This window comes from Stegostoma tigrinum, chromosome 21, assembly GCF_030684315.1.
Source record: "Stegostoma tigrinum isolate sSteTig4 chromosome 21, sSteTig4.hap1, whole genome shotgun sequence".
Lineage (NCBI taxonomy): Eukaryota > Metazoa > Chordata > Chondrichthyes > Orectolobiformes > Stegostomatidae > Stegostoma > Stegostoma tigrinum.
The window spans coordinates 37,085,346-37,662,061 of NC_081374.1; the positions used below are offsets into that span (position 1 = coordinate 37,085,346).

Here is a 576,716-nt window from a genome sequence, read left to right on the forward strand (position 1 = left end):
TGCTACATCCTTGATAAGGTGCTATCAGATGTGGTCACATCTAATTCAACACAAATATTGCAAATTTTAATTACAAGTCAAATTTTCCTGCCAGAATTAGCATACTGGTATGAGTAGTAACATTATTATCGTCAGGAGAAACTAGCCTTGATTTTTAGTAAGTATATGACATTACAGTAATGGATGCCTGGTTACAGCCAATATTTACCATCGCTCTCCCACCAGCTCATGAAGAACTGCATTAACTATTGTTAAAAGGCAACTCAGAAATCGACACAAAAGTCAGCAAACAAGCACAGTTTTCAAAATTTATTTTCATATATATATATACATATACAGGTTCATATAGCATCAAATGCTGGACCTCAAAATGCAGCACACACATTTTGAAAATTTGTCACTGATTGCCCTTAAAATGGCCAGCCTGATATATTTCCCAACTCTGCACAGAAGCCAACCCTACACCAGTTTCAGTAAACATTTCATTTTTAATAAAAAGCAAAACTATGGAAATTTAATAAAACTATATCTTATATTGTACAAGTAAATCCACAAGTCTATCAATCAGTACAGCAGCTCTAAAACTCGTTTTCATCATAAAACCTTTACCATATTGTGTAAAATCACCTGAGTTGAGATCAACATACACACAGTAAATTATTAGTCCTGAGAAAAGACTCATTTCGTCTGTGAGTAGTTTAAGTTTGATTCCCAGGATTTCATTGAACAATACTAGGTAGCAAACCACAGCTCACTCATTCCTGTATGTGGCACTTGATTCCTGGTCTCCATTTTCATGGATCATTATCCGTCATGACTGTATCCTGTGTCAATCCTTCATGCTGAATTGCTGCTGTTGCCATGCCAATAGCTTCCTCCAATGTCTGCTGTTCCTCCAGCTAAAGAGACAAATATTGATAGGCGATTACCAAATCAGCTGATGTGGCGAGGTCCTGAGTTTCAGCTGATTTTAACATTATGCTGCTAGCTCATTAACTTGTACAGTTCAGAAGGATAATTAAGAGAAGTGTAATGCCACTACTGTTGTAATTTGACCTGTTCTAAATGTTCATCTCTCAACCAGTTGGCCACCAATTCATTTACTGTGTGAGGCTCCCTACTAAGCATAAATGACAATGACTGCATTTAAAAAATAATTCATGGGGGTTGGAGCACTGTGTCACTCTGTGAATGTGATTTAGCAATTCACAATTGTTATGTTCTTTATGAAGGTTTACCCAAGTTAGATGATAGTAATATTTAAGTCACAAGTACCATACAATTCTTTTGCTTGCATATCCTACTGACAGATCACAAATCCACAGGATTATGTTATATCCCTTTGCTATTAAATTATCAGATAATTTTTGATTACTTAAGAGACTAAAATAAACCTTGTACCCTATCTTGGCTATTACTGAAGTTATTGGATTTAATGTCCTGCAATAACTTTGACAAGTGTAAAAAATTGTGTGTAGCTTTTAAAAAAAAATCACCTATTCTGATCAATCTTATTAGTCGAACAACCAAAATCATCATTCTCTTTTAAAAGGCTGTTGCTGAAATCCCGCCCATTTTGATTTGAATGACATACAGAAACCTTGTCCCACAGCAGTAAAAAGCAGAACGATTTCCTGCAGCATTATTATTTCAGAGGGAATGTAAACACTCTACTAACAAGTGATATTATTTCTTTAGCTGAAGAATCAACCAGGGTGCCCAAAGTTGCTTTGCAGTGAGTAATGTCTGTGGCTATAAGCGAGCAGGAGATAGCTCACCAGGGACAACATAAATTCACTTTAGCTTTTCCTCCAATTAGCAATGGATTACAACTGAGGTAACTCAAAGCAGGAATGGGAGTTCTACAGATAATGGTTATCACATGTAATGGAGCTTTCATGGGGTTATGGAACATATTAATCCCAGTGACTGGTTCTTTCACATAAATTGAGATAGGAAGAATTAAATCTCTGATTTAGTGTAGCTGGAATTAATAATTTAGTCTATAATCAAACAAGCTACTAGTTAAATATTTCAATTTTCATTGTTTCAATTTACTAATTTATCAGTACATTATCACAACCAGCTACAGTAAATTTATTTTTAAATATAGATTGGAGAATAGTAAAAAAAATTAAATAGTAAACTCAATAATCAAAGGTAAGCTTTCATATTCCATTCTTTAAATATCATTAAGCATATATTCTCATTTATATGTTTGAGTAATACAGTTTGAATAATACATGACAGATGTACATAATTGGGAGCCTTGGTGTAATTAGGGATTTGCTACAAGTTAAAGTTTTGTGTCATTTTACTTCTCTAGCCCAGAAAAGTAAAAGGAATTAAAAGGGATAAACTTGTCTGAATACTGCAATGTTTTTCATTTTATCTAGGTAAAGCACTTTGCAATCAATCACTGGACATAAATTTATCAGGACATCCATATTTAATGGGAACTGAGATTATTAGTAAAGTCATGACCAAACCTACTTTTCAAAACTAAAGTAATAATAATTGCTTCAGAGATAGTAGGAACTGCAGATGCTGGCGAATCTGAGATAACAAGGTGTAGAGCTAGATGAACACAGCAGGCCAAGCAGCGTCAGAGGAGCAGGAAAGCCTATGCTTTGGGCCTAGACCCTTCTTCAGAAAGAGGCCCGAAACGTCAGCTTTCCTGCTCAGCCTGCTGTGTTCATCCAGCTCTACACCTTGTCATCTCTAATCATAATTATGGTTCCCATTTATGACTAAAAGAAACCCTCCACATCTCCTCCACTGCGTGCATTAGAGTAGATCTGGACAATACATGACAGAAACATAGAGAAGGAAATAATTGCAGAGAGAAAAGCATACTGAAGGAAATAATGACAATGGAAGAAATAAAATGACAACATCAACAGAAAAAAACTTCAATCCTCGACTAAGAACAGACACAAGGAAAGAAAAGCAGTGAAAAGATAAACAACTAATAAAATTGTTCAAAACAAATTCAAACCGTTTCATCTGATTTACTTTTTCTGCACAAATTTATCTGCTATATTTCCTCAATGAACCTTCCTGTTTATATACAGTATGAAAATATATTAAGCATATTAATTACTCTTCTTGCGTAGGATAGTTTGATTTGCAAAAATGCTAATAAATCATGTAAAATTTTACAGTATATGACCTATACTGTAAAAGTCAATTTTATAATTGGAGTACCATAATTCTAGAATCAAATAACATTTGGATTCAACTCAATGCCTACGTATGACTTTTAAAGTTAGCGAGCCATTGGCAGCCTCTTTGGAACCATTTAAGCTGTTACTTTGGGAACAATATGTAACAGGTGTATGTGTACACTGACACCAAAGTGGCATGATATAGGGCGTTAAATTGGTGACCTCACTTTGGAATGCACAACAGTAAGAAAAATCAATAGCACCTCAAGGATGTGGTGTAACTTTGCTACACAGAAACGTAAATATAGAAGATAGGAACAACAATGGCCATTTGACCCCTCGAGCCTATTCCATTAGTGATTCTGACAATGGCTGATCATTGAACTCAATACCCATACTGTACCTTCCCCCTATGACTCTTGATTTCTTTAGCCAGAAGAGCTAAATCTACTTATTTCTCGAAAACAATGCTTGGCCTCAACCGCTTTTCGTGGTAGTGAATTCCACAGGGTCACCACTCTCTGGGTGAAGAAATTTCACCTCATCTCAGTCCTAAATTTTGGTCCTTATCTTTAAACTATGACTTCTGGTTCTGGTCTCCCCACCATCAGGAGCAACCTTCCTGCATCTAAGCTGTCTAGTCCTGTTAAGCTTTTATAGATTTCTACGAGAACTCACAACCCTCATTCTTCTAAAGCCTAGTGAATGCAATCCTAACCAACTCAATTTCTCCTCATCAGTCTGTACTGCCATCCCAGGAATGAAGCCAATAGTTACTAGCTTCTACCTCCCCTTCGACTCTTTACTTTCCACTTGAGTTGAAGAATGTAGATTCAGTGAAAGGAAGAGACAAATGTAAATCCAGGGTCAAGTGTTGATCCTGCATAGTATCACAATGGTTTGGTTTGGAGTATATCTCCAGTGGACTGACAACCAGCGTGGAATTTCCTGTGGAGAATGTCAGAAATAAAACTACTTCAATTGAAATGTGTTGAATGCATCTCACATTGTCAGCATCATTAATGTTTTTCCATATGGGAGCAGAGCTTTGTGCATGGCAGAGTCAGATTTGCAACAGGTAGCATTGCTCAGATAGCAACGAAGCACTGAAGCAACTTGTCTAAGATCAGATGTCAAAGCATACTGCAACGTAAAAGCACCTGGCAGAAACCATCTTCCAGTTTAAACAGTTACTATACTATTTAATCAATTTGCACAACACCACTTGTTCATTCAATAGTACACAGAATGGATTCACTGTCACAGAAAACTAATGACACAAAGTTGTGAATGAGATGACCCCGCCCCTCAAATATCTGGTTTACTGCCACTAACATCACAAATACAGTCTAAACCTTAATCTGAAGCACTCAGTACAGTAACAAATACAACAGATGAGAAAGATAAAACTTTCTCCTGTAAATATTTCCCAGCAGCAGTTATCAACTCTTCTTCAATGATTTAAGGTAAAGTGAACAAATTTTCACATAGCATCTTAATATTACCACAAATTACTATGGCATACTAATCATATGGTGGATTCAATTGGATGTACTGAATGGAATGACTTTCCATTATTTCATGGCTTATTATCTGTTTTCTTTTTAAAAATGATATTGTGGCTTTGAACAGACACTGTTCAGTTTAACACATCATCACACTTACCCACCTGTACTGCTATCTGTGTGCCATTAGCAGTTGCTACTAATGCAACTTGCTGATGGTGCTGTACCACCTCAGCTGCATGAAGAGCTGCTAAAGCAGAGTCCCCAGTTACCATCCCATCCGATGTTACTATAGCAACCTGGCAAAATAAAATTCACAACTGATGGTTATGTAAAGCTTGTTGTACGTATAAACTAACAATCTGTTTGTTTTAATCCATTTCAGTGAAACTGCACGTAAAAGTTGAGAATTCAGAATCTAAAAATACATTATAAATACACTGCTCACATGGACAAGAAAAAGGTGAGTTTTGGGCTGTTGAAGTTTGGTTATTTGAGGGGGTCCAGACATGAACAATTCCATAAAGACTGTCAAAGATGCCTCACAGGAGATGGCTTTTAGCAGAGCCATGACAGCAAACTGCTGTCCACAAAATAGATCATGCCTAAACTTTTTGCCTTCAAATATAAAATTGATTAGCAGGATGAACAATTGCATTTAATATTTTCAGCATCTTTAATTATATCCATTTCAAGTAATGATGCTGCAAATTGTGACACACCTGTTGTGCTTCTGTACCATCTGCTGTGACCATGGTAACTGTATGAGCCCCTGGTGATCCTGTGAGGTCACCCTCATGTGTGGGTACAGCGATTGTAGTACCATCTTGAGTTACCATGGTGATAGCTGTTCCCAGAGCCTGCAAGTCTTCATGTGACAGACTAACCTGCAATTAACAATGTTCTTCTTTAGGAAAATGTTGAAATGATTACTGCTAAATAATAATAAACATTTCAAACTTACAAAACTGCTTGCATATGGTTTCCGGTCTCCTTATGTGAGAAAGGATGTACAGGCACTAGAAGGGAGCACAGAGTAGGTTCACTAGGTTGGTTTGGGAGTTAACAGGATTGGCTTATGAGGAGAGACCGAGTAGACTGGGACTATACTCGTTGGAATTTAGAAGAATGAGGATGGATCTTATAGAAACATATAAAATTATGAAAGGAATAGACAGGACAGAAGCAGGGAGGTTGTTTCTAGTAGCAGGTGAAACTAGAACTAGGGGCATAGACTCAAAATAAGAAGGAGCAGATTTACAACTGAGTTGAGGACGGTTGTGTATCTATGGAATCCCCTGCCCAGTGAAGCAATTGAGGCTACCTCGTTGACTGTTTATAAGGCATGGACAAATAGATTTGTGAACAGTAAAAGAATTAAAGGTTATGGTCAGTGGACGGGTAAGTGAAGCTGAGTTCACAAAAAGGTCAGCCACGATCTTATTGAATGGCGTGGCAGGCTCAAAGGGCCAGGTGGCCTACTCCTGTTCCAGTTTCTTATGTTCTTATATGGGGTCTACCAAGCACGGTTAATCAGTGAGTACTCTAGTATTAAATTGTCAGCTGGTAAGGGAATGAAGGAATTAACTCTAATGGCACAACATGACAGTCTATTTCTCACCCATGCCAGAAATAGCTTAGGAATCCATTGGCCACTGTTTCAATGATGATATCATAACTCCAGTTCATCAGGAATAAGCTTTGCTATTAATAGTATTGGGCATCTTTGGGGGAAAAAGACTTGAAAGATTTGCATTTATATAACACCTTGTACACACCACAGGACATCTCCAAGTATTTCACAGGTGATGAGGTACTTTTACAGCATTGTAGTGTACAGCATTGAAGCTAACCTGCACATAGATAGCTTCCACCCAACAATGACTAGATAATCTTTTCTTGTGATATTGGTTGAGTGATGAATATGTTGGCATGGGATCTATTTCATCCATTTGAGACAGCCTAACATTTCAACAATATGGCAGCACCTCTGGCACAACCCCATCCATATGTCCTGCCACTGTAGTGTCAGCCTGATTTTGTTTCCATGTTCTTAAGTAGGACTGAAACCAAAATCTTCTGATTCAGAGGCGAGAGGTAGACTGAGTGATTGACAACAACTTTTAAAAGAATAAACAACCCTGTTTTTCTCTCTATCTTAGTCGGTGAAGTGTGTTACTGAGCTACACAGTGCAGGTCTCAGGGTTTAAACCACACACGCTGCACCCCCACCATCAAGTCTGTGATAAGTTGTTTGAATTAGTTGGAGAAGCTGCTGGGGATAAAATTGGCCGCAGTGTGCTGAATGGAGGAGCAACACATTAGCTGGTTTTCTTGTTCTTGACTGGTTATTAATGGTACCCACTGGAACATCCAAGTTTAGTGGTATCAAAGAGAACTCAGATTTAGTTGTACTGCCCTTTCTGACCAAATAGCCCATCAAAGCTCACCACTGAGGCTCATGGATGACGAAGCATGGTTACTTGAGCAAGATAGCAAAGGATAAACAGCACCACCTGAGCAAAACCACAAGGAGAAGAGGGGGAGAATTCTGCAAAAAGCTTTAAAAGTCTGCTAATGCTCTTTCATTTCAGCCAGAATATAATCACAATGATTTCATAGGTGAAGGTGGAAATGACCACACAATTCAAACACACAGATCTTCAGTCATACCTGCTGTGTACCATCCTGTGATATAAGGGCTACTTGAGATCCAAGCCCATCTTGGGTTACCATGGTAACCTGGGTAGGAATTCCACCGTCACCTTCAACCCCTGAAAGGTACGTGAAGCGCGGCCTTTTCAATGCGGGTTCAATAACTGTTGCTATGAATTAGTCAAATATATGGAATTAAAGAGGTTGAGTTCAACACACATGAAAACAAAGATGTCATGAGCACTCACATTCAGAAAATATAAAGCACGGCCAAAATTATTAATGGTAAGATGGCAATTTCATTGATCTTTTATTCCAGATACAGACACAGAACCCCAGGGAACTGTTTCCATTCATAACAATTGATGGATTTTATGTCGTAACTTTCATTTCCATGACTTCTACCTATAAAGGTGTCTGTATCTGGAGTCAAGAACATGGTAGGTACAGCATTTGGGACAGATGATGTGAAATAATGCAGCAACCATAATATATTTACATGCAGTTATTATAACAGAAGGCAAATAGTCCAGAATCCTTTGCATTTAGCCAAGAGCTCAGAATTCAATTTTGCTCTATAAAGTAACAGATTATGTAACGTCATCTTCACAGGGACACTTACTGGTGCATTTATGCAGAATCCCAAAATCACTCACCATTTTAAACGTACAATCACATGCAAAAATAATTATAAAAAAACTGACAAATCTCCTATTATATTACAATTATGAATGCTCTCTTAATCTAATCTTTGGGAATTTGCCCAGTCTGTTGTCACAACTTCTCCAAGTCACTGTCCCTTAACTTCTCTCCACGTACTGTCTTGTTTCATATAACTCACTTCACCACAAAGGCATGAAACTATCCTGATGACTACATTGTCACTTCATCTTTCACCTGCTTGCCACTTCATGTTCTCTTGATCACTTCAATCTATGCAGTCCCTCAAGCTCATCCCAAACACTAATGAGGCCATAAAGCACCATGACACCCAACAGGAACCAAGGAGTCCCCTGGAAAGGCAAGAAAATAAGTCTTCAAAAACCCTAAACCAATTCTAGAAAGAAAATCTGGGAAATCCCTCTTGATCTCAAACAGGTGATCAAAATAAATTCAGTAGACTGCAGTGGCCATGATGTAATATTACCTACAAAAGCAGAATCATACAGCTACAGTTTAACTGTTGCAGAAAATCTGCACTTCCTGCACAAGCCAAGAATTTAAACAAAAAGTAAAAAAGTCCCCCTGCACAAGGAAAAAGCTCCTATCATCTGGATTATTTTATATTTGCACACATTTGGTACCTGACCATTTACTTTTCCTATTTTATCCAGTTTGAACAAAGTGCCCATACTGAGATGGCCGAGCTCCTTCAATACTTTATTCAGCAATGTGAATATTTTGTCACCCGCAAGGTGTAATTCTTCTAACATCAAAAATTCCTTTTAAAATACAGATACAGAAGTCACAATTAACTGCAAAAGCTGAGGAAATTGTAACTGCCCACGAACAAGGCTGAGAGCCGACAAGTAATTTTCCAAGTGCTCAAAAAGTCCATCATTCGAATGAATGCATCGCCTCATCACTCTTCATGGGAAGATTGCTTAAACGATAAAAGCACAACTGAAGAGCATTGACAATAGTTAATGACAACCACTTGACAACCTACCTTGCTGGTGTTGTTGCTGTTCAAACAAGGCCTGTTCACTCTCTTCTGTCGCTTCCATGTCTCCATGTGCAGTGCGTTTGTGTGTGGCTAATGTAGAAGTCTGCCGATATGTCTTTCCACAGTGGTTGCAGTTATATGGCTTGGAATGTGTGTGGACCACATGGTGTTTGTACAGGCTGGAATACTCTGTGAAACGTTTCCCACAGCCTGGTACTGTACAAACATAGGGCTTCTCTCCTGAGAGCGAGTAAAGTTAATCAGGCAAAATTTGAATTTTCCAACTCGAATCAAAACACAGGAGCCTTTGTTTATAATATTGTTAACAGTTGACATATTTTAACATTTTATTTGATGCAGACTGCTTATAAATCTCTCTAGCTCACTGAAGTTGACATGGAATTCCCTCTAACAGCACTGAGTTTACTCACACAAAACAGTGGCTCAAGAAAGCAGCACTCAACACCATCTTCTCAAAGGCAGCTTGGAATGGGGGATAAATGCTGGTCAAGCCAGCAATGCTCACATCCAGTGAATGAATTTTAAAAAAAATTGCAGAATGGAGCCATAATTTTGGAAAGGAAAATACTTCATGTTTATTTCTAGTCTCCTGTAAACTACAGTCACTTGCCTTTAGACTAATTTTCTGGTGTCCTCATCTGGGGATCCCAACTGTTGATTGGTTGTGTTTCCAAAGGAGCTCAGAGCTGAAATCTGAGCATCTGTACTCTATCTAGCTAGAATTCCTGAACAACAGTTAGAAGGTGGAAAAGTGGCTGATCCTCCCTACCATCTCTGGTCAGCCTCTGACTGCAAACCCAATTTGTACCTTCGTTGAGGACAACCAAGTCAGTATATATGAAAAGCTGCTGAACTAGGGATTTTTGGGGCTGTAAAACCTGACACTCCAGCAGATAGGACCTTCACTAAATTCACTTTCTAATGCGTAGTTGATAAAGATATTCCTTGCGCAAGCTTACTGAACAACTTATGTCTGATTCTAGAGCAAAATCAGGTTAGAGAAGCCACAAGAGTCTTGAACATATAGAATAGAAACAGAAACAGAAACAGAAAGAGCATTTGATTGCTTGAGCCTGCTCAGCCACTCAACATGATCATGACTAATCCGATTGTGTTTTGAATCTCACATTCCCATTCCGATAATCTTTGATTCCCTTGCCTCACACGACTTTCAGTTGGCAGAGTTTTGACAATCTACAGCATTTAATCCAGAGATATGGGCAGCACGGTGGCACAGTGGTCAGCAATGCAGCCTCGCAGCACCAGGGACCCGGGTTCAATTCCAGTCTCGGGCGACTGTCTGTGTAGAGTTTAAACATTCTCCCAGTGTCTGCGTGGGTTTCCTCCGGGTGCTCCGGTTTTTTCCCACGGACCAAAGATGTGCAGACTAGGTGGATCGGCCATGCCAAATTGCCCGTAGTGTTCAGGGGTGTGGGTTATAGGGGGATGGGTCTGGGTGGGATGCTTCAAGGGGCGGTGTGGACTTGTTGGGCTGAAGGGCCTGTTTCCACACTGTAGGGCATCTAATATCTAATAATGAGATGAAGGGAACTGCTGATGCTCAAAGCACTTTAACTTCATTAAAATGTGATGATATTTTAAAACTGTATCACCAATAAACATTAAATTTTATACAATATGTTCAAGGTTTTAATCAAACCAGCTATGCTCTATAGGGAAGTTCCTGTTTAAGATTTAATTTGATTTATTTATGATTGTAACTGATGATAGTCAATATGGGGCACTAGTGTCATATAACTGACTCTCCAAAGTTGACAAGGGAAACCCACTGTGTATGGTTTAGTTACAGAAAAGATGCTACAAAAACTGTCAAGGTTGAATGAACAAAGCTCCAGCAATAGAGAATCCCCACCTATCGTTTACTCCTTTCCTCCTCCTCCACTTTATCTTCTGCATATAATCCAACATTTTCCCAGCTACCATCAGCTCTGAGGAAGGGTCACTTGACCCGAAACATTAACTCTGATTTCTCTCCACAGATACCACCAGACCTGCTGAGCTTTTCCAACAATTTCTGATTTAGTGTCTGCAGTTCTTTCAGAATTTTGTCAATAATTTGTTTATGTTTCAGATATCCAGCATCACAATTCTTTGCTTTATATTAGATTTGCAAACTTTTGTAGAATCTGTATCAAATTATTTGGCCTTTTCACTTGAAATAAGCATGGACGCAAACATATCACAAAAGCTTCCGGCAATGCAGTGAAATGCATATTATGCTTTAACATGTTGGTATGCTTATGAAATTTCTGTGTTTCTTGTTTCAGCAGAGTTGCTGATCCCTTAAATAGCAAAGGAATTTCATACAAACATCCATGAATACAATCATACCCTGTCACACATTGCAATTTCATCGCATAACATCTAACAGTTTAAGTAATACAATCTCATGGGAAATTTTCTACCTATTCACTTGATTTAATTTGCTACATGCTCCAGCAGTGTGGCTGCATAAATCAATTCAGCTTTGTGCTCAACACTGCAACGTACCTGTGTGAATTCTCATGTGGTTCTTATAGTTAGTTGCACTGGCAAACCCTCGACCACAGCCCGGTTCACAGCAGATATATGGCCTTTCTCCTGTATGCGTTCTGATGTGAACTTTACGGATATTGGAAGTGGTAAAAGATCGACCACAGCCTTCAAATGGACACTTGAATGGCCGCTCACCTGTTCAAAAAGCAGACCCATTGATATTTGGCAGAAAAGTATCTATTCCTTGATTGAGTTACTGCCAAATTGTATTCATATTAGCCACTTCAGTTATTTTCTCATGGCACGTTGACGGCTTAGAGAGTAATTGCATTGCATTTTGTGATCTAGAATCATACATGGTCCCATGTTCCATTTCTGAATTAGTTGATCTTCGCTGCAATAATGAAGGGAGCATTACGTCACCATTCTAAGTAACATCATCAGTGAGCCTCCGACGAAGCGCTGGTGTTATTTCCCACTTTCTATTTATCTGGTTAGGTTTCCTTGGGTTAGGAAATTAGGAATTAGGAGGAGAAGATCCAGAGGGATTTCAAGTTGAGGATATCAGGAGGATGTTTCCCTTTGACTAGTGGTCTAGGGACAGAGTTAAACTAAGAGCTTTCCCTTTAAGATAGGAGAGAAATATTTCTTGCAGAGGTTTGTTACTTTGTAGAATTCTCTTCCCCATAAAGCAGGGGAGTCTGGATCATCGAATTTGATGGAGTTACATTTTTGAAAGACAAGGGAGTCAGGTGTTTTAGGGGACAATATTGGTATAAGAATTAAGTAATATGCAGATGAACCAGTGAGGTAGGCTACAATATATTGTTATAATAGAGGTGTATCTATTTATATCAAATGTAGAAAAATATCACACAGTCATCTCTGCTGAAAGGTCGGATCTAGAGTAACTAAGGACAGGGACATTTAGTACAAGCTCACTAGATATACAGTGCAAAGTACTGTTTGAAGAAATGTGTTGAGGTCTGCTCTGCATTGGCGAACACACAAAACCATGCCAACATAAATAGGAAGGGAATTCAGATCACAACCAGGTCAACTACAATCTTATTGCTTGACAAAACTGGCCCAAGGAATCAATGGCCCATTCCAGACTATGTGTCCTGTGTTCCTTTTTTTAAACATAATGTTTGTAATTTTTATTAATGATTTGGATGAGGGGATTGAAGGATGGTCAGCAAGTTTGCAGGCGACACAAAGGTTGGAGGTGTCGTTGACAGTATAGAGGGCTGTTGTAGGCTGCAGCGGGACATTGACAGGATGCAGAGATGGGCTGAGAGGTGGCAGATGGAGTTCAACCTGGATAAATGCGAGGTGATGCATTTTGGAAGGTCGAATTTGAAAGCTGAGTACAGGATTAAGGATAGGATTCTTGGCAGTGTGGAGGAACAGAGGGATCTTGGTGTGCAGATACATAGATCCCTTAAAATGGCCACCCAAGTGGACAGGGTTGTTAAGAAAGCATATGGTGTTTTGGCTTTCATTAACAGGGGGATTGAGTTTAAGAGTCGTGAGATCTTGTTGCAGCTCTATAAAACTTTGGTTAGACCGCACTTGGAATACTGCGTCCAGTTCTGGTCGCCCTATTATAGGAAAGATGTGGATGCTTTGGAGAGGGTTCAGAGGAGGTTTACCAGGATGCTGCCTGGACTGGAGGGCTTATCTTATGAAGAGAGGTTGACTGAGCTCGGACTTTTTTCATTGGAGAAAAGGAGGAGGAGAGGGGACCTAATTGAGGTATACAAGATAATGAGAGGCATAGACAGAGTTGATAGCCAGAGACTATTTCCCAGGGCAGAAATGGCTAACACGAGGGATCATAGTTTTAAGCTGGTTGGTGGAAAGTATAGAGGGGATGTCAGAGGCGGGTTCTTTACACAGAGAGTTGTGAGAGCATGGAATGCGTTGCCAGCAGCAGTTGTGGAAGCAAGGTCATTGGGGTCATTTAAGAGACTGCTGGACATCCATATATGGTCACAGAAATTTGAGGGTGCATACATGAGGATCAATGGTCGGCACAACATCGTGGGCTGAAGGGCCTGTTCTGTGCTGTACTGTTCTATGTTCTATGTTCTAATAGCCTTCAACGTCATCACAGTTGAAATGCAGAATATCAAGCAAGGTTTTTACTCCTGATCACCATGAAATGTGACTTTAGGTAGTGGGTACATATTTGCAGAATTAGACGAAAGATTGATTATGCTTGACTGTGATCTTCACCTGCCTCTACCATATTCACATTGATAATGGATAAATCTCCATATTCAAATATGAAAAATGACTGCTATGAGAGTGCATATTAAATATACAGAAACCTGGATAACCACAATCTGTCCTGAGAAAGACAGAGAAAAGGGAGGGAGGGGGGTTAAAATTAAATTGAGAACAGATGAAATGACTTTCCAGTTATACTGAATCCTTGTTAATTTCCCTACTTCTCCCCCATCTTTGATGGTGTGCATTGCCCTTAAAGGGCTCTGCATGTAATTTCTTTAAACGGGAACATGGGTGATTTACTGGTGGTGGTTAATAAATGAGAGAAAAAAAAATCACAGGTGATTTAGTGTTGGGGAGGAGTGAAAAGTTGTGTGTAAGAGCACTTCTGTGCATAAAAAACCTTTGTTAATTGTGACCAGGTAAATGGCTTCTTCCCCTAATCTCCCACTCTTATCAGGTAGTGCACAATTGATGACTCAGCATATTGCAGATTTACCAAATATGTAACTGGAACCCCAAGCTGCATTCATCCCCATGAGGATGGGATGAACAAAGGACAAGTTACAAGGAACTGCTTTTATGCGTGTCTAAGTTACACTACCACAGGCTACCTTCACACCAACATCCCCAATTTTTAAAATGTACAATATGAATGCAGTGGTACAACTTCCATTCATATTACACCGTTCACAAAAAGCTTTGCAACCAACAACATACTTTTAAAGTATAGCCACTGTCATTTGAAGCAAAATGAGGAAGACTGAGCAAATACATCTCCAGAATTCCTAAGTCAATCTGAACCTTAATCCAGGTTAATAATACTCATCATCAAGTATTTATATGTTCAATAGTTCACATATGAATTGCTTTTAATAAACTTACAGCACATTTTAAAGGAGCCCCAACAAAAGGATTTACAAGTTGGCTACACTTCTTCTAAAGTCTATACAATATACAACTTTTGGCAAACCATTCATAAAGTCATATAGCAGAGAAACAGGCCCTTCGGCCCATCATGTCTATGCCAACCAATCGAATGACATTAACCTCCATTTACCTGCACTTGGTCCATAATGTACTACACCCTGGCATTTTAAGTGCTCATTTAGATTTTTTTTTAAATGTTACGAGAGTACCTGCCTCCACCACCCTCTCAGATAGCATGTTCCATATTTCTACCACACTCTGGGTGAAGAAAATCTCTCTCTGGTCTCCAACAAATGACTTGCTTCTCACTTTAAACTTATATCCTCTGGTCTTAGACACATCTGACATGGGAAAAAAACTCTCTCACAATCTACTCTGTCTATGCCTCTCAGAATTTTATATACTTCAATCAGATGTCTCCTCAGCCAGCCCTGCTCCATGGCAAACAAACCCAGCCGATCCAGTCTCTTCTCATAAGAGACTTTTCATCCCAGGCAAAATCCTGGTGTATGTCCTGTGCATCGTCGCCCAGGCGATCACATCCTTCCAATAGTGCAACAACCAGAACTTACAATAAAACCGTACTGGCATGTGTACTTGAGTACAGAATTATAGGAGTACAGTGAAAAGTGTAGAGTTGCCATTATCCGGTACCATCTTAGGTACAAAAACTCGTATTCCATTTGTGGCCTGACCAATAGTTTATAAAGCAATAACAAGACCTCCTTACTCCTATATTCTACATCCCGAACAATGATGGCAAGTATCCCAAATGGCTTCACCCTGTCTACTTGCACTGATGTCTTCAGGGTTCTATGGATTTGAACACCAAGATCCCTTTGTTCCTCAGTATCTCTTAGGGACTGGCTAATCATTGTATATATCTTTCGTGTATTGGACACCCCCAAAATGCACCACCTTGGACTTATCAGGATTAAATTCCATTTACCATTGCTGTGCCCAATTTACCAGGTATCTATCCTCCTCAGTATCAAACACACCGCTAATTTTCATGCCATCTGCAAACTTACGCATTATACTTTCAAAACTCACATCCAAGTCATTAATGCACATAACAAAAAGCAAGGATCCCAACACTAATCTCTATAATATACTGCTGGTCACAGGCTTCTGATCACAAACACATCCCCCCAACATAACCCCTGGCTCCTGTTTGCTGGCCAATTTGCCTTGGATCCCATGGGGTCTTACCTTTTTGTCTATTATCCCATGTGAGACTTTGTCAAAGCACTTGCTGAAGTCCATGTAAGCCACATCAATTGCACTATCCTCATCAATATATTTAAGTACCTTTTCAAAAAAGTCAATTGAATTTGTCACACGCGATCTACATTTAACAAATCTGTGCTGACCATTCCAAATCAATCCTTGCCTTTCCTAGTGTTGATTAATTCTGTTCTTCAAAATTATTTCTAATAATTTCACTACCACAGGCATCAGACTAATTGGTCTATAATTATTATCTGGCCTAATCATGCTGCCTTTTTGAACAAAGGAAACACAATAGCTGTCCTCCAATCATCTGGCACTTCACCTGTGGCCAGCGAAATATCTCTGCCAGGGCCCCAGTCTCCCTCCTTGCTTCCTATAACAATCTGGGATCCTTGGGATTTATGCACCTTCATGCCCGTTAAAACACCTAATACCTCCTCCTTGTTAATCTTAACATGTTCTAGAACCTCACCATTCCAACTGAAATCCTCAGGTATAATATGTTTCCCCTCTGTGAATACACATGAGAAGTATTCATGTATGATCTTATCCATGTCTGCTGGCTCCATGCACCGTTGCCCCTTTGGTCTCTAATAGGTCCCACTCTTTCCCTAGTAATCTTTTTACCTTTAAAATATTTATTAAAAAGCCTCGGGGTTTCCCTTGTTCCTATCTGCCAAAGACATTTTGTGGCCCTCTTTGCCCTCCTGATTTCTTTTATAAGCAATTCCCTGAACACTCAATATTTTTAGGCACTGCATCTGACATATGCTTCCTTTTCTTTCTTTTAAGTCAAATTTATGACATATCTTGACATCCAGGGTTCCCTGGTTTTTCTGTCTTTGCTCTTCACTCTTAGAGGAACACGTTGGCCGTGAATTCTCACGAGTTTACTTTTAAAAAGATTCCTAATTTCCAAATGTAAAGTTAGCGGAAAGTAGCTGCTCCCAGTTTATGCTTGCCAGAACCTATCTAATGATACTGAAATTGGCCTTCCCCCAAATTAGACACCTAACTTCTGCACTATCCTTTTCCTTTTCCATATGTCAAACAATCCATTTACATCATCTTTCAGCAATGTATCTTAATTAATGTCAGTAAGAAATGTGGACTTTATTAACTTTGGACATTTGGCCAACATTCCAATCTAGTGCCCTCCAGAAGTTGTGTACACTGTGGCCTGATCTGTGTTTAAACAAAGAGCAAAACTACAGTGCTGAATCAAAATGATTTCTTATCAACAGCATCTTTTCAGTCAGTATGTTCTGGTACCTCACAAAAGTTAACTTGCAAGTGATGCTTGACAGGGCGGTATAGGAATAGGAGTAGGCCATTCAGCTTTTGGAACCTGCCTCCACTCATTCAGTTTGATCATGGCTGATCAAACACTCCAATGTCTTTATCCACTACATCCCCATAATTTCTACCTTAAATATAATTCTGTGCTTGATTCTATCTTTTCAGTATCACTCACTAATTCATTAATCTGTAGGCAATAAGTGTTGGCAGATATTCACCAGCAAACTAGATCTTGACATCACCTGATGGCCACAAAATTTAGTGACTTTTCACTACAAGTTCACTAATGAAATGATTAGGAATGAGCCACATTCAGCTAAGACACAACATAGCAAAGTGGAACAAATAACTAAAGATAAAATGTACATTTTGTTCTAAATCAAGTCAAAGTCATAAATACAAATTTTAAAATTGGTTCATGTTCTAATCCATACATTTAAGGGTTAATAATCTATGTAATTGCTACAAAGTTATTACTCAACCTGTGTGTGTTCTAATATGCTTCTGTAAGTCTCCTGATGTTTTGAATGCTTTATTACATGTGTCTTCAGGGCATTTGTATGGTTTTTCTCCTGTGTGCGTCCTGGTGTGACTTTTCAATCCATAACCTGGAATTGAACAAAAAAGAACTGCAACAATACAGAACTCAAAGAAGGAAAGCAGATGACTCACAAGATGAGGACAATTGCAGATTTGATCTAATTAAAGTAATCATTATTTCTTAAAAAATAGTTGTTTGGGTGACCTGATGCAGTTCTCATGTGTCAAAGAATTCTTCAGATCTGGGTCTTAAGATGTTAGTTGACAAAGGGAATCAAGACACATACTGATAGGAAGGAAGGCAAAAAGGCTTAAGGGCATGAATAGGCCTTTTGTGCATTCCTGGTGACAGCTTATGGGAGATTTTAAAATATTTTTTGGAATGCAAGCCATGAATGGGGAAGACTCTGGGCAGGTTAAAGGCACTGCACCCACTTACAGTGCACAAACTATCACCCTGTTGAGGTTAGGTCAATAAAGCGCAAATCAATGATCAAATCTGCAATTGTCCTCATCTCCTGAGTCATCTGCTTACCAGATAAACCCACTGATACACAAACATAGTCACAACTCTCTCATTATGACAGCAAAGTAAAGTTCATACCCAATATGTCTCAATTTCAATTTGAAAATACAATTATTAACAACTAAACTAACATAATTTTCCCAGAATATGAACCTGACTTCCTGTACAATTTATGTTTCAGTCATTACCTGTCGCAAATGCTTTTCCACAGCCTGGTTGTTCACATCGGTATGGTCGATCTCCAGTGTGAGCCCGCTCATGAACCTTTAATGTAGCAAAAGGAAAGTGAAATTAAAACTCAACACTCTTTTTATGTGTCAGTTACTATGTCACAAACAAAAAACTGTTCTGCAGATATGCAGCGTTGCTCTAAATGGATTTTAAGTGTCTTCCTTCAGTGATTGTATGTTTGGTTCATTGCTACTTTACAGGACTGAATCAGATTACAGCTTACTTGACACCATTTATGCTCATTGTCTAAACCCTGAAATTACATCACTATGGTAAACCCCTTGTCATACTATTATTTCCATTTCTGCGTGGGTCACCTCCAGGTACTCTGGTTTCTTACCACAGTCCAAAGTTGTGCAGGTTAGGTAGATTGGCCGCGCTAAATTGCCCACAGTGCTCAGAGATGTGCGGGCGAGGTGGATCAGGCATGGGGAATGTAGGGTTACAGGGATAGGGTGGGGGATTCTGGGTGAGAAGCTCTTCAAAGTGTCAGTGTGGATTCAATGGGTTGAATGGCCTACTTCCACACCGTAGGGATACTATGATTCTATGAATTTTTTACAATGGCCCTTCATCTTCCTGTCTCTTCTCCCAGAGGTGTTTCTTCTCTCAAGGATATAAATGCATGGGCTCTCATTGCTCCACAACCCAGTACCTAATGCCAGTTGTGTTCTCCCCCAATATTCAGATGTACACTTCTTCATGACAGCTTGCTACGCAACAAGTTCAGTGAAACCCTTGTTGATGTTTTCACTCTCTCCAACTCAAGGACACTGATGAAATTTGAGGCATCCTATCTCTTACATTTTCTGAGAACAAAGAAGTGACACAAACCAGGAATAGAACAAAATTTACTTCTCTCATTAAGCCAATAGAGATATGGGTTTAGTTAATGCTCAGTACGTACAAATTAAAATAAGTTAAGAAGAGTATTAAATTGAAAGAAAAAGCTTGTGTCTGGGATAAAATCAGAATCTAGCAAAAGCTACTTAATATATAATAAGGACTTGAGGAAGTCTCAACCAGAGTGGATACAGGAGACCAGTATTCACACTTGCAGAAGGCATTCGACAATGCACCTCACAAAAGGTTAAGACATAAGCTAAGCGCCCATGGTGTTGGAGGTAATATACTGGCATGAACAGAAAATAAGGACAGAGAAAATCAACAATGCAGACAAACTGCAAGGAAAATAAAAGCTGACAATAACAGCTTCTTTAAATATATATATAAAGGAAGTGAGAGGTCAAAGTTAACAACAGGCTCCTTAGAAAATAAATTTCGGATGATGGTTTTGGGGAACAAGGAAATGGCAGAGGAATTAAATATTTTCCACCAGTCTTTACAGTGGAAGATACTTAGACATTCCATTAATACTGAAAAATAACGGGTGGAATTAAGTACCATCACTATTGCTGAAATAGTAGTATCAGACAAAGTAATGGAGCTAAAGGCAAATAAGTCCCCTAGCCCTGATGGCTTGCAGCCTGAGATCCTAAAACAGGGAGCTATAGAGATAGTGGATGCATTATCTGTAATTATCCAAATATTGCTGGATTCTGGAGAAGTACCAGAGAATTAGAAAACTGTGAATGTGACACCCCTATTCAAAAACGGAGGGAGGCAAAAAGTGGGTAACTATAGGCCGATTAGCCTAACATGTATTATTGGAAAAGTGTTGGAATCAATTATTAAGGAAATAACAGCAGAACAGTGGGAAAATTATGATCTAATCAATCAGAGTCAGCATGGCATCATGAAAGGGAAATAGTGTCTGAATAATTTATTAAAGTTCTTGAGGAAGTCTCAACCAGAGTGGATAGAGGGATACCAGTATTCACACTTCCAGAAGGCATTCGAGAATGCACCTCACAAAAGATTAAGACATAAGCTAAGCGCCCATGGTGTTGGAGGTAATATACTGGCATGAATAGAATCATGGACAGGAAACAGCAAGTGGGATTAGGGAGTTTCCTTTTCAGATTGGTAACCCCTGACCACAGGGGATCAATGCTGGAACTGCAATTGTTTTCAGTGTATATTAATGACTTGGAGGAAGGGAGTGAATGTGCTGTAGCTAAATTTTCAGACAACACAAAAATAGGTGGAAAGACGGATTGTGAAAGGGATACAAACAGTTTACTGAGAGGCATTGATAGCTACAATGTACTTATTGATAGGATAGCAATCAAAAAGTTGGATAAAGGAGTATGATGTGAGAAGATGCAGAGTTGTTCACTTTGGAAGAGAAATTAAAACAATTTAAATGGAGAAAAAGAACAGCAGAAAGTTGCAACACAAAGGGACTTGGGGTATTTGTGTACGAAACACAAAGAGCTAGCACACCTGTAGGTTAATGGAATACTGGCCCTTTTTTTAAGAAACGTGGCATGTAAGAGCAGGCAAGTCTTACTGCAACTATGTAATGTGCTGTGTAGACAACATCTGGAAAAGTATTAGCAGTTTTGGTCCCCTTATTTAAGTACAGATATTGGAGGCATTTCACCAAAGATTCACTAGGGTGATCCCCAGTTTGGAGGGATGGTCTCATGAGCAAAAACTAGAGGGGTTGGGACTCAATTCATTGGTGTTTAGAAGAATGAGAAGAGATCTGGGTCAAACATAGCAGAGCCAGAAGGGCCTTGACAGGATAAATGCTGAAACATTACGTTTCCCCTCATGGGAGAGTCTAGGACCAGAGGGCATAATCTCAGAACCAAGGGACACCAATTTAAAGAGATGGGGAGGAATTTCTTCTCTTAGAGAGCTGAGTGTCTGTGGAGCTCCTTGCCACAGAGAGCTGTGGTGGACAGCAGAAACCTTGTCTACATTTAAGACTGAAATAGACTCTTGATCAATAGTAGAACTAGCATTACAACAAAGGGGCAGGAAAATAGATGAGCAAATTCCATTGAGCATGATCCTATTAATAGCAGATCAGGCTAGAGGGGCTGACCAGACTACTCATGTTCCTGTTTGTTATGGTGTTACAGTTGTAACTCTGTTTTTCAGTAATTCCCTCGCAAGTTTGTGCAATGTTGATCTGCAGCACTAATACTTCTGTCCTCCCACTCCAATCAAGATATCAAGTAAAGCAAAACTCAAAGCAGAAAATGGAGGATTTATTTATAGCAATATTGTGGGTGTGACAGAAATGTGCAATATTTTTTCCATGTTTTTTTTCATTGTGTCCTGGCATTCTGAATATGACATTGGCAAAATGCACTCAACTAGCTTCATGCATGATTTAAAAAGCAATCAGATTCATGCTAAAGAAAAGATGGTTCCAGAAACACACTCCTAGGAACAATGATTGGCTATTTCTGGTCTGGGGGGGGGGGGGGGGGGGGGGGGGGGCGGGTGTGTGTGTGTGTGTGTGTGTGTGTGGTGGTGGTGGTGAAGAGGGCGTGGGTTGGTCTAATTCCAGTCCGGTGATCAATGGGAATTCCAGGCAGGTGGGACGATAGGTTAGTCATTTTCTTGGACAGGTTGTACTTAGAGTCTATTCATAGCATCATGTGGCTGTGGGTACCTCAGGTCTGGATGGTTGTATTGGCTAGCTGAGGGCATGGATCCAATCAATCGAGACTATTGGGGTGGGGGAGGGGAGGGTGAGGGGAAGGGACGGTCTCAAAGTAATGAGAGGTTTTCAAGGCAGGTCAGGGTCAACTTAGCCTCAATCTGGACAGAATGCAAGGTCAGCAGCATCTCGGCAGTAAGTACTTCAGAGTTTAAACAGAAACACTCATCAAAAATTAAAGGGGTTCAACCAAATTTTAGGGAGGGTAAAGTATCACTGGAGAAATCAGTGAAAAGACTGGGGAGGTAAAGAATAATGTCTATATGGATTAGAGACAAAGCCTGCAACTGTCTACGGTGAATGCAAATTTTAAAGCTCACTGGTTCATTCTGAAAATCCATTGCATGATGCCTTTTGCAATATTTTCTTTAAGTCTTTTCAATCACCACAGGATACTCGTTATTCACATTTGAGAGCATATACTATACTCATGGCAGTGACAGTCATGGTTTTAGTGTGTTCTGTACAGGTGACGGAGGCTTTGCAAATGTCACATGTCTCCTATGGTAAAAGATGTGTTTAATTCCCTTCCTGCCATGGTGACCTAGGCAGTGAATTGCTTTACTAAGGTCTTTACTACTTTTCCTTACACTGGACGTTACAGACCAGAGACAAACACTTGTGATGATCAACAAGGATGGATCCAAAGTGGGAAAAGTTACATCTTTCCTGAAATGAGGTGGAGTTGACGGCTGCCGTGTGAAACTAATCAAGGGACTGCTCAAGTAATCAGGAGTCCATTGCTTCCCAAATATTAACAAACTACCTTTAATTTTCACTTAAGAAGCATGTCGACATAGTCCATGTTATCAATTTCTGACCCAATCTCATGAAATACTGAATGAAAGTACACTGTAATCTGATTGGGGTTTTGACATCTCTCAGGTCCAGAATAGTCAACGGAGCAAAGGAAATGGTCTCAAAACATCACCTTCCCCATTGGCAATGATAGACAGCCACTGGATTGTGATTCATGACACTGCAGCTTTCATGTCTTTGCTTGATGGTGGGAGAGGCTTGGCATTGGGGGTAGGGAGGAGGATGACGTAGGGCCTCTTTTTGCCAAGGTCACACTGACACTTTCATGTGTCACGTTCAAGGAGGCAAGATGTTTATTCTGCAGGAGATGGGATATTGTCAAGCTAGGCAGTATTGCAGCTGTGGTACATATCTCCATGCTCCTGTGATGTTGTAGTAAGGAGTAATCCCCTCACACCACAAGGACAAGTCGGATTCCAGAGTGAAATCAGGTTCTGATAGGTGATATGCTTTATTTCTGCAGTGTGGTTGTCTTGGTGCTCAGTCACTGAACATATTCACACGGACTGCCAATGTTCTTTCAATGGATATACATGAGTATATTACCCAAAAAAAGTGATATATGACAATTTGAAAAGCCCTTAACATAAAAAGCAAGACAAAGATTCAACCAGACATGAGAGTGTCTATCTAAAAAATGAGTTCCAGCCATGTGGATGTCTGGAGTCATTGCCAAAGACCTAAGCCAGCTGCTGAACTGGCCGGGAATCTTACCGTGGTGACAAAATGTAACAGCTGACTTTTAGTTTATATGCCAGTTGATTGTTTCAGGGAACTAATGGGACCTTTGTAGCACTTGGTAATTGTCAACTCAGAGGTGTATTAAGATACCCTTGTCTTCGCCAGTGTCCATCAATTTATCTCTTTCCCCTTTGACATGGGAAGTCAGGCCATCACTGAGTTCCCATAGGTTCTGAGTACAATTGATCACATCCACGTAATAGTCAGAGCACCCTGTAAATGGACCAGCAGTCTTTGTCAACTGAAAAGCATCCCGCTACTTTTCTATTTGCATCATTTGTGATCACAACAGCAAACATTGCAGCCCTGTGCTAGATATCCAGACAGCTGTCATGACTCTGAGTTCTGGACTACTCACTGGTGCCAGCCTCTTTCAAAGGCCCTCAGCCATTACAGTAATGACTGATGGTCAGCGAGGGGATGCCTCATCCATACCTGACTGACAACACCTTCAAGTAATCTTCAGACCAATGCAAAGAAGTGAAACAATTGTGCCCACACCAGAACCATTGTATAAGGCCACAAGCCTCTTAAAAATCAGATTTCTACGCCTGAATGAGTGAGATGGTGCCGTGCAGTATACCTCATAAGGGTGTCCCATATCATAGTGATATGCTGCACCCTGCACTTTCACAGTGTTGGCTCAGAAGATGCAACAGCAAGAGAAAACCTCAGAGATGAAGGTGAGGATCACAAGATGAACCAAGATAACCAAAGAGATGAAAACAAAAAAGTCTTCTGAGCCAAAGATAATCTTATAGCTAGCTACTTTTTAGATGCCAGAGCTGGGCAGAAGGAGTGAATTAATATTCCATTTGATTTACCTATGTAGTAAAATGATAACCTTTCCTTTCAACTGTGGTTCTGACCTCAACTTTGGTGAAAGCTAAAGTGCACGTGCAAACCTCACCACTAAAGCAGCTGTGATACAGTGAGCACTCTATGACCATAAAGTCCTGGATGGTTGAACTAAAATGATATTTGTGACACAGACATATGAGTCACATGAGTAAGAACACTTCCTGGTGAATACAGTTTCTTGTTGACCTTTAAATATGGCATCAGAACCCATGGCCCAGAAGATTTAGCCGGGTTTGGGAATTGCATGCTTGCCATTTTTGATTCGCCTGGTCATTTGCACAACATCGTGTATACATGGCTAACGAGCTAAGCAGCACGAGACAATTCACCCCAGGCATTGGTGGATGTACCAGCATCTAAGACACCTGCTCTTATACTTTAATTCCAAAATAGAATATCTCAGCCAACCTGTCTACAAAGCCTTGATAGGAACAACAGCCTTGGAAGAGTGTGAACATTCTCCCACCACATTCACAAAGCTTGCTGACAAACATCTGATTGCCCAATTAGGTAGGGATAAGCCATGTAATCACTCAGAGAGGAAGTTTGATTATGAAAGGAATGTGTCTGGAAGAATTCTAATCACGTTAGCCATGCAAGCGGAATTCACTAGCCACGACCATTTGGGACACTTGTCAGTTACAGACAGAAGCTTGTGTTAATCTTTGCTTACCTAAGAACTTGTTTTCTCTGCAGACCAGTGCTCAAACAAATGAAACACGGAGAATGCAGGTCCTGAGAGAATTCCTATATCTCTATCCATTTAACTTGCATGATTTGAACTGTGCTTGCTGGTCTTTATCATTCAGGTGCCATAGACAGAGATCTTTCTAAAAAAACTTCAACCCAGCAGCTGCTGCTTCTAATCAAAAATATAAATAATTGTCTTTAACTTTAAACTTCTTCAACACCAAACCTAGAATGACCACAATGTTCAGCCTGACACTGGCTATCAGTAAGCTCTTTAATATTTTTTATATTAAGTTAAATTTAAATTGCTCAATCTATCCTCCCAGTCTGTAATTTGTGTCTGCGTTGCATTTTTTCCATTGCCTCTAATCTGAGGATACCGACTTCTGGTGGGGGCAGGTGGGGTGGCATTAGTCATGCTAACCTTTTCCCTCAACCAAGGATTCCTTGCTACATGGTTGACAGGGCGCTTAACTGTGTCTGCTGCATTTCCTGAACTTAATGCACATCTGCCTTTATCCCATCTCTTCCCTCTCCTCCCACACTGAAGATAAAGACAAAGTTCTCTTTGTCCTCACTTTCCACTCCACCAGCTGCCATTTCAGCCACCTCCAGTGAGATGCCACCAACAGACACATATTTCCCTCCCCTCTCGTCAGTGTTCCCTCTGGGACACTCTGGTCCATTCCTCCTCCATTCCCAATACTTCCCCTCATCCCCACAGCACCTTCCCATGCAATCACAGAAGGTGCAACACTTGCCCTGTTAATTCCTGTCTTCTCACCATCTAAGGCCCTAGGCAAATCTTCCAGGCAAAGCAGCGATCTATCCGAACTTCAATCAATCTAGTTGACTGTATGGTCCACACTGGGGAGACGAATATAGATTGGGACAACTGCTTTGGCAAACACCAATGACCCTGAGCTTTTAGTTGCCAGCCACTTCAACAAACCACTTTGTTGCCTGGCCAACATCTCTGTGTCTCTGGCCTGCTGCAGAGTTCCAGTGAGCTTCAGTGCATGTGAGGGAAACGACAACTGAGCTTTCAAGGCTCGACACAGAGTTTAACAATTTCAGGGCATGAACACTGCCTTCCTTGTCTATTATCTACTACAGCCCCAGGTCCAGTCATGAAATGGGTTGCTTTCAGCACAGCAAATCCATTTTCATCTGTTCATAGTCCCTGTTATCACCTATCTAGCTTCTATTCTTCCCTTGCTTACTGTCAACAGTCCCTTTGTCTGCCTCCCTTATTTTTCCTCTCTGGGCTTCGTTTCAACCTATCCGCTCATTCCTCAATGAACAGCATCTCCCTGCCTCTCACCTGCCACCATCAGCATATGTACCACTATTTCCAGCTGCTTCTAGTCCTGAAGAATGGGCAACTGACTTGAAACATTAACTCTGTTTTCTCTCCACAGATGCTGTCAGACCTGCTAAGTTTCTGTGGCAATTGAAGTTTTTGTTTGTTTCTGTACCTTAACTGTATCATTATGCCTTTGTTCCACAAAACTTCGTGGCTTTACCAAAGCGAAATATGTCACCTTCGGTTCTGAATTTCTTTTGTTGACCTCTGCCTCAACCAATTGCTAGGAGAAGAATAGGGGCTGGAGCACAGAGTATCAGCTTCTCTTTCTTGTTATGAGAAGAAGTGCTTCCTGATATCGTATCCAATGACTGTGATCCAAAAACCAGTTGTGGGTAAAATTTTTCCACGTTAAATGTTCCCCTTGTTTTGGCATTGGTTTACTATAATCTTTGAAAGGATTGTAAGCAGTAAAATAAACTGCTAAAATTTGTATGAGAGCGTGCATTACAGTACTGACTGCTTCCACTAGATGGTAACAATAACCAACTATGTGATGCAAATAAATCTTGTGGCATAATGCAAGCAGGTTACATGACCATTTCTGAATCATCTGCAGCCTGTTATTATTCTAGCCAACTGTGGTGGTTTATTTTCATATTCCTACCATTTCATTTATGCTGGAGAATAAGGCAACTGGGAAATAAAAGTCTGAGAACAAGTCCCATCTGAGGTTCGTGCAACTTGGAAGAGTCTGGAATTTTTTTCAAATCCTTCAACTGGGATTTTCAGCTGTGCAAAGCCCAACACAACCTAACTTAGTGAGCTAGGGTAGTTTTTTTCCATTAGCGTGGTGCAGACTCGAACCGTGCAATCTGTGGCGACCCCTGAAATCCCTAACAGACAGAGCTCTAAGGTTTTATTTCGCCTTTACAAGGCTTTGATGTCTCTCAAAGTATCTAAAGACCATTCAAAGTGCTTTCCTCAAGATTGCTTGCCCTGGCAATGTCCATTTGTCATTTATTTACTTATGTCCACCACTCAATCACAGTCCTTTCCTTTGTGCCATACCCTCTTACTGCCCTGCTCAGATTTTTCCTTGAATTATATTATGCATAAACTTTTGCATTATTAATCTCTTGTAGTTAAAGATGGCATACAGGTGGAAATTAAAAAAGAGGCAGTGGAGCATTGCAGGCTGAAGCCCTGCCTCCACTACCATCACTGACTATTTTGAGCAGAGGTGGAAGGTGGAGGGTCAAGAACCCCACACACCGCTGTTTGTAACTCGCAGGCACTAGTCTGAAAGCAAGTATTTCAGAATTTTAAAAATTTTTCATGAGCTGGTAATGGCCTGGAACTCTTCCAAAAACACACCTGGTGATTGGAACTGTGAACTACTGATTTGTGGCAAGAAGAAAGAGTGCATTTACAAAATATCATGAAATACTGCAGCCTCAGTTATATCTGTATTTTATGAAGATTGTAATTACAGAGCAGAAACTGGAAAAGGTAAGTGACTACTGCACAATGCAGTTGGCAGGTTATTACTACTTATACTGCTATTACAACTGCTAAGTGTCAAACAAAAGTACTGTATTACAAAAGTTGAAAATCTTCAATTACAAAAACTATCCACCAATAATAAAAGAACTATCCTGCATTGTACAATATTGAAAAACTAGCCCGGTATGTTATTGATTGTTTAAAGATGTGCATTGTTATTAGACTTTGCAAAACAGCTCAGCCATTTGTTAGGCTATTTGAAAGCTTTGAGATACACAAATGAACTTCAGTTTAGCTTCAAAGAACCTACTGGATTCTGTACTGTAGATTTTGTTTACACAACTGTCCAACGTAATGAGAATTTGATTATCAACTGATATGTGAGTTGCTGAAGAAGTTAATGATCTTTCAGATGCCTTTCAAGTGACATCTGTTTATTTTGGCAGACTGAAGGCTCATCAATATCTTCCAAACATTATTACAGGGCATTGGGCTGTGTTTGCATAGTGGATAGAGGGTGAGTGTGCCGTCAGGGAACGGACATGAATGGTAAGAATGTGATGGAGGGTGTGATGAGTGTGAATGGGCGAACAATTTGTGGATATGGGTGAAGGGGTTTAAGTAGGTAAGACGGTTAAGAGGGGTAGAGAGGTTTAAGGGTGAATGGCTGGGGGAGAGGGCGTGGGCTTATGGTTTTTAAAAAAGATTTGTAGTTTGGCTTGTGGGTGAGTTTGTTGACTTGTTTGGCGTGCTGGCTTATTTTTGTTCAGATGCTAGGCATCATCAGCAGTGGGGCCTTCAATGAAGCAGTGTTGTTGTAGTCTGCTTGTACCACAATGACAAACACTCAAGGATTAAAAGACCCCATACCCACGACAAGCAGAACGAACAAAATACCATGCGACGACTGCCACAAACATTACAGCGGACAGCAGGAAGGAAACTAGCCATCAGAATACACAAACATCAGTTTAGCAGCAAAACGACATGAGGAACTTTCCCTAATACCAGTACCCTCAGACAATGAAGGGCATCAGTTTAACTGGGACAGTGTAACCATAGTAGCTCAAGCCAAACATAGACACACACATGAATTCCTAGAGGCATGGCTCTCAACTCATAATGCAATCAACAAACATATAGAATTGGACCCCATATACAAACCCATATAGAACAGAACCGGAACTGACGCAACTCACCATAACAGACCGGACAGTTTAAACTCAAAGCAGAGCAGAACAACATTGCTTCATCGGAGGCCTCACTGATGATATCACCTAGCATGGTGACAAAATGTCTGAATGAAAACAAGCCAGCTCAGTCAGCAAGTCAACAATCTGCCTGGGCTTACTTTTTTTCTCGTGAATGGAGTTTGGTCTTTTAAACTTAACTGCTTTGGTATCAGACTGCCTCTGTTTTTCAGGTGTCAGACCTGACTTTAAGTTATCCTATCATCCAAAAGACAAAAATCCTACCTGCTGACTCTCAATTCCCACCAACATGGTGAAAATCGCACCGATTAACTGAGTTTCTCCCTCCCTCTAGAGTATTTCTGACCTGCTAAATATTTCCAACATTTTCTGTTTTGTCCTATAATCGGAGTTCTCTGTAGCAGGCCAGGTTACAGCAGCATTGCCAAAATCAGGGACAGGCAGAGATTTCTTTTCCAGCAAAAGAAACAAGAAAAAGGCAAATAAATTTAGAAAAAGTCAAAGTCAAAGGCAAAAAAAAAGTGAGGTTCAAGATGGGTGTAAGATTGAGACAGGGAAGATATAGTGAAGAAATGCGAACACTGGAACATTTCTGAAATCTCAGGGGTCTCTCAGAGCTTGTGATCTGTTAAGAGAACTTGAAGAAAACTACACAAGTATGACATTTGTTCAGAAAACATGCAATTCTATAAAACAAACACTTGATTTGAGTACATCACTTCTAATCAGTGTAACCTATTCAGATTTCAAACTTTTGTCTTATTTTATTGCATTCAGCAAAAGGCAAAGCAAAGATTATGAAATCATTCATAAATAAGGAATTATTACATACATGATAAGCTGCTGTTGAAACACTCATCCATCCCTTTGCTGCCTATACATTGACAATTCCAATGTACTCTTGGCTTGTCCCCAACTTCCTACCCTCTGTACATCTGATATAATCTAAAGTTGTTCTTCATGTCTTAACTTGTGTTAAATTCTTTTCACCCTTATTTCTGCCCTTGCTGACCTACAAGGGTTCCCAGGTATGCAAGCGGCTGGATTTAAAAAGAGATAAGGGTCTAGGCCCAAAACGTCAGCTTTCCTGCTCCTAAGATGCTGCTTGGCCTGCCGTGTCCATCCAGCTTCACACCGTATTATCTTGGATTTAAAAAGTCTCATCATCCTCACTCTCAATACCCGACACCATCTTATCTCTCCCTACATCTGTAATCTCCTCCAGTCAAACAATCCTCCAAAATTACTGTGCTCCTTTAATTCTGGCCTCTTCAGCGTTTCTGATTTTAACTGGTCCATCATTGGTGACTGTGCCCTCAACTGCCTGGATCCCATAGTCTGGAATTCTTTCCCTAAACCTCTGCCCTCTCTAAGCTCCTTATGACTTACCACTTTGATATTTTGACCATCCTTCTGAATAATATTGCTAACTAATGTCCAATTATCTTTCCAAGAGCAAGAGTCCAGTAGCAGAGTCATTTCACATTGGATTGTATGAATCTATGCTGTAATCATTCTGGTTCCAGAAATCAAAAGACTGAGCCTGTCTCTTATACTTTATTTTTTTCACATGTGTGTAAGTTACAAAAGCAGAAATTTCTGGAAAAACTCAGCAGGTTTGGCAGGTTCTGTGGAAAGAAAGCAGAGTTAACATTTCAGGTCCAGTGACCCTTCTTCAGAGCCTTAAATCTCAGGTAATTTGGTGAAGGTTCAAATGTATAATGCACAAAAATGTAGCACAAACCATGTCAACACTGTTATTTACCTTTAAATGATGTGCAGTTGTATATAGTCTGCCACAGCCATCAAACCCACAGCGAAATGCCTTTTCTCCTATCTGCTGCCCCTTTGCACTGACTCGCACTTCACCATCAATCACAAGCTATGTATAAACAAGAGGGGATAAAAATCTTTCAATGTTAATTAAAGCAATATTTGTGGCACGGTACATCAGTGCACATCGGGAACGCCTCTGAAAACATTCTTCCTCCAGACAACATTCACTCTTCATCTTCGGTCAGATGGTAAACTTCTGATCTCAGAATAACTCAGATTATCAGCAGTGGGAAACAAATTAAAATGTTAATCTTTCCATTACGTTTGAAATATTCATCCATATGAAAGGTAATTAGGTAAAACCAGAAGATCTGACATTAGTTAATTAACTTTTCACTTCTATCATGACTAAAAAACAAATTCACCTTTGAAACACATAATTAAAAGATACATCAAACTATACAAATCAGATAAATGGACAGTCAGACATACTGGGCATTGGAATAGTGTAATCAACAATAATATGCACCTCATAACTTTTAACTAACATCAGTTGAATATCACAAATTCATAGTTTTTTTTAGATGTTAGTGTAACCTGAATATTAACCCTACAAAGAAACCATCAAGTAAAGACTTATTCAATTAAATTATGGTTTTTAAGATAACTGTTCTTAAGAGAAACACAAACAGAAGTTGCTGGAAAAGCTCAGCAGGTTTGGCAGCATCTGTGAGAGAAATCGTTTCAGGTCTGGTCACTGTTCCTCAAAACTGATGGGAGCTACAAAAATGCAGAACATTGCATGGCGGGAGGGGGTAAGGGGAAAGTGCTAGGTGGGGATAGAGCCCAAACAGAGAGAGGGACACTTGGACAGACAAAGGAGTGGATAATGATCTGCCTGGGAGCGTGAATAGCTGTTAATGGAGACTCTTAGTGGCTAACAATAGATAATGCATAATGGCAGATTATGTGACAACAAGTTATGGTATGGTGTCAAACAAAAGAACATTATAAAGTTGAAAAATCTTCAACTACATTAAATTATCCACCAATAGTAAAGTACCATTCTGCAATGTACAAATTGAAATGTTAGCCAGTCTATTATTCTGATTGTATAAAGATAGCCACTGTTGTTAGCCTTTGCAAAACAGTTCAGCCATTTAAAAGCCAAAAGAACTTCAGATGCTGTAATTCAAGAACAAAAACAATGTTGCTGGAAAACCTCAGAAGGTCTGGCAGCATCTGTGAAGGAGAAAACAGAGTTAACGTTTCGGGTCCAATGACCCTTCCTCAGAACTGATGGTGGCTGGGAAAACATCAGTTTATATGCAGTAAATTGGGAGGTGGGTGGGGGAGGGAGTAAACGATAGCATACAGCCCAAAGAGAGAGAAAGACAGTTGGACAGGCAAAGGAGTTGCTAATGGTCAGTCTGGGAGGGTGAGTGGTTGTTAATGGCAACTGCTAGTAACTAACAACGGGGGGTGCATAATGGCAGGCAATGTGGTAACAAGGCCTGGTGTATGGGGTGGAGGGTTGGGACATGGGAGAGTTTAGGTCCTAAAATTATTGAACTCAATATTGAGTCCGGAGGGCTGTAAGGTCCCCAAGTGGAAAATGAGATGTTGTTCCTCCAGCTTGCGTTGGCCTTCACTGGAACACTGTAACAAGCCAGAGACAGATGTTGGCCAGGGAGCAAGATGGTGCATTGAAGAGGCAGGCAACAGCAAGTTCAGGGTCTTTTTCACGAACAGAATGTAGATGTTCTGCAAAGCGGTCACCAAGGCTACGCTTCATTTCCCCAATGTAGAGGAGACCACATTGTGAGCAGCAAATGCAGTAGAGTCGATTCTTGGAAGTGCAGGTGAAGCGTTGCTTCACCTGAAAGGTATGTTTGGGCCTTTGGATTCGAGGGCGGGAGGAGGTGAATGCGCAGGTGTTGCACCTTCACCTGTTACAGGCGAAGGTGTCAGCAGTGATGGAAGTGTGGACCAGTGTAACCTGGAAGAACGGTCCCTGTGGAAGGTGGACAAGGGAGGGGAGGCGAGAGGAATTTGTGTCCAGTGGTGGCATCTTGCTGGAGGTGGCAGAAATGGCGTCTGATGATCTTCTGGATGTCGATGCTAATGGGATAGTACGTGAGGGTGAGGAGAACCTTATCGCTGTTGCGGGAGGTAAGTGAAGGGATGATGGCAGAAGTGTGGGAAATGGGTCGGACCCGATTGAGGGCCCTGTTGACAATGGAGCTGGGGAATCCTTGGCTGAGGAAGAAGGTGGACATTTCGGAGGCTCCCTTGTCGAAGTTGGCCTCATCTGAACATATGTGACGGAGACGGAGGAACTGAGAGAATGGGAAAGAGTCTTTATAGGAAGTGGGGAGTGAGGATATATAGTCCAGGTAGCTGTGGGAGTCAGTGGGTTTGTAATGGATATTAGTGACCAGTCTATCCCCAGAAATGGAAACAGAAATGTCGAGGAAGGGAAGGGAGGAGTCAGAGACAGACCAGGTAAAAGTGAGGGCAGGATGGAAATTGGAGGTTAAACTGATGAAGTTTTCCAATTCGAGACGAGAAGGGGAATTCCAATTCGAGATGAGAAGGTGAAGCAGACCAATGATCCAGGTAGACATATTGTTTCAGCCTGCTCATGCCCCACAGAACTCATCTCCTCCTACCTTGACTCAGTCTTTTCTCTCTCCCACACCCCCCACCCAAAACATTAACTCTTTTCTCCTTCACAGATGCTGCCAGACCTGCTGAGGTTTTCCAGCAACCTTTGTTTTAGGTCAGCCATTTGTTTGACTATTTGAAAGCTTTCACATCGACAAATAAGCTTCAATGTAGCTTCAAAGGACCTACTGGATTCTGTAGTGCAGATTTTGTTTACACAACTGTCCAAGGTAATGAGAGTTTGATGATCAACAGATGTATGAGTTGCTGAAGTAGTTAACGGTTTTTCAAATGCTTTTCAAGTGATATCTGTTTATTTTGATAGATTTAAGAGCTCATAGGTATCTTCCAAACCATCACTACAGGGCATTGTGCTGCGTTTACATAACGGATACACAGCGAGTGTGCTGTTGGGATAGGGACATGAATGGTAAAGCGGTGAAGAGGGTGTGATGAGAATGAGTGGGTTGTGAAGGGGTTCGGAGTTAAGACAGTCAAGGTGAGAGGGGTTGAGAGGTTGGAGGACGAATAAACTTACTGCTTTCGTATCAGACTGCCTTTTTTTTCCAGGTGATATGCTATCACATCGTCTGCCATTTTCTACACTACATACTGTAAGCCACTATGTCACCATTAGCAGCTATTCACTCTCCTAGCCAGATCGTTATCCACTCCTTTGTCCATCCAACTGTTCTTCTCTGTGTTTGGACTCTATTCCCACCTATCGTTTACTCCTTACCCTCCTCCCCCCACCCAATCTTCTGCACAAAAACCAACATTTTCCTCGCTACCAGCCACCATCAGTTCTGATAAAGGGTCACCGGACCCTAAACGTTAACTCTGATTTTAGTTCACAGAGGCTGCCAGACCTGCTGAGCTTTTCCAGCAACTTCTGTTTTTGTTTCTGATTTACAGCATCCACAGTTCTTTCAGTTTTTATTTTTTAATGTTCTCAGGTGAACCCAAGTCTTGTGATGTTTCAAACAATATACAAATGCACTCCTGAAAGTTTTCATTGAAATTCCAATTTTAATGAAGACTGTTAAATGGATCAAGCTTTAAGAGATAATGCTTTGATTTGATAAATTGTGTATTTAAATAGCACACCTAGGTTTTACAATGCTCAGGGAGGTATGTAATATGGAATACAAATTAATTCAGCCAAACAAATAGGTAGCAAATTTTAAATATTTATAGGGTAACAAATGTGCAGAGTGTTAGTTAATCATGAAGATGTCCTAAAGGGGAAGCCTTTACATTGGATGAAGGTTGAGCTTGCTTCAATAAAGCAGATAAATAGCTCCCAATCAAATAAAGTTACCAACATATTTCAAATTGTAGAGCTAAACAGGAAGTGCTCATTGCTATTGGTTCTGTGTAACAGTGACTGCAAAATGCCACCTTTGTCATGAGTCAAAGATGTGTTATACCTATTACTTCCCATGGATTTATTTGCATTCCCCAAGGAGTCTCATGCTGATTTAACAGTGTGGAGCTGGAGGAGCACAGCAGGCCAGGCAGCATCAGAGGAACAGGAAAGCAGGCGACCCGAAACGTCAGCTTTTCTGCTCCTCTGATGCTGCCTGGCCTGCTGTGTTCCTCCAGCTCCACACTGTGTTGAGCCTGACTCCAGCATCGGCAGTTCTTACTACCTCACACTGATTTAATGTTGGTATGAAACTGAAAGTGATACCTGTACAGGTTTGTCCTTGCTCACATCGGATGGTAGTCCAGTAGTACTGCTGACGCCTTCATCCTCCTCAGATACCTGAAAAAACAAACGCTTCAAACAACTACCATTTCACTGAACATTCTTTCATTAAAGCAGGTTAAAACAAAATGGTTGAATTACTATGAATATAATTTTATTACAAATTGCACATGTTTGAGAAAATGCTTTGCTGCTATCCTGTGATGTTGTTTAATGGGTCAGAAGATGTCTTGTTCTATACTATCCAAGGAATGATTTTGGAACCACTGACTATTAGACCAGTTGCATTTTATTAGATTATGTTCTGGGAGTTTTACTGCTGTTTTGGATTGAAAATACAACCCTGTTCATTGGTCTGTGAAAACTTCAGAAATGGTCTTTATTTATTCACAACCTCAGTTACATATTTAACTTGTACCACTTACAATGTTTAAAGTTGAGAACATATAGCTAAACAGTGTGCAAGATGAATCTGTTGGAAATTGATATCAGATATTCTTTAGAACTGGATTAAGGGTTGGGACCTGGATGAAATTCAGCTAACTTGGAAGTTTTAGCATGGGAATCGATCACTGGACCGTCTCGAGGTGGAGGTTAGTCACAGATGTAAAACATCGGAGTTAGGAGCAGGAGTAAGTTGTTGGCCCTCTAGACTTGCTCTGCCATTCAATAAGATCATAACTGAGTTGACTTCAGTCTCAACTCCATTTACCCTCTGCGCTCTATCACTATTGACTCCATTAACTATCAAAAATTTATCTAGCTCAGCTCTGAATAAATTCATTTACTTGGTTTCCACTGGAGAAGGGAATTCCACAGATCAGCAACCCTCAGTGAAAAGACTTATCTGCAAATCACTCTTAGTCTTAAAATGTGTCCTGCAGTTCTAACTTCTCCCGCAAAGGAATGCCCTCATGGTATTCTTCTTACTAGTAAATTAACTAGGGCTCCCCTGTCACCAAGCCACTCAGGCTTTGTGTCTGGCACAATCTGGAAGTCACATGGCTCCCTTCATTCCTCCTTTTTACCTTAGATTTAAAGAGACAGTACCAAGACATAATCATCCTACAAAAGCTCACATTCACAACAATGAGCAAAGCTTGTTTCAAATCACGGATAAAGCTTACCTTGTTGGCATAATGCTCAAGAGCACTAATAGACTCATGGTCCACTGTGCCATCTGTTGGAGCACGTAGCGTTTCCAAACCTGCTTCTGTCTGCACAGCCAGGATAGTGTTGGAACCCTGCATGGAGACTGGGTGATGAATATAAGCTGTTGTACCATCCTCTAGTTGTACAGCTTGTACTGCATCCTGGTCAAAATCATCTAGGGAAATGAATTAGACTCATGTCAAGGTAAAGTAATTGCTGCTTTTCAGGACAATTGTTAGGCAACCACAGTAACTGCATCACAAGACAGTATGACAAAATTACGGTCGAAATAATTTCCAGCAAGGTCAATTATAGATTACTTCTTTTTACTGAATGTCATAAATAAATAAAAACCTCAGCCCAAACATTGGATCATTTCTCAACTTTAGTAACAACAGACTTGGATTTTACAGTATAAGGTGCTACCTCGAGGTCTGGTGGTTTCACAAGTTTCAGGTTTCTGGGTTTATTTCTTGTTCTACATCCACCCACCCCACTATCTGCAGCTTTTCTTTCCCTGCCACTCTCTGCATCTGTTTTCTCAGCATGAGCACTGTATCACTTCCCCTCTCATTTTCTAAAGGTTCTTGAAATTGTGTTTTTTTTTCCTCAATTCCACAACCTACTGGAGAATCCTAATATCCAGGTCCCTCATACCTCTCTGATTTCCACTCACATTCAGGTCAGGTAATTTTTTAAAAAATCCAGATTTACTGTTGCCAACACCAGAAAGAGGGTATGTCTAATTAAAATTCTTGAATGTAATTCTCACAGAAATGAGATCATCATTGATAAAATTATAACGCAATTATCATATAGATTGAAAAAACAAACTTTGTCAAATCATCACTTAGCAAATGACACCAATTGCTTCCAACATAAAAAAGGAACAGTGTGCTTTTGTATACTGCTTTCATTACCTCAGCACAATTCAAAGCACTTTACAGTCAACTAAGATAACAAGGTGTAGAGCTGGATGAACACAACAGGCCAAGCAGCATCACTGGAGCAAGAAGGCTGATGTTTCGGGCCTAGACCCTTCATCAGATCTCGGATTCTCCAGCATCTGCAGTTCCTATTATCTCTCACAGTCAACTAAGCTCTTTAGAATCAAAATCATTATCATAAAGTGGAAAAGCAAGCACCATAAAGTCTACTGATCAAACTATTTTAATTGTTTTCATAAAATACTCTGTTGTCAATGGCCAAAAATTATATATTTGAGTAGCATATCAGTTTAAGTGAGGGTTTGTTACATTAGAGAATTTGTTGCCATCTGCAATAGTGTGAAAGGTAATTTAAAAACAACGAAAATCTGATTAAGATTATTGAAGTTAATACAAGCATTTTTTTTAAAAAGAAAAGAACTTGGCGAGTTATTATATTTGTAGAGCCTGAAGTGGAATGTTTGAGTCTGTACCACAACTAACATGAATATGAAACCAGAAAGCAGGAAGGAGGATGCTAAATCTTAATGCATCTTTTCCTTCATTTGTTCAGATGTAGAATATAAACAGCAGGAAGCTTACATTGAAACTTTATAAATTATCACTTATGCTCCAGACCTGAATACTGTGTGCATTCTAGTCAGCTCATCTGAAAAAGGATGAAACTGCACTAAAGAAGCCATGGAGATTTATGAGGATGTTGCTAGGTCTAGAAAAAAACAGCCTGGAGAAAAAAATTGGAAAGGCCTAGGATATTATGCTTAGAACAGAGATGGCTGAGGGTAGGGCTTTGATTGTGATGTGCAAAATTGCATGGGCACAGTGGTCAGTGAATGTGAGGGACACGCTATCAATTTACAGTAATCAGTCAAAAGACTAGAAGGGAGATGAGGAAAACAGTTTTCAACTATAAAGGTCTAAAACACATTGCTTCAAAAAGGTTGGCAAAGCCAAAAACCTTCAACTCATGTAAGTGATCAACTCATGTAAGTCATCTCCAGATATACACCTCAAGCCTCCATTCCTGCAGGGTTACTGACCACAAACTGGAAATGTACATTAGGCCAGATGGCTTGGCTTTCTGCTGGTGCCGACATGATGAGCCAACAAGCCTCTGTTTGTATGGCAAATGTTCTATTTATACTTATTGACACAGTTTGAGGTAAATGAGGCCAAGATCAATCCATTAACAGAAAGAAAACTGAGTGAAAACTGGGGTGGGGGGGGGGAGGAAGAGAATTAAAACATTGGACTAATTAAAGAAACAATAGTGGACAGAGTTGGTCAATCCAAAGAACACAGTTTCATCTGGTGGGATGAGGACCAGAATTACAGCAAAAATGACGAATGGCATAGCCATTATAAGATATTGATGCAAGGTTTTTCAATTATAAATGTTAACTGAAAAAGTTTAACAAGACTGTACAGAAATATGATAACTGTTTATTAGGTTCAGAAGGTGCTTGGATTCAGTGAAAACAAGCAGTACGTACTGTCAGTTATCACTTTCAACCCTCATAAAGGAAACGTCCTTCTTGTTATGACACTGCATTCTGTTAATCATCCAGTAGTAAATAATGCATGAAACAAGGTATTGTACACAAGATAATGGTACTATTTACCAAACAGTTAACTGCTGTTTAGCAGTGAAAAGTTTGGAGTCGTAAATTTCCATCCATTACTTCTGCAAGATGACCATCATCGTATAACACATGGCATCCTGAATACCAGTGTTCACAATGTAACCCAACATATTTTCAGTAAATATTTATCTCACGGCCAGAAGGAATGATAGGCAATCTCAAAGCAAAACTTTATTGTCTTTGATACATGTGCATTTAAATACTCTGTTTCTTTTAAAAATGAACAACTCTGCTGAACACATAAAATGGACAAGGCTGTTCATATGATTGTATTTCCAGGAGCTCTGCTCTGTGTAGATATTCCAGTCAAAGCTGTACACAACGTACTTGGAGACAAGTTGTTTGTTTCCAGCCAACTCTGGGCAAAGACTCATTCTGCTGAAATAATGTTTTGATACTTTTGTACTTAACTCCACTTTGCAATGGAAACTATAATAGGGGAGGCTGCACGCACTATAAGCATAATGATCCTCCAACTAACCCAACAAGATGGGCCACTAGACCTGAAATGCCTGTCGTTGCCTTACCTGACAGCTGGAGGCTGCTGATTAGTTCAACTATACAATTCTGAGTCCGCCTATCTCTGGTTGACCTCCGAAAGAAAAGCAGGTCTCTAGGCTGAATTGGCAGCCTGTGTCAGAATTTTCACCTCTGTATCCAACTTGATAGCTGGAAAGCAGCTGACACTTTGCCTGTAAGAAGGAGTATCACTGGGCCCAACTCTCCAAGGAGACTATTATTGCATACTGACCTCTTGGAAGTTGTAACTCATACGAACTGATTTTTAATACCACTAGATTTATGAAAACTTGTCATTTATAACCTATATCTTCTGTTGACCCATCTTCTTTAATTTCTGAGTGCTTGTGTGAGTGGATGAAGTAGTCAAACAATTTTTCCCTGCTTTGAACATTTTGTTAATAAACACTATTTTTGATTACATCTTAACAAGTGTTACTGTGGGTTTATTTCAATAATTGGAATCTGAAAACCAAGGTTTAGGGAACACCCTTCAGCCTACATCAGTAAAGGACAGGAGCAAATGGGGAAGGAGTAAATTAAACAATACCTTGCTGACTCAGGCTTAAGAAGAGAAAAACAATCATGCTTTAAATGTACTCCTATTCCCATTTTGCCAGTGACACACTTTTAAGTGAGTTTTATTGACTTGCAGTACATTCATCAACCTCATCATCATTCTTTTCTCTATATAATCCATGAGATGCAAAGCTATCTAGTTCACATTAAATGTGTACTTTTATATTGAGCAAATCCTACTTATTACTACTTTCGATGAAAGGTCATCAATCTGAAATACTGACATTGTTTCACTCTCCACTGATACTGCCGAACATACTCACCATTTCCTGCATTACTTGTTTGTATTCTTGATTTGATTTCACGAACTAACTGGTCAATCAGGATGGAATAACAGAGCAAAGTGTAGCAAATAATTTTCTAAGAACAAAATGCCGAAACAACAAAAACAAGCTCAACTGAGTAGTTATTCACTCTTTTGATACATGGCACCTTTTTCCTTTCACTTTGAGAAACAATAGACACGATACAGAACCTAAAATAATATCTAATAAAATAAACAGTGATTATGAACTACTACAACAAGTTATTAATTCCATCACTCAGTTAGTTGCCTTGGGTCTCCAATTCTGTTCTTATGTAATTGATGCCGGATATCAGGAGCTGTCCTAACATAGAAATAAGACTAGAGTACATTCTGATAATCAAAACTACCTTTAGGGGTGTGATGGATATATGCAGTGCTGCCATCTTCTAGCTGCACAGCCTGGCCATCTTCAAAAGGCAGGCTGTCACCTGCAAATTTAATTAAAAACTTTGAAACACAAAATCAAAACAAGGGATTCAAGCTTACATTTTCAAACACGTGCAATTTTTTTCTAACCTCATCAAAATTATTTTCTCCTCTCTTGTGGTTTTCCTTTCCCAACCCACTCCAACCCTCACCACTGGGCAAATAATTCCTCTCTCATTCTCCCTTCAATTTTCTGTAACAAATGACTAACTCAGACACAAAAGCAGACACACATAATTTCCTCTGGGTTGGCTTCTGTTCAACTGACAAGTTAATGAAGAGCACGACTGACTGTCTATTAAAACTTGTTGAAGAATGAGCATACCAATATGATGATGCTGTGCATATGCACCTGGAGTGACAGGATGCTCTATCAATACAATGTTTTTGTGTTCTTGCTGTACACTGTCCACAATAAATTATATTCTATTGGCTGAGACAAGGGCTAATTATTACATCTTTGAAACAAGCTGCACAATTTCACTGTGAATTCCACATATGTGTTAAGCTCCAGTTACAATGTAAAGGTTTCCATTTTAATCATTTTTGGGATTAGAGCCTCACCTTAACCTTCACTTTAACGAAACTGCAGATTGACATCTAATTACATTTTGTGGCTTCTGTTTAAAACACAGCTGTTTTATTCTGATTTGTCCATCGACCTTTCCTTACCTATTGACAAAAGGGTGGGCTGTATGGATACTAGTAACAAGGTCTCTTGTTTATGAAATTGCATTGCAATCACTCAGATTCAGATGTCCCTTCCTAGGACTGCCTTACCTTTCCTCAAAGAAAGAATTTGGTCTCTGTTCAACAGTTCCCCATAGTAAAGTGACTGAGATTAAAATGCATCAGAATGGGAGGACATACACACGTATCTGCTTGAATCTCGTTCTGCTTCAAACAGTTCCATCCCTGTAATTTATTTGTCAAAGGTCACTGAAGATTTAATTAAGATGTTATTTAGAAATAAAAGCGAAAAGACTTCGTCAGGGCAATTTTGGTTGAACTCCTTCTGTAGTGTTAAACTCTGCTAGGCTTCACAACATAAACAGTCTCTATTCAATTGTCAATAAAACACAAGCATATTGGCAATTACTTCACACAGAAATGGAACTATAATGAATAGATACAACTCTACTGAAAGTACAAAGGTTGGCATAAAGTAGGCTTTAATTAAACAGTATTCTTCCAGAGCAGACTGATTTTCACTCATGACTTGGACATATGTTTAGCATTAATAGATGTTCTGTCTGTAATTTCTGTTGTTACCTTTATGTATTGTAACTTGTTGGATGTAGGCTGTCGTACCATCTTCCAGCTGAATAGTGTGCCCCTCAACCAACTTTGCATCTGTTAAATATATTCAGAAATCAATGCATTGTCAGGATAAAAAAACTTCTGCACCTATCCTATGAGGCCATCAGAATTTCAAACATTTCACTTCTTCTTCCAAACTCCAGTAAGTGCATGGCCATTCTACAAATCTTTCAACCCCTATCCAAGGAATTAACTGAAGAACTTGCATTTCACCCCCACTAAAGCAGACATTCCCCTACTTAGGTGAGGAGACTTGAGATGTGGTTTCACAAAGCCTGATCTAACTGCGACAAGACTCTTACTTTCATTCTCCAACCTGCTTTCAATAAAGGCTAACATACTATTTGCTACCTAATTGGTGGCTGCACCCACATATAAACTTCTTGTCTTTCCTGTACAATAACACCAAAATTGCTCAGAACATAAATTTTAAGAAAAAAATTCTTTTTCCTATATTCTAAGAAAAGCTTTCATTTTCTCACATTATACTCCATCTGCCACTTTCTTGCTTACTCATTCAATTTATCTCTTTGGAGACACCATATCCTCCTCTCAGCTTATTTTCTCATCTAGCTTTGTACTGACAACAAACTTCAATACAGTACATTTGACTCTTTTAGTCATATCATTAATATAGACTGTAAGCAGCTGAGACTCCAACAATGGTCAGTAGTAACAGCCTGAAAACCTGAAAATGACTCCTATCTATACTGTTTTAACAAATTTTATCACATTACTAAGTTACCCGTTTGCCATGACCCCTTAACTTGTACAACAATCTCTCTAGCTTTCCACAGTTTATTAAGTGTTTTTTCAAAATCCAAATATACACCATCCAACCAAGTGCCCTACACTTGCCCTGCTAGTTTCATTTCCAAAAATCGTAAATCTGACAATCACAATTTCCCTTTCATAAGATCTTGTTGACTCTGGCTAACAATATTTCCTAAGTATTCCGATAATAGATTCCAACTTTTTCCCAATTTAATACAATTTTTAAAAAAAAAACTGTAAAATCCCAGTACGTTCCTGGGACAGCAATGTTCCACTTGCCTGAAGTTGCTGTCCAATCAAAGGCTACACATTGTACGCCCAGGCTGCTGGCTACACAGCAGACTGAAGATCAGCAGCATCAGAAGTTAGGTGACATTTTTATGGCTTGAACCGAGATTGTAGAATGGATGTCAGGAGTTGGATACAGGGGAGTGGCTTTCAGTAATTTCTTCATGGCCTCTATTACCCCAAGATTGGGGTAATCAAAGAGCCAAATTCCACCCCAGCTGCAGATAGCCTGCCGAGTACTCAGCAGGGCTGCCACTTTCTCAGATGGGAACATAGTTAACCAGGAGGGTGAAAGGATAAAGCTGTAGAAGGGTCATTAATTGATTACTTAAGGGATTTAAGTGGCAGCAGGTCACAAGGTTTGACAATGACCTGCCCAGCAAGGATGTATAAACTCTAGTGCTAACATGTTTAATTATTTCCTCTTCCTGTCATCTTCCAACAACTCGAAGGAAGGCAAAACTCCAGTTAAAGTTTGTAAACTATATTAAATCTAACCAACAACTGAATTATTCTAAAATAGTTGCTGATATTGAAACTTAAGTGTATGCTTCCAAAAGGTGTGATGAATTGAATAAACAGTGAAGTGGCATTAGGTACCCAGTACATCACTTCACCACACATCTTGTAAAATGTGGTGCAGTATTTAAGAAAAGGAAGTATAATGAAGTAAAGGAGTTCAAGAAAATTTTTCCAAAACTAAAGGTTAAAAAGGTTGCTTGAACATCTCTGTTTAAATCTTAGGATTGGAGTGCTCTTCCATTTCAAAACAGAAGTAGGCTTCCCATGTATTTGGGCTGGTCTGCAGGTAGAATCTGAATTTGATTTAATTAAAGGTCTTTTGACTGATCTCAGATACTGTTCACTGTTGAACTTTTCCACCTACTTACTTTTGTGTTCTTCCGTATTTTTCATCAAAAAAATGGCATGACTTAAATGTAATGAACATGAAACTTTGGAAAACGTGTGAAAGTTAATTCTCCCATTTATATCCTTTACACCCCTATCCCAGTTCCATCTGTTTGGTGATCTGGACTATGTGCATTTTATAAATAGTTAAGCCCAAGGCCTCCATCTATAGCTGTTTATCTGGGATAAATCATCATCAGATTCACTGTTATGGAGAAATGCTTAGTCTCTGCTCAAAGTCTCCCAAGAAGAAATGATATTAACCATGCACGAATGAGAAATTAAATTTCTATCCCAACATTCCATGTTGTATTGTTGCACAAGTTTACGTTTAACATTTGGGTGGCTCACCTTTCAATGTATGTTGGATGTATGCTGTAGATCCATCAGTAAGGGTCACTGCCTGCAGGCTCAGGCTCTCCATCATCTAGTTTAATCTAAAACAACAAAATGCTTACGTTACAGAATACTAACAGCTTGCATACGCACTGTGTCTTCAGTAAACAAATCATCCCAAGATTTCACACAATACCATGAGAAAGTAGGCAGAAAAGATTCTTCAACCATATAAAGCAATAGAACTGGACAAAATGCAGAGAAAATACTGACTACAAGTGCAAAATTCAATCATCCTGATTTTTGGATGGATGGGCTGTAGATGTGAGCATCTTCCCACTGTTTGAAAATGAGACAGAAGTGTGACATGGAAGGTTGCCTGGATACTCTGGATTTTCAATATTGTGCAGGCACCCCTGCACTGTCAAGTGGGCGGAGTGAACTTCAGTAAAATGCATTGTGTAACTTTTAAGACACACTGCAGTAATCTTCTCATTGAGAAAAATGCTACTATTCATTCAAAATAAAAAAGGCAGCAATTGTAAATTCTAGTGTTAAGTGACTTAAACATTAACAATGTTCTCAATCTGGGGGGAAAAAAATGGTCTGCAGTTTCTTTTTAGAGAAAAGAAAACAGCCATCTGTTCCTGAACTGTTTTGGCAGACAAATCATCTTGTGTAACTTAGAAAAAACTGAGAGATAATAAGAACTGTCGACACTGGAGTCAGAGATAACACAGTGTGGAGCTGGAGGAACACAGCATGCCAGGCAGCATCAAAAGAGCAGGAAAGCTGCCGTTTCAGGTCGGGACCCTTCTTCAGAAACTTCAGAACCTTTTTGAAGGAACGTCAGCTTCCCTGCTCCTCTGATGCTGCCTGGCCCGCTGTGCTCCCCCAGCTCCACACTGTTATCTTAGGGAAAAAAAAAGTCATCTGTACTTCTAGTTTCAACGTCTCCATTGTTTGAAGTTGCAAAGATTTGTTTTAATAGTGGAGTCCAAATGAATGCTTGATTGATTTTCAAAAGCTACTGAACTATTTATCGCAGAAGATGATTATGTACAATGTCTGATTGACAATTTTAAGAGATTATTAAATAATTACCTATTTTTGAGGACAGCATTAAATAGATGCTTCTTTTTACAGTTCTATGACCAATTTAGGGATTTCAGGTTTTTTCCCCATTGGGTCTAAAGGCTTTTTCAGCTTGAATGGTTGGTTTTTGAATGACAGCTCAACTATATTGTCCGAGGAAGTGTCACCGGCCCTGTTACGTTAACTCTGATTTTTTTCTTCACAATTGCTGCCAAACCTGCTGAGCTTTTCCAGCAACTTCTGTTTTTGTTCCCGATTTACAGCATCTGCAGTTCTTTCGGTTTTTATATTCTCAGAGGTTGTCTTTTTCTCATGTACATTTCAATGACTTCCTGATTTTAATACAGTACCTGGCTCCTGTTTACTGTACATAATGGATAAATGGTGACTGGCTAAGCTAAGTACATAGGGAGGGGCATGGGCAATATGTGGGTGTACAGGGTGGAATACCAAGGGGACACAAGAACAATGTGAAGAATTGAGCCAATGTCCCAGCAAACTAAAGAAAGCCTTCATATCTTGGGGCACATACTCTTCTGACACTGCGTACTCATGCCTTCAAAAGATATGGATTTGATGGGTGCAGGCAGAGGTGATAGGCTCAGTTTCTATAGCCAGAAAATGGCTCAATTTGAATTTACTGAGCCTAATTTGAAAAATCTAGCCCCATATTGATTATCTCTTGCACTGTTTGATGCACCAGACTTCCATCACAAATTCCCATCATGCAATGGCACTTAACATTCACTCCCTGGTATCCGTATACTACATTTTATTCATACACACTTGAAGCATGTTAGTTGCATACACATCACTCACTGCTTTCACATAGCTCCACCTATTCATTTTTGGCAGACAGTGATTCACGCTTAATGACAATCTACCTGTCTCTTGCAGCACGTCGCATACAGCCGAACAGAAAGCCAGGAGTCTGGAGGTTGACCAGCACACCTCCATCCCTTCAGTGCACTGGAGCTGGTGGTCTGGCCCAATATGGACAGCTATGGAGCCAAAGGCATCAAGTCCAGCAGAGACTTGACGCTTGACAGTCTTGCTGCTTTATGCAACTTCTTCCCTAGCTTTTAACCGTTATTCTGAAAGGCGTCATGAAATGGAATGATCGTGGCATTCTCATTTTCTTCCTACCCAATTCTCTTTCCCTCTTGAGCTTTTAGCTAGACAAGAATTGCTGAATCACACACTCGAGAAGAATGCTGCAGGGCAAGTAGAGGATAGCCTGGAAGAGGAAGCACATTCGCATAACCTAACACTTGCAGGTACCAGCTCAGATACTGGCACCTCAAGTACCGTAAAGACTAGCTTAAAGTCAGAATATACACAGATGAGTCAACAGACATGAGTCTGACTATAGCCAGGATAGGGAAAAGGGAGATAAGGCAACTCAGGTGAACTTCACAGCATCAGGGGGCATAGAGAATTCTACTGCTGAGTGCAGCATTTTGCCAAGGCTCCTTTAACTGTATCTTCCAAATGTGTGAACCCTACCAGCTGTAGAGTCAAAAGAAGAATGTCTTTGGAACATTAACACCTGCAACACATTATAACTTAGCAACAATGTAGGATCGGTGCTATTCCTAAGTTAGAATCTTGGAACACCCTTGCTAATCATTTTGTAGGTGTACCTATACATGGTTTGCTGCACTTCACAATGGAAGCTCACCACCATATTTTCAAGGGTAGTTAGGGATAAGCAATAAATTCTGGCATGCCAGAAACTTAGATAAAATAAATTTCAACACGCCAGTTTGGATTTACATGGCCAATGGTGGTTGTGTGGAACGTGCTGCCAGCAGCGGTAGTGGAGTCAGATACTTCAGAGACCTTTTAAGTGACTCTTGGATTGGCACTTGGAGGATAGTAAAATGTAGGGTATGCAGGGTAGTTTGATCTTAGTAGGATAATAGGTCAGCAAAACATCATGGGCCAAAGGGCTAAACTGTGCTGTACTGTTCTATGTTTTATGTTAACTGGTTAACTACATTTCTACGGAACTACTGTCAGGTTACGTTTTGACAAGATATAGCATCTAGCACGACAATTAAACAAACAGATGCCAATTTACATTATCCCAAAACTGCAACTGACTAACAGCAGAAATATAATCCTCTAGTTCATTAAGTATTTTTAACTTACGTAACACCCACATTTGTTGCATGCTGTCAGTAATAACATTAGAAAAAACATGGAAGTTGTTGGAAAAGCTCAGCTTAAAAACATGACGCATAAGAATGAGCAGCAAGTAACATGTACCAATAATATATCTAAAAAAACTAGATCAACAATTGGAGTTGTGCATCCATGACTTTCCTCTTATTAAACAATTATATACATAGTTCAATTTTTTTTATTTGAAGTAAATATTATTAATGTAACATGCAGCAATATTTTTATTACTCTTGCAAAAGGGAACAAAATTCAGTTGAAGTATTAAATTCCATATACAAAATATGCTTCTGCACTTTTAAACATTAAAACTCTTATCTGAAAGTGTTCAGTAAAATCACAACTAATTATGTTTTCACTCCTACAGGCAGCAGGCAACATCAATGACTCTCTGAGGTAACCTTGTGAGCTCTGGTAGCATCTATTTAAATTCTTACATCTGTGTTTTGAAGTAAATAATCATCTAAAGTTTAAAAAAAAGCTTGTAATGAAACCATTAAATAACTGAAACAGTCTAAATGCAGCATGTAATATTTTAGGTGAACACAGGAGTAAAACGTTAATCTATAAAGAACACATTGTAGATGGATATTAATAGAGATGATTACACTCATTAAATCTGCCTTTGCATCAGACAAATAATCATGCCCAGACAGTACTAGCTGCCAGCTTTGCAGAAGAGATAACTCATTTTGCAACACAGGGTCTCCATTTAATGTTACATCAACAACTGATCTGGTCATGCTTATGATTAGATAATCAGAGTTCTAAGACTCAAATGATTCAAAAACAAACCTTCAGTACCAGGTTTCAGTTAAACGGGGCAGATTTATTTCTTATCAAAATGGTTTGTGTGGCCAGGAGTCATTAATTAAAAGATTGAAGAAAAAACTCAAGTAACAAAATACTTGAAATGTTTCCATTTATTATGGTGGAGAAAATTATTGTACAGTATACACTGAAAAGTCAAAGGAGTTGATGTAAAGAATCTCAATTTCAAAAATTATTTAATTTAGTCATATAAGGTTGTTACAACTGTAAAAGTTACACCTGAGTACTTACTAGTTTGGGAGCTGGAATTTTTTTTCCCCAAAAAGGCCAAGCATGGGAAGATTAGAGTTTCCCTGTGCTACTTAGCAATCCCAAGTACTGTTACTAAATGCACTTGTAAGCACATTATTCAGTCACACAGTCCATAAAGATTCCTGTTTAACCCTCAAGATACCCTCACAATTAAAAAAAAACTGGTCTCAAGGGAACAGTAAGGCCAATACTATCAGACTTTTGTTGTCCCCAGGCTGAGGAGAGACATACTGGCCAAGGATCCACAGACAACTAATATCTAGTGAACTCTGGTGGAAAGAGTGTGTATGTTTTTCCATGTGTGAGAGGAGTTCAGGTGAAAATTGAGCTTGTCTAAACGACAAATCCACTCATCCATCACTGAATCACAAGAAAGATAGCCATTGAGCTAATAGATTGGAGCACCTTTCAATGCTTATAGAACCCAAGCACTCAGTCAATATGTTTAGAAGAAAGAAAATAGAAAAGAGAATAGCTAGAAAATTCAGACAGTAAGAACTGCCGATGCTGGAGTCAGAGATAACACAGTGTGGAGCTGGAGGAACACCGACCTGAAACACCAGCTTTCCAGCTCCTTTGATGCTGCCTGGCCTACTGTGTTCTTATAGCTAGAAAATTTGCCTAGTAAATAAACCTTCTAGTAAACAGAACAGTGGACATAGAGGATTTGAAACAAATACAGAAATTGCTGGAGAAACTCAGTGGGTCTGGCAGCATCTGTGCCAGACATTAAGTACAGTTAATGCTTTGAGTCCAGTGATCCTTCTTCAGAATAGACTGATAAATCTCTGCACCTTCTTCAGTGCAATCACACACCTCCTATAATGTGGATTTTACATGATATTTCCACTTATGACGGCATTCGAAACTAGGTGCTGTAATGAGAAGATGGTCACTAACAAGTCTAATAAAGAAATCAGAAGAAACTTAGTTATTCAGAAGAATGGTTAGAACGTGAAATTTGTGTAGATCTTCAGAGAAACCTAGATAAGTTGGTGAGTGACAGAGGAATGGAAGGATATGCTGGAGTTTGATGAAGTAGAGTTGAGCATAAACTGGCTGGAACAGATCAGCTAGACCCATGCTGTAATTCCCTGTATCATTCCAAAGACCCACCTTCATTTTATTTAGTGAAGTTTCAACAGCACTAGGATCAAAAAAGCTGCCTGCCTATTCATGTCAGAACTGCAACAGTTTGTGATACTTATCTTGAATTCACACAGGCCAATACAGCTCATCATTTTACAGCGATGTTTCAACTTCAATACATCAAAACATAAAGGAGATGCTTGTGCAATTGTAACATCACTGGACTGGTAATCCAGATCCCCAGTCCCCAACACCTCATTTTCACCATGGACGTCCAGTCCCTATACACCTGCATTCCCCATGCAGATGGCCTGAAGGCCCTCTGCTTCTGCCCGTCCCACAGACCCGACCAGTCCCCCTCCACCAACACCCTCATCCGCCGAACTCGTCCTCACCCTCAACAACTTCTCTTTCGATTCCTCCCACTTCCTACAGACAAAGGGGGTGGCCATGGGTACATGCATGGGCCGAAGCTATGCCTGCTTCTTTGTAGGTTACCTGAAACAGTCCCTCTTCCGCACCTACACTGGCCCTAAACCCCACCTCCTCCTCCGTTATACTGATGACTGTATCGGCACCGCCTTGTGCTCCCAAGGGGAGCTTGAACCGTTCATCCAATTCACCAACACCTTCCACCCCAACCTTAAGTTCACTTGGACCAACTCCAAAACATCTCTCACCTTCCTGGACCTCTCTATCTCAGGCAACCACCTAGAAACCGATGTCCATTTCAAGCCCACCGACTCCCACAGCTACGAGGAATATACCTCCTCCCACCCACCTTCCTGCAAAAATTCAATCCACTATTCCCCAATTCCTTTGCCTCCGCCGCATCTGCTCCCAGGATGAGGCATTCCACTCCCGTACATCCCAGATATCCAAGTTCTTCAAGGACTGCAACATCCCCCGCGCGGTAGTCAAGAATGCCCTTGACCGCGTCTCCCGCATTTCCCGCAACTCATCCCTCACACTCCGCCCCCACAATAACCGCCAAAAGAGAATCCCCCTAGTCCTGACATAACACCCCACCAACCTCCGGATACAACGCATTCTCCAACACTTCTGCCACCTACAATCCGACCCCACCACTAAAGACATTTTTCCAACGCCACCCTTGTCTGCCTTCTGGAGAGACCACTCTCTCCTCGACTCCCTTGTCCGCTCCACACTCCCCTCCAACCCCACCACACCTGGTACTTTCCCCTGCAACTGCAGAAAGTGCTACACTTGCCCCCACACCTCCTCTCTCACCCCCATCTCAGGCCCCAAGATGACTTTCCACATCAAGAAGATGTTCACCTGCACATGCGCCAAGGTGGTATACTACATCCGCTGTACACGGTGTGGCTCACTCTACATTGGGGAAACCAAGCCGAGGCTTGGGGACCGCTTTGTAGAACACCTACACTTGGTTCGCAATAAACAACTGCACCTCCCAGTCGCGAACCATTTCAATTCCCCCTCCCATTCCTTAGACAACGCGTCCATCCTGCTGTGTTCATCCAGCTCCACACTTTGTTATCTCGGATTCTCCAGCATCTGCAGTTTCCATTATCTCTGACCCCAGTCAAGGGTTTCGTAGCTAGGACTGAAATCCCACCTTCGCAAATAACAAAATACTATAGAAATTTTCTCTGGAAGTTGATGCTGCATAGTTTTGTTCTGGAACCAGCCAACTGGATGTAAATTTGCAGTTATAATTGACTTTTACATATAACTTGGATGTGTGTGTATAAATTAAATATATACACCCACACAAGTCAGAACATTGTGAGGAGGGTGTCTGCCAATTAATTTTGAAATCTACTGATGGAAAAAAATTTCAGAAAAAAGGCTAGCTTGTTGATCCTATTGCATAATATTCTTTTGGGAGTTGTACCAGTCATATTAGTCAGCCTGAGCATGTTAAAAAGCAATACTGTTGAATGCCAGTCAATGCACAAGGCACGGTTTAGGCTGAATCTTGAAACAAAGTGTTCTACGAAATTGAATTTCAATTCAATAGAACTGTCTATTTTAATAGAATATCACAAAAGTTCAAATGCCAGAGAATGAACTGATGATTTTCAATTCCTTTTGTCCATTTCAGAGGGTGCAATTCTCACCCTCACCTAAAAGATGGTTAATTGCCACACACACTAAAATATACTAATCACATTTTTTGAACAATGAAAAAGAAACCTGTCACTTTTTTTTCCAATACCGATTATTCAATGTAAGTGTTCTTCTTTGATTTATTTGAAAATGCATTGCCAGCATGAATCATTATCTCTCCACTGTTAATTCTAGTAGCTACACCCTAATGCTACCTACCCACCTACATTCACCTCTACAGGCTCCATCCCTGCCCCTTTAACTTGTCTGTCCCCTCTCCACCTATCTTCTCCTCTATACATCTTCGATCCGTCTCCCCCTCTCTCCTTATTTATTTCAGAACCCTCTCCCCACCCCCCTTTCCTGAAGAAGGGTCTAGGCCCGAAACGCAGCTTTCCTGCTCCTCTGATGCTGCATGACCTGCTGTGTTCATCCAGCTCCATACTTTGTTATCTCGGATTCCCCAGCATCTGCAGTTCCCATTATCTCTGATATTATCTGAACCATCTCTATGCTAGCTTTTATTATGAAACACTGCCTATCAAATGTTTGTTAAACTCAATCTTACATAGTTTGGATGAGTAAAATAAATCAATTGTCAGATTCAATTTATAATGTAGTCAAAAATCAACAAATAAAAAATTGGACTACTGTTTTCTGCTTCCGTTTTGCAACAAGAAGGGAGACATCAATGACATTGTAAAGGCATTGTTTGAAAAGAAGGGCTAAGACAATTAAAAACAAAATACTACAGGTGCAGGAAAACTGAAATGGGATATAATGCTGGGGATAAAATACTCAGCAGGTAAGTCAGACCAACAGAACCTTGGAGCAGGGGTAGGCCCTGCAGTGTGGAAGCAGTCCATTCAGCACATCGAGTCCACACCGACCCTCTGAAGAGCACCCCATCCAAACCCACTCCATACCCTGTTCCTGTAACACCGTATTCCCCACGGCTAATCCACCTAGCCTGTACATCCCCTGGACATTACAGGCAATTCAGCATGGCCAATCTACCTAACTTGCACATCTTTGGACTGTGGAAGGAAACCAGAGCACCTTTCAGTAGCCTATGTAGTCACATGGAGAACTTGTAAACTCCACATAGACAGTTGCCAGAGGGTGAAATTGAACCCAGCTTCACGGGGTTGTGAGGCAATAGTGCTGACCACTCATCTACTAGGTAGCATTAGGGTTAAGCTACAAGAATTAACAGTGGAGAGATTATGATTCATGCTGGCATGGCTGCATTTTCAAATAAATCAAAGAAGAACACTGTGCTCGCCACTCTGAAAATGATCCACTTATCCATGCTCTCTACTTTACGTCAGGGAACCAATGCTTCATCTACATTTCATTAACAATGTTATATAAATGTACCATTATAATTATGACAATACATAGAAAATACATATTGGTATGTCTGGCAGCAGTGGAGGGGAGAGAAACAAACTTAATTTTTTTTTAAACTGATTCTAGGGACATGGACATCGTTGGCTAGGCCAGCATTCTTTATCCACGCCTAATTGCCCAGAAGGCAGTTAAGAGAGTCAACCACATTACTGTGGGTCTGGAGTGTAGGCCAGGTAAGAATAGCAGAAATAATGGGAACTGCAGATGCTGGAGAATCCAAGATAACAAAGTGTGAAGCTGGATGAACACAGCAGGCCAAGCAGCATCTTAGGAGCACAAAAGCTGACGTTTTGGGCCTAGACCCTTCATCAGAAAAGGGGGATGGGGAGAGGATTCTGAAATAAATGGGGGGGGGGGAAGAGGCGGACCGAAGATGGGTAGAGCGAAGAGGAGAGGATGGGTGGGGAGGTAGGGAGGGGATAGGTCATTCTAGGGAGGACGGACAGGTCAAGGGGGCGGGATGAGGTTAGTAAGTAGGAAATGGAGGTGCGGCTTGAGGTGGGAATAGGGGATAGGTAAGAGGAAGAGCAGGTTAGGCAGGCGGGGACGAGCTGGGCTGGTTTGGGGATGCAGTAGGGGGAGGGGAGATTTTGAAGCTGGTGAAATCTACATTGATTCCGCTTGGGAACCCTGCAGCCCAATGGTATAAGTTGCTGTTCCTGCAACGTATGGGTGGCATCATTATGGCACTGCAGGAGGCCCAGGATGGACATGTCGTTGAAGGAATGGGAGGGGGAGTTGAAATGGTTCGCTACTGGGAGGTGTAGTTGTTTACTGCAAACCGAGCGGAGGTGTTCTGCAAAGCGGTCCCCAAGCCTCAGCTTGGTTTCCCCAATGTAGAGGAAGCCACACCGGATGCAGTATACCACCTTGGCAGATGTGCAGGTGATCATCATCTTGATGTGCAAAGTCATCTTGAGGCCTGAGATGGGGATGAGAGAGGTGGTGTGGGGGCAGGTGTAGCACTTCCTGCTGTTGCAGGGGAAAGTGCCAGGTGGGGCTGGAGGGGAGTGTGGAGCGGACAAGGGAGTCGAGGAGAGAGTGGTCTCTCCAGAAGGCAGACAAGGGTGGGGTTGGAAAAATGTCTTTAGTGGTAGGGTCGGATTGTAGGTGGCGGAAGTGTCGGAGGATGATGCGTTGTATCCGGAGGTTGGTGGGATGTTATGTCAGGACTAGGGGAATTCTCTTTTGGCGGTTATTGCGGGGGTGGGGTGTTTCCTTCCCTCAAGAATATTAGTGAACCAGATAGATTTTTCCTGACAGCTGACAATGGATTTGTAGTTATCGTGACAGTCATAACTCCAGATGTATATTGAATCCAAATTCCACTATCTGCCATTGGGGAATTTGAACCCAGGTCCCAGAACATTACTTGGGTCTGTGAATTAACAGTCCACTGTTAATACCACTAGGCCATCACCTGCCTCAATGCAGTTACTTGTTAGCTCGCCGAGCCGATTGTTCTCTGGTGTGCCGATATTTTGTTACCATCCTAGGCAACACCATCAGTGCCAATTCTAATCAAAGTGTTGGTAATTCTGCTCCATTCGGAATTTATGAAGTCCTCTGGTGTTGTGGGTCTTGTCACTTCTGGTTCTGTTTTTCAGCAGCAGTTTGTATATGGGGTCTATTTCTATGTGTTTGTTAATGGAGTCCAATGTTGAGAACCAGGCTTCCAGAAATTCCCTTGCATGTCTGTTGCTCACTTGTCTCAGTCAAATTGATGGCTCTTATCTTGATACAAACAATGGGGGCCATCAGTTCGACTGGGTCAAAGTGACTATCCAGCAGTAGGACCGTTATAGTTCTGGATGTGAGATTGCTCGCTGAGCTGCAAGGTTAGTTCTCAGACGTTTCGTCACCATTCTAGGTAACATCATCAGTGAGCCTCCGACAAAGCGCTGGTGTTATGTCCCGCTTTCTATTTATCTGTTTAGGTTTCCTTGGGTTGGTGATGTCATTTCCTGTTCTTTTTCTCAGAGGATGGTAGATTGATTTGGAGCCAATGTGTTTGTGGATTGAGTTCCGGTTGGAATGTCATGCTTCTAGGAATTCTCGTGCATGTCTCTGTTTAGCTTGTCCTAGGATGGATGTGTTGTCCCAATCAAAGTGGTGTCCTTCCTCATCTGTATGTAAGGATACGAGTGATAGTGGGTCATGTCGTTTTGTGGGTGTTGGGATGGTTGCTCCTGTAGTTCAGTATTTGGTCCGTATGTGTTGTTTTCCTGTAGATGCTGGTTTGAAGTTCCCCATTGGCTGTTCGCTCTACAGTAGACAACACATCCATCCTAGGACAAGCTAAACAGAGACACGCACGAGAATTCCTAGAAGCAAGGCATTCCAACCGGAACTCCATCAACAAACACAGTGGCTCCAAATCAATCTACCATCCTCTGAGAAAAAGAACAGGAAATGACATCACCAACCCAAGGAAACCTAATCAGATAAATAGAAAGCGGGACATAACACCAGCGCTTCGTCAGAGGCTCACTGATGATGTTACCTAGAATGGTGACGAAACGTCTGAAAACTAACCTTCCAGCTCAGCGAGCAACCTCACATCCAGAACCTCAACCTGAGCTACATCTTCACAAAACTCGCTAACTGTTATAGTTAGTCATCAACAGTCCCCATTAAGTTATTCACCCTCCTAGCCAGATTGTTATCAACTCTTTTGTCTATTCCACTGCTCTTCTCTCTCTTTGGGCTGTATCCTTTGTTATCATTATTCCCTACCCAACCCCCCTCCCTATGTCCTGCACATAAACCAACGTTTTCCCGGCTACCATCAGTTCTGAGGGTCACCAGACCTGAAATGTTAACTCTGATTTTTTTCTTCACAGATGCTGCCAGACCTGCTGAGCTTTTTCAGAAACTTCTGTTCTTGTTCCTGATTTACAATATCTGCAGTTCTTTTGGTTTTTATGTAGACAAGGTCTTTTCCCCAGAGTGGGGAAGTCCAAAACTACTCGGCTTAGGTTATATGCGAGGGGAAAGATTTAAAAGGGAGCTAAGGGGGGCTTTTTCCTCAAAGATGGTGGTGCCTCGATGGAATAAGCTGTCAGAAGAAGTGAAGGAGGCCGGTACAACATTTAAAAGGAACCTGTATGGGTATAAGAATAGGAAGGGTTGATAGGGGTATGGGCCAAACGCTGGGATTAGATTTATTTAGGGTATCTGGTTGACATGGACGAATTGGATCGATGGGTCTGTTTCTGAGCTATATATTTCTCTGACTCTAAGTCCCAGTCTCGGACTGAAATGTCAGCTTTTGTGTTCCTAAGATGCAGCTTGGCCTGCTGTGTTCATCCAGCTCCACACTTTGTTATCCAAAATACCCTGTTTTCCAACTGTTCTCAGCTTGTACTTTCAGCAGCTTGTCACTTAACAGGCAGCAGCAAGCCCAACTCAACGGTCTAAAGCCCTGTGACAGAAAATTGCAGCCCACTGCACTTTTCAGTTTTTTCTCTACCAGCTGAAACACTGGATCACAACAAGCCTCCAGCATTGCATTTTTGTAATTTGGACTATCCCAATTAAGAATACAACTGTCTCAGAAAATTAGAAGGAGGAGAGAACCAAAAGAGTATCCATGGTCAGCCACCTAATGATCTTTGACATTAATTGGTTAATAAGATATATCATAAATTAAAATGAACAAGTTGGTTACCATACTACACAACCTGTTGGCATTGGAACATTGACTGTATCAGTATTCTTACAGTATAGTAATCTGAACTACAGATGGTAACTGTCTGTGATAGTAACAAAGTGAAAATCTGGAAAGCAAAACCAGAAGACAAGTAAATAAAAACAGCTGGAGTTAAATGACATCAGCTAAAATCTAGAAGCATATAATGTGTTGCAGACTGTGAAAAATATGACAGGAGGACCACAGAATAAAAAAAATGTCCTTTTATCATTAATTAAATATATATTAAATGGACAGCATACATTTCCTGCAATGTGCCAAGATTGTGCCAAAAGCTTAGTGAATTATAACTAGTGTTACAAAAAACACTATAGATAATAACAGAGATAACAATGAGTAGAGCCGGATGAACACAGCAGGCCAAGCAGCAGGAAAGCTGATGTTTTGGGTCAAAACAGTTCTTCAGAAAATAGATAATAATAGTATAACACGAAACTTCAATTGAAAATATTTTAAAGAAGGAAAACTACAAAAGCTAACAACATAGGCATATATAGATAACTGAAACAGTGCTTTCAATGTTGGATTACATATAAATTGTTGATATTTTTGGATGCTTGTGACCCAAACGCTTCGAAATACCCAACCTTGTAACACATTTACCATTTATTTCCAATACACTTTGTGGAAATTAAACTAGACTCTGAGCAGAACACGTTCTAATCCTTTTTTGTAAAGCTGTTTCTCCTGTCAAGGCTACATGTCTTATTTTCTTGTTAGAACTCCTGTTGGATCCAAGCAGCTAAAAACAAACTCAGTAACTATGAGTAGTCACTTAGCATGATCAAAACTAACAGTGACGTGATACAAACTTGTACAGGAAAGCTAGTCAAAGAAAAACCAGAATTCCACAACTCGAATATTTTGGGTCGTTTCAGTCTCTCTTTCTAAGGATATTGATGACTTTAGAGACAGTTCAAAGGAGGTTTACTAGATCTGCACCCGGATTAAGCACGTTATCTTATTAGAAAAGGTTGGACAGACCAGGCTTGTTTACATTGGATCTCAGAAATGTTCGGGGTGGTTTGATTGACATGCATAAGTTTCTGAACAACTGTTTTAAAAATAGATATTATCATTTTAGGGTGAAATTAGGAGAAACAGTTTCTTTCAGAAAGCTGGCTGCCTCTGGAACTCTGCCTCAGACGGTGGAGGAGACAGGGTCATTGAATCCTTTCAATATGGAGGTAAATTGATTCTTTTGTCTAACAAGAATCTAAGGTTTTTAGAGTAGATGAGAATGTGGAATTCAAAACAAACAGATCAGCTGTGATCTTACTAAATGACGGAGCAGGCTCAAGGAGAATAATGCCCTAGTGGTATTATTGTTCGACTATTAATCCAGAGACTACGCACTGGAGACCCAGTTTGGAATCTCACTGTGGCAAATGGTGGAATTTGAATTCAATAAAAATCTGGAATTAAGAGTCTGATAACCATGAAACAGTTGTCAGAAAAAAACCCATTCGGTTCACTGATGTCCTTTAGGGGAGGAAGCAGCTTTTCTTACCTGGTCTGTTCTACACGTGATTCTGGAGCACAACAAAGTGACTTACCCACAACTGGCCTCTGAGCAATTAGGGATGGGAAATAAATGCTAAGCTAACCAGTGACTCCGCATTCTGTCTGTGGCTGAATAAAAAGAAGGGCCAAATGACCTATTTCTACTCTGAACTCATACATTCACCAAAGCAGCCTGTGACATGAGCTGATCACGACAGGACAAACCGCAGGAAGTGCTGTACATGCCACACCAAGGTCAGTATGTTCTGCACGCAGTAATGCCACATCAGCGAATGTGCTGCAGACAAGGGGGCAGTGGTAGTTGGTTGCAAGGGGAAGAGAAAGGGTTAAGTTGGTGCTGACTCTCCTTGGTAGGGGTGGGAACAAAGGCTGACGATCGATGGTGGAGTCCTTCACTAGTAGCAGCTGGTGGCTGGGCTACAGTAGTGGAATGGGGAGAGCTAGTTGATGGAGCAAAGAGAGAGAGAGAGAGATAATGAGAGAATACTAGGAGTCAGTCTCCATTTTGTTCAGTGGTGAAGATGATAACGTTAGATGAAATGTATTGTTCACACAAATCTTACTGCAGCACCATCTTTCAGACTTGCTGCCCTTTCCCATCACTTTCCAATGATGTTGGCTTTCTCCTTGTGAATGCATATTCTGTGCCACCTACAGGTGACATTTATACAAAACACAGGCATGTTCATACATATTTATTTCAAATCACAGCTACCACACAGTTTAAAAGATCAAGGCCTAATTAATTACAATACAATGATGAGGAACAAGTGGGTTTGGCAACCTTAAAAGTGAATAAACTCTTAAACATGGGTGGGATGTATACCAGCCTGCTAAGGGAGACAAAGGAGGAGTTAGCAGGAGCCCTCACAATAATTTTCAAATTCCACCTGGCCAAGGATGAGGTACGAGGGCACTGAAGGACTGTTAACATGGTCCCAATATTTAAAAAGGGAGAAAGGGACATTACAAAGCAATCTAACCTCAACTGCAGGGAAGTTACTAGAAAAGATTCTGAGCTACAGATATATCTGTAAACATGGGCTAATCAGGGCTGGACTGCATGATTCATTAAAGGAGCATTATGTCTGACAAACTTGATACTTTTTTTGAGGAGGTAACCAGAAGTGTTGGTCAGGCTAACCCATTTTATTTGCTCTACATGAACTGCAGCAAGGCTTTTGTTAAAGTGCCTCATGGCAGACTGATCAAGAAAGTAAAAGCCCATGGGATCCAAAGCAAATTGGCATATTGAATCCAATATGTTGTGAGGCAGTAAGTTAAGGATGTTTGTGATTAGAAGTCAGCTTTCGGTGGGGTTCCACAGGGTTAATAGTGGGGCCCATTCTGTTTTTAGTGTACATGAATGATCTGGACTTAAATGTTACACTTATGTACGATCAAAATGTTTACAGATGACAGAAAAATTGGTAGGGTGGCAAAAAGTGAGGATGATAACTGTAGACCACAGGAGGATATCAATAGATTGAATCAGGTGAGCAAAGCAGAGGCAAAATGGATTTCAACTTAGAAAGGAAAGTGGTAATGGATTTGGGAAGGGCTAACAAGGCTAGTGATTACAATGTGGATGGTAGGAGTGTAGAATGTAATGAAGATCAGAAGAATCTTAACTGGCATATCCAGAGATCCCTGAAGACTGTAGTTAAGAATGCAAATGGATTACAGGGAGGTAGCAGGAAGGTTATGCTGGAATTGTACAAAATGCTGATTATGCTCCAATTGTAATACATAGTCACCAGATTACCGGGAGGATATGATTACAAGAGTGTGTCCTGAGGAGGTTTATAAGAATGCTACCTGGGTTGGACAGTGAGAGTTATGAGGGAGGATTGTGCAGGCTGGGTTTGTTTTACTTGGAATAGTGAAGGTTGAGAGGGCACCTGATAGAGGTATATCAGTTACTGAACAGTACAGATAGGAAGGACTGGAAGACACTACTTTCCATTTGTAAAGTGGTCAACGGCCAGGGACATGGATTTAACTTAAAAGCGGAAAGCTAAGAGGCGACTGGAGGAGAAATTTTTCAACCAGGGCATGCTTGGAGTCTGGAATTCACTGCTTGAACAGTTGACCATAAAATGTAGGAAAAGTAGGCAATTAGGCCTAGATCATAAAGACCATTCTGCAAATAAAAGGGTTCATGGCTAATCTGATAATTTTCAGCTTCACTATTCTGCCTTATCCCCTTAATCCTTGATTACCTTACTGATTAAAAATGTCTGCTCAGCATTGAAAATACTTAATGACACAGCTTCACAGTCCATGTTAAAAAAAATTCAGATTCATTAACCTCAAAAAAAATTCTCCCCATCTTTGTCTCAAATGCACAAACATGTAGGCTAAGATTAAAAATAGAAATTGTCACAATTTAGCAGCATCTGTGGAAAGAAATGTTGAGTCCAGAGGGTCCGTATGAAGAAGATTCATTGGACTCAAAATTTTGACTGCTTTCTCCCCACAGATGCTGTTAGACCTGCTGAGTTTCTCCAGCAATTTGTTTTTGTTTCCAATATAATTGGCACCAGTTGCTTTTTGATATTTTGTTTCATGCCTGACATTTGTGTTTACCCCATTACACACATTCCCAGTTCCTTTCAACTTCAAAAACAAAAAGTCAAATGGAACAATAATCCACCCAATTCTCACTTCATTGAGATTGGCAATTGAGTTGGTTTAAGTAGTGACTTTTTTTGAAAGGTACTGCTGATTCTTAAAACAATTCCATCTGAAATGCAATTTGGAATCTGTATAGTGATTTGAAACATAGTATTACTCTTCAATATTTCCCACATGTTGAGATCACTGGAGAAGTGGCATGACAACACATAGCCGACTGAAATGCAGAATGAAATTTGATTTTACTCATATACATAATACTGTATATATCTTTAATTAGTTCAAAACTACAAGGATCTACACAATTGTGTAGGCTTTGCAACTTTATTGCAAATTAAACTTACTGTATGGGCATAGGCAGTTGCTTTTTTTTAAAAAAAGAGTTTCAATTTCTAGCTTCTTTCAATGGACCAAAAATTTTACACCGTCACTGAGCTAGATACGAAGCGATTAAAATAGGAGGGAGATCGAAAAATAAATCTAAACACTGATAGAAAATAGGCACTTATACCACTAAAAATCAGATTCAAAGGTGGGTCAGAACTACGAAAGTAGTATTTTAATCGCTACGGCCAACCACGTCAACAAAAGATGTCAAATAAACGCGCATTCTGAATCTGAATAAAGACCCAAATCCGTCATCAGATCACTAGCTGAAAAGATTGATGTATTTTTGATAATATACTACAACCTCACGTTACCATGGAATTAGTTAGAATGAGATCGCAAGTGTTCAAAAAAAACGCAACCAGTCATTCGCAGCCAAAGCAAGGAAACAGTTAAATTTTGGAGAGCAATCCCCCTCCCTTCCTCTGAAATCAGGTGCAAGGCTGCACCTTCCAAATTATTAACCTTCATCCCCCCTTCTTCCCAGTCTGTATGGACAGTAATGTCTGTGTGTATTTCAGACACCTCCTCCCACGGAGAGCAGTCCAGGACTGTATGATATATTCCCAGGCCCCAGAGGGATATGAGGGAACAGAGAGTGGAGGACAGACATCTTGGACGGTTTCATCCATCAGTGCAAGAGCACAGGGCGGGACTGGTGACTAAAAGCCTGCAGTAGGCCGGGGGCAGGCAGCTACATGTATTCGGAGGGTGAAAATAGGAGACAGGGCCACTCCTCTCCGGCCTATGGTCATACTGTCCCCTTGCCTCTCACTCCGGCGCCTCTCCGAGCCGGCAGCTGCTGCAACGCCGACTGGGAAAAATTTTTACTAACCTTTTTTTCCAACAATTCCTCCGTGCGACCGCCATGCACCAGGGCTATGGCGGGAATCGCCACCCCCGAACAGGCATCAGCGAATGATACCTGCGCCGCGGCAAAGTGGCACAGCATCAGTATTCAGGGTCCCGGGTACGCACACTCCTTCCCTCCCCCACCTACATCGCACACACATGGAGCGACCGTTGCTATCGACGGAAGCGAGGCGATATTCAGCGTCCTGGGCCAGCACACGCACTCACCTTTCACCCCGAATGAGCATTTCTTAAAAGGTGAGGCGTTGCATGCGGGCTGGAAACAGCCTGTATTCATGGTTCGGGGTTCCGAACGCACCACAAACAGCTGCAATGGCTTGAAATCTTCCGCCCCTCATCATGTGTGAATGTATAAACACAATGATGGTGAGGCTTTTTTTCGCTTTGATAATCAGAGGCCGGGGTAGACTCCATGAACGAGCATGAAAAAGATGATTGAGATGTACGAATGGGTAGGGACAATGTATAGATTTAGAATGGTGATGTGTATTAAAATATACAATAGGGATCTGTCAATATTGGTGATTTACGGAATAAAAGCCCCATGGCTCGTCTGCTGTTTCGAGTCAGAAATTAAAAGACACAAGTTAACAAGTCATAATTGTATTAACGCCTTAACACAGATAAAATAATTCGCATTTCTAAGGTACCTTACACAACTTCAGATCGTCTCATAAATGTTTTGCAGCTAATTAAATCGTTCGAGGTTAAGTCACTCAAGTTGGTATAATTCTGCCAGGATGGAGATTGGGACTGGGAGTAATAATTAAGCATTGGCCCAAACGAGGCCAGTTATAAATTTGAAAGACAGTAGGAACTGCAGATGCTGGAAAATCTGAGGTTACAAGGTGCAGAGCTGGATGAACACAGCAGGCCAAGCAGCATCAGAGGAGCAGGAAAGCTGACGTTTCGGGTCTGGACCCTTCACCCTACACCTTGTTATCTCAGACTCTCCAGCATCGGCAGTTCCTACTATCCCCGAAAAAATGGTTGTTGCTCAAGTTTGTGTGTTAGATATTTCACTGTAAGATTGTAACTACAAGGCAAGACAGAAATGTTAGTATGAGAACATGGTTATTTATTACAAAGGCACACAACTGGGAGGCCAGGGTCATTCCTGCGGATTGAGCAGAAATGTTCTGTAAAAGAGTTACTCAATCTACATTTGGCCTCGCCAATTAAAATAAGCTTTGAGCAATGAATTCAGGAGACTAGATTGAAAGAAGTACAAGTAAAATGCTGTTTCACCTGGAAGGTGGATGTGGGGTCTTGGACGGTGAGAAGGGAGGAGATGAATGTACAAGAATTTGCCATGGGACAGTGTTAGAAATGGTGGAGGAGTGGACCAGGATGTCACAGAGGAAACAGCCTTGCAGAATGTTGACGGTGGAGGGGAGAGGAAGATGTGCTTGTTGGTGGCATCCTCATGGAGATAGCAGAAATGACGAACAATAGCATTTAAATGCAGAGAATAGTCAGATGGAAAGTAAAGACAAGGGGAACCCTCTCATTGCTTTGGGAAGGAGGCGAAGGAATGTGGATAGAAGTTCAGGAGATAGTTCAGGTATGACTGAAGCTTTTATCAACAACAAAGATTTCTTGGTTGAGGAAAAAGGAGGTCATCTTTGAGGCACCCGGGTGGATGGTGGCATCGTCAGAACAAATGCACTGGTGACAGAGCAGTTGGGACACTGGCATGGAATGGAATTCTTGCAAGAAGCATGGTGAGAGGAGGTGTAGTTGTGATAACTATGGGACTCAGAGAGTTTGTAATGAATATGGGCTGACTTAAGGACAATCAAGTATTTGTTTTGTTACTTATGAAGGCATTTTGGATTGTTTCTGCTGCGAAATGGAGACAAATATCATCAAAATAAATGGTATTGGATTACTCTTCAAAAACAGTGCACCTCTTTCTATTAATTAAGGCATACACATAAACTGCAAAATGAGACAACCATATCCTTCAGAAAACTGAAGACATTAAAGAACCAACCACCCCATATCAAAACATGTGCTCACATCAATTTTCACATAGGTTTGCTTGTTGACAGCGAAGATATATGCTCCTTAGCCATAGAGTCATACAGCGTGGAAACAAACCCGCCGGTCCAATTTGCCCAGGCCAACCAAGTTTCCCAAACTAAACTAGTCCCATTTGACTGCATTTTTCCCATATCCCTTTAAACCTTTCCAGTTTATGTACCCGTCCAAATGTCCTCTCAGGTCCCTTTTAAATTTTTCCCCATCTACCTCAAAAATATGTCCGTAGTTTTTTGAATTCCCCCCACCTGAGGGAAAAGACCTTTACTATTCACCTTATCTATGCCCCTCATGATCTGATAAACCTCTATAAGGTCACCCTTCAACCTCCTACTCTCCAGTAAAAATGTTCCAGTTTATCTAGCCTCTCCTCTTAACTCCAACCCTCCAGTCCCGGCACACCCTTGTAAATCTTTTCTGCACCCTCTCCAATTTATTAATATCCTTCCTGTTGCAGGGTGACTGGAACTGTACACAGTACTCCAAAAGTGGTCTCACCAAAATCTGTACAACTGCAACATGATGTCCTAACTCCAATGCTCAATGTTTCACATGAACCTGGTGCCATTCCTCTTCAAACCTATTAGCATAACTTTTCCTTAGTCCCATGTGCTTATCCAGCTTCTTTAGAAATATATCTGTACAATGTAACAAATTGTGAAGCTGGATGAACACAGCAGGCCAAGCAGCATCTCAGGAGCACAAAAGCTGACGTTTCGGGCCTAGAACACTTCATCAGAGAGGGGGATGGGGAGAGGGCTCTGGAATAAATAGGGAGAGAGGGGGAGGCGGACCGAAGATGGAGAGAAAAGAAGATAGGTGGAGAGGAGAGTATAGGTGGAGAGGGAAGGAGGGGATTGGTCAGTCCAGGGAAGACGGACAGGTCAAGGAGGTGGGATGAGGTTAGGAGGGAGGAAGTGGAGGTGTGGCTTGAGGTGGGAGGAAGGGATGGGTGAGAGGGAGAACAGGTTAGGGAGGCGGAGACAGACTGGGCTGGTTGTGTGATGCAGTGGGGGGAGGGGATGAACTGGGCTGGCTTTGGGATGCGATGGGGGAAGGGGAGATTTTGAAGTTTGTGAAGTCCATATTGATACCATTGGGCTGCAGGATTTCCATGCGGAATATGAGTTGCTGTTCCTGCAACCTTTGAGTGGCATCATTGTGGCACTGCAGGAGGCCCATGATGGACATGTCATCTACAGAATGGAAGGGGGAGTTAAAATGGTTCATGACTGGGAGGAGCAGTTGTTTATTGCGAACCGAGCGGAGGTGTTCTACAAAGCGGTCCATTCCACTCCCGCACATCCCAGATGTCCAAGTTCTTCAAGGACCGCAACTTTCCCCCCGCAGTGGTCGAGAACGCCCTTGACCGCGTCTCCCGCGTTTCCTGCAACACATTCCTCACACCCCGCCCCCGCCACAACCCCCCTAAGAGGATCCCCCTCATTCTCACACACCACCCCACAAACCTCCAGATACAACGCATCATCCTCTGACACTTCCGCCATCTACAATCCAACCCCACCATCCAAGACATTTTTCCATCCCCACCCTTGTCTGCCTTCCGGAGAGACCACCCTCTCCGTGACTCCCTTGTTCACCCCACACTCCCCTCCAACCCCACCACACCTGGCACCTTCCCCTGCAACCGCAGGAAGTGCTACACTTGCCCCCACACCTCCTCCCTCATCCCCATCCCAGGCCCCAAGATGACTTTACATATTAAGCAGAGGTTCACCTGCACATCTGCCAATTTGGTATACTGTATCCATTGTACCCAGTGTGGCTTCCTCTACATTGGGGAAACCAAGCGGAGGCTGGGGGACCGCTTTGCAGAGCACCTCCGCTCGGTTCGCAAAAACAACTGCACCTCCCAGTCGTGAACCATTTTAACTCCCCCTCCCATTCTTTAATTGACGTGTCCATCATGGGCCTCCTGCAGTGCCACAATGATGCCACTCGAAGGTTGCAGGAACAGCAACTCATATTCCGCTTTGGAACCCTGCAGGCCAATGGTATCAATGTAGCCTTCACAAGCTTCAAAATCTCCCCTTCCCCGTCCACATCCCAAAACCAGCCCAGCTCTTCCCCTCCCCCCACTGCATCCTAAAACCAGTCCAGCCTGTCTCCGCCCCCCTAACGTTCTCCCTCTCACCCATCCCTTCCTCCCACCTCAAGCCGCACCTCCATCTCCTACCTACTAACCTCATCCCACCTCCTTGACCTGTCCGTCTTCTCTGGACTGACCTATCCCCTCCCCACCTCCCCACCTATACTCTCATCTCCACCTATCTTCTTTTCTCTCCATCTTCGTTCCACCTCCCCCTCTCTCCCTATTTATTCCAGAGCCCTCTCCCCATCCACCTCTCTGATGAAGAGTCTAGGCCTGAAACGTCAGCTTTTGTGCTCCTGAGATGCTGCTTGGCCTGCTGTGTTCATCCAGCTTCACACTTTGTTATCTTGGATTCTCCAGCACCTGCAGTTCCCATTATCTGTACAATATGCTTGAATTACTCATTGTAATAGCAATCCATATCCCTTCGGTGTTGTCTGCTGACACTTGCAGCAGTGGGAAACTGATTGCACACTGGTGTTCGTAGAGAGAGTCTATACTTTATCATCCCTGTGCTTCATTTGCTTCCAGTCAAGCAATATTTTGATTTTAAGATTCTAATCCTTGTTTATTCCCCCAAGGCTTTTTCCACTTCCTATCTTTGTAATCTCTTTCAATCCCATTCTAACACTCAAATGTCCGCATTCTGGTCTTATACATTCCCAACTCTGCCTTCAGTTGCCCAGGCCTCAAGATCTGGAATTTCCTCCTTACACTTCTCAACCTCACTTTGCTCCTTAAAGGCACTTAAAGACCTACCACATTAACAAAGCTAATGGTCACATGACCTAATATCGCCCCATAATTCAAAGTTTGTTTAAAATGCTGTTTTGAAGCTCTTTAGGACTTTTCATTATGGTAAAGGCATAATAAACAAAAGTTGTTGTTGACTGCAGCATTCTGATCATTTTAGGAAAATCAGTTTCTCCTGAAATCCTTACAGGATTTTCTAGTGATTGCCTTCTGAGTCTGGCTTTATGGTGATAGGCTCAGCATCGAGGTGGAAGGGCCCGGATCCAAACCCTTGGCTAAGCACTTAAGAAGGACTGTAATGTTGAACTGTCAATTTTATTTCTTTATTTTTCTACTTAATACCTAAAATTTTATACCAAGATATCTTTCTACCTAAGATGGCACTGGAGAATGGCGACCTTGTGCACTTTTCATTGTACTCCTGAATCCGTGTGCTTCGGTACACATGACAATAAATCTAATTCTAATCATCCCTAGGATCAGTTGCAATGTAAATCAAAATATCTTCTCGACATCTACTTTATCAAAACATTATTATTTCGAAGACCGCTATCTGAGCTGTCTCACCATTCTCTTTTTTAAACTGTCCTGTTCAATCTTTACAATAAATATAACTTCTTAGTTCTGCTATCATCATTGTAAATATTGCATCCTTTTGAACATCTTTTTAAAATATGGAGAGTGGATTCTACACAGTCTAATCAAGGGTTTATAAATATTTAAAACAACATTTCTGCTTTTTAATTCTACCTCTCTGGAAAATCAATTCCAGAGCTGGGTTTATTTTTTTCCATTTATTCTATGGCAGTCATGGCTCTGGATGCTGCTGGTCAAACAGGTTTCTAGGGCATTACGGCTGTCTCCATGAGATCACCAAGATGGCTAAGGTGCCATCTTGAGAGAGTATGGCTGCAAATGTCTTCAGTTAATTGTCATCAGCTCTCTGCTGCTGATACTGTTGCCACTAGGGAATCACCTTGAAGGAGCACGAAGAAAGGCACAGGAAGACATGGACATTAAGGGAATGTACAAGGGTCATTAGCTTCATTTTGTACATGTTACTTGAAAAGTAAATTTATAACAGATTTGAATTTGTATTTCTTGGTAATAAGAAAAATGATGTGGAGATCAGTAATAAAGACCTGCTAAATGAATATGGGACTATTGATGAATGGGAGATGTGGCTTAGGTTACAGATAATTATTTTTCTCTATTCATTTATGGGATGTGGGTGTCACTGGCTGGTCAGCATTTCTTGCCCATCGATAGTTGCCCTTGAGAAGGTGGTGGTGAGCTGCCTTCTTGAACCACTGCAGCCCTCCTGCTATGGGTTGACCCACAATGCTATTAGGGAGGGAATTCCAGGATTTTCACCAATGACATTGAAGGAACGGTGATATATGTCTGATGCCTAGTCCTTCTAGAAGGAAGTGGCCCTGGGTTTGTACAGTGCTGTCTGAAGATCTTTGGTGAATTGCTGCCGTGCATCTTGTAGGTAGCACACACTGCTGCTACTGAGCGTTCATAATGCTTATGCATAAACTGAGCATGTAGAACATGGATAGAACGAGTTGTGAAAATTATAGCCTCCCTTTCTGCCTTTTAGAAAGAACGTTCTTTCTTTGTGTAGCTATTCCTTAGAGCAAACCTTTGGTAACCAGACTATCAAAATGATAGTTGGAAAGAGGTGTGGGGATCTTCGTGCAAGAGTTGCACCCATTCTCTTTGACGCAGGCAGCGTGCAAACTTTGTACTGCCTATTTATTTAAGTGATTCATGTGTACGACCTAGCACTGAAGAGAAGGTGGAATCACAGCTAGACAAGGTGGTGAAGAAGGCGTTTGGCGTGCTTGCATTGATTGGTAAGAACATTGAGTGTTGGAGTTGAGATGTCATGTTGCGGCTGTACAAGACATTGGTGAACCACCTTTAGATTACTGCCTACAATTCTGCTTGCACTTCTATTGGAAAGATGTTGTTCAAATCAAGAGGGTGCAGAAAGGATTTTCAATGATGTTGCCAGAACTGGGGGGTTTGAATTGTAGGGAGAGGCTGAATAGGCTGGACCTTTTCTCTCTGGAGCATCGAAGGCTAAGGGGTGACCTTATAGAGGTTTATAAAATCATGACGGGTAGTGATAGCGTGAATAGCCAAGGTCTTTTTCCTAGGGTGGGAAGTCCAAAACTAGAGGGTGTAGGTTTAAGGTGAGAGATTTAAACAGGACTTAAGGTGTAACTTTTACACACAGGGTGATGCACGTATCAAATTAGCTGCCAGATGAATTAGTGAAGGCAGATACAATTATTACATTTAAAAGGCATTTGGATGGGAATTTGAAGAGGAAAGGTTTAGAGCGATATGTGCCAAATGCTGGCAAATGAAACAAGGTTAGCTTGGGATACGTGGTTGGTGCAGACAAATTGGACCGAAGTGTCTGTTTCTATGCTGTATGACCCTATGAGTTTATGAGGGGTTGTAAGCCTCAGGAGGGAACCCAAGTTCATGTGAGATTAGTGCCATTATTCTTCGCTACTTAAACTTCACTACTGTTTGCTAATATGGACTGCAAAGGACTTGACAGAGGAGGTGGGCATCAGTAGAAAGAGCTTGTATCTATTTGGGACAGTTGGCCTTCCAACTTTGTGCAGATAGCCAATGTTGCCAATGTAAGCAGTTGTTATAAACAAGTGCAGAGGGGTGATTTGGCTTCCCTCTTTTTAAACCCCTTCTCAGTCAGTTGCAACAAATATTTTCATTTTTGTTTTAGGACACAGCAATAACTTCAACTAAGATGTAATTTGGATCAACATGAATGCACAATTACGAAGTTTTCTTGAGTGAAAGAAAGGAGAATTTTGTTACATATAAAAAATCAAACACGACATCAGATATACATAAACTCAGGTTGTCGTTTTAAATTTTCTTTCTCTCCTTTGTTAGTCAAAAGTGATTGTTGAAATGCCATTAAATTTGTATTCCTGAGTTTGGCTTCATTGTCCTTTCAAAGCTTAACAACTTGCAAGTCTTTCATCTCACAGCATATGAAGTTCACATACAACTGAGAATTAAGATGGGTGATGTAAATTTCTTGACGTCTCAATTGCCTTGTTTCAATGTCTTTAGATAAAATGAGAATTTCGATGCAGATGGATTTGTATATTCCACATCGGTCTACTGATTTTGCCCAGTCTCTGGTTAGGTGATTATGACAGCTGTTTTAGATCAGTGTTTGTACTTTATTAAAGTTATTTTTTGTATTGGGTATAACAATTAGCTGACAGAAGTTAAAATTTGACTGTTTATGTTTACCACTATCATAATGTTTCTGCAATGTGAAAAATACACACAACTTTCTTGTTTACGGTATTACTTTGTCAATATGAAATGATAATACCAAACCTTGGGTGACAACGCGCATATGCTTTAAATTCAGTCTGTTTGCCCTACCTTGAATCACAACCTGCTTTGGGTCTAGCAACTGCACTTGTTCCCTGGTTATGTCATCTTCACAAGTTTTAATCCTTTACTGTCCAGTTCTACAGTGCATGTACTGGATACAGGTTTTTTCACAACTGTGATATCTGGGAGATCAATTGATAGTAATCTGAGGTTTATCTTCTGTTTTGAATGTGGACTTGGATCCTGCACCTCACTCTCATTTACCTTTACATCAACTGTAATGGACTGGTTGTGATTTGAAATTTCCCATTATGTTCCTTGATCTTCCACCGGTAACTAAATTTTTATTACACCGGTATGCCCTTGATGGTCTCCATAAGTGGTGTCTGCTGTGGGAAATGTGTTACCTTTTACTTCTGTATCAAGTTTTCCCCTAACTTTCTGTAGAACACTACTACAATCAGGTGACTGTTCAGCTTCTGCTATATGCTGCTATGGTTTTTCTGCGAAGTTTCATCTTCACTTTCTCCTGCCTTGTCTGAGAGTTCTGTAGGCCATCCATTAACTTTATCATGAACGTATCTGTTTCACCTGCCTTCTGGCTCTGATCAGACTTTTATTACCTTACCTGACCCATTCTTGTCTCCTTTTATTGCCGCTGGCCTACCTCCTTTGGTTTCAGTTCTGATCCTTTTTATAACTGCTAGCATGTTCTGAGTTCTGTTCAATTCAAGGGCTGCTGACCAAACTGAAACCTCGTGGGTTTTACTGACCCTTGTCTCTCTCTCTCAGTTCCAGCCTCTTTATAATTTCCTGCTGATTTAATTGAAGTGACCCTTATTGAGCCACTTGCAACCTTTCCACATTTAGCAGCTGCTGTGGGGCTTCTGAACCTACAAAGAACAGAACAACACAGGACCAGGCCCTTCAGCCCTCCAAGCTTGTGCTGCCCTTCTGTACTGAAACTGTTTTCACTTACAGGATTGTATCTTTTTATTTTCTTCCTCTTCATGTATTCATCCAGGTGCTTCTTGAATGCTGCTATTGTGTCTCCATCTACCACCTCCTTTGTTAGTGTGTTCCAGGCACTACCAACGTTTGTGTAAAAAAACTTGCCTCGCACATCCCTCTTAACCTTGAACATGTTTCTCCCAGTAATTGACCCCTCCAACTTGGGAAAAAGTGTCATACTTTCCACTCTATCTGTACCATTCACAATCTTATAAACTTTTATTAGGTCGCCCTTCAACCTCCTGCGTTCCAGGGAAAACAAACCCAGTCTATTCAACCTTTCTTCAGAGCTAAAATTCCTCATACCAGACAACATTCTGGTAAACCTTTTCAGTACCCTATTCAAAATATCCACATCCTTCTGGTAGTGTGGTGACCAGAACTGTAATATTCCAACTGTGGCGTAACTAAAGTTTTACTCAGCTGCAGCATAACTTGTCTATCATTATACTCAATGCCCCTTCCAATGAAGGCAAGCGTGCCATAGCCTTTTTTACTACCTTATCTATCTTCAGTGATCTGTGGAGGCAGATCCAGTTTCACATTGTCACTCCAGCTTGCCAACAATGCAGCAGCTATGGGGCCATGTCCAGCAGCAGGTTGCAATTGTTGATGATGGTGATATGTTCACATTTAGTCCTACTCATATCCAATTTCACTTTCATCCTATAATCTGAGCTACAGCTGCAGAAAGTTCTAGGATTCACTTTTTACTTTCCTCCCTTCACTACCACAATCTGATCCTGCCTTCCATTATCCCAGTCGGACCATGCTGTGGTCCAGGAGCAAGAAATGGAAGGGAAGCAGCCAGTAGTACCATTAAATGTTTAACATCTACAAGTACCCTGGGTCCAGTTTAAAGCTTCATCTGAAAAATAGTTCTCTCTCATGATTACTTTAAGTGTCAGCCAAGATTATGTAATGCCCATTTCTACGGTGGGACTGGAACTCGAGATTCTTGAAGGCAGTTGTTATTCCAGTGAATCAATGACAATCCCATTTTTCATCATCTCCTTATTTTTCTCCACTCCCACCAGCATTTACTTCAAAGTTTTAACTGGTGAATTATTACAGTCACTTTGTAAAGGTAAAGTTGCCATAGTCATACCAGACCATAGGACTGCTTTTCCATTAGACCAAGATGACTGGTGGTGGTTTAACCTGAAGGTCACCACACCTAAGGTGAGGGGAGAGGTTGAGGAGTCCTTCGTTGTAACCTCAGCCAGTGGGGGAATTGAATCTGTGCCCTGGGCATCACTCTGTATTACATACCAACAGTTCAGCCAACTAAGCTAACCAAACCCCCGTTTTGCGGTATTTAGGTTCACCAAAGTTGAATTGCCCTTCCTGTCTGGAACATTACCAGTGTGATGGGCAGTTTTACTGTTCCCAACAAATGATCATGGGTTTCAGTCACACTTAGCAAAGGATTTCTTTGATCTGTAATTACGTATTATTCATCGTTGAACTATGGATATCACTGGCAAGGCTGATTAACCTTCCTTTGTTGCCCTGTGAGGGTGGGTACAATTTAAGATTTTTCAGAACTTGAAGAAAAATAATTGAATCAAACTTCAGTTATTAGATCTTATTTTTTCACAAAAAACTATTTCATGTACACAGTAACAGCAAGGCATTTAAAGTATGCTTGTTATTTCAGTAATCCATGTTAAATGTACTTGGTACATTTTTTATGCATATTTAAAATAATTTGTTAAATAGACAATGTCAAAATATTTAGGGGATTGTATTTTCGCTTCCAGAGATCTAACTGGATCATAATGTCAGATGTAAAAGATGAAGGAAATTTGTGCTCATATTTTATACAATACTGATGATTTCCTCAGTCTTTCACACTTGCTACTACAGTAGCAGAAGCGTGTACCATCTACAAGAGACACTGCAGACATTCACCAAGGCTTCTTAGACAGTATCCGCCAAACCCATGAACATTACCATCTGGAAAGATCAGGTCAGTAGACACGAGAATAATACTATCTGCAAGTTCCTCTCCAAGCTGCTCACCATCCTAACTGGAAATATATTGCTGTTCCTTCCAAGTCGCCAGGTTTAAATACTGGAACTCCTCCCTAACAGCACTGGGTGTACTGTTAGCAAAGTGTTATGTGGTTCAAGGAGGCTGGTCACCATTACCTTCTCAAGGGCAATCAGGAATGGGCAATAAATACTAGCACCCCAGTGAAATTGACATCCTTGAAGGAATTTTTAAAAAATGCATGTTGCCTCAATTATAAAATGTGTACCCCATTCCAGATAAAAGACCTGTAAATGTATTTCATATAATTAAGCTGCTTTAATATGGTTGTTAAATTAATCCAACATTATAGATAGCAGAAAACGAAAACATTTTCTTATGTTTTATTGCAGTTTTTGAGTGAGTTATGTGCACCAAATTGATCTGTACCTTGCTTGTTTGAGTGCATTTTTGATAGTGTTACATTCAAAAATGGAAGAATTTCTCCATCTGCATGTTCTAAACTGTGGCTGATGTGCAAAGGTGAGAGATAGTTTGAAATGTTCACAGTTATACATAAAAGGTGTGGTTCAGCACTTTCCTTAGGCCCAATTGATTTATGCTCAGTTTTAAATGCAAGATATTAATGTCCAAATAGACATCAATAAAATAGGTGCACATGTTGATGTAACATCAGGTGTGGCTTCCCAGATAAGCCTCCAACAGGAAATTCCGTTCCATCGTATCAGTAATTTCACCATCAACAGAATATTCACCTGGACTGAAAGTGCTAAATTTAATTGTTGAGCAAGTTACGTGTTGGAACCCAGGCAAACTTTATAGTGACCTCCAATTCCAAAACACAATTAAATGAGGACTCGTTTCAAATACTGATTCTTCAGTTTAGAATGTTAGCAAAACCTGCTCTCATGCAACCATCATTTGGTAAGTAATTTAATTAATGGAATTTTTATTGTGTCAGCATGAAACAGAAACAAAACCTTTTGTAATTTGTAACACTGTAAAAAAAAGAGTACATTTATAAAACTACTTTTATTTGAAGTATTACAAAATGCAACTTTGAATCTCCTGGAGAAGTTACAGTTCACGTACAGTAAAGGGCAACAACTTCCTCATATTAACCTGTGTAACCTTCAGATTCAGCTCCTATAAATCTGCCACTAAACTATTCAACATGGGAACAAGTTTTTAGTTTCTTTTAAAATCTAACTTTCTTGACCCTTGCTGAGGTACATTTCTAACAGCCATTTAGGTACTGCTGAGGTACATTTCTAAGAGCCTCGTGAACCCAGGTAATGAGCACATAAGCTATTTGGCTGTTGCAGCATCACAGCTGAGCCCAGTATTACACAATACCCATCCATGTGTACTGTCCAGCAGGGACCAGTGCCAGTGGCTGATTTTACCATCATCAGTTCTCTGTCCAGATGTAATCAACTAATTTAGTATTGACTGGGGATGAACTTGAGTTTCTGGCCCAATAACTCAGTGGATTTAGCTAGTTAACCAATCAGCTTATAGGGGAAACAGCAAAGGTAACCTTGATTTTTCATACTTCATATATATGTTACCGTTTACACTGTGTGAACTGTACTTGTACACACATCAGATAGTGGAAAAAATTACAATGTGAAATAGCCACTTCCTGCTCAAAAAAATGTGCACTTGACCCACTGCAGTCCAGTTGCTACTGATGTAACATTTATGGTTTTTCTTTTAAGATACAGAGCCATTTGAAGCAAGCAGTAGTTAAATCCCCCCTCCCCTAAGTGCCTTGAATTCAAATATATTTCAAAAAACATCCCGTTTACACTTACATCCAGGACAGAGTGAGCAGCCTGGTTTACAGATAGGAAAGCAGAAATCAGTCAAAGATGCTCCCTCCTCCCCATCACTACTAATATTGCTGTTTTTTGTACAATCCAAAGACAGGCAGTGCAGAAAAGGAATGTGGTGGGGAGGGCAAAGCTGAAATCATAGCATGAATTCTGACATTTGCTTGGCTGCTGATCAAATTTGGTAGAAAATCTTAGTAATCTTAGAACCACCTCTTTAAAAAGACTTCTATTTTAGGAGTCAGACTTCAAGTGTCTGGTTTATGTTTTTGAACTTTTTGGACACCCCATTTCTAAAATAGGACCAAATTCTAGGAGCTAGCAGTCTTCCACACACTGTTACCCACAGTGGCCAGCTCTGCTGGCACAGAAACTCCAGTCTCCGGTGTTTGAGGAGGACTCCAGTGACAGTTGTCACACCTGATATCCGTTTTGTTTGCATCAGTGTTGCCAAGCAAACAGAAGGATATGAGTTTAAGAACACACTGAAATGCATTTAATGCTGTCAGGATTGTGGAGTCATAATGGCATCAAACTTGCAGCTAAAGATCCAAATTTTGACATTGCTTTTGCAGTGTTTAAATAAACAAGTTCAACCTAGACTTGAAATGACAGATGGATTCCTGTAGAATGAACTTTATAAATTAAACATTGCTTTAGCGCATTTTAAGATTATTGTAATAACTCAACAGAAAAACCCTAGAGAATCCTGCTAATGGTTACTATCCTTATAAAATTTCTGATTTATAGTGGTCTAGTATTGTTCACATCCTTGTGCAAACATAAGCCATGCCAGTCACCATGAAGTAAAAGAAATATTTAATCAGTAAAGTGGAATGAAGTATCTAACAGTGGGCTCAGTACAATGAGATACACTGACCTTTAACTCCGGGCATCTGCATTCAAATCTAAACCAAAATAATCAGTTTGAAAGTTTTACTTTCTGTGTTTCCGATAGCTATTCTGGGTTCGAATCAATTTGAGATTCACTGGCTCAATTCAGTTACCCCGGGCATAAGACAAAAATGTGAAGTTGTTCTCTAATCACAAATGGCAAACTAAAATGTTCCTATAGATTTCAACATAACAAATTTGCTAATTTAGGCTCATAGTTGAAGAGAAATGTAGAATACATGTTAATGAATATTGTGTAGACTTCAAAGGGTAGAGATTATTGTTTTCAATTTAAATTTATTATTAATGAGTTATTGCCTCATTAGGATAGCAGAGAAAATTTGATATTAGTGTTTCTAGTGTTTATGTGATAGTATTACCAATGGCAGCCATCAGAATAGTTTTAATGTAACAAGGAAACAAAATCATTTTTCAAGACAGCAATATGGTTTCCTGGTAACAATATTCACAAAATCAATCAATTTATCTAACTTAGGTTTTATAATTAATAAATGGCAATTAACATATCATTTGATCAAGGATCAATAAATGCTACATTTATATTTTTCCTTGTAACCACTAATAGTTAACTTGAATGCTAGTTGTTTTTTGCATTTGAATTTATTTGAAATGAACAAATCTGAATGCCTTACCTAACTTAATTGGTTAGTAGGCAGGGGAGCAGTGATAGCTAAACTCCAGAGGTCAAAGTTACTAAATGTAAGCCCTGTCTTCAGATATACAACTTGGTACATTGAATAATCCAAGTTAGCGACAGGAAATTAAAGAAATCCAACTCCCCTTTGCAAGTATGCTGGAAAATCCAATTGATCAATTAGCTTGGCCTGATTACTTTGCAGCTTTGCTAAATCTAAAACAAAGCAGTGTACTGGTTTCCAAAAAAAACACTAGATGCTTTTACAGTTAGCAGTTGCCTAAATTAGATTACAGGAAAATGATACCTGCTTGCCAGTTTGCTGAATTTACATTTCCAAAACTGACCCCTTCTTCTAACGGTAGAATTGTTGGCCCAGATATTAAAACCATTACATAAAAAACTTTTGTTTTCCTTCCCTGCCTTTCTTCTCTCCCTGTTTTTTTTATAATGTTGTGTTGTGACTCCTTCTGTGACTAGACTCTTTGTTTAATCAAATGTTCTTCATTAGTTTTGGCTACAGTTGTCCTTCTTGGAGAGGAAAATGTCAGTCAGGAGATTTCTTTTTAAAAGTACTGCTTAATGCTTTCAAAATTTTTCTACAGTTGACCAGCTTGCCATGATTTAGGGAATATACACATGTCATACATGCTGGGCCTCTGCACGATTGGGCCCAGGACAGCTGCCCTTCACTTTCTCCTCTCACTGGTCCTGGATATTTTCTTAACAGACCCTACAATTTTCTAATGTTTTGAAGGGCCTACACTGCTCTCCTATTAAAGAGCTTTCATTGATCGATTATTTCACATTGTAGTGTTCTGTTTCACGTGTTAAAATCCTCTTCTTTCAATGGCTATAAACATTTACATATTTACTGAGGATGCATTATATGCACTACTTTTAATGCACGATTTGCATTTTAATTCAGGATTTTTGTATTGTAAAATTCCTAATACCCACTTGTGTCTCAATATAGATTTGAAGTGAACAAATAAATTGCCTGAAAAACATGAATTACATTTCATATATTGGAAAAATATTACCAAAATTGCACTAAGATGACATCAATGTACAGAGCATTAACCTAAGATAGGGCTGAAAGGTCTAGTGTATGCATCACGAGAATTAGTAATTCAAAATTCTTGGAGATTCATAAGCTCCGTTTCATTAAACAAATGGTTGTGTTCCAGTTGTATTGAGCATCAGGAAAAATCAGGACAAACCAGCATAAGAAAGGAAAAAAACAACACAAAGTGTGAATATTTCAATTCAATTAAAATGGCAATACAAAATCCAAACTTTTGTACAGGTTCAAATACAATTCTCAAGTGCAAATAAATTCCAAAATTATTAATGCGCAACATTGCAATCCTGTCACTTTCCTTTATGATATGATTTGCAGGTGGTGTCAAGGTACACTGCAGTGGAGACGAAAAAGGCTTCCTTGCAGATATAAATATTGTCATCTTTCTGTAGAAAAAAAACTTCCATTCAAACATCCAACAGGAGAAAGAAATCATTGCACTTTCTTTTCTTATACAGGGAAAACAAAACACCAATGCAGACAGAAAGTCCTAGTGCATAAAGTATGCTTGCATACGGAGCAGGCTTTGGATGCGCTCCCAGCAGTCATATATACCAGCGTACACATAAATATAAGGAATGAACAGTCTTCATTATTATGGACTGAGAGCTATAAATAATGTACAGTGAAGTGTGAACTGAGATCCTTTTGAAGAAAGCCACAAAAAAAGTCAGCATAGTGAAATATTATGGTTACAAAGCTGTAAAAATAAAATTCAGTGGGTCATCTTATCGCCTTTGTCCTGTCAAGCTATTTGTAGGGCCTTAGAAAGCTGGAAACTTTGGAACGAAGCAGTTTGATAAAAGATTTTGGTAACATCTCATTGGACTCTTGTGCTGTGTACTTGAAGTAATTTTGTGGATGTGCCAGTACATCAAAGAGAGCTTTTATCAGCTTCTTGTCCTGTTAGATTTAAAAAAAGTTGGTTATATCAATCTGTCTCATTTATGTATAAATTATGTAAGATTTAAGTCTAATACATGTCTTACCATTCACTGCAAAATCTCTCACTTTGTTACTGATTTAAAATTTACTTCAACATTGGATCTCCTTATCTGAACCTTGATGTTTACAAGCAGCTATAGTTTACTTTCTGACCACAGAGAGGTTTTCTAGCAGTTGACGATTTAGAATTATTTGCCTTGATAGAAAGAATTTTTAAAAAGAAGGGTTAGAGAGAGGTAAATAGATCTTGTTATTTGGATGCCCTTGTACATGAATTGCTGGTAATTAACATACATCAGCCAGGAAAGCAAAATGAAGATTTTAAAAACTCACTACCATTTATGATTAGGACCCATGTTGAAGACCAGAGGGTTACAACTGCTGAACAGACAGTAGTATTGGATGACAAATTATCAGTCGATCCATAAAACTAGGCCTTTTCTCATTACCTCCATAAACATAAGAAGGATGCAGGATGGGTGAATGAAAGGAAGGCAAGTAGCAAGGGTAAAGAAAGGATAGATCAGATGTCCCAAGATCAGAAAGAAAGATGCTGAAAGTGGAGTTGAAAACTGGAAGTCTAAATACATCCATTGCAATAAAGTGGGACAACTTCTTTCTGAATGTTGGAAGTTGCAAAGGAAGCATGGAACTTATTGTGTCTTATAAGAATGATTCTGAAAAAAAGAAACTCAAACGGAAAAATACTATGACTCAAATTGTAGCTGTTATTACAACCAGGAAACCGGAGGTTAAAAACACTATTGATGCAAGTGATTAGGGTATTGAGAGATACAAAGGGTTTTGTCAAAAGGAAGGATAACACCTTTTTGTTTGAATGACACTGCTAGGTTCCTTACTGTATTATGAAACACAGAAGCCACTCATACTCTCTTGCTTGAAAAGGATTTAGTCTTCCTTTCAGGGAATACAATGAAGGCCAAGATGTTAGGAAGCAGGATAAGTGATGACTATATCCCAGTTCCACTCCATAAGGTAAAATTAGAATGTGACATCCAGAACAGTGCGAGTAGAAGTTGTTAAGAAATTATCTGTGGAGGGAAATGACTTATTCCTTGGGATTAATTTGACTGGAGTAAAGGTTATAACTTCAACCATAATCACAAAAAGCCCAAATTAGATTCAAGATAAGGGGTAGTTACAAGAACAACAAAAGGCGATAAACACACCGTTGGATGAGTACTGCTACCAAACAGTCAGGGAGAAACAGAGGATCAAATATGTAATCATATTTCAGAGAAGTGCAAGAATAAGTGAAGGACATATATAATGAATGGTAGGTCCCTGGGGAGTGCTGAGAAACAAAGGTAGCTTGGTGTACAAATCCATACAGCCTTGAAGGTGTCAGCACAGATAGAGTGGGTGGTGAAGGCGGCTACAGATGGTTGCCTTCATTAGCTGGGGTATAGAATATAGGAACAAGGAAGTCTTATTACAACTTTAAAAATCACTGGTTTGATCATAGATAGAAGACTTCTGGTTGCCACACCACTGGAAGTATATGAATGCTCTGAAGAAGGTGCAGGAGATTCACCAGGTTGTCGCCTGGTGTGAAAAATCCCAGTTACAAGAAGAGATTGGATGGGCTGGGTTTATTTTCCTTGGAGCAGAGGCGATTAATGGGGGATCTGATTGAGATATATAAAATTATGAGAGGCATAGATAGAGTGAGAATCTTTTTCTAATGGTAAATGTGTCTTAAAACCAGAGGGCATAAGTTTAAGGTGAGGAGTAAATGGTTTACAGGAGGTCTGGGAAAATGTTTTTCACTAAGGGGGTAGTAGAAATATTGAACGTGCTGCCTGAGAGGGTGGTGGAGGCAGGTACTGATGCAACATTTAAGAAGCATCTGGATTAGCACTTAAAATGCAAGGACACGATAGGCAAGGGCCACGTGCAGCATCTGTTGGTCGGCAAAGACATTGTGGGCTGAAGGACCTGTTTGAATGCGTATGACTTTATGACTATGAAAGATAGGCTGTAATTGAAGGGGCTTTTAACTATCAAATACTAACTGGAATAGTTTAAGTGCGCAATGAAGGGTAGAACAAAATTCTTAAATTAATTCCAGGAAAATCTTGACAGGCCGTACACAGAAAATTTAACAAGTGATGGGGCAGTTCTGGATCTATATCAGTGGTGGAGCATTTTGGATATGGTGACCATATTAGGATAGTTATGGAAAAGGATAAAAAGTAGTCCGAAATAAAACTTTGTAACTGGAAAAAGGCTAAGTTTACTATGATATGATTTGCTCCAAGTGGAAAGAGAGCTGCAGTTTTCTGATAAAATATGCCAGAGCCGTGGGATGCATTCAAGGATGAAATAGTGAGCCTACAGGGCAATCACATGTTCCTGTGACGACAAAGAGTCATAAAGGTTAGGATAAAAAAAAAATCAGGGAAAACACATAATATCTAAGTGTGGAACTGCAAGATCGTATTCCAATCATCCAATAAGTAATTCACCTTTAAAATTTCTTGATGATTTTCTGAAGCATATAATCGACCATCTCGGACAATGTCTTCAACAAGCTGCTCATAGTCCTCTAGAAAAGAAATGTATAAATGAGTAAAACAAATCTCCAATATTTAAAAGCAAAATACTGCGGATGCTGGAAATCTGAAATAAATAACAGAAAATGTTGGAGAAATGGTAATGAGAGAAATGCTTCTCTCTCCACAGATGCTGCCAGACCTGCTGATTTCTGCAGCATTTTATGTTTTTATTTCAAACTTCCAATATTGTTTCTCTGCACAGTTAAAAATTTAATAAAGTTCACAAAGAAGGGATTGACAAAATTCCTGACCTAAAATCCATAAACAAGGAAAACAACTGACCCTGAATACTGTAGATACTGTTGATGCAGATATTCTAATTCCTCATGAAACAGCATTGTTTCACTATTCTTAATATTTCCAGAAAATTTACATTTTCTGGTAGATATTTTTTTCCTAATTCCTTCTAGCTATTCTTTCTTGCTGCTGCCCTGCTTTTAAGCTTTATTGCAACCAGAATCGGAATTGCCTATTTAGTGTAGTGGAGTCAGTATTTCTGCTTTTCTGATGTGTCAGTGTGTCAACTGTGGATCTAAAGAAATACTAGTGTCCCTGAGCGAGAAAGTTATGAATTTAAATCTTACTTCACACACCTGGACACAGATCTTGGTGTTTCAAAGCATTTTCTTTTGCAATAACATGTTTGTGTCTTAAAGGCAATATCCAACACTTCCATTGTAAACATCCTTAGTCAGCACCAACACCCTGGCAAAGTACTTGCAACATCTCATTAAAGGAAGTGAGTAAGGGAGATTATAAAAGAAAGACTGGTCTTCTAAACATAGCTTTGATAACTTCATTAAGTCCCAAAATGATGTACAGCCAATGAAATACTTTTGAAATGTTAATCGCTGTAAGAATGTAGGACGTCTAGCAGCCAGTTTGTTCACAGGAAGCTCCAACAAAGTGTCAGCAGATATGATTTTTTAAAAAAATTGACTGAAAGATAAATTTTGATTAGGGCTGTGTGGATAATTCCTATGCTTGTCTTCAAAATAGTCCTGTAGACCTTTTACTAAAGCAGACAGGCCTTTGTTTAATGTCTTATCTAAAAGACAAAACCTTCAACAATGCCGTATTCCCTCAACACTGCCCTAGAGCATCAGCCTAGTCCTGAACATTAAATCACTCATGACAGCTTTTTATAAAAGCAACACATCACAAGACTCACTCACCATCATAGGTGACGTAAGGTATTTGGAAACCTTTGGCACTGTTTGCCTCATTAGTTTTAAAGTTGACCCACAGTTTGCGGGACCTGGCAGTGAAGGCAATTGGCCGCTCGTAGGTCTGGCAAGTTTCATACGTCGTGATTGAAGTAGGTGAGGCTATGAATGAAATTTCAAATTTGAGAAAATAGGCAATAATCAGCTTGAAATCTTACATGCTTTCTTGTGTAAAATGTAAAAAGGAAAAAGGCATGTTAAAAATCGACAATTCATTTTCATGATTTTATTTTATTTCCCTGTTTTCTCCCTTCCTCTCCTGGAAGCCTTGGTTCAGGCAATAAGTTTCTATAAATTGCAACAACTCATCCAGCATTCTTAAAAACTAGCCACTTTTCATGTTAAAAAAAATCTATGAAGACATAATGCGTCACAACAGATACCCATTTTCTGCTCACATGACTATATTGCACATAAACTGCGTAACCCCTCAATACAGTAAAAAATTACAGGCCCAGACACCATTCTGACTGAGGACTTTTAATGCCAGCTAAGTTGTTCCAGGACATTCCTTGACATTGACACAACTATGTGGAAAACTGTTCCGCTATGTCTGTCCAAAAAGGCAAGGCTAATCCAGTCCAGCCAATTATTGTTGGAGAGGTCTATTCTCAAATGACTGGGACATACCCAGTAATATCCTGTTCATTGACCCTCAGTCTGGGCCCCACCTTCTCCAAATCTCAGTACAGCTTTGATCTGAACACGGACCAAAAGAGCTCTACTCCAGAGAGGAGCTGAGAGTGACTACACTTGACATTAGGCAGCATTTGACAGAATTAGACATTCTGCTCGCCCTGCTATAGAAGGATGTTGTGAAACTTGAAAAGGTTCAGAAAAGATTTACAAGGATGTTGCCAAGGTTGGAGGATTTAACCAAAGGGAGAGGCTAGATAGCTTGGGGCTATTTTCTCTGGAGCATCAGAGGCTGATAGGTGACCTTGTAGAAGTTTATAAAATCACGAGGGCCATAGATAAGATAAATATTCAGCAACGTCGGTGGAAATCAGAGGGAATAGCACAAATGAAAGTACCTTTTCCTTGGGTGGTGTCTGAGGGCTTTGGCAACATCCTTAATTCCATCATTAGGTTAGAAGTAGAAGACATTTACAGAGACACAGATCACAGAAGTGTCATGGTGCAGGAGGCCATTCGGCCCACTGTCTCAGAAACAGGTTTTCAGGTGAGCATCATTACTTATGGCCAGCTTCCTCCATTTTACCCACACACTTGTTCCTTGTTTCTATTCAAATAATAATGCAAAGCTGTCTTGAATGCCTCAATTAAAACTGCCTCTACCACACTTGGAGTCTTACAGCTGCACAGCAGGGAAACAGATTCTTTGGTCCAACTCGTCCTAAATTATCCTAAAATATCCTAAATTAATCTAATCCCTTATCCCTCTAAACCCTTTCTATTCGTGTACCCGTCCAGATGTCTTTTAATTATGCCATTTAAAAGGCATCTGGATGGGTACATGAATAGGATGTCATAATTGTACTAATCTCCACCATTTCCTCTGACAGCTCATTTCCATACACATACCACACTTGTGAAATAGTTTGCCCTTAGGTCCCTTTTAAATATTTCCCCTCCCACCTTAAACCTATACCCTCTAATTTTGAACTTGCCTGCCCTAAAGAAAAGACCTTGACTATTTACCCTATCCATGGCCCTCATGATTTTATAAACTTCTACAAAGTCACCCATCAGTGTCTGATGTTCCAGAGAAAATAGCCCCAAGCTTTTCAGCCTTTCCCCATAGCTTAAACCCTCCAACCTTAGCAACATCCTTGTAAATCTTTTCTGAATCTTTCCAAGTTTCACAACATCCTTCTATAGAAGGGTGAGCAGAATTAAACGCAGTCGACCAAAAGTGGCCTAACCAATGTCCTGTACAGCTGCAACATGACCTCCCAACTCTTATACTCAATGCACTGACTAATAAAGGCAAGTATACCAAATGCCTTTTTCATTATCCTTTCTACCTGGGACTCAACTTTCAAGGAACTCTGAACCTTTTTCTTAACTAAAACCTCAATTTCTTCAGTTAACCAGTGTTCCCTGTACCAAAAAGCCCTTGCCCTTCACCCTAACAGGAACACACTGTCTCTAGACTCTCGTCATCTCATTTTTGAAGGCTTCCCATTTTCCAGACTTTCCTTTACCTGTGAATATCTACCCCCAATCAACTTTTGAAAGTTCTTACCTAATACTGTTAAAATTGGCTTTCCTCCAATTTAGAATTTTTACTTCTAGATCCAGTCTATCCTTTTCCATCACTATTTTAAAATTCCAGGCAACATGTTGCATATCCTAAGTACTCGCTGTGCAAAAAGCTTTTTCACATCATTTTTTTTTGCAAATCCCTTTCAATCTGTGCTCTCTACTAGTTGATCCTCTTATGAGCAGAAACAGTCTCTCCCCATAATCTTCCTGTGCTCTATCACACCTATTAATGAAATTGGACAAAGCCAGCATGGGTTTATGAAAGGCACATCATGTTTAACAAATTTCTTGGAGATTTTTGAGGATGCAACTAGTGAAATAAATAAGGCAGAACCAGTGAATGTAATGTATTTGGATTTTCAGAAAGCTCTCAAATAAAGTTAGTGAACAAAATTAAAGCACGTGAGATTAGGGTAATATATTAGCGTAGATTGAGAACTGGTTGACAAGCAGGAAACAAAGGGTCAAAGTAAATGGGTCTTTTCTGATTGTCAGGCAGTGACTCGTGGTGTACATATTACAAATGGTCTGCATGAGGGAACCAAATGCAACATTTGCTGACGACACAAAACTGGATGGGGTGGTGGGTTGTGAGGAGGAAGCAAGAAGATTTCAAGGTCATTTGGACAAGCTGAGTCACAGGCAAATATGCCATGCAGTACAATGTGGCTAAATGTGAAGTTGTATACTTTAGTGTTAAAAATATTGTGATATACTGGGAAATGGGGATGTACAAAGGGACCTTTGATGTCCTTTCACACCAATCAATTAAAATATATCACCAGGTACAGCAAGCAATAAATATCGGTACATTTGTCTTCATTGCCAGAGAATTTGAGTTCAGAAGTAGGGATGTCTTCCTGAAGTTATACAGAACCTTTGTGAAACCACACCTGGAGTATTGCTTGCAGTTTTGGTCTCCCTATGTAAATATACTTGCTATAGTGTGAGGCCAGGAGGGATTTGATATATTGATACTAGGAATGGCAGGTCTGCCCTTTCAGGAAAGATTGGTTCAACTAGGCCTGTTTTCACCAGAGTTTAGAAGGATGAGAGAGGATCTGATTGAAATGTATAAATTTCAAACAAGGCTGGACAGTCCACGGGGAGGGAAGCAGGGGGTGATGTTTCCCCTGATAAGTAAGTCTTGCCACGGTCACAGTCTCAGGATGTGGGATAGTCTACTCAATACTGAGATAAGGAAAATGTTGTCACTCAAAAGGCAAGAACCTGTGGAAGACAAATCACTGAATATATTCAAGATAAAGATAAATACATTTTTAGGTATTAAAAGCATAAAGGCATATGGGAAGAAAGCGGGAATAAAGGTTTTGGATACAGCATCAGCCATGATCATATTGAATGGTAGAGCAGGCTGGAAAGGCTGAATTGCCTATATTTGCCTTCTTAGTTTTCTTCCTTCCAAGGAGAACAATCCCAACTTCTTCAATATATCCACTAACTGAAATTTCTCATTCCTGGAACCATTCTTGTAAATTGCTTTTGCACTCTCTCCAATGTGTTCACATTCTAACAGATATTTGCAGTGTTCTGCACCATTCATAACTCTTCAGATCCTGAAGCTCTCTATATCCACTGCAGCAAGTCCTGGATAACACTAAAACTTTGACAGTTAAATGGCAAGCAACGTTTGTGCCACACAGGTGCCAAGCAACAACCACTTCCAATAGAGACTCTAACCATTGCCCTTTGGAATTCTATGACAATACCATCACTGAATGTCCCACTAGCAACATCATGCGTTCACCATTGACTAGAAACTGAACTAGACCAGCCAGATAAATACTGCAACTACAACAGCAGGTTGGAGCTGGCAATTAAGATGTGGATAATTCACCCCTTGAGTCCAGATAGTTTGTGCACCAGCTATAAGGCGCATGTGCACAAAAAGCCTCCAGTTGCCTGGATGAATGCAGCTCTAACAGAAGGCTCAAAACAACCAGAATGAAGCTACCCCTCGATTGGCACCTCATCAACTTAAATATTCATTCCCTCCTTCACTGATGCACAGTGGCAATAATGAGTATTAGCTATAAGATGCTTTACAGCAACTCATTAAGAATACTTTAATAACATCTTGCAAACCATATCATCATCATCTAGAAGAACAAGAGCAGCTATCTATGCCCACTCTCCCTGGTATCCTCAAAGACCTCCCTCTTTGATCCAGGTCCAGTTCTCTCTCTCTCTCTCTCTCTCCCCAACCTTCTCCACCCCCGGCTGTGGTGTCCTTAAGATTTCTGCTGCTCTAATCTGGGTCCCAATTTCTCTCTCTCTTGTTTTTTGACCCAGTGACAGTGAAGGAATGGCCTATAGTTCACTTAGTCAGAATGATGAGTGGTGTGGAGGGAAACTTGCAGATGGTGGTGTTCCCATTCCTTCAATGTCTCTGGGTCAAAATCATGAAGCTCCCTGTGTAACAGCACTATGGATATACTTACAACACATGGACTGCAGTGACTCAAAAGGCAATTCACCACCATCTTTTCAAGGACAATTAGAAATAGGCAACCACATAAATAAAAGAGAGAGGGGGGAGTTTGAAAGGGTTTGGAGGATTTGAGTACAGATAAAAACTCATCTTCCAATGGCAGGTTGAAGGAAAGGTGGATGGGAGTTGTGGTTGGCAGTAGAGCAAGCCAAACAGAATAAAGCAGTTGAGAAACTTACAGTTTTTCCTCATGACCAAAACATCTCCACAATCATCCTCAATAGGTAAGAAGATTTCAGGAACAACTATCAGGATTTTCCGTTTTGGAGGAGGGTTAATGTTCCAGGTGCACTCTACATTTGCTGGGTAATTCCCAGGATAGTTTGGGGATTCAATGTATCCTGTGTATTCCCCAAGTTCCCCGCCACACTGACGATCTGCAGGAAGGCGACACATAGAAAGTATAATTGAGCTGAAGGTAGACTTCATAGAATCCTTACAGTGTGGAAGCAGGCCATTCAGCCCATCAAGTCCACACCAACCCTCTGAAGAACATTGTAACCAGACACCCCCCACTCTATCCTTGTAACCCTGCATTTCCTGGAGCTAACCCACATAGCCTGCACATCCCCGGGCACTATGGGCAATTTACCATGGTCAATCCACCTAACCTGCACCTCTTTGGACGATACTCTCAGAAAATGCATATCTACCAAATTCTTGATCACCTGTCCAGTGAAAATCTTGAACTTATTGATTCAGCTCTCCTAGACATCTCGTATTTCACACTGATACCGAAAACAATGCGAAAATAACAACAACAAAATTCAATTTTTGCTTCGTCTATCTTTTATCACCAATCTCTCCTTGATTAGTTACCATAATTTTAGCTGATAGACACCGGTTAGCAGGGGATGCTAAGGGAAATTACAGTTCCGATTAACCGATTCAACCCAGACCATAGATCATAACTAGAGTTGATTTTCATCTCTCTAACCTGGGAGAGCTTAGACAAATTTACACATAGCCATTTACACAAGGTCAAGTAACTCAACAACAGATCTGAGGATCAAGTCTGGGTCATTCTGAGTTGTGTGACTCAGTTACTCGCTATCTTAACCAGTCAGCCCATTGAAGGAGCGTTGATTGCATTTTTTTATTAACTGGATGTGGACATTCGGTCAGTGCAGCATTTTTGTCCATCCCTAATTGTTCAGAGGAGAGCTAAGAGTCTAACAAATTGCTGTGGGTCTGGAATCACACGTTGACCAGACAAGGTAAAGATGACAGATTTCTTTCTTAAAAAGTATTAGTGAACCAGATGTGGTTTTTCAACAATCAACAACGGTTGTGTGGTCACTGTTAGTCTCTTAATTCTAGATTTTTATCAAATTCAAATTCCACCACCTGCACTGGCAGGATTTGAACCTGGGACTCTGGATTAACACACTAACAACAATACGCTAAGCCATTGCCTCCTCATGGTTTACTATGTAACATTTGCTTTATTCATGTTGCTTAGAGCTAAATAGTTTTAACTGCCCTCTAATTTTGAGTAAGTTGTACATTCTGGGTCTTAACGAACTTCAAAAATTACTTTGAAAAATCAAGTTGCATCTTCTTCTTACACCTATCTCCCCCAGCTTGAGCAACTTATTGTATTTTTTTATTGGCTTAAAACCAATATTAGGCTCAATTTTCCAACTAATTAAAATTCACTATCTTAACAGTGACTTGGTTACATCATGGATTTATTGAACTATCTATATTCATTTCAGGGAGTGAATGAATCAAGCAAATTCAGATCTAAAATAATCCCAATACATTTTAGTTCTGACTCAGAACCAGTTTGGGCTGAAAGATTTACCTTGCATGAGTAATCAGCACTTCAGTAGTTCTAGTTCTAAGATTTATTAATGATACATCTTGCATAAATTTCAACCCACTTACCACTGTATTAAAGTGAAAGAGATATTCAAACTAGAAGACACAAAGAAGGTTTTCTGAGGCCATAGTTTGCTTTGTAACTCTTACACGATTGCTGAAGAAGGAAGGCAAGCTCTTCTAGTCTTGTATTTAACTGATTATAATGATTGGCATCTCGTGCCTCACCTTAGGCATTCCTACTCTCCCCAGGACCCTCGCACTGTGGTGGTAGTGTATACCAAATGCAAGATGTATTACAGTAACTTGCCAAGTTGCTATCAGTGGGCTTTCTCTTGTAGTTCTCATAATACTTACTTTTGCATTGCGTGACAGTAGTTGAGCCATCAAAGTCTGTAGTGGTGTTGCCAGGACAAGCTATACAGTAATTCTGTCGAAACTCTGGTTGGTAGGTACCCAAGGCACATCGTATGCATCGGTGAACTGTTGTGTTATAATAATGGCCTGGAGAGCACTGAACTGTGAGAGTTTGAAAAGTGTCAGAATTAAAGCACAACTGAAAATGACATATTCATTATTTTGAGTCAAAGAAGCACAATAAAATTCTTAGATTTCAAAAAACACTGATATTGTTTCTGTCAGGAGATATTATATGTACAAGAATGTAAAATTTTTAATTCAAACTACATCCCACATTTGTTTATCAGGATTATTTACCCTTAATACATGACTTGTTTTGTACAAATGCAAAAATTATTTTCAAAAAATACCAAGTGTTTTATTCATTTCAAGCAATGTTGTGGAAAAATCCAACTTGTGTATCATTACAGCTTATAGCCATAGCTGATATTGAGAATACTCAATCCCACATTGATAACATTCAATCACTAAAGGCACATTTACAGTAGTCACTTATGCTGGTACTTGACATAGTAGTTCCCTTTTCAGTAAATTGGTGTTGTCTTTAGAAAGATTGTCTCCTCTCAAAGTATATTTCTGAAGTAAAGGCAATAACCAATCTGCAGCAGCCATATAATCTATAGTTAAACTCTTTCATTTGTCTTTTTCAACTCGTTTGCTCACTATTTGAACATATACTCCATGAACATGATAGGTTTTCAAATATTATTGAAGCTCCAAAGATGGCAAACAGGTGCAGCACAACATAAATTGCACAAACCAGCCAGAAGCTAAGAAAAATTAGCCACTGATTTTAGAAAAGAACACAAAAAACTTTAGTTTGGTTGAATTGTGCAATTAAATAGTTATTTAAAGACTATGCGTGGAATTCAGCTTATTTCTGGCAAAGAAGGAGGCCAACATTAGTAGACCACTTGGGGCCATTTTAATGTTGTTTAAGTGTGTTCTCCAGTAACAGATGTCTGTGAACAGATTGCCTGCACACACTTAAACATTAGCGATAAAAATAACGCAGAAAGGGCAGTTTTCTAATAGCAGAGCCACATTCGTGGCCCAAGTTGAATTTTCTGATATTAGTTAGATGGTGATCAGCTCAGAACAACTGGCTTCAGTAATCCAGGCCTGGGGGGGCAAGAGAGTCAGCATGGTTTGTGTAGTTATTCAACTACTCCCGATAAAAAGCACATGCATCTGTCAATGCATCTGAATGTTGGGCAAGGACCAAATGTGGCTTGTGAATGGTGCCCTTCAAAGTCAAATGGTATGGTGATACCCAATCTCTAGATTTATATCTGAGAAACTGTCATTGAGTGAGGTATGGAGGACTGTCTAACTACAGGAGAGGAAAGGAAATATTGTAAAGGAAAGCTCTTGGGTCAAAGAAAATTTTGTATTTACAACTTTTAAAGAAATCTATGATGCAATTGTAAATATTTGTTTAAAGTGCGTGAGCGTTGCCTATTCCATATTGGCTGTTAGAGATGCTGCCCTTGTCCTTCAAGGGTCATGTTTCTCTAACAGGCAGCGTCAGGGCCATAATGTGGTCTGACAAGCGTACTGTCCAATCTGCCGCCAGTGTTCCAAATACAGGAAGTACAATTGGAAGATTCTACAAAGACATGCTCTTTCAACCTCAGGCTAGTTCTCTCCTGTGTTTGCTGCTGATAGCATAATTAGTGAGTCTGTCAGCAGCAAATGTAGACTATAATGGTCTCTATTGAAACAGAAACAAGCTGTACAAATGTGAGTAATTTCATTCAGTTTGAGGCTGCGCATTGAGAACTGTGATAGCAGTGGTGGTGAGTCTGCTTGGTGGTGTAGTGAGGTGGGTTAGGGAAAAAGGGCTCCAAGTTGGCAAGTGAGTTAGGAGGAATAAGAGGCCCTTTCCTTTCCACACAGGGTATTGGCCCCTGACGGACTGTAGACAAGATGACACATTGGGGCTTTTGAACCCATGGGGGTCTGAGAGAGTGATTGTGAGAGTGGGTCGAGGGAGAGAAAATGTGAGGAAGGGAGAGTGTGCACATGAGTGGATGAGGGAGAGAGTGTAAATACATGCAGGAAAGGTTTACAAGCGTGCAACAGGAAGGGAGAGGGAATTTGTGCACGAGTGGGAGAAGCAAAGTAAGTGCTTACAAGTGGTAGAGATAAATGTGTGGCACAGGTGGTAGAGGGAGAGTGTGTGTGAATCTTGACACTGAGAGGCAGGTAGACACACAATCACCCTTGTCCTTCTCTTCCTTCCTTCTAGAAACATACCTATAAAGCAAGCTGACAGAAATAAAACTCCAGGCTAAAAATCTCCACTTTTGTATGAATTCCGCTAAGGCTGGCGCAGAGTTTATGCCCCCTGAGGTAAACACAAGGAAAGTTGAACCCAAATCCTTAGTTTGTCCTCAGTTACTACTCCTTTCCTTGGTCATCAAGACTTGAGTCCTATTCTGTATCTCAAAAGGTCTGCTTCTTAACTAAAAAGGCAAAATAATGTTTTATTACTTAGCTCTGTTGCTTGGTGTTCCTCAATGGCCATTTTTACTGACTTGAATTTGAAAGATTTATTTTTGCATAGGAATTGTTTTCCTTCTGAAATTCATATTTTCTGTTGTGGTAAATCTTACTTTACTGAAATTTGCTTATGTCCTCCTGAGTAAGAGCAAAACTGAAATGTGATCCCAGTAAGAAAAGGCTGGACAATTTGTTCGATGCAGTCAATGCTGAGAGTTTAGGGGGTGCTGTCTGAGCAGCCTTGGCAGGTTACTGCAGTGCATGTTGTACATGGCACACAGTACTGTCACCATATGTCAATGGTGGAGGGACGGAACACATAGTGCTATATGGGGTGTCAATTAGTTTAATTAGTTAAATACAAGACTTTTTAGAATTTATATCCTAGCATTAGAGATTAATATAAAATTTCCATGCAGATTGTTTTTCATTTTTCCATTAAAGTAAACTTATACAGGCTTCTTGTTCAGCAGCTTTACTTTCTTACCTTTAGTATCACAGTCCTGAAAGGACAAAGCTCCTTCGTGTTTTGTCATCAATCCTCCTCCACATTGGAAACACAATGTCCGGCCTGGTTCAGGCTGATATGTACCTCGACTGCATAATTGGCATGGCTGAAACCCATCTGATGAATAATGGCCTGGACTGCACTGACCTGCGTTAATATTAACAACAGGGGATTTAATAGAGCTGACCAGTCATTGCTGAAAATAAATAACATAAATCAATGCTTTGGACCAAAGGCAATGTTTATAAACTAAATTCTGAAACCGGGCAATGAAGTGGGTCACGTGTTGCTCTTTCACCTCTAGGATTTGGGTTTGAATTTAGCTTTGCGAGATGGAATACTAACTTTTTCTGTAGCAATCGTTAAGAATAGCAATTTCAAATGTATCTTTTAAAAAAAAATCACAGTGTCAATGGACATAATCTAAAGCCATTGGCTGTTCTGACCTGAGAGTGGAGTAATTTACTGCTTGGCATTATGGTGGTTCTACATTTAGGCCAGCTTAGTTCAGCTTTCATTGGTCTTAATTTTGACCAGCCCTTTGGGAATGGTCTGGGAGATGGGAAGGCAAGTAACATGGTACAGGAAAGCAATGGGTAGCATGGCAATGCTTTTTCTTCCAATGGCAGGGGAACTGATAGATAGTCTGCCCTGCAGCTCCAATGAGCCACTTCTCTCAGCAAGTTCCCATGTTTTTTGGCAATTTACCAAAGGCTGAGTTTGGGGGCCACAGCTGGTGGTGTTGAGACCACCAGACAAACCCTCAGGATCTCTGATCAGCCTTGGGGTTCAGGACCCTCCCATTCTGGTACTCTTTCGTCAATGGAGCATTCCTCCCCAGGGACATTGGCCAGTCTCACAGTGTCAGCATGGCCTGATGTCCCCAACAGCCCTGCATCATGGCATTCCACTGCTGGGGCAACCTCAGCATTCACTGGTATTCCTGACAGTGATGGCACATTGACATGAATGTCATCCACCACCCGCATCCTCCAGTTGCAGTCCTCGCAGTGGTTACAACTCCCAGTGGCACCGCTGGGCTGGCACCCCATTTTATTAGGCCAGACTGCCACTTTTAATAGAATGGCAGCCGTGATGGTGATGTTTTTATTGACTGCATACAGGAAAACACAGTCCAGGGTCTTGCCAGCTGCCAAGTGGGATTGCCCTTGCTTTTGGCCCTAGTGGCAGGACTTAAGCTGTTTCTGTAGAATTGCAGCTATTAATGCAGTCAAAGAAAGTGTTGTTGAGGTGTCCTGACTACCATGGTACTTGTTCATACTTCAGCTGATAATGTGCTCAGTCCTACAGTGCACAACAATAAAATATCCATCAACAGTTCCCTGCGGAAATATATATGTATGTATATATATTATCTGCAAATTACAATGATCATCATTGGTTGCATGCAGAGTCACTGAGATTGGGGAAACATAAGCAATTGATTGGTGAAAGATCCCTTACAAATAAAAATTCAATAAAATGCAGGTCGTTAAGTAATGAAGGTTTGCTTTATTTGGGTCCCATTACGTGACCTGGAAGAATTTGGTATTCTAACTAAGTATAAATCATTATTTAATGATTTGATATTTTTCTTAGGAACGCCCAGTAATACTTACACAATCACAATCACAAGCACTTAGACAAACATCCACAAGCGCATAGACTGACTGATAAAACACAACTGATTTACCTGTGCACACTGTAATGTTGCGTGCTCCAGTTGGTCCATGTCCATCAGTTCCAGGACACAAGTCACAGGATAATTGTCCATCCTTTTCCTGGTAGGTGCCGGGAGGACAAGGAACACATTTCTCCTGCTGTCCGTGGTAGAATGATCCTGACGAGCAGCTAACTGAGAAATGAAAGCGCTGGTGAGGGGAGGAATTGCATTAAAAAAGTTCACCAAAATGCCTTTCTGTTTGTATTATGGCCAGGAATGCTTGAAAGCATTGCTTTCTCATTAAAATATTTTGCAGATCATCTCAGTCACCCACTAAAATCTAATCCCTTTGGGCTGTTGTTATGTTCAGGGAACGTTTAGTCAGGATGCCATGTGTAGGAATTGCAGTAGGAGGCACTTTTCTATTCATATGCCAATACATTCCACAGAAAAGACAAAACAGAAGTTGCTGGAAAAGCTAGCAGGCCTGGCAGCATCTGTGAAGAAAAGTCACGGTTAACGTTTGGGTCCAATTGCGCCTCCTCAGTTCTGAGGACTGCTGAGCTTTTCCAGCAACTTGTTCTTGTTCCTGATTTACAGCATCTGCAGTTCTTTCGGTTTTTAGAAGTAAAGATAAACTGAGTGCTCATAATTTCAGGTGTGAAACAGACACTTATTTGTACGGCTGAGTTTAGATTTTGAGTTCTATTTTATAAAATGTATCAATACTAGTTCAACAAAGCGTGATGAATTGTTTCGAATTTTGATCATTCTATTTTTTAAGAAGTGTATAACTAAATTATTGTCCCATCTTCAGTCCATCTCTACCAAACACCTGTTGAAAAATAAAATAAGCAGTATGTTCCCAGTCCACTACTGGTGACCCCAAAGCTTCCCTCTAAAAAGAAACTGAGACTGTCAATTATGTCTCTCTCCTTCTTTTCTCTTTCAATGTTCATTTTTCTTACAAAAAGGAACTCATTGTTTGCTTATTTATCTTGTATTTCTTCAATCCTTTTTATATTCCTACGTTAAATACAAAATAGGTATTTTAAGCTCTTATACTTATTATTAATGACTTTAAAAAGATCAAACCCATCAGGTTTCTACATTCATTTACACCGGTCTTATTTATCATTTGCATTTATTCCTCATCTCTCTTGTTCTGAAAGGACTCAGTGATTGAATATGTTCGAAACAGAGATCAACAGAATGGAATTCAAAACATTGAAGTAGAAGATGACCTATGAGCTGGTTTAATGGAGGAGCACGGTGAAGGGGCTAAATGACCAACTTTGGCTTCTACTTTCTATCTGCTGGGTTGCAGCACTGAGAACAACAGTCATGCTTAACTGTCTTGCTCAGACAGCAATCATTTAGCTGCATGGCTGTACAGCAAATGTTAACAAGTTAGTATACTAGAGAAAGTGGAACTCAACTTTGTCTTCATCCTCAACCCATATAAGTCCACTTCCAACCAGCCATCACAACAAAATCATCAGCAAGAGATATTTTGATAGATTCCTTCACTTCCCAACCTCAGGTGTTTGGGTATTGATCACTGTTAGGTAACAACAATTAACAGGACCAGACAGGTTCCAAATGTGGGACCTTCTTAGCCTCAGTTACTAAAAAATTATGTGTGTCCTTTTTGGGAAACACATGTCCATTTTCATTTGCTTAATGCTACATCACTCAGCCCATACCTACCTACTCTCTGAATAGTAATGAATGCACAGTGTACATTTTGAAGTATTTCCTTTTCATATAAAAGTTTTCAAAAATAAGTTTTACCACAGTGCAGTGATTATTACATTAATATAAACTCCCATAGAATTACAAATGATACTGCACAGAATGAGTCCATTCGGCCCATCCGATCAATATTGGGATCACATTATACATTAATGATATGGAGGAAGGAACTTGGGGCATTGATGCTAAGATTGCAGATGACACAAAGATTGGGATGCCACAGAAGGACTTGGTTAGGCCAGGACAGTGGGCAAAGATGTTCAGATGGAATATAATGTGGGCAAGTGTGAGGTTATGCACTTTGCTAGGAATAAAAGAGGCACAGTCTATTTTCTAAATGGAGAAATGCTTCAGAAATCTGAAGCACAAAGGGACTTGGGAGTCTTTGTTCAGGACTCTCTTAAGGTTAACATGTAGTTTCAGTTGGCAATTAGGAAGGTATACACAATGTTTCATTCATTTTAAGAGAGTTAGTGTACAAGAGCCTGGACGTACAGCTGAGGCTATAAAAGGCGCTGGTCAGACTGCATTTGGAATATTGTGAGCAGTTTTGGGCCCGTATCTAAGGAAGGATGTGTTGGCATTGGAGGGAGTCAAGAAGAGGTTTACAAGAATGAATACGGGGATGATGAGATTGTCAGATGAGAAGCAGTTGAGGACTCTCGGTCTGTACTCAATGGAGTTTGGAGGATTAGGGTGGTCTCATTGAAACTTAGAGTGCTGACTGCCTGGATAGAGTGGTTGTAGCAATGATGTTTCCACTAGCACAAGGGACTAGGAACCGAGGGCACAGCCTCAAAGTGAAGGGATGAACCTTTAGGACTGAGAGGAGGAGGAATTTATTCAGCCAGAGGGTGGCTAATCTGTGGGAACACATTGCCACAGAGGGCAATGGTAGCCAAGTCATTGAGTGCATTTAAGACAGAGATAGACAGGTTCTTGATTAGCAAGGGTTATGGGGAGAATGCAGGAGAATGGGGTTGAGAAACATGATCAAATGGTAGAGCCGACTCAACAGGCTGAATGGTTTAATTCTGCTCTATATCTTATGGATCTTATTAACTATTTTGAGGATACTGATCCTGGATAGGACCCGATGTTTTAAGCAGCTCTATGAAGAATCTGAAATAGTTGTGCAATCAAAGCGAAGACTGAACAACAGAGATATATGAGAATCATTGTGGAACAGAGGACCTTCAGCTGGCTGAAGAACAAGCTTATTGGTCTAATCAGGTTGTCTCATTGTAAATCTGAATGGTGAATGTTGAATGAGTGGAGTAAGTATCACAAAAGGGATGAATCCCTGATTGTTACAAATAACAGCAATCTGTCCTGTGCTTTGTATAGTTGGTTTATTGTCACTTATATTGTGTTGAGCTGTTAGCACTCTCTTGTAAGTACAGTTTAATAAAGCCAGGCAGCTAATTTTAATTCTGAAACCACAAATAGGGTCTAGGCCTGAAACATCAGCTTTTCTGCTCCTATGATGCTACTTGGCCTGCTGTGTTCATCCAGCTCCACACCTTGTTATCTAAAATCAGTGTTTTTTTTAATTGGTACAGCCAACCAACATCTATGATTTCCTGTCCCCTCACTCATACCACACACTTACCACATTTCCCGTCCACCCACTCCTGCCCAATGTTGCAGGCTTCTACTTTTTCAGGTGCTTTTGCCAGCTTCTTTGCCACTTCGTAGTCCGTCCCAGAGAAGCGAATGTGGAAACGCTGCTGGTTGATTGACTTTTTCAAAGTTTTAATTGCAGATTTCAGTTTCTTCTCCATCTTCTGCCTCAGACAGTTAATGTTGCAGTTGCCTGCAAGGAATGGGTTTCATTTTGTCAAAGTGAGTTGTTATGAATGGATGGAGGAGACAGCCAGAGTGAAAGAGTTGAGGCAATCTCAGCTTAGTGCCCAGTGGACCGAGTGCCTCCTTAAGTCAAAAAGAGATTACAAAGTGGCTTATGTGTAAAGAGTGCCTGTCACCGGCTGCACTGTGGGTCATTCCAGAAGGACTTCATGGAGGCATAGCTTTTTTCTGCAAGTAACTGTGCTAACACGTACCATGGGAGTACTTATGATGAATGCTTTATTCTAACTCACTAACTTGTTTCAACAACCACATGTACAGTTCTAATTTTGAGCAAAGGAATCAACAGCACGTCACACATTTAGCAGTAAGTATTTAGTCCCTGGAACAGTATTTTCCTCAAATTTTACAAAACATTAATTTGCAAGCACAGTTAATAATTTGTGAGTGATATGGAAGACCTAGTGTGGTTTCCATATAATTTATTGTTTTGTACAAGGAAATATATATAGTCATAAAATCAATATACTTGCAGCAATTTCCACATTTATTCTATTTTAGGAAAAAATGTTTACAATAAAACAAAATGAAATTTTCCTGCTCCTTTATTTTTACTTGAGTCGATTTCAGACAGTACGAGTGGCCCGAGTGAGTGTGTATATGTATTAAACATCAGCCGTGGATGGGTATCACTAAACAAAAGCCCAAAATTAACCAATATCTAATAAGCCTTCTTAAATGATTCAGATATCTGTAAAACAAACCTTTTTATCCATGACCAGATTCGTGAATGAATTAATGACCATTTTAAGCAACTTGCAGTATTACGAAATACAACTGAGCTGAACTGTGAGCAGCCTGTTGGGGTTGTACTGATGGGGATGTACTAAACAAACCTAAGATGCTGTTAAATCTTCAATCAGTTAGAAGGTTTTAATTGATTAATCTTCTATTTTGTTAGCCTAACAAACCTTTGAACTGATTAAAGATTTAACAGTATCTTAACGTTTGTTTAGTACATCCTCAGCAGTGGTTTACTTATAAATTCTATGCCTGAGACTACTTCTCTCACTCACATCTGAAGAAGGATTGAGGCTCTGAAAGCTTGTGTTTTTAAATAAACAGGTTAGACTATAACCTGGTGTCGTGTGGTTTCTTATTTTCCTGTTACCCTTTCAAACAGTTTCAAAGCAGCATTATAATAAAGTCTTTGAGAGTATCCAAATCTCCAGTGAAACTCACAGAGAATTAGTGGCCCCATTTTCACCATCTACCACAGTTAATCCGTAAGAAATTGATGGCTTTCCTGCAGCATCTTGTTGACATGTGCTGTGACTGTTAATTTTCTATATGTACAGGTAGGTTAATATTATCCTATTTACAATCTGAGAAGGTTAAAGAGAAATACTATTGTAGACCCTTCATATACAAAAGAATCATTTTGATAAGAAAATCCATGAACTTCCAAGTAATTTGATTTCCACAAGCAGCAGTCAGGATGGGCAGAATCATATAATTTAACTAATCTATACCCTTAAACTTTACTCATACTCATCAAACTTAGTATTGACCCTCTATCAGAAAGCACATAGTCTGTATTTTCCAATGTACTGTTTGTCTCTATTTTATTGCAAAAGTAAAATGAGGGCTGTTGTGATGCAGTGGCCATATGCTTAGCTCTGAGCGAGACCAGGGTTCAAGTCTCAACTGCTCCAAAGGTGTGGATTAACATCTCTGAACAGGTTGATCAGGAAAATATCTGAACAAAATTGTGGTACAATGTCATGGGGCTTTTGTGGCATGGTGGTAACATCCCTACTTTTGAGTCAGGAGGAACAATTTCAAGTTCCATCTGCACTAGAAGTGTGTAATAGCATCGCTGAGCTGGTTGATTAAAAATTACTGAAAAACAGTGATATTATTTATTGCATGTTTGAGTTGATTATGGCTGTGAAGTCAGAAAGCTGTGGTCTTAAGCTGCACTGCCGATCTTCAGCTAGTAGTCTGTAGGTATATATTTTAGCACAATACCAAGGATATGCTGCATTGTCAGAGTCGCCAGCCTTTAGATGAGATGTCAAGTTGTGATCCTGCCTCCTTATTCAGATAAATATAACATGATGCACAATTGAAAGAGCTTAGAGTGCCCCTGGTATCCAGGCCAAAATTCCTTATTCAATGAATATCCACGGGATTCACATTGATTAGTCATTCCTTTCCGAGTGTGGCCTGTGGGGCTTGCTGTCGTGATTTCCTGCATAACTTTAGTAAATATCCATTAGTAATAACATGGCTTGTGTGAAACAGTTGCTTCCTTCACTGTATTGCTAATGATGTGAGAGTGATTTGTTTATGATTCATGGAGTGGCTTCAGTAGACAAGAAAGGAATGTGACTAGATAGGATTTGGATTACTGTATTGTGAACTCAACAAACCAGACTTCAACTTCACATTGTGCTTGGATAAGTTCCAAAAAGAATAATAAAGTAACAAAGTACTCAAATGCCTGGTCAAACAGCATTTGTGGACAGAATAACTCATTGCCATTTTGCGCTTACTGCTTCACTCTGTGAGGAAAACATACAAATCTGAGAGATCATCAATCCTTGTTTTCACTCTTGTCTTAGTCACGCTGCACACACGTTGTCTTCGCCAAACAAGCCATTACAAACACTAACACCTCTTTACTTTCTCTCTTTGAAAGCTGGATGGCGTGGGGTTGGAAGGTGAGGGTGGGGGTGACGTGGGAGACAGGGGAAGGGGGGTGGGGAGGGGCTACGTGACCTTCTACTGGCAAGTTTCTTGATGTTTTCTGGCAATATATTTCGTTGGGAAAGTGTTCTTGTTCCATGAAGTATCAGCAGCGACTGGCTGTGTGAACCTGAGCCTCCTGAGGTATGAGGTGTTCAGACAGAGCTGATTCTCTGCCTTTAAATACGGTGTCGGGATTTCACGCCCCTCCAGCTGAATTTCTGTGTCCACCTCCTCTGCACTATGGAAGGACACAGAATTGAGGGACAAACATCTGGTGTTGTTGCTCCTGTTGTTGCTGGAGCAGTTGACCGTGGCATAGATTCTGCTCTTGATCCTCAAATGATGGGGAAGGTGAAGCTGCATAAACTGTACACATGGTGTAATGAATGTGATTAATTAGAAATATGCTCGACAGATGAAATGACTTTCAAATGTTGACAATACCTGATCAACAATGATAACAATTTCAGACAGACCAAGCATGTTGGGCAGCAGCCTCTTACCAGGCAATTTCTGGGACTCTTCAGTTTTGATGGTCAAAACCTTTCCACCCCTTCAGTTTCACTCAAACGTTATTCCTGCTGCCACTCACCTCAGTGATCCTAATGAACTGTTCTTAACAGTTCGGGAAGTGGGTACTCCAGCTGGAAAATCCAGAACTAAAATGGTTCTCAGTCAAAATCTTTAATTATTTGCCTGTCGGTTTCAAAGATGTTGCACACTTGGCTTCAGTCCTGCCCCACTGAAATCCAGGAGAAGGTGGCATGTTGTCATGATACTGATATATTGTCAATTTCAAGGAATTTAACTCCTGCACGCACATAAATATATCTTCTCTGGGATAATTTGATCATAGACTTTCTTATCCAAAGATGCCAACTGAGTTCCTATACATTTTCAGCTTTTTCTACTCAAGATAAACCCCTGGACTAATGTGAGATCTACCCTGTTCAGGAAATGGACAAATACCCAAGCTCCTGAATCTGGCTGGGATTTCTGCTTGCAATTGCTGAGAGCCAGGCACTGCTCAAGTGGCCAGTATTTGGCTGTGAGCCTGGATTTTGAATGGCATTCAATCGCAAAAGCATGAGTGGCCATGACCCCATTGATTTATCTGTTATCAATGGGTAACCTGATTTTCTGCCCTTGAACCCAGAAGCCCACAGTTATGGGTGTCCTGCACCCACTTTGAGACTAGTATTGAACATGAGACCTCCCTCAACCATTCATTTCAGTTTCTCACCAGATAAATGTCTTAGTGTGTTTTATTTTAGTTATAATACTTTGAAAACAGCAACAAAGAAAACCATCCTTTCACCTGTTATATCTTCTTTTCTTATTTCTGCTTCAAAATCCAGTGTTATTCGTGTTACTTCTTTTCCTGGGGGATTGCGAGTACGTCGGCCTTTTGCTTTCTTGGAAGAATCACATTTTAGGTTCACAAATGTAACTTGACAGTTGTCGGTACAAGGGAAGGCAGCTCCTTTGTGAAAAGGCAAGAAAACAAAGTAAGCATAATAACTGATATCAGAGGTAATGCGCACAGTTCAACCACAACAAAAATTCTCTCCTCTTCTTCCAGATGTCCTGCCAAGTTTTAAATTTGAAACCAAATGTTTTGTGATTAATTTTTCACTTTATGCAAGGGCTCATTGAGACTCAGACCAATCATACTGCCTGAGGCTGGGACTGTAAAGGGCAGGAATGCAGAATAATTAGTCTAAAATGTACTTGCCTTCTAATCAAAGCAGGAGCCGAGGGGCGGAGGCAAAACAAAGAATTAAGTGGGGAAAAAACTACGAAGGGTTTTGTACCTGTAATAATTGGGCGCCCACTATCTTGCTTTCCCTTAATGCGTGGATGGAGGTAACACTTGGCATCTTTAATCTTGAAGGAAGCTCGATGTTTGACTGGGGGAGCTAAAGTCTCTAAAACGAAATAACATCATTTAAAGATATCTTAAGGCAGCATTTAAATGTAAACCAAGTGGCCATTCTTGCAGTTATTGTTTCCACTGTTTGCCGTGTACACTTGACAATTGAGGCAAATTTAACAGAATGATGATATGTGGGGGAGTTTTACAATCTGGCACAGCCGAGGAACATAGGAATTTAAAATTAGAAGCATGATTAGAGCACACATCCCCTTGAACCTGCTCTGCATTTCTTAAATTTACAGCTGAATTTTAGCATCAACTCTCTTTTTCTGCCTATCCCAAAATTGTTCAATTCTGTTAATGTCAAAAAAACCTAATGAACTCTGTCTTGAATATGTTCAAAAACTGAGCATCCCCAGCACTCTGGGTTCAAGGATATCAAGGGTGCACAAACTTCTGAATAAATGCAAGAATTAGCAGCAAGGTAGGCCATTTGGCCCCTCAAGCATGTTCCACCATTTAATGAGCTCATTGCCAATCTGATTTTTGCGGCAACTCTATTGTCCTGTTTTCCCATCTGCATCCCTCTGCCCCATAAGCTTCCTTTTTTTGTGAAGAAATTTCTCCTCATGTCAGTCCTCAATGACCCTTTATCCTGAAACTATGACCCCTGCTCTGGTCCTAGACATCCCAGCCAGGGAAACAACTTCTCAACGTCTGCTTTATCAAGCCCCTTAAAGATTTTATTCCAACAATGTGATCACCTCTTATTTCTTCCAAACCGCACAAACAGAGGCCCATCACACAAGAAACCCAGCAAACCATCAGACAGACAGTCGCACCAACACTAAGCAGGAAAAAGGAAGAAAACACACTCAATACACAAGAAAGGAAAGCCCTAAAAGGACTCAAAAAAGATAAAAACATCATTGTCCTACCTGCAGACAAAGGACGCTTGACAGTCATCTTAAACCGAACAGACTACATTGAGAAAGCGAACGCACTGCTTGCAGATACTGACACTTACCAACAGGTGGCGATAGACCCAACCCCACAACTAGAGAACCGAATCACAGCCTTCCTCAAAAAACTTCAAAAATCTGGAGAATTAAACAAGAGAGACTTCCAAAAAATGAAACCAGATGGATCCAACACACCACGCTTCTACGGACTACCAAAAATTCACAAACCAGGAGCCCCCCTCAGACCCATAGTGTCGCTACCTGGAACACCAACCTACAGATTAGCCAAGGAACTACACCAAAGACTAAAACACCTGGTAGAAGACTCCCACCACTCCATTCGCTCCACCCAAGAATTCCTGAACACCAAAGACACCAAGATAGAAGAGGATGAAATAATGGTCTCCTTTGACGTAACAGCCCTGTTCACATCCATCAACATCAACCTGGCCAAAGAAACACTGACTACACTATTAGAAGAACCGAAGACACATACACCAGACACCACCAACCTCATCAGCAAGGACAACATCATCAAGCGAGTGGACCTATGCCTCACCACCCACTTCACTTTCAATAACAAAACCTACAGACAAACCAACGGTACACCCATGGGATCTCCGATATCAGGGTTCTTAGCAGAGGCAGTAATGCAGAGACTTGAACAAACAGCTCTGCCAATCATCCAACCCAAACTTTGGATCCGCTACGTGGATGACACCTTTGTCATCACTAAACAAAACAAATTAGAGGAAACCTTCAAGACCATCAATAATACCCTGAACTGGCATAACATTCACAAAAGAGGAGGAAAACAACAACAAACTGCCATTCCTAGATGTCACAGTAGAGCGAACAGTCAATGGGGAACTTCAAACCAGAGTCTACAGGAAAACAACACATACGGACCAAATACTGAACTACAGGAGCAACCATCCCAACACCCACAAACGAAGCTGCATTAGAACATTATTCCAACGAGTCACCACACACTGCAGCACAGAGGAACTACACAGAGCAGAGGAAAATCACCCATACAGCGTATTCAAAAAGAACGGGTACCCTATGAACACAGTCCGCCGATTCCTCAGCAATAAATCCAAACAAACAGACAAAATGGGCTCAGAAACCATAACCACTCTCCCCTATATCAAAGACATTTCCGAAATGACTGCCAGACTACTCGGACCTCTTGGCATCAGGGTGGCTCACAAACCCACCAACACACTAAAACAGCAGCTAATGAACTTAAAATACCCGATACAGACAACAAACAAAACGAACGTCATCTACAAAATACCTTGCAAGAACTGTGACAAACACTACATTGGACAAACTGGCAGAAAGCTAGCCACCAGAATACATGAACATGAACTAGCCACAAAACGTCATGACCCACTATCACTCGTATCCTTACATACAGATGAGGAAGGACACCACTTTGATTGGGACAACACATCCACCCTAGGACAAGCCAAACAGAGACACGCATGAGAATTCGTAGAAGCAAGGCATTCCAACCGGAACTCCATCAACAAACACATTGATTTGGAGCCAATCTACCATCCCCTGAGAAAAAGAACAGGAAATGACATCACCAACCCAAGAAAACCTAACCAGATAAATAGAAAGCGGGACATAACACCAGCGCTTTGTCAGAGGCTCACTGATGATGTTACCCAGAATGGTGACGAAACGTCTGAAAATGAACCTTCCAGCTCAGCGAGCAATCTCACATCCAGAACCTCAACCTGAGCTACAAATCTTCTCAAAACTCGCTAGAGGCCCATTTGATTTAGTACCTTTTCATCGGACAACTGTCTCCTCCCAGGGTTAGATTAAGTGAATCTTCATTACACTTTCTTCAAGGCAAATGTATCTACATTGGGAAAGGGACCAAACCATACATAGTACTCCAGAAGGCAACTCTATAAAGCCCTGCATTATTTCGGCGAGACTTCCTTTCATCTTTTACTGTAACACTCTTGCAATAAAGACCTACTGCCTTTCAGGTTGGCAGTTAATGGATTAATGTACTCTGCCCAAATTCCCAAGATGTGCTCCAGTTTATGTAATTCTGTATCAGGAATGTGAATGGACTCAGGAAATCTCCCGCAAAGAGTGTCAAGGCGTCAGTGATTGCCTCAGTCAATAAATGTGGAGCTGGAAAAGCACAGCAGGTCAGGCAGCATCCGAGGAGTAGGAAAGTCAACGTTGTGCGCTGAAACATTGACTTTCCTGCTCCTTGGGTGCTGCCTGATCTGCTGTGCTTTTAACAGCTCCACATTTATTGACTCTTGCATTGAGCATCTGCAGTCCTTACTGTCTCATAGTGGCTGCTGCACTCTTGCTCTACGGTGAGAAACTCCATACTGAGACAAAAATATTTGTGTTAAATGGCAGAGCTCTGACCAAAATGGCTTAAGTGAGCAAAACATTTCAGCAATACTTAGGTGAGCAGGCCAACACTTTGTTAGGGGCTTACCTACACAGCCTGTGATGTTGGTATTCAGTCGTTGTTGAGCATCAGCCCTCCTTATAGGAGCCCCACAGCTCACAGTGTAACTGTTATCAGAGCCTGGCAGAAACAGGAACAGTATTTAGCAACAGAGGAATAGACCAGTCTTTATTGATGGCAAATAACCACCTGACGCACGTGCAGGATAAATTATACTGAATAACAGTTATAATTCTCACCCTCCAGGGTCATCTCCTTCCCTCCTAAAGATGGTGACTGATGCTGATAATATATATCTGTGACAATTGACAACCTCAGGAATCATGCCCAACTGACTCTCTTTGCTTGCAAATTTATGCCATGAGTTCTGGAAGGATTTTCAGCTTTGAAAGGACATCAAGAGCAAAGCTTAATCCTGGTTTCTGTCCTGTCCGTCCGTACCTGAACATGTACACACAAAGTGACATATGCACATACAAACACTTGCTCTCACTAGAGTCCCACATTGTGATCAATTGCTGATGTTTTAACCAGCTTTAGACAAACTGCTGCCCATCCCCATGAGGCTAACTGCTTTGTCTATGATTGAACTAGGAAAGTGCTAAATGAATTGCTGTACAAAAAATACCCAGCATGGATTTGATTCCTCAGTTGGAATAATAAATTCAGTACAAACTGGAGGTCACATTTTCAAAGAGTCGATCTGACTCATTGACTTTTAAAAGTGGCATGTGCGTTGCATCTCTATTTCTGGCAGATCCCATTTTGCTGGCAGTGGAAGAGGATCGAGTATGAATCATGCAGGGAAGAACTTGAACCCAGCCAGGCCATTTGACTTTAGTTCTCAGTTCAATGAGAAACCATTATGACTGTTCTGCAAGTGTGGGTGTCACAAATTGATGGAGGAGACATAAGCAGTCTTCAACAGCACATAAATGATAGACTTTTATCATGATCTGAAGTTGGACAGCATGTTATGTACGTGCTCTGAAGAGCATTGGTGCGATAACACTGCCATACTTGACCTCAGCTTGTATTCATACTGGTCAGGTGGTGAGGGTGATGGCTTGCATGTTGTCTAACAGGCAGAGAACGGTGACAAAGGTCTCTGGCAACTGAATTTCAGAAGGACACCTCCTAGTTTGTCTTAGTGGGCGGAGACGAACATCTTCATAAGTTCATGGAAGGCCACGTATAGACATTGCTGATGTTCTCTGCATTTTACTTGAAGCTGCCTTGCTGGGAACATCATGCCCATTGTGCCTCTTGATGGATGACGTCTGCATCATGACTCTGGCAGAAACTCTTCAGCCCCTGGTCAAAGGCGATTGTGGAGGATTCTTGCAATCATCTTCTCTAAGGCAGACAGTGGGGATACCCCTCTGTAGTGACTGCAATTGGTCTGATCTCCTTTTAAGAAGATGGTCACAATTAGAGTCTCAGAGATCCCTGCAATATTTCCCTCCCTCCAGATGAGGTCATGTGTTCATGCCAAGAGAGCTCCTTCATTGGATTTTAATATTGCAGTGGGAATTCCATTTGCTCTGATGGCATTTTTGGCTGAGCTGTCAGATGGCTTTTTCAACCATGCATCAGGTTGAAGCAAGATGGTGGTGGGTAGCATGCTGTGGGATGTGACGAAGGCACCCACATTGAGGACTGAGTCTCTGTTGAGGAGACCCTTGAAGTACACCTTCCAATAAGTACTTACTGCCAGTCTGTCCTCGACGAGCTCCAGTCCATTCTTAGCTCTTAATGGGGTAAGCTCTCATTTGGGTCATAGATGGTCAAGGCTGTTGACCAGATGCTGAGTTTCTTGCCCTTTTTCCACCCAACATTCTTTCTTTTGGGTCACATATTTATGTTGGACCTGGCCTTCATTTGTCTGTAGACCTGTTTTCTTTCCTTCAAGATTTGTTGGTGCTTCCAGTTAAAGATTACCTTGCATTTGCAATTTACTAACTCTTGGATCTCTTTGTCATTCTTGTCAAACCTGCCTTGGTGCTTCCCTTTGATGGAAGCCACAGCATACTCACAGGTGCTGGATATGATGGATATAAGGGCAGACTGAGCACTGTGGATGTCCTGTTCATTGTGCATTGCCAAGGTGACTGTGGCATGCTGACTGAGTAAGCTTTGTTTGCAGACACCTTGAGTAGGGGTTTATGTTGTGGTCTTGTTAGGTGTCCCTCACAGAATCCATGCTACAGCAATGACACACAATCTAAACTGCAACTTATTTTTAAAACTTGTGTCCTTTGAGTCTGAATCACTGCATCATCTCATGTTTTCCCTTTGACACAGGATTTTTTTGGTTTGACTCCCGCAGTCTCTGACCATGTTCACACACTGGATGAACTCAGAACCCAAGATCACTTCCACAGATCTCTACCAATGACCTTCATAATGCTGTTCATTGGTCTGTATGAAGAGGCAGATTCATTGTCAGATCCCATTCAGATCACCACCACTAGTCACCCTGTTGTTTGTGCTGTCATCAATATCTTCTAGATATACATTTCTCCAGGATCCATGTGGCCGAGTGTAGTGAAGGATAGCCAACTGCTTGTCTCACTATAAGAGTGTCTCATAGCAAACATGATAAAGTTAATTGTGTCTCTGCAACTACTTACTTTTACAAGCTTATAGTATATGTTATTAGAGAGATTGCGACCTGGTCTTAGGTCCGACTTCTTCAAGGTCCTTTGTGATCCTTTGCTTCAGTCCTCATGGCATCATCAAAGTGAGTGTGCGTACTACACTCAAGCAACTATTAATCCTTTCAGACCTGAGAACAACGGTAACGTTGGAAGCAGTGTCCTCATCCAAGCCATTGTAAAAACTTGCTGTATTTTGACAAATAATCACCAAACACCTACCTTCAGAAGAAAAACTCAGGAAGAAGATGGGTCCTCAATATCCAATTTAGAAATCATGGCAGTCAGTTAAACAGTTTTTGACATTCAATATGTATGTAACTAACAAACAATAGTTTCCAAAGAAAATGGGAAAGAAAACAACTTTTTAACGCCTTGATGTGTCTGCTCCCTGGACTGCCCTTAGCAGCATCCAGAAATTTAGATTTCAATTGCTGAAGACTTGAGGGAGAATCTGGAGGATTAGCAACCCAAAATTCCACTGGTAAGGAAGGACAACCAGTGGCCTCGTGTTGAGCCTAGAATGTTGAACAGGATGTGGGTTTCTCCTGAATTTGCAATGAGGCCTACCTGCCTGGAAGTGAGCCTTGGAGGCACAGCTGAGTGAGCAGGTTTCTCTCTTCCCACTCTTGACGCAGGAAAGTTGTGCTTGGGGAGGGCTGGAACCCAGCAAGCACTTTGCTGCCTCTGAAAATTCAAAGAAATCAATGTCACACATCCTGATAAACCACGAAACAGCTGTAAAATGTTTAAACTTGAAATAAGGGGGCAGGGGATTAACCTTAAATCAAACTGACCAGATTGAAGAATGTAAAATGAGGTGGGTGTCCGATCTAAACCTGTTACTTTCCCACTGGGAAGAGTAGGTAAAATATCAAAAACAATGTTTACTGCATTGAGAGAGGTCAGCACAGAACAGAGCTACAACTGAGCCCATTCTAATTGCCTGCAAGATTCGAAGAGTCCAACAAATTAAGCTAACACAATATTTCCATACAGTCTTTTGCACCCAATCCCTGGATTCTGATGAGACCAGCATTTTTCAGAAAAACCTTCAAAGGTTCTTTTTGCTGAGGAATACTGAGGCCCGATTATAGATGAAGCACAAGTTGCTCTTTTGCTTCACTTTTTTTCCCCCAACAACCATCTGGATGGCCAGCTCACTTGAAATGTGGCCATAATTGAATGGGCTCAAGACTAGGGGGCATATTTTTGAGATGAGAGGAGAGAAATTTAAATAAGACAGGAGGGGCAAATTTTACACACAGGGTGGTTCACATGTGGAATGAACTTCCTGAGGAAGGTGGATGTGGGTAGAATTACAACATTTAAAAGACACTTAGATAAGTCCATGATAGGAAAGGTTTGGAGGGATATGGGCCAAGAGCAGGCAGGTGGGTAGTTTAATTTGGGATTATGTTAATCATAGACTGGTTGCACCGACAGTTCTGTTCCTGTGCTGAATGACTGTATGAGAAGAGACTTGCACCATTGACTGCTGAAAGGAAAAGACATCAGCAGCTCATTCCTGCCTCTGGATGTTCTATCTTTATAAATATTCTACTACAGCTATATTTATAGCGCAAACTGGGGGCAACTGCTGCTAAAAGGCACTTTGTCCTGAATCCCTCAAGGGAGGAGGTATCAAGGTTACTGTAACGTGCAGATGTTTTTAAAACTGTTGTTCAATGAGATGCCAGGCATAAAGACCCTCAATAATCTTGGACTGAAATTACTGTGGAAAATGATGATGCAATGCAGAATCTGTCCCTGTGCAGATGATCTGTGTAAGAAATTATTTCACAGGGAGTGGGAACATCTTTGTCCTTTTTCCCCAACAGCTATCTCTTTGACACCATCACAGTTATCATCAGCTCAGTTCCTTAAGCAGTAAAAACAGTAGAGCCTTTGAAGAATAACACACTGGAAGTGACATTTCTGTGGGAGGGAACAGATTAAAGGTAGCAAGAATTGGACAGATAGACTGATATATGGAATGCTTTCAATTGGAAGATGATACCTAAGAAAAAGTTCCACATTCTTTAATATACTGCTGCACAATTCAGGCAAACCAGGCTCAAACATTCACAGTGTGCATAGCATTTGTGATTAATTTTCCTTAAACCATCCAACCAAGTGATTAGAGTGATTAAAGAGATACATATAAAACAATCAGTTTGTCTTAGTCTATGTCAATATTGGCACTTGTTTTACCATTGATGAAATTTATTAAAATCTTCAATCGTCTCAATAAGTAATGTTTCTGAGTCATAGACACAGAAGAAAATATTAAAAGACACATTTTATTTACAAAGAACAATCAAACAGTCACGCCTGTTTTAATCTTAGATATTTCTGGAGCAAGAATTTGAAAAATGGCTGGTCTAAAACTAGGTAGATGGCGGCATGTAGAAAACAAATGGAGCGTGAACTCGATATGCTGTAATGAGCAAGTGTAATAACTACAGAAATCTTTGAGTTTCCTAAATTTCTCAGCCTTGATCCTCCTTTAAGAAACTCCTATCTTCCCAAGCTCTTGGTCACGTGTCCTCGAATCTCCTTGTGTGGCTCAGTGCTCAATTTTGTCTGGTAGTGCTCTATGAAATGCCTTCAAGGCAGTATGTAAATGCAAGCTGTCCATTTTGCTAAATGATAAGTGATACATCAAATATACGAAACAATTGAGTAAAGTGACCAGATTGGGATTTCATTGTAATGTTTGACTTGATGTACCAGGTGCAGTGAGCAATGCCCCTGAAGAACAGAATGTAAGTGACCATCCCTTCCTTTTTGGTTTGATTACCCCCTTTGTCTCAATCAAACTTTATCTCCAGTGTCATGCTGGCTTAGGGGGCAAGTGACCCCCCAAGATAATCTTGCTGTTAGTTTTTTCGGTGTTGCCATTCTGAATAAAACAAACTCCCTTCTAAAAAGAAAATACAGTGTTTGTGTTAAAATGATTTGAAAATAATCTATATAAAAACATGTAATGACATCTCAGATTAATTATTTATTTCCGAAGCAATGGAGATTTGCTGAGACACATTAGGTGGCTTATGATTGTCACAATCAAGTATTTCTGATTAAGATGATATTACAGGATTGCTACCTCCATTAGTACCACTAGGGGATGCCAGAGATCTGAGTTCCTCACGTACCCACACAGTCTTTCTTATTCCAGTGCAGTTTGTAACCACTGCTTGGACAAGAGCATTGATAGCTTCCCAGTGTATTAACACAGCCGTGCTTGCAGCCACCATGGTTCATGCTGCATTCATCGATATCTGAAAGAGACACAGACACATTTAGTTGGCTTATATTAAGCAAGTCCTGTTCGGGCACAAGCAACTTTTTGGTTTGTATTTTTTTTAATGGAACACTACATGGCTTAACGTGTCATACTTGAGCAGGGGCCATGCTAATCTTCTTTGTATTGTTCCAGTTTCAGTCTCAGGCCTCAACTATTGCAACACTGATTTGACAGCAGCTCTGGGTATCTCTTGCACTTAGATTCCCCCCAAAGCATGGTTCTGATGACCGCTGATTGGGTGATCCTGAAAACCAGGGTGTAACTGATTCTACAGCTCCAGGGCTGTTTGCTGTGGTACCACAAACCTCAAAGGTTTAAGGTGGAAGTGTTTGGATAAATAGAGGTGGTACAGAGGTAATTGCAATCAAATAGTTATACCTAACATATTGATGCATGCTACATTGAACATTGTCATGTCACCTGAGCTTTCAAGGAGACGACAAGAATGTTCACATTTTCTCACGTTGTCTTGCTGTGGCGATGGATGATTTGCCAAACACCATTAATCCAGTCAGCGTCTCTTTCATCCCTTCAACATAATACAGTTCTTTCAGGTCAATATAAATTGTCCCACTAGAGAGACTCACAGCTTGGAATATTTATTTACAACCTAGTTGATGAAAGGAGACCTCACTTCTATTTCCTGAATTAACCTGTTCTGAAACAGACCAATGCGAGTCATGGTGACATGTAGATGCCAACAGCTCAGTGGCACATGGGATTGGCGCACATTTGAGTTCTATCACAGAGTATACACTTACCCTCCCATTACTGTGGGAGTCCAAGTAACCCCCCTCAACTGGACAGAGATTTGGATCATAGCACTATGAACCCAACATATAAAAGAAAAGTGGGTTAAATTAATCTAAAAATTCTTCCTTCATAAGTTTCAGACAGCTGGTTACAAAACAGCCATGATTTAGAAGTATTTCAGCAACAGTGGGCTATATCTTCTGGTTTTTGGTCAAGTCTGAGTTTTTGGAGTATTTTCACCTCAAGGCCTAGCTTGTATTCTCAGTGTATCTTAACAAATTCACTCAGTAACTACCTACTGTGCTTTATGGCATCTCTCACATCTGATCCTAGCCCCATCTTACCATGCATTGTTTCCCATGGGCGTGTGCTCAGCTTTTAAAGGCCATTTGGCACCTGGGAAAGCACAGCAACTCAAAGCTGCCCCCTTTGCTGCAGAACAGAGTGTGAACATGTCAGAGAGAAGGACAATACCATTATGATTCTCCAAACGGGGAACCAGAGGTCCTGGGTGAGGGGGTGATGCAGAGGAGAGGAGGACCAGCAGAGGAGACTGCACCACCAGACCATGTCAGCCCAGCCCAAGGTCACCACCTGGGTCAGCACTGTATCCATGGTGTGGAGAAATAGCCAGCAGAGCCAGAAGACAGTCAATCAATAACCTCCTCCACTGTGCCAAAGTAAGTGCAATATTTTCTTTTGTTATCTCACAGTCACTGTCACCTGCTGCACAAACCTCCAATTGAGGCTTATGCTGTGCCACTGTCATTATCATCTGCAATGTCTTCCCTTAATCTCTCTCACAACCCACAACCCTGCAAGGCCTCTGCACTGCCTCCTCTCTCCCTTGGAACATCTCACCTCCTTTCACCCCTGTGCACCAGCAGCCACAGCCATGCCACCCATTTTCATCTCACTCAATCCATCCCTTTCTTTCATGACAGCTGTAGACAGCCTAGACAGGGCAGAAAGAGCCTGTACAAGTGGAAAGGTGCCTGACATTAGACTCCTCACCCCTTACAAGGAGAGAATACTGATACTTGCAGAAGACTGCTGCCACAGAGATGCTGAGATATCCAAGTCCCACCAATCGTGTACATACCACTCCTGATTCCACTGCAACTCTCTGTCAGTCTCATTCATCACACACTACGTCTAACCACTGCTCATCATATATTTTTCTCTCTTATGTCTCGCAGGTATTTCCAGCATCTCTACCACATCCATGGTGAAACTAATGGCTGCACCAGAAACCTCTTGGACGTCTGGGCACAAGAGTGCCAAGATCTCAGATGAAGCATTGGCAAGGCTGCCAACTGTGTCCTCCACCAGCTCAGATATTGGCACTTTAGTGGGAACATTAGACTCAGATGGTATGGGACCACAATCTGCTGGGCACCTTACTGTGACAGCTCCTCAGTGGGCAGAGGAAGAAATGCCCCAGACTGCTGGCATCTGGAGGACTGGCAGAGACCAGACACCTGCTCAGTCCTAGGCAGCAGAGGACCCTGTGGCAAACAGGGATGTTTTCAAATGCACAGGGAGGAACAGAACAGACTGTGCAGTATGTCATGTGACCACCTGGTTGCCAGTTATCATGGACAGCTAGGTCTAGCACCTTCAGGGGTTGCTGGAGATGTGCATATGACTATACAATGGTCCTCAGGTTTGTTTTATTCATTCATGAGATGAGGGCATTGCTAGATGGCATTGCCTATCCCTCGCCCAGACAGCAGTTAAATCTCAAGGTCTGGAATCACATGTAAGGATGGCAGTTTCTCTTCCTAAAGGACATTAGTGAACCAGATGGGTTTTTACAACAATCAACAATGGATTCATGGTTATCATTGGACACGTATTTCCAGATTTTTATCAAATTCAAATTCCACCATCTGCCATGGTGGGTTTTGAACCCAAGGCCCCAGAACATTACCTGGATCACTGGATTAACAGTCTAGTGATAATATCACTAGGCCATCGCCTCCCCCTCAATTGAAGGAATGGTAACTGAGCATGGGGAAGATGGCACGTACTCCAATTGTCCTTCCTCATAAGGAGACATGGCAGTGCCAGGAGGCATCTAGCTGGAGGAGGAGCCTCATACAGTTGCCTTAGAGGTTTCCAATCAGCACACACCAGGGGGGACTGGCCTGCTACCTCCATCCTGCCTACCTATTCCAACCCTTGGAAATTCCTGCTGAGGAGTGTCAACTTACTGTTGGCACATCTGGCTCATCCAGACTCCTCTGCCCTGGGATCGCCCTGCCAAAATTCCAGGGTCAGAATCCTATACACCAGGGCAGTGACAATGCGCTGTGTTTGATTTTGTACTTATTTATAAATAGCACTGAATGACCTGACATCTGGATGTTTGTCTCACGGTATAGCCTTGATGTCATGGTTACACCGTCAAGACCAATTCATGTCCATACACAATGGTCCATGGACAGAGGTCCATGCTGACGGCGTTCTGAAAGCACGACGGACAATGCATCTATATGGTTGTGGTGACACCTTTGGCCCTCCATATACGGGGTGTGTGTGCATGCGTGCGTGTGTGTGTGGCGGGGGTTCATTAGGATGTCCAACATTCTTTCCCTTTAAAAGCTGTGTTATTGGTGGGTGCTATAGCTTCCTTTCTCACAGCCTGAATCACTTACCCTGCCTGCACACACGTGTACACTTCCTCCTGTTCACTTTTTGAATTTCAGCACAATGGAAGGTGGACATTGTATGTCGCTGAGCTTCCAAACATCCAAATCCTCTTTCTGTAAAGCCTATAAATTGCACACCTCCTTAGGGCCCCCCAACCCATTGACATGAACTCTCTCCCACATTACCCCATTCCTATTCATGCTTTGCCACTGTCCCCTTCTTTACAGAAATTATTGTCCCCATTCACAACTGTCATCTTCCCCAAACCCCTACCTCCATCTTCAGCCTCCAGCCCGAAAGACTAATTTGCAAAGTCTAATTCCCATGGCAATGGCTGCTCTTGCTGCCATAACCCCCACTCTTTATTTTACAAATCCGCTTTGCCTCTTAATGTCTGAAGCTGGAGCTGACAGACTGAGTATGCCCACACACCCATCATCCTCAGATGACAAGCACCCAGACCCCTGACTGGTAGATGTACATTTCCACCGTTGCATTAGTCTCGCTCCTTGAGCTGACTGCTGTGGAAACTGACTGTGACCCACTCCCTGAACTGCAGAGGCGTGGACCCCTGACTGAGAATGCCTCGACCGGATGGCCGACTGTACCCAATTGTCTGGTCTGGTATTGGCGCCTGCCCTTGATTCACTGTGCTAGGACTGCTTGTCTGACCAGTGCCTCCATTGACTGTGCCAAGGATGACTCCCCTGCGACTTTAAGACATAGCTGCCTGCTTGCTGCATGACATAGTGGATCTGTCACGGAAGCTACTGGCACAGGATGCAATGCGAGACTGATGGAGCACACTGCCACACAACAAGATATCCATCCCCTTCATTACTGAGCACTGCTGACCAGCAAGGCAAGCAGCCTTGTAATATAATAAAGTGTGAAGCTGGATGAACACAGCAGGCCAAGCAGCATCTCAGGAGCACAAAAGCTGACGTTTCGGGCCTAGACCCTTCATCAGAGAGGGGGATGGGGTGAGGGTTCTGGAATAAATAGGGAGAGGAGGGAGGCGGACCAAAGATGGAGAGAAAAGAAGATAGGTGGAGAGTAGAGTATAGGTGGGGAGGTAGGTCAGTCCAGGGAAGATGGACAGGTCAAGGAGGTGGGATGAGGTTAGTAGGTAGGAAATGGAGGTGCAGCTTGGGGTGGGAGGAAGGGATGGGTGAGAGAAAGAACAGGTTAGGGAGGCAGAGACAGGCTGGGCTGGTTTTGGGATGCAGTGGGTGGAGGGGAAGAGCTGGGCTGGTTGTGTGGTACAGTGGGGGGAGGTAATGTCCATGGAGGAGAGGTGTGTGTGGCTAGTGCCCATGGATTATGAACTGAGCTGCACTTTGGTTGTACCCAACGTAGAGGTCATTTGGAGCAAGTGGCAATCTGAAACCACCAGGTACCCGCTTTGGTTTCCACGTCAGGTCTGTGCATGGTGAATTTGGGAAGATAGAAAGCTGAATATTAGCAAGGTGAGTTAGGCTGCCACCATGATGTTTGACAAGCAATAATCCTCCTTATTTGGCAACTCATTGGGAAGAAACTCACCACAGCACTTGGCAAAAGCATAAAATCTGGAGCTTGATGCTCCCGATGTTCAAATAGGCCTCATTGACCTCTCATCGAATTGTGGCACTCAGCCCCTTTTAAGGCTCAAACCCTTTGAAGATTCTGTCCAATATATTTTCCATTACCAAAATGACCAAAGGCTGTTTTGCAGTTGTCTATCAGTGATGTTTACAACTGTCCTGCACAACTTGTGTTAGTCATAACAATTCACTAAGACCTTGATGTGGTTCTTTGGCAAAGGTATAACAAACTAGGATTAGATGAGTTCCAACACTATTACCTCAATATGCAGTGATAATGGGAACTGCAGATGCTGGAGAATCCAAGATAATAAAATGTGAGGCTGGATGAACACAGCCGGCCCAGCAGCATCTCAGGAGCACAAAAGCTGACGTTTTGGGCCTAGACCCTTCATCAGAGAGGGAAGGTGGCCATGAACTTTAATGCATTGGTCTCCTTGCAAGCTAAAGTTGATTATTAGCAACATCCCTAGGTTCACCATCGCCAGTTACTCTGATGAAGGGTCTAGGCCCGAAACGTCAGCTTTTGTGCTCCTGAGATGCTGCTGGGCCTGCTGTGTTCATCCAGCCTCACATTTTATTATCTTGCCTCAATATGCAGTTCTGCAAAGACCAAGTTCTAGTAGGGGTATCATAATAAAAATCATTTTCTCATATTGGGTTGGGTTTTAGGCCTAAAAATAATTATCTACTGTAAGCAAGAATTCATAGCAACAGTTTCAAAACAGTTATCGACCTCAACCCTTTGAGGAAGATGGAAAGGAAAAGAGGTTGTAACAATGAAAAATAAAGAAAGGATAGGAAGTGATTTACTTAATCATAGAAAAATTATAAAACTAAATATGGAAAGAGAAATGAAAGGTCCAAAGAATAAGGCATTTAAAAGAGCAAAGTGACTCCAGGGAAGGGAAAAATTAAAGGATTAAAGAACAAATAAAAAAGAAAGAATGTACCATTTCATTAATAAAATACAATGTCAACTTTAATTGAAAGATTAGAAGCTGTTAAGTCAAATTTAATGGACTCCAAACTCGAGGCTACTGGCAAAGGGCCATCAAGTCTGCTGTAGGTGAAATAATGAGTCTGAGCCACATAACAAGGGAGGGATGTCTCCTAGCTCACCATGGCCTGCAGAATAATATGTTGTGCTTCATCCCCATTCAATAATTTGGGAGGGTTCAATGTGGGGTGTGGTTTGGGAACATTTGTAGAGGGGAGGAAAACAGAAGTTCATTATTTCTGGTCTGCAAATTGTTTTTAACTTTGAAGTCTGTGATACAGTCTCCATATGCATTACAGAATTCTAACACTCCTCAAACTGTTTGAGAATCTCTCCAATGAAGTGCCTTTAGATAACGCTGAATACAATGTCTCTGTATATAAATATATATTCACAAGTTATTGTTCTCAATGCGAAGTTCCTAAGGTGCTCAAGATGTTCTAGAAGATGCTTTCCTAGTTGATTCTAGTTTTCCTAGCCTATGAAAGCCCATTGAAGACTGACATTGAGGGAATGCAAAAGGTTGATTAATTAACTTTTGTTTCAATGTGGCAACATTTATATATAAATGTGCTTTAATTTAGCATTTTGGCCAACAGGAGCCTGTGATGGTCTGTGACAGATGAAGAGTAAGGTACGGAATTGGGATTGTGTTCACTGATATTATAGATGAACGAATCAATCACAAATGGCTTGGCCAGAAAGGGAGTATGTTGATTGCCTCCTCCTTAGCATTTCCCATCTGCCTGGAAGTAAAAGCAATGCTCTCATGCTGTGCGGTCAGCAGGAGACCATCGTGAGACTTGGCACCCACTCTGTCACCTATTGAAAGGCTTATCCAGAGCTGTCCATGCAGTAGATGCATTATTTAAGCACCTCAATGATCTGCTCCATCATATTCCATGTTGCAGCATGTATTTCACTTTTAATGCACAATTTCAACATGGACATGGGTTGCACACCAGAGTCAAGAGCCATGTGGTCAGTGGATATCCCTGGCTCTCAGTTGCCTCTCTCCACTTTGCTGTGGTGGCACAATTGACTATGATACAGCAGACTTGTGCAGCGTAAAAGCAACAGAACACCTGTTAGCAAACTGGGCACTGCCCTGCAGTGATGTACTGTGCCTTATTACATGCCAGCTGGACACTGAGGGAGATGAACCCCTTGAGCTTGTAGCGCATCTCAGAGGTGGCATGCAGGACTGGCAAAGTGAGGTGTGTGCAGTTAATGACACCGGGAGCTCACTCGCTCCACTTCTCACTGTAATGAAAATATACGATGTATTCCTTTCTCTTATAATCTTACTGACCTCTCTTTTAGTAACTGGCGATGGTGAACCTAGGGATGTTGCTAATAATCAGCTTTAGCTTGCAAGGAGACCAATGCATTAAAGTTCATGGTCACCTTCCCAGCCACTGACAATGCCATCCTTATCCTGGCTCTACTGTGGAAGGTGACAGATTTCACTTAGGACCTCCGTGGTGAAGTGCAGACATTTGAAACACTTCTTCAGTGAATCTGCAGTAGTTTAATGGCTTCCGTAATATACCACATGAATCAGCCTCCTGCTGAGCATGTTTTGCAATCCTACCTCCTCCAATTCTCAGTGGTGTGTTCTGCTCTGTGCCACTTCTGCCCCTTCTCCCAGTCAGGATGTAGACCAAGGGTGATGCAAACTATTACTCCCATAGAGTCACAGAGTCGTACAGCATGGAATCGGATCCATAGGTTCAACTCATTCATGCCAAACAGGTATCCCAAACTGAACTAGTCCCATTTGCCTGCATTTGGTCCATACCCCTCTAACCCCGCTTTTCTATTCATGTACCTGTCCAAATGCCTTCGGAATATTGGATGTGTCTACTGATGAAAAAGTGCTTTGTAAATAAATGTTGGTGACAGTATGATGATGCATAGTGACACAACTACAACAGATTTGAATGTGATATCAGTTTCAGTGGAAATAAAGAATAGCAAGGGAAAAAAAAGTCACAGGTGGGTATCCTCTAAAGATTCTAGAGAGTTGCCTTTGTAGGGCAAAGTATAAATCAGGAAATAATGATGGTGTGTAAGAAGGGCATTACAATCAAAATGAGTGACTTTAATCTGCATATTGACTGGACAAATCAGATGGGCAATGATAACATGATTGACTGAAAACACATAAATTTCCAGAGTGCATCAAGGATTGTTAACAAAGACGGATATGAAAAGTAACCATTCAAAAACTAAGACATACAAAATGGTGAAAACTGGTGGTAAGTAAGAGGATTGGGATTTTTTAAATGAACAAACAGATGACAAGAAAGCTAACTATGGGATAGTGTAGGGGGAGGGGCTTAGATTAGTTCACAGGTCGGCGCAACATCAAGGGCTGAAGGGCCTGTTCTGCGCTGTAATGCTCTATGTTCTGTCTTCTAACGAAAAGGGAGAAAATTGAATACAACAGTAAATTAGCAAGAAATATAAAAACAAATAAGCTTCAATGGATAATAAAAAGACTGTAGCTTAAGAAAAGATTGGGACCCTTGGAGGATGCAATTGGAAAATTAATAATGGAGAAGAAGGAAGTGGTAAATTGTTAAAGCCAATATTTTAGTCTCCACAGTGAAACATATGATAGATATCTCAAAGATAACATAAGCAATATGCTAACAGGAAGAAATAACTTGTAAAAGTCTATATCAGAGAGACAATAGTGCGATGAAAGCCGTACGAGTTGAGGGTGTGCACCCAAGTGTTTTAAAGGAAATGGCTGCAGAGGAAATGGAGGCATGGTTCAAATATTCCAGAACTCTCTGAACTCTGGGAGGGTTCCCAGTGGATTGGAAAGACCCTAATGTGATGGCTCCTGGTCAAGAAGGGAGGGAGATAGAAAGCAGGAAACTATTGGCCAATTAGCCTTATATCTGTTGATGACCAGTTGAAATTTCTAGAGTCAATTATCGATGAAGAAATAGCAAGACGTTTAGAAAGGCTTATTGGAATCAAGCAGAGCCAACACTGATTTGTGAAAGGGAAATCATTTTTGATAAATTTACTAGAGTTTTTGAGGAGAGTTGTAAGCATAGTTGATAAAGGGGAATGGATAGATGTAGTGTATTTAAATTTCCAGAAGATATTTGATAAGGTGCCACATAAAACGTTATTGCACAAGATAGCAAACCATGGTACTGAGGGTAATATATTAGCACAGATTGAGGGTTGGCAGAAGATAGAAAATCAGGATAAATGCATCTTTTTCAGGTTGAAAGCTCATAACTAGACAGTGCCACAAGGATCAGTCCTATGGCCTCAATGATTTACTATCTTTATTAATGTCTTGGAGGACAGAGCAGAATGTAGTGTCTAAATTTACAAAAATAGGTGGGATGACATGTTATGTTAAGGATACAAGAAATCTGCAAAGAGAGAGGTTGACTGAGTGGACAAAAAGTTGGCCGATGGAGTTTAATGTGAGCTGAGGTCATGCACTTTAGTAGGAAGTATAAAAGGCAGACTATTATTTAATTGGAGCAATACAGAGGGATCTAGGTGTTCTTCTGCATGAAGCACAGAGTGATGTAGAAACTAGATCACTGGAAGTATTTAAGGAGGAGGTAGATAGAGTTTTGAAATGTTAGAGTTGGTGGCTGTGATGAAAGAGGTGTTGATGCCTGAGCCAGATCAGCCATAATCATACTGAATGGTGGGGCAGACACGAGGGGACAAATAACCTTCTCCTACTCCTATTTCTTATGTTCTTTACTCTGAGATCATTAATTAACCCCGCCACATTTCACAGTATCAAGATCTGCTCTCTGGTCAGTTCCAAAGCACGCAGCTCTAAAAAAATCCATCTTGAAAGCATTCTGAAAACATCTCATCTAGATTTCTCCAGCCAATCTGATTTTTTTACAGCTTATATATAGATTAAAGTCACCCATGATTATTGCTATCCTTTTATCAGAAGCACACAGCATTTATTCTTACATATTTTGCCCCACATTGTGGATATTGTTCTGGAGTTTGTAGATCAGTGACTTCTTTCCCCTACTACTTCTCATCTCCAACCAAACTGATTCTAAATCTTGATGCCTGAATTAAGGTCATCTCTAACAATGCTTTATGCATAGGAAATTGTGTCTCACTAACTTAATTGAGCTTTTTGTTGAAGAAGTGATGAAGAGAATTGATAAAGGCACAGCAGTCAACATAATCTATATGGACTTCAGTAAGGCATTCAACAAGGTTATATATGGTAAACTGGTTGATAAGGTTAGATCACATGGAATACAGGGAGAAGCAGCCATTTCAATACAGAACTGGTTCAAAGGTAGGAGACAGAGGGTGGTGATGGACGGTTGCATTTCAGACGGGAGGCCTGTGACTGGTGGTGTGCTGCAAGGATTGGTGCTAGATCCAATGCTTTTTGTTGCTTCCATTAACAGTTTGAATGTGAACATAGGAGGTATGGTTAGTAAATTTGCAGATGACACCAAAATTGGGGGTGTAGTGGACAGTGAAGGAGATTACCTCAGAGTACAATGGGACCTTGATCAGATGAGCCATTGGGCTGAGGAATGGCGGATGGAGTTAATTTAGATAAATGTGAGGAGCTGCCTTTTGGAAAGGAAAATCAGGGCAGGACTTATACACCTAATGATAAGGTCCTGGGGAGTGTTGCTGAACAAAGAGCCTATGGAGTGCGGGTTTATAGTGCCTTGAAAGTTGTGTCCAAGGTAGATAATGTAGTGAAAAAGGCAACTGGTACGCTTGCCTTTATTGGTCAGTGTCTTGAGGTGAGAGGTCATGTTGCGGCTGTAGAGGATATTGGCTAGGCCACTTCTGGAATACCACATGCATTTTGCTCTCCCAGCTATAGAGGAAGGATGTTATGAAACTTGAAAGGGTTCAGAAAAGATTTACTAGGATGTTGTCAGGGTTGGACAGTTTGAGCTAGAGGGAGAGGCTGGATAGGCTGGAGCTATTTTCCCTGGAGCACTGGAGGGTGAGGGGCGACTTTATAGAAGTTTATAAAATCATGAGGGGCATGGATAGGGTGAATAGCCAAAGTCTTTTCCTCGGGGTAGGAGATTCTGAAACTAGAGGGCATAGGTTTGAGGTGAGAGGGGAAAGATTTCAAAGGGACCTAAGGAGCAATGTTTTCACGCAAAGGGTAGTGAGTGTATAGAATGAGTGGCCACAGGAAGTGGTGGTGGCTGGCAGAATTACAACACTTAAAAGGCATCTGGATGGTACATGAATTGGAAGGGTTTAAGAGGGATATGGGCTAAATGCTGGCAAATGGGACTAGATTAGTTCAGGATTGCTGGTCAGCATGGACAATTTGAGCCAAAGGGTCTGTTTCCATGCTGTACATCTCTATGACTCTATAATTGCACTAATACCATCTTTGATTAACAGTGCTACTACTCCATTTTGACCTAGCTTTCTATTTTTCTTCGGTGTCATATACTCCTCAATATTCAGGAACCAATCCTGGTCTTCCTGTTGCCATGTCTCTGTAATAGCTATCAGATTATATTTATTCACTTCACCATGTGTCATAAAACTAACATGTTCTCTCAACCAGGCTTAGCTAAATGACATAAGAAAAGTGAAAACAGGTAGAAAAGGAAGAAGAGAAATACTTACTTCCATAAACAGAAATCACCAAAACACATTAACCATCACTGATACATAATTCAGTGCACGATAGCAACTGTAAAATCAATTATCTTTGCAGTCTAAAAACCACATAATTAAATCCTGCTGGATAAATTTACTTTATATAATATCTAACAGCTTCATTTTAATTAATTGTCAGTAAATAACTGCAAGAGGAAAGCAATCCAACCTGGATGATGAATTTTGAGAGAAATTCAGTTGCAATTATCATAATTATGTAATTAAGGTGAAAAAAAGAACATGATCCAAATAGGTTTCAGAATCTAACCTCAGCTCTCGATGTGCCTAGACTTTGCTGTACTATTGTTATAAATGAGGACGACTGGAGTTCAGGAAGAACCACAGCTGTCTTCTCAAGACACCGACAGGTCCAACTTGAGCACTGTTCCCACTTATTTCCATTTGAACCAGGCATCACAAATCCTCTGATACTTTCATTAATTGGAGGCAGCAAGACCAATTCCTGCTCAGACACACAAACACTTTCCAAGTGGCCAAGAAAAGCAACTCCAGCTGTTTTACTCTCTTTCCAAGCTAAGAATACAAAGGCCAATCTTTACACCCCTACCAGTACAGACTGCAAATTAAACACAGAACCCTCATAATATATACAGTTTCATACAGACTGGCTCAAACAGTTACCAACAGCCAGTAACAGCTTGTTCCCAACTTGTTAATCAACATTAACATCACATTATAAAGCATTTCAATCATGATAATATACAGTTAAAGCCTTGTCATTTTAAACTGGCTTTAACAGCACTTCTGTTGCTCAACATCACTACTTGAACCAAAAAGTTAAATATCACATATGCTGTATTTCTGAAATGGAAACAGAAAATGCTGGACTGGTCACATCAGGCAGCATCTGTGAAAAAGAAGGATTTATATCTATAAAGTGGTTTATACAATCTCAGAATGTCCTTAATAGCGTTATGGCTAATTACATTTTTTAAGATGTGTTCCAATGTAGGCAGTCAACTTGTGCACACCCAGTTCCACTAATAGCAATGATATGGATAATCAGATCTTCTTGTTTAGTGATGTTGGTTGAGTGACAAAAGTTTGGCAGGACACCAGGGACAATTCCCTTTTCTCCTCTATAAAACAGCACCATGGCTTCATTCCATCCACCTAAAAATGTAGATGGAACCTCAATTTAACATCTCATCTGCAAGATAGAAAGAGGAAATGATGGTTAACATTTCCTCAAAAGTTAATTCTCTTCTCCGCAAATTGATTTCCATTTGTATTTTTTCCCTGTGGACCTTCATTGCCATCGGTTCCCATTTTCCCATTCAATTCTGTGTTTGCTAAAACTTGTTTTCACAGCATCTCCTATCCCAGCAACTCTAGCATTGGCAGTTCCTATTATCTCAGTGGACTAGTCATCAATGCCAGTGATATCACCACTGTGGCCTTTGAAAATGAGATTATCTGAGATTATTCACTATTTCCTCCCATGCCAAAACTCTAGGAGAATTGGCTAATATCCTCAGTTTCAATTCTTTTGTAAATATCGTGGTACCGAATGTCAATAAGGTGAATAGCCATTTTACTGACTGAATTGTAAGAATTCAGAGTAGGCTGGAAGACTGAAGAAGAGCAGAGTGTACGGGGAAACACAGGAGAAGAGCTCAGTATCTTGCCACCGATATGTCATATTGTCAGCAGTGGGAAAAGTTGGCAGTTTAGACGTCAATTGTGGTACATCTTAAAGTTGACAAAAACAACCCCCACTGACTGAATGTCACCCTCCATCAATGGGAAGCCTGCAATCCTCACAATACAGCCTGTTCGCTTTTCTGAGGCAAAAGGGTGGCATGATGGCTCAGTGGTTAGCAATGCTGCCTCACAGCATCAGGGGGTTCAATTCCAGCCTTAGGCAACTGTCTGTGTGGCTTTTTCACATTCTCCCTGCATCTGCGTGGGTTTCCTCTGGGTGCTCCATTTCCCTCCCACAGTCCAAAGATGTGCAAGGTAGGTGGATTGGCCATGCTAAATTGCCCATTGTGTCCAGGGATGTTTAGGTTAGTTGGATTAGACATGGGAAATTAGGGGAATGTGTCTGGGTGGCATGTTCTTCAGAGGGCCGGTGTGGACTTGTTGGGCCTGTTTCCACAGTGTAGGGATTCTATGATCTATGAATAAATGGACTGAATGTCCTCAGTTCCTCAGTGCCAACCCTTTTGTAATGGGGAATAGTAAAGTAGGAGATGTTGCAAATATGCCCTACTGTAGCCTGGAAAGAGCCAGATGCAGGAAGGTTCATGGCTGCAGTCACTTTCTCAGACATCAGCAATGCCATCCTTACCCTGTTCTCAAATCACAGATTTCATTATCTCCTTAATGAAGTGCACATCCTTCTTGCTAAGGTTCGGGGAGAAGAACTGGTCTTGACCACGCTGGGTTTCTATTCTTTCCTGATAAGAGCACTCTTACTCAGCTTGCCTCCGTGTCACATCTGCTCACTTCCCCTTTTTATGTAGTAAACTAGAGGAAATGTAAACTTTGGCATTCACTTCTTGGACAAGCAATTTGTGCAGAATTCTTGAAGTCAGAACACATCTTCAGCAATTGCACACATCTTGTGGATGTTAGCGACATTGAACATAATGGAAAACACTCCACATCTTTTTGATTGCAGAAATAATGAGTACAGCAGTTAATCTGAAAGTGCATGATAATGTGTTCAAATGGCACAGTCAGGGGGTTGATGAGGTTTGTCTTCGTGCTGCTGAACATCTACTCGCTCGCTGAGGTTAAATGAGGGCATTAGCTAGAGTGCTGAGTTCTAAAATGGCATTGTTGGTGTCAAACCAGTGTTACACATCAACAGATGTCATTACCTGTCTCTCTGTATTCTTCCCGTTGATGCTTTATGATTATGTGAGCATCACCTTCATCAAAGGAGAATTGTAGCACATATATAGATTTTGAACCAGGACCAGTTGTTGAGAGTTCAGGAGAGCTCAGCACAAATACAGCCACTTGTTTGGACAATCTTGTGAATGGGCAAAATAGCAGGAACATCCAGTCTATAAACAGAAACCATCCACCTCCTCTCTCTCTCTCTCTCTCTCTCCCTCCCTCCTATGTGGGGAGTTAAAAGAAAATCCCTTGTGGCTAGCGACTTTCTCTCACCTTTCTCTGTAAGGTTCTCTCTCTACAAATCCCCAGCTGCAAGTACAATAGGAAAATCCTTCTCCAAAGATACTGAAAGGGCGAATCCTCAGTTGGTGAATAAAAGACTGAGAATCAGTGTATATACAACCCCATGTCCTTAGCAAGGAAAACAATTATCTGTGAATTGGACTGGTGTTAGAACAATGCTTCTCTGACTTCTTTTTTCCTTTATCAACCTTAATAATTACGTTTTGTGTCTGTTTGAAGGTGAAATGAAATTTGAAGAAAGAGGCAGAGTTTAAACTAGAGCTACAGATTTGTAATTCAACATGCTTATTGTTGCCATTGGTTTTTTAAAAAAAACAATTACAACAAATAGTTGATTTCTTGGGGGTGGGAGGGAGGCAGAAAACCCTGGTGCGCGAGTTGATTTGTGTTGAGTTTGTCAGTTGGATAAAATTGGGCAATTCAGCGGTTTCATCAAATTTTAACATCTGTGACAACTCTACAAATAAAGGGGTTTTCAGACCATTTATTAGCAGGCACAGTCATGCTGCTACAATATTTCTGCATTTGTGTTGACATATGTGGTAATTGGGCTCACACAGAAGTAAAGTTAGAAGAATTCAACAATATCCTCAAAAATTATCACCACTCCATTAAACTTAAAGCAACAGCACACAAGTTATGCATTAATTAACCTGACATTGCAGTACTTGAATTTGTACAAGACAACAGGCATAATTAGCAACAAAAAATTTTTTCGAAGTAACTGACACTTGTTTCTAGCCAAAAAAAAGCCATAATCCTAAATTATCTTTTGCGGACTGGTAAACTCACATGCATTTACTTCTATCTCAAATGCACAAACCTGGAACATTTTATACTGGCTGTTTACTGCATGTCTGAGCTCAATCTCAGATTTAAATTTAACAATTGACACAGTATTCATTACAACAACATCCACACATCTTTCTCCATATTGAAGCTCCGAGCATATGCAGCCTTGAGTGAGATATTCAACATTCATTTTTCAATTAATTAATTAACTCTATGATTTAGAATTTTCCTGCTTTGCAGTTAGTTAAGTGTTCTTTTGTTGACAGGATTGAACTGTTTCCTTACCATTACAGCCTCCTTCTGGAGTGAAGTCTCACAGAACTGAAGCAGGTTTTTAAACAGCTCTACTGCAAACTAAATTTGCATCCCTGGAATGAAAATCCTGTCTTTCCCAGCACTTTCTCCTGAGGCATGCAGACCAAGTTGGGAACTTACCCAACTCCTGCTACTTGCTTCAAGGATGAAAATCTAGGCCTTCTGATTTAAAAAAAAGAGAAGTTTTAGAAAGGGAAAAATATTTTCAATTAAAATTTATACTCTATATTCCCCATGGTATTTCTTATATCTATAACAAAGTAATTGAAGACTGTAACTATTAAGTTAGTCATATCTTTTTACAGCCTTGACTCTCTACAGTTACTGGTGTAGAACACGTCATTTGGTGGAATTATAATAACATATCTATAGGTCCTCTGATTACATAGCTATAAACAGACACTTGCAAGTCAATCCTTGCTACTTAAGATTTATCTAGTTACAAATATAATCTTTGAAACAAAATCCTAGTTACAGTATCCACAACAGTAACCACGGAATCACAAAGAAAAACCCATTCTTGGGTATGGGAGATTGTTTCCAATGTATTACAGACTGTCTGTGGTATTAAAAAAAAGGTAATGAGCTTTTAATGAACCAACTGTAAACTAGTTTCTTCAGCAATGTGGTACTGTTTAAGGCAGAAACTCACTCTCATCAAGAGAGTGAAAGGCTTAAGCCAGAAATTCAGTCAGCATTCCTGAAGCTGATCCCATTAGTCATAGTTACTTCAGTCTGTCAACACTTTGTGGGAAACTGGATTAAAGGTGTTCTTAAATTACATTGTGCCTGCACTATTAACCTGATCCAATTGTCCTTTTCAGTCTCTCATGAATTAAACTCTAAAGGTTCCCTTCAATGCAAGTGAATCAATAACTATCCTGTGTCCCTGGTTCTTTCTAACAATGATAAGACAGCCAAGGATTTCTGACACATTAATTTTCTATCCACCTTGTCTTCTGGACACTGTTTTAGTGGCTATTCTAGGATTTGAGCCTTCATTCACTTCATAGCATTTATTAAAGAGTATGAATTGTGCTGGGGTAAAAAGGAGAGTATCTGGGTTTTACAGACTGAACGCAAAAGAGTTTTACACTAACCAGGTGTAATATAATCAGAACACAGCCTTGAAATGTTCTGCAACCCAACCTTCCCACCTGCAGTAACTTTGGATTTGATCCCATTAAGAGCATTTTTTTTCTAGTTATCACCCCAAACCCTTCCATCTTGCTTGTCCTGGTTGGGTGAGTTTTCACCTAGACTGACTGGCTTTGCAGGGCAGTGGTGACGAATTTCAAGACAGGAATTAGAAAAAAAAATGACATTGCCTAGCTTACTTCAAAACAGCCAGGATCTACAAGACCCACGCATAAGAATTGGAAGTAGGACATTTAAATCTGTTCTACCGTTCAATCAGATCCTGATTCATCCGTGACTTAGCTCCAGCTATACAACATGGTTTTGAAACCTTTAACTACATTGCTGTGCTCAGCTGCAAGTCGAAATGCCAACCATCTGTGTTTTCTAGAGTCAAATGTTTATTGTCATTTGTAAAGATTGCCCTGTTGAGGAAAGCTGCCCCACTTATCAATACAAGTCCCATTAGCTTCAAACAATTATACTGCTGCGAAGAATCCTCCTTTGCTTGGTTTGTTATGAATGATACCACTGGGAATACAGTGGTACTGGTTGCTCACTTCGTGTGGTCCTGGTGCCCACTTTTATTGCAGGTTGGCTCCCACAGCCCAACTGTGTTGCAGTACTGCGATTCCTTTGTAATCTTAAGCACACACACTACTTTAAACTCTCTGAGTTACTACTGGGCCAGGTGATGGTCAATAAGATTTGCAAGCTGCTTTTTATTCAGCACTAGGCAAAACACGTGGAACAATGAGACCGATAAGAGATGCTTGATGCAATCAATGCAGCTTCTGTATTGTTAGAAAAATAAAACACACGCGAGTGTGAGCCAACTCCAATGGGCCATTTAGCTTAATTCAATTAACAATCTCTTTGTGCCTTGTACCTAGAATCATTAGCCTTGCCAAGGCGGCACTGTGCCAAGCAGTTGATCGGAAAGCAGATGGATGGCGATTACAGTGCTTGATTGAAAGTTTTCTTGGAGATGCAAACAATAGAAAAATCATGAATTATAGTAAGGAGGGCAGTTGGATATTGGAACCACTGTTTGATCTCCGAAGCCTGACTGGGGACTGTGACCACTTATTCCGGAGTGATCAGGAGTTGGAACCTTTGCGGAATTGCCCTTCCCAAACTCTGGCATTTAGAACAAAGGATCATTGAGGCAACTTGCTACCTCAGTTGATATGAGCTAATTCATCACAGGGGTCGATTTCAGGACCTTCATAGTTTACAAGAATTAACGTCCACTGAGTAACACATTTATCCATTTATATCCTACGCATTTCTACTAGAAAGAACTAGGCTGGGAAGAAAACAGTAAAATTACAATTACAGGAAGTTGCAGTGCAAAAGAAGGACTTTTGGCCCATCACAGCTGTGTCAGCTCCTCCTGTACAGAAATAAACTTAGCATAACATGTGATGTTGCTGGCTCAGCTATTCCAATTGACAAATGATTCTATGCTCCAACAACTCATTGTACAAATGTAATCACTTGAATTATATGTTGCATAACTCTTTGAGCCCTCGATTATGGCACGAACCCTATTAAGTGGATGAGCTGGAAAATTTCTTTAGTCTTTCAAGCGAACTATATGTCTGGATTTGGTTTTCTTTGCATCAGTTTTAAAATATTCAACCTTATTTTGTTTTAAAGTAAACAATGAACAATGTATTTCTCAGAAAACATATGATCTTTACTCCTTAAAGGGTTACAAGTTGGGAATGTTGTGGCTAGGCTGATGTACATGACAAGGGGTTTTGTGCGAATATCAGATTTAATTTCACCAGTCATCAAAAGGTGACTGCTGCTTTAATGTGCATTACTGCGGTTAATTTGTATTTTGATCTTTGCTCAAATTCCACATGGCAGCGTTTGCAGAAAAACTCTTCTTATCTCACGGTGAGTACAGAAACATAACACTGCTTGTTGTGAGACCCCGCCCCCTACAAGTCACAAACTGCATTTCAACTCGTCTTTTGAAGTGGCAATACCAAACACGCATTGTAATCTTAAAGCCGCAAGTTCAGAAATGCTTGAGTTATCAGATATTACTGGCTATTTTCTAAAAAAGATTGCAGAATTGGAAGCATAAACAAGCAGAAAGATAGAAAGCTTTGGCTTCAATATCTAAAGTAATGGTCTGCTGGGATAGTACAGAACTAAATCGTTGCCACAATGTTGAAAGTACATTTTCTTTGTCCAGTTAAAATCAAACATATTTAAACCTAGAGAACCTTTTTGTTCTGTAATATATGAAAATGTCTTTCATGCAGTTATTTGTATGTCACGGTAACCACTTTGAAGGCAGTATCAGCATTTTAGTAACATGGTTGCTGCTCCACAAAAGACATTCTAAACACTTATAACAATAGCTCCTTTAACGTTCCATAGTATGTCAATCTCAAGGTCACTATAAATGCCAGTTATTTTAAAATTAGTTTTGAAACTGAAGTGTGAACATAAGCATTTAATTTTACAAGAATCGTCACGACAGCTAGAGTTATAAAAACACAGTTCCTACAGGTATATTAATCAGACAAGCATAAGAAACGTAAAGCCCTGTGGATGTGGGAAATTTAAAATGGAAAATCCATGAAATGGCAAAAGAATTGAGCGCACAATTTGCATTAGCGCATGCAAATAACATGGCAGAAATGATTTTGAATTGGCAGTCTAAGGGAAACAAGATCCTGAGACAATTATAATCACCAGGAAAAGGTATGAAGAAAATTAAAAGGTAACAATTCCCAGCGAGGTGAATTCATCTCTCAAATTTTAAAACAAAAAGGGTTGCTGAGAAAGGAGATGCAGTGTATCAACTTTTAGACATTCCCAAGGTTCCTGAAAGATCCAACATATTTGAAAATAAAATATGTAACTTCCCTACTTGAGAAGAGGAAGACCGAAAACCAGCTGTCCTGGTACGAGTGCCCCAAAAATTCGTACACTCGTACGGTAGATGAGTAGGAACGCAAACTTGTTGCATGTTAATTTGAACTGCAGTAAAAGCTGGTTTTGAGGTGACCAATGATATACCTTGTCACTCCAAAATAAAGTGCATTGTTCATCCTTGCTTTTGATTGGGTCAGGATCACAAATCACAGCTATTAATTGGGAGACAGTTAAGTTTGAGAAGAGGTGTATTCCTTTTAAGTGAGAAATGTAGATTTGTGTCATCAAGTTCTTTGAGAAGGTGACCAAACAGGTAGATGAGAGTAAACCGGTTGATGTGGTGTATATGGATTTCAGCAAGGCATTCGATAAGGTTCCCCACAGCAGGCTATTGTACAAAATGCAGAGGAATGGAATTGTGGGAGATGTAACAGTTTGGATCGGAAATTGGCTCGCTGAAAGAAGACAGAGGGTGGTAGTTGATGGGAAATGTTCATCCTGGAGACCAGTTACTAGTGGTGTACGGCAAGGGTCGGTGTTGGGTCCACTGCTGTTTGTCATTTTTATAAATGACCTGGATGAGGGCGTAGAAGGATGGGTTAGTAAATTTGCAGACAACACTAAGGTCGGTGGAGTTGTGGATAGTGACGAAGGATGCTGTAGGTTGCAGAGAGACATAGATGAGCTGCAGAGCTGGGCTGAGAGGTGGCAAATGGAGTTTAATGCAGACAAGTGTGATGTGATGCACTTCGGGAGGAGTAACCTGAAGGCAAAGTACTGGGCTAATGGTAAGATTCTTAATAGTGTAGATGAACAGAGAGATCTCGGTGTCCATGTACACAGATCCTTGAAAGTTGCCACCCAGGTTGATAGGGCTGTTAAGAAGGCATATACAGTGTTTTAGCTTTTATTAATAGAGGGATTGAGTTCCGGAACCAAGAGGTTATGCTGCAGCTGTACAAAACTCTGGTGCGGCTGCACTTGGAGTATTGCATACAGTTCTTGTCACCGCATTATAAGGAGGATGTGGAAGGTTTGGAAAGGGTGCAGAGGAGATTTACTAGGATGTTGCCTGGTATGGAGGGAAAGTCTTACGAGGAAAGGCTGAGGGACTCGAGGCTGTTTTCATTAGAGAGAAGAAGGTTGAGAGGTGACTTAATTGAAACATATAAAATAATCAGAGGGTTAGATAGGGTGGATAGGGAGATACTTTTTCCGAGGATGGTGACGGCGAGCACAAGGGGGCACAGCTTTAAACTGAGGGGTGAAAGATATAGGACAGATGTCAGAGGTAGTTTCTTTACTCGGAGAGTAGTGAAGGAATAGAATGCTTTGCCTGCAATGCTAGTAGATTCGCCAACTTAGGTACATTTAAGTCGTCATTGGATGAACATATGGACATACATGGAATAGTGTAGGTTAGATGGTGTTCAGATAGGTATGACAGGTCGGCACAACATCGAGGGCTGAAGGGCCTGTACTGTGCTGTAATGTTCTATGTTCTATGTTCTATGTTCTATATAACAAAATACAATAACAAAGGAGCTTTTCACCCTAGTAGCTCAGTTTGCAGTACTTCAGTGTTGGATTAAACTGAAAAATATATCCTGAATGTTTCTCTAAGTTAAGGTGTAGAAAAAAAAGTACTTTCTTGCAATAAAAGGTGGCTAGGGTTTCAAATGATAACCAGCTGCTTCTCATACAAGACGGTCTGTTAACTGGATTGTGAGTTCTATGAAATGGAGTACCATGATAAAATATCAGGTTCTATGAAATTGGACTATCTGGCATCCTATATTGTGTGTGAATGTTGTGTGTACAAACAGAAAGTGCAAGTAGGTTGAGCAACAAGGATTCAGAACAATGTGACTCCAGGAAACACCATGGCGTTTGCCATTTTTCAAGGAAGGAGACCTGCTACCTTACCTACATGTGACTTCACTTCCACAAACTCTTAATGCCTCAGGAGATTGAGACAGGATGGTATGTCACCCACATACCAGTGCAAACTTTAAAGATTAGAGGGTATGCTACCTACTGCAGGCTGATTAATGCAATCTGCTTTCATCATCTTTCCAACATTGGAATGGCCAAACATTTAATGGGAAGTAGGTTTCTCAACAGGTTAGTAGGATCAGCTTATATGTAGAAGAAAACACCTCCTGATGACTTGTGTACAGGTACACAAATGGGCACAGTTTAGAGAGAGAATGGCCAAATGCAGGCAAATGGGACTAGTTCAGTTGAGAAGACCTGATCAGCATGGACAAGTTGGGCCGAAAGGTCTGGTTCCGTGTTGTATGACTCCTAGACTCTAAAAATTTGATGACAATGTGAACAGTATTGGTCCAATAGCCTATTCATTAGCTAGAATTAAGTTGAAAGGACTATTCTAGAGTTTTGGCCTGGGTTTTAAGTCCATAATTCAAGTAGCCTTTCCTAAAATAGAGCATGATGCTTCTGTAACATTTTTTCGGATGTTACAGAAGGCGAGCAGGTACAGAAACCAAAAGCTCAGCCACTGTTTTGAAATGACTAAGAAAGAAGCTATGGTGCTTTGTGAAAGATCCAATTCCGTGAAATTTTTCATTGCGCTCTGCTTCTTTTGGATGTCAGCTCCAAAAATGTTTTTCAGTGATTTACTGCAGTTATGAAGAGGTGACACAAAGGTGCAAGGAAGGTCAGGCCTGCAACTGGTTTCATGACTGAATATAGCAATAATATCCTCTGGTGAAGGTGGCTGTTTCTGAAAATGTTTTTTAAATTCATTTTTGAACCCTCAATAAATAAAAAAGGAAATATTCAGAGAGCATATGGCCTTTAAACTCAAAGCCGTGATTGACTTATGTATTATGGCATCATCCGGCTGCTGCTTGACATCCCACTGACAGCTCCAATCAGCCACAATCCTGTCCCCCAGCTTACATCTCTCATTGACTTCCTTGCCATCAGATGGCCACTAAATGGCCAGCCAACACTCGCTTGAACAAGTTTGAGATGGTGGCAGTAAGTGGATTACTCAGTTCCTGCTCTCTTTTCTTCACCCCACAGAGAACTGTAAAATCCAATTCATACAACACAGATAATGTCCAATCAACCCATTATATTTATGTTGTCTCTTTGAAAGAAATGCCTGATTGGATATCATCCAATATCCCTTGCTCTTTTCCCATGGCCCTACAAAATATTTCTATTCCAAGTAAGTGTCTGATTTCTTTTGAAAGATACTATTAAATCTGCCTTCATTCAGAATTAAGATCAGGGTGGTGGGAAGTTTGCAACAAAGGTGTTAGCAAACTTGTAGTTTTGGAACTAGGATCTACAATGACACACACTGCATTATCAGAGGTTGATGAGGACAAATGGAGAACTTTTTCAAAGGAGAATAAACCCAAAATAAATCAATGGCTGGGCCACCCAAGTCAATACCATTGTATCTCTTTGGGATCGAGGGCGACATTATCAGGGGCAGGTATATTTGTCTGACCTTTCCAGCTTCAGAATGATGGGTAACAAGTGCAAATTGTGAAGGGGGCAATGGCATTTCGGACTGAGTTGAGGAAGAACTTCTTCACCTAAAGGGTTGTGAATCTACAGAATTCCCTGCCCAGTGAAGCATTTTAAGCTACCTCGTTGAATATTTTTAAGGCAAAGATAGATTTTTGAACAGTAAATTAATTAAGGGTTATGGTGAGTGAACGGGTACGTGGAGCTGAGTCCACGAAAAGATCAGCCATGATCTTATTGAACGGTGGAGCAGGTTCAAGGGGCCTAATGGCCTACTCCAACTCCTATTTCTTATGTACAAAAATATCAAGTAATTAGAACACAAGTGTGTTCTGTTACACAGCCCTGATGTGCTTACAGTGTGGCTCAGATTCCCACCCAGGTGAGATGCAGGTATCCTTTCACAGACAATCCAGCTTGCAGATAGATATGAAGGCTTGGTGCCAACCACCCGCCTCCCAAACATTGAACACGAAACTCTGATGATAATGAACTGCAGCATTTCTCAGGACGAGGTCTGTTTCTACACTCTATGGACATATCATTAGAACACAGATATGCTGTTTGCTGCAGATTTGATGTGAGAATAGAACCATAATCAGAATACGACTGTCTAACATGTTCCAAGATTTAAAATAATTTAGAACTCCCTTATATATGTGCAGAAGAGTTCAGATTTACCAAACTGTCATTCGTAAAACTTCACTCATCCTCACCCTGTACGGCCAAGTTTTCATTCCAGCTCTTCCCAAAACAATATGAAATCTGACAGCGTCCACCTACCTCCACAGTGAGTCAGGCCATACAGCGTGTACCCCTTGTGGCAAAAGCATTCGAAGCTGCCAGGTGAGTTCACACAGATGTGATCACAGGTTCTGTCAAAGGAGCATTCGTCAATATCTAAAAACAAAAATGGGAAATAGATCATTGAACTGCACATATTTACCCTGGGTTATCTTACATGTGAAATATCTCAAATCACTCAAAAGGACTTGAGGATAATTCAAGTCTTCCAGACTGCATTAATCTATATGTAAAGAATCAGAAAATACCACAGACCAAATATAGAGTGCATATGAATTGTAGATGGGACTTAATATTGATTTAAAGGTGCAAAACCAACCACTTGGTCGTAGAAAAAAGGTATGGAAATGGTTGCAGGGTGCTGCCGGGGGTATAACATAACTCAAGTTGCATTTATGTCAGTAATTCTGCTAAATAATTCACCTCCACCTGCTTCTCATGCAAGCTCTTGGTGCAACACTGACTCTTCCTGTATATCTACCACAAAGAGCAGCATTACCAGAATAAATGAATTGTCAGTGATGCATAAAGCAGTTGAATAGTCTGACGTAAGATAACAAAGTGTGAAGCTGGATGAACACAGCAGGCCCAGCAGCATCTCAGGAGCACAAAAGCTGACGTTTCGGGCCTAGACCCTTCATCAGAGAGGGGGATGGGGAGAGGGAACTGGAATAAATAGGGAGAGAGGGGGAGGCGGACCGAAGATGGAGAGTAAAGAAGATAGGTGGAGAGAGTATAGGTGGGGAGGTAGGGAGGGGATAGGTCAGTCCAGGGAAGACGGACAGGTCAAGGAGGTGGGATGAGGTTAGTAGGTAGATGGAGGTGCGGCTTGGGGTGGGGGGAAGGGATGGGTGAGAGGAAGAACAGGTTAGGGAGGCAGAGACAGGTTGCCTCAGGCCTCCTACCCTCCCTCGATCTCTTCATCTCTAACTGCCATCGAGACATTAACCGCCTCAACCTCTCCACCCCTCTCACCCACTCCAACCTCTCCCCCGCAGAACGGGCAGCCCTCCGCTCCAACCCCAACCTCACCATCAAACCCGCAGACAAGCGTGGCGCAGTGGTAGTATGGCGCACTGACCTCTACATCGCCGAGGCCAGACGCCAACTCTCCGACACCACCTCCTACCGCCCCCTCGATCATGACCCCACACCCAAGCACCAAACCATCATCTCCAACACCATTCATGACCTCATCACCTCAGGGGACCTCCCACCCACAGCCTCCAACCTCATTGTTCCCCAACCCCGCACGGCCCATTTCTATCTCCTTCCCAAAATCCACAAACCTGCCTGCCCTGGTCGATCCATCGTCTCAGCCTGCTCCTGCCCCACCGAACTCATCTCCACCTATCTGGACTCCATTTTCTCCCCTTTGGTCCAGGAACTCCCCACCTACGTCCGTAACACCACCCATGCCCTCCACCTCCTCCAGGACTTCCAATTCCCTGGCCCCCAACACCTCATTTTCACCATGGACATCCAGTCCCTATACACCTGTATTCCGCATGCAGATGGCCTCAAGGCCCTCCGCTTCTTCCTGTCCCGCAGGCCCGACCAGTCCCCCTCCACCGACACCCTCATCCGCCTAGCCGAACTCATCCTCACCCTCAACAACTTCTCTTTCGATTCCTCCCACTTCCTACAGACTAAGGGGGTGGCCATGGGCACCCGCAATGCCTGCCTCTTTGTAGGTTACGTGGAACAGTCCCTCTTCCGCACCTACACAGGCCCCAAACCCCACCTCTTCCTCCGTTACATTGATGACTGTATTGGCGCCACCTCTTGCTCCCCAGAGGAGCTCGAAAAGTTCATCCACTTCACCAACACCTTCCACCCCAACCTTCAGTTCACCTGGGCCATCTCCAGCACATCCCTCACCTTCCTGGATCTCTCAGTCTCCATCTCAGGCAACCAGCTTGTAACTGATGTCCATTTCAATCCCACCGACTCCCACAGCTACCTAGAATACACCTCCTCCCACCCACCCTCCTGCAAAAATTCCATTCCCTATTCCCAATTCCTCCGCCTCCGCCGCATCGGCTCACTCGATGAGACATTCCACTCCCGCACATCCCAGATGTCCAAGTTCTTCAAGGACCGCAACTTTCCCCCCACAGTGGTCGAGAACGCCCTTGACCGCGTCTCCCGCATTTCCCGCAACACATCCCTCACACCCCGCCCCCGCCACAACCGCCCTAAGAGGATCCCCCTCGTTCTCACACACCACCCCACCAACCTCCGGATACAACGCATCATCCTCCGACACTTTCGCCATTTACAATCCGACCCCACCACCCAAGACATTTTTCCATCCCCACCCCTGTCTGCTTTCCAGAGAGACCACTCTCTCCGTGACTCCCTTGTTCGCTCCACACTGCCCTCCAACCCCACCATACCCGGCACCTTCCCCTGCAACCGCAGGAAATGCTACACTTGCCCCCACACCTCTTCCCTCACCCCTATCCCAGGCCCCAAGATGACTTTCCACATTAAGCAGAGGTTCACCTGCACATCTACCAATGTGGTATACTGCATCCACTGTACCCGGTGTGGCTTCCTCTACATTGGGGAAACCAAGCGGAGGCTTGGGGACCGCTTTGCAGAACACCTCCGCTCGGTTCGCAATAAACAACTGCACCTCCCAGTCGCAAACCATTTCCACTCCCCCTCCCATTCTTTAGATGACATGTCCATCATGGGTTTCCTGCAGTGCCACAATGATGCCACCCAAAGGTTGCAGGAACAGCAACTCATATTCCACTTGGGAACCCTGCAGCCCAATGGTATCAATGTGGACTTCACCAGCTTCAAAATCTCCCCTTCCCCCACCGCATCCCAAAACCAGCCCAGTTCTTCCCCTCCCCCCACTGCACCACACAACCAGCCCAGCTCTTCCCCTCTATCCACTGCATCCCAAAACCAGTCCAACCTGTCTCTGCCTCCCTAACCTGTTCTTCCTCTCACCCATCCCTTCCTCCCACCCCAAGCCGCACTTCCATCTCCTACCTACTAACCTCATCCCACCTCCTTGACCTGTCCGTCTTCCCTGGACTGACCTATCCCCTCCCTACCTCCCCACCTATGCTCTCCTCTCCACCTATCTTCTTTTCTCTCCATCTTCGGTCCGCCTCCCCCTCTCTCCCTATTTATTCCAGAACCCTCACCCCATCCCCCTCTCTGATGAAGGGTCTAGGCCCGAAACGTCAGCTTTTGGGCTCCTGAGATGCTGCTTGGCCTGCTGTGTTCATCCAGCCTCACATTTTATTGTCTTGGATTCTCCAGCATCTGCAGTTCCCATTATCACTGAATAGTCTGACACGTTGGGCCACAAGGTACAGACCCAACGTGGGCACAATTTAAAAATCATTGTCCCTGAGGTCACCTTGGATCCTGAGACTGGTAGGGTAGGTTATCATTTTCAAAGGGAGTGCAGGAAGGAAAGGAAAACCTGTTTGTTTCCAATTAAAGGTCCACTGAATTCCTTAATGGACATTTTAAATGGGCAGTGCAGAAAGGAATTTTTAAACCATATTTTGGCAAATCCAAATAAACTGCTGCATATCAACGCACAGAGGTCAAGTATATCACGAGGCCAAATCAAGCCTATTTGGTTTTGCAGTTGAAACTGTTTCTCATGGAGATATTTGAGTTGGCACCTGCACTGGGACTTCACTTTACCTTCATGGCCCCTTCCACCACTTTTCAATGCTGCTGTCTGGCTCTCTTTGGATTAGCAGCAACAGCCCCCATCATGGCAGCTGTCTGCCTTTGCCAGTGATTCTGGACAGATGGTCGCTGCCTGCTGGGGATGTTTAGTCCCTCTAACTGGGCTCACTATCTGGCCAAACGCACATTAACATTGTGAGAGTGGTGCAACTAAGGCACCGAGCCCAGACATGGAATTATTCCATAGGTCAGCTTCCTGAGCTTTCTTTGAAAATTCGGCCCCATATCTTACAGCAGGAGACAAGGTCCGTTAAAAGACCTCCCCACTTCAGAAAATCAAACCATTTTCTTTCATGATCTGTGGGATATAGACAGCAGTGGGTGGGTCAGCCTTCATGGCCCATCCCTAACTTCCCTTGAGAAAGTGACGATGTGAGTTGCTTTCTTGAACCACTACTATTCATTTGGCGTGGGTACACCCAGAGTAAGGCAGGTTTTTGCAGGGATGACAGTGGTGTGTGCCAGTCGTCTGCTTTTCTATTTTTTAAAATCAGACTTTGTCGCAGTTAGGTATACTGAGTGGTTTTCCTCGCTACATCAGAGGGCAGTTAATTGTAACCTGGAGTCACATCTAGGTCAGACAAGGTGATAATGGCAGATTCACCATTCCTAAAGGACACAAAGGACCTTCCAAAACAACAAACATCAAGCTTCCATTTTTCTGAACCAAAAGGGAGGCAGCAAATATCCTACAACATTATAAAGAGATCTTTAAACTGGTCTTGATACTGTCCCTCATTAATTGTTACCTTCCACATCTCAACGCTTATTGATATGGTTCTACATATATCAGTTAATCCTCATCAAGTCAGGATCAAGGGAAAATCCAAGGGAATTTTGGAGCCTAGATCCATCCAAGGAAGTAGACTGGAACTGTCCAGGACACCACACTCAAATCTGTTCTCTGTCTGGTCAACTATCTAGAATATGGAACCCATATGATTAAAAAAAGTGCAATGGATCTATTGAAATTTACATAGTTTGCTGCTTTTTCTTCCTGATAGGGCCTGTTTAAGACAGTAGTCTCACCGGATACTAGATCATACCTGACAATGGTCAAAAGTTGAGGAATTGATTACCTGCAACCAACTCTGATTACACCTGTACCTTTATGAAGTGTAATACAATGGCTGAAATAATCATTCTGTCACTCTAGCTAAACATTTTCAAGCACGTTCACAAAGATGTAGCATAAAAAGGCAACCCAAGTTCTAGCCTTGGCTTAGTCGTAGCACTCTTGCCTCTGAGCCTGGGGTTCTGGATTCAAGCAAACTGCAGGATTCAAGACCATGACCTGTTCCCAAACTTCACCTCTGTACTGAAGGATTTCTGCACTGTGGGACATACCATTAAATGAATGAAGTATTGAACTTAGGTCTTAACTGTATTCACTAATAGATGTAGAAGATTCTTCAACACAATTTGAAATGAAACACTGGGGCACTCTCTCAGTATCTTGGCCATTACTAAAGTAGGTTATTTGGTCATAATTTTATGGCTGTTTGTAGGATCTTGCAATGGACAAACTGGCTGCTGTAATTCCACATCTCACCAGAGACCACAGTTGATGCAAGTACACATCACTGGCAGCGAAATCTGAGGTTTTGAATGGAGCTGGTATGATTAGAAGTTCATTCTTCCATTGTCACCACAATTTTTTTTTTTTATTCATTCATGGGATGAGGGGTGTTCCTGGCCCGGCAGCATTTATTGCCCATCCTTAATTGCCCAGAGGGCGGTTAAGAGTCAACCATATTGCTGAGTCTAGAATCACATGTAGGCCAGACCAGGTAAGGATGGCAGCTTCCTTCCCTGAAGGACATTAGTGAACCACATGGGTTTTTCCTGACAATTCATAATGGATTCATGATTGTCATTATATTCTTAATACAGATATTTATTGAATTCAAATTCCACCATATGGCAGGATTTGAACGCAGGCCGCCAGAACATTACTGGGTCTCTGGATTAAGAGTCCAGCAATAACTTCTATTCTATCAAGTCTATGTTTGATTTTTCCTCAGTGCTCTCCAATCCTTTGTCATCTTGCAATCATGGTTTATCGATGTGTCGTTAACCCTCACTCACACTGTTGTCGAGCTGGATTGGCTGCAGTTAACACCCGGGCTAATTCTTCCTTGTTTATAAGTGCCCAAACACAACATGTGTCTCACCTCTTGAGGGGCAGTTTTGGTCTCCCTATGTTCAGTTTTGTTGCCAGGAATCCATATCATGTTTTAGAAGTGTGCAAACATTAAACATTACCAAACACTGGGTTTGTATGAATAAAGTAAGGGAGATGCATCTTCTGCATCAATCAATCACAGCGTAGCACAGCACCTAAGTATACTCAGTGCTCACAGGTCAGCTGTATGAATGCAGTGGTATTTCTTTTCCCGGCAGCAGTTGGCCAGAGCAGTATTACCACAACTTCAGCTGCCAGTGGCAGGAACTGTGCACTTAGGTTATAAATACCCCTTGCCACAAATAGAGTTGGCAGGGTCTTAATGGTTAAGCAGGTAAACAAATTGGCAATCATCTGCAGTTTCATCCTTCCTTCTTACAATATTATTAATGGCAACAGATACAAAAATTGAAGAGACATTTCTGCCAGAACTTCAGTTTGATTAACTAGCAATGCTATTGAGCACATCCTTTTGTATATGGGTGCACGTGTGTGTGAATGTGTTTGTATGCGTAAGTATATATGTGAGTTTGTGTAGATGTAGACAGGGTGGGCATTTAGGTAGGCATTTAGCACGCTTGCCTTGATTGCTCAGACCTTTGAGTATAGGAGTTGGGATGTTATGTTGAGGTTGTACAGGATGTTGGTGAGGCCTCAGCTTGTGTATTGTGTACAATAAGGAAGGCTATTATTAAACTGATGGGGGGTGGTATGGTTCAGAAAAGATTTACAAGGATGTTTCCAGGAATGGAGGGTTTGAGTTATATGGAGAGGATTGAACTTTTTCACTGGAGTGTAAGAAGTTGAGGGGTGACCTTACAGAGGTTTATAAAATCATGAGGGGCATACATAAAGTGAATGGCAGGTGTCCTTTCCCTAGTGTGGCAGATTTCAAGACAAGGGGGCATATTTTTAAGATAAGATGAGAAAGATTTAAAAAGTTATACAAGGGGCTATGTTTTTACACAGAGAGTGGTTCATGTGTGGAATGAACTTCCAGAGGAAGTAACGGATTTGGTTTCAGTTACATCATTTAAAAGACATTTGGATCAGTCCATGAGTAGGAACAGTTCGGAGGGATATGGGCCAAGCACAGGCAGGTGGGTCTAGTGTAGTTTGGGATCTTGGTTGACATGGACTGGTTGGACCAAAGGGTATGTTTATGGGCTGTATGACTCTATGACTCTTGTGTTTGTGTGTGCGCTTATGTCTGTTTATGTGTCTGTGTGTGTGTGCAAATGTTTACATGTGTGTCTGCTTGTGTCTGTATGGTGCTTGTATGCACACTGTGTGGAGAATATTGCAATAATTTCATTCACCCACTGAATGCAGCGCCTTAAGCAAATCACCTGCCATAGCACTCAAATACCTGAGTGGACGTAACAGTAAAAAAAGTAACACTAAGGCAATAAGTATTCAAATCAAGGTCAAGTTGATATTTAAATTTCCTCTCTCAGGAGCATGAAGGATGTTGAGGTAAAAGGGGCAGGGGGGCTTCAGACAGTTCAAATTTAAACCTTAGTGAGTATGAACTGCAAAGCAGAATTGCCCATAATCTGAGATAAACTGACCACCCAGCTCAGAAAGACTACAACAAGACTGGATGTGGGAAAACTTTCTCACTGCATAAGTAAAAGTACTCAAAAGGCCTGAAACACATTGTTAGAGTACTGAAGTGTTAACATTGCAAATGTGTCTGACTTAGTATTGTCTGATGCTGATAATGGTTACCTATATATTGAGTACATACACAAATTTGGCTTTATCTCATGCTAAATACCCAGCTTTGGCTGCTGGCCAACTTCCTCCAAGGCTGAACAATGGTAAGTCTGCTGCCACCAGTCCTTTTCAAGATATGGTGCTGATATAAGTTTGATCCATGTTTAGATTTGGGTTTGATGCACTGTCCCTGGATTTAATGGAGCAGAACATGTGTTCCATCCCTCAGCATGTACTCACATTACAAGAGGGTACTGGCTTTTATTTAATCCATCTGTTTCCCTAAATAAAATACTGTTATGATGTATTATGTTGTGGAAATATAACAACTATCAATGTTAATGAGAACCACAGAACAATCACATGGAGTTGATTTTAATGAAATGTCACTGCTGACATTTTCAAAATGTTTTACACAATTTTGATTACTTTCCCCCCTTTTTACCCCTTAAATACGCATTGCATTCAAAACTTTAATGCAATTATAATAAATCTTTTACTTCCTTGTCAGCTGGGTGGAACTTTCAATGAAAAGCTGGCTAACCACAAAAATGTCACGCTGTGCAAAACCAACAAACTCTGTCCGCAAGTGTAGTTAGCTGAAGTGAAAATAGAAGCCATAAGATATTTGGTTCCTGCAGTCACAGTCCCAACACAGGGGGAAACGGCCTGGGCCATTGCCTGGACCGATGCAATGCTCTTTATATAAAGAAACATCTCAAGTTCTGATAAAGGAAGAGAATGGTGGACAATGAACATCAAAACATAGCAAATAGGATCGGAAATAGGCCATTCAGCCTTGCTCCACATCCAACATGGTCATGGTTGATCAACCAGCTCAGAACCCTGTTGCCAATGTTTCCCCCTTACACTTTGATCTCTTTAGCCCCAAGAATGACATAAATCACGGTTTTGGCTCCAACTGCTTTCTGTGACTAAGAATTCCACGGTTCACTGCTCTCTGGGTGAATAATACCTCCTCATCTCAATAGTAAAAGGCCCAACCCATATCCTGAAACTGTGGCCCCTGGTTCTGGATTCCCCAGTCATCAGGAACATAACCTTCTTGTGTTTTCCCTGTCTGGTCCTGTTAGAAATGTTATAGGTTTTTAAGAAATTTCCCAGAAGTTGGAAAATTTCACCATTGTTAAAACAAGATGGAGAGGTGGCACAGCAAAATGGTTTGGGCTAGAGAACTGCATGGAACAGAGGAATAGCAGCTGTGATTTATGGTATTGTACAATACGAGTCTCGTTTTAACCATTAAGGTGCTCAGAAATTCATGTTTCTTTTAATGATCCACCAACTGGGATGAAATATGGCAGCATGATACTCGAACGGCTTACATGTCAGATGTTTATGATGAGCCACAGAATGAATGGAGAGAGAATATTTTTGTAATAGTTACTTTAAACACTTTAGAACTCTTGTAGACTTTGAGGAAATGGAACAGCTACTGTGGTCACACTCTGTAGATAGCTAATGAGCCTTTGTGGTGGTAGAAAGAGATAGATTCGAGTTCACTGTGTCAAAAACTGGAATTATTCTTATTGTTAATTTCCACAGAGTAAGGAAGTAAACCACTCATTCCAATTGTATTGAAGTTTCAAATGCAGCTCACTAAAAATGTTCAAAAAGCTATCTATTATCTCACAATGGGTTTTAATGAGTCACTACATCCCCTGCTCGAATTGCCAGGTTACAAACTCTTGGTGAGTGCCCGTGCTGTATATGTCCTGTGCCAATCATTATCAGTGGTTCTATTGCTTCCTTTCACCAGCACTGGAACAGAAAACAATCTATGGAAGCTAGTCTACCAGCATTCTCGGTGCTCAAGAAAATCCACTATTTATACATCAGGCCCTAACATTTCACTGTTGTGTTTAACAGCTGGAGGAGAAAACAGTCCTAACTCCATAGCCATGGGAGCCATGATTAGAGAAAAAATAGCAGACAACAATCTCTGATGAAGGGTCTAGGCCCGAAACGTCAGCTTTTGTGCTCCTGAGATGCTGCTTGGCCTGCTGTGTTCATCCAGCCTCACATTTTATTATCTTGGAATCTCCAGCATCTGCAGTTCCCATTATCTCTGAAAGAAGAAGATTTTAGTAAGTGGGAAAAGGTGGAAAAAGTAGGGAATGGGGACAAGATCAAGAGAATCACAACAGAAATCCTTATACTCCCAGGGCAGGTGAAAGAGTCAAAACTAATCAGCCAGTATCCAATCCCCACTGCGGTCCAATGCTACCTTCTGGAAAGCATGTATGTGTAGAATTTGAGTGATGTCCTCCAATACCTGTGGTCACGTTGATACTTAGGCTCTGAAGTATAAAACTTATGATTTTGAAAGCAGTGAAGGAAGGTGAAGAATAAATGATTTAAAAAAAAGCACATTGAAACTGCTGGGTACACACTGTCTTAAATTAGTTCCAGCTCATCCATGTAAATTGAATCGTAGAGTTAATATTTGGTGTTTTTATGAGATAAGGATCTCAGTCGTATCAGTGTAGACAAAGTAGAGTCAGAGAACACAAAAATACATTCTGGTTTGATTACAGTTTCAGATAACGCATGTTTCTCCTTGAAGCCCATATATCGCCCAGCACAGTGTTTACAACAACACAATGAAATAACTCAAGGCGTGGAATTAGCCAGTGTGCTGCTTGATTGATTCGTATGATGACAATTATTCAAAGTGTTATAACAGACCATACACCATTTAGCTCAGCAGGTCTGGCAGCATCTGTGAGTGAGAAAACAAAGTTAACGTTTCAGGTCTGGTGACCCTTCCTCAGAACAGGACTGAGGACTTTTCCTGAGGAAGGGTCACCAGACCCAAAATGTTAAGTCTGTTTTCTCCTCCACAGATGCTGCCAGACCTGCTGAGCTTTTCCAGCAACTTTGTTTTTGTTCCTGATTTACAGCATCCGCAGTTCTTTTGGTTTATACACCATTTCGCTCCTTACTAATGTGAGACCGTCAAGTACTCAACCTCCAGAAACTCTACATCCTGCCTCGGCTAGAATAGCTGCAAAAATAGCTTCCGTATTTTTCTCACAGTGGATTCGCTCAGTCTCCTTGTTGTGATTCTATTGATCCACCTTTCCCCTTACATTTTCTTCCCTCTGCCTGGTATGTGACCGATTGTGTGTTCAGTGGGGATGAGATGGATGGCGCACCAAGACCAACATTAGCACAGGTAGCCACACTGATACCAAAAGGTGGCACAATGAATCCATGAATCCCTGGTATCATGAAGAGATAGCACTGGCACAAGAAGAAATCTCCCTCCCTCTCACCTGACTAGTCTCAAGCCTCTTCCTAACTTCAAACTGAACGGCCCTGATGGCAGTGCTCAAGCTCACGGGGAGGTGGTGGTGAAGTGGTAATGCCATGAGACCAGCTGCCAAGATCAATGCCCTGGTGTAATGGGTTCAAGTCCCACCATAGTAGATGATCGGACTCATTATTCTCATGAACAAATCTGGAATATAAAGCTAGTTGATGAAATGACCGCTGCGAGAATTACTACATAAAAATCCATGTTTTTCACTCCTGTACTAATGTCCTTCTGGGGATGAAATTTACTGACCTTCCCTGGTCATTGAGGATGCAGGAAGATTTGCATTTGTATCCTGTGCTGCCTTTACTGCACTACAATATATTTCCTCTTGTGCAATGGTGACTGCACATTGAAAGTGATTTGTTGTCTATGAGAGACTTTTGGCCAAGGTTGTGACAGGCTGAGTAAGTTGGGTCTGTGATCTTCAGATTAGCAGAATTTGAAGCTAACTTCATGGACGCCCACAATATCCTGAAGGTGTTTGATACGGTATTCTATATGTATTGTATTATATGCAGGGACTGTCCCCTGGCTGGGATAATTTAGACATCATGGCGTAGAATCAGGATAAGAGGTCAAGACTACAGGATGGAGATGAAGAGAAACCCCAAGCTGGCGGCTGTGGAACTTTGGAATATTCTAACCCTGTGGTTTTCTGATGTTCCTTTATTCAATGTGTTTACGGGTAAGATAGACAGATTTTTGATCTCTGAACAGATCAAGGAATATGTGGAATGGTTGGGAAAACAGACTGAGGCAAAATATCAGTTGTGATCGTGTTGAATGGTGAAGCATGCTAGATGAATCATCCAGCCTGCAACTGCTTCTATTTCTTATGATCTTACATGGTGCTTGCCGGTCATGAAAGCTGCTACATAAATGCAGGTTTTGCTTTTATTCTTAACACACCTCAGGATGTTCCCACATGCTTTGTAGCCACTGTCACTGTTACAGTGTGGGATATATGGGCACCAATTTGTGCATAGTAAGCTGTTACAAACAGCTTGTTTTCAATTGATGTTGGTTGAAAGATAAATATTAGAGGGCCGATGGGAGAAGGCTGACTTATCCTAGGGAAGCCCTAACCTTTTCCAAAAAGCTTATATCAGGAACTTTTCAGAAAGTAAATGGGTATGCGTGTTCCACATGCGAACCAACAAGACTGCACTTTTATGTTTCCAATACAGGTTATTCCCAGTTTATTAAGCAAAGGAAAAATACTTTACAGTAAGCAAACGCTGAGAGCACTTCAAATACAATATTTTCCCAGCAATAATAGTTTGCATGGATTCACATGAGAGGGGAACATGACTCTGCTGCAACGACTCATGACAAACACTATTATAGTATCTTCCAAATAAGCTGCAGGATCTTTAAAGGCAGCTGCCAATAAGACAAGGCAGTGATGTTGTATTAATGGGCTGCATGCTGATATCGGAATCCATGCAAATTCAGCTGTAGGACCAGACATATTATTGGCTCATTTTGTTATTTTAATTATCCATATGATCGCAATGCGAAGAGCTGTCAAAAACCGAGTGTTCCAGATTGGTACATTCCAAGGTCCAAGTCTACCTGATGAAAAATGCACTAAAGCATCACAGCTACTGCAAAGGTGCAATAAAAAAATGCCAGTGGCTCAATGTATCTGCCATTGTACACCAATTGTGTTAAACTCCATGGGCTGTACGTTGACATAGAATGAATATTGTAAACATCATCTGCAATTGTAAATGTAGTGAGGCATGGATGTGAGGTTGCTTGCTGAGCTGGAAGGTTAGTTTTCAGACGTTTCGTCACCATTCTAGGTAACATCATCAGTGAGCCTCCGACGAAGCGCTGGTGTTATGTCCCGCTTTCTATTTATCTGTTTAGGTTTCCTTGGGTTGGTGATGTCATTTCCTGTGTTGGTGATGTCATTTCCTGTTCTTTTTCTCAGGGGATGGTAGATTGGCTCCAAATCAATGTGTTTGTTGATAGCGTTCCGGGTGGAATGCCATGCTTCTAGAAATGACATCACCAACCCAAGGAAACCTAAACAGATAAATAGAAAGCGGGCCATAACACCAGCGCTTCGTCGGAGGCTCACTGATGATGTTCCCTAGAATGGTGACGAAACGTCTGAAAGCTAACCTTCCAGCTCAGCGAGCAAACTCATATCCAGAACCTCAACCCGAGCTACAAATCTTCTCAAAACTCGCTTGTAGTGAGGCATCTCAGAGAGTCACACAGTGCACTGAAAGAGACTGACCTGGTTCGCCCCTGATAAAAGCAAAATACTGCAGCTTCTGGAAATCTGAAACATTCAGAACGCTGGAGAAACTCAGCAGGTCTGGTAACATGTGTGGAGAGAGAAATTGAGTTAAGGTTAGAAGTCCAATATATCTTTTGTTCGGAAGGACAGCTACATTGATCTCTCTTAACTTCATACAATCGCCACCAGTGTACACCCCGAGGCTAGGTATTGGCTAGAGGCGAGTGTGCTACCCCTCACTCAAGCAGATGTCTTTTCTCAGAGAGTTGTGGGCCAATCTGACTGGCTGGCTATTCTTTAGTCCCAACAGCGCCACCAGGAACTGTGGCAGCTGCTGGGACTACAAGCTGTTCCCTAAGGGATGTCTGGGGTCTTGAATCAACAAGGGAAGGTTGGGGGGAGGGGGAGTGGGTTGCTGTGCTCAGAGTGAGGGGTAGATGGGAGAAGACATGTGGACGTGCCAGGGCTGTGCCCAATCTCAGAGAGAAACCCTGCATGCCCTCACACTAAGGACTGAGCAGGATGATCTGCTGGGCTTCCCCAGGACCCGAACAGCCCTTCCCCGCAGCCTCTAAATTGAGACAGGCTGGGAAAGAGATTTTAAATGGCCCCCATCCATTGCTCAGCCCTACCCCTAAAATTGCAGACACGTCAACAATGGCTAGGGAAGCCCCTGAGGAATTGTCTGGCCTCTCATGGCTTAAAACTGCTGGTGGGGAACCATTTAACCCCGTCCGTTGACTCTGACCACTATCCAGTGCATGAGGCAAAACCAGATACAGATCATTGACAAACACGTTGGTGATTTTGCTTCTTGGACACAGAAGAAGTCTTCTCTCCTCAGATCTGGACAACAGCAGGCAGCAAAATTGTTTCACCACTATCAAACAAGGCACCGAGATTCAGCGATCACACACTGAGAGTCAGTGCATGCAAACAGACAGGCTCTCTGTTATTACACCGCAGCACAATTCAAGTCGGGGGGAGGATTTTAGAAAAGCTAACAACGTTTCTCCCCCACCCCTGTTCCATTAATTCTGAAAAGATATAGGGCCATTGTGAAGAAGTAGACCGCACTGAGATATTCTGTTGCAAAGTTCACTTAATATCCTTGTACTAAAGGGTTGAACTCCCCCATAGTACTGTACACAATACCACGTCAAATAAAACTGAATTCCAAACAGAAAATGAGGCGACTTCACATGGACCACATCAAAGTATCCATCCATAAATAGGAATGGTTTAAATATGAGCTGTTCAGTCTTCCTTGAGCAAAGCATGGCCACAGTCCAGTGAATCCGTCACAAATCACTATTTAATTAGTGCATTGAGACATTCATCTCTGCCAGCATTCCCAACGAAGCCTCTCTGTCGAGATTTGAACTGTTTACATAGTCCAACCTGATTTACCTGCTTCAGTGCACAATGAACCCACAACATTTTATCAAGCTGTAATCCTCAAGGGATCGCACCTTTACTGCAACAAGAATGAGATTACAGAAGGGTTAAACTGAGCTGAGAGCCACTGACATAGGCGACCCCGGCCGCGGCATCACAGCCCCTTGCTGTCTTGTCTGCGGTTCACATTCCTCTCTGCTGCTGCTGCTGACTGTGAAGATCACCACAGTTTTCACTTACATGGGGGCAATACTCCCTTGTTTCGAAATGGGATAGTGTCTTGAAAGGAACAAGTATTGCCAAGTGTTTCTTTGCTGGCACACAGTCCAATGACACACCGTGTCACAGGGCATCTGTCTGTGACCTCTTGGCATCTTCGAGCTCTGCCTCCCTCTCCTTATTCCCCACAAAATATCCATTCCTTAAAACACGAGAAGACCAACATGCAGACTTATATCTTAGTTTAATGTTTGTGCTTGTTGTAGCTGGACCTGCCAAGAAAGACTCATCTTTCAATGTTTAGTATCTAGTTGCATATAGCATCACCTCGATGCTGACTGAAACCCCTTTGAATAGCTGAAGTACCAGTATGAATTTTCCATCATTAGACTGGTCATCATTACTGTCTCGTACACTCTCTTTATTCTGGAGCCAGTTCTGGTTATATCCTGTGTGGTGGTTTGGAATGCTCCAGGCTTCCAGTAAAAACCAGGGTATGGATAAAAGTGCCAATTATTCAAAATTAATGTTGTGGACTCTCATCAACAAGAAATCAATCTGAGACTTATTTGACAAAAGAACTTTACAGATATAAGGATTATATTAATTTGTGTGGGATTAGAAATGGTTTCGATTCACAAAATCATAGAAATTGCAGAATGAAACTCAGAGCTTGCCTGTGTCTCAATAGGAGTCAGTTCCTTGACTGAAACAACTTGTTTCAATTCCATATTGTTTTATTTTTTACCCTTTTATGTTCTACTTTTCAAACATATTGTTCCACTCTGTTTTAATTGATGCACCTTGTCGCTTCATTACCCACTTTGGTAAAATATTCCTTGTTGGGATAACTCCGAAAGCTTTTCTTCTAACTTTGCTCCTTGCTTTTCTAACAATAACATTGAGTTGATATCCCCTTCTCACCAAATTATAGCCCTGCATTGCTGTATTCCTTCTCAAAACTATTCAGAAATTCTGAACATTTCCATCAAGCAGTCCTGCTGTGTACCCTCTTGTGTTCTCATGCCACTTCCTCCTTAACCTCTGTTTGTGAAGAAAGCAACAATTCTTCAGAATGATGGCTCCTCATTCCTGCTGACGTTGCAGTGAACCTTTCAAAGAGCTGACTACTCTTGTCGGCAATGCTGCACAACCTGAGTTTCCTTCCACCATGCGGGCAGCCACAGATGAACACAGTCTCCAACTGTTGTCCAGCATGTTTCTTGTACAAAAGAGCAACGCTGAACCTTTGTTCTCATGCCACCTATATAAGAGGCACCACCTTTGGCAGTGCAGCACTTTCCCAGTACTGCAGTGTTAGCCTAGACTACACGTGTGTCCTGGAATGCAGTTTGGGACTAGGATCTTCTCACTTTGATTACGCTACTGATTTAATCCTAATTCCAGTGCCAGTTTTGCATTTGTTGTGAAAAACAATCTAAATGAAATGCATCATATGAATCACCATTTAGTGGGCACCTGACACTTTACCCTTGGAAAACTAACTAAACAGTACTTGAGCTCAAATATTTGAACAGAGTTATAAGGTAAAGGGTTGGAATTCAAACCAGCGACGATCAAAAAAAAGGTAAAATGGACAAGCTGCTCAAAACATCAGAGGGTGCAGAGATGCAGGCCAGCACCAGTTAGCGAACATCTGGAGAACATTATCTATGTGATCTTAGAAAGACTGCTTTTATATCAACAACACATCGTTAAATAGCGGTGCTGCGAACCTTAAGGAATACGAGCCTGTTTCTCTGATGTTTTTGATGTTTGGAGAGTGAACCTGGAGCAAGTGAGCTGGGGACTGTTCACTCTGCGCAAGGGGCCAAAACACCCACTAGATCAAGGCAGCCAGAGTCAAACAGAGGCAGGAAGACTGATAGGAAAAAGGAGAAAGAGGCAGATGTGAAGATACTCAGGTCGCAGTGCAGCTCTCTTGTTTTTTGAATGTTCTTTCCATAGGTTAAGGGTGTCAACAGTATTTGTTACCCATCCCAAATTGCCCTTGAGCTGAGTGACTTGTTAGGCCATTTCTGAGGGCAGTTAAGAGTGAACCATATTCCCACAGGTTTGGAGTCACATGTAGACCAGGCCAGGTAAGGAAGACCAATTTTGCTGATAGGTTTACATAACAATTTAGAGCCTAGTAAGGTTTATATAACAATTTATAGCCAGATAGGTTTCTATAATGATTGATGATAGTTTCATGGTCACTGTCACAGACACCAGTTTTCCATTCCAGAATTATTATTTCAACTTAAATTCCACCATCTGCCATGGTAGGATTTGAACCTGTGCCTCCAAAGCCTGGGACTCTGAATTGCCACTCCAGAGATATTACTACTGTGCCACATTTTTTCTTAGTTCTAATTTCAGCTGATGAAGAGCACATCAAACAGCGCAACATTCCCTCAGCATTGGGCTGAAGTGTCAGCCTAGGTTACATGTTGAAGACTCGTGGGTGGGACTTTGGGCCAAAAGCCTTGGACTGGAGAGAACAAGTATGTTGCTGCAGAGCCACTGCAGACAATGGAAATTAAGAATGGGCTTAAGCTTTCTTTATAGCAAACACATTGGGGTTCTGAAGCAAATTTTACCCTAACATTCAACTACACACGCTTCTGTTTGGAGAATTAATTGAGGGACAGGGTCTGAAAGGGAAAGAGTCAGAATGTCTGTTAGGCCTAATTGAATATTTAATATCTACCTTCATACTTTTATCATGATCAAATCCTTTATCGTCCTCCCCCGCAGAGCTACACCTTTAGAGAATCAGCACAGCAGCCAGACTACACTCAATCCAAACATTTATCTGTCACGCTCCCAATTTCTTATTTCTGTGACTAACAAAAACATAGTTCTAAATCATTTGACACATCATGACTCACTGATAATCTCTCCCCACCCCTCCCCAACATTGGCTTAACCCCAAAAGGCTTTAGGCTGAGGGGGACTCAAATATGTATACGTGACTGTCGGCCTGTAGAGATAACAGCAGCGCATGTCTGATAACAACCACGATGCGACTTGGCGGTGATAAGATTACCTGTTATTGTAAAAAATACATACTCTCGCAGGCCAAGTGCCTGACCCCCTTGGAACAAAAGCTATTTTGTTTCTCTGCCAAGGAATGGCCTGCATTTAGTCAGCAATAAAATGTCCATTGTCAGCTATTTGAGCTGAACCCTTCACTATCACCTCAAATCCTGTTATTTTGCTGTTTCTCAAAAACCTGTTCTTTTTCTCCACTCTGTCATAGGTAAACTATCCAAACACATTTATCCATCTCATCACTAATTCCTCCTTCAATTGTTTCAGCTGTCCTCTAAATCCTTTTTCCTTTGGTCCATCCCTAAATCCTCCATTCAATGGCTTAACCTCTCTCTGCTGCCTTATTACCCTTCAGTACATTTCTCTCTTCAATCTCTACCAGTCAATGTCTATCCTAAATCCGTTGCTCCTTTATCCATTTCTCTTCAATTTGTTATTTCCCTATAAACTATTTCAGAAGATTTATTTATAGGGTAGGTATGGAGGGATATGGATAAAACACAGAAAAATGGGATTAGTTTAATTGTGAAAATTGGGCAGGATGGGTCGACGGGCCTGTTTCCATGTTTTTGACCTCCATGATTCTAAGATTTATTGATGTTAAGGTCTTATCTCAATGCAGGTCAGTGAAGATAAATGTGTCCCTTTCTCTCGAACCTCAGGCCCTACTAGATACCATCTCCCGGATTTGCTTGTCAGATTTATATCACCTCAAAAACCTACTGACCGTGTGCAAAAAGGTTCCACCTAACTTACCTTTCTACCGAAACTTGAACTCATATCCCTGAATCCTTTGTCAGTGTGAAAAAGCTCTGTATCGATTGCACTGTGGCTCTTTTTATTATTAGGCAATAAAAATGAATGTAGAAAGGGATAAGAATTCACAAAACTCATAAAAAGGGAAGCAGAGATTAGAGTTTTATTTTAAACAAAGTGGCTGAATTGAAAAGTAGGTTTATTAGCTCTCCTACCTATGATTCTTCTCAAAGTTAGGGTCTACTTTGTTTTATAAACTGAAAGTACAAATAATGTGATTTAATTGCAGACATCATTTGCTAGGAGAATATTTATGTTGCTCATTGTCTGGAACTCCAAGGCTCAGAGCTTCATCAAATAAGTATCGATCTGAAAGCGAACAACGGATAAAGACGGCCAAGGAAAGAGAAGCACTGAGCATGTTGCCCCCAAGCCTCAGATCTGAGGCACAAGATCATGCAGGGAATCCTTGTATTCTGTGTAGAAAGGATCGCTGTTCAATCATGTAAATCACTAAAAGCTTAGAGCCATGCAGCAACAGATAGATCGCTGGCTCTACGCACTGAATTATATGATGCACCTTGGTAATTGCTTGCTCACTGTAGCTAAGAGGTTGGTGGAGGAAGCCCTTCCCAGTGGGTGAAGAGCTGTCTGCTATTGACTGGCCATTATCAGTCTGCACGTGGGATTTATGTTCCTCAGGGGCAGGAATCCACCTATTGGCCAATCAGAGGTCACCAACTCTCACTCAACAGGCACATTACCATAGCGACACTGCCTGCTAGCCTTAAGCAGGAGGTTAGTGATGAATTTTCAGACTGTTTGGGGTCAGTGAGGGGGTGGGTTTGTGACAGGGATTCCAGAAGCCATGAGGGGAGAGGAGGGACTTACACATTGGGGAGGGCCTCTCCAATGGCCTCAGGGACCAGTTACATAGGGAGCACCACCCACCCCCAACAACACCCTCCCGAACACTAGCCTGGTCACTTGACTTGGATCTCTCCCATTGCAGGGCTAATCTCTGCAATGGCAGTGATGGGGCTGTTACATGGGCATTCATTCTCTGCCTAATCCTGGAGATGTGGCATGGGTGGGTGAGTAGGCTGCCTCCCTCACATGCCACCCTCACCCAGTAGAGAAATCTGGCTTCCAGCAAGATGTCTCTCCTGAGTTAATAAACTTGCATTTTTAAGGCAGAGTTACACATTTAATCACAATCATTAATTACATCCTGACACAAGTCTGGCAATAAACTAAATGCAGCCTTGTGAATTAATATAAACAGAAAGAGCCGGTACAGTAATACACAACAGACCTGCCCAACATTTAAATAAGTCATTACAATTACTTCTTTGTTTATTCTTTCATGAGACACTTGGCGCCCATCCTTAATTGCCCTTGAGCTGAGTGGCTTGCTACCCCATTTTCAGAGGGCGGATTAGATCAAACCATATTGCTGTGGGTCTGGAATCACCGTCAGGCCGGATCAGGTAAAAACGGCAGATAGCCTTCCCGAAAGAACATTTGTGAGCCAGATGGATCTTTTTGATAGATGATATTAATTTCACAGCCACTCACTCGCCCCAAACCTCAACTCCACTAACTTTGTATGCCCTTTGCACTGCCTAAGAACTCACTGCGACCATCTCTCCATCTACAGTCAAACTAACAGCTGTAACATCCACTTTCAGCTCCTGTAATACCCGTCTTTCTCGTTCTAGGAGGTAAAATGCCCCTGGTAGGGTGGACAATGTCAAAACAGGTGATGGGCTGCTCAAAATTCAGCTCCTCATCCTTTATGCATAGAAGACCCAAACTCTGACTGTCCTGAGGTTGGCATGGTGGTTCAGTGATTAGTCTCACAGCGCCAGGGACCTGGGTTTGATTCCAGCCTCGGACAACCATTTGTGTGGAGTCTGCATTTTCTCTCCATGTCTACATGGGTTCCCTCCAGGTGTTCCAGCTTCTTTCCACAGTCCAAAGATGTGCAGGTTAGGTGGATTAGCCATGGTAGTTACAGGGTTGCAGAGGCAGGACGGAGGGCTGGGTTTGAGCTGGATAATCTTCAGAAGTTTGCACAGACTCAATGGGCTGAATGGCCTCTTTCTGCACTGTAGGGGTTCGATAACTGACCAGGTCCAAGCTCCTGGACTGCTATCAGAGGCTGGCCTTGTTTCTGTGCCAGCACCTCTTGATTGACAACCATCTCCCTTGACCTGACTGAGGACAGCTGACAATGATGATGAGTTTTGTGGCTGCACTAAGCAGCAAGACAATGCCCCAGCAGGGTGAGCCTCCTATCTCTGGTTGATGGAACAAGTTGAGAAAAAGCAATGCATGGCAGGGATGCTGTGAGTGTCCGGGTCTGCTCAGAGTGTGAGGGTGCTAGCCCAGGGATACAGCCTGATCCAATCCAGGAACTGGGTGTTGTGTCCCTGAGTGCAGAATGTCCTTGCTTCAGCTTTACAACGAGAGTTGTCCGTGCAACACTGAAGTGAAGGAGGGTCCTGTAAGTGGATCAGAGATGTGCCATGAGGGTTCTTCGAGGTCGACACGTGCCAATGTCTGTGGACAAGGAACATGTGTGGCTCGTGCATGCCCCGAGACGTTAGTGCCCAGTCTCCAAAACGGAAATCCCTTGGAGCAACCAGAAAGCTGAAGTCACCAGGTACCCACTCTGACTTCCATGTCAACATCAAATTTGTTTGATGTGCTTGATAAGATGGGAAGCTGAATATTAATAAGTTGGGCTGTTAATAATATGTTTAAAAATCAATAATTACCCTTAAATGGCAACTCCTTTCTGCCCAGTGTACAACATGCCTCATTGGCCAGCAAATGTATAAAAGATGCAGCCGGCTGCTCTTGATGTTGAGATGGACCTTGCTGGAATTCCTGTGCAATTCTGCTACAAATCTCGCCGTAGGCCCCTTCTATCATTCTGGCTCCTATATGTTTCAGAGATAGTAGGAACTGCAGATGCTGGAGAATCTAAGATAACACGGTGTGAAGCTGGACGAACACAGCAGGCCAAGCAGCATCAGAGCAGCAGGAAGGCTGACGTTTCGGGCATAGACCCTTCTTCAGAAAAAGGCCCGAAACGTCAGCCTTCCTGCTCCTCTGATGCTGCTTGGCCTGCTGTGTTCATCCAGCTCTGCACCTTGTTATCTCTGGCTCCTATATGTCTCTGGTGTCTGTAAATGTACAATTTGGGATTGCAGTTCAGAGCAGCAATCTGCAATATGCAGGAATCACCACTAGAGGACTCCAGTGATCCACAGAAAGGCGATCCTCAGCAATCCATAGCTAACTACAGTTCTACAGAAACAAGTGATAACTTTGTCTCTGGATTGTGCAGGTCTGGACCTTCAGACGAGTACTTGACCTTGGAATTTCCATCTGTTGAGAAACGTTATTTTTGGATTGTGGAACTGATAGAGACTGAAAAAATGTTTTGCAACTTAGCAACATTCATAAATGGAAGCAGAGATCAAGGACATTATTCCTGGGCAGAGCTGTTTTTGCCCTGGGTGTCATATCCCAGCAGAATAGTGTTCGGATCCCAAATGGATGACATAGTAACATTTGTGAGTGATAACCTCAGCCTCCACGACTTACCCTTCCTCACAAGGAGAAATCAACCCTCCTGTGGAGATTAAAGATATTTAGACATACAATTTCTTCACAAAATGGTTGTGTTTCTCCCCAAATGTTTTTTTCATTAAAAGCTTAAGAGTTGCATCTCAACTCCGATCTTGTTGGTTTTAGCAGACAGCTAATAGCAATGTCTGGCCATCAAACCATAATATCACCATAGCAGAGACAGCAGACAGAACAGGCCAGAGGGTTCACTGCTCAGTTAGCATGACTTCAGACTGTTCAGTGTTTCAATGTTGGTGAAAACCATCATTTCTCAGATCCCGTTTGTTGTGAGGTGACTCACAAACAGGAACACCTCAGGTCAAGACATTAAACTGAAAATTGTATGTAGAAGTGAGATTGCCCTGGCTTCATAGAAATGAAAGGAAACAAAAACAGAGGAATGCTAATTCACCTTGGCATGTCCTTTCATTTGTAAGCAGTTTGTAGCCCTTCTTGCAGCTACACTCAAAACTTCCAATGGTGTTCCTGCAGACATGGTCACAGCCTCCATTGTTCAGGCGACATTCATCAATATCTGCATGGAACAGAGAGAGAGAGACTGAGTGTAAGGCAGCCTTACAGAGAGAGAGACAGATAGTGAGGAGACAGAAAGAGAAAGAGACAGAGAGATGGCCCAGAGAGAGATAGAGACAGACAGACAGCCAGAGAGAGATAGAGTGAGGAGGCAGAGAGAAAGAGATAGAGAAGAGGCAGAGAGAAAGAGAGAGGAGGCACAGTAAAAGAAAGAGAGAGAGCAAGAAGCCAAGAGGAGACAGAGAGAGAGAGAGAGAGCAAAAGACAGGTACAAAATGAGAGCAAGGTATAGAATAGAAAGAGAACAGTATAGAGAGAGAGAGATATGGAGTGGGATCGTAAGGCAGCATTGAGAGAGAGTGGGAGAGTCAGAAAGTCAGACATAGACAGAGAGAGAGAGAGAGAGAGAGAGAGAGAGAGACAGCACCAAAGAAAAAGAGAGAGTTGAAAGCAAATAATTCCACAGTATTAGTACCAGCTTCAACATATTCAAATAAAATATTATCAAAAAGATCAGGTGCCTGTTCTTGATGTGGCTCTGGTCATGAGCTAACTTTTAAAGAGGATACAAGAAAATACTTGCTATTTGATAAGCAACTTTCTCTCTTACACACTCGTCTCTCCTTTTATCTGCTTCTGCTTTTGTTGTGTCAGCCAACATCCATATTCCATGAACACCATTAACCACATTCAGAAAATAAACAAAATGAGATAATGACCAGATCATCTTTTTGATAAACTTGGGCACCATGCAAACTTTCCTTCAACGTACTGTCTATGGGATCCGAAGGGAGAGGCTAGCCCCATCTGAAAGACAGCACTGCTGACAGTGCAGTGCGCCCTCAGTATGGCATTGGAGTGTCAGCCTTAGTTTTTCTGCACTAAAGCCCTGGACAGTGTGTTCAGGGGAGGGAAGTGGTGAATGGGAGAGGCAAGGGAGAGCTGGTCAAAAACTGAGAACATGATTTGCGGCAAGTGGATAGATCATGTGAGCAACAAATGAGAGGTGATGGAGGGAAGGATTGGTAAGCGAGAGAGGAAGAACATAGCGGTGGGTGGGGGAGACAAGCAGAAGGAGTTAGAATATTTCCATTACATTTTAAAATTTACTTTAATTCAAAAGTTATTTCATCCATCAAAGTAGGAATTTTAATAATGAACAGTATTTCAACTCAAGGTAAAATGTTTGATGGTATTTTTATCCTCCAAGGAGTAGAATCTAAGTTTAGCGTTTACATTGGTTGTAATGGAAAAATCTGATTTGTTTAAAGCTGCTTCATTTAAAGTCAAACTTTCCAGGAGCATGACCACAACGATTAGTGAGGAATTAATGTAAATGAGACTGAATTACTGGACAAGTTGAAAGAGACGAAAACAAACATCTCCCAACATTAAATGGTCTTTATCCTGGAGTGTGGAGGGAGATGAGTGCTGGAATTAGTGAGGCACTAACTATCAGAAGGAAAAAGTTAATCAATATCATGGAGATGATCATTCGATTGCGAGTTAGCCAATACAGTGCCCAGACTCAAAAAGGGCAAAATCAAGCAATCACAAGGAATGACAGACCTATTAGTCTTTATTTATTTCTAGAAAGATGGAGTCAATTATCGGGAGTGAACGTAACAATAATCCAAGAAAGAAACAAAGCAAGATCTACCAACATGGCTTTGGAAGGAGAAGCTGCTTGCTGAATAATTTCCTTGATTCTTTGAGGAAGTAACTCAAGTTGACTTTGGTAATTGTGTCAATATTGCATGTTCCATTTCTCAAAAAGCATTTAATTAAGTTCCACATAACAAGCTACGACTAGGCTCACAGTTCTGAGAATTCTAGGTAAAATTTGAGAATGAGCATGTTAAATTGTTTGGTGTAATAAAGTCAGGGGCTCAGTGAAGGGAAGGTGAGGCACTGAATAAGATGTAGCAGGACCCAATTATTTAACCATTCCCCATTGTTGATTTTTCTCGGTGGTTTGAATTTAGGTTTCAATTCCCAGACAACGGCAGACTCAAGGTATTGGAGGAAGCAGTAACTTCTCACAGTTCTGATACAATGTTAGCTCTGTTTCTCACTTCAAAAGGTATTGCCAGTCCTGCTGAGTACTTCTGGCATTTTTAAAATTTGTATCACATTCATATGATCAACAGGTAAAACATCTCCTCTGACACTGTGATAAATAAAACTCTCTGATGTAGGGATGTTACCAAAGTCCACCCTATAGAAACAGAGAAAGTAGGTCCAGGAGGAGGCCATTTGGCCCCTTGAGCTTGCACCACTATTCAATATGATCATGACTGATCATGCAATTTCAATATCCCACTTCCACTTTCTCTCCATATTCCTTGATCCCTTTAGCAGCAAGGGCCCTGTCCAGCTCCCTCTTGAATATACCTAACAAACTGGCCCCACAAGCTTTCTGTGGGAGAGAGTTCCGCATGTCCACAACTCTCTGGAGTGAAGAAATTCTTCCTCATCTCAGTCCTGAACGGCTGACCCCTTATCCTTAGACTGTGACCAAAACCACACTATAGGGCAGTAACTGAAGCTCACCCCCATTATGAGCAGTAACCAATGTTCATCTTGTTCAATTGTCTGGAAAGCTCTGGCTTTTTGTTTCAATAGATTGACAGAACAGTCAAGGCTTCCTAATCACAGCTGGGCTACACCCTGTTGCTTTGAAAGCTCTCATTGACTTGAAACTGTATTTTAAAAATTTTATCTGGGACTGCTTCCCATCAGTTTGTGTAATTTTCAGACAGGACTGAAAGTAGATTCAAAACATTTAATAACCCAGTGAATTTTATGAAGGAATATTCACTTTTACACAACAATGAAATTCATGAAACTGGCAGTCATTGGCTGATTTATGTGCTTGTTAATGACTAAGCTACTCGGTCTGAAACACCCAAAAGACTCGATTTATTAGCAGTTTGTATTTCATTTGATGAAGGGTAATCAACTGCACAAGGGAATTGGATAACCCCAGTTTCATGGAGCTTTTAATCTACTGCCTATTTCGCTTTGTATGTACACAAAAGATGGATTTTCTAACTATTAAAAACTGGACTAGAAATACTCTAAGTTCAACACTCCATGTTTTTATTATGACAATTTATACATGTTATAATTGATAACTATTCTTTCCTGTTATCTTCACAGCTGTTTATTCTGTACCCCAAACCATATTCAATTCGGCTCAATCACCAATTAACTGCAACGTTGTTTAAATATTTCCATTTGCACATGGCAATAAACACACTGTAGTATACAGTCCAGAAGCACATTTACATTACAAGGCTAGAGATATGAATGGATGCATATAGAGTCATAGAGTTATACGGCACGGAAACAGACTCTTCGGTCCAACCAGTCCACACCAACCATTTTCCCAAACTAAACTAGTCCCGTCTGTCTGCACTTGGCCCATTTTTCTCCAAACCTTTCCTATTCATGAACGTTATGAAAGGGAAATCATGCCTGACAAATCTATTGGAATTTTTCCAGGATGCAACGAGTAGAATGAAATTGGCGAGCCAATGGATATGGTTTCCTTGGTTTTCCAGAAGGCTTTTGAGGAGATCCATTATAAGAGATCAGTGTAAAATTGAGATGTGTGGGATTGAGGTCATTGCACTGACATGGCAGAGAACTGACTAACAGACAGTAAACAAAGAATGGAATAAGTGGGAACTGTAATTGTGCAGGGTTTGGTAGAGTCCAAACTTTGGAGTATTGTGTGCTGTTTTGGTCTCTTCATCTGAGGAAGGATGTTGTAGCCATGGAGGGAGTGCAACAAAAGTTTGCCAGACTGATTCCTGTGGCAGAGGTCAGCTGGATTAAATTAGTCAGAACCAGGCTGTTCAGAAAAAAAGTTCAGAGGGGAAGCTAGAGAAACAAGTAAGAGAAGCAAAGAGAGAGTACAGGAAGAAACTGCAGCTAACATTAACAGGGAACTTAAAAGTCCTTTTCGGGCATGTAAGTGATAAAAAGGAGCACAGGAGCATAGGGGCCAAAAAAGACAATTCACATTTGGAGAAAGAGTGGTGACTGAGCTATTAGATGAGATCTTTGCAGCTATCTTTACCAAAGAAAAGTTGCTGCCAAAGCAATGCCGAATGGAGCTGGCTGAGACATTGGATGGGCTAAGAATTTATTTAAAAAAGGTCTAACAATGTGTATATGATGCACTATGGATTTACAAAAGACATTTGATAGAAGTGTTATATAAAGCACTTCTCAGCAAAGTTAAAGGCCCTGCAAAAATAATGTAAGTGGCAGCATGCACACAAAAACGTCTGATTGACAAGAGACAGAATGGCTTTTTTGTTCGGCAAATGATTGTGCTTTTTTTTTCCACAGCCTGGGGGTTTCCCAAGCCTCGATACTGGGAAGACAGCTTTTCTTGATCTATGTTAACAGTCCAGACTTGGGCATGCACAATTTCAAAACTTGCAGGTGTCAAGAGTGCTTGGATGTATTGTAAACCTGAAAGAGCTTAATGACAGACTTCAAAGGCGGGCAGGCAGGTGGTGGATGAAATTTGATGCAGAGAAGAGGGTAGTAATACATTTCGGTTAAAAGAATAAGGCAAGGCCGTACAGACTGAAGTACGCAATCCTAAAAGGAATTTAGGACTTTGGGTGCATATAGACAAACCAAGGAAGGTAGTACATGGGCTCCTGGCCTTTATAAATAGAAGGATAAAGATAAAACCAAGGAAATTATTATAAAACTATGTAAAAGACTGGTTCAACATGAACTATCCAATTCTCACTTCCTCACTTCCAGAAGGATGTGAAAACATTACAGAGGCTACAGGAAAGATTCGGAAGGAATGTTCGGTGGATGAGGAACCACAGTTACACAGACAAACAGGAAAAGCTGGTCTTGCTCCCCTTAAGAAAAAGAATATTCAGAGGAGATTTGATTGAGGCGTTCAAAGACCTGAGTGGTCTGAACAGATTAGATAGGGAGGAGAGGGGAAAGATTTAAAAGGAACCTAAAGGCAACTTTTTCCCAGACAGCGTAATGTATGTATGGAATGAGCTGCCAGAGGAAGTGGTAGAGGCTAATACAATTACAACATTTAAAAGGTATCTGAGTGGGTATATGAATAGGAGGGGCGTGGTGGGATATGGGCCAAATGCTGGCAAATGGGACTATGTTTGGAATATCTAGTTGGCATGGTCCAGTTGGACCGAAGGGTCTGTTTCCATGCTGTACATCCCTATGACTCTACAACTGTTCCCATTTGGACAAAGGACAGATTTAAGGTGAATGTCGAAAACGCCAAACACAACATGAGGAGAAATTGTTTTACACTGTGAATGGTTAGGAGCTGGAATACACTATCTGAGAGTATGATGGAGGCAGCTTCAATTGTAGCTTTCAAAGGGAATCATAGAATTACCGGAAGAGAGAAGCAGGCAAGTGGGTGACTAGAAACAGCTTCAATGCTCATGCCAGCAGGAACACAGTGGGATAAATGGTCTCCCCCTGTGGCAGAACCATTCTCTGGCTCTAACAGAAATGTCAACATTAGAATACAAAATGGTGTGAGCTGCTGATGTAGTGAGTCAGCAGATCATGCTTTCACCTCTGCGATCTGGAGTCGTGCTTTGACAAATTGCATTCTTCAAAGTTGTTCAGAAGCAGGAAGTCGGGTGGTCAATTGTCTGGTTTTATACTGGACAGTCCACATTTTAACTTGTCCATCATCATGTCCACTAGTTTAACTTTGGAGTAGCAGCACTTTGCACTGGATCATACCTGTGCTTCACACTGAGGCAGGAAGGGGCCTGTGCTTATTCCTTCCCAATTATTTTGTGGGCTCATTTTTGTGAGGTGTTGATAGACAGAGGCTTGTGGTTGGGGAGGGGGGTGCCTGTGATGATATCATCTCTGTGTGCAGTTCAACAGCATGGGCGTCCCTCCCTCATGCTGCAACATTGATTTGATATGAATTTATTTAAACTTTATTGTCACTTGTACACAAGTACAGAAGTACATTAGAAGTGCAGAACGTTGCCACATAACGGCACTATCTTTAGGTGTGGTCTGGTCTGTTGTCTGTTATTCTTGGCCTCCAGCTACGGTCACCTGACTTAAAGTTGGGCATTCAAGGCACATTCCAGGTCTTAAGCACCATATTCAGGCTAACACCTAACAGCATTATCAAGATATATCAGAGCTGCTGTCTTGAGATGAGACATTAGGCCTCCCTGGTGTGATAAAAAAAAATGGTATGGGACAACTTGAAGGCTAGGAGAAATACAAAATAAAAACCAAAAGGACTGCAGATGCTGTAAATCAGGAACAAAACCAAAGTTGCTGGAGAAGCTTGGCAGGTCCGGCAGCATCTGTGAAGGGGAAAACAGGAAGAAACAAGGCCATGTTCTAAGGAAGAGTCACCGGACCCGAAACATAAACTCTGTCTTTTTTCCTTCGCAGATGCTACCAGACCTGCTGAGCTTCGCCAGCAACTTTGTTTTTGTTGTTGTTGTTGAAGACTAGGAGAGCTCTCCCAGTGCTCAGTGCATCAAACAGATTATTTCACTGTTGCTTCGTAGATTTCTGGAAGCTTTCCTCCAAAATTGCTTTCCTCATTCAATTACAAAGCAAAGGTGATGTGCTTCAAAAATAATCCATTGGTTGTGAAAGGGTTTGGGGCATTCTGGGAACATGAAAGACACCATCTCAATGCAAGTGTTTCTTTTCTTTCCCCCTGTCAACAAGTGATACTGTGTCTCCTCTAGAACTAAAGAAGAGGAATTGCGCTAGGTTAATGCTACATGTGCTGCTCGTGAACAAGGATGACTTTGAGTGTAGCACTTGTTCTGAACACAGCAAATATAAGGGTCAGATGTGAAACCACAGTTTGAACAACTTGGTTTTGCAACTGAAGTGAGCACTGCTAATTCAAAATGGTACTTGTAGGACTCATAGGAAAATAGTATTAATATTTGCTCTGAGATGGAAATAGATCAGCACTGTAAGAAATTTGCAGCCGGATCTTTGGACTGATAAAGTGAGAGAGATTTTGCACATGTTCAAACTGGGTTGAGACACCTTGTGTGAAGAAGCACCAAAGACTGCAGGGAGATGGATGACCATCTGTTTCACACTTGAACACTGCTCTATCACAGCTCGGGAGTTACCCCTTCTTTAAACTGAGTCCATTCTGTTGAATTTGTGATGTGCAATTGCAACAAATAATATAGTTTAAGAGAAAGGAAGATTGTCCTAACTGTAAGTGTTCTACAAAATATGTCTTGTGTTTTTCTTTCTTTTCCTTTTTCCTCAACTTATTCCCCCAAGTTCCTTATTCCCCTACATAATTTCAGCATTGATGCCTTGCCAATTGTACCAAGGCCAAACATCCCTGCTAAGGCGCAATATTCAGAAATAAACACAACCCTGGGGACAGGGTCTGACCAAGGCTCCATACAACTGAACTAAATTTTCACTCTTATATATTTCAGACCTCACTGAGATAAAGGCTGATATTACATTAATTGTCATTTTTCTCTTTGTATATTAGCTGTTAATGATTTGTGTGCAAACAAATCTCTTTGATCTTCCATAGCTTCTACATTTCACCATTTATAAAATACTCCAATTTGTCCTTACTAAGTTCAAATAACCTCAAACTAGCCCAGACTGAACTCCACTACCATATATCGGTCTATTCAATTTGCCTATACAGCTGCATAGAATTTTCTGTAACTTACAATTTACCATTATCCACAAACTCGGATATAAAGTTCCGTACCTATTCACTAGCTAGCGTGAACAGAGTTGAGGCTCCAGATCAGAATAGCACTTGTTATATTTATCATGACAATGTTTCCTAAGTACAATGGTCAGTTTTAACTTTGCGTTCCAATGTGTGTGTTTTGAAAGAGATTAACACAGATTCAAGAAAAAACTGGCAATGTAAATTCAGTGCTGTCCAATGTCCTGTGTGAGACCCATGGATGGTCACACCTGCAGCATGGCAAAAAAACTTCAAACAAAGGGAGAGCGATAACAGGAAGAGATAACAAAGGAGTTATCTCACCACAGCCACTGGCTCACCCCCATTTCAGCAGAAAACCACATCTTGCAGACATTTTTTGTGTTTTGTCCTTCAAGAAAAATAGAAAAGAAGGAGTTAAAATGCTAAAATGTGAGTGCCAGTAGATGATATGGTCAAAAGAGATGTGTTTGAGAACTGAGGTTTATGAACTAGCTTGGTTTGAGTGCTACTGTGTCGTGAAGGTCACAGTCAAAGAACCATTCGCTTGGCACCACTGCATTACAGGTAAAATAATTCTCTCAATCTGAGTAATAGAGGCAAACCAGCCAGTCCAAAGGGGATAGGACAACAGGAGGACTCTACTGCTCTCCTGCATAAGTGATGTGCATTGTGCGGGTACGGGGGAGTGAGTATAATGTGTGAGCATCATGGGAAGGAGGATCGGGCGGCAATGATATGGATTAACTTTCAGTGGTTCACCCCCACTTTCCTGTTGCCCAGTTCCTCTGTGATGTACTGCATGCCTTTAATTGAGGCCCCTCAGAAGTAAGAAGCTGGTGGCAATGTTGTGTGCATTCTGTCATAGTGATAGGCCTGTCAGTAGCTGTGATCATTCATTGGCTCCTCAAAGGTCTCAAGTGACAACAGCTGGGCAAGGTTATGTATGGGTCTTTCCTGCTCATAGCTCTGGCAGAGGCGAGATGGTAGCAGGGTTCATGGACACCACTAACAGGTAGATTTAGTGCCCCTCTTGTCTTTAAACTCACCACCAATAGGAGCAGATATGATAATCATTCTATCCAAAAAATCCATAGGAGATTTAATACAGGGCAGGAAGCAAGCAGATGGCCAAAGGAATAAAGTTTTGATGTTGAGAATACCAAGTCTTTGTGATGAGCCAGAAAGGATGGCTCTCGATGAACAAGCAGTCAGGCAACAGAGTGAGTGTCATGGAGTCAAGGAAAACAACAGGGGAGTGGAACTGAATATCATGGAGACACAGATTAGATCACTGAGGAGCAGGACATTGTTGAGAATTACTTTTAAGCAGAAAAGAAAATTGTTACATTACAACAGGTCGATTCAATTCATATTAGAGGCATTTCTAATCAATCTGGTCAGAGATGTTACAACACACCCCTGGAGCATGCGGGACTTAACACCAGGTCTCCTGACCCAGAGGCACAAACATTACCATTGCAACACAACTCCTGCAACTCATCTTATACACTTCCTCACAGCTCCTCCTGTACTTAATGCTAAACTAATGAAGTTTTGAAGCAAACTGTCCTGTCAATCTCAGTAGTCAAGAACAAGCTCTTAACCTTTAAATTAATCAGTCTTTCATTTACATAATTCATGCCTGTACCCCAGGGGTCATCCAACCTTGATTACTGCATTATGTAGGTTTGAGACATTTCAGCTGCTTATTAAGCCTTCTTATTTCATCGGAATGGTTTCAAATTACAGCTCTACAGCTTCACTCTATTTACTGAGCTTGCAGCAAGAATGTTCTGGCCTTTGTACAGTGGCATTGTAAACATTTTCTTTTTGAATGAATTTACGATATTGCTGCACTATTGCTCTTTTGCTCTGGTTCTTTTCTTTTCTCAGGCTCATTGCTTATCCATTACCCTTGGTGCTGTTTCTCTTCACCCATTCATCCACAGAATTCCCCCTCTATTTCCTTCCCTTCACTATGTTTTCTGTCATCTCTTGCCAATTGCTCAGCTCCCTTCCATTGTCATACCAGCCAGAAAAGTTTAAATGGCTTTGAAACGTATATCAAATCACACACGCTATTCCAGGCATCACGTTACTTTGATGTTTTTCAGGTTAGAAATTCTATGGGCGGTACAGTTGGAATTCACAGGTTTTAGCAGAGTCCCAAAATGCTCCTTTGCCCACACAGTACACATCAAAAGGTTAGAAACACCTCTAGCGAAAATGGAAAGCCGGCTGCTGTTTTGATATTTCACAGGTTTGAGCCATCTATATAACGTGCACACTTCAGCTTTCTTATTTGAAATAAAAATGTATGATTGCTTTAGAAGCAGTTCAGACAAGGTTCACTTAGATTCATTCCTAAAACGAATGGCTGATCTGACTGAAGAGAGGTTGAGTAGGTAGGTCTATATATACTGGAGTTTCAAAGAATAAAAGGTAAGCTTATTGAAACATATAAGATCTTGAGGGGAATGGATAAGATGAATGTTTCCTCTTGTGGGGTGAACAAAAGTAGGGTTCATGGTTTAAGAATAAAAGGTTTCCCTTTGAAGGCAGATTTGAGGTGAATTATTATCCAAGTGTAATGTGGGCTGGGTATTAAATTTATTTAAGGCTGAGTGAGATAGACTTTTATTCGACAAGGGAATTGACGGTTACAGGGAACAGATAGAAAACTAGAACTTATACCATCACTATATTGGCCATGAATTGATTGAGTGGTGAAACAGGGAATGAGGGGCCAAGTGGCTGAATCTGGCTCCTAAGTTTTTATTTAATCGCTATGATCAACCTGAGTTGATGTATCCAAGATAACAAAGCATGGAGCTGGATGAACACAGCAGGCCAAGCAGCATCTCAGGAGCACAAAAGCTGATGTTTTGGGCCTAGACCCTCGGACGGAGGGTCTAGGCCCGAAACATCAGCTTTTGTGCTCCTGAGATGCTGCTTGGCCTGCTGTGTTCATCCAGCTCCATGCTTTGTTATCTCAGATTCTCCAGCATCGGCAGTTCCCATTATCTCCGAGTTGATGTATGTTGTCTCACAAAACCCTACGAATTTGGGGAAATCCAAATAGTTTCCATCAGGCAAGTGAATGTTTTGTTCCATTTTATTGAACATTCAATTCAGCATTCAGCCAAACAAGAATATTTTCAAATATACTGCAGGCAAAGTTTTTAAGCAAATGCAAGTCTTTAATCATGGCTTAAGCATTTGTCCTTTTTGGTTTCCCAGGCATTTCAATAATACTCCAAATATTTAGCTAAAAGTGAAAACTGTAATTTATCTGAACATTTTGCTGAGCTGTATGATTAACACTATGAGTAGTGAATATTTTTGTGGGGATCTGAGTGGGGAGGGGTTTGCAGACTGACCTTTGCATGTCTTCCGATCGGGTTGTAATGTGAATCCAACTGGACAACTGCAGCGGACTCCCGTGGCAGCATCCTGACACGTGCTATCACAGCCTCCATTGTTCACAGCACAGGTCTCTGTGGGAAGAAAAGCCACGTGTGGGTAAACATCAAAACAACATGAGATTAAACACCATTAGTACATGGCTTTACATTGCATGTTACAGAAGTAACGACATAATAAATATTTTATTCCCTGTAAATGAAAAGCACTACATTAATTGCAGGTCTGTCTTTTCTTTCTTCCATTTGACACATCGGAACAGTCCTGTGCATTCAAACACTCGTCAGTCTGGAGTTCATTAGAACCAGAATCAGTGGCTTTCCCTTTTAGTCCAAACATTGAGTTGAGGAGCTGCAAGGTTTCTAACATACCTTATCAGTTATACAGGCCTTCGCTCCCTGTTCCTACTCCCTTGCCTTCCCAAACTGCTGAGTATAATTCTTTAGAACTGACTAGCTTCTTGCCAAAGTTGCTATCCTTCAAGCCTGAATTTAGACTATTGTGATTTCATCTGATTATTACCTTCAGTCTGAATTCAATTCAAACTTAATATTAAAGAGCCCAAACTCACACTGGAAACCTAATGGGCTTTAGTCTGAGAACAGAAAAGTTATAACGGTTTAAAGTGAGCTACTATGCTACTAGATTTCTCTCTGTCATTTTTCAATTGCTTGACCATCCCTAGTGTGTCCATGTTATTGTCTCTTTAGTGGGATATGTTCTTGTGTGTTATCACATGCTGCCCTGTCCAATCCTCCAGATCCTGCCGTCTCCCTCAGAGAGCTGGCCGAGACTGGTCAAGCTCACGAAACAATCATGAGCCTGACATTTAATGTCACTGCAAGTTGAAATGTGAATTGGAATTTCTTGAGGTTAAAACTCAAAAGTTGAATAACTCCTTAGATCAGAGACTACACAGATTACCCGGAATAAAAATGATTTGCTATGTGCTGAGCTTCTTGAAAACCCGCCTGAGGCAAAATGAAAGTAAATGACTTTGTGTCATATGATAACACAATCTAATTAATGTCAGTTGATCAGCTCCACATGTCTTACATAAACATCACATGACACAAGATCTTCTCTTGGCAAACCTGTCAAACATAGAAATGCTTTCCCACAAAAAGCCCATACATCTGTTAGCAGGTGGAATGATTTTGTTGTGAAAAATCAACCATTGAACCATGTGCTGATTGGCACTGCTGACCTGTATGCTTTATATCGAGGTGGTGAAACTCAACATACATGGCCTAAAATGGCAAGGGGTGGACAATTTAGTGTGATCATATTCAAAGGGCAAGTACAGTCCTAGTCATCTGCAGCTGTGCAAGCATTGAGGACGCGCAAACAACAGAACTGAACCTAACTGCCTGAGGGATGAGATTTGAACTGATGTCTAAGAAGCAGACAGATGTCATAGAATCCCTGCAATGCATGAAGAGGCTATTCAGCCCATCAAGTCAGCAATCACCCTCTGTACAGCATCCAACCCAGTCCCAGATGCCTCCCTCATCCCTATAACCCTGCATTTCCCATGGCTAACACACCTAGCTTATACATCCCTGGACTCTATGGGCAATTTAGCATGGCCAATCCAGTTTCTTAACTGCAGCACCCGGAGGAAACCCACGCAGACATGGGGAGAATGTGCAAACTCCACACAGACAGTTGCCCGAGGGTAGAACTGAACCTGAATCCCTGGCACAGTGAAGCAGAGATGCTAACCACTGAGCCACCGTACTATCCCTATGGAAAGTGGGGCGTTGGTGGGTAGGGAGTGTGGTGGTGAATACATGAAAGACTAAATAACTTATACAATATAACTCTTTATGACAAAAGCTAGCAAGAACAATTGTAGACAACCAGACAAGTAACTAGACTAACTTTAAGCTTTGACAATACAGTCTGATGCAGGCCTGACAAAAATGGAGCACGAGAGGCTGAGGTTTAATGAAACAAACAGAATTGTGTTGCTGTTTCTCTTTGATCTTCTAACTTCTTCATTAAATGGAAAGTGCAGTTTCAACATGTTTAAAGAAGACATTACAACTTACACAACACCAAAACCTACGAAGTTCTGAATAGCCAGGATTTTATTTTTAAAAACCCAAAAGGTTTGAGAAGTTGACTGCGTTGTGGGCGATGAAGTAGTCAGGAGGTGCTGGGTTCAAGTCCCACCTACTCCATAGGTACGGGGAGATTAGAAAGTATCTACTCTTTGCCCAGCATTTTGTGAACTGTTTCACACTCGGACTTCCCTGTGTATGCCTCACTCACTGCATCTCACCACTGCTTGCTGCAGCTTCTCCTTCTGACGCATTTCTGCAGGTTTCTGTGCTAAGGTCAAGCTATTGCCGATATCTAATTAATTATGAATGAATACATCAACTGAGCATAAAATTAACCATTCCAAAGCCAGTATAACAGTACAGTTTAAGACGACAACATTTAGTCCGATAAGTTTATTTCAAGCAAGGGTGATTGTTAACCTCTTGGGTCACACAATGCTTCAAAAGCAGATTCTGTAGGTCTCGACTTGCCTGGAATGGGATTTTTTCAGCATGGATAGGTTTTCAATGCAAAACCTGTAATTTTCATTTCCCCAGCAGGTTACCTGCCTGAATACAAGCCTGATTAATTGGTGCAGGACCAGGTCTAGTGGGAAATACTGCAGGTGAAGCTAGAGTTTGGACATAGGTCATAAGTCATCTGTTGGGTCAATGGGAATCAGTAGGAGCTGATCTCGCAAGTTATGGTAGGGGGTCGTGATAGGAGAAAGCAATCCTTCTGGCCCAAGGCCTGCGAATCTCGGCTGGCCAGAGTTAAACCTGGAAAAGGGGTCAAATCTGAGGCAGACAGGCACATTATTATATGCCAATGACTAGCCCATCTACTGAGAGTGAGTGTCCTGCCTTGCCTTATCCCATTTCCATTCAAACCAAGAAGGGCAACTGGGGTCAAACTTAAAATTTTTAACATGTTAACATCTCACTCAACACTGACCCAATAGTTTTATTTCATGGTTAAAATGATCAGTATAATTTCCAGACCATGTAGACTAGTATTGTAGAAAGAACTGGGAAATTTTAAAGGGTGAAAAAAATCATATGTAGCCTTGAAATTGTAACAATCTCTTAATCACAATTCCTTAGCAATACTCAGAGTCCTTCCTTCATTCCAGGCAGAAAGGAGAGAAGGGGAACGGTGGATGATATGGGGGACTGTTAATACCATTTCCCTACACTTCCATTAATTCGTGCAGGTTACATGGCAGATCCCGTACCGCTGGGCACAGTTTATTTACATTGAATTGAAACCAGTGGAACCAGGAACGATTGACCTGCATGAAATGCACATTCAACTCCAAATATGAAATATTTCAGCAGCATGGGGAAAGCAGCATTAACTCAAATACTCTTGGCCCTGTCATCCATGACAAGCATTTAAAGTTTTCTGTTGGCTTGTCTGCATCCTACAAGTCACAGGAGTACCATCAAAAAGCCAGCTCTGATTCCCAGTTGAGTACTGGCAGCCAACATAAACACTGCAAACTATGTAATGTGAGGCCCTTGGAGAATTCATTAGAATCAAACAAATGTAAGATGTGTTAATTCTTTCCAAACAAAAAACACACCAGTTCTTATTTAAACCTTACTAATTCTGGGAGCTCTAATGCAATTGTTATAGTGGAATTGTGCCTTAGTGAACCAATAAATTCCAAGAGATTTCAATTTTGTTTTGTTCTCTCTCAATTCAACTTACTGATGTTAATCCTCGACCTGGATACAGAATTCTCATTTAAATCAATCATATTTCTTATTTATAGATTACAGTAGAAGAGGTTATTTATATAGTTATGTACAGTCTTAAGACAGCACCCTCTCTAAGGCTTAGTTTGATAACTCTCCTTAGAATTCGACAGAGAGATACAAGAGGTTTTGCCGAAACAGATTGTTGGGTTGATTCATTACCTGTGTGGGGTTTTTCACAGGGGCTGTTACCAGTTTTCATGTTACAGTTATACAGGGCCTTGGTGAGGCCATACTTTGAGTATTGTGTGCAGTTTTGGTCTCCTAGTCTGAGGAAGGACATTCTTGCTATTGAGGGAGTCCAACGAAGGTTCACCGGACTGATTCCCAGGATGACAGGTCTGACAATATTGAAGACTGGATCGACTGGGCTTGTACTCATTGGAATTTAGAAGAATGAAGGGGGATCTCACAGAAACATATAAAAGCCTGATGGCACTGGACAGGCTAAGAATAAGGGGTCAGACATTCAGGACTGAGATGAAGGAGGAATTTCTTCACTCAGGAAGTTGTGAACGTGTGGAATTCTCTCCCACAGAAAGCTGTTGGGGCCAGTTCATTAGATATATTCAAGAGGAAGCTGGGCGTGGCTCTTGTGGCTAAAGGGATCATGGGGTATGGAGAGAAAATGGCGTGGGATACTGAAATTACATGATCAGCGATTTTGAAAGGTGGTGAACTCTCAAAGGGCCAAATGGCCTATTCCTACAGCTATTTTCTATGTTTTCTACATTTCTATGACCTTTCACTCTTTTCTAGATGGGAACGATATGAAGGATCACTTTCCCTTTTTGGAAGCACATCTTCCCTACTCACGATAGGAGTCAATGAAACGAGACAAAGAAAAATATGCCACTGTCACGATACTTCAAAAGTTTATTAATGCAGTGATATTGGTGTACCATGAGCAATTCAATGTTAGAAAACAATAGTGCTCCAATCTCTCCTCTTCTGAAGGTGATAACAACAACTGCAGCAAGCAAAGAGAAGGCAGCACCAGTAATTATAGTCAGGACAAGAAAAAAGCTTTAGAACTGTAAAAGGGCTGAAGAGTTTGAGAGAAGGGAGATTTAGAAATCCAAAGATAAAAAAACTGAGACAATAGTCAAATATATCAAGGTGGGTAAAGACAAACTGAGCAGGACTTGAAGGGACAAAGAGTTGAAGAGTAAGTGGATCACAGATTAGGGACAATACAGCAGTAAAACTGAAGTCATTGGAACGGATTTACCCAAAATAAGAGAGACGAAGTAGTGGAATAAGTGGAGATATTTTCCTCTTGGCTTTCCTGAAGGTTGTCCAGGAGAGAAGCTTTTTTTAACCCTGTGGATGATAGCAAGAAACCATCTGAATGAAGGCAGTCTGGGCAGAAGTGGCTACAGAACTCAGTGCCCATGGGGAGCTCACGAGAAGGTGGTTCCAGCGCTGCAAGAGGTTAAACAATCTGTGGGTGTCGGGGGGGTCAGTTAGCTCAGCAGCTAGGCAGCTAGTTTGTGATGCAGAGTGACACAAACAGCATGTGTTCAATTCACATACAAGCTGAAGTTACCAAAAACCTTCTCAACCTTACCCCTCACCTGAGGTCCGGTAAGACTACGGCAACTTTATTATTCAAGTTCTATTAAAGGTTTGCATTGCTTGGAATGTGAATTTGTGTTGTATGTTTCAAAGCCTTTCACCAAAGGCTTGCACAGGATGAGCTCACGATGACAAAAGATGGTCCTTTGAGGGGAGCTTCCTTTCTGAGTTAGCCTCAGTTGCCTTGTTTGCTGATGGCAGCCAGTGCACCTGCCTCACTATTACTTGTTTGTAGCCTGGTTTGGCCTCACTCCTATCTCTAGGTGTTTAACGACAACAAGTAAGGCAGCAATTGATTGTGAGTTCTCATCAGTTGCTCCATATGGAAATGCTTCATCCCTAATACTAAGGTTAGGAAGAAGCAAAGTAACTGGGTTACTTGGAGGCAGATGTCTATGTTGCAGCTACACACCTGGCATATACAGTCAGTTTTGTGAACACATGCATTTCCCTTTATTGGCAAACAAGACTGAGCCCACGTGTGTTATTGCAGTAGGCCAGGGTGCTGATGGATATTCATGACATGCTAATGATTGTGTTCCCTGTCATGAAGGTCTGGAAAGTTAATCTGCGTGAAAGGTTGTGAGGACTTACAGCAACATTTTAACCCGCTATACGGAAGCTGAATATATGCCGCAGCTCCCAACTTTTACAATTATATTTCTCGTCCTGCCCTTCTGTTCTGTTACTCTACGCACTTTCGATGCTATTATCTGTGTGTACTGCGCACAAAACAGAACTTTTCACTATACCTCGGTACATATGGCAATAATAAATCAAATCAAATTAAAGCTCCAAGCAGACCAGAGGTTTCTATCCAATAAGCCCGATGATTGGAAATGTACCAGTAACTAGCAAAATGCTACCAGAAAGGTGTTAACAAAAGAACAGGAGAATACATTATCCAGGCATATAAAAACAGATTTTAAAAGGTTTTGCAAATATATAAAAAGCAGCTAATATAAACTTTGGCCTGTTTGAGGAAGTGGTTGTAGAAATTAGAATGGGGAATGAGGAAATGGCAGAGACATTGAACAAATATTTTATGTCTGCCTTCAAAGTAGAAAATACAACTACCTACCAGAAATTGAGGGTAAACTAGGCACTAAGAGGAGTCAGCAGAAAAGAAATACCGGAGCAACTTAAGGGAGTGAAATCTGATAAATACCCAGGAGGTGATGGCTTATATTCTAAGATTCCAAAAGAAATAGCTGCAGAAACAGTGGATGTGTTGAATTAAAACAAAATTAGGCTCCAGAACGTCCCAGAAGTTTGGAAGTTAGTAAAAGTAACCCCGTTATTCAAAAAAGGAAGGAGAGAGAAAACAGGGAACTATATGTCAGTGTAAAGACCATGTCTTTTTATTTTTCAGTTTTAAGTTATGGGTTGAAATGGGAAAGAACTGTTTTGGATCTAAGAATTGCTGGAGCATTACTTCATGTTTTGAAAGCAAGTAACCTGGTACTCATTGTCAACTATGTTTACATAGCTGCTGATTCAAGCAGTGGTTGAAATATAGTTTGCAGAAAAGCGGGAGTCAATGCTGCATACAATGGAGCTTTGGTCTAAGGGCTAGTGGCCAGTTCTTGATGACAAAGGCCTTCTGCCTGCTACCTATTGTATGATTGGTTCCCAGGCAGCCAAACAGTTTGCAGCTGTGAACAAGATACAGAGAAGCCATCAGATGTTTGCATGTTCGGGAGTTGGGTCTGTTCTGTGCAGCAAAATCGTCTTTATGCCTGAAGAAAACAAGTTAATGTTCTTTCAGCAGTTGCTGCAAACTGTGACTTCAAATAAATAAGTCAGAAATCTTTTCATAAATATGAGCCAGCCACCTGGCACCTCCTTTAAACCAGTGAAGGTATCTGGAGAAAGAAGCAGAGGTGTCCTGATCAGCACAAGAACCATCTCTGGAAACTCTGTGAACAGAGATTCATTAAACTGCTTTCCCAGTTTTTCTTCTGTCCATGGTGAGTGTGTATGTAAAAACGCATGGCAATTATCATAGGGTTTTTAATCTACATGTAGATTGGCCGAACCAGCTCGGTCAGGGTAGCCTTGAGGAGGAGTTTGTTGAGTGTATCCATGATAGTTTTCTGGAACGGTATGTAATGGAACCGACGAGGGAGCAAGCTATCCTGGATCTGGACCTGTGTAATGAGACAGGAATAATTAATGACCTCATAGTTAGGGATTGTCTTGGAAGGAGTGATCACAGTATGGTTGAATTTAGAATACAGATGGACAGTACGAAGATAAAATCCAATACCAGCGTCCTATGCTTGAACAAGGGGGACTACAATAGAATGAGGGATGACTTGGCTAAAGTAGACTGAAAACAGATTTTATGGTGGGAGAGTTGACGAGCAGTGGAAGATTTTCAAAGCAATTTTTTAAAGTGATCAGCAAAAGTATATTCCAATGAAAAGGAAGGACTGTAAGTAAAGGGTAATCTGCCATGGGTGTCTAAGGAAATAAGGGAGGCTATCAAATTGAAAGAGAAGGCATACAAAGTGGCCAAAAACAACATGAAACTAGAAGATTGGGAAAACTTTAAAGGTCAACAGAAAGCCACAAAAACAGCTATAAAGAAAAGCAAGATAGAACATGAGAAAAAACTGGCACAGAATACAAAGACAGATAGCTAAAGTTTCTAGAAATACATAAGACAAAAAAGAGTGGCTAAAGTAAACGTTGGCCCTTTAGGTGCTGAGAAGAGGAATTTAGTTATGGTATGTGATGAAATGGCCAAGGTATTTTGTATCGGTCTTCACAGTGGAGGACACTAATAACATGCCAGTAATTGACAATGAGATGAAGGTAGGTGAGGACCTGGAAACAATCATTATTACGGAAGAGGGAATGAGTTGGGCAAGCTAATGGAGCTAAGGATTGATAAGTTTGCTGGTCCTGATGGAATGCATCCCAGGGTACCAAAAAAGATGGCAGGAGAAATAGCATGTGCACTGGCGGTAATTTTCCAAAATTTGCTGGACTCTGGGGCAGTCCCAGCAGATTGGAAAACAGCAAATGTGACACCACTGTTTAAAAAGGGAGGTAGACAAAAGATGGGGAATTATAGACCGGTTAGCTTAACCTCTGTACTGGGGAAGATGCTTGATTCTATTATCAAGGAAGAAATAGCAAGGCATCTTGATAGAAATTGTCCCGTTGGGCAGACGCAGCATGGATTCATGAAGGGCAGGTCATGCTTGACAAATCTTTTGGAATTCTATGAAGACATTACAAGCCAGGTGGACAATGGGGACCCAGTGGATGTGGTGTACCTATATTTCCAAAAGGCCTTCGACAAGGTGCCACACAAGAGGCTGCTGCATAAGATAAGGATGCATGGCATTAGGGGTAAAAGTATTAGTATGGATAGAGGATTGGATGACTAACAGCAAGCAAAGAGTGGGGATAAATGAGTGCTATTCTGGCTGGCAATCAGTGACTAGTGGTGTGCCTCATGGATTGGTGTTGGGACCGCAATTATTTACATTTTATATAGATGATTTAGAGTTGGGGACCACATGTGGGGTGTCAAAGTTTGCAGGTGACATTAAAATGAGTGGCAGTGCAAAGTGTGCAGAGGACTGTGAAACTTTGCAGAGGAACATAGATACATTTGGTGAGTGGGCAAAGGTCTGACAGATAGAATACAATGTAAATAAATGTGAAGTGATACATTTTGGTAGGAGTAATAATAAAAAGGATTATTACTTGAATGGTAAAAAGTTGCAGCATGCTGCTATGCAGAGGGACCTGGATATCCTTGTTCATGAATCACAGAAGGTCAGTCTGTAGGTACAAGTAATTAGGAAGGCAAATGGAATTTTGTCCTTCATTGCTGAAGGGATTGAGTTTAAAAGCAGAGAGGTTATGTTACAGCTGTACAAGGTGCTGGTGAGGCCACACCTGGAGTAGTGTGTGCAGTTTTGGTCTCTTTACTTGAGGAAGGATGTACTGGCACTGGATGGGGTGCAGACGAGGTTCACTAGGTTGATTCTGGAGTTGAGGCTTGGTTTATGAGGGAAGACTGAGTAGATTGGGATTATACTCATTGGAATTCAGAATATTGAGGGGGGATCTCAGAGAAACATATAAAATTATGAAGGGAATAGATAAGATAGAAGCAGAGACAATGTTCCCAATGGCAGGTGAAGCTAGGACAAGAGGGCATAGCCTCGAGATTAGAGGGAGCAGATTTAGGACTGAATTGGGAAGGAACTTCTTAACCCAGAGGGTTGTTAATCTATGGAATTCCTTGCCCAGTGAAGTAGTTGCGGCTACTTCAGTAAACGATTTAAAAGCTAAGGTAGATTTTTTTGAACAATAAAGGAATTAAAGGACACGGTGAGAACGTGGGTAAGGATTGGCCATGATCTTATTGACTGGCGGAGCAGGCTCACAAGGCCGAAAGGCCTACTCCTGGAGTGTGTGTGTGTGTTTCTTGAATGTATGTGTAAAGCAGGTACTAGGGATCATAAAAACTATGTTCTTTCTCCTGACAGCTCTGAAAGGTTCACATTGTGCATGAGGGAAGTTCTGCACATGCACACTTTGTGAAACACTGCCAGTAACAAGCAAGGTGTCACCCAAATAAGCACAATAAATTTGAGCAAATTGGAGTGACATCACTGACAGTAATGGTAGTACGCACATGTGCTGACAGTTTTGGGGGTGTCAGCTAGTGTTCTCTTTCTCTTTTATTTTCAAACGTGTACAAAGATATGTCTGTACCTTCTACAGTCACAACACTTAGATGCTCACTAACCTGTTAAGCAAAATGTATTAAAACAATAGTTGCAGTCAACTGAGAGGCAAGTAGAAAGGGGAGCCAGTCTATTGCTTCTCACACGGGTATAACAGAAGAGAAAGGCAATTTTATTTTTAAAACAAAGGATGAAACTTGTAAAGGTTGATGTTCAGAAGGACATGGATGTACTTACACAAAGCACACATGTAGTTAGGATTCAGATAAAGCAAGCTATTAGGAAGGAAAATGTCATGTTAGTCTTTGGGGTAAGGGGATTACAGAGCACGAATAAAGCAGTCATGCTACAATTGTACAGGAATTTGGTGAGGCTGCACATGGAATACTGTGTGCAATTTTACACTGGTTCACATTTACGGAAGGAAACACTTGTATTGAAGTCATATTACAAATGTAAAATGGATTGGTCTCCTAGATGAGGGAATTGTCCTACAATTGGAATGAAATGCAATCATGAGCAAATGTCCATCCTGGTCCGGCTTGGTCTTGTGACCTCTACCATGATGCACACGAGCAGGCAGCCATCTTATAGGCACTTCAACAATGAGTCCATTCTGACCAGATTGTTCTCTGCTAAACACACAGCACCCAATCGTATCAGCCTGAATAAACTGGGCTACATTCATGAGAAGAATGAGAGGTGATTTTATTGAATCATCAAAGATCACGAAGTGTTTGACAGGGTAGGTCCTGACATATTGTTTCCCCGGTCGTGGAGTTTAGAACAAGGATCGCGTCATTATGTTCTGAGGAAAGGTCACCTGACCCAAAACGTTTACTGTTTTCTCCTCCACAGATGCTGCCAGACCTGCTGAGCATTTCCAGCAACTTTGTTTTTATCCCATCACTTATGACTGAGTTGAGGAAAAATCTCTGCAACTTTTGAAATTCCCTTCCCCAGAGGATTGTGGATCCATCATTGAAAACATTCAAAGCTTTTAACAGTCTGATTTTTGGTCTCTTTGGGAGCAAAGCAATAATAGAGAGTGGGCAGAAAAGAGAAATTTAAGTCCAAAATCAGACTCAAATACAAAGCAGTCTCAATGAGCCATGTGTTCTTCTGTTCTTATGCCTTATATTCTTAGTAAAATATTCCAAAGTGCTTGGCAGGAATATTATTAAATTAAATGTTGACATCAAGTCACTTAACAGATATTGAGACAGGTGAAGTAGTTTCTTGTTAGCGTCTTTTACTTCTTCATGTTGTCCAAGGACACTCTTGTATGTAACGTAACAAGGTGTGGAGCTGGAGGAACACAGCAGGCCAGGCAGCATCAGGGGAGCAAGAAAGCTGATGTTTCGGGTCTGGACGCTTCTTCAAAAATGGGGGAGGGAAAGGGGGCTCTGAAATAAATAGAGTTGGGGGGGTGATAGAAGGTGGATAGTGGAGCAGATAGGTGGGAGAGATGACAGACAGGTCAAGGAGGTGGGGATGAAGCTAGTAAAGGTGAGCGTAGACAGGAAGTTGGGATGGGGGTTGGTCAGTGAAGAGGAAGGGATTTTCAGCTCTGAGCCGCTCGCTGAGATGCTGCACTGTGGACAAATGCAGTTATGCATTTGCACCTGCAGCGGCCAGAACTCCAACCTTATTGACCACTTTGAGCAGCATTTTCTTTTCTCCTTGCAAGAACAAACAACACAATGAGTGCTGTCTGTCTGGCCACACTCTGGAAAGAAACTAAGCTCATTATTTACTTGCACTTCTCTTCGACAAAGAGAAGAAAATCCCTGAGATCAATTTCCCCATTTTAGATTCCCACTTTTGACACCCCCCCACCCCTCACCGACCAACATCTCGCCAGCTCTCTACCTTCAAAGTCTCCTGACATCTGTGAATCCTTCAAAGTTTAGCTTTTAGATTTCTGGCAGGCTTCACTGACCAGCTCTGTTTCCCATTATATGTGGAAATGGTGTATGAAATTGTAAATCCAAGCCATTTCCTTTACTGATTACATCAGATTGCTCAACTCCAAGGCCCCGTTTCTGGTAGTTAGCTGCAGTATCTCAGTTTGAGCCAAGCACTCACCAACGCAGGTTTTCCCATCAGAGTGCAGGGCAAATTTCAGATGGCATCCACACTTCGGGCCTTGATCAGTATCATCGCACGTGTGCTGGCATCCCCCGTTTCCATAGTTACACGTCACTGCAGAGAGAAAATGCATTATCAAGTCTTGATGAATGCTGTAGGTGACATTAACTGACCCCAGCCTCTCAAATGTGTCAAAGAACAAGTTTTCAGATTCTTATCTAACCACAGCAAGCAACTATCGCCTTTTATAGTTGGGAAGCAAACCATCTCGGGAATGTTTCTTTAGTTGGTTTATTTTGTTTTCCATGAAAAAATGCTACTAGTTGAAAAGAAATTTGATATAATCTGATTTTGTTTGTTTATTTTGTTTTCCACAAAAAATTGCTACTACTTTAGACAAAAATGTGATGTAATCAGGACCACATTCTTTATCCATTAAAAGAAAAACAATTTTTTTTGTCAGAGGAAAGTTTTTGGAATACTGACATAGTTCAAGAACACTATTCTTTAAGATAACACCTCATCCTCATTCTAGATATGGGTCTCCAAAATGTCAAAAATCACAATTTAGCCATAAATTCACCAGGGTTTTTAAATCCCCGGATCGAAATCACATTTCACCCTTTTCCTTCTGTTCTTTGCCTGAATCACACAATGTCCCACAGCTCAAAGGAACAGGCAGATGTTTTGCTTTCATAATTGCAAGGTAGGTAAACGTGAGGTCATCCTATTTTCTAAATGATGGAGGCTCCAAGAGGAGCTCAATAACATATTGTTAAAGTATTATATGTAAAAGCTAAACAAAATATTCCAAAAGGCTAACGGAATTCCATCCTTTACATCTGGAGGACTACAATACAAGGGATTAATGTTATGCTTCTGTTATACAAAGACCAGCTCAGACCACACTTGGAGTTACAGAGAGCAGTTCCTGGCACCAGAATGTCATACATATGGGGCTTGGAGGGAGTACAGCATCAGCTTACCAGAAGCATCCTAGGATTCCTAAGGGTAAATTATAAAGAGAGACTACACAAACTAGGTCTGTATTCTCTGGAATTTAGCAGGGTAGGAGGTGACTGCAATGACGTCTTTAAGCAATTAAGTAGAACAGCAAGCATTTGACCCATGGTTCGTCGTTATATGGCACTATACTGCCGACATTTGTATACTTCTCTCTAAGATTTCCCAGGCTTTTCTGCCTTGTTTTTCAATTCTTAAATTGAGCAAAAGGTTTTGTAGAAACTACAAATCTAATTTTACTAAGAATCCCAGATGAAAGACAAAATGAAGTTGAGAATTATCATTCCACAGGTAACTGCTGATTAGGCCTTGGGCTGTGACTGAGGTTGTGACTGGGTTGGTACTGTCCCATACTCCTGGTCTCCAATCACCATTTTCCAGGGAATTGTGAAGGGCAAACTATGACCATCACTGGCAGAGAGGGTAGAGGCAGGGGTTTAGGAGTCCATATTGATTTGATATGCAGCTGGTGCACGTTTGGTAGAATTTTAAGGGCATTTCCTTCCTCACCTCCTGTGCAGCATTTACCACAACTCGGAAGACTGGAAATGAGTTGTAAAGGGAATGAACTGTGTGGAAAATAAATTTCTATTGAGTCAGCCACACATTTCTATTAATAAACCAAAGCCACGCAGCATCAAATGTGTTAGCTGCTTAGAGCTCCTTGTTTAAGGGAAAGGAACCTGGAAGTGTAATTAAGATAACAAAGTGTGAAGCTGGATGAACACAGCAGGCCAAGCAGCATCTTAGAAGCACAAAAGCTGACGTTTCGGGCCTAGACCCTTCATCAGAAAAGCAAAGTGTAATTACGTTTGCAACACTATTACATTGCTAAATTTCACAACTTGTGTTCGTAAAACTGCACTGCATTTATAGATTATCATCCCCTTCCCCTATTAATCCACTTTTGGATGCAGCTTTTGCGTATAAAAGAAAATCACAAGGTCGTGAATGCACACAGCATTTACATTTTTTGATACTCCTGCTTATGGAATGTGGATTTGACCAGACAACAATTCATAGATAGCAGACAACAGGATCAGTCAACATGCCGCTAAGGCCTGGTTTACCACCATGTTGTAATTTCAAAAAATACTCCCATTCCCACTCATCATCATAAACTCCAACGAATGCCAGTATTTAAGACTTCCAGCTGTTATGCACCTAACATCTGCCCCGGCCTATATGTAATCTTTGCAAATATCTACCAGATGATTTCAATTAAAGATTTTGGAATATACAGCAGATTTATTGCCCTGGGTGAATATAGGTTGATGTTTCAGGTGTAAGCCTTTTGTCAAAACTCCCCTTGCTTTCATTACACAGTTCATTATTGACCTGGCAAACTTATCTAGCATTGTGTGTTCACATTTCTGTATCTGATGTTCGCAGTTTCTTTTCTGATCTCCTTTATTAGCTTTAACAACAATGTTGTAAAATGTCAGCCGACATGTGCGGATGTTATAAAGAGAATTCAGAATAATATTGGTTAGTAATGACGGAAAGATTTCACAGGAATAACTTCTTCAGCCACTCAAACCCCTAACCCTAACTCATTGACTTAGACCATTTACGATTTAGATTTCAACTTCACTCATCCACATGTGGTCTATATCTCTTACCCATCAAAAAAAAAGTCATCACACCAATAAGCCTTTCATTTATATAGTGCCTCTAATGCTGTAAAATTTCTAAAGAGGCTTCACAGAGTTGTTATCAACCAAAATCTCAAATAGATATTAGGACAAAAATCTAAGATTGGTCAAGCAGATAGGTTTGAAGGGGAATGCTCAAGGAGATAAAATTTGGTGAGGAGGGTCAGAAAGGGAATTCCAAAATTTAGCATCTCAGCCAGGAGAAAATTAGAGATGAGGAAGAGAATAGAATTCAGCTCTACGATCTCTGTCATCTCCACCATCTTTTGAGGAAGAGACCTCTGGATCGGTGCCACCCTTTAAATGGAAAAGAACATCCATATTTCACCCAAAACAGCCCAATTCTAAGTTTATGTTCCAGATTCCTTCATCAGAGAAAGAATTTACAATTTACCCCATAAATCAGTTAACACCATGAATAGATCACCCCAACCTTCTAACTTCAAGGATAATACAAGCCAAATTCCTGTATTTGGTCTTTGCAAGCCTTTAAGCCTGCAAATATTCTACTGACTGCAATGCAGATTTGATTTGACTGAATTAGAATCGCTTCAGGTATCCAAGTCTTAAATGGGCCCCTCTCCTTTTCCAGAAAGCTTGATAAATAGGGTTTCGAACACAACCTTGTCAGGAATATGCTTTATTTTCTTGAAATCCTTACATTTATTCTATCCACCACAATTTTCTCCTCTCCTCCTTCGAATGTGCTGACATATTGACCAAATGATCATTATTCATGTGAGCCGTGTCACAGCATCTCTAGGCTATTGAACGGCTAAAAGCATTATAACAGAGTTCTGATCTTTACCAGGTCCTCAACAGGCATTTCCAGAACAGTCAAATTGACTGGAATGCAATGATAAGAGCAAATCCTGGTTAACTATTTACCACCAGCCTGGCCCAGAAGCAGCATCAATTCCAAGTCACCACTCTATCTGACAGCATGTTCGCCTGTACCACCAACATTCAGCTCGTGGGGCTTTATTTCTCAAAACTCTACTGACTGACCCACAGGGAGAACCTTCAAAGCTATTTTTAATTCCACTTGTGAGGCCGATTACAATTCAGGGAGCCTCATCCATCATGTTAGCAGATCAGCTATGATCAGCCACAGGGGCAGCATGGTGCCTCAGTGGTTAGCACTGCTGCTTCACTGCGCCTGGGACCCAGGTTCAATTCTAGTCTCAGATGGCTGTCTGTGTGGAGTTTGCATGCTGTCTGCGTGGGTTTCTTCCTGGTGCTGGGTTTCCTCCCACAATCCAAAGATGTGTAGTTTAGCTGGATTGGCCATGCTAAATTACCCATAGTGTGCAGGGTAGGTGAATTAGCCATGGGAATTGCAGGGTTAGGGTAGGGGGTTCGGTCTGGGTGGGATGCTGTTTGGAGGGTCAATGTGGACTTGATAGGCTGAATGGCCTGCTTCCACAGTGTAGGGATTCTATGAAGAAAATTTTAAAAGTAACGGCTTACAGGGTCACCTTCCAGCTACACAGTGCCCTCTCAAGATAATATCTTCTATAATGCACAAGCGTTAATGTTCGGCCCAAAATAAGACACAGATATACGTTGTGACTTACACTTGCAGTCCCGTTGGTTCTTCGTGAGTTCAAATCCAGGTCTGCACTCGCAGGCAATTCCACCCTTTGGAGTTTCTCGACAGATGTGAGCACATCCATGGTTTTTATTCATACAGTTCATTCCTTCTGCAAAGAAGCATCATGAAGAGAAAGAGTCCATTAAATAGCCGTCTCATTCCAGTACAGCTTAAATAACATTGTGTCAAGGAATCAAAACTGAGCACAGCTGAGAGGAACACTACAGTCCAATACCAATCGATCTACAAATTCTTTAGGCTCCTTTCTTGATGCATGCTTTTGTCTTTTTCTCATTAATGTTTCTTCACCAACCATTACCTTCCTGAGACCAGGTTCCATGAAACGTTCAACGTTCTCAATGCCTCGTCTAAATGGGAATTCTTCACAAGGCACAATTTGTGGTGGCATTAAATTTGCAACGTGACACTGTCAAACATTACTAGAGGTGAGTGTAAACAGAAATCAGACCCCTTTCCACCATTTTGAATGAACTAGTTCACAAGCTAGTGAACTGGTTGAAGATTGCGTTTTCTGGGCATTGGATAGGAAAAGTTTTGGGAATGTTTCACACCATATATGATGAGGTGGCACAATGACAGATGGAAAGGCTTGGCACAGGGATCCATGACGGGCAGCTCAGTGGTTAGCACTGCTGCCTTGATTCCACCCTCGGGTGACTGTCTGTGTGGAATTTGCACATTTTCCCCGTGTCTGCATGGGTTTCCTCCTGGTGCTCTGGTTTCCTCCCACAGTCCAAAAATGTGCAGGTTAGGTGGATTGGCCATTGGAAATGCAGGGTTACAGGGAATAGGGTAGCGGGACTGGTCTGGATGGGATGTTCTTTGGAGGGTTGGAATGTACTCGATGGGCTGAATGACCTGCTTCTGTAATGTGGGGATTCTATGATTGCATAGTCCAATGTGTACAATTTATGTGAAAAATAAACTTTATTGAACTCTCATGTGGTGCAAAGCTGTGACTTTCACAAAGCAAAACAGTACCAATGCTGGATTTATTCAGCAGGTCAGCCAGGATCTCTGGAGAGCAAAACAGAATTAATGCTTCTGGTTAATGACCTTTCAGCAGAACACAGGTAAAATAAAGGGCCGCTGAGACAAAAAGTTCAGTTTGTTTCAGGATGTTGCCTGAGCCATTGAGAATTCCCAACATTTTCTAATTTGATCCCTGAGCTTCCACACTTCCAATAGCCTCTTGAAGTGAACCCATTATAGTCATCAATGTACATGTACCTCCCAGGAAACATGAGCAGGGTGTAGAAGGGGCACAGGAAGGTAACAGAAATCCTATCATACAGAAATAATGGCTGCCATGGGAAGGTAGCAGAGACTAAAATACTTTTGCAAGAAAATCTATAAAGATAAATTATTGTAGATAAATAACTATCGGTTACAGGTTCATACCATTACGTTGTTTCCTCTGTAATTTAAGATAGAAATCTAAAAATATACAGAGCATTGCATTAAAGAAAATTTGAGATAAATTTGGACGCTGATAGTAAACAACAATTTTTTTCCATCATAATACAATTATCACTCAGGAAGGATACACAGACCTATAAAATTTCAGGTTATCTCTTATTTACCTTATACTTCACTTTGTTATCCTGTGAAAGTGTCTGGAAGGAATGTTTACTATTATTCCATTTTTAAGTTTAATCTAGCTGTTAACATTGGATCCTGTGTAACAATAGTTACTGTAACACCAGTGTGTTGATAAGATTGTCAGAATTGAAAAGAGAAACTTACAAGAAGTCAGAAACCTGAAAATGTCAACTCTAAAGTTGTTAAAAATGACAACTTTTTGGTAAAACGTTAAGTGCTTTCCTATAGGAGCCATTTCCTGCTTAAATTTTACCCCCGAGGGCCTCTGCAACCTTAATTAAGAGGCATAGTGTGGCACAACTAAACGACCCCTTCCTGCATCTCAAAGATACTGTACAAGGAAATTCATATTACAGCTGGGGAACTGAATCCTTCAGATAGAGAGCTGAAATGAAATTATTACCAATATTTAATTGTTCTGTACAGTCTTCTGTTAAAATGCTTCTTCACAATAAAAAAGTTACTTTAAATTTGACCTTTTCTATTCATTGCATGTGAATGCTGCTGGCTAAGTCAGTGGTTTTTGTGCAGAGGGCAGTGGAAAGTCAACCACTGTTACAGCTGTCTGTCAGTCAGGGTAAGGGCAGCTGATTTCCTTCTGTAAAGGACACTAGTGAACCAGATGGGCTTTTACGACAATCAGTGGTGATTATCTGCTCACCATTGATCCAGCTCTTTATTCCAGACTTTTACTAACTTCACATTTTTAAAATCCAAGTGGAAAAGTTTTAAAATGACTTTCCACACCTCACCATCACTCTAGGGGGTTGCTGCCTCTATGCTGTGTACACAGGTGATTGGACATGGAATCACAACTGCTTAGCATGCAGACGTGAGGGGGTGGGGGCGGGGAGGGGAAGGTGGGCAAGACGAGTCACGGGGGTCATTTAAGTCATAACCTTGCATGGAGGGGGGTGGGCGCAATGAACTTACATTTACATCTGATGTGCTATAAGCCATAACACTCAAACAAGTTTCTCTGACTCCATGACACTTGGGGAAGGCTAAGCGATGCCTAGTCTGCAATGCAGGTTGGGAACGCCAAGTACAGGCTCATGACCTGAACCAGCCTTCACGCTTAAAGGACACTCCTGAGAATCAGAAAGACTGGGATTGTAGCTGGGACCCCTGGAATTGGGAGTCGCCCAACATTTTTGAAGGGCTCCTAACTTTTTTTTCCCCAAGAGGTAAATAGCGGGGTTAAAAAATGATGGCTACTGCTCCCCTTATAAAGGGCAAAGTTAGAATCCTTCACAAACTGTCACCACTTAACACAGGAACATTGTCCGGTTTGTCCCAGTTTGTAATTTAAGTTAGACCGATGTTACACAGGGAACAGCTCAATGTCTCTGAACCACAAAAAGACACTGTACATAGGCAGGGACCTGCAAGATGTAAATAATTGTCCAGTGATGATGGTAAAGTCAGGGATATATCTGAAGAAACACTGAAATGGTAGGACAGGGTAGATGAGTGACAATAACTCAGTACAACTGCTTGTACACACAGAATTGACAGCTTACAGGTTTAGGTGTCCAGTTGGGGTTGGGTGGAATTTAAGTTCAATTAATTTAAAAGGTTAGAACTACAAAACCCATCCTTAGTGACAGGTAACTAATGTAAAATCCCAGCTGGTTCATAAATGTCCTTTAGGGAAGAAAATCTGCCATCCTTAGCTCATCTATCCTACATATGACTCCAGAACCACAGCAATGTGGTTGGCTCTTAACTGCCCTTTGAAATGGCGATTATCTGTTATAAGGAATCTGCAGTTAGTGTAAGGACAGAAGCTTCTCCTTCTCCCCTTTCTCCTTCCCAAGGCCAATTAAGCATGGGCAACAATTGCTGGCCTTGACAGTGACATGCGTGAAAGAATAAAGAGAAAAAATACTCTTAGGCTTGAAACAGTATGTAATTCAAATCATCTAAAACTTCTCCCTCCCCAACCCTGCAATGTTCTGCCTCTGTCTTTCACTGGATTTCAATCTGCTTTAGTTTGAAATTTCTCAAGTGCAAATCCATCAATGGTACCTGCCCTTCCCACCTCAGATACCTCATTCAAACCCCCATTCTTTAGCTATTCATCTTAAGTTTATGTTTTACATGTTACCTTTGATTGGTTCCACTTTCAGTTGCAGATCCTTCAGCAATTGTCTCTGAACTCTCAAACTTCTACTTAAGTCATTCTGCCTTGATATCTCTTTTTCTCTGCTCGCCCTCCCCCCCGACTAAAAGCGTTCACAAAATCTATAAATATGGCTTTCCATCACCTTCCTCAATCCTTCTTCTTCCATTCTCAATGCTCTGTCATATCCCATGTCCCTTTGGATGTTATGTTACATTAAATGCAATACAAATGTAAGCCTTTGTTGTTGAACTCTATAGATGGCAAGTTATCAGTTAGAATTCTGGCAGTGTTATCTTGTCCTTTTATCTGTTTTTTAGGACCTGATAAAACCTCAGTCTTAAAGAATTCTCAAATAAACTTCGGCTCAGTGTACGAGCAGCTGGTACAAATCTGCATCTACTGAGCTCTGAGAGCTGCAGTCATAAACAATCAAGCCTCAATGTAATTCTCAACTTCAAGGCATTTCTCCAGGTGATTACTGCTAACTCTTTCTCTCCAGTTATCTAAACACGTAGACTTCAAAGCAGTTTCAATAAAAGAGGTTATAGTCTGTTTTAAAAGTTTTTTTTTATTTCCTAAGTGTAAAATGAAGACTTTGTTTTAAAAGCCATCAGGATTGTATTAGATGTCGCAGAATTAATAAGAGTGCAAAGTCTGGAAGTCGAAGAGCCTTAGAGCACAGAAGGAGGCCATTCCTTGTTTTGAAGAGCTCTCTCATCTCCTTAATAGACCTTCTCCCTTGCTCTATCCCAGAGAAGTAGTACAAACAGAAAATCTGGGCATGTACAGTCATTTAACCAGCATTTAAAACTGAGGCAGTTAGGGCAGCATTACCAAGAGAAAATCATGGGTTAAGAGCACCCATAAATGGTCACAGACAAAATATTAATCCTTTTCTTGCTGATACTGATCAACCCACCAATTGTGAGCTGGGATCTGCACTACCCCACACTTGAGCAGATATAAACACCAACCAGAATTCGACAAACGCCAACACTGCTGCAAATACACAGCAAGTCCATTGGCAGCTGCAGAGCAAAAAACACAGGTTAACCTACTCAGATGTTTATTCAGAACTAAAAGATGAGCAAGTGTTTTAATTGAATCTGAAGAAGTCATGGAAAGTGGGGAAATAAAGACAGCTGTCAGCGCTGGGGAGGTTCTATTGCTAATTGATCAAATATTTTTAAGGGCACAATAAAGTTTGACAAACTAGAACAGTCTCCTTGATTGAAAGGGACAACTGATCGCTAGTGGCTAGTGTTCATGGAGAAGACCCTGTTACACTTTCAAAAGTAATGTCCTGCAGTGAAAATGAACACATCCTGACGGTCTATTCTCTGGGGATTCTCTGTTCTAAAGAATCTGCAGTTCATGTAAGGACAGAAGCTTCTCCTTCTCCCCTTTCTCCTTTCCAAGAAAAATAAATGCTTTCACACACCCTTGCTCTTTGCTTGAAATAATTCTTTAAGTAGTTTTACTAAAAAAACATAAAATACAGAATAATATTAGACATGCATATTAACCTAAACATGCTGCTTTTATAATCTATCACTAATTTAACATGACACATTTAATGTTTTTTATATTAAGAGTGTCCTGAACTCCAAAGAAAATCAAGCAGAACTCCAGAATATTAAACCACCATCACATCTCCAGTATTTGGTATTGGTTCATTAGCCTCCAGACAAACATTCCAGCAGCGCAGGAATCCCATCTGTATTTCATCATCTTGGTCTATCCCTATCCCGATAGCCATTAATCCCATGCCTCCAGAACATATTCATGCCACTAGCATTCACAGAAGCCATTTCACATACTTCATTCTTTTCTCATTCTAGTTTTTAGTGATCACTATTAAAGTGAGGGATGATAGTGTGGGGAGACCAGTGTTAGTCATGCTCTAAAACTCCCTCTAATCTGTCTAACAACATGCAGCAGTCCAACCTTAAAGTGTAAGTAACAATTTTCCTATTACCTACATCAGTTACCCTACAGTCTCTTTGACTGGGGAGAAGTTCACTACATCAGTTTTGGATTGGATTTGAACTCAGGTTCCAGAAATGGAAGACTACTGGTTAATGCAGCACAAAACCCAGTTATCTGTAAAGGTCAGTTTACAAAGGGGCCTACCTATCGTCAGGCATTTATTACAGCATAATCATACTGTATGATAGGAAAGACTCCTCCAAAGTATGAAACATTTGGTGGCCAATGAGGTGACTTGCTTCAACATCTCTAGCACCTGAAGAAGCAACCAATGGGTGAAAAATTGACTAAGGTTTAAGAGTCTGTATATTAACACAATGAGTCCCATGATCTTATATCAAACCCAAGTAATCATGTCTAATTTGTAGCCTACATACAACTTCATTGCATCTCTGTTACAGAGTCATACAGCACGGAAACAGATACTTCAGTCCATGCCGAACATAGTTCCAAACTAAACTAGTTCCACCTACCTGCTGTGGGCCCATACCTTTTCAAACTTTTCCAATTCATGAACTTATCTATGTGTCACTTAAACGCTGCAATTGTGCGCACATCTGCCGCTTGCTCGAGAGGTTCATTCCATACACAAACCACTCTCTGTGTAAAAACATTTGCCCCAATGTCTTTTTTAAATATCTATGGTCTTATGGACCTGTCCCTTCAGCAATATTAAGTAATTAGAGATATGAGAACAGTAAAAGTGGTGAATGATTGACCCTGGGAGTACTCAACATTGATACATGTCTAGTCTCTAGACTCCTCCAAGGTCACGGGAACTTTCTGTTGCTTCCCACTTTCAGCCTCTTCTCAACAAGTGCATCATGTTGAACACTATTTGGAGTGAATACCATGGGATATAAGGGATTAGAATCTACCCTGTGTGGGTGTTTTCCATAAAATCTGGCTTGAACGCACTACTGCTGACTAAGTTTGGCTAGTCTTTTAATGTGGAACTGAGAGGTGGGTCTGATTCATGTGGAAAATCTCTCACACGTTCATCATCGTCACTCATTCACAAGATCAACCGTGGTTGAATAAAGAATGTTGGAGAAACATCAAAATGAGAACCCAGTGAAGTGACAATATCGTTCTAACCATATATTCATTACCTACTCAGCAGGATACATGTATATAGTTAAGTGGCCCCAAAACTGACAGATTTACATAAAATTCTGTAGGCTGCCAATATTCAGTCGAGAATGGCAGTGGACCATTGGGCAACAAACACGAGGAGAGATTCCTCAAACACAGAAGAGTCCCAGCGACCATGCACGCGACAAGGCTAAAGTGTTTGCAAATTCCTTTGGCACGGTCAGACAAAATTCAAAATTGTCTAAGTATGGCATATCATCCCTCCAAAAATCAAACTGTCAATTAGTGCCACACAATACCAATTTCTTTCCATTCATCAGTAAGTGATAGAAAATCTCATCAAATGATGTTGGCTCACCAATAACCACGGCATTACTGCACAATTTAGGTTTCAATGGAACTACTGCATTCCAGACTCCTCACAGCCTTCATTTCTCATATTCTGCATCTTTCCTACATTACAATAACTACACATTACTGGCTGCAGAGCAATAAGACATGCAGCGTCATGTAAAATGCTATACAAATGAGAATCTTTCTTTCATTGTTTTATTGATCTGCCTGTATGTCACCAAGGCACTTCGGCAAAAATGGGAGTATAGGGGAGAAGCTTCCACTGGCTGGAGTAATTGCCATCAGTTGTGGTCATCAGGGGCAAAGCCCTTGGCCCAACCATCTTTTTGTGGTCTGTTCATGTCTTTCTCTTTATGTGGTCTGTTTATGACCTACTCTTCATTGTAAAGTCAGAGGTCGAGTTAACATCTGTGTTCAGCTCCACCCTCAATTCCTCAGATGATAGAACAGTCCACACAGCCTAGAGCAGGATCTGTACAACGGCTAGGCTTGGGCTGAAAAGTGGCATATACCATTTTCGTCACAAGTACTAGATAGTGACCATCTCAATAAGAGAAACTCCCAGCGCTTACCCCTGCCATTCAACAGTGCCAATATTGCTAAGATAAAAGTGATACCTTGGGGGATCCCACGAATAGAAGCTGAACTGGACGTATCACATCAATAGCCTGGCTGCAAGAACAGGGCTAAGTGATGACTAGCGGCTTGCCTCTTGAATTCTCAGAGCCTCCCTGTTATCTGCAAGGTTAAAGTCAGGAATAAGATGAAATACGTGCCCATTGCTTGGATGGGTATGGCTGCAGCACTTGGGAAGCTCAATGTGATTCAGGACAGATCAGTATGCTCATCTGATGCCTCTGTCACCAGGCTCACCACTCAGTCCTTCATTCAAGAGTCACATTGTAATCAAGTCTGTACAGGATGGGAGGCAGAAACTTGACAACTTTCACTGCAATGCCAATCTCCAAGGAGAACAGCAGTACCATAGCCAGGTACTGTATGTCAGGTCAGCACACTGGGACACTGAGAAACAACTGTTTCACTGCTCTGCACAAAGCACCTTTGCATACCTTTTTCTAAATACTAATGTAACAATGTTGTTCTACAGCCTATTTACATCACCTCAGTGTTTAACAAAATAGAATAACTTCACAGGATGTCAAATCTGGTCATAGTTTTATAATGTATTTTACATGCAATGTGCCACTGGACTGGATTCAGATGGAACTTTCATTCCCTGACACAGAGAGAGGGAGATGCAATCACCTGTATTTTAACCAAAGTCATTGGTCCCTAAGAGTGAAGTCCAGATAACATTGTTTTTTCCAATTGCTGATTTTCCATCCATCACTTTTACGTGTTGGACCAAATATGTGAGCAGGAAAGAAACAGTCTCTTTTTTCCAAAAGGGAGAGTCCCCTTTAAAACATTCATCAATGTCATTGTAAGCCTCGAAGGCTAATTTATTACAGCATTTCAAACTCAGTGCTTCACAAGGTCACATTACATAATACACAGATGAAAACTATTTACACAGGTTGACAGACAAGAGTCCAAATGTGAAATCTGGCATTATATCACTCCTCTATATTCTTCCTTGTACAAATATTAACAACAGCCGTGCAGGATTTCAGGAGAAGAAATTGAAAGAACCCAGCTATTGCTATGATTTAAATAGAAGAAAACAAATACAAACATTGGAAATCTGAGAGGTAACTCAAAAATACTGAAATCACAGTGGCTCAGTCAACATCTGAGAGACAGGAGTCAGTTTAGGGGGGTACAGTGGCTCACTGTACGCCCCCTAAACTGGGGGGCAGGGGCCTTGGGTTCAATTCCAGCCTTGGATCACTGTCTATTTGGAGTGTGCATGTTTTCCCCATATGGTGTGTGTGAGAGTTTCTGCTGGGTTTCCTCCCACAGTCCAAAGATATGTAGGTTGATTTACTGACTACACTAATTTGCCCATAGGATGCAGGTTAGAGGGATTAGGCATTAATTTGCTGGGTCTGGGGAGGATACCCTACAGAAGGCTGGTGCAGACTCAATGGGCTGAATGGCCTCTTTCCACAATTTAGGGGATTTTATGATTTGATTGCTTTATAATGTAACCCTTTCTCAAAACCCATCTCTGATGTAACCTGCAAGTATTGTGTTCTGCTTTGACTCTTGAGTACTTGGGCATGATCCATCTTGCTAATTTATTGAATTGATTTAACCGTTAGAGTACTATACACTGATGCAATGTTGCAAATAATGCATATGCTGTTTAACCCGACGAATGCCAATCTGAACTAACTTCGAGAGTATTGCAATTTCCAGTACAGCACTGTTGCCCTGCGCTCTGTGCAATGCAATGAATCATAGAATAGAATAGAATCTGTACTGTTTGGAAACAGGCCCTTTGGCCCAACAAGTCCACAGTGATCCTCAGAGTATCCCAGCCAGACTCATCCCCCTATAACCCACACACCTCTGAACACTACGGGCAATTTAGCATGGTCGATCCACCTAGCCTGCACATCTTTGGACTGTGGGAGGAAACTGGAGCATCCGGAGGAAACCTATGCAGACACAGGAAAAACGCGCAAACTCCACACAGACAGTTGCCCAAGCGTGGAATTGAACCAGAGTCCCTGGCGCTGTGAGGCAGCAGTGCTAACCCCTGCACCACTGTGCTGGTGCTATTGGCTCACTGCCATTTCAGAGTTCCATGATATCTGAAGCGCCTTACAAATATTTGCATAGGCTTTCACAGCTGAGCGTGCTTGTGGGGAGAAAAATGAAGAATATCTCTGAAAGTTTACATTAAAATTCCTTGCGTGTCCAGAAAATACGAAATGTTTACATCATATTCAGTACAGGGATGAAAGGCGGCTCAGGGGAAACATGTCAGAAAAATCTGCCAATGACTAGCAGGCAAACGGTTTTTGCCAGATTCACTGCATGGTGAGAAGAGGAATAATGAACAGCAGGGATCATAAGAGGTCAAGAGGTGACTGGAAGTGTGGTTCTTCAACCAGCTCGTAGTCCCCTATTCTAGTATAAACCACACGGAACGTTTTTTTAAAACCAATAAATGATAGCAATCATTTTAAGAATGCAAGTTTTTTTATTGTTATTGAATTGATTTAACTCTTAGAGTACTATACATTGATGCAACCTTGCAAATAATGCATATGCTGTTTAACCCAACTAATGCCAATCTGAACTAACTTCGAGAGTATTGCAATTTCCAGTACAGCACTGTTGCCCTGCGCTCTGTGCAATGCAATGAATCATAGAATAAAATAGAATCAGTACAGTTCACTGTATCAGCAATCTACTGTCTCAGCAGTTCGACTATGCTTTAATTTTATCTTTGTACGAATGGTCAGCCATCAGAACAGGGAATATGGATACCGAATTGAAACTCTGGCTAAAATGTTTCAAATTGCTAGGCTGCCCTGTCCCTGAAACAGAAAGCACGATTCCAAGGCCACACAGACAATGGGATTTGTATAGACGATAAGATACAGCATGATCTCACGTTGTGATGTCAGATATGAACCATGTTTGCATTTGCTTAGCTCAGAAGTCTTTTACTTGCATAACAATAACTTTTTCTAATGAAAAGTGGCAACGTCTGGCTCCCTACCAGCTTCTGGGATTGCACTCAGCTCCAGACGTTTTTCTCCAAACAGACAGCTGTGTTGGAGGGCACGAGGTGGTGGGGGGTTGGGGGGGGGGGGGGGATGGAAATCAGTGAACGGTGCGGAGCACTGTTATTAAGGAACCTCAAACATCCAGCACTGGAGGTTATGGGAGATTGGGACAAGACACTGCAGTTCTCCTTCCTGTACCTCTTGGCCCATGAGCAATGCTATTAAAATGCTTACCATTCCCACAAAGCGGTCCTCAGCTCCTTCTGACTGTAAAGTTTTCTGGGACATGGGAGACTCAGCCTGTCAGACTTTAACCTGGAAAACAGGTTAAATTGGAGACATCCCAAGCTCACAGTAATAGTCAAATGGCCAGGTCTTCTTCTTGGAGTGAGTTGGATGTGAGCTTGACCCATCATGCCACATTAAAACAGGAAGTGGTCAGGATAGATGCAGGTGGGTTCAGCTCTGTGGTATTATAAAACACGTCCAGTTGTTACTGTAGTTAGAATTACCCCCAATGGTTTTTTGAAGTAAATAATAACCTTCAAAAACAAATGATACATTTGATGTTTAGGCAACATTCTGTACATAAGGTGGGAAAGTGTTGGAGGAAGTGATATTTCAACAATCTTGTATTTATTTAAAAAAAGAAAACTGGCTCAAACTGCGAGATTTAAGTCTTAGAGCATTTCACTTATTTACTGTGAGGCCAATGACATACAGTTCAGATAACATGTCCAAATTTCTAAAGTATCCCATCCAGGAGTGTGAGGATTGGAGTACTGTTTGCAGATAAAGGACAACTGACACGTGTGATAATGAGAGTTCAGAGGCATTATGTTCCCATTAGAGTGAAGGGTAAGGCTGGCAACAGTAGGGAAAAATGGATAAACAAAGTTACTGAGGTTCTGGTTAAAAATAAGTAAGAATCGTATATTCGATATAGATAACTTGGATCAAATGAATCTTTTAAAGTGTATAAAGAGTTTAAGGGCATTCTTAAGAGGTAAATCAGGACAAAGGGGCGAAATGAGATAGCCTTGGAAGAAAAGGTTAAAGATATTCCAAAGAGATTCTACAAGTACATTAACAGCAACAGAGCAACTAGAGAGAGAATAGGACCCCTTAAAGTTCAACGTGATCATTACGTGTTGAGCCTCAGGAGATGGGAGAGATATTAAATGTATATTTTGCATCATTTTTTCCTGCGGAAAAATAAAGAGGCTAGACAACTCAGGGTAATAAATATTGATGTTTTGAAAACCGCTCAAATTTTAGAAGAGGAAGTGCTGGATGTCTTAGAAAACATAAAGGTGGGCAAATCTATTGCTCCTGATCAAGCGTATCGCAGAATGTTGTAGGAAGTTAGGGAAGAAATTGCGGGAAACCAATAGAAATACTTGTATAATTTACAACAATGGGTCAGGTGCTGGAGGACTGAAAGAAAGCTAATGTTGTGCCTTTGTTTAAGAAAGGCTGTAGGAGAAGTCTGGGGACTACAGACCGGTAAGGCTGACATTGTGGTGGGTACATTGTTGGAGGTGATTCTGAAAGATAGGATTTATACACATCTGGAGAGGTAAGGAATGATTAGGGATAGTCAACATGATTTTGCACAAGGGAAACTTTTGTTTGTCATTTACATAAATGGATGAGAACATGGGAGGCATGGCTAGTAAATTTGCAGATGACACCAAAATTGATGGTATAGTGGACAGTGAAGAGGGTTGTCTAAGATGACAAAGAGATCTTGATCAATTGAATTAATGGGCTGAGGAGTGGCAGAAGGAGCTTAATTTGAATAAATGCAAGGCATTTTAGTAAAATAAACATGGGCAGGACTCATACACTTAAAAAGTATGGCACTGGATAGTGTCATAGAACAGAGAGACTGAGGTCAATAATTCTTTTAAAATGTGCATCACGTGTAGACAGGGTGGTTAAGATGACATTTAGCAAGCTTGCTTTCATTGCTCAGATTTTTGAATAAAGGAATTGGGATGTCATGTTGAGGTTGTACAGGACATTGGTGAGGCCTCTTCTGGAGTACTGTGTGCAGTTCTGGTTGCCCTGCTATTGGAAGAACATTGTTAAGTTGGAGAGGGTTCGAAAAAGATTTACCAGGATGTTGCTGGAAATGGAGAGTTTGAGTTATAAAAATAGGCTGGCTAGGCTGGGACGTTTTTCACTGAAGCCCGTAGGAAGTTTAGGGGTGACGTTAAAGAGGTTCATAACATCATGAATGGCCTAGATAAGATGAATGACAAGCGTCTTTTCCCTAGGGTGGGGGATTTCAGACAAGGGGAACTATTTTTAAGGTAAGAGGAGTATGTTTTAAAAGAAGGATCTGTGGCAACGTACTGCCAGAGAAAGCAGTGGATGCAGGTACTGTGACAATGTTTAAAAGATATTTGGATTAGTACAATGAATAGGAAAGATTGGGACAGACATGGGTCAAAGGTAGGTAGGTGGCATCAGTTTAGTTTGGCTACATGGTTGGCATGGACTAGTTGGACTGAAGGGTCTGTTTCTATCCTATATGACTCTATGACTCTATACTTTGTGCACATAGGCCAATCTTGATGAAATGCTGTTGCTGGGGAGGGGGTGATCAACCATCCAGCTGCTGCCACATCATGCCCGTCCATCATAAACCATCCAGCTTTGAGTGAAGCTAACACTAAATCATCTCAATTAACACCAAGACAGCTTTCTATAATTTCACTTTACTATCTCTGTTACGCTGCACTCAGGAACTGAAATTCTAACAGGTTTAGTAATGTAAAAAGTTTTTGGAATGGTGTTTGATGTGTGTGCATTTTTTAATAATGGTTAAAGAGTTGCTTTTGGCAGATTTTCACTTCCTATATATTTTATATTGAGGGGGGATGTATGTATGTTTTTAACTTTGGAAGCAGTTCTGTGGTATTGGGTTAATGATTCATCTCACAAATTATTTCAGCTTGTTTTGGTTTAAATGTCTTTTTGGAAACAGATGGTGGAACAAAAATATCTGGTCTCTCAGTTATTACAGTAGAGAGATCATTGATTCAAGATGAGTGTACTTAGGAGGGAAAAGAACCAGGCATTTTTGTTCCCCTGTGACCGATTAAGTTCATTAACCTGCTATATTACATGTTAGAGAGATACGGGAGATTAAATTTTACAACATAGTTCTGGAACATAAAGACTGATCCTCAATTTTTCAATGTTTCTTATGTCTTACCCATTCCCCTCCATTCACACACCATTCTGATTTGGAAATATTTCCGTTCCTTCATGGTCACTATGTCAATATCTTGGGATTTCCCCATTCAATAAGATTATGGGAGCACCATCATCACACAGAAAGCAGCGGCTCAAGTAGCAGGTCCATAATGAACTGGATGGGGAAATAATAAGTGTGGTTTTTTCAATGTCACCTACACCCCAAAACATTTTGATGCAAAAACTGAGCGTTGAATATGTTTCTTGTTTTTTTTTGGGAGAATTGATGCTTTTCTCATCATCATATTTTATGTTTTTGTTCAAAATTAAGTGCTCAATCTGTCTGTAATGCAGTAATGTCTGGGTTACTATCAGTGTTTGCCTGATACAAAGACAGAAATGGTTGCACTGCTGAAACTAGAACCTTAGTCAAACGAGAGTGTTCAGCTGTTGCTCAATGCTCATAACAGGGCACTGCAGCTTGAGTGACATCACTGTCTCCTCTGGTTGACCTGCCTGAATTAGGCTGGATTGTTATTTGTCATTTCCACATCTCCATGCACTCATGTCAAAAATAATTGTTGGGAATTCTGAAGTCCATAGCTGTAGAGTTGTTGTTAGACAATGTGTATCTATCAAATGGAAAACCCCTGGCAAGGAGCCAGGAAAGACATTATGTGCCCCTTGAGGGCAATAAAAAAAGATGTATAATACAATGGGTATGTTGTTTGGATCATTTCTTTTTGAAACTCTCTGCCACTGACATGTTAAAAATGTATTTATCAGGCCAAATCAAACAGCAAAATCACAAACATTAAATGCAATCTTATACAATGAAGTGCAATTATTTATAATTTTAAAATCTTTAATTGGTTCAATTGACCATTATGGCCACAGTAAATCATGTTAAACAGGAAAATCTTATTCTTCAATGGAATCAATTAAAACACTTCTTTTTGTAAGACTGAAGTACTTCAATGAAAGTTTTTTAACTTGGAATCATATAAATTACTATAATTTCCATCAATCACTTGTCTTCCCACTCCGACATCATTACCTTTGCAATCTCCTAAGGAATTAACCTTCCCCTTCCATCTCTATTACCATGCTGCTGTTTGGTAATATCATCAAACGATGTCGGGTAGGTTCCACTTGCATCCTGCCAACATCCAGCCCTACCTTTCCCCAACTCTTTTGGTATCTCCACTGTTTCTGTGTTCTCAGGCAGCTGACATCCCAATTGTGATGAGTGCAAGTTCCTTTAGTGAAATCTTGGGAAGTTTAGGGCATTTTCTTGAACCTCACCATGCGTACTCTCACCACTAATTCAACCCATGTTTCTGACCAATGGCACCTTAGCATCCCTATCTATCCTGGGTTCAACAGCCTTCCAAATACTATTCTTCAACATGGTCTTTCTCTTCTCTGTCTTTGTAAACATCCCCAGCTTTCTCATATCTATCATTAAGAACTCTTCTAAAACATAAGTCCCAAATTTCTCCCTATCATTCACAGTAGTTCTTTCAACTTCCTTGATATAAAGTTCTACAACTTCCTCACTTCTCTGTACCATCCTCCTCAAAGCCTACCTATTCAAGTAAGTTTTGGAGTCATGCTTTCTTATACTTGCTTTGATTTAGTGCCCAGTTTTGGCTTATTACACTCCCAAGAAGTGCTTTGCTTGTTATCCTTGGTTGATGGCACTCCATAAAATACAAATTCCTGTTAATTTTACTCTAGTAACTGTCACCGTCATTCCCTTCCTAATTTCACCACCATTCTTCGCTTGTTAATGCTGGAACACAGATCGAAGATAGTGCGCTGAAAGAAACAAGTGAACAAGATACCTTGTCATCCTTTCTCTATGACTCGGCAAAATCTGTGAAAGTATATTCAGTAACTATCAGGCTTTGACATTAAATTAACTGGTACTGGATCAATCATGTCTCGTAATAGGTCAAAGGCTCAAAACTTCAGGTTTACAATTTGATTCAGATGCCACTTGAAATACTAGCAAAACTTTCGTATACCTGTCTGAAGTACCTTCTCCTGTTTGCATCAGCCAAGAGGTAACACCATTCATCATAAACAAGTGGCTTCTCCACTAAACAGCACAGCAGTTTAATGTTTCACAGTTCAATTTCAGGCTTGGTAAATATTACAGGTACAGGAAACTGACCAAATCAGACAGCGTAGTCTATATTTGAGCTGGAAGTAGGGTGCATTCCAGACAGAGTAGAAAGGGATCTTGTGTACAATTGGCAACTCAAGTTCTGGTTCTGTTTCTTTTGTTTGTGCAGACTTGCATTCATTGTACGTGATTCATGCCCTCCAAGCCTGATCTGCTATTTAACAAGATCCCAGCTAATGTTCAACACCAATCCAGATGTTGTATTAGAGTGTAAGAGTGTGATGCATATGATGATTTGCCTCAATTTTCACTGATTAAGATGCCGTCAAATTTACTTGGTGGAAAAAAACAACTTAAATCTCAAAGAAGTAACAGATCCCATCCACGTCTTCCTTGTAGACAGATATTGCCATATCAATGGAACGTGTACAAAGTTGCTAACATGCAATAAACTGCACCTTGTTTAAAATGAGTGCTTCTTGTTAGGATAACAAGTAGTTTTCCTCTACCACACAAGGTCTTGAAAATGCCTCCCTAAAAGAAGATGGTGGCAGCAACCCCACTGAATGGTGAGCAATAGTGTAGACAGTCTCACACTAAAGATGGTCAGCGATGGGGTCAGTGATTGCTCATACAATGGGGTGAGCAGCCTCATACACATGCTGCTGGTCGTGGAGGTCTGAAGATTTCTTCAGACAAAGCTGTAAGAATCCTACTCATGCAGACAAATCAGCAGCCGGGAAGAGGTAAATATTCATGAACCCAAAAGAAGAAATGCTCGTGGCAAGATTTAGCAGAATCTACAGTCAATGGTTATAATGGGCTTCAATTAGAAATGCACCATTGTCTCGTGAGAATCTCGCCATACTGTTTGAGCAAAGCAAAGGAGATACAGTAAGATGATCTTAACATCGAGATGGGTCTTGTTGAGTATCTTGACTAATCCTACAGCTCACTATAACCCAAATCGCTCAGAACCTGTTAAGGCTCCACTTACAGGGATATCCCCAAACTAATGCGATAAAGAGACGTATTCAAAACCCTAGAATGCAAAATCTAATGGAAAAGCAAAGTAAGGATGCCTTAGTAAGGCCACAGACAAAGCAGAAGGTTCATTATTTAAACTGCGCTGAAGGCAGGAAGCATTTACTGAAAGCACAGACAGTTGGACTGATTCAGGATAAACCATGAAAGAAACTGGGATTACTATTAGAGTTGAAGACAGTGGAAATCAGCCAGGAAAGAAAACTGTGATTAAGGCAGGCACAGTGACTGACACTGCAGGCGCATTCAGTAAAGCTGCTAAGGAAACAGGGATCATTTATTTAGTTCCTTAAATAGAAGGAATTATCATCCATTTTAGGCGCAAAAAGTGGGAATCCTCTAGTTTGATTGCCAAATCATTGGAAACCCCTCTGGAGCACAGGGTGGTAGTCCTGCTACTATTGAAAGACTAAAACCCTTTAAGCAAGGAAATTGAATAATCACATTTGGAAGCCATGACATAGATAATGCTGTCAGAGAGATTTAGTTTCAGAAATGTGCTAAAGAAATCACAGAATTGGACATCTTGTGAATTTCAGATTTGGCACTGGTGTGAGTGTCACTGTCCTATCAGACAGTGAACCATGGTTTTAAAAAAACCCTGTTTACAACCGACAACTGTGCAACTACACGGTCCAGCATATATAGCACTTAAGATTAAACATATTAACAAATGAAACACTCTGTCTTATCGTTGATGTGAATTTGGCTAGATTATCCAAAAACTGAATTGTGCTGAATCTCAACACAAACAGTGGATTCTGACTGGTGCCACTAGACAAGCAATCAAGATGCTTACTCCATTGATTGCTCAATTGGGGTTTTAATTCAACAGGCTGCCACTTGGGATCATCATAACCTCAGGGATTTTCAATGGATGATGTCCACCATATTACAAGTTCATCTAAGAGCCACATGCCAAATGATGACATATTGACATACAGCAAAGCATTCGAGGAGTATGATCAGAAAATGCATGTCATCCTAAGATACTTACAAGCAGAAGGGCCCATCTTTAACAAGGAGTGTGAATTCCCCAAAGAATTTATCATTCTTGGGATACATTGTCAACATTAGGCATTGGCTAACTCCTTATGGTTGTTTCCTTAAAACAAGTGAAGCACATAACAAGTTATGAAGCAGACATTACAGCAAACAAACTGATTTCTGTGTATATACTGCTTGCAAACACAAAGCAAACTAACTTCCAGCAGAGTTCAAACTTTGTATACACACACTATTTGGTGCTCTTAATGGTGAACTCTGTTAAAGGCACCGTACACATCCAACAGTCATTTCTAACTACTTTATACGGTCTACACATTCTAGAAATATAGAAACAACAGCAGAATTAAATCTGTAAAATCTCCGTAAAGTGATTTCTCATAAAATCTAGTCTATGATTCAGCAGATTACTTTAATTCATTGTTCAAATTTTCAGGGTGAGTTAGAGATTATTCTGGGTTCATTTGTAATCTGCCTTAGGTGTCAGGATATGGATACATTTTAAGATTTTGAGGGCTTGTGACATTCCACAGTTTGGTTTGGGATAATGTATAACAATTAGGTGAGTCTCTAGTCAAAGTTAAACTGGTGTCCTGGAAAATCAGAAATATGCAGCATTCAATTTAATATTTTGCTGGCAAGTTATTAAGTTACGCCCTTTAATTTAGTGACACACTGTTTCTCTGAAAATTTCTGACATTGCTGATCTGTTGCCAAACTGACTCCATCGAAAGTTCTTTCTTGAAATCTTTCCTTGTAAAATGACTGAAAGGAGTACAGTGTGTCAAAGACAGGATGTCACAACACAGGAAGCGGTCTTTAAATAGTGATTGATGCTACCTGCAGTGCGGTCCAGTAATAAACTTAATTCTAAAAAGTAGAATGTTCCAGGCTTTGTAGCAATTATTAAAGGAGTCAGTTTCTTATAATTCAAAACAGAAAGTTCAAGCAACTGTGGCAGTAAACTAAAAACAGGTGCGTATGGTCAGCAGCAGTAACAATTATTTGAACTAGAGGAATGCATACTGTCTCTACTAAACCAATTCAGAATACTGAAGCATACTGGACAGTGTACAGGCCAACACACCTTCTAGGTTGATGGTACATTTTTTGGAGAAATTATTCATTCTCAATGCATCAGATTATATGTTTATTCAAGTACCTGATGCATCCCACATTGGGAGAGAGGTTTTAAGCTCAGTCTCAATTGCCCAGTAGATGGATGGCTTATTGTGATGACCTGCTGTGTTGCACAGCCAAAAACTCACAGTCAGCAGTCTACACGATCCATCAGTGACAGCTTCCAGTGGCAGGTTTAGCTGCAAAACACATGCAAATATAGCCTAAGGGAATTAATCCTCCCTGGTGAGGACAATGAGTGTAATTATAGCTATCACCATAAAACATGGGACAATAAAGAAAATTATGTGAGCTGTGTAACAGCTTTCAACTCATAAGAAGCCATTTAACATTTCAGATTTTCCTTTCGTCATTGATGCCAGTGAAAAAGTTGAACTGAACTCCAAATAGAGAAAATTCGTTTAAAACATCTGTTGAATTTTACATTAGTAAATGGAGGAGTGTTTCACACAATTGTGTTTTTGTTATAAAGGGGATGAGAGAACATACATGTACTGAATAAAACAAAAGGCTGATAATTTTTATAAAATTATATCATATAATTCATATAAATATTCCTTTGTAAGTCATTGGTTGAATCACTCATGAAAATTTGGAATAAGATTTCAAATGTCATTCTAGATGTCAAAGCAAAAATTAGTCTGTCTCTGTGAATGTTCCTAATGTAAACCAAACGCAAAAAAACAAGAGAAGTATTAGTTATGATGGATCTTGGTAAATGACTGGATTGGATTCACCTGTACCAACTCAACTAGTTCTAGGTATTGCACTTTAGGAAGAACATGAATGTTTCTGAGAAGGCAGAAAAGAATGGTCCCAAGGATGAAGGGCTTCAGTTATGTGGTAGATTGGAGACCTTATGGTTGTTTATAGGTTGAAAGGAGATTTAGTAAAGGTATCCAGAATCACAGAGGTCTCTACAGTAGAGAGAGAAACTGTTCCTGTTGCAAAAAGGGCTGAGAAACAGAGGACAGAGATTTGAAGTGAGTGCAAACAGAAAAGGCGATTTCAGAAGACTTTGACGTAACAAGTGATAATGAATTGAAGTGCACTGCCTGAAATTCTGGTGAGAGGAGTCCAATCCTTACTTTTGAAAGTGATTGGATAAGCACAACGAAAAAGAATCCTTGGGGTTAATGGGGAAAGGCCAGGATGTGGGGGCATCTAATTTGCTGCTGCAGAGAGGCAGTGGGCTTCCTTGTTGATTGAATGGTCTACAACCGTGCTCCAACCATTCCATGATTCTATATGAAAATTAACCAGATTCTTCTTGCATTACTATGGGAATTCAGAACTTGATCAAACTGAATCCGGGTCAGCCTTTCTTTCTCTAAAGTACAGACTATCCTCCATTGGTTTGGTAAATAAATGAACCATACGGAGCAGGATAGTTTAATGTTGATTCAAGATCATTGTTACTTAGCCTCAGCTGAGATGGTGAACAAGTAGCTTCGACAACCTTGGTCGCAGAATGTAGATTTCCTTCCAAATCTTAATTATTATTGAATGGTGTCTGATAGAACTCCAGTATTTGATTGATGGATGAGTAAAGAGTCAGGATTAACTGTGATGTTACCTGAAATTAAAGAGCTTCCTGATGCACATTGACTTTAACATTCTTAAATGATAGACAGCCATAAGAGCAACACATCAAAGATCAGCTGGATCAACCACTGACAGGTTGTCAACAGCTCTGGCTGTCATGGGAGAAAGAGCATGGGAAGTAAGAAAAGAGTCTGGTGTGTATGCAAAGTATAAGGAACACCAATATTGTGAAGGAACAATTGCATTGTGTTATTAATTTCACAAATTGTTGTTTGTACAAATCTTCCAAAATGTACACGCATCTATCTGAATTAAGATGTTAAAGGAGAAACTTTAAAACATTTTTGAGGCACTTGCAACAATTGCTGCATTCAACTCTGTGAAAGGATATCTATCAAATATTTAAACAGCAGCTTCTGAGCTTATCTCACCATGAATTACATTGTAGGCATGTTTTTTAAAAAATGTTTTGCATCCGTTTGGATCTGTCCAAAGCTTGTGATGCATGTTTGAAAGGTGAGGAAGGGACTGTTGCTCAAGTTCATTTTTGGATTTTTTTTAAAAAAAACATCCATTTCCTGAAGATAATATGCAGAAGGAAAGTCTCAGATAAATATTTATCTAACGGTTGAAGTTTTTAGGTTAGAGGAGAGTGTGTAACCTCCATTGCTGGGAGCTGCCATTTATAATTTAAAATCTTTCACCTTTTGTTGACCTCACAAAACCCAGTGAAATAACAGGCTTTTAAACAGTGGGTTTGCACATTAGGAACCCTTTCTAAAAAAAAGTTTTTTTCCCCCCTTCTGTCCACCTGTATTGATTTTGGGATATTATTTGCATTTAATTGTGAGTATTGTGGAGATTACCATGCGAATGACGTTGAAGAGAAATTGAGCTAGACATTGCACAGGAGCTGAATGGATTCATAATTAAAATAATACAATCGCTGATGTGACCCTGGGTTAATGGCTGGCGCTCTACTCATGGCTCTGTGTCAAACTATTTCCATAAAGATCCTAAATGAGCAACAGAGCAGCAATCAATCTGGAAAATAGTAATGCTCTGGTAATAAAGTGGGGAATGAAAAAGGTCTCTCAGAGTATGAGAAAACAAGAAACAAGAGAGGAAGGAAAGACTACCTGGCCAGTGGAGTCTGTTCCTTCTGCATACCAAGTATAATCTATCCCCTTCATAAATAAGAACATAGGGGACCATGAAATGTGAATGGTTCATAGGGCACACTGAGTCGGAGCCATGCAGTCCAGTGTTCAAGCTATAACAACATATAAATACATGCCTTTTTTTTTGTAACTCCACTTTTCCAACCTGTCATATATCCCTTGAGATATCAACAATCTACTTCTCAGTTTACAATCAATGTGATGTAAGGTGTATGATTGATATATGTTTTAGTGTCAGTTATTTTAGTGTTTGGATTTGGAGCCAGTTGCACATGCGTTTGGTCTCTGTCTATGACGGATGTAATAATTAACTTTTAGTATTTCTATAGCCATAGTGATTTCTTTTAAAATACAGTGTTTGAGAGCACGGTTTCCTGGAGAGTAATGTGGTTTTGTCTATAAAGGATGAGTTTTAGGAGCAAAGAGTTGTGCATTAGGCTTTGGTTGGAAGATTCTGGAGTTTTTTGGCTTGGGAAACACATTTTGCTTGAAGAAAACTCTTTTCAGTTCAGGTTTTGCACGATTATTGTCCAAAGCTGAATGTATAAGAAAACTGTTCCTCAAGAAGGAAGGTAGTTTAGAACTGTTAAGAAATAAGTTGCCACTACGTAAGAACTTTAATTTGAAAGTCCCAGACCAGAAGTGTTTGATTAAAACCTTAAAGGGGTTATTTGTGCTGAGAAAGTTTAAACTCAGTTGTATGAAGATTCAAGGAAGAGGCGATCAAATTATCAAGACTAAGAAGCGCTTCAGATATGAGTAGAAACTTGCCTCCGGCTACGTACTGCAAGTAGTGGTGTTGTGATGAATGGTATTATATTTTATGATGTGTTTTGAAAGTTTTAAACTCATGCTATTGCAAATAGTTTGGTTTAATTTTTTTCTCACTTCTTTTGTGTAACAAACTTCTGTTATATTATTAAAATCAAATCTGCAAAATTGCATTCTTATGTTTCAGTGAAAGAACACCTGATTAAAACCAAAATAACAAAATATAATTGATCAAACCAGATTTTCGTCCAGTAATTATATCAGCTGCAATCATGATAGACCATCTGCAATTTCTGAAGTACAGAATTTCAAAGATTCCCAAAACTTGCAGTGGAGAAATATCTCCTTATTTCAGTCCTTATGATCAGCCCTTTATCGTGACACTATTTTAGATTCTGCAGCTGAGGGAAAGTTGCCCTGTCAAACCCCTTTGCAAAGCCTGTGAGCATAAGAACAATTTACTCAGCCTGTCACATCAGAACAGCCCTCTCAGCCTAAGAACCATTTAAAGAACATTTTCTCTCTCAGTCACAAGGCAAGAAGATGGCGGCGGAGTAGCAGCACGGCGTAGCTGGCTCCTGCTCACACGCAGCTCATCTGCTTTCTCTGCTTTCATTTTTATTTCTTTCACTTTTTCTTCTTGTTCTTTCACTACTTTTTCCTTAGTCTAATCCACTTACCTTATGTGAGGTGTGAGTCTGTGGCAAGGGAATCAATGGCAGTCATCCCAAGTGACGGTGGGAGGGGCAGCGGGCAGGCCAGAGGCGTTGGGAGGGGGAGCAGGCAGGCCCCAGGCGGTGGGAGGGGGAGCAGGCAGGCCCCAGGCGGTGGGAGGAGGAGCGGGCAGGCCCCAGGCGGTGGGAGGGGGAGCGGGCAGGCCCCAGGCGGTGGGAGGGGGAGCGGGCAGGCCCCAGGCGGTGGGAGGGGGAGCGGGCGGGCCCCAGGCGGTGGGAGGGGGAGCGGGCAGGCCCCAGGCGGTGGGAGGGGGAGCGGGCAGGCCCCAGGCACTGGGAGGGGGAACGGGCAGCACTGACAGGTGGTAAGGATGAAATTAAGCCCTTGTGAGGAGCGTGAGCCCAGCATGGCCACGTGCTTACGGACTGTGATGTTGAACTATTAACTGTGTTTCTTTGTTTTTCCACATTTTAGTAAGAGGGACTGTAATGTTCAACTTCTTAATTTGTCTTCTTTATTTTCTTGCTTAGTACCAAGATGCTGTTCCTCAGTATATTTGTGCCTAAGATGGCTCCGCAAATGGTAGTTTGTGAACTTTTCACTGTGCTTATGCAAGTGAGTACATGCGACAATTAAAGCTGATTCACTCAAATTCATTCTTTGTTTCAAAACTCTGTACAGAACTCCAGTCTTGCGCTCACCAAGGCTCTATACTCTCTGTTGCAGGGCTTTCTTATTTCTGTACTCCAACAGCCTTACAATAAAGGCCAACAGGCCATTTTCTTTTCCTAACTGCTTGCTGTACCTGTATTACTGGGAAAAGTATACCTTGTCTCCCTGAACATCAACATTTAACTGCTTCACACTTTTTGAAAATATTCTGCTTTTCCACTTACTAAGACCATAAGACCATAAGACATAGGAGGAGTGGAAGTAAGGCCATTCAGCCCTTCAAGTCCACTCTGCCATTTAATCATGGCCGACGGGCATTTCAACTCCACTCCCTTGCACTCTCCCCGTGACCCTTAATTCCTTGCAAGATCAAGAATTTATCAATTTCTGTCTTGAAGACATTTAACAACCCAGCCTCCACTGCGCACCGTGGCAGTGAATTCCACAGGCCCACCACTCTCTGGCTGAAGAAATGTCTCCTTATTTCCATTCTAAATTTACCCCCTCTAATTCTAAGCCTGTGCCCACGGGTCCTGGAATCCCTGCCTAATGGAAAGAACTTCCCAACCTTTCTAAGCCATGCATTACCTTGTAAGTTTCTATTAGATCTCCCCTCAACCTTCTAAACTTGAATGAATACAATCCCAGGATCCTCAGCTGTTCATCGTACGCTAAACGTACCATTCCAGGGATCATCCGTGTGATTCTCCGCTGGACACGCTTCAGCGCCAGTATGTCCTTCCTAAGGTGTGCGGCCCAAAATTGGACACAGTATTCTAAATGGGGCCTAGCTAGAGCTTTATAAAGTCTCAAAAGCATATCACTGCTTTTATATTCCAACCCTCTTGAGATGAATGACAACATTACATTCGCTTTCTTAATCACGGACTCTACCTGCAAGTTAACCTTTAGAGAATCCTGGACTAACACTCCCAGATCCCTTTGTACTTCGGCTTTATGAATTTTCTCACTGTTTATAAAATAGTCCATGCCTGTATGCATTTTTCCAAAGTGCAAGACCTCGCATTTGCTCCCTACTAAAATGAACAACTTCCTGCTTCCTCACATTAAGCTACATCTCCAACTTGGTACCCAGTCACACAGACAAACAGGAGGCTGGAAAAACCCAGCAAACTAGGCAGCATGTGGAGCAAAGAAGCAGCCAATGTTTCAGGTATCACCGTTCTTCAGTTCTGAAGATTTTTTGTCTCTAACCCAGTCACTTAACCCGCCCTCCAGCCTATTTGTGTTCTTGAACTTATATTTGCAACCTAGCCTTCTACTGTCAACAAACCTGAATACATTGCTCTTGAGATAACACTGTGAAGCTGGATGAACACAGCAGGCCAAGCAGCATCAGAGGAGCAGGAAAGTTGACTTTTCAGGTTGAGACCCTTCTTCAGAATCTTCTGAAGAAGGGTCTCGACCCGAAACATTAGCTTTCCTGCTCCTCTGATGCTGCTTGGCCTGCTGTGTTCATTCAGCTTCACACCGTGTTATCTCAGATTCTCCAGCAGCAGCAGTTTCTACAATCTCTGCATTGCTCTTGATTTCTGTGTCTAACTTATTAATACAGGTGGCAAATATCTAAGCATTTTCAACCTTATTTTTCCCTATTTATTCCTAGTCTCTTTTTCCTATCTGTTTTCCCATCAATTCTCCAGCTACGCTCCTAACTCCATAAACTCACATCTTCCATATGCTTCTTCTATACTGAATGCCTTTTCAAAATTTAGGTGTACTGCACCAATTGTTTCCCAATATCTGTCCACATCCTCAAAATACATCCTTACATTTGTTGAGCACAATTTTATTTTCATACAATAAGGCTGACTGTCTAAGCATTTCCTAAATGTGTTGTTAATACTTCCGTAATAGCAAATTCTAGCAATTTCTTGGTGATAGACTCCAAGCCTACTGGCCTTTTCATCAATAACTGTGGAGCTAGACAACCAGAGCAGGTCAGACAGCAACAGAGAGGCAGGAAAGTCACTGTTTCAGGCCAAAACCCTTTGTCAGTCACTAGAAAGAGAGGCTAGGACCCGAGGGCACAGCTTCAGAGTGAAGGGATTAGATTCCCTATAGTGTGGGAACAGGCGGACCAACAAGTCCACACCACCCCTTGGAGCATCCCACCCAGACCCATCCCCCTATAACTCACACAGCTCTGAACACTATGGGCAATTTAGCATGGCCTATCTACCTAGCCTGCACATCTTTGGACTGTGGGAGGAAACTGGAGCACCTGGAGGAAGCCCACACAGACACGGGGAGAACACGCAAACTCCACACTGAAAATCGCCCAAGGGTGGAATTGAACCCGAGTCCCTGGCACTGTGAGGCAGCAGTGCTAACCACTGTGCCATCATGCCTTCACACAAAGGATGACCCTTCACAACTGAGATGAAGAGGAATTTCTTCAGTTGGAGGGCGGTAAGTCTGTGGAACTCTTTGCTATAGAAGATTGAGAGGCTAAGTCATTGAGTGTAGTTAAGTCAGAGACAGATAGGATCTTGATTAGTAAAGGGATCAAAGGTTACAGGAGAAGACAGGAAAATGGGGTTGAGAAACACATCAGCCGTGATCATATCATGGAGTGGTCTTGATGGGCCAAAAGGCCTAATTTTGTTTCTATATCTTAGGGTCTTTGTTCTTATGGTCTATTTTATCGAAACATTCTTACTGAACATTTTAAGTACGTTAAGTTGATTTTCCTCATAATTATTGTGAATGCAACCTGAGTAACTTAAGCAAAAAAAAATGTTGTCCCTTCAGTTGGTGATTTCAAGACAGACTTGTATACAAGATTAGCTAGTGAATGGTATATGTGTCCCAGGCTGAATACTGGACCAGAATTTTACATTAAAAAAAACAAAGTGGCTGTGTTGTTAAGAAACTCAAAACAATAGCAGTGCTTCCTAAAGTGAACATGAACTCAAGAAATCCAGTGAGGGGTCAAGCATAGATTCACAGGGAGGTTAACTAGAAAGTCCAGTAATTACTGGATAAAGCACATAGGGTCATAGGGTAATACAGCATGCTGGTCCTTCGGCCCAAACTGGCCTGTGCTGCCCACTCAGCTAGTTCTAATTGCCTGCATTTGGTCCCTAACCCTCTAAACATTTCCTATCCATGTACCTATCCAAATGTTTTTTAAATGTTCTATTGTACCTGTCTCAACCACTTTCTCTGGTAGCCCATTCCATTTACACACCACTCTGTATGTGAAGAAGTTACTCCTCAGGTCCTTCTTAAATCTTTCCCCTGTCACCTTAAACCGATGGTCATCTAGTTTTCAATTCCCCATCTCTGGGGAAAAAAAACACTATGTGCATTCATCCTAGCTATGCCACTCATAATTTTATACACCTCAATAAAGTCACCCGCATTCTCCAACATCCCAAGGAATAAGGTCTTATCCTGGCCAACTTCCCCCTATAACTCAGGCCTACTAGACCTGCAAACATCCTCATAAATCTTCTTTGTACACTTTCCAGTTTAAGTCGTTCCTGTAACAAGGTGACCAAAACTGTATATAATACTCCGAATGCAGCCTCACCAATGACTTGTGCAACTGTAACATAACGTTCCAACTCCTATTCTCGACGCCTCGACCGATGATGGCCAGCATAGATGCATAGTGCAGAGAAGATATTAGAGGGTGGCAGGGTATAGATATGCAGTCTTAGTGTCTAAGTAACATGAGAGTGAAAAATGTAAGTTTACACACAAATTTACACATCTCAGTTATGCCTCTGGGAAACAAAAAGCCAACTACTTCCCCCACTCAGTGAGCGGCATTCATCAGTAGACCAGCTCTTCATCACAAGATCAACAGAACTAATGGAAAAGAGATGTGTTTTTTTTCCTCTCTCTCTCTCTCTCTCTCAAACAGTCACAACGAAGTTCCCAGTCCACGTGAGTCTAATACGCAAACAATTCACATGTTGCTGGATTATGACAGCCTGGTTCAGCACTCGCTCGAAGAGGCCCAATAAAAAGCGAGCCAAGTCTGACGAACAGCCTGACCTCCGGGTGGGAAACTTGCTGGGTAAAAGTGATGCACAATGTGACGTTACCAAGGCAGGTCAGCAGGGGAAGTCAGATCTCTGACATTTCATGCTCCTAAACCCCTATATCAGATAGGATTTAACTTGTCTGCAATGCAATGAAATGACGTCACAGCCAAATTGGCCACTGTGCGGCTACAGTTATCGGAGGCAAGATGCATTAATTCGCAAAAAAAGAAGGCATGGAGTCTGCGATTAAACTGCACCCATTCCTTTCAATTTAGGTAACAAACTAATATTGCAGTGCTTGCTAATTAACTTGATTGCTGTATACAGCTAGTTTTTGATAGAATCAACTGTTTAATAGGGTTTCATTTTAAAGTGCAGGCTATTAAACCTCTTTTAGGGCTGAGAAGAGTGTAAACAATCTCTCCTAGAGGCTGGGGCCACAGAAGCTTGAATAGTTAATTGGGAATAACACAAACCAGTTCCTGAAACAGCTGAGGCAGAACATATTTAATAAAGGCCCTCCTGTGCATCCAGCAAGGAGTGGTATGTGGCAGTTCAGTAAATGTGGGAGTTCAGTGAAATGGGGGAAGGGACCCTGTAGCATCTCTGGATTACCAGAACGCATTTGATAAGGTGCTGTGCAACAGGTTAAAACACAAACTAAGATCCCATGGGGTTGGGTGTAATTTATTAGCTTGAATAGAGGATTAGCTAACTAACCGAAAGTAGAGAATCAGAATAAACTGATCTCTTTCTGGTTACTAAGATGTAACCCGCGAGGTGCCACTGGGCTCAACTATTTACAATTTATGTTAATGACGTGGATGCTGGGACACGTTTTTGGTAGTGTAGCCAAATTTGCAGATGACACAAAAATAAGTGGGAAGGCAATCAAGAAAGTAGAAATTTACAATTGAATATGATTGTGGACAGGTTAGGTGAACGATCCTACATTTGGTAGAGGAAGTTAAACCTGGATAAGTGCAAGATTATCCATTTGGTTAGAGGAACAAAAAGCTGGTTATTATCTAAATGGACAGAAGCCTCAGAGTGCTTTGATGAAGGTGGATATCTGGATGTCCTTGTGCATGAACTGCAGAGAACTGGTACGCAGGTACAGCAGATGATAAGGATAGCAAATGGAATTTTGGCACCTCCAGCAGAATGAATAGAAATAAATGTGGGGAAGTGTTGCTGCAACTGTACAAAGGCAGTCATGAGACAACAGCTATAGTGCATACAATTTTGGTCCCCCTACTCAGAGGGATGTAATTGTCGTGGAGCAAGTCCAATGAAGATTCATTTGATTACTCCCAGAGGCAAGGAGTTTGTCTCATGAAGACAGATTGAGCAGTTTATGAATATTCTTCCCAGAATTTAGAAGAATGAAAGAGGATCTAATGGAGGTATATAAGATGCTAAAAGAGATTGACAAAAGTAGATGTAGAGAGGATGTTTCCTCATGTGGGGCAATCTAGAATTAGATATCATAGTTTTAGGCTAAGGGAGTGCAGATTGAAACAAATGAGGAGAAATTACTTTTCTCAAAGGGTTGTGAAGCTGTGGAAGTCACTCCCCAGAATGTGGCGGATTTTGGGACGTTGAGTAAATTTAAGGAGGATATAATAATTTTAAAAATCTGGCTTACAGGTTGAAGAGTTATAGAGAGTTGGGCAGGGAAAGCGGAGTCGTGGCCGAGACGAGATCAGTCATGATTGTATTGAATGGTAGAGCAGGGTCAAGGGGCTGAATGGCATACTCCTGCTCCTAGTTGTTATACAGCCAATGCAAATCAAGTTTCTGTGTAGCTACACGTTGCAGATGGGTATGCACAATGAAATTCTTGGTACATTTGCAGACTCACCAAAAAGCCTGTAGTCAATGTCAAGGAGCATGCAGGAGGTCAGCACCAACTTGATACAGGGCAGAGATACTTTGCACAGAGCCAGAAGCCATCCTTTCGGGGGGAGATGTGATAGATGACTCCACTAACACACCTTGGAATTGACTATGAAGCAGTGCCATATGGCCAATGACTGAACCTCTTCTCCATCACATGGGAACTTGATTCGAGGTAATGCAAGTTGTTGCCATCATGGAAATGCAAAACATTTGGAGCAAACATGTTCTCCAATAGATTAAACATACACTTCTCACATTAAAACGATGCACCTCAGACCACCTATCCCTTTGTGTTCATCATCTGCTCCCCGACCCCCGACTAATATTCCCTTTAGTCACACTGACTCCATTATCTAGTTCCCTACAGGCTTTCGTTACTATCTCTTTTCTGTCCAATGTTTGGTTCCCATCCCCCTGCCACATTAGTTGATATAATGTTGGAATTGGGGTCGTGATGGAGTCGTTTTGGCAGCAAGGTGGTTCTCAGTGGACAATCCCCACATCCAGATGCCAGGGTCTACATTTCAGGCACTGAATGCCTTTGAACAAACCTCATATAACCATCTCACATCTCCCCATACCGACAACACTTACCCTCGACTGTGAAGCCCACAGGTAAACCCAATATTGTTTGCTATCTGATCTCACACATGGTGAGACTTCTGCATGCCAGTGAGGGAAAACCACAAGAGCAGGAGTAGGATGCAGCCCTTAAGTAGGTATTGATTGTCTACAGATAGGCCTTATTTGGTCATGGGTTATGAGCTGTCCACAAGACTCCTCAAGCCAGACTCAATCTTGGCAGGGGCAAGTGGGGTGCATGGTCCCCACCTGCCACCCTTCCTTTCTGATTAAATGCCCTCTTGTCACTAAATTCATTTCACAGCAGAGAATTCAGACTGTCAGAGACTGAAGAATGTGCAAGACAGACAGTCCACAGGAATACTGGCTGTTGACAGTGTCACCAAATCCATGAAGGAGCTAGATAGATTCTGTTGGTGAAAGCCGTGATTAAAAGATGTATGGAAGAAAGATTCAGTCTAGAACTAGCCAGATGGGATACTGTTTTCTCTTTTACATTTAATTTTATGGGGTGAATCTTATATTTTTCTGGCTATAAGTTGCATGAAGCTCCTTAGAGGAATTCTCACTACATGGCCCAGCAAGATTTCGCACTCGGCACAACATCGTGGGCTGAAGGGCCTGTTCTGTGCTGTACTGTTCTATGTTCTATGTTCTATGATTAATTGTTGTGTTGTCAGTGGCAGTGACGCCATGAAGTGTAAACCTGCTGTCCTCTCTCAGCAATAACAGCATTAGCCTGCTCACGCCCACCACTCTGCCATGCCCTTTACTGTCAGACTGCTATCACCTGTGCCAAAATGATTCAGGCTGAAACAGGGTCCAGAGAGGCTCAAGGCCATTCTCCAAGGTCATCAACAATCTTTCCTGCAAAAAGTCAGTGGCTTTGTCCTGCCACTGACAAAGCGCTCGACCAGGCAAAGGCAGGGAGAAGACCAGCAAAGGGAATATGTAAGGGTCATTATGACTCATATGGGCAATGCAGCAGGCTCTAACTTATCAATTTGATTTGCAATGTTTATTTTGTTATTGCGTGTATTCTTACACTACTGATGATCGGGTATTTGGGATGATATTCACGCTGGTATCACACTTGGTTGAGTTCTTTGTGCACAATTCAGATGGAAAGGGGCAGTGAGCTCTTACATTATCCTCAACCTCTTCAACTGCTGTATCCTTACTGTAAACCTGGTTAAAACAGCTGTAATCTCATGATGGTGAAGCACACGCAGCAAACCACCTTGACACTTGATGCATCAAATACCGCAGGAGCTTGGTCCTGTTTCTGAGGTTTGGGGTCAGCGTGAAGTAAAACAATAATGTTTTTAGGTTTGTACCTGTGACGTATTCACATTTGGCTGTAAGCTAGATTCCCTGACAGTTTTAAGATTTACAGTAACATAAAACTCACTGCTTTCTAGGTTTATATCTGTGTATTAACACATGACAAGATGGAGTGAAGTACTGATTTACTCCTTCCCCTTCCAGGATATGCTTATGGATTGTAATTTCATTTCCAGTCCTCTATTTCATACACAATACATTTTCCAGCTATTGCAATTTTGCCAGGGCGTTCTACACTGTCTCTGGTACTCTTACGTTTCACAATAATTGTCTCTCAAACTCTCTGATTTCAATGTGCCTCAATTCTACAGCGAGCATTCTTATCCCCCAGCAAGAAGTTACCCCAATAACTCTTTCCTCCACTCAGTTTGACTGTGCAGGAGGTTATCAGGTAACGATAATAATAGTAGATCCATCTACAATTTAATAAAAAACATTCCTATTATTACTGCCATTGCATTATAAGACTATTGTGTTCAAACTGTCTCATTTATTTCAAGGCAAAATGGAGCATATGTCATTCCAAGATAATAAAATGTGAGGCTGGATGAACACAGCAGGCCCAGCAGCATCTCAGGAGCACAAAAGCTGACGTTTCGGGCCTAGACCCTTCATCAGAGCCATATGTCATATGTCATTCCACTCTGACGTGGTTGTCATCCAAGGGTTGGTGGGGAATCCCAAAGAGAGAGTGGGAGATGGATATGCAGATGCAGAGAGAGAGAAGACTGGGAAATACAGCTGGTGTAAGCAGCAGGAACTATCTTAATTAGATACCAGGCCAAATGTAGTTGGGAGCTCATTCTGCACTTTAAAGAAACAACCAGCAGGGATTTATGGGCACTAGAATATTTGCCATGGAGTGACCTGGAGAAGGAAACAACAGTAGGCTGCATGTCAGTAATGAGATTGGGGAAATTCTTTTCATTTGAAACTGGAGATTATGACTCAGTGAAATAGCAGGAGGTGAGTCCACTGGAAGTTGGAAGTAAGATGGACTAGCGTCTATGAAGATTATAATCCTAGAGAGGGTCAGTTTATCTCAGTTGGCTGGATAGTTGGTTTGTGAGGCAGTGTGTTGCCAATAGTACAGGTTCAATTCCCATCACGAGCTGAGGTTACCATGAAGGACTTTCCTTCTCAACATTTCCCCTTGCCCAAGGTGTGGTGGCCCTCAGATTAAATCATCACCAGTTGCCTCTCTCTAATGAGACAGCCCAGTGGTCTGGTAAGACTACGGCAATTTGACTTGACAATCCCATGTGATGGTTACATAAATGGATTTCAGTTTTATTAGAATTTGAAGTGGGGTATCTATTCTGTTACTTGCATTATTTGCCCACTAAATAACATTTAGCAAATGCTACTTTTGTAGCGTTTGTTACAGTAAAAGTGTAAAAATGCAACATGGTATCGTTCAGTTTCTTAAGTCAGTCACTGACAATTCAAATCATGTTTGAAAAGTAATCCGAGTCTGCAAGAATTGTAACACTATCAGCTGGGAAGTGAAATGAAATGAAATGATTTTGATTATTCATATTTAATAGATCTTTGACACATTCACTGAATGCTGAACATTTTGGAATATTTTATTGTTCCTTTGGGCTGAAGTTCTACAAGTCACTTGACTGTACATTAAACAGATCAATGAAATTAAAGTATCCTCTTTAATTATTAAAATGTACTTTCAGTGATGCCTCCAATTCAAGTTAATGCCCAAGTTAAAATGGAGAGAGATGAATGAAGGCAGTCTCAGTTCAATCTCCACATGTTGGTCTCATTTGCAGTGGCAGTATTTGTAGCAAAATAGGGAGTTGGAAAAGGAAAAATAGCTGAGGTGCCTGGCCCTGTTTGCTTTGCTATAATCATACAGGTGGTAGATCTGAATCAATGGTGATACTCTTCATCATAAACAACAAACTCTCATCATCGCACCTGTGACCCAGGAAGGAGGTAGCACACAGGGTTACCTTCAATGGACATAACTGGAGTGTGTACGCACATTCTCCATTCACCACCGCGAGGTCCCAACCTGTAGAGGTGTATCACCCATCCGAAGCCTTGACTTGTTGCTGGATCCCAGGACAGCTAGGTCATGTCAGAAGAGGGATCATGGTAACAGGGGAGGGGATTGGCTGGAGTTGTTTCTCAAAAGCCAGCATATTTTCTCATGTTGACCTCTCATTTGACTGGATGAAGTGGGACATAGAGGTCGATAGGCAGCAGGTTTGCCACCCCTCATGCCTGATGAAATACACCCCAGCAAACACACTTTACAGCTGACCATCAAACTCATGTTACTGCCCACCGACAGCTGTAGTACCAGAGAACCGATGGTTCAATGAGACTGAGTCCAGAAGTGGAGAAAAGAATCAGTGAAGAGAAAGGGTTTTCTTCTTTTTGAAGCATGAATATTGGTAGCAGTGATAAGAACAGCTAGCAGGGTTCAGTATAATAAAAACAGAAGACGCTGGAAATACTCAATAGGTCAGTTTTGATTTATGATTTTTAGCAGCAGCAACATTCAGATTTTGTTGAAGAAAGAATGTGCATATTGAAAATGCTATGACTGAGTCTGTTAATATAAGGCCCTGTAGTAATGCAACACATTATCCAATCACAGAGTTTAATCTATGACACCTATGTGTTCAGCAGCAAACATCACAAAAAGCTTCAACCACACAATCACATATCATACAACTAGGAGGAGGAGGAGGAGATAGGGCTTTACCGACCCAAAAAATACTTGCCAATTAAAATAATCCAGTCTATTTGTCCATCTTGGAACATTCCAGAGCTGCAATCACAGATTTAAACTGTTCAACTGAATAACAGGCCAAGTCTGTCCTAGTCAAAGTTAGGGTGAGTGTTAATGACCTCAAACTCCAACTGCAATTTTAGCTGGGCAGCCAGAACAAGAGCAATGAGTCTCCCAACAGGCCAAGCCGGTGCAGAAATGAACAAAGGCCAGGAGAGAGCCACGAGGCACGTTTTAAACAGAATCCCACACGGAATGGTTGTGCTTCCTCACCATAGACCTGAGGGCCCACACGATCTCAAGGCCTCCTGCAGTCATTGTGCCACGTCCACATCTGAGTGGCATAACTCCAGGCCTTTCTAGAGCAGCTTCTAACTCAAAATGCTGCTCAGCTATCAAAAAAAAGATGGTCTAGCATTCAAGATAATAAAATGTGAGGCTGGATGAACACAGCAGGCCCAGCAGCATCTCAGCAGCCTAGCATTCATATGGAGCTGGACAGGTCATAGAATCCCACAGTACGGAGGCAAGCCATTCAGCCCATTGAGTCTACACTGATCCCCCCTAAACAGCATCCTATCCAGATCCACCCTTGTATCCCTGCATTTCCCATGGCTAATCAATTTAGCCTGCACATCCCTGGACACTACGGGCAATTTAGCATGACCAATCCACCTAACCTGTACATTTCTGGACTGCAGGAGGAAACTGGAGCACCCGGAGTACACAGAGAGAATGTGTAAACTCCACACAGACAGTTGTCCGAGGGTGGAATCGACCTGCGTGCCGCAAGGCAGCAGTGTTAATCACTGAGCCACCATGTCGCTGCTTAAAAAAAATTATTTTGGATATTAAATTCACAAAGAACAACAAAGTCTACATCACATGGAGAGAACTGGACAGTTTTAGCAACCTTGATCCTTAATTTGCATACATTTTTACTTTGTTTGATAGGCATCATTAATGCAAAGCTACCAAGCTCACTTGAGCTTGAAATGTTTGGAAAGGATAATATATTTAATTTGGCGCTTTGTTGGTAGCCATCATTAGTGATAAGACAAAATGACAGATCTACAACATAACCAGAAGTTACAGTCTTTTCTCTTTTTTGTGTGTTAATGCAGTAATAATTGGATTGAACGTGCTGTTATCTTCAATGCGGAGTTATGGAATCGTGGCATCACTTTGATGCAAAAGGGTATACAGCTGACCTGCACAGTCCTAAGGTCAATCATACAGTTACCCTCACCTTCTTCCTCATTGCTTTTCCAAGCAAATGCTGAATGGGCTGGGTGAGTGTCGAATACCATGGTCCATGTACTTTCAACTGTAAAATAAGAACTTAAGAAATTTTCACAGCTGTGTAATTTTCTCCCTCTCATTACCTCTGTCAAGGTCCCTCAACAGGAAACTGGAAATTAATTTTCAGCTGAACCAAGCTGCTCTGTGCAAAAGATAAATAAACATTGGTCTTAAAAAAATACACTGGGCACGGATATCCTCCTGCTAACCGACCTACACACACACACACACAGAAATACTCTGGTACCCATATCTTGGATATACATGCGTTTTCCACACTGCTGGCCTGCACTCAAGTAGTTACTTGTGATTTTTTTTTGTCAGTGTCATGTAATTATAGGAAAGATTTTCTTTTTGATTGATGAAAAGTTCACAATTTGGCGATTTCTTTCCACTCCACTGCTTTTAACATGTTGTTCGTGGGCAGATGGAGGAAACCATTCGTCTGAACATCAATGCACCAAACTGATTTTGAATAGATCGAAATGATTCTAAACTGACTCTGACTACAAACTACAATAACACTGGAACATTGAATGCAACAGTCCGGTGTCCAATTAAATATTGATTTCAGATTTTCTCAGATACCACAATGCTATGGCTGGAGACATAAATCAGTTCATGAAAAGTAGAGGAAAGCAAGTAGGCCATTCAGCCCCTCAAGCCTGTTCCACCATTCATGGTAGGACTGTATCTCAGCTCCAATGATCCACCTTCCCCAGCATTCACAAGCTTTTGGAGGAACAATTTCTGGATTTCCACTTCCCATGAGTTTTATGAAATGGTTGCTCATTCTGAAATGGAAGGAACTTCCAACAGAGGCTACATGACCGTGGCAAGTTGAAAGTTTATGTGCACTTCTCCAAAACTTCCACTTTTACAGAAGAAAATATAAAGAAGGTGCATGCACTATCATTGGCAACTAATAGTTACTCAAGTTATCCAATAAAAAGGAGACTAGGAAAACCTCAACATCAAGTCGCCAATTAGCAATGTCTAAGTTAACCAACATACATGGTCAACAAAAGAGAATTATTATCTATGGGCGAAAACTGTTAGCTCTAGTCAGATCTACATTTATCAGACTCTGCACATGTATTTCATCCATAATCTCTAAGATGTCAGGTTTCTTTTCTAAAAATGGTGGGTGGCCTAAGTTAATGTTGGCAGTTTGTCTGGTATCTGCTGGTTCGTAGGATAACATTCCATCTTTATGGAGTATTGTTCCTGTGGAGAATGCTTGAACAGAGCAAGACACTTTTCTTTTAGGCTAGATTTCATTGCTGGCTTGGTGATTTCTAATGAATGTTGAGCTGTTCTTGCTAGTTATGTAATTCGAGTGAAAGTTGCTTCTTGTTCTGAGTCCCAGTACTACTACATCTCCTTTAGCAATGAGATTGGTAGAGGGTTGTAGCCTGATGACAAATTAGGCAAGAACTTCATTAGGAAGCTCATGAGTCCAATAAGCCTTTGTATTGCTTTCACATCTGCAACTCTGTTACAGCTCACCCTTTATCGATATCTGGGCAAAGTCCTTTTGCCATTACTACAGAGCATATGTACATGATTTCAGGTATCTCATATTGCACCTTTTCAGCTTCAGGTTCATCTGGCAAACTCGAATAGTCACATTAGATTCTGATGGTGGTCTATGATGGCATTTTCCATGACAATACTACATCTGTAGACCAATCACCCACAACAGCTTCCATCTGCAAAACTCACACTATGTCATGCTGTCTGCATCGATTATCTTCCACAGTATTAAAAAATGTCAAGCAGCACGAACAAAATGACATTTGGAAGTATGTAGGAACTTGTTGGTTTTATCCCACTCTGCTTGCCAGTTACCATTCTTCACATTGAGAGCAGTGAAGACTTCTGTTTTGACAAGTTGTGGCAAAAATGTCTTCAATCGTTGACATGAGATATTGACATCCTTCAAAGAGAGGCTTTCAGGAATTGATGGGTGGAGAGACGTAGTCCAAAAGAAGTCAGGATCAATCAGTGAGGAGCTGTGGGGGTGGGACGGTGGTGGCAGTTAAAGGATTGGGAGATGATTCTGATGCTGAGTTAGGAAACTGTGTGATTACAGCAGCAGATACCATGGAGTTGGTGCACTGTATCAAACAGGCTCCCCACACCCTCAATATACAGAGTCCAGGCTGAGTCAGACACCATAACATCTCCAGCTATACTGTTAAACCTAACTGCTGCATCAGAGCCATCAAGGCTAGAATTCAGGCTAAACACTTGGATGTTTTGGTACATTCCTATGACCCCTGGAAGGTATATTTCTATGAGCCCTCGGCACAAGCAAGTCTATCTGCATGCTGTCTTGGGAGCCATATTTATTGGTGGTTTTGGCAAGCAGTCACATATGTCTCACCAACATTCTCTCCTAAGGTTGGCAATGCCCCTTGAAAAGTCCGGTGGTACAGGTACTGACAGTATATGGATTGACTCAAGTGCAGACAGCAATCCCTGAGGCAGGATAGACATGATCTGCTGGGCTGCCAGATGCATCCCAAACCCCAACATTACAAACAGTTCCCAAAGTTTAAGCCTTCAGAAGTTAGGATACACAAGAGGCACCACAGTGTACAGTGTGACACAATAAGTGATGCACCTATAGGCCCACATCATCCAGCACTAATCACGATGAAGTGGTGTCCTTAAATGATCATGACCATTGCAGCAGCTAACAACATAATGGCCATTCAACTTAGATGAATAACATACAATCAGACATATATTTACAAGTAGGATCCATTGATACAATGAACTGACACCTGATTGCAATTGGAATTTCTTAACCTTACACTTGCTGAGACTCAGAGTTGAGTTGGAGGCAGCCTTTTGAATGCCAAAGCCTGTGAACTGTAATGACTTTGGCAGGCATCCTCCGGTGGGCCCAGGGTGAGAAAGGTCCAGCCTCCGAGGGTCTGAGTAGGTACCCTCCTTGGCTTTAGCAGGTGGAGGTGAAGAAACCACCAGTAATGGGGAGCTGGATCATATCTGAGATAATGTGCCCAGGGTGTCCAGCTGGCTCTCCTCCTCTCTGCGCAGTAGCACCTCACAGGCTCCTTTGGGATAAACAGCTCCAAGAGGGAACTCCCCAAGGAGCCTGATCTCCCTTTTACCTCTACAACGCTGCAGTGCATGACTACTGTAACGGGGCTGTGTGTTGTACTGGCCTGGGGCATGTGACAGCAGTCAAACACGATCGCACTCCTCCACTTTTCGCTCGAGTCTGCGCATGGCATCTCCGCCAGGACAGTCCCCAGCCTGTCCCTGCACCTCCGTGGGGTCTTGGACCCCGTGAGGTTACAATGGTGGCAACGACTTTCTGCCCACCCCTTGCTGAATCAGACACAGTCGGCAGTGCTGCTGATCTGAAGTGTCATGCTCTCCTTGCCCCACCATTATTCTGGATAATTCCATCCTCAGTTTCACTTTGCAAATGCTGTTTCTTTTATTAGCTGCTGCCTGAAGTGGTTCCAAGTTTAAGGTTACACCTTCCCATTCTCAGGATGCCCCACTGGGCACAACTAAGCTGTTCAGGCTGGTTCAGACGTGTTAACACCACAGGAATACCAGCCTTTGAAAAAGAATCATGACTTCATGCTAAGCCCCTGCAGGCTTCCTCTGACCAGGTGCAGAACTTGGAACCGTTTGCCTGGTGCAGGCAAAGGATCTGTGGAAGTTTAGATTAATTAGCAGAGCTCCTTTGAGTGAAGGAGCAGTAATTTAGTGGAACGATGCTCAACCACAAATGGAGACCACGTGCCATAACACCTCATAGAAGTAAATGTCAGTTTGCGAAATGATTGATGAATATGTAAGAAATTACAATTTAGGAGAGTTACATAAAAGTATTGGGACTGGAATTTAAACTTGTGACAGAGCTGGGAGGTTCCACAGTAAATTCAGCTAGTCTTTACAACCTAACAATCTTGGGATGTCTGAGAATGTCTGGCATATTACCTATTACAATAGTTTAACAGAAGTACATCCATATATACACACAGCTAATCATTTCTAAGAGGTTCTTCGAATCTTCTTTAATTGCAAGAAACCTAGAAAACATTCTCCAAGCTTGTAGCACATTCCACATGCCAAGTCCTATTCACCCAGCACCTCTTTACGCAAGCCTGTACTGGCTCCTTGGTCCAGTAATTATGTCTAAAATTCTCCTCTTTGTGTTCAAAATGTTTCATGGTTTCACCTCTTCCTAATTCAGGTACCTCATCCGTCCTATAACCTCTAGGAACTCTGTATTCTCACCTCATGTGCATCCAAGTTTCCTTTCCCCTCCACTGAGAGCCGTGCCTTCGGATGTCTAGCCCATAAGCATGGGGAGAGGCTTGCTAAGGGCCCCATAAACTCCTCTGCCTCTCTTCCTCACCACTTTTTCAATGCCCCTTTAATCATAACAGTTGTCAGTATGTACGTTACTGTCAAATTTCAGTGAAAAAATGCTCCTGTGAAATAGAAACAAAGGAAAACAGAAAATATAGGCCATTCAGCTCTTTGTGCCTGCTTCACAATTTAATATGAGCATGGTGGATCACACACTCAGTACACTGTCCCTGCTTTCTACCTATACATTTTGATCTTCATATCTTGGGAATCTATCTCAAAACAAACTGCTGTAGCCAAACAGTCATTCATCATCACTGGCAGTTCCTCAGCGACGAGGACGACTCTCTTCCCCTCTCAGGGACAGCCCATAGGTGGCCGTACAGACGGATGCAGCTTCCGCAGGCTCTGTTACACTTGGGACAGAAGGTGGTCGTGGGAAGGGGTGGGTGGGGTATTGCTGTGGCAGCACGCTCCTTGTGCTGCTTTTGCCCGGCTTCCACTTTCTCCCGACAGCAAGCGAAATGCTCGATGCCTTCCCTGGATGCTCCTCATCCACTTTGGATGGTCTTGGGCCAGTGAGTCCCAGGTGTCTGTGGGGATGTCACATTTCACCAGTGAGGCCTTGAGGATATCACTGAAACACTTCCTCTGGGGCTCGCCCGCTGTTTCAGAGCTGGGGATAGAGCACCTGATTGAGGAGTCTCGTGTCAGTCCCACTGTAGCCAAAATACCACGAATAGCCAACTTTAACTACTGACACCATTTCTGTAAAGGTTTTCATGAATATCCCTTCAGTGAATCCATGTTGAACATTCTGGATTTATTCATATTGTCCATTTTAATGTAGCAACTCTCTCGTTTCACACACAATTGGAACAAAAGCAAGTCCCAAAGATCTCATGATAGACACAAAGTACTCATAGTTTATTTGATAGCAGATTGGCAGGATAACTTTATTCGTGGTGTTTAGTTTGAGAAATGTGTCAATATGTCTTCTTAGTTTGCTTATTCATATTATTTTAGCACCAATTTGTTGGTAAATGTGGTACTGGATGGTAAAAAATATGAGGTGGCCAGCAGACATCCACCCACATCAGACAAGTCTGGCACATCAACCTGTCAAAGACAGAAGGTAACAGCCTCTTCAATAATATGAAACGGCAACTTGACCAAATAAGAATGGAAGACAAGGTGACCATACAGCTAATAGAACATAGAACATAGAACAGTACAGCACAGAACAGGCCCTTCAGCCCACGATGTTGTGCTCACCATTGATCCTCATGTATGCACCCTCAAATTTCTGTGACCATATGCATGTCCAACAGTCTCTTAAATGTACCCAATGACCTTGCTTCCACAATTGCTGCTGGCAACGCATTCCATGCTCTCACAACTCTCTGTGTAAAGAACCCACCTCTGACATCCCCTCTATACTTTCCTCCAACCAGCTTAAAACTATGACCCCTTGTGTTAGCCTTTTCTGCCCTGGGAAATAGTCTCTGGCTATCAACTCTATCTATGCCTCTCATTATCTTGTATCTCCTCCTCCTTTTCTCCAATGAAAAAAGTCCGAGCTCAGTCAACCTCTCTTCATAAGATAAGCCCTCCAGTCCAGGCAGCATCCTGGTAAACCTCCTCTGAACCCTCTCCAAAGCATCCACATCTTTCCTATAATAGGGCGACCAGAACTGGACGCAGTATTCCAAGTGCGGTCTAACCAAAGTTTTATAGAGCTGCAACAAGATCTCACGACTCTTAAACTCAATCCCCCTGTTAATGAAAGCCAAAACACCATATGCTTTCTTAACAACCCTGTCCATTTGAGTGGCCATTTTAAGAGATCTATGTATCTGCACACCAAGATCCCTCTGTTCCTCCACACTGCCAAGAATCCTATCCTTAATCCTGTACTCAGCTTTCAAATTCGACCTTCCAAAATGCATCACCTCGCATTTATCCAGGTTGAACTCCATCTGCCACCTCTCAGCCCATCTCTGCATCCTGTCAATGTCCCGCTGCAGCCTACAACAGCCGTCTATACTGTCAACGACACCTCCAACCTTCGTGTCGTCTGCAAACTTGCTGACCCATCCTTCAATCCCCTCATCCAAGTCATTAATAAAAATTACAAACAGTAGAGGCCCAAGGACAGAGCCCTGTGGAACACCACTCACCACTGACTTCCAGGCAGAATATTTTCCTTCTACTACCACTTGCTGCCTTCTGTTGGCCAGCCAATTCTGTATCCAGACAGCTAAGTTCCCCTGTATCCCGTTCCTCCTGACCTTCTGAATGAGCCTACCATGGGGAACCTTATCAAATGCCTTACTGAAGTCCATATACACCACATCCACAGCTCGACCCTCATGAACTTTTCTAGTCACATCCTCAAAGAACTCAATAAGGTTTGTGAGGCATGACCTGCCCCTCACAAAGCCATGTTGACTGCATTTAATCAAGCATTGCTCTTCCAGATGGTCATAAATCCTATCCCTCAGAATCCTTTCTAACACCTTGCAGACGACAGACGTGAGACTTACTGGTCTGTAATTGCCAGGGACTTCCCTATTTCCTTTCTTGAAGGGAGGAATTACATTTGCCTCTCTCCAGTCCTCAGGTACAACTCCAGTGGAGAGCGAGGATGCAAAGATCTTCGTGAGTGACGAAGCAACTGCATTTCTCGTTTCCCAAAGCAGCCGAGGACAAATCTGGTCCGGGCCTGGCGACTTGTCAATCTTAATGTTTGACTAAATTTTCAGCACATCAGCTTCCTCTATCTCTATCCATTCCAGCATGCATACCTGCTCTTCAAAGGTTTCATTCACTACAAAGTTTGTTTCTTTTGTAAAGACAGAAGCAAAAAACTCATTTAGGGCTTCCCCTACCTCCTCAGACTCCACGCACAAGTTCCCTATGCTATCCCTGATCAGCCCTACTCTTTCTTTGACCATTCTCTTATTCCTCACCTAAATATAAAATGCCTTTGTGTTCTCCCTAATCCGTTCTGCCAAGCCTTTCTCGTGCCTCCTCCTGGCTCTCCTCAGACCATTTTTGAGCTCTTTCCTCGCCTGCCTGTAATCCTCTAGAGCTGAGCTTGACCCTAGCTGCCTCCACCTTATGTAAGCTACCTTCTTCCTTTTGACATGAAGCTCCACCGCTCTCGTCATCCAAGGTTCCTTTATCTTACCCCTTCTTGCCTGTCTCAGAGGGACATATTTATTCATCACTCGCAACAACTGTTCCTTAAACAGTCTCCACATGTCTATAGTGCCTTTACCATGGAATAATTGCTCCCAGTCCATGCTTCCTAACTAAATGGTAGTGCTTTACTGACAGCACGTTCCCAGATCTCAGGGTTGGGATCAGATAGGCATGTATGCCTATGCTTTCATCTCCTTTCTCACTGCCTACCATGCCATAGCTGTCCAATGTCTGTTGTGTGTGATCCCTTCACACTCCCCAGGAGGGACAGTGGAATTGTTTAAATGAGATTCATGAGCTAGGTTCACAAAATGCAACAAGCCATGTGCTCCTGATTGCTGCCTGTTCCCCCAGAACAATCTTAACAATATGTTCACTGGGATCACAACAAAGCCAATCATTTTCTGTAATGTAAGCCTCATTAGAAACACTCAACAGTAACATACATTCATTATAAGGCCATTGTTGATGGAGAACAGTAGAAAACAGCTGTATGGCTTTTTTTTTAAATGCTGGAATCTATACGCACAGTTACTCAAGATACGCCATTATTCCAGAGATTGGGTGCAGAACAACTGTAGCAGTTATTAAAAATTACCATGGAAATTCCCAAGTACATTATTGTATGCCACGAGGTGATTCCTGTAGCTTCCAGAACAAGGCAAGGGAAGAAAATTTAACTCATTGCTCATCAGTATGGGGTTATTGTGCTGGAAAGTGTGCATGTGTATGGATATCAGTTGAGGACTGATTATTATCAGGCTCAAGTGATCTTCTTGGTTGAAAAGTGACAATGACTACTGATGTGCACATATGAAGAGTGGCACTTGCTGAAGGCGCTAGGGGGCAGCCAACACCTTTAGACCTGTATCCCAGCATTAGTGAGATGAGAAAAGAAACCCAAGGCTTTTCAAAACTCTGGGCGATTGAAATCTAACTTGACTAATATGAAACTCACGTGTGAGCCTGAAGTAATCCTGCAACTGTATAAACCCCAGCAAACGGGCAACAGTACAGTGAACATTCACGAGATTGCTCCCCGGGATGAGACTGCTGTCCCATGACAAGAGGCTGAGTAAATTTAGCTGAGATTCTTTGGCAGTTAAAAGAATGAGAGAGAATCTCATTGAACTGTAGAATATACTAAAAATGTAGAAGATACTGAAGCCTCTTGACAGGATGGACAATAAGAAATTGTTTCCCCAGGATGAGGAATCTAGAACATGGGACAGAGTCTCAGGATATGGGGCCAATCATTTATAGATTGATAGACTGATTGATTTGAGGCTAGAGACTCCATTCATCAGTCTAATAATGGCTGGGAAGAAGCTGTTCTTGAACCTGCTCATGTGTGTGTTCAGGCTTCTGTATCTTATGCCTGACAGAAGAAGTTGCAGATCATTACCGGGGTGCGATAGATCTTTCATGATGTTGGCTGCCTTTCAGCGGCAGCGAGCCATGTAAATGGAGTCCGTGGATGGAACTGGGATGAGAAGAAATCTCCTCGCTCTGAAGATTGTAAAGCTTTGACGTTCTCTACACCAGATGGTTGTGGCCACTCCATCATCGAATGTATAAACGTCAAGATAGACTTTTGGTCTCTCAGGGAATTGAGGGATATGAAGAGTGGACAGGAAATTGGAGATGAAGCTATAGATGATCTATGATTGGCTTTAATGGCAAAGCAAGTTAAATGGGCCAAAAGATAATCTCTTCCTCTCATTTCTTATAGTGGAATTTAGTTTACCTGACAACTATCACACGGGAGCTGCTTCTGTAAACTGGCTGCTTATACAAATGAATTTTGTTATTGCATTGAGACCAATTAAGTTGTTCCCTATTGCCCACTACGTCATTACCTATAAACTTCACTCCCCCACCCCAGATTACTGTCTGCTGTTACTATCCTTCCCCATACTGTCTCAATTCAACTAGTGTTTGCTCAGGTTCATTAAACATTACTTTAGAATCACACAAGAGTTTAAAGTCAGTTATACGGCTGTTAAGTGATTCCTAAGTGAATGATTCGGTAATGTATAAATGATATATTATTTTTATTCCTTTCATTGCTTTGCTTTCCTACTGTGGTGTACAAGAAGTTCTATTCATTGAAGTTATTTAGATTTTGTTTTTAAAAGACAGAAATTGATTTGAAAATCCAATGACACTTTCACGGAATCGTTGAATTTGACAGTACGACGAGAATAAGTGGACATATCTAATTATAGTTGCTTCCTGACTGGGCCAGATACTTACCTGTGCAGTTTTGACTGAAGTAGTTGCCAGCAATGTAAAATAACTTGCAATGACTGATCTTCATTTTGGAGTGGGTGAAGGGGTTGTTAAGGAGTGAAGAAAAAGCAAAATGTAAATGCAAACCCCTCCAATCTCTCCTTACATTATCTCCTGTTTTGGCTGGAGATAATGAAAACATTTGCAGATGGTGTACACATACCAACCTGTTACAAGTAAACTCAAAAATTACAACTTTCAATCAATTTTTAAAAACTCAGCAGTAATAGATAATATTGGATATTAAAATGCTCTGCTTTATCTTACCACAATTGCAAAAAGAACGTGTTGATTTCAGTTGAAAGGACAATTTTCCCACAAGTAATATTGCATACATATAAAAATGAATGGTCAGCAATTAGCACAGGACATAAAATTCTTATTGGGCAATTTCTTTTTAAACAAGTCAGTAGAAGCATTGGTTGAAGTGAATTTGAAATGCAACAGTGAGGCAATAAATTAATATTAAGGCGGTTTATTAATCAGGGAATATTTTTAGCCATCTGCACACTTCAGGGTATCCTGCCAGTTCTATCGGAGAACCAGACTCAGTTAGCAACCAGACTCCGATGTAACAGTCCCAGCATTGTAATAATTTTTCCACGTATGTTGAGTTAAAATCACAGTGATCAAGACCCTTAGTTTATAGTTAAATGTGTTGGGTTCAGCTTATTTCAGAAAAAGAAACTGAAACCGTAAATGATCATAAAGTATAAAAATAACAAAAACATTAAAAATTAAAGATTTGATTTCACCAAGAAGCTGAGGTTGCTTCCTCCAAAAGACAGAATCTTTTACAGAGTTAAAATATCGATCCTTATATTATTTATTTATTACATATAATTTCTAGCCATCTATCCTGGGTAGAAATTCTGCAAATTCCAACTTCAGTGATGATCTTTTAATTTCTAATTCTTATATCAATTTTTCCCTTCATCAGGGGAAAGGAATATGTTTTTTTTTAAATTACTATGTCCAACCATATTCGTCCCACTGGTTCCAACGTGTAGCTTAATAAAAAGTGGTAATGTTCCTCTTGCCCCAGCCTAATAAAGTGTTTTTGCCAACATACCAATTTGACTTCCAATACCCTCAAACAAACCTCGCTAATCAGACTGGCAATTTAATACAGAATTCATGACAACTTTCTGTCTCAAAGTGCAAATCACTATATCTCCAGATGCGTTTGACCAGCTTCCACCACTAGCAGCAGGACTGCAATGCCATCAAATGAACCTAATTGTTGACTGGGCTTTCAAGAAATGCAAAGGAACAGTGTTAGTTCATTTTGGAGAGAGACACAAGAAAAACCAGTCAGGCTGTAAATTGCAAATGGTTTATGCAAAAATTGAAAGCAGCAGAATTTTATTTGCAAAGGATACACAAAGGATCAGAATGGTGTGGGTTAATCACCATGACAGCAATGAAACCTGTGTGCGTGGAAGATGTTCAGTTTGAGGGAAAATGAGGAGTGAAAAGTGAAATCATGTGTTGAATGATATAGAGGGATAGGTTAATACCATGAGGAAATCATTGATATTTGTCAGTAACACAAATTTGGGGAAGACTATGCCAATCATCTTCATTTCCCATATTCAACTTCCCAAACATGCCAGCCATTCTATATCATTTCCTAGTCTCTGCATCAAGCTGAACTAAACTATTTTAACATCCATTCTGACGCCAAGTTGTGTTCCTGACTTCCTATCTTCTTCATCTCAAAGATCATCTGTCTTCATTTCTGTGCCTCCATCTGTCTCTGAAATTTTGTCACCTCCACACTCAACAACTGCAATCTCCTCCTGTGGGATTCCCCATCTCCATAAACCACAGTTCATCCAAAACTCTTTTGCATGTATACTCTGCTACACTGAGTCGTTCATCATCCACATTCCCACTAAACTGAGATTCTGTTCTTCCAGAGCTTTGACTTAAAGATTTTATCCTTGTGTTTAAATCCATACATGGCATTATTTTTACCTTCCCCCTCCCATCCTCCAGTCTGATATTCTTCACAGGTTTAGAGGGATATGGGCCAAATGCTGGCAAGTGGGATGAGATTTATCTAGGATACCTGGTGGGTGTGGATGAGTTGGACTGAAGGTTCAGTTTCCATCATGTACATCTCTATGATTCTACGTGGCCTCAAAAATAGGAAATGAATGAAACTGGCTGCTGGGCTGGGAGGTACTTATTTGCGATGTGTGTACTGTAAATAAAACCTTATGAAGTTGTGTAAAGATTAGCTCCAGTTCTTTCATTTGCCACCTGCCTTTCGGAAAGGAAGTACAAAGCGTTGGTTAACTCCTCTCAACATACATTTGTGCAAGATCTGTGAAATCTGCTTTATATAAGAAAGATCACACCACCAGGATTGACCTATGGAAAACAATGCCAGTAATCCTGGATTAAAATTCAATTTTGGAAGTGGAAATAATTTTAATGTTAACAGCAGCTTCTCTACTTTCAAACACTAATATGAAGCTTGGTAATATTACTGATTCCATTGGGATCCTGAGTGGCTAACAGCCCCCTGCAAACCACCCTGACATTGCTCACAGTCAGCACTGGAAAACATTCTGAAATGCAGTCACATCAACTGCACTCTAAGACACCCACGGTTCCATCACTCCTTCAACACTGACAGCACAAAAGTACAAGAAATAGGGCCCAAACTCAGTACTTTGGAAATTCCACATTTACTGCAGAATTTTCTGTATACTTGCAGACAAAGACCTGTGTCTCTTATTTGCTCTGCGTACATCAAAAATGTAAAACGGTTATACACTCTTCTAAAGGAACTTGGTTATATTTTCTCTAATTTATTCTTGTCTGCCTCAGCATTTTATTTTATAGAAGTGATCATTATTGTAAACATTAGATTATGGAAAATATGTTCCTGCTCTGCAAGGTTCAAAGAAATGTCAATCCTCCAGGCTTCTAGTCATAATTGGCATTTGTCAGTCTCACATCTGTCACCAATTTGCCTTATTGTCCATGCCACTAATTAACAACAAATGCTATTGCACACATTCAGTAAAAACACAATGAAATGATCTCTTATATTAAATAAGGTCAGACAACATTTATCTTCAGTTTCCTGTCCTTAGACTTTGACAAAAAGCACCATCAGGAGAATAGAAAATGCAGCAACATTCAGGTTGCAAATAAAAAGTTAGCTACAAATGGTTCAAAAAGTATCAAAATACATTTTATATTATGCACCATGCTTATCAATAAAAAAGAGATTGAGCCAGGGATTTAGATGCATCTCCTGACATTTTTTAATGTCTGCAATGGGCTCTTTTGAGCAATCCATAGCTTTCTTCCAGTCATCATTCTGAGGGAAACTGCAGATCAGGATTAACTGCTTCTTGCTGATGCACTTCAATCAACTCAAAACCTGACAGATCCAATCACTGGAACTAGTTGATGGTAAATTCCTCAAGGGGTCTGCTTGGTTTAAACACAGCTTAAAAATAAGCTATGCACAATGACAGTGTCAATGACAAGGAAACCTGGAGCCACAGAGACTGGCATAATTTTGGTGCCTCAGTTACAGATTAGGATGAGAAAAATTACTGACCTCTCCTTGTTCTCCACAAAACAAAACAAAATGTTGTTTATACTTGTTTGATACAATCTGTAGTGGAGTTGCTATGGTATATCTTATGGTATCAATTTTATTATAGAAGAGATAGTCATGACTATGAGAGAGGAGGCTACTCAAAATTTCCCAAAGATTTATAACCTATCAGCATAAACTCTTTCACACTATTTTTATAGGTTAAAAAGTACAGAATAAACCAGGTCTTCCACAAACCACCTTCATCGCCAACATCACAAGCTTAACTGAACAAGGTCTGTGGAGCAAAGTTGCCAAGCAAAATATTTCAGTGGAGTTCATCTCTGAACCAGCATGGTGCCCTGACTCTCAGAGGGAACTCTGAACCAAAGCACAACAGTCTCTCAGTCGGAATCCGAGCAGCATCCATTCCTCAGTAGTTTCTGAATTCCCACTTTGAATTAAGCTGCTATAACGCTGTCTTCAAGTGTACATCAGCCAGAAAACCAACTGCATGCATCTTTTATTCATACTCAGCACTGGTACAATGTTAACAGAGTTCAAATCACAATTATTAAAATGGAGTTGTGAGTTTTAAGCCTTGAAATGTCATTTAAAAAAAGGTCTGTGTTCTGTTTTTTATTATATTGTACCTGTCCCAGTATCTACTATAAGCTGCTGTCAGAATCCACAGAGGAGCTGAGAATTTATTTCAACCTCTCTCCCACTGCCGAAGTGATTTCTGGGTGTCCTGGAACATATTACAAAAACGTTCTTCTAAATATCTACCAGCCATCCTTCATCCTCATTAATCAAGCCCTATGTATGAAGGGAATAAACTTTTTCTGTATATATTTCATTTGGATTGATACTATTGGAGTGAGTCAATCAGAAATCTCACTGCCCCCTCAGACAGATCAGAAATACATTAATAGTGGCTGCACAGAGTGACACCATCATACCCTGAATCATCGCTGGAGATTTAACCATTATTAGTGATGGTGATTGAATGAACACAGTCAATTTGTGTCTCATATAACTTGCCCCTTTTACTGTTTTTTGCTACAGACCTGACCCACTTTTTATTGAGAAAAATTGGGCTGTTTCAGTCTTGAGCTCAGGTGCTCTAGTTCATGAAGGTGTTTAGTATAGTCTCTGTAAATAGATCTTTTTGCTACGGTTGAGTAAAAATTTTTATTTGCTGGAAAACAGACTGCATTAAGTCCCGTTGTTAGTTCTGTCCAGCCTCCAGCTCTTCCTAACTCATTAGTTTACACAGACACTGTGACTTGCACATTGATTTTACTTCCATTCTTCATGCATCCCATGCTAAGTATGTAACTCATACTGGCAAATTGAAATTAGTTAGTTAAGTTCCTGTCTTGAAGGAAAATCTCAGCAAGGCCATCACACAACACACGTACAAAGGTAAAGGTGAGGTCCTCAAAAGATGGACGATGCCAAAGTAGAAAAGTTGTGTTCTGAATGGAATGCATCCTGGTAACTGAAAGGAGATGGAAATTGTGGGGGTTATAGCCAGAATCTGTTAATTTTCCTTTGAAATGGGACAAGTGGTAGATAGACTGCAGACTTTACGCTTTTGCTCAAAAATAGTGAGGGGGTGCGGGGGGAAGTAAAGCCGGGAACTTCAGGCCAGTCAGTTGAAGGTTGTTAGTGAGGAAACTGTATGACCTGAGACAAATTGAATTGATCCTTGGGTTAAAGAAAGAAACGTGGATTTTCCAAACACAAACCATGTTTGACAAAGTGCACAGAATTCCTTGATAAAGTAAATATGGCAGGAGTTTGATTCAACCACAGTTGACAATGCGGATACTGAAAGAATGTTTTCTTGTGTGGGGAAATCTAGAAGTGGGAGTCTGTTTAAAGACAAGGGGTTACTTTGTTTAAGATGGGGGTGGGGGGAAGGAGGAACATCTTGTCTTAAGAGGGCGATTAGTCTTTGAATTCTCTTCCATAGACAGCAGTCGAGGTGGGGGTTATTGAAGGCTGTGCTAAACACATTTTTATTTGACAAAGGAGTCATGGATTATTGGTGACAGTCAAGAAAGTGGCTCTGAGACCAAGTTCAACAATGAATAGTGGAGCAGATTATGGATGATTCCTGTTCCTAATTTCTTATGATCTAATTATGATTGATATCATGTATTTGAGGTTTCAAATGACATTTCATGAACTGAGACACAGTAGAGTTGTTCACATGATTGTAAACCATGGGATTAAAGGGGCAACAGCTGGGTGTATATTAGGCCGACTGAGGGATGGAAAAAAAAGAGTTTAAACAATAGTGATCACCCTCTGCACAATGACTTACCCCCGACTAATCATACCTCTGGGGGCCAGTGTTGGGATCACAGCAATTTTTTACTTTTATCAACAAACTAGATTTGGCATAAATTAACCTCTTCGGCATACTAAAACTCAGAAATGGGTGGAAGAATGAAGAAGGTAACAGACTTCAGGAAGACACAGGCAGGCTGGTAAGGTGGACAGAGTCATGGCAGATGAGATGTTTTATAGAGGGAAGAGTAACATAACTCATTCTGGAAAGAAGAACAAGGAAAGACTATATAAAGGAAATGTTTCATTTCTAAAGGGGTGCCACAGAGACAGTACTGGGTGTGTATACACACAAATCCTTGAAGGTGGGAGGACTGGTTGAAACGGCCATTAATTAGGCACAAGGATTCTGTGCCTTTCTTAGTAGAAGCATAGAGTCCAAAAGCATGTGGCAAAGCCTTTATAAACCATTGGTCAGGCCCCACACACGTCTTTGGGAGGTGTTTTGCAACCTACGAGAGTTTGTTAAGGAGACTTCCTAGAATGATAACAAGGGTGAGTGACTTTAATTTTATGGCGATAATACTGAGACGAAGATTATATTTTCTTAGAGCACTGAAGACTAGACGGAGATTTGATAAAGGTATTTGAAATAATACAGGGTTTTGATAGAGAAAGGAAGTAAAAAATGTCATTAAGTAACAAAAAGATCAGTAATAAGTGAATGCAAATTATTGACAGGAAGGTCAGTAACCAGTGAATGGAGATCTAATATACTTGGAAAAGAAATCTGAGGTGACATGAAGAAAATAAATCACAGTCCCCACAATCTGAAATAGAGTCTGAAGCAGTTATGGAAACAAATGTACAAGGGAATTGGACAAATACTTGACATGAAATCTTTGCAGGGCTTGGGGAAAGGACAAGGGAGTGGGCCTGCTTTAATAGATTTTTCAAAGAAATTGAAGAGACATGATGGACCAAATGGCTTCTTCTGTGTTAAAATCATTCAATGATTTTACGATTCTGTCAGTACCCTGTGTCAGCTGTTGCAACAGGAGAAAATGCAGTATTGGAGTTGGACCTACTAGGGACCAAAAATAGAGTGGCATAGCTACTTTATCAATAGAGCTGTGTGAACAGGATTCCAGATGTAAACACTTATCCTTGCAGTATCTAGGCCATAATAATTACTTCAGCTGTACTCACTTAGCACTTGAGTGGATGTAAATATTTACTTGAAAGAGTATTGTACTGACTTGTGTTTTCATATACTAGCAAGAGCAAACATGAGTACAGCCCAGCTGCTGAGATGTTGTGGACCGTCAAGAAGCCAATGACAAAGTCTATGGACCCTCCCCTTCAGCCACCACTCTAATCTGTCAATGCAGAGTGTTCCACAACTAGTCAAGAGTCTTAAAAATGACCAAGGAGTGAGCAGTGCAACTAGTTTGAAGTGTCAAACATCAGCCTAAAGTCACTGGTCTTTCAGCAAGGTTTTCTTTTAAATGTCAAAAATATTCTATTTTACACAGTGCAAAAATATTCTTCCTACTGATACAAAATCGACAATCTACTTTATAGCATCCCCTGAACACTGCAATATTGAAATGTGAGACTATGGCAAACTCTTTGATCAGTTGTTCCCTCTGCAAACATTGAACGATGTCCACAATAACCCAGCAAACTCTGCTGGCTAGAACTGTTGGCTTATGATTGGATGTTGTTCATTCTGAAAGAGTTCAAGAGTCTGAAGGACATCTAACACCACAGTGTCAACAAGAACCTAGCTGCCTTGAGACATAAAAACAATATTCTGCTTCATGCAGTGGATAAAGAGCGACTTGTATTTCTATTGCATGTTTCACAAGCTCAAAATGCCCCAAAATGCCTTACAGACAAACTATTTTTGTGGTCACTGCTGCAGCAGCCAACATGAGCAGAGTAAGTTTTTGTAAACAGCAATATGATAATGACTAATTAATTCATTTGGATCTCATTTGTTTTGAGATCAAAATTGCCTTAGGAAATGTAGAGAATTTCCCTGCTCATGATTTACCGTGGACAGAATCTTCCCAGCCCCTGAACATGGTGGTACTGATTCGAAAGTTGAGAGAATTGTGTGAGATGGTCAGTGAGGAGCAAAATTGCGATTGTCCAACCCAGCGTTGAAAAGTAAGATGAAGTTCTCACCAGTGAGAGGCTTATTTGCACATATTAACATCTCATGATGTTGCCATCTTGCCTTGTTGATATGGAGCTTCCCATTCTCCTACACCCACTTTGAAATGAGGTAGCCACACTATTGAAATCAGAGCAATACCTGACAACTCCAGCTTGCCACTCGGTCCTCTTTACCTCCATCAGCAGCGACCACACGCAGTCACAGCCCCCATTCAGCAGGACCTCCAGGTCCGTTTCAGCAGAGCGGGGTGCCAATTACTAATAACCCCTTGCCTGATGCAAATCAAACTGTGCATGGTAGATCCACATTGCCTGCACCATTGACCAGGGGCACCCCAGGGTTTTGCAGCTGGCATTGACGCCTGGAATTTTGCAAGGTCCTGGCAGCGGCCAGTACTTCAACTGGTGGCAGGTGGGAGAACATGCTGATCATGATACCAGAGGGGCGTAGTAACTATGGAGAGCTTGAGAAGATTGCATGTGAAAACTCACCGGGGATCACAGAGAGAAACACTTCACAAAACTCAGCAAAATTGAGACTTAGTTGATTTCTGTGAAATTCAGCCACTTATGTCACAGGATTGCTTTTCATCTACTTCAGAGGGTCCATTGCTTACAATCTTCAGCAATGTTAAGACTTAAATATTACATCAAAATACTGCAGATGCTAGAAATCTGAAATTAAAGCAGGGACATAGGAAATGCTCAGCAGATCAGGCAGCACGTGCAAAGGGAGGATCTTTCAAGTCAACGTATCAGGTCAATGACCTTTCAACAGAATTTATGAATAAAGTGCAACTGCCTAATAAATATAAAGGCTAATATCCTGAACTAAGTATCAGAGCAGTTCACAATTCATAATGGAAGAGAACTTTTGAGCGCTCAAAAGAAAACTTAAGCCGGATTGAACGATCTTTGGACTTCTTCGCCAACGGCAATATGTAAAAGGAAAACTGACTTTCGCCTCCGGTCTTTGGATTTGACGATCTGTATATTGCCTTGGCATATGGAGAACTGGTGGTCGACAAACTTCAAAAATCTTTTCAACAATGGCCTAGAGTGAATAAATTCATTGTCCTCAACTGCGACATTCATTGTTTCCAAAACTAAAAATTATTATACAGCAGAGGAATCAAGTCCTTAATTCGAGCAGGATTCAAAGTTCAAAGTTAAAAGTTCAATCAGTGGCACAAATACACCATTACAATGGGAACGTTCAGGTATTTTCACCTTCTCCTCACCACCTCACACAGCCTTTCCCATAAACCTATCCATCATTTACTTGCCTATTGTCTGGAGCCTATGGAAAAGTACAAAGCATTTACAATGCAAAAACTCTCAGCTCAACTGGTCGAGTGATAACAAGAACTGCAGATGCTGAAGTCAGATTTAACACAGTATGGAGCTGGAAGAACTCAGCAGGCCAGGCAGCATGAGAGGGGTGGGAAAGTCAACATTCCTGCTCCACTGATGCTGCCTAGCCTGCTGTGTTCTTCCAGCTCCATACTGTGTTATCCCAGATCAACTGGTTTATGCTGTACCTGAGCCTCTTCCCACTTCACTTCACGTCAGTCCATCAATCTATGCTTCTAGTTCTGTCTTCCTAATGTATTGATCCGGCTTCCCATCAAACATTCCTGTTATTATTCTCAACCACACATATTGTAACAAGCTCCACACTTCAAACCATTCTCTGAATGTATTGCTGGGCTTATTAATGATGATCTTACAGGGTAAATAAACGTTAGGGGCCAGCAATACAAAGAAACATCTTCGCCATTTATGAGCAAGTTAAACTTCTTATCTAGAATCATAGTATCCCTACAGTGTGAGAATGGCCATTCAGCTCATTGAGTCCGCACCTACCCTCCGAAGACCATCCTAACCAAGACCCACTGCCCCCGATTCTGCATTTCCTGTGGTTAATCCATCTGGCATGCACATCTTTGGACTGCAGGAGGAAACTGGAGCACCCAGAGGAAACCCATGCAGACATAGGGAGAACTTGCAAACTCCACACTGACAGTCACCTGAGGATGGAATCAAATCCAGGTCCCTGGTGCCATGAGGCAGCAGGACTATCCATTGATCCACCATGCCACTCCATAGCAATCTATTTGCAACGTTACCCGAAACTAGCCCTAACCCTTGCATTATCGATACCCAGAATTAATTTTTGCACACGGATTATTGATCTCTCCTGCTGGGAGAAGCTGCAATCTGGGTTAACACCACCCCAGTTAATTCATTAGACTTCCCTTGTATTCGTGGATTTGAATCTGTACCAGCCATGGCAACAACTGCAGTGCACATCGCAAAATTACCTTTAAAATCAAAATCAATGCCCATATCTGAACATCAGTACTTTCAGCTGAGCTACAGATGACACATTACACGTTCCTGTCACATTGGAACAGACAATCTACACATTCCAGGGTTAAATTTCCTTTGGTAGTTTACAGGTTAATGTGCTTGTAAAAAATTTCTTCATTAGATTAACAACAACATTAAAATACAGTGCAGAGGAATTGAAGTGAATTAAATAGAGGAAACTAAACCCTTTGGAGGTTTATATGACCAGTGTTTAAATAGCTAATTAAAGCTGCAGACGGCAGGATGGAAAAGGTGTAAGGCTATCTCAGGTTAATGGCTGTACTTTAGCTGTAGTACAATGTGTTTATAAGTAAAACAGCTTGTCCTTGATAGGAATTTAATACCACAGCAATTAACAGCAGAAAAATTCAAACATCAAGCCTGCTCCTGAAGTGAGTGTCGAACTTGCTCCCAAATATATTTACAGCATATCACTTGGAAACTGTAATCAGAAGCTCAGTATTTTGTTAACTTCCAATAATAAGATAAAACGCTCCCACATTCTGCACTGTGACAATGTAGCCATCACTTTTATAGTAGCATATAAATCATCCATGACTTCCCAGAACATATCATTAGAGAGGCTGTTAAAACCATTAGGAATTTGAGGTTTCATTAAAGTATAAGGCTCTATTCATTTTGTGTCACTATATTTTACACATAATGAGCTGTACAAACAGCAAACCTACTCAAAGGTAGAAAGATGCTGACTCTTTCTGGGGCAGCGACAAGGGGCAGAGCCAATTGCAAATCCACAAGGCACCCACTTCTTCTGGATGGCCTCCCTTCCTTTCTTCAACTCAGATCTACAAGTTTGCTGTTTTGCTGTGTGCAATGACTACCAGAAGTATTGCACTGATATTGATAAACCGGTGCATTGTCACAAATGAATGAATTAAAAACTGAGTTTTTCAACAACCTCCAGTTGGACATTTTGGCAAATTTGACATGTAATTGATGAATTGATCAGGGACTTTAGTTTTAATGCTGTCTCTTTCAACCACACAAATTCTATACATTCATTTTCCATTGATATATCCCACAGTTTCTTTCCATGAGGTTCCAGTTTGCTGTTCACTTGAACCTTGAAAGAATTTTGATTCGGATCAGCTGGGCAGTGCACTGGTGCTGATGGTTTACTTGGTTGTTATAGCAGGGGAGTGGATTTGAAACCCCAAAGAACTGGTACTCTTTTAAAAAGAATAACAGTTTTTATCAGAATTACTGCTGACTCAGAAGATAATCAAAATGTCCCAATGCACATCACAGTGGCAATCCTCTAGTTACTAAGCAGTGGTGGAGAAGGGGTTAATAGCGAACTGAATGAAGACACAGACCTAGAGGTGGAACTCACCAGTACAATAGAATCCCAATCTTGGGTACTATCAAGCTATGTCTGAAAGACAGTCAAGGAAAGAAGAAAGTATCAGGCTATGCCAACAGCGATCTTCTTGATAAGTTATAACAAGCATGGTGTTGCTCACGGTTAGGAGCCACGCAGGCGAAAAATAATCAATCTTTTTTGCCCCATCTTGCAGCTGGAATTGTCTGATTTATTAGGATTTGTATACCAGGCTGTGCCTGGAGAGGGCACACAAATGTAAATTACATGAGGCAGCAAAGGGTTCTGCAATCAGCCTTCCTCCAGATCCAAGTCAGGGATAGACAGTCCATTAACACCAAGTACTACTGACACTTCAGCTGCCATTTCTGTGATTTCAGCATCAAGTTCACAGGCTGATACTGCCAAGGATCAGCTTCATACACTGAATTAAAAAGTGGCCTTGTAATTTCAAAGCTTGCTGGTGAGTGCTGGTGACCTCATGCATGTAGAGCTGGATGCAGTGTTCACTGTCAACAACCTTTTTAATGATATGGCTTCTTTGGAGGCAAGGGAAGGGCAAACAACCACAAAGACCCCTGACAGCGCCAAGAAAATTTGCTCTTGGTGCTTTGCTGATCTACTAACATTTGTTTCCCTAAGCAGCAGCGAGAGCTAACCTTCAAGTATGTCATGCCTTGGATAAAAAGGGAAGCTACTCAGTCAAGAACTACACAACGCACCAGTTACCAAACCATTATTCAGGCACAGCAAATTCCCTTTCATCCACCTCACTCCAGGGAAAACTGCACTGATGTCCAGGCTCCTACCCACTTATTTGTACTCTAGGTATGATATCAGTGTGCACAAGTTGTCACGTTTCACTGGTGATCGAAGAATTCATCAATTGAAACATATTGGCTTCTGGCTGCTTGAAAAAGAACTGCAAGCATTAAAATTCAATGGTATTTCACAGTTGTCAACTTCACTGTTCTATAAAACTGCAAAATAAAATGTTTGAGTTCATTTTTGAGCAATTCTGATGAAAGATCATTGAACTGAATGGTTACCTTTTCTTCCGTCTCCATAGATGCTGTCTGTTTTGTAAGTTTTTGCTTTTACTTCAGACTTACATCAGATTTTGAATTTTCTGTTTCACTGACTTTTCTTCTGTGCAGCTTCCATTCTACTCCTCTCTTCAGAAAGCCTTTACATTCCTGGGGGTGCCCAGATTTCCTATACCAATCCTGCCTGTGTCTGGTAGCATGCCAGCATCACTTTGATTACACTCTGCAACATTTGTGTGGCTAGGTTATGCTTCCTGTGGACACTGTACTCACTGAACTCTAGCTAAATTGCTGCTGGATGGACAATGCACAGAAACTATACAATATGGAAGCAGGCCATCAGCCCATCAAGTTCACATCAACCCTCCGAACAGCATTCCACCCAGACCTACTCCCCTCCGCTATCCTTGCATTTCCCACATGCTAATGCACATCCCTGGATTCTATGGGTAATTTAGCATGGCCAATCCACCTAACCTGCACATCTTTGGACTGTGGGAAGAAACCGGAACAGACAGTGGGGGAGCATGCAAACCACACAGACAGTCGCTCAAGGCAGGAATCAAACTCAGGTTGCTGGCGCTGACAGACTGAAGCGCTAACCACTAAGCCACCATACCATTCTGCATGAAAGAAAAGTGAGGGGTTATGACCTCTGGCAAATCAAGGATCCTGCATAAAATTCAAATAGTGATTTGCCAGGAAGACAAAGGAAGTACAAAATAGGTCTCTAAAGGATTGACAGAAAATCCTGGAAACACACAGTCAGTCTATTAGCATCTCTTCTGGGCCCCTTTAGCCCAGTATTTATTATCCATTCCTAGTTGCCCTTGAGAAGGTGAGCTGCCTTCTCATATTACTGCAGGCAATTTGGCATAGGTTGACCCACGATGCTACTGGGGATGGAATTCCAGGATTTTAACCCCCAGACAGTGAAGGAACAGCAATATAGTTCCAAATCAGGATGGCGAGTGACTCAGAAGAGAACCTGCAGGTGATGGTGTTCCCACGTTCCGAAAGAAGAAGCAGGTTCATGTCCCTGCTGCATAACTGCCTGCAATCTATTTTCAGCTTCCTGCAGGAGGCCTGTGCAGCCCAGGGTGTGTCTCCTGCAGTGTGGAAAAAGTGGCAGATGGGCAACTCATTACCATCATTGTTGGGTGGGTGGCCATCAAACCCACCAGTCTGCCTCCAGGAAAAATGCAGGGGTTTAGGAATCTATTATGGACCGGACCTGACAGGCTTCATTCCAATTGTCAGCACACCTCCAAACTGCAGACCTGGGAAAATTCAATCCACTAATTCTGTTTCTCCTTTTCTGAACATGCTGCCGTAACAGGGATTTCCAGCATTTTCTCTTTATACATTCAGACTTTTGGCATCTGTTCATGCTGATGTTGTTTTGGTCTTTGGTCTATGATCCTTAGATGTATCCTCTTCTTGAAAAGGAGAAATATTTCTAATGATATGTTCGAAAAACTTTCTGGTGATACATTCAGTGAATAATAAGTGAATCACATTTAACTTTATGACACTGGTACAGTGGGTAATCAGGAAGGCTAATGGAATGCTTACCCTTATTTCAAGGGGTTGGAGCATAACAGTACGGAGGTCTTACTGCAACTGTACAAAATGCTGGTGAGATTACATCTGGAGCACTGTGAGCAGTTTTGGTCCTCTTATTTAAGGAAATATATCATTTTTAGTCATGGCAGTTCAGAGAAGATTCACTAGGATGATCCCCAGTATGGTGGGATTGTAAGGGCTAAACAGATTGGGACTCTAGTCGCTAGCGTTTAGAAAAGTGTGAGGTGATCTTATCTAAACATACTGGACTCTTAAGGGACTTGACAGGTAGGTGCAGAGAGCATGTTTCCCCGCATGGGAGAGTGTAGGACCAGACGGCACTGTCTCAGGATAAAAGGGTGCCAACTTAAGACTGAGAGGGGAAGGAATTTCTTCTCTCAGACAGTTGGGAGTCTTTAAAACTCTGGTCCCACAGCTCCCTGCGACAAAGTGTCTTTGTGTATACTTCAGGCAAGATATGTAGATTCTTGATTAGCCCAGGAATCAAGGGTTATGGAGAAATGCTGGAAAGTAAAATAGATATGAAAAAATGTCAGTTCAGCCATGATCCAAATGAATTGCGTGGCAGACTGGAGGGACCGAATGCTCTCATGCTCTAAAATATCAGAATAAATATTGTCCTCCCTATGACATCTGGCATCTTATTTATAGCTGATGCTCTAACTGTACAACAAGTTAGGAAGGCAGGCTGATCACAAGGCTCCCACCGATAAAGCAACAATACCATTACAGGGAGAGGTTCAGGCATCTTATATCCTAACCCAATCTTGTAAGTTATCCACTGAACTCACTCTTTTTGCTAAGCCATTAACATCTGAAATGAACAATTAGGAAGGAAATCCAATAAAAATATGAGTAGTGCTGAGTGTTTGCTTCTTCCCACACAGCAACTTAAAGTAACACCCTTCATAAGCAGCACTACAATCAACATCATTGTTCAAGTGAGCGAAAATCCACTGATAAACTTTAAGGAGATGGCTACATTTCAACCGCTAGCTTGTGCCTGGGTGTCTTTCAAGGCTTATGTAGGCAGCACGGTGGCACAGCGGTTAGTACTGCTGCCTTACAGCACCAGGGAATTGGGTCTAATTTGTCCCTCACACAACAGTCTGCATGGAGTTTGCACATTCACCCCAAACCTGAGTAGTTTCCTCCAGGTGCTTCCATTTCCTCCCACATGCCAAGCATGTACAAGTTAGATGAATTGGCCATGCTGAAATTGTCCACAGAGTTGGATTAGACAAGGTAAATGTGAGGTTACGGGGTACAGTGGTGGGCTGGGACGCTCTTTGGAGGATCGGTGTGGGCCAAATGGCTTCCTCTACATTGTAGGGTTCTATAAATTCGTTCAATCCCATTCTCTTTCTCCATAGCACTTCAAATGGATATGGATAATGATGGGATAGTGTAGGGGGAGGGGCTTAGATTAGTTCACAGGTCGGCGCAACATCAAGGGCCGAAGGGCCTGTTCTGCACTATATTGTTCTATGTTCTAAATGTTTCTTTTTTTTCCAGCATATAGCCAAGTCCCTTTAGGAAAATTGAAGCTGAATCTGTTACCACCAGCATTTCAGGCAGCAGATTCCAGTACAGCCTTTTCCACTGCACGGCCCTCCCACTCCCAGGTTTTCTCCCTGAAATATCTTATTATGTGGGACTCTGCAGTTCCTGATCCTCTTGCCAGTGAAAACTGTTTCTCCTCATTTTTGGAACCGAAAGCAAAAAGCTGTTGCCACCCTCGACATACTGGCACTTATTTTTCCACACCATGAGAGACTGGGCATAAACACCCAAATGGAAGCTATCCACTATCTGCTCACAGTCTTTGTGTACAATAATGAGAGACTGATAATAGTCTCCTACTGTCCTGAGTCAACTGGATTACACACTGGCCAATGGACCCAGTGCCATATAAAACAGTCAATCCTTCAGATTGAATCGAGTTCTTTGGGAGGGATCAGTTCTGTGAAAAAGGAATTCTGAGAAAAAAGGAAATAATGAAAGTGTAAACGTTAAGTGAACACACTCTGATAGACCTTTAATCCGATGACATTTATACTAAAATGGAGTCTGACCTTCAGGCCGCAGGATACATGTATGCTGGTTGTCACTGAGGAAGAATCCTTCTCGGCATCGACACTCATAGCTTCCCATCATATTGACACAGATCTGCTGGCATCCCCCATTGCTGTCTGCACATTCGTCCACATCTAATGAAAAGAAAGACAAATGCACCATTTAAAAAATCCAAAAACTGTTCCATCACATTGCAACTTAACCAGGTCTGACCAAAAACGTTATCATCATTTTTCCATGATTGTGGGATCGGGAATGGGAAGGGAAAGGGAAAGAAAGGAAATAGTCCTTCCACAAAGGCAAGGAAACCTTTATCCAACGACAAATGGAAGACCTTACATTTGGAAAAATGGAGGGACTTTCCTGCCTCCCTCATCCCAGATACTATGGGAAGAAATAACAGTGTTATGTCTATTGGTGTGCTCTGCAACCCACTATTAAACCTTATTTGGAACATGGGACATTTGGAATAAGGCTGAATGCAGCTTGCTCTCATTTCTCCACATGGAGTGCTCTGAACCTCAGCCCTTCCATTAAGGAAGTAACTGAAAGACTCCTCAAGACGGTTATCAGCAGAAGAGGGGTACAGATGACAAAGTGGAGGGCAGTTCAGTCCCATCTATACATCAACATGTTCTAACTTACGGCATGTACGACCAGAAATCTTGGCATAGACTTTCCTCTGGGTACAGAAAAATCTGAAGCTAATCTAAAAATGTCATGATAATAAAGTGTGAGGCTGGATGAACGCAGCAGGCCAAGCAGCATCTCAGGAGCACAAAAGCTGACGTTTCGCGCCTAGACCCTTCATTAGAGAGGGGGATGGGGAGAGGGAACTGGAATAAATAGGGAGAGGGAGAACTGGAATAAATAGGGAGAGACGGGGAGGCGGACAGAAGATGGAGAGAAAAGAAGATAGGTAGAGAGGAGAGTATACGTGGGGAGATAGGGAGGGGATAGGTCAGTCCAGGGAAGACGGACAGGTCAATGGGGCGGGATGAGGTTAGTAGGTAGGAAATGGAGATGCGGCTTGGGGTGGGAGGAAGGGATGGGTGAGAGGAAGAACAGGTTAGGGAGGCAGAGACAGGCTGGGCTGGTTTTGGGATGCAGTGGAGGGAGGGGATGAACTGGGCTGGTTGTGTGATGCAGTGGGGGGAGGGGAAGAACTGGGCTGGTTGTGTGATGCAGTGGGGGGAGGGGGCATTGGGGAAACCAAGCGGAGACTTGGGGACTACTTTGCAGAACACCTCCGCTCAGTTCGCAATAAACAACTGCACCTCCCAGTTGCGAACCATTTCCACTCCCCCTCCCATTCTTAACACGACATGTCCATCATGGTCCTCCTGCAGTGCCACAATGATGCCACCCGAAGGTTGCAGGAACAGCAACTCATATTCCACTTGGGAACCCTGCAGCCCAATGGTATCAATGTGGACTTTACAAGCTTCAAAATCTCCCCTCCCCGCACTGCATCATACAACCAGCCCAGCTCTTCCCCTCCCCCCACGCATCCCAAAACCAGCCCAGCCTGTCTCCGCCTCCCTAACCTGTTCTTCCTCTCACCCATCCCTTCCTCCCACTTCAAGCTGCACCTCCATTTCCTACCTACTAACCTCATCCCGCCTCCTTCACCTGTCCGTCTTCCCTGGACTGACCTATCCCCTCCCTACCTCCCCACCTATACTCTCTTCTCCATCTATCTTCTTTTCTCTCCATCTTCGGTCTGCCTCCCCCTCTCTCCTGATTTATTCCAGTTCCCTCTCCCCATCCCCCGCTCTGAAGAAGGGTCTAGGCCCGAAACGTCAGCTTTTGTGTTCTTGAGATGCTGCTTGGCCTGCTGTGTTCATTCACCTCCACATTTTATTATCTTGGATTCTCCAGCATCTGCAGTTCCCATTATCACTAAAAATGTCATGAAATTGGTTTTGAAGGATTCAATAAAACAGCAATGCTCCTATTGAGAATATATTGCATACTGCCAGGATTAAGTAAAGCACATCCAAACCATCTGATCAAACATATGACTTCAAATAACAGTAACAAACTACAGTCTAGTATTGATCAGTTCTATTCTGATTTTTGTTTTCATTTAAGTCCTTTTGGCATCAAATCATTTCAAGTAAAGTGACCAGAGTTCAGCAGGTGAATACGTGGTGACCAAAAAATGGGAATAAAATCAAGAAGTTCCATCGCCAGGGAGAATATACAGCATTTTCAACCTCTCGATTACCAATCGAGGAGAATTCTAAGGCACGTAAGGAATATTTGTTGTGAAAGGGAATTTTGATTAAATTCAAAAACTGTGGAATAGATGTGAAAGACTTGAAGGGGAAGAAAAATTTGTAAGCTTGAATGGGCTAAAGTGGGTAGCTCTTGAAAATGGGCAGAGGGGTCACAATTTACAATTGACCTCTAACATACCTAACCACCAAGCTAATACATGCCAGTTTTGTGTTGTCAGTTTCATGTTGTCAGTTTCATTTGGTCAGCTCATTTGAATCATTGTTGCTTGTAGACTGAGCTGACTGTTCACAGGCTGCACACACTATCCACAATTTAATACTGAGTCCATTAGAGGGGGCTAATGGAAAGCTGCAGTACAATGTGAAACAGCATGAAAGAGGGTGGCAGCAACTTGGCACAGGCTTGTGCAAATCTTACAACATATCTTCCTACTCAGCAAGGAAGCAGTGGTACAGTTGTGGATACCACCATGACTCAGTGCGTGATGGTCGATGTGTCAGCAGCTCAAGGGGAAACCACCGACTCTCCCAGATGCTGGAGTAGAAGCAGAAACTGCTTTCAGCAAGGATGCAATATGCAAAGTGACATTCAGAGTATCACTGCAGTCCCAGCTATCTATCCTCCAGCTGATTATAAGGGTGACTAAGGTACTGCCTCAGAGGAGTGCTGTTCTCTCTCAGTGTGCTGCTTTTGCCTGTCAGCCAGACCAGGCTGCTGTCACCCTTGCTGAAATGGTCCAGCGTCTCCCCGTAAAAGTCAGCAGCATTCTGGGGCCATTGGGGTAGCACTCTGGAAGACAGTATTCAGACTGCTTTCCACAGCTATTCCAGCTTCCCCGTACTTACCAACTTGCGATTCTCTACTGTCCTTACCCTCACTATTACTCAGGCCTCTACTTTCATAGCAGACACCCCCAGGGACTCTACAGGTTCACCTGAACCCCACCTTAAACTTTCCTGAAACATTGACGGATAGACACCAACAGGATTATGATTACCCCAACCCTTAGGGCAATATTGACAATCAGCCTCTAGACATGAGCGGAGTACACAGGTCAGTAGTAATTCCCCGACTGAGGAAGTGCAATTTCCCTGACTGCTTTAGCTGGACCTCCAGCACTGACAGACAGAACACTCCCCCAGACTCTCCCGGAGTCAGATCTGTGGACCGTGTGGCCTCAAACAGATCTTGACATGGTCCCCGGACTCTACATACTGACTGTACCAGGACCCCCTGCCTCCTTGACTGAATTGAGGACTATATGCCACCAGTTTTCACCATGTTTATTTGGTTGAATGCATGTGCAGTGCATGTGCCACACAGACAGCTGGCACATGCTGTCGGTGTAAGATAGCTGTCTCGGCGTACCATTCACTTGGATGGGTGCCCATCTCACCAGACAGACGGTGTTTGCACTGGAGAGCCTCCTGAGATACTAAGTGAAGCACTAACAGCATGGCATGGCAAGGCATGGATGGTGCTACAAGAAGACAGTAAGTGAGTAAGCATTAAGGAAGCAGCCTGGTCCATTCCTGAGCTGGATCCATATCCTGCGCATAAAATATCCCTCAACGCTATTTGAGCTGTGCCCTGTGCTGAGCAGCCCACCAGTGTTTTGAAGAGGTTCCATGATGGGATGGCAGAAGGTGGGTGCAAATCTCCACAGAGTATAAGGCCTGATTCTGCCACATCACTCAAACCCCAAAAAGAGTGCGTCTTATATTTCTGGCAGGTGTTCACTGAACAGAGTAGTAACAGCCTCACCGATATGATATCTTGGGCAAATCACCCTTCAAATGTGTGCATACACCACAGGCGCCAGTTTAGAGCTCCAACAGGAGCTGTTTCTGCCAAAATGGGAGCTAACAAAATCTGATTTCTTGCCCTGAAAGCTGCAGCTCAGATATCGAAGGAAGGAACAGTTTGCTCCTTTACTGGGAACTAAATCTCAAGCCAGCTGTCAGCTACAATTTGCGCATTTTACTTTTTGTTAAATGTCCAGTCTAGTCACTCCATTAATTACTCACCTATGCAGAACTACATTAGTTCTCAGATGGAGCTTAAAAGCATAATTACATATCATTAAAAAATCCAGGATTTAATGGCCAAGCCTTGCTTGAATAATTGGTAACCAACCCATTGTAGCATTTTTTACACAAAACTAACATCGATCGGAGAAGGACAGAAGAAAGTCAGCATTGGAAATCTGAAATTAAAAACTGTAAATCGTAGAAATACAGAAGATTATAATCTTTCTAGTGAAACTCCCAATCACCTTCTCGCCAGATAGGAAGTTGCAGGAGTTAGATGTTTATTACCACTTATTGATAAAATGTGGCTTTATAGAGTGTTAGAGGTTTTGCTCGTACAGTCCTCACACAACCTAATGGACACAATGATGTGAACACAGTTTGTCTGGTATACGTGGCAACATCAACATGATTTGCCTGCTCGAAGGTGTCTAGTAAAATAAAAGCTGGAAACTTCATGTAATAATTGCACTTTGTAATTGTGTGTATTTGTATCCTGAATCTCATTGCTGAGGTAACGAGGTGCAAACAGCTGAGTGAAACTGTTTAGGAGACCTGAATTTGCAGCAAATCAGCAGACTTTTAAATGTTTAAGTGTAGGTTAAGGGCATATTGAACTGTCTCAAGTAGCATGCTTAGTACCTTATTTGCAGTAATTATAGAAAAATAGAATGCTTACAGCAGAAAAAGAAGCCAAGTGACCTACAAAGGCTGTAGTGGCTCTCAGCAAAAACAAACCAGCACAAAGCCTTGTCCTTTTCCTACAGTTCTACAAATATTTTCCCTTCATGTACGTGGCAAATTGTTTTCAAAATCACAATTGAATCTGTCTTCACCACACACTGAGGTATTGCATTTCAGATCCTAATGACTCATTTCATAAAAAAACACACCCTTCTCCACATATGATAATGGGAACTGCAGATGCTGGAGAATCCAAGATAACAAAGTGTGAAGCTGGATGAACACAGCAGGCCCAGCAGCATCTCAGGAGCGCAAAAGCTGACGTTTCGGGCCTAAACCCCTCATATGAAGGATCTAGGCCCGAAACATCAGCTTTTGTGCTCCTGAGATGCTGCTTGGCCTGCTGTGTTCATCCAGCTTCACACTTTGTTATCTACCCTTCTCCACATGTTACCTTTTGTTTTTCCACCCGTCACCTCCAATCTACCCACCCTGATTTGTAACCATTCCGCAATTGGGAATAGCTTTCTTCTTTTGTTCCACTTAGATCACGCTAGAGAATTCCTACGGTGTAGAAGTAGGCCATTCGGTCCACCGAGTCCACACCGACCCTCCAAAGGGAATCCCACTCAGACCAACCCCTTCCCTATCCCTGTAACCCTGCATTTCCCATCGCCAATCCAGCTAGCCTGCACATCTTTGGACCTCTATCAAATTTCCTCTCAATCCATCTCCTCTGTATGCAGAATAACCCCAATCTATTCACTTTAGGTTTCTCATCCCTGAAACCATTCTAGAACATAGAACATAGAACAATACGGCGCAGAACAGGCCCTTCGGCCCCCAATGTTGCACCAACCTGTGAACTAATCTAAGCCCATCCCCCTACACTATCCCATCATTATCCATATGCTTATCCAAGGACTGTTTAAATGCCCCGAATGTGGCTGATTTTTTTGAACCCTCTCTAATTGAGGTGCCAGAATTGGACTGAATACTCGATTTGACATTGAATCAATGTTTTATAATTGTTCAACAAAACTTGCCTACTTTTACACTCAATGCATCTACAATACTGTTAATACTCAGTGAAGCATCCATTTGATGAGCCACTTCAATGTTCACATTCTCCACTACTGACACACACCAGCAGCAGCATATATTACCTACGTAATGTTCCAACTTATTAAGGCTCTATTGTCAGCATTGTTGGGTCTGTAGGTTCCTTCATGCTCAAAGTGGTCTAGCAGGGATGATGATAAACACCTTTCTGGTTTAACTAGCTGGGTCTTATTTAAATGAACAAGATGACGTCTGCAAGACTGGAATAATTCACAGATTACATGAATATGATGTACATTACCACAAAGACTGTTGGGGGGGGGGGGGGGGTATGGCCTCCAGTCTGTCTCCTGCCAGCCCCTACAATACACTCTGACTAAATCGCCATGACATTATCACAGTCAATGGTAAGTGTGAGTGGTACATTCTGTACACAGTCCAGTGGTAACCCTGTCAGATCCTTTCACAGTTATGTACAGCCAGCACCTACCAAAGCTTGACCTCTACCACCACGACAACGACAGCAGATAAATTGTGACACACCATATACAAGGCCCCCTCCAAGACGCACACAACCGGATGTAGAATTATATCAGTGTTTCGTCACTGACCCTTAGAATCTTAGAACTCCCATTCCTGAAGAAAAAAGTCGTAAAATGTACAAATGACATACACGGATCCAACTTGCCTTGTATAGGGCAGCACCATGGCTCAGTGATTAGCACTGCTGCCTCACAGTACCAGAGACCTGGGTTCGATTCCACCCCGGGCGACTGTGTGGAGTTTGCATGTCCTTCCCCCTGTCAGCATGAATTTGCTCTAGTTTCCTCCCACAGTCCAAAGATGTGCAGGTTAGGTGGATTGGCCACGCTAAACTGCCCGTAGTCTTCAGAGATGTGTAGATTACGGAGCTTATAGGGGGACGGGTCAGGGTGAGATGCTCTGAGAGTCAGTGCAGACTTGTTCGGCCAAAGGGCCTTTTTCCACACCATAGGGATTCTATGATTCTATGTAAGCTTCAGCACAAAGCTCCAATATGACGAGTAAGTTCATTTCCAATTATTACTGTGTATTCTTTGAAGTGGTTTTTCTCCTGGGTTTATAACAGCGCTGTGGATGTCCCTACACTCCAAGAACTGCAGTGGTTTCAGAGCACAGTTCACCACCAGCTTCTCAACAGAAGTTAGGAATGGATAATAAATAAAAGGATCCCATACGTTTTTTTAAAACCATTTTAATGACCTTCCCAACTGGCTTCAACGATTTGTGCCGGTATACTCCCAGGTCTTCGTTTCTGAAGTTGAGAATGGTATTTGTACCGGCCTTTCTTGTTCTTCATCATTTCCCACATTTCTGCATTAAATTTCATCTGGCCCTTCCACCAGCCTGTCATATCCCCTTGGAGGTCCATCAGCATCTTCCTGACAGGTCATTGTTCTTTCAGGTTGTGCCCAGTTCTTCAACACCTGCTCCTACAGTCACTATCCACAGGTCCAGGCTACAACAACATGTGCAAGTGTATGTTGTCGCAGCAACATGGACTCCTTTGAGAACTAGTTAGCTCAAGTGCAGCCGGTGCAGGTCAGATTGATGCCATGGCACAGGGTTTGATTATTGTTCCAGCTGGGGGGGATTCAGGACCTGTTCCTTGCCCTGACCATGGTAAATGCAATACTGTGGACTGAGCGTACCTACTGTAACACAAGTCAAGAAGACAATACCTAAATCCAAGTCATAATTAAATATCAGGAAAAACAGTGGGGTCCCTATTAAATGGTATTGTACACAATTCGCTACTGTATCATTCACTGCAGTTCCCTGTCATTTAGCAAATTATGCATCCTTGCTACCTCTGGCTCCAATGTGAAAAGATAAAGCATGGGTGCTTGCCCACGAGAAGTGGGGGTAATGCACGTTGTGGAGATTATTCAGCGCAGTCATGGCATCAGAACATGTTTACATAGGACGTTCCCATTATCACATCAATTTCAATGTTAAATGTCGACCAAATGTGTGACAACAGCATGTGTTAAATGTGGACAGAAAATTCACTTATTTACAAACATTTTAACATAACATACACAGACATTTGTTCTTTGGCGTACCAGGTTAACAAAGTTGCAGAATGTGCCAACCAGACAGACTTCTGCAAGTTCAAATCTGAGTCTAGGACTTGAGCAGCTAATTCAGACACACATTTCAAGCACATTGTTGATACAATGCTGCACATTTTGAAATATTGGGCTGGATTTTCTCCTTAAAAATTATGACATCGCCATACTTTATTTTCCTTTGGGGAATCGGTGTTGGTACCTCCCAATTTAAGAGTGACACAGAATCCCTACAGTGCAGATACAGATCATTTGGTCCATTGAGTCTGCACCAACCCTCCAAGGTGCATCCCACCCTATCCCTATAACCCACATTTACCATAGTTAAACCACCTAGTCTGTACACTACAGGGCAATTTACAGTCCCCTTGACTATCGTGGCCAATCTACAACTAACAATTTTGATCATAGGTCATTAACAAGCTGAGCAAGTATGTCTTTTCAAATCAATCTTGCTGGAATCTTTCTGGGTCAATAGGCGTCTTGCTGTGAGAGACCCACACTGCCACTTTATGGGAAGGCCTGGCAGGCCACAAGTTAATCAGGCAATGGCGGGGCCCCGGTGGGAATCAAGGCCCTGGGGCAGAAGTCTCACCTGCTGAGAGCTGTGGGCTGAGCAGCATCACTGGGAAAGGCTGCAGGCCAAACAACAAGTCTCAGAGTCCCAGGATTACAGAACAACACAGGTACAAAATGTGATTGGGGCAGAACGGCTATGGCAGTGAGAGGCAGACAGGCGGCAATCCAGCTCCCAAAAATGTAATCCTTCAATCAGGCCTCAAGGCCAGTGACCTCCCAGCAGATGTGGGACAAGGCCCCTGAATGGTGCTGAATTAATTGGGAAGGGCGACCACGAGCAGATTTTAATTCTGCCCGAGTTGGGAAGACTACATTAACCACCCTGTTGAATTAAATAGTCTCTCTGTCTCAAAGCTCCTCAGCAGGGAGAATAGAGGGCTCTGCTTTCACAATCAAGAAAAAAATAAAATGTATACATTGTTTCAGAAAACAGTAATATTACTCACTTCAAGCAAAGATAAGAAACTGAGAACATTAGACACTGGCAGGGTGATAAGGGGAAGCAATGTTTCCTGCACACACTATGGGCAGCACAGACTCCATTCTGTGGCTACTGATTGCAGGCAATATTAGACAAAGATCTTTCTGTCCTTAATGGCATTTTAAATGGTAGGTTCCCCTAGTGCTGGCCTGCCTACAGACCCTTTGTGAGATGAAATGTCACTTTTGATGTGGTTGCCATTGAATTCTCTTACCTCTTGATCTTGTCATTTTGATTAATCTTACACTATCTGCCCTTGAGCACAATTGCCTGTTTTCTTTCCAAGGCTGGGTGGTTCAAATAAAGTTTTTAAGTATGCCCTCCAACATTCCTTCTTTTCCCCCCTCAAAAAGTCTGATCTTTTTCCATCACAATCATTGAGAACTGAAGTGTTGGACCTTTTCTAACCTTGCTCAAGATCTTTGGGCATACTGAACCTCGTGCTTGGCAAAGTGATCTCACTTACATGAGAAGGTCTGGCTGCATATGAATTAAATCCTCAGTCGACATGTATAATTATTTCAAGAAGAAGAATGTAAACAGAAACCCCAAAATACAGCACTCAAACCAGACTGGTGGGGAGTAACTTTGACAACAGAGAGGTACTGAAGTCATAGAATAATAGAAGGCCTGGAGTGTGGAAACAGGCCTTTCGGCCCAACAGGCCCACACCAAACCTCAGGAGATTCCCACCCAGACCCATCCTCCTATTCTATACATCCCTGGACATTATGGGCAATTTAGCATAGCCAATCTGCCTTGCCTGCACATCTTTGGAGTGTGGGAGGAAACCCACACAAACACAGGAGAATGTGCAAATTCAACAGAAACAGTTGTCCAAGGGTGAAATCGGACCCAGGCTCCTGGCACTGTGAGGCAGCAGTGCCAACCACTGAGCTACCGCGCTGCCCCATGCTATTCCTGGCAGCTGTAGCTAATCCTTTGGCACTCAGGTCCAGTTCAAGTACAGTAACTTTAGGCTAGAATCTCTGCCTTCTTCTTGTTCATTTCTCTTTCTTTTCTCGCTCCCATTGAACAAGGGAGTTAGTTAGCTCAGTTGACTGTTTTGCAATGCAGTGGGGTGCCCACAGCCCGGGTTCAATTGCCACATCAACTGAGATTGCCATGAAGCGGTCTCCTTCTTAACCACTACCATTGCCTGAGGCATGATGGCCCTCATGGTAAAAACTGCCAGTTATCCCTCTCAAACAGAGCAGCCCTATGAGCTGGTAGGACTGTGGTGACTTTACCTTTATTCATTAACTGGGTTGCAAAAGGAGACGTCCCATTGTTTGCTTGTTCAGGGTAACAGGATGGAGGTTATCCAGAGATGCCCTCTTGTCAGAGATTGTTAAGTTTACACTTGGAGTGGTTCTATTTCTTGCAAAACAACTTTAACTTCTTTGGAAAGAACAGGAAACCTAGCCAGCACAATCTGGTTAAATTTTCATCTAGTTTCAACACAAACCTTCCTTTGTGTTCATCTTGCAGTTGAAGCAGTGGATTCAGCAAACTTGAATTGCAAATAAGAGGTTAGAATGTCCCCAGTTATGAGATATACCAGATAGCTGGGATTGTCCATTAAGAAATGCAGCACAGAGGCTTCAACGCGGTTAGACACAGAAGGGAACATCTGCGTTGTTAACCACACTTTAAAACAGAAAGCACAGACACTGAATAGATTGTCTGCTTAACAAATGGATTGAGAAGTGCAAAACTTTGAGGTGCACAAATGCTCATTGGAATACAAAAGCCCTAATCGTTTGGGACCACACATTGGACTGCAACAAGTAAATCTAAATGAATATTTGACAGTCTTTTCAGTGTTGTCAGCAGGCCTAGCAGCATCTGTGGAGAGAAATCAGAGTTTCGGGTCATAGACTTATATAACACAGAAAGAGACCCTTGGGTCCAAACAGTCCATGCCGAAAATAATTCCAAGCTTAACTAGTCCCACCTACCTCTTCTTGGCCAATATCCCTCCAAGCCTTCCCTATTTACATATCTACTCAAATGTCTCTTAAACCATTGTAATTGTATCAGCATCCACCACTTCCTCAGGAAGTTCATTCCACACACAAACCACCCTCTGTGTAATAATTTACCCAAGTCTTTTTTAAATCTCTCACCTTTCACCTTAAAAATGCATAGTCTTGAAATTCTCTATCCGAGGGAAAGATAACGATGGTACCATTAACTCTATCTATACCTCTTGTTATTTTATAAAACTTCCATCAAGTTAATTCTGACTTCTCTCCACAGATGCTACCAGACAGCCTGAGCTTTTCCAGCAATTTCTGTCTTTGTTTCTGCAGTTCTTTTGGTTTTTGTTCTGTATTCTCCTCTCACTTCTGGTTTCTATGCAAGTCTAGACCCACAGTAGTTAAGAGTCCCTGCTTCTGAACCAGAAGCTCTGAGTTTAAATCCAACCCCTGAACTTGATGGTCGGCTAAGTAACGCGTGCTTGGAACAGCGGCACATTGGTTAGCACAGCTGCGTCATAGTGCCAGGTTCGATTCCAGTCTTGGGTGATTGCCTGTGTGGAGTTGGCACATTCTCCCCGTGCCTGCGTGGCTTTCCGTCAGATGCTCTGGGTTCCGACCGCAATCCAAAGATGTGCAGGTAGATTGGCAGATTGACCACGGTAAATGCAGGGTTAAAGAGACCAGATGGGTCTGGGTGGGATGCCCTTCACAGGGTCAATGCAGACTTGAAGGCCTGAATGGCCTTTATCTGCATTGTGGTGATACCATGAAGAAAAACAAGTTGAATCTAATCTTTCAAAATGCGCAACAGTATGTAATAGAGCAGGAGAGACTCCAGTCATCCATGTGATGGAAAACAATGTCGCAGCATCTACCCCCACTATCTATACCTCCAGACTACAGTGTGCGTGAACTAGTGCAGGCTGCCATAGCAAGGAGAACATACCACTTAATAAGCACACCCAAAAATAGTCTCTATCTCGTCACCATTTCTTACTCTTTACTTTGTTACCACTATTGTGGTGCCCATTTCCTCCAAATCTTTTCTCACGGCTCTCCTAAAACTGTATACTTTATCATAGCTCCTCTTGTGCCAGCCTCACTGTTTTGAGCAAATTGCACTGGCACTCCTTACGAGGATCTGAAAACTGTAGCACAATCTTTTCGAATGACCGCAGAAGTAAAAGGGCCACGTGGTTTTCCACCATTAATTCCTGTTTCAAACATCCTTCCTTTGATATTTTTAACCCATCCAGTATCATATACCATGGCACAGTGGGCACAATCTTTCCACACTGACCAACATGGCACACACTGAGCTGAGATGTCAGAGGAACAGGAAATGTTTAGTGCTGAAAATCCAGAGCCAAAGGAAAATGAAGTATGGAATGGCCCTGCTGATGACCTTGTGGCAAATACATTGAGGGAACAGAAAGGTCTTATATCCACAGACTTTGATGGACACTACAATTGACGTAAGTGTCACTAAAATAAATTGTAAAATATTATAGCCACATATCCTACTCCTGATCTCTATTTGTGAATGAGACCTATAAGCAGAGATGCATGATCAATATCCAAGCAATTTGTGTCTACATTGACCATTCCTCATAGGATTTTAAGACATGAATAATGTCTCCTTGATCACTATTTCTGTCATAAGAAGTTCTGAAAGCTTCTTCTTTGAAAGTCAACATCCAAAGCCAGAAATGTTTCAGTTACTCTCCTCTGGACAACTACCATTGCACTAATCTCCTGAGAAAGCTTGGATAAGTGAAACTACATGCAAATACAGCTTCATGATGCATTTTTGAGGTTACACATACTGGTTTTAAGATAACTAAATGGCCTTGAAATGTCTCCCAGGTTGAAAAATACATTGAAAATAACTGAATGCATTGAATGAACAGCAAGTAATCACTTCTGAATTCTGAAATAATTTAGCATTAAAAACCAGAAAAGGCAGATTATTTCTCAAATGATTGAAGGTCGGGCAGTGCGGTTCTTTGGTTTCTCTTCAAACTGTAAAAATTTTTTCACTAAGGATTTCTTGCATTGACTGTCCTTGTCCATGAGTCAGTAAAAGTTAGCATGCAAGTACAGCCAGAAATTAGAAAAGCATTTGGTTTGTTGGCATTTATTTCAAGGGGATTTGAGAACAGAATTAAAGATGTTTTGCTGCAATTGTGGACAGACTTGATGAGACTTAACCTGGAATATCATGTATTACTTCTGTATCCTTATCCAAGTAAAGTTAAAACTGCCATAGAGGGAGCACAACTGAGATATACTCAAATAATCCCTGGAATGGCAGGGTTGTTGTAGGGGAACAGAGTTTTTAAATTCACATTTGTTGCGCTTCCTGAATTGCCCAGAGTGCAGTTAAGAGTCAGCCGCATTGCTGTGGTTTGGAGTCATATGTAAGGATGGCAGTTTCCTTCCCTAAAGGACATTAATGAAGCAGATGGGTTTTTCCAACAACTGACAATAGATTCAGGGGCCTTGATTTTTACTAAATTCAAATTTCACCACCTGCTGTAGCAGGACTCAAACCTAGGTCCCCAGACATTACCTGGGTCTCTGGATTAATAGTTTAGCAATAATACCACTAGGCCATCACCTTCCTTGGACTCAGGGAACTGGGTTCTATTCTCTCAAGATTTGATCAACGGGTGATGTCGTCATTGGAACTTAAAGTTCTTACAGAGTCAGACAAAGTGAATTTGCTAAGACATTTCCCATGACTGGTGATACAAGAGCAGGGTTCATCAAATACAAAGGGGCAGGTCATTTAAAACTTAGAACGAGATGTATTTCTTCTCTCAGAGGCTAGAGAAGCTTTGGAATTCTCTACTCCAGGGTGCTGTAGAAACTCACTGAGAAATTTAATAGGTTTTCTGAAGACTGAAGACATTAAGGGATCCAGAAATAGTGCAGGGAAATGGTATTAAGGAGACAATGAGCCATGACGTGGTAAGAGGGGATAGATGCAGTGGGCTAAAGTTGTTTCACTCCTATAAATTAATATTATCCCTTTAAATATATCTTTCTAATGCAGTCTTTGTGCATTACAAGTACATGACCAACTTTCAGGTATTAATAACTACAATGCTGGCAGGCACTTCAGAATGCCATCTATAGACAAATTGGTCTACTATTTAACAAAGATTATTATAAAATTAATCCATGTATTGTAAGGGTGAAAACATTTTCACTGAGCATAAAGCATTTCATTTTTATTAATCCCCTATGAAATACAGCATCATGAATTCAGCATTGAAATCACGTTTATTCTTCTACATATGCACACACGTTTCAATTTTATTTCATTCTACTTTATGCAGAGAGAGTAGGCTCTCAATGACAATTTTCTTTTGATTTTCTATTCTTAGAAAATCTGTAACCCATTAACAACTGTGGAGGCAATCACTAAAGAGTATATGAAAACGTACAGTTTACCCGCTACTCGAACAGAATTCTGCTAAATCACTCCGAATTCACAGGCATGACTATAATTCAATAACAAAATACAATCTCAGAGTGTACCAGCTCCTTCTTCAGAAAATGCAAACTACCTCAACATTCACTTTTAGTCTGCTCTACATTAAGGGAAGTTACTCTGGTTATGATTATCCAAAAATCCATAGATTAAAATTCCATATATTAGTATGATTCCAGTCAATTAGAAGTTTGAGTTTTTAAATTTGATTTATTATTGCCACATGTACCGAAGTACAGCAAAAAGTTTTGTTTTCCACGCAGTATAGGCAGATCACAACATACAAAGATCACAGGGTGATTGAACAGAGCAAGGAATACAAAATTACAGCTGCAAAGAAGCTGTACAAAAAGCAAGATCAATAACAGATTTTAAATTAGAGAGATCCATTCTAATAATAGCAGGGAAGAAGCTGCTGTTTAACCTGTAGGTGCATGTGCTTAAGCTTTTATTTCTTTGGCCTGATGGGAGAGGTTGGAGAAGATGATAACTGGGTTGGGAGGGTCTTTGATGTGTTGGCTGCTTTTCTGAGGCATCGAGGTGTACAGCTGGAGTCAGTGGATGGAAGATTGGTTTGCATGATGGACTGGGCTGTGTTCACAACTTTCTGTAGTTTCTTATAGTTGGCAAATGTAACACTGCTACTGAAAAAAGAGAGTGAGACAACAGGGAACTGCAGGCCAGTTAGCCTGACATAAGCTATCAAGTAAGTGTTGAAATGTTCTGTACTGTAACTATTCCATGATTTTAATAAAATCTACAAAATGCTGAAGAAGTTTGAGAGAACTTCAGGATAAGAAGTCATTCATTTAGGTCTGAAAACTAGAGTAAAAGGAATGTAAATATTCAACGCTTTTTAACCCAGAGGGTTATGTAATCATCAGAGGACTTGAGGGTTTTATGCTCGTGTTCTCTAAGTCATAATTCTGTTCCATTTCAACAAGTTGATTTTAAACCAGTCACCTTTACAAAGCAAATATCAAACAAGTTAAAAAATGAATATTATCTGAAATTTACGACAGAATTATTCTTCTGAAAAACTGCTGTCATTATAAAATCAGCACACTATGTTCAACCCTATCGGCTACATAAAAACACTGACTCTATCCCTGCAGTTTGGTGAGGATGAACCAACAAACAGGCAGATTTATGAGCATTTCTTTTTAAAACAGTAAAGGAATTGGCCCAAAATAAAACCAAAAAGTGTTGACAATATTCAGCAAGTCAGACAGTGACGCATAGAGAGGGAAACAAAGTTAATGCTTTGGGTTGATTATCTTGTGTCAGAGTTGGAATAAGTTAGGGCTGTGACAAGCTTTTAGCAAATACAGAGACAATGAAAGCGGGAAGGAGTAAAGAACAAAAAGACAGACAGACCCATGATAGAATTAAGGTCAGAGAACCAAGGGAGAGATTAAAATAGCAAAAGTGATGATCATGCAAAGCGAAAAGAGATGGCAGTACAACAAATAAAGGTGATCTTGAGCTTATATAAAATGGACAGAATTGTTCCTAATAGCTACTGTCTAAAAAGAAAACAAGAACAGAGGTTAAATGAACTGAAATTATTGAGCTTGATACAATAAAGTGACTAATCCAAAGATAAGATATCTTGAGCTCAGTTGAGCTGCATTGGAATGTTGCAGAAGGCCAAGGTAAGAGATGGATAGCAGAAGAGAACTGCGCTGACCAGAAAGGCAGGGGTTAGACCGAGTCACTGAGCAGAGATGTTCCAAAAAGTCATGGTCTCGTTTATAACAAAAACAAAAATTACTGGAAAAACTCAGCAGTTCTGGCAGCATTTGTAGAGAAAAATCTGAGTTGAACTCAGAGTTCTGAGGAAGGGTCACTAGACTCAAACATTAACTCTGATTTCTCTCCAAGGTTGTTGCCAGGCCTGCTGAGCTTTTCCAGCAATTCCTGTTTTTGTTTCTGATTTATAGCATCTTCAGTTCTTTCATTTTTTATCGTGGTCTCAATAATGTTTGGTCTCCCCAGTGTAGAGGAGAATGCATCCTGTACAGTAAAATAAGTGGAATAAAGGACAAGCAAATTGGTGTTTCACTTGGGGACAACGTTTGGGGCCGAGGATGTTGGAAGGGTGGAGGTATAAGAGTAGATACTGCTTCTTTTGAGCTGGCACAGGAAGGTGCTGTGAGAAGGGGAGAAGGTCTTGGGAGTGACAGAGGAGTGGATGAGTGCCCCAAAGTGAATCACCGCTTCACTCCGCTGATGTGGGAAGAGATAGGATGATGCACTTAATGGTGGCAACAGGCCAGACAGAGGTTGTGGAAATGACAGAGGATTATTTGTAGAATCTTGAGGCTGGTCAGCTGGAAAGTGACAAAGGAAATCTTATCATGGTCCAGTGAGGAAACTGTAAAACACAAAAATGAAAATTTGTGCAAGAATCTCTGGGAATCAAGGAGACATTCTGCCATGTGTTTCCTCGAGGGTTTAACTGAGCAAGTTAATATCCATTAAGGTGCAGGGTGTATGAAAGAAGAGTTTTATTTGGCTGAAAGGTCTTTTTGTTTGTCCTGTATATTTTGTGCCACCAATGTAAAATTGGTACTTCTTAACGGAAAGCTCCAATCATTGGAACAGGAGTAGGCCATTCACCTATTTGAGTCTGTTCCACCTTTTGGTTAGATCACAGCAGATTAAGACACCATCTTTTTCACCCATCATTATAGTATGTCTGTTAACCTCATCATCTGCTTTATGAGTATCTGGAGGTAAGGTTGCACGTGCATGCTGTCACTCATTTCCAACATAAAATCTTTCTGCTGTAACAACTGGCAAGTGAATACTTGTTCATCTGAAATCAATTTAGTTCTATTTACACAGTAAGGACAGAGGCACCAGATCAAGTTCCATCTCCAAGCATTGTTACGGCAGTGTTAACTGAGAATTACAAAAGCAAGGGGGTCATTAACTCCAAGCACAGAGCATGGTGAAAGAGAGCCAATGCAAATTGGAACAAAATTCATTCATCTGGACATGTAACTCCATTGGGTAAAAAAAACCACAGCCACTTTTAGCTGCCTTCAAAAGTTGCAGAAGTAGTATTTAATAGCATATAGTCAGACTGATTTTTACAGTACATTTGGCAAAGAATAGAGGGTAAAGCAACACACCTCAAAGGAAACACTACTTAATAGAAAACAAAATTCCTGGAAAATAAATGTTTTATCACATTTGAAGTCTGAATATGTAATTCTTGGCTTCCAAAGGTTTTTTCTTTGTTATTCTGAGTTTTATTGAAGTCAATGGCTGCAAAATTCCATAAAAGTTCAGACTTGTTTTACACCATGTATTAATTCATTCACACCTTCCTCCGATATACCATCAATATCAATTCAACTCAGATCTCCCACCCCTGAAGCTTCACTGCGGAATGGAGCCAATGGGAACACAGGAAAGTCCCAGCTCAGTTCTTCAGACATCTGATCCCAGCTGTGACAGTATCCAAATAGGTTATGACTGTTCTTCTGGCATGCTACAGCTGCTCATGAAGATCTATTTGGCTTGGGGTTTCAGCTGGGCTCCATTCCAAAGCTTTCATTCTTCAAAAGGGTGTCCTTCCTTGGCAAACTGTATTTATACATGTGTTTCATCTATCTTAGAACGTGAAATTTTCACCCTCTCTGAAGTGGATTGCAGGGATTAAAGTCACATAGCAACGAGTCACAAACATACAAACAGTTGTAAGGTATGAAAGTACAGCAAAAGGAAAAACCAAAACTAAAGTAATACTCCTGTTCTCCAGGGTTCCATGCCTACTGAATCCAGTTTGTATCAGAAAGAGAGAGAGAAAGAGAGAGGCACGTATGGTGCACTGCATGCTGAGGGTTATCTGCTGTTGTGCGAAAACTAAAGAAAATTTGCAAAACACACCGTGCAACACAGATGAGAAACCTCGATCCAAAATAAAAGATGTAATTTCTCAGCTATGAATAACAGTTAAATTTAACATAAACACTGAGCTAAGGTACTGTTTCTGGATAAGGTTGTAATATACTTTGTGAGTAGGAGGTCATTATTTCTAGGGTCAGAGGATCTTGTTTATAAGCAGTTTGTCACTAAGATCAGTAGCTTTAGTCTCAGTCAGTCACCCAGTGCTCATGATCTACTCAAAAGGTAGAAAGCAAGCACCTTAGTGCATCACATATCCAACTACAGAAAAAGATCACATCCATTACAGCCAGTAAGAACAAGAAGAAATTGCTGTATCACAAGTAACTGCGAAAAAAAGGTTTAAAGATTGGAAGGAAAGATAAATAAGCACACATACTTGCAGATTATGGGAAATTTACTCAGAGATGGAGAGTAAAATTGCACATTTTGGTAAGAAAACAGCTGAGTAGGTGGTGTTTGGAGGAAGGGAAGAATAATTTATATAAGTGTTATTTAATGCTGTAAGAAAGATTTGTAAAGCAGTCAGCAAATACATTAGAAATGTTGTGTTTCGTTTAGATAGTATGGTTTAGTATCTGTACTGAAATTTAGAAATGTTGCTCATCCAGAGATTTCAAATACAAGAGTGAGATTTGTGCTGTTACAGCACCAAGGATTAGGAATTGTAAACAGAGGGGGACATCAACAAACCATTTGCCTCCTTGTAGGCCATCTTATCAATAAGGTTTGTCGTTCTTGTTGATTCAATTTACCAGAGCTGTACAATTGCAGAGGGACCATGAAACACCCTGCAAATTGTCATTAGTTTGTCAATGGCATCAAAAGCCCTCAACAGCAGCAAACATGATTGTAGCCATCTCCATTAAAGATGGCAAAGTGCCTAGATCCATCAATCAACAAGAGCTATCTGCAGTGAGCTTGAGAATGGCTTCCAGGAAATTGCCAGTGGGATCTCATCATATGGCAGTACAAAGGGCTTCTGAAAGGGAGTAACCTATATAATGACTCAATCTCCAAAAAGCTCATGCAACACAATATTCAAGCTGACATGTGGCTCGCAAACGTCACCAGTCTTCTGACTACAAGCTACACAGATGGATTATCCTTAATGCATAAACAGAACCAATTCAAACTAAACAATTTACAGCCAGAAAGTGAGGGAGGATTCCCACTCTCTTCAGCAACAGGTCACATTCTACACATCTATATGTTCATTATCATTTTTTAAATAAAGATACTGCTCAATCTGTTAAACTTTTGAATGATTTTTCATGTTGGAATTCAATAAATTGTAACGCTTGAATCACATTTTCTACACTGAATGAATAATGTTGTATGAAGAACGGTCTGGTACAACACAATCTAGTGAACCATAAGGGTTCCTGTTTTACTCAGGAACATAATGAAAGCATGCAATTGTTGCAGAGTAAAGTCCCTTCTGCTCTGTCTCAACAACGTGCTTCCACCAGAGCCTTAGAAAACTAAACCAATATGGCATGTTCTTTCATTTTCCACACCTTTGCCACTTTCTAAGTGTGATTACTGGGTGGTGTTGAATTAAGATGATTTGCACCATAGCCCATGTTCATGAGGGAGGATTAAGACTACTGTAAGTTAGGTTCACGAGAACATGTTCCTGGGATTGCAGGAATTCAGAAAACTTGGACAAACTGGGCCTGTATTTTCAGATAATAAAATGTGAGGCTGGATGAACACAGCAGGCCAAGCAGCATCTCAGGAGCACAAAAGCTGACGTTTCGGGCCTAGACCCTTCATCAGAGAGGGGGATGGGGAGAGGGAACTGCAATAAATAGGGAGAGAGGGGGAGGCGGACCGAAGATGGAGAGTAAAGAAGATAGGTGGAGAGAGTATAGGTGGGGAGGTAGGGAGGGGATAGGTCAGTCCAGGGAAGACGGACAGGTCAAGGAGGTGGGATGAGGTTAGTGGGTAGATGGGGGTGCATCTTGGGGTGGGAGGAAGGGATGGGTGAGAGGAAGAACCTGTTAGGGAGGCTCAGCCTGCTCCTGCCCCACCGACCATCGTCCCAGCCTGCTCCTGCCCCACCGAACCATCGTCTCAGCCTGCTCCTGCCCCACCGAACTCATCTCCACCTATCTGGACTCCATTTTCTCCCCTTCGGTCCAGGAACTCCCCACCTACGTCCGTGACACCACCCACGTCCTCCACCTCCTCCAGGACTTCCAATTCCCTGGCCCCCAACACCTCATATTCACCATGGACGTCCAGTCCCTATACACCTGCATTCCGCATGCAGATGGCCTCAAGGCCCTCCGCTTCTTCCTGTCCCGCAGGCCCGACCAGTCCCCCTCCACCGACACTCTCATCCGCCTAGCTGAACTCGTCCTCACCCTCAACAACTTCTCTTTTGACTCCTCCCACTTCCTACAGACTAAGGGGGTGGCCATGGGCACCCGCATGGGCCCCAGCTATGCCTGCCTCTTTGTAGGTTACGTGGAACAGTCCCTCTTCCGCACCTACACAGGCCCCAAACCCCACCTCTTCCTCCGGTACATTGATGACTGTATCGGCACCGCCTCTTGCTCCCCAGAGGAGCTCGAACAGTTCATCCACTTCACCAACACCTTCCACCCCAACCTTCAGTTCACCTGGGCCATCTCCAGCACATCCCTCACCTTCCTGGACCTCTCAGTCTCCATCTCAGGCAACCAGCTTGTAACTGACGTCCATTTCAAGCCCACCGACTCCCACAGCTACCTAGAATACACCTCCTCCCACCCACCCTCCTGCAAAAATTCCATCCCCTATTCCCAATTCCTTCACCTCCGCTGCATCTGCTCCCACGATAAAACATTCCACTCCCGCACATCCCAGATGTCCAAGTTCTTTAAGGACCGCAACTTTCCCCCCACAGTGATCGAGAACGCCCTTGACCGCGTCTCCCATATTTCCCGCAACACATCCCTCACACCCCGCCCCCGCCACAACCGTCCTAAGAGGATCCCCCTCGTTCTCACACACCACCCTACCAAGCTCCAGATACAACGCATCATCCTCCGACACTTTCGCCATTTACAATCCGACCCCACCACCCAAGACATTTTTCCATCCCCACCCGTCTGCTTTCCGGAGAGACCACTCTCTCCGTGACTCCCTTGTTCGCTCCACACTGCCCTCCAACCCCACCACACCCGGCACCTTCCCCTGCAACCGCAGGAAATGTTACACTTGCCCCCACACCTCCTCCCTCACCCCTATCCCAGGCCCCAAGATGACATTCCACATTAAGCAGAGGTTCACCTGCACATCTGCCAATGTGGTATACTGCATCCACTGTACCCGGTGTGGCTTCCTCTACATTGGGGAAACCGAGCGGAGGCTTGGAGGCCGCTTTGCAGAACACCTCCGCTCAGTTCGCAACAAACAACTGCACCTCCCAGTCGCAAACCATTTCCACTCCCCCTCCCATTCTCTAGATGACATGTCCATCATGGGCCTCCTGCACTGCCACAATGATGCCACCCGAAGGTTGCAGGAACAGCAACTCATATTCCGCCTGGGAACCCTGCAGCCTAATGGTATCAATGTGGACTTCACCAGTTTCGAAATCTCCCCTTCCCCTACTGCATCCCTAAACCAGCCCAGTTCGTTCCATCCCCCCACTGCACCACACAACCAGCCCAGCTCTTCCCCCCCACCCACTGCATCCCAATACCAGTCCAACCTGTCTCTGCCTCCCTAACTGGTTCTTCCTCTCACCCATCCCTTCCTCCCACCCCAAGCCACACCCCCATCTACCTACTAACCTCATCCCACCTCCTTGACCTGTCCGTCTTCCCTGGACTGACCTATCCCCTCCCTACCTACACCCTCTCCACCTATCTTCTTTACTCTCCATCTTCGGTCCGCCTCCCCCTCTCTCCCTATTTATTGCAGTTCCTTTTCCCCATCCCCCTCTCTGATGAAGGGTCCAGGCCCGAAACGTCAGCTTTTGTGCTCCTGAGATGCTGCTTGGCCTGCTGTGTTCATCCAGCCTCACATTTTATTATCTTGGAATTCTCCAGCATCTGCAGTTCCCATTATCTCTGGGCCTGTATTCTCTACAGTTTAAAAAAAAAGAGAGAGGCAATCTCATTAAAGCCAACAAAATATTTAAAGGGATAGACAGGGTCAATGCAGGTAAAATGTTGTCCATGACTGCAGAGTCTAGAACTAAGGAGGGCAATTTAAAAGTAAGTGGGATACCATCGTGTACTGAGGTGAGGGAAAATAGCTTTACTTAGAGGGAGGTGAATCTTCTGCATTCTCTATCCTACAGGGCTGTGGAAATTCAAGTCTTCTGAGTACGTTTAAAATTGAAATTGATTTCTGATTATGAATGGTGCAAAAGGTTGTAAGGATTGTGAGAGCAAGCCAGATGGAAAGCAAAATAAATTGTGGATGTTGTAAACCAGGGACAAAAACAAAGTTTCTGGAAAAGCTCAGCAGGTCTGGCAGCATCTGTGAAGGAGAAAATACTGTGAATGTTTCGGTTCCGGTTCTGAGGAATGGTTACCGGACTCTGTTTTCTCCTACACAGATGCTGCCTGACTTGCTGAGCTTTTCCAGCAAATTTGTTTTTGTGCAAGCTAGATGGGCTGAATGGCTTCCTCCATTTCCTATGTTACAAGTCCACCTACATTGCACCACCAGATGCACCTTCCTCGTCTTCTTGTTTTTATTTGACCTTTTAGGCAGCAATGCTGTGCAGAATCCACTTCCATTGAGCCAGGTTTCTCCAAACTGTGGATAAGGGATAAGGTCTAAAGTACAGAACTCTGAGCAAGCCAAGTGTCTCAGGCGAAAAACGTAATGAGAAAGCAAAGAGCAGATACAAGAACATATTGCCAGCAAAATTTAGGAAAATCCCAAGATGTGTTATCCATACATGAAGAGAAAGTGGGTGACTAAGGAAAAGACTGGGCCAGAGGTGTACATGATAATGATGTGTGCGAGGATGTAGGCAGGTTTTTTTGAGCATTGTGTAGCTGTCTTTACAAAGGAAAGGGAGACATTCTAGTTAAAGAGGAGGAGTGGGAAAAATTAGATCATGTAAAAGGGAAGTGCCAGAAGGACTAAGCTGTGTGGAAGGAGATAAATCACCAAGGCCAAATGAATTGTATCCCAGGATGTTAGAGGAGGCCAGGGAGGATACAACAGCGGCTCTGAGGATCATTTCCAATCCTCACTAGATATGGGTGAAGTTCCAGAGGACTGAAGCATTGTACTATTATTCAAAAAGGCTGCAAGGATAGTTTAAAAAAATTATAGGCCTGACCATGGCGGTGGGCAAATTACTGGAATCAACATTGAGACACGGTATTAACTGTTGTGTAAGCTTAATCGGGGCAGTCAGCATGGTTTTGCTAAGGGAAGGTTGTGTGTTCTAATTTAACTGATTGTTCACCCCATTTTATTTTTAAAATAATGAGGCCTAGTGAGCATTAAATAAAAGCAAAATACTGAAACTTAACCTGGAAAATGCTAGAGAAACTCAGCAGGTCTGGCAGCACCTGTGGGAGAGAAACAGAGTCAATGTTTAGAGACCGGTATGACTCTTCTTCAGAGTGGATTACTGAGTATAGTGCAGTAGATGTTGTCTACATGGATTCCGGTGAGGTATTTGACAAGGTCCCCAACGGCAGACTGTTGAGCAATATTAGGATTGGGATACAGAGGAATGTAGTGAGGTGCATCCAAAATTGGCTCAGTTACAGGAAATGAAGTGTAATGATCAACAGATGTTATTTTACAAATGGTAAGGGGCTCCCAGTGTTGTTACACAGGGCTCAGCGCTGGGTCCCTGGCTGTATGGAGTTCAGGGGTTCACAGTCAGTTTAGTTGGCTGGATGACTGGTTTGCGATGCAGAGCTGTCAAAAGCCTGGGTTCAGTTCCTGCACTGGCTGAGGTTAGAGTGATGGTCTCACTTTCTCAACCGCTCCCCTCACCTCACCTTAGATGTAGCAACCCTCAGGTTAACTCACCACTGGTCGTCCCTGTCTAATGAGACAGTAACGCTCTGAGACTACGGTGACTTTACCTTTTATATTAATGATTTAGACTTAAACGTGGGAGACATGATTGGGAAATTTGCATACATTGTAAAAGTTGGCTAAGTAAATGGATAATGAAGAGAGTGGCTATTGGCTGTAGTATGGCTTGGTTGACTGGGTGAGAAGTGGCAAATGGAATTCGATCTGGAGAAGTGCGAGGTCATGCTTTTAAGATAAGGCAAAGCAAGGAAATGCATGATAAATGGGAAGGTATCGAGAGAGGAAGTGGAAGTTAGAGGCAGGTCTCTGAAGGTGACAGAGCTAGCAGATAAATTGTAAAGAAAGTACATGAGATGCTTCCCTTCTTTGGGCAAGGTGCTGAATCCAAAAAAAACAGGAAGTAATGCTGGATCTGTGCAAGAGACTGGTTCAGTCAAAGCTGGTATTTTGTGTACAGTGCCAGTCACTACATTACAAGGATATAATTGCTCAGGTGAATGTGCAGAGGAGGATAACCTGTACGTTCCAGTGCTCAAAAACTGAGGGCTTGTGGAAAGATTGGATAACCCGAGATTGTTTTCATTAGGACGCTATGGAGAGACTTAACAGAGATGTATGAAATAATTCAAACGGGGGGCCTTGGATAGAGTGGACAGGGAAGACACACCGCTCTTAATATACAGGTCAGTTACTGAGGCCACAGAATGAAGGTGATTGGTAAAAGTGTTAGTGAGGACGTGAGGAATAACGTTCTCACCTACAGGATGCTGGGTGTCTGGAATTCCGTGCCAAACTGTGTGGTTGAGACAGAAACCTGGAACTGAGTTAAAAGGAGCCTGGATTTGCACCTGGAGCTTAGACTGTAAGGCTACAGAGCAGGTGCTGGGAAGGGGATTAGAATGAGTTGGCTAGTTTATTCAGCTGGCTTAGGCACAATGAGCTGAATGCGTCTTTCGATTGGTGAGTTTCATTGTTACTGTGTCAGCATCTGAATGGCCACATTGGCTTAATTTCATCCACTAAGAGCTTTTCAGTCTCTCCTGTGACTGTTATTCATTGCAATACATTCATCAAGAGGTTGATAGTGACATCTATACTCCAAACTACATAACTGGAAACTGACAGACCTATGCTGGTGATAGCCTGTGACAAAATAGTTGAGAGTCATCATTCCTATTATTGTTCCCACTGCCCTGTTCACTAATTGGGAATCACCACTAGGTAGTTTTAAGGTTGATGCCTAACTTTCTCAGAATTTGTTTGTTAGCAACACAGAGATAGTTCTCTTACTTAGAAGTGGAATCTAGTCCGCCTCCCACTACAGTCTGGAATTTGTTTTGCACACTTACGATAACCATCCTCCAACAATCTGCCCAACTCAATGAGTCTTGCTGATCACCCTTTGCAACAAACTGGACCAAATGCAGTCACTTCCTGACAATGGTTTATTTTTGTTTTCTTAAATTTTTACCTATTTTTCTAATCAGTGGTTGGGACATGAACCCAAGCCTCTTGGTCCCAGAGTAGGGACTCTACCTCTGCATCACAAGAGCCCCCTTCTTAACAATTATCATGAAGATTTCCTTTGTGTTAAGGCACATAAGCTATACACTGTGAAAATTGAGTGATTTGGAGGTCTGAAGAGATCTCTGGACATTTTTGTTTAGGTAAGGGGAAAGGACAGTATGGTCATTTTGTTAAATAAAACTTCATGCAAGTTCTATGCATGAATTTCAGTCTGTCCAATGTATAGCTATTTGATATTGTTTTGGGAGTTTGGTTGGAATGCAGCCTTTGAAAAGATAAAACTCCCACCTCAGCTTTGCTACCTTTCTGAGAATCTCCATAGAAAACTGATGAGAGAGCTGGAAAACGGAAACTGTTATTCTCACTGAAAGGCTTTTAGAACACTTTCTCTCAACTTACTGGCTGAATTGCAGCTAAACAGATTCGAGAAGGTTAACCACATGTGTCTAGTGACCATCGTCTGTGTCCAGTCACCCATCTAAGTGTCAGAGGGCTCAGGATTGAAAACTATCCAAAAAAAAAATTTGGGATCTTACCTTTGTATTCTTGCAGAATTAACCATTACTTTGGCCAAAGCGTAATTTTTTTCTGAAGTTAACCTCTGCAGATACGGTTTCCTTATTTTTCTTTAACTGATGTGCATGTGTGCTTGGGGATTATTTAGAAGGATGAGTATGTACACCTACTTCAAACTAGGTATTAATCAACTTTGTATCTTTGCCAATTATTGTTGTTTGTTGATTTCTTAAACAATTCTAAAGCTAATGCATATAACTGGCAATACTGGCAACTGAGTAAAGAATGTAAAGTAAAGCATTTAAAATTATAGCGAAACTAGTGGAGTGGTGGGACTAGATAATCAGGTTGCACTCTCCAACCTCATTAGGAACACAATAACTTCTATTCTGCACTGGACCAATGGAGCCTTCTGTTACTGTAATTCCAATTTTATACTAACTGTCATTAACAAAGTTAACTGGAATTGCAAACAGAAATTCATTTGCAATGGCAATTTTTAGTTGGTAATTAGTAAGCTGAAAAAGAAGCAATTTTTACATGCTTTTGTTAACCTGGCTGGTTTCTGAAAGAAATTTTGGATTTTAAGCAAAAAGTGCTTAGTATCTATTGAAGTCATCAAACCATGCTATGAGCCACCGACACATGTTTAGTTTATCTGTTTATCCCAGCAATTCAATACTACCTTTATAGTTATGTACATGTGCAACTCAAATTAACTAAAATTAGAAGTGTAGTGGGCAGCAAAGAAGGTTACATCAGAGTACAACCGGATCTTGATCAGATGGGCTGATGGTCTGAAGGAGTGGCAGATGGAGTTTAATTTAGATTAATGAGAGGGGCTGCATTTTGGAACAGCAAATCAGGGCTTATAGGCAATGGTAAGGTCCTGGGGAATGTTGCCGAACAAACAGACCTTGCAGTGCAGGTTCATTGTTCCTTGAAAGTGGGGTCCCAGGTAGATAGGTCAGTGAAGGCAGCGTTTGCTATGCTTCCCTTTATTGGACAGTGCATGGACTATAGGAGTTAGGTTTCATGTTGTGGTTGTACAGGACATTGGTTAGGTCACTGTTGGAATACTACATGCTATTCTGGTCTCCCTGCTATAGAAGGACATTGTGAAACTTGAAAGAGTTCAGAAAAGATTTACAAGAATGTTGCCGTGGTCGGAGCCAAAAGGAGAGGTTGAATAGGCTGGGGCTATTTTCCCAACAGCGTCAGATGCTGAGGAGGTGACCTTTGGGCCCCACACCTCAGGAAGGACATACTAGCCCTGGAGCGTGTCCAGCGGAGATTCACACGGATAATCCCTGGAATGGTAGGTTTAACGTATGATGAACGGCTAAGGATCCTGGGATTGTGCTCGAGTTTAGAAGGTTGAGGGGAGATCTAATAGAAACTTACAAGATAATGTATGGTTTAGAAGGGGTGGACGCTAGGAAGTTGTTTCCGTTAGGCAGGGAGACTAGGACTCGTGGGCACAGCCTTAAAATTAGAGGGGGTAAATTTAAAACTGAAATGAGATGACATTTCTTCAGCCAGAGAGTGGTGGGCTTGTGGAATTCATTGCCGCAGAGTGCAGTGGAGGCTGGGACGTTGGATGCCTTCAAGGCAGAGATCGACAAATTCTTGAATCAAGGGCTATGGGGAGAGTGCAGGGAAGTGGTGTTGAAATGCCCATCAGCCATGATTTAAATGGGGGAGTGGACTTGATGGGCCGAATGGCCTTACTTCCATTCCTATGTCTTATGGTCTTATAGAGATTTATAAAATCACGAGGGACACAGATAGGATGAATAGCCAAGGTCTTGTCCCTTGAGGTAGGGAGTCCATAACTAAAGTGCGCAGGTTTAAGGTGAGAGGGGAAGGATTTAAAAGGGATCTAAGGGGCAACTTTTTCATGCAGCGGGTGGTACACGTGTGGAATAAGCTGCCAGAGAAAGTGGTGGAGGTTTGTACGATTACAACATTTGAAAGGCATCTGGATGGGTATATGAATAGAAAGGATTTAAGAGGGATATGGGCTAAATGCTGGCAAATGGGGCTAGATTGGACCCAAGTGTCTGCTTCCATGCCGGACATCTCTATGACTTTGACCCTGATGTTTCTTACAGTACATTGGCAACAATACTTCTGAAGCGTTTAATTGGCTGTGATGCAATTTGAGGTCATGAAAGGCACTATATAAATGCAAGTCTCTCTCTTTACTGTATGAACTATAAAAACAAACATTGAATCAAGTAATTCCATTAAAACTGAATAAAAAGCTGAAGATTTGTATAAAAAAATGCTCTGACAGGATTTTCAGCGACTGAAAATGCTGAAGAAGTGAACAAGATGGAATGCCAATTCATCACTAATATTTATGCCTACATAGGTACAGTTTTATATACATATACTTATAACCACTTCTAGCCTGGATTTCCCCTTATTTTGTTGTAAAGCTTTCTAAACATCAGAGCTGTTCTGTAGTAAACTCTTTCCCTCTTCAGCCTTAATCATTTAAAGAAAAGAACAGCTTTAAGTTCTCGCCTTCTTTGCATTCAGTTGTCTAAACTTTAAAACTGTAACATATGAAATGCAAAATGCATGTGCATCAAGTCCTATCCTGACAAACTCAAAAATGCTCAGTGAGCCTTACAACTGATTAAAGTGAGAATATTTGCATTTGTTTAAGTTTTATGTGGCACAATTGTATTTTAATTAATTAGCAATATTTGTTACCTTTTACCAACTATTATTCAAGTCCTATAGCACGGAGACAGGCTCTTCAGCCCAAATCGAGACCATGGCGGCTAAAATGTCCATCCACGCTAATCCTACTTCCCTGCACTTGGCCCATATCCTTCTAAACCTTTCCCATCCATGTCTTTGTCCAAATGCCTTTTAAATCTTGTTAAATCTACCAGCAGCTCATTCCATATGCAGACCACCCTCTGAAAAAGTTGCCCCTCAGGTTCCCATGTATTTGTTCCCCTCTTACCTTAAACTGATGCCCTCTAGTCCTCGATTCCCCAACCCTGGGAAAAAGATCGACTGCATTCATCCTGTCCATGCCTCTCATGATCAGATATTCTTCTAGAAGATAACCCCCCACCTCAGTATCCTACACTCTAAAGAAAAAAAGTCCTAGCTTGTCCAACCTCTCCCTATAACTCAGTCCCTTGAGTCCTGGCAACATCCTTGTAAATTTCTTCTGCACTCTTTCCAGTTTAAAAACATCCTTCTTATAGCAAAGGTGACCAAAACTGAACCCAATATTCCAAGTGCAGCCTCACTAACGTCCTGTACAACTGCAACATAACTTCCCAACTTCTATACTCAACGTCCTGACTGATGAAGGCCAATGTACCAAAAGCCTTCTTCACTGTCCTGTCTACCTGACTCCAAATACAGAGAACCGTGCACCTGAAACTCCATGGCCCTTCTGTTCAACTACACTCCTTAAGGCCCTACCATTCACCATGAGACTCGTACCTTGATTTGACTTTCCAAAATGTAACACCTCACACTTGTCTGTGTTAAACTTCATCTGCTCACTTCCCAAGCTGATCAAGATCCTGCTGCAATTTCTGATAACCTTCCTTACTGTCCATGATACTGCCAATTTTAGTGTCATCCACAAACCTAATAATCATGCCTTGTAGATTCTCATCAAAGTCACTGATATAAATAACAAACAGCAATGGACCCAACTCTGACCCCTGAGGCACATCTCTAGCCACAGGCCTCTGGTCTGACAAGCATCCTTCCACCATTACTGTCTGCTTGCTACTATTAAGCCAATTGTGATCCAATCTGCCAGATCTCCCTGATTCCAAGCAATCAAGCCTTCTAACTGGAATAGCTTATCATGTGGAACCTTATCAAAGGCCTTACTGAAATCCATGTAGATTATGTCTACCACCATGCCAACACCAACCTTCCTAGTCACTTCATCAAACAAGTCTAACAAATTTATAAAGCACAATCTCTCACACACGAAGCCATGCTGATGACTCCTAATCACACCTGTCTTTCCAAATGCATGTATATCTTATCCCTCAGTATCTTCTCAAGTAACTTACCTGTCACAGATGTTAAGCTTACTGGTGTTAATTCCCAGGCTTTTCTTTGCAGCCCTTCTTGAATAAGGGCACAACATTTGCTACCCTCCAGTCTTCTGGGACCTCACCCGTAGCTAATGATGAAGCAAATATATTAGCCATGATCCCACACTTTTTTCTCTTGCAGGGTTCTTGGAAACATCTGATCAGGATTAGGGAGATTTAACCACTTTTAACATTCTAATACCTCTAACACCTGTTCTATTGTGATATGGCCTGTCTAAGATATTGCCACCAACTTCCACAAGTCTTCACGTCTTTCTCCACAGTAAAAACAGAGGAGAAATATTCATTGAGGACCTCATCCATCTCATGCTGTTCAACACATATATGTTCACTTTGGACCTTGAGGGGGTGTTGTTCTCTATCTAGTTTTTTTTTCCCCATTAATATACTTAAAGCATCTCTTTGGATTTACCCTAATCTTCTCAGCCAAAGCTATCTCATGTACCCCTTTTGTCCTCCATATTTCCTTTTTCAGTAAACTCCTGTATCCCATATGTATCTCCACGGACTCCCTTGTCTGTACCTGAGCCATGCCTCCTTTATTCCGATCAAAGCCTCAATATCTCATCATCCAGGGTTTCCTACTCCTGCCAACTCTGCGCTTCATTCTCACAGGAACATACAGACTTTGAACTCTAGCTATCACACATTCAAAAGCCTCCCACTTGCCAGAGGTCCCTTTACCTGTAAAGAAACTACTCCAGTCAACCCCTGCAAGCTCCTATCTCATTCCATTTAAATTCCCCCAGCCCAATTTAGAACTTGAACCTGTGGGTGAGCTTTGTCCTTCTCCATAACTACTTTAAAATTAATAGAATTATGGTCACTGGTCCCAAAGTGCTCCCCCACTGTCGCCTCAGTCACCTGTCCTGCTCTATTTCCCAAGCGTAAGTCAAGTTTTGCCCCTTCCCAAGGTGGCCCCTCTACATAAAGCTTCAGTAAACTTTCCTGAACACATTTAACAAACTGCAATCCATCTAAGCACTTAACACAGACTAGAACTACCATTGTGTTAAGAAAGTTAAAACCCCCCCTTTGACAACCCTACTTCTCCTGCAAGTCTCCCCTGTCTCCCTGCATATTTGTTCTTCTACTTCCTGTTGACTATTTGAGGGTCTATAGTACAACCCCAGTAATGTCACCATCCCATTTTCATTTCTGAGCTCCACCCACAAAGCCTCACGGGATAATTCCTCAGTTATTTCATCTCTGACTACTGCTGTGATACCCCACTTAATCAAAAATGCAACTTCACCTCCCCTCTTCCATCTCTGTCCAGCCTTGAATTGTGGTGTTAGTTATGGACTGATGGAAACCATTGGCAAAGCAAATGTATAGACAGTTATGAACTATGCCAACGATTCAATCTCTCTCATTGTCTTCCCAAGCTGAAGGCTGCAATTCTACCATTTACGGTTCAGTCCTCTTTTCTTTAGCTATTAGTTACTGCACTGCCCTTGTGGTCTTCCTTCCTTCCTTCCAGCTTCCATCAAAGTCTCTTGCAAAAACAAAACAATTTTCATTGTTTTTCATTCTTTGAGCATGTTCACATTATCCACCCACAGACTAAGGGATCTGTTTGAAGTCTGATAAACACAACTTGTGTCTTGGTTACTTATATGAATGGAACTGTCATTCCCAGGGAACAACAGAACACAAAGTAGATTGTTATAAAAGAACAGTCAAGTTGGACTTGGATTGTTAACTCTATTTGTTCACAAATGCTGCTACTGTAGCGCTGTCAGAAACAGGATACTTTGCAGCAGGTGACTAACCTCCTGACTCCTCAAACTATAAAGCATCAGTCGGGAGTGGAGTGTGATGGAGTGCTCTAAACTTGCCTGGAAGACTGAAACTCCAACAACACTTGAGAAAATTCTAAGACAAAACAGCTAGTATACTTTATTAGCATGTTATCCATTACATTAATCATTCACTCTCTTCATCACTGGTAGACAGCAACTGCAGTACATATCCTCCATGAGTTGCACTGAAGCAACTCATCAATGCTCCTTTGGCAGCAATTTCATAAACCTATAACCTGTACCATTTAAAAATGCAAGGACAGCAGGCACATGGGTACAACACTATCTTCTGGATAACCCAGGATTGAATAGTGTTTAGAACACTTAGAATCATAGAATCCCTACAGTGTAGAAGCAGGCTATTCGGCCCATTAAGTCCATAATCATCCTCCGAAGAGCATCCCAACCAGACCCATCCTAACCTATAACTGCACATTTACTTGCCTAGCCTGCGTATCCCTGGACGCTATGGATAATATATCATGGTCAATCCACCTTGCCTGCACATCTTTGGACTGTGGGTAGAAACCGGAACACCCGGAGGAAGCCCACACAGACACAGGGAGAATGTGCAAACTCCACACAAACAGGCAGTCGCCTGATGGTGGAATCAAACCTGGATTTCTGGCGCTGCATGACAGGAGTACAAACCAAAGCACTGCTATAATGCCCTCAAAGTTCTACCCTTCTGACGGGCTCTTGCAGAAATATCCTGGAGTTGAGATATTGACCTCCTGAAAGTTAGGCATTACCATGTATCCACTTTTTCCTTCATTACTGCTGGGTGAAAGTTCTGAAACCTCCCTTAATGAACTGGCTGTGGAGAGTATCTTCAGCACGCACACTGCAGCACTTAAAAAGGTGTCTCATGACAATCCACATCTTAGAATGGACAATAAATGCTGGCCTCGACAGCAAAGTCTATATCCCACAAATGAACGAATGAAACGAAAGGTCTGATGTTACACTTTATCAATTCATTTCTGTTCCATGAAAATTAGATTTAAAGCAAACAGAGTGCAGTAACTAACAGGAGCGATGTGCAATGAAAATTATAAAGCAGAGATTCAATTTAACAACATGGTTAAGCAATTTTAGTTTTGAGCAGTGGCTACAGAAACTAAAATTGATAATAATTTGGCAAGAGAGAAGATGATAAAATGTGATAGCAACGCCTACAATTGAGAAGGGTAACAGAGAGGTTAAACTCTTTCCACTAGCTGGAGAATCAATATTAGAAGTCATAAATTTTTTGGCCACTATTCAGCCTCTATGTAATAATATAACCTCTGACTTGTTGTGAATGATGTGATGAAAGACACACAAAGTTAGAAACACATTAGTACGTGCACATTTTGTCTTTTCCGCTTCCGAGGGATAATTCAGTGTAACACTGATTAATGCAAGTTTGTGTGCCATTCAGTCTACCAGATAGTTTTCTGATTACAAATGTGAAATGTGAGACAATTGGAACTTTCTAATTGTGAGCAGTGATGAAAGTCTACTTAAATACACACAGAAGCTAAACCCAAGTCTCTGAAAATGTTTTTCAAACGCTTTTCATTGCCAGAATTCTCCCTGGGCTAGACAGTAATTACAGGTTTGAGCTTTCCTCCAAGAGATTTCAGTACTGTCTGCAACATGGACTTTAATATATTTATGAGGTAATTTTTGGCACAAAATAATGCACAATTGCTTACTGTGTTATTTCTGATACAGTGGCTGAAAGTAAGAGTGTGAAACAGTCACAATTACAAGTGCAGACAATTTAGGAAACACCATTTATTTTTGACAACTGATCTAAACAAACTTATTTTCCCCTAGTCAAGTAAATTGCCCACAACTATTCCAAATCTTTCATGCTCACTGTATATTCGTCCCTATCTCCAAATCCCAGTATCCTCAGCCATGACCACCATGCCACTCACACCATATGATCCTTGGCTCACAGTCAGTAATATCCTGGGAAATCTGCACTGAAATTAACAAATGTGCTAATTTCCTGTTCAAATACACCTCCACTGCAACACTCAATGTCAGGGGAATTTGTACAAAGCACATTTTTTGCTACTGATGGGTTTAAATCGAAATTGCTTTCAACATTGACTTAAATAAAACAGAAATGCCAGTTAAATTGTGATGCACAAAGAAAATGCTCTTGCTCCTGTATTTTCCCATAGCGGATACCGTGAGTGCCTGTGAGGTGACACAGGAGGGTATACTGAATGGTATGGGAGGGACAGAATTTTAGTTAAGCTACTCCTTCAAAATATGAAATAGTAGATTAAGCAATCAAGAGGGTAATAAAGTTGTGATTTTTATGTATGTGAGTAAGGTATACAAAAAAGATATAATTTTTTTACAAGATAAATATTAGTGCAGAGTTAGTGTACTTTTTTTTACACATTATTGGAAGTTCACGGAAGCCACACAGTACAGATTCATCAGGAAATATAATAATGAGTAAATATTTGAAAAACTGGGATTTTTTTTCTACAAGAGTAGAAAAGGCTGGGGACACTTAATTGTTCTTTTAAATTATAATGGATGTTGATGTGGATGAATAGGAAATGACTACTGAATGATGAAGAAATGATGAGGTATCATCAATTTAAATCGGTCAACAAGAGCAAAGCTTGAACAATGTATAACTGGGCTGCTTTGCCACATTGAATTGTTGAGGCAGAGACAAGTAATCCTTCTGGAATGAGTTGAAAGATCACCGAGTGACCTACCTGAACCCTACTGATCACACTGGATGTCCCTCCTAATTAGAGGGTGGTTAACAGGTTTCTTTGTGCCTTCCTTATTCCCCAGCAAGTCAGGCCTTTCTGAAGGATTAAAGGTTTAAGGTACCACATTATTGGTGGTGAAAATATCCTTAAGTACGGGGTGGGTGAGGACAATTAATTTAGAATTTTACCTCAGGCCCTGGTTGAAAGCAGAGGAGTGGCATTAGTTTCAGAATGGCTCACCAATGAGTCAACACAGTCACAATAGACCGAGGGTCCTCCTAGTAAGCTGTAAACATCTCTGGTTTTACTGTCTGTTTTTAAATGAAATGTGTGGTTAGTTTGATCTTTTTATTTCTTCCTTTAAAATGTGGCAACCCTACCACTTCAAGTTCCAGATCTTGGTCAGGCATTTACAAGTATCTTACTTTCTCAGCAATAATTACCATCATAGGGATTTAGAAGATGGCAGATTAGTAAGGCAAATCATTCAAAGAATGAAAGAAGAGAGAAATTCGAAGTCCAATCAAATGACCCCTAGAAATTGCAATGATTAGTGAAAGACAATAATAAGAAGTAATTCAATAATTAATACTCACAAGGCACCTGCACCAAATGAGATACAACCCAGAATCCTCAGGCAATTAAGCAGCCAAAGTGGCTAACTTTTCAGAGTTGCCTAATATGACAATGTATTCAAGGAGTGAATGTTAACAGGGGGCAAACTCTCAAATAAATAATTACAACTTGGAAGAGATAGTAACAGTCTAGTGAGTTTAAAAAGAAAAATACACATCATTTGGAAAATTACATCAGTTACATTCAATGTTCATTTACAAACTGTTCTTAAGGTCACGTCCCACCTGCACTGGTACAAACCCAGTGGTAGGAGGCCGAGCGGTGTGGGGAACGTGTCAAGCAAATTCTGCAGGGATCTTTGCAGGCACCCAGCAGGGTGATCCTCATTCAAAGGCCCTCCAGGCCAAACTGAGCAAGCAGTTATCAGAAGAGTGGGCCTCCTGGGAGCCACTCCTTGCTCCTCCACTGACACGTCTCCACTGCAAGCCCTTCTCTGCCATCATTCCACATGTGTGCGGTCCTCACTAGGCCTCAGGACGCAACTGTATTAGCATCTCTTCAGAAAGTGGAGCAAAGTCCAGCCAGCTCTCCAGCCAACACCCCTCAGGACCTCCACAACATTCGGCCCCATCATCACACATAATTAGCTGGTGAGGATTATCTGGTAGCTTTTAAACATTTGGATTTTGATAATATTTTATGAAATTCTGCTTGCTAGGTTAAAGATCTGCTCAAAGAATCCAGAAGGTTAATTGAGTGGACTCCAGCAGACACTTGCTTTCTATGAAATATATTCATGACCTACACTTGGGCATTCAAAGGATAATTTCAACATTAACAGATGACATAAAGTTTGGGAATATTGTGAACTTCTCACAATGCAGTTTAGAAGGTTTTTTTTTGCAATGTTCCACACTGTCCACTTTCCAGCCCGACATGCCCTCAAACCCCAGGTCCTGGTCTCACTCCAGATTCTAGCATTGACTCCTGTATTTGCTACTAGGCCCAGCAGCCTCACGTCCGTTGCCCTAGCAACCCAGCCGTGACTTTGCTGATAGGTGCCACTCACCTCGCTATAAGCCGATCAGCAGCGGGCATGTTAGACAACCAGTCTGCGATTAGAGGGGTAGCTCCGCTCCAATACCAGCCATTCTATTTACGGGGATGAGTGGGTTCACCCTGCCACTGGCTGTGACCAGCATTCATGTTGGACACTGGGTATCATCATCTCAGGGCACACTCCAAGGCTACCACCACATGCACCTCATGTCCATAGATAATGGCATCTGCTATGTGCCGGCCTCTAACAACCCTCATGGCACATCTCTAATCCACTTACAGGATGATTCTGTATTTCAAAGTCCCACTCTGGGCTGCACCAGCTCAGTGGACTCCGGGGCACATGCCCAGTTCATGGGCTGGATAGTGCTGCATTTCAGGGCTCTACAGTCATCGTCATTGCATAAAATCACTCTGAGCCTCCCTGAACACTCACAGCTTCCTTGTCTTGCATTGACTTTGAGCATTCTGCCCCCTCAGCCAGAGATGCTGCATTGCCTTGCCATTGAGTGCAGACACATTTGTCATGGTCTTCAGCAACAGAGATGGCGTTCACTCAGGAGAAGCAACACAGTAAATCAAAGGCAGTCTCTGATACCAGTCCAGGGGTTTAGACACAGCCACTCAGGCAGTCAGCGTCAGGATCCTCTCCTGATAAGGGTTGGGGAATCAAAGGATGGGCAGCACATCATCTATCTTGACTCTTTCTGGCCTATCAAGGGCTGTTACCTCTGGAGTGAGAGAGAAGTGAGTGGTATAGGCGATGAAATTGGGCATAACTGTTACTTTAGGTGCAGGTGGGGAGGTGCCCTTGGCAAGGTGAGCTGGCAGTACAGTGGCCATGCAGGGCTAGTGGTGTCAGGCATTAGGAGTGGGTGAAATCACGTGCACAAGATGGTGGAGATAATAATGACAGTGATAGAGGTAAAGCCTTGATGGGAGGTGAGTACAGTAACAGAGATGGAGGAAGCTGTGGCATTGAAGAGATGATGATGGCCCAACGCTGGTGAAGTCAAGGAAGTTACCGACCTTCTTCCTACGAGGCTGGGAATTTCTCTAGATGGCACATAGAAGAGTACTGCACAGTACAGGCCCATCAGCCCACGATGTTGTGCCAAACTTTTACCCTAAACCTAAGGTCTGTCTAACCTCCACCGCAACCTTACACTACTATCCATATGCCCATCTAATAGCTGCTTAAATGCCCCTAATGAGGCCAACTCCACTATCCTCTCTGGCAATGCATTCCACGTCCCGACCACTCTGAGTAAAGAACCTATCTCTGACGTCTCCCCAATATCTACCTCATTTCACTTTAGAACTATGTTCCCTCGTAAAAGCTACCTCCACCCTAGGAAAAAGTCTCTGGTTGTCTACTCTATCTATACCTCTCAACATTTCTCTCTATCAAGTCACCTCTCATTCTTCGTTGTGCTAAAGAGAAAAGCCCTAGCTCTCTCAAACTTTCCTCGTAAGACCTTCCCTCCATTCCAGACAATATCCTGGTATGTCTCCTCTGTACCTTTTCTAACACTTTTGCATCTTCCCTGTAATGAGGCAACCAGAACTGTTCACAATACTCCAGATGTGGCCGAACCTGGATTTTGTATAGCTGGAGCATAAGTTCACGGCTCTTGAACTCTATCCCTCTGTTAATGAAAGCTAACACACCATACGCCTTCTGAACAATTCTATCCGCCTGGGTGGCAGCTCTCAGGGAAACTATGAACATGAACCCCAAGATCCCTCTGCTCCTCCAGATCTTTCCGTTAACCTTGTAGTCTGCATTCAAGTTTGTCCTTCCAAAAGAATCACCTCACACTTTTCATGGTTAAACTCCATCTGCCATTTCTCAGCCCAGCTCTGCATCCTATCAATGTCCCTTTCTAATCTAGAACAGCCCTCCGCACTATCCATGTGACCCACCTTCGTATCATCCACGAACTTGCTAATGCATCCTTCGACTCCTTCATCCAAATCATTTACAAAAATCACAAATAGAAGAAAACCCAGAACAGATCCTTGTGGTACACCACTCATAACTGAGCAGCATGTTGAATATTTTCCATTCACTACCACCCTTTGTCTTCCAAGGGTCAGCCAATTCTGAATCCAATATGCCACATTTCCCCCTATCCCATGCCTCCTTACCTTCTGCATAAGCCTACCATGGGGAACCATATCAAACGCCTTACTTAAATCCATGAAAACCACATCCACTGCTCCACCTTCAACCACGTGTTTGGTCACCTCTTCAAAGAATCAATAAGGTTTGCAAGGCATGATGTACCCCTCACAAATCCATGCTGACTATCACAAATCAAACTGTGCCTTTCTAACTGATCATAAATCCTGTCTCTCAGAGCCCTTTCCGATAATTTGTCCACCACTGACGTAAGACTAACTGGCCTGTAATTTCCAGGGTTATCCCTATTCCCTTTTTTGAACAAGGGAATGACGTTTGCCTCCTTCCAATCTTCTGGCATTATACTCATGGACAGTGAGGACGAGGAGATCATCACCAAAGGCCCTGCGATCTCATCCCTCGCTTCCCATAGAATCCTTGGATAAATCCCATGAGGCCCAGGGGACATATCCATCTTCAACTTCCTCAGAATTCCTAGCATATCGTCTTTACTAACATCAACCTCCTCTAGCCTACCTGCCTGTTTCACAATGTCCTCCTCTACAACTAGGTCCCTCTCAGTTGTGAATGAAGAAAAGTATTCATTAAGGGCCTCTCCTATGTCTTTAGGCTCTGTGCACAAATTCCCTTTACAATCCTTGATCGTTCTCTTGTTCTGCACATATGTGTAAAAAGCCTCAGAGTTTTCCTATCCGCCAAGGTTTTCCTAAGCCCTTTCTTCTGCTCCTCCCTGGCTAACTTGTATCTCTCTAGAGCCTATTCCATTCCTTTTTTCCTAAACCTTATAGAAGCCTCCTTCTTTCTCTTAACCAGTCATTCGACCTCTCTCAAGAACCACGGCTCCCTCACTCGACCGCATCTTCTCTGCCTGCTAGGGACAAACATATCAAGCACATGCAGTATGCATGCCTTAATCAATCTCCACATTTCTGTGGTGCTCTTCCCTGACAGCATCTGTTCCCAATTTATATTACCGAGTTCTGGCCTAACTGAATTGTAATTACTCTTCACCCAATTGTAAACTTTACCCTGCTGTATGTACCTATCCTTATACATGACTATCGTGAGTGAAACAGAGTTATGATTACTACCGCCAAAATGCTCTCCTACCAACAGGTCTAACATTTGGCCTGGTTTGTTGCTAAGCACCAAATCTAAAGTGCCCTCTCCTCGTGTTAGTCTATCTACATACTGCGTCAGGAATCATTCCTGAACACATTGGGCAAAATCTGCTGCATCTAAACTATTACAACAAAAATGTTTCCAATCAATTTTTGGAAAGTTGAAGTCATCCATGACTAAACGCAGTGACTTCTGCACCTTTCCAGTATCTGCCTCCCAATCCGCTCCTCTACTCCTCTGCAACTATTAGGGGATCTGTAAAAAAAAACTCCTAACAAAGTGACTGCTCCTTTCTTGTTTCTGACCTCAACCCAAACTGACTCTGTAGACATATCATTCTCAAACTTCCTTTCAGTAGCTGCTATACTCACCCTGACTAGCAATGCCACTCTCCCACCTCTTTTTCCACCTTCCCTCATTCTTTTAAAGCATCTAAATCCTGGAACTTCCAACACCCATTCCTCTCCCTGAGTTACCCAAGTTTCTGTAATGATGGCCAAGGTGGCAGAGATTGCACTGACACTGGAGGGCAACCTCAAAACTGGTTGGCATCAGCTTAATTTTAACCTTTTGAAGCTGGATAGAAATTTCTTAAAACACTATATCCCACGAATAGTTTAATCCAATCCAGTGTCTCTTTAAATGAGGTTCAGAGAACATGTCAGTGCTCAAAAATAAAACAAAGAACTGTAGATGCTGGAAATCTGAAACAAAAAACTGAAATTGCTGGAGAAACTCAGCAGGTCTGACAGCATCTATGGAAAAAGAAAACAGAGCTAATGTTTCAGGTGCAGTAACCCTTCTCAGAACATTGGGTTTTGGAGAAGGGTCACTGGACCCAAAATATTAACTGTTTTCTCTCCACAGATACTGCCAACTTTATATTGCTCAAATTGTGTTGAGAGTATGTCTTACTATTTTCTCCTGATCGATACTTGAAATTGTTTCACCTACAATACATCAGCGACCTGCATTCCACTGTTTCTGTCAGATCAGAGCGAATGTATGAACACGATATTGGAGGTCAGTAATTTGGAGACTGCTGTAAGAGCAGATATGGAACTTTTCCCAAGGCCAAATAAACCCAGCAATAAATTCTCATGTTTTTCGTTTTTGTCTGGTGTCTTGCTGCACATAACCTTGCAGTGACTTTAGGGGGTTTGTGCAAGAAAAGACAGAATGGCAATGATTACAGATGTGATAATGATACAGCAATGTTCACTGAGTCTCCTACTGAAACACTTAGACATCTTTGTTTGTATAAATTCCAATGTAAAAGAAATTCCAAAAATGAAAATTAAATTACAACAGTTCACGCTGCAGCATATTGATAGTCTACTGAAAACAAATGTTCCCAGATGTCCCATGTGGCAGCATTTAAACTGCATGTTATGCTGCTTATGTAAGGACTTCTGATTGTCAACTGCTCAATGTAGCAGCCCCCTTCAGTTTTTAATTGGGAAGAGGATAAGGAAGCTGAAAGCAGCCTTATTCTGTCATGCGTTAATTCCAATGATGCATGTAGTATACATTAAACTTGGAATTTCACAAAAAAATTGAGTAATCTAAAGGAGGTGTCAGAGTTGTAAATTGCAGCTTGTGATGTCGGATACAGTAATCTGGGGTCAAAATGCTTAATTTCCCAGTAACAGACTGCTGAATTAACTTTCACTATTGGCAAAAATTGGAGCAGATGAGTCACCCATTAGAAAGCCTACACAACAAGGAGTTGACCCCCGACCGAGTACTGCAGACTGGCACATTCCAAGGTGCAGGACTACGTGCCGAGGGACGCACTAAAGCCTGGGGCAGCTGCCGCCAAGGTGATGTGGGGAAAAGACCACTGTGTGAGGTTTTCCTGCTGAAGGCAAATTGGGGGGTCCATTCAGCTATCAGGCCCTCCCGGGTGTTTCAAATGCATGTAAACATAGTCTGGTTCAAGTAAGAAATGCATTTGGTTTGGATAGAGTCAAACTTCAATGTCTGTTTGTTTTCTTGTGATATGCTACTGTACAGAACCAAACTGCGTTTGTGACTAAGTATATATGCAAAGTTTTTTTTATGAATAAAGTCTATTTCAGAAATATAAAAATAAAAATCAGACAGCCTATCTAACTTTTGGGTGGGATTTATAACAGGTGAACAACCAGCAAGCACCCACCTCTGACAGTGTTGAACATGAAAATTATCCCCTCTGTTTGTTGCTCTGACTTACTGTAGCGTTTGACATATCTCCAGTCTGTGCATGATCTTTGTGGGCCCAACTAAAGGTAAGTGTTTCTCCGGGAAAAATGTTCACTCCATATAGGAGATCAACAGAAGCTCACAAACTAGGGCAGAGCCCCAACAAACTGTGGTAAGGAGAGGTGTATAAATATTTCAGGTAAACACTCTTCATCAGAATGGGGAAAAAGAAATCACAGATTAATACTACTAGTAAAGAGCAACCAAGCAAATAAGGGATGGGGAAGCAAATACCACACAATAAAATAGCCTGTAAAGCAATCAAATGAAAGAAAAGGTGAAACAGTTGATAAAGGGCAGATGCACTGATCGACACATTCAAACACTTTAAGAGACTTACAGTGTGAGAATAAATCAACTTATGGGAGGACTGGGAGACAATACAAGAAAGAAAAATCGGAAGAAAATTTGAATATGCTCTTGTTAATTAATGGACGTTCAAGCGCTGAGAATTCATCTGTGTTCACATATATAGTAATGAGGTCATGTGATGCAGTGGTAATGCCCCTAACTCTGGGTCAGAAGTGCTGGGTTCAAATCCCACCTTACCCCAGAGGTATGTCATGATGTGTGTCCCAACCCTGAAGCATGGATTTCTTTAACTTGTAATTCCAAAATATGATTTATCAGAAGAGTTCAGTTCCAGCTAGAAATGGTTATAGATGTAAATTAAGTGCCTGTCAGGAGTAAGAGATACCAACAGCATTTCACATCAAGGGAGGCAAAGACAACTTCAAACAACAAAGGCTGGTGGTGGGGCAGAAGGAAGAAGCAAGTCAAAACAGACTAGATTGTGACTACAATGAGACTTAATGACCAGTGCTTCCCTCTCCGATGATCTCTGCCCAGCAAATGGCATGCTGAAGTTCATGACATTGGCTTCTGGTTCTGGAAAGCTCTGCTATGCAGAGATTTTGCGGTCCAACACAGATGAAAGCAAATGATAGCCAATGACCCCCTGTTCAACAGCAAGCCATTCCCTAGGGATTACTTCCCAAACTGCAGACACATTTTTCTCTTGAAGAATATCCGAGGATAGGGCTTGGCCACGTTAAATTGTCCGACGTATCCAGAGATGTGCAGGCTAGGTGGATTGGACACGGGGGAATAGAGGGTTATGGGGTTTGGGTGGGAAACTCTTCGGAAGATCAACATGAGCTTGATGGGCCGAATGGCCTGCTTCCACAATGTAGGGATTCTCTGAGGGCTTGAAAAGCCAGTTTCAATTCTGTGGAAACTAATGCAACTGAAAGCTCTCCCGCGTACCAGTCTGTGTTCATGTGTTATCATGTTGTGGTGGGTAAAGATGTTGCAGGTAAAGATCATCGCGCACTCCGAGTGCTGGAAGTAAGCCTGCTAGCAGCCAGACACAAGAAAACCCTCTCTCACTCAGAGTGCTGCAAACCAGTTAAAAATAAAGACATATCAGAATGAAGTAACTTCAATCAGCCAACAAAACCAAGCATCCCAAAAATCAACTGTTCAATCTCAACACTGCTGGTAATCTCCACTGCTAAATACTCTGTATATCATAGTCATTGGCGTTCCCTCACAGACAAGGACAACCCTCTTCCACCCCCAAAGTGACAACAGACAATAGACAATAGGTGCTGGAGTCGGCCATTCAAGCCAGCACCACCATTCGTTATGATCATGGCTGATCATCCACAATCAGTATCCCGTTCCTGCCTTATCCCCATAACCCTTGATTCCACTATCTTTAAGAGCTCTATCCATCTCTTTCTTGAAAGTATCCAGAGAGTTGGCCTCCCCTGCCTTCTGGGGCAGAGCATTCCATATATCCACCACTCTCTGGGTGAAGAAGTTTTTCCTCAACTCTGTTCTAAATGGCCTACCCCTTATTTTTAAACTGTGTCCTCTGGTTCTGGACTCACCCATCAGTGGAAACATGCTTCCTGCCTCCAGAGTGTCCAATCCCTTAATAATCTTGTACGCCTCAATCAGATCCCTTCTCATCCTCCTAAACTCACATGAGTCCGTAGGTGGCTGTATAGATCGCTGTGGCTTCTGCAGGCTCTGTTACACTTAGGGCAGAAGGTGGTCACAGGGAGGGGTGGGTGGGGTTTTGGGGTGGCAGCACCCTCCTTTCGCCTGGCTTCATCTTTGCCCCAGCAACCAGGCTTGAGGTGCTCAATGCCTTCCCGGATGGTCCTCCTCCACTTTGGATGGTCTCGGGCCAGTGATTTCCCAGGTGTCTGTGGGACTGCCGCACTTCGCTAGTGAGGCCTTGTGGATGTCACTGAAATGCTTCCTCTGTGGCTTGCCTGACGTTTCGAAGCTGGGAGTACAGGACCTGCTTGGTGTCACGTAGGAGCATACTGAATCTAAGAGTCGGAGCTGCAGGATACATGTCTCTCTGCAAATAAAAACTTCGAAGTGCAGAAAGCTTTGGCTCCAACATTCTATCCTTCACTGCCTGGCTATCCAGGTTCTAACAGTTTCAACCACATAGCAGTGAGAAAATAGCTAATATCACCAGCAGTCACTGTCAGAGATCTCCAGCTTAAACATCAACTTCCCACAGCATACAATTCCTAGTAACTTGACTTGAAGAGTCTTAAGCACACTGAATGGCTCACGTGCATATCAGACAACTAAGATATGTTGAACTGCCTGTTTAGATTTACTCAGCAAATATCACAAGCTAAGGTGCTGGCAGTCCCTAAAAGGTGTTAAGAAGTTTCAGGAGGCACACAGTCAATATTGAAGCTTCTAACTCCTCCCGACAAATAGGTCTGTTCCTTCAGTTGATAAACTTCTGTTAAATTCTAATTGGTTATTAAATAGGGTCATAAATTTCAAATTCCATACTCCCAAAGGGCTCAACTGCCTGTCTACAGTTTCAAGCGTACCTCCTGCCTGTCCTCTCCTGCCACATCCCTTTCTATTAGAAAGACAGACTTGCATCCAAACCTCAGGATGTCTCCAGCACTATATAGGCACAGAACACTTCTGAATGTAAGATAACAAGGTGTAGAGCTAGATGAACACAGCAGGCCAAGCAGCATCAGAGGAGCAGGAAAGCTGATGTTTCAGGCATAGACCTTTCTGAAGAAGGGTCTAGACCCGAAACATCAGCTTTCCTGCTCCTCTGATGCTGCTTGGCCTGCAGTGTTCATCTAGCTCTACACCTTGTTATCTCAGATTCTCCAGCATCAGCAGTTCCCACTACTTCTGAATGTAAGCCCACTGTAATGCAGGAAATACCGAAGCCAAGTTGCAAAATAGCATACTCCCACAAATAGCAATGCGATAATGACCAGAAAGTCTGTTTTTAGTATCATTGTTTGAGGGATAAATACTGATGAATAGAATCAGGAAAACTTCTCTGCTCTCCTACAATCCATTATTTCCACCTGAAAGAGCACACAGAGTCTCAGTTTAATATTTCTGAAGAAGGGTCCAGGGCCAAAATGTCAGCCTTCCTGGCCCCCCTGATGCTGCTTGGCCTGCTTGTTCATCCAGCTCTGCACCTTGTTATCTCAGATTCTCCAGCATCTGCAGTTCCTACTATCTCTCAGTTTAATCCCTTGTCCGAAAGACAAGATTTCCTACAATGCAGCGTTCCCTCAGGACTGGAGTGTAGTGGCAGCTTGGCATTTTGTTTTGCTCAACAGCCTGCTCTGACTCAGAGGTGAAAACGCTCCCCATTTAGACATGGCATTTCCATTCTTTGAACAAATAAAAAAATAAATTATTGAAGATGCTGAAAACCATGGCATAAAAAGGGCCAAAAGCAGACCAGAAGGGACCTACAGAGGACAAAGAAGTCGATTGGGTGACATTTCTGGCTTGTGAACCCTTCGACAGGACAACCCAGGGACACTCTGACTTGTGAAGCATTGCCAGTTTGTTATGTGCTTCCATATATTATCTCATTTTCAAGTCTTTAAAAATAACAAACAGATCATAGTTTTCAAGAATAAGCTCAAAAGACTGGAATTACCCACTTTCAGCCTAACCCCACTTCACTTGCAGCCTTTTGTCCAGGGTTTACCAGGGTTTCAGTGATCTGGAGGGAAACAGGACAGCAGGAACGAGCAATGAGTTAACCAATGTCTTGCAACTAAACTCTCCTGTGTAATGAAGGTTTATGGCCAATTCTGTACCTGTAGTTATTCAGGCAAATGTTGAGAGAATGAATGCTTATGGTCCTTCAGCAAGAATGTCAGCTTTCCCAGTTTTCCAAAATAAAGCATCATGTCATGGCATGACATTCGGTCTTTATTTCTGGCTAAAAACCAAACAAGGTCAAACTGTTGGCAAGTGATTAAAAGAGCTGAGAAAGGCTACAGTTGCAGTGTGCTGAGAAGTTGCTCTGAATGTTCTTTGAATCCCAATTGCAAGTGCAAATTTTCTTTTGAATATTACTGGAAGATTAAAATGTTCGAAAGTTGTTTTCTGCAGCAATTCTGTTTTGTCACGATAAAGCATTCATTAGGAGTTGTTGTCCCATGGAATACTGCTTTGAACAGCTAAGCCACCGGAAGGCTACTCAAAGCTTTTGACATTTATAAAGTAATAACATATTTCATTTAATTGTGTACAGAAGATGACTCATAACCACACTAAAACAGTTTATGTGGATTAAAATAATTTACAGATTACACAAGACAAGACTTCAGGCAAAGAGGATGTGAAGTTGATACTGTTTACAAGGACAACTGAAACCAACAATACGATGGGCAGTATTGTCAAGTGAGGAAATGATTGGAGAGCCGTTGATTTGGTCCCAAGTTCTTAGTTATAAAGCACTTGGGATTGGAAACTACAAAAGCAAATTGCAGGCATTATGTGCTCAAACTGATCTACATACAACTCAGGAGAAAATTCTGCTCAGTGATCCCTTGCCTCTTACGAAGTTGAAGGTTATGAGCACAGACATAATATATACACACACACACACACACACACACACACACACACACACACACACAGGTCCAATAAACCAACTATTTCAAAAACAAAATCCAATAATCTACATCTACAGTTCATAAAACAGGTTTACGAACTTCCAGTTAATGCTTTTTAAAGACTATTAATTTGAACTGGTTAAAGTCTGGTAACATTTCTGTTCTATTTAGCTTTCTAGTTAGTTCAAACAAAACTTGTGTGTGTTGTCAATGATTTTTCAGTTCATGACAGCAACAATAAAAACAATCTGAAGACAGGTGCTTTCAGGATAAATATTCCTTTGAGGCCAGGTATAATACAATTACATAGGCTTCTTTACTTCCATCCGGTCATTCTGCACCTAATCTGGGAGTGTTGATTTCACAGTGTGCCGAATTTTCCCAGGCTCCTGACAATGGTTACGCAGTTTGGGAAATATAGTGAGAATAGAAAAAGGAGATTCTCAATAGCAAGAAAAATAAAGGCAAATTTTCTGCATATTGGTTTCAATGGCTGGGTGAGAATCTCACATCAGCATCGAGGGGGCTTATTTTGCAGGGAATAATGTTTCATTCAGCTTGCCTCATTTCTAAAGAGGTTATTTTCTTCCCCGCTAAAGGAGAGGGACGAGGTAGCAAATTAAAGTCACAGCAAGTACCTGCCAGCTGCATTTTGCCAGTTTCTTGCTGACAGGTATTCACCTGGGCCACATTCCCTAAATCCGTGGATAGAGACTGCTTGCACCATTGGTCCACACTAGCTGGCACCAGCCTCACCACATCTTCATGGCATATTTCCAACATTCAGCACTTTCAAGTTCATTGACCTAGCAGCAACAATCCGGTGGCAACTTCTGACCAAGCTGACAAGGTGTCCTTTGGCAGGGGCAAAGGGTCGACCCACCTTCCTGAGTGTTTTCTGCTCTTGATTTTCATTTAACCAAATTATTTAGTTTAATTTATTTTCTAACTTTCAGTCAACTTTGATCTATCAGACTTGGCTGGCTCCAAGCTCCTCTCAATTTCCCTAGACCTAGAGCATCACTCGGTGAAGCAATTTCATATTCATAAATTGGAGACATTCTTGCCAATTGTACTTCACGGTGTCAATTTTTTCCTCAAACCTTTCCAGTTTTCCAAAAAATTCTTATTGAGCACCTTTTCACAGCCATCAGATACTTTCTTCATAAAGTCACATTGTCAACAGGCAGTCCAACTGCAGGAGCGGGCACAGACATACCTGGACCTAACTTCACTCAACATCTTATGTCCGATAACCACTCATTTGGGCCAAATTCATCTCCTTAACTTAGGATTCTGAGAACATGCTGACCACTGTCTAACTAGTATCAATTGATGCATTGCAGGCTGATAATCAAATCAAGAACATTTTTTATAAGTATGGCACAGCACACATATATAAGATAATCCTATTACCATTTACTTAAATGTGAAATAAAAATTCCTATATCCATCAGTGGAAGTGTTACTATTTAATAAAGCTTAGTCCAGCTACCCTGTAATATCAGGTTTGGACCATTCCAATCAGGTTTCCCCTGCAACCTCAGCTGAAATTGTTTTAAATCAAAGTCACCAATGAAATATTACTGTCTTCATTCTGTGTCCTTCCACTCTAGGCCCCATATTACTCTGTAGCTTTTCACAGAATCAGATACATAAACCTTTCCTCTGATTACCAGGTCAATTCATGCGGTATCAGTTACATCTATGATTAACTCTTTGATTGTAACCAGAGCATCCTCATCATTGTTTTCTCTTCTTGTACATGCAGACTTGCCTCTGGAACATACAAAGAATCTATCATTCTTACCAATCATCTACATCCTGCCTCCTGTTAAGATCATTTCACATGCTGGCTGAGAACAATCTGCGCCAACTTCCAGCACCTCTCTCTCTCTCTCTCTCTCTCTCTCTCTCGTCTTCAACTGTCTCAGTGCTGTCAGACTGCCCACTCAACATCCAGCTTGATTAAGTTGTAATTTCCTCCTGTTAAGCTTTGGAAAGATGAAAATCATTTGGTTCACTCACTACCATTCTCATCAATGTCATCCTTGCTTTAGCCACTACCTCAGACTGATCCAGCCTGTTACGAGCGTAAAGGTACTACTGGATCCTTGGTGGGTTCACAAACTCATTATCTCCACTTCAAAAGTCACCTCCTTCCATCTAGGTTCCACAACCAATCCAACCACTGCTCCAGCACCATGTGAACCACTTGTCACCACCTGTTTCAATTCCAATGCTGTTCTGGCTAGCCATCTTTGCAAGTTCTAAATTTCAGCTAATCTATAACTCTGTTGCTTATATGAGTCATTCCTGTATTCGCAGACCAACATGATCTTCTGATTCACCAACCTTAAATTTAAAATTCCCATCATTGTGTTAAATCACTTGAATAGTCTCCCTCTGCCTTATGTCTGCCACCTCCTCCAGCCTGATGACCTTCTGAGAACCAAGCATCATTTTGCCTTGGACCCATTCTCCCTGGGCACAAATTACAGCCATTTCTTCATCTGGGCACTAGATTCCCAAATACTGTCATTGAGCCTGGCTGCTTACTCATCTCCAATCCCTCCTGTACAATCCTCTTTAATACCTGCCACCTTCAGCAAATCTTTCATCACTACTCTTAACATCCCTTTGCTAAGCATTTTGTTCTGCTTTGAAATGATTTAGTTTTCATTTTATTCATGATGAGGGCATCACTGGCTTGGCCAACATTTATTGCCCATCCCTAGTCATCTAGGAGGGTAGTTTTGAGAGTCAACCACACTGCTGTGGTTTAGACCAGGGGAGGATGGCAGTATCCTTCCATGAAGGATGTTAGTGAACCAGATGGGTTTTACAATTGACATCATCAGGCTCTTAATTCCAGATTTTTTTCATTCAATTCAAATTCCACCAACTGCCATGTCAAGATTTGAATCTAGGTCCCCAGGACTTTGCTGGGATCTTTGGAATAATAGTCCAGTGATAATACCACATTGCTTTCCCCCTAACATATACAAATGGATGATGATATTTAAACATAAAAGGGAAGGAGGTTGGAGCACTGGGTGATAAACAACAGGGGTTAAAATACTGATCAGTCAGAGTCCAAGTATGTACTTTGCTGGTTAGAGTTTTATTCAAACTCTCACATCAACACTCACTGCACTGAATACACATTGCTCAATTATATACACCCAATCAAGTTTTAAACAAATTCTTGTCAATTGGCACAATACCATTCTGTGCTCCCTAGTTCCACTTGGCCTCAGGCACCCCTGTCAGATCATACTTTATAATAACACCAAGAAGCCCCAGAATTGATGCAAAATAGTGAATCATCATCTCTAACACAGTAGGTCAATTTAAAACAAAATTAGCCATAAGCACAATTTTTCTTGCATCAAGCTTTCAACCACAGTGCCTAACCCTCTTTGCTGGATCTGCATCTACATGCATCTGAATAAACCATCTTGAAATGCTTTAGAATGTCTTTCCACATTAAAGGCATTATTTAAAAGTGAGTTGTAATTATGACAGCATAATTTATGTTATGTTGTTTGATTAAATACAGCAAATTTAATGTTTTGTTCAAATCTGTATTACTAAATTGGAAGGAATCAATTCTCTAATAAAGATATCAAGACATATGCAAACATAAGATCCAAACACAACATTCCTTTATTATAAATAAAGAATCATGTTCAAAGAAATTGCATCTAATTTCCTTCAGCAAATCACGTAAGTCATACACATCACATGATCCATTGAATAGGTCTTAATAATCGTAACATGTTCAAAGTTAGGTCACTCCATAAAGATCAAAATCAAATTTTAACAATTCTCAACGATCATGACTACCTATGCAAGATAGAAGGAATAGGTCTGACTGATTTGCTGAATTGTGAAGTGTCTGGAATTTGCTAGATGAATCCCAAAGATCTTCTTTTGGCCTATACATTTCAGTTGCAGTAACACAATTAGATGCAGAGGTGTTCCCACTTGTGAGGGAGTCTAAAATGAGCGGCTGTAAACATAATCGCTAATAAATCCAATAAAGGTACCTGGGAAACTTCTTTTTGAACTGAACGTGAAATTCATCCCTGTGTGGAATATGTGATGAAGATGCAATTCAAGCGAATTTGAATAACTACATGGACAGAAACTAACTGAAGAATATGTTGATAAAATGTGAGGCTGGATGAACACAGCAGGCAAAGCAGCATCTCAGGAGCACAAAAGCTGACGTTTCGGGCCTAGACCCTTCATCAGAGAGGGGGATGGGGAGAGGGAACTGGAATAAATAGGGAGAGAGGGGGAGGCGGACCGAAGATGGGGAGTAAAGAAGATAGGTGGAGAGAGTGTAGGTGGGGAGGTAGGGAGGGGATAGGTCGGTCCAGGGAAGACGGACAGGTCAAGGAGGTGGGATGAGGTTAGTAGGTAGCTGGGGGTGCGGCTTGGGGAATGACGTTTCGGGCCTAGACCCTTCATCAGAGAGGGGGATGGGGAGAGGGAACTGGAATAAATAGGGAGAGAGGGGGAGGCGGACCGAAGATGGGGAGTATTTTATTATCTTGGAATTCTCCAGCATCTGCATTTCCCATTATCTCTGAAGAATATGTTGCTAGGGTTAGATGGAGGATGGTGAGAAGAGTCTTGTGTGGGTGTAGCATCAGCAATGACCAGTTAGCTAAATGGCCTGTTTTTGTCTTAGCAATTCTAATTAGTAATTTGGATTGGATTTTGTGGTCTGGTGGAGAAAGGAGACATCAATTGATAGTGAATAAGATTCTTCGTTGTCATTCTTGTACATAATTGCAACGTCCCCTTTAGAACAATACTTCTCTAAATTCCACCCACCCCCAATGTCCATAAAAATATACTGCCTGTTTGCTCCCGTTATACATGTAAAGTATTAGAAGCTCATGAATACAAGGTAACTTCATAACGTTGTTTCAATAATCTAAAAGCCATCTGTTAACACCAAGCATGACAACCTCTCAGAATCTGAGCTTCAGAAGAGAAAGGCAATCCCCAAAGTAAATCAATGCAAAATATTTCAATACCTTGATTTCTGGAGGTGATAAAAATAAACGTTATTACAGAACAACATTTAAATACTTTTGGATTGAGATAAAAGAAAGTCTTGCATTATGACAGAAGTCATGCGCAGTTCCATAGTCTTGATGGACCACAAAGGACAAACATTTCATAGTGAAAATATGAAACAACACCAAAGCTCTCAAATTTTCAACATAACAAAACCCCTAAGAGCATGTTTATCACATGAGGTAATGTTTTGAATGGCGGTCTTACTGCTTACCTTATAAATTTGTTAGTCCCATTGAAAAATATACATTTGTCCACACTGATTGCAGACACATGTTAAGAGTGTTACAGTACACTGCACTTGTTACAGTTCCTTCACACAAATGTTAACAACTTTCAGACTGGCAAAAATACACATATGTTCTTATTTACTGTCACTGCACCAAAGCAAACTTCCTTGGGCCAAAAGGATTTACCCTTTGCATCTTTGCTTTTTAAGAAAAATCATAGAATCCCCACAGAGAGAAAGCAGGTCATTCAGCCCATTGAGTCCACACCGACCCTCAAAACAGCATCCCACCCAGACCCCACCCCGTCATCCCAGACCTGTAACCCTGCATTTCCTATGACTAACCCATCTAGCCTGCATATCCCTGGACACAATGAGTAATTTGCATGGCCTACCCACGTAAGCTACACATCTTTGCATTGTGGGAAGAAAACGGAGCACTCAGAGGAAACCCACAGATAGCATGGGGAGAATGTGCAAATTAGCTCTGGAAACGTCATTCTCAGGAAAGAATTCTAATTCTTTTCTAATGTACAAAATTCTTCTTCCACATCCTTAATTTCTACCCACTACTCAGAAGGATATTGGGCTTCTCAGGTGATGTTGGTCCTGCTCTGGGGCTCGAACAACTGCAGATAAAGAATCACTGCTGAAAAGCTCATTCTTAATTTATTTTCTCTTGGTCCTTAAACTGACCTGAAACCTCAACTTAACTAGTACTAAATTTTCTAGATACACTCACACCTCAAATACAAAACTGCTCACCTGAAATAAGTTGCATTTTTCACCAGCTTATTGTCCAATTTAAATGTTAGAAGGCAATGTCTTGGCAGACCAACATATTGTACAACATCATTTACATTCTAGAAAGAATCATGCTCGTTTGTTATGCATGAATGGTATTCCTAACTCACCTTTACATGTTTTTGACTCCTAGCGGTTTCCCTACTTGATGTAAAAACCAGCATTAACGCTAACTGTGACACCAATACAATGAGATCACCAAACATTCTGCCTTGTTATCAGAGATTCTTAGAAAGGTCTGTTTAATTGTTGATTATTAGTGAAGAATGGTTAACCAGAGCACAGGATAAGGGTAAGAGGTAACTGTAAGATAAGGGACAAGGTAAGATGGGGGGCAGGGTAACAGATGGAATAAGAACATCTCAGACTGAATCACAATTACCTGGACTCTCCATTTATTTAAAATTTATGGTGTTTACATTGTTCTTTTGCCATGAATTAGGTCATTCTCTAACAGCTCACAGTGGGTTTGTAGATTTTGTAAATGCTGCTTCAGGGCAAGAGTTTGCTGCACCTGCTTTTATCTTATTGTAATTATGCATTTTTCTACTTATCAACCTCTCATGGCACAAAGAATGATGCTTTACTGCATTTGAAGTTTGTACATAGTTTAATTGATGCACAACTACAAAGTAAGGACAAGATGAACAAGAAGGAGCTTCACAGCTGTTACCTTGAGGCAGACAGATGGAATTCAATATGATTTAATTTGTTAATATCAGGGGAAAAAAACAAAGCATCGAGTTTGAAATCGAAGTTCAGCATATGATTTAGAACACAATTCCCCGGGCATTAACAAATCTCACTGTTTAGTTAACGGTTCGCCCATGGCAAAAAATGGCCATCGTATTTATAGGGCTCGGGACAGCAAGATGCATAGGGTGGCTGTTTTGTGACTTTTGATCCAAATGATAAAATTATATCAATGAGAATTTAAAGAGATCAATCAGCTATTCATCCCATGGAGTCTGCGTCACTATTCAACTATGGCTCATATGTTTCTTTTTCCCCCCATTCTCCTGCCTTTTCCCCATAGCCTTTGGTACCCTCACTAATCAAGTACTTTACTATCTCTGTCTTAAATGCAATTAATGGCTTGGCCTCCATAACCTTTAGTGATAATCAGTTCCACATATTAACAGCCCTCTGGTTGAAGAAATTCCCCCTCATCTCAGTTCTAAAGGGTCATCCCTTCACTCTGAGGCTGTGCCTTTGGGTCATAGTGGAGATATCTATTCCTTGTTCACTCAGTCAGTTCCCTCAGTATTCTGTAAGTTTCAATGAGATCACCCCTCATCTTGCTAAATTCTATTGAGTACAGACCCAGAATCCTCAACCACTCCTCACAGGACAAGTCCTTCATCCCAGGATTCATTCTTGTAAACCTACTCCCGGCCCCCTCCAAAACCACCACATCTTTTCTTCAAAGCAGTGCCCAAAACTGCTCTCAATATTCCAAATGCAGTCAATTCAGAGCCCTATACAACCTCAAATTGAGCTGTGACAAAAAAATTAAATACCTAGATCAATCTATAAGTAATATGAGGTATTCCTTGATTAAGCACAAACCGTTAGCTCACCATCACTACTTATCAATCTCCCTGATGTCAACCCACCCTATTATCTCTCTGCTGTGATATTTTTTAAACTTCCTGTCTCCCTTTTGCCTTCTGCTTTTCTTGGAAGACATTTTTGTGTCTTCTACTGTGTTGGCAGGACGATGTCTGCTACAGCTTCATTTCCCATTGTTATTGCTCCTGAGGCACAAACCTTTAAAGCTGGCATTTTTTTCTTTCACTAGTAGTTTTTACATTTCTTGCCAATTTTCTTTCATACACAAATTTATTCCTCCTTATTTAGTCTGTCACCCTCTGCTGGTTTCTAAAATTCTTCCAAACTTCTAGTGTGCTGCTAATACTTGCAGCATTGTACATTTAAAAAAAATGGATGTCATTCTTAATTTCCTTAGTTGGGCCTAGATGGTGCACCCTGTCGTAGAATCTATTTCACCATAGAATATAACTTTGTTGAAAGTTCTGAAATATCTCTTTAAATGTCTGCCACCACTTCTGCACCATATTATCTTTCAATCAATTTTCCCAGTCCACTCTAATCAACTCGTAATTGCTTTTCTTCAAATTTCAGACTCAAATGTCTTGCCCTCAAACTGAATGTGAAATTCTGCATGTTATGATTACTCTTGCCTCCGGCATCTTCTACTATGAAGTCATTAATTAATTTTGCCTCATTACACATTTCCAGGCCTAGAGTAGTTTGTTCCCTGTTGATTCCAGAACATGTTGTTCTAAGAAACTGACTCCAATACACTCATTCTCCAAGATATTTTGGCAATTTGATTTGATAGACAGAGAAAAAAATAATATTTACTGTTACAGTTTAGTGCGAAATGCAACCTTGACTAGATCTTAGAAAGAGATCCACCCTTAAAACTCACTCACTTACCAAATTCCAAGTTGAGTCTCGCTGCATTCAGTCTTTCAATGTCACCTTTGTGTGACTTTCTAAATAAATCCAGCAATCTTTTAAGAATAAATTCAATGCAAAAAAAAAGTGTTATTTGAATTTGACCATTGCTTTGGATCCTACATTAGGACATCAATGGACTGCACACATCTTCTTGCCTATTCAGGAGTGCCTACAGTTTTAATTGGTGGTGAGACAAGTAGAAATACACTGAAATTAGTTCAGGATTCTTGTATAGGTGCTAGATGTAAATTAAAAGAAATGCAAAGCCTTTCGATCTTAATTGTTGTGATTTGACCCGTTTCAATGTTAACTTATGGAGCTAACCATAATACAGGCACTCAGGGAGAACAGCCTCCACTCATCAATGGTGAGTGAGAATAGACTTGAACCTCCTTGCTTAATGAGTGATTAACAAATTATAAAGGAAGAATCAGGTAGGCTAGCTGTACTTAAATTGGTAAGGCACCAGTATTGGATGAGATGTATCCAGGGATACTCAAGGCTTTGCGATCAGAAATTGCACAGACACTGGCCATGATTTTACAGTCTTTCTTAGACTCAGGAGTGATGCCAGGGGATTGGAGAATCACAACTATTATAGATTCGTATTAATAAAGTATCAAAGAAAAGACCAGCAACTACAGACAAGTCAGGTTAAACTTGGCTGTAAGAAAGTTTCAAAATGTGATTCAGGCCAGAATTAACTTGAGTAAGGATGGATTACTTAAGAAAATCCATCAGGGATCTGTTAAGAGCAAGTCATGTTCAACTAACTTTTGCTGGTCAACAGAAGAGAATTCAAGAGATTAAACTTTCAATGTGGTATACAGACTTGTGAGCAAATTTAAAACTCAATAAATGGAACAGTAGCAACATGCAAACAAAGTTGACCTAGTGACAGGAAAACAGAGAGTAGTAGTGAATGGTTGTTTTGTGGGGATGGAGGAAAATTAATAGAAGAGTTTCCCAGGGATTGGTGTTAGGCCCCTAATCTTCCTGATATATATTAAAATGACCGAGATTTAGGAACATAAACCTTGGCTTTTAGGGCATAATTTCAAAATTTTCGGGATGATGGAAAACCTGGGAGGATTGGGGACTAGGAGGAGCATAGTGTAGAATGTCAAAAGGACATAGTCAGATGAGTGGAATAAAGGGAGCCGTGTCATATGAAATTTAATGCTGCAAAGGGTGAAGCGATTCATTTGGTAGAAAGAAGGCAGACAGACAACATAAACTAAAGGGTTGCAGGAGGACAGCGACCTGTGTGTGCATGTGCACAAGGCATTGAAGGTGCCTGGACAGTTGACAGGTCAGTTAATAAAGCATGTGGCATCCTGGGCATTATCATTCGAGACATAATACAAGAAAGTCACATCAAACCTATATAACAACATTTGCAAGAGTACTGCATCTAGTCTGGGTGGCACACTTTAGGAAGAATGGTAAGGCAGCAGAGAAGCTGCAGAGCAGAACCAGTTGAACGGTTCAAGCGACAAGGAATTTTAGTCATGTAATAAGGTTAGAGAGTTTGGGACTGTTCTCCTTGGTAAAGAGAAGATTGAGATGATAAAGGTGTTCAAAAATCAGCAAGAGGCTGGACAGGGTAAATTGTGGAAATTGTTCCCATTGGTGAAAAGATAATAACACAGGTAAAGGAGTAGACCATTCAGCTCCTTGAGCCTGTTACACCATCTGATGACATCATGGCTTATCTGAAGCCTAACTTCATAAAGAGATAATGGGAACTGCAGATGCTGGAGATTCCAAGATAATAAAATGTGAGGCTGGATGAACACAGCAGGCCAAGCAGCATCTCAGGAGCACAAAAGCTGACGTTTCGGGCCTAGACCCTTCATCAGAGAGCGGGATGGGGGGAGGGAACTGGAATAAATAGGGAGAGAGGGGGAGGCGGACCGAAGATGGAGAGTAAAGAAGACAGGTGGAGAGGGTGTAGGTGGGGAGGTAGGGAGGGGATAGGTCAGTCCAGGGAAGACGGACAGGTCAAGGAGGTGGGATGAGGTTAGTAGGTAGCTGGGGGTGCGGCTTGGGGTGGGAGGAAGGGATGGGTGAGAGGAAGAACCGGTTAGGGAGGCAGAGACAGGTTGGACTGGTTTTGGGATGCAGTGGGTGGGGGGGAAGAGCTGGGCTGGTTGTGTGGTGCAGTGGGGGGAGGGGATGAACTGGGCTGGTTTAGGGATGCAGTAGGGGAAGGGGAGATTTTGAAACTGGTGAAGTCCACATTGATACCATTAGGCTGCAGGGTTCCCAGGCGGAATATGAGTTGCTGTTCCTGCAACCTTCGGGTGGCATCATTGTGTGTCCATCATGGGCCTCCTGCACTGCCACAATGATGCCACCCGAAGGTTGCAGGAACAGCAACTCATATTCCGCCTGGGAACCCTGCAGCCATATGGTATCAATGTGGACTTCACCAGTTTCAAAATCTCCCCTTCCCCTACTGCATCCCTAAACCAGCCCAGTTCATCCCCTCCCCCCACTGCACCACACAACCAGCCCAGCTCTTCCCCCCCACCCACTGCATCCCAAAACCAGTCCAACCTGTCTCTGCCTCCCTAACCGGTTCTTCCTCTCACCCATCCCTTCCTCCCACCCCAAGCCGCACCCCCAGCTACCTACTAACCTCATCCCACCTCCTTGACCTGTCCGTCTTCCCTGGACTGACCTATCCCCTCCCTACCTCCCCACCTACACCCTCTCCACCTATCTTCTTTACTCTCCATCTTCGGTCCGCCTCCCCCTCTCTCCCTATTTATTCCAGTTCCCTCCCCCCATCCCCCTCTCTGATGAAGGGTCTAGGCCCGAAACGTCAGCTTTTGTGCTCCTGAGATGCTGCTTGGCCTGCTGTGTTCATCCAGCCTCACATTTTATTATCCTAACTTCATAAAGCAGCCTTTGGCCCATATCCCTCAGTACCTTTGATTAACAACAAAAAAACTGTTTCATTTTTGAAACTAACAACTGATCTAGCATCAAATTCTATTTTTGTAAAACAGTTCCAAACTTCTGCCACCCTTTATATGCTTAAGTACTTTCTAACATCCCTCCTGAACAGTCTGGCCCTAATTCTCAGACTCTGGCCCCTAGCTCCAGAATCCCCAAACAGTGAAAATAGTTTTTCTTTAAGCGCCTTGTAGTTTCCTGTTAATATCTTGAAGACTTCCATCAGATCACCACTTAACCTTCTAAATGGTACAGAAAACAGGCCTAATTTGTATAATCTCTCCTCATGACTTAACCCCTGAAGTCCAGGTATCATTCTTGTAAACCTTTGTTGTACTTGCTCCATGGACAATATAGCCTTGCTTATAATTGCCAAAAGGGCACTGATTGTAGCTAATTAGCCGTGAATGTTTAGGACCTGGAGCACCTGCCTGAGGAGAGTGGTAGAAGCAAGGTTTCAAAATTAAGCTTTCAAAAGGGAATTGGCTTATTATCTGAATGAAGAAAAATTTGCAAAGCTACAGGAAAAAGGCAGGAAAATGGCATCAGGTACATTGTTCCTTTCGTGAGTCAACACAGACACAACATGCAATGATGTAATTGCTTTGGTGACAGCTCAGAGAAGATTCACTAGGTTAATTCCAGAGATCAAAGGTTTGTTCTTCAAGCAGAGATTGAACAGTTTAGGCCTGTACTAGTCAGAGCTTAGAAAGCTGATCTAATTGAGGTATGCAAGATGCTAAAAGGGATCGACAAAATAGTCATAAGGTGGATATTTCCCCTTGTTGGGCAATCTGAAACGAGAGGTCATGGTTTTAGCCTAAGAGATCGTAGATTTAAATAGAGATGAAGAAAAATTATTTCTCTCAAAGGCTTGTAAAGCTATGAAATTCACTACCCCAGAGTGGAGTGGACATTGGGATACTGAATAAATTTAAAGAGGAGACAGATAGATTTTTAATTAGTAATGAGTTGAACGATCATGGAGAGCTGGCAGGAAAGTGGAGTTGAAGCCAAGATCAAATCAATTATGAATATATTAAATAGTGGAGCTGGGTCAGAGGGCTGAATTGCCTACTCCTGCTCCTAGTTCTTAAAGTACAATTGACTGCTGTACATTCTAGGTTGTAGCCATTCTATGATTCTACAAACAAACAAGAACAGGAGCTGGGTCATGGCTACTTATCAATCCTTGTGCATCAGAACCAAAATGTAGGAAAATAATTAGTCCTTCTTCAAAACAGTAATCCTAACACTTATGTCCCATCTCAGAACATTCAAGGAGAATGTTTTTTATCCCATTACCAGAACTGAACAGTCAAGTATGTTGCACCTTATAAACTATGGACAACTGGCCATGCATTTCAAAACAAAAAATAAAGATGAAACATTTATGGCTCTTTCGAACACAACACTGGAAGATGGGAAAAACTACCTTTCTTCAAATGCAAAGTGCTCTATATACTATTCAACAAAAGAGAATTTACCTTCTGTCATTTACTCAGATCTTTTAATGAACTCTCAAATTTAACTTATATAAACTGGAAGTTGATTCAATAGACTTTGAAGCGTATTAAAGTTACAAAACAATCTGACATAACATCACAATACAAATACTCTATGTCAAGAGATTGGCCATCATTAACAGTCAATATAACCTGATGTATGTTTTAGCATACGCTCTAACAAAACTGAACAAATAAAGATTGATCAATAACGAAGCATTTTTCGCCAATATCAAGCAAAGTAACAAAACTGCTAAGGTTCAGGCATTCTGGTTGGTGCTGTAGGGGTACAGCACTAGGTGTCCTCAGCAAGCTATATAAATTCCTGCTCCTTCTAATGGCAGGAAACTGATATTATCACAATTCATGGTCCTCTATTTGTCACATGGTATTTTAACATTGAACAGAGTCTTTGTGATTGGTTGTGAGGATGTAAGATGTGCAATTATCTTACACATTATAACGTCCACTGCTTTGTATGGAAGTTTAAGCTTTTTCAAGAAATTTTAAAAAAACACTCTCAAAAATATCCAAAGAAAGACCTCTTCAAAATATTATTCTATAAGGGATGCAGAGATCATCCCTTTTCCTGAATTAGCACCAGTTCCTAATGTTCTTCATCTGGAAACTTATCTAAAACCAACAAAATGTGTCCTCTGAGAACAGCCAACTTGAGCATCATTGGGCTACTTACTATCACTAACCTATAGCACTTTAACTCATAAACAACTTAGAATGTTGAAAACGTCACATGAATTGTATTTGTTTTAAATATTGCCTACGGTGCTATAATTTAAAGTTTGACTTTCATAAACACAGTTTAAAGAACCATACATTGACGAGTTTCCATTCTGAACAACAGTTTTGCGATAATGAAGTAGGAGAAAAAAAGAGTACAATTTCATGAGTATGTAACCAATTTATTTCATTGGAAAAAAACTTGGGGACACAAAACAGGTTGTTTGATTTTATTTATTCTTCCATGTGTTGTGGGCATCATTGGCTACGTCAGCACTTAGAATCCCTTTGTCCCTTAGCAACAGAAAAAAGATGCTACAGAATGAAGGAAGTTCATTCTTAGATTTGACTGCTGGCAACATTCAGGGCCTGACTCACAACAGACCCACAGCCAAAGTACCAAGTTTGCAATTCCCAGAAAATCTTCCTTCAACTTTCTCAGATAGTTAATAACGGCACCAAGGAGTGCCTACGCCCACTAAAATACGAATAGTTATATCCATAGCTCATTCCAAATTGAGCATTCACAGTGACTTCCTTTCAACTTTGGAAAATTTCCAAAGAATATTACCATTAAGATTAATTCCTGCTTATCATTTTTCTCCAAAAAATTCTCAATGGTTCGGGCACATGGTTGAGACTCTTGTGTTTGCACTTGGAAAGATATGAGACTCTGTCTATGCATAAGGACAAGTGAGTACTGCACTTCACAAAAGCTTCTTCAAACAATCTCCCAAGTTACTTGATCTCATATTGAACTAAAAAAAACAAAACTAGCTGGAAAATCCCACCAGGTCCAATAGCATCTGTGGAGAGAAATCAGAGTTAAGGTTTTGGGTCTGGTGACCCTTCTTCAGAACTGCATACTAAACTCAGCAAGTTTATGATCATGCTTTTTGGTTGGCAACTGCAGTAGTACCAGGAATCAGTGTCACAATAAATGTTTGACCCTGAAGGTTTTCCTTTATGCAGCAAAGGAAGCGCTTTAATTGCTTTGAAAGTGATCCAGGAATGAGACATGGCTGCACCTCTTTTTTTGCAGACTGCATCAACAGAAACTTTCCCAATAATTATGATGCTTTCAACATGAACCCCCAACAGACAGCTGATTGTATCAGATGCATAATGGCAAACCTCAGTGAATCACATTCAAATTAATCTTCTGTCTGTAACAGTTCACCTTCCAACCAGCACTGGCAAATTGGGTCAGTGAAACCAGACAAAGAAGCCACATTTGCAAAGATGATACATTGATCAAACATGCTATTCCAGGGTTGGCACAGCAGCAAGTACTTTCAGGAAGCTCAACTGACCTATTTCTCCACTGGAACACAATATTTATTTATGCTGTTAATTGAAAAGGAGGATAAATGGTAAATTTCCATACTCAGTAGGAACATGATGAATTCCTATTGTTCTTTAAAACCTTAGACAGTGAGTGGTAATTTGCTCTATGTGACATTCCAATGAAATAATTGTGGATACACAGTTTGCAGTGTTGACAGAGGACTGGGAAATCACAATGGAGAGTTTTCACCAAGCCACTCTTATATAGCCCTTCTTAGCTAATAGAGAACAGCACTAACAGGGATTGGGAATGTGCCATTTCTGAAATAGCTCTTCATATTTTGGTGACTAAAATGGTGACTAAAATAGTTAGTGGATAAATGGGTTCACTCTCTCAAGATTTAAACCACATTTCATTTTCAAAATTTCTATGATCAGAAATTTCTCCTTTAAAACCTAGATATTCTTGCGCACAGAAAATTTTATCCTCAGTACTATTCAACTCTGATGTTAACCTGTGCTCACAGGCCATTTTCTATTGCCCCATTTTGAAAAGCTTTAAAGGTGTGATTTTGCAAATTAGGTACTTCAGACTCTGGAAGATAGGTTCAATCCTGTCTGGATAAGTAGAGTAAAAGTTTCTGAAGAATGGTCTAGACCCGAAACATCAGCTTTCCTGCTCCTCTGATGCTGCTTGGTATGCTATGTTCATCCAGCTCTACACCTTATTATCTCAGACTCCTTTCTTTGCTGGTTTATCGTTGCAGAATGAGTTGACAAGGGTTTCAGTTTAGGCTCAGGTCACAATTAAACAAAATAACTCTTGCTAGAATTTCCAATTAAATTTAGCTTATTACTTCTTGACTCCTCTGATTATCACTCAATGTTGTTGCGGAAGTGAAAAATGTTTCTCTTATGTAGTTGCGATTGCTGTTCTGTGGACGAGGTTTGTGTATAGATATACTCACATGTAGCTTCAAAATCTTGGTCCTGTTGAATTTAAGTTGGCCAAATTGAATCTTCTCATTTTTGTATGTCACTCAGTTCACACCACTATTCCTCTCAAAAACTATGGACATAACGGGCCAAATGACCTTTTTTGTTCTGTACACCTATCTATGATTCTAAAAACTTATAACTAAACTGCAGGATCTCAGGGTCGAATCCTATGAAAAACACATCATTGAAATCCTCAAAAGGCAGTGTTTGTTGAAATTCTGTTAGCTTTAATAGTGCCATCCCAGCTGCATGCACAGAGGCTTTTCAAAGATTGCATTAGCCATCAGCAAAATGGATAAAGACGTATCAACATTTCTGCACCATATAACTGTACGTTATAGTTCAGTGATCATAACAAAGTTTATGCTGTGTGTTCTTTATAATAATCACATTCTTTGATGAATATTATCATTATTTGGGCTAAGTAATTACTTTCTTGATAAGATGATTCATTCCATTGTCCCATTGCAAACATGAGAGTTTGGGCCCTGTGTAGAAATTCCTGGAGATTGGACGAGCCATATGAAAATTTGTCATACAGTGGGTTAACAGTCAATATTGGATTTAAGTGCTTACCTAGACAGTTATGGCCGTCGTGCGCTAATTTGAAACCATCATAACACATGCATCGATAATTTCCTGTAATATTTATGCATTCATGAACACAGCCTCCATTGTATTCATTGTCACATTCGTCAATATCTGGAAGACAATTAATATGAGTTGAAGTCAAGTAAAAACAAAAAAGAAGTTCATTTAAGTTAAGTAGAAGGAACACAGGAAGATTTTTTCATTCTTTAGATTGATGTTTATACTTTTCTTTCACATTCTACTTTATCCACTTAATTTATTTGATGTTCTTACCATTATATGCCCATTTAACAACTAAGAGAATTACCCAATCACATTTGTGGTGCTTATTAAGGGACTAAAGAAAGTTGCATTTACACCAGAGCCAATTAACTGCATCCCATCATTATGGTTTTGCACAGAGCTAATGGAAGACCTTGTCAGTGATTATTGGAGCCAGACAATTGACCAAAGATATTCAACAATGCATGCTGTATATCCATCAATTGTGCAGTTCATTCCATTCTTAAACACAAAGAAATTTCTACTCAATGAACATCTAATATTGTACATTATAGCAGCAACTAACAACTGATGGGAAAAGCAAAATAAAGGTATAGAGCTCAAGAATAAGTACACATTTTTGCTCTTTTAAAAAAAATCAATAAATTGGCACAATTAAATATAATGGATTAGAATCAGCAAATTAATATCATATAATTCGACGAAAGAAAATGAATGCATCAGAAGGAAGAATTGCATTTGCAGTGATTTGGTCATTTCAGGGCATTGATTAAACACAAGTGGGGTTTCAAATACATAATTATAGAAATGTTATACTTAGTAGTATCGCCTATTGTTACTAGCTTTGCAATATGCCACAAAAGTTGGTAGCTGGTATTTTGCAAGGTTAATCAAAATCGAAGGCAAAAACGCACTGACATCCTCAAATCTCAGGAGAAGAGACATGTTCAAGACTTTTGTATCTATAGTATGACGTTCTGCTTTAATGAGAGATTGGTATCTTTGTGTTAACAGTGAGCCTATCCAAGCAATATGTTGCCGACTAAAAAGCTTTCAAGTTGTCTACTGTAAAATAGTACAAGTAGTATCTCATCACAAGAAAAATCAGTAACTTGGCTTCAACTCGAAAATACTAGGTAACTAAAGGTTAGGGATCTATTATTGCTAATTGATAATATTATACTTTAAATGATTCCATTTTATGGCTACTTGTTTCAGGAAGAAAGTATTCTACTCCCCTCACAGCTGATAATAACTATCTTGGATACTATTTCCATCGTAATTTCTGTCATACACAGAAATATTCAGGTATAATAATTGTGAATCAATGGCTAATAAAGCAGTTGCACTTCAAATGTAATGCAAACATAACTGCAAGGTATGTGCTGAATGGGTTAATATGGCAACTTTGTCTTTGAAATATAATGCTTCTTAATATTTTAGATTTATCAACATCATAAGGAATTCTCCCATGACAGCACCTTCACAAAAGCTTCTATATGTCAAAATATTTGGCTTGCCTGTTGTTGATATTGGAAAATTTACAAATCTGGGAACAACATCTATTTCAATTAAAAGTATGGAGACAGTTATAAAGAAGAAAAGAGCAATAATCCCACTGACCACAATTTTTGAAAAAATTGCATACAATGACGCAGATACAGGAAATATCGGTATTATTCATTCATTTTTCAGAATGTTAGGGTACTGTGGTCACATAATTCAGACTGAAACTTTCTGTTTCAACTATTTCCAGTTGACATGTCATCGTGTGACAAACACTTTCTCCAAAGTCTTGGTTTTGGCTACTCCCAGTATAGGAAGTGCGCACAACAGGAATGTATAAACATCTAGCTGGGAGAGACTGACATGAATTTTCCTTATAATATTAATTGATGTCACTGTAGAACAAAAAGAAAATAAAGTCAAACTTTATTCATTAGATGCTGTTATGAGCTTTCTAACAGAGATCATGGTATTACCTTCACATTGTTTGCCATCTCCTGTGTATCCAGACTTGCAGATGCATTTGTATGACTTGGGGGTGTTCTGACAGATAGCATCAATATGACAATTATCTGTTCCTTCAACACATTCATCAACATCTGAAACAGGAAAAATGAGATGTTAGAAAAGGATTATTATTATGTAGTGTGTTAACCATAATAATCTACTGTGGAATGTGAAAAATCCATTAGTCTTGGATCTAGTACTGCTTTGTCAGCACACAGACAGTTTTCCTATCTGCCTGCCATCTGATATAGAGCAGTCTAATGCATGAAAAGACTTAATGTTAACTGACAGTAAGTAGTTTATTCAGGGCATTTTTTTTTGCTAAGTTCACTGTGTAAAATGAATGGTCTTCACATTAGGCGGTTAGGTTTGTGAATCAATTCTGAGCAAACAAATTCTTCTCTCTTTAATTTCATTGCAAAGAGAAAGGCCCTTGGTCCAAATCTGACACCCATCCCCACACCCAAAAGCAACAGTTTGCATGAGATCCTGGTAGACACAGCATTCTCATCATTGCTGTTAATTTAACCTCAGATAGGATGAAGCCCTGATCAACAGGTGAGGGTCTTCTGACATAAGCCAAATTTTGACGTGACTGTAAAACGTTATATATGCAACAAATGTTCAGTGCCAAAGTTAACAGGAAAATCTGAAGCGAGGAAGGAGAAAGCCCAGAACGAGGTGAGAAATTAACTTCAGAATTTTTTTTTCATACTTTCCTTTGTGGCTAGCATCAGTGAAAATTACTATCAGATCCTCAAGAGTTCCCAAACTACCTAGGTCCCAAATCCAGGTATGGACTCCTGTCAGAATTGCGCAAGTAGGCTCTCGTAGGATAGCAAAAAAAAACATGCAAAAATGAAAATGGCTTAATGCTCATCCTATGCCAATATTAAAGACAGATCTAAAAATGGGGATCTAGCACTCCAACTTATACCAAGTCACTCTTGCCTGCTCTTGATAAAAGTCACTCTCATTGCAACCTAGTGTAAATTGGTTCATAATTGGGCAATCTCAAAACGGAGGTCTGGTGAGAGAAATGGAACTGGACGGAAGATGGAAGTTGGTTCTCTGAAGGTTTGGCTACATCCAAAGGAGATTCAAGGCCGAAAGAAATCAATTAAAATTGCATCTTCATTGGGCAAATCAATTCAAATGGTTTCACAACAATTAATGGAAATGTTGCAAGGATCATCTCAAAAGAAAATCATGCAGGCCTCACAAAAAGACCAAATAATTTTTAAAATCCAATAACGTCATAAAGACCAGAATAATTTAATTTCTGATCATCCTGGGTTAACTTAATCCTACCAGGGAAACGGAAAGGGAATTATCATCAGTTTCTGAGCCCATGAATTACAGAGGGAAAAATCAGCCTGTGTTCCTACTCCTGATCACTATCCAATGACCTCATATAGGGAACACCATGTGACAAGACAACTAAGTCTGATGTGCTGTCCATCCATACCCTTCTCCCAAGTCATTATCCAGACAGACAAATGTTAAAGGATAGAACTTGAGTCAATCTTTTACACATGTTTATAAGAATGTATTTACAGAGATACAAGTATGTACCCCCAATTCAACAATTGTTTCAAATAAGCAAGGTATGCTTTCCTTACTTATGGTTTTCATAGAGTTTAATCATCCAAAAAGAAACAATTATTGGTCTGACATTCAATGATTATATTATCAGCTAGATTTTTCAGGTCACAGTTCCCATCAGCTGGAAAGTTGGGGGACATTTCATCAATGGTCACAATGGTTGTGGTGCAACAATTTAAATATAGGATTAGAGAACTGCAAACATCACATCCTTGCTCAAAAGAAATTGTAAGGATAATGTACTAATTATAGACATTGCAACTTAACTTAAGCAGGGGAAAGCTAGAAATAATGATTTAGGACGGAATTAATAGTCACATAGGACAGGGTGGGTTGTTTAGAAAGAGTCGGTATAGATTTCTAAAGGTGAGCTCATGTTTAAACAACTTGCTGGAGCTTTCTGAAGACGAAACAGAAAGGGTTGAAGAAGGTAATTCTATTGATGCGGTAATATGTAGACTTTCAAAGGCATTCAATGTAGAATCACACAACATGACACGTGGGATAAGTTATAACTCGTGGAATGAAAAAGGACAATAGCAATGCAATTACAAATTTGGCTGAATAAAAGGAAACAGAGTGATAATCAATGGACGAAGGTTCATAGTGGAGTTGGTGTCCAAGGTGTTGGTATTGGGATGCTTGCTTTTTCTTACATATATCTTAATGATCTGGGGGACAATTTTAAAGGTTGCAGTTGATATGCAACTTGGAAAACTATGAGGAGCATTGTAGAACTTCAAAAGCATGTATTCAGCTGGAGTACTGACTGCAGGTCTGACTACCACACCACAGAAAGAATATCAGTGCATCAGACAGAGTGCAGAAGAGGTTTACAAGAATGGTTTCATGGATGAGAACTTCCAGTGATGACGAAAGATTGGAGAAGATTGGATTGGACTGTTTTTCATGGAAGGAAGGCTGAGAGGGTTATTATTCACACATGGGATGAAAGTGTCACTGGCTAGGCCAGCATTTTATTGCCCACCCTAATTGTCCAGGAGGCAGTTGAGAGTCAACCACATTGCTACAAGTCTAGAGTCATATGTAGGCTAGACCAGGTAAGGATGGTAGTTTCCTTCCCTAAAGGACATTAGTGAACCAGATGCGTTTGTTTTTAAAAAAGAACAACAAACAGCAATTGATTCAAGGTCATCAGACTCTTAATTCCAGATTTTTAAAAATATCCCACCGTCTGCCTCAGCAGGATTTGAACCCAGGTCCCCAGTATATTACCTGGGTCTCTGGATTAACAGTCTAGTGATAATACCACTCGGCCACTGCTTCCCTGCTTTAGAGGGGATCTAATAGAAGTTTTCAAAATCAGGAAAGCTCTCGATAGAGCAGACTGAAAGAAACTACTCCTGCCATAAAAGAGCAGAGAATGTGATGGCACAGATTGAAAGTGATTTGCAAATGTAGCAAAGGTGATGTTGGAAAGAACTTTTCCATTTCAATCAGTGTTTGGGTCTGAAATGAACCATCTGGAAGTATGGTGGAAGTAGGTTTGATTGTGTCATTCAGGAAGACATTAGCTGATTATCTGAATCAAAACAATAAGTCAGTAAAGGCTTGGGGCGAAAGTATTAAGTCATAACACTCACTTGGTGAGCCGATGTGGACAAGGTGGGCTGAATGGTCTCCTCCAGAACTAAATGCCATTAGGCAAGCCTTCCATCTGTGTCTTTGTAGGCATCCTAGGAGTTCTGTAATCCTAGCAGTATCATTCAAGAGTAGGTGCCACAGGCAGACGAACCAAGCCAGCAAGCCTAGCCAAGTCCGAGGTGATGGGTGTCAATGCAGGGAGCGGGAACTGGCTTCAAGAAACATGCAAAGTCTTAAAAGGAGGGTTGACCTTGAAGGGGCTTATCTTGAATGGCTCCAGAGCATCAGAAAAGGAATTTGCCCGTCTTGCCCAATACCTGCATAGACCTACATAAAGTTCACCTGCAAGGCTTCGGGCATCACATGGGCCTCTGCATACTGTGTGCGAAACAGCAGCCACCGGTGGCAGAATAGGGCACTTATGGGGCTACCCAATGCCTCACCTGTCTATGCAAAATCTCAGGGAGGTCAGGGGTAGGCACATGGGCAGCAGCAAGGTTTCTCCTTCAATTTTACAATCCACGTTACCTTCAAATCCACTGGCAAAGCAGCATAGCATCTCTACTTACTTTAAATATTTGACAACTTCACAATTGTTTTCTCTCTTTAAATATACATCACTTTTCCGTAATAGCCTAATGCAGCAGGACGTGAGTTATATTCTCAAAACAAGATTATTAACTTGAAGTTATTCCAGATTAGCTTTGTTCAATACCTATTTCCACTCCAATACCCATCAGGGCAAGTGAGTGGTCAGGTTCAGCAGAAGGGGCATGGGATTCAGTGAGGGGGCAGGGGTCAGCTCCAGCCACGTGAAGGGGACGATCAGGTTGGGCTGAGTCCAACAGGACAAGCGGGAAGGGGTCAGGCCTGGAGGGAGTCAGTTCAAGATCTGGTGGGCGTAACTGTTGAGGAGGTAGTGTACTTCGGGGTGTGTGAAGTAAGTCTGGGGTCTGTTCAATAGTTACAAAGGAGCTAGATTTTGTTTTTAATAATTTCACTTTTCCAGACTAACTATTCTAATTAGTCTCAAAGATGTTTGGAGGATTCCAGGCACAGAAGAATTTCCCGCTGGGTAATTGTATTTCCCAGGAAATTTCTTCAAAGTTTGCTATGATATAGATTCTGCTGTGTCCCCATGTGCAACTCCCATCCACACTGGAATAAAGATATCAGAAAATTTGCACCATTGTAAAATTTTAAACAACAATAGAACTAAGAGATGCTTAAAAAATCTCAGCGGGTAGAGAAACGAGTTAAGATTTCAGGTCAATGATATTTCACCAAAACCGAAGAGAAATGGAAATGCAAGAGATTTAAACTCATTCTTTAGAAGAGGGGTTGGAGTAGGAAGAACAAAGGCGAATGTCAATGATAGGGTGGAGGCCGGGGAAACTACACAAAAAACAATTTCACGATGCCCAACACTAAGTGTGTTAAAGAAACAGAAGGTTGTGGTCAATTGATGTATCAATTGCTTCATAAAGCCCACCTGAATGCAATATGAAGGGCGAAGCATCATGGTGCTGGGAAGAAAAGGAAGGGGTGACAGCAGAGGCACATGAAGTGGATTGGAAATAGTGAAGGGCCCTGTGCACTATGTTGAGTGAATCTCCTCAATAGATTTGTCCAAAACACTGGTGGGGAAGCTACCATTGATACAGCTGCTTCAGAGCTGGAGAAATTGGGTGAATGGAACAGAGATTTTTCAGGGAGCAGGATGAGAGGAAGAGCATTCAAGGTAGCTGTGGGAGTGGTCGAGGTTGGCGGGGGGGTGCAGGTGTGCTATGAGTTTGACTATTTACTAATGTTTACTACAATCTCCAGAAATGGAGACAGAAAAGTCAAGGAAGGAGAGGGAAGCATTAGAAGCATGACAGAGGATGGAAACTGGCAACAAAGCTAATTAAATATATCCATTCATATAATGGGAGCAAGAGGTTTCATTATTATACTCATCAATGTATAGAGAAAAAAAAAGAGGTGGTAGGTGCTGGAATGATGAATATTCCATAACAAAATGAGTGAATTTTTAAGTTGAAATCCATGAGGGGTATATTGAAATCAGAGACACTTGCTGATGAAAGAGATGCAGTTGTAAAAACAAGTTTAATTTGGGTACCTGATTTCTAGCATCCACAGTATTCTGGATTTGTAATATTTTAACCAACTTGTCCCAAAGAATGGCGAAGTATATCTCGTACTGCATGTTTAATGGGACTGATGACTAGCATTTTTATTATGGGACTAAAGCGCCTTTGATCATCATAACATCTTTGGATTCATCTTCACCTTCATCCTCATTTTTACCTCCTACCCTCAGAATTCCCTTAATGATAATGTCACTTCAGTCAGCTTGCATCTGCTTTTCGGCAACTCGCCACAAAATGATACTTTGTATCACACTTGAAGCATGTATTAACTCAACCTTGAGCATTAACGAGATTCAATCATATTATTTTTCCAGTTGTGTTCTCTACTATTATTGCCAGATCTGCCGAAGGTGCTTGTATCCTCATTCTGCCTGTCTTGAATTCTTCCTTTGTATCGTTGCCTGCATTTAATATCTGGACTACTTTGAAATCATAAAGTCTTTTTTTCTTTGTCACCATAGATTGTCTCATTTCATCCATGTAGACTTAAGGAAATGATTGCTCATGTAGCAATTTTTTTAAAGGCAGAAGTCCGAAACAATAGGGTATCCTTCTCTAAAATGCAAACAGCAGTTAGGTCAGATTGATCTGTCGAAAGGAGACATACCAATACAACATATCGATATGAATATTTCCACTATGGATACAATTCTGACTGTGCTTCAAAAGCATTTGACAGCCATTTATTTTAATATATTTAATCAGAGAACTATAATAGAGGTCCAAATTTTCATCACCATCCATCTGATGGATATCCATCTCACTAAACACATTGCTCATAATTTTATTGGTTATAAGGAATGACAGTACCGAGGTCATACCTAAATTCATCTTTGAAAGGGACAAAACTTGAGCCCACATCAACATCAACAGAAATTATTCTGTTGACCATATGGTTCCAATTCTGAAGGTATCAATCATGGCAATCATAAAAGTTATTTTATACAGGCCTTCTGACAGTTTTCAGAATTACTAGCAGGATATTCATTTCTCTTTGAGACATTTTCCCTAGTTACTAAACTCTACTTTTAGCCAGCTCTCTCTGCTACCAGGTTATATTTCAGAAAGACTTATAGTGCAATGTAAACTGGAGCTAGTCCTTACATACTTTTGTGAGGCCTTATTTCCAGAGATACTCAGTACAAATGTGCATGCGGTCACAATTATGTAAAATATGAACTGTTAACCTCCAAATTCATTATCTGATTTGTTATTTGGGATTTTCATGACTGCAATGGTTTTAAACAAAAAGAAACCAGAACCATTAACTTAAAATGGCTCAGCAATGACCTGACAAAAACAGATTGGCCTAGTTTTAAGAATCTAATGTGGATTAAACAAAAGATAGCCTGAACTGAAATTAACATTTTTTCCAAAGTCCACAAAACTAATTATCAACAACACTCCTAACCATACAAACACAGAGAGGATGTGAAAGGTGCTCATCTCCTATCATATTTGCACTACTATGACAGTCTTCATATGCTGGAGACAAAGCATGACCTGCAATTATCATCAAGCCTGGACACAACTAACTCAGCAGGCAGAATGTACAAACAAGGTGTAATTTCAGGAAGCTCTCTCTCTATTGGTGGAGGCAGGATGAATTTTAGACTGAAGAACTGAAAAAGAACTCCCTTTCTCTCTTTTCCTGTCAAGGAGTAAAGCGCAGTTATACCTGACTGGGAAGAAATATCAAGAAACCATGAACGTAAGAGATGATGGTCATATTCAGAACTACTGATGGTCCAAGAACACACATAACGAGCTGTGGTCTCAAGGTGAAATCTAATTCATCCCAGATATCTAAAGGTCTCTAGACTGTACATTCTCTTGTCTTCCGACATTATCTGTATACTTGTGTGTGAGGGCATAAGTACCTGCACAAAAGCGATTTGTTTGATGTCACATCTTCATTACCTTTCTCAGGGGTAGCAGGTAATAAAATTGCTCTTCCTTTCACTTGAAGAAACCTTGTAATTGGCTTCTTATTGCCTGCAGTTAACAAAGTTTCAGTTGGGGAAAGGTTTGGTGACAAGAACTTAAAACCAATTGGGAAAGTTTGATAAGAGGGGAACTGGTTCATCTATTCTTTTCTGCTTGTAACAACAGCCTAAACAAACACCAAAACAGATTTAATCTGTTCCTATTTATACTCTTAAGAATTCAGGTGAAAATGAACCAAATTAACAAGTGACAGCCCCTTCCTGCTAATAAGGCCATAACTGAATCTTCAGATAGCGCATACAGTTCATATTCCATTAGCACCCTAAAAAGCCCAACTGCTTGCTGGCAATGTCAGGAGGTTGCATGTGTTAATATGAAATAGCAGAGCAATGAAATTTCTTCAGGACGGCAAAATAAACTGATACGGCAATATAAGCAAGAAAATAAGCAAGAAAATAAGATAAATTGAAAAGACAAAAAGTCCTCCCCAGGGACAGTGACTTACAGTAATCTTATTGGGAATGGAAAAAGCTACAACTTATGAGCACAACAGCAAAATACCAGGACCTATCACTGCATAAATATTAATTTATTGAATGTTCAATTGTCAAAATCTCAACAGCATCTTTGAATAATGTCATCATAGTAACTTAATCCAATCACAGCATGATCCACTCTTCACCAATGAGTGAATATTATCTTCTCTACAAAGTTTACCAAACTGAACTTTCACTATAAAATAACAAAGTGTGGAGCCGGATGAACACAGCAGACCCAGCAGCATCTCAGGAGCACAAAAGCTGACGTTTCGGGCCTAGACCTTTCATCAGAGAGCTCTCTGATGAAGGGTCTAGGCCCGAAGCATCAGCTTTTGTGCTCCTGAGATGCTGCTGGGCCTGCTGTGTTCATCCAGCTCCACACTTTGTTATCTTGGATTCTCCAGCATCTGCAGTTCCCATTATCACTGAACTTTCACTAAATGTGTAGCAACTATTGGCTGGGAAGCCATCTTGAATTTTCCAAATTGCTTCATATGTTTACCAGCTTGCAATTTGGAAATTCTTGCTTGCAATCCAGAGGTCAAGGCCTCTTCAAACAGCTGTCTTGTCTTAACTGGAGAAAGTTATCTAATGCAATGAGAAGGCAACATTATTTTGCCAGGAAAAATGTTAACGTCTCAAACTTCTTTTTCTGTGTCTGGATTCATTATTTGGCAAAGTGTCTTGCCAAAAGTAAGCCGTAGAAGTGGACATTTATTATAATGAACATAAAGAGTGGTTAGTCCACTGAATACCTTTAGGTGAGTAACAATTATAGAAAAGACAGATTCAATTGAAAAATCTACTCAGGAATTACAGACATTTCGTGATTAAACATTTTGACTGTCTTTAGTGAAATACGTAATGTGTGTACAGACTCCTTTTCATTTTGGGGAAAAAAAAATCAGATACCTCCAAGTCTAGGCATGCAAGCATCATCATTTCAGAAAAATGTCACTATCCTGCAATTTCACCCAAATGCTGGAATACTAAATGTTAAACAAAACAGCATTGATTATAATAGGGAAAGTGTAATGGATAAATGTGGTAACAAAGTCGTGTAAAAATCCACTTCTACCAAGAGAAAAAACAGATATTGCTAAAAAATACAATATGGGGACTCAGTCCCGTCAGACATTTAAAGATCTTGCTCATGTGTCTTGTCAATTTCATATATTATCTAAATTATCTGGAGCAGAATGGAGAAAGCCCTCCCAGTACAATTCAACTCTCTGTGTCACAACATCAACCTTGAGGTAACATTCAGTCTGCTACCACGTGTTTCCCAGGAAAACAGCATCTTTCCTTGATGCTATATCTGTTTGAACATTAATCTGTGGACTAAAGGCAATATATTGTAAGAGATTTGAAAAGACACCTTAAAAATGACATGAAACATAACATAACTTGAGGAATAACACCTCATTTTCTACTTAGACACTTTATAGCCTTGAGATGTCAAACTCTCCATTCTATAACTTCAGAAAGTGGCCACATTATATCTATTCTCCACATTGTGTACATTGTCATCCTTTGCTCGACAGTCTTGTCTGCTTTGCTTTTAGCAGAGAGAACTCATTCTCTCCCTTTCACGCATCCACTTATATCCAGTTTACATCTCTTTTTCTCTGTCACTACAGTTAACAACCACCTTGTCTTTTGTACTGAGGGTCTACAGAAGGATACCTTATTCCTTCTCTACCACTGTCTGAAATATATAAAAGAAAACATTGTACAACACCTTTCACTGAAGAAATCATTCTGAATTTGAAACATTAAATCGGTTTCTCTCTCTCCAGATGCAGCTTCTCTAGCATTCTGTATTTGTTTCAGATTTCTAGTATCCACAGTATTTTGCTTTAATTGAAAACATTGAACATGGCTCCAATCTTTGAAAGTTCACATGAACCCAAAAAGCAGGGATGTTCAGGTAGAATTTACTAAACAAAGCTTCACTGCAAAGTCTCATTCAGCAGGATCAGTCACCAAAAAACAAAAATGCCATAACTGAGATTGGAAGAGAGCACTGTGTCTCTCTAATCCCAAGAGTCAGAATATAAATTTAAACACTTTATCCAATGATCAAATTACATAATTTATCTGAATTAAATTTAGAATAAACATATCCATCAAATAAGTTTCTTCAAAAAAAACTGCAATATGATTGATTTATTGTGAAAACAGGACTTATTTGGCAAACAAATAAAGTTGAAAGTATATATGCTTACCCTTCTAAATAACTCAATGCATACAAAAATAACAATTAAGAAAGAAATGAACTCTCTCTGAAAATGTCAATTTTGAACAAGAAATCTATTTTCCTACAAAAACTGCTATGGATTGAAATTTTCAAGATTGCTTTCAGATGGCATCCTTCACATGTAGATAAGTGGCACAGACAGTTATCTGAGATCTCTAAACAGACTTCATTGCGGAGGCATCAAGAATTCTAAAGCTTTTCAGAAAACAAACTGCGTCAGGCTTTCTAGGTCTCACACTGAAAAGGCATTTCTTAGCATGGCAGAGGTTGAACAGCGTAGTTTCTCTCCTCTCATTGGCCAGCAGCTTCAGGTTGTCATTGTTGAGGTCTGTTATGTGAACATAACACCCACCTTTGTTTGCTTTTTAGGTCCTAATGAGTTGATTGATAGACAATCCACTGAATTATCTCCTCAGTAGTGGTGATGCATTCATCTAAACACGCTCACTCCAATATTTAAAAAAAATGAAAAAAACTGCACCCCTAGTGCCAAATAAGGTTAGCACACTTTGAAAATCCTCAGTTATCCCAGAGAAACAGACTTGGTCATTACTGCCACTGTAGATCTTGATGTGGATGGGAAAGGAGAATGGGGGAGAAGAGATCATATGTATGGGAGGTTTCTATGCACTTGCTCCATCTCTATTTGTTTCCTGTCCATGGAGAAGAATGTCTTGCACATCCTGTCAAGAATGTTTCAATACCTACTAAGTACTTTCAAAGCACGCTGCTCTAGTATAGGCAAAAAAAAAGCCTGTAGGCACAGAGCAAAGACCACAAACAGCTATGAGATGACTGACCGATAATGTTTTGGTTGAGACACAAGATGTCACGAGAGCATCAGGAGAAACAGCTTGATCTTCTTCCATTATGCAGGACAAGATGTTTTACATCTATCTGAGAGGGTAAATGGCGATGGATTGCATTGACTAATAAAGATGGAAGAAACAGGTGCAATAATTCCGTTCAAAAGGGTTTTGAATGTTTAAAAAATAAACAATTTGCTCAACAACAGAGAAGGGACAGGACAGCAGGATAAATGGGATAGTTCTCCTAAGGGGCTGGCTGATGCAGATATGATGGGCAGAATGGCTTCCTTTTGTTCTATATTACTCTAGAATTATATTGAGACCACTAGTTTTCAATAAATTATTCAACAAGGATCCTGCAGAAAGACAGCAAATTCTTGAAAACATTCAGGCAGCACACGTGGACACAGAAAAGGAGTTCACATTTCAGTTCAAGGACCTTTCATCAGTTTGGTAGGTTGACCAAATCCTGGCTCCCACAGTTTACAACACACTCCCCACTGGGGCCAGAGAGTCTAGCGCTGAACAATATCAGCATCCAGGAAGGTCCTCGGTTTAATCATGAAAGCAGGAGGAATTTAGTCAGGCAGAGATGGGTGGATGAAGGAGGAACAAGCAAGAAGGGGAAGAAAGGGGAAAGGGGGCAATATTTCTACTCCTGTTGTTTATAGATGTCAAGTAAAGGTAGGCTCAAGAACAAATGTGACATTCTGCTGGATAGCTAAGTGTTACTCATCAAAACTCAGTGAATAACAGCTACTATGCAAATCCCTGGACAGTGACCAGCTCTCTAAACGGACCCGATGAAGTTAAGTGTAATAGCGTTAGCCAAATTATTAAGCTAAAAATCAAAAATAATCCATTTCCAAAATCTCTGTGCCCGAGGCAAGAGATATATAATGAAAACACTTTTGCCTATTATTACAACATGAAATCCCACCACATACAGATACATGAGAACAAGGTGTAGAGCTGGGTGAACACAGCAGGCCAAGCAGCATCAGAGGAGCAGGAAAGCTGACGTTTCGGGCTTAGGCCCTTTTTCAGAAATGCCCGAAACATCAGCCTTCCTGCTCCATCAGAAACCCTTCTAAGTGTTCTACAGGAACTAATGCTTCAACTGTTGCAATGTCATGACCACTCCCTTACTTTACCAGTTTACCAATCCCTCCAGAAACCCTTCTGATGAAGGGTCTAGGCCCGAAACGTCAGCTTTTGTGCTCTTAAGATGCTGCTCGGCCTGCTGTGTTCATCCAGCTCCACACTTTGTTACCTCGGATTCTCCAGCATGTGCATTTCCAATTATCTCTGGGCTTGGCTATGCTAACTACAACACAGCAGGTGAGTTTAAACTGCATTAAAAAAATAAAATGCACTGATTAGAGGAATGAAACAATTAGTCCATTTACATGAACAGGCAAAAATAATAGACTGGTGTGTGAAGCATTCCATTGATACAGGTTGATTGCTGCAGCCAATAGGCTAGAACAAATGATCTCATCATCACCTCTTTATCCTCAGCAGGATTTCGTTGTCTGCTGCATTTCTTACAGGACAATGCTGACTCCACTTTGTCTGGTTGGCTTTCTCGATTAAAAATTAAGAAATGGCTAAATTCTTTTCTAAACAGAGATCAAGAACTGATAGGAGTCTTGCTGCAATGGTTTACCACTTCGGTAAGTTGCATGCAAAATTGTCAGCCATCCTCATGTAGGGATTGAGAGTTCAGAGGGAGAAGGGGAGAAATGATGATCTGTTTATTCTAATAAGACCATACGGAGGAAGGGACAGAAGTCAGCCGTTCAGCCCCTCAAGCCTGCATGATCTTTCAATAGGATGATGGCTGATCCAAGATACTTCCTATCCACCTTCCTGCCCCTTCCCTGACCAAGAATCCATCTCTCTCAGCTTTAAATATCCTGTAAGGAATGCCAAAGACACACAATCCTCTGATAGAAGAAATTTCTCCTGTCAGTCTCAAATTGACAGCTCTTTATTCTGAAATAATACCCTCTGGTCCAAGACTCTTCCATGGGGGAACATCTTCTCAGCATTTACCGTATCAAGAGTCTTATTTTCCTATACATTTCAACAAGATCATCTCTCATTCTTCTAAACTCCAGTAAGAGTGTCCCAACCTGTTCACTCTTTGCTTATAAGATAATCCCTCCACACCAGGGATCATCCCAGTGAGCCTTCTCAGAACTGCTTACTTCTTAGTTAAGGGCACCAAAACTGTTTGCAATACTCCAGATGTGGTCTCACCAGCACCTTCCACCGTTGCAGTAAGACTTCCCTACTCTTATACTCTAACTATTTTGAATAAAGGGCCAACATTCCATCAGCCTTCCTGTGTGCTAGCTTTCTGTGTTTTGTGCACAAATACCTCCAAGTTCCTTTCTGTTGCAGCTTTCTCCATTTAACATTATGTCATACATTTTCCAAAAGTTTCAAGGATGGGGCCAAGTTTAGAGTTTCACTTTCTCCTGCAGAATGGCACAGCCATGAAACCTGCCACTTAGAAAAAACAGCTGATGCTACAGTATCTGCTTCAAAAGGAGATAAATACCTGAGTCAGTGCAATGCTAGAGGCTACAGGCAAAGGAATGATGAAAGATGGCCAAATTAATCCCAGAGCTTTCTGAGCTGCTGTGCCTGGAAGGGTGGTGTTGACAGCATTGTTTGCAATTCTGAGCACCTTACCACTCCAAAAAAATCCTTAGCCTGGAGGCAGATGAAGAATGAGAACGAGCGTGATATGTGAGCTTTGAGGAAGGACTAGTGAGGATGGTTACACTGGAAAAAGCAGCAGCAAAAAACTTTGGAAAATTATTTCTTAACATTTTAAAAGCCGATACAAATTGTATCCCAGAATGGTCTACAATAACAGGCTCTGGGGTGAATTCAACACTGCAATGTAAATGTGAATACAGTTAAGATTTGTGACTTCTGTGCAAAATCTGAGGGGCATGTTTCACAGCAGTATTGAGGGACAGCTGTACTGTTTAAGGCATCATCATTTTGAATTTTAAACAAAAACTCTATTAACCCTCTCTGTTGATGTAAAAGATCACCAGAAACCTTTTGAAAGAAAGCAGGTTGATTCTGCTTATATTCCCTATTTTTTATAGACATACAATAAGTCAAACCAGGGCAGGGATTACACAGGTAAGATCCTGGGAATATTTTTGAACAGAGGGACCTAGTGGCGCAGGTAGACAGGACGGTGAAGGTGGGGTCTAGGCCCAAAATGTCAGCTTTTCTGCTCCTGAGATGCTGCTTGGCCTGCTGTGTTCATCCAGCTCCACATTTTGTTATCTCAGGTGAAGGTGGTGTTTGGCACACTTGCCTTCACTGGTCAGTGCACCGAGTAGAGGAGTTGGGACGTCATGTTGCAACTGTAGAAGACATCGATGAGACCACTTTTAGAATACTGTGTACAATTCTCATTATTCTGCTATAAGAAGGATGCTGTTAAACTTGAAAAGGTACAGAAAAATTTACAAGAATGTTGCTTGGACTGAAGCGTTGAGTTATAAGTTCAGGCTGAATAGTCTGGGACTTTTTTTTCTGGAGTGATAGAGGTTAAGAGATAGAGTTTTATAAAATTGTGAGGGGTAATAGATAAGGTGAATAGCCAAAGTCTTCTGCCCAGGGTGGGTGAGTCCAAAACTAGAGGGCATAGGTTTAAATCTCTTCCTCTCTCACCTTTAAAAAGGCCCTGAGAGGTACCTTTTTCACACAGAGGGTGGTGCAATGGTTTGGAATGAGCTGCCAGAGGGAACGGTAGAGATAGGTACAATTACAACTTTTAAAAGACATTTGGACAAGAACATGAATAGGAAAAGTTCAGAGGGACATGAGCTAGATGCAGGAAATTGGGACCAAGTCAGTTCAGGATACCTGGTTGGCACGGATGAGTTGGGCTGAAGGTCTGTTTCCATATTATAGCTTGATAACTCTAAAACTGTACCCAGAAGTTGTCCAGCTATTTCCAACCACTAGAGAAAAATAAAACTGTATGGGCAACCAAGATTGACCTAGACACTAGGAAAATAAAACAAAGATGCAGCCTTCCCAGACAATCCTAGAAATTCTTGATCCTATTATCCAGGACTGGCATCAAAATTGAGGGAACGGACATGATCATACTCACAAGTCATATTTTATAGACAATGTCCTCCTTCACTATCTCTACATACACAGTATGTCCCTCCAGTAGAGCAAACCCATCAGAATGGTGGCACAGTGGTATACAGTTGGAAGGGAGTCATCCTGGGAATCCTCAATGTTGACCCAAGACCCCATGATGCCTCGTGGCATCAGATAAACGTGGGCAAGGAAACTTACTACTGATTACCATCTCCTAGCCTTCCCTAGCTGAAGGCTCATTGCTTCTCCATATTGAACACCAATTGGAAAAAGTATCAGCGGAGCAAAAGCACAACATGTATGGGGCTGGGGGCGGGGGTTGGGGTAACAATGCCTATCTCAAAGAGTTGATTGACAATTGTGTTACTGACCAAGCTAAATTCAGGATATATCTGTCAAACAGGGCCGGCAGGCTGCAGTGACAGAACAAACAAGAGGGTAAACCTACTTGATCTCACCCTCATCAATCTGCCTGTTGCTGATACATTTGTCTACGACAGTATCAGTAGGAGTAACCATTGTACAATCCTTCTGCAAGCAAAATCCACTGGCGTGGAGCACAGTGGGCAGAACACAGAGCAGAGCAGAGCGGAGCGGGCAGGACAGCCGGAGCGGAGCGGAGCGGGTGGGACAGCTGGAGCGGGCAGGACAGCCGGAGCGGAGCGGAGCGGGTGGGACAGCTGGAGCAGGCGGGACAGCTGGAGTGGAGCGGGCTGGACACCTGCAGCAGAGCTGAGCGGGCTGGACACCTGCAGCAGAGCTGAGCGGGCTGGACACCTGCAGCAGAGCTGAGCGGGCTGGACACCTGCAGCAGAGCTGAGCGGGCTGGACACCTGCAGCAGAGCTGAGCGGGCTGGACACCTGCAGCAGAGCTGAGCGGGCTGGACACCTGCAGCAGAGCTGAGCGGGCTGGACACCTGCAGCAGAGCTGAGCGGGCTGGACACCTGCAGCAGAGCGGGCTAGTCACCTGGAGCGGAATGGAGCGGGCTAGACACCTGGAGCAGAGCAGAGCGGGGCGGGCCGGACACCTGGAGCGGGCTGGACAGCTGGAGCAGAGCAGAGCGGGCTGGACACCTGGAGCAGAGCGGAGCGGGCTGGACACCTGGACTGGGCTGAACAGCTGAGCAGAGTGGAGCGGGCTGGGCACCTGGAGAAGAGCAGTGCGGGCTGGACACCTGGAGCGGGCTGGACAGCTGGAGCAGAGCGGAGCGGGCTGGACCCCTGGAGCAAGCTGGACACCTGGAGCAGAGCAGAGCGGGCTGGACACCTGGAGCGGGCTGGACAGCTGGAGCAGAGCAGAGCGGGCTGGACACCTGGAGCAGAGCGGAGTGGGCTGGACACCTGGAGCGGGCTGGACAGCTGGAGCAGAGCAGAGCGGGCTGGACCCCTGGAGCAGAGCAGAGCGGGCTGGACACCTGGAGCAGAGCGGAGCGGGCTCGACACCTGGGGCGGGCTGGACAGCTGGAGCAGAGCGGAATGGGCTGGGCACCTGGAGAAGATTGGAGCAGGCTGGGCACCTGGTGCAGAGCAGAGCGCGCTGGACACCTGGAGCGGGCTGGACACCTGGAGCAGAGCGGAACGGGCTCGACACCTGGAGCGGGCTGGGCAGCTGGAGCAGAGCGGAGCGGGCTGGGCACCTGGAGAAGAGCGGAGCGGGCTGGGCACCTGGAGAAGAGCGGAGCGGGCTGGGCACCTGGAGAAGAGCGGAGCAGGCTGGGCACCTGGAGAAGAGCGGAGCAGGCTGGGCACCTGGAGCGGGCTGGGCACCTGGAGAAGTGCGGAGCGGGCTGGACACCTGGAGCAGAGCGGAGCGGGCTCGACACCTGGAGCGGGCTGGACAGCTGGAGCACAGCGGAGCGGGCTGGGCACCTGGAGAAGAGCGGAGCAGGCTGGGCACCTGGTGCAGAGCAGAGCGCGCTGGACACCTGGAGCGGGCTGGACAGCTGGAGCAGAGCGGAGCGGGCTGGACATCTGGAGCGGTCTGGATACCTGGAGCGGAGTGAAGGACTAACAGGCGGTCAGCAGCTTGCACATCTGCTCAGACCGTGTGTGGAAGTCACCCGCGCTGACCTACTGCGATGTAATGTTTATCTGTAATCTGTTTATCTGCCTGTAATGTTTCTCATTTTATTTTTGTTCCTTATTTTCTAACTTATACTGTGAATCACTAAAGTAATGTAGCCTTTTTTTTTAAATTTCTCTATTTTGTATCTAGGATTTGCATCTAGGTGCTCCAAACCTAAGATGGCACCAAGAGGGGACACAATGTAAAGTTTTCACTGTGCTCCTGTATTTGGGTACATGTGACAATAAACCTAATTCTAATTCCACTCCCAAATCCATTTTGAGGATAGCCTTTCTTATGGAGCACTGCCATGGGAGTGAATTCAGAATAGATCCAGCAGCTGAAAACCGAGCACACTTGGGTTACCGTGGGCCATCAGCAAGAGCAAAATTTGCCTTGGTTATGTACTCACAAAAGGCAGCTTAAATCCAACATGGCGAATCAGTGCCCATTCTGGAGGAATGAAATAAATAGTGGACCAAACACCATCTACTCAGCAAACAAGGAGGCCATCATTTGATTCCGAGACTTATTTCGGCTGAACAAAATACTGCCCATCAACCTACTGCCAACCATCAGCAAAGTTGTAGACAGGTTATCAACAGGGCTAATGAACGGCAAAACTTGTTCAATGATGCTGAATTTTGGTTTCACCAGCACCACCTTCAGCCTTTGTCCAAGCTTGAACACAAGGAGTTGAATTCCAGAAGTGAGGGGACTGTGACTGTCCCCTACCTGAAGGCACAATTCAACCAAATGTGGCATTAAGGAGCATTATCAAAATTTTACCAGTGCGAATCGGCAAAATGCTCCAGCACTGGTTGGGGTCAGACCTAACATGAAAGGCAACGACTGTGGTTGCTAAAAGCCAATCATATCAATCCCAGGATATCACTGTTCCTCAGCACTGTCTACAGTCCAGGCACCTTCAGCTGTTTATCGATGACTTTTCTTCCACCATAGGGTCAGAGGCGGACATGGTTGCTGAAGATTGCTCAGTGTACAACGCCATTCACATTGCTTCAGATCCTGAAGCAATAGGTGGCTACATGATGCCAGACACAGACAAGGTTCAAGTTTGGACTAAGTGCCAGGTAATGACCATTTCCAATGAGAGAGAATCCAATTATCCCCACTCAACATTCACTGGCATTAACTATTTCTAAACAGTACACCTATTTATTTTACTTTATTTTTGATTGCAGGCTGAATTGGGAGAGGAAGTGTTTTACAACAATGGACTGAGGAGGTGATTGCTGTATTTTTTTACAAAGCAAGTGACAGGAACTCATTGTAAGTCATGTTTATACTGTTACTTTGTAAGCAACAGGGGCAAATGTAAATGAATGGAATGGCACCAGAGCATGTGTCAGAAGTGAGATTCATCCAGCAATGTGTTGCTGAATGGTTTGGGTAGGTGTGATCAGTCGTGGATGCCAGAGGACATTAGCCTTACAACAACTCCATGAATAGTTCTGGGATAGCTAAACAGGTGTAAATGATACAAGGTGAAGTTGAAGAAAGCCAGCAGTTTTCTCACGCCAGTTGCTGGAACTGACTGCTTTTCAAAAAAAAAAGTCAGAGACTTTGATTTTTTGAACCAACTGCTCTGCGCCACCTGTGAAGCAGTGAAAGAACCTGAAGAAAAAGCTAAGAGAGCTGGTGAATTTTGGAAACAGAAGAAAAGAAACACTCCACTGAGGACTGGTGCAATCAAACTGCTTTCCCAGAAGCTCTCTGATGAAGGGTCTAGGCCCGAAACGTCAGCTTTTGTGCTCCTGAGATGCTGCTTGGCCTGCTGTGTTCATCCAGCCACATTTTATTATCTTGGAATCTCCAGCATCTGCAGTTCCCATTATCTCTGATACTATTTTAACCTCACTGCGAAGCCTCTTCCAGGGGTGCCTAACCTGAAGAAGTTACCCTCCTCCCTCCGGACCAACCTCAGGGAAAGGCTCTCTGATGAAGGGTCTAGGCCCGAAACGTCAGCTTTTGTGCTCCTGAGATGCTGCTTGGCCTGCTGTGTTCATCCAGCCTCACATGTTATTATCTTGCTTTCCCAGTAGGTTTTTTTTCACTTTCTACCTAAAACAACAGTAGTGTGTGTGTGTGTGTGTGTGTGTGTGTGTGTGTGTGTGTGTGTGTGTGCTTGCATGCGTGTGTATGTGTTAGCGGGAGGTGGGGATGTCAGACTTTTAATGAATAAAGGTGCTACATTGACAGTTCAGAGTTGTTCCCCTGCAGTTAGAATCCACATACAGGTATCTGTAATACATTATAGCTCTTTTTAAGTAAAGATACCTGGTCCGTATTTTGTGTTTACCTTGTTCTATCAGACAGGCAAATTTGGCACTTCGCATACTCTGATTAAAATTGTTTAAACTATTGTAATCACTCTAGGAATATCAGGGATTGATTCGCAAGTGAGGCATCAGAAAGTGCAAGAAAACATTGGTGAATCATCCTGCTGGGTTACCACTAATTAGAAATTGAACTTGACCATACACATACTGTGATCACATGAGCAGGTCAGATGCTTGGAATTCTGTGGTAAGTAACTCCCTCCAGACTCCCCAGTGTCTGCCTGCCACCTACAAAGCATTAGTAATCCGATACTCCCCACTTGCCTGGATGAATGCAGCTCTGACAACATTCACGAAGATTGAAACCATCCAGCATGCCTGCAGAGTCAGAGTCCCATTCTCCATCCTCAACCATTTCATTCCCTCCACCAGTGCACAGTGGCAGGAGTGTGTACCATCTGCAACCAATCAGAAAGCCCCTTCAACTTTCCAAACACTGTCAGTGACCTTTACCAACTAACAGGGAACACCTCTGCCCTAAGCTCCCTTCCAAGCCACATACTATCCTAACTTGCAACTATATTACTGTTCCTTCATTGTTATTGGGGCAAATTCATGGAACTCTTCTTGACAGCACTGTGGGGATCCTTCCACTAGATGAACTGCATAAGTTTAAGAAGACAGCTTATTTAAACACATACATCAACAGATTCAAGAACAGCTTCTTCCCCGCTGTTGTTAGACTTCTGAATGGACCTATCAAATTTTAAATTTAATTATGATCTTGTTCTTGATCTTTGTGCATCTTCTCTGCCGCCCTGACACTGTATTCCTCACTCAGTTTTACTCCATTTGTACGGTATGCTCTGCCTGGACTGCACACAAAACAAAAATTTTTACTGTTCCTAGCCACACATGACAATAATAAAACCAATAAATCAACATCCTCTGTTGATGCCCACATCCCATTAACCATTGAAAAATGAACTTTTCAAATGTGAGGGAATGCATGTGAAATTAGACTTGATGTGAATGATAAAGGGAGAGAATAAACAGCAGAAAACAATTATAATTACAGCATGTTTGGGTTAAACACAGCAGACCTGCCAGATTTTATGTTCTACGCTTCAATGGAAGAGCTGCTGATGGATTTTATAAAACTTCAATCAGGTACAGAATAGAAGCAGTTTACATTCTAATGACATGAACTCATCCAGAAATCAAAGCAGTCCATGATGGCATGGAGGAAGTTCAGCTATGGGAAGAGAGAGATAGGTGGTCACTCACTCTCCCCACACCACAGCTGGAGATGGAAAATATTGTCTATAAACCATCAACCAAGCAGCTTGTACAGATCAGACACGTCATGCATGAGAAATGAATGGAGAAAGAAACTGAACAGAATCAAATTTTCGCTTAAAAGGCAATAATTATTTATTGCATCTTAAATGCAATAATTGCACACTAAGCCCACCTCTGATGATTTAATGTCGCAGATTCTCTCCCCCTCTCCCTCTTCTCTGCTGCTTCTCTCCCACTTAAAATCTATTTTGGCTTCGCTTTCTTTCTTCTTCTATTTTCTTTTCTTTCTGAAGAGAGCTGGCTGAGTGATGGAGTGCCAAGAAAAGGAACCACTAATAGCTGCAGGCTTTGCAAACCAGTCATGTTTTCCTCCACTTAACAATAAATTAGCAGTAATATAAAACTGCGGATGCTGGAAATCTGAAACAAAAGCAGAAATTACTGGAGAACTCAGCAGGTCTGGCAGCATCTGTGGAGAGAGAAACAGTGTTCTGTGTCCAATGACGGTTGCTCAGAACTGAAGTTCTGGCCCAAAATGTTAATTGTTTTCTCTTCACAGAGGTGGCCAAACCTGCTTTGTTTCGCCAGCAATTTCTGTTTTTGTTATAAATTAGCAGTTAATTTGTTATCACAGCGTTCAAAATTTTTAACATCAGAAACATACTTCACTGGGCAAGCTACAAGGGTAAGGCAGCCAATAGAGCAGTTTTGAATGAAATACTTCCAGACACAAAATTGATACATAACAGATTCACATTCATTCTCAATATAGCACACAATACACCCTGACTGCACACGCAGGAGATCCAGTCCTTAGCTTCTGTCAATACTTCTTTTTAACCAGTTGTTGGGAAGCATCTTGGGAGGAACTCTCCAGCCATTTTTCCTCTCTGACAGGAAAAGGCCAGGGCTCTGTTCCATGCTTCCCTTGCTGAAAGGCAATTCCAACAATGTTGAAACTGTAACACAACTTATGAGTTTAGGTACACCCCTGAATCGGTCCTGACTCTTTCTGTTCCTTTTCTGAACTGCTTCTCAGATTCCAATATCTGCTCTTATTCAAGAGCAGGCAATAAAAAAGCATTTCCATGGCATTTTCATTTGCTATTTCTTAATTCAAGTCCATCAGTAATAATAACATTAGATTAGAATAGAATAGATATAAATTAGAATCCCTATTGTGTGGGAACAGGCCATTTGGCCCAACGAGTCCATACTGACCCTTCAAACAGCATCCCATCCATACCCATCTCCCTACTCTATCTCTGTCACACTGTCCTTTGGCTACTCCAGCTAACCTGCACATCTAGCATGGCCAATCCACTGCACTTGTACCTCATTGAACTGTGGGATAAAACCAGAGCAAACCCACGCAGACTCAGGGAGAATGTGTAAACTCCACACAGACTGAGGTCCCTGGTGCTGTGAGGCAGCAGTGCTAACCACTAAGCCACTGTGCCACCCCTACATTAACAATAGGATTGATGCAAAACCATCTACAAGGTTCTTAAATTACCGAGAGATTCGGAAGTGGCAAGTGTGTGTTTATAAATGAATGATTTCATACACCAGTGGGCTGTGCTATCAAATGACGCAAGTAGTTTTGTACATCATCGTCAATAATTTGCATTTATAGAGCAGATTCAGTCTGCAGAATGTTCTGTGGTGCTTAACTTCGAAGATCACTCTGCCTGCAAGGGCAATTTGCAAGAATTCCAAGTTCAAGGGGAAAACCAACATTTATATTGTATGAGAGCAGAGTATTGATTGGTAAAAGTGTATCCATGGATAATACATCAATTAATGATGATTGACAGTTGACTATCAAGTTTTAGTCAATTCTAAACCAACTAGTTAGACCCTGATTACTCAGGGACTTGAGAAACAAACCAGTGAATACCAGTCACCTTATGTTACTGTTTTGAAAAAATGCAGTACGTGGGCATGTTCTTTCTGTCTGCAAATATCAGAGCTCTGCGTATAATATATGCAGCTTCTAACACATGCAAGTGCACCCGCACTGTTAGCCTGACTGACAGTGTAAGCAATATTAGCATTTCTCACATTGTGTACGACAGAATAACTGTTAATCTGACCATTTTGGACCAAGTCACAGTGTCATAACTGTCTGACTGCTAATATACCTTTTAAAGAGTATTTTAAGTCAAATCTTAAGCTAATGACGAGATTGGGTTTGCTTCCACAATGTTTGATATAGTGAATTGTAGGAATCAGGAGAAATGCAAAGGAGTCACGAGTGTGGAAGCAAGCCATTCAGTCCATACCAACCCTCTGAAAAGCATCGCCCCCATCTCTGCACACTATGGGCAATTGAGCGTGACCAATCTTTGTGGGAGCAAACCAGAGCACTCAGAGGGAACCCAGACAGACACAGAGAGAATGTGCAAACTCCACACAGACAGTTGCCTGAGGCTAGAACTGAACCTGTGTGCCTGGCGCTGAGGGGCAGCAGAGCTAAGCACTAAGCCATCATGCCATCTCCAGTCACATTTCCTTGCACATGGACGAAACATTGTAAAGTCACGGTGGGTGGCACAGAGGCTCCATGGTTAGCGCCGCTGCCTCACAGCGCCAGGGACCCGGGTTCAAATCCAGCCTCAGGTGGCTGTCTGTGTGGAGTTTGCACATTCTCCCCAGGTTGTTGTGCGTTTCCTCCCACAGTCCAAATATGTACAGGGTAGGTGGCTTGACCATGCTAAATTGCCATAATGCCCAGGGATGTTTAGGTTAGGTGGGTTAGACGTGGGAAATGGGTGTGGGTGGGATACTCTTCGGAAGGGCAGCGTGGGGTTGTTGGGCTGAATGGTCTGTTTCCAGAGTGTAGGGATTCTATAATTCTATGACAAGGCACCAGGAAAAGTCTATAGTTTTCAGTTTATGCATCACTATCAGAGACTCATTACTCATTCATCAAGATTAGGGCTTTGGTACAGGGAGACAGAAAGGCAAGCAAAAAACAAAAATAGAACTTGAGCAGCGAGTAAGGAGAATCCAACTCAGCCACAACTTTGCACTGAAAGTAGGGGCACAGTAGAACTCGGGAGTGACAAAGGTCTCCTCTACACAAGTATTCGGTTCAATACTTCATATGCTGTCACTGATTTTAAGGAGGTGCAAGAAATGAACAGCATTCACTGTCGATGAGAAACAGAAGCCCCAGCCCCAGCTTTTGCATTATTTCCATGTCAAAGTTAACTTGTAATGACGAACTCTGCGCAAATGCATTTTGGATTAATTTATAAAGAACTAAAATAGTTACAGCTGCTACTGGGTCATGCTTTAAGTAATAACAAAGCTTTCATCTTTTTTTATTGTTGAGGCCTGATGTGCTTTCCCATTAGACAGGACAGCGCCTTTGAGTGGAACTTCCTTTCATCAGATCAGTTCCTAACGGTCAATTTATGCTTCACTTGTGTTGTTTGTAAATGATCTTAAGACTTTCTCCTTTAATTTACCACATTCTTCTGCTAGTAATGACCGAGTGCCTGAAACCAGTCTTAGGCCTATCTCCAATCATCAAATGGACTTTTGTATTCCAAATGAACACTTCAGAAAAGAATGCAAGATGCTGAAGCCACTCAAGCTGTTACTGTAATAAACATTTTGCATCCATGAGATTCCACAATACATTTAACTAAGCGCAGCCTAGCAATGGTGAAAGCCCCAGTGTAACTCTACCTGGAAGAGTTCAGAGAGGGGATGATTGGCAGTCAATGCAGCAAATGCACGAATTTTAATAGAAAGAGAGGCAGGACTTCACTCTGCTATCCCAATTGTGGCACCGTTTTCCACCTGACACACAATGCAATTTACATGCAAAACAAATCAAATAACTCCAACTCTTTACTTGCTGAAATTAAACAGTAATCAATCACACAGAATGAATGTCACCAAGAAATTCCTTAAATTTTACAGGAAAAGCTTTGCCTTCAGCCTGATCTTAACAACAGACTCAGCTTCTGAAAGATTCTAGGAAGCACTTGAAGACTTTGCACATTCGTGGCTGCTCCAAGTCTGCTGTGCTCCTGCAGATACAGGTGCCCCATTTCAATTTGTAAGCGATTCCATCCCCGAAAAATAGTTAGGGCAGTAGATGTGGGCAAAAATCAACTAAGGCCAAAGTCAACAGCAGTTCATATTTATGAGGGTGACTGTATCGAAAACCATGAAACATAACTGAACACACTTTCAATTCCTGCATTGGACTTATTTACTGAAGAGTTTTCAGAATGATCGATGAACAGCAGCAGGGAGGAGATACAAGACAGGATATTTAAGTCATTTAACATCTTGAAATGCAGGCCTGTTGACCGGCTTGTGTTCACTTACAGTCAAAACGATCACTCAAGGGAGTGCTCCTGTGATACTTTATCTCAGCAAAGGGATACCATTGCTGTCTGGCATCTGGTAACTGGGAGAAAACAGTTAATGCCATTAAGAAGTCTCATGGAGAGACTAACAGGTCGTGTTTTATTGCCAACTTTCTTTTATCAATTAGTAAAGCAGGCCATAGACTGACCAATAGTTCAACAGTGCTCACTTTGGAAGTTTGATAGAGAAATAGCATTGAAGCCAATAACAATTCTGACCTGGCAAAGCAATGCTGCTTTGGATATTAGATTGATACCTTCACAGTATACTTAATTCTTCAGAAGACCAACGTTTTGTTCAGGATTGCAAAAAAAAAATGCTTATGCATTAATATCAACTCAAACTGGGTCCTTTCTGTTAGATTAGATTAGATTCCCTACAGTGTGGAAGCCGGCCCTTCAGCCCAACAAGTCCACACCGCCCCTTGAAGCATCCCACCCAGACCCATCCCCCTAATACCCATATGCCCTGAAGACTACAGGCAATTTAGCATGGCCAATCCACCTAACCTACACATCTTTGGACCGTGGGAGGAAACCAGAGCACCCGGAGAAAACCCACGCAGACACGGGGAGAATGTGCAAATTCCGCACAGCAGTCGCCCAAGACGGGAATCGAACCAGGGTCCCTGGTGCTGTGAGGCCGCAGTGCTAACCAATTGAACACCATGCCACCCCGTTACTGCATGTTTATCTGCAACTGGGATAATGTTTGCATTTTGAAGACTTGTAACCGCTAGGCCACTGTTGCATCATCACTTTGTAATATGGAGAGAATGCCTTTTTGTTAATCACCACCTCATCAAGCTAGATACTTTATTTACACAATCATATTCGGGAACATTTGATAGGTTTTGATACACAATAGTCTGGAATAGACCTTTTAAAAGTCTTGCTTTTCATCTTGCAATGTACGAGAATGTCTTTAATTGCAAGAATTTCATTTATCTCCAAGTTAAACAAAGCTAAGCAAGGGTCTCTCTACGGACAGACAATCCTCACCAGTTTGGTTTTTAGCTATAATTCCAAACTGAACACCAACTGCAGGCTCAACCTCAATGCTGTTTCTGTCTTTAAAACTGGTCCAATAACAAGGCTGAAGCAAAGCTGCAACCAAATTTACGCAGCATTTGGAGAAAGTAGTCACCAACAGTTGTCATTTCCACTTTAAAATGAGGTGAACCTTTCTCTCATGTTCATTTTCAGGGCATGAAAAGGCCAGGTTTATTGCAAACTGGAATTTCACCCAACAAAGTGGTGGTGGGCCTAATTGAAGGTTGAAATATGCTCACACACAGCATTCAGATTTCTGATGTAGATGAACGTTAAGTCCACATGGTATATGACACAGGAGGGAATTTAGCAGTGGTGGTTTTTTTCACAAAGTGACTGATATTGTCATTCTTAGTGATAAAGATCATGAGCAGGAGGTGCTAACCAAATAGAAGAGGGGAGCTACATGGTACATACCACAGCCACAGCATGTCATTGATAGCTTGTTATCAAGTTTCAGTGACAGTAGCATGATAAAAATGGGATAACAACGTGTAGAGCTGGATGAACACGGCAGGCCAAGCAGCAGAGGAGCAGGAAGGCTGACGTTTTGGGTCTGGACCCTTCTTTTCCCTGAAGGGTCCAGAGCCAAAATGTCAGCTTTCCTGCTCCTCTGATGCTGCTTGGCCTGCTGTGTTCATCTAGCTCTACAAGTTGTTATCTGAGATTCTCCAGCATTGGCAGTTCCTACTATCTCATGATAAAAATGGGTTGTCTGTCCTGGATGATATCACGCTGTAGCTTCACTTCTCCAGTTGGACCATAAATATTTCACCAGCCTCCTACCGAGGTCTTAAGGATGGTGAAGAGACCTCAGAGAGTCATAAAGAACCAAAGAATAGCAGTAGGTCATATGGCCCATCAAGTCTGTTCCACCATTCAACAGAATCACGGCCAATCAAGGGTTTCAACTTTAATCCCCATATACCTTGATTCCAAGAAAGGCCAAATCTTCTGTTCATCATGGCCTTACATGTATTTAATAATGGAGAATTCCAAAGACTCACAATCCTTTTCGTGCAGTCCTAAATAATAGGCCTTTAATCCTGAGTCTGTGCCTGTGTTTTAGATCCCCCAGTGTAAACAATGTCCCAGCAACTACCCTCTCAAACCCCTTCCAAATTTTGTACATTTCAATGAGATTGTGTTCTTCTAAACTCCAGAGAATAAACAATAGTTTGGTCAGTCTCTCAAAAGAACAACTCACCTCAATCCAGGGATTAATTTATTAAACATTTACTATACTGCCTTACATGCAAGAATATATTTTCCTAAGTGTAGAGCCCAAATTTAGATGTCATATTCCAGATGTGGTTTCACCAAACCCCAGTTCGACTGTACCAAGACTTCTTTATACTGTACTCTAATCCTCTTGCAATAAAAGGCCAATTGACCATTTCCCATCCTGGTTGTCTACTGTAACTGCATGCTAACTTTCTGTATCTTCCATTAGCACACCAAAGTCTCTTTGAACATCAGTACCTATAAAATTCATACCTCTTCTAAAAAAAGCTGCTTTACTGCTCTTATAACCGAAGGGAAAAACTTCATACTTCCCTACAATATAATCCGTCTGCATTCTTGGGTGGCACAGTAGCTCAGTGGTTAGCACAGCTGCCTCACAGCACTAGGAACTCTGGTTCGATTCCACCCTCAGGTGGCTGTCTGTGGAGTTTGCACGTTTTCTTTGTGTCTGCAGGCTAGGTGGATTGGCCATGGTAAATTGTCCAGAGATATGCAGTGTAGGTGGATTAGCTATGGGGAATGCAGGGTGACAGGGATATGGTAGGGGGTTGGTCTGGGTGGGATGCTTACAGTGGGCTGGTGTGGACTTGATGGGCTGAATGGCTGGTTTCCATACTGTCAGGATCCTATGATTACCAATTTTTATCTCATTGTAGCCTCTTTGCATCCTCACGATAGCTTACCATTCTGACTTTGTATTATCATAAACCTTAGATATATTTCTCTCTGTCTCTTTATTTATGTAATTAATGTAGATTGTAAACAGCTGAGGCCCCAGCACTGACCTTTGGGGCACTCCACTATCCACTACCTTCCCCTGAAAATACCCTGATTATGTCCACTCTTTGCTTCTTGACCACTAAGTACTCATACTCACATATTGATCGCAACTCCACGTGTCCTCATCATACCCATTAATCTTTTGTACAGCACCTTACAGAATGCCTTTTTGAAATCTGGTCAACTAAATTTACTACTTTCCCTTTATCTAATTTATAGGTTACATCCTTTAAAAAAAACTGCAGTAGAATCCCTAGAGTGTGAAAACAGGCCATTCAGCCCATTGTGTCCACACTTACTCTCTGACATCCACCTAGACCACCCTATCCCTGCAACCCTTCACCTCCCACGGCCAATCCACCTAACCTGCATATCTTTGGACTGAGGGAGGAAACTGGAGCACCTGGAGGAAACCCACGCAGACACAGGGAGAATGTGCAAACTCCACACAGAGAGTTGCCCAAGGCTGGAATTAAACCTGTGTCCTTGGTGCTGTGTGGCAGCAGTGCTAACTGCTTAGCCACCATGCCACCCTAAATTTGTCAGAAGATCTCAATTTGGTAAAAGCAAGTTAACTTGATCTAATCACAGTATAATTTATAAGACTCCCTTAAGGATAGAAGCCAACATTTTCCCAACTGATGTTGGATTAACTGGTCTGTGGTATCCCGCTTTTCTTTTCCCTCCTTTCTTAAAAAGTAGTGTAACATCAGCCAACTTCCAATCTGATGAGACTATTCCTGAATCGAAGGCATTTTGGAAAATCATAGCTAGCACATCCATTATCTCTGAAACCACCTCTTTTAGAATGTGGGAGTGTTAACCAATGGGTTCTGGGAATTTATCCGAATTATTTTCTCAAATTTCTCCGTTGGTTTGGTCTGTTGATATTCATTTCTTTAATTTTCTCACTCTTTTTAGCCGCATTGCTCTCTGCTGAACAGTATATCTTTTGCTGTAAACAGGCACTGAAGATTTGTTCAATGCCTCTGTTATTTTCTCATTCGCGATCATAATTTCTCTTGTCTCTTAGTTTACTTTAGCTACTCACTTCCTTTTTATGTGTTCGTAAAAGCTTTTACAATCTGTTTTACAATCTGTTTTCACAATTTTGTACAGCTTTCTACTCATCTAGATGTTGGCAGTCATTTTCTGGCTTATAAAAATACACCTAATCCTTAGATATGTTACTCTTTGCAAAATTATAAGCCCTTCCTGTTAATTCAATACTATCCTTAACATCCTGAGCAAGTCCCAGATACATCTTTCTTGCTAAATTAGGTTTTCAATGGCGTGTACCTTTATGCACCATTTGAGTTGCCTCTTCCCACCATTCTTTACAGTTGTACCTTTTAGAATATTTACTCAATTAACCTTAGCCAGCTTATACCTCATGCCAATGTAATTGGCTTCATTTAAATTGAAGACTGTTGCTTGCAATTGGAGGACAATACTTCCAAACATGGAGTTTAATAATGTTATGATCACTTTTCCCCCAAAAGGATCTTTTATTATGACTATGCTCAGGGGCCTACAAACAATTCTCACTAGTGTTCACTGACTGTTGCTATTTCTCATTTCCATCCACACCAATCCTAATTCAGGATCCTTTGAGGCCGGATCCTTTTTCACTAATGCCTTTAAGTCAGTCTTTACAATCTGGGCTATCCCTCCTCTTTTGCCATTGTTTCTGTCTCTGTAATGTTGTATCATAATGGAATACATAGTTCCCACCCTTGATCAGCTTGTAGTCATCTCTCTATAAATGATGGTTTGATCCAAATAATTTACCTCCCACTTTTGTCACTAGTTCATCTATATTATTGTCGATGCTTTGAAATAAAAAACATTTAATTGATTTTTACATCTCAATTTCCTCGAAATTGAAATTCATTGCTGTACAATTTTTTAAACTTCCTGTCCTCTTCTTTACTGATAGTACGATATTGTCCTGAATCATGAGGTGTGTCAATAGCTGCAATGCATCCGACTGGTACCCCATTCTTGGAGGAAGAGTGTTATTATAACAGAGGTAGTGGGAACTGCCAATGCTGGAGTCTGAGATAACAAGGTGTAGAGCTGGACGAACACAGCATCATTCAAGCAAGAAAACTAACATTTCGGGTCTGGACTAGATTTCCTGGAAATGGGAGATGGTTCCAGATCCTGATCCTGATCCCACGAGACAATGTCACAATCTTCAATATTGTAGTCAATCAATGATTGAGTATGAGCTCTGAATCTCAGAGCATATAGAGAGACCGTGCAGCACTCTGTGATTAGCAAACAATTCACACATGAAAATGGCAAGGAATAAATGAAGATCAACTGATTATTAGCTTCTTACACTGTTGTAGCTGCCTCACTAGGACAACTCCTCTAGAGAGCATGCAGTTGCCCACTCGTGGTTCACCTGCAATGCCGAGTCCAGGGTTGGGGGAGGAAGTCCCTGATGTGCTTGATTGTGCCCTGAGCCTACCACATTGGCCAAGAAATTTCAATGACGGAGCCTTAATAGACGTGAAAGCTGGTAGCATCAAACTGGGTGACGATGCTGCAATCCAGAGCCATTAAAAAGGTGCAGCTACGGACAGTTAAATGACGGGTCAGAATTGGTTAGTATAGCCATTTAATTAATTGAGCATTATCACAGTTAATTGGTTTAAATATAATGATGGCACACGCATCATTTACAAAACAATAAGCTGTTGCGGCTACACAGCTGCCATGTTGACAGCCAAAATTATAAATAAGACAGTTCCAGTCAATCCACAGTCACAGATTTGTGTATGAAAGCTGGATTACAGTAACCAGCCTCTGTGTAAACAAAACACAGGATTTCCATCCAATGCTTCTCAACAGGAAATAAAACTAACACATCAGCTGCACATTGCTCTGAATTCCTTCTGACTCTGATTTCTATTTTCCCAGTATACACAGCTGCTCTAACTGCTCAAACTGCAGGCCTCAAATAGACAGTGCACAGATCCTTAGTGACTTTTCATTGACTTTGGCTATTCATCTTGTCTGCCCAAGCTTCTGGGAACCGGCTGCTAGGAGAAAGGATAAAGGGATGGAAGGGTAGAATAAACCCCAATGTCATGGAAATATAGTCAGACTTGAATTCGTAATATGGAGCCAGGCTTGAGTCAGTAAATCAGGCAATGAGTCCATTATTATTATTAGCTATTAATGGCCAATGACAAGGGATATTCTTGGGATCAACTACAGCAGCACATGATTATCACAACCTCCAGTAGAATAACAGCAATAAGTTGCAGCTCCCACTCTAATCTGTAAATACATCATAATAACTGGAAGAATAACAAGATAGCTGGAAGTGATGAAATTAAGGTATTCAGATATAAAAACAGAAAATCCTGGAAATACCTATCAGCTCCAACAGCAACCCTGGAGAGGGAAAGTTCATATTTCACATCAATGAATTTTCAGAGAGAAGTTTGGATGTAGCAACAGGAAGTCAATAATAAGGATGGAAGGCAAGAGAGATTAACAACTTATATTTAATTTTTCCTCAGAGTAAACTTTTTCTTTCATATACATAGTTATATATTACTTCCTCACATGCTGCCTCTTGTAAGGACTCTCTTTAGCCCTCTCAGTTTCTCCACCTCCATTGCATCAGTTCTAATGGTGAACCTTCTGTAACAGTGCTCGTGATTAGTCTTCCTTTTTTCCTCACCAAAGTACCCCCCCGCACCCACTCCACCCCACCCTAGCCTCTGTGGTTGACAGGGCCCTACACCTTGTCGTACCCATCTCCCACAATTCTGACCCCATCCCTTCCACTCTCTCCCAGAACCACGATAGGGCTCTTTTCTCCAGACAATCAACCACAGCAGCTTTCATATTCAGTAGATCATCCTCCATCATTTCAGTGTGATGACTCACCAAACACGTCTTCAAACTTGTCACATTTTCACCTTCCATCTATAGTAAAGTGTCGTATTCAACTTCATACCTTCACTTTGTTCCTCTCCACAGATGCTACCAGATCCGCTAAGTAATTCCAGCACTTTGTGTTTATATCTCTACAGATTTAAGGTAATGAAACATCCCCAGACACTTCACAGTTAGTTGATAACTGGAGATTATGGTGATAAGGAAGATAGAGGCCATGGAGGGATTTTAAGGAAAGATGTGGATTTTAAAATTGAAATGTTGCCTGGCTGTTCAACAGCGAACACAGATATGGCAGAGGAACTGGACTTACTCTAAGGTAAGACATAGCAAAACAGTTTTGAAAACCTCAAGGTTACAAATTAAAGGGTCAATGGTAAAAAGGTCAATGGGCATGTTAATGAGACAAATAAAGAGAAAAAAAATTTGCACAATGGCGTCGTGAATTGCAGAAAACAAGCTGATATCCAATAAACTACCAAAACTGCAGTACCATTTTGGTCAGTTTTCATATTTATTAACATTCTGTGATCTTACATCCACTGATGGAGATGATTTCCAGTTATTTTTCCAATGTCATTCCATCCAGATTAATTCTAGCAAGTGGAAAAAAAATTTGATGTTCTGTCCAGCATCCTGATATTCCCATCCACACTTCAGATACACAGAGGGCAACCATGAAAGGTGCTTCAGGTCACTCAGTTGTCCACTGCATCTACCCTGTTGACAGGGGGACATACGGGTAAGTGAAGTGGAAGTATTTATTTTTCCAGAGGCCAGGAGGACAAATAATCACTTCAATATCTGAGATTTATCCCATTTGGAGTGGGCAGCAGTAATCCCTCTGAGCTCAGGCCATTCCAAGCCTGTTATCACTACACATTGAACCGCAAATCAAGTCTTTCAAACAGCACGGTTTCCCCGATTACATTAACGTTAGATTTCTTGCCTCTAATGGGTATAAGTGTTGGCTACGATTGCAAGACCCTCTGAAAAATTCCATCGGGTGAGCATTCAATGCTGGCTACCTCACGCACACAATCAGAAACAGGGAAGATGGGAACTGAAGTCACCCTGGCTCACCACAGAATAGTTTTGATGGAGATCTGTCAAGTGAAGGACATATTGCCAATTTTTCCAAAAACATATTTAGAGGAAAGCTGGACCACTATTCAGAGCAGAAGATATAAGAGCCAACTAGCTAAAAATGAGATAGTCCTGTAGGACAACCAGAAGCATCTATCACATTTGTTGTGGTTGAGGAACATTCCGGCCTCAATGCTGCCTCTTCAATGTGCACGGCCTGTTTGCACTGTGAGGTCCCTTTAAGATTGCCATGCGGACCTGCATACAACTTAAAGAGACCACTGCTTGTACTCCACCATTTGCTCCAAACCAGCATGTCCTGGATTGTTGTGCATCCGTACAGTTTCCAGGAACCACTGCATGCACTTCTCATTACTGTAGATTCAGTCAGGTCCAATTATCCCTATATGAGCTAACATAACGATTTAATATTGACAATCGGGGTTCTGTTTTACTAGCTGCTGTGATATTTTAGTACATTTGCAATAAAGTTATTTTTATACTTTCAGCAGATCACATGAGGTTATAATGGTGGGCAATAAATGATGGCCCAGCCAGCAATGCCCATGTCCCATGAGTGAATTAAAAAAAACTGAAGCAGCTAGCCAGTTCTGCACACAATTTTGGGCCGAATGTTGATCCTCATAACTGAGGCCAGAACCTCATGAGTTGATTGCGCTCCCAACCAAGCGACGACTGACATATTTAATGCAAACTTGTTAATGATTTGTCTTTTTTTTTCAGTTAAAACATTCTCCATGGTGAAGTTAATTTTTCAATGGACTCCAGTGCTGGAAGGAAATATGCCCTGAATATTTTGAGTCCCTGCCTATACAGCCCTTGTCAGTCTTTAATACAGTTTCAGTGGAACTATTATTAAAGTATTCTCAAAGAAACAAAAATCCATCGTACTCAAAACATGTTATGCTTAGTAGGTATTTTATCTTTTCTACCCCATTACGGTTCTTTCATGATGATCTTACCAGGTCCTGACCATGAGTATCCCATATGTTCACTGGCAGGAGAATACAAGTGAGATTCGGGAACTGAAGTGATATCTGCTGTCATTTGAATTGGCCATGACCCCTACCCAAGTCAGCTATAAGAGGCATGGATACACTCGCATAATGACCAATAGCAGTGCACTCAAATCTGAAGCAAAAAACAACCATTTCATTGATCCAGACATGTTATTATTATCCATATAAGTCCAAGCATACACATTCTGTCATGGGACTTCCCCACATACATTAACTGTGGAGATCTCCCCTTAAAGAAGCCCCATCAATATCTTCATAGAAGCACAGACTCCCCACAGTGCAGAAGAAGAGCATTTAGTCCATTAAGTATACATCAAACCTTTGAGAGCATCCTACCCAGACTGAAATCCTCATGTTCTCCCCATAACCCTGCATTTCCCATGGCTAATCCATTTAGCCTGCACATCCCTGGACACCATGGGGCAATTTAACATGGCCAATCCACCTTAACCTGCACATTTTCGGACCCTTTATAACTCTCAATCTGATGTGTGTATAGATAACACGTATCGAAATTGGAGTCTAAGTATTCCTTAAGTGCTGTAAAATCCTGAAATTAATCCTCAAATTGTAAAGGAAATACTAATTTTATAAAATCTATTAACTGGCCCTTGATTTGTCAGCCTTATACATTAAGCATTTTCTTTTGACATAGGCAAGAATTAGTGGCAACATTTGTCAGTTAATCTCCAGAGTGAATAATTTCAATCAAACAGAGATATAAATGTTCAATTCGCTTTATTTCCAGTTGCTTTTCATTTCCCAAATTCATATTTTCTGTTTTGACCCCCCTCACCTTATTTAAGAGCTTGGTTCTGTTAATTTGTTTTTCCTTTTGCTTTGAATATTAGCTTCACTTCTGATTTAGTTCTTTCTTGCACTCAGGTTTGAATGGATGAGGAATGGGAGCTGGGGGATCAAAGAAGATCCGAAGGTTACAGCTCCATGAGCTGGGATTACATTCTGGCAAACGTTTTCATTGGTCCCCAACCACACAGACCTTCTTGAAGTTATACAATGTGGGTGATTGACTGGGCCCAGAAGCAGCTTATTTAATTGTGGAGTCTCAGATGCAACTGCTATTCCTGGAACATGTCACATTTTTCTGGTATTTCACATTTCCCTTACTATCCTCCTCAAACTTCTCCTATTTCTGTTCCATTTGCAAATTAATTTCCATTCTCCATGCCAGATGTGAGTAGAACAAATAGGTGGCCCACACGCAGGCCTTCACTTTGTCAGCTTTGTGACAACAGCAACCAGGAGAAAGCTGTGGACAGATTTTCTATTCCCCCATGGGAAAAACCTGGTCTCTGCTCTGCTCTGCTCTTTCCCTTGAAGCTTCACTAAAGTCAAGAATTTACTTATTGTCTCTAACAAACGCTGTTCAAAATTATCTGTGAACTCTAGAATCATTAAAACAGCAGAAACCACATTGACTGGAAGAGCTTTAGAAACCACAAGAACCACACGAACTGCAGAAGCCGGAAGACCTGTAGAAGTTGGAAGACTCGTACCAGGCAAAGAAACCACAACAGCTGCATCAGCCACATCAGCAGGGAGAGCCCTAAAGGCTTCATTCCCACCAATAACGCTGCTTCATACAATAATGTTGCTCTTCACAGCTAAATCAGTGACTCATGTAAGTGGAAGAGACAGTTTTATGGACCACTCCTTAGTAAGGACTAGCCCCAACTCACTTGGGCATGATGCGAGTACTTGCACAGTGACTCAGTGGTTAGCACTGCCGCCACACAGCACCAGGGTTCCAGGTTCAATTCCACCCTCAGGCGACTGAGTGTGGAGTTTGCACATTCTCCCCATGTCTGCACAGGTGTCCTGCACAGACGCCAACTCTCCGACACCACCTCCTACCGCCTCCTCGATCATGACCCCACACCCAAGCACCAAACCATCATCTCCAACACCATTCACGACCTCATCACCTCAGGGGACCTCCCACCACAGCCTCCAACCTCATTGTTCCCCAACCCCGCATGGCCCGTTTCTATCTCCTTCCCAAAATCCACAAACCTGCCTGCCCTGGTCAACCCATCGTCTCAGCCTGCTCCTGCCCCACCGAACTCATCTCCACCTATCTGGACTCCATTTTCTCCACTTTGGTCCAGGAACTCCCCACCTACGTCCGTGACACCACCCACGCCCTCCACCTCCTCCAGGACTTCCAATTCCCTGGCCCCCAACACCTCATATTCACCATGGACGTCCAGTCCCTGTACACCTGCATTCCGCATGCAGATGGCCTCAAGGCCCTCCGCTTCTTCCTGTCCCGCAGGCCCAACCAGTCCCCCTCCACCGACACTCTCATCCGCCTAGCTGAACTCGTCCTCACACTCAACAACTTCTCTTTTGACTCCTCCCACTTCCTACAGACTAAGGGGGTGGCCATGGGCACCCGCATGGGCCCCAGCTATGCCTGCCTCTTTGTAGGTTACGTGGAACAGTCCCTCTTCCGCACCTACACAGGCCCCAAACCCCACCTCTGCCTCCGGTACATTGATGACTGTATCGGCGCCGCCTCTTGCTCCCCAGAGGAGCTCGAACAGTTCATCCACTTCACCAACACCTTCCACCCCAACCTTCAGTTCACCTGGGCCATCTCCAGCAGATCCCTCACCTTCCTGGACCTCTCAGTCTCCATCTCAGGCAACCAGCTTGTAACTGATGTCCATTTCAAGCTCACCGACTCCCACAGCTACCTAGAATACACCTCCTCCCACCCACCCTCCTGCAAAAATTCCATCCCCTATTCCCAATTCCTCCGCCTCCGCCGCATCTGCTCCCACGATAAGACATTCCACTCCCGCACATCCCAGATGTCCAAGTTCTTTAAGGACCGCAACTTTCCCCCCACAGTGATCGAGAATGCCCTTGACCGCGTCTCCTGTATTTCCCGTAACACATCCCTCACACCCCGCCCCCGCCACAACCGTCCTAAGAGGATCCCCCTCGTTCTCACACACCACCCTACCAACCTCCGGATATAACGCATCATCCTCCGACACTTCCGCCATTTACAATCCGACCCCACCACCCAAGACATTTTTCCATCCCCACCCCTGTCTGCTTTCCGGAGAGACCACTCTCTCCGTGACTCCCTTGTTCGCTCCACATTGCCCTCCAACCCCACCACACCCGGCACCTTCCCCTGCAACCGCAGGAAATGCTACACTTGCCCCCACACCTCCTCCCTCACCCCTATCCCAGGCCCCAAGATGACATTCCACATTAAGCAGAGGTTCACCTGCACATCTGCCAATGTGGTATACTGCATCCACTGTACCCGGTGCGGCTTCCTCTACATTGGGGAAACCAAGCGGAGGCTTGGGGACCGCTTTGCAGAACACCTCCGCTCAGTTCGCAACAAACAACTGCACCTCCCAGTCGCAAACCATTTCCACTCCCCCTCCCATTCTCTAGATGACATGTCCATCATGGGCCTCCTGCACTGCCACAATGATGCCACCCGAAGGCTGCAGGAACAGCAACTCATATTCCGCCTGGGAACCCTGCAGCCATATGGTATCAGTGTGGACTTCACCAGTTTCAAAATCTCCCCTTCCCCTACTGCATCCCTAAACCAGCCCAGTTCATCCCCTCCCCCCACTGCACCACACAACCAGCCCAGCTCTTCCCGCCCCACCCACTGCATCCCAAAACCAGTCCAACCTGTCTCTGCCTCCCTAACCGGTTCTTCCTCTCACCCATCCCCTCCTCCCACCCCAAGCCACACCCCCATCTACCCACTAACCTCATCCCACCTCCTTGACCTGTCCGTCTTCCCTGGACTGACCTATCCCCTCCCTACCTCCCCACCTATACTCTCTCCACCTATCTTCTTTACTCTCCATCTTCGGTCCGCCTCGCCCTCTCTCCCTATTTATTCCAGTTCCCTCTCCCCATCCCCCTCTCTGATGAAGGGTCTTGGCCCGAAACGTCAGCTTTTGTGCTCCTGAGATGCTGCTTGGCCTGCTGTGTTCATCCAGCCTCACATTTTATTATCTTGGAATTCTCCAGCATCTGCAGTTCCCATTATCTCTGTCCTCCGGATCCTCTGGTTTTCTCCCAAAGTCCAAAGATGTGAGGGTTAGGTGGATCTGCCATGCTAAATTGCCCGTAGTGTTTCAGGGATGTGTAGATTAGGTGGATGATAGGGGGATGGGTCTGCGTGGGATTCTGAGGGTTGGTGTGGGCTTGTTGGGCGGAAGGGCCCGTATCCACACTGTTGGAATTCTATGATTCAACCAAGCATGCTTGTATTTAAATATGTACCTCATTACCAAGCATACACGCCAAAGTTGATCCTAAGTGATGGACTGAATTCAAACGTGATCATATGGAAAATAATCAACATTATAGAATGATGTTAGTATCATAGAATCCCTACAGTGTGGAAACAGGCCATTCAGCCCAGCTAGTCCACACCAACCCTCCGAAGAGCATTCCAACCAGCCTCATCTCCCTACCCTATACTTCCCATGGCGAGTGTACCTAACCTACACACCCCTGGGCAATTTAGCATGGTCAATCCACCTACCTTACACATTTTGACTGTGAGACGAAACAAGGAGAATGCGCAAACTCCACACAGACAGTCGCACGAGACTGGAATCGAACCGAGGTGCTTGGCACTGTCAGGCAGCAGTGCTAACCACTGAGCCACGGTGTCGCACTGTACCTTTTTTGTGGCCTTCTACACCATTTCTTTCTCAAGTGTGAATGACCCATATCTCTCAAGCTCAATGAATATCGATGGCAAGCAATGATTTTTCCACCATGAAATCATAGAAGGGTTACAACCTTGATGGAGGCTATCCATGCAATCCATCTGCAGGAGCAACTCAGCAATCCCACTTCCCTGCCCTTTCCCTGTTGTCCTGCAAATCTTTTCTCTTCTGTCTGTTAGCCAATTCCACTGCAAAAACACTGCTTGAATTTGTCTCCGTCCCACTGTTAGGGAGTGCACGCGAGATCCTAACCACTCTGATGTAAAAAAAGTTTCACCTTATTTTTCAATTTGTTTTTTGGCCACGAGGCCTCCAGATTTTGAAAACTGCTATCCTCTCAAATTCCTCTTCCCTGATGAGGGTAACACTGTGAAGATCCACAAATCAAAATAACAACAACATTTACCAAATGATCTCCAAATGATAAAGAAATTAACCACACTTCATGTTCACTATTACTTTAACACAAATCTGAATGGCTCTGATGTGCTGCCAATCAGGTTTCAATAAATACACCTTTGCAACCCATGTATTTTGAAGGGGACGTGGCTCAGAAGCACATCTTTAATTCTGTGACTTCACGGCGAAAATTTTTAGAACTCATCAAGTTAGAGAAAACTTGGGTTAACCTGGAATTCAAGGGGAAGTATTTAAGGCTTCCTGCTCTGGCAGTATTTGCAAGTTTTGAGGACTGAATAAAACGAATGCTTCTTCCATTCATTGCAAAGTGTGGAAAATTACAACAGACTACTGGTGGAGAATTTATCTGTCATTTTGTGACAAGTACAATGAGGTTTTTGGATCTTTAGATTACTTAGATTCGTGTGCTTCAAATTAGTCTTCAAGGTGAAGTCTAACTTGTGATGCTCTCACTAGCATGGCTAATCTAACAAAACATTCATAGAATCATATATGACTACATACAGTTCACAGCCTCTGTTCACTGCCATGGATATGCTCAGTCCAAATGAAGTATCAGGCCACTTTTAAAGTATAGCTTGTTGTCTCACCAATGCAATAGCCTCAAGATTGGACATGTGCAGGATCAGTGAATTTGCTGAACTACAGGAGGCCAAGAATATTCAATGTACACTTTAAAAAAATCCTCGCTCTGACTTCTGTCAATCACATGCCAAATGGCTAAAAGATCTTCCAACTGATAACCAGACACAGGATTTCGAATATCCAAACTTTACAAGGTGTAACAAAAAATATTCTGAATAAAGATTAATGCACAGCCACAACAGGGAAAACTGGAAATACAAGTGCTGGACCACAGAGTTTGCTGGACTTGAGAGTGCCACATTAGGGAAATACAGCCAGCTTTAATTGAATTTAATTAGTAATTAAATCAAACGTATATAAATAATGGATTATCAATGCAAGTACATCATCTATCTATTTGAAACAAAATAACAAATATGTCACAAATTTAATGCTAACGAGGGTCTCTATAAACTATGTGGCTCCCAACTGCTTATCTCTTTTCATTCAATGGGAATTAGCTAAAATCTACTTGCCCTATTAACAAATTCATTTTGCCCAAATTCAATGGGCTATTATCTGTTAATTTTTTTTAAGAAAAGCTTTCAATCCTTTTCTTAGAAATGCAAAACTTCCAATCTCATGCAAGCAAACATTCACACTCACAATGACATCTGTATATATTTGAAATCCTATGTTTCTATGACATTCTTTCAAGGCTTTTACCAGAGAGAACCCAATAATAACCTAGCAACAAGAATCACATAACATGTAATTATTCAAACAAGAACAGAAATTGCTGCAAAAGCTCAGCAGGTCAGGCAGCATATATGAAGAGAAATCAGAGTTAAATTTCAGATCTGGTGCTGAGCTTTTCTAGCAATTTCTTTTCTTGTTTCTGATTTCCTATATCCACAGATACCTCATCTTTTACATAACTTTTGTCATGGGTTTAAAAGGGATAACTAACAGCTGAAATGATTCAGGTACTATGATGTTTCCAGTGGTTGTTGTTACAATGCAAAGTTTTATGAGATAGCTATGTTTAAATTTAAATTGTCGCTTTAATTTTAATAATGGGTTGTGGGCAATGATCTGACATTTTGAGCTCAGAGGTGTGGGCAGATCCTCAATGCCATTAGAGATGGAGTTCCAAGATGCTGACCCAGTGACAGTTAAAGAATGGTGACATAGTTCCAAGTCAGGGTGGCGGGTGGCTTGCAGGAGAACCTGTATGTAGTGTTGATCCATATATCTGCTGTGCCATATTATCCTTTCAGATGTTAGAGGCCGCCAGTTGGGAAGGTGCTGTCAAAGGAATACTGGGCAAGTTACTGAAGTGTACTTTGTACACTGGTGCCACAGTGCAATGGTGAAGCAAGTGAATGGTGTAGGTGGTAGATGGGCTGCCATTCCATTGGGCTGCTTTGTCCCGATTGTGACAAGTTCCATGAGTGATTAGAACTGCACCCATCAAGGCAAATGGAAAGTATTTCATCACTCTCTTATCTTGTGCCTTGTATTTGAGGTGGACAGGCTTTTGGAAGACACAAGGTGAGTTAATCACTGCTGAGTTCCCAACCTCATACCTGCTCCTGTACCCACAGTATTTATATGGTTGGCCTAGTTCTATTTCAGGTAAATGGTATCCTCCAGGATGTTGATGCTGGTGAATGCAGCTGAATGTCAGCCTTTTATTGCAGACCAAACAGAGTAATGAACAGGCTGTGTCAGCTGCTACAAGTTCTACTTGAGAAACGTCCATGTTTCAGCATTTCCTTCTCATTGATGCCACTGTGTTCTCAGCAGTACACAAATTACCTGACTTGCTGAAGCCAGCTTTCCAAAGTACTACACAAGCAAAACCAATACTTCATAACTGCAAGAAAAACTTGTATGCAGCATCTACGCTTTCAACACTTGGCTTCAGCCCGAGTAAGGCAACAGGGTCAACAGAGTTCCACTTAATCTCAAGCTTTATCCGATATCCAAACATGAACTGGAATCTTCTAAACATCAGAGGTAATGGGAACTGCAGATGCTGGAAAATCTGAGATAACGAAGTATAGAGCTGGATGAATACAGCAGGCCCAGCAAAATCTTAGGAGCACAAAAGCTGACATTTTGGGCCTAGATACATCAGCTTTTGTGCTCCTAAGATGCTGCTTGGCCTGTTGTGTTCATCGTCTAAACATCAATGGTTCCATTTCTATACACAAATGTAACCACAGAAGAACACATTGTAATCCCAATTCATGAGTTTGTAGTCAATCCATGAGTTTACAGTCTGTTTTGTAGAGCTGGTCTGTGTTACCTCCTGTACTGAGTCTTCCTCACCCTAGCATGGTGATGAACATCTGCACCTGTTTATTGTTAACCTCCTCGCTTTCAGGCAACAAGTGTATCAGCAATACCTCAATAACAAGCACAGGACCTGTTTTCAATTTTTCTCCAATATCATCCTGAGCAGAGGGACTAGAGGTAGGCCTGGAGCCTGAATGCTTGGAAAAGGTGGTGCCCAGTGAAGACCTCCTGGTAGCGGTATGTCCGGAGCCCAGGCTCATGGCAGTGTTGGATGGCAAGAGGTCGGGTCTCCCAAGGCATTAGCATTTTTGTTGTTGTTCCAAGAGCGGGACTCCTTGAGGACTGGAACACCTCCTACAGACCTTGCCTGAGATCCAATTTGAAAAGAAGATGAACTCTATTTAAGTAATTTCTTTATATTTTTATAGCTCAAAATGACATCAGGCTGTGGTGAAAAATTGTTTTTCTCTATTTTCAAGATCGATGACAATAAAATTATTCATTTATTCAAAAGGTGGGGACAAGCAGTGAAGATCAAAACCCTGATGCCCGATCCCACTCCGGAGGAAGAAATTCATTACCGTCATCTCTCCTTATCTGTCCTGAAAAGTGGCAAAGGTTATGAATCTAGCATTCCATTGAATCAGGTCCCAGTGCGACATCCTGCTGTGAAACATGTTTTGCTCATTTCATTTTAAACTTAATTATTAAATACATCCCCGTTCCTGCAGAACACATCAGGAAATACTTTTCATTTAGGGATAACTAACAACCTTTCCAATAAATAACACCTTTCAATCACGCTTACTTATTTCCAGGCAGCTGTGTTCACGCAAAAGTTAATGAGGTTCTGCACTTTGAAAACAAACGCCTATTCTTCCATGTATGCTACTCCATCTGCTAAATTTACAAAATCAGTAGGTGCTCTTTGAAGGTGCATCCTAGGAGCATAAAGGAAAGTTATATATTTTTGGAGCTTTTATTAAGAAGTTTGTTTCTGATGTTTTTGTAAAGGACCATTTGTATTGAATTGAATTGCATTAGCTTCATTGTCGCATGTACCCACTTGAGTACAGTGGAAAGTTTACAACTCGCCACTTATGGTGTCATCTTAGGTACAAAAGGTCCCTTAGTACACATTCTTGACTACAAATTCTCCAGAAAAAAATAGAAAAATAGAGAAACAAAAACTTCAGAATAACATTCCTTACACAATAATATAATTAAAAAAACAAAACAATGGAAAATAAGAAGGAATGCTAGCCCCAGTTGCACAGGTTATTTGGGGAGACTGCAGCAAGAGCACTAAAGAGAAATTTGGTCCCCTTCTTTAAGGCAGAACACACACTGCATTAGAGGCAGTTCAAAGAAGGCATATTTAATAGATGAAGAGGTTATTTTTTGAAAGTGGGATAGGTGGGACCTGAGTCCTTTGGAAATCAGAAAATTCCAAAATGATCTTAGTGAAATTTATAAGATCCTGAGGGGACACGGAAAGGATGTTTCCCTTGTGGAAAAGGCTGAAACCAGGAAATGCAGATTTACAGTAAGGGATTGCTCATTAAAGATGGAGACGAAGAGATAGTAGGAAGTGCAGATGCTGGAGAATCCGAAATAACAAGGTGTAGAGCTGGATGAACACAGCAGTACAAGCAACATCAGAGGAGAAGGAAGGCTGGCTTTCTGGGCCTAGACCCGTCATCAGAAATGGGGGAGGGGAAGGGGCTTCTGGAATAAATAGGGAAAGAGGGGGAGGTGGATAGAAGATGGATTGAGGGAAAGAGATGTTTATTTTTTCCTCAGAAGTCCATGAGTCTGTGGAACCGTCTCCACAGAATGTGGTAGAGGCAGGGTCCTTGTAAACTTCTAAGACATCTTTAGATAGGTTCTTGACTGGCGATGGAGTCAAAGTACAGAATATGTAGGCAGAAGAGTGATGTTGAGACCATGGTCAGAGCAGCCATGATCTCATCAAATGGCAAAGCAGACTAGAGGAGGCAAACTGCCTATTTTGTGCTTAATTCATACATTGGTGGGAATTAATGTCAAAACCAAGAGATTTTATTTGCACCTTATGTCCATGATAGCCAAAGTTGGCCAGCTGGTAGACTCCTGCTCATATATGTGTTTGATGAGACATTCTCCATAAGTACATTGTTTAATTTTATAAAGTCACTGCTACTGTGTCTTTGATCATGATTGATCAGCAGCCCTACCTTGTCTGACTTTGGACACAATGTCCAAGGTCTATGACCTTTCACCATTGAAGATGTGTGAAACACCATGGGGATCCTGTTTGAGTTCCAGTGCACAGCAGCCCTGGATCCACATATCCTGGTCAAAAGACACACTGTCCACTCATGATTGAGCCTGGCACAACCATCAAGTGTAAAAGTTGAAAAGTGCAAGCAATAACAGAAGGTGGCATCTTCCCAGGCCCTGAACAATGTGGACCATGGCAGGAGATTGGGGGAAAATTTTGGGAGAAGTCAAGCGAGGCCTTTCTTAGTGTTAGGAGAAACAAGGTGCATTTCCAATGAAGTCCCAAACATGAAGATGGGGTTGTCACTAGTGAGAGGCAAGCAACCCATTAACGGGGATCATTGTCACCCACATTATTACTCAATCTTGCCTCACTAACATGCACTCTCCTATCCTGCCAGATAGAAACTGGACACTGAGAATTGCTGACATGTAAGCACCTGGCCAATCCAGCTTGACCCTCCATACCTCCATCAGTTCTGAGGAAGTGTCACCAGATCTGAAACGTTAACTCTGATTGTTTCTTCACAGATGCTGCCAGACTGTTTTTGTACAACTCTGTAATGCTGCAATTTGGAGAACACCGGCAACTAGCATTGGAATGCCGCAGGTACCCACCCTCCTCACAGATAGAATCAGGCTGCATCACAGGGCTACTTGGCTGATTGCTTAGCAGGCACTCACTTAGCACATCCCTTACCATCTGAAGTGGAAACGCCAAAATACAGAACTAACTGGTGCACGTTGCTTCTACCTTGCTGTTTATTCAATGGGGTGGACAGGTTGCTGAACGGTCCTGTGCTATGATAGTCTCTCACTTATACATGGGTCAGCAGTGTACACAGGAAACAGAGTGAATGTGCTTCGAACAAATGGCCAACATCTCAAAAATTACCCTCAGTCAAAGCAAGGGAGATAGTCTTCAGACAGGTTTTCTGCAGGCTGTTTTCTCCTGGAATGAGACAAAAGGAGGATTCAATGAGATGAAAATAGAGTTGCAGAATCATACAGTATGGAAACAGACCCTTCGGATTGACCACTCCATGCTGAACATAATCCCGAACCAAACATTTCCACCTGCCTGCCCCTGGCCCTGCTAATCCTTTCTTGTACTTATTCAAATGGCTTGTAAATGTTGTAATTATACTCACATCCACCACTTCCTCCTTCGACACACAAACCACCCTCTGTGTAAAACATTTGCTCCACATGTCGTTTTTAATTTCTCTCCACTCACCTTAAAACTGCATCCCACGTCTTGAAATCCTCCCATCCTAGAGAAACGACAACTACCATTACCACTATCTATACCCCACATTATTTTTTGTAAACTTCTGTAAGGTTGCCTCTCAATCTCCCACATCCCAGTGAAAGAAGGCACAGCCTATAGATCAAGCAGGTGGGAGAAAGGTGATGGGGTGTCCCAAGAGAGTGAACGGACGCATGCAGAAGCCCCACTGGGTTATTAGTTTGGGGGAACTGGGTAAGAGCAGGTGAGGGAAATGTTGCATGCAATTGTGAGCATAGTGGACCATGAGAGTTGGCATGCAGTAGGAGAGATACACAGTGAATGTTTGGTAGCACAGAGAAGATGGTGGCACTTGTCACTGCAGAGAGAAAATGGTTATTGGCCATTTTTAAACACAACTGGACAGCTTTCTAGTGGACTGACATTGCACTGACCCAGGTGGCAACTTCAGAACAGGGTGGCAGGTTCTAGAGTCAGGTCTCTTCTCAGTTGGTCCTGGGGGAAAGAGAGGTGTCCCTTCTCTGACCCATTGTATCCAGAAAGTGGTGTGCCAATATCACCTCCCATCTGCTGTGTCCAGGGCAAAATGTCACAATGTGTGCAGAGCAACTTAAGACTGACACAGTGCTTGTCTGGTTGTACAGCAGCCTTTTAAAGAATGGCCATGGCACCAGGGACCCCATGATATCTTGGCAGTGACGAGAACTTCTGGCTGTGAGTAGAAGGATCAGTCTAACATCAATCATGAGGGGCATCAGAGGAACAGCACCTATACAAAGAATTTGCTAACAACAGATATCCCAACAACTTCATCCACAGATGCCAATTAGATAGACAATGCCAAGAGGACACAGTATTCCCCAAGACACTGACCATACTACCCTACATCAAGAACATATCAGAGCAGATAAGACTCTGACAACCACAAGGAATCGAGGTAGCAGACAAACCCACAGCCACACTACAACAAACACTCACAAGGACCAAAGACCCCAAACCCTTAACATGCTGGACCAACGTAATTTGCAAACTACCTTGCAATGACTACAACAAACATTACAACCGGCCATATCAGAAGGAAACTAGCCATCAGGAGACATGAACACCAGCAAGCTGCAAAATGACACGACAAACTTTTCCTCATCTCAGTGCATTTGGGCAACGAAGGCCATCTATTTAACTGGGATAACGTGACCATCCCTCCTCAAGCCAACCACCGACATGCATGGGAATTCCTAAAGGCCTGGTTTTCAACCTGTGATGCAACCAACAAACATGTTGTGGTTGGTTAGCTTGCCCGCCAAACTAGTTCGTTTCATACCCTGCTGGGTAACATCATCAGTGCAGCCTCTGGTGAAGCATGGTTGAGGTTTCCCGCCCATTATTTAAACTCAGGAGTCTGTTGAGGTGAATTACCTCACTATAACAAAGTGTGAAGCTGGATGAACGCAGCAGGCCAAGCAGCATCTCAGGAGCACAAAAGCTGACGTTTCGGGCCTAGACCCTGCATCAGAGACCTGATGAAGGGTCTAGGCCCGAAACGTCAGCTTTTGTGCTCCTGAGATGCTGCATGGCCTGCTGTGTTCATCCAGCTTCACACTTTGTTATCTTGGATCCTCCAGCATCTGCAGTTCCCATTATCTCTGGATTACCTCACTTCTGGTTTCCCTTCACCTTAGTGTGGATAGGAGGTCGAGCTCTACGTGTTTGTTGATGGCTTTCTTTGTGGAGCACCAGGCTTTTAGGAATTCCCGTGCTTGTCTCTGCTTTGCTTGTCCCAGGATCTTGGTGTTGTCCCAGTCGAATTAGTAGTTCTCCTTATCCACGTGAATTAGAGAGTGAGTGAGTATTGGCCGTGTCTTTTTGTTGTTTCCACAACAAACATATGGAATTAGATCCCATATATAAACCCATGCAAAAAACCCCCAGAAATAACACAACCCAATATAACAGACTGGATTATATAAATACCAAGCAGAGTTAAACAACATTGCTTCATTGGAGGCCACATTGATGATGTTCCCTAGCATGGTGATGAACATCTACACGATAACCAGCCAGCTTAGGCAAGCAACCCAACAACCTCATCCACAACCTGAGCTACAAATCTTCACATGAACCTTAAAAGGTTTATTGGTAGAGGGGTTGAGTTTCGGAGCCATGAAGTCATGTGCAGCTGTACAAAACTCTGGTGTGGCAACACTTGGAGTATTGTATATAGTTCTGGTCGCCGCATTATAAGAAGGATGTGAAAGTATTGGAAAGGGTGTAGAGGAAATTTACCAGGATGTTGCCTGGTATGGAGGGAAGGTCTTATGAGGAAAGAAAGAGTGAAAACCTCCATGAAATTCAATGATTACGACACTTTGCCAAAATATGGCAAGGTACAGCCCACAATTTACAATGTTTGCTGTAATTCTCATTAAAAACCCTCTTTCCAGTAAAGGTAGTAAATTCCATCCTCAAAGTAAGCAACAATGCTGACTGTGGACAGTTTAGATTACCCTACTTGAAGAAAGAGAGATGCAAAAGCAGATTCACAACATGTCAGAAATGAGAGTTCTTGGCTTTTAGGTGAAAATGACAAAGTTGAAGGTAGTTTTCCCATTTAAAGAAAAATGTTGGGAAGAGATCTGTTTGAGGATCTCAAAATTCTGAAGGAATTTGACGAGCTGAATGGGGAAATTTTATTTCCATTGCTTGACGGGTTCGTAATCTAAAGGCGATGAATTTAAGATTTTATTCGTAGAAACAAGGAGAGAAGGAGATTGGTTTTAAAAAGTGCACTGCTAAGATGAAGTCCGAGGAGGGATAATGTTAGAAGCAGAATCAGTAACAGCTTAGATCTATTAAATGTAAACATTTGAAAAAAATAAAGAAATTGTGTTCTAGGAAAAGACAGGGAATGGGAAATAAATAAAGGATCTTTTCAGAGGGATAAAATAGAGACAAGTCCTGAGAACCACTTCCTGTGCCAGCAAGTTGTATATTTTCAGTTATTTCCCCTAAACTTAATAAATTGCAAATTTAATTAGCCATTATCCTCTGGTGTATATTGAGTTGCATTTTTACCTTCAAGTTCTAGTTTGTAGATATTTTTACACTAGAGGCAAAAATTCAAGGGAATTGCATTTCTGTGATACAGCTTTGATAAGTCAAACAGCATCTTCCTTAATAAGACAACAATAAATTAAAACTTAATCTCTCCAAGTTTGCACAGACGGTCTTCTGGAACACTCGGCTTTCTCCAGCCTTTCTTCTGTTGATCTCGTGTCACAATTGTCTTTCTGCCGCTGATTCTACTGTCAGGGATGTTTTTCTCTGTAACTGCTTCTGTGAGGACTTTTACCTAGAAATACCATGGTACTGGTTTAATTAGATGGTGTTTTCTCTGACAGCAAACTAAAAGGTGTTGTCTCTTGGCAGTTGGCTCTCCCCTGATCTTCAGAAAACCTGTTTTACATATCCCCTATTATACATCAAATTCTTACATTGGTTTTGGTGTCAACACCATCAGATTTAAAATTTTCTATCTAAGAATTTGGTTTAAATTGATTGCTAAATTTGAAAAGACTTGTTGTCTTGGTAAAAATCCTGCTTGGCTGTTCGATACAACATGTTTCCATTCAGGCAATCTCTGTGTGCACCTGCACTTCAAATTGCTGGTCAGACATCCATTTTAACTCCAAGCACTGAAAAATCACCATCTTTTAAAGGGACTATGCACTGCTTTTCACCACTATCATTTTTACCAACAAATTCTAACTTCCTGCCTTCCAATTCATGAATACTCTACCCAACTTTGCAACACTGCTCTTAATCTCAAATTAATTTTCTCATCAGGGGTTTGGACACCTCACCTGCCCATGTGGCACAATTGCATTGGTGAAGTCTGGCCATGGCATAGCTTTAAATTGAGGGGTGAAAGATATAGGACTGTTGTCAGAGGTAGTTTCTTTACTCAGAGAGTAGTAAGGGAATGGAACGCTTTGCCTGCAACGGTAGTAGATTTGCCAACTTTAAGTACATTTAAGTCATCATTGGATGAGCATATGGACGTACATGGAATAGTGTAGGTTAGATGGGCTTCAGATCGGTATGACAGGTCGACACAACATCGAGGGCCGAAGGGCCTGTACTGTGCTGTAATGTTCTATGTTCTATGTTCTATGTTCCCAAGCAGACAATGACTCACGAATCTCAACCAATATTGAACTGCATTAAGAAGTCAATAAATGTGATAAAAGAACACCACCAAAAACCATACGCAAGAAATGGATTGTGACAGCTATGCAAAGTAATAAAGTGATAAGATGTGCAAAAATTAATGGAGTTTAAAATTGCAAGGAATATCAAGAACAATAGCAATTGTTTCAAAATAGAAATAGAGGAAAACAGTGACAAATGGGAAATATCGAACCACTGAAGACTGAGGCAAGTGAGATTACCATGGATAGTAAGAAAATGACATGCTTTTTTTAAAAAAAATATCTTTTCAAGGGTAAGCTCTGTTGGCTAGATGCCTGGATTGCAATGCAAAGTGATGTCAACAGCATGGGTTCAAATTCCTCTACTAGTCACTGTCATGATGAAAGCCATACCTTGTCAATCTCATCCAAGTTGTGGTAAACTTCAGGTTAAACTCACTACCTTTCCCTATCTCAGACCAGCCTTTGGGCTCTATGGGAATATGGTGAATTTCATTTATAGTAGAAGAGGAATTCAAAATACAAATGCAAAGGAGCCCGACCGGAAAAGAAGAAAAGGAAATGAAAGTCAACAAAAAAAAAATCTGGAATTAAAAATCTATTGATGACAATGAAACTGTTATCATAAAAATCCAACAGGTTCACAGCTTTCCTTCAGGAAAGAAAACTGCCAGTGACACCCACATCCCATGAACAAATAACCAAAAAGCTCACTCCAGGAGGCCCTACCATTTCTAAGTTAATGATTTATGTCAGCTGTTTCAATCTCATGTGCCTATTTGTCAAACGGCCCAGTCAGACATACATATCATCCAGGCAGCATCGCAAGCTTGAGGTTTCTCAACAAGAGAAAGTGATTGTCAGCTGCTGTATATTCCACCTGAAGATCAATACACCACAATTGAACTCTGAGATGATCCTTTACAGGGTAAAATGCCAAGAAATGTAATCAGTCTGTCCCATGTTACTATCAAAAGAGAATCAGAGTTTATGAGAAGCTTGTAGGAAATATCGGGTGAGCGGAAACAACAGGAATTGGAACAGTAACTCGTCAAACACACTCTCATCCTGAAATACACAACTTACAGTTCCTCCTCCAATTCAAATGCTTTTTTATGTTTTCTGTCTAATTTTGGGTTGGAGGAGGGTGAAGGAAAGCAATGTTTGTTTGTCCACCCCAAATTTGGTAGTGTTGACATAGCAACAATATGCACTGTTTTTCACCAACTATACTGAAAGACAGAGCAAAGGGAAACAGCTCAGCTGACATGGGTCAACAGGGCCACTGTATTCAAGGAAACAGAGTTGTATCAACTACTTGCAGAATTCTAACAAATGTAGCTAATGTCAGATCGGTCATATCTTTAGGGAAGAATAATTAATAGAACGAAAACTGTTGGGAAGAGGTCCATCCTTCATAGGTGCCACCTTTCTGATTGACCCATTACACCTCACCCAATTTCCTAAACCACAGAAAAGACCTGGTTTCTCCCCATTATGCCAGAGGTCAAAGCTTTAAGCTGCAATAGTCAAGGTTCTTACCTCTGAGCACTTGCACTAAAGAATCAATGTTTCTATTATTACACAACAGTAAAACAGTGCCAGACTTACTCAGAGAAATGCAAGTTGTTATTCGTTGAATACAAAAAACTGACTTCCATATACAGTTTACTGCATGTCTAGATGGTTTCTCTTTGTAGGATCTGTAATAATAAATATTAATGAAGTGCATTGAGCCAGTAACAAGCAACAATCACTGTTAATTGGCAACTTGTCACTGTTCACCAGAATCTCGCCACGTGGCTTGTCAAACATATAAAAGCTAGAGCAGGATGCTTCCCACATCAAGAATGAACCTCACTAGGCTTCTGATTCTGCTACAAATCTCACCATAGATCACGCCCCCTAAAATTTTGCTCTCTGTTCCTGAAACAAGAGGTCATTAAAACAACTGCTACAGAGCCTGTTCATCAGAACTCCTACAAAAATTGTTAGAAATCCACAGCAACCTGTGCAGCTTCATCTAGGTTTGCATACCGCAATCCTTCACATTAATAAAATTCTTGCCAATAAAGACAATCCCATCATATGCTCAACTTCAACTTTACTCATGAGATAAAACTGCCTGAATCCTAATGATAATCACCAGTTACTGCTGGCGATTCACCATACCAATCATGACCTGCATTGTCTTCGAATTCCCTGGACTCCAAAACATGACCTACAAATTGAAAATGGTTGCAATCACCCCCTGGAGGGGGTGCATTCAATGGGTTTTTTTTCTCCCCCTGTCCCAACCTGTGTGCTCCACTTCAGAGCAAGGGGAGACCTTTCAAGGCGCGACTGCATCCAACCATGCTGTTGCAGAGCGCAGTCCCATGCAATTGCTTCACTGTGTATGTCAAATATATGCAATGTCCAACTGCGTGCCTGCAAACACTGGTCACAAGCAAACGTAACCATTGCTCATGAGAGTGTGAGAACAGCCATTGCCGGGAGGCAAAAGTAGTCACCGGTGAACTTAGTAGTGGCATCTGTGAGCCATAAAGCATAAAGCAAATTCTAGATTCATGGGCTCCTCAGGGACACTGAACTGATTTCTTATCATCTTGAATTGTCTATATTCCATAATGTGCTCTTTTACACAAAGATGCCATTTGTGTGCGGTGGAGCTGGGAGCACAATGTCTCTGTACTTGTATAGCACTTAAAATGTCCTACTGTCTCTTTGTTGCAGGACTGAAGCTGAACTTACCGCAATAAAGTCCAATGTGAAAGTTCCCTGACATTAAAGCTATTTATTGGTCCTCCTTGTCTGAATGTTCCACGTCCCACTCTATGCAGGACTATTCTAAACTATCATCAGTGAGGGAGCTGACCGCTGATGCTGACTTTGTAAAGAACCGGTTTCTGTTTCTTATATTCCCCACAATGGTTCATTGTCAATGTGATTGATAAATCCAGCTAAAACAAGGATTATTGTCACTGCCGCTGTGATACAATGAAGGCCTAGAGAACTGGAGGGGGAACAGAGGATCCAGCAAGCACAGGGCAAGCAGCAACCTCTAGCAGACACCAAGCAGCTCCACGTGAAGAGGTTGCAGCCGAAGGTCCCCTCTGAATGTGCAGGACGTACAAGAGGTCCAGAGTCTATTTGTCCTTGATATGGTCTCATCCAAATGAGTAAGTTGCAAATGTCACCATAGGCAAAGGTTGTTCCAGGGCACAGTCATAGAATAGTTTCAAAATCTAGTGACATAACAGAGTAAAGCAAATCATTGCAAAACTATTAAGAAGTGGATTGATTAAAGGCAGAAAATAGTAAACAGGTGAATAAAATATCAAAGCCTAGGGATAGGTAACAGTACATAACCTAGATCAGAGTTCTGCATATGACTGCACGGAGCGTAAGGAATAAAATTAGATGAGCCGCAGGCACAAATTAAAATTGAAGGTTATGATATAATGGCCATTACTCAGGCATGGCTGCAAGATGGTCAGAATTGGCAACTACATGTATCAGGTTAAGGTTGACAGGACAGACCGGGAAATGGCAGAGGAGATGGAGTAGACTTACTGATTCAAAACAAAATTACTCCAACAGGGATGGATGATATAATGAGCAGAAAGCATTTAGTGGAGATCAGATGGATAGAACTGAGGAACAGTGAAGGACCTAAAACTGTAAGAGGTATTACATGGTAATATGCAGACATCTTAGCTCTGAAGTGTTAGATTATATAAATGCAGAAATTAAGCGAGAGTGTTGTGAAGCCTGTGTAGTATTATTGGGGAATTTTAACTTCAACATAGTTTGGGAGATACAGACACTTACCTGTCAGAAAGGTAGTGAATTTCTGGAGTATGTCCAGGATTGGATCTTGGATATATCGTTGCTGGAAACTACAAGAATCTAGCAACATTGGATTTAGCAATGAGAAATGAGCTGGATTTAATTAGTAACCTAATTGTGTATAAACATTTATCAATAGTGATTACAACATGATCATGTTCAAAACAGTGTTTGAAATCGAAAAGTATGAACCAGCTGCTAGAGTTTCACATTTAGGCAAGGTGAAACAGGTGAAATTATTTAACTAGATAAAACTGAGACTGTCCACAGTGAATTGAGAAGGTCTGTTAAATGGGGAAAATAAGTGGAGAACACTGAAGGGGGTTTAAAGAAACAATCTAGCAGCTGCGCAGACTGTCACATATTTCGTCTGGAATGTGCCTATCGCAGAGAAAGTCTAGACAGAGATACAGTAATTTTTGTCAAAGTTTGGCCCAAGCAACTCTGTGATGTAGGAGTGATAATAGGAACTGCAGAATCCAGGATAACAAAGTGTGGAACTGGATGAACACAGCAGGCCAAGCAGCATCTCAGGAGCACAAAAGCTGATGTTTCGGGCCTAGACCCTTCATCAGAGAGGGGGATGGGGTGAGGGTTCGGGAATAAATAGGGAGAGAGGGGGAGGCGGACCGAAGATGGAGAGAAAAGAAGATGGGTGGAGAGGAGAGTATAGGTGGGGAGGTAGGGAGGGGATAGGTCAGTCCGGGGAAGACAGACAGGTCAAGGAGGTGGGATGAGGTTAGTAGGTAGGAAATGGAGGTGGGGCTTGAGGTGGGAGGAAGGGATAGGTGAGAGGAAAAATAGGTTAGGGAGGTGGGGACAGGCTGGGCTGGTTTTGTGATGCAGTGGTGGGAGGGGAGATTTTGAAGCTTGTGAAGTCCACATTGATACCATTGGGCTGCAGGGTTCCAAAGTGGAATATGAGTTGCTGTTCCTACAACCTTTGGGTGGCATCCTTGTGGCACTGCAGGAGGCCCATGACGGACATGTCGTCTAAGGAATGGGAGGGGGAGTTAAAATGGTTCGCGACTGAGAGGTGCAGTTGTTTATTGCGAACAGAACAGAGGTATTCTGCAAAGCGGTCCCCAAGCCTCCGCTTGGTTTCCCCAATGTAGAGGAAGCCACATCAGCTACAATGGATACAGTATACCACATTGGCAGATGTGCAGGTGAACATCCGCTTAATGTGGAAAGTCATCTTGGGTGAGGGAGGAGGTGTGGGGGCAAGTGTAGCACTTCCTGCGGTTGCAGGGGAAGGTGCCAGGTATGGTGGGGTTGGAGGGGAGTGTGGACCGGACAAGGGAGTCGCGGGGAGAGTGGTCTCTCCGGAAGGCAGACAGGGGTGGGGATGGAAAAATGGCTTGGGTGGGGGGGTCGGACTGTAGATGGCGGAAGTGTCGGAGGATGATGCGTTGTACCCGGAGGATGGTGGGATGCTATGTGAGAACGAGGGGGGATCCTCTTGGGGCGGTTATGGCGGGGGCGGGGTGTGAGGGATGTTTGGCGGGAAATGCGGGAGACACAGTCAAGGGCGCTCTCGACCGCTGCGGGGGGAAAGTTGTGGTCCTTGAAGAACGTGGACATCTGAGATGTGCGGGAGTGCAATGCCTCGTCCTGGGAGCAGATACGGCAGAGGCGGAGGAATTGGGAATAGGGGATGGAATTTTTGCAGGAGGGTGGGTGGGAGGAGATGTATTCTAGGTAGCTGTGGGAGTCAGTGGGCTTGAAATGGACATCAGTTTCTAGCTGGTTACCTGAGATGGAGACTGAGAGGTCCAGGAGGGTGAGGGATGTGTTGGAGATGGCTATCTAGTCCCTATATACCTGTATTCCTCGTGCAGATGGCCTACAGGCCCTCCGCTTCTTCCCGTCCCGCAGGCCCGACCAATCCCCCTCCACTGACACCCTCATCCGCCCAGCTGAACTCGTCCTCACCCTCAACAACTTCTCTTTCGATTCCTTCCACTTCCTAAAGACAAAGGGGATGGCCATGGGTATCCACTTGGGCCTAAGCAATGCCTGCCTCTTTGTAGGTTACGTGGAACAGTCCCTCTTCAGCACCTACACAGGCTCCAAACCCCACCTCTTCCTCCAATACATTGATGACAGTATCGGCGCCGCCTCTTGCTCCCCAGAGGAGCACGAACAGTTCATCCACTTTACCAACACCTTCCACCCCAACCTCAAGTTCACCTGGGCCATCTCCAACACATCCCTCACCTTCCTGGACCTCTCAGTCTCCATCTCAGGTAACGAGCTAGAAACTGATGTCCATTTCAAGCCCACTGACTCCCACAGCTACCTAGAATACACCTTAGCCACCCACCCTCCTGCAAAAATTCCATCCCCTATTCCCAATTCCTCTGCCTCCGCCGCATCTGCTCCCAGGATGAGGCATTCCACTCCCGCACATCCCAGATGTCCACGTTCTTCGAGGGCCTCAACTTTCCCCCCGCTGCGGTCGAGAACGCCCTTGACTGTATCTCCCGCATTTCCCGCAACACATCCCTCACACCCCGCCCCCGCCATAACCGCCCCAAGAGGATCCCCCTCGTTCTCACACACCACCCCACCAACCTCTGGGTACAACGCATCATCCTCCGACACTTCCGCATTCTACAATCTGACCCCATCACCCAAGACATTTTTCCATCCCCGCCCTTGTCTGCCTTCCGGAGAGACCACGCTCTCCGGGACTCCCTTGTCCGCTCCACACTCCCCTCCAACCCCACCACACCCGGCACCTTCCCCTGCAACCGCAAGAAGTGCTACACTTGCCCCCACACCTCCTCCCTCACCCCCATCCCAGGCCCCAAGATGGCTTTCCACATTAAGCGGATGTTCACCTGCACATCTGCCAATGTGGTATACTGTATCCATTGTACCTGGTGTGGCTTCCTCTGCATTGGGGAAACCAAGCGGAGGCTTGGGGACCGCTTTGCAGAACACCTCCGCTCGGTTCGCAATAAACAACTGCACCTCTCAGTCGCGGACCATTTTAACTCCCCCCTCCCATTCCTTAGATGACATGTCCATCATGGGCCTCCTGCAGTGCCACAATGATGCCACCCGTAGGTTGCAGGAACAGCAACTCATATTCCGCTTGGGAACCCTGCAGCCCAATGGTATCAATGTGGACTTCACAAGCTTCAAAATCTCCCCTCCCCCCACTGCATCACAAAACCAGCCCAGCTGGTCCCCTCCCCCCACTGCATCCCAAAACCAGCCCAGCCTGGCTCCGCTTCCCTAACCTGTTCTTCCTCTCACCTATCCCTTCCTCCCACCTCAAGCCGCACCTCCATTTCCTACCTACTAACCTCATCCCACCTCCTTGACCTGTCCGTCTTCCCTGGACTGACCTATCCCCTCCCTACCTATACTCTCCTCTCCACCTATTTTCTTTTCTCTCCATCTTTTGTCCGCCTCCCCCTCTCTCCCTATTTATTCCCTCACCCTCACCCCATCCCCCTCTCTGATGAAGGGTCTAGGCCCGAAACGTCAGCTTTTGTGCTCCTGAGATGCTGCTTGGCCTGCTGTGTTCATCCAGCCTCACACTTTGTTATCTCTGATGTAGGAGTCTGTGTTCCACAATCTATTCCCTGGAACGCACACCAAGACAAACACTGACTGTGCCTGGAAGACCTGCAACCTGGTGGAAAACTCTCTTTGGTCTGCCCATGTAAAAAGAGTTGCCTTCAACCGGAGTGCTGAAGACATTCCACGGTCCAGGGTGACTTGCTGAGGGTTGCAATAAAACGTGGGGCAGCTCCTGTCAAGGCACGGTGGTGAAAGACTGCTGTCCGAGATCTTTCTGCCAAAGTTTACCGAGGGTCCATTCAGTTGTCAGACATTCTCTGTACCTCAAAATGGTTGTAAATATTTTTACCTGCATGATTTAAAACTGCCCTTGTTATTTGCAACTGCACAGTAGATCTGTGAGATGTAAATTTCCAATGTATCATTTGTTTCCTCTCGTTGGAAAGATTATGCAGAGCTGAATGAGAACATTTTTATAAGTACTTTTATGAATAAAGTATATTTTTGTAATTAAAGAAACATATAAGACAATACAAATGTGCTAGTTTAGACTAGGATAGTTAAACTCCCCTATTATCACTGTTGTATACTGTCTGTAGCTCTCTATGATTTTCTTCAAAAATGTTACACTATCTTTTTCCCAGTGGAAGATGGCATTCAGGAAACACCAAGTAGAGTAACCGCACCTCTACTGTTTCCTAACTTCTGTTTTTGTCCCAGGTGGAACACCCTATTTCCAGAGCACTGTAACATTTTCCTGAACCAATATTGTTGTTGCTGTCCTTTGTCCTCCCCTTTTGCGAACCTGATCTCCATCATCACCACCAAATCACCCCTCCCATACTAATTTGCTCTTGCAGTTCAATAGCCTTATTTGCCAAGCCTCACATGCATGCACTACAAACTAATCACATTGTATTCTCAACGTACAATGTCCTAGGAAACCAATGCCTTTGCTCCTGCAGCACCTCTCCAGCCTCACGTTCATCTGTAACTGTCCTCCTCATTGTTCATGGCAGTGAAAGTAACCCAGAGATTTGACGTTCTGTTTCTCAGTTTCTCATTCAGCCAGCTGAAACCTGCCTGTCGAACGTCATCCCTCTTTCAGTGGTACAGATATGGAGTACAACCTCTGGCTATTCAGACTCCCCACTTAGTAACTCACTGACATCCCTGTCCCTGGCAGCAGAAATATAAACTACCATTATGGGAACATGTCTACAACCTTGTAAATGGATGTCTGTTTCCATGACAATAGTTTAGCTGGTGAATCCCCTGCATCACTATTGTGTTCCCAAACTTCCTGATGACTCTTGCAAGACTGAGCCACTTGTAACACTATTGACTCCAGCCACACTCCCCAAACATAATCGTCACCCTCACCAAAATTCAGAGACGAATACCAGGTAGAGAATGAAATCTACTTCTCTGTTTCTCCATCACAGCACTGAGGTACACTAATGAGCTTGCATCAATCAGACTGTTTAAAAAACTAAATTTAAGCTTTTACTAAATACTCACTAACACTTCTATATCAAAACAGAATCGCCCTCGTCCTCACGTACCACCCGACCAACCTCCAAATCCAATGCATCATCCTCTGTCATTTCCGCCATCTGCAATCCAACCCTACCACCAAAGACATTTTTCCCTCCCCACCCTTAGGCACCTTCCAGAGGGACCACTCTCTCAGTGACTCCCTTGTCCGCTCCACACTCCCCTCCAGCCCCACCACATGCAGCACTTATTCCTGCAACCGCAGGAAGTGCTACACCTGCCCCTACACTTCCCCCCTCAACCCGATCCCAGGCCCGAGGAAGACTTTTCACATCAAATAGATGTTCACCTGCACATCTGTCATGTTATATCCTGCAACCGCTGCTCCCATTGTGGCCTCCACGACATCGGGGAAACCAAACGGAGGCTTAGAGACCGCTTTGTGGAACACCTATGCTCTGTTCGCAACAAACAACTACATCTCCCAGTCGCGAACCATTTCAGTTCTCCCCCTCACTCCTCGGATGACATGTCATCCTGGGCATCCTGCATTGCCTCAATGATGCCACCCAAAAGATGCAGGAACAGAATCTCATATTTCGCTTGAGAACTCTGCAGCCCAAGGGTATCAATGTGGATTTCACAAGCTTCAAAATCTCCCCTCCCTTGACCACATGCCAAAACCAGCCCAGCTAGTCCTCGCCTCCCTAACCATTCCTCCCACCTCAAGCCCCACCCCCACCCCCATCCCCTACCCACTAACCTCATCCTGCGCCCCCCGACCTGTCCGTCCTCCCTGGACTGACCTATCACCCCCTAACTCCCCCACTACATTCACCTTCACTGGCTCTAACCCCACCTCTTTGACCTGTGTCTCCTCTCACCCTATCTTCTTCTTTATCCATCATCTTCTATCCACCTCCCCCGTCTCCCTATTTATTTCAGGATCCCCTTCCCCTCCCCCATTTCTGAAGAAGGGTCCCGACCCGAAACGTCAAGCTTTCCTGCTCCTCTAATGCTGCTTGGCCTGCTGTGGAAGCTCAATCTTTGGATATGTTTGAAATTGTACATGGAACATTTCAGATTACCAGTGAGTTAGGAGATAACATGGGTAAAAGTTACTAAAGTGTTCTGTTCCTATGATCGATGTTTCTTTGATTAATTCCAATCACCTTGAAGCAGAGAAGAATTCATGTCTTGGGATGTAGGCACTGTTAGCGAGGCCAGCACTTATTGCTTATCCTTATTTGCCTTTGAGAATGACATCTTTTCCCTATCACAAATTGAACTTCTGCATCTTTGTTTTTGTCTGTTTCCCAAGTCATTACATGGTGATGACAGACAGGGGCTACAATGTGACAGTCCCCTTCAGGTTGCTTTGACGGAGGGCTGAATGGTGAGATACAGCATGTAGCCCATCTGTCATTGACATGTCTGCTCCAAACCAGCCCCCATTAACTGAGGGACAGAGATGTTTGTGGACCATGTGGCTGTTAGCCTATTGAGGGCCTTAAGTGACCAATTCATGGTCTCTGAAGTGCCTTATTCCATCCCTAACACTTTCCTCCCTGTCTCAAGAGGAGGCCCATGACAAGTGAGTGGTCCAGTAGCTTTAAACAGCATGCCAAGCTAGCAGCTTTGGCAACCTGAGCTGCCGTGGGCAAGGTGAATTGGTGGTATCTTCCTTGGCGATTCCCTGTGTCGATCGGAGGTAGCTTCCCTGTCATACTCTCCTCTGATCCTGCCTCTCAAACCTGGCCAGCAACCTCTTCATTTACCTTGCTGGGTTCTGCCATATAGGACCTTGCTTCAGCCAGGGTTCCATTAACTTCACATCTCCAGGGACCAGCTGTTGTGACAGCAGTGACCACCACTTGAAGCTTGTCATTGCTGGGTCTACAGAACTATCGACGTCTTGAAGATTACTATTGACCATAAACTGAACTGGGGCAGCTTTACAAACACTGTGGCCACAAATAGCAGGCCAGAGCCTGGGAATTCAGTGGTACATAATTCACCACCAGTCTCCCCGGTGCCTGTCTATCGCCTACAAAGCACAAGTTAAGAGTGTGGCCAAATACTTGCCATTTGCCTGGATGGGTACAATTCCAACAACATTCAAGAAGCTTGATACACTGCAGGATAGAGCAGTCCACTTGACTGGCACTCCATCCTCCATCTCCCTTCATCAGTGACACACAGTAGCAGCAGCGCATACCCATCTACAAGATGCATTACAGCAAGTCTCCACGATTCTCTAATAGCACCTCCCAAACCCACAAACTTGATCATAGGTGGCTGATGCATTGAAACACATCCTGCAAGTTGCTGAATACCTTCCTGACCTGGAACTATATCACTGATCGCTTACTGTCGCTGGGCCAATTCCTGGAAGTCGTTCCTTAATAGGTCCAGGTATTCTTTAACTGCATTGTGGGTGTCCCTACAATCCAAGCATTATACAATGGTTGAAGACAGCAGCTCACCACCACCTTCTCAAGGGCAATTAGGGATGGCCAATAATTTCTGGTATAGCCAGCGACACCCAACACCCCAAACAAATTAAAATATGTTGCTGGAAAATAAGATTGGTCAGAACCTATCAAGGATAGAGTCCCCCTACTGACAGACCACCCCACCAATCTCCAAATCTAACACCTCATGCTTCCACATTTTTGCCACCTGCATTCTGACCCCACCCTTGTCTGGTTTCCATAGGGACTGCTCACTCCACGACTCCCTCGTCAGCTCCACACTCCCCACCAGCCATCCCCAAAACCAGCACCTTTCCCTGCAACCACAGGAAGTGCTACATCTGCTCCGAGACTCCACGCTTCCCCCTCCCCACACCCCCACCCCTCCATCCCTACCTCTGTCCAAAGCCCCAAACAATTATTCCACATTCAGCAGAGATTCACCTGTACATCTTCTAACCTGGTCTATTGCATCAGTTGCTCCTGATGTGGTTTCCTCTCTAATCAAGGAGGCCAAGCGCAGACTCGGTGACCGATTCGTAGAGCATCTGCGCTCTGTATGTTCCAAGCAACTCCACTTTCCAGCTGCCAGCCATTTCAACACCCCTGCTTACTCCCTCAGCGACATGTCCATCCTGGTCCTCCTCCACTGTCACAATGGGCCCACACATAAATTGGAGGAGCAACACCTTATATTTCACTTCAGGACCCTACAGCCCAATGGCCTCAACATAGTTAACGAGCTTCAAAATCTCCCAAACCCCAGCCTCATCCCATGTCCAGCCCTCTCTCTCATCCCCATCTCTTGACCTGACACAACTTGTCCATCTTCCTTCTCACTGATCAACCCCAACCTTTCCATTGACTAATCTCTACAACCCCCTATCTTTATCCATCTTTCACCATTCCACCTACATTCTCCCAGCCCCACACCCCCACTATTTATTTCTGAGCTCCCTTCCTTCTCTCCAATTCTGAAGAAGGGTCCAGATCCAAAAATGTTGACTTTCCTGCTCTGCTCCTCCAGCTCCACAATTTACTAAAACAGAATCCACAGAGTTGTTAGTGTAGATGTAGGCAGTTCAGTTCACTGTGTCTACACTGGCTTTATCAGCAGGCTTGACAAAAGGAGACAGAGAGTGGCGGGAGAAAGGTTTTTTGGACTGGAGGCCTGTGGCCAGCAGTGTTCTGCAGGGATCACTGTTGGATCCACAGTTGCTCATCATTCACGTAAATGATTTGGAAGCATGGTTAATAAGTTTGTGGATGGCACCAAAATGGGTAATATAGTGGGGCAGTGAAGAGGGTTAGCTAAGAGTACAATGGGATCTTGATCAATTGGGTCAATGGACTGAGGGCTGATGTTGCATTTTGCTAAGACAAACCAGGGCAGGACTTATATAGTTAATGGCAGGGCTCTGGGGAGTGTTGTCAGACACAGACACGTAGGGGTCCAGGTGCATAGTTCCTTCAGAGTGGTGTCACAGGTAGATAGGGCGGTGAAGAAGGCATTTGTCTTCATTGGTCTGACTTTTACAAATAGGAGTCATCGGGAATGTCATGTTGTACAGCATATTGATAAGGCCACTGCTGGAGTACTGTGTACAGTTCCAGTTGCCCTGTTTTTGGAAGGATATTAATAACTTAGAGAGGATGCAGAAAAGATTTACAAGCATGTTACCAGGACTGGATGATTTGAGTTACAAAGAAAAGCTCGATAGGCTGGGGCATTTTTCCCTGGAGCATGAGAGGTGGAGGGGTGACCTTATAGAGGTTTATAAAATCACAAGGCGCATAGAAAAGGTAACTAGCAAAGGTCTTTCCCCCTTGGGTCAGGAAGTCCAAAACTAGAGGGCATAATTTTAAGGTAAGAGCGGAAAGATTTAAAATGGAGCTGATGGGCAATCTGTTTCACACACAGGCTGGTGGGTATGTGGAATGAACTGCCAGAGGAAGTGGTAGATGCAGGTAGAGTTACAACATTTAAAACACGCTTGGACAGGAACATGGATAGGAAAGATTTAAGAGGGTTTTGGGCCAAATGCAGGCAAGTGGGAAAAGTTTGCTTTGGGAAAGCTGGTCGGCATGGACAGTTGTACTGAAGGGTCTGTTTCTATGCTGTAAGACAGAGTACCAAACTCCCGCCTTTTCCCCATAACCCTATACGTTATTTAAAAACAAACAAACAATCGGCCAATGCCCACCTGAATGCCTCAATTCAACTTGCCTCTGTCCCACTTTCAGGCAATGCATTCTAGAATTGAACCACTTGCTGTGAGATAATTTTTTTTTCAGACCTCATGTTTGCTACTTTTGCAAAGTGATTTAGAACTGTGCTCTCTGCTTCGTGATCTGTTTACTTTCCAGATGAGGGAGGGAAAAATCTCAGTCTGAGCTGACTAACACCCTGGTGAATGTTAAAACGCTGAAGGATGGTCAGAATGGTTAGGCGACCTTCTCCACTGACTCGATTGGTGGCCACGGGCCTCGGGATTGTACAACGTAGTGTATCGGGTCTGTATGTGTCAGCCTGGAGTAGCCTGCTGGTCGATTCTTGTCAACCTAAAAATATTTTTGTAAGTTTAAGTGAGCAACCACTGGCAGACATATACAGTTTCCCTTTTGATTTAATAGTTAAAGCTGGATTTTAAAATAAAAAACATTCAATCCAGTTACTCTCAATTTTGTATGAAAGTTTTGAAGACACTCTAAAATGACCTTTATTAGGAATGCTGAAACACTTCACCCAAAAGAATTACTGTGGTCAAATGATTTCCAAAGACTTTAATACTGCAGTTTTAACCATGGTTAATTCTAAACAGAGACGAAGTTAGCTTTTAGAATATTTAATCAGTTACCCAATTTCACAAGTCCCAAGTGCATCATTCATCATGGATCACTGAAGTTCAAATATTTAACTCGAGGTTCCCTGGCTTCTTAGTGACTACTGCCCTGTTGTAATATTGAGGCAGGCCTGATCTGGTAAGAAATGCCTTGAAGTGACAGATAAGGCATCACGGGGATTGAATACCTAATTGGTGCAGTGTTGACTGGTGGAACAACTTCAGTCAGGCCTCCTCACTCGCCAGTGCACCTTGCTGAATGGAAATGGGTTTGGTGCAATATCTTTCATGCTGACAGGATAAAACTGGCATGCTGCAGATTCAAGATGGCGCTGACACCAAGTGACACTTTGCGAGCTCTCCACAGCAGATTTTATTCTTACATTGCTTACAACCATTCTTTGCTGTCTATGATGTGTATGTCCTCGTTTGTTACGATCTGCCTGCACTTCTTCTTAGATACATATGACAACAGTAACATCAAAATTACAATCAAACAAAGCTTGCTGGCCAGCTGAGATGTCTACAAGACCAGGTGGAATAACATTTCAGGGAAGGGTCACCAGACCCGAAACGTTAACTCTGTTTGCTCCTTCATAGATGCTGCCAGATCTGCTGAGCTTTTCCAGCAACTTTGTTCTTGTTCCTGATTTACAGCATCCGCAGTTCTTTCCGTTTTTATTACTTGTTGGGAAATCAACAGAGGATAATAATGACTGTATAACCAGTGTTGCACCTGATGCTGTCAAATGGGCTTGATTAAAATGACCCCTGTCCTGTTCAAGTGTGGAGGAGACACTTGGATGGAAAACTGGAGGCTGCTTCTATCCTTTGAACTAGCTACACAAGGATTAGTTACCGCCTTCAGTAGGTCAGAATTTCTGTTGCCCCGCACATTCTTGCTGATCGAAGGCTAAACCTCATGGTATTATGTTCCCAATTACCCACAACACAATCGTTAAGTGTTCTCAGGTGCTCCTATTTTAAGGGGAAATAATCCAGCCCAAAATATGTTTTCCACTTCCTCCGACACCAGCACCTGCCACTGATTAGCTGCTATCTCTTTCATCGCAACTGAAGTTCTCATTTTGCTGCTGTGCCGATTGAAGTCTGTGTATTCTGTTCTAATTCCTAATAATTATCCCCCAGAGTCTTAATGAAGCGGATTCACTCCCAACCTTTCTCAATGTCAGATCAGCTTTCTCATGCTATTGCCTGGAGCTCAGGCTGTAAGGACCCGAAGGCTTTACATTTCAAATGCAATGGATTTAAACCTTGGATATGCACATCATCAACACCAGTCATGCATGATCTTGCAAGCACAGCCTTTATTCAAATAAAAACCTTCCAAACTTCTATCTTTGCCTGAGCAATTTGCAGCCTTGAATTGTGATAAGCTCCATGCTAAATTATTTTGTTCACTACACATTTTTCAATGACGATAAAGAGAAAGAATGAAGAGAATGAGAAAAAAAACTGAAAATTTAAATAAGGTTCAGATCAAGTGAGATAGTTTACTTTTCATCTCAGAAGTGTTTATGTAATTCAGCAGCACTTTCAAAAGTAGTAAAGCATCTCTGACCATGAACGTTAACAGATAAAATTTGACACAGAACTTCCTAAGAACGGGCGGCCAAAGCTTGATCAGAGACATTGGTCTTAAGGAGCATCTTAAAAAGGAGAACAAAAAAGAGGGGGAAGCTTTCGAAAGCCAAATCCAGGGTTTAGGGCTGAGACACTCGAAATCACAGCCATCGATCATGGAGCCTAGAAAGCCAAGGTTATCCAAAATGCTGGAATTGCCAGATTGCAACATTCTCTGAAGGTTTTAGAGCTGGTGGAGGTAACAGTGATAGCGAAAGACAAGGCCCATGTGGGGACTTTAACATAAAAAGGTGAGAATTTTAGAAGTTGAGGCATTGCTGTACTCGGAGATCAGTGAACCATGGTCTGACAGATGAACAGCTTTAGATGAGCTGAAAAGCAGATAGAAACAAAGCCTAGTCGAAGCCTGGATGTAACAAACCACGGCTGAAGGTTTCAGCAGCAGACAGGTTGAGGCAGGGTCAGAAATGCAACAGCAACCAGAGACAACTGTTTATACAACGGCTTCCCTTGGGAATATACCAATAATATTAACCACATGTTTCACTTTAAGTCAGTTATTTGAAAGCAATAAATTGCATTTAAATATTCAGTTACAGCATAGAAATGAGGTTGCAGTCAATTAGTTATAGTCTGTTCCAACACACTCCATTCAAGCCTACTGTAAAAGGCAGCTTACACAGATCTCTTCTATGAAAAGTGAAACATCACCTTCGGTGTGAACTGACTAGGACAACTCATCTCAGGAGCAATAAATTATCCTTATTCTGTTTGCACATAACCACATGTAGTAAATGTGCTCCATTGTGTATTTCTAACGCAGTACAAACCACCAAACTTCAGAATTCTTTATGGTTCTCTTATCAGACTTCAGGGGTCAGTCCATGGCACATGGACTACAATGGTTCAAGAAGGCAGCTTACCACCACCTTCTCAACTAGGGATGGGCAATAATTACTGGCCAGCCACTGCCTATTTCCCACAAATGTAACAAGAATGCTTAGCTCCACGGAAATCCACTGCAACATTCTGAAATGAAGTGAGCCATTGAAACAAGCCAAGTATTCCAAAATGCTGAATTCCATATGTTTTCTGAAGAAGGGTCCAGACCTGAAACGTCAAGCTTCCCTGCTCCTCTGATGCTGCTTGGCCTGCTGTGTTCATCCAGCTTCACACCGTGTTATCTCAGATTCTCCAGCATCGGCAGTTCCTACCATCTCTATTCCAAAATGCTACTGTTTTCATCGTGGTCAAAAGGAATCTCTAGATATATCAATCAAGCTGGATCAATAACAATGATTAGACATGTTCACATTCCCTGTTAATACATGGTACTGACTCATACTTGAACTAAATTCATAAAGCAGTACACAGACTACTGTAGATTGTGACATACAAGCAACAAAGCAAACAGAAGCAAAGAATGATGGAAAGAGACTCACAACTATTATAGAAAGAAAATCATAAAGACTTTCTATGGGCACAATCATAAATTTGTGATTAGAGGAGGAGTAGGACCAATTAAAGCCCAAAAAGAGGACTTAGACACAGAGGCAAGGGGCATGGCTCAGGTATTAAGTGAATACCATGTTTTTGTCTTTACCAAGGAAGCAGATACTACAGAGGCCTTAGTGGAGAGAGGAGAAAATTCAGTCACTGAATTTAATATTCTAAGGAATAGGTATCGGATAAGCTGTTGGTATGAAATGTTGACAAGACACTGGGACTGGATGGAATATATTAAAGGAAGAGAGAGTGAAAATTGTAGAGCATTGGCCATAATCTTCCTTATCTCAGGGGAGGTGCCAGAGGACTGGAGAATTGTAAATGTTACACTTATGCTCAGAAATGCCTAGCAGTTACCATGGTTCTAGGGAAGCATCTAGAAACAATAATTCAGTATAGAATTAATAGTTACATGGATAAATGTAACTATTTTATATAGTAGAATGTCTGCAGCATGGAAGCAAGCCACTTTGCCCATCGATTCCTCACTAACCCTCCTAACATCATCACAGCCAGACCCTCCCCATCCCGTAACCCTGCATTTCCCATGGCTAATCCATCTAGCCTGCACATCCCTAGACAACACGGGCAATTTAGCATGGCGAATCCACCCTAACCTGCACATCTTTGGGAAGAAACTGTAACATACAGTGGAAACCCAGACACAGGGAGAATGTGCAAACTCCACACAGGCAGATGCCCAGGAGCTGGAATCAAACCCATGTCCCTGGCGCTGTGAGGCAGCAGTGCTAACCATGAGCTACCATGTCTCCTGAAAGTTATTAGGACAGATTATATGTTAAGTCACCGAGGATCTGTCAGACCATTGTCGCATCAGACAGAGAGTCCCGCGCTCTCGTTAGAGAGAGATGACTGGTGGAGGTTTAACCTGAGGGTGACCTTGCCTCAGGCAAGAGATAGAATTTGAGAAGGGGAATCCTTCAGGGTAGACTCAGCCAATGGGAGAAATGAACCCATGCTGGTGCCATCAGTCTGTATTGCAAACCAGCTGTGTAGCCAACCGTGCTAAACAACCCTCCCAAAGACAATTAGGGACGGGCAACACATGCTGGCCAGCCAGCGATGCCCACATCCCACAAATGATTAAATAGCAGAGAGGGTTGATGATGAAAATATTGTTGTTGTGGTGTACATCAACATCTAACAAAGAGATTTGATGTAGTGACATTTCAGACTCGATAGAAAGCAGGGACAGCAGCTATTTCCGTGGGCAGAAAATTGGCTGAATGATAGGAAATAGACAGTGATGGGTATATTTCAGGCTGGAGAGAGGTTTTGTAATAGTCCCCCATTGTTAAACGGGGATTATTTACAGGCATACATTGACAATTCAAACCTTGATACGCAGGGGACACAGCTTGCTGATGATACAAATCTCAGAAGCATGATAAACTGTCATCAGGAGAATGGTAGATAATAAAATGTGAGGCTGGATGAACACAGCAGGCCAAGCAGCATCTCAGGAGCACAAAAGCTGACGTTTCGGGCCTAGACCCTTCATCAGAGAGGGGGATGGGGAGAGGGAACTGGAATAAATAGGGAGAGAGGGGGAGGCGGACCGAAGATGGAGAGTAAAGAAGATAGGTGGAGAGAGTATAGGGGGGGAGGTAGGGAGGGGATAGGTCAGTCCAGAGAAGACGGACAGGTCAAGGAGGTGGGATGAGGTTAGTAGGTAGATGGGGGTGCGGCTTGGGGTGGGAGGAAGGGATGGGTGAGAGGAAGAACCGGTTAGGGAGGCAGAGACAGGTTGGACTGGTTTTGGGATGCAGTGGGTGGGGCGGGAAGAGCTGGGCTGGTTGTGTGGTGCAGTGGGGGGAGGGGATGAACTGGGCTGGTTTAGGGATGCAGTAGGGGAAGGGGAGATTTTGAAACTGGTGAAGTCCACATTGATACCATATGGCTGCAGGGTTCCCAGGCGGAATATGAGTTGCTGTTCCTGCAGCCTTCGGGTGGCATCATTGTGGCAGTGCAGGAGGCCCATGATGGACATGTCATCTAGAGAATGGGAGGGGGAGTGGAAATGGTTTGCGTCTGGGAGGTGCAGTTGTTTGTTGCGAACTGAGCGGAGGTGTTCTGCAAAGCGGTCTCCAAGCCTCCGCTTGGTTTCCCCAATGTAGAGGAAGCCGCACCGGGTACAGTGGATGCAGTATACCACATTGGCAGATGTGCAGGTGAACCACTGCTTAATGTGGAATGTCATCTTGGGGCCTGGGATAGGGGTGAGGGAGGAGGTGTGGGGGCAAGTGTAGCATCTCCTGCGGTTGCAGGGGAAGGTGCCGGGTGTGGTGGGGTTGGAGGGCAGTGTGGAGCGAACAAGGGAGTCACGGAGAGAGTGGTCTCTCCGGAAAGCAGACAGGGGTGGGGATGGAAAAATGTCTTGGGTGGTGGGGTCGGATTGTAAATGGCGAAAGTGTCGTAGGATGATGCGTTGTATCCGGAGGTTGGTAGGGTGGTGTGTGAGAACGAGGGGGATCCTCTTAGGACGGTTGTGGCGGGGGCGGGGTGTGAGGGATGTGTTGCGGGAAATACGGGAGATGCGGTCAAGGGTGTTCTCGATCACTGTGGGGGGAAAGTTGCGGTCCTTAAAGAACTTGGACATCTGGGAGGTGCGGGAGTGGAATGTCTTATCGTGGGAGTAGATGCGGTGGAGGCGGAGGAATTGGGAATAGGGGATGGAATTTTTGCAGGAGGGTGGGTGGGAGGAGGTGTATTCTAGGTAGCTGTGGGAGTCGGTGGGCTTGAAATGGACATCAGTTTCAAGCTGGTTGCCTGAGATGGAGGCTGAGAGGTCCAGGAAGGTGAGGGTTGTACTGGAGATGGCCCAGGTGAACTGAAGGTTGGGGTGGAAGGTGTTGGTGAAGTGGTATCAATGTGGACTTCACCAGTTTCAAAATCTCCCCTTCCCCTACTGCATCCCTAAACCAGCCCAGTTCATCCCCTCCCCCCACTGCACCACACAACCAGCCCAGCTCTTCCCCCCCACCCACTGCATCCCAAAACCAGTCCAACCTGTCTCTGCCTCCCTAACCGGTTCTTCCTCTCACCCATCCCTTCCTCCCACCCCAAGCCGCACCCCCATCTACCTACTAACCTCATCCCACCTCCTTGACCTGTCCGTCTTCCCTGGACTGACCTATCCCCTCCCTACCTCCCCACCTATACTCTCTCCACCTATCTTCTTTACTCTCCATCTTCGGTCCGCCTCGCCCTCTCTCCCTATTTATTCCAGTTCCCTCTCCCCATCCCCCTCTCTGATGAAGGGTCTTGGCCCGAAACATCAGCTTTTGTGCTCCTGAGATGCTGCTTGTCTGCTGTGTTCATCCAGCCTCACATTTCATTATCTTGGAATTCTCCAGCATCTGCAGTTCCCATTATATCAGGAGAATGGTGTAGTATTTCAAAATGACATTGCAAACTTGGTGGGGTAGGTAGATGATGTTCAACAGTCAAAAGGAACAGTTACATAGTGCTGGTGGGGGGAACAATATGCTAAGAATATATTATGGTTGGTAAGGTGTTTAATAGTTCTGCGGCTTTGAGAAGCATTGAGTTAGTGTGAACAGAATGGTTTGATGTGTGTATTCAAAGTTTCAGGCAACACTCAAAATCTTGCTACCACATGCAGATATCCCATGTCAATTGTTGTCAGACAATATTGTTACAACAAAATTATCAAATTACAACACACTAAAGCAACAGCACCTGGTCAACGAGTTACAATAATATGGTATCATATCAGGAGTAATAGGTATGCTGTTTATACAAAATCCCAGATCTCCTGTTGTGAGCTCATCTGTAAATGATTTTTCATATACTGGGTGTTCAACATATCTTGCTGCTTTAGTATGTTGCTAATATTTCTTTATGGCTTAGCCTGTGTTGCTTCTTTTGTTTATATAATTTTCATTCTGTTCCTGACAAGATTCCTAATATTTAACTAGGTTTCAGTGAAAATTGTTTTCTTAGGACAGCTATATTGTAGCTACAGGGGATTAAATTATCTACATAAACCTTTGCAGATGTTCCTGCCATCTCCCAAATCCAGCAACCTCTGGATCTTCCCCTCAAAAGTGTGTGTGTCTTTTAAGTCCTCTCTGGCTGGATTCTAATGACCTACCATGACATGTCAACATTGTGCCGCAAAACGAACTCAGAGTTTCTGCTGTCCCCACCTTCTCATTTACTTGGACTGACTACAAAGACACAAGTCAAAAACGTGGCTGCGTTGAAGATGGCAAAGGACAAAGATGCTCAGAGGCCTTGAGTATTTTTAAATTGGGGTTGACAATAAATTAAAACATAGGTTGAAGACACCTTTCCATGCAATTCAGGTCTAAGTTCTGACTCTTTTTCCATCAGAGACAATGTTCAGTAAGAAAACTGTTGCTTCTCTGCTGAACAGTTAAAAAGTTCACATTTTCAAGACATCCACCAGATTCGTTTGAACCTTTTTAAGCTGGTCAATGCACTGAGGCCTGGCCAAACAATATGGAGATAGCCCTGGCGATGGTTCCTTGTCTGTTGGGCATTAAATGTGATTAGGAGTATGGCCCTCAAGCTGCATTACTGAATTTGCACCAATGAAATGCTTCTCCATTTGTTGCATTATGCCTCACAATCAATACATCAGTAAACCCAAAGAAAACCCCAAAAACCTCATCCAAGTCACCAGTGTCCTTTAGGGAAGGATATCTGCCATCCTGACCTGGTCTGTCCTCCACATGAATCTAAACTCACAGCAATGTGGTTGACTCTTAACCACCTTCTGGGCTGCTAGGGATGGGCAATAAATATGGCCTCTGATCCATCAACAAATTGAGAAAGAAACCATACTCATGATATCATTACTGTAGATTAGTATGTGACCTGAGAGTATAAAAAGGTCTCAGACTCCATCTTAGGCAGAATTACTGAAAACATGTTGCTCTGGGTAATCCAATAGGTGGATTAGCCATGGGGAATGCAGGGTTACAGGGATAGGGTGGGGTGAGGGTGGGAGTTTGGGTGGGATGCTCTTTGAAGGATTGGTGTGGACTTGATGGGCCAAATGACCTGCTTCCACACTGTAGAGGTTCTATAATTCTATGAATAGGTCAATGTTAGCCCAGACTCAGAACTCTTCATTTAAAAAGAAAAACAAGAGATCTTCGAATGATTGTGTAGAGATAATCAAAAACTGATGTGTTTCTTTAAGTCACTCATGTGTGGTAATCCTCACTGTTTAAAACTATTAGTCTGAAAATATTTGGTAAGAAAAATTTTAAAGATACACTCCTGCAAAATTACATTACAAATTCACAGCACTTTAAAAAACATTCTTACATTGGATGGATGCATCAGTGGCAAGGCTAGGGTGTTCATCCTTAATTGCCCTCAACAAGATAGCAATGAGCTGTATTTTGAAGTCCTGCAGTCCATTTACGCACAATGCTGTGAGGATGCAAATTCGATGGTGCTGATTCAGCAACAGTGATGGAATAGTTGTATAGCTCCATGGGTAGATGGCATGAGGTGTGGAAGGGAAAGTGTAGCTGTTGGTTCTCCACTATGTCCTCATCCTTCCAGAGGGCAGATGTCACAATTCTGTAACACGTTGTTCGAGGAGGCTTGGTGAGTCACTGCAGTGCATTTGGTGGATCACACACACTAGTTTATGGTATTTTCTGCATCAATACATTGAGACATTATTATACAGCTCTCGAGCAAGTGAGATACAAAGAACAAAGAAAATTACAGTACTGGAACAGGCCCTCCAGCCCTCCAAGCCTGCGCCGATTGAGATCCTCTGTCTAACCTGTCATCTATTTTGTAACAGCCTGTGTCCATTTGCTCCCTGCCCATCTATGTACCTGTCCAAATATATCTTAAAAGATGCTAACGTGTCTGCGTCTACCATCTCCGCTGGCAACGCGTTCCAGGCACCCACCACCCTCTGTGTAAATAACTTTCCACGCATATCTCCCTTAAACTTTCCTCCTCTCACTTTGAACTCATGACCCCGAGTAATTGAGCCCCCCACTCTGGGAAAAAGCTTCTTGCTATCCACGCTGTCTATACCCCTCATGATTTTGACGACCTCAATCAGGTCCCCCCCTCAATCTCCATCTTTCTAATGAAAATAATCCTAATCTACTCAAGCTCTCTTCATAGCTAGCACCCTCCATACCAGGCAACATCCTGGTGAACCTCCTCTGCACTGTCTCCAAAGCATCCACATCCTTTTGGTAATGTGGCAACCAGAACTGGACACAGTACTCCAAATGTGGCCGAACCAAAGTCTTATACAACTGTAACTTGGCCTGCCAACTCTTGGACTCAGATGTGAACCCAGACCTCCTGGCTCAGAGAGAGGGTCACTCCCACTGTACTAAAGTGCCCTCACACACTACTTCATAGAGACAGTGCCAATGCTAGTATGAGCTATTAATACATCAATAATTTCAAAGCAGGAATAGTGTTTGTTCATCCATTACGTTTTTTATTCAATTCCAGAAGAAAACAATGTTTCAAAGTCCTCACACGACACTTCAATCCTTCCTCCCTTTAGGTCTCTGAGCGATAAATGTGGCAGGCGTGCAAATTTATCTGTCTCTGAACTTAATCCTGAAAATGCAAACCGAACAAAAGCAGCCATTTATGAATGCATGACATTGAATATTGTGCTTTTCATGGGGTTGACTGAAGTAACTCACCGTGAACTTGAAATTGGTAGCAGGTCAAATACACAGAACAAGGACTGCTGAAATACTTGCGGTTGTGTTCGCTTTTATTGTTGAAGTGCTCTTACACTAAACCTGCTGTTAGAATACTTCTCATCAAAACGCCATGGCCAACACCTCAATTTGGTATCATTACAGGTTCAGTTGTTGTTACTGAAACTCCAGCTGATGAAACAAAGGCTGATTAGTGCCAAGTCATCCTGTACCTACCTGTAACTGAGGTACTTGGCCCATTAATTATCTTGTTTTTTTTAAAAACAGTATGAGCTGTGAAGTTCCTGTTTCCCATTGCACCAACCCTTAATGGCTTCTCTGATGGAGACCGTGAGTAACTGCTAATTAGTAGGTTCTGTGCCATGACAATTAATCACACAGGATAATTATTTTTGCACACACCTCACGTCCCCACACATAGTTGCCAGCAAAGATCATTGGATAGCAATCCAACTGCTGTCCATGATTTTTTTCCTCCCTTCCTGAGGAGCCCTCAGGTTAACTGTACTACTCCAGCCTCTGCTCTGACAGAACACATCAAACTCAGCACATACTGATATAAAATGCAAGTTCTGGATGTAGCGTTCTAGCCTTTGTACAAACCGGTCAGTGTCAATCCCTACATTCTAATATGTGATCTGGGAAGAGTCCCCCCAATAATCAAACAACAAAATATTCCTGGCAGCATCTGTGGAGAGAAAGCAGAATTATCTTCTTCAGACTGACAGTAACTCATGGTGTCATTCTCACTCTCTCAGCTCCATCTCTGCCAATCCACCGAGTCCAAGCCACCCCACTACACCACAACTCCAGCCTTCAGCTTATATACCACCCTTTCTCAGCCACTCTCAGTGCTGAAGAAGGATCACTGGACTCATAACATTACCTCAGCTTCACTCTCCGCAGAGACAGCCAAACCAGCTGACTTTCTCTAGCAATTTGTTTTCGTTTCAGATTTCCATCATCCACAGTTCTTGATTTTACAACAAGATATTTCTTTCTGTCTGCATAACTGCATAATATTACAAATGGCATTTGGTGAGCAAAGAGTCATTGTGTAGCAAGTACTGATTTCTAAATTATTGTCCACATCTGAACATGGATCTAACTGACTTCAATATATCCAAGATGATGACGAATGTGAAAAAGCCTCAGCTTCACAATTCAATTCAGACATGTCCTGCAGTGTAGCTCTATACAAACATTAGTGATGACAGCAGGAATGACAGAAAAGCTCACACTGGATTGAGAGAGCTTAACTTTGGAACATTTTTTGCAATCAAATAAATTTAGAGATGCATTCCAATAGGACCCACCCATAATGGATATCATTAGCAATTAAAATCTACTGGGTGAGAGATTCACTGAGGTCTCTCCCAGGTCCTGCCATTTACAACTTTTACTGATACATCAGGGCAGGCAGATAAGCCACTTTTCAAAGCCAAGCGACATCACTGACTGCAGTTTTAACTTCAGTCTCCATAGAGAAGCCAATGTACTTTCAGTGCCAGGTTGATATCTGCTCGAAGAGCACATTCCAAGTTATTTTTAATTTTCCTTTATACAAGTGAGGATTTTCCATAGGCCAATGATGCCCAGGCTGGCCAGCAGCATGCCAGTAAGGTGCGATAGTTAAAATAGCCAAAGCCCATTGTGCTGTGAATGCGGAGGAAAACTAATCCACAGGCACAATTTCACTTTGGAAACTGAGTCCGAGTTAAACTCCACAGATGTCACAGAATTTTTCGTAGAATCCCTACAGTGTGGAAACAGGCCCTTGGGCCCAACAAGTGCTAACCCTTGGAGCATCCCACCTAAACCCATCCACCCCATAATCCATCTAAGCTACACATCCCACTATGGTAATTTGCTTTTCCTCAGGGACTGAATGATCCACAGAAGCCATTTGTATAAATCTAAACAAAATGTAATTCAAATGATTAAATGCAATAATATAATTCATTCTTTTAAATCACAAGAATCACCAAGTGAACTCCAACAACTTTGAATTCAGAGATAGTAGGAACTGCAGATGCTGGAGAGTCTGAGATGACATGGTGTAGAGCTGGATAAACACAGCAAAACAAGTAGCATCAGAGGAGCTGGAAGGCTCATGTTTCAGGCCTAGGCCCTCCTTCAAACTCCAACTGCAACACCCAGGGTATGAGTTTACTAACTGCAATCAAAGTATTTTAATCTGTAAGAACTACTTAAAACACTATGCATTTTCAATGGTTAAAATCGCATAATATTGCGCAGAGTAGAGTAAAGAAAACATAGACTCCTTAGGCAGGAAGGAAACAAAACCATTTTGCCCAATCTGGTTTCAAGAATTGTCAGGCCATTTCACCTTCCACCACCGCTAGTATCATCCCCTTGTTTCATTTCTCTTGGAATATGGAAACCGAAGCAACACTTAGTGACAACTGTAAGGAATGCACTGATTCAAGGTACGAAAATGTCACCCTTCAATTCATTCTCACTTTGTTTAAGAGTCTGGCCTCGAGCTTCCTTGCTCAATCTGCACAAAATGCTGGAGAATATCCTCTCCTGGGTCAGATTGGTACGCCAGGTCGGCACAACATCGAGGGCCGAAGGGACTGTGCTGTAATATTCTATGTTCTGGGTCGATTATCCTGAATATGACTTGTTATAGAATCTCATCCCAATGTATGCACATTCTCCTCAATAACTGCCTTTCTAAATTTGCATCCATGAACAGTATTCCCAAATCTTTATGAACTGGAAGACTAGCCTTTGAACAGTAGGTTTTCCACAGTTCACAATGTCTTGGTCCTGTTATTCTCAATTAAGCAGTGGGGCCAGGGGACAAGAGAGGGAACGCAATTAGAAAGCCAGGCAAGATTTTGAACAGAATTTGAATAGATGGGGAAAATCTCCATTGGAGAAAATAGAGAGATCAAAGGAGGATAGTGAACACACAGATTTTTGTATGGAACTGTAGATTAGGTACTAAGTCTTATTTCATAGATTGATATGGAGAATTACTGTCTGTGTGAACAGCTTCATTATTGAAACATTAATGTTTATTCCAGTTTCACAACATATCTATCTCCCATACCCAAGCCATGCCCGTCAACTGGGGATAGGAGATTAGATGAATGTGCCAGCAAACAGATTCAAAGCTTCAGTCTGTTCTTCTTTACTCCTTCCCTTCGTAGCATTAAAACTGATGCAGTGATGATTACTTGGTTACACATTTACACAGTAATAACTGGGAAATCACAGGCAAAAGGGCTATATTTTCACAACTATTCTGGGGCCATTTAAATAAGGCAGGCTTCTGACACCCCCATTCCCGGTGCCGGCACGTTTCACCAGAATAAAAGGATGCAGGTAGTCAGCCCATACACTGCACTTCTGCCCAGGCCAGTTGCTGACGTATGCATCTCCCAAACTCCTGCAATTTTATGAAGCCTGACCTACACTGTATCTCAAGCTTCACCGAGCCCCCCCCTACCCCAGAGGTATTATTACCGTGGTCTGCTTATCGGAGCCTTTTGAAAACTAAGTTCCAAAGATCTTACCCATGTCTCCCAGCCACTCTCCATGACCATTCACTGTCAACTCATGACTCTTGCATAGCCATTCAGCCAGGTGACCACTACCTCCTCAAGGGCAACTAAACGTGAAAGCCACATCCTGTGAGTGGATAAAATGAACCTTTGAATTGCTGAGAAAGTGTACCCATTCAGAAATGTAGCTTGCAACCCTATAAAAGTGCCAATTAGATAGACTTTTAAGGTATGGAACGGTGGCTCAGTGGTTAGCACTGCTGCCTCACAGCAACTGGGATCAATTTCCACCCTCGGGCAACTGTGTGTGGGATTTCTCCCCCCACCCCCCGTGTCCATGTGGGTTTCCCTCCGGGTGCTCCGGTTTCCTCCCACAGTCCAAAGATGTCCAACAAGGTGGATTGGCTGTGGGAAATGCAGGGCTATAGGAATACGATATACGATGGGTCAGGGTGGGATCTCTTCAGCAGGTTGTTGTGGACTCAATGGGACAAATGGCCTGCTTCCACACAGGAGGCATTTTATGATCTATTTATCGATAAGAGGCGTCAAATGTTTTACAGGCTTAATCTTGCCCAAATAAATACTGAGGTACTGATAAACAAGATCATAGCAAGTTCAATTTAGAATCACCACTTTAAGGTGTCAATCAAGCAAAACTATCAACTCACTTCACTTTGTGCAAACAGATTGTCTGCTGGTCTATTGTAAGAGTAAAGTACTGCAGATGCTGGAATCTGTACTGAAAATAAAAAAAAATTGCTGGAAATCACAGCAGGTCAGGCAGCATCTAAAGAGAGAGAGGCGGAGAGAGAGAGAGAGAGAGAGAGAGAGAGAGAGAGGGACAGGGGGAGAGAGGCAGAGAGAGAGTAGGTCTAGATAACTTCATCAGAGCAAATGTTTCTGACCAAAATGTTAGCTTGCCTTGCTCTCTCTCTCCCCCCCAACCCCATGGATGCTGCCTGAACTGCTATGATCTCCAGCACTTTTTGTTCTCTGATTACCTAGTGTCTTGTTTGGGCTGTCAGCCAAGCATGCAAAATAAAAACAATTAGAAATAGGTTTTAAACACATCAAATCTATATCACTCAAAGTTCCCATCGGTTTCCTCTGATCCAGGGAAAGCAACCCATGGTTAAAATTCCACAATCCAGAAAAACCTTCATAAACCTCATCTGTAACTTCCATAGTACAAACATATCTTTTCTTGCCCCTTAATTTTTCATGTGAAGGAGGGCACTTACAAGGCAAGTTTTTTTTGCCTAGTTCTAACTGTAGGTGGTGCTGAGCAAATTGCAGGAGTCTACGAGCTTCACGGACACCATCAATGCTGTAAAGAAGGGAATTTCAGGATTTTGACACAACATGAGTGAAGGCACAGCAGCACAGTTCTAAGTCAGGATGGTGGGTGATGTAGAAAGAACTTTCAAGTGGTGCTGTTCCAATGTATCTGTTGCCCTTGCCCTTCCAAGTAGCAAAGACTCCAGGAATTGGCCAAGGTGAATTTGACCTGCTTATAGTGAACAGGACATACCTGAATAATGTTCCACTATTTCCCAACAGCAGGTAGATGCCAATGGTGTAGTTGTACTGGAACAGCTTGGCTACGGGCTACCTTTGGAGCACAAATCTTCAGTACCATTCTCATAGTATCGTCAGCACCTTGCTCACCCCACCCCCCCCAACCCCACCCCCGGCACCTTTACAGTTTCCAGTGCCTTCAACAGTGTCTCGATATCATCGAGAGTGAATCAAATTGAAGATCGACATGCCGTAACAGCAAGGGAAACAGATGTGCATTACTGACATGCTGTCAAGAGCAGCACTCCCAATGAAGACAGGTGAGGATGCTAGGATAAAGTTGGAAATCTTCCAAAATCAGAGAGAGAAGGAACAGCTTGACATACTCTGTAAATCATCAACTCAGCAGAAATACTGAATCTGAAAGACAGTCATCTTGTTGAAATCTAGAAAATTAAGCAACAAGATATAAATTTTGGAGAGATTAAAGACCTGAGCAAATGCATCGCTTGAAATAAATACCAAAATGAACTAGTTCATGGCTGCTTATTGCACTTGGCATTCCAGGCATCTCACGGCTAATGTTTGGAGTAGGTCTCTTCACTCGCACAAGAACTGATAATCTAAGACCGAGGGCATTGTTTCAATATATCATTGAAATTTAAGATGGAGTTGAAGAGGAATTTCTTCCGAGGATTGAGCGTCTTTGAAACTCCTTGCCACAGACAGCAATGGAGCCAGAGTCCTTGTGTATATTTAAGGCTGAGATAAACAGATTCTTGGTCAGTTAGTGAATCATGAATTATGGGGAAAACTTTGGAAAATGGACATGAGGAATGTCGGATCAGCCATGATCTTGCTGGTTAATGAAACCAGCTCGTGGGGCAGAATGGTCTCCTCCTGTTCCTATTTGTCATGGTCTTATAGCGTTACCTTGTTACAGCCACGTACAAAGGTAAATACTGGGAGTGAGGCCACTTGATGTCAAGGACGACCAGTGAGATTAAACAGTCTGAAAACACACTTCAGTTATTACAGCTTTCCAAAGCATTGTGAAGAATCAGAATAGCCATCAGTTTAAAAGTGAAGATTTCAGCCACTTCATAAAGTGGGAAATTCATCCCCATACTATTCTCAATCAAATTGAAAAGCCAAAAACAGTAGTTAAACCTGCTAAAGGGATCAGAAAGAAATCGAGCGATTATAGCATTGACTTGTTTGAGATCATAACATACCCACTAAAGGCATTGAAAAGTAGTCCAGTTCAAAGAACAATGTCAGAACATAACTATTTTTCTGATGGCAGGGAAAAGTACTGAAGCCAGAAGTAGTAACAAATCTGAGTCGCAAAATAAAGGTGGAATGACAGAGAGCCAAATTTCACTTGAACAAAACTGTCAGGCGATGGTGAGAACCGTTCGTCGAAAAACCAACGAGCAAAAAAGTCAATGTTCTCAGAATAAGTTGCCCCATGTCAACTTGGAATCTGTGGAGAGCATTGCTTCTTCAGTTATACGTGGTGGATGTGAACAACCAGGTATATTCTCTCAACTGAAGACATCTATGTACAACTGGAGAATCTCTCCATTCACCTCAAGCAGCTGATCAGGAACAAGTATCTCACTAGCTGCACAACTAGAACTCCACCATTCCCCAACAACAAGTTACCATGGCAACCATTCTCATCACAGGCATGGCATTCCCTGGAGAAGGATGTTCACACTAAAAGTAAGCAGATACCAAAAAGGTTAATGACAACACACATGTAAACCATCAGGAGACCTCAATAATTTAAAGACAATGCTTGTGTAGAGACTGATGGAAATGGAACTGACTAGAGTGAACTCACAGCTCTGTTAATAAATAATAATTCTGAGACTATGTCTATTGGTCAACCTGGATTGTGTGTAACCACAAATGATAGTTCATGTTTTTTTTAAATGGGAGGCATGACATTTAGGGAATTGCAATTGTAGTGTACCAGCTATTTCTCACTCCGCTGTAATGACCTTAGCACACAGTATGTGGCAGTTATTAAAGATACATAGCTTGAAACAAGCATCATTTATATTTATATCAATAACCGCTGAATCTGATTTCCCTGACCTCTTACACTTACTTGAATAAACCTGTCTGTTGCTCCAGTCCTAAATTTGCCCCACCTAATACCGCATTAACTCACCCTCAACTTTAGTCTTGACAATTTTCCAGCACCAGCTGGTCCTTTACAATCTCAAAGCCCCAGGTATCAGGACAGCCACTATCTTTAGCAAGCTCGCAAATATGAAGGGTAAGCAAGGTCCTAGTAAATGCTTAGTTGGATCAAAGGAACAGCACAGCCAGGAGTCGGATGGGAGTGGATGCTGGAGACAGAATTTTGGTGCTGGCCGGAAACAAAAGGGAAGAAGGAAGTTAGAAACAAGGAAGTTGAAAGCTATTTGCTTTAGAAAGCTCAGATGCTGCAGTGCCTTTTTTTAAAAAAAACTGTGTCACCAAGAGTGACGTGCTTCACAGGTAACAGGACAAAGTACTGGCACCATCTAGTGGCTATGAAGAGACTTGCAACTGTACCGTGACCACTTTGCGCTTACATATGAATTTATATCAGAAATCTTTACATAGCAGCTTTGCATAGAATATGTTGGTGTTAAAAGTATATTCAAAATTTCCTGAGAATTGGAGGCAAGGTCCATGAGCAATTATTTAATGTCATGTGTTGGACTTTTATTAATCAATAAAGATTTTGTTCTCAGACTTAAATGCAGTATACCAGTTTAAACTTTAAATTTAGCATCAATATTAACAGTTTGGCTGACAATGGAACAGTATTAGGGTTCGATTATTTATAAGAGATTAATAAGTAGAACATTCCATGTTATTTTTGTGAATTTGCTGTCTCCAGAAAATAGTTCTTGGCACTAGTCACTGATATAAGCAATCAAGAGCTACGAAGATAAATCTCATCAAGTTAGTTGGAAATTTATTTTTAAAAAGTTATTATGATCAATCCTGATTCATTATAAAACAACCAATTACTGAATCAATAATTGACCTCAGCCCATCCTTGTGGTCTAGACTCATGAACCATAGGCACATGTGTGTGGTGTGGAATACGTTTACATTAGAGTTATTTTCCTATTATGAAACCTGGTGTGAATTACTTCTGACCTGAAAAGCAGTCAGTCAGGGAAATTTATCCCCTTGGTTGTTTGCTTAGGCGGTTACACATTTAGGACAGATTATGGAATAGTGGACCTCTGTTATAGGCGCACTCTTCCCAACTGAATTGAGACCAATGTGCACCATCTCCACTCTAATGCAAACTGACCAAACTGTCCCAGGACCAGAAGAGATATCAGGACAGGTGACTAAAAGCACAGCTTTTAAATGGCATCTTAAAATGGGAAAACAGAATTAGCATGGGAATGCAACATCTTGGACAGAATGCAGCTAAAAGCCAACTTAACAATGGCAAGGCAAAGAGGGTGAGGCTGCATAAGGCCAGAGTTGGTCCAATGCAGAATTGTGGAGTGTTGCAGAGCTGAAACTGCAGTGGACAGGAAGAAGTGATGCCATGGAAGGTTTTGAAAACAAAGACAATTTTGAAATTACAGCTTAAATAGCTCATTGCCACCTCCTCAAGGACAAATGTGAATCAGCAATAAATGCTAGGAATTGCCAATGATATCCACATTCCACTAACAAAAAAAACAGGATAGCTTGTATAGGGTAACGTGCATTTATATACAGCCTTTAAATGTCATAAAACGTTCCAAGGCTACAGACTCTCACATGAACTTGCCTATGCAAGGTAGAAACTGGGTGGGCAGCACGAACAGTACTTAATTCAGGGATGAGGGTTTCTGCAGCAGATCAGCTGAAGCGAGAGCAGAGACAGGTGCTCATGTCAACAGTCAGTGATCTTTGATGGAGAGGACATGGAATTGCAACCTCAGCTCAGGATCAAGCCTGTTGCTAAGCATGCAAACATTTCCTATGGAAAAAGGAACTAGATGGATTAAATCTTCTATAACCTTTTTAAGAAGATTCTTTCATGAGCTGAGGGCTTCATTGACTAAGCCACTGTTGATCGCACTTCCCTAAATGATTTGAGATGGTGGTGGTGAACCCTGTTCTTGATGTGGGTACACCCACAGTGCTGTCAGGGAGAGAGTTCCAGTGGCTATTAAGGAACAACAATATCATTCCAAGTCAGGATGGTCTGTGACTGAAGGCAAACATGCATCTGCAGCCACAGTATAAAGGGTGGCAGGATCACAGGAGAAATACAGTGAAAACAACATATTGAAATATCAAGTGCTACAGCCTGGACCTGTAAGCACTCTGTGTGTGTCCAGCTTCTGATCGGACTCACGAAAGGTCACAACACAGGAAGAGGCTCTTCGGCCCATCAGGTCCGGCCAAGTCTTTGCAACAGCAGCAGAATGAATGAGAATGCCTAAGCTGTCCCCATTACTTTCCAGTATGGTGGAGAGAAAAATGTGGATCAACCATGTCCAATTGATCTTGTAGTGTCTTGATAGCCTGACAGCGGATTTGAGGCCTGGTGCCAGAGCTCAATCCTTGCTGCCTGCCAGGAAAGGTGGATGCCACACAGGAGTATTCCTAAATAGGGAGTGAAATAAGTAAGAGTGTAGGATTTCCTTGGCTTCTGACTTGAGGGGATGATTCATACTGAGGCACATTCAACAGACACTAACATCTCTCTAGCACATTGCTCAAGTAGCCATTCATCACTTGCACGCTATTTAAATGTGAGGAAACCCTTAAAAGATACACAAGGACATTTTCTGGAAGAGGTGACCGAATGGCATTTGTGAGTAATGCATCTCCCTGACTCTATGCCACACCCTAACCCAAAAACACTGAGGCCAATGATAAACCCCTCATCCCCTTCCTCCCTTGCCAAAGATCAGCTAACACAACATAGGCCAGGCACCGAGTCTGCAGCGTTCATCACTCAGTACCACATCATAGGCTTCATGTATCCACAGAAGCAAACAGAGAACCAAAAAATCTATTTTTGTAAAGCTGTTCTTTTCCTGTAACATATACAGAGTGCTAAATGCTCCTACATAATTTCCAGGTAATACACTATAAACAACTTACATTAATTTCCACTCATGCATCTACACACACACACACAAATTATATACATAAAAATCTAAGACTTAAAACTGTATCAAGAACTGAAGCTGCCCATCTCTGACGGAAGTTAGAGCTTGCCTTACAGTGAGGGTTTATACATACAGCAAGGTTACAGTGGAGTGTATAACAGAAGTGTAGCACTTTTGCCACAATTGCAAATCTATGCAACTATTTTCTCAGCTAAAATTAAGTACAGTTTACTGAAGAGTACATTCAAATCCATAGAATTGAGCTCTCAGTTACCAATACTGGGACTATAGAGAGAGAAAGAGCAGAACACAGGGATGCTCCTTCATCAGTATTATCATTGCAGGATAATAGATGGTTGGCAGGGAGCTGCAAGGGAGTTATTTAACTGTTTCGTTCCGGCGACAACACAAGCCACCAAAAGGAAAGCTTAAGTAGTTTATGAATGTCAGAAAAACCTTGATATGAAATTACTACCTAAATCTCTCAGCAAGCAATTCCAGACGCTCATGTTTTCCTACCATTGTGCAATAGGCTGCTGAATGGAAATGTTGGCCTGATAGCAGCAACTCTCCAACTTGACTTGGTGAAGAGCTTTCGCTGCAAATGATGATACACTCCTTAGAAATCTCAATGTTAACGCCAATGTACCACACAAAAACAATGCTATCATCCAAGAAGATGTCTTTACAGTATGTACTTTAACCAATACTGAAACATAATGAGTTAGCAACGCGTTGGGTTTCTCTCATGAATTCCTGGGATATCGTTTCAAAGTTTACAGGGCACCAGGTTGTACAGTCAAACCTTCAATAACATCTCCAACTTTCAATATTGTTAATGTTATATTGCCGAGTGCCAAAAGCTGTAGGCAAAATTTTCCCAGCCCTGAATGACATGTGCATTGGCGAGTCAGTTGGGAAAACTGTGTGTAATTTTCCCAGCTGTCCGATGTCAAGAGCAAAGCCTGATTTTCCAACCATATGCTGGATGGCAAAATGAGATTCTCGGTAGTGAAAGGCAAAAGACCTATTTGCATGCATTAGCACGACATTACGGTTACCACAACTTTGTGTTATTTCATTGCTTTATAGTCTTCCATCCATCAGGCAGAAACTAGGTGATGACAATTCCCACCTTAAAATGTTACAGAGTGGCTGCCTGGCAATTCCAGCACACTGCTTCCCCCTTCAGGCTTCCATCTTGGGCACCAAATACCCACATTTCAGGACACACCTCCATGGACAGCAACAACGCACAATCCCAGCATTTGGACCTTGGCATCCTATAGATACCAGTCTCACCACAGCACTTCCTCAAGCTCCTTCCAATACAATCCTATACTTTGGCATCTTCCATAATGCTGCTACCACAACACTTTGCATACAGAGGCAGGTCCCCAGCTCATGGCTTCGACCCGGCTGCATCCCATAATTACTCGTTGCCGGTCTTAGCGCTCACTCACTTTGCAACTACCTTTATGCTCAAAACGATACCACTTTCCATTAAATGTTGACGTATTGCCTATCAGCCAGAGTGTAAATGCTCACAAACCGTCCGGGTTGCCCACGGACACAAAGCCACACAATTTCTCATGGTTGTCTACAGGGATCAAGTAAAGGGGCAGACATTTTGCTATGATCCAGCACACTGTCATAATCTCACACCACATGCCAGTAGCTTACATGGCAAATCCACTGTATGATGTCAAAACCCAATGGTATTCTCTAAGGGGAGTAGTCCTCATTCAAGGGGAGGCATCCTGGTAAAGTAAGTCAAGGGTTTTGTCTGTTCTTAGTTGAACTTGGACAAGTTCAGTTGACATGGTCAGGGGATGTATATCACTACAGGGAATGGGCACTGGGCCACTATCATTCTGCAGGTGCAGTATAAACTGTCAGGGGGTTAGCTGCGAGTCAGCCAGGGAGCTGCCCAGTCCCCGGTCTGGTCACTTCTCACTCATGGTGTCTGACAAAGTCACTAGGAGAGGGAGGGGGGTCAGCTGAATGGTAGCCAAGGTGGGAGGCGGGGGGGGTCATCAGTGGGGCACTGCTGTGTTCAGGAATTGGGAAACTCAATGGTGGGGGTTGGGTGCAACAAATCAAGGATACAGAGTGGGTAGGAATTGTGAAATTCGACATATGAAGGTGGGGGGATGGGTAGTTGATAGCGCAGGACAGGAAATGGGATTTTGGGGCAAGGAAGTTGTCAGTTGTCACCACAATGGCCTTGATGAGGTGAGTGAGTGAGGAACATGTTGGAAGGTGTGACCTAAACTGTAGGGCCAGGGCTGAGGCGGTAACAATGAGAGAACATAGTTCCAGATATGATGTGGGAACCTGTAGAGAAAAGGTCCTCATGGGCCAGCCAGAGACTGCCAGGAATATAGGGACAGGAGGTTTGAGGGTGGTGGTACTTACCAGGCTGAGCCTGAGATTCACTGTTCCAAGGGCAACCTGCAACGCCTTCTGTAGTCGACCACCACACAACCAGCCACTGCAAATGTAAAATGGCCACAACCACACCCAGAGTAGGTGGAATCTATATGTTTTACTGTCCTCACATGCAGTGTCTGTGAAGATGACAGCTGCGCTAAAAGTGTTTATGCAATTGGCTCCTTCCAAATAGCCACTATATGGGATCTCTCAATTCTCAAACCTAACACTGTATCACAAACCATACAACTTGTGCCAGATCGTACCACTTTGTCTCGTTTCTCCATGAGGAGGTCAGTGCTGCAGCCTTGACAAGCTGTTTCAATATCTTAACTAGCTTTCCCTCCCACCCCACCCCCCAGGGGCAGGGAATCATACACTGTACACACCGAGCACCGAGAGGGTCATTTCATAACACAACTATGTTTATCAACGGAGAGAGTTCCACTCCATCAAAGTAGAAGTGATCAGTGAACCTTGGTACTGTTTTCTACAAGTCTGTGTCAGATACCCTGGGAGCTGCCACCGAGAACTCATGTTCCTGCTACGCATCAGGGGCTGGATGATTACTGGGAGACCATGTAACCATGACTCCATTCTGCAACCTCCTAACTAAGGCACAGTGTGAAGACAATGCTGGCCATTCTTCAACCAGGCCATGGTGCAGCAGTCAATAAGTCTCCTGAAGCTGGCTACCGAGGCTTGGGTCAGTCTGGAGGGACCTTGCAGTGCACTCTGCAGACAGTGTGCTGGATAATCCTAGCTTGCTGTGTGCTCTGCAAAACTAGGGCAGGGAAACAGGATATGTGATGGAGGCTGGAGAGCTGGGAGAACATCAGCACTCTTCAGAGGAGGAGGAGGAATAAGACACCGAGCAACAGAAACATCACCTTCACGATGGAGCACTGCAGCATCAAGCACAACAAGCCAGATGGGCCTTAACTGGCATCTGGATCCAGTAGATTTCTAATGATCATTCTTTGGCTATAAATGTATTGGTGCTTGAAAGCGAACAGTCCCTTTCTCGTCCCAGAAGCAAATGCAACTTCAGTTTATTCGAGTTTCTTTTTTGTTCATTTCTGCTGTGGTTGAATAAAAGTGAATACTTCGCAGTATTCTGAAGGTTTTCTGGTATGTGATGGTCACATTTTGAACAATAAAGGTGCTGGACTATGCTGGGCATGACATTGGGGAAGTGGGGCAAAGGGTGAGCTGTACGTATTGATGTATCAACTGTGCCACCTCTATGCCAGGTGAAGAGATGGCTTATGGTTTCTCTCCCACCACAAAACACAGTGAAGGACAACTCTGGGCTGCTGACGCCTGACTGTATGTATGTCTGTACATCAAAGATGGCATGACAGCAAGGGATTCTGGGCTATCCCAGCAATGTCCAGTATTAAACACCAACAGTGAATGGAAGAATAATGACTAGAGTGACGTTGGGGTAAGGTGCATTGGGAATAAAAGGTGAGTTGGGAAAATACAACAAGGATACACACACTGCCTTACAGAAAGAAACCCTCCATGGAACTCACCAGTGACAGTGAGCCAATTTTGGGTGAGATTCAGCCCTGTATTATGTCGCTCTCACGTCCAGCTATATTTCTGCAGTGACTGATGTACCCATGCAATGAGAATGGCAGCACCCAACGTCACCATTACAAGATAGCTGCGGAAACCAGTGTGAGAGATTTAGAAACTGGAGAGTCACTGAAGTGATGCAATGAATAGCTGACCAGGTATGTGCCCAGTTTTGATGCCTTGCCTTTTATATTGATCAAGATACCAGTAGAAAATAAGAAAACATGTTAGGTGAACACAATGGCTGTGATACATAACTCTTGTAGTCCATGCACATAGTTAGTTAGAAAGAAAAGCTGGAGTATTGGAGACTGCTTGGGAGGATGATTTCATTGTGGTCATAAATCAGTTGACGCTCTCCCTGGTAATGAATCTCACTGGCTGGTCACTTGAGGCTTCAATTGGCAAATGGGTGCAATCAACGATTGTAGCTGTACATTGGGGAATCAGCCATGGAGACAAATCCTATTGCTCTCTGTAGCTGTGAGGCCCCATTTGTTTGGAATTGTATACATGCCCCACTGTAACAAGTACTTGGTCACTGACAAATCTTCCTCTTGACAAGGGCTCTGTACACTACTTGGAGGAGGCTGTTCCTCACTGCCTCTATCAAGCCCTGAGAATCGTGTTCCCATTACCAGCTGCCACCTTCCTTATACTCCACTGGCCTCACAATAACATCAAGAAGTCTAACTCCTTCCTATTATGGTGGCAGTGAGCTGTGATAATCCCTGCTTTTTCCAATCACCCTGACCATTCTCATCTCAACCTCTCCATACCCAACGGCACCTGTGCACCATGACCTTTCAACCATGTTTTCTTGCGGGCTTAACTAATACCGTGGTATATGTTACCACCTCCATGCACCAGGTCCATCCCCGATCCTGCACGCAACCTCTCAGCCTCCTCCAAAATCTCAAATGTCCCTTCTTCAAGCTCATGGTAGTTGGCTACCTTCCCAAGTTAGATCCCTTGAGCAACATCAGCAACAGCAATTGTTACAGGAAAGAGGCACACATTGGGGACACCATCCAGGTCTTGTTTTTTTTTAAGATCACCCATCCACTGCTACATTTGGCACCTAAAACATAGGCCTGTTGTGTCAAGTCCTGGCCACTGGACCATAAGAAGGTATTAGAAAGAGTGCCAAAAAGACTTACAAGAATGATTCCTGACAATGAGGACTTCAATTATGTGGTAGACACGATGGACTAAACTGACCACTAACGGTAGATGTTCTCACCACCCAGAGTGGATTTCAAAGGAAGGATAATGGGCCAGGTTTTGTAAAGGGTGACAAATAAATGGTGGGCTCTCTGAAGGATGGACAATTCATTGTTCTAATCACTGACCAGGATGCAACAACAAACATTAATCCCATCAAGCGTTGGAGTTTTATTTTTCACTGTCACTTAAACTAATCAAATTGTGCTTCCTTCCATTAACTTGCACAAGCCAAGGGCAAAAATGCAAATTGGTAAACAAGTAATTGATAAAATTACAATAGCCAAAACAAAAAGATGCTTGTGAAATTCATCCAATAAACCAGCACAGAAAAGAGATCATTCTACCCATTCTGCATGTGCTGTTTCTTTGAAAGACCTGTCCAAATCAGAGCCACTCCTCTGGTTTTGCAGCACAGCCTTGCAAATATTTTTGTTTCATATTTAATCCAATCTTCTTTTGAAAGTTACTTTCGAATCTCCTCCCACCAGGCTTCTAGCCAGTGTATTCCAGATCATAATAACTGAAACATTTCTCATCTCACCATCAATCCATTGGCCAGTTATCTTCGAACTACATGGTCTGACAACTGAGCTTTCTGCCTGCGGAAACAGTTTCTCTCGGACTATTCTATGACAATCCTTTTGAACACAAATGTTGATGCCATTGCCATCTATCATTATGTTTAAAAAATGGTTATCAAAACCATTAGAATTCTCTAATCAGGATACACCATAATGTCTCTCTTCAAAAATGCAGAATACCAAGTCACAATCATTAATTTCACACAAAGCAATGCATTTTCTCAGACTTTCATAACAGCATTCCTTTAAAAATAAACTGCAAAGCATAAACATCAGTTTGAAGTTCAGTGTACACTCCCTGGCTGGGTTTTGGTGTTTTCAGGACATGGTGGGTGGGAGGTGACATGCAAAGTGCTCAGGATAGTTGGAGTCAAACCAAATAAATTAAAATGTTCAGGATTATGACAAACTACATCTCTAACCAGGTGACACAGGAGCAATGAAGAAAGGGAACTCTGATCAATTGTCTACATAATCTCATCCTTGTACAGGAATGCTCAGGCCACCAGCGAGGTTAAAACCTTAAAGGATGCTAAGAGTCAAACCTTTGGTGATCTCTATGATTCAGCACCAATGGTATGCAATGCATTCATCCATCAGGAAGATAGCTCAGATAGGCAAAGCCTCACTGGTAGACGGTCTGATGCCCAATAACTCTGCTCAAGCCAAAGTGGCCATTGCCAATGCCCTCGCTGGAGCCAGGAGGGACAAAGAAATGACAACATTTGTTAACGTAGCAGCCCAGGAGTATCAAAGGACATTTGAGACTGTGGAAATTGAGGACAGTGAGCCGGGAGGAGATATACTGAAGGGTGCACAGATTGTACGTTGAAAAGTTGGGTGCTTAGATTTGCAAAGAAGTAACAAAACTGATGAGGCAAAAAGATTGACAGAGAGTTGGCGAAGAGATGGGCCAATGGACATTCTTAGATAGAATACACAGTTGAAAGAACAAAAGTATTTGACCACTCCAGCAGGGCCATAATTTTGTTTTTTAAAAACTTTTCAGTACTGGAACCTAAAGGGTCATGATGCCAGACAACATTCAGGCCACTTTTGATCTCATTGAGTTGACCAATTTTCAAACAACATGCAGTCATAAATGTCATTTTAAGATCTCATCTAAAACACCGAAACCCTTTTTAAAAAAATTTTACAGCTTAGGAAAATGCAACAAAATTCAGAACAAAATCGCATCAATTTACTCTTTCATAATATGTGGCCATTGGACAACTAAACAGGCAAATTTCACTGAAAGTTTGTTTTAATTATTTTCGCTGTGTTTGACTGCCACAAGGCAGTCAGATCAGAACAGACCTGTGTGATGCTTCATATTTTAAGCAGAGCCAAATTCCTAGCTCAGTCAGATAGTACTACATAAGTCCTTGCCTTCTGTGATTCTCACTAGTTCTTCTGAGTTACACAAAAGGTTAAAATAATAACAGAAATAATGTTGGAGTGGAATAAAGTAAAATGGAAAGGTCTAAATTCTCCTGACAAAATTAATTCAAAGCCAAAGTACATCGGACAGGGGAAGAATGTCCCGTGCATAAGAAGCCACAGAGTTAAACGCCATTCAGTCCTTCATGGCCTGGCCCCTTTTGCTGAAGTTGTACAAGTTGCTCTATTAATTTTTCTTTGGTTTTAACGAAGGCCTCTACTTGATCTGTTAACCTGTCTGACCCTCTCTGCACGTATGAATACGTGGCTGGACATTGCTGTTCGTGTTTCAGGTGTGTGTGTGTGTGCGCGCGTGTTCATTTTATTTTACTTCAGCAAGTCGTCAATGCAACCCATTTAATCTTCTGCAGAAAGATTGTGCAAACTTGTCTCTACCCCCTTTCCAAATGTCATTCTAATGAAATTTCCCAGCACAGTCTAGCACAACATTACTCATCCATGACCATTTGCCTCCCTTTGCCACAACACATCCTATAGTCAACCACCATCGTCTTCCCAACACAACTCAAATCTCGGTATCTTCCATTCATCTTTATAACCCTCAATCCCATTCCTAACCATTTATTTGCCCAGCTCTTCTTGTCAAAAGGTGCTAATCAGCAGAGTATTAACTGCTTTAGCTGGGGACCCATTGCACTTATCTTAGTCAGGGCATGTGACAGAAGAGGGCCAAGAAAGGGTAAGGGACGGAATCACATCCTCAGAGGAACCAGAGAACAGCAGTGGTGTTGAGGGGGTGGGAGTGAGGGTGACAGGGTAAAAAAAATGCAACGTTTGAGCTTGAAGAATATTTCAAATTCCAGCACTCTTGATCCAAACAGCATTGTTGTCATACTGGAAAGAAAGTCTGAAATCTCAGAACAGCTCTGCCAAAAGCTTTAAAATCATTCTAAACATCCAAGTAAATCAATGCAATGCAGAAATCCCTTGAAAACTTACCCCACAATAAACTTTGAGCTTTTTTTTGGAAACCAGCTGTTTCAGAATTTCAAGCTTCCTAACAATCTCTTGGGCATTGTGAAAAATGCCCCTTAACCTGCTATTTATGCCCCACTGTGCATCATTTTAGAGAAACCTTTGCATAAGTAGCACTAATTTGGCTGCATGTTAATGCACAATAGGATTTACTGTGGCTTTGTATAATGGCACTTCCACTCTCGGAAACAAAGGCAACAAAAAAAAATCTGGATGCCAGTCGACTCTCCCCTTTGAAGACAGCAAATAATAATCCCCATCTGTGATCGTTAATTAACTAAATTTTCCCCATGCTCTTGTTCGCCACAAACCTCTCCTTTTGGGAGAGGATTACTGTCCCTTCATCAAATCATAAATGCACTGCATTACACTTACTGTTGTCAGCTGATCAAATTCCATCTTGGACACATTAATAAATAAAGGCCTTAGTACCAGTTTCTAGTTTTCTCAGCTTTATTCTCATCTCAGACCTACAGCAGACACCTACACTCTGTAAAGTCAAGGGGACACATAGGCTGGAAGTGCTTTTATCCACACTGGAGATATCCAGCAGTATTTTAAAAACACTCTACATCCATTACCATTTCTTATAATATTTGGCATAGAATTAGACAACACAAAAGCAGGACACTTGGCCCAACTGGTCCATGCCAGCGTTAATGCCCCACTTGAGCCAGCTGGAGCCTTTTCCCAATACACATGGAGTTTATATTGGGCACTTTCATTCCAGTCAAGAGTTTAATCACTTTCTGTCAGCAGCCGGTGAGGGACACAGCCACAGACAGCAATTGTACCACGCTCGTATTACTTTTGGATAGGATAAGTTCATTCACTGAACTGAATGTTTTTATAAATTGGGTCGCCTGCAGTACAAGGGCAAATCAGCATATTACATACAGAAATTCAGCAAAAGCAATGCAGTGGGATCATTCAGCTGTCAAGGCTGACAGTGCAGTAAATATGGTGATACTGCCCATGAACAAGGTTATAAATCGTGCTTTAAAACTACATAGCTATACTTATCCCATCTGCCCTGTAATATATGCACGGTGATTCCCACAGCACTGACAATCAGAGGCATTATGACATAACATGTCATTTTGAGACAGCCGCACTCAAATTGCTTGCTTAAAGTAGTATTAAAATTGTTTGTGTTTACATAATCTTTGCTCTACATCCTTTACAATACAACATATTAGAAATGTAAATAAAGGGTACTCCAGTGTCTCTGTGTGAACGCAGCAGCCATTGCAGTGCATTATCTAACAAGTCACCACTTCAGTCTCCTGCGAGTACTGAGGTTTCAGATACCTGAGAGAAGCAATCAGCACATTACAACCACTGTTGACACCCTGAGCTTGTTAAAAAAAGGAACAATGGAGGAGGAGAAAATAATTTAGTGTTTCTATTTCTGATTATTATTCAGTAACTATTGTTAGATACATTGGGAGGGAGCTCATTTGTGATGAACCAACCACCACACCCACAGCACCCCACTGCTGTCACAGCCAATATCCTCTCCAGGTTTACACATGAAAACGTTGTCTCTTAGATCAAGTATCACAGCGTTACTGTCACTCATGGAGCCAAACCTAATCTTGAACATATTCCTCTAAGGAAGCCCTGGGAGAATCTACAAGAAATTAAAGTGATTGCATGCAGACTCATTTTCTTGTTAATCTGAGATAAAGCAAAAAATTAAAGAAAAAACACAGCTAAAATTCCAAAGTTTCATACTTATACATGAAAACAGAATTGTTTCATATGCTTACAAGCAATATAATAAAAACTAGAAAGAATTCAGGCATTGGACCAAACTCTCTACTGCTATTCGTCAAACAATGTTTAAAAAAACAACTGCATCTCTGAAATTGCATTAATCATTCCTTGCAGAAAATATTCACTAATGAGCCAGGACAAATTGTTAAACCAGATGATGTGAAACCTTATAAACCGAAGCACTCAAGACATTGTCAATTTTATACTTTGAGTGCAATAAATCTTGAAAATTAAGAACTGGTTTCAAACAACCAGTACACACATTTCACTGTCAGAAGCCTCTATATCACTGCACCAGCAATCCCACCACCAACACCCCTGCCATTTATTAAGTAAGTGTGGATGACCTACAACCCATTCATTTAATGAGAGGTGTCTCGCTTACACATGCAAAGTGCCTGTAATGGGAAGCATCTTTTGTTCTACACTAAGAATGTCAGAACTCAAGACTGAACTGGTTAAAATTCTGGAACAGGCTACAAGATCATTTTACTTGAGTGAATTTCTAACAGTTGTTGTGAAATTCTCGTGAAGCAATCAAATAGTTGTTCTTTTTTTAAATCCAGAAGATTTCATTCTTGAGCTGCTGTGTTATATGAAATAGCATTGCACACAATGTGCAGTGCCACACTTATTCATTGTTTGCAATCAATAAACGGCATCCAATTAAAAGCCCCAGTCTCACATTACAATTCAAGTCAGATTTTAAGAGTTAAACTAAATTTACTTAATTCTGTTTGAAGGTCCCACAGAACATCGCCTCCAAGCATTTTTTTGTTAAATAACTAAACATTTAATTCTTCAGAAGGGTGAAGACACATTTATAGCTGCAAGGATGCTGCATCATGAGACAGACACAAGTGATTAAAAATGGTACACAATATGGTTTAAATAAAAAACACATTAGCTCTTTGTGACAATTCAGTAGGGGACACACCCCAAAGTGGTGCTGATCCATACAGACCTGGAAAGTCCAAGTTCAAATTCTGGTCTGTACCATTTTAGTTTATCCTGGCTAGGCAGCAGCCATGGCACCAGAATTGACCTTAGTGCCTTTGGGTTAGGGAAAAAGAAAAATTAGCCAGCAAGCCGCTTCTTAATCATTGTGCAATGACTACTGTTGAAAGCTGGACATCTGCAAATTTTGGATAAGGATTGGATTGGTTTGGAATATACTGGCCCTCAGAGTGATATCGTTACTGGCATGTACTTGTTAAGTTTATACGTGATTCATGATGGCTTGGACGAGGAACCAAGATTGCTGTCGGCATGTAAAGGAACCATAAGCACTATCTTCTGAGTAGAATAGACGCTTTCCAGCAATTTACCATCCACCTATTTGGAATTATTCAAACATCTCATGTTGTTCTCACTTAACATGCCATAGGTTTTTACAATGCTTTGTTAGCTAATCATAGCCCAGCTATCAATTCCACTCACTCACTCAATTTAATGTAACAACCATATATTCAGCTATGTTAAACTGTGCTCAAAGTGGTACAAATTCTTGGTTAAATGTTCACTCAGCACTTTGCACAGTAATGTGTCAACATCATACTGAATAAGTCCCAGCTTGTTCAGATTACATTTTTCAGCAAATACATATGTCAATCGGCCAGCTAATAAACTAAAGACTAAAAACACATTGCACTGTTTGTTTTGCTATTGTTACAATGTCAGCAGACACAAGTAAAACAGGATCTGAAAAGCCAGATTTGAGTGCGTATTTGTAAGTATTGTACCATGTCTGTGCTGGCTGGATCTGTGACAAGCCAATTGATTATTTTATTTTCTACTGGCTAGCAGTTTACAAGACAATGAGCCAATTATAAAACAATTAATCACACCTCTCTGGTCCTATCTAAAAATGTGTGAAGAATACTAAATGCCAAATTCATGCAACAGCAAAGTGCATATGATGCTCACCACACAAATATCCTAGACACTGCTCTAATTCTCGTGTTGTAGCTTCTTTTATGAGCAGTTTGCCCCACATGTACAATTATCAAAGTGTATCAAGAACTCATTAAATAATCTATGTGTCCATGTTGTAATGATGTTTGGACCTACATCTATGACTTTGGCCATTCACCTTTCTAAAATATACAGAGGATGCCAAACTTTTATCAAACTGCTGCTAGAAAGAAGATATTCTGAACATGTCATGTTTGAAGGATAGTGCTTTTAATGAGGAGTACAGAGAATAGAAACCACAGTTCAAACACTTCAAAGATTGTGTCAGTCTCTTTCCAGGTATATAAATGAGGTATTAACCTGGGTCACTTAAACATTTAAAAGTTACTCACAAATTGTCCTTAAATTGGACCCAAGTGGCAAAAAAACTCTCCAGTTCAAATTTTGCCCTTTCTTTTCTCTACCCCTCAGTAGAATTGTTGATCTTATTTAAACACACCAAACAGACAAATCACCTACACATTCAGAACCCCCTGAGCCCCCTCATTTCGTGATCTGAAACTCAAAAAAGGAGGAGAAAATACATATTTAAAACGAAGGGGATGGGAGGGAGGTGGGGTTAGCGGAAGAAGAAGAAAGCTCCTTAAGGATTCCTTACCTTGATTAGCCTTGCTTCCCGCGGTGGTGAGTACGTTTAGGAGAATGAGTAGCAAACAGTAGCAGCCGGATAGACAGGCAGCCCCCATTCTGCTCTGCATTTTCAGATGACTCTTTCTAAGAAGGGCTGAGAGGGCGATTTCCACCCCCCCCCCCCCGCCTCTGTTTTGCCTCTTGAAGGTCCTGATGGATCTGTAAAGAACCTCGGTCGGTGCCTCCCACTTCAGTCAGATCGCCCTCTGCGGTGTCCTACTCATTGCTTGAGCACAAGGTCTGGAGGGAGGAGAGGGGAGGGAAGGGGAGGGGGGTGGTTGGAGGTGAGGGGAGGGGGTAAGAGAGACAGACAGACACACACGAGAGAAAAAAAAGAGGAAGAGTCAGAGATGGAGAGATTGAGTCTCTGAATCTTACAGTGAATCCAAAAAAAATTAAAATAAGGGAGGAGGAGGGAGACATACGCAATGCTTCCAGTCTCTGCAGGAATTTACAATCAGTTGCTGCCCCAAAGACATTCCTGTTAGAGAGAGAGAAAAAAAGGCTGGAGGAGGACTTCCAGTCTCCATGGAAACGGCTTCTTTGGGATCAGGAGGTCAGGACAGGACCATGTGCAATCAATGGATCGATAAAGACAGGATCCTGTCGCCCGGCCATTAGAAAATGCACAATTCCGGCAAAGACAAAAAGTCCTGAGTGGGACTTTCGCAGTCAGTGAAGGATCAGAGCAGAAAGTGAATTTAAAACTCGGATAAGGATCGGAGCATTGGTAGTACAAGTTCAATGTTTTATAGCTAGTATACACATTTTGGAAATGAACATATTAATTGTTTTTACAAAAAAAAACAATCTTCGCCGTCATCTCTAAAATGGGAACTTGAACGAGCCATTCAAAAGCCCGCTTTAAACAGAGCTCCAAATCAACTGGCGATTTCTTTCTGAAAAGTTCAAACGGGGTCAGCCCCGCGCAGCGACTCTCTCCAATTAGTGAGCGGCGACATGTCCCACTATTGAAGGGCCACTGAGATTATATTGTACGCCCGCGGTGCAGACTATTCACACTGGGGATATTTTACATTCCCGCGGCCACATTCCCACATTAGTCAGCGCCAGTTTGTCTTGTTTCTCTCAAATCCGAATTTCTAAGCGACACTGTGGGCTTACCCGACCCCCCCCCCCCGGTCGGTGTAAACTGCAACATGTCAAAGCCCACGCAGGGGTTAAAGTCACCGTGACGGTCAGTCAGTTCAAACAAGGGGAAGTAGGGGCTTGGAGCAGAGGGCTTGCTAAATGCCATTCCTGTGTGGGAGGTGGCTTGAGGGGAGTGGGGGGGGGAAGCAGTGTACCCTGCGACTCACCCCCACAAGGGGTTTTTCCTTTTTTTTAAATCATTCAGTATTCGGCGAAGAAACTAAAACAATGGGTAACTCTGAAGGAGGGGGCGCGTTTATTTTGCTTCAAGATCGTGAAGTGCTTCTGGAAAGAATTATTTGTAATCACTTATAATTTAAAACACACACGGACATACTGCCTCCCTGTCACTTACCATTGTATTAAATAGCTGTTAAAGTAGGAAGTCACTGGTGTTAAACAATATATTAATATCTGGCTGGAAAATGAGAACTTAATGAAGTTTCTACGTTCAAAGCCGAATGAACATTTTGGGACACTGCAGTATTTTATTATGTTAGGACAGGAATTTTGCAGCATCATTGCTGGATTATATTTTGACAAATTATACTTAAGTAAGAATATACAGTTCTGAAGAGTCATGGGAACTTGTAACATTAACTGTTTCTCTCCACAGAGGCTGCCAGACCTGCTGAGTTTCCAGCCCTTTGATTTATTTCTGATCTCCAGCATGCAAAGTATTTTGCTTTTGTAAAAATACATGGTGTTGGGATGAGCTAATCTATAGATGTGTGTTTTTTCTAAAACAGTATCATCCAAGGATCTATTATAATGATTATTTGTGTGTGCGTATATGTACACATTCATGTGTATGCACTTGCTTGTGTGTGTGTTTGCTCAGACGTGTGAGAGAAGGAGCTTAACCAGGATGTCTGCTGAGGTGGAATAACCTTTGAATACTCATTGACCATTATATCACATAAAGAATGGCTTTTCAGGCAAGGTAACACTAGGTGAGACAATGAACCCAGGTTATATGTCAAAACAAAGGAGATGAGGGGAAGTGAACTTGAGAGCAGGAGGGAGATTGAATAGAAAGAGATTATTTTTCTGGCAGCCTAAAATCAATCACTTTCTTCTGAGTTTTGAGTTAAACTTAGTAGACAGGAATCCACCTTCTCTTGTGTTGGTGTACTAAATATCTTTTGAAAATAAATGTGTGTTAGCTACAATAGAAATGACAATTAATTATGATACCACATATTATTTGGGATTTAAGAATTACTCTTTACAAAAATATAACCTTACAGGTTTAATTTGTAACGGTCGTTGAGAGGTAATCTTATAGAAGTTTATTCAATCATAAGGTGTACAGATAGGGTTATGGTAGGTGTCTTTTTCCAAGGGTGGAGGATTTCAGAATGAGGGGGCACATTTTTAAGGTGAGAGGAGAGTCTGAAAAAAAGACATGAGACAGCAACTTTTTCCTTGTGGGAACTGGTTAATGTTACAACACAATGTCGACCTGGAATAACAGTGCACACAGTCTCTGAGTTTACAATGCGTTCTCTTGCTTTATTGTGCTTTCATGTTGGAGAAGGAAAATCTGAGTGAGGCCTAATTGGATCTTAGCTTTCTTAATCAATGCGTTACCGATCAATCAGTTTGAGACCATATGCTGCAGAGCAAGGAAGGATCCCTTTGAGGCCAGACTGCACAACATAACCACAAAACCATTGATGCAGATATTCGCCCATACACTGGTCAGCTGAACACCAGACAGCACCATCATCACATCAACTATCGATTTTTCTTCGGAAAGTAGCACGTAATGCATCTGAATTTAGACTACAAATAGAAGTTTTATTTTGCAAATGTGCCAGTATCTTCTCACCAGTTATAGCATGAGGTTTAATTATTGGTCTTTATTCAAAACAAATGTCCCATCTCCAGATACTCCTGAAGTCAGTTGCAAAACAGGATTGTAGACCCACTACAAATTTCATATGATTTGTTGCAGCAACAAAAAACTCAGTGCATCACCAGACAGGGAACCATTTTGGGGAGATTAGTGACTTTTATGCTATATAGCCTAAGGGAAGGATAGTCATTTTTCTACTCTATGTTATCGTGATCAACGTCATTCACTCCCACATCAGCATATCAAGGATCAGATGTAAAGTGAAGATTCCTCTACTGCAGCCCATAAAATTTCTCTTAACTGCAACCTCAGAACAGCACCCATTTATAACAACAGTGTCAATTTCTGTCTTCCCTCATCAACCATCATGGTAGCCTGTCTGAATGAGTTAACAATTTAATGCTAATGAATGGTGATTTGTTGGTAATTTAGTACAGCTTTATGCACAGGAATAGTAGCAAAAAGGATAAATCCATATCCATTCCAACCGCTACCACCCCCTCCCCCCGCCCCAGCCAATTTTAAAATCTATTTCTTTGTGCTCCTGGTCCCTGAAGGCCCCTCACCAGAAGCAGCTGTGGGGAAGGAATGTAACCTTTTATGAAGAATCTACTAATTTTTGAAACTTGCTATTTAAGTGTTTGACAGGAGCTTGAACATGACTTTCCCGCCAATTTTCTTTCTCTTAAGTGTGTCTTCTTCACACTGACATGATCAAGAGCATAAATTTCACAGAGTCAAATGGGACTGGTAATTTAATCACACTTACCTTGCATATGGGCTTAGTAACATAAAGCAGGAGTGGTCATTTAAAACTCACTCTTGACAAATAACAAATTCAAGTTAATCACGTATATAAATCCCACAAGTTGAATACGATTTCACAAGACTGATTCAAATTCAGTATGATTTCCCAATATAACTGCAGATTTATAGGTAGTTCCAAATATACTGTGACAGTAACTGTTATAGTGACTAGACCTTTACCATTGCAGGAGCTGTTATAGTGACTAGACCTTTACCATTGCAGGAGCTGTAATAGTGATGAGGCATTAGGGGAGCTTGTTACCATTGTAGCTTATTGCGTTGGCAATATTCTATTAGCTGTCATTCAACAGAACTAACACTTCGAGGTGATAAGCCACATTGCCAGATTTGCTTAAGCAGTAAAGCTGTATTACAGTAGGGAGGTATTCTCATTGGATCTGTTATAACTGTAATATTCTACTATTTTGGGAGCTACATTACCCTCAACAGGTAAATTCAATCACCTGCCATAATGCTTAACTGATTAGGTTGTTTTAGCACAACTTTAATGGATTCCAGAATTTGGTCATTTCAATTTTAATCCAGAGAAAACCTGGATTCAACTCTCAATTAAGGTGTGGCATGTAAAGCTTTCTTAATAATGCACCCTAAATTCTCATCTCCACAAATTCCCTTACCTCGAATGGCATGTTTCATGTTGCCCTGACCTAAAACGGTAGCACATAGCAGAAACTAGTCCAAATCACACAATCATATTTGGGTGTTTGATAATGGTAAGGATAAGGGACAGGTCCCAGCAAGAGCTGATGCCACCCTACTGGCATTGTTGCACCTGAAAAATGAGCATTAGCATTTTACAGAAACTGCAGCATACTTTCAGTAGACAGAGACGACCCATGGTGAGTGATGGTTATCAGTCTCTATACTTGCAGTGGCCTGTGGCTAGATTCTAATCAGTACTCTGTGTCTTAAGTTGGCATATCCTATTGAAACTGAATCAGATACATTAACTTAACCCTTAAATAGCCACACTGCAACTACTGTTAAGCTAGCTGTATGGAATTCCATGATATTACAGTTGTACTCACATGAATGCAAACTGATGCAGTTGTTAGCTTTCGACGTAATTGATCCATCATCTCCTTAGGGTGAGCATTGCATAGTCCAGTAAGGTCTAAATCTGATGAATACAGGTTTTAAATACAGCGTATTGACATCTCCAGATATATTATCACCGCCCCTCCCACCCCGCTACATGACCCCATGACAACAATTAAATCAAGAATTAAAATATCACCATTACACATTAAAAGGCAGTGCAGCAGATGACTTATTGTAGATTACATAATTGCTCAGAGATGAGCAAAAGGATTTTTCAGTGTGTTGACACCATCTGAACACGATTGATTGTCTCCCTAAAAAATGCTTAGACTGCTCCTTAGGGGAATGAATACTGTTTAATATCAAGTCTCTGGAATGGACTTTAGCAGTGTGCACATTAGTGTGAAAATCCAACTAACCTAGGTTTCACCTGCATTCTGTCTGAGAGAATGCTGCTAATCTTCATCCTTTAACCAAGTAATTTCATGTAGAATACCAAGTCATTTTTAACAGTGTTTTCATGCAGTATCATGTTAGCTCAAACATTTCCAAATCAAGACTTACGGTAGTTGCATCATCCACAAATTTGAGACAGCCCCAAGCTGGTTTACACATTGTGTGCTGTAACAATGACCATCAAGATGACAACTTTGGCTCAACGTTACTCCACCGGAATAGAAGGTTATTTGGTTCAACTCTTGCTGCAGAAAGTTATCTCATTAACTAGGATTATACTTTGCAGCGCTAAGGGAGTGCTACATTATCAAAAGTGCTACCTTTTGGATGAAAGGTTAAAATGAGGCTTTGGTTGCCTTCTCAGGTGGACACAAAATATCCCACAGCACATTCAAGTTAGAACATGGAAGCTCTCCCTGGCATCCTGGCCAATATTTAATCACTCAAATCACCAACTGATCATCTGGACATTTAAAACACTATTTATAGGATCTTGCTGTGCTCAAATTGACCAATGTTTCCTAACTAACTATCATTCAAAAATTCTCATTGGCTGTAAACTGTTTTGGGTTGCGGTTTTGAATGCTTTTATATAAATACAAACCTTTCTTTTTATTAGTTTAAGAAAATACAGTTAATACACACAAAATGCATATAGTTTTGACTTCATGTGTTCCCAGTCTCCAAAAGCTTTCCTTAAAAAAAGGGAGTTGGCTGAGAATAACGAAGATCTTTTCAGCACATGCTCTTGGCAAAATTTTTATTTTGACCACCTTATCAGTAAAATGCAGAAGACAGTAATCTTCCATGCTGATCTCCAGTAGACTGTCCCTCCTGAACCCCTTTTTTCGTACTCATCATGGGATCTGAGCATGGCTGGAAAGGCCAGCATTTGTTACCCATGCCTAATTAATCCTGAAAATCTTATGGAGAGCCACTGTTTCTTGAACCGCTGTAGTCCATGTAGTGCAGGTACAGCCATAGCTTTGATACAGATGGCATTGCAGGATTTGACATAGTAGTAGTAAATAATTGACCATATGGCTCCAAAACAGGAAAGAATACAACCCAGAGAGAAGCTCGCAGATAGCAATTTGCATGTGGCAGATTTCCATGGGTCAGCTGCCTTGTTCCTCTGGGTAGTAGAGGCCACAGGTTTGTAACAGCTTGTTAGAGAAGCCTTGGCAAGTTGCTATTGTGCATTTGTAAATGGTAGACACACCTGCCACGGTATCTCAACAGTGGAAGAATTGAGTGTTTACGCTGGTGAATGGGGTGACAATTAAAACAGGCTCTTGTGCCTTGCATGGTTTCAACCTCTTAAGTGTTATGGCATCTGCACCTATCCAGACGAGTGGACATTATTCCATCACAGTCCTGACTTGGCCCCAATTTCTAGTGGACACACTTGGGAGTCAAGTGGTTGGTTACTTGCTGACAAATTCCTAGCCTTGAACCCTTGTTGTAAATGTTGTTGTTGATGGATGTGTTGGAAGGGAAGAGAAAAATATTGTTCTCATGAAGGATCAAAATCCACAAAGTATTTTTTAAAAAGTTTTAATTTTAATTCCAAAATATGATTTTTAAAAAGGTAGAACTGCTGCAGGAAAATAAAAACTGCAAACATAAATTCAGTAACTGGCAAAGTCTGTGTGAGATCAATGGAATGTTGCATCTGTAAGGAGTCAGGGCATTGTCAGACAGGAAGAGACTTAAGAAGAAGAGACATCAAGGGGGCCAACTGTACCTCTAAGCAGAAAGCCACCTCTGGCAGAGATGTCTGCTTAATCTCCAGGAATGTATGAAAGAGGGATTAAAAACTGACTGCAACAAAAAGTCAGTGTGTGTTATTGACTGCACTTCTTTATTTGTGTACTAAAGGACTATGTGGGCCACGGCTTTGGAGAACAGCCATTTTAACATCCCTGCAACACAGGTAAAACAGAGAAAAGAAATTCTCTCATTTTAAGTGCTGCCAATCAGCTCAAAGGAATCAGGACAAAGGAATTTTGATCAATCTACAAATAAAGAATCCTTAGCTTGACTGCTTAGTGGCTAATGTTAATGCTTCTGGTGCCACCCAATAATGACCACAATATTCTCATAATTACTCTCCACAAACAATTCAGAGAATGATTTTTTAAAATAAAAATTGGACTCGTCCCTTATTTCTGCTCTGTGCATGTGTTATGACTTCTCATGTTTAATAATTAATAAACTCATTCCTTTTGATTAATTCAAGTCTAGATAAACAGGCTCCTTTTAAAATATATCAGTGATAATGGGAACTGCAGATGCTGGAGAATCCAAGACAATAAAATGTGAGGCTGGATGAACACAGCAGGCCCAGCAGCATCTCAGGAGCACAAAAGCTGACGTTTCGGGCCTAGACCCTTCATCAGAGACTTTTAAAATATGTTCAGTTGGGTCTGCACTCACAAGAGAAGGGACCCTTTTCAAATCAACCTTGTTGCAACTAACTATGGGTACAGGTGGATCACCAACAGGAGTCGCTTTATGTCCCTCAGCCTGGAGTTGAATAATTTGTGGCGTCTTGCCCGCAATGGTAACAAACTGGGGAGGCTCACCTAGAGTCTGATCATAAAAACCATACACACTATGCTGCTTTATTATTGCAGGCCCCTGAAAACAAAATGACACTGTCAAAATCATGGAATCAAAACAGGAAGGGAAAGATGATGATCAGCTCCAGAGAAATCATGGGTTATTGGAAATATGGAGTAAAGCACCTGTCATGGATCATTGGAGGACATGGACGAAGGTATTATAGTTTGACCTGCCAAGGTTTACCCATTCTACTGTAAATGTAACAATGGATAAACATGAAATTGAATTGTTTAATGTAATTGCAGAGAATTTGAAGATAATTCAACCATTGAGGTAGCGATACCATGATCGTTTTTGCCATTACTAATATCTTATCCCATAGCTTTCACCAAAATGCCTTTTGAAAATTTAGGTTCTTTGGTAAATATTTTCCTTATGTTAAGTGTATAATCACATCAGTGGACATTTTTCACTTGTTACACAAGAATGCTGTCAGTCTATTCAGCATTGTCTACATGCTCTTGTTAAAATCTTTCAATGTGGTGGCATGCGTTAGTCGAGAGTAGTGGTAGGGAGGATGAACATTTACCATTTTCTCCAAAACTAAAGACATAAGGTTATTCCTTGTTTCACCTTCATCCAATGGTTTCATCCGTTTGGTCAGATAGATAGTTATGGGCTTTCAGACTCATGAGCATTCATTTAATTGTTCCATATGGGACTGACATACTCATGAATAGGTCTATGAAACAACAGACCACACTTCAAAATGAATCTGTTGGTGGGACACTTCAAAATTCTATTAATCAATATCACAGACTTTGCCAGTGGCAAACTGGTAACTTTTACCATCATCACCCTCTGAAATTGACCACACGGTCAGGATTTAATGCATGAAAGTAAGCAATGCAGAAATCCTGGAGTTGGGGTCTCCTGTTCACTGCTCCACCAAAGACTCTGCTGCAAAAACCCCAGAACTGACAGTGAAGTCAGTGGATATCATGCAGGACTTCTCCTCATATTATCATTGAGCAACAATTTAACTTGTAACAGCGTTTCCAATCAGGTGGAATTGGGCTTTTGAGAGAATTCCTCAATACAGCGGTGTGTTTTTACAGCTTGATGGCATCATTCCACAGCCCCCACTGGTAATGGCCATTAGTAAGAGTGTTTAAATTAATTCAACACCAAGAATGAAAGTTCTCGCCGCAGAGACTGCTAGTTCTCTCAGTGAGGGTTTCTTTAAAGTCAGCAGCAAGCCCCTTCACCAATGACCACAAAAGCCACTCCCTAAGTCAATCTCTCCAAACTAAGTGGAGTACAACTCCCAGCACTGCAGACGCTACAGTCGGATTAAACTGTACAATTAACCAACTTATTGACCTCTTCAGGCCTGTTGTTACTGTCTAAGTTCCACACAATAATTGACAAACTTCCTTTGCCTTTCCTGTGTAGACAGGAAATTAATTATTTCACTCCATTCAATGTTTTTAACTGTTGGCCTGTTGTTTCATCTCCCGATCTCAGTATTTTGTGCTAGTGTACTGATTTATGTTCGCTTATCCCATATACCACATTTAATTGCTTAATAAGACTTAGACAAAACACTTGACTGATGTAAAGCAAAAATGTTGTTATCTTATGTACAGTACTGGAATTCTCTGGCTGAGACTTTGACTCAAACATAATAAGGCTCCTGGAAATTTTCTTGGATCAGTCACCTGAGATCTGCCCTTACATGAATTGGAGGCATTTATCTATTTCTAATGTTACAGTATCTGATGGTGAACTGCGCAGGTAAATCAAAGCTCAGAATGTTGCTGTCAAGGGGAATTTTCAGAATAGGTTGTAACTAGATGAAATGATAGACAGGTTAATAATTTAAAGAGGAGTACCAAAGTACTTTCTCAAAATCAAATGCTCCATGAAAAGATGACTCCACCAGTCAGTGAGTTCTCAATCTTTGTCAGAATAAGTGACAACTTGACCAAGATTAAATGAAAGAAGGAGTAGTAAAAGGTTTTGATTTTGTAGCTTAATACTGCACAAACAATCTTTTAAAGCAGCCATGAAAGTAACCACAACTAATTCAGTTGAAGACTACTCAAAAATATTATAGACAACTTTGAAGTCATTCCATGATTGCTTTGAATTGAGGTAGCTCTGTACATGTCATAAATTCTACTTTATAATACCCAGCATTTGAGATGTTTTTAAAAGAACATTATCAAGGGGATATGAGCAGAAAAGGCCACAGCTCAAAAGTTGAAAAAGTCTTTGCTTACTTAAAATGAAGATCATGTGTCAATTTATGTTGACAAATTCTGCATTGATGGTGCAATTACTATTGACAGAAGAACCAGCAGAGTGGTTGAAAGCAAATGGAATGATATGATGTTACACCACACCATATTGGATACTCTTAAGAGGTACCAGTTTTGTAAGTGATAAACTGCTGACATTCTCCTCCAGCGATCCTCAAACACAAGGAAAACCTCACCAGGAGCACGATATTAGTTACATTGGACACTAACATTATTAAATGTTGCATAATTTCCTGTGGTGAAAATTCTTGAAGACTTGAAACAGCTCAAAGAGAAGGTTGCCCACTATTATACGTACTAGCAGAAGCAGGGAATATAATATGTCAAGTAAACACAATGGACTAAATCTTACAATATTTTGGCAAGATGTCAATTTCATTGAGTTTCACAGGGGCTCTCTCTCTGTAATGAAAAGTGAGACTTCTGGCCTTATTGTCCCAAACTCACTTCATTAACTACCTACCATAACCTGTAGCACCCTCTTTTCCAATGCTAGCGAAAGCCAGAAGTAGCCACCTCTCACCAGATGTCCAGGAATGGACTGTCGTTCCTGGCAATCTTGTCATCTTTCAAACAATGTATAGCACCTGGACAAGCAGTGGCATTCCAAAGCTGCCCTGCTTGGTTCATTACCTTCTCCCCGAATGTTGCAGACAGGAGAAAATTGGTGGCCTGCCTTGCAGACAGGGGCCTGGATGTCCTTGTTGATGGGATGGGATGGGACAGAGGATGGGCGTCCTGTTTCATCTGGAGACACAGAGGAAGCCACATCAACAGATCCTACCAGCTTGAGCTGAGATTGCCACCAGGGTCAATGAGGTCTCCACAGCACAGAGGAATGCACAGTAATGCTATAACATGGTCATCAACCTTTGGCACTCTAAGTGCCACCATCTTTTCTTTGCCATGTCCCATCTATTCGGCCACTGTCCCCACCTCCCAGTTAGGCTAGTGCCCTACCATTCACACTGTTACATCCTCACACACTCTTCCAGACACCCTGCACACCCTACTTAACCCCACGTGGACATGCTTTGGACACCTCACTAGCTTTCTCCACGTGTACCAGCATTAACAGCCGTGTCAGCCACTTGCACCTGACTGAATCCTTCCCTCTCTCTCTCTCATTTGAGGAGAAAAGACAACTCACAATAGGGCAGAGAGGACTTAAATGGATGGGGTGTGTCTGACATCAGGTTCCTAGTGCCCTCGAGAATAGAATCCTGGGCTTGGAGAAGCCCCCATGTGCCAGTGCCATACTCCCCAACTAGGAGTGCTCCTGTTGAGACCCTGGGACATTCATATGCCATCAACCATGTCGGTACCATTCTATTCCAGGGCAGGTCTCTCAGCTAGTGCTGTTTATTGCTCACACTATAACCCTTGAACACAACGTCTTTTCTCTTTTGAGTTGTGAAAGATCAATCAGGATATGCACTGTGTTGCTTCTGAAGACACAGTTATCCAGCATCACTGAGAAGGAGATTTTTTTTTAGCATCACCGCCTCCTACACTCTGCAGCAGTTCAGAAACTGGCACCTCTTTGGGAATTCCAGCCAGATTAGAGTCAGGAGCACCTCACTCCAATGTCTCCATAGCTGGCTGAGGAAGCAACGCCCCAGAACAGAGGGTGACCAAATAACCAGGCATCTGCTCAGCCCTGAGCAGCAGAGGATCCTGTGGCGTTGGCAATTGGGGACTTCATCCACAGGCACAGGCAGGAACAGGAGCAAACAGGGATTGGCCTAGTAGCCCAGAAGCTGCAAGGCAGCAGCTGCCCTAGTGACCCAGCTGCTACAAGCACGTAATCTCAGGGCCTGCTGGATGTGCGCACAGACCATTAGAACATAGAACATAGAACATGGAACAGTACAGCACAGTACAGGCCCTTTGGCCCATGATGTTGTCCCGAACTTTTACCCGAAATCTAAGGTCTATCTAACCTCCACCGCTACCTTACACTATCTTCCATGTGCCTGTCTAATAGCCACTTAAATGCCCCTAATGAGGCTGACTCCACTACCCTCTACGGCAATGCATTCCACACCCCTACCACTCTCTGAGTAAAGAACCTACCTCTGACGTCACCCCGATATCTACCTCCACTCACTTTAAAACTATGTCCCTTCGTAAAAGCCACCTCCACCCTAGGAAAAAGTCTCTGGCTGTCAACTCTATCTTTACCTCTGATCATTTTGTACACCTCTATCAAGTCATCTCTCATCCTTTGTCGTTCTTCAGAGAAAAGTGTTAGCTCTCTCAACCTTTCCTCGTAAGACCTTCCCACCATTCAAGGTAAATCTCCTCTGCACCTTTTCCAACGCTTCCACATCTTTCCTGTAATGACATGACCAGAACTGGACACAATACTCCAGATGTGGCCGAACCAGGCTTTTGTATAGCCAGCACTCTATTGCTCTCAGCAGCAACAGCAAGGCAGGTTACATGGAACCCATTGCAAGTGTCCTGTCCTCAAAAGGAACCAGAGAAGGAGTCACACACCAGATCCTCACAGGTCTCCTCTCTGGACACTCCAGAGGCGATGGACCGTCCAAATCTAACCTACCTGAGGGAGTTCAAGCCAAGGACGGGTGCACTTCCTTCTGGCAAGGACACACTCAGAATGTCTGGGCTCCTTGAGGACAAAAATGCTTCTGGAGTAATCCAACCAAACCTCCGAGGCCATCAGTCTTCAATGTAGGACCGTCTGCACCCACTTGCGGTGCAGGAAGTGGGACTGCTCTGGGCTGTTGTGGGACAGAAATGGAAAAGAAAACCCTCAGGTCACATTGGTGGCATTGGTGACATTTCACTGCAAATAAAGTTGGATGTTGGTTCGAACATGCTCCTGATGCCACTAAATCTGTTTGCGTATGTCTCCCTATAGCCCCTAAAGTAACTATCGCACTGAGGTCAGACATTAGGTCTCTGCATGTCAATTTGAATGGCCCCATTTCACAGGGTTTGGCAACCCTTGCCCCCTACCCACCCACACACAATCCCTGACCCTTACCTTGCCCATTCTAGGAATGGTTGTCATTTTCCTCACCGTCACACAGTTCCAATTTCCAGGGTGATGGAAGGTGACAGTGAGTGCTCCTTAGACAGTAATTTCCTGGTTCCACCTTTGTTTGGTCCAGGTCAATTTCTCTTCCTGGCAGATCCCCCCTTGCAAGCCCATCGCACCTCCTCAGGTCCCTTCTCAACCAATCTAGATGATCCGGTTCATTCCCATCTTCCCCTGTCAGCCCCTGGTAAATAAAAGAGACCATGACAAGTCTGTTCATACACACTCCCTTCCTGTGCACCAGGGTGATCTTTACGAGGTACCCCACAACGTGAGACATTCCGATCCTTGTTTTACCATAATTCCCCCTTCCACCCAGCGAGCAATCCCCAATCCCCATGAAGATGTTCCCCATTTCCTCCCACACCGCACCTTACCCCTTGCCTTTACTGGACGGACACTATGGTCTGATTATGTCATGATTGACCTAACTGGACAGTCCCAGATGAGGATTGCCCAGACCCTTGACTGATGCCTGTACATCTCCCTGACTGTGTCAGCAATGATTCCCCACCACCCCCCAACATCATGCCACTAAAGGAGCCTCAGGACTGATTGTGCCCCAGTCCCTGGATTGGAAACAGCCTGACTGAATGCCTGACGGTGGCCAGGTCCCTGCACAAGTATTAGAGCATGCCGTTGACTTACTGCACCAGGACCTCCTGACTGATGGCTACCTCCAAGGACTTCACTGATGACTAATGCCCTTTGACTTTGTGTCACCACTGTTTGATTGCAGCACATGCCGTGTGTTTGCTGGGTAAGCTGCTCGCATATGCTGCAGGGACACGATTGATGTCGCATTCTGTTATACAGCAAGATGTCCACCCCCTTGACTGAGGGCAGCAAAATAAGTGCCCAGGCTCTGTGTCTGCATTGAGAGGCAAGGCAACACAAGGCAGGTGCGTTGGAAGCATGCAGGTAGGCGCTAAGTGAGTGACAGCTATAGGAGCAAGGGAGTGGCACTGAGACACAGCATGGTGTAATGACAGAGCCAGCTGTCCGTCCCTGGATGGACAGTGTCTTTGCAGCAGGATTGCAATGCTTTTCGCCAGTATACCCTGAAATGCAGCTTTAAAGTGTGGAAGTGTCCTGCAAGTGGATTGGGGAGGTGTCACAAGGGCCCAGAGGGGCTAGCAGGTGCCAGCATCCAGGGGCATGGAGTCTGTGCGGCTAGTGCCTCAGAACGTGCTCTGAGATGATGTCAGTTGATATCAAAGATGACGGCCTGGACACTAAGCAGTGAGCTAAAGCGGCAGTGTACATGATATGGCGTTCATGTCAGGAATTGTTGATATCGTGGCTGGGGTAGAACAGGAAGCTGCATCTTAACAAGACGATATGTTAACAAGCAATAATCTCCCTCAATATATATATCACTGCTCCCTAGTGAGAATCTCATCTCAAAGCGCAGAACTCCATTTGAAAGTACAACAGGTTAATCTGAACAGCCTCACCTGACCTCTCACACAACTCTCCCAGATCCCATGCCATAGCCCAGATTATTGAGGGCCTGTTTTAAGACTCAGCTCAAGTCCTCTCAGTAGCTGAGATGCCCTGGAGTCCCATCAATTGTGATCACGTCAAAGTTCTATCGATCAAAGCAGTAATTTTAAAATAACTTCCTTTTGTTTACAGGCGGTCAGTCAATCTCAATCATCCTTTGTTCCTTTGAAGATTTGTGTGCTATAGCTAGGCGAGGAGCATCAAGAACACAACATCTCCTTTCAAGCGATTGCCACCTGGTACACCACTTGAATAGAAGGCATCTGGAATTCATCCAAATAACTCGCACTTCACATTTACCTCCAACAACACAGAAGATACAATGACTGCAGCACAAGGAAGCAGTCATTGTTACCCATAGGGCTGCCTTCAGGCAAGAACAGCTGTCTTCCCAGCAACAGATGTGTGATAAAGTTTCTGGGGTGCAATCCAGATACTCAATGAGTCAACTGGAATAGGCAGTACAGACGTTAGTGGAGAAAACTGACTACTAGTCTTGAAGGATCAAGATATCATTCTTCCAATGTCAACAATAAATAGATAATTGAGTGAAACCTTCCCCAAAACACTGAACATCAATGTGTTGGACTTCTTCATATACAGGTATTAAGTACAAGGCAGACTAGTCAACACACTCACCTATTGTTAAATCCCAGTGTTTTGAGATATCTATGTAACTTCTGATTGATATAACCCACACCATTTTACCACAAGTATACATTCAACACTAATCTGAAGGCTTATCTTCATTTGAGAGGCCCTTTCATGGGGTCTTCTGTGGCAGAACAGGAGCATTCAATTGGAATCAAAATAAAACGGCAACATGTAAGATCAATTTTCTTATTCATCACATCTAAAACAGAAATAATGTAACAGTTCCACCGTCCCGAGTCAGGGCTTCTCAATTCTACCATGGTCAAATTGCTCATAACTTCAAAATCGGTGCAAAATATATGCCACAAAATCAATTTTACAGCTTTACAAACATTTCTGAATAAGATCTTTATATTAAAAAAATTAAACTCATTGTTTAATGAACATAGACAAAGCCATTTTCCTCAATCAAATTTACTCAAAATATTTATTGGAATGTGACAAGGACAAGGCCTATAGAAGTAAACATGCATAAATCTAAACTGAAAAGCCAGCCTTTGAAGCTCAATGAAAGCATTAACATCTCTTGAAACAACTTAATGTGTGACAAAATACACGATTGATCCCCCAATTAAAATAGATTAAAAGCCAGTGCTTTTGGCAGTTTGAAAGGCAAAGACACAGAACAGAAATACAATGTGTCAAGTTCGTCTGTGGAATTATAATGTTTGATCCTAAGCCAGTAACTTTCAAAGCTTGGCTTGCTTTGTTGCATTATGCAAGGTTCTTATCCACCATCTCTGGTTTGCATAATCTGATCAACATAACATTCCCAGTCTAAATGTGGACGATCTATACAGTTCAAACAGACATGTAACTACTTTTTAGATACTCACAAGATATTTCCAATCCAGTAGAGATTGCATTGGAAAAATTGTAACACGCACAATGCTGCATCAGCAGTGAATGTTTAGTTTAGAAATCAACTGGCCGTTGCATGAAGAATGCATGGCTGAAAAAAATTAAACTGTGTACCTTTCTTCTGTATATTCTGTTGTCATTTGGAATAAGATTGAAGGTATCACATTTACCTAGGGAAGGAAACTGTCCATCTTGACCTGGTCTGGCCGACATGTGACTCCAGACTCTCAGTAATCTGTTTGACTTATATCTGCCGTCTGGGCAATAAATGCTGGCCTAGCCAATGACACCCTCATCCCGTGAATAAATCAAAGGGAAAAAAAATCGCTATTAAATTTAAAATTCAAAGAACGAAAGCACAAACAGTTTGGGGATGCTCAATCCATCAGATTTTCATGTGGGAGAATGGATCAATGGCCAATTAATTATGGGCTAACGGCTTGGTGAGCTGTATAGTTTTTCATGGATGCTGCCTAAAGTAATCCTAAAGAAAATATAAGCTTCATGGGAGTTATTTCTGGACTTCTAGTGGAGGAGTAGACATTGTAGACTTGAACTCATTGAGTCTCCTTCAATTCCATGTGGTCTGCTCAATCACAAATATCTACCATCAAACTTCATATGACTCAACAGGCCGATTCTCAACCCTTTGGTTATTGGGGTAGAATGTTGGATAATATAGTGAGATTGAACTTAAACATACATCAAACCTCTACCATCAGAATACCTGGCCACAGCATCTATTATCCACAGTATACTCGGATCTCTTCAGCAGCTCCTCTCAACCCTCAATCCCCTCTACCTAGAAGGACAAGGGAAGTGGATATATGAGAAGCCATCATGGCTAAGTCAAATATCTTCTCAACTTATATCTCTGTTCCTTTGTCAGCGCTGGGACATAATCCTGGAGCTCTGAGTCTAACAGCAATGTTGGAGAACCTCTACCGCATGATAGCCCTTTTCGGACAATGACCTTTACAACATCTTACCCATATTTCAAACTGGAAGCTCTTAGAGCTCTCAAACTGACCACCAGATATACTTAGGCTTGTAATGTGTAGATTTGGCATTTTGGCCTCCTCCAGTGGTCCCAGCATCACAGATGCCAGCCTTCAGCCAATTCAATTCACTGTTTGTGATTTCAAGAAACAGTTGGACAGACTGGATACTGACAACATTCCTGCAATTGTAACAAAGGCATTGGCTCCCAGATGTTACTTGGCAGGTGTGTTCTAATATAGCACAATACTGGCATTTACCTGTCGATCTGGACAAAGGACAATCCGACCCACCCTATCAGTCTGTTCTAAATGGAAGGTGTTCACAACAGTGCTGCTCAGTGATGCCAGTTTGGGTTCCTCAAGGCCCACTTAGCTCCTGAACACTTTACAGCCTTGGTTTAAACAAAGGCAAAAGAGCTGAGTTCCAGAGGTGAGTTGGGAGTGGCTGCCCTTGACATCAGTGTTAAATTTGACTGAATATGGTATCAAGGAGCCCTAGAAAAACTGGAGTCAATGGAAATCAGGGGGAGACCTCTCCACTGGTTGGAATCATACCCAGCACATAGGACGATAGTTCTGTTTGTTGGAGATCTGAGCTCCAGAACACCTCTGCAGGAGTTCCTCAGGCTAGTGTCCTAGGTCCAAACATTTTCAGATGTCTCATCAATGACCTTCCCTCCATTATAAGGTCAACAGTGGGATGTTTGCCATTCATTGCACAATGTTCAGCACCATTCAGAACTTCTCTTATACTGAAGCAGTCCATGTCCAAGATCAGCAAGACTTGGACAATATTCAGGCTTGGGCTGAAAAGTGGGAAGTTACATTTTTGCCGTACAAATGCCAGGTAGTGACTATATCCAACAAAAGAGAATCTAATCATTGTCCCTTGACATTCAATGGCATTACCATCACCATCAAAATTCCCCACTAAATCCTGGAAGATTGACCAAAATTTGAACTCGATTAACCATATGAAGTAATGGCTCCAGGAGCAGGAGAGAGTCTAGAATCCTGCAGCAAGTAACTCATCTCCTGACTTTCTAACATCTACAAGAGGTGCAAGTTAGGAGTGTGATAAAATACTCCCGAATCAAGAAGCTTGACATCATCAAGGACAAAGCATTTGCATCCATAACATTCCTCCACCACCAACACTCAATAGCAGTTTTGTACCACCCCTTAAACACCACCTTCCAAACACATGACCACTTCCACCTAGATGGACAAGGGCAGCAGACATGTGGGAACACCACCACCTGCAAGTTCCCCTCCGAGCCGCTCACCATCCTGACTTGGAAATACATCACCGTTCCTTCACTATGTCAAAATTCAGGAACTCCCTCCCTAATAACGTTATTGATCTATCTACAGCATGTGGACTGCAGCAGTTCAAGTAGGCAGTCTTCTGCAACCTTCCCAAGAGTATCTAGGGATAGGCAATAAATGCTGGCCTGGCCAGTGATGCCCTAGACCTATAAATGCATAAAACAAAACTGCTCTTCCTAATACTAAAGGAGCCAAGCACAATGGGTCTTTTCTCACCATCTTGGTTTTCATTAACTTTTGTAGAAAACCAAAGGTAATTGATGTTGAGTCAATGACCAGGCTGTTGGATGATATCACAAACTCTTTGAGACAATTTCCAAATCTGATAAATGAAATGCACTGCAGGACTCAAACATGATTCTCAAAAGCTAACACAATAGATCTAAGATAATAAAGTGTGAAGCTGGATGAACACAGCAGGCCAAGCAGCATCTTAGGAGCACAAAAGCTGACGTTTAGGGCCTAGACCCTTCATCAGAAAAGGGGGATAGGGAGAGGGCTCTGAAATAAATAGGGAGAGAGGGGGAGGCTGACCGAAGATGGATAGAGAAGAAGATAGGTGGAGATGAGAGTATAGGTGGGGAGGTAGGGAGGGGATAGGTCAGTCCGGGGAGGACAGACAGGTCAAGGGGGCAGGATGAGGTTAGTAAGTAGGAAATGGAGGTGTGGCTTGAGGTGGGAGGAAGGGATGGGTGAGGGGAAGAACAGGTTAGGGAGGTGGGGATGAGCTGGGCTGGTTTTGGGATGCAGTGGGGGGAGGGGTGATCTTGAAGCTGGTGAAGTCCACATTGATACCATTGGGCTGCAGGGTTCCCAAGCGGAATATGAGTTGCTGTTCCTGCAACCTACGGGAGGCATCATTATGGCACTGCAGGAGGCCCAGGATGGACATGTTGTCTAAGGAATGGGAGGGGGAGTTAAAATGGTTCACGACTGGGAGGTGCAGTTGTTTATTGCGAACCGAGTGTAGGTGTTCTGCGAAGTGGTCCCCAAGACTCACCCTGGTTGCCATAACACACAATGCTGTCAAAGGAGATTCTCAGTCGATATATTTGTAGCGGTCCTTCATTCCCATGTTTTGTGCTTTGTAATTGCTTGTAATGAATTGCCTGGGAATAGATTTCTACAAAATCTCCATCACCAGCAGAACAATTACATTTTTGGCTGAGGATCCATCACACAGACAGGGAGCAATATTCAGAATAGTAGCAGAGTAAGGCATCCCTATGTTACTGCTTTTGGGGGAGACGCGGTTAAAACAAGGTTCTACAGATGGTGGACAACAGTTTCAAAGAAGAGAACATGGAAGGGAAGGGAAAGAAGAAAGAGACATCATTTGTCATTAATGTACCGTGTGATTATTGATAGTGTTGTTTCATAATAGTCAGTTCTTTATATTACTTTGAATACATAAATTAGAGATAGAGTTCCATCAAAATCAAAGTCTGATAACCAGTTTCAGATTTTAATGTAGACATTAAACTAAATTGGAATAGCAGCCATTTTCAGGGATTATTTGATCAGACACATCAAATCAAGGTCAATTGACAACTGTACATCTGCACAATTATATCAATGGCTCAAATTACTTCATTATTCTCATTAGCCACTTTGGGTGTTGATTAGGACAGAAAATGTGGTATATAAATATGTTCCTTTCTCCGAATATCGAATGGGCAGGAGGATCAGAAACCAATTACCTACCATTGCTGTTCTTATTTTAGAGAGTTAACTCAAAAAAAGCTGTCATTGGATGGGAATTCTAAAAAATTTCAATGTCAATCATAATTTTCCATTATAAAAGCCCCTTTGACCAGTTTGGTGAAACTCAAATGAACTTGTGCATTTCTGAACAGAAATCTCAATGTCATGTTGTAGACATATCCACCTCAAACTATTTCATCAATGACTTTTTCTCCATTATTAAGGTCAGTAGTGGGGATATTCACTGAAAACTGCACAATGTTCAGTACGTTTACAGCAACAATAGAGCAGACTATGTCAACTTACAGGAAGATGTGATATGATCTAGTAATAATATTCATGTCACTCATTTGCCAAGTAATTATGAGCTCAAATAAAGAAAGGTCCATCCATCTCCCCTTGATATTCAAAGGCAACGTCCATCATCCACACTAAAAAGGGGTCACAACTGACCAGAAATGTAACTGGACCTGCAAGGTAAACACCGTTGCTCCAGGAGCAAGTCAAAGGCTGAAAAATCTGTCAAGATTAACTCATCTCCCGATTCCCTAAAGCTTGTCCACCATCTACATAGCACAAAGCAGGATAATGTGGATAAATATAGCTTTAAGAACAGTGAAGAAACTTGAATAGAATTTAACCCTTTTAAGCACCCCATCCATCGTCTTAAACATTCACTTTGCCAGGCTCGTGAGCATTTTTCAAATCCACAAACTCTACCAATGAGGAGGACAGGACAACAGATGCTCAAAAACACTAGCACACACAAGTTCCGCTCTTTGCCATACACCATCTTGACTTGTAATCATGCCCTATTGCCAACCTGCTCTGATTGCCACAGCGTTAGCATGTCCTTCATCTAGTTAAGATCGCCACTGGGTCAAGATCTCAAAACTCCCTACATTCCAGTACAGTGAATGAGTGTACCAACACCATGCAGACTGTAGTGCTTTAAGAAAGAAGCTTGTCACCACCTTCTCCAGAGTAATTAAGTGTGGACAATAAATGCTGGGTGAACCATTGACTCACACATCACATGAATGAATAAAGTGGTGTGCTTCTTTCCAATCAAATGTTTACCTCTGAACAGGTTTTCACTTGTTAGTGATACTGGAATTGCTCTATGGAGGGTATGCCTATACTCCTGGACTTTATGCTTTTATACCTATCAGATCAAACTATTGCTCTAATGCTGTACACATTGTGCATGGCGTACTGTCCTAGGCCCAACTATTATCAATGATCTTCCCCCTATTATAAATTAAGAGTAAAAATGTTTTCTGATGATCATAGAATTCCTACAGTGTGGAAGCAGGCCATTCAGCCCATTGAGTACATGCCAACCCTCTGAAATCATTCATGCAGACAGGCCTATCCCTGTATCCCTGCATCTCCCATGGCTAATCCACCTATTGTACACATCCCTGAACACTACGGGCAATTTCCCATGCCCAGTCCACCTAACTTGCCCTTCTTTGGACTGTGGGAGGAAACACTTGCGCACACAGGGAGAATGTCTGTGTGGAGTTTGCACAGTCACCCAAGGCTGGAATCGAACCCCAGTCCCTGGTGCAACATTTGCACAATGTTCAGCATCATTTGTGGTTCTTCAGACCCTGAAGAAATTTGTATCTCTTTGCAACAAGAGCTGCACAACACCTGGGCTTAGGCTGACAACTGACATGAAGTTCACAAGTGCCAGACAATGACCATCGCCAGCAAGGGAGAATCCAACCATCTCCAACTGATCTTCAATGGCATTACCATTGCTGTTTCCTTCACTATCAAAAGCCCTTCTCTGCCGGCGGGGGAGGAGAACACAGTAACCATTGACAAATTGAATTCGATTGAATTGAATTGAATTAAATTAAATTCTGTGGCTGCCGTCAGAGACTAGCAATTCTGTGGGAGGTAACTCACCTTCTAACTCCCTAAAGCCTGGCCACCATCTGCAAGACAAGTTAAGAGATTGGTGCAATGTTCTTCACTTGCCTGGATGAGTCTCAATTTGACCAGCGCCCAATCCACCACTTTCAACATTCACTTCTTCTTCCATCATCACACAAAAGCAGCAGTGTGTACTGCCTAAAAGATGCATTACTGTAATTTACCAAAGCCCATTAGACAGTACCTTACAAATCTGGGACCTTTACCACCCAAAAGGCAGCTGATACATGCAAGCTTCCCTCCAAGCCATACACTGTCCTAATTTGGAACTATATCACAGTTCCTTCATGGTTGCTGTGACAAATTCCTGTGGTGCGGTGAGAGTCCCGACAGCACATGAACCTCATTGGCTCAAGGTGACTTAGCAACACTGTCCCACAGCAACAAGGGCTAGCAGTAAAACCCATACCTTCTGAAAAAAAAGTTAAAAGGAAATATGACAGAATTTCAGATTTGCTCTCACTGTGAGATATGATTCAAGGACCCTATTAAAAACTGATTTGAATTATTCTGTAAACCTATTCATAAACACCATTGGTGGAATGGGCCTCTTATGTTCTGTATCATTGCCATTACTTCAGTTCATAGTGTTGTTGATTGGGTTTAAATTGCTAGGCCTGCTGCACAAGGCACAGCAGTTTTACTAATAGCTTAAATAAATTCACATGCCAGAGATTTCTCAGCGTGCTCCCCTCCCCCTCGCTCAGAGAATATTCTGGAAGCAAAATTAGGAGGTTGTTCATTGTGTTAGTAATCAAATCAAAAAGGAGCACAGACTCGTACAAATAAACTGATTGCGAATGGTTTTGCCCGTTCAAACTGGTAAACTTCAAGGAACCGGAGCACTGAAGCTGAGTCTGAGCTCAATAACACTGTGAAATGTGAGCATTTTTGTAACCAGCTTTGACAGACGAAACCTCTACAACGTTCAACGTTCTGTTGAATTTTGCAGCTTTTGTAAGAAACTTGAAAAGAAAGTACGAAGCTGTCGATTTACCTTCTGACCGGAAGAAAAATGTCAAGTTTGATATAAAATGAGTGAGTTTCTGCATCTATTCAGTGGGACCAATACCCCCACAATGTGCCTAAACAGAGACTGAGCAAACATCAGTAAGGCTCAACCTACCTGTGCTGGTAGAAGACAACAGTTTAAGAGCCGAACCAATACAGTTTGTATTGCAGCCCTGTTAGAAATGGTATCCCAGGCCCTCGGGCTTGATGGAATGTGGGTGGAGGTGAAGCTGGAAGACAGCTACCGAGCTAAAACCAGATCTAATTTCTCTTAAAGGACAACTCCACCCTACCTGATAATTGTGGTTAAGCTGAGAGGTCACCGACTACATTAGGGGCTCTTTGTGCTCGACTGAGCAGAGCTGCTGTTGTCAGAAATTCCACGTATCTTGTCTGGGTGTGTCAGATTAGGGTGGTGCTATTTTTGCCACCCTTCTTCAGAGGTGTGTGCATAAAGTTGCTTTGCATCACACCCCGCTGTTGTGCACTGCCTTCATTAGATGTATCCTCTATACATCCCATATAGGCACAACATAGGCCCAGGTAACATGTCAACCACATTCAATCAGATGGTGGAATGGGGGAAGGGGAGCAGGGAGGGGGAGCTTTTCGCGTTTAGAGGCTTCCATTTTGAAAATAGGCTCTTAGAATCAAACAAAAACTATAGTTTCTCACAAAGAACAGCATAGATGGAATCTGTTTTATGCACCAAAGCGTACAGGTCACAGTTTTATTCTTGGGATTCACAGCATCTGTCATAAACTTTGAATGGATAGGTGAAAAATAAAATGATTGAGGAAGAATGGATCCTTGCAGAGCAGCAACCAAAAGGCTCTGTGGTAAACTGTATTTAACATGACACAGCTTCTGCATTAGACTGAGCCCTGCAATGTATGAGTGATCCTGCATGAAATATGAACATACATCACGTGTGTCATCTCGCATGGAGTATACTGCAGCCATATATTATTGGCTATAATACATCACCAACATTATTTCATAAATAGGGATGAGCAGGGATGGAATTTGGAAACCTTACATTAATATTTAAACAGTTTGTGAATTTTGCATGCTGGATTTCCAAGTCAAAATTTTGGACAGAAGCATGTATTTTTTTTCATTGCTGTCACAGCTGTTGATGAAATCCATCGGTAACTGCACAATATTGATGATTTTAGTAATTGGAATTTTCAGTATAAGTTATAGTAAATGTATACGTGGATATTTCAAATTATGCATTGCTATTTTAAAATTGGTTAGGACTTATTGCCCTCTAGTGGCTGGGCATAAATAGCAGCTTACAATGCCTCAGAGGAAGCACCTGAATGACTTGGAAATGCGACTGGATCAGATATAAGTTACAACAAAAGTTTTTGCAATAATGCAAGTTTCATAGAATCATACAGTACAGGAAAGGCTGTTTGGTCCATAGAGTCTGTCCTGCCAAAAAACTACACAAGCTACACTAGTCCTGCCTTCTGACACCAGGCCCAAAGTTTGAATGTGATGACAGTTGAAGTGCTCAACCAAGCAAAGGTTGTGAAGGCTTCCTGACTCAACAAGCAGTGCATTCCAGACTCCCACCACACTCTGGATGAAAATGTTTATCTTTAAATCCCCTCTAAACCTTCTGCTTTTCATTTTTAAAATTATGCTCCTGTGTTTTTGATCCTTCAAACCAAGCTGCTTTCTATCCCATGCCCCTCATAATCTTATCCAGGTCCCACCCTGAACTTCTCTGCTCCAAAGAAAACGAGCCGAGCTCAGCCAGCCTGTCTTCATGTCCGTTGCTATTTTGATATGCTGCTCTGTGTGTCAAATTTTAATCCAGTACCTCAAGCAGAAGAAGTGTCATAGTTCCAGCTTTATCTGGAAGATATTTAATAATTATAATTTAAATTTATATTCTTGTTAATGGAACTAAGACATGCATTTCAGTCACTCAGCAATTTCTTACAGGAGCATTTCCACACCAGGATAGAAATGAATCCTCCCTGTGCCAATTTACTAGACTCTCGTCACATTGTACTCTAAGGATATCTGAGGAAAAAAAGCTGATGACATATTGGCTTTTGACAACCTCCAGGCATCTCCTCATTGCTATGAGCACAATTAATGTCTGTTTCTGTGACATTTGGCTATTCAGGTGAGCAAAGTCCTTCCAAATTTAATTCCCTCCCCACAGGCTGAGCTGCCGACACCTGGGGCAGTTCCAATTTCAGCCCAAGACAGGAACAGTTGGTCATAGAGACAAACCATTAAAACATTAAGACAGCACAAACTCTAACCGCAATAACAGTAGCTCAGTTTGCCTTTGCTGAAATTGCAGAGACATTCATTTCCAAAACTGGATTGTCAATTCTCTGTGTGTGCCGTTGTTGTGTCACTGAATCTCGTCGGTGTAGTGGCAACCAATAATTTTACAAAGTCGATTTTCCATGATTCCTTCCATGCTGCCAATGCATGACAGAAAATTCCACATACCATCGTGTGCTGGTTTCAATAGACAGGGCATCGTACGCCAAAGAAAATCTACTCGATAGAGTAAGAAAACTGAAGTATTTCCCAATGCTTTATTTTGTTCTTACATGAAATGTGGACATTACTGTCAAGAAAGGGAATTGTTTCCAATCCCTAAATGTCTTTGAACAGATTGACCTTCAAGACTATTTCAGGGGACACTTCGGTCACCTATATTTCTGTGGGTGTGGATTTACAAGAATGTTGCCAGGTTTGGAGGGTTCAAACTGTAGACAGACTGAATAGACTGGGGCTTTTCTCCCTGGAGCATTGAAAGCTGAGGGGTGAACTTATTGAGGTTTATAAAATTATGAGGGACATAGATAGGGTAAATAGCCAAGGTCCTTTTCGCCAGAACAGGTGAGTCCAAAACTAGAGGGCATAGGTTTAAGGTGAGAGAGGAAAGATTTAAAAGGGACCTAAGAGACAACTTTTTCACACAAAGAGTGATGCATGTTTGGAATGAGCTGCCAGATGAACCAGTGGAGGCTGGTGCAATTACAACATTTAAAGCACTTCTGGATGAAAATAGGAGGGGTTTAAAGGGATATGGGCCAAATGCTGGCAAATGGAAGTAGACTACTTTAGAATATCTGGTTGGCATGGACAAGTTGAACTGAAGGGTCTGTTTCCGTGCCGTGTGACTGTATGACTAACACTCCACAGAACTATGTGTAGGCTAGATTGGGTAAAGATGAGAGATGTCCTCTCTTAATGGCGATTAGTAAACTGGATGGGTTTTAGGACAATCGACAATGGTCACATGGATGCCTTTGGATGAGCTAAAATTGTTGGGATGAGTTTAAACAAAAGAAATCTTGAATTATAAGAGGCTAGAGGAAATTGAAGATGATCCTGTAGGAACACTTGAGCTTAATATTTTTGGGTGACAATAAAAGCTATTCTATTCTAGCCTATGACATTTGTTGTTACAATCAGAGCCCAGACAAATTTCCCCATTTTTTTATTGGCACGGGTAAGATAGCCCAAATTGTTCAACTCATGGGTGAAAAGGGAAAAACTAGCTCTCTTTATTCACCCACTTCCCTCGGTTTGTTATAAGATTACTTGAAAGATGATCCCTTTCCCTTGCGGATACCTTTATCTGAAACCCAAAAAATTAATGTGTTAAAAAGGAATCACTTTGACTAGGATAATAAAATGTGAGGCTGGATGAACACAGCAGGCCAAGCAGCATCTCAGGAGCACAAAAGCTGACGTTTCGGGCCTAGACCCTTCATCAGAGAGCTCTGATGAAGGATCTAGGCCCGAAACGTCAGCTTTTGTGGCTCTCTGATGAAGGGTCTAGGCCCGAAACGTCAGCTTTTGTGCTCCTGAGATGCTGCTTGGCCTGCTGTGTTCATCCAGCCTCACATTTTATTATTTTGGAATTCTCCAGCATCTGCAGTTCCCATTATCTCATCACTTTGACTAGGCTTTCTTCAGGTAAAAAAAAAAGAGTTTATTAATTAGTAAACATCAGAAGAAGTAGAATACATATGCACAGATTAGGATTAAGGGAAGAGTCCAAAAATTAATAAATGTTGAAACATAAATATGGATTAGTTTATTGATTGCTTGTGAAGAATAGATAGTAGAATGTTAAGGCCGATATATTGGATGGTACTAACAGATTAGTGTTGGCAGCTGGACTGTCAATTTAGAGATTCTTGGCTTTGCAAGTTGATTGAAACTCTTTACTCCTGGTCCATCCAATAGTGGCTGACTGGAAGCACTGAGAGCAAGAGAGCATTTTTCTCTTCCTTAACCTGTGTGACACAGCTGTTTCATTGTCATTCAAATGCTGTGACATTTACAGGACACTAGCCCATACATTAGTCCATCAGGCCTCTAGTGTTAGTTTCTGATGTTTCACTGAGGGCTTCTCTCCTCGAGGCCAAGTGAGATTTCTCACATCCTGCACGTGCCCTCAATAACATGTATTATGCCTCTTTTGTCTAATGCTAGCTCAGTTCTTCAAGTCACCACAGGCAAACATACTTGACCTGATGGGATCCTGAACCAACATCTTTCATGGCACATAGGTGTGCATGGCTTACACTTCCTTGTGCATAAAACTGCACATTCCTATCCCAATCACTGTTTAAGCATCCAGCCACATATCTTACCAGTCCTCATCCACATTCCCAATTATAACCCTCTCAGTCCCTGCCACCCTTTCTCAAATGCCCAATGCAGCACAGCATCTTATCATTGTCCAATGGGGGACCATTCCATGCAGGGAATCAATTGCTTCAAACCATTCACCAACAGCAAAAGGGACCAGAAATCAAACAAACAGGAGCTACATTTGCATCTGAAAAAAGAGATAAACTGCTGACAGGTTGAACACCAATTTTACCGGCAATGAACCCAGCTCCTGTCTTTTGGAGTCGGGTGTCGATCAAGTCCAGTCTGGCTTAGCACTCCCAATACAGTTGCACTCTCACTGTGATAAGTGTGATGCACTACATTGGGCTCGGGGAGAGCAGCGATGGTGCCAAAGCCTACTGCCCAGAGTGCAGCACTGCCCTCATCACAGGGAAATGAGATGAAGTGGCATGATCTGCTGGCCTTAGACTACAGGATGATATTGAGCAGGCTGGTCAACTGGATCGAACAGTGACAAAGGCAAATTAATACTGAAAAGTGTGAGGTGATACCTTCTGGGAGGACTAACAAGGCAAGGATATACATGTTGAATGATTGGGCCCTTGAAGTACAGAGGATCAGAAGGACCTTGGGTATGCATGTCCATAGATCCTTGAAGACAGCAGGACAGGTAGATAAGGTGGTTAACAAAGACTTTATTAGTCAAAACATTGAATACAAGAGCTGTATACATTGTTTGTTGGGTCACAGCTGTAGTATGTGTACAGTTCTAGTCACCAAAGTATAGGAAGGATGTGATTACATTGGAGAGGCTTCAAGGAGCAAGGGTTCAAAGGAGCTTCACCAGGATATTGTCTTGGCTGGAATGATTTAAGTATGAAGTTGGATGAGATAGGCTGGTATTGTTTTCCTTTAGAACAGGGAAAGCTGAGGGGAATCTGACCGAGATGTACAAAGATACGAGAGTGGTGGGGGTGAGGTGGGGTGGTGTCAGAGACAAGGTAGACAGGGAGAAACTTTATCTGTTAGTAAAGAGATCAATAACCGGGGCGGGGGGGGGCAAAGTTTTAACGTAAGGAACAGGAGGTTTCGAGGGGATCTGAGGGGGAAAAAAAAATCATCCAGAAGTTTGTGGGTATCTGAACTCGCTCCCTGAAATGGTGTTGGGGCAAGAACCCTCAAGACATTCAGGCAGTATTTAGTTAAGTAGTTGAAATACCATAACATACAAGGCTATAGGCCAAGCACTGGAAAACAGAATTAGAATAAATGGATGTTTGATCACCAGCATGGAAATGATGGGTCAAAATGCCTCTTTCCTGCTGTAAAAACTCCATGACTCCATTGCTAGCATTAACTTTGTGCTTCAGCACAAATACAGAGAATGCTGGAGAAATCCAGCAAGTCAAGGGGCGTCGATATCATTGCTAGATTAATACACCAGACACCCTTGTAATAATCTGGGGGCTTGGGTTTGAATTCTGGCATGACAGATGGTGAAATTTGAATTCTTTTATTTTAAAATCTGGAATCAAGAGTCTCATAGACACCATGAAACTGTTGCCAATTGTTTGGAAAAAAACCCCATTGGGTTCACTGGCGCACTGACCTCTACATTGTTGAGGTTAGGCGCCAGCTCTCTGACACCTCACCCTGCCGCCCCTTTGATCATGACCCCACCGCCGACCACAAAAAAAAATCATCTCCTGAACCATCCACAACCTCATCACATCAGGTGAGCTCCCACCCACAGCCTCCAACACCCCGCCCCCACCGCCTTTCACTGATTACATGTTGGCAACTATCACAAATACCTGGCAATGTGTCAGCACTGGGGGGATCACAGAAATCCAGAGTCTTTAAGCTCCAGCTAAGGAGCAAAGTGCAAAAAGGAAACACAAGACAAGACAAGGCAGGAATGCTGTGAGGACCATGCGCTAAATGAGTGGGTTAGCAGCCCTGAAATGCACCATGGTCCAATCTGTGAGCTGGGCGCCTGTTCCTGCAGCAACATTACAGGGAGAGGTGTCGGTATGGTCCATATTCAGGCCCATACTGTAAATGGATCAGAGATGTGCCATGATGATACAATGAGGCTGGTTATATCCAATGATAAGAGTTTAGAGATTCTCACTGCCTGAGAATCAAAGTCCAGAAATGCCTGCTTCTTCACCTACCCCCTGCCTGCAATGCCAAAGCTGAGGAAGGTGAGCCTGAACCTTCACAGGATGCTCTGAGCAGGAGGCCTGGGTCTTCTTGACCCAAACAGCCCTAGGAATGACCACCTAAGCCTTCCAGGCAAACACAGAGCAGGCTTCATCCACCTCCGACTACAGCACTACACTTTGACGTTCTGAAGAAGAATCATAACAAACTCAACATAAACAGTTTCTCTCTCTGCAGATGCTGCCAGACCTGCTGAGTTTCTCCAGCATTCCTGTTTGTGTTTCTACGCGTGGATGTTGTGGGACGGAGAGGAAGAAAAATGGCCTACTGACATGGACAACGTGGAGGGATTGCGCTAGGGCCTGGCCTGCACACGCAATTCCACACAGCACTGGAGGGAAAGTTTCAATCTATCAACTTTACAAGAGAGCACACTGCCCTTCAAGGCTGGGAGAATATACAACAAGCTGCTCTCACATCCACTCACCCTCAAAGCACAACAGAAAGGACAACAGCAGATTCTCCTCAGCCTGACAGCTATTACGAGAGGCTTCACTGCACAAGTGCTTGGATATGACACACTGACTGAGGCGTTAAGAGTTACCCAACCAGAGTTCAGGGTGATGCTAGTGCATTGTCTTACCAATTGCTGCTTTTCACCTGTAGTCAGTCAATCAGCCACGTAGTATGTAAATATTTGAAAGATGGATCACCAAAGGTATCATGGGTCAACCTCATGGAGAATACGATATTTATTCAGCAACAGAAAACACCCAAGAGTGCAACAATGAAAAGACTGCATGACCCTTGTACCAAGCAAGAGGCTGCTTCCCAGATCACCCACAGAATCTTAAACTATTAAATTAAGCTCAAACACCGGTCATCCAACCCAATGGATCTCAATGAGGTTCTCAAACTCAATGATGCATTCCTGTCGTGTTTTCTTGGACACTACTCCTTATTAATGTCCTCATTCTCTTCCTCAGAGGATTGCTGTCTGCCCCTCATTGCTCTGTATCCAAGACATCACACTGCCCTTGTCAGCTCCTGCTCAAGGGCACAGCTTGCCGCAATGTGGCTTACATCTTTCCTGGGTTATACTGCAAATCCCCACAGCAGTGATCCAGGCATCAGATCCTCATCTTCATGAGGCCTATGACCTTTTCCACTGTGGCTCATCAGAAGCAAGGGGAGCATTGTATTTTTATTCGGTATCAATATGAGAATTTTGTAGAAATGTTACGGGCCATGTTCGGAAGCCCCTGGCTCTCCCGGCAACCATCTCTGTATGACCCAAGGGCATTGGAAGGATCCAGGAACCTGGATATGTCAGATTCACGGCAGTTCCCAGGATCTCTAATGCAGATCTTCAAGATTTGATATTGATAGTGACAGGTAAGTGCGATGGTCACAGAGCATGGTGTTGATGACTTCTGCACTTTGGTGATAGAGTGCTCACAAAACCAAGTTGGTGCACCCGAAGGAAGCCAGTGATGGTGAACGATGCCGTTGGCCGAGTTGCCTGGGTCTCTACTTCACCAGGTAAGGAGAGGAGCAGCGCCGATCCGAACAAAATGTCATCAGTTACTTTCCAGCGGCTTTTGCAGGAATTGGGTTGAGGAATGGGAGATCCTATATACTCTCCTAGTTTCTCCTTGAAACAAAGTGGTGGCATAAAAATGCAGGTCAATTCTAACCTTGATGGCCACCAAAAAGGGGCAGCGTCCTGACCTGCTCCAGCTAATGACGATGGGTGACACTGCATCCGTTCCCAAAGAAAAGACACCCTCGCACATCACAGACCTAGTCCTTGCATTCTTACAGCTCAGTGTGTGAATGTGGCAGATGTAAAGTGTGTCTTTCAGTGTTTGCTATGAAATGTGTTTCTGAGATTGGAAGGATAAATGAAACTCTTAAGCACCTTCATCTGCTTACATTTCCTTAGCTGACATGACAAGGAGGCAATTAATACACAAAATGTAATGGTTACAATTGTCTGAGGCCATAATTTTTAATCCGCATTCTTGGACAATGCTGATGAAGTACAAATCGAAGCCAGATGAGTGGCATTACTGAAGCAATGGAGGCATTGTCTCAAGCAAGGCCTCCTCCATTTCCACAAATTTTCCCCTACCCTGAGGAGAGAAAAGTAACTTACTCCACCCACTTTACATGCAGTGGCTGCCATTTTGTGAAGTTATTGTATTGTTGACGTTTGATCTGAGATGATAGGGTTCCAATTTTGTCTTCTTCTGAGCAAGTAGAAGCCTGTGTCTGAGATACAAAAAGACACCATCCAACCCCTTTATGATCCTTTTCATGTTACTGCCCCAATGGTCCAATGATGTTTAAGCCTACCCCTGTTTCAGCTGAGTCTCTTCATTAAACTCTTAATGTTCCCCACTTTATTCCCAAAGCCAATGGCTTTATAACTTCTTATGTGCATACCTTTTCTTTTATTCAATCATGAGATGAGGTGTAACTGGCTAGACCAGCATTTATTACCCATACTTAAGATAACACAGTCAACTTTTCTGTTCTTCTGATGCTGCCTGGCCTGCTGTGTTTCTCCAGCTCCACACTGTGTTATCTCTGACTCCAGCATCTGCAGTTCTTACTATCTCTTACCCATACCTAATTGCCCAGAGGGCATTTAGGAGTCACACACATTGCTGTGAATCTGGAGTCACATTTCAGCAACCCACTTAACACTACGCTAAGTTTTTATTCCAGACTTTTATTGAATTTAAACTTCACCATCTGCAATGGTGAATTGAACCCATGTGCCCAGAAGATGAAGCTGGGGCTTTGGATTGCTAGTTCAGTGATACTACCATTACATCATAGCTTCCCTAGGTAAAGGCCAGACTGACTGTGACCAGCTCCCTCCCTCTTGGAGCTCCCAGTCCATCCCTCTATGTAGAATGGACCTCTGTCTCTGTAATCATTCCTTCAGTAACCAGTGCAATGAATCCCTCCCCAAATTTGATTTGGCCACTTTCTCCAAGACTTCATGGACCAATAAGGCCCCTGAAAAAATTCCAGTTATGACCCTGACCTACTTGGCCTGACTTGACAGAACATCCCTAGCTTAACGCAGGCCACTGCCTAGACTGATGTCTCCATAGCTCACTACTTACCCACCTGAAATCCCTGGGCTATTTGTACCTGCTCTGCAGGACTGACCGTGGCCTCTTTCCTCAGTATGGTTATGTCCATGCCCCTGATCAAATATGGCCAATCCCATGGACTAGACGTTAACAAGCCTCTTGATGGAATGCGATGGAATGCTCTGACTGGAGCCACCCCTTGGTTGTCACTAAAGATGGCAACCGTTTAACCTCAGATACGACCGTCGCTTGATGCACATGGAGAGTGTTAGCTGCATAAACCCTTGGCACATACTGGAGGTGTGACATTGATGAAGCTCAGTGTTGTACTGTGAAATGATCTCCCCCTCAACTGTTCAGTGCTCCTCAACATGACAAGCTATCTGCCTCCCCCTCTACACTATAAAGCAACGCAAGCCAGATAGGCTTGTTGCTAAACATGAATGTGAAGCATACAGAGGCTGGCAACCTCCAGGCAGTACAATTGAGAGACTACTGAGAAAGCACTAAATGTCACAGGATGCATCCGGTGCATATGCCACACAATGTATGTGTTTCCACGTGTGCAAACAACCTGGTGGAAGTATGCAGGTGTCAATGGGTCCTGAGGTCCAAAGGGAGGAGTCAACGTGCTCAAGTGGTGCATGAGACAGTCCAAGAACAGGCATAATGATGTGATGTGGCTGGTGATGGTTTGCCAATGCCAACTTGTGAAGCTGAAGAGGTAAGGAGGGTGGTGTCCGTGAAGTGGATGGGACATGGTGTTGAAGACACAATTGCTTGGTATCTGGGATATCGGTGAGCTGCAGCCACCGTAAAACTGCTGTGACTTAGGAATTGGATGGGTGGCTTGCTTTTTGGAGGGTCAGTGCAGACTCGATTGGCAGAATGGCCTCTTTCCGCAATATCAGGATTCTTTGATTCTATGCCGGGAATCTTTTGCTATCCAGTTTGTCTGGGAATAAGGGGGATGTTTGATGTGCCATATAACTGAGTTGAGGTGGGGTATTAATGAGATGTAAATGCATTGAATAGAGGTGGTCACTGCCCAATGGCAAGATTTTGAAAATGCCAATTGAAACGGAAGGGGAAAATCAACTTTAAAAATTCTTGCCATTGAGATTCTTATTTTTACTTCCTCATTGTATTTTCCCAATCTTCCTGTCACTACCCATAACATATCAGGGAGAGGAAAATTATAGCCAATTTATTTTGTGTATAGGAGAGGGCATCCTGGTTAATTCTGACATTCTGCGGTACTCAGGCAACTAATGAGTGTGTATGCAAGGATTTTGGTCAGTGCTAACCTACTATTACAGAAACAGACAGGGATCTGCACTGTTAAAAAATATTATTTTTTTTTGTCTATTGCTGCCTGGAATCACTGGATCCTGAGTTCAGGAATCCAGGGTTAAGAATTGGAGTGAACCCACAACTTTCCAACAGGGACCACTGTACAAAGACCAAGTGCTTGCTCTCCAATTTACATTTGTATGTGAAACATACAGTCTTTTTGATATCTTTTAGAAACAACATTTATTTCCTTTTACCAATCTGAAACATGCAGGTATACATTTCTGTGTTCCTCCAAAACAAACTCAAATAACACTTGGCCTTCTCACACATTCTCAAATGTCATGGCTACATTTTTGATAGTGATTAGATTGCTGAAAATGTGGCCAAATTCTGGAAATCTCTCCAAACCTTTTGATGTCTCTTGCTTTAAGATGTTCCCTAAATTCAAATCTTTAACAAGGCTTTTGTGAATACTCCCTCTAAAAATGCCATTCTGCTTTCTTATCTTATGGCCATTGGACTTTTAATACACCAAGGTTATAGATATTTGTGTAAGGGTCATTGGAATTGTTAAAGGGCTGGGAAGAGAAGGGGAAATTAGGCCTTATTAGCACAGATTATTCCAGCACTTAGATCGCAGATGCGGAGCTCATCGGAGCGACTGATGGGTATGTAAACTGAATTGTGTACATCTATCAGTGGGCTGTCAGCATGGCTTCTTGCGCGACTGAACAGATTACCTTGTTCTGCTGTTGTGTACTATTAAATCCTGCCAATCCTGCTGTCAGATAAGTGGGTGTTAACGCATAGTAAAAGCCCACATTCTGAGAACAGCTTCGATCATTAAATCACATTCAATTGATGTTTGGAGTGAACATTAAAAGGCCTTTCTTTGAGAATAAAAGATCTCAGCTGATTAATGGATATGAAGGTGATTGAAGGACTTTACTGCTTCTCATATTTTAATCAGTTGTGTGAATTCTGCTTCACTGCAGAATTTGTTGGGATGTTTAAGGTATTACTAATGCCTTCAGTATCTGAATGGTGAGTTGTAATGAGGAAAACCAATAAGAACTTGGCAAAAATGCAGTAGAATATGCAAAAGACTATTTCCAATATACTCGAATGTCAGTGTATTGCTATCGCACCACACAACTGTGCCAAATGCTAGAAGGATACATTAATGTAACTCCATGCTAGAGTATCAATATAATGCAGCATTAGCATGGTGGAGTCTCAATGACATAATGTATCAAAAAGCTAAAACATTGGAAAATGGGCCAACTTAACCATCAACACATTGTAGTGTCAGGATGTTGCAGCACCAAATCCTTGATTGATTTATTGATTTATTGTCATGTGCACCAAAAGACAACGAAAAGCTTTGTTTGTGAGCGGTGCAGGCAGATCATAATGAACATAGGATTGTGTGTTCAGGCTTCTATATCTTCTGCTGATGGAAGCGGTTGCAGGAGACCGTTACCAGGGTGCGATGGGTCTTTGTTGGCAGCCTTTCCACGGCAGCGAACCGTGTAGATGGGGTCCATGGATGGAAGGTTGGCTTCCATGATGTTTGGGGCTGTGCACCACAAGTTCCAGTCTCCACATAATAGAATCCCTACATGAGTAGAGTGCACGCTGAAGTACTCCCCCGTTGCCTGGATGGATGCAGCTCCAACAACATTCAAGAAGCTTGATACCATTCTGACAGAGCGACCCGCTTGATTGGCACCTTGTCCACAAACATCCATTCCCTCCACCACTGACACTCAGTAGCAGCAGTGTGTACTATCTACAAAATGCACTGCAGAAATTCACCAAAGATCCGCAGACAGCGCCTTCCAAACCCATGACCACTTCCATCCGGAAGGGCAAGGGCAGCAGATACACAGGAACATCAACCTCACCACCTGTAAGTTCCCCTCCAAGCCACTCACCATCCTGACTTGAAAATATATCACTGTTCCTTCACTGTCGCTGGGTCAAAATCCTAGAATTCTCTCCCTAATGGCATTGTGGTTCAACCCACAGCAGATGAATTACAGGGTTCAAGAAGGCAACTCACCACCACCTTCTCAAGGAGAACTGGGGATGGGCAATAAATGCTGGCTTAGCCAGCAAACCCCCACGTCCCACTAGTGAATAAAGAAACACACTATTCCCTGGAGTATCACCGTTATATGGGATTACATTGGATACATGGCATGGGTCAGGCCATTTGACCCAACCAGACTTGGGTCTATACTTCAACCACTTCTACTGCAGCAAGTTTCACATTCTCACCATTCTTTTGTTAAAGAAGTTTCTTCTGAATGCTCTATTGGATCTCTTGAGGATTATCTCATATTGATAATTTCTGGTTTTGCTTTTCCCAACAAGAGGATAAAGTCTGTCACAATCCACCCGAGCAAAACCTTTCATAATGTTTAAGTCCTCTATAAGGTCATGCCTCAATCTTTCTTCTTCAAGAGAAAAGACCGAGTTGACAAACCTTTCCTGATATATACATCCATATGCTTCTTCTACCATCTGTGTAAATTTTCTCTGCACCCTCTCCAGTGTTATCTTTCCTTTCTATAATATGATGACCAGACTGCACACAGTTTTGCAAATGTCATCTCACCATTATATGGTACAGATTTAGTAGAAGCTCCCTACTTTTAATGAAGATTTTGGTTTGCAGTTTTTACCATGTTCCTAACCCACATCTTAACATTAAGAAATTCATAGAAACTCTACAGTGTGGAAGCAGGTCATTCGGCTCATCAAGTTTATACTGACCCTCCCAAGAGCATCCCACCCAGACCCACCACCCTTACCCTATCTCTGTGGCCCTGCATTTCCCATGGTTAACCCACGAAACTTGCACATCCCTGGGCAATATGGGCATTTTAGCATGACCAATCCAACTAACCTGCATATCTTTGGACAGAGGAAAGAAACTACAGCACCTTGAGGAAAATGTGCAAAATTCACACAGACAGTTGCCCAAGGGTGGAATTGAACCAGAATCCCTGTGAGGCAACAGTGCTAACCACTGAGCCACCATGTCACCTGTGATTGATGTATTTGTACCCTGAGATCCCCTTCTTCTCCAAACTCATTCAGACTCAGAGCTTCCATGCAATAAGTGATCTCCCTATTCTTCCTGTAAAATTGCATGAGTCACCTCATGTTTATATGTGAAAGATCCCACATTTTCAAGGTTCACTCTGCAAGCTGTGGAGTAAAAGGATAATTGCATCTTTAATAATTGCTACTGAGTGAGTGCATAAGGAGCAATGTCATAATGACTTGAGATCACACGGAACTGAGACACAAGTGTGTAGGCATCAGGGGTGCATCTCCTATTCTCTCCTCTATTGAGTGTGTATCCGTAATAAAAGCTGTTGATGTTCACTGATAAGGTTATGGACTACTTTCTATTAATAATCCAGTCATGATCTTACTGCATGCAAGAACAGAGTGACCAAGTGGTGGCAAGCGGCAAGAGAGCAGCCAAAAAGAAGCTACAGGGCACAGCAGATGAAAAACACTGAGCTGACCCAGTCACTGGACCAGTCTGGCGACTAACAGAAGCAGTCCTGTGGTGAATACCGACTTCAACTCGAGTGAGTAATGTCTTCCTTTTTACTCTACTCAACAAGCTTCTGGAATACAGCACCCCCAACAGGCGAAGCAAAGGTGTAATCCCTGTCACGCTATTAGCTGCAGTGGGTGTGAAACTGAAAGGGCTGTGCAGCAGCACTTAGCATGGAAAAGCTATCAACCACCATTTTACCCATGACAGCAGGAAAGAGGTCCGCCCCTTTACGAGAGTCTGTCTTCCAAATATACAAAACAACTGACTTTCGATGCATTAATTTTTTTAAACAAAGTGAACTGCGAATGCTGGGAATCAGAAACAAAAACAATAATTGTTGGAAAACCTCAGCCTGGAGATTGGAACGCTGGACCTAAAACGTTAAGTGATAATGGGAATTGCAGATGCTGGAGAATCCAAGATAATAAAATGTGAGGCTGGATGAACACAGCAGGCCAAGCAGCATCTCAGGAGCACAAAAGCTGACGTTTCGGGCCTAGACCCTTCATCACAGAGGGGGATGGGGTGAGGGTTCTGGAATAAATAGGGAGAGAGGGGGAGGCGGACCGAAGATGGAGAGAAAAGAAGATAGGTAGAGAGAGTATAGGTGGGGAGGTAGGGAGGGGATAGGTCAGTCCAGGGAAGACGGACAGGTCAAGGAGGAGGGATGAGGTTAGTGGGTAGATGGGGGTGCGGCTTGGGGTGGGAGGAAGGGATGGGTCAGAGGAAGAACAGGTTAGGGAGGCAGAGACAGGTTGGACTGGTTTTGGGATGCAGTGGGTGGAGGGGAAGAGCTGGGCTGGTTGTGTGGTGCAGTGGGGGGAGGAGACGAACACACCCCGCCCCCGCCAAAACCACCCAAAGAGGATCCCCCCTCGTTCTCACATACCACCCCACCAACCTCCGGATACAACGTATCATCCTCTGACACTTCCGCCATCTACAATCTGACCCCACCACCCAAGACATTTTTCCATTCCCACCCCTGTCTGCTTTCCGGAGAAACCACTCTCTCCGTGACTCCCTTGTTCGCTCCACACTGCCCTCCAACCCCACCACACCCGGCACCTTCCCCTGCAACCGCAGGAAATGCTACACTTGCCCCCACACCTCCTCCCTCACCCCTATCCCAGGCCCCAAGGTGACTTTCCATATTAAGCAGAGGTTCACCTGCACATCTGCCAATGTGGTATACTGCATCCACTGTACCCAGTGTGGCTTCCTCTACATTGGGGAAACCAAGCGGAGGCTTGGGGACTGCTTTGCAGAACACCTACACTCGGTTCGCAATAAACAACTGCACCTCCCAGTCGCGAACCATTTCCACTCCCCCTCCCATTCTTTAGATGACATGTCCATCATGGGTCTCCTGCAGTGCCACAATGATGCCACCCGAAGGTTGCAGGAACAGCAACTCATATTCCGCTTGGGAATCCTGCAGCCCAATGGTATCAATGTGGACTTCACCAGCTTCAAAATCTCCCCTTCCCCCACCACATCCCAAAACCAGCCCAGTTCGTCCCCTCCCCCCAGTGCACCACACAACCAGCCCAGCTCTTCCCCTCCACCCACTGCATCCCAAAACCAGTCCAACCTGTCTCTGCCTCCCTAACCGGTTCTTCCTCTCACCCATCCCTTCCTCCCACCTCAAGCCGCACCTCCATCTCCTACCTACTAACCTCATCCCGCCCCCTTGACCTGTCCATCCTCCCCAGGCTGACCTATCCCCTCCCTACCTCCCCACCTATACTCTCTCCACCTATCTTCTTATCTCTCCATCTTCGGTCCGCCTCCCCCTCTCTCCCTATTTATTCCAGTTCCCTCTCCCCATGCCCCTCTCTGATGAAGGGTCTAGGCCCGAACGTCAGCTTTTGCGCTCCTGAGATGCTGCTTGGCCTGCTGTGTTCATCCAGCCTCACATTTTATTACCTAAAACGTTAACTCTGCTTTCCCTCCACAGATGCTGCCGGGCCTGCAAAAACAGAAACTACTAGAAAAACTCAGGAGGTCTGGCAGCATCTGTGGAGGGAAGGCAGAGTTAACATTTTAGGACCTGTGATCCAATTTCCAGGCTGAGTTTTTGCAGCAGTTTCTGTTTTTGTGCCTTTAAAGGCAGCCCTACACATGGAATTATTCCCCTTGGGGAAAGCACAGACAACGAAAATCGGTATTGGCATACAAAGTTCACAGTCAATTCACACCACACAAGCTTTAAATTGGACACAGGAGGTCTGGACGCCTATTTGGTGAGATGGCCCTAAATAGTTGCAAATGATTGTCTTGCGACCTTGATCTGTGCAGCTTCAAAGCCTAGAAGAAGTCAGGTTCAATGTCAAAGTTCAGCCTCATCCAACACTAAGACACAACAGACTAAGAAATCTTAGAAAGATCCACAACCAGCAAGTTTGTTGCTGAGCAAGAGAGCCTGCATTCCTCTGCACCTTATCCTTAAACTGGAAGAATAAACAATAAATGGGAACTAGCGAATAAATTTAAACAATTTCCAAAATTCATGGCCGTGGAAACTGAATAAATTGTAACCACAACACATACTTATATTTCAAAAGTGATAAATTTAAAAATATAGAATGAAAAAAGATTAAAAAGGTATGGGTGCATTGGGCCAGGAAGGTCATTCTTACAGAGAACCAGCAAAGGAAACATGGCCTCTTTGTCAGAATGGTTTTAAGTCTGATTTGAAACATGAGCATTAGTATATGAGAATTTACCTGCAGGAAGTCACAATAAAGGGCAGAACCCCACCAGCTGTGGATCCTTATCTCTGTGGGCCCAAGTTTCAGCTTCTGCCAGGAATGGAGATGAGCAGGAACTGAAAGCAGCGCTGATAGCTGATGTGCTAATCCTTCTGCTTTATCTCGGCACCAGGATGTTTCCAGGAGGCTGTGGAGCTGGCAGGGCCACTGATCCACAAAAGGTGGGGGGGGGGGGGGGGGTGTGGGTGGGAAATGCACAGAATAATAGCCTCTAAAAGGAGGCTGGCTGGTCCTTCCCAGTCAACTTTCAGGTTCCCTTTCTGGGGAAGATGGGTGGCGGGGTGCTTCAGTTTGCCTCCCTGGGGTGGGGAAGGCTTCAAGGAGGTCTAGAGTCTTATGCACCTGCCAGGGTGTAGGCCACTGAGTCAAGGGGCTCTGTTCACCTTCCCTTCCACAGAACAGTGATGGGTAGGCTGCATGTTAAAAAGATGGAAAAAAAGAACCTCCAATATGAAGCAGCCTCTTCCCAACTTACCTGTCATGGTGTTCTCTGCTGCCTGCCTGCTGTATAATCCCTGGTTGTTCTCCAATTTAGAAAGGCCATCCTCAATGGGACAGTGAGCCTGCTCTCTGGCCATAACCTCGACTATTGACTGCAAGGAAAAAGACAAGAAGCATTTCCTGTGGGTTCTGGCTGCCCTGACTCAGGTAGGGCTCAGAAGCCCAGAACGAAAATCCAGCCCTGAGTACATATCCCACATCACAATGGCAAAACTTAACCCCTTCCCCCAAGTTTTTAACCTTTCCTGGCTATGCTTTTGTAACTATGGATTCCCAAAATGTATCAACGTACAAATTTCACCAACTCACCCACTGATATTAGCATTGTTAATGCCTATCAAGAGCATTCTTCCAGCCTGAGGTGTAACCATAATCTCCTTGTTTACATTGCACTTGTGAGAAATTATTTTATGTCCTTGTCCAGACTGGACCAGTTCACACAAAATCAAGAACTTAGATCACGGAGTCCTTCGTATGTTCCTCTTACCGCAAAGTGCCCAGTACACAGGAATAAATCTACAGCATTTCAGTTACAAAATTTGATCTCCATCAAGCCACAACAATTTCACTATTTCAAACTAACCCCAGGTTCAGAACATATGACCATGAACCCAGCAGTGCATGTACAATGGAGAAACTCAAGACCCAGCAGAATATGTTGTGTTTCTATTTGGAATGCTTCACCATTCTATGCCCTTCTATATTTCAGTCAGTGCTTTATTTTCTTTAATCCAGCATTACCAAAAGTTTTAAAAACATTTGGCATTAATTTTTTTAAATCTTCAAATCCAAACCTTGACCCTAACTAAAACAAATAAAATAAAATAAAACAGATTTGATTAAAGGGGTAGGATTTAAAAAATCTGCTTTCTTTTAAAAATCAGACCACTTACCAAAGAATTCGATGCAGTTCTGCTTCATTTGCTGACAGTAGGAAATTAGGTGTATGATTTAATTTGGAGCACTGCGACTTTCAGTTTGCAGTATAATGCGATTATTAAAGCAAAGGTTTGGTAATATGTAACTATGGATTTATCTTGTACATGATTATGACTAAAGGACCAGTTTAATTTGTCTAACTCTTGGTTCCTTATGGGTTTTGCATCACTGATGTGTGTTATAGGTTACAAAACCCGAATGCAAACAATGTTTTATATTAGTTACTAACAGATGCAAAATAAGTTCTTGATAAAGGACAAATGGAAATGCCTGAAAAGAAAAGATCCCATTGAGAGGTAAATATCTCCCTAGATATGATTTAATCGACGCCTCTTTTGCCCACTCAGTGGAAGGAACAAGTATAATGTTATGCAAAAATAAAACAATAGACTTGTCTCAGTGTTTTGTCGAATAACTAACCTTCAACCAACATCACTGAATAGATTTTCTGGTTATTTGTTTCTCTATACTTCATGCAAACTGGCTGTTGTGCCTGTTGGTTGTATTTTTACTATGCTGCAATGGCACAATACTGAAAGCTTGCGCTTCAGAACAAGCCATGCCCCGAGCTATGCTGTTCTAATCATAGCTGCAACACATTGTTTTAGGAAGATGAAAATTGCTGAGCCATATTCCGTACACAAAAAAGGAAGCAATGCAAATCCCATTCAGAAAATTACGGCGCATCAGCCTAATCTTGATCATCAACAAAATGATGGAAGGGGTCAACAGTGCTGTTAAACAGCACTTGCTCAGTAATAACCTGCTCACCGAAACATAATTTAGTTTCTGCCAGAGCCATTCACTTCCTGGCCTCTTGGTGAAAAACTTTGGTCCAAATCTGCACAAAAGAACGAACCTCCAGAGATGAGATGGTAATGACTGCCCTTGACAGTAGGTGAGCATTTGGCTGACTGGGGCTTTAAGGAGCTCTAGTCAAATTAAAACCAAAGGAAATCGGGGAGAAAAAAAAAGTCCACTACTTGGAGTTAGACCTAGCACACAGGAAAGTGATTATGGTTATTGAAAGCCTGACTCCCAGAACATCCCTGCAGGGGCTTCACAGTCCAACCACCTTCAACTGCCTCATCAGTGACCTTTGCACCATCATAAGGTCTGAAGTGGGGATGTTCACTGATGATTGCACAATGTTCAGCACCGTTTGTGATTTCTCAAATCCTGACCGTATGCAGCAAAATGTAGGTTTCGGCTGATACAAAGTAAGTTACATTTGCACCGCACAAGTGTCTGACAAAAAAAATTAATTATCTCCACTTCACTATCAATTATATTAACATTATCAAATCCCCCATTATCAACATCCTGTGGTCACCATCGTCCAGAAACTGAATTAGACTTATAAATGCAATAGTTACAAAAACAGGTCAGAAGCTGGGAAGTCTGTGGCAAATGACACACCACCTAACTCCTCAAAGCCTGTCCATTATTTACAAGGCTCGAGTCAGGTCTGTGATGGAATACTTTCTACTTGCCTTGACGAGTGTGGCTCCAGTGACACCATCCTGGACAAAACAGCCCAATTGTATGGAACCTCACCCACCATAGAGTCACAGAGTCATACAACATGGAAACAGACCCTTTGGCCCAACCAGTCCATGCCGAACATAATTCCAAACTAAATTAGTCCTACCTGACTCCTCCCGGTCCATATCCCTCCAAACCTTTCCTATACATGTATTTTTGCAAAAGTTTTTTAAATGTTGTAATTGTATTCACTTCCACCACTTTGTCAGGGAGTTTATTCCACAGGAACCATCCTCTGTATAAAAAAAAATTACTGCTCAAGTCTTTTTTAAGTCCCTCTCCTCTCACCTTAAAAATGTGTTCCCTAGTCTTGAAATCCCCCATCCTCAGGAAAAGATCACCATCATTTACTTTATCGGTACCTTTCATTATTTTATAATTTCTATGAAGTTGTCTGTCAACCTCCTATGCTTCAGTGAAAAATGTCTCAGCCTATTCAGACTTTCTTTATGATTCAAACATTCTGTACCCAGCAAAATCCTGGCAAATCTCTCCTGAACCCTCTTCAGCTTAAGGAAGATATCCTTCCTATAACTGGGCCAACACAACTGGACACAGTACTCCAGAAGAGGCCTCACCAATGTCCTTTGCAACCTCAGTATGATTTCCCAACTCCTTTACTCAAAGGACTGAGCAATGAAGGCAAGTGTGCTAAAAGCCTTCTTAACCATCCTGTCTATATGTGAGGCAAACTTCAAAGAATTATGTCTCTGCATCCTTAGGTCCCTCTGTTCTGCAACACTACCAAAGGCCCCATCATTAATTGTATAAGCCCTACCTTTGTTTGTTGTACCAAAATGTAATGTCTCACATTTACCCAGATTGAACTCCATCTGCCATTTTCAGCCCATTGATCCATTTGATCAATACTCCTTTGTAATATTAGGAAATATTCTTCACTGTCTACTGCGCCACCAATGTTAGTGTCATCCACAAACTTACTATATCCTTATCCAAATCATTTATATAAATGACAAACAAGAAAGGACCCAGAACTGATCTCCATGGAACACAGTTGGTGACAGGCCTCCAGTCCAAAAAGCGACCCTCCACTATCACTTTCTGTCTCCTGCCAGTAAGCCAATTATGTACCCAAATGGCAAACTCACCCTGAATCCTAACTTTGCTAATTAGTCTACCACGTGGAACCTTATCAAAGGCTTTATTAAAATCCAAATTAACAATGTCCACTGCTCTGCCATCATCAATCTTTTTGGTAACTTCCTCAAAAAATTCATCAAGTTTGTGAGAGATGATATTCCTCGCACAAACCATACTCACCATCCTTAATCAATTTTTGCCCCTCTAAATGTCCATAAGTCCTATGTTTTATAATAACCTCCAACAATTTACCCACAACCAAAGTTAGACTCACAGATCTATAGTTCCCCCATTTCTCCTTACAACCTTCCTTATACAAAGGTACAGCGTTAGCCATTCTCCAGTCATCAGGCACCTCACACATGGTTATAGATGATGCAAATATTTCTCCAAAGGGTCACGTAATTTCCTCCCTAACTTCCCACAATGTTCTGGGATGCATTAGATCATGTCCTGGAGATTTATCCACCATCCTGCATGTCCTCTTCTGTAATATGAACTGTTTTTAAAACAGCAAAGTTTATTTCTCTGCTTTCTGTAAAATCTATTTCTTTTTCCACAGTAAAAACTGATGCAAAGTATTTATTTAGTATCTCTCTCATTTCTTGGGGTTCAATAAAAAGACAACCTTCTTGATCTTTAACTGGCCCTTCCCTCTCTCTAGTTCCCCTCTTGCTCTTAATGTATTTGTAGAATCTCTTTGGATTTTTCTTAATTTTATCTGCCAATGCTATTTCATGTCTCCTCTTTGCTTTTCTGATTTCTTTCTTACAAATACTCTTACACTTTTTATATTGTTTAAAACATTCAATTGACCCAAGTTGTCTATATATAAATTAAGATTCTCTTTTATTCTTGACTAGAACCTCATCTATTGTTCCATAACCTTCACTCTAACAGGAACATGATGCCTCTGAAGTCTTGTCATCCCACAATTGAATGCCTCCCACTTGCCTGATGTTCCTTTTTGCCTGTGAACAGTGTATTTCAATCAACTTTCAAAAGTTCTTGACTCATGGCATTTAAATTTGCCTTATTCCAATTAAAAACTTTAACTTTTATGGAAAGCTTATCCTTTTCCACAGCAATTTGGAACTAATAGGGTTGTGATTGCTAGACCCAAAGTGTTCCCCCACTTTTACTTCAGTCACTGGCCCAGCCTTTTTGGCCGAAAACAAGGTCTAGTTTTGCTCCTTCTCTACTAGGACCATCCACATATTGATAAAGAAAAATTTTTTGAACACATTTGACAATTTCTTCACCGTCCAAATCTTTAACACCTTGGTAGGCCCAGTCAGTGTTTGGAAAATTAAAATCCCCCATTGTTACAATCTTATTATGCTTACAAATGTCTGAGATCTCCCTACATATTTGTTTCTCAATTCCCCTCTTCCTATTTGGCGTAAATTACAATCCTAGCAAAGTGATCTTTCCTTTCTTATTTGTAATTATTACTCACGTATTTTCACTGGACGATTTTTCAGAAATGTGTTCTCTAGTTACTACAGTAATGTGTCCCTTAATCAAAATGCCACACGCCCTCCTTTCTTGCCTCTTTATATACGCTTCCTATAACATCTCAAACCAGGGGAAAACATCCAGTCCATCCACCAAAACACACGTTGGCAGCAGTGTGTACCATTTCCAAGACACACTGAAGCATCTCACCATGATTCCTTGAACAGCACCTTCCAAACCTGCAAACTCTTCCATCTCAAGGGACTAGGGAATTGGATACATGGGAACATCACTGCCTCTGAGCCACTCAACATCTTGACTCCAAAGTATCTCGCTGTTCATTCATTGTCGCTCTGTTAAAATCCTGGACTCTGTCCCTGACAGCACGCTAAGGACAGCAGTGGTTCAAGAAGGTGTTCACCACCAACTTCGCAGGGAGACTAGGGATGGATAAAATGTGCTGGTGCTCTGATATCTCATGTAGTCAAGTGATTACACTTCACGGATTCTTCACTAGCTGTGAAAAAAGACTTTGAGACATTCTGAGGTTTTTAAAAGAGGTGCTTGAATGAAAATCAATTCCTTGGCTCTCACTGAAGCAGCACATAGACTCTCAAATTCTCACATTGTGTTCCCACTCCCTAAATACTGCGTCCCTCTTGATAGAGGCACAAGTATCATTCTGAACTATCTTCTCTGCCTTACTCCCCATGAATCAAAATGTTTTGATGTTGTTGCTCAAGTACCTGTTTACAGTCTCTTGGGCTGTTTGCTCAACTCCCTACCTACTGTTTCCCACTTTACAATGGCTGGTACTACCCTACCCCCAGGTATATTCCTAAAAAGAGACTCACTAAGCATTAACTAATCCGATCAAAATAAATTTTCCTTTGGAAATTTTGCTTTACCCCTTAAAGTAGGAGCAACAATCAGCCTCAGGGTCACAGAACTGCTTTTTTGGGAAACTATATCAAAAAAAGGCAGTGGTTGAGAACACCCTCGACTGTGTCTCCCACATCTCCCGCAACTCATCCCTCACACCCCATCCCCGCAATAACAACCAAAAAAGAATCGCCCTCCGGATACAACGCATCATCCTCCGACATTTTCGCCATCTACAATCCGACCCCACCACCAAAGATATTTTTCCATCCCCACCCCTGTCTGCTTTCCAGAGGGACCACTCTCTCCGTGACTCCCTTGTCTGCTCCACACTCCCCTACAACCCCACCACACCCGGCACTTTCCCCTGCAACTGCAGGAAGTGCTACACTTTCCCCCACACCTCCTCCCTCACCCCCATCCCAGGCCCCAAGATGACTTTCCACATCAAGCAGATGTTCACCTGCACATCCACCAATGTGGTATACTGTATCCACTGTACCCGGTGTGGCCTCCTCTACATCGGGGAAACCAAGCGGAGGCTTGGGGACCGTTTTGCAGAACACCTACGCTCAGTTTGCAATAAACAACTGCACCTCCCAGTCGCGAACCATTTTAACTCCCCCTCCCATTCCTTAGACGACATGTCCATGCTGGGCCTCCTGCAATGCCACAACAATGCCACCCAAAGGTTGCAGGAACAGCAACTCATATTCCGCTTGGGAATCCTGCAGACCAACGGTATCAATGTGGATTTCATAAGCTTCAAAACCTCTCCTCCCCTGACCGCATCCCAAAGCCAGCCCAGCTCGTCCCCACCTCCCTAACCTGTCCCTCCTCCCACCTCAAGCCACACCCCTATTTCCAACCAACTAACCTCATCCCGCTGCCTTGAACTGTCTGTCCTCCCTGGACTGACCTATCCCCTCCCTACCTCCCCACCTACACTCATCTTTACTGGCTCCATCCCCGCCTTTTTAACTTGTCTGTCTCCTCTCCACCTGTCCTCTCCTCTATCCATATTTGATCCACCTCTCCCTATTTATTTCAGAACCCCCTTCCCCTCCCCCATTTCTGAAGAAGGGTCTAGGCCCGAAACATCAGCCTTCCTGCTCCTCTGATGCTGCTTGGCCTGCTGTGTTCATCCAGCTCACACCGTGTTATCTCGGATTCTCCAGCATCTGCAGTTCCCATTATCTCTGATACAATTCAGGCAATATCTAATGTGCAAAGACAGCAAAAAAGATTATATCAATTTATTCCCCAAGTACACAAATATATCTTGGATACTGGGAAGGACCTCTGGGAAAGAAGAATCTGTGCTTTGATCAGGGTTTTTCACTCTCGGCAGGAGACTGGACAACTCCAACACATTCTGTGAACTGCTACTGCCCTCTGCTGCTGAGTGGGAAGCATGACTCTCTCTTCTGTCACCGGCTGATCTACAAATTCACAAATATTGAGCAGGAATTTATGGCTCTGTGATTTTACAAAAATATTTACATAGCTATCATGAGAATGTACTCGACACAAGTGCTTACAAGTGCACTGTAGATCAAGGCTTTAAAAACAATATGCTACTTTATATTTATAGTATTTGTTACCATGACTCTAGTTACAGTCACACTTATCAACCGTGACAGTCAATTGATTTGTGGTTTCCTAGAACTGAAGGGAGGGGAACACTAAAGCTTGACACTATTTCGATAGATTACACAGAACAGATTTGGTTAGAAAGGAGTTGGAAAGTGTACATGATAGCTCATTATGTATCATATTGAGCTATAGAACTATATATCACAGAAAAAGGTCACTTAGGCCACTGAGTTTGTGCTACCTTTTTCAAAGTGCAGTTCAATTATTCCCCTTCTTTTCCCCACAACTTCATATTTTCTCTTCTTTGTGCATCTGTCTATATCTGTTGGGGAAGTTTTCACTGAATGCATTCCTACTTGTCCTTCAGGAGGCCATTCCTAATCATAAAACAAAGTTTCTGATGCGGCCAATCCTGCTGAGTTTCTGCACTATTCTCTGCATTTCTTTCCTCACCTTCCCCTGGTTCTTTTGCTAATTACATTCATAATATTCATGAATGCAAAAATGGTACAGGTCAGTTAATCAGTTAATCCTGGCTAAACGTATGGAAGTCTAGCCTCACAGGCGCTGTGACGGGGATAAATAGATCAATGCTCATCCACATAACAAATACCTGGTTTCTGGCCTTTGAAGGCTTAGCGCTAATTTATCTTTCAAGTGAGATTAGTTCATTCTGACAAACATTAGTGTCAAACAAAACACCCAGGTAAACTGCAAACATGGATGCATCCCAACACCTTACTGTAAAACTTACTATTCCCCCATTCTAATGTACAAATGCAGCTCACTGTTCTTGCTGGACCACAATCTGATTCACAACAAAGTGTGAGAATCTTTTGCTGGACATCTCTGGCTTGAACTTTCAGAACTGCTTAGTAGCACATTCACACAATTCAGTGAAGGCATTAAGAGAATTGAGTAAAACTTGAAGTCATTCTACCACATTATAGATACAAATAAGGTCATTGGCAAGTGTCTTTTCCCTAGGGTGGGTATTACAAGGCTAGAGAGCATACTTTTAAGGTGAGAGCAGAGAGATTTTAAAAAGATGTGAGAGGCATTTTTTTTAACACTGTGAGTGGCTCATGTGCAGCATGAACTTCCAGAGGAAGAGGTGGATGCAGGTGCAATTACAATGCTTAAAAGACATTTCGATAAGTACATGAATCAGAAATGATTGGAGGGATGTGGGCCAAGTGCAGACGGGCGGAACTAGTTTAGTTTGGGATTATGGTTGTCATGAACTAGTTAGACTGTGGGCTCTTTTTCCGTGCTGTGTGATTCCATGGCTCTACTTACAGGGTAATAGAAGTTACAGCAAAAAAGAGACTGTTTGCCCATTGCTAGTGCGAATTCAACTGAATCTATCTGCTCTAATCCCAGTTCCAACACTTTTTTATTACTCTTTTGTATTATTTCCAAACATTTAATCGACGTTGTAGCAGTCTCAGTGGCCGCCTGTGATAAAGCACTCCAAATTGTAATAGATTTCTGTGAGAAACTATTTCCAACCCTCTCCTTCATTATTGTGAAGGGAGCTGGATCAGTGTCAATGACTTTCCACATGTAAATAAAGGGTGACTTGGTGACTTGGCCTCTGTGGAGTTGTTTCATGTATCATTAACTTCCATGATGGTAAAATAGACGTGGTCACCAAATGGTTCATTGCAGATGGGTAAACTGAAGTTGCAAATTCAAATTCAATCATGACAAGAAGTCAAACTAAATGGAATGAAGGACAATACATTGAGTGCAGTGAATATTTACCTGGATTTCAAAAATTAAATTATGAGGAAAGATGACACAAACTAGAGCTTTATTGGTTGGAATTCAAAAAAGATTGAGAAGCGATTTTTGTTCTACATAATTCAGAAAGGATTAATACTTAACTGGGTGCCCTAAGTGTCACTCCTTGTGAAGAAGCTGCAGGAACAGGGTAAAGAAAGAGCCAGTAGGAAACAGACTGGGGCTGTTCCGCTCCGAACAGTCTCTGCACTCATGTAGGTCAAATAAAACTTGAAATAATTGAATGCAAAGAGCTTCATATTATTTACTCCACAAGACCCTTTTATGTTAGCCAGGAAAGGAAGATGTTCTCATCTACACTAGATTGCTTCAAGCTTGAAGGATGTCACACACAACATGCCATCAACAGTGGGCCCCTGCCACAATGTGATGAACAGTACTGCTTTTCAATTGTGCCAACTAAGAGAAAGTAGAATTTAACAGTTCAAGAAGAAACAGGAATGAAAACAGATTGGTGATCTAGATGTATCAGGGGAAACATATTGCTGATTGTTGATGACCCACTGATGTCCATGAACCTAGTGGCAACAACAGACTTCCAATGCTCCAGAGAATCACGCAGGAAGCCTTTCAGATTTGATAGATGTGCAGCAACAGAAGCAATCTGCAGCTCCAAGGCTCAGGTACAGGCTACATCACAAGATGCTGCTTTGTGGAAGTGGTCCTGAGTCCAAGTTCTGTTTGTCAGCAGACTAGACACTAGGGAATACAGAAGTCAGAACCAAAATCCTGTTGTAGAAAAGGGGAAACAGTAAATTATGTGGTCATTTAGGCTGAAAGAGTAGTAATTGTAAAAAAAAGTAGTTATAACTCTGATTGGACATTGCCACCTTTGTGTGGATTCCACGAGGCACTGCAGGACAAATGGAAATAAGTGGGCCATGGAAGAAAACCCATACATCCCAGGAGCTCAGGAATTTGCTAACCAAGCCACTGGCAGCAGCTGGACAAGTTATAGAAATATGCAATTCTGATCTAACTGGGAAATTCTTTCAGAAAGCAAGATTATATGATCACACAAACCATGAGCAGGGTTAGGCCACTAAAATACTTACCTGAGGTCTGTTATTCAATAAGATCATAGCTAATCTAATCGTAACCTCAAATCTACAGAAGAATGCAGGAAGAGTCCTAGTGAGTTTCCAAAGACAGCAAAACCTCCATCTCAAACAAAAGCTTCTGTACAGCTGTGTAGGACAGTGAAATGTGGGTGAACCACCATTATTACAGAATAAATTTTATTCTTTCTTTGGCATCCAAAATAGTACCATAAAGATATAATTTCAGAGATGGGCCAAATAGAATACAAAATTGGATACCATTAAGAAGGTAATTCTTGAGATATGGAATAGCTTCTAAACCAAATGCATGACAGAAGTTGAACAAATCAGTATATCTCTGTACATGAATGGGAGTATACAAGATGATGTTATTGCTCACCCAAAGATAAATGAAACATCAGACAAATTCAAAGAACTATTAGAACCATTTGACAATTATTTAATCCTCAGAACTAATAAAATTCCGAGAAGTGCAAGATTTAACAGAACAGTACAGCATCCGAGTAAATCCATAGAGGATTTCATTCATGATCTCCACAGGCTAGTAGATAGGTGGAACTAAGGCAACTTCGCTTCAAAATTCCAGGAGACTTCTTGTTGTAGCTATCATTGATGAGTCTTTGTCCGATTTATTAGGGTACAAAGAAGACCATTCTCAAGAGAAAGCCATTGAGATAGTGGTAAGAACAGTAAGTAGGAAGCAAAACAGATCAATCCAAAAGAAGAAGATAAAACTTGCCACAGAAGAACTAAAGAATCTTTTTGTTTCCTAAAGTATACAATCCCAAAGACACACCAGGTCCTAATGCAGCAGTTAACTAGTTAGCACATGACACTAAAAGCTTTTACAAATGCTACAGAGCAAAGAATGAGCATAATTTCAGTAATCACAAATCAAAGGAATGTTTGGACACGGTCCCAATACCCAAGTCTATTGAATCATAGGAATCCCTAGAGTTTGGAAGCAGGCCATTTGGTCCATCAGGTCCTCATTGAGCTTCTGAAGAGTTTCCCATCCAGACCCACCACCCTACCCTATCCCTGCATTTCCAATGGCTCAACCACCTAGCCTGCACATCCCTGGACACAATGGGCAATTTAGTATGGCCAATCCACCTAACCAGCATATCTTTGGGCTATTGGAAGAAACTGGAGTACCCAGTGGAAACCCACGCAGACACAGGGAGAACATACAAACTCCACACAGACAGTCACCTGAGGGTGGAATCAACCCCAGGTCCCTGGTGCTAAAAGGCAACAGTGCTAACCACTGAGCCTCCAAATTTCCCTTGCTATTGGTGTTATTGGTATTTGTCTTGATCTTACACAACTAATGGAAGGAAATGAAATTCACATCATATCCACAGCTGATGTGAACCTTGCTAAACTTCAGGAGCATAGTTTCCACAAAACCTGCTGCAAATAGAAGCTTTTGGCAAGTACCATTGAATGAACATTCAAGATTTATTTACCCCATCTATAACTCTGTTTGGAAGATTTTGTTTTAACAGATTACTGTTTGGAATTGCATCTACACCAGAGATTTTCCAAAGAATTATGTCAAACATCTTACAAGGTCTTCTCAGGATCGTTCATGATTTACTGCTCCATGATGAAACAGTAAAGGGCAACAGCAGACAATGCACAAGTAACAATAAGTATAAATTTTCCAAACAATCCATTTGATTTTGGGATTCATTGTCACCAGTGAAGACTTAATGGCAGACCCTAAGAAAACTAAAACCATTACTACTTTCACAACTTTGAATTACATCCTAGGCCTCCAAAGACTTTTGGATATGCTGAATCACTGCAACATTTTTGGTTAAACTAGAAATTATTACTGAGTCCTTTAGATAACTCCTGAAGCAACTCTTCAAATATGATCTTAGAATCCTTAGCAAGAGAGTCGAGCATTTCAGGAGCTAATGTCTACCAGTGTCTTAGCACATTGTAATCCCTTATTTCTAATGATAAAAGGTAAGTGGTGATGGAAAAGGAGCCATTCTCAGTTAAATAGGCTTGTGAGAGATTTTCATTTGCTACCTCATTGGCTTAAAGTGGTCATTGAAACATACACATTTAGTTTCTCTGCTAGATGAGTAGGAACTTGCAAGAATGTCTCTGAAAATACAACAATGTTGACCTTATCCCATGAGATTCACTTACAAAATGGTCTACATGTATGAAAGACTACAGAGAATAGTAGATACGCTGTCCAGGGTGATGGTTGTCAGCCTTGCTATTGGTAATCTAGACTTCACTCAAGAAATTGAGTCAGAGACCCAGTCCATTGTGGTTCAAAAGGCAGCCTGTCCCATTGGCTAGCTAGATTTGACAAGAACAAAGGAGAGGTCAGGAATGTTTCAACATTGGTTAATGTTCTACCAAAGGTTGGCCATATCAACGACCCAGTAGTGTGGCCATGAAACATATTTGGAATGGGAAAAAATGTTCCCATTGTTGATGCATACTAATGTATGACAAATGACTTGTCATCCCAGCCTTCTTTGAGCAGATATCTGGGGAAGTTGCATCAAAGACAATTGTAAATCACAAAGTGTTGGGCCAGAGATCAATTGGCAAGATGGTGGCCTGTTTAATTGCCCCCCTGAATTGTCCCCCTGTTTCAGCCCTCCATTACGCACCCACCATGTATAAAAGTCCCTCTGTACCTCCATTCAATCCAAAACTTTCCCTCACTGGATCCCAACCCAGGGTGGAGAACACAAGGAGTATGTGCAGAGACTAACTGACCTTTTGGCTGATTGCCTTCATGAACAGCAAGATCTCAGTCCCTGGGCGTCACCTGCTTCCCCTCAGGGTGAAAACTGGTTCAAATCACTTCCTCTCCCATTTCAACAGCAATGGGAAAGAACAAAACAGAGAGAAAGAAAGACAGAGGGATAAGCAAAGTAGAGACAGGGAAGGAGAGACAGACAGATACAACAGCAAAGAGTTAGTTATGTAGAGAGAGTGGATGATGATGCTGTGAGGCGGATAAAATAATCCAAGGATAGGAATAGCAAGATCCCACAGCACAGTGATACAACAATGCAAGGAGAGGTAAGTAGGGAGGTAGGATTGGAATGATTAAATAGTTCTCAAAAAGAGTGAGGAGACGGGGTTTTAGAAAGTGATCTAAAGTGTAATATGAATGCCTACAATAAATTTAATGACACTCATAGCCGTCTTGCTTAGGTTTCCTCACACCCTAATTCCTGTAAATACTTAAACTAATTTTACCAGCTTCTCTTTCACTGCCACATCCATTCTGATGTTGAAACCTTCCTTACTGCTGTTTCTGATATGTCTTTTTCAACTGAGGATTCCCACCTGCTGCAGCTCTCCCTCATACTTTCAGCATTGAAAAGGGCATTCCCTCCATCACATCCTGAGTGCCTCTTCAAACAGTCAAACTCCATGCCATCAAATCCATTGTACATTTCCTTTGCAAAATCTTCTCTCCTACTTCCGCCCATCCCACACTCCAGGGGCCAAACATTAGCCTAAAACAATGATTAATTTGTACTCCCCTTAATTTACTGCATTTGTTGCCCGTTGTCTACACTCTCCTCTACACTGGGAGGGGGGGGTGTCCATTCAGTCTGCAACTGTGACCCTGACTTTCTAGTTGCTCGTCTTATTAATTCTCTGTATTACACCCACTCTGGCCTTGACCTCCTTAAACCTAACAACTTTAAATCATAACCAAACGCTTCCATTTTTTCAGAAACGTTGCAGGGGATGACTTTAGTCTTTCTTTCCGTTCTTCTAACCTTCTTTGCATTTGTCATGTCAGCAGTTTTCTGGCCCTGATCTTTTTTGCCATGGACAGCCTGTCCCTTGTCTCCTCCAAATCGCCACCAGGACAGTCTGAAGGCTCATCATTTCTAACATTTCTTGTTGCCTTGTAGTTTCATCACTTTTGTCACTTAATCTTTCCCACCTCTCAAAACCATCTCAGACCTTCTTCTTTGCTCTTTTCTCTCCTGTTCTCTACCTCCGTCCTTGCCTGTTAAACCTCTCATGTTTTTCCAGCTCTGTGTTATCAACCTGGAATATTAAGTGTTCCACGAAATAGATGGTGCTGAGTATTTCCAACTTTTATTTTGTTTTTTGTTTCAGATTTCTAACATCTCTAGTATTCAATGTTTGTCCGCAGTTGAGCATATTGAAACATTGTCTAAAGAAGTTAGGTAGCAGATAATGTTGCCTAATTCTCTACCTTTCATGTGTTCCTCTAAAGGTGAGATCTTAAAAGTATTCACCAGCAAACCGGTTTTCTCAATAACCTCAAACTATTTACCTTCAAACATTACAACACCAAATCTAACAGCATCATCTATCACAATTACATACGAGAAATGGATGAGAAAGCAACCATTCATCCCAGACTGTTCACATCAGAACTTCCTATCTTTTCTCATCTTAATCTACCATGGCAACTATCTTTCCTATCTCCTTCACGTGCTGTCCGGTCTCCCCTAAATGCATCCATTATTCACGCCAACCACTCCCTGTAGTAGTGGATTCCACACTTGCACCCTTATTTGGATGAAAATGTTTCTTCAGAATTCCTCATCGTGTGTATTGGCGATTATCCTGTATAGATGCCCCCTGACTATACTTTCTCCAATAAGAGGAAATAAATGCTGTATCCACTTTTATAACCTTAAAGACGTCCACAGATCACCTTCAGACTTCATTTTTCAAGCTAGAAGACAGTACAACATTACACACCACCTGCAAGTAACCTGGTGAAATGCTTTGTATGTCACTTAACCAGATGCTAGTTTCACTGTAAGAGAACTGCAGGACAGTATGGTTCAAAACTGAAATAGTTGTTTTCTCTTGTCCTCTCACTCCACCTGGTTTCTGTGGGTCACTTTACCAGTGCAGTACTGTCCTTTCATTTACACTAGCAACTACTCTCGAGATAAGTCATGCATGTATGTAATTTTACATTTGGAAAACGTCAGCAGCTAATGCTGTGAGCCAGACTATAATTAAGTGCCATAAACAGCTACTTACTGTCATGTCTCTCACCACATCTATATGTGTAACAGCTGAAGGCGGTGGTGTTTTGTGTCATTAATAACTGGAAACTGTTTAGGCCTGTGCAGAACACAATAGTTGCATTTTTATATTTTCAGAGATGCTCGGCAGTGGTACTTTGGCATTGGGGAATAGCTATGTGTTACAAATAAAATCTTATCCGCTGATGGGAGGCAAATAAACTGGAAAAAAAAGAAACAAGCAGGTTGAATAAAACAAAAGGTCAAATTCATTAAGCCTGTACCATCTTGAAGTCATCTTCACTTGTGGCCTGAGCATAATAGCATTGTTTAATCTTCTTCAGGAAAGTTCTGGAAAATTTCTCCAAAATTGGAAAGGTCATCATTGAATAAGATTACTTCTCCATGAATTCAGAGTAGCAAGCAGCACTTAACAGTCATAGTTCCCTGTTCTGGCAGCACAAGAATCACAGCAGTCTAAAGAATATCACAACACGATCTCATCCTCATAATCCTCAGTCACGGATCTGACCCAACATTGATTCATTTTAAGTTTGAAGGCATGAACTTATGATGTTCGTTTTTCTTGCTCTGCTACAGCTCAGGACCATATGTATTTTCAACCTTAACAGTGAAAAACCGTTTCTCTTCATACTGATAATGGGAACTGCAGATGCTGGAGAATCCAAGATAACAAAGTGTGGAGCTGGATGAACACAGCAGGCCAAGCAGCATCTCAGAAGCACAAAAGCTGACGTTTCGGGCCTAGACCCTTCATCAGAGATGCTCTCCACACTTTGTTATCTCTTCATACTGATGTTTGTACACTTGTTTACAACCGAAGCAAACTTTGCAAGAGACAAAGTACATAAGCAAATCCTAGAAAAATCCTGAAATTAAAAATTGCCATGAAATTAACAAACCAAAAATTTTTTAAAAATCCATATTTCACAATACTTTGATTAATGCCATCTTTACAATTTTTCCCTGAAAATATCAGCCTCTCATAAAACAATGGTCTTGGAATTGACAATTTTGCTGACTTGGGATGGTTTAGAATGTCATTGTTCAGTTATGCTGGTGGACTAATTGTCTTCAACCTTCAGCATTCTATTAAAATTACTAAAAAAAATCTGAAAGCTTTCTTCATGTACAGTGTATGCTGAATGAATTTAAAATGGGATTTTGTGCTTTGTTAAACAGAACAGGTACACGTGTGTATATGCATGAGAACAGAGGCGATGGCACTTACAATCAGATTAGGAGGAATGAATTGGTTCCTTTTTTTAACTCCTCTCAGTTGGTTAGCATCGAGGCATGTCACACTTCAATTAAAAGTTAGTATTAGTCAAACCTAAGGAGCCAAGACTTTCTTAAATGGAAGACAGAGGGATTTTGTTACTTATATCCACTGTTCTCTGGGATAAATAATTCCAGCAATCAACAACTCTCTGACAGACGGAATTCCTTTGCATTTCCATCTTAAATGAAACTCTTTATTGTGAAATTGTGTCCTCTAGTCTCATGAGGGGAAACACCTCCCAGCAACCAACCTGTCAATCTCCTTTGGAATCTTACGCTTTACCAGGATCACTTGATTCTTTGAAATTTCAGTAAGAGCCATCTCACTAACCTTTATCTCATAATACAACTTCTTCAAAGCAGACATCAACCTTGAGAATATTCTTTGAATTGCCATCAATGGAAGATATTTCTCTTAAAGAGGAGGCCAAAACTGTATACGGTACATTAGGTGCAGTCTTGTCAATGTTCTATAAAATTGTAGGAAGGCTTCCCTACTTTTATTCTCCATCTCCCTTGAAAAATTCAATTTGTCTTCCTAATTACTTGCTACCTGCTTGCTAAATTTCTGACTCAAAGGGTAATCCAAGAATCGCAGCAGTCTAAAGAACATCACAACACGATCTCATCTTCATAATCCTCAGTCACGGATCTGACCCAACATTGATTCAGTTTAAGTTTGAAGGCATGAAGTTATGATGTTCATTCTTCTCGCTATGTTACAGCTCAGGACCATATGTATTTTTAGCCTTAGTGGTGAAAAACTGTTTCTCTTCATACTGATATTTGTATACTTGTTTACAACCGAACCAAACTTTGCAAGAGACAAAGTACATAAGCAAATCCTAGAAAAATCCAGAAATTAAAAATTGCCATGAGATTAACAGACCAAAGAATTTTAAAAATCCACATTGGATGGGAAGAAATTGCAGCTGTAAGAGATGTTCCTTTTTTGAGGCATTTTCAGTGTTGGAGCTGAGTTTCTTGAACTCTTGGAGCAGTAATTACTGTTTTATAAGCTGTTGCATTGTTTTGGAACTTTGAGGGAAAGAAGATCAAAACAACAACACTTTACAACTACAACATTTAAAAGGCATCTGGATGAGTGAATGAATAGGAAGGGTTTAGAGGGGCATGGGCCAAATGCTGGCAAATAGGATTGGATTAATTTAGGATTTCTGGTTGGCATGGATGAGTTGGACCAAGGGGTCTGTTTCCATGCTGTACAGCTCTATGACTCAGTAACACTAATACAAGGTCACATAGGATCTAGAATATTTTGGAAGTTTACAACTGAACTACCCAGACTCTGTTGTTGGTTCTTCTATGCCCTTAGGTTGCAGACTATCAAGTCCAGAGTCTTGTCAGCTTGTAATGCCACCAATTTTCCGAATAATTTTAGTCTGTTGATAGAGCGGTGAGGGGCATTAAATAGAGGGGAAACAGTGTAAACAGGGTGAGAGGTGATAAGGGATTCAGGAGTCTCAGTAGGATAGGGGTGTTTAAAGAACAGGATTGTTAAAGAATTAGGGATGAACAGGGATAGGTATGTTAGTAAGTTAGTGGTTGCTAAGAGGCTTAGGAGTGTGAAGGGTATAGGAGTGAGGAATATTAATGGGGTAGGAGCATTAAAGGGCCTAGGGATTGTTAATACTTTCAGAGTTTAAATTGGTCTAGAGGTTGTTAAAAGGCTGAGGGGTATTAATAGGGTTTGGAGAGTATTAAGGGGGTGGGTTTGTTAAAAGTCTGAGAGGTATTAATGGGGTTTGGAGAGTATTAAGGGGGTTGGGTTTGTTAAAAGTCTGAGGGGTATTAATGGGGTTTGGAGAGTATTAAGGGGGTTGGGTTTGTTAAAAGACTGAGCGGTATTAATGGGATTTTTAGTTGTTAAGGGGATTTGGGCTGAGTGGTGTTCATGGGACTGAAAGGTTTTAAGGGTCAGATGAGGTTGACAGTGGAGAAAAGAATTTGCATTGTTCTGAAGATCTGGGCTGAAGCACTCTGATATGCACTCAGGCTTTTTAACCTCAGCCTCCTCTGCTTCAGCTCATTTGCACCACAGCATAGAGCCAGCTGTCTCTGCTGTCACCCACACCCAGCTCTATTTATTTCTAGGCTCCCCTCTCCTCCCCAGTCCTGACAAAGAGTTTTGGCCCAAAACGTTGACTTTCCTGCTCCTCGGATGCTGTCTGACCTGCTGTGCTTTTCCAGCTCTACATTTATTGGCTCTAGCTTCCAGCATCTGCAGTCCTTTCTGTCTCCATGTCATGACAGGGCTTAGGGTGTGGGGCATGATTAAAGGACATGGAGGAGAAGTTCTGGCTTTAATTTATTGAACTGGATATTGAGTCCTAAAGGTTAGTCTATTGTATTCAGTGTGGTCTCCCCTATAAAAACCAAAAGAACTGTGGATGCTGTAAATCAGAAACAAAAATAAAGTTGCTGGAAAAGCCCAGCAGGTCTAGCAGTATCTGTGGAGGAGAAAACAGAGTTAACATTTTGGGTCCTGTGACCCTTCCTCAGAACGGGAAGGGTCTCCCCTATATTGACGAAGAAGAAACACATATAAACCAGCAATTTCCCAGCTACCATAAGTTCTGAGGAAGGGTCACTGAACCCAAAATGTTAAGTCTGATTTTGTTCTTTACAGATGCTGTCAAAACTGCTGAGCTTTTGCAGCAACTTCTGTTTTTGTTCAAGAAGGATCCCAGGCTGGCTGACCACTTTTCAAGACACCTACTGTCTGTAAAGATGACCCTGAGCTTCCTGTTGCCTGCCACTTCAACACACCACTGTGTTCCCTGGCCAACATCACTGTCTTGGGCTTGCCACAGTGCTCCAGCACAGCTCAGCACAAGCTGGAAGAATGAGCCAGTGTGACGTGGTCAGTGCGCCTCTGGCGAAGCATTGCTGTTGTGTCCCACTTGTTATTTATATGTGTCAGTTTGCTGGGGTGGTTGGCATTACTTCCAGTTCTGTTTTTCGGTGGTTTGTATATTGGGTCCAGTTCAATATATTTATTGATGGAGTTCCAATTGGAATGCCAGGTCTCCAGGAATTCCCTGGCACGTCTCTGTTTGGCTTGTGCTATTATGGATGTGTTGCCCCAGTCAAATTTGTGTCCTTCTTTATCCATGTGTATTTGGACCAGTGAGAACTGGTCATGTCTCTTTGGGACTAGTTGGAATTCGTCTATCCTTATTGTCAGTCATCTTCTAGTTTGTCCTGTTATGATTCTCACAATCCTTGCGTGGCATTTTGTATATTACGTTAGTTTTATTGGTCGTGGGAATGGGACCCTTTATATGTGTTAGTAGCTGTCATAGGGTAGTTGTTGGTTTGTGGGTTACCCTGATACCTAGGACTCTGAGTAGTGTTGTGGTCATCTCTGATACGTCCCTGTACGGTAGGGTGACTAGTGAGTCTGGCCGTGTTGTGTCGTCTTGTTGTGTCTGTAATGGAGGTTATGGCAGATTGTACTTTCTGAGTCTCCATTCCTTTTAAAAATCCAAAAAAGTGCTCCTGTTCTGCTTTGCATAGTTCCGGGTTGCTGCAGTGTGTTGTGGCTCGTTTGAATATTAAATAACAAGTGGGACAGAACAGCAACGCTTCACTGGAGGAGCACTCACGATGTTACCGAGCAGGATGATGAAACATCTGTAATCAAACACACCGGCTTGGCGAGCAAGTCCACAACCTCATCCACAACCCGAGCGACAAATCTTCTCAAAAACTTTAGAGTGGAAGAATAGCACCTCATTTTCTGGGGATCCTGCAGCCTTAAGGGTTCAAAATCGAGTTCAATCATTTCAGTCATTAACAGATATTGCTGTTGCTCCAGCAATCTGTGGATCCTTGTTTTATTTCAATAATTTAATTACTTGAACACCTTCTTCCATGGATAGTAGGAACTGCAGATGCTGGAGAATCTGAGATAACAGGGTGTAGAGTTGGATGAACACAGCAGGCTAAGCAGCATCAGAGGAGCAGGAAAGCTGACGTTTCGGGCCTAGACCCGAAGAAAGGTCTAGGCCCGAAACGTCAGCCTTCCTGCTCCTCTGATGCTGCTTGGCCTGCTGTGTTCATCCAACTCTATACCTTGCTATCTCAGAGATAATGGGAACTGCAGATGCTGGAGAATCCAAGATAATAAAGCGTGAAGCTGGATGAACACAGCAGGCCAAGCAGCATCTCAGGAGCACAAAAGCTGACGTATCGGGCCTAGACCCTTCATCAGAGAGGGGGATGGTTGATTGACTGTAAAGCTCTTTGTGATGGTGTAGGGCCCTTAGAAATTGAAATGGCTTACTACATAAAAACCATGGGTCACAGTGTGTAGATTAAGTTATGGGAAGACTGACATTGGAAGTTCCTTATGCCTGAGCATAGTGCTGGCATGGGAGCATTGTCCTCACTTTTCCCCCCAAATTGCCTTCTGCAATATATACCACTTTCTTCCCAGCTCCTATCAGATCTGAAGAAGGGCCACTGGACTCGAAATGTTAATTGTGTTTCACTCCCCACTGTGGTGCCGGAAAACGGGCTGCGTACTCCGGGAATTTTCCTGTTTGTGTTGTACATCAGGCAGCATTTTGCTCTGTAACGGGCTTCACCAATCCGCTGTCGTCGCTGCGCTGTCACTTCCTCGGTTGCCATGGTAAAACACTGTTGCTTATTTTTAAATGATGTTTTCATTCAGCGGCGACCACGGAACAATCCAGGTTTGTGATTACACCCAAATTCTTCTACATATTACAGCAGGTGGCTTCTGTAAATCCCTTAGCTTTGGAAGGGCCACGAATGCAAGGATTTCCTGAGCTGTTCAATGAATGTATTACATTGTAACTGGCTGCAGGGGCGGAACTCCAGAGCGCTGTTTAGTTTCAATATTGGGAGGGACCATTCATTAGGGGCAACAGAAAAAACACAGAAAATATTTACTGTGTCATGACTCATGTAATACACGTACAGCTTTGCCCATATCATATATTGTAAAATTATTTTTCAGAATATGATGAAAGATTATGCTCACAGTGTAGTATTGTGTCTGAATGTGTAAGTTTGTAGTGGTAGACCCACCCCCTGCTGTTTGCAGAGTGGCAGGGCTGAGTTTGAAGTTACAAGCGGGAGTGACTCGTATAAACACTCCGAGCAGTCAACTCGCAGGTAAGGCCGCTCAACACGGGACGAAAACTTCCATTTCACTCTTTTCTTTTTAAAAAAAATAATTTCGAAGATAATTCTTCACCACAGATTGGCAGGATCGACTGCTTGATTTTTTTCTTCATCCTGAATGTCAGAAGGAAGATGCTAGATTTTCGAGTAGATCTGTGGATGTTAAGTTTAACCTTGCAAATATGCTGTGTGCATTGCAGGATTATCTCCAGCTCTTGTTAAATAGTGCCGGAAAGGCTTAAATTCCGATTTTGAAACGTTAATTTGTATACGAAATTATATTTCGCTATTTATGCGCTTATTTACCACAAACGTCTTGTGGTTGAATATCTAGGATGTGGGTCAGTTGGTTTTATTGTAGTTTAAAGGCCAGACTTGCCATTAAAACGAAAAAAGAAATGTTAAAATGCAAATATGGGAAATCTGAAGTACCACCAGAAATTACGAGGAGCATACCGTGCAGATCAGTGTCTGAGCCGGGAAGGTAAGTTAACGATTAGAAGCTCTGCGAACTCGCTCTGGTGGGAGGCTGCATCCAAATGGCTTAGATTTAGATCGTGACGGGTCTGGTGGTGTCCCTTCCTCTTGTCTGTGCTTGCTACCTATTTGGTGTTGATGCTGAGGTACGCGAAGAGTGTACGGGACTGCAGAAGGTGACTATAGCAGCAAAGGTGCCCACGAACGCAGAAGGCACAAATTTGTGGCCATATCCCTGATGACTTGGAATTCTCTCCAGTACCGTTCGTTGCAAACATTGTGGAATTCCTGGTTGGTATCTCCCGGGCACCCACTGCCTTTAACTGACTGCATCATCTATCAGAACAGCAATAGTGTCACTCAACCCCTAAATCTGTCCGAAATGGCTCGTCTGCCATGGAATTTGTTCCACACTTCCATAATCTTATATTTGTCGAGCATTAGGTCTCGTTTGCAAAAGAGACGTCGACATTCCTTTGTGGGTAAAAGTGATGCCTAATTTCACTCCTAAGATAATAGTAGGATCAAGAGTGGGTCAATGAGTCCACTGAACTGCCTGCACAATTCAGTAAGGTCCTGCTGACCTAACTGCAGTTTTATCTTCACTTTCCTGCTTTTCCCCATTACCATATTCAGGTCTACATCAATCAGAAGTTGCATTTGTGGTTTCATTTGTTGCTTCAGTTTCTACCTCCCAGCAGATCCCCTTCTGCCCTATTTTCCAGGGTGGGATGAAGCTTCCCCACATTGGATTCACAACCATGGTTGGTGGGTGGGGAAGTAGGTGGCCAGAGCTGGAAGAGTCCAAATAGTAAGCTGGATGTAGGCCTAGAGGAAGTAGCAAGTTTTGAGAAGATTTGTAGCTCAGGTTGAGGTTCTGGATGTGAGTTTGCTCACTGAGCTGGAAGGTTAGTTTTCAGATGTTTTGTCACCATTCTAGGTAACATCATCAGTGAGCCTCCGACGAAGCGCTGGTGTTATGTCCCGCTTTCTATTTATCTGGTTAGGTTTCCTTGGGTTGGTGATGTCATTTCATGTTCTTTTTCTCAGGGGATGGTAGATTGGCTCCAAATCATGTTTGGAAGAGGAAGTTGTAAAGGTGAGAGGGAGGGATTTCTCATATCAGCATATTGGGTCCACCAACAACACGTGGACTGCTGAAGTTCAAAAAGACAGTTCATTACACCTTCTCAAGGACAGCTTAGCATGACCAATAACTGCTGGCTCAGCCAGCAATACCACCATCCCATGGTGAATAAAAAAATGACTATGTAGCAACTTATGATGATGATTCCAAAATAAATCATGGTGAATCAATAGGAATTGGTGTAGAGAGAAGCATAAAGGGACACAGAGGGAGCAGGCTTGCATGGCTGAAAGGTCTGGCTCTGTTCCTAAGTTCCATGTTACAATGTGAATTGCTCTCTTTTACTTAGTACATGCTGTACAAACAGTGCAATTTTAACTTTTAAAAGACATTTTGGTAAATATGCTCAGGATTTTGAGGGCCACATTTTTTAAAGCAAAAATCAAGGAAGAAAAGGGACTGTCGTTTATACCCTCCATATTTAAGTTTCCCTTCCCTGTCAAGTTAACAAAAAAAATCTGGTGCTTTCACTGCTTTACTGTGCAGCATCTGGTCTGTTGGAACTAATAGCTTGTCAGATTGTCAGCAATGCCAGGTAAATCTTTGTAAATGCAAGATCTTGCCCCAGAGCGTAAGACACCATAAAGGTTCTTAGTCATTAAAACTGATTGTAAACATGAGTTTTCCAACACAGTCAACACTTAATAGATTGATTCCAAAGTCAAGTGATGACAATTCCATAAATGGAGGCTATTGGGAAGGTGCCATTCATTGCTGGACAAAAATCTTGTCACTCAGCAGTACCTTTGAAAGACGTGTCCTTCTTTCAACAGATTAATTTTCTGTCTGGTTTAGAAAGGGGGAAAGCCCAGACAAAATGCCCAACAGTGAGGACACAAGCGATGCCTGTAGCAAAGGTCATGAGGAGCCGAAGGACAGAGGAGCTTTGGTTGATGAAGCCAAATCTCCAACAGGAAAAGGTGACACCACCATGCCTGGCCTCTGCAAGCCAGGCATTCCATGCTGTAAGTACAAAATGACCACTCTCAAGGCATCACTTAGTATGTCTCAACCACATCTAACTAACATGACATTTAAAAACCAAGACATCCACAACTGGTTTACGCAGGTGCCTATGCTATAATGTCAGTAGTGCAGTCGCACAAAACTGTAACTTACTCCACCATTTTTTAAAATAATTCATTCACTGGATGTGATTGTCACTGATGAGCAGCATTTTTTGTCCATCTCTACTTGACCTTGAGAAGGTGGTGGTGGCCATGATCAGTGTTGCCCACGAACCAGCAGAATCTTCATTCTGATCCTTACAGATCAATGACACAATAAGTGTTCGTATTAATTTCTGCCTATTAATTCATAAGAAAGAAATGTTAACCTAGATACTAGATCCCATTGCACATCTGTAATCCATTGAAATACCACTTCCTGAGAACACTTACTTGAAAACTGTGACAATTTTGACATTCCCAAAGCATTTTCAGTTCATCATTAGGATTACAAAGTGTTCACCTGCAGCAGCTTTATTCATTTTTCATTTTCTGAACATAAAGGTTCAGACCTCTTCTGCAGGCTAAACTTTGGAATTGAAGGATGAACCACATTTCTCCAAATCAGCAGCTTTTCCGACATGTGCCAACTGTCAGGAGTGATCCTCAGGCATTCTCACTAGATTAAAGGAGGGGGGGTACCCATTGACCTGAATTGAATTTGCTGGCATCATTCATCGCTTTACTGACATCTTAGGCTGGTATTTTACTGGAAGACAGTCGGTGCTGCCAATGGAACTGAATGCAGGTGCCTCGCCACACAAGTGAACAGTGGGACCATGGCAATAAGGCTGGGTCCACTGTGGCATTAAGGACCATTGAAGTGACCAGTGGTGAGGGAGAGGCCACCTCCAAATTGAGGTATCCTCAAAGGGATGGCATAAAAATACTTATGTACGAGTGCCCAGAGAGCCATCCCATTGAATTTGATTTTGAAAGGGAAAACCCTCCAAATGTAGAATCAGGGCTGTGGTGGATGGGGTAGCCATTACTGATGGCAGATCCTTCTGTGGCTCACCTCCAATTGGCTTGCTGCCAAGTCACTAACATACACAATTTTGGTAAATTCCCATAGCTGAGGAAACATGTCAGCCTTTCCTGCTGATGTTTTCTGTTGCCATTTTGCCACCCATCCCATCTCTAAGTGACTGGTAATATCCAATGTTACAAAGTTGATGAAATAAAATCAGCAGGTCTGGCAAAATTTATGCAGAGGGAAACAGAGTTAATGTATCCAGTCTGACATGACTCCTCTCCAGAATTCTCTTTCTCTCTACATGGATGTTGCCTGATCTGCTGAGTTGCCGTGATACTTTCTGTTTTTATTTCTGATTTCCAGCAGATGTAGCACTTCGCTTTTATTTGAGCTCTCCTTTCAAATCTATCTGACTGTTGCAAGGATAACAATGTTCAACTTCAATAGAAATGTATGAATGTGCCAATTGCCATTTTAACTTTAGTGACTGGACAGCAGTCTGGAGCAGGAGCCCATTTTTCCAACATGCAGAGAGGCCATGGGAACAATTATTGGGGAAAGCAGTGAGTGGGATAATGACCTTCACAATTGTTTTGATATCCATTTCTCCCCCAGAGTTAAATGTTCATTCCTGATTCTAAGTGCTTGTGACTCTGAGACCAATAGCATTATTCTTTGTGCCATCTAGCTGAGTGGATAGTTCAAAGTGAATTTAAACCTCACAGATCCAGCATCCCTTAACCAGCTCATACAAAACCCATTAGTTCATTAAATCTCTTTCAGGCATTTACAACTTTAACATGTGGTTTGTTCAGATATAGTACTGGACACAGGAGACATGCTGTATAGAAACACTGAGAAATTATTTCCTTTGGTTGCGGATCTTGAACATGGGGACACAGTCTCTGTTTAAGGATTCAATCATTTAGGATTGAGATAAGGAAACATTTCTTCATTCAGAGGTTGGTGAACCTTCAAAAGTTTCTACCCCAGCAGGTTGTACGTACTCCATCACTGAATATATTTAAGACTGAGATTGATTGAGCTTTGATCTCTTTGGGAATCAGTTGAGATGACACTTACACTAGCTGCTCTGAGCATGAAATTGGACAGAGCAAACCAAAAAGGCACATTTGTAGCTACCCTTTAGAAAGTCTGTCTGACTGATGACAAAGTTAACATAATTGCAAGCAATTAATGACAAATCTTGAACTCCTATTCAAACTTGCTTTGAATAAAGGCCATTGATTCCAAAGGTGGATGTAGTGGGCTGGCTTCATCCTGGATGGGCTGGTACCCATCCTGACTTGGATCCTCTTTCCAGCCTCCTACACTACGCTTACATTATTAACTGAAAGAGCAGACTTGCAGCTCTGATTTCAACCACATTCATATCAGTGGCCACTTTGGAACATTAAACCTCTGAACGTACCTCTACCCCTTCCCCAGATCTCTCTGCAACTCCAACTCGTTCTTGCAGGATGCTCCTTAAAACCTACTTTTTCAATGACATTTATGATCACTTATCCTTGCACTTCCTGATGTCAGTCAGTGTGAAATGTGATCTGACTGCACTTCTGTGAATCGCTTTGGATTGTTTTACAATGTTAAGGTAGAATGTCAATGTGTACACTGCTATTTTCACCACTAGTCACTGATCTCCAATGCAGTTCAGGGAGAAGGAATTGAATTGTCATATTTCTGACAACTGGCAAGTCTTCATTGCGAATTAAGTCCAGAGAAAACATAACACAATCCACAATGCTTTTGGGTGGAGTTTTCCCTTAAAGGTTTATTGAGAGAGATTCTTGGTGCCAGTACAGTATGGCATGCAGTGGCTCTTCTAACACAGATGTCCACTTTTCACCTCATTAATGAAATAACCGAACTCTCGGGCACCTTTCCTGTCAGACCACATGGCGGAAGGTGTAGATGAGCTCACAAAGGCTGGGTCTGTGAGCTGTTCATACCATTGGCACCATACTTAAAGTGCAGCAACATGTCAAAATAACCAATGTGCCAGACTGATGCTCAAGATGAAAGCAATTCACGCCAGGTTTCATCAGTAACAGAAAGAAACATGTTTTAAATGTCACACACATGAGAGCAGTGAAAAGAAACAATGACTAATTTATGTAACTTGAACCATACCCCCTCAAAATCCAAACAGACAATTTGAATTTCGGTTTAAACAGAAAAGTCAAATTGTTTAGCAGACGTACTATGGATAGAAAATAACATTTACGAAATAAACAAGACCTCATTTCATTGTCATCATTAGAGTTTAATTTCAGATTTTTTTATTGAATTCAAATCGAACTCTGCTTGGGGAAAAAAAAATCCTTAAAATACCCTGACAAATTTGTCAAACATGATTTCCCTTTCATAAAACTATGCTAACTCTGTTTGTTTGATAGCGTTTACCTTTTCTAACAGACCTGCTACTACTTCCTTTTAAATGTTGTTTCTAGCACTTACACAAAGCAACATGGGACGGAGCAATAGTGGAGGCAAATTCAAACACGACTTTCAAAAAGGGTTGACTCCTTCCCCTGAAGGGGGAATATGTGCCGACCTACATGGGAAAGGTGGGAGAGTTTTAATTGGTGAAATGCTCTTGCAGAAAACGTGATGCAAACATGATGGCCTGACTTCCTGTCCTGTAACTATTCTAAGATTCAATTTAATATTGCCTGCTAATCTTCTCTCAATCTCTCTTTGCTTCTTATAATAACTTTGTCAGTTCCCTCTTGTATTTTTGGTAACTCTCCTGGTTATTAACTATGACTTTTGTTAGAATGATTTTGTTTTACTTTCAAATTTATTTTGTTTATCATTCAGGACATGTTTGTTTTAGATGCTTGACCCCTTACCTTGAGGTGTTAAATTATTGGGAGTTTCATTTTGAGAAACAATATCGAGTCCCTCCTCAAGTCACTAAAAGATAATAATTCTCCAAGTGAACTTTATTTGATATTTTCAGGTAACATTCCTTAATTGATCTAAACAAAATGATGTTGTTACCACTCGTACCTAATTGAATTCTTACTTTGACACTCCATTTGAAGTAATTCAGATCCCAGATTGTCAAAGCAGTGTTTCCTTCTTTAACAGATGCCATCCTGAGCACAGAATTAGAAATCTCCTTTTTCTTTACCTTTGGACTGTTTTTCCTGGTGTCTGTTAGGAGAATTAAATCGGTCTAAAGGTGCCATGCCCTTGAAACTTGCTACCAAACTTGCTCATTGTTTTCCTTCTCACTATTTGTAACTTGACCTTTCAAAAAAACACTCCCAATAACTTAACACCTCAACATAAGCCAGATAGATTCATGCTTGGAACCATCTGGTAATTACAGGCAAAGCTCACTATCGATACTCTGAAGTTTTTCCTCTTTATTCACTCACGGAGTGAGGGTGAGGATGACCAGGCAGCATTTATTGCCTATCCCTAATTGCCCAGAGGGAAGTTTAGAGTCAACCACATTGCAGTAGGTCTAGAGTCACATATAGGCCAAACCAGGTAAGGATGCAGTTTTCTTCCCTTAAGGACATTAGTGAATCAGATATGTTTCTCAGGCAATCGACAATGGGTTCATGGGCATCATTAGATTCTTAATTCCAGATATTTTATTGAATTCAACTACCACCATCTGCCATGGGGGGGATTTGAATGTGGGTCTCTGGATTAAAAGTTCAGCGATAATATCACTAGGCAATTGTCTCCCCATGTTAACCTTAGGAGACGTAACAGAGATGCCCAGCAAGTGGTTTTAGACAAGAGACAAAGAACCAGGTTAAAAAAAAGAGTAATTACATTTCTCGCTTTCAACACAAAGGAAAAAGAAATTGTAAATTAATTTTCTTTTCTTTATTTCCCACTACTGATTGAGTGGATTTGTGCCTACATTTAAGATGTGAATGGAAAAGTGCTTTATGAATGAAGAGCAAGAGCAGAATTAAGTATTGATCTCAGAAACCAGAGCTACAATATGTGTTCCAACAATTTGACCATGTTGCATTTTCTTGAAAACAAACTTCTATTAATGATAGATTAACAATTTTTATCTTTTATCTGTCCCTTTGTAATGGTAGGTCTCTTATGTCAATTCATAAATTCTCAAAATTTAATTTAAAACTTTGGTGTTGACTAACCTGCTGTGCTTTTCTGGTAATTTAAGTTTTCTACATGTATGGGAATATCTGACAAAATGTGTGCGCTATTCTTTTGAAAAGCACAGCATCACTAATGCAGCCTAAATGGTTGTTTATCTCAGTTGTTTGTTGATCTTTGTTCTGCACACTTGGCTGCCACATTAACAATGATGACCACACTTAAAATGCACTTTGTTTGTTGTGAAGTGCTCTGGGGCATCCTGAGGTCATGAAAGCTGCAATAAAAATGCAAGTACGTTCTATTACAAGATAATAAAATTAGGACATCATAAAGTGCAAGGAGAGAACTGGAACCATTTGCACCAGATACAAGTTGTTACAAAAACAGAAATTGCTTGAGAAATGCAATAGGTCTGGCAGAATTTGTGCAGTGCAGAATCTAGTCCAGTGACCCTTTTTTTAGTTCTTTGGTTTGGGTATCCAAGTTACTGCCTGGGAATGTGATGATATTTAAATATATAACAAAGCTGTGGCTTACTTGGTGACACTGTTGTCTTTGAGTCAGAGTTTGTGGGTTCAAGTCCTACTCCAGGACATAAGTGCCAAATCAATGTTTCACTTTTGTCACTTAGATCAGGTTATATAGTCCAAAAACAGATTATCTGGTGATTATCACAGTTGGTATTTATGCTACCTCTATCCAAAACTACTTGTTTGTTTTCTCCAGTAAACAGTGACTACAATTCCAAAGTTATTCTTTGGTTATGTGTGCTTTCTGATGTCTTCTTAAAAGCGCCATATAAATGCAACAAAAGCAGAAGTTGCTGGAAATGCTCAGCAGGTCTGGCAGCATCTGTGAATCAAAAATCAGAGTTAATGTTTCGGGTCCGGTGACCCTTCCGCAGAAAGTCACTCGGTTATCTCACAATCCCTGATGTTTAAATCTCAGAATTCTGTCAGAAAAATCTTTCATGATATAAAATGTTTTGCTGAATCACTAACTATGACCTTGAGGCTTCAAGGACTACTTGTCTCCATTCCAAGCACAGTGTGCCAACTGAGACACAACTGTGATCATCTTTACCATTGCTGACATATCCAGGTATAAACAGATTCCAATGATGCCAGTCAGAATGGCAGTGGAGATCTTTGTTATAGGCTCTATTCTTCTTGCAGAGGGGCGAATGTGCAAGTTTCCTTCTAAGTGTCTAAGGGAGGTTTAAGACAAAGCCTGTAGTAAATGGACTCATCGCAGCCAAGCTGTAGTGTCCACAACTACGATTACATGCAGCTGTACATTTCTAGACAGCCACTGTCTAGACATCCAGAGCAAATAAAGGGTGTGCTCACAGATTATAGCATGTCAGTTTAATAGCGTTTCTATTCAGGTGTTAAAGGAATGTTCAGCATCACCTGGTGTACTGAATTAATGTGAAAGCTTTATCACGTTCAGAATAAAGTTACTTTCTAATTATGTCAATTTAAGAGTCCCCATCTAATCATTAGTCAAAGCAAGGAGCTTGCATGAAATTGGTCCCTGGTAATGGGTAATTCCTAGCTGTTTTTGAAATGTTGCTACTCCACATGTGAAGCAAATAGATGATGCAGTATGCTTTGTTGGAATCGAGACCCAGAGCTGCTGCTCGTTTCTTAAAATAGGCAGTGTCTATCTGAATTCCAAATAATGTCAACAAACAAGAGCTTCCACCTGCACATTTACTGGTTGTCTCCACGCTTATTGTAGTCGTATAGTGGCAGCCTGCAAGTAAACATTTGGCAAGGAATCCCACATTCACAGGCATGCTTGACAAGGGCACCATAAATTAGGAATGCTGCTTTCAGCCTTCTACTTTTCATTACTGAAAAGCTTTAGTTCTCTGTGATACCATTGAAAAGGATGACTTGTTCATAGTGCCTACTTTAAGTACTTTTTTTGGCTTGTAGTGTAAAACTTGAAATGAAAACACTGAGCACCCAGAAAAAAAGAAGTTTTTCTTAAAATCTCCTTCTAAATATTTATGATTGTGTGGCAACTTGAATGATTATTCTTACTGTGCTGTAATGTTCTCTGTTCTATTCTACAATAACATCTGATCAGTTAATTGTGTAGCATTAGATGGAACAATTATTATAATTTATACCACACCTTTAACGTAATTCTTACACTTACTGCACATGTGTCATTCACTGCCCATGTACAATGTCTTATTAAGTACTTTGGACGGATAATCAGACCTCCTTGTGTGTTTGCATACTGTTTACTTTTCATGAGCTTGAGAGGGTTATTAACTTGCTGTGAAACTAGCGAGCAGTTTAGTGTCATTGTGATGTCGTACTCATCCTGCTGTCTGGATGCTATCCGTGACTTTGAGTTTAGCATGATAAGGACACTGGATTGACATGTTCAGGGTGTAACTCTCACTTGTCTCTTGCATGCGGGGGTGGTGTCTACTGCTTTACAATTAGATGCACCAACACCAATAAATAGGACAGATTAATTAAGTCAGTTTAGCAGACCACAGGGCTGCTCTCTCACGAAACACAGCTGACTGGAGGTGGTTTAACCTGACGGCCACAATCCCTCAGCCAAGGGGAGAGGTTGAGAAGGAGAGTCCTTCACATAACAGCAGATGGTGTAGGGATTGAACCCACAACTGTTGGCATTATGCTGCTTCGCAAACCAACCATCCAGCCAACTGAGCTAAACCAAGCACCAGCATATGGAAAGAATGAGAAGCTAGTTCCTCAGATCCAGTATTTTCAATGTGAGCGTGAATCAGTGAGGGCAGTAACTTTTCTTGGAATACTTCTGTTACTTAATAATCTCATGTGTCATTGGGAAATATTTTAGATGTAATGTTTTTGTCAGAACGGTGTGAATTATGATTTTAATGTAGTGATAAGACAGAGTAGCTAGAAATTAACTGGTTCCAGCAATTGAGGATTTAAAACAAGATTAAATATAAAACATTTTAGAATCATAGTGTGCTTACAACATTAGAGGCTTTCATCCTGTTGTATTTGGCTTTCTGCAAGCACAGTTCATTTTGTCCCTCTCCCCCGCCTTTGCTTCATGGCCCTGCAACTTTTTTCTTCTTTGGACATACATCCAATGTTCTTCTGAAAGCCGTGTTTGAATCTGCTTTCAGCATGCTCTCAGGCAGTGCATTCCAGATCTGAAACATTTGTTGCCTTAAAAGAAAATCCTTGTCACTTTCTTTGCTAGCCATTTTAAATCTGTGCCTGCTGGCTCTTAATCTTATCACAGAGAAAAGGAGGACTCCTCGTCTCCTCCACAGTCTGTAGAATGGGTGGAACCAAATTACTAGGATGTTGCCTGGTATGGAGGGAAGGTCTTATGAGGAAAGACTGAGGGACTTGAGGCTGTTTTCATTAGAGAGAAGAAGGTTGAGAGGTGACTTAATTGAAACACATAAAATAATCAGAGGGTTAGATAGGGTGGATAGGGAGAGCCTTTTTCCTAGGATGGTGACGGCGAGCACAAGGGGGCATAGCTTTAAATTGAGGGGTGAAAGATACAGGACAGAAGTCAGAGGTAGTTTCTTTACTCAGAGAGTAGTAAGGGAATGGAACGCTTTGCCTGCAGTGGTGGTAGATTCGCCAACTTTAGCTACATTTAAGTCGTCATTGGACAAGCATATGGATGTACATGGAATAGTGTAGGTTAGATGGGCTTGAGATTGGTATGACAGGTTGGCACAACATCGAGGGCCGAAGGGCCTGTACTGTGCTGTAATGTTCTATGTTCTAATACAAGTATTAACCCCTTCAGAACCATTACTGTATACAACAAAGTGAGGCCAGAGATGGAGAAGCATTTAGAAGGTCAGAGGAGTTTTTGAAGAACAAAAGTGATGAAACCAAAGGTCAGATACTTAGAGGGGAAATCACTTTCAACTTCAGGTAGCATGGAGAAAGTGAGGTGAAGAAAGGAAGGGAGATGGTCAGAAGATTATTGAATATGTATCAAGGAAGCAAGAGAGAGTCTCAGAGTATGCAAGCTTGCTGTAATGGTGAGAGAAACTAGAGAAAGAGCAGATATTGAGGGCAACAAAAGGGAGGATTGTGGGAATGGAGTGGGGAGGGAGGAGAGTTTGGCATGATGGGCAGGATGGAAGAAATGAAACCGTTGCAGTAAATGGATAACTTGTCTTCATCATGGTGCCAAAAATCAGTCCATGTTCTCATCACATTTTTAGGTGAGATGAAGGCAGCAGGAGAGAAGATTTTGAGGAGGTTTTGGTAATGAAGAATAAAAGTTATAGTCTATTGGAATTGCTTTCTGTTTTGACAGAGAAGTGTAAGGGTCATGTGGAGCTTGTTATATCCAGCTAGAAATGGCAATTATCTCTCTGTCACCATTGGACGTAGTAATTCTAGCACAATTCTGACCGACATCCCATGTGATATACACCAGAAACTCAAGGCCATCTGATGCCAGTATCTTTAATCACACAGCTGTCCACCATCATCCCTTATTGACACTAAACTGCACTCGCTTCCAGTTTTACAGTGCTTCAGTTTTAAAATTTTCATTCTTTGTGTCAAACTCCCCCATGGCCTCACCCTTTCCTCCATGTCTTCAGTATCATTTAGCTTCACAATCTTCTGAGATACTTGCACTCCTAGAATTTGGATATTTAGTTTTAAAATGTTTGATTTTAATGGCTCCTCCACTGGCAGCTACACATCCCTCTGTCAAGGCCCGACAGCTTCAGAATTCCCTCCTGAAACTACAATGTCTCTTTCTTGCTTTGTGCCTTGAAGACATTCTTTAAAATCTCTCTGACCAAGCCTTCTCTCATTAGCCCTAATATCATCTCTTGTGGCTCAGTATCAAATCTTGTTTGATAAAACTGCCATGAAGCACCTCAGGATGGTTTACTACATTAAAGGCACAATCTAAATACATTGTTATTGACACATCTGCATCTTTTAAACTTCAGTAAAGAAGGGGGCCCCTACAAGGGGAATGACGATGATGGGAGACATGAAGGTTTTGTTGGGGAAAACAGGATTACAAATACAGCTGAATGAGAGCACATTTGCAGCAAAACAAACAATGTGGTGGTTGGAGGCTCCAACATTAGGCCATTGGTTTATGGCATTAGTCATTTGAAAAGACCCCTAGTTTATTGTTCCAACATTGTGGATACATACATCCTGTCTACTTTATTGTTGGTATAGAGTCTTGTATCACAAATGCTGAAAATAAAGAAATGTCGTCTGCATTATATCCCTTCCACAGCCAGTCCTCCAAGACTAGTATCCATGACGGAAGTTCTGGAAACAGCACGGGATGTGTCTAACATGGCCATTGCACACGAAATTGTTATAAACAGCAACTTCCAGATCCAGAAGATGGAATCTCCTCAAAACAGGTAAAGATCTAAGTTAGTGAATTGAGTTTATCAAGTAAATTAATCAAGAATTCCTGATGAATCTGCAAGTTTGTCAAAGTATTTGATCCAGATTAAACCTGAGTTGGCTGACTTCAACATTTTTTTCTTAGAATTTCTTGGGATGTGGGTGTAGCTGGACACACCAGCTTTTATTGTCCATCCCTAATTACCCCTGAACTGGGGCTTGCTAGATCATTTCAGAGGGTAGTTAACCACATTGCTGTTGGTTTGGAGTCATGGCTAGGCCAGACTAGGTAAGGCAAACAGATTTCTATCTTTAAAGGATATTAGTGAAAGTCAATTGAAGGTAGTTGTCATGTTTCCAGTCATTGGGATTAGCTGTTAATTTCAGACTTTAAATTTAAATTTCATCAGCTGCCATGATGGGATGTGAACCCATGTCTCGAAAGAGATATTACGACCATGGCACCACCTTGGAACCTGACAGAAGGATAGTCTGGTCAACCTCAGCCCCCAAGAGATGAAGTTGGATGGAGACATCAGACATAGCTCCCTTTTCTGATTAACAACTCTGACTGAAAACACAAGTGTTTGGAATTTGACAGTGATGGTATTAGACTCAGCTGTATATGCCATATAGGACCTTGGGAAGTAATTACTATTGAGGCAATTTGCTAGTGTTTAACCCAGTTTTTGCTTTAATATATTATCCTGTAACTGAAGTGCAAAATCCCTTTGAGGCTACAGCCCCAGTGGATGCAAAGTAAATGCTGGGTATGTTTATGTGCAGTTTAGTTCATCCAACCGCAGAAAGCGTGGCTAAAATAATTTCTCTTCCTGTAGAGTTTCTCTGTACAGTGTCAGCCTTCTCAAACTTCCTTTGCTGTGTGTGTTCGAAAAGCTTGTATTAGACAGCATGTAACAAATTGGAAGCTGTACATCTGCAACTTTTTCTTTTAATGCAAAGGAACGATTGATAATCTCTCAGTTGATCAGGGATAGGTGTGACATAATGCATGTGATATCATTTGAGTGACTGAGAATCCTTGCAAACTGTTATCAAAACAATGTTTTGTTTGAAGCCTTTGTAATTGGCTTCAAAGATGGCATTTTGTCATTGGTCAGTCAGGAGAGAGGTGGCCTTCCTGTCTTAAGACTAACTGCAGTACCTTATTGGCCAAAATCAATGACATTAGGGTATTTTTTCATGTGGGGTGACTGTCAGGTACACTCGCTAGGAAAGGTATCATCCCTCCACAGAAAGACGAGCCAAGCCATTCACAAAACCAAATCTGACAGTGATCTGCCTGACTGGTCCCGGTGAACCTCACTCAAACTCATCGTCATTCCAGGCCCCCCTTCCATGTAGCTGGCCCTCCCATTGGCCAGCTGTTCTTGGGGCAGGGTTAGACATCCTTTCTTATATGTGGCATGAGCTGATGTGGGTAATTAATGACCTGTGGTTGTAAAATGTACCTGGGGCCATGAGGTAAGGTGGAGTTGACAGCCTCTCTGCCCAATGGGCAGAGTCACTGATACCCTGTAAAAGTCTGGGCTAGGAGGGAGTTTTTAATCCTAAGACTTCCCAAAGCCTGTCCACCTTCGACACGGCACACATCCTGAGTGTGATGGAATACTCTCCACTTGCTGAGATGAGTGCACCTGTGTCAGTCCTCCATTCCAGGACACAGCAGCCCACTTGAGTGGCATCCCATCAACCCCTGACAACAGTCACACCCTCCTGCATTAGTTTACTATGGTAACAGTGTGTATCATCTGAGATGTACTACAAGAATTCACCAAGGCACCTTCAACATCTTTCAAGCCCATGACCACCTCCAACTCAAAGCAGTCTACCTCCAAGTCACACAACATCCTGACTTCAAAATACATTGCCATTCCTCCAGAGTCAAATTTCGTGACCCTCTTCCCAAAAGGCATCATGGGTATTCGTACGTCAAAGAAACTGCAGCTGCTTCCTTCTGTTCTATTCTTCTGAGGTTCTAAGATATGACGTCTCCTTCGGAATTTCTTTCTTGGAATATAGTTGCTGCCCAAGTTCTCCATTATACATTTGTGTATTTCTTTCAGTTTAGAAAGGAAAGTGAAGGAGATTGTGCACAAAGCCTTCTGGGATAGCTTGCAGGCCCAGTTGGACGAGAAACCACCACAGTACACTCAGGCCATCAAGCTGCTGCAAGAAGTTAAAGAGGTGAGTGCTGCAGATGGACTGTCATCCAGTTCAGGCTGGACTGAACCAATCTAAACCTCTATTGTGTTAATTGGCTCAGATTTCAATTCTTCTCCTTGGGCAAGACAGGATGGAATTTAACACTGAAACTTTAAGGCAACTGTTCATGACATTAAAACAACCTTCAAATTCAGTGTTCCTCTGTTCAATAAATCACCCTGAACTATACAGCAACTTTCATAAACCCTTCAGACATATGCCAAATTGGCGACATTAGCGGTAAAACTGTCAAATCCATATTTATCCTTGCACTTGGGTGATAAAATATTTGGAAAGTTGCTCATGTCTTGGTGGATTAGGAAATTTCAGAATTCCACTAAATTGACTGTTCACCCTGCAGAAGTCTGAATATCAGCTGCAGATGCGCTGACCTGCATAGGCATCTGGGAAAATGCCCGAAAAGCGGTAGCAGCTGAGTTTTCAGCCCTTTTGGCTGTTTGTCCTGCTGGTCAGCCAATTATCCATCTTCCAGCAAGACTGGGGATAATCCTCCCCCACCAAACTCTCAGGCATGCAATGTGTGCTGAGGAATTTAGCCTGGAAAATGATAGAGTCTAGTATAGGAAAGAAATCTGTGAAGGACTTCAGAGGGGAATGGTGAAACATGAGAGAAATACTAAAAACTGGTGAGTTAACTGTGCCAGCTTTAATTAAAAAGCTGGAAAATTTGTACTTCAACCTTGACAAGTTTGAAATATGAATGGACCAGCATAGTTCACAAATTGAGTTTTCCACATATTCCCTACCTAAGCAACTACATGATATTTTCTCTGCTGTTAACATGAAGAAACTACCAATTAAGGCCTCAAGCTAATTTCAGTGGCCTCTTGAGCATCCATTCAGAAATGGCAGATATACTATACAAATGATTAACTACATAAATCTAGTAGAATTCAAAGGGTATTGAACATAAACTGTGAGGAATAAAAGTTTCAGAAGCACAGTTGAAGTATTCTTCTTTTCAGCTGTTGATTTATAAATACTATCAGAATAATACACCTCTCAAAATCAGCCAATAACATAAAAAGGAATTGCTGGTGAAACTGAACAGGCCTGGCTGCATCTGTGGGGGGAAAAAACAGAGTTGAAGTTTCATGTCCAATGACTCTTCATCAGAACACAATCCCCACTATCAATATCCTGGGATTGCCGTTGATCAGAAAATTACTCCGACTAGCCATGTAATAATTGTGGTTAATGAGGCTAGGCATTCTGAGGTGAGTCACACACCTCCTGTTTCCTTAAAGCCTGTCCACCATCTACAGGGCACAAATCAAGAGATTGATGAAATACTCTCCACCTGCCTGGATGGGTGTTACTCCAATAACACTTGAGGTCAATTCTGCCAAGACAAATTGGCACTGGATTCACTATTTTAAATTATCATTCCTGATACCGTCACGCACAGTGGCAACAATGGGTACCAAATATACAAATGCACTTCCAAACCAATAGCCTCTGCCAACTAGAAGGTTAAGGAAGCTGATAAATAGGAGCATCATCTGCATGTTGCCCTCCAAGTCAAGCACCATGCTGAATTGGAATTTTATCACCATTTCTTCATTGTCAGTGAGACAAAATCTTGGAACTCCCTTCCTGTGGATGTACCTACACCACATGGACCACAGCAGTTTAAGTAGGTATCTCACTACCAGCTTCTCTAGGACAATTAGTGATGAGCATTAAATCTAGACTAGCCAGGAGTGCCCACATTCTGAGAGAAAATAACCCAATCAGCATAGCTGACGTAGGGCCGTTTAATAGACTCGGACAGAATTGTTAAAAATCAAAGGAGCATCCAGAAGTGTGACTCAAATAGGTAAAGCAATCAAACCCAGATCTCATCAGTCAGGATTTCTGCTCGTTCTTGAATCTTGTAAATCTTGTAAAAGGAGCCATTCAAGTCGGCGAGGCAATAAGAGTGTAATAGTAATAGGGGGTACCTTTAGTGAAGGGGACAGATACTCATTTCTGCAGCTGTGAGTGGGAGTCCCAAAGGCTGTGCTGCCTGCCCAGTGCCAAGGTTAAGGAACTGAAGAACAATGTGGAGTGAGAGGGGAGGGGATCCTGTTGTCGTTATTCATGTTTGTACTGATGATGTTGATAGGACTAGAATAGAAGTTCTGCTTGAAGAAAAAATTGAACTGGTAGCAGCTGAATTAAATACAGAACCTCCAAGATAGATAACTACCTGAACCACAAGCAAACTGCCAAGGAAAGTCAAAGAGCTAAATGCGTAGCTGCGAGAGTGGTTTGGTTGGAATGGGTTTCAGTTCGTGGGCACTGGCACCTGTACACAGGGAGAAGGGAGCTGTTCTGGTGGGATTGCCTTCCCTTGAGAAATGCTGGGACCAGTGTCCTGTTGAATCAAATATGTAGAGAGAGCTTTAATGTAATTGGGGAAGGTGATAGTTTGGGAAGGGGAAATGTAGATTTACAAAGGAAAAGGATGTGGCAGCATACTGGGTAGCTTTTTGGATAGTGATACACAGAATTGGTTAGTAATGGACAGGGCAAAGATTAAGGGTAAACCAGAAGATTTGGGATTTTTGTTTTAAAAACCAACAAAAGATCACCAAAAAAAAGTGAAGAGGGAGGAAATAACCTATGGGGTCAAAATTGCAAGTAATATCAGAACAGAGAACAAGAGCTGTTTTAAACATAAAAAAGGAAGAGAGGCCAAAGTAGACACCAACCCCAGAGACGATGAGTCTGTGGATATAATAATGGGGATGTAGGAAATGGCAGAGGAGCTGACTAAGTACTTTGCTTCAGTCTTCAAAGTATAATACATTATTAGCATTCCAAAAATAATAAATAAGGGCTAAAAGGGGAGAAGAAATAAATATATCAACTATCACTAGAGAAAAAGCACTAGTGAAACTAATGAGGCCAATAACCCATAACTCCGCAGGACCTGATGGGATGCATCATAGGAAAATAAAAGAAGTAGCTACAATGATAGTGGGTGCACAGGCATTAATCATCCAAGAATCCTACAATTCGGGAATAGTACCACAGGGGATTGCAAAATTTAATGTAACACCATTATTCAAAAAGGGAATGAGGCAAGAAACGGGTAACAATAAGGCAGTTAGCTTGACATCTATCATTGGGAAAACATTAGCGACTATAATGAAGGATAAAGTAGCAGGGCATTTAGAAGTACAAAGCAAAATCAAGTCAGCCTGGTTTCAATAAGGGGAAATCATGTCTGACAAATTAATTTGAGTTAGTTGAGGAGGGATCACACGATAGATAAAGGGGAAGCAGCGGATATAATGTTTGGAATTGTGGAAGACATTTGTTAAGGTACTGCACATAAAGATACTTATTAAGATAAGTGCCCCTGGTGTTGGAGGCAGTATTTTAGCATGGAGAGTGGATTGACTAACGGAAGACAGAGTACGGTTGTGGGGTACATTTCTAGAGTACATTCTTGTAACTAGTGAAGCAGCACAAGGATCAGTCTAGGGCCACAGTTATTCACAATGTTTACTAAAGACTTGGATGAGAAAAGTGAATGCACAATAGCCAAGTTTGAAAACAACACAATAGCTGGGAAGGTAAATGGTGAGGATGACACAGTCTGCAGAAGGACATAGACAGGTTAAGCAAGTGGACAAAAACTTGGCAGGTGGAATATAATGTGGGGAAATGGGAGGTCACGCACTTTGGCAAGAATAGAAGATCTGAATTTTTTTTTTAAATGGAGAACGCTCCAGCACAGACAGATTTTTGCAGTCCTCATGCATAAATCACAAAAAGATGGCATAAAGGTCAACAGGGAAAGTAAATGGAATGGTGGCCTTTATTTCAAAGGGAATGCAGTATAAAAATAGGGAAGTCTTGCTAAAACTATACAAGGCAAAGTAAGATCATAAATAGAATATTGTGAACAGTTGTGCTTCCCTTATCTAAGGAAAGATATATTGGCATTGGAAGAAGCTCAGAAAGTTCACTAGGTTGATTCTGAGTGTAAAGGGACTGTCTTGTGAGAAGTCAAGTAGTTTGGGCCTGTAGCCATTGGAATTTATAAGAATTAGAGGTGACCTTATTGAAACATATGATTCTTAGGGGACTTATCAAGGTAAATGTGGAGAGGTTGTTTGCCTTTGTGGGAGCACCTAGGTCCAGATGGTATAATCTCAGAGTAAAGGGTTACCCAGTTAGGCCAGAGATGGGGAGGAAATTATTTCCTTTACAGGGTACAGAATCTGTGAAATTCTTTAATGCTGAAAACTCTAGAGGCTGGACCATTAAAATTCTATCTCTGCGTTGAATATACATAATCAGTAAGGGAATCCAGGGGTATGTGGATAAGGCAGGAAAGTGGAGGTGAAGTTGATCAGACCAGCCACTATCCAATTGAATGGCAAAATAGACTTGATGGGCTGGATAGTCTATTTTGACTCTTATGTCTTATAGCCTTATGGTAAAGGTTGACCCCCTGTTTGTCTGGCTGCCTTGTTGCAGTCCTATCACATCTGCGACATTTCGGTACCATAAGGTGTAATGTTGAACAATACAATGTATCTGAACACCTGTAGCTGAAATAAGGCAGCCTGTAGTTAGACAGAATCACGGCAAAATTGAAGGACTTTGATTCAGGGCTGATTACTCAACTCCTGTTTAGGACAGCAATAAATGTCCCATCTCCAACTCAGTCATTCTCTCCTGGAAACTCAAAAACTGTAACCCTTACCTTCTGCAGCTTTCTCTCCCTGCTATGATCTACAAAGTCTTGCAAGCCAAAAGTGCATGACTCAATAGTGGCTACTTCATTTGCTGCTCATTTCCCTCCTGTTACTTCTGACAGGGATACTGTGATGCACTATGGGCTCTACCTGCTGCCAGGTTTTGCAGTATAATAAAACTGATTTTCCTTGCTTTTAAAGCACACAATGTGCCTGATTGGAGCATGTATAGCCTGAAATGTGTAAACCATCTAGTCAGATGGCCAGATCACCACACAGTTCTTTGTCAGGCTAAGTTACAAGGTGCATATCATGTATGGCTGGATCCACAATTCTATACCTTGGGAGTTTGTTAAAAGATGTTAAAGGAGGAATAGAATTGCTGGTCTGAACAGAACCTTCTTTGTTGGTTTTCTTTTCTTTAGTCACTATTGTCTCTCCTGCTTCCTGGCCACACCCGTTTGAGGATCCAGATTAATGAAGTGCTGGATATGGAGCTGATCGAGCAACAAGCTAAGCACGATGCATTGGATATCCAGCGATTGGCTGGCTTCATCGTAGGCATGATGGCAAACCTATGTGCCCCAGTCAGGGATATGGAGATTAAGAAGCTGAAAGGCCTCACAGAGACTGTATCTCTCTTCAGGTATGGTTGGATTCAGGACTGATATGTGTCCACAATACTGTAAGCTCTAAATTTCCTTTTTTAATTAATTTCCTTCCTAAGCCCTTTTGCCTTCTCCGAGTTGCATTTCAAAGTGGACCTCTTTGATCCTGCGCTATACTTTCTCTGTGGTTCAATAATGGGTTTTGTTTTTTAACCCTCCCGTGAAATGCCATTGGATGCTTTACTACATTAAAGATGCTATATAAATGCAAGTTATTGTTATTGTCCACAAGTGTCAGATCAAACAATACTCCTGTAACCATTTCCAAACAACTAAATAAACTACGTGTCAGCTATCCCCTCTTCTTCTTCTTCTTTAGTTATTTTATCATGTATTCTGCTGGGATTAGTCAGGTTTGACTTCTGTTTGTAAATCATTGCTTGCTTTTGTTAGATTGAATATTTAGAGAGATAAACAATCAACTTGTTCATAATAATCAATTCCAGGACTTTCCCACAGACCAAATGTCAATTTCATTAGGAATGTAAGAATTGCTAGATTAAAGAAACCCCAAGCTCCATCTATTACTAAGATTTTATGTAAGAAACCAGGCCATTCAGTCTATCAAATACTATCCTGGCCATTGCGTGGTACTACAACAGTGGAGTTATTGACGTATTGTTTGTGATTTATCTTTCAAGTGGTAACAAGCTTCAGAAATTGCAGATCCAATATCTCTTTCTCCAGAATATGCAACAATTACCATAAATTACACAAATTACTTTTGTGCTAAATTGCTCATTGCCTATACTCAAAATAATAGCCTTAAGAAATTTAATGTACATGTGAATGAATCAATACCACCTTGTTCCACCAGTGAGTTACCACTTCCTTAGTGAGATTCATGAGCTTGACCACTCACTCACAGCAATAATAACAGACACATTAAGCCCAAAATGCAAGTTGGGTTAGATTGGATAGATTGTTAAAATTTAAAAAATCTCAAAAAATAACAGCAGAGAAAGCTGAATTTCTGATCAAAATGCTCCTCTCCTTGATCAGAATACTCCTGCCAGTGACTAATGGTGCTCTGTTTTTGCTGCCCCTTCAAACACAGTCTGGATCTATTTTAGTTGCTGTTTTTATTATTGTCCTCTCTCCAGTTACATTCGCTACTTAACCAGCTCTGTAAATGATAATTATTATCCATTTGTTGTATGCTCATTCACTTTCCAAAGTAACCTGCAAGATTATTACATCTAGATTTGATTTAATATCAATGTAAGCTATCTAAACCAATCGATTAGGCCGGAGCCTTGTCATTTTCATCCTGCTGAGATATGTTAAACTTTAAAAGTAAAACTTCATCATAAACCATCCATGGTTGTTTCTGTTTGATCTGTGTGTTCATTTCTAAATATGTTCAAGAGATCATCTACGTGATCATCTCAAGTTTTATGTTGTCTTCCCTGCAGTTGGTAATCCTGCTTCAGTTGGGTGTAGTTACATACTAAGCATATCAGCAACATAGCACAACATTGTGAGCCGGAGGGCCTGTGCTGTGGTGAGTGAAATCAAACCTGTAATCCAGTCTGGCTTTACCTTCTCTTAGGGAAATCTTCCGTGTGCTTGACCTGATGAAGGTCGACATGGCGAACTTCACCATGAAGGCCTTGAAGCCTCACCTACAGCAAGAGTCCATTCAGTACGAGCGCAGCAAGTTCCAGGCATTCCTTGACAAACAGCCTAGTAAGTAACACACCAGAAGGGTCGGTGCTCAGGCTGTTACAGCACTGACCTTGTGAGAAGTATTATGGACCAGAGCAAACCCCCTCAAAATATTCAGAAGACAGTCCACATCCTAACTTTTTCTTATTTTAAAGGAATTTGAGACATAACACTTTCTTTTGTTGTAGTTTAACTATAGTGTATGAATAAAGAGGTTGAAGTAATTTAACTGTTAGAAAATTTAACAGATGAATAAATAATTTAATTACTAAACAGTAATTGTTCTGCAGTAGCAACATCCCATAAACACACGTTTGGCAAAGGCAGAAAAACAGATTGTCTTCCAGGCAATTGTCTAGGAAAAACATCAAGAGAAAACTTTGAGAGTGAGTGTAGCAGGGAGCAATGTACGTCAGCTTCCAAACCCAGCTTCAAGACCCCAGCAAAAGCTGCTGAAGGACTCATTCTGGTTCTGTGGCAACTTGACCCCACCCATTCAGGTTGCTTCTATTTTTCCAGCCTTAGAGACAAAAAACACCCCAAGGCCTCATATGCTGCTTACTTTATTGGCTTTGACGCAGACCAATTGGCACCCCAGATTTCAACGCTTCTTCATAAGGAAAACCAGGACAAAATATCCTTAATACCATGGCTTGGAGAAGTGTAGGCTGCAGGAACCACTGACAGTTAATGCACAGAACTCCTTGAGAACTGTTCTCAAAATGAAAGGGCAAGTGAACACAGGGGACAAGGAAATAAGGAAAGAAATTTTAATGTTCATTTCTGAATGTACTTGCAACATATCTACATACATTGTAGCGAGACTGATTCCTCCCTCTTATGATGCAGAATTAAATTTTATGTTGAGGACTTTGAAGAGACTGAGAAAATACAGCTTTTAAATTGGCTGTGCCTCCATCTACAGCCTTGCATGTTAAAATGATTCAAATATTGGTGTCAAGAGAAGTAATTAACAAAATTGTCTGCAAGCTGAGGCTTCATGATTTAAACTGATCATGTTTGATTCACATGGGCTTAAATTGTTCTTGACCCTTTGGGCTAAAATCATTTTAAGATTCCCATCTTTCAGTTTGTTTCCAACATCCCCCTCCAGGCACCGCCTAACAAATTAAAATATATCCAGATCCACATTACACACTCCTATATTTCTCTCTCTCCACATTGACCCAGTCCCTGAAGGACATCTCTGATACAACACTGCAGATCACATTAGTTTTTACGCCAAACTGCTGTTGTTATCTTCTTCCTCCTCCCAACTTTTTTCAGATGGTTTGGAGCACACAACTGCTTGGTTAAAGACAGCAATTGAGAAAACTGTCAATTCAGTCTCACCATCTCGTGGTCACTGTCCAGCAGCAGTGAGCCCAATAGTGGTGCTGAATCAAGGCTACATGAACTTGTTGACGTGGGATCAGGACACCAACATGTATCCAGAGGTAAGCGCCAACTCCCTAGTGAGTGGATAGCACTCATTTGAATAGCTTAGAGTGTTGTGCCTATCACCTATTTGTTTTCATGATGCTCAGGTATACAGAAGGCAAATAACTATAACCCATCTTGACAAATAAGCTGCCTTCATGGACTCCGTACCTGCTCAAAGATGCTTTAAGGGTGCCAGGATTAATTAAATTTGTCACAATGAACTGTTAACTAACAGAGAATATTGAATCATACAATGCATAGGAATTGAAGTACTTTTGAATTATATCACAGATATGTTATAGAGGATTGTTTTTTTAAGTTTAAAACCAGCTTGTGGCCTTTACTGCCAATTTGGCTGGATGCAGCTTCACGGTATGCTAATTAGTTTTGCCTTTTTGTTTTCGCAACCCCTTAGTCGCTCCCTTACAGATCCTCATGTGCTTCTCATTCATAACTGCTTTGATTCTAGTCACCAGATGTAATGTGTGAGCACATTTATTGAGCTCGGTGGTGCAATAACATGGAAAAGAGACGTGCTATGAGAAAGCATGGGTGTACAAGTTGAAGGGCAGTCTCTGCCCAAATGGAACGTATGTGTCACGTAGTTGGCTATGATAATTATTGTGCCCTGTCCTTCTCCATGGATGGAAAGACCCTCTTTCCTTCAGTCATGCTCTGCCCTTAGACAGCTGTGACCTTGTACATGACTAACAGTTGGTGTATTTGATGTAACTTCAGGGAGAGACTGAGGGAATGAGGCCTGGTAGAGTCAGAGTCAGTCTAGTCCTGAACAACATGGGACAATATACAGCTTACGTTTACTGTTCAACATTGAAGAGGGTCTCAAGACATTTTGCTTCAGTGTTTCAGAACATGTTAAAACTGCTTTGGAGACCAGCATCCTTTGACACAATAATTCCCAAAAGGCCTTTGGTCATAAAATAACCAAGCACATTGAGAGAACAAAAATAAATTCTGTTCAGTAATTCGATTTTGCAGTTGGCAGCATTGATAATGAGACCTATTTCAAGTACAGCAGTTGTGAAAGGCTTTTCTTATGTCTTGTCAGAATGCTGGGCAGACACTGCACTTCTCATAGTCATAGTCATAGTCATAGAGCCATACAGCATGGAACAGACCCTTTAGACAAGCCAGTCCACTCCACATATAATCCCAAACTAGACTAGTCCCATCTGCCTGCTCCTGGCCCGTATCCCTCTAACACTGAAATGTAATAACTGTGAGAAATCTAGAAGTAATTCTAGAAATAAGCCTGAATCTCAGGAGCAGCTGAAAGATCCAAATAACATGCAGATCATTCCTTCAACAATTTAAATTTAAAATAGTCATTAAAATTCAGGTTTATTTTGACTGGGTCGCTTCCAGTTCCACATTAAGTGTGAAATAATGGCACCATCTGCAGCTAAAACTGTCCATCATTCTTGGGCCCAACTTCACACCTGCTTGCTCCCAGCAAAGAAAATTCACATTGCTGACTCCTTATTTTCCCAATCCCATCGGTTTGTCAGATCACATTCCCCTCTGACATGTTCAGAAATGTCAAACCAGAATTCCCAGTCAAGACCGACAGGGAAGGTGCAAGGTGAGCCAAAATCGATTTAAGGTGGAAAAGAGAGGAAAAGGTCCCGGAGACAGTCTTCAAGGCTGAGGTCTGCCACAATTTGAGAACTTTAATGTCAACACGCTCTTAGGAAAATTTAACTGTGAAAATAAAACTCAGTGTAACCAATCACTGCTGAGGGTTTGGAGAAGCCAGAATATGTTGTTTCTTCCCCAAAAATTGTAGAACTTCACAATTACTTCCAGAGGGGTGAATACTTTTAGCAGCTCAGGCTCTGTCAGGGCTTTGGTTTGTGAAGCTTCTGCCTCCATTTCTTGTCCTGAAAGTGTGGGGACATGGTACCTGGGTGGTGGTGGATCTTTAGTTATAGTGACCCTTCAGTGAGAGTCTGTGCTTTGACTGATGGTAAACTATTAGCAGATCGTGGCAAATACAAGTCCTGACATGTACGCACTGCATGTTATCCAGCAAAGATCACTCAGTTACAATCAGGTAACGAAACCTGGGCAAGCTTCCCTCCCGTCTCATGTTCCCATAGTCAAAAGTCTGCATGCGCCAATTCTAACCGGTGCAATGTTGCTGCTGGTTGGTCCTAGGGAATAACCATAGAGATGGAATCAAAACAGTCTTAACCAACTCCACACTTGACAGGAGCTAAACTTGCTTCAATGATTGTCTTGACCAGTGAATTACAGGATGTTGTAATTTTCCTGTTGCTAAACAGTGAACCGACACTTGTGCTTTTCCCCCTCATACAGACTCTGTTGATGGACAGATCACGTCTCCAGGAGCTACAGCAGAGAGTTGATCAGCTGATTCTGGTGGCCTCCATCCTATTGGTAACCAGTAATACGGTGGGAGCAGCCATTTGTGGTTTGCCTGGGTTTGTAGATAAACTAAAGCAGGTCACTTGTGCCCTGATGGATGGGCTGAACTGCAAGTAAGTTAACCTGAGCGCCTGTGTCTCCAGGAGGTGACAGAGGAGACAGAGTATTCTGAAGCATGTTTAGGAACACCTGCTGTAATTATAACTCTATTCATTGAGTTTACACAGATGAAAATGTTGCACAGTGCAAAACAACTTCCAGCTATGAGAGTATAGACAGATGTTTGTGCAGTCCACAATTTCACAATAATTTTGGAAACTGCTGACATAATTAACAGTATCTCCTGTTTCAGTCTAACCCTCTTTTCTTATGATCAAATGGTAGATGTGGAAGTAGAAGGCTGTTTTTCACACTTGATTCCAACATCCCAAAAACCAACTCTATAGCCATTCCTTTTCAGCATTGAACTCCTTTTTTTTAAATGTCTAGATCAGGTACCTAACACACTCGCCATCCAGCTTTCACTCACGAACTTCATAAAGAAATCTTTCTAAGCTTAAGCTGTTTGGTCTTTCCTTCTATAAATGAGAGCTCTTGTGCTCTCTTACTTTCTCAAATCATGGGCCTGTATTAATTTTGACTTTCTTATCATTGACCTTGATATCCTGTACTAACACAATGGGCCTACTTTTATATACTGACATGCAATCAGTGAGGTGACGGTCTAGTGGTATTATCACTAGTAGTAATCAGGAGACCCATATAATATGATGGCGACAGAGGTTCGAATTTCACCACAATAGATGGATTCAATCCTTCATGTAACTCCAGACCCTTAGCAATGTGGTGATTCTTAACTGTCCTGATGAATAACCTAGTCAAGAAAAAAGGATGTTACAACAGACTGTTATTGACAGGAAACAGCACTGGCACACACAGCCTTGACATCCCTGTAAATTTCTCCTCATTAGTGCCAAAATTGGGAGAGTCATTAACCATAACCTACAGGACTAGCTACATAAATAAATGCAGTAGCTACAAGAGCAGATCAGGGGCTAGAAATCCTTCAGTGAGTAAGTAACTAACCTCCTGACTGCCCAGAGCCTGTCTGTCATCTACCAGGCACAAGTTGGGAGTGTGATGGAGAGCTTTTCCAACTGCCTGGATGAGAGCACCTCCAACAAGACTGGAGAGGCTTGTCCAGGATAAAGTAGCCGCTTTATTGGCACCACATCCACATCCTCCAAACTCATAAACACTACCATGCAGAGAAACAAAGGTAGCAGATACCAGGGAGCTCCAGAACCTGCAAGTTCCCCTCCAAGCCACTTACCAACCAGATTTGGAAATATATTGCTGTTCCTGCAGTGTCACTGCATCAAAATCTTGAAACCCCTCCTCCATATTGGCATTGTGGGCATACCTAAACCAAAGGAACTGCAGTAATTCAAAACAGCAGCTCACAACTACCTTCTCAAGGGCAACAAGGGATGGGCAATAAATGCTGGCCAGCCAGTGATGCCCAATTCCCTTGAAGAAATTTTAAAAATGTTAGAAGTTCTGAAGCATTTAAAGCAAGAACATCATTCTAGTTTGTTTGCCTTTCAAGATCATTGTGGACATTTTGGTTAGCAAAGCAAAACAGTTGAAGGTCAGCCAAAGCAAGGTGAGAATCAGCCATTTTACTGAATTGAACTTAAGTTGATGACCACACAGTGGTGGTCTTGGGAATTGCTTAGAATAGCCCAAAGTACAACATTATACAGAAACGCAGGTATGTTGTGCATACAAAAAGGAAAATAGTCAGAGTTGAAATGCTTGTCAAATAACCTTTATCACCTTGAGGCTTATATTTATTCTTGAAGTCATTAAAGCACAAAAGGAGACCACTCGGCCCACTGATCTCATATTGGCTGTCTGTAGATCAATCCAATCATTCTGATCATTCCCAAGCCTCTTCTCCAATCCTGTTCCCTATATTTCCCTGAAGTGTACATCCAATTCCCTTTAGAAAATGTTCATCATGCCCATTTTCACCACCACTGTGGGCAGAGAGTTTCTGGTTATTTTCATTCTTGACTTAAAAAGGATACACCTCACATCTCTTGCATCTTTCTCCCAAAACCTTTAATACGTGTCTGCTAGTACTCTCACCGTCAGCTAAAGAAAACAGATTTTCTTAGGCTATGACAGGTTTAGATAAGTAGACAAGGTATAAGGGCAGAATACAGAAGTCTCAGCTGAATCAAGAAATAATAGGGAACTCAACTTCACCCCAGTGCTTTCTGACCCATAATTTATGTGGCACGTCTTGGTTTCTTACTGCTTGCCCACAGCCTGCGATCAGATGTTTGGATGTAGCAACAGCCGTTAGAAGAATTGTGATTCTGTTTATCTGCTTCTGAGATTCCTGGGTGTTTGTCCTGATTGGGACTTCCCACAAACTGATAAACCAAATCATCCAGATGAGTGTAAACCAAGTGGAACATACCATGTAGAAAATGCTGGAAATACTCAGCAGGCCATGGAACACTCCTCTGGAAAGAAACCGAGTTAATGGCTCGATGTTTCAAGAGCAGGGAAGAGGTCCGGGTGCCAGGGTGGAAAGCAGGTGCTCACCTGGCACTGGCAAAATGTGGGAACCTATCAAGGTATTTTACTGATGACGAACTGTTAAGAGACCACTACTGGGATTGCCACACACTTAGGGTCTCCCAGAGCTGTTGGCCCAATAAGAGGGGCCAGAAACCTCAACAGCACCACCATGAGTGGTAGCAACCAATGAGACTGCAAGATGAAGCCCCTTCAAGACAAAATCAGTTTTATTCAGCACATTGAGGTCATGGCAGGGAGGATCAAGGTGCAGGAGATCAAGATGTGGTCACAGGGTTAGATATTCTTGTTGGCAGGGGGAGGGGGGAGCACTTGGAATGGCCATAAAGAAGGGATCTCCTGGGAGGTCACTAGGATTTACCTAATGGTCTCTCCACATGATGGCAGGACCTTCCCATGACTTTGGAACACTGATAGTGACAGAAGGTGACCTGTAGCTGTCTCCATTGACTGCTCTGTGAAGGTTCCTACTGCTGATTGCCATGGTGGCCAGAAGATGCCATTTTGCCTCCCGGTCTGTTGCCATAGTTATGTCATGTCCAATGTTTTAGGGCAATGACCTTGCTGATCACCAAGGGCCTAAAATGGCCACTGCTGCCTGGGAAGTAGGCACAATGAAACAATCCTATTTCATTCCCTGCTGGAAATCAATTCCTTTACCGTTATGTGCACCATAATTTCAAAATGGGAATCAGTTTCACTGTTATGGGGTACTTCATTGTATGAAACTTTCAGTTTCCCAGGAATCTTTCCTATCTTATTACTAGCTAAACCTCTTGCTAAATCTCTGAGGAGTTCTTCAAGTCGACAACATGGACTGGCTCATCAGATTTTTGCTCCTCTCAAACGTGGATGGACAAAAAGATGTCTTTGTTCCAAGACTCTTGGAAGGATTTACTTTCAAATATTGGAAAATGTTTAAGTTATTTTGGCTTGTTTTCCTCTTCTCCCCTATTTTACATTCCTCTTACCCAGCCCCTTTTCCATTTCTTTGTGTTCCATTTAAGTGCAACTTTACAGTTTATCTCCTCATTCTCATTCTACACAACTCTGGAGAATACAGGCCTAGACCCCTCAATTTCTCTTAAGAAGAAAATCTCACTATCCAAGGGATTAATCTGATGAACATGTGCAGCACTGCCTCTATGGGAAGTAAATCGTTCCTTAGATGAGGAGATAAAAGCTGCACACAATATTCCAGGGGTAGTCTCATTCCAGCTCTGTACAATTGCAGCAACTCCTCTTTAGTCATGTACATAAATTCCTCTGCATTGAAAGCCAGATGTAAGTTGGCACAAAATTCCATTAACATTTAGCATTAATAGTGTTTGGATGACCATCAGAAGGATAGACAAAAGGGGGTGGAGACTTTCCTCTTCTATCCTCCATATTACAAGCCAAGCTGATGCTTTGTACTTTGGGACTTGCCTAGCTGAGGCTTTGATTCTGAATCCTGGAAAGGTGGTATCTGTAAGCAGAGGATCCCTCTCCATCATCATTGGCAGAAAGTATTATCTAAAGGATTCTTGTTTTGCTCCTCCTATCAATCTCCACAATATTCAGGTTAGAAGATGCTCTACTTGCAGTATGCGACCAGATACACAGAGAGCTCGTCAAGTCACTTCCTGTTTATGGCTACTCTCCTCTGACAAATGAGCAGGGAGTCATCTTAAAAGGACAAATCCGCAGCATTTCACAGAGAGATAATGTCATTCGGAACCTGATTGGTGAGTTTATTACATAATCTCCAAAATAAGCTGAGTCTTCCTGGATAATGACTTGTCGAATGGAGGCCCAATCCTTAATGAGATTGAGTGTCTTGTCATCACTACATAATAAACTTGTTGCTGCTCTTCACTCAGAGCAGATAGAAATCAGGAATAGCAGGAGTAGGCTATTAACCCCTTGAGGCCTGCTCTGCCATCCATGCAGATCAAAGCTGATCATTTGCCTCTATGCCAGTTTCCCACTATCCTTGATCCTTTGATACCAGAAGTATCCAGAAACCTATTAACTTCTGACTTGAGCAAGGTCAGTGGTTGCAGAATTTCCACAGAATTCCAAAGATTCACCATTCACCGAGTGAAGAAATTCTTCCTCTTTGTAGATTTAATTGGCCTATCCCTTATTCTAAGACTGTGCGCCTCTGGTTTCAACCTTGCAAACACAGGAAACATCCTTCCTACATCAATCCTGTCGACCCTTGTAAGTAGTTTGTAAGTTTCAGAGAGATCACCTCTTATTCTGTATAACTCTGGAGAATACAGGCCTAGACTCCTCAGTCTCTCGTAATAAGAAAAGCCCACCACCCAAGGGATTAATCTGGTTTACATCTGCAGCACTCCCTCTATCACAAGTAAATCTTTCCTTAGATAAGAAGATCAAAGCCAGACACAACATTCTGGAGGTAGTCTTATTCCAGCTCTGTGCAATTGCAGCAACTCCTCTTTAGTCCTGTACTTAAATTCCTACTTATTGAAGGCCAGATATGAATTGACACAAAACGTACCACTAATTCCGTTTGCGTTCAGCATTAATAGTATCTGGAATTCATGGTGAATGCAATGCCCATTGTGGAACTGAGGCACTCTGACCAGCATGATCCCAGGATGAATTCTGTGCTGAATGATCCCACCTCAGGCAGAGCTGCATTAGAATTAGCAATAGAGCCCAGAGGAGGGAATATTAGTCAGGGCTACCCCATTCCAGCCTGCCACCAGTGACTGTCTCTGCTGGGTCATCACGTGTGGCCACAGTGATAAAATATTAAAGAAATTGTCATCTGCAGAGCTGAGCCCCAGAGTGGGTCAGTACCTAGAGATCAAAATATAGGAGAAGGCACAACAGCTCAAAAATGAGGTGCTACCATCCAAATCAAGAGTTCGTTAGAAATATTGACAGTATTCACACCATAAATTATCCAGTAGGGAATATCTACCAATAAGTTTCATTCCCTTTATCTACACACAAATGGAAGATGTTCCTTTGGCCAGGTAATGCAAACGTCAGGACTGTCCAATCAAATATGGCCTAAACATCTAAACAATTTGAACAAACACATTCCAACATTCAGACAGTATAACTGAAACTTGTGAATCTCCACCATACCCAAGATCTCTATCTCTGAAGAACTGAATTACTGCTTGAAGAGAAATATATTTTGCAATCACTATATTTATGCCAAAACCTGATCAATAGATTATGAGAAAATTTTGCACCTCCCAACATTCATAGACCAAACCTTACTAGGATCTACTCTGCAATATCATTTAACTGTTTTCATAAGGCAGTATCTCTTTTTGTAGGTGAGCGGATTCATTCATACCTGAAGGGTTTTCTCAACTCCTCAAGCCCACAGAATGGCTTTCGTGCTCTTCCTGGTGGTCTTGCTCCAATTCAGGCAGAGCTGAAGGAGATTGGTGGCTCCTTCAGTCATATTCTCCACCACAACAGGATGGTATTTGGACCCTTTTACTCCAGCATTCTGGCGAAGCTGCTGTTCGCTGATGGTGATGCCGGGATGGACTCTCGCTGAGTCTGGGTGCAGGAACCCACAGTCAATTGATGGGTAAGGATCAGAAATCTTTGAGGTGAACAAGAGTTATCTGAGACATCATATTAACCCCATCCTTCTAGCCAGGGTACAATTCTAGAAGTGAATAAAATTATCAGAATAGTAAAAGTTGGTGGTGGTTTCATCCAGCAAACATTAATCCCTTAGCGTCTAATATTCTGGTACCTTAACTATAACATTGAAAGGAACACCTGTTTATCATTTTTACTCCCTTTCTTATCTCCGATATCAATGCACTATATATCCTTGGTGGACACATGCATGTAGGCAGTCTATTCCCAGAATAACTCGAGTCCTTCAGAACTGGGATGGAGGGATTATCTTAAGAAAGGTTGGACAAGATGGGACTGTTCTGTTTGAGTTTAGAGGAATGGAATGCAATATTACTAAAAACATAAGAAACCCTGAGGGGACCTGAAAGGTGGTTTCCTCTTGTGGGAGAGAGTAGAGCTATGAGACTTAGGTTAGAAATAAGAGGTTGCCCATTTAAGATGGAGATGAACAGGAATGTTTTTTCTCTTAGATGGTCACAAGTGTGAGAAACTCCTTCCCAAAGCGGGGGCTGTGTAGAGTTGTGGTCACTGTCAGATCAGCCTTGATCTTATTGAACAATGGAGCAGGTGTGAGGGGCTGAATGGCTAACCACTGCTCCTAAATTGTAGTCGTTTAACAAACATGTTCACACGTATTATGACATGCCCCTGGGGCAAGTTGGATTTGAATCCAGATCTTCTGGCCCAGAGGCTGGGATCCTACCATTGTACCACTGACCCTGATACACAAAATCCATTCGGCCTATTGGGTCTGTACTGACCCTCTGAAGAGCATTCCACCTGATCCCCGTAACTCCATATTTACCATAGTTAATTCACCTAGCCTGCACATCTTTGAATCGAACCGAAGTCGCTGGCACTGTGAGGCAGCTGTGCTAACCACTGAGCCACCATGCCCACCCTGTGATTATCTGAATGCTTGTAGAACTATAAGAACATAAGGTATTTGTTTGCCATTCCTGTAGTTGGAAACCTGTGACTTCCAAATCATAATCAAGAGATGCTACTCAAACTATCAGCCTTAGTTCGGTGATGACCTTGACCTATATTCTGCTGTGTTAGTTGGCTCTTTTCTTCTTGGTGAGGTTCACATTCTAGGTTGCCACAACATTCCATGTGTTTTTACAGTATTGTAAAGAAAATTTGAGTGTTTTATTCTGCAGACTTACTAAATGACACTTTGCTTTGTAATATTGATGCTTGACACCCAGTACTGGAAGATCCATGTACTCTGTGAAATCCAGTTGTATCTTAGATCTGCCATTCACCATTTGCCTATTGGTTAAACTTGGAGGATTTTCGAGCAGGAAAAAGAGCAAGAGAATAAAGATATTGTAGTAAAGACTCACGGCATCATTGGAAGAGCCCACTAATATTACAAAGGATGATTCGTGCCACTGAGTTAATTCCATGGGTGTGTTTCTGAGAGAGATCATACTGGGGCTACCACAGAATTTTGAAACTGGGGTTTGCAAATGAGATCAAAATAACGTAGGAACACGTCACTTGCGGGTTAATTAAGCTGTGGATATATTTGGTGTAACCACAACAAAGGTTCTCATTCACTGTCAGATCAGCCTTGATCTTGTTGAATAATGGAGCAGGTGTGAGGCGCTGAATGGCTGACCATTGCTCCTAACTTGTAATCATTTAATCAATGTTTAATCAACTGTTAATTCAGCTTGTTCAATAAGATCAAGGCTGACCTGACAGTGAATTTAAGAACCTTTTGTTGTGGTTACACCAAATACATCCAGAGCTCATTGTAACCTGTGAAATTCTTGACATCAGGAGGCTCTGAATGCTCAGTCGTCGAATACATACCAACCCAAGATTACGAGATTGTATTCATTGTAAAAGTATCTCGTTTTGTCAGATATTCGCAATTATTCCACTGTCTGCATGCTGTCAGACGTAGTCATCCTGATCATTGCACTGGCTGTGTGGAACAGTTCATGTCTTGGTCTCCCATTCCCCACAGTCTGCAGTTAGTAATCGTCACTCTGCTTTTTAATCTAAATTACCTCAATTAAAGGTATATACACCGAGTTTTTTTATCTACAGAACTAACTCTCATAGGGGCCTGCCATCATAAAGTCAACCGCACGAGTGAACCTGGATCCTCTCAATATGTCATCCAGGGTAATGCTGTAGTAATCTACTAAAATCTTGTTTAAAATTATAAACTTTTTATTCACAGCCACTGAATAGGCAGTGACTAAAGGTGACCCTATTTTATCTATTTAACTCTTCTTTCTAAAGAGGCATGCTACTGATGCTTTATACAAGTGCATTCATTGTGTGCCATCTAGTGGCAAACAAAACTTGTACAATTTCACCAGAACCATGGTACCTTCAAATTTCAGTAACAGCAAGGTGCAAATGCGAGAATCTGAGCACAATACCTCAGGTGACCCTTCAATTCAGACCTGAGGGAGTGCAGTACAATGGAAGGTGCTGCATTTCAGATAAAATATTAATGCCAATCCTGCCAGCCCTCTCAGGTGTACATAAAAGATCAATTACATTATTTTGAAGTTGTCCCTAGTCTACTGGCCAACATTTATAATCCCGCAACCATTTCTAAAACAGCTTTTCTGGTTATAATCACACTGCTGTTTGTGAGACCATGCTGTGCATAAATTGGTTGCTGTGTTCCATACATTACAAAAGTGACTACATGTTTTGTAAAAGAAATGCTTCAGTGCACTTGTTCATGGAATTTTGGTGTAGCTGGCTAGATCAGCATTTACTGCCCATTCTTAATGACCCAGAGGTCAGAATGGTAAGTGTCAGGCATAATGCCATGGGTTGGGAGTCACATATAAGGCAATCCAGATAAAGATGACTGATTTTCCTCTCTTGTAAATGTTACTGGGTGAGATAAGAGTTTATTGTTGCCATCTGGGCACCTTCTCATTCCAGATTTTTATTGAGTTCAAATTTGGCCATTTGCCATGGTTGGATCCAAACACTTGTCCCTAGGACATTAGCCTGGGGTTCAGAGCACTACTTGCCTGTAAAACACTTCAGGACACCCTGAGGATGGCAACAATGCCATGTAATAGGAGTTTGCTCTTTTCAAACTTTCCATAAAAGTTTGAAAATGTCTCACAATGGTTTTGTTTTTGTTGGTTCAGCTATTGTCATAATTCAGCAAAAAACAGAAGCCATTCAGCATTAACAATGTGTCCAAACAGCAATGAGAAAAATATGGAAACATCTCACAGATTGCAAAATATCCCTGGGGGTGAGCAGATTAGGAGGCTGGAACGTGAATGATTTTCCTTAATTACCTGCAAGGCAGGAGTGTCCTGCAGCTGAAAATCCAGCGCCTTTGAAACAATAGGGTGGCAAAGTGGCTCAGTAGTTAGCACTGCTGCCTCTCAGCCAACTCAGGTGACGATGTGGAGTTTGTGCATTTGCCTGTGTCTGTACGGGTTGCCTCTGGGTGCCCTGCTTCCCTCCCACAGTCCAAAGATGTGCATATTAGGGAGATTGACCATGCTAAATTTGCCCATTGAGTACAGGATGTGTGGGTTAGCCATGGGAAATGCAGGATTACAGGGATATGGTAGGGGGATGGAATAGGGTGAGATACTCTTTGGAGGGTGGTGTGGACTCGATGGGCCAAATGGCCTGCTTCCACACTGTAGTGATTCTGTAATGGGGGAGATGGGTGATGAAAGAAGAATAATAAATGAATATCTGTGTAACTGTGAGATGTACTAATCATATTTACAGACAACCCAGAAATTTTAAATGAGGGCTGCAAATCTGAAACAAGAGATTCTATGCCTCTAATTTTGAGTTCTCAACCAACTAGAATTATTCTGGTTGCAACTAATTGTAAATTGAGGTGATACCAGTAGGTGGCATCAATTCCAACAATTTGAACATTTTAAAGTTGAGTTTTTCACATCAATCTGAAGAAAAAAGCAGGCAGTTGTAATTTAAGGAACTGGTTCAAAGTCCAATAATAGACATTACAAATTTAGGTACATTTTGCATTGCAACAGGATTGAAAGAGACATAAAAATTTATTATTGGAGTGTTGAAATTTATAAGTACAAATAACATATCAATTCTAAATCAAGGTGGAAGCATTTCATGTCATGTGAGTTTGTAATTTTGTTTCATTAAATGTATTCAGTAAATGGAATGTTATTCTGTTGTGATAAAATGACAGCTTCATCGAACCAAACAGAATATTTTTCCCAATTGTGACAACTTCTTGAAAATTTCAACAAAAATCCGCAAATGAAATTCAGTTCTTTCCCTCTGTAGGTTTTTAATGCAGAACTTCCTCACCAGTTTTGCAGCAAGAGTCATTCTGTGGTAACCCACTATTAGGCTGACCTTGTCATTATCAGTTGCTGAGTGGTGACACAGTTTCAGGTCATGACCACTACAACTGCCATTCCAGGCCATTAGTCTGAGGTTCTGGATTACTGGTCCACTGACATTATCACGACCATTATGCCACTACTTCCCTTCAAGTTGTTAGCCCTAGGTCACAACCCCAATGAACTCCTGCAGTGTTGTCCTATGGCTGAGTTCACTGGCTTCCAAGGTGCACAACCATCTTGCTTTGAGCTTGGTATGACTCCAACCAGAGAACAGTTCCCTTTTCTGTTCCCACATCCCATTACCACTGACTCCAGCTTTGCTGCGGCTCCTTGATGGCGCACGTGGTCAAATGCAACCTTAGTGTCAAGGGCAGGCACGCTCAGGTCAGCTCTTGAGTTCAGCTGTTTTGTCCAGGCTTGGAGCAAGGCTGTAACAAAGTCATAAATATAGAAGATAGAAACAGGAGTAGGCCATTCATCCCCTTGAGCCTGTTCCACCGTTCATTATGGCCAATGGCAGTTCATTAAGCCCAGTACCCTAATCCCAGCCTCCCCCATATCCCTTGATCCCTTTATCCAAAAGACAGATGCAGTATAATGTGAACAAATGTTAGGTCATCCACTTTGGTAGCAAAAGTGGGAAAGCAGATTATTTGAATGGCTGTAAATTGAGAGAGAGAATGCTTAATGAACCTGGGTGTCCTCGTGCACCAGTCGCTGAAAGTGAGCATGTAGGTGCAGTGGGTAATAAACTGTATCCTACCCTCATCTGCCATCTTGTTTACCTCTTCGAAAAACTCTAATATGTTTGTTAGATATGAAGATATGACTTCCCGCACACAATCCATGCTGACTATCCCTAATCAGACCTTGACAATCCAAATGTTAGTTGATCCTGTCCCTCAGTCTCCTCTCTAATTACTTACCTACCACTGACATCATGCTCATTGGCTTGTAGTTCCCTGGCTTGTCTTCGCGACCTTTCTTAAACGATAGAACATCATTAGCCACCCTCCAGTCTTCTGGAATTTTACCAGTGGCTTCAGATGAAGCAAAAATCTCTGCAATGGCCTGTGCAATTTCTTCCCCAGCCTCCCACAATGTATGATGATAGACTTGATCAGGCCTAGGAGATTTATCAATCTTAATGTGTTTTAAGGCTGCAAATACGCCCTCTTTGGTAATATGTATATGGTCCAAAACATCTCCACTTGTTTCCTTATTACCCTTAGCGTGCATGATTCTCTCTCTCCAGTAAACAGTGAGGAGAAGTATTCACTAAAAATCTCCCGTGGCTCCACACACAGATTACTATGCTGATCTTTAAGGGGATTTATTCTCTCCCCTAGCCACCTTTTTACTCTTAACATAGCTATACAACCTCTTGGGATGATCTTAACCTTTTATCTACCCGATCTATCTCATACCCTCTTTTTGATCTTCTGATCTCCCTCTTATGTGTGCTCCTACACTTGTTGTAGCCATCCAGGGATTCACTTGAGCCTGATAGCTTCAACCCAATGTATGCCATCTTCTTTTTCCTGACCAGAGTCTCAGTATCCCTTGTCAGCCAGGGCTCCCTAAACTTGCCAGCTCTTCCCTTCACTCTAACAGAGACAAGTAGATATGTACAGGTATGATACAGTTAGGAATACGGAGACATGGCTGGACCAGGGATGGTGACCAGGGATCGGATCTGGAAATCCATGGGTATTCAGTATTTAGGGATGACAGACAAAAAGGAAAAAGCTGCAATGTTGCATTATCAGTTAAAAAAGAAGATATAAGCACAATACTGAGGAATATCACAATATCTCAGTCAATATAGAATCTGTGTGGATAGAACTCAGAAATACCAAGGGACAAAAAGATATATAGGAGGGTGCCATAGAGACCACCGCCCTGTTGTGGTGATGTTGGGAATGGCATTAAACAGGAAATCGGTGATGTGTGGAATAAAGGAACATCTGTAATTATGGTAGATTTTAATTTGCATATAGGCTGAGCAAATCAAATTAGTCACAGTATTGTAGAGAAGGAATTCCTAAACTCCTGACATTGGAAGGCTTTCTGGACCAATACATTGAGGAACCAAGTCGAGAACAGGCCATCTTAGACTGGGTATTCTATAATAAGAAAGGAATAATTGGCAATGTAGTTGTGAGAGACCCCTTGGAGATAGAATTCTTCATCAAGGTGGAGAGTGAGATCGTTGATTCTGAGACCAGTGTGTTGAATGTTAATGAGGGAAGCTCCGATGGTATGAGGCATGAGTCATCTACGATGGATTGGGAAATATCACTGAAAGGAGTGACATGCACAGGCAAAGACAAAGAAAGAGTGAATGGGTGAACTACAAAAACTGTTTATTCCTATCTGGTGCAAGAGTGTGAAGAGAACAGTGGCTTATGAGGAAATCTTATTGATAGTATTAGATGCAAAAATGGGACATACAAATTGGAAAAAAGGAACACTAGACCTGAGGATTGGGAACAATTCAGAAGTCAGCAAAGAAGGCCCGAGGGATTGATTTAAAAAGGGGCAAATGGTAAATGAGTAAATTTGTGGTAAACATAAAAACTGACTGTGAGAAGTTTCTATAGTTATGTAAGGAGGAAAAAGATTGATGAAAAACTAATGCAGGTCCCTTACAGTCAGAAACAGGAATTTATAAAGGGCAGCAAAGAAATGGTTGACACAAAAGAGGACAAATGTACCAAAAATGATGAGGAATATAATGGTTATGGAGCGAACAAACTGAAATATACATGTATTAGTAGAGAAATATTGTTGGAGAAATTGATGGAATTTAAGGCTGTTAAATCCCCGGGAGCTGATAATGTACATCTCAGAATACTTAAGGAAGTAGCCCTGGAAATCGTGAATCCATTCGCGGTCACCTTCCAGTATTCTTTAAACTGTGGAACACTTCTAGCAGATTGGAGGATAGCTCATGTAACCCCACTGTTTAAAAAGGGAGGAAGAGAGAAAATAGGGAAGCTTTTAAAAGTGTGAGATCAAGAATAATTAGTTAATCCACTTTATTTCAAACGGTCTCTACGTTGAGTAACAAAGTCTTAGAGCTTTTTTTTTAAACACTTCTTGTCCCATTAAGGGGAAGCAATGGCCTGGTGATATTATGGCTGGAATATTAATTCAGAAACCCAGCTAATAGTCTATGGACCTGAGTTCAACTCCTGCCATGGCAGATGGTGGAATTTGAATTCAATAAAACAAAATCTGGCATTAAGAATCTACTGATGACCATGAAACCATTGCTGATTGCCAGAAAAACCCATCTGGCTCACCAATATCCTTCAGGGAAGGAAATCTGCCATCCTCACCTGGTCTAATGATTCCAGACCAACAACAATGTGGTTGACTCTCTGAAATGGCCTAGGAAGCCACTCAATTCATGGGTAACTAGGAATGGGCAATAAGTGCTGTCATGAGTGAACAAAACAAATCCACTTTTTTTTTTCTACTGTGGTTTTTTTTCATTGTGGCCTTTGATTCTGCTGCCTATCATTTCTCTAATCTCCCTTTGTCATTTGTTCTCGGCCTTGCATATCCCAGACGTGGCGAGTTTCGTCAGGAGTTCGGTGGGCCTGGTGGAATTCAAACTGAGCATCAGTGAGCAGGTTATTTTTGAGCAAGTGCAGCTTGAGACCACTGTTGGTGACATGTTCCATCACTTTACTGAAGACCGAGAGTTAGGTAATGGGGCAGTAACGGTCAGAGTCGGATTTCCCTTGCTTATTTTTAAGGGCAGGACAAATCGAAACAATTTTCCAGGTTATCTGGTAGATGCCAGTGTTGTACCCGTATTGGAACTGCTTGGTTAGGTGTGCATCAAGTTCTGGAGCGCACAAGTTTTCAGTACAGCCAGAATGTTATCAAGGCCTACCTTTGTGGAATCAAGTGCCTTCAGCCATTTTTTTTTGGTGTCATGTTGAATGATCTGAAAACTGTCATCTCTGCTGCTGGGAACCTCAGAAGAAGGATAAGATTGATCATCCACTTTGCACTTTGGCTGAAGAGGCTTGCAAATACTTCACCCTTTTTCATGGGTATGCTTGGATCTCCCATCACTGAGGATGGCGTTATTTTTGGAGTCTAGCCCTGTGGTCAGTTGCTTAATTGTTTACCATCATTTTGACTGGATGTGGCAGTACTGTAGAGCTTAAATCTGATCTGTTGGTTATGGTATCACTAAACTCTGGCTACTGCGTGTTGCTTAGCATGTCAGTAATTATGTTGCAGCTTCATCAGGCTGAGAACGCATTTTTAGATATGCTGGTGCTGGTTGTAGGAAACTACATTGCATTTAGCCAATTTTATTCTAGCGCTTTGAAAGGGGAGCATATGCTGCACAACAGGGGAAACAGTATTCGTCAAGGTATTTCAAAGGTTAATGTACAAAGTACAAATTCATGGTATGGGGCTTGCAAACAGACATGGATAGAACATTGGCTGGCTGCGGACAGCACAGCATACCTAAATGGTGTCTGCCTGATTGGTAGGACATGATCAGTGGAATTCCACAGGGCTCTATACTGGGACCTCAACTTTTTTTTACAATAAGTATCAATGACTTGGATGAAGAGAGCGAAGGCAACCACACTGTTGTGTATCTGGAGACACATATTGATCAGACAAGGTGAGGGTTAGCAAATTTATTTCCCTATAGGACATCAATGAACCAGATGGGTTTTAATGACAACTAACAATGGTTTTATAATCATCATTAGACCACAAGTTTTAATTCCACTAACTTATTGATAGAATTTGAATTCTATCGTCCTGATTCAAACCCATTTCTCCATAATGGTACCTGGTTCTCCTAATTACCACTCCAGTGACTGCTGTTTTGTCCATTAGTTTTTGTTTAAAATTTTATGCTCCCCTTTGCATCATGACTATGTCACCAAACTTGTGTCAGCATCACAACTGGATATATGACTCTCTCTACTGTGTATCCAAATTATTAGTAAATGCAGCAAATAGTTCAGCAGCCATTGAACATCCTTGTTGAATTCCCATTCATATTAAGTACATACTCATTATCTCCATTCTCAATCTTCCAATGTCTAACCAATCTCCTGGCCCGGATTAATAATTCACCTTCCATTCCACTAGCTTTTGTTTTTGTTAGCAGTCTCTCATGTCGAAATTTATTTCTGGCACGTAAAATAATTCCATGTAATTTGTGGAGACATTAATCTTAAGGTTTCACCTTTAAAGGCTTAGTACCGGTGTCAAATAGTGCAAGAAGTAATTTTATATAAATACCTAAAATCTGCTGCACACCGTTGCCTAGCATCATTCTGAGGCTACAGACTTTGAAAGATTGTTGTGCTTCTGTTTTCAGTCTATTGCTTGCACCAGCAAAAAACAAACAATTCACCTTTAACTGGTTGGAACTCGGGCTTCCCTTATTATCGCATGTCTACTCGAATCTGAACACCAACAAATCATCCAAAGAAGCTGTTCAAAGCAATGGTGCTGCAGAACATGCTGCCTTCTGCCAAGGATGACTCCGAGCTAGCTCTCTCCTGGCTTCTCCACAAAGAAGATCTATCTGACCTGCTATTGCTGCCTCCTGCTGGAGCAGAAAACGCAAATTCAGTCTGTAAATACTTTAATTGCACTATTATAATTTTAATAAGCTTTCATGAGGTGATAAATAAATTCTCCATATGGGGTGAGACAGAGAATATCTAAGCTTTGAGTTTCAAGAATTGCTATGTAATCAGGGTCATAAGATAAATCTATTCACTGATTTTGTTCTAAAATATTAATGTTGACTACGCTTGTTGCCTCATGTTTGTTTCATTGTCCTCTCTATCACTGTATATGTTTCATGATGCTGTTACAACAGATTATTTTTTTCACTGCAAGGTTAAAAACTGGGAATGTTTGTAGTCTGAAAAAGAAATAGAAATTTCTGAAAACAGACTGTAAATCCTGTAAAGGGAAAAATTAAGTTCAGATTTTGAATGGTAAATCCTGATCAGGGTCTGGGTTTGGGGCTAAATCCTGGTCAGAGTCTTGGTTTGGGGGGTGGGGGGGTGGGGAGGGGAGGGGAGTGGTGGGTAATTCCTGATCAAGATGTTGCTCCAATGATGAAACTCTACCTAAAATGCAAGTCTGTTCCTCTCTTCAGACCTGACTATATTTTCTATTTTTATTCTACAAGCTGTACTACAATTATTGTTGGTCCCAGCTATGCTTGCCTCGATTCCTCCCACTTCCTACAGACTAAGGGGGTGGCCACAGGCACCCGCATGGGCCCCAGCTATGCCTGCCTCTTTGTAGGTTACGTGGAACAGTCCCTCTTCCGCACCTACACTGGCCCCAAACCTCACCTCTTCCTCCGTTACATTGATGACTCTATCGGCGCCGCCTCTTGCTCCCCAGAAGAGCTCGAACAGTTCATCCACTTCACCAACACCTTCCACCCCAACCTCAAGTTCACCTGGGCCATCTCCAACACATCCCTCAACTTCCTGGACCTCTCAGTCTCCATCTCAGGCAACCAGCTTGTAAGTGATGTCATTTCAAGCCCACCGACTCCCACAGCTACCTAGAATACACCTCCTCCCACCCACCCTCCTACAAAAATTCCATCCCCTATTCCCAATTTCTCCGCCTCCGCTGCATCTGCTCCCAGGATGAGGCATTCCACTCCCGCACATCCCAAATGTCCAAGTTCTTCAAGGACTGCAACTTTCCCCTCACAGTGGTCGAGAATGCCCTTGACCGCATCTCCTGCATTTCCCGCAACACATCCCTCACACCCTGCCCCTGCCACAACCGCCCAAACAGGATCCCCCTCGTTCTCACACACCACCCCACCAACCTCCAGATTCAACACATCATCCTCCGACACTTCCGCCATCTACAATCCGACCCCACCACCCAACACATTTTTCCATCCCCACCCTTGTCTGCCTTCTGGAGAGACCACTCTCTCCGTGACTCCCTTGTTCGTTCCACACTGCCCTCCAACCCCACCACACCTAGCACCTTCCCCTGCAACCGCTGGAAGTGCTACACTTGCCCCCACACCTCCTCCCTCACCCCCATCCCAGGCCCCAAGATGACCTTCCATATTAAGCAGAGGTTCACCTGCACATCTGCCAATGTGGTATGCTGTATCCATTGTACCCGGTGTGGCTCCCTCTACATTGGGGAAACCAAGCGGAGGCTCGGGGACCGCTTTGCAGAACACCTCTGCTTGGTTTGCAATAAACAACTGCACCTCCCAGTCGTGAACCATTTTAACTCCCCCTCCCATTCCTTAGATGACATGTTCATCATGGGCCTCCTGCAGTGCCACAATGATGCCACCCGAAGGTTGCAGGAACAGCAACTCATATTCCGCTTGGGAACCCTGCAGCCCAATGGTATCAATGTGGATTTCACCAGCTTCAAAATCTCCCCTTCCCCCACCGCATCCCAAAAGTAGCCCAGTTCTTCCCCTCCCCCCACTGCATCACACAACCAGCCCAGCTCATCCCCTCCCCCCCCACTGCATTACAAAACCAGCCCAGCCTGTCCCCGCCTCCCTAACCTGTTCTCCCTCTCACCCATCCCTTCCTCCCACCTCAAGCCACACCTCCATTTCCTATCTACCAACCTCATCCCACCTCCTTGACCTGTCCATCTTCCCCGGACTGACCTATCACCTCCCTACCTCCCCACCTATACTGTCCTCTCCACCTATCTTCTTTTCTCCATCTTCGGTCCGCCTCCCTCTTGCTCCCTATTTATTCCAGAACCCTCACCCCATCCCCCTCTCTGAAGAAGGGTCTAGGCCCGAAATGTCAGCTTTTGTGCTCCTGAGATGCTGCTTGGCTGCTGTGTTCATCCAGCTTCACACTTTATCTTAACCCACAATTATTGTTAGCTGATTATAAACTGTTCCCCTGATAAAATTCCCAATAATGTAGGGTTTTTAATAATTATGAATTTTTTTCGCAGTTACGTTAGTGACAAGTTTTGTTATGGATTTTAATCATTGTAGATTGTATCAGTTACAGGATTGCATAATTGGCCTTCTTTTGATGTTGTTGCCACTTTTCCCAGGTTCTCACTCAATGACTCATGACCAAAGCATGCCAGTCGCCCCATTCCAGGCCTTTTCACCTTTAATCTGGATCTGAAGAGAGACATCAGAGCAGGACATGACAAACCAACATCTGATGCTCCCTATCCTCTGTGGAGAAGTACCTGACTTCACTTCTCCTGATGCCACATCCCAGGTGGATGCAAAGCCATAGCTGGCATTTCTTGGTACATTGCACCTTAACTGCCTTGCTTCCATTTCAATCATTGAAATGAGCACACCAACCTGCCACACGGGTTCAAACCTGTCGTACTGTAGAGGTCAAAAATAAAACTTTTTTAAAACCTACTTCCCTTCCGAAGGAACTGACCAAGCAAATCAGGATTCCTTCCAGATCTCAGCAACCAGTAAACAGAGGATGAACTGGCATTGTTGGAGTCTGAGTAATCTGAGGATTTACCAAGGGAGGGAAAAGAAATATAAATGTACAGAACCATATTTTCCATATTGTGAGAGCCTGGAAGATCGTAACCCATTCTTTGTGTAGCAGCTATGTTTCTAACTGTGTTTACAGACGTGTAAAGTAGAATTGTCTCAATTGTTGACATTTGCTTCTGAGAAAATAAATTCCATTTGGCTAAACTAAATTGTGCTTTTTTTTAAAGAAGAGTTGAGCAGTTCTAGATTCTTTTTTTCTCAACAACCTATTCAGATGTGTCATGGCCAGGTGAAACTTGTACCCAGGTTTTCTGCATCATCCCACCAGCATACACATTCAGAAGATCATCAGACACCATTTTCACCACCTCCAGCGAGATGCTGCCACTGGACACATATTTCCCTCCCCTCCCTTGTCCGCCTTCCAGAACAGCCTGGTTCAATCATCCTTCACTCCAAACACACCCTCACAACCCCATAGCACCTTCCCTGGCAACTACCAAAGGTGTAACACCTGCCGACTTACCTCCTCCCTCCTCAGTGTGCAAGGGCCCAAACATACCTTCAAAGGTAAAGCAACACTCCACCTGCAATTCCCACATTTTTGTCTACGGCATTTGCTGCTCACATTTTGGTCTCCTTTACATTTGGGAAACGAAGCGTAGATTGTGTGACCACTTCGCTGAACACCTACATTCTGCTTGCAAAAAAGACTTTGAGTTTCTGGTTGCCTGCCACTTCAACGCACCACCCTGATTCCCTGGCCGACATCTCTGTCTCAGGCTTGCTGCAGTGTTCCAGCGAAGCTCAGCGCTAGCTAAAAGAACAGCATCTCGTTTCCGGACAGGGACCCTGCAGCCCTCTGGACTCAATATTGAGTTCAATAATTTCAGGGTCTGTGTTGATGGAGTTCAATCACGTTGATGTGTTCAATTGCATTGAATCAGACCCTGTGTACAAACCACTGAGAAACAGAACCAGAAGAGGTACCAAACGCCCCGACAAACTGAGGCATTTAAATAAAAAGTGGGACAGAACACTAATGCTTCACTGGGGGTGCACTGACAACGTTACGTAGCAGGGTGACAAGAGCATTTGCAACCAAACACATCAGCTCAATGAGCATAAGCACAAACTCGTCTACAACCCGAGCTACCAAACTTCTTGAAAACTTTAAACTTTCGTTCTTGTTGCTGTTGGACTTTAACCTGATGCTGTGCGACTTCTGACCTTGCTTCCCCCCAGTCCAACACTGTTACCTCCATATCAGGGTGAAAGACAGAGGAAATGTAACGTTAAAAGGGCTATGGTATTACAGAACCAGGGGGACTGGTAACGGGACCGGGAAAGAAACAAAGGTTGTGTAAAGGGGTGGGGTAAATGGCAGAATTATGAACAGCCCAAAACAAAACAAGAGTAAAACTACACAGCATAACAAACCAAAATTGCAGCACAGCGTCTGTGGCTTTTCGTGATGACAAGGTAAGGGGTTAAAGGGGAAGTTTTGCATTTGCATGGAGAGGTGCTGTGAGAGGGCAAAGGACTAATAGGTGTCTTCAAGGCATGGACCACTGAGTGATGATCATTTCGGAAATCTGAAAGCGGGGGGAGATGGAGGATGTGTTTAGTGGAGGCATACACTTAATATTTTTAAAATTATCTTAGGTCACTGTGCAAGGCATTTCAGGCAGTGTGCAAATGAAGCCGTTATTGGCCACGAAATCGAGCTCCATACTGTTTCATCGTTTAAGATGACAAATTTTGTTGTGTCTTGAAAATGGAATTTGCGGTGCATACAGCTGCTTCTAGTTGCAGCTACATCATTAGCTGGCCCAGTGCTCGCGAAAACCTGCAGAATAGAGGTCAGTGTGCAATACTCATTCGAAAGCAGTGTTGCCATTTTAGAGCTCAAAGCTCCAGCAAACACCTCCTGTGAACATCAGACAGCTGCAAACATCTGGAAGGAGTCCCATTGCTGCTGTTCAAAGACATCACCAATTACTTTAGATTGTCTGCTGATTGATTGATTCCTGTTGGCTCTTACTGAGATAGCAGACGTGTTTGGCTGGTCTTAACCTTTAAAAAGACTTGATGCAGAGGTGTTGGCGTTGGACTGGGCTGGGCAAGGTCAGAAATCACACAACATTAGGTTTATTTGAAAACACAAGAGCTCAGAGCCTCAGCCATAACCTGGTGTCGTGTGACCTCAAAAAGGCTTGCACTTATACAGCTTCAATCATGACCACATGATATGTCAAAGTAATTTACAGCCAATTAATTTTTGAAGCGTTGGGCGCAGTAAGTTCCCACACACGGCAATATGATAAAGACCATAATCTGTTTTCTCTGGCATTAATAGAGGGATAAATATTAGCCAGGAACCAGTGATAAACCCCTTTTCAGTTATGGCTGCTCCAGTCATGGTGAGCACCATTTCCTCTCGAGTAGCCGTGTCCCTTCCCACGATTTCAGTGCCGTTGCCTCTGGGTATGTGTGACCCATGTTTTGCAAGACAGAGCGCGAAGTGTGCCAGTGATACAGTGCAAACTATTCGGCTGATGTAGCTGTCAGGGTTAAACAGTTAACAAAGTAAAGATCTGGGTGAGGTTTGCAGCAACGTGTGTGTGAGGTGAAACTGTGAATTTGAGGGATGAGCTGTGATTGGTAGCGATTATTGGGTGGGTGAATGATGCATTGAGAAATGCGTGTGTTTATTATTGCAACTGGTGCAATATGGCATTTAAAATACATTCACAGACCTTGACAGCTCATGTGAGTTTACTGAACTCCTTGCGGCTCTGTATACAGATCCTCATGGCTCAGCCTGTGCCTCTCATTTCTCTTCTGTTGTGTGGTCCTATGTCCACATCCAGGAGTTTAGGTTCAAGACAAACTAGTCAATGAGAAAACAAGGTTAAGAAATACTTTCAGGTTAGGGCTTCTACATAACACTTCAATATATATTTTGATTAAATTCTATAATATATGGTATTTGGCAATATACTAGGCTCTTATCTTATTGCTATGTTATTGAAAGACTATTCCATAAATTCTACTACCGCATGCAAGCACTACATGCTTCTCCACATGATTCTGTACTCATTTTCAAGGTTAACACAGCTCAACTTCAAGCTCCTGCCTAGTCTGTACGTATTTCTCTTCTCATTCTTAATTCCTCACGCTGTGCTGTTTATGTTCAGTGAGGAACTGCTCTGCGATATCATTGCAAGATTAGTCCAGGACCCTAAAGCCATTGCACAATAACTGCCATTACTATCTGGTCCCACTTAATTTGCAAGGTTGGTTTGGGTAAACTGCTCCTCTCCTACTCTTGACATTTTTCACTCAGACCACTCCCTGCTTTGTTTTAGAAATGCTTGGCACCTCCACTTGCCAAGTTATGATATTTGTGCCTTTTCCTGATCAGAATCAGTTGTGGACTGAATTTCAGCATCTCCTCCAGGCAGAATGTCCCTCCCCTTTCAGAACTGTAGGCTGTCTTTAATTACTGACTAGCAAGCTTTATGTGTCTCATTATTTTGTGCTCCCTACTCTGGTACACAATATGTTTAATGTTCACTCACTGAGAAGCAGTGAGAATTTTGATTGTGACCTGCATCGAAAGCAGGTGTAGGTCTATAGCACAACATGATTCTTGTGCTTATTTTCAGGAATTATTGAATGTCACGGCCATTGTTTCTGCTATCTTGCATAATTTGTTACAACCTATTTTTCCCTCAGTGTTATTTTATGGATGCGGAACAGAGCCCTCATATTTGGTAGTTGTAGGAATATAGTTTTCCCATCCTTCCCAGTCTCTGGTTAGGGTGGCATAATGCATTTTTACTTATTACATTCATTAAGGTTTCAAATGAATTGCTATCATTTCAGGCCCAAGTGCAAGAATTGATTTACATGACTAATCGGTCACGGTTCCTTCATTATGAATGTTCTTCAGCCAAGGACAGTGCAATTAATCACTGGTAATGAACAGTGCAGCTCTGATCAAGTTGACTAAAAGTAGTCCTGAATGGGACAGCTCTGAATTCTGTGAAGAGTCATTATTAAAATGCTACAATGCCAATTTTCTTTTTTAAATTAAACTGAATTTTAATCTTAAGGAAAAAGGGTACTTGCTCTCCAAATAATTCCTTTGGTCAAGTGAATAAATAATGGAGTAATCAGAGTGATCAAGTGACAGGTTTGATCTATGCTGTCTTCATGAACCTAAGCTTGGACAGTTTCAACGTCACAATAGTTGGACAATCAAATATAATCGTATCATAGAAAAGTTAAAGCACAAAAAGAGGCCATTCAGCCCGGTGAGTCTGTGCCGGCTGCAAGAATATTCTGGCTTTTTCTAAATGCAGCATAAATGAGATAAAAGAGCTGTATCCTTAATGATCCCTGCTGGGTTTGTTTACAACTAAACGAATCTACGCAGTAGATTTTAATTGCGGACAAAGACTGTGGCTACAATGCTTGTGGACATGTGACATTATCCAAGTCCTTGGCTCATTTGGTTTAATGAGTTTCTTCAAGGGACATCACTCCAAATGGGATCAGATACTGCCTGTATTTTTCCAAAGATAGCCCTTGTTTGCTTCAGGTGAGAACATATAAACGTTGTCTTTTGACAAAATATTAGTCATACAGCAATAAAGATTCTATAATTTACAAGTACAGAAGTCTAAGAATGCATATAGTGTTTTGACAGCTCAACAACTCTTTCAGATTTTGTCATAATGTAGCCTTCTCGAAAGATGGGTGTCAGCCCCGGCTGTTCTGGGTGTGCGTTTGTGTAGTCAGTGTGTTGGTTCTTGTCCTGGTGTACCATCACACTGTCATTGGAAGGTTTCCCCTTTGAAAAGTTGCATTTCAATCTGCCTTCACCACACATGCATTCCAGATCCCAAACATCAGTTTTGTTGAAAAAAACATTTGTAATCACTTTAAGTCTGAGTCCTCTGGTTCTACACCCTTCCACCAATGGGAAGTAGTTCTCCCTGCTTACTTGGTTTCGATTCGTCATGATTTAAAATCTCAAATTCCTCTTCTCTAGTAAACGTTGGTGTCGCCCACACCCCTGAATGAATAAAAGAAAGCAAATTCTGCTTCTTCAGTTCACCCACGGAACCAAAGTGCCTGATTCCTGAGGGCATTCTCATCAAACATTTTAGCATTTCACTCAAACTGCCACACCCTTTCTCGAGCTCAGTGCTTAGAACTAAATTAAATACTCCACTTAATGCTCAACCAACGTTTCATGAGATGAAAATTCTTTATGAATGTAAATGAAATGAAAATTTCTGGATGTCCTGCGCCACGTCAGCAGAGATTCTAGGTGCTAGTGGCTTCATGTGATCTTTGGGTGAGGACTGGGTTTTGTTTTCATTGTGATGATGCTAGGCATGAATATTATGAAATTTAAAGCCTCCAGACAGCACACAAAGAGAATCAGATGTGGTGGAAACAGAGACATTACGTAACAATGACATTTAACTTCGGAGATATGTGTGTTTAGAAGATGGGAGTGAAGAAGCAAAGAGATATGCAGGAGACCAAATCAAACCCATATGCTTTAGCTGTGAAATATTTCACATGAAAAATGTGAACAAATTAATTTATTTGATCTTAAATATTTGGAATGGGTTTCCAATCATGGCCTAGTTTGAGGTTGATAAAACCAACTTGAAATGTTTAATGGCAATAGATCTTTTCACACCTATCATTGATAAAAGCATTGACTTTTTTATGGTACTGCAGTATGATACGGCTGGCAGCTGGTAGTTAAACTCTGATCAGGCACATGTACAAAGCAGTTTGGAACCAGTGTCCCTCAATTGCTGTGTCGGCAGTGATTTGGGATGGGAGAGAGACAGGGTCAGCAGCAGTGTTAAAATGTCTGGTGAATCAAGTTATTAAGCTTGTTAATATTTGTGGCTATCTGCAGAGAGCGTCTCTTTCTAGAATTCCTTTCCTGGTAGTCCATAAGTTCTGCACATTCTCAAATCCCTACTCTACCCATCTATATGAGCCTACTGTTGCCCACTTTTCCCTTCAGCCCCTGATATAAGACATGACCATGCCAGGTATTCTCTTACTCTCCCCTACCCTGTCCTCTATGATTGGTGTTCCTCACCATTATCAAATCTCTCCCTTCCACATGGCCCTGATTCCCATCCATTCCTGACTGAGTTCGCACCCTCCTGTGTTACAGTTACTCTCTCTTTACAATGGTTATCCCTGGCATCTCCCCTAAATGCCCATGAATATGTTCCACAGTCTGCTTCCAGAAGACGCAGCTGTCCCCTAAATCCCCACTCCCCTACTTTTTGCCTTTATTGGATTGACACAACTTGATGGGACAAATAGGCTAAAGCTTGATTTCAATAGCCTAGGGTTGAGAAGAAAAATAACATGAATTTACTTCAAAATCCGACATGTTGGCTTAAGCGCTCAGGCTAAGTACCTTGGTTTTATGTCTTACTGACTGGTTTGGATCCAGATGGACAGTGGAAGGGGTCTATTTGCAGCAATCCATGGGTCATCCATCGCACAGTGGTGTGAGACTTCAGAAATATGATCAATCCATGTCTCCCAGGATTATGATTGTTGTGATCCTATCCCTCAGGTCTTCGCTATTAGAGATTCATTCTTTCTGCCTCAGCCATCTCATTGTCACTGGTCTTCAGCTGTAAACTAATGCTGGGGTTATGCAGTCAGCAAACTTATCTTTTCAAGAATTTTATTCTGTTCTGCTGTGGTGTATAGGTGAACTTATTTCAGTCCAAAAAATAACCAAATTCACGTTCACTCCATTAAATGTAAGGGAATAAATGCAGTTGTGAGTTTCAGAGCAGAATGAAAGAAGAATAAAAGCATCCTGGAAGGAAGAGATGAGGCAATGATTTAGAGACAGCTGTAACTCTAGGGAAACATACAGCAATTTCTATTTAAGCAGTAAATGTTGATTTAATGCATTAATCTTGTGCATTTGTACATCACTGTGAATGTAGTAAAATGTCCCAATGGACCTGATGGAAACAATTCCAGATTCTGTTCCCTTATAAAGCTACCTCCTACTTTCCATTTGATTCAAGCAAAAAACATGTTCAAATTACACGCGATCACTTGTTTATTGCCAATTAAATGTCAGACCACAAAGGCAAAGCAGGGAATTCATTCTGTGACTTGCTTTGAAGTCAGGGAATGAATGAATTCTTATAATGCATTGAGTCCTCCCATCAAAGTTGAGGACTATTTAGCTTCAAACTAAAAGACTGGCTATATTGTACAGCTGAAGCAGGATTACTAGGATGGTTCATTACTCATGAAACATGCCTACTCACCTGCTTCTCCCAGCTGCTATGGGCAGGAGGTAATGTATTAGCATTATCATCAAATACATCTTTCAGCCAACACAGACAACCATGTGGCCATGAAGAAAGTGATCCAAATGACAGCAGACGGGTGGGCTCCTGTTTCATTTAGAGTAATGCAAAACCTGGCATCTGTAAAACTCGATGACCTTCCTAAGCAATTTGTACTGGCTCTGGGTTGCTGGTAGAGCTTCCCAAACCGTTCAAACTTGTTTCTCAAACACCCAATAATAGCCAAGACTGCAGCAATAACTGTCAAAACACAAAGCACTGCAGCAGTCTATATATTTATTAAGTATGTGCACAGCTAATAAATGTACATCTAATTTTTCTATAATCAAACTGAACATTACATATCACCTGTATCAGAAATAATGGGAACTGCAGATGCTGGAGAATCCAAGATAACAAAGTGTGAAGCAACACATCCCTCACACCCCCGCCCCCGCCACAACCGCCCCAAGAGGATCGCCCTTGTTCTCACACACCACCCCACCAACCTCCGGATACAACGCATCATCCTCCGACACTTCCGCCATCTACAATCCGACCCCACCACCCAACACATTTTTCCATCCCCACCCCTGTCTGCTTTCCGGACAGACCACTCTCTCCGTGACTCCCTTGTTTGCTCCACACTGCTCTCCAACCCCACCCGGCACCTTCCCCTGCAACCACAGGAAATGCTACACTTGTCCCCACACCACCTCCCTCACCCCCACCACAGGCCCCAAGATGACTTTCGATATTAAGCAGATGTTCACCTGCACATCTGCCAATGTGGTATACTGTATCCACTGTACCCGGTGTGGCTCCCTCTACATTGGGGAAACCAAGCGGAGGCTTGGGGACTGCTTTGCAGAACACTTCCGCTCGGTTCGCAATAAACAACTGCACCTCCCAGTCGCGAACCATTTTAACTCCCCCTCCTATTCCTTAGATGACATGTCCATCATGGGCCTCCTGCAGTGCCACAATGATGCCACCTGAAGGTTGCAGGAACAGCAACTCATATTCCGCTTGAGAACCCTGCAGCCCAAAGGCATCCATGTGGACTTCACCAGCTTCAAAACCTCCCCTTCCCCCACCGCATCCCAAAACCAGCCCAGTTCTTCCCCTCCCCCCATAGCATCACAGAACCAGCCCAGCTCATACCCTCCCCCCCACTGCATCCCACAACCAGCCCAGCTCGTCCCCTCCCCCCACTGCATCACAAAACCAGCCCAGCCTGTCCCCGCCTCCCTAACCTGTTCTTCCTCTCACCCATCCCTTCCTCCCACCTTAAGCCGCACCTCCATTTCCTACCTACTAACCTCATCCCACCTCCTTGACCTGTCCGTCTTCCCTGGACCAACCTATCCCCTCCCTACCTCCCCACCTATACTCTCCTCTCCACCTATCTTCTTTTCTCTCCATCTTCGGTTCGCCTCCCCCTCTCTCCCTATTTATTCCAGAACCCTCTCCCCGTCCCCCTCGCTGATGAAGGGTCTAGGCCCGAAACGTCAGCTTTTGTGCTCCTGAGATGTTGCTTGGTTTGCTGTGCTCATCCAGCTTTACACTTTGTTATATTACATATAACCTGTCCTCCTAGTGGCTAAAAGCTACTGACTGAATATTGACAGCAGCCAGTAGAAGTGATCCGAGTCAACAAATTACATGGATAAATAAGCCAAATGTTCAACGGGAAGAAGATATTAATGCAGGAGAAATGATGTATTCAGGTGAATATCACACTTAAAGCTCCTTGTTTCTTTGTTCTAGGAGGCAAGGTGGCTCTGTGGTTAGCACTGCAGCCTCACAGCGCCAGGGACCCAGGTTCGATTCCCGCCTCGGGCGACTGTCTGTGTGGAGTTTGCACATTCTCCCCGTGTCTGCGTGGGTTTTCTCCGGGTGCTCCGGTTTCCTCCCACAGTCCAAATATGTGCAGGTTAGGTGGATCGGCCATGCTAAATTGCCTGTGGTGTTCAGGGGTGTGTGGGTTATAGGGGGATGGGTCTGGGTGGGATGCTTCAAGGTGCGGTGTGGACTTGTTGGGCCGAAGGGCCTGTTTCCACACTGTAGGGAATCTAATCTAAAATAATACAGCACAGAGTGAGAGCCTGTGGTGCACTGTGCCAATGCTGGCTCCTTTGGGTTTATTAATAATATGCTGTTATATTTGATTTAAATTTAGCCACTATGACACCAGCTATCTGGAAATGTAGTCAATGCTCATCACCAGGAAATAAAACTGGGTTATGTCATAACAATGGATCAGAAACCTAGAATACTTAATGAACAGATTGAATTCTTACTCACAAAATTTTTGTTTAAAACTCTGCTGAAAAGTGGCTGCTGATGTAAATTCAGTGGCTGCCTGGAGGGGAACCCTAAAGTTTCACATCTGAACGTGCCAATGAGAGCTTCAAATAGTAACAGTTTAAAGAGAGACTGGCAAGTCAAAAGATATTGGGCTGTGATTTCTTCTGCCTACAGAGATAAGGGGCTCAGAGCTTTCGCTGTTCCAGCAGAAAGCCATTGCATGCTAATTACATCCCGCACTGCCAACATGTTTGTGTATTCCCCTTCGATTCAACACGGGAACAGTGGCTAAAAGACAGTTTCAGCCTTGGTCTGTGTGGGCTGGTGGACGAAAGTGACCTGAGGGGCTCAGAGCTGAGAAATTCCTTTGCGATTGCTGCCGTGTTGGTGGAGAAGGAAGGCAGAAAAGCCAGAAAGTAAGTCAAACCATAGTTGAAAGAAAGAGATAAAAATCATCAGAAGTCCTGCAAAGCCAAACATCTCAAAATCAGCCATTCACCTGCCAACATTTGTGCTGCTGGCACAACACAACAGCTGCAACATCCCAATGTCTACTCTTCACTGAACTCATAGACTGATCAGGATATCACTTTTAACCTTTATCTTTTTTCCAACTCACCTGTCATTTCTAATTTGAGCATATATGTGTTCTTCTGTTATTTCTTCTCCATTTACTAGCTTATAAACTTACTGCTCTGTTGCCTTAAGTACGACGGGTTAAGTTAGTTCCTTTTAAAATATAAATTCACTTGGTCTGTGAGAAGAGAATCCACAAGGGAAAGAATCACTTTAGTTAACGTTGGTGCGACGAACCTAAAGACAGGTGAATAAAAATATTCATCCCTGCTCACCTGGGAACTTGACAATTTAGGGTATCCTGGCTCAAACTATAATAAATTGGGGAATCTTGCCCAGAGACAGGTATTAAATTTCACAGAAGTGCATCTCTCACATGCTGGGCAAGGTTGAGCTCATTACGGCATTTTAAGAGTCAACTGTACCTAGATGGAAAGCATGGATCAATTTGTTTGAATACAACATTGGTCTTTGCTGACCAGACAACTGATGGTTTGCATCAGGGATGGGTCGGTGAGTAGTTTTCCTTATTTAAATTTTTAATTGGAAATTAATCAAATTAATCCATGATACAGACACTTGGGAGACTCAGAAATCAATTTCTGAGTCAAACTTCTCTCGAAAAAAACAGTCAAAAGAATTGACATAGAATATAATGTTCTACAATATAGAATAGAATAGCAATTTATTGTCACATGTATTTCTACAAAACATACCGTGCAAGGTTTTAGAAGTCGCTATACGACGGCATGCAATTTTTGATATTCAAAGGGCAAAACGAACATTTTTAAAGTTAGAAGCTCCTGATTCGTATACAATACAATATTACAGCACAGAAACAGGTCCTTCAGCTGACAAGCCTGCGACGATTCCTAATCCTTATTTAAACCTGCTGCTTATTGCCTATACTCAGTTTCTATCCCTCTGTTTGCCTCCTGTTCACAGTGAAGTGTGGATCATATTAAGACATTAATAAAGTTACCGTAGTCTTTTTTAAATGAAAAGTATGGGGAAATGGGTTGAATTTCACTGTAAACTGTGTTGTACTTCATCTTTTTTCTCATGTAAAATGTAACAGTTTCTACCGATGATTGAGTTACATCCTGGTGTTCATGATTTACCTTTTGCAAGTTAGAAGAAACGTAGAAAATAGGAGCAAAATAGGCCCTTCAAGCCTGTTCTGCCATTTAATATGGCAGAGCTTCCTCCTCAGTACCCTGTTCCTGCTTTCGCCCCAAATCTTTTGAAGCCTTTAAAGATTTCGGTTTAATTCAATCATGGGATGTGGGCATTGCTGGCCGGCATTTATTGCTAATCCCTAATTATGCAGAAGGCGGCTAAGATTCAACCACATTGTTGTGGGTTTGGAGTCACGTGCAGGCCAGACCAGGTAAGGAATGCAGTTTCCTTCCCCAAAGGACGTGAGCAAACCAGGTGGGGTTTTTTTCAACAACTGACAATAGATTCATTGTCATCATTAGGCTCATAATTCCAGAGTTTTTATTAAATTCAAATCCCACCTTCTGCTGTGGCAGAATTTGAACCTGGGTCCCCAGAATATTAGATAATAAAATGTGAGGCTGGATGAACACAGCAGGCCCAGCAGCATCTCAGGAGCACAAAAGCTGACGTTTCGGGCCTAGACCCTTCATCAGAGAGGGGGATGGGGTGAGGGTTCTGGAATAAATAGGGAGAGAGGGGGAGGCGGACCGAAGATGGAGAGAAAAGAAGATAGGTGGAGAGGAGAGTATAGGTGGGGAGGTAGGGAGGGGATAGGTCAGTCCAGGGAAGACGGAGAGGTCAAGGAGGTGGGATGAGGTTAGTAGGTAGGAGATGGAGGTGCGGCTTGGGGTGGGAGGAAGGGATGGGTGAGAGGAAGAACAGGTTAGGGAGGCAGAGACAGGTTGGGCTAGTTTTGGGATGCAGTGGGTGGAGGGGTGGAGGGGAAGAGCTGGGCTGGTTGTGTGGTGCAGTGGGGAGGGAGGGGACGAACTGGGCTGGTTTTGGGATGTGGTGGGGGAAGGGGAGATTTTGAAGCTGGTGAAGTCCACATTGATACCATTGGGCTGCAGGGTTCCCAAGTAGAATATGAGTTGCTGTTTCTGCAACCTTCGGGTGGCATCATTGTGGCACTGCAGGAGGCCCATGATGGACATGTCATCTAAAGAATGGGAGGGGGAGTGGAAATGGTTTGCGACTGGGAAGTGCAGTTGTTTATTGCGAACCGAGCGGAGGTGTTCTGCAAAGCGGTCCCCAAGCCTCCGCTTGGTTTCTCCAATGTAGAGGGAGCCACACCGGGTACAGTGGATGCAGTATACCACATTGGCAGATGTGCAGGTGAACCTCTGCTTAATGTGGAAAGTCATCTTGGGGCCTGGGATAGGGGTGAGGGAGGAGGTGTGGGGGCAAGTGTAGCATTTCCTGCGGTTGCAGGGGAAGGTGCCGGGTGTGATGGGGTTGGAGGGCAGTGTGGAGCGAACAAGGGAGTCACGGAGAGAGTGGTCTCTCCGGAAAGCAGACAAGGGTGGGGATGGAAAAATGTCTTGGGAGGTGGGGTAGGATTGTTTCCTTGAAACTCCCCAGAATATTACTTGGGTCTCTGGATTAGAAGGCCAGCAATAATATCACAAGGTCCTAGCAACACCTCACTCCTTCTCGAGAAACACGGCGGCACGGTGGCTCAGTGGTTAGCACTGCAGCCTCACAGTGCCGGGGACCCGGGTTCAATTCCAGTCTCGGGTAACTGTCTGTGAGGAGTTTGCACATTCTCCCTGTGTCTGCGTGGGTTTTCTCCGGGTGCTCCAGTTTCCTCCCACAGTCCAAAGATGTGCAGGCTAGGTGGATCGGCCATGCTAAATTGCCCGTACTGTTCAGGGGTGTGTGGGTTATGGGGGATGGGTCTGGGTGGGATGCCTCAAGGGATGGTGTGGACTTGTTGGGCCGAAGGGCCTGTTTCCGCACTGTAAGGAATCTAATATTAAATGTTTTGGCTTTAACAGAATTCTGTGGCACACTTGCTGCAACATGCAAATTCACAGGTTCCAGAACACGTACAGTTCACAGGATCCAGTGCATATACAGTTCCAGCCCCTGGATCACACAATTGCACAAACGAATAGTTGGCAGGAAAGGATCACTCCTAAACATGATGGATTTGAAGTTCACTTATCGTGAAGTCCAATGTTATTAAATCCAACAGGATATCTATTGCACATCCTAAATCTATGACACAGGCTTATTTTGTGGCAGCATTCTGCCTTGACTTTATTTTGGCTGAAGTACACACTGTCTTACATTAGTGTTATGGTACTGAAATATTTAATAGAAACAGCCTGAAGAATTCATCTACCAATAACACTGGAGGCAACCATAAGCCTCAGATATTTAGGATAATTTCGGTTTCCACTTTATTCCTGTCTTCTGAAAAGTGAACATTATTCCAAGATGTTTTATCTCATTGCCTTCTGACCTTGCATTGGATTTCAATGCACAGACAAGTTCAATTACCTATTTTAACACTCTCCCACAAGCATTAGTATTCTGGTGTAATGAGATGCTAGCTTCTGATGAATAATCCTGACATACAGCTTAATTGCAGAAAATAGGTTATGCAGTCTCCAGACTCCATTCAGCGGGCAACATTACCTTTCAGGTATAATGGAGTCATGAGCAATAATTCCAAGAAGACAATGCGCTTAAGTTAATGACCAGGCAAACTGGAACACTTGGATGACTTCATTATATTTTCAGTCATTGCAGAAATAGCAAGCAAACTAAAAGCCTTCTCTAGTCTAATTGTTGCAGTGAAAATGCTTAACATCTCAAATAGTTACAGCAGACTGTACCACCCAACACACAGTTGCACTGAAGTGCTTTACTGAAGGAAGGTCTTTATTTAGGGCCATTAAACCAGCTCAGATCATCAACTTCAGAATTTTGCCCACTGTTAATTTTCTCTGATTAACAGTTGAGAATTGGAGCAACTAACAAACACTAGAAAAATGGTTCTATTTCAGAGTCTGCATTGAGCATTAACAGCATTGGCTTTGTACATGTTAAGTGGAGCATCCAAGCAGGAAATGAAATAATTCCAAAAATTTTCTTTCAACAGTCTCTCCATCTGGGGTATGGCCTTGCACACTGGTGAACCATGACATAATGCCAGGAATCTTTGCTACAAGGACGGTACATACACAAGCCCCAAGTCTATCTCAGTTGGAACGGGGATTGAACCCCATGCTGTTGGTGTTAATCTGATCCACACGGTAGATGTCTGGGCAATTGAGCTAATTGACCTCCTGCATTCTGGTATTTAAATACAACTAAGCTTTATTCTTGATTCATTATTGTTGTAGATGCTGCAATAGATTTAACCTCAATAGAGGCACAACAATGTTAGATTGGCTACAAACTGAGCCATCTCCGATCCTCCAGTTAAATGGCACACATCTGTCTAAACCTCACCAGCTGTTAAAGACCCAATAACTTTATCATGTTATATCATGAAACCAAGTCCCTGTTATTATGAGTAGTTAGCTCTTTAAAAGGCAACATCAATGTGTTGTTAAAGTCCTTCTGAAATGTTAACACTTGCAATGGGAGCTCCCAGGTCTGATTTCTGATTCAAAAGTATAAATAGCAAGCCAAAATCCATCCAAAACTGAAAATCTACTCTACTGAACACCACTCATGGCCCTACTCAACTGTGAGGTTTCAGTTACTGTGGTGCTTTCTGACTAAAACCTAGTGAATAAAGTTTTGGCGAAGACCTGTAGCTCGGGTTGTGGGTGAGGGTGTTGACTTGCTTGCTGAGCTGTTTTGGTTTTGTTCAGAAGTTTTGTCACCATGCTAGGTGACATCATCAGCGGAGCACCCGATGAAGCGATGTTATTCTACTCCACTTGGAATTTATACTGTCTGGTCCATTATGGTGAGTAATGTCATTTCTGGTTTTGATCTGTATGGGTCTGTATATGGGATCTAATTCTATATGTTTATTGATTGATGAATGAGTAATGAACCATGCCTCTAGGAATTCCCATGTGTGCCTACGTTTGGCTTTGGCTACTGTGGTTATGCTGTCCCAGTTAAACTAATGGCCTTCATTGTCTGAATGTACAGATATTAAGGAGAGTTCATCGTGCTGTTTTGCTACTAGCTGACGTTCATGTATTCTGATGGTGAGTTTCCTTCCTGTCTGTCTGACAATTTGCAGTATTTTGCTTGTGAATGACTTCAATTACTGTAATACAGACAGTGCTGTCAGCATTGCCTCAATCAGCTTTTGCTTCACTCCTGTCATGTAGTTGTCACAATTCACTTAAATTGCTGATTAATATCAAGGACATTGCAGAGTAAAAAAGAAATAATGTACAAAAACACAACACGGCAGATTCTACTGGAGGCGGTCACCTTGAGGAAGGCCTCATTATTTAGATACAGTCCTTTTTCTTTTAAAAAGAATCCCTACAGTGTGGAAACAGGCCCTTCAGCCCAACAAATCCACACCACCCCTCATAACCAACCTAATCCACACATCCCTGAACACTACAGGCAATTTAGTATGGCCTATTCATCTAGCCTGCACATCTTTGGGCTGTGGAAGGAAACCAGAGGAAACCCATGCAGACACAGGGAAAATGTGCAAACTCCACACAAACAGTTGTCTGAGGGTGAAATTGAGCCCAGGTCCCTGGTGCCGTGAGGCAGTAGTGCTAACCACTGAGGCACCATGTCTTAGTTTTTTGTGCTCTTTCTCCACTTCTTGGAAGCATGAGCTGGTGATGGCGAAACAGGAGCAAGGCGGCATTTGGGATCTTAGAAACAGTGCAACAAATACCATCATTAGAAATTAGTGGATACAATCATGAGAATCCAGTTTGCTTTTTCAAAGCATTAAAGCCTACTGAAAAACCACTCCTTGTGACTTCCAATTACTTATACCACTTCACTCCAGACATTGCAATTAACTTGCCACAGATCAGAATTTGAAATTTCTCTGTTTGGCTCATATGAATTTAGGAACCAACAATGAGTCACTTTCAGAACTTTTTTAACCCTTGCTAACACCTGCTTCATAATCTAATGATCATTTCCCACCAGAATTAGACCATAAGACATAGGAGTGGAAGTAAGGCCATTCGGCCCATCAAGTCCACTCCGCCATTTAAATCATGGCTTATGGACATTTCAACTCCACTTCCCTGCACTCTCCCCGTAGCCCTTGATTCCTTCTGAGATCACAAATTTGTCGATCTCTGCCTTGAAGGCATCTAACGTCCCAGCCTCCACTGCACTCCATGGCAATGAATTCCACAAGCCCATCACACTCTGGCTGAAGAAATGTCGTCTCATTTCGGTTTTAAATTTACCCCCTCTAATTTTAAGGCTGTGCCCATGGGTCCTAGTTTCCCCGCCTGACGGAAACAACTTCCTAGCGTCCACCCCTTCTAAGCCATACAGTATCTTCTAAGTTTCTATTAGATCTCCCTCAACCTTCTAAACTCGAGTACAATCCCAGGATCCTTAGCCGTTCATTATACGTTTAACCTACCTTTCCAGGGATCATCTGTGTGAATCTCTGCTGGACACGCGCCAGGGCTGGTATGTCCTTCCTGAGGTGTGGGGCCCAAAATTGGACACTATTCTAAATGGGGCCTAACTAGAGCTTTATAAAGTCTCAGAAGCATATCGCTGCTTTTATATTCCAACCCTCTTGAGATAAACGACAACATTATATTTGCTTTCTTAATCACGGACTCTACCTGCAAGTTAACTTTTGGAGAATCCTGGGCCAACACTCCCAGATCCCTTTGTACTTCTGCTTTACGAATTTTCTCACCATTAAGAAAATAGTCCATGCCTGTATTCTTTTTTCCAAAGTGCAAAACCTCACATTGAATTTCATCAGCCATTTCCTGGACCACTCTCCTAAACTGTCTAAATCTTTCTGCAGCTTCCCCACCTCCTCAGTACTACCTGCCTGTCCACCTATCTTCGTATCACTGGCAAACTTCGCCAGAATGCCCCGGTCCCTTCATCCAGATAATTGACAATCGAGTCTCAATTTCTTAGGTAAATCACTGACAGTACTAGATTCAATGTACTAGAAGGTTGCGGAGGCACTCTATATCACAATAACCAACACCCTGTATACCTCAGTAATAGTGACACAGCACCCTATATCAGTGTCCATAAACTTCACTTGGAGAAAACAGGAGAAGAGAGGCTTTTTTTTACAAATGCCACTATTTCTTACGTGACACTCAATAAGAAAATGTTATTTACATTTAAATAATCAACAGAGGAAAACATGGATTTAAATATGAAGAGTACTATTAAGCTGGAATTGAGTGAATTTTGATGCCTATTGTGAAAAAATCACGAGTTAAGTAATGTATGACATTGAATATTCGGGAGTATAGGAACATATGTTCTTCAAGAGCAGCTGTGACTGAAACATAATTAATACAATCTGTGTCAGCAACTCTGAGACATCCACTAGCCAAGTGAAACAGGAGGAGGTAAAATTTTGGCTCATGTTCTGCTTTGTGCCTGATGCAAATTCACTAAAACTCTTAAAAGCTGATGCTTCTGTCATAAGATGTAGAAGCGAGTGGAAGAATGGACTTTTGCTGTACTGCTTGCATGAAAAGATAAGCCACCACGGTAATTCCCACACTATAGGTCCGCGCTGTGTCACAGAGAGAGGCAGTACAACCCAGGCAGAGGCATGAGGTTGAGAAGGAAATTCCTGTGCAGGAATCAAACCCACATTGCAAACCAGCCACCCCAGCCAACTAAGCTAAACCAACCCAATGGTTTACGTTATGAAAATTTCTGGAAACATAACCCAAAAGCTGGAATTTCACAAAGGCAGTGATTTGAGGGGTCTGGGGATTGGTAAATAGAACTAGAAGCATAACCACAAAAGCAAAATGTAATACCTGTGAGCAAGGACAGGATCAACATTTCAGTAGAGGGTTTTCTGAGGCAGTAAGAATCAAATCTGAATTTTACTCAAGACATTTCTAACTCCAAAGATTTGACGGGCTCCTCTAAGATTCAAACTTTTGAGAAAATAGTTTGCAAATCCTTTTATTTGCATACAAGTATAAACTAATGAGAAAAAATGTTCCAAATGCATGCTTTCAAGCTCTGCCAATGTTAGTGCAGATGTTAAACATACTGCAGGATTCTTTTGTGACAGAAAGGTCCCAGGTATGGCAGTGGATGCTTTTCTCAGATCGGTAAATGGAAGTGAGGAATTCTGCCAAAGATTCAGATAAACCCTGTTTGAAAGAGCACTTGTGTAAACATTGGATAAGATCAGCCTCTGTCCTTTAGTGATGCTCCTAAGAATAAAAATCTGCTGACACTCTCTGTACAGCCTCGAGTGTGACAAACGTCAAGAGGTATGACGTTTGAGTGCATGAGGTAAGACACCCTGGAAATGGCCTGCATGAGATAGCAGCTGAGTGTTGTGGCTCATGTACCTCTTGTCGGAAGTGAGAGGAGGAAAAAGATGCAGGATAACTCACTTGTTTTTCACTGGAGATTGTCACAGCTCTTGGCTACATCCCCAGGCACTTTTTCATGAAGGCAGCATCCCTAATGATAGGCCATGATAAAGTTAGATGATCTCTTGTCTCACTGACCTTATTTTTAAATGTCACCACATTAACAATGTTTTGGGAAGACTTCTTTATTTTACCTTTTAATCATTTTGATTTTACTCATCAAGGAGAATCCCTACTAACTGCACATGCTTAACTGGCAACTACAGAGACAAAGTAGTATAAACAAAATCCTCATCTCAGTTCAATACACAAGGAGCAGTTTAGTGGGTCCACCTTTTCTCTCCTCTCATCGCATTACACAAACAGTTAAAAAATAAACACATGAGCACACAAAATAAATTGCAATGCTGATCAGGCTTTATCACTAGTAAAGTGGTACACACTAGAAGGATGAAAGGAGCACATGGGACTGATTCAAACACAAGAATTAAGCAGCATGTCCAACACATCCTGCAGACCAGAGGAATCTAATTACATAGTGAATCAGATGTCCATGCAAACAATACCATTTGTTTATAATGCAGAGATGAGGCCTTACCTCTGATGCATGTCTCAATGTTTGAAATTTTTTCTCCTGTGAGTGAGTGAGTACAAGAAATGTCTGGATTTGGCAGCTTCTGAAAATGATGACCAATAATAATAAACTACCCTACAGGTTTTTGCAAATCAATAGCAGGGCATAACTTTAATTTAGGTGTCAGCCTGGCTCAGTTATTGACTCATACCCTTAAGTCAGATAGTTATAGGTTCTGGACAACAATTCTTCTCTCAACTCACATCACCCAAAAAAATTAACTCATCATTCATTTCAATTGTTCTCTGTGGGATCTGTGTGTGAAATTAGCTGTTGTGTTTGCACCCACAACTACACTAAATTTATGAGCTCGTTCCAGAGCATTCTGAGGATGTGGTAAAATGGTGTATAAAAGCAAGATATTCCTTGAAGCAGCTCCATCACCTTTCATGTGAAATACAAAATGCTTGAGACTCCTGAAAAAATAGACGCTGCCATTTTTGGAGCAGGGGAAATTAGGAAAGGAGCTCAAATTATTCTTTATTCTATTTTTTTTGTGACTTTCTGACCCAAGCATATTTTCCAGTAAAATATAATATTCTGAATTATGACGACTTTTACTGGGTTAAAAGCTGATATAGTTGAACAGTTTGACGGAACAGGACACAAATACATCCTATAAAATGAAGAAGGGAGAGTTTAACATATTTCTAAATGAAGATAAAGCAGAAAAGTAGCTGTCAAATGGTTTCAATCTCTGACTGAAATACTTAATCGATTGAATGTCTTTACAAAAAGAGTGAGAGAGCCTGATATCTTTGTGGATCAGAGCTGAATCCAGTCCCAGTTCTGACAACTACTTAGAGCCCTTTGCAGTCAAGATGTGTTCACCATCAGGCAAAGTTGTGTGAACTCAACCCTTTATTCTAACTTTAGGACTCCCATGATTAAACAGCAAAATCATTCTCTCTCAAGAAAGTGCACTGTCATTGCTCAAGTGAACCTGGCTGTGACAAACCGCTTGAACTTGATTCTGAAGGAAGGGCTCACCAAGGACCAACATGTGCTTCTCACATTGCTGTCATGTTGCAGAGGGTAGTCCCCAGAAGCAGGAGGAATACATACTGACAGCTCAAGCAAACATTGCACGTGGCTGGTTGAAGCATAGACAGATATGGGTGAGACATCTGGTGGTGGGGTGAGGTGTGTGGGATGAGATGGAGTGAGTGGGGGGGGGGAGGGTGGTGCGAGAGGTTGTGGCTCAAGTTGAAATGGGGAGACCAACATCTTGTTATGTTTCCCATTGTAGATCTGTCAGTAACACCTCTAAATAGTTTATGTTTAGAATGAACTTCTTAGACAATCTTACATACTATTTGTACAATCAGTCTTATGTAAGTTGCATCTTTATAACAGAAAACATGGTGGAGACTGGATAATGAATGGGGTCTCTCTCCCCTTTTTATAAATGATTAAAATTCTGCTAAGATGGTAGAAATGAGCATCTCTTTATTATGATGGTGCTAAGATCTGCTCAAACAATGTTAAACACACTTCTAATGGATAAAGGTTCGTAACTGAAATTAGTAATTACTTTCTTAAAATGAAGCTTCTGTAAAGGCAGTTGGTATGAGAAATAGAGGAATCATGCAAGTAGAAACATTTCAACAAGAGACTGGGAGAAAAATACACTTGGGCTCATGTTGTCAATGCATTAGACCAAGTGCAGATCTTAATTGTTCAATAAGTTACAGTCATTCTGTTTAAGTGTTCAAAGGACAGTCTATAACTTCAGCCTATACCTCTAAAATTACTGACAGTAATTGCAGTTAAAACACAAACTCAGCATTAAAGCTCGTTGGACTTTTTTATTGCTCTAGAGGAGCAATTAAACGGAGACATATAGACATGATAGGCAAGAGTGATAGGACCAGCTGAATCTTCAAATCTCACATCGTCATGGTTGGATCATTGTGGCTAAGCATCTCTTCAATCAATGACCTCTCCTTCCCCTAATTGTATCCCTATAATGGTGAAAGGAAAAACAATAGGAAAAGTGTAAAAGCCAATAAATATGCTCTGGGAAGTTCCACTCCTTCCAGTAATCAATGCCATGCACCAAGTGCTAACCATAATGACACTTACCTTCTATATTATGCAAACTCCTTGAATGGCCTGTCTTTCTATTGAAGACATGCCCACTAAAGCACATGGCAACATATTCCAGACCCTCACTGCCCTCTGCAGAGGAATTTCCTATTTCTCCTCTTTTATAAACTCAGGCCCTGTTTCCTCTCCAATTTCTTTTATAGGAATAAATCTGCCAACAGGCACATTATCTAGATAGCTAATTATTTTACAAACCCATCAGTTTACCTCTAAGTCTACACTGCTCCATTGAAAATAGGCTCAAAGTCTTAATCTATCTAAATCGTTTTTTTTTTAAGCAAAGACTCATTCTCATGGTTCTCTCCTGGATCTTTCTTCCCAAGGTCAGTGTATCACCCATCATCTGGGAGGACCACTGTTGAACACAGCGTCAACGATGTAACCTGATCAGTGACTTGTACATATTTAAAATGGTGCTTATTAACTCGCACTAGATGGAAACCTAAAAATCCCCTTAATTTCTCACAACTGAAGCTGCCTTGGAAGAACCAGAAAATAATCCTGCCAGAGTTTGGGGAGCGAGAGGTGTAGAAGCCAGCTCAATCACTCTGAGAGGAGTAATGTTCGGCAACGAAGCAAAATAAAAAAATGAAAATGACTGCAGTTATAGAGTGCCTTTCATGACTTCAACATGTTCCATGGTGCTCTACAACTGACAAAGTATTTTTAAAATTAAGTACAGATTCCCTACAGTGTGGAAGCAGGACATTTGGCCCATTGAGTCCACACAAACCCACCCCTCTACCCTATCCCTATAATCCCTGGATTTTCCATGGCAAATCCACCTAGCCTACACATCCCTGGACACTATGGGCAATTTAGCATGGCCAATCCACCTAACCTGCAAATCTTTGGAATGTAGGAGGAAATTAGAGCACACAAACAAAACTCATGCAGATATAGGGAGAACATGCAAACACCATGCAGACTGTCACCCAGCCACTGTGTCATCCAGTAGCCGGAGTAATTTAGGGAATTATACACTGTGAGATTTCATAAACAACAATGTGATAATGACCAGATAATCTGTGTTAGTGATATTGTTGAAGGGGTAACTACTGTTCAGGCCACTGATTGGAACCTCCCTGCTCTTCCAAAAGGGATTATCTGCCTTCATCTGGTGCCTCAGTTTGAACCTCCATTAGATCAACCAACAGCAGGACAATTGTTCAGGCATTTTTTAATCAGCATGGAGGAGTTGTTACTGGACAAACAAATATTTCAGCCCTGAACTTGGAAATATTTCACAATCATCTTAAATAGCACCAATGGGCATCCTTTGTTCTGTTTGATGCTGTGCTTAACTATATGTGATTAGGACAGGAGGCTGTAATCTGGAGTGTGCAGAAGAGGGGTTAAGTCAATATTGTACACTGATTGGTAGTGTGTGGAGTAAGCACGTCATCAACGAGGGGCAGGTGTACACTACACACCCTTTTATCCAGGATGGTGCAGTGCGCTTCCTGTTAGTCAGGTGAACATATGTCCTGGATCCAAGTTTTGAGAATTAGATGGCTTCGCAGTGCCTGAATGAGAGTGTTACACAGCCCTTGTTATCTCCACCACACGTCAGAAGGAGTGCAGTCTGTGGTTCACCATTACATTATTACTATCTTTGGAACATAGATCCAGAGAAATAAAATTCAGCGCTGGAATTTAGTGACATTCATACAGAAAAGTCATACATAGGCAAATAAAAACTTTACGTGCCATGTTAACAGGTTTGAAGGTAGCAGACATGTTAAATCTAATGGGTGACCTGGCCACCAGCTCCTCACCAACCTCAGACCTCGCTGTAATTACAGCGCTCACAGAGGTGGTCAGCCTAGCCCATGGGCTCATTGGCATATTGAGATGTGCCAATTTCTGACTGATTGGCAGGACTCTTTGTGTCTGAGGAGTGAAAGATCTGAACAACGCAAATGAGTGCAGCACTGCTACATTCCCCAAAGGTGAGCTCTTCTCTCTCCTTGCAACTTTTTAAGCTGGGCTAGGGTTATTACAATGCCCTATATCATTCAGCTCTCTCATGAAAAATCATTTGTCCCCCTCTCATGTTGAGAAACAGGAGAGGAAATGTTGGAAAAGGGCATTTCAATGTCGAAACAAAAAAAATCATAGAAGTGTAGACAAAGTGCTACAGTTGCTGTTCTCACTCCTTGGTTTCAGTATTCATCGTAAGTCAAGGGAGAGGAGAAACAAAGTTAATGCACCAGCTCAAAGTCAATGCAGCTTTAGATTTATGAGCCATGTCATGCAGCAAATGCAGCTTCAGCAAGTTAAACCAGCACATTGAGCTCTAATACCAATCATTAACCTTCAGCCTAACTCTCTCACTCCCTGGAGCGGCAAATGGTTGATATTCCATTATCATTGGCCCTTCATTGAATTCCTTCGAGCAAAATAAAGATGTGAGGCAACAGCTACGAGCTTCATAATCACTGTTGAATCCGCAGAAGCTCATTCAAATCTATTAAAATCTTTGCCAATTCTCCCAGTTCAGAAGGAATTGCCCAAACAGTTAAATTAACAAATAGACATTCAGACGTACCCAACTACTTGCACAGCTTCACACAGAAATACAATAATAAGTCTGTAACAAATTTAGAAGTTTTACATCAAGCTGTAATGCAATCAGTGATCTGCTATTGTAAAATGGTAGCTTTGAAGGCAATCAACTGTGCTGAGCTCATTCCATTTCTCTTCACATACATTTTTGAAGTCTCTAATCACTGTGAGTCACTGAGAATAGACTGCGTGTGGTTGTCTGATACACTTCAACAATTCATGGACCCAATAAATGCTTCAGTGAATTAATTGGTTAACTGCGATTCAAGACCAAAGTAAAAGGTTTAAGCTTTAAGAGTGAACACAATTTTACGTTTTTTCATTAACGCGAAAAGGGTTTTGCTGGCTAGGGTCAGCATAGTTTCCCTGGAGACAATGGCAATGGGGTGCTTTCCTGAATTGTGGCTATCCATTTGCTGTAGGTAGTCATTAGAGCGGGAATTCCAGGATTTTGACCCAATGACACTGAAGGGAAAGTCACACATTTCCAAGCCAGGAGTGTGGGCAGTTTGGAAGGGAACTTGCCCTTGTCCTTTTGGATGGTAGTAACTATGGGTTTGGATGGTGCTGTCTAAGGAGTTTTAGTGCGTTTCTGTAGCGTATTTTGTTGGTGGCACACATAATTTGCATACGTGGTGAATGGGTGTAGATGTGGTGCTGATCAAGTGCGCTGCTTTGTCCTGGATGGTGTCAACCTTCTTTGGTGTTGTTGGAGCTACCTCACTCCAGGCAAGTGGGAAGTATTCCTTCGCACTCCTGATTTGTGCCTCGGAGATGGCGGACAGGTTTCGGAGAATTGGGGGGTGAGTTACTCACTATAGGATTCCTAGCCCCTGACCAGCTCTTGCAGCCATAGTACATATCGCTGATCAGGGAAACTTCTGATAAATGGTAACCCCAGAATTTTGACAGTGAAGGATTCAGTGTTGGTGATGCTCTTGAATATCAAGGGGCGATGATTAGATTCTCTTTTATTGTTGATAGTGATTGCTTGACACTTGTGTGAAGTGATGTGATTGTTATGTGCCACTTGTCAGCCCAAGCCTGGATTTTGAAAGTCTAGCTGCATTTGTACTTGGACTATTTCAGTATCTGAGGCGTTGTAAATGATGCCAAACATTATGCCAGCATGTGTGATACAAGGAAGGTCATTGATGAACCAGCTGAAAATGACTGGGCCTAGGAAACAACCCTAAGGAACGCAGGGTTCTTGTGGCGCAGTGGTAATGTTCCTAGCTCTGGACGAGGAAGCCTGGATTCAAGTGCTGCCTGCTCCACAGATGTGTAACGTTGTCTCTGTCTCTGAACAAATTGCTTTGAGAAAGTATCTATCCCGAGGAACTCCTGTAAAGATGTTCGACGTCTATCCCATTTAGTACAGTGATAGTGACAAGCAACACAACATAAAGTATTCTCAATGTGAAAGCAGAACTTTATCTTAACATTAATTTCATGGACAGATGAGTGAGGACGAGGTGTTTGTTTCCCTCGGTTCATGGTCAGCAAACACTAACTAATAAGTATGATTATCTGACCAGGAAGTTCAGCATCACTAGTTATGGGTTCTGTGGGTCCTTGTGTGACTGATGAGCTCAACATCCTTGAGCTGCACCTTCAACCACACACTTGGTGTTTCCAGGAGGTGGTGGGTGGCAATGGTCAGGCTGGTATTTACTGCCCATCCCCATTTACCCAGAGTTTCTTGTCACCAGATGGATTAAAGATGCCAGTGATCCAGATTATCATTGTTAAGTCATCTTTTTAATCTCAGAATTCAAACTTCACCATCTACAATTGTAGGGCATTTTAACCCATGCCCCTGGGACCTCAGTCAGAGTTTGGGATTATTAGTACAGTAACATTACCAGTCCACCAACACCTCCTGTTATTAGTTCCCTCAGCATCTGCTGCAGACTGAATTTAGCAGCTACATCCTTTAGGTCAGTTTGGTCAGTAGTGTTGCTGACAACTTATACTTGGTGCTGGACATTAAATTCACCAGAGTATGTCTATGTTGTTGCTGGCCTCTGTTCTTCCAAGTGATGTTCTATGCAGGGGAGTATTGACACATCAGTTAAGGGTAGGGAGATGCATGTGATATGTAGTAATCTGTAGGAAATGTTCTTATCTATGTTTAACCTGATGTTATGAAACATCATGGGGTCCAGAATCAACGTCGAGCACTCCCAGGACAATTTGCTCCAGCCCGTACACCATGGTGTCACTATCTCTGCTGGGTCTATCCTTCCAGTGGGACCAGATTCCCTCGGGATGGTGATGGTGTTAACTGGTCCATGAAGCCTAAGATACTATTGCCATTGTTGAAGTTGTTGCTTGTCTGGTCTGAGAGGCAGCACTCCCAATTTTGACACTCGCATCCCGACATCAGTAAAGAGGGCATTAGTAAAGTCTGGCCAATCTTGTGTTTGCTGTTTTTGTCTCTGGTGCCTAGATCAATGCCAGGTGAGCCGTTTGGTTTCCTTCCTTTTTTGACATTTTTCCACAGTTTGAGTGGTTTGCTAGTCCATTTCAGAGGACAGTAAGGAGTCAGCGTCAATGCTGGAGATATATAAAAGCCCAGCCAGATATGAACAACAGCTTTCTTTCTAGAGAGAATATTAGTGAACCAGATGGGATTTTACAACATAGTTGTTGCTATACTTTTTAATTCCAGAGTTTTTAAATTCAGTTTTGTGATGAGGTTCAAATCTTGGTCCCAGGACATTGTCTGGTCTCCAGATTACTTGTTCAGTGACAATAGCACAATGCCTTTGCTCCCCCAGTCAGCTAATTCACTTAGGTCCTACTTGTAACTCACTTTTTGATTGTTAAGGGTACTGTTAGATGCTCAGCACCGACACACACCAAAGAAAGCCATCATTTCAATTTTAGTTTCTCTGTTTGGAGAGGCCATCTAGTATTTGCTTGTAATGGCCTGTTTATCTACTCCCTCCAAACTATTCAAGGCTCCAGACACACCTTCCAGGTGATTTACCGGCATTTAAATCTATCCTGGCTGCTGTATTTGCTGCTCACAAGAATTGGGGAGACAAAATGTGGACTTGCGACCACTTTGACATGCACTTACTTCCTGTCTGCAGAAATGGCCCTGAGCTTCCTGTTGCCTGCCACTTTAACACCCCACCTTGCTCCCCAGCCAACACCTCTGTCTCGCGCTTGCTGCAGTGATCCAGCAAAGCTCAGTACAAATTGGAAGAACAACTTCTCATTTTCCGCTTGGGGACCCTGCAGCCTTCAGAATTCAATATCAGGTTCAATAATTTTATAGTCTGAACACCTCCTTCCATGTTCTTTACACAACCCCACACCCCAGGCCTGTCACGACAGGGGCTGCTTTCTGTACAGCTAACACATTCTCATCTACTTGTGCTGCCTATTGTCAATATTTCTTTCTCCCTGGTTTACAAACATTCATGCCTTTGTCTCCCTGTCATTCTTTCTACTTGGGCTCCATCTCCAAATATCAGCTCTCATCCTTCTACACCACCCACTTTCATTCTATATACCACCATATATATCAGTTCTGAAGCAGGGTCACTCACTGGACTCAAAATGTTAATTCTTTTACTCCCCACTGATGCTGCCAGACCAGCTGGGTTCCTCCAGCAACCTCTGTTTTTCTATCGGGTTTTCAGCATCTTTGTTTTATGTTATTTACTATTATCTGGTTCTGCAAGAATGGTGACTGAACTCTTCTAGTTCAATGCCATCTTTTGCAAAGTACTCACTTATTACTGTCAGCTATATCAATCCAGAGCCAGCCCCACATAAAACACTGAAGATACTTTGATAGCATCTCTGCTCCCTACGGCCTCTATCGCCAAGAGCAGTAACTTTGTCGAATGCCATTTACCAAGCTGACTTCCACACTATTTACTGTTTTGATTTGGACATAGATTTCCACTTGTTCATTATTGTATAGTCAGTGGAGTTCCTTCTATAATACCATTGTTGGACCACTGTTACTGAGGTGTAAGGGCTTTAGGAACCTGGATCAACACTGAAATAATGTCAGAGATGCTGTCAATTGGGCATAAATAGTATGACACAGGCCAAGTTAGTTGCCGGTGTCTGTGGGGGACTGATAGAGAGAAGCACATGTAGAGAATAGTCATTCAATAATGTAACAGAAAGACTAGAGCCTGGTACTTCTCAGATTATCATGTATAGCTGTAGTTAGTGTTAAAAGGCAATAAGCAACCTGAAAGACAGTTTTTGACCTTGCCTTCTCCTTGGCCAATCTGTCTTCAACCCAAGCTCTTACACTTGAATAAAATCACATGACAGAACAGGTACCTCAAGGTGTGACAATCTGCCTTTAAGATGGATTTCTTCTGTCCTGGTTCTCTTGAAGAGGGGTGCTGTGAATCCAGTGCCAAGGTGTCTACTGAATAGAAAGCACAGTAAACAGCTTTTTGGTTTTATTTTAAAAGTTAGTTAGAAGCAGCATGGGTGGCTGGAGTCAGGTTCACACAGACCCAGGGTTTTAGTTTTTGCTTTCAGTTGTTGAAGTTGGAGCTTTGGAGTTGAAACTGCTCGATACAGCTCTCTCTCTCTCTCTCTCTCTCTCTCTCTCTCTGTCTGCTGTTAGCTTCATTCTGTCAGTGAACCTTCTCCTAGACTGGAGGAAATTGCAAGTGAGGGAAATCGGTTTTGCTGTATCTGCCTTTGCCAAGGGTATGTTTATACAATGCTGCTATATTGAAACTGCTGACCAGTAGTAGGCAAATAATACGGTATTTTGTTAAGCATTTCAATAAAGTTATGCCAATTCATTTTTTTGTTCATATTTTACCTGTAGGATAAAGTCTAGTAGTTTGACCAATCAAATCCCATCTGGAATGCAGCTCCTTACACTTGTCTTTAAATAAGGTAAAAGTTAGAATCTATGCTATCTTCTTGAATTATTTTGAGGGGGTTTGGTCTGCTCCATAACAAGAAACATAATAGTTCAGGAGAAGGAAAAGGCTTACCATAGCCATCTAAAGAGATCCAGGGATAGACTTTTACTCGCTTCACCTACATCCCAAGACCAAATTTTAAAATATCTTTGTTGAATATACACTTCAGTTCTCTACATTTGAGATCAATGTTATCCTGTGTCCATCATTCTGAAGCTTTATCAGCTCAGACCTAACTGAAAAATCTATAAGCTGGTGTAATTTATGTTACAACAGTGGTAAATACGGATTATCAAATATTAAGTTCTATCGTCTCATTTTATCCCCAAGACTTGTCATGGGCTAAAATGGTTTCAGAAAAGATGGTGCTTAAGGCCAACTTTACCACTAGGTGGAGTACCCATGCATTGAGCAGAATTGGAGTGCTGCAGCACTGCAAAGTCATGGAGAGTAATAGAGATGGCCCTCCCCATACATTCACAGGGTTGAAACTCGAGAACATCTCCAGCAAAGTTAAATATTCGCTAAAGCTTTAATCCTCTGGGATATAAATGGGAACTACAGCCCACTGTAGTTACTATTTTATCAATCAAATGCAATTGCAATTGTTTCAAAAAAGTTACATTTTACAATTGGAAGATTTAATTGGTAAATCAATAAATTGGTCGAAGGTTAATTAAATGAAACATGATTCTTTCTCCGCCAGCAATTTCTCTGTGCTGATATAGATCATTGATGTAATTAGGGTTAAACCAGAATCTGAAAGGCCTGTGCTTCTCTATGGAATTGCTCTTGGTTATGATGGGTGGAGTTACAGGCTGGTTATTTCGTGATCACAAGACCTGTTTCTGTGTTTGAAGTGATAATGGGAACTGCAGATGCTGGAGAATCCAAAATAACGAAATATGAGGCTGGATGAACACAGCAGGCCATGCAGCATCTCAGGAGCACAAAAGCTGACGTTTCGGGCCTAGACCCTTCATCAGAGAGGGGGATGGGGTGAGGGTTCTGGAATAAATAGGGAGAGAGGGGGAGGCGGACTGAAGATGGAGAGAAAAGATGATAGGTGGAGAGGAGAGTATAGGTGGAGAGGTAGGGAGGGGATAGGTCAGCCCAGGGAAGACGGACAGTTCAAGGAGGTGGGATGAGGTTAGTAGGTAGGAGATGGAGGTGCGGCTTGGGGTGGGGGGAAGGGATGGGTGAGAGGAAGAACAGGTTAGGGAGGCAGAGACAGGTTGGACTGGTTTTGGGATGCAGTGGGTGGGGGGGTGGTGGGGGAAGAGCTGGGCTGGTTGTGTGGTGCAGTGGGGGGAGGGGACGAACTGCCTAGCTGATTTATTAGGCAACCAGACCCACTGGCTTCCTCTTTGACAGTGAACATTAGCTTAAAATCTCAAGTCATTCTTGACTATATAGGATGTCACTGCCATTTGCACAAGGTTTCTGGACAACAGAGATTCCATTTTTGGGAAAGCAATATCAGGGGCCCTTAGTGAATGTGCAAAAGGCTCCCAGAGGCCGTTTTACTGTCTCCATGTGTTGAGAACATACATTCCATTTGAAACTAAAATGGATGAACACAGGGCAGCCTGGTGGCTCAGTGGTTAGCACTGCTGCCTCTCACCCCCAAGTTCTGGGGTTCAATTCTAGCCTCCGGCAACTGTTTATGTGGAGTTTGCACATCCTCCCTTTGTGTGGGTTTCCTCCGGTGCTCCAGTTCCTCCCACAGTCCGAAAATGTGCAGATTAGGTGGATTATCTATGCAACATTAGCTGTAGTGTCCAGGGGAATGTGGAGTGTAGATGGATTAGCCATGGGAAATGCAGGATTACAGGGATAGACTAGGGAGGTCAGTCTGCGCAGGATGTTCTTCAGAGAATCAGTGTGGACTTGTTGGGCTGAATGGCGTGTTTCCACACTGTGCGGATTCTATGATTTGTTTGGTAAGTGCAATACTTTGGACATCAAAGGTTGCTTTCAGCTGTTTGGCTTTGAAAGACAATGGAGCCAGACTTTGGAAAATACATACATGCTGAACGATATTTACAAACTTTGCCAACTGCTGAATATTTGAGTCAACAATTAGAACGATAGAAAATTCGTCTTTCTTTTGCAGAAAAGCTTATAATTTGCTCCTTCTTTTCATCTACTTAATTGCATTTTGGATTGAGGTGTGATAACCGAATCCTGAGCAGGAATAAAATTGCTCTGACTGTCGAAGATACAGATTTTTAAAAAGCGCCAATTCACCCTTCCTCACCTAATTGTAACACGTAAAATAAAGAGAGTTAGTGCACTGCGGCAAAGCACAACAGATATTTAAATGGTGCATATGAACACGCAAACCTCTATCAATACAGCTGTCTCCTTCCTCAACGATACATATAGTCTCAAACAACATAGGCTTAAAAATAAAATTGAAGCAAAATCACCACTGGTGTTTTAATATGATGCAGTTATTCTGCTTTCTTTTGGTTAAAAATAATCAAAAGAAGTCACTGTACTTTTGTTTTACAATGTAAACACATAGTACGAGATACAATAATTAAATACAGGAATAACATCGTCTGAGCTTTAACCATTATATAATTTACTTACGTTATGTGCAAGTCCTGGACTTGCTTGTAGGGAGCAGAAAGTCAAAGACAAGCTGGTTAGAATAACCCTTAGATATAACAGAGGATCATGCTCAGAAATTTAAACCTACAGCCCAGAAAAGGACATCACAGACTGCACATTTCTCAAAGATTCATTTCAACTGTCAACCAGCCCAATTTTAGAAGGCCAGAGTTCTTGGACAAACACCTAGAAGAACTCCTGCATACCTGAGATAATTTTGTGAAATTGCTTTTCCAGCAAAATGGGAGCACCAGAGATTACAAAACAGAAATATTTCTAATCGACTGTGCCCTTGACACCCCAAATGATGTATGTTATAGCCAGGATATTTTACTTGATTTTTCTTCAGGGACAGAGTTGTGAAGCCACCTGTGTACCATTGGAGGTATACTGTGCAGCATTACAAAGAATATATCCTCAAAGAGAAAAAAAATGCCCAGGCACCAGTGTTACTAATGCAGTTTCCATTCAGGACCAACCAAAACAATTCCAAAGTTGATTGAGAGCAGATCATGCTCATTGAGCTTTTCGTTTATGGGTTGGGCTCTTGTGGTGCAATATTAGTGTCCCTACATTCAAGCCAGGGGCCCAGGTTCAAATATCATCCATTCCAGAGGCGTGTTGTAGTGTGTCTGAGCAGGTTGGTTAATTATTTGTCTTAAAAAATGGCTGGATATTTGGAACTCTTGTGGCACAATGGGTAGTGTCACTGCCTCTGAACTAGGAGCACTGGGTTCGAGAACTTACCAGAGGGGAGAAAACAGTAAATACTTGAAAATGAACATAGTGTTATACTCAAGTTGCAGTTTGATGTGTACAAGATGAGGAAGAGCTGTGTTCTTCCCCAGTGGCCTGTGGGCAGGAAAAAAGGAACATGGGAATTAGAAGCGGGAGTGGACAATTCACCACTTCGAGCCTGCTCTGCCATTTAACATGATCATGGCTGATCTTACCCTGGTCTCAACTCAACTTTCTTGCCTGCTCCCCACAGCCCTTCATCCTGCTTCTCATCAGAAACACGTGCATTTCTTTCTTGAATCGATTGATTGATTTTTGCCTCCACAGCGCCCTGGGGCAGTGAGTTCCACAGATTCACAACCCTCTGAAAGAAGTAGTTTCTCCTCGTCTCAGTTTTGAACCTACCTCCTCTCAGTCTGTCTGCGGAGACAGGAACAAGAATTAACATTTTGAGAAGAGTTAACAAGTTTGCTGGTGACACCACTGCTACAGGCCGGATCTCAAGTGATGACGAAACAGAGTAGTAGTTGGAGATAGTGCTTGCCAGCATGGTGTAAAGATAACAAACACTCCATCAACAGCAGCAAATTGAAAGAGATGGTCATTGGCTTCAGGAAGCAGAGTGGAGGGCATGCTCCTATCTGTATCAATGGTGCTGAGGTGGAGATGGTCAGGACCGTCAGGTTCTTGGGAGAGATGATCGTCAACAATCTGTCCTGGTCCACCCAAGTTGCCACCACAGTCAAGAAAGTCAGCAAGACCTCAACATTTTCAGGGGTCTAAGGAAATTCAGTACATCATAAAGACTCTTACTAATTTTTATAGATGCACCATAGAAAGCATCTTATCTGGATGCATCACAGCGAGGTATGGCATCTGGTATTCCCAAGACCGAAAGAAACTACTGAGGATTGTGAACACAGCCCAGTCCATCACGTAAGCCAGCCTCCCATTCATTGACTCCATCTGTAGTTCCTGCTGCATCAGGAAAGCAACCAAAATAATCGAAGACCCATCCTACACCAGTTATTCTCTCTTCCACCCTCTTCTGTCAGGCGGGAGATATAGAAGTTTGTATATATGTATCAACAGATCGAAGAACTGCTTCTTCCCTGCTATTATCAGACTATTGAATAAACATCTTTATTGTTAATGTTGATCTCTTTCTACACCTTCTCAGCAGCTGTAACACTGTATCTTGCTCCATTACCCTGATGTACTTGTGTCGTACAATCTTCCTGTACAGCACGTAAGGCACTTTTCACTGTACCTCGGTACATGGGGACAGCCATAAATCAAATTTCGATTCCCAGTTAACCTCAAAGAAGAGTTAATCATACTGAAGCCCACATTGCCATAAGTGACTGGGATTAGCTTCACTCTCAAAATGTATAGTTAGTAACTACCCTCCTTTCACTACATTTCACGAAAGAAAAGAAACCTGTTTTTATTGAGAGACTTTGCTTCAGTTTCAGTCATGGCTACATATAAAAGCTATTTGCCCAACTTAGTCCCGTAACAATTAATAAAATACGTTCCTAAATAATACAAAGAATGTTACTGATCACTGGAATCTGAAATTTACTGGAAAATTGTTGTTTTGGATTGACCTAATTGCCCTAAGCTTTCCCGAACAACTAAGTTGTAGCTTTAAGGGAACATCACACTTGGTATACATTGTGTATTAAAATCTTTGTTAAACATTCATGGGATGTGGGTGTCATTGTCTGGGCCAGCATATATTGCCCATTCCCAATTACCCTGGAGAAGGTGATTGTGAGCTGCAGTCCTTGCGGTGTAGGAACACCCATAGTGCTGTTTGGAAGGCACTTCCAGAATTTTGACCCAGCAGCAGCAGTGATGGACTAGTGATATGGTAGCAAGTCAGGGTGGTGTGTGACTCGGATGGGAACTTGCATGTGGAGGTGCTCCCATGCATTTGCATTTTCCACCCTTGCTCTTCTAGCGACTGGGTTTCACACATCAGGAGGGTACTGTTGAATGAACCTTGATAAGTTACCGGAGTGAACCACTTACAAGATGGTGAAGGGAGCTGGTAGACGGAGTCCAAAATGAGCAAGTTGCTTTGTCCGGGATTGTAGGAAAAGTCTTTAGCGTTTTCGGCGTTATTCTCATCTGGGCAGGTAGAGAGTATTCTATCACACATCTTTCTTGTGTCAGTAGAATTTGGGAAGTCAGGAAGTGAGCGACTCCCTATGGGATTCCTAGCTTCTGAGCTGCTCTTATAGCACAGTATTTTTTAGCTAGTCCAGTTCTAGCTAAACTAGGTCAATCATAATCTCCAGGATATTGCGAGTGGGGGGGGTTTCAAAGAGGTAATGGTTAGATTGTCTCTTGCTGGAGATGGTCACTTTCTGGCACCAGTGTAGCGCAAATGCTGCTTACCACTTTTCAGCCCTGGCCAGGATACTGCACATGGACACAAACTGCTAAATCGTGTAACACTCCTGGCTTCACAAAAATGTGCATCATTAGAATTACTTTGAACATATCATGGTTATCACATTTTACTCATCAATACTTAATATAAAACAGGAACAAAGCTAAAATCATAAGACCATAAGACATAGGAGCAGAAATTAGGCCATTCGGCCCATCAAGTCTCCTCCGCCATTCAATCAAGGCTGATAAGTTCCTCAACCCCATTCTTCTGCTTTCTCCCCGTAACCCCTGATAATCAAGAGCCTATCTATCTCAGTCTTAAATGTACTCAATAATCAGACCTCCACAGCCTTCTGTGGCAGTGAATTCCACGGATTCACCACTCTCTGGCTAAAGAAGTTTCTCCTTATCTCCGGTCTAAAAGGTCTTCCTTTTACTCTAATACTTGGTCTACTTCTCCATAGGGAGTAACTTGGCAGTGATCTAGAAGGGACTGACCATTGATAGCTATTTGTGAGGAACAACAAAGTGTGCTATAGTTATCTATAATCTTGTCAATTCAGAATTTTCTGCAAGTATTTCCTTTGGTCATTAGATTCTATTTATAGACTCCCCAGTATTCACAACCCCTTCATTCTACACACCTCTACGTGCCAAAATAAAACAAAATATTTGTGCCAGATTTTGGGAGAGTAAACAGAGTCCAAGTAATTGATAACACAAATCGTCAAGCACTAACTAAGTTCATGCATGCTTAATTTTCCACAAGAAAAGAAGTAATTTACACGCACAATATGTTTGTAACCATGAAAACAAAACAAAACCTATTTCTGGGAGAAAAAATTGAGGAGCAGAACAATTCGAATTGCCTAAAAAGCTGCCCTAACCAAATTAAATTTTTTAATAAAGCCAACTTTGAGATAAAGAGGAAGTGAGGACATCATTCATAATGATAAGATTGTACCGTTTAATTGAAGCACTCCAACTGTTGGGGCTTTTTTAGAAAATTGCAACATGTAAAGACTTTGCTGAATTGAATTTGTTTAATTATTCTGGTTAATCATTGCTTCATGTCCATGGGACAATGTGAATGAGAGGAAGTGCAGCTGACAGAAATTTTATTGGTTGCATAATTTGCTCCTCACCTTTGCTCAGAATTGAGCCTTCTTCTACCTGCTGTGGCATATCCTGAAAACTGCAATATCATCTAATGCTTGTTCTCGGCTCCACTAGAGGTTCAATGTCATTCATCATCATCTTTATTTTTCTTTCTCCCTTTATGTTCCAGCACTGAAACCAGCAGAATATTTTTCTGGCATAGGTTACATTCTTTCTCTCTGCTTTAATTAGAAGTTGACTCAGCAATGTGACCTCCCAATCTTATCTCTCCCAATGTTATGATGCAGAAAGCTTTGTCCTTCACCCATATAGCAGCATTTATTGAAACACACCATAATACAAGTGTAGCAAATAAATAAATAAAATAAAAGCTCTAAATAAAAGTCTAGCAAACTCATCAGCAGTTCTCCACTGAACAGGAGTTACTCCTGCCACGTTCGGTTTGCCAATGTTTTTAATTTTAAGAAGTATCTTCTACATGAGAGCTGCAGTCTTCTGTTTAAATCCAGTTCAGTCGTTTTTTTTGCCTTTAAAAGTGTTTATATGGTGCTGCAAATGCAGAGTTTAAGCACACACCTACTTCTCTTTGATCTTATCATTTGAGAATGGTTTTGTCTGTTCTTTGTACAAACTTAGGCCAGACTTATAGCATTTCTTCTACACAACGTGTATTAACAATATTTACATGATGATAATGTAACAGAGCTCCCTATAGTGAGCTTCACACGTCCAAACCTTCGATCAGAGTTCCTTAGACATGACTAGTAAGGTCACATTCACACTACATCACATCTCAGAGGCCTATCTGCATATTCATTATATCTCCCCATTATTGATGCTTTTTCTGTTGCACAGAAAGGTCATTTTCTCCCAGTGTGTTGATGCACACTGTCAGAGTTCAGTTTCAATTGAAACTTATTCAAATGACAAAACAAACTTATCTGTGGATGGTCCCATTTTACTTGAAGATGCTCTACTGCCAGAAACTTACTGAATGGTTCACAAATCTACAGTCAGTCTTCATTTGCATCACATCAAATATTTAACATTTGGCATTTGATTAAAAACAAAATCATTTTATTGCATTTATAAGCAATAAGGACTAATTTTATTTGAAGCAACTGAACAAGTTACTCAATACCCTGAAAACCAACTAATTTGAATGGGCAAACAGATTTGGGAGCATTGATTAAAACAGAAGAAACTGTTTCTGAGGGCTTTAAGGGATGATCTGATTGAGATGTTAAAAGTATTTGAGAGCTTTGGGGAAACTGTTCTCAAAACAGAAAGAGATTTCATTAAGAGAACATAATCTCATAATTAGAGCTATACTTTTCAGAAAAAAAGTCAAGGACTATTGGCGTAAAGTGCTGTCAGAATCTGGAATTTCCTTCAAAAGACAGTAAATTGGATCTTTCATGGCTGAGATTGTAGAGTAAAGGATTGACACGGAACTGTGTAAATTGAAAACTTATATTGATGAAAACATAAAGATCACAAGACAGATTGAAGGCAGAAGCAAGAATCTGGACCTGGTGCCAAGTATCAGTATGTGTATTTGGTATAATAAGAATAAACAATAATTTGGAAGCGATCTCAGCCACTAGTAATTTCTCTATCATACTGTAATGCACACAGTCTCTTACAAGACAATCAACATTAGCGTCATAATTAGTAATATCAATTGATGCGGATAAAAGACAGAAAAGTAGAGTTGAAATAGCAAACAGCTGTGATCAAATGGTATGGAGAAGCAGGTTTGAGTAGTTGTCATTTCAATGGATCTCTCACCATCTGTTTTTTTTCCAGTGAGGGAAGGCCAGAAATTGAAGAAAGCACCTAGAACTGGTGCTTTATGCTTCCTGGATGCAAGTGAGTAGCTAGTCAACATGGTTTATATTTCCCACCTCAATACTGTTTTACCAAAAACACAGGGAAAACAGAATTAACCAATGCACTTTCACAGGAAGTCATACCACTTAGTCTATATTCCAATGCTGCTACTGAAACCCAGGCTGCTGTCTAATGATTCAGCAAAGTGACTGGTTTGTGATACAGAGCAATGCCAAGAATATGGGTTCAATTCCTGTTTCAGCCGAAGTCACTGTTAAGATCTTTCCCTCTTAATACCGCCCATCATTTGAGGTGTAGGGACCCTCAGGTTAAACTCACCAGTGATCATCTCTCTATGATGAGACAGCAGCCTACAGTCATCTGGATGTTAATAATGGACCATCAATGATGTGTTACTACAGAGACGCAGTACTTCTATGGACTGAGTCAAGAAGCAAAGAGTGAGTAAACATTGCAGCAAGATTACTCAGCAAATTAGCTGAGCGACAGAGTCCGGGAAATACCAACACACAGTTCTCCAGTTTGCACAGATCTCAATTGGCCTCAGTGCCCTTGCATGATTTATGATTGTGCCCTCAATCCCCATAGGAAAGTGCACATCACTGATATCAGGTAAGAGGGAACTGGATTTGTCTGCAACGCCTCCACAACTTGTGAGCTCTGTCTGACCTCACAAATATTGTGATTAACCTGTTGGGAGAGATAGAGGTCAAATCCACTTGGGCGCAGCAGCGGAAACAAACAAAGGCAGAGCAAAAATCTGAGTGCAGAAGTTGGCTGAAGCTCTTCCCTGCAACAGAATCAGTGGGTATTTACAGCTTTCCTTTCTGTCAGACAGGCTATCCAGTGGCTGAATCATTGATGACAACAGGAAAAAATAAACTGAATAGGGGGGAAAAACAAATAACTTCATTTAAGAGCACAGAGATGGACTTTCAGACTCTCCCCTTGTTCTTTGGTCTCATCAGTATTCATTGGAACTCAAGAGAGAGGAGAAATAAAGTTAATGCACTAGTTCCAACGATTCGAATTATGAGTCATGTTGTGCTACATCGGTAACTTCAGCAAGTAAGCCAGCACATTCTGCCCTAATCCAAAACAAATCCCCACTATATCCCCACGCTCCCTCTCTTCACATGACAGTACATTGCTGCTATCACAAACCTGGTTCACTAATGTCCTTTATGGAAGGACACTGTCATCCTGACCCAATCTGTGACTCCAGTCCCACAGCAACATGGTTGACTCTTAACTGCCCACTGGGCAATAAATGCTGCCTGGCCAGCAGCGCCCTTATCCCATTAATTATTTTTTTAAAAATTATTTTGACATTCAAAGCAAGAGCCTTACGTTAAGATTCTAAGGCTCTGATTGGTAGATTCATTGCCATGGAGAGTGATTAACAATTATTGGCAACTAACTGCTAGACTTTGCTTACATTTTAAACCAGCAGGTGCAATGTCAGTTGGCCTCAGTGTACGGGAAGCTATATGCACTAATACACAGGGTTCTGTCTTTACAGACAGAAAGAAGGAACATAAATGCAGACTTCATACTTCAAAACAACAGAACTGATGACATTTTTTACAGATTTAGTTCTCAGGGCAATGCCCTGACCAATCAGAGTCAGTCTGGTTTCAAAGTTAAACAAAGCCTGGCAGTCTTCTGTCATGTTGTATTAATGCCAGTTTGCCCCTCAAAATTGTATTCTTGTGAAGTGTCCTGATGACTGCAGTACAAAAATCTTCAACAGTGTCTTCTTTCAGCAATACTCAAGTTCTGTATTACAAACGACTACATTTTCATTTTTACTAAAATTGTTTTGTTGCAAATCACAGGAAGAGTCGCAGATTAAAGAGCAAATAGAACAGAAAACATGTGCCAGCTCAACAAAGAGATGCTTTGATCTAAACCTACAAGAATATCCCTTAAGTCACATACAATCCAACCAGTTATTGATAAAACTGAAATGACTGCAGATGCTATAAATCAAAGACAAAAACAGAAATGGATGGAAAGGCTTAGCAGGTCTGGCAATATCTGTGAAGAGAAATCGGAGTTAACATTATGGGTCAAGGGAGGGCCACTCAATCTGTAACATTAACTCTGCTTTCTCTCCACTAATACTGCCAGACCTCGAAGATTTGTAGCTCGGGTTGTGGATGTTGTGGTTGGTTGGCTCGCTGAGCTGGTTTGTTGTTCCGCAGACGTTTCATTACCCTGCCGGGTAACATCATCAGTGTAGCCTCCGATGAAGCGCTGTTGCATTTTCCTCCCTGGTTCTTAAACTCTGGAGTCCATTGAGCTGGATTAGCTCACTTGGAGTTTTCCTTCACGATGGAGTGTATATGGGGTCGTGTTCTTCGTGTTTGTTGATGGCTTTCTTCATGGAGTACCGGGTTTTGAGGAATTCTCGTGCTTGTCCCAGTTGAATTGGTGGTTCTCCTCGTCTATGTGCATAGAGATGAGTGAATATTGGAAGTGTCTTTTTGTAGCCAATTGATATTTGTGTAACCTTGTTGTTAATTTCCTTCCTGTTTGTCCGATGTAGGGTTTGTCACAGTCTCTGCAGGGAATCTTGTATACGACATTGGTCCTGTCCATAGTAGGTAGTGGGTCTTTGGTTCAGGTGAGCAGTTGTCATAGGGTTGATGTCGGTTTGTGTGCTACTCTGATGCTCTGTGGTCATATGAGTCTTGTGATTAGTTCTGCTGTTTTGCTGATGTAAGGTAGCATGATGAGTGTGTCAGAGCATGTAATCTCTTCCTGGTGTCGTTCGCTTAGTAGGCATCTTCTGACCACAGTTTTTCAGGTATCCATTGTCTTTGAATACCTGAAAGAGGTATTCTTCTTCTTCTTTAAGGTATAGCTCTGCGCTGCTGCGGTGTTTTGTTGCCTGTTTAAATAACGTTCTCAAGCAACTTTGTTTGTATGTGTTCGGGGGTTGCTATTGAAGTTCATACTTGGTCAGTGTGTGTGGCTTTCCTGTGTACCTTTGTTAGGAATTCCCCATTTGTCGTGCGCTCTGCCATGATGTCCAGGAATGGGAGCTGTTTGTTCTTCTCCTCCTCTCTGGTGAATTTTATTCCAGTGAGGGTGTTTATTAGTTTGTGTCTCCCCTCTAATTTGGTCCGTTTAATGATGACAAAGGTGTCGTCCACCTCGCGTATTCATAATTTTGGCTGGATTCGTGGAAGGGCCATACTTTCAAGTCTCTGCATCACTGCTTTGGTTGTGAGTCTGGAGATAGATGATCCCATAGGTATCCTGTTGATCTGTTCATATATTTAGCTGTTAAAGGTTGAGTGGGTGGTGAGGCAAAGATCGAGTAGCTTCAGCATGTTGTCTGTGGAAATGGTAACACTGGGGTCTTGTTCTCGTTCCAGTAGTGCTGTCATTGTTTCCCTGGCTAGTGGTATGTCAATCGATGTGACTAGGACAGTAATGTTGAATGATGCCATAGTCTCAACATCACCTATTGTCATGTCTCTGATAGAAGTGAGGAACTCTTGGGCTGAGTGGATTGGGTGGGGTGACTTGTGGACGAGGTGCTTTAGTCTCCTTTGTAGTTCCTTGGTTAATCTGTGTGATACCATGCCTGGCAGGGAGACTATGGATCTAAAAGTACTTCTGGTTTGTACACTCTCGGGAGGCTGCAGAATTGGGGATGTGTTGGTTCCTTCAGGCTTCATTCTTAAGAAGTCTGTTTCGTTGATCTGTTCGGATCTCGTTGCCCATTTGCAGTGTCGGGTCTGTCTGCACTTGCCGATATGTAATCTTGTCAGCTAGTAGTGCATATGCCTTGGAGAGGTAGTCCTGTTTAATTAGTATTACTGTCATGCGCCCTTTGTCTGTGGGTAGTATTGCGATGTTCTTGTCCTTTTTCAGTCCTTCTAGGGCTTCCTTTCCAATGTGTTGAGAGTGTTGAGTTCATTCCTTCTGGTCAGTGCCAGGATTACTGTCGGTCTTATGGTTTGTTGTGTTTCAGACCTATTAAAAACTTTTCCAGCAATGTCTGCTTTTGTAACCAGTCAGAGTCCAGCATTTGATCTGCTGAAAGAAAATAACCTATAAATACTGTCATTATATAAAACTCCAAAACATTTCTCCATCCCATTTCTGCATACACTTGGTCATAGAATCCAGAGAGTAGAGGTGGGAGGGCACCCTCCGGAATTGAGAACTAGTGGTGTTCCACAGGGATTAGTACTGGGACCTTCACTGTTTATAATATGTATGTAAATGAGCTGGAGGAAAATATAGGTGGGCTGATTATTAAGTTTGTGGATAGTAAGAAGGATTGACAAAGGATACAGTGGGATATAGATAGATAGCAGATTTGGAGGGAGAAATGGCAGATGGAATTTAATCTGGACAAATGCGAGATGATGCATTTTAAAAGGTCAAATTCAGGTGCAAATTATACAATAAATGGCAAAACCCTTAGGCCTATTGACAGAAGAGTCTGGGTATACAGGTCCATAAATCCCCGTAAGTGGCAACATAGGTGGATAAACTGGTCAAGAAAGGAAACAGCTTACTTGCCTTCAGCAGCTGGGGCATTGGATGTAAAAGTTGGCAAGTTGTTACAGCTGTATAGAACGTTAGTTAGACCACATTTGGGATATTGCGTGCAGTTCTGGTTGTCACACTGCCAGAAGAATGTGGATGCTTTCAAGAGGATGCAGAGGAGGTTTACCAGGATGTGGCCTGGTCCAGTGGGAATAGTTATGAGGGAGAAGCTGGATAAACTCAGATTGTTTTCACTGGAAAGATGGAGACTGAGGGGTAATCTGATAGAGGTTTCTAAAATTAAGAGAGGCATAGATAGTGTGGATGGTCAGAGGGTTTTTCCAGGTGGAAAGGACAATTATGAGAGGGCAGAGGTTCAAGGTGAAAGGAAAAAGTTTAGGGGAGAATTGCAGGGAATTTTTTTCCACACAGAGGGTGGAGGGTGCCTGGAATGCACTGCCAGTGGAGGGGGTGAAAGCAGGTTCATTACCAACATTTAAAGCATATCTTGATAGACACACAAATGAGAGGTGAACAGAGGGATAGAAATTGCACATGGGCACGAAATAAGATGGACGAAATAAGAATTAGGATTCAGCACAGGCATGGTGGGCTGAAGGGTCCGTTCCTATGATGTATTGGATTGCATATTCCAAAGAAGCAATTATGTTATGTGGAATAATCCTACATAATCATTGACCCCATCCCCAGAAGCATATTCCACTATCAACAGAGAGGAGTTAATTCATTCCAGGATAATTTAATTCTGGCCTTTGGCTGATCTTTTGCTCCCTTGGGACTAGAACTGATTAAAACCCTGAACCGATTACTGGAAAAGTATTGCAGATACTGGAAATCTAAAATCAAAACTGAAATCATTGGAAATACTCCTGATGACTATTCCCAGCATTTGCAACACTCTCTGAATGCCAACAGATAGGGATTGTTTTGCATTTGGAGCTTTTTCTTATGGTTCCTAAATGTTGTTCAATTGTTAATTTACTGTTGTCTTGGCTTCGGTCGGCATGATCTGGCATAATGGTTGAACAGTGATCACACGAATAGCTCAGGTTCTGTGTTATACCTTTTATTAAATTTAAAATAAAAACAATGAACTGCAGATGCTGGAAATCAAAAATGAAAACAGAAATTGCTGGAGAAACTCAGCGCATCTGGCAGCATCTGTGGACAGAAAGCAGAGTTAGCATTTCCAGTCTGGTGACCCTTCCTTGGAGCTGATTGTAGCTGGGGTAAGGTTGCTATGCATGCTGAAGGGGTGGGGGAGGGGAGAGAGGAGTAAACAAAGTTGGAGATAGAGCCTAGAGAGAGAGAAAATCATTGCCATATGCACACACTCTGCCTCTCTCTCTATCACCAACCCCCAGTTCCTTCAGCTCCTTCGATGTTCTAATAAGAAATTTGTTCTTTTCCTCGCAGGCCAGATGCAATTACTTCGAGATATGCAAGGTCCTCCTCCCTTCCTTTTCCCTCTCTCAACCCCACCTCATGTCATGTGTTTTTGTATCTCTCCTGACATTCCACTCTCTGATGCTGAACGTTCTGCACTTCATAAAGATCTCAGTTTTATCACCTGAACTCCCACCTCAATGAATTTCTGGCATGGCATGACTTTAAATTCTTCTTCTGTCACCTTTGCCTCCATGCACACTTCTTGGGGCAAAAGTCCTCTCCCCATCCCAGACCATTGCCCGCCTCCATCATCCTTTCTCCGCCTCCCTCTGGCCTTTTACTGAACTCAACCCATTCATCAAGAACTGTTGACGTAAAATTAGTAACCTCAATCTCACTGCCCCCTCCCCCCCAAATCACCCATCATAATCTATCCTCCCGGGAACTGATTGCATTCCGTTCTCTCAGGTCCAACCCTGACTTTCTTATTAAGCCTGCTGATATGAGTGGTGCTGTTGCTGTCTGGCAGACTAACCTCGACATTGTTGAGGCTGAGCGCCAGCTCTCTGATACCTCCTCCTATCTTCCCTTGGACCATAACCTCACCATGGAACTTTAGGCTATTGTGTCCACAGCAGTCACTCATCTTGTTTCGTTTGGTGATCTCTCTTCTGAACACCTCCAAGTTGATGGTCTCTCAACCCCACACAGCCTGCTTCTACCACCTTCACAAAATCCATAATCAGGACTGCCCAGCCAGACCCATTGTTCCTGCATGGTCCAGCCCTCAGGACTCATCTCTTCCAACCACAGTTTTTTTTCCTCCCCATGGACAATCCATTTGCACTTACATCCACAATGCCTCTCATACTTTACAACAGTTTCAGAATTTCTAGTTTGCAGGCTTCAGCCACCTCTTCTTTACCATGAACATGCAATCCTTTTGCATATCCTTCCCTCATCAGGATGGTCTCAGGGCTTTCTGCTTCTTCCTAGAATGAAGGCTTGAACCATCCCCAGCCACCACCAGCCTCCTCCGCCTGGCCGAGCTGGTCTTCACTCTGAACAACATCTTCTTTAACTCCTCTCACATTCTTCAGCTCATCCTGGGTACCCACATGGCCCCTAGTTATGCCTACCTCTTTGTGGGGTACATGGAACATTCTTTGTTCTGGTCACACTTGGGACCCCACCCAGAACTCCTCCTCAGGTATATCATCAGTGCTGCTTCCCCCTCTCATTCAGAATTGGAAAGATTTAGCAATTTCGCTTCTAATTTCCACTACACTCTCACCTTCACCTAGTCCCTCTTTGACTTCTCCCTTCTCTTCCTTTCCTCGACATCACTTTCTCCATTTTTGGAGATGGACCGGATACCAATATCCAACACAAACCCACTGACTCCCACACTTACCTTGACTATACATTCTCACACCCTCCTTCTGTAAAGACTCTATTGCATTATCCAAGTTTCTGTTGCATCTGTTCCAATTATGTCAATTTCAACAAGGGGTCCTCTGAAATGTCCAACTTCTTCCTAAACTGAGGATTCCCCCACCCCATTGTTGACAAGGCCCTCACAGCTGGGTCTGACCATCAGCAGCACTTCAGCCCTCACCTCTTCTTTTCCTTTCCACAACAGGGATAGGGCACTCCTTGTCCTCACCTACGATCCCACCAGCATCCACATTAGGAGAATCATCAGCTACCATTTCCCCCACCTCCATTGTGATGCTACCATCAGACATATATTCCCATCCCCTTCCTTGTCAGCATTCCACAAAGATTATTCCATCCAGGACACCTTGGTCCACACCTCCTCCATTCCCAATACCCCTCCCCCATCTCATACAACTGCAGAAGATGCAACACTTGCTCTTTTATTTCCTCCCTCCTCATCATCCAAGGCCCTGGACACACCGTCCAGTTGAAGCAATGATTTAGCTGCACTTCACACAATCAAGTCCACTGCATTTGCTGCTCAAAATGTGGTCTCCTCTACGCTGGGGAGATGATAGGTAGACCGGGTGACCGCTTCGCAGAACACCTATGCTCCGTCCACAAAAATGATCCTGAGCTTCCTGTTCCCTACAACTTTCTCACATCACCCTGTTCCCTGGTCAATATCTGTCTCAGGTTTGCTGAAGTGCTCCAGCAAAGCTCAGTGTAAGCTGGAAGAACAGCACCCCAATTTCCACTTGAGATTGTTACAGCCTTCTGGGCTCAATGTAGATTTCAACAATTTTAGGGCCTGAGCACCTTCTCCTACCACTCCTAATTTGTGCTTCGTAGTTGGACAGGCTTTGAGGATACAGGAAGTGTGTTACTCACCGCAGAATTCCAAGCTTCTTTCCTGCTCTTGAAGCCATAGAGTTTATAAAGCTAGTCCAGTTCAGATCCTGGGATTCCCTCTCAAAGATGTTGATACTGGGGGATTTAGCTACTTAATATCACTGAAAGTGAAAAGGATTTTCTCTTCTTGAGCTCACTCTGTGTGTGCTGGATATGATGCTTGCCACTTCTTAGCCTGAGGCTGAATGTTGTCCAGGGCCTGCTGTTTATGGACATGGATTGCTTCAGTATCTGAGGAGTCACAAACAATGCTGAACATTGAAGTTTGCACAATGAACATTTCCACTTCTGACCTTATGAAACAGGAAAGGTCATTGATGTAGCAGTTGAAAATGGTAGGTACTACTCTGGGGATTTCCTGCAGAGATAACACAGTATGAGAGTGGGAGGGATGTGGTGAGGGTAGTGGAGTCAGCCTCATGGGGCATTTAAGTGGCTATTAGATAGGCTTATGGACGATAGTATTAGGTAGGGGTGGAGGTTAGATAGAACTTAGGTTTAGGGTAAAAGTTTGATAGAACATCACGGGCCAAAGGGCCTGTACTGTGCAGTACTGTTCTATGTTCTATGGAGCTGGAGGAACACAGCAGGCCAGGCAGCAGAGGAACAGGAAAGCTGACATTTTGCATCAGGACCCTTTTCCAGAAATTTTGCAGAGATGATTGAGACAATTGATCTACAACTACCATCCTTAGTCTGTGCTAGGTACAATTCCAACCAGCAGAGAACTTTCCTCCTGATTCCATTGGCCCAGTTTAGCTCAGGCTCCTCATGTCACATTCAGTCAAATGCAGCTTCAATGTCAAGGGCAGTCACGATAAACTTCCTTTCTTGAGTTCAACTCTTTGCTCCAGGTTTGGACCAAGGCTAGAAAAAGATGAGGAGCTGGGTGGGCCAAACTGAACAGTGAGCAAGTTACTGCCGAGTCTGGGCTGCTTGACAGCACAGTCATTGACAGTTTCCATCACTTTACTGAGGAGGGTGGCAGTTGATGGTGTTGGACTTGTCCTGCTTTTTGAGGACAGGAAATACTCGTGCAATTTTACGCAATATTGGGTAGAAGTCAGTGTTGTAGCTGTAGCGGAACTGCTTGCTTTGGGGCATGACCAGTTCCAGAGCAGGTCTATTTCCAGAATACTGTCAGGGCTGTATTTCTGGCAGTCTTGAGGGCCTTCAGCCATTTTCCTGATTATCATGTTGAGTGAATCAAACTGGCCGATTGCTAGCATCCATGTTGCTGAAGACCTCACGAGCAGGCCAAGGTGGATCATCCACTCAGCACTCTGGCTGTTTCAGTCTTGTCATACGTTCATTTCTCTAACTCTTGCATGTAATTTAATTTGTTCATCCCCAGTAGCGCATTAATGAACCTTGTCTATACTCTGTCTGAAAAAACATGAATGTTCAGAGTGTTAAGAAAATAAGTTGCCTCAGTCAAAGGACACGGCTTGTAAAACTTACAGACCAGGTGGGTTTCAGATCAAACTCTGCAGATATTTCAAAGCTGAGAAAACCTAAGGTCTGAATTGTGAAAGCTTTCAAGAATAAAGACTTAACTGCTTCTTCTCAGTTCCTGTCCTGTGAACTGTGAAATCGAACTGATAGTTTGGGCAGGGAAGTAAATTTTCTCTGGATTTGATTAACTGTAAGGTGCTGGTGAGGTAAATGGGATTTTTTTCACCACATGTTTTCGTATATTTCAAGTTGTGTTATATTTAGATTGGTCTCTCAAATTATTTTTGGTTCTTTTGTGTATTAAACTTCTGTTTTAGTGTTAAAACCAAAGATCTGCATACCTTTGTTTCAGTGAGAAAAATGTCACGTTAAATTACAAAGAAAACAAACTATGGTCCATCAAGCCAGGCTTCATTCCGGGCTGTGACTTGTCAATAGTATCATCCGTGAGAATTGTAACAGGAGCACTGAAGTGGGGAGATGCTAGTGCACCCGTACCCCGCCATTTTCCCCACTTCTGCCAGAATCATGTTCTGTGTGGGAAGGCCCGACGTTCATTCTTCTTGCCTGGCTGCAAAGCGATGCCATTAAGCGGTGAATTAATGACAACTCAAGGGGCCTTATTCCATGACCACTGCCTGGCTGCACGCTGACCTATCACAATGCAGCACACAAGGCCTTGCAAACTGAGACACCAGCTCGTCACCTCCAGGCAGAAGGCTCCCTTGATCACCGAGAAGAGTTTGTTGTGTGTCACCTGGGAGTTGCCTTAACAAGCAGCATAGGTGTGTTACCAGCTCTCCAGCTGTGCTATAATGAGATTCATGGAAATTACGATGATGCAACTGATCACATGACTTTCACAACAGTAACAGTGAAGACACTAGCCCAGTACGGGCATGTGAAAAGAGAGAGGTTCCATCCCCTATTCCCAATTCCTCCACCTCCACCGCATCTGCTCCCACGATGAGGCATTCCACTCCCGCACATCCCAGATGTCCAAGTTCTTCAAGGACCGCAACTTTCCCCCCCACAGTGGTCGAGAACGCCCTTGACCACATCTCCCGCATTTCCCGCAACACATACCTTACACCCCGCCCCCGCCACAACCGCCCCAAGAGGATCCCCCTCATTCTCACACACCACCCCACCAACCTCCGGATACAACGCATCGTCCTCCGACACTTCCGCCATCTACAATCTGACCCCACCACCCAAGACATTTTTCCATCCCCACCCTTGTCTGCTTTCCGGAGAGACCACTCTCTCCGTGACTCCCTTGTTCACTTCACACTGCCCTCCAACCCCACCACACCCGGCACCTTCCCCTGCAACCGCAGGAAATGCTACACTTGCCCTCACACCTCCTCCCTCACCCCTATCCCAGGCCCCAAGATGACTTTCCACATGAAGCAGAGGTTCACCTGCACATCTGCCAATGTGGTATACTGCATCCACTGTACCCGGTGTGGCTCCCTCTACATTGGGGAAACCAAGCGGAGGCTTGGGGACCGCTTTGCAGAACACCTCCGCTCGGTTCACAATAAAAAACTGCACCTCCCAGTCGCAAACCATTTCCACTTCCCCTCCCATTCTTTAGATGACATATCCATCATGGGCCTCCTGCAGTGCCACAATGTTGCCACCCGAAGGTTGCAGGAACAGCAACTCATATTCCGCTTGGGAACCCTGCAGCCCAATGGTATCAATGTGGACTTCACCAGCTTCAAAGTCTCCCCTTCCCCCATCGTATCCCAAAAGCAGCCCAGTTCGTCCCCTCCCTCCAGTGCACCACACCACCAGCCCAGCTCTTCCCCTCCACCCACTGCATCCCAAAACCAGTCCAACCTGTCTCTGCTTCCCTAACCCGTTCTTCCTCTCACCCATCCCTTCCTCCCACCCCAAGCCGCACCTCCATCTCCTACCTACTAACCTCATCTCACCTCCTTGACCTGTCCGCCTACCCTGGACTGACCTATCCCCTCCCTACCTATACTCTCCTCTCCACCTATCTTCTTTTCTCTCCAACTTCGGTCCGCCTCCCCCTCGCTCCCTATTTATTCCAGAACCCTCACCCCACCCCCCTCTCTGAAGAAGGGTCTAGGCCCGAAACGTCAGCTTTTGTGCTCCCGAGATGCTGCTGGGCCTGCTGTGTTCATCCAGCCTCACATTTTATTATCTCAGATACTACAGTTAGTTCTCCTATAACGTGATAGTTGCATTCTTTTGTGACCTCATGCTATAGCAAATCGTGTTATAGGGAAATCACTATAGAGAATCATTATACCTTTACAGCAGAAAGTTTGCTTTATCCAAATAGCGTCCACAATTCATCAATTGCATCGCTGCCGATTTGCATTAATGAAACATATATTAGAGCGGAAACACCTGTATATGAGAGAGTAGTTAAAATGTGCAGGTGTAAGTAAAGGAGTGTTACTGTTAATAAAGAGTTAAGAGTCTTTCTTGCTGATAATGAGCAATTTCAGCATATGTGTAAACACCCACAACCAGAGTTGTCTCTCACAGTCAATATAATCTTTTAAGAGGTGGGCTCATGGCATCAAAACATGTGAGCTGAGAGTATAAAGATCTCTTGTTCCATCTTACCTCAGATCACTGAAAGCACAACATGCTACTGGAAGCATGAGGAATACAATGTTTGTGCTTTACAAACAACTGGAATAAATGATTGTCAGATTCTTCAATACCACAATATACAAACTCAGTTTCTTATCTTAGGGCAGATGGTATAAATGTTGCTGCATCACATTAAAACCACCGTGTTGGAGGTAAATTCACACCATTAGGGATAAAATATAAGGCAGACACTAATAAATACGATTAGGAATTCAGAAGAAACTTCTTTACCCAGAGAATGATTACAATGTGGAGTTACCTGGCGTATTTGAGACACATATTTTGGAAGGATTTAAGGAGAAGTTGGACAAGTACATTGGAGAAAGGGGAGGAAAAGAAGGATGTGCTGATGTGGTGTGATGACAAAGTGGGAAGAGGTTGACCACCACACAGACCAATAGTCATTCCCATGGAATGGCCTGCATCTGTTCTGCAAGTTCAGCTTCTGGACCGAAAAACTACAGCACATTTCTCTGAAACAATGCCTTGCTTATTCATTATTTATTGTACTCTTCATTGAGCCACTAGGTTAATTAACTTTGGATCTAACAGATTTAAATAATTGATTGGCTTCCTGTGTTGTGCTGAATCAGCAGGTATTCTTCTTGCCCTTTTTAAAGGGGCATTTATCACTGTATCAAGAAAGTCCTGACAGCATCAGTCTGTTCGCATTCAGTTCGTGTTAATTGACCTGCTGCCATGTATCAAGTTCTGCGCACTACTGGCATCAGAGTGACATGGCCTATAGTGCAATGCGTAGCAGATTTGGCTGAGAATTCCTGTGTGGCTGGTCACTATATTAATGGTTGATCATGACACTTTTATGCTTTTCACGAGCAGTGAGGTGAATCTCTCACTATGAATTTGTCACTGTTACAAATTTCTCACATCAGGCAGCGGTGAATCACCACATGTTTTGGTGGGGGTGGGGGGGGTGGTGGGAAGCAGGGTGGTTTATTGCCTGTTAAATGCCTTCTTAATTGTTCTCGGTAATATTCAGCTTTTTATCTTATCAAACGTGCCGAACAAACTCGACATGGAACTCAGATCAGGGCCTTGTGGATTTACCCCAGCGCTTGCTGCAGACCACCTCCACATTAGACACCAGGCAACAACATCTGACACTTCACATGCCCACGTTATACACACACTGCACAGATATTGGCACTTGATACATTCCAGCCTGTAATGACCCTCATGACACATCTTCAATCTACTTCCAGGACACTGCTGCACTGTAATACTGCACCAGGAACTCTTATAGCAATGCTGCTGCAAGCACACTTTGTTGTAAGGGGCACAGACCCAGCTCCTGGACTGGACTAGGATTGCATCCCCAGGTTCTTTGCTTACTGTCACAGCACTGACTCATTCTGAGCCCAGCCTGATGCTTGCACATCCCTGCTTTGCGTTGCCTTACCTTTGTGCACATTGGGCCCTCAGTCAGAGATACCAGGCTCATATTATTCTGTCTTAATCAATCATTTAGCACATACCAAAAGGAAGCTTGTCATGGTCATCAGCAAATCTCTGTCAAATTTGGTGCATAGCTTTTGCTCAGGGTTGCCGATGCAGTAATTCAAGGGCAGCCTCCAGTGCCAGTCCTGGCCCTAGACAGAGTCAGGATCGTCTTCTCATAACAGGTGAGAAGCTGAATGATGGGCAACAGACCACCTACCTCTGCCCTCTGAGGGGGCTGCTTTACTTTTGAAATGAGAGAGGGAGGCAGGGATTACAGAAGACAAAAAGGGATGGAAAAGCTATCACTTCTGGTGCAAGTCGGATGGTATCCTGGCTGAATGGGTAGGCAATGCAGAGGGCAATTAGTGGTAATGGGGGTTGAGGAGTGTGACAGTGAGTGAGGGAAGATATTGCATACAATAGTGAGTGTGATGGAGCATGATCCTTGGTGGGAAGTGGATACAGGAACAGAGATAGAGTGAGTGTGAGCTCTCAGAGAAAAGATGGTGACACTTAGGTTGGTGGCGTGGTGAAGGTCATTGATCATTTCTTCACAGTGCTGGATGCTCTTCCAGACAGCTTTACTTCGAGTGATATCCTCAGTCGTAGGCTTGTGTTCTGGCCTCCATTCGTGGTCCTGGGGAATGGGGAAGTCCTGTTTTGGCACCAGTTTGCTCAGAAGGACCCCAGGACATTGCCCACAGAACAGGGCACTTTTCCCTACCTGCCAGCCCGTGGCAAGTGTCAGGAATTTTACAGGGCAGGTCCAAGCTGACAGGACTTGCCCTGGGCACAATAGGATTTTCAAGATGATGGGGATGCTAGTGAATTCTAGGATATCATTGAGTGGTGCATTATTCTGGGAACGGTGCAGGTAAGCTAGTGCTGGAATCAGACATGATGGAGCCATTGAGGCAGGGAGAGAGTTAGAGGCAAATTTGGTAAGGTTTGTTGAGGAAACTCACTAAGCCTTCGTAGCAAATGACCTTCTAAACCTCAATGCAACTGGCACTTAGCCACAAAAACATAAGATTCAACCCTGTATATCTCCAAACTGATCACATGCTGCATGATTTCTCATCTTTAAATTGCTGTTCTGCATAGAAAGCTGTATTTTTTAGAAATTAAATTTCAGAAATGAGGAGAAAGTTAGTTGAACCATGCTAGATAGTTATTCGATCCTTTAAGTAGTCCACATTTTCTTATTAAACTGTAGTGACCAACACTAGGTTTAACCTAACAGTAATGGTAAATACAAACAATTATGGCTATTTATAGCTTGATGAAGAATAATTAGCAGAAAACAGAATCTCAAAGGATTATTTTACATTCGGGTGCTTGGTGCTGTACAGTGGGGGTGGTGGTGTACTTGAAGTGAAATTAAGCCCTGTCTCTTCAGTGCGAACACCAGCTTGGTGCTGAATGGTGTCTGGCCAGCACGAGCAATACTGTTTGTTGGCTGCAAACATTGAAAGGGGATCCAATATCATTACCTGCTCACAATACTTATAAACTAACCTGCACTATATTGTCCCGTCTGCACGCGCAGATATCATTGAGAAGTGCTGTGTAACAAGCAGCCATTCCAGAGTGTGGGAGACAGAGAACATGCACCAAGGACCCTGGATGTACAAGACAGGAAAGCAGTTGGTACAAAATGACCACCGGGGTGATTGCTGTCCAGAGAACGTAGTGTTACAAAAACTCAAAGATCTCCCATGAGTGGCCAAGATGAGTGAATAAAGTTTCAAAATGAAACAGTGCATCATGCCTGGATTACAGTATCACCATACCATTCCTAGCACAATACTCTCAAACAAAGGATTCTGTGAAGTGAGAGAATGTCTTTTAGAAAGAAAAAAAAGAGATACCTCTAGCTCAGGCTTTAAATCCCTTTGGTGGGACATTAGGAATACCCCATCGTCTCACTGTAAGAAAGTCAACAGAAAGGACAACATGCTGTAAAACATTGACAAGTCTCATAGAAATGAAAGATGTTGACAAACAGGCTTACTGATGAAAACAGTCAAAATAACACCACTAGGATAAAGGTAATTTAGAGTGACTAGCATAACTTGTAAACCAATAATGGGTTCATAGAATCTCTACAGTGTGGAAGCAGGCTATTCAGCCCAGCCTGACTCTCCTAGGAGTATCCCACACAATCCATGTAACCATGCATTTCCCATGGCTAATCCATTTAACCTCCAAATCCTTGGACACTACGGGCAATTTCTCTTGGCCAATCCACCTAAACTGCACATCTCTGGGCTGTGGGAGGAATTGGGAAGAGGCAGACACAAGGAGAACGTGTAAACTCTACACAGACAGTCACCTGGGGCTGGAATCAAACCTGTGTCCCTGGTGCCTTGAGGCAGCAGTGCTAAACACTGAGCCACCTGTGCTGCCCCGGGTTGGAGAAGAGAATTGAAAATATGCCTTATATACATCTTCCTGCAATGTCCTAATTAAAAACAAACTGCACTTGCCCTCCACTCATCTTGAATTTATGCAGAGGAAGCCGGATATCGGTCTGAATTATGTCAAATTGAACTGTCAACACAACGCTTATTAAATGGTATCAGATTACTGTAGTTCTTAAAAACTAATCAGCCTCTTTGGGTATGGTTTCACACACGGGCAGATGAACTGGAGCTTCTAGCCCCATAAGCAAGGACACTACCTCTGCACCACAAAACTCTGACAGATTCAACTTGTGCAAATCTGGAATCATTTGAGATGTATGAGGAGCCTGGAAGTGATATAGACACAGGGATATAGAAGGCATATTGATGGTTTAAGACACTGTATCTAAAGGTTATCAAGAGGATACTGCAGCCTTTTTTTAGGCAAGTTTGACTACAGTCTTGTCACAAGACAAGCAGCAGCATATGTAATTATCAATGTTAATATCAAACTGTTCAGAGAAATCTCAAAGCAGAGGCAACATTAAAAAAGTATCAGTTACTATGATGCATTCCATGCCAAATTTTGACCTGAAACAAAGTGGCCACTAACAAAACATTGAAAGGAAGTACTGAATATAAGCCGTGACCCTCCTCACACAAGCACATGGATTACAAAGCCAAGGAAAACTCTAATGGAACAAACAGACAAACAGGAGCAAAAGAGTGACACAGATATAGAAATCGGAAAGAAGCCCTTCCAGCCTGTCTGTGTGGAGTTTACACATTCTCCCCGTGTCTGTGCAGATTTCTTCCAGATGCTCTGGTTTCCTCCCACAGCCCAAAGATGAGCAGGTGAGGTGGATTGGCCATGGGAAATGCAGGGCCACAGGGATAGGGTAAGGGATGGGTTACTTGTCAGGGGGTCGGTGTGGATTGAATGGGCCAAATGGCCTGCTTACACACTGTAGGTATTCTGTGATTTTAGTTCAGAAAAGAAACAGTTTACTCAGTCACACACTGTTGCTGAGCTACTATGGGAATTTAGCACTAAGAAACAGGAAACCATCTCCAATAACACAGCAGAAAGATTCCTGGGGACTGTGCTGCCAAGCTTGTGGATTCAACGTGTTGAATGCAGTTTAATGACCTAAGTTGGATAGGACAGGAGAGCATGGAAACTATAAGCCACACCCTGATTTGTGCATTCCCCCCAATCCTATTCCAGCACTTCACGCCACATGTCAACTCACCTTGCATGGAAAATTGTCTCCATCAAGCCTCCTTCTAGTTCCATAGGCCTCTCAACTTTAAGGCTCTTCCGCCCCTTCAGCAAGTATATCCATCCATTCAACAGTTTCCTACTACTCTTCTTGTAGGGGAGGGAACAGGACTCAGGGAGAGACAGAGAGCAAAAGTGGCTGTCAAGTTATGTCTCAAATGACAGCTACAGGGCCAGAGACCCTGGAGATCAGTGTGCCCGGCTCGCAGACACG

The 576,716-nt window shown here is 42.0% G+C and overlaps 3 protein-coding genes, 1 long non-coding RNA gene and 1 other non-coding gene across 10 annotated transcripts; 2 read left to right on the forward strand and 3 right to left on the reverse strand.

The window, feature by feature from the left end:
* Positions 1–342: 342 nt before the first annotated feature.
* LOC125463000 (zinc finger protein 76-like) lies at positions 343–62,786 on the reverse strand. 3 transcript variants are annotated; one of them, XM_048553594.2, is made up of 15 exons: positions 62,626–62,786; positions 44,588–44,673; positions 42,218–42,298; positions 40,867–40,947; positions 36,500–36,699; positions 35,355–35,429; positions 30,984–31,100; positions 18,462–18,537; positions 17,690–17,815; positions 11,526–11,705; positions 8,997–9,233; positions 7,346–7,446; positions 5,395–5,559; positions 4,837–4,971; positions 343–899 (listed from the first exon to the last, which is right to left on the reverse strand). In XM_048553594.2, the coding sequence occupies exons 2-15, from the start codon at positions 44,661–44,663 to the stop codon at positions 795–797; spliced, it is 1,755 nt and encodes a 584-aa protein (XP_048409551.1). In that variant the 5' UTR covers positions 44,664–44,673; positions 62,626–62,786; the 3' UTR covers positions 343–794. The 3 variants fall into 3 exon arrangements, with proteins under 3 accessions (XP_048409551.1, XP_048409550.1, XP_048409552.1); XM_048553593.2 differs by having other exon boundaries at positions 7,346–7,497; positions 62,626–62,785; XM_048553595.2 differs by lacking the exon at positions 40,867–40,947 and having other exon boundaries at positions 7,346–7,497; positions 62,626–62,785.
* Positions 62,787–74,910: 12,124 nt separating this feature from the next.
* On the reverse strand, positions 74,911–436,340 carry LOC125462693 (signal peptide, CUB and EGF-like domain-containing protein 3). 2 transcript variants are annotated; one of them, XM_059653452.1, is made up of 25 exons: positions 436,250–436,340; positions 417,516–417,607; positions 412,615–412,886; positions 361,198–361,254; positions 315,717–315,839; positions 313,717–313,842; positions 249,646–249,780; positions 187,184–187,309; positions 182,926–183,042; positions 170,693–170,809; positions 159,450–159,572; positions 136,715–136,831; positions 112,287–112,412; positions 109,699–109,815; positions 106,499–106,591; positions 102,990–103,103; positions 102,494–102,658; positions 98,225–98,428; positions 94,888–95,049; positions 93,174–93,341; positions 90,119–90,280; positions 88,117–88,314; positions 83,146–83,298; positions 81,881–81,960; positions 74,911–79,349 (listed from the first exon to the last, which is right to left on the reverse strand). In XM_059653452.1, exons 3-25 carry the CDS (start codon positions 412,712–412,714, stop codon positions 79,197–79,199), a joined length of 3,036 nt encoding a protein of 1,011 aa, XP_059509435.1. In that variant the 5' UTR covers positions 412,715–412,886; positions 417,516–417,607; positions 436,250–436,340; the 3' UTR covers positions 74,911–79,196. The 2 variants fall into 2 exon arrangements, with proteins under 2 accessions (XP_059509435.1, XP_059509436.1); XM_059653453.1 differs by lacking the exons at positions 361,198–361,254; positions 436,250–436,340 and adding an exon at positions 436,072–436,160.
* LOC125463030 (U6 spliceosomal RNA) lies at positions 112,494–112,599 on the reverse strand. Its single transcript, XR_007249740.1, has one exon. It is a non-coding gene; the product is annotated as a U6 spliceosomal RNA (small nuclear RNA).
* Positions 412,581–427,825, forward strand: LOC132210843 (uncharacterized). Its single transcript, XR_009447013.1, has 3 exons — positions 412,581–412,640; positions 420,624–420,766; positions 427,582–427,825. It is a non-coding gene; the product is annotated as an uncharacterized LOC132210843 (long non-coding RNA).
* Positions 436,341–475,403: 39,063 nt separating the features above from the next.
* Positions 475,404–518,781, forward strand: LOC125462620 (T-complex protein 11-like protein 1). 3 transcript variants are annotated; one of them, XM_048552833.2, is made up of 11 exons: positions 475,404–475,447; positions 478,299–478,490; positions 488,893–489,025; positions 491,099–491,219; positions 496,381–496,601; positions 498,176–498,312; positions 499,579–499,748; positions 502,075–502,256; positions 506,320–506,483; positions 508,062–508,324; positions 518,104–518,781. In XM_048552833.2, the coding sequence occupies exons 2-10, from the start codon at positions 478,343–478,345 to the stop codon at positions 508,289–508,291; spliced, it is 1,506 nt and encodes a 501-aa protein (XP_048408790.1). In that variant the 5' UTR covers positions 475,404–475,447; positions 478,299–478,342; the 3' UTR covers positions 508,292–508,324; positions 518,104–518,781. The 3 variants fall into 3 exon arrangements, with proteins under 3 accessions (XP_048408790.1, XP_048408788.1, XP_048408789.1); XM_048552831.2 differs by lacking the exon at positions 475,404–475,447 and adding an exon at positions 475,830–475,892; XM_048552832.2 differs by lacking the exon at positions 475,404–475,447 and adding an exon at positions 476,286–476,385.
* Positions 518,782–576,716: the final 57,935 nt, after the last annotated feature.

What these genes read in the sequence shown, in the direction of transcription:
- LOC125463000 (XM_048553593.2), bottom strand. Translation starts at nt 44,663, where the DNA reads ATGATGGAGAGCCTGAGCCTGCAGGCAGTGACCCTTACTGATGGATCT. An exon ending in ACAAGTTACAATACATAAAG is followed by an intron (nt 40,948 to 42,217) that starts GTAACAACAGAA and finishes TTAAATTTGCAG; the next exon opens with GTGACAGCCTGCCTTTTGAA. An exon ending in TGGAAAAGCATTTGCGACAG is followed by an intron (nt 17,816 to 18,461) that starts GTAATGACTGAA and finishes GTTCAATTCCAG; the next exon opens with GTTATGGATTGAAAAGTCAC.
- LOC125462693 (XM_059653452.1), bottom strand. Translation starts at nt 412,714, where the DNA reads ATGCAGAGCAGAATGGGGGCTGCCTGTCTATCCGGCTGCTACTGTTTG. An exon ending in TACTGTCACGCAATGCAAAA is followed by an intron (nt 88,315 to 90,118) that starts GTAAGTATTATG and finishes GCCTTCCTGCAG; the next exon opens with ATCGTCAGTGTGGCGGGGAA. An exon ending in ATCATCAAGAAATTTTAAAG is followed by an intron (nt 79,350 to 81,880) that starts GTGAATTACTTA and finishes TAAATCTAACAG; the next exon opens with GACAAGAAGCTGATAAAAGC.
- LOC125462620 (XM_048552833.2), top strand. Translation starts at nt 478,343, where the DNA reads ATGCCCAACAGTGAGGACACAAGCGATGCCTGTAGCAAAGGTCATGAG. An exon ending in ATGGAATCTCCTCAAAACAG is followed by an intron (nt 489,026 to 491,098) that starts GTAAAGATCTAA and finishes TATTTCTTTCAG; the next exon opens with TTTAGAAAGGAAAGTGAAGG. An exon ending in ATTCCTTGACAAACAGCCTA is followed by an intron (nt 498,313 to 499,578) that starts GTAAGTAACACA and finishes AACTTTTTTCAG; the next exon opens with ATGGTTTGGAGCACACAACT.